This window comes from Oreochromis aureus, linkage group 5, assembly GCF_013358895.1.
Source record: "Oreochromis aureus strain Israel breed Guangdong linkage group 5, ZZ_aureus, whole genome shotgun sequence".
Lineage (NCBI taxonomy): Eukaryota > Metazoa > Chordata > Actinopteri > Cichliformes > Cichlidae > Oreochromis > Oreochromis aureus.
In genome coordinates, this window is record NC_052946.1 from 3,488,836 (window position 1) to 4,037,100 (window position 548,265).

At 39.7% G+C, this 548,265-nt stretch overlaps 10 protein-coding genes and 5 long non-coding RNA genes across 29 annotated transcripts; 11 read left to right on the plus strand and 4 right to left on the minus strand.

Moving 5' to 3' along the window:
- Positions 1 to 600: 600 nt before the first annotated feature.
- mtmr14 (myotubularin related protein 14) lies at positions 601 to 24,865 on the plus strand. 5 transcript variants are annotated; one of them, XR_005613086.1, is made up of 20 exons: positions 605 to 1,489; positions 1,951 to 2,099; positions 4,167 to 4,275; positions 4,895 to 4,970; positions 6,231 to 6,291; positions 7,265 to 7,387; positions 8,281 to 8,354; positions 9,007 to 9,077; positions 9,159 to 9,233; positions 9,881 to 9,947; positions 11,827 to 11,912; positions 13,283 to 13,359; positions 13,989 to 14,025; positions 14,252 to 14,322; positions 14,409 to 14,473; positions 16,778 to 16,910; positions 17,747 to 17,920; positions 19,870 to 20,076; positions 21,501 to 21,766; positions 23,330 to 24,865. XR_005613086.1 is itself a non-coding variant. In XM_031747511.2 (20 exons), the coding sequence occupies exons 2-20, from the start codon at positions 1,355 to 1,357 to the stop codon at positions 21,679 to 21,681; spliced, it is 1,971 nt and encodes a 656-aa protein (XP_031603371.1). In that variant the 5' UTR covers positions 605 to 902; positions 1,005 to 1,354; the 3' UTR covers positions 21,682 to 24,865. The 5 variants fall into 5 exon arrangements, 4 of the variants coding, with proteins under 4 accessions (XP_031603372.1, XP_031603371.1, XP_031603369.1 ...); XM_031747511.2 differs by having other exon boundaries at positions 605 to 902; positions 1,005 to 1,489; positions 21,501 to 24,865; XM_031747509.2 differs by having other exon boundaries at positions 605 to 860; positions 1,005 to 1,489; positions 21,501 to 24,865.
- A 1,951-nt stretch (positions 24,866 to 26,816) lies between these two features.
- LOC116317977 (copine-9) lies at positions 26,817 to 296,617 on the plus strand. The gene is made up of 21 exons (XM_039612659.1): positions 26,817 to 27,090; positions 42,586 to 42,626; positions 50,710 to 50,756; positions 85,681 to 85,784; positions 120,629 to 120,668; positions 122,802 to 122,804; positions 124,771 to 124,847; positions 167,193 to 167,256; positions 170,720 to 170,823; positions 171,374 to 171,478; positions 176,903 to 176,944; positions 183,153 to 183,228; positions 183,579 to 183,632; positions 183,819 to 183,880; positions 186,348 to 186,394; positions 194,947 to 195,128; positions 204,403 to 204,530; positions 215,024 to 215,126; positions 217,779 to 217,836; positions 289,952 to 290,025; positions 292,984 to 296,617. Exons 1-21 carry the CDS (start codon positions 27,014 to 27,016, stop codon positions 293,209 to 293,211), a joined length of 1,716 nt encoding a protein of 571 aa, XP_039468593.1. The 5' UTR covers positions 26,817 to 27,013; the 3' UTR covers positions 293,212 to 296,617.
- On the minus strand, positions 183,420 to 193,207 carry LOC120440333. The gene is made up of 3 exons (XR_005613177.1): positions 193,154 to 193,207; positions 191,278 to 191,354; positions 183,420 to 183,588 (listed from the first exon to the last, which is right to left on the minus strand). It is a non-coding gene; the product is annotated as an uncharacterized LOC120440333 (long non-coding RNA).
- A 5,678-nt stretch (positions 296,618 to 302,295) lies between the features above and the next one.
- Positions 302,296 to 315,135, plus strand: si:dkey-156n14.3 (zinc finger protein ZXDC). The gene is made up of 10 exons (XM_031731432.2): positions 302,296 to 304,344; positions 304,940 to 305,092; positions 305,621 to 305,699; positions 309,455 to 309,585; positions 309,726 to 309,896; positions 311,291 to 312,075; positions 312,532 to 312,616; positions 312,698 to 312,870; positions 314,130 to 314,231; positions 314,397 to 315,135. Exons 1-10 carry the CDS (start codon positions 302,346 to 302,348, stop codon positions 314,481 to 314,483), a joined length of 3,765 nt encoding a protein of 1,254 aa, XP_031587292.2. The 5' UTR covers positions 302,296 to 302,345; the 3' UTR covers positions 314,484 to 315,135.
- Positions 315,136 to 331,283: 16,148 nt separating this feature from the next.
- LOC116313673 (Krueppel-like factor 15) lies at positions 331,284 to 343,441 on the plus strand. Its single transcript, XM_031731444.2, has 3 exons — positions 331,284 to 331,637; positions 333,692 to 335,153; positions 341,675 to 343,441. Exons 2-3 carry the CDS (start codon positions 333,907 to 333,909, stop codon positions 341,841 to 341,843), a joined length of 1,416 nt encoding a protein of 471 aa, XP_031587304.1. The 5' UTR covers positions 331,284 to 331,637; positions 333,692 to 333,906; the 3' UTR covers positions 341,844 to 343,441.
- Positions 343,442 to 372,457: 29,016 nt separating this feature from the next.
- On the plus strand, positions 372,458 to 372,881 carry LOC120440118. Its single transcript, XR_005612981.1, has 2 exons — positions 372,458 to 372,522; positions 372,616 to 372,881. It is a non-coding gene; the product is annotated as an uncharacterized LOC120440118 (long non-coding RNA).
- Positions 372,882 to 374,576: 1,695 nt separating this feature from the next.
- Positions 374,577 to 378,739, minus strand: LOC120440130. 8 transcript variants are annotated; one of them, XR_005612993.1, is made up of 6 exons: positions 378,444 to 378,739; positions 377,534 to 377,587; positions 377,003 to 377,091; positions 376,152 to 376,908; positions 375,811 to 375,906; positions 374,577 to 375,558 (listed from the first exon to the last, which is right to left on the minus strand). XR_005612993.1 is itself a non-coding variant. In XM_039611856.1 (5 exons), the coding sequence occupies exons 3-5, from the start codon at positions 376,254 to 376,256 to the stop codon at positions 375,241 to 375,243; spliced, it is 519 nt and encodes a 172-aa protein (XP_039467790.1). In that variant the 5' UTR covers positions 376,257 to 376,307; positions 377,534 to 377,587; positions 378,444 to 378,739; the 3' UTR covers positions 374,577 to 375,240. The 8 variants fall into 8 exon arrangements, 4 of the variants coding, with proteins under 4 accessions (XP_039467790.1, XP_039467787.1, XP_039467788.1 ...); XR_005612992.1 differs by having other exon boundaries at positions 376,152 to 377,091; XR_005612991.1 differs by having other exon boundaries at positions 376,152 to 377,298.
- Positions 378,740 to 405,153: 26,414 nt separating this feature from the next.
- Positions 405,154 to 417,152, plus strand: LOC120440125. Its single transcript, XR_005612988.1, has 3 exons — positions 405,154 to 405,429; positions 416,770 to 416,894; positions 416,978 to 417,152. It is a non-coding gene; the product is annotated as an uncharacterized LOC120440125 (long non-coding RNA).
- Positions 417,153 to 420,353: 3,201 nt separating this feature from the next.
- On the plus strand, positions 420,354 to 427,759 carry LOC120440131. The gene is made up of 5 exons (XR_005612995.1): positions 420,354 to 420,546; positions 423,235 to 423,497; positions 423,589 to 423,754; positions 425,908 to 426,031; positions 426,336 to 427,759. It is a non-coding gene; the product is annotated as an uncharacterized LOC120440131 (long non-coding RNA).
- A 2,028-nt stretch (positions 427,760 to 429,787) lies between these two features.
- Positions 429,788 to 433,092, plus strand: LOC120440132. Its single transcript, XR_005612996.1, has 3 exons — positions 429,788 to 430,255; positions 430,942 to 431,047; positions 431,140 to 433,092. It is a non-coding gene; the product is annotated as an uncharacterized LOC120440132 (long non-coding RNA).
- Positions 433,093 to 455,370: 22,278 nt separating this feature from the next.
- On the plus strand, positions 455,371 to 483,050 carry aldh1l1 (aldehyde dehydrogenase 1 family, member L1). 2 transcript variants are annotated; one of them, XM_031731461.2, is made up of 23 exons: positions 455,371 to 455,458; positions 457,835 to 457,980; positions 464,041 to 464,275; positions 464,368 to 464,533; positions 466,007 to 466,108; positions 467,634 to 467,723; positions 467,903 to 468,040; positions 475,451 to 475,576; positions 475,668 to 475,759; positions 476,502 to 476,649; positions 476,735 to 476,854; positions 477,209 to 477,336; positions 477,601 to 477,751; positions 477,864 to 477,934; positions 478,312 to 478,417; positions 478,494 to 478,581; positions 478,667 to 478,760; positions 478,850 to 478,949; positions 479,040 to 479,138; positions 480,073 to 480,238; positions 480,328 to 480,433; positions 480,557 to 480,756; positions 482,623 to 483,050. In XM_031731461.2, the coding sequence occupies exons 2-23, from the start codon at positions 457,854 to 457,856 to the stop codon at positions 482,676 to 482,678; spliced, it is 2,709 nt and encodes a 902-aa protein (XP_031587321.1). In that variant the 5' UTR covers positions 455,371 to 455,458; positions 457,835 to 457,853; the 3' UTR covers positions 482,679 to 483,050. The 2 variants fall into 2 exon arrangements, with proteins under 2 accessions (XP_031587321.1, XP_039468017.1); XM_039612083.1 differs by lacking the exons at positions 455,371 to 455,458; positions 457,835 to 457,980 and adding an exon at positions 462,488 to 462,696.
- LOC116313697 (zinc finger protein 2 homolog) lies at positions 468,051 to 474,138 on the minus strand. The gene is made up of 2 exons (XM_031731470.2): positions 473,870 to 474,138; positions 468,051 to 470,923 (listed from the first exon to the last, which is right to left on the minus strand). The coding sequence occupies exons 1-2, from the start codon at positions 474,066 to 474,068 to the stop codon at positions 470,160 to 470,162; spliced, it is 963 nt and encodes a 320-aa protein (XP_031587330.1). The 5' UTR covers positions 474,069 to 474,138; the 3' UTR covers positions 468,051 to 470,159.
- A 165-nt stretch (positions 483,051 to 483,215) lies between the features above and the next one.
- Positions 483,216 to 489,727, minus strand: LOC116313586 (zinc finger protein with KRAB and SCAN domains 8-like). The gene is made up of 2 exons (XM_031731341.2): positions 489,467 to 489,727; positions 483,216 to 487,778 (listed from the first exon to the last, which is right to left on the minus strand). The coding sequence occupies exons 1-2, from the start codon at positions 489,669 to 489,671 to the stop codon at positions 486,844 to 486,846; spliced, it is 1,140 nt and encodes a 379-aa protein (XP_031587201.1). The 5' UTR covers positions 489,672 to 489,727; the 3' UTR covers positions 483,216 to 486,843.
- A 7,730-nt stretch (positions 489,728 to 497,457) lies between these two features.
- On the plus strand, positions 497,458 to 500,569 carry LOC116313882. Of its 2 annotated transcripts, XM_039612895.1 has the most exons (5): positions 497,477 to 497,497; positions 497,584 to 497,779; positions 498,035 to 498,119; positions 498,452 to 498,519; positions 498,600 to 500,569. In XM_039612895.1, exons 2-5 carry the CDS (start codon positions 497,667 to 497,669, stop codon positions 499,918 to 499,920), a joined length of 1,587 nt encoding a protein of 528 aa, XP_039468829.1. In that variant the 5' UTR covers positions 497,477 to 497,497; positions 497,584 to 497,666; the 3' UTR covers positions 499,921 to 500,569. The 2 variants fall into 2 exon arrangements, with proteins under 2 accessions (XP_031587577.1, XP_039468829.1); XM_031731717.2 differs by having other exon boundaries at positions 497,458 to 497,779.
- A 1,841-nt stretch (positions 500,570 to 502,410) lies between these two features.
- On the plus strand, positions 502,411 to 506,238 carry pdrg1 (p53 and DNA-damage regulated 1). Of its 2 annotated transcripts, none has more exons than XM_031731351.2 (5): positions 502,411 to 502,558; positions 503,210 to 503,285; positions 503,444 to 503,518; positions 503,613 to 503,693; positions 505,263 to 506,238. In XM_031731351.2, the coding sequence occupies exons 1-5, from the start codon at positions 502,475 to 502,477 to the stop codon at positions 505,343 to 505,345; spliced, it is 399 nt and encodes a 132-aa protein (XP_031587211.1). In that variant the 5' UTR covers positions 502,411 to 502,474; the 3' UTR covers positions 505,346 to 506,238. The 2 variants fall into 2 exon arrangements, with proteins under 2 accessions (XP_031587211.1, XP_031587219.1); XM_031731359.2 differs by having other exon boundaries at positions 502,479 to 502,617.
- The last annotated feature ends 42,027 nt before the right edge of the window (positions 506,239 to 548,265 follow it).

A 548,265-nucleotide genomic window follows, 5' to 3' on the forward strand; every position in this document is an offset into this window, starting at 1 on the left:
TATATATAATAGACTATAGTGCCTATTTTCAGTAACTCTTCCTCTTCTGTATCAGTACCACATTGTGTTACCTTGTACTGTTTGGTAATGTCAGCACTGATGAATTTGGATTGTCAATTAAAGAGGGAACTCTTTAACTGAACTCTTTAAGTATGACTTCATGATTACTGAAGAAAAGGCTGAATGTTTAGTTTCTACTCCCCGACTCTAAAATTAAGCACTCGCTAACTGAGTTATTGTAGTGACACAAATTTTCAGTTTTTATTTTCAGTTTTTTCCCCTATATTCTGCACTTTGGGAAGCAAAAAATTAAAATTTTACAAAACAAAAGCAACAAAACAAAACAAACCTTTGCTCATTTTTTCTGTATGCATAGACCGAGCTCTATAATTTCTCCAATATAGTTTCTCATATGAAAGTAGTCTGCTTAACCTGGCTAGGATAATTAGAAAGGTAAGTAAAGGTAAGGTTAGTAAAATCATCGTTTTGTTTACTTTAATTTTTAACACTGTGTTTATTTCCGATCAGATACTGTGATCAGATTGTTTACGTTCAGGCACACGAACGGCCCAGGAAACACCCAGCCGTAGTAAAGTAGTAGTGAGTCCTTCCAGCTGATCCAATCAAGCACCACCCATTTAAAGGGGGTGATGGCTGTCACATGGTTAAACCTGCTTCCTGTTTATCGGCTGTTTTACTTCAGTCTCTGTTTCACAGATTGCGACACCACTCGGTATTGTTGACGCTGTTATCCACTTCTATTTTGCTACCTTACAGCGACAGGACAGCTTACTGTATACATTTAACCAGTTTATGGTCGTGGTTTCTAAGGAGACAGGAAGACATGGCACTGAGGAAACGTGAGTAGGCCGGGAAGGATCCTGGAGATTTCCTGACTCCAGGTGACGGGGAGTTTTACTTTGTTGGTGCTGAGAGATGAACGAAAGTTTACCCTATGTCAGAAAATAAAATGGCTGTTTATTTATGTTGAATGAATTTACCAGGGCTTTGAGTTGGCGGAAAAGACGAACGATAGGCTACGCCTGGGGACCTGAGCTAGCCCGTTAGCTAGTCTTGCTAACCTCTGTAGCCTGCAGCGGCAGCAGCTGTGGTTTGAGTAACCGGCTTTACGGGCAGGCTAACAGGTTGTGTTTGGAGAGTGGAACAGTTCGCTGGTGCCCTGAATTCAAGAAGGCTCCCCGGCTCCGGCTCCGGCTCCCTCAAGCGGGCAGTCAGGAAAAAGCTGGCTGGGAAGGGATGGCCTGGTCGGTCTCCCCGTCCCAGAGGACAAGGCTCAGCGGTGTTTGAAGGAGGTCGAGTGCGGCTCGAAGCCACCGCGGCGGGTCGAGGCACTATGACGGACACCCACCTACCCACGGCCGGCGGCTTCCCGGCTCCCGGGCTGTTGGTCAGAAAGAGTGAAGAAATAACGGATTTGATAGACCTGTTTTCCAAGACGCAGTACAGGGCAAAGGAAGTCACTCCTCGGGTACTTCTCTTTTCTCTCTACTTCAGCTTCATGATAAGTTACTACTTTTGCTAAGGATGCGCCGAATGGCATTTGTATTAAATCAGTCAATTTAAATGATGAGTTGCACTGAAGACATGCTCAATTCGGCAAAAGCATATCCAAAAAGTAGTACTTAACTTGCATGCATGTTATTTTAAGTTGTATTGCTCAAGGTAGGCTCTGATGATTGTGTGGACAATGTTTAGACATTTGGGTGTCATATCCATTCCAGTTTGACTGCTCAGTGTCTAATGATGCAATCTATGGGGATGCATTTGGACTGTGTGGCTAGAGTCTGCCATACCAAAACAATGGAATCTGATATTTTTATTTTTTTTTACTTGCCAGACACTTATCGTCTTTCCACATGAGCCTTTTAGACTATAGTATTATCTTAAGGAACCATTAAGGGCTATTAATATAATGTTTATCTCCTTCAGGTGGAGGTCATAGAGAAACGCTGTCTGCACCTGTTTGCCAGAGATTACAAGTACAGCATCATCCAAAACACCAACGGGGAAGTGTGTGGACACTACCCCCGACAGATAGTTTTCCTGGAGTACGAATGCCTAGATGTGGAGAAAGACAGGTATATCGCCACTGCTCAGTCATCCCATCCTTTTCTCCCCTGATACAAAGTTCAGCCTAGTTACCAATTACCCACTTGTTTGTTTGTGTGCCTCTTCTATCCATGCACACCTTATTATGGTGTGGGGACCAAAGATCATCCTCTGTCTGCAGCCCCTCTGAACACATAAAGGAGGCAGAGGGGTAAAGTGACTGTTGTGTCACATGGAGTCAGTCACAGTAGCAGTGATTCAAAAAGGCCCTCTTTCTCATTGCTGATTCATGTAGTGCAACTAATTTCCAGTAGAGTGCTAGAAATAGATGTGTTAAGACAGGAGCGAAATCCTTCACATGCACAGCAAAATGTTCCCATTTAATATCTTGTCAACTGGTTTTACACAGTTGAAACTCATACATTGAAAAAGACCTTCTCTTTCAGTTAAAGTGATTCCAAAGTTCATGTCAGCTGAAAAATTGTGGAACACACAAACCTGTTTGCAATTAATGCAAGTGTGGAGTGTTTCAGTTAAGACTTAAATATTCCTTTTGAATTGATTTACGTGCAGCCATGTTTCCAGAAAAGTTTCAAAGTGTCAGTTAAAAACCAAATGCACTTTCTTACAAATGTTTAAGTTGCATGTTAAATTGAAAAATGGCAATGGACTGTGCATATTAACTACTGAGTATGATGCAAGCAACATGGTTACAAAAATGTATTTAGTGTATTTATGTAAATGTATTTTAGTAAAGACAAGTGCACTGAGAATCTGGAAAAATGGGCAGTTGTTTATCACTAAAATGAATGTTTAAGATTATCCTGAGTTCCACAGGGTTTCAAGTATGTCGCAAAAATGTTGCAGTGACCTATAGGTGGATACAAAGTTAATACCAATATTGCAGCTTGCATCTGCAAATACTAGCCTACCAACACTTGGTGTGTGTGTGTGTGTGTGTGTGTGTGTGTGTGTGTGTGTGTGTGTGTGTGTGTGTGTGTGTGTGTGTGTGTGTGTGTGTGTGTGTGTGTGTGTGTGTGTGTGTGTGTGTGTGTGTGTGTGTGTGTGTGTGTGTGTGTGTGTGTGTGTGTGTGTGTGTGTGTGTGTGTGTGTGTGTGTGTGTGTGTGTGTGTGTGTGTGTGTGTGTGTGTGTGTGTGTGTGTGTGTGTGTGTGTGTGTGTGTGTGTGTGTGTGTGTGTGTGTGTGTGTGTGTGTGTGTGTGTGTGTGTGTGTGTGTTTTGTGTGTGTTTTTTTTTTTTTTTCTTGGTGGAAAGAAGCCTCCATCATTTAAAGTGAATTTGAGAAGATTTTATGATGTAATAAATGTTTGCATTATGGGCTAAAAAGTATGCCGAGTCATCTGTTAAGTATCAGTTATTGTCTCTAATCGTTAAATGACCTCTGGCCGCTTTATCACATTTGATCCCCTTACTTTGGGTAATCCTTAGGTGTTTTTTGTGACTGCACTTACATATAGTTAAGTGTCGGCAAAATATTGGTGGCTATTTTAAAAAAAAAAATAAAAAAAAAAATACAAGTTTGTAGCAGAAGCTGAACGTTCCGCTCAGATCTTACCTTTGGTATACATCAATTGGAGAGCAACTTAGTTTCCTCCTAGTCACTCTTTATTGCAAAAGGCCTCTTATATGAAAGTAATGCCAATGTTTAAAGAAGCTCCTTCAGCAGTGCGGTGTTCCTTTCCTGCCACTGCAAGCAATTTTTATATTAGTTTAAACTTTCAAAATGGACCAGTCCAGTGAGTTTAGGCGGGTGGCAGGATGTATAGTTAAAACAGTCAAACCAGAGCAATGTATGAAAATGCTGAGGGCTTTAATGTGTCAGTGTGCTGAAGTTTTTCTAAGAAAAGGCTTTTTAAAAAAGCTGTAACTGTCAATTTCATTTCTGCTATAGTGGTTGCAGTTATTTTAGTTTTTGAAACTGGGGGAAGATCGGCAATATGACCGTAAAAGGTTTTTAAGATTTATCTTTATTGTAAATTTGCATAAATGAGACTAGTTTCATTTGGAGCAGAAATTTAACTGCTGGATTCTGTTGTGTAGTTAATGTGCAGAGCATGTGGTGGTTTGTGTGTACAGGTTTGAGAGCACAGTGCAGATCTCTAAGCTGCAGGACCTGGTGAACCGGAGCAAGATGGCTCGCTGTAGAGGGAGGTTCGTCTGTCCAGTCATCCTCTACAATGGCAAGGTATCTATATTGGTCTTGGTTGCATACAACTGTTCTTTTTCCTCCCTGTGACAAAATTCTGTTGTCAAAGGTGTGATCTCCTTGAACCTTAGCGCTGCAGCATGCACAAACAAACTTAACACTGCCGCTTGTGAAGCAGGGAAAAAAAATGTACTCAAAACAAACCCAACCTGAATAGTTGGAGGTTAAAAATGCGGATAAAATGTGTACAATGCCAACAAAGAAAAAAATCAAGCTGACTTGTGGAAGGAGAAGCTCGTTTGAATTATGTATCCTTCTAGTGTTGATGTGAGGAACCAAAGGGACATGGGAATGAGTGGCAGATAAATAAGGGCCAGAGCATCTTGGACCCAATTCAGCCTGCATGCATCATAGTGCCAGCACCAGCTAATGTTACATCTGTGTTAAGGCACGAGGCGCTGAGGTACAATGATTCTAGGGTACTAATACTAACTGTTCGGCTATTTTGCGAGGCCATAATTTTGGTCTGACTTTGAGCATTTTCCTTCTTTAAGAAGTAAAGTAGCTGAAGGTTCAAAATTTTCAGTTTTCTGAATGTTTAAATTTGACAATGATTGAAATATAAAAGGTGTCGTATTCTTTGCTTGCCATATTTTAGCATATATGCCGATCATCCACACTGGCAGGCTGGGGGGAGCTGTATGGACGCACAGGCTACAACTACATTTTCTCAGGTAAAAAGCACACATCTGCAAATGGCTTAAATTTAGTATAAATGTGAAGTTGTGGCTGACTTATTTTCATAATAAGTTTCAGTTTAGATTCTGACTTGTGAATAGCTGCAGCACTTTTCTTTCTGAGCCTTTGTTTTGACTGAGGGTTGCCTCCACTGAAAATCACAAACTCATCAGGGATGGCTACAGTCGTCTCTGTTTTAGTTCCCTTTTAACATCAGTTGAGGGGAACGTGTGCGGGTGGGTGGTGGAAATGCACCGAATATTAAGATCACTTAGCATTTCTCAGACTGCAAAGTTCACCGCTGTGGTACAGTAGCTGTACTTCCCGGCAGTCTGACAAATGGTGCCATTTCTGCATTGCTGCACACACTGAGACTGTATGAACTAAGTGCAAAGATTACTTCTGCATTACAGGAGCTTTCAGAAAATTCTCCAGAGACTTGGGATTGACTTTTAGGAATACACTTGCTGTTAATGGAGTGAAAACTGCTAGATTCACACATGCAAATTTCTTTGTGCATTTGACTACACAACTCTTAAGAGTGCATTCACTGTTTACACCCTATTTTAGGACTAGTGGGTGGAACAGGGTCCTAGTTTCAAGTCTGCACACTGGTTGGGTCTTTCTCTGTGGAAGTGTCTTCCTTTGATGTGGGTTCTGCTTGGGTACTCCAAAGATGTGTGTTAGGTTCAGTGATTATACGATGAGGTGAATGTGAGCTTGCTTGACTGGTTGTCTGGCTCTGTTAGCTCTGTCTAGGGCAGGGGTGGGCAATCTCAGTCAACGAGGGCCGGTGTCCCTGCAGGTTTTAGATCTCACCTTGGGTCAACACACCTGAATCACATGATGAGTTCGTTACAGGCCTCTGGAGAACTTCAGGACATGTTGAGGAGCTAATTTAGCCATTTAAATCAGCTGTGTTGGTTCGAGGACACATGTAAAATCTGCAGGGACACCGGCCCTCGTGGACTGAGATTGCCCACCCCTGGTCTAGGGTGTACCTCACCTTTTAAACATGACAGTGGGGTAGGGTCCAGCCCTCCCACAACTCTTAAATGGATGAGTGGAATAAGATGGCTGAATGATTTCCCACTTCCATTAAGGTGTTAACTTTTCTCCCTTTATTGGAACAATGTTTCATCCGATGCTGCACTTCTTATGCAAAGTTTGCAACAATTAATATTTCCAAGCCTGTATGTGGAGAGATTGACCTGACTAATGTTTTCCTGCTATTTTTATAATTTATCTTTGTTTAGGGGGCAGTGATGACACATGGACTGAGTCGGAGGAGTTTCCAGAGGATGACGGCGTAGTCAGGTAATGGTTGCCTTATCTACAGTACAGACAGGACATGGCTCTGTGGGTTAATCAGGACTGTGGGATAGTTTTTTTTTTTTTTTTTTTTTTTTTTTTTTTTTAAAGAATTGTGTTAATCTCATGGAGTCAAAGTCTCATCTGTGATAAACAAAAATGAATTAATCCATTCTTAACAATGTCTAATAGGACTTCTGTTTTTAAGAGAAAAGTCAGAATTTGGATTTGAGGCTAGGTTTGATGTAGTCACTGATGTGATCATACAGGGTTTTAAAAAACACAAACAAAACCCACAGAATTCAGAGCCTGGATATTTGGTCTTGAGAGTAAAATCTTAATTGTTTCTTAATCCAATCATTGGTTGACAACTTGAGAAATAATTTAATGCTGTAACACATCTGTTCATTTAGAAACTACACCCAGCAAATGCCGTGTGCGTGCACGCACGTGTGCGTTTTCAGTCTCTATAAATTAGTTTTCTTTCAAGTGAAATAGAAATGACAAGAATTTTTAACTTGTGTTAAACGTCTTAGTCGTAATTTATTTTAATCATTTTTTTTCCTCAATCTCCGAACTTTCATAGCTTTCATTTTACAGACTTAAGGTACATATGACTGCTCATTAGATGAGAAGCCAAAATATCTCAGATATTGAGGTCTAATCATCTGCCTGGTCACTGGTTATGTCACTCCATTGGAAGAGAAGCATTTGATGTGTAGCTTGCTAGAGAGCTAGCAGGTAATCATTTTTGTCTAAAAACTAATAAATGTACAGCAAGTACACACATCTCTGATGACAGCCCCTCATCCCTGCTGTATTTTGGAAAGTGACTTGTTTTCCTTCTTCAGTGTTTTAGATTATTAAATAACAGTTACTATGTGGCATGTGTCAGATAAATTGTCTATGCTATCATTTTTTTTTTTTTTTTTTTTTTTTTGAACATTCCTCTGTATCTCTTCACTTTTCTCCTCGTCAGGAACGGTGACTCCCATCTCTTCGATAAGGTTCGAGGTTATGACATTAAGCTGCTGCGTTACCTGTCAGTTCGCTACATCTGCGACTTAATGGTGGAGAACAAGAAGGTTAAGTTTGGCCTCAAGTAAGGACCAGATTGCACTGATTCATTCACATTCTGTGCCATTTAGGTCAGTTTCCTAGAAGAAGAGAGGTTAGTGGGAGGCTTCTGATGTGGCTACTCAGTTTAGCGTCAGATTTTTGTCAGTTCTGTTAACAGCTGTGCAGTGTGCTTGGGATTATGGTGAAGTCTTTTTTCTTTTTTTTTTCTTTTCAATTTACTATAAACGGCTATGTCTAGAGCACTGCAATCACTGCTGCATCATTCTGTGTAACATAAGGTCTTATCCACAAAGTTGGGTGTCACATGGAGCAGATGGAACTGCTGTTTTGAGGGACACATTTTTGATTGAAAATGCATGGTGAATGATGACAAGGCAGGTCAAAGGCCAGGAAAGTGCACAGAATGGTGCAAGTTTAAAAAAAAAAAAAAAAAAAAGGCCAGGAAACGGTTACAGTGTGAAGCAGCAGTATTAACAACTAATACACTACAAATAACAGGAACACTTCAATGAAGTCGAGTAATTTTCGATAGAGTTCCAATTTTCCCCCCCGAGTGCTGTTCTGACTCGGATTTGTTGTTTTTGTTAATTCATTTGTGAAAATATGAACAATTTAATGGTGGTTCTTGAATGAAACGTTTGTGCAGATGCATTTAATTGCAAGGGAGACTTAACCTGGTTTTTTTATATTTTGCAACATAAGCTTTTTAGTAAATTTTTAAAAATATTGTCAGCTTTAGAAAGGTCAGAAACTGCATTGCTATTTTATAACAATAAAAAAAGCTTTTAATAGAATGGTTTATTTTCATGTTTCTGGGTGGCTGCTTTGCCATATATGTTGCCCTTCAGTCTTAGAGTAATTTGAGATTGTGAATACTTATAATGCATCTCATTTGGTTTCCTTGTGTCTCTGCAGTGTGACATCATCAGAGAAGGTAGACAAGGCCCAACGCTATGCAGACTTCACTTTGCTTTCTGTGCCTTACCCAGGTAAGGACCCTTTCACCAGAGCTAGGTGTGCTTTATCAGCCAGTAATGGAATATGAGTGGGATTACAGAGGTGGTCCATGAACAGCTGTGACTTGTAGAACAAAGGCCTCAATTAATGATAATATAGTAATAAATTAACTACCATTTGTTGTATGTGCTTAAAACTTTATTACTACTAATCTTTCATAACATGTAACTGTGCTGTCTACCCACATTAAAGCTCTGGGATGTTGTACTTTAAGCTGGTAAAATTTGTTCAATTCATAAAACCTTCTGCCAGGCAGAAAATATTTGGAAACTAGACCACATTAATCCCTTTGACATTTTATTTATTTTTTTGTATACTTTCATTATAGCTTGACTTTGGGTTGATTTACAGAGGAGTTGTTTGTTAGTCGCGGCAGATGGCCGCCCCTCCCTGAGCCAGGTTTCTTCCTGTTAAATGGGAGATTTTCCTTCCCACTGTCGCCAGAGTGCTTGCTCATAGGGGGGTGGTGGAGAATATGATTGTTAGGTTTTCTCTGTATCATTGTAGGGTCTACCTTACAATATAAAGCACCTTGAGGCGACTGTTGTGATTTGGCCCTGTACAAATAAATTAAATTGAATTAATCTACTTCTTACTGTTTTTTTGTTTTTGTTTTTTTTTTAGGATGTGAGTTTTTCAAGGACTACAAAGACAGAGATTACACAGCAGAGGGTCTAGTGTTTAACTGGAATCAGGTAGAGAATCTGCTCAGACAGATCAGGTACTGGTTAGAAGTCAGCTCTGTATTAAGCATTCTTCTTTGTATCTTCTGACAGGACTTTGTGGACGCTCCTTTGACAATCCCCAGGTGCTTTACTCACAACTTGAACATTGACTGGACTCAGTACCAGGTTAATTTTCTTCTCTTGTCTTCCTGCTTTTTCCGAGTTCTTTATCTGCCATAACTGTCATGTGCTGCTATCACTGGTGTTATAGCTCCATCTGTTGTCCAACTTGCATGGTTCTTGGCTCGTTATTCATAACTTGACTGCTCACACTAGCATCACGAGAGGTTTTTTTTTTTTTTTTTTTTTTTTTTTAAATCCCCCCCTGATGCTTTTGCTTTTATCCTGTAATGGGTTGAAATGATTTTTGTAATTTAAAGATTTATTCAAAACACGAACAAATTGGCACATTTATAGTAATATTGTAGTGTCTTATAGTAATGTTTAATTTCTCTGAGTTGGAAAAATAAACAGTTGCTGGTGTAGTCAAGCTGATTTAAAAACTGTACAGTCAAACGGTGTCTGACCTCACAGAATGTTGTTTGAGTCCACAAATGTAAAGCTAAATGGCAAAATGTGCATAAAATGATTGTCTTCCTGGGTTTTAACCTATTGATTTGTTAAATGTGGTTGGAGAAACTAGCCAAGCTTTGACACACAGTATGAAGGATGTTTCCAATTTAAGATGTAATCCAGTAAGATCATTTCCTGAGTGCAAAGTAAGGTTTTTATCACACAATTGATGTTTGTGTTTCTCTGTGAAAACTGTCCAGTCATGGGACCTGGTGCAGCAGACCCAGAACTACCTGAAGCTACTTCTCCACATCATCAATAGTGATGGTAGGTGTGTGTGTGTGTGTGTGTGTGTGTGTGTGTGTGTGTGTGTTCTTGTGGATTGGAGGCAGCTCAATCATAAACATAAAGCTACAGTCAAAGTCATTGTAGAAGGAAAGCTTGCCATTAACTAGCTACCTTGGTAACTCCTCCCTCAGTTATTTTATGTTCTGTCAGAATGAGTGGTAATCTCGTTGGTCCACTGGGATGCAATATAGAATCAACTGTCAAATAAGAAACCAGGTTTAGCATAAGGTTTTACTAATTCACTTCCTGTTTTGGATAATTCTCTGGCAGGAAAAATGGTTAACCACCACCAAACAGCTGTAGACTTTAAGGATTCTTTGAATAGACTGTTACTGTTTCAATGTCCAACTTCTAACAGAATAATCTGCGTAGATAATCAAGGAACTACAATGTCAAAATGCTCAGGTCAGTTTGTGTTAAAACATTGGTTTTAATTCAAGTTTAAGATGTCTTAACCAGTTCATCATGGTAACCACAGTAGCAGGACTGTTCCTTAACCCAGTGTTTCCCAACTTTTTGGAGCCACGGCACATATTTCACATTGGAAAAATCACACGGCACACCACCAAACAAAAATGTCACAAAAAGCATATTGATCATTTTTTCCCCGTGCACCAGGGATAACGGAATTAGTTCGGTTGGTCACCTGTATACCTTTTTATGCTTTCTTCTGACCACTACTCATGCTAGGGCCTTCATCTGGGTCAGAATTTTCTCCAGGACCCAGGTCAGACTGACTACTTTCTTTTCAAATATTTATCTATTAGTATTACACACTGCGTTGTCTCACTCACAGCATGACTATTATGTAATTTCTTCATCTTCTGTCTTACTGGTAGTTGGCAACCCATTTAATTGGAGCTGGTAGTTGTACTGCCCTCTAGTGGAAGAGGATGTAATTGTTCTGCCCGTTACTCACACTGATCGCTTAGTACTAATCAGGTGGAACCAGATAATCTTCCACGGCACATCTGATCATTTCTCACAGCACACCTATGTGCTGCAGCACAGTGGTTGGGAAACACTGCCTTAACCTAATTAATGGTCTGTGTAGCCATCTCAAATAGCCAAAAAGTCTTAAATAAGCGTGAGTTGGCAGTGCTTTATTTATTGTCAGTGAAGGTTCTCAGTCATCCAGGTCATCGTAGTCTAAGGAGCTTGCAAAGAAAAGCGTCTGGACTTTAAGTTGCTTGAAGATGTTTCACCTCTCATCTGAGAAGCTTCTTCAGTTCTAGTTAGAACCATCTTCAAGCAACTTAAAGAAGACAGACGCTTTGCTTTCCAAGCTCCTTAGTTTATTTGTTTGTTCATTTATACTACCTCAGATATTGGTACTATTTTATTTTTTTAATTTATTTTGTATGGTTTAGAATACAGTTACACAAACATCTTCATTTCAGCACACCAGTTGAAACTAAATCGGGCTAATAGAGTATAATAACACTTGTAGATGGTGTTTAGCATGATTGGGTCATTGCGGAGGATTATTATGCCAATTACTGTCTATTGTTTTGTCAGATTGCAGATCAATAAACACGTTTCTCTGGATTTTCCTGTACATCTCTAAATTTCAAGCTGTGGAAATTTATGAAGGCAGAGTTCATCGCAGAACTGTTATACTGGCACTCTGTGTCATTGCAAAACAGAATATGCATGTTGCTCAGTCTCGGTACTGTTGTCTTCACTTTAATCATTCAGTATTGTTTCCAGTTCAGTACACAAGTTGAGTTCATCTATCAAGTTCATGTTACACAACACTTCTGTACTCTGTGGTGCATTATGTACTCTACCTATTCATAATACTCTTGCCTTCCAGAGAGCGCTTACAGTATTGACCTCTAAGGTGTTGTCATTTCAGATGATAGCGGCCTCCTAGTGCACTGCATATCAGGATGGGACAGAACGCCATTGTTCGTGTCCCTCCTCAGGCTCTCTCTCTGGGCAGTAAGTCTTTTCTATTCTTGAGTGGTTTTTAAATCCTTTTTATTTCCCCCTGTTTCTTCACATGACACCAAACACCTCAATGGGTCCTTCAGACCTCCTTCATTAGACTCTTGTAATCCCATGCTTAATCAGTCTGCCACAAATCCACCACTGTTCCTTGTGTCAATTTTTGCTGTGCTGTAATTAGCCTCACTGTATTCACCACTGTGTGGGGGGGGGTGGGGGGGTGGGTGGGGTTGTGGGTTTTTTTTTTTTTTTTTTTTTTTTTTTTTTTTTTGTTTGAAATTCCAACTCATATTTATGCAAAAAAAAGGGTCTTCTTCTGAAGATGTGACCCACATGGCAATCTTCTGATAAAACTACAGACTGCATAGGGAGTTGTTTTTAGTAGGAACTGAAACTGTGATCTGTGGCCAACTAGTGAGCTCTGTCATGGGGTGCTGATACTGTATAGGGCACAGGTGGCGGAAATGGCACAATTAAGGTATTATGCCATAGGGACTCTCTGAATCTTGTTCAGAGAGCAGTTCTGCTATCTTCTCTAGACTTTGGCATGTTTTACGTTGGCCAATGTGACACAGCACCTCTGTAAAGGGCAGAAATGCCAACTCTACTTTTTTGAACTGTATCTGTTCTGATTTGGAGATGTGGACAAATTGGTGAAGCCAGTGTAACCAGTACCTGCATGAACTGGAAAGTTGGTTCAAGCACTTTTAGGCTTAGCTGGGGTGGCTGTAGCTCAGGTGGTAGAGCAGGTCATCTACTGATCGGAAGGTTGGTGGTTCAATTCCTGGCTTCCCCTAGTCTGCATGCCAAATATCCTTGGGCAAGATACTAACCCCATGCACCCCGATGCATCCATCGGAGTATGAGAGTGTGTGTGAATGTTAGAAAGCACTAAGAAGTGCTTGTGTGAATGGGTGAATGCACAAGTTGTGTAAAGCACTTTGAGTGCTCAGAAGAGTAGAAAAGCGCTATATAAGAACCAGTCCATTTACCAAAGCTACAGCTGGTGGTCCACAAGGCTGTAGTCCAAGATTGTACAGTTGAAGTGCCTCAATGGCATGAGGAACATGGTGGAAAAGTGGCAGATTTTTCCTTTTTATATAGTCACAAATTACAAATGGTCTACATAATTTTTATATATATATATTTTTTTTTTTAAACCATGGATGGTTTCACTTAAGTGCATGCATTTAAACTAGACTGCTGTCATGCTCTCATGTGCTTTTCCTGAGAGAAGTCTATTCAAAGTAAAGTGAGCACTTTACTTCTACTAAACATGTACACAGTACCTGCTGAAGCCTAAACCTACTAGAATACCACCTGCAGTGCGAGCTGTTTGACTCAGTTATTCCCATCTTTCACAGGATGGTGCAGTGCATGCCAGCCTGGAGCCCACAGAGATTCTGTATCTGACTATCGCTTACGACTGGTTCCTCTTCGGGTAAGAATGTTACATCTGTCATTTCATGACTTCACAGCAACTTGTTAAGCCATGGTGATTTAGCCAGCAGAAATATGTCAGAGGTGATTTGGACACTTCGTAGTGCCACCTGACTTGAGAGACACTTGGTTGTCTGCAGTACATATTTGAGATGTGACTGGTTAATGGAAGAATGGGAAGGTAAACTTGAGACGTGCAGCATTTTAGATAATTTTAAGCCTTTTTTTGGGGTGTTGGTGTTTTTTGGGTTCCATCACCAAACAGCTTAAACTCTGTCACGGGACTCATGATTCATGAACTCATTTTCAGATCTTACTGGAATGACTGTACAGAGTTGAAACGGCTACTTTTTTTTTTTTTTTTCCACTTTCAGGTTCAGTTTGTTTAAAAGTATTCAACTAAATATGGTACTGTGAGTTTATCCCAAACAAACTTGGATCAGTTGAATATATGGTGCACTGTAGTTTAAGTATCAAAGTCCTTTAAAGCTACCCTCAGGTGCAGATATTGATGTGCTTCATCAACTTCTCGTGTGTGGGTGGGTGTGGAACTATTATATTATAATATATTATGCTGAGGAGGTTTGGCAATGGGCAAGCTTTTCAATCATTCCTTTTTTCTCCTTCTAGTCACATGCTGCCAGATCGACTCTCCAAAGGGGAAGAGGTACTTGTATTTAGAATGAGCTACAACTTCATTTTAAAGTCAGTAAAAATGACACTTGACATAATCATTTAGCTTAATGTGGAATAACAGCTCCTAAATACATTTTGTGTGAATTTTGGTTTGTGAAAGGCTACATGCACTTTGTGCACCTCTTGCTATTAACAGTTTCTATTTTTGGCTCAATGGTTGCTGTTTGTTTCATCAGGCATTCTTCTTTTCTCCTCAGATTTTCTTTTTTTGCTTCAATTTTTTGAAGCACATTGTTTCAGAGAAGTTCTCTACAGTTAAAAAGCAGAGGTGTGTTTACCACATTAACTAGTCAAATTCCAGCTGTGTGGATTCACTATCAGTTGTTCACTAGTCTTTTAATGTCTGACCTCAAGTTTTAGAAGAAAGAACTCTCACTTCAAAGATGGTGATTTCACTGTGGAAGAGCTCTGCCAGCTGAGTGAGTTACTCTTGCATGCTTTCATCTGTAGAAGCTTTGACTGATATTTCATGGATCTAGCTAATTAATTACAGATTGTTTGAGAGCCTATATTATTGTAATATAATATAACACCAAATGCACCACTAAATGACACAGGAAATCATTCCTGCTTGTAAAACTCCTTCTAATGCCCAGTACACTCTGCAATAGTTACACCCTTTTGCACGTTCTCTACAGTAAATAACAAATGACAAAGTTTTACAGTTTAAAGTAAAATGTCAAACATATATATTTTACCTCTGTAGTACTCTGGATATTTATAATTGAGCTATTTGTATATATTGGAGCCATTTCTTATGTTTTGTAAACTTTGTAATATATTGTATTATTTAATTAGTTCAGTCTGTTACTGTTGTCTTGGAGCAACTGTAACCACATAATTTCCTTAGGGATTAAGGTATTCCAATAATAACATGTAGTATCAAAAGTTCAGACATGCCTAACCACTGTTATTTAATCTAGTGAAATGTAAAGTGTTTAGCTTTGTTCTGGAATAGTAAGGTGAGTGATTGTGGAGGCCAGATCGTTTTAAGCAGAACTCCAATTGAAATGGTTTGGGATGAGTTGGACAAAGAGGACATTTTAATGATATGGTGTGTTCAAAGCTGTGACTGGTACTTTACTTTTTACTTTATTACTTAGTTACTTTTTAAAAACATGATACGCAACCTGAAAACGTAATAAAGCAATAGACCTTTCAGCCCAATTCAATTTTTTCTGCATAATCCATCATATAAAATTGAATCAAATGGAAAAAGTCTCTTTTTAAACCTTGTTTTAAGTCTTTTAACTTTATGTCCATTAAATAATCTCCTGAACAGACAAGTGTAATCCAGTTTAAGTACCAATATTAAACAAAAACAATTTAACAATTAAATTATGCCATAATCTTTGCAACATCTGTATTCAGGAAAATTAAGAAGCGCTTTAAACTGCAGAAAATGTGTTTGACAAACTCAACACAATGTAACTTAAAACATCCTGTAAATGGCGCTGGCTCTCACTTTAGTAGGAGAAATTTGCATGGACATTTGCAGCTAGCATTTTAAATTTTGAGTGAAATGGGGTCAATGCAACTCTTAAGGATGCATGCAAATATTCATTAGTCAGTTGTGAGTGAATTTTGTCCATTCATCTTTAAATGCCCAATTTTCATAGTCCACTTCACGTATTTTCGACAAAGCCATCTTCTTTTACTCACTCATCTGTGCAGCACCAAGTCATAATTATACTGTCAAAAAGCCTGAGCTCCCAAGCTAGGAATTTAGCAACCCGCATTGTGTGTTTGTGTTGGTGGTGCAATATCACCACCAGCTGGCTTGAAGTGTGGACCAGAATGTTGCTGACCCACATAGTTGCCTGATGCGCCTGTTCAAAAGTCAGCCACAGCAGCCGGCAGGAATAAAACATTTACCTACATGGTAAATGAGAAAATGCAGTCTGGAAAAAAACCCTCTTGGGGTCCGGATTTGGACTGGAGTCCGGAGGTTGGGGACCCCTGATCTATGTTACAGCACGTCACACTATGGTCTTTACATGACTTTAGCTTTGTGACATGGCATGTTGTTCTGCTGAAAACGGCCATCAGAAAGTGGGTGCACTGTTCAGCAACTATACATAGGCAGGCTCTGGCTTGTATATCTATATAAACATCCTAATTGTGGCATCAAATGACCATCATTTGGCACTAATGCTGTTATTCAACAATTCCCAAACTCTTGAAAGAAAGGTATTGAGCATTAAGCAGTCTCTGGTGCTATGCTAAAGACTGCAGTGGGGGCTCATCCTACTTGCCTCTGGTCTGATGCAATGAGACTTTTGTGCCTAAAGCAAAACAATGAGACTGATTTTTTTTTTTTTTTTAAAGTGATACTTTAATCTTTTATAAAAGTGCAAGCCTAAAATCCAAAACTTGCTGGAACAAACTCTTAACCTTTAATGTGGTAGTTGCATCAGGGTGCGTTTTCATGTCAGACTCAGTTTCATAGGTGTAAATGGTGCTTTGTTCAGGCCTTTGCTGTAGTGTTTAAGGACCACACTGTCTCAGCAGCAGATATGTGACTGCAGAATCTTCAGGGAACTACTCCAGCCTTCCCCTGTAAAAAATTTCTTTGTTTTATACAGCTAAATAATATATTTAGCTGGGGTGGGGGGACAATACATGAGCTTTGGCAGAATTGAAGGGGGTGTGTGTCTTTTGTTGGTTGGTGCTACTCAGGCTCTACTGTGTGACATGTTTGATGAAATGCAGTTTCCTTTCAGAGTCCAGGGACCGTGGCAGTGTGACTAGTTTGAGCAGTGACTTTTCCCTCATCACTGAAGAGATGGCTAGTGGATCAAGCTTGACCAATGACACTGTGGACCTGGCCTCCAGTCAGCCCCAAGCCTCCAACTGGTCAGCACCACACATGCTCACAAAATTTAAGGATTAATTTCTCATAAAGCGTCTTTAGGTTGATCTTTTCTTCCAGTTATTGCAAGCTTCTTAGAATATTTATACTGTTGTATAATACATACTGTCCAGTAAAAACAATATAGTAGAAAACACAAATATACTCTCCAATGGATAACAAAAGGTCTGCAAAATGCATGTAAAAGCTTTTCATATTTTGATGAGAAGCTCCATCCACGCAATTACACTTTACCTCAATATTTTTGTTATTCTGTCTGCTTGAGACCCTCCCCAGCTATGCAGGGCAAGTTGAATGGAGTCACCCAGGAATCTGACTGGTTATGTAGAGGTGCATGAATACCATGTAAATGCTCACCCCCAATCATTGCATTGATGTTTCATAGGGTGTTTGCATTAGTCTCCAGGTACTTTCCTCAGTCAGAGAAAGCTGCTTACTCTATTATTAAACATTTTGCAGTCATTGTATGCAAGCTAGTTGGAGTGATTTGGAAGGTTTCTGTTGTGACCTCATGCTGGACTAGTCTTGTCTTTTTCAACCAAGGCCTTAAAGTGTCTGAAGTTGATGTGTCATCTCAAACAAGTTCTTTCCATTAACAAGCAAAGGAAATTCTCACAGCTCCAACACATTGCTAGTTTAGAACAAAGAATTACTTGTGGGAGCAGGATTTTTTATTTTTTTTCCCCCCCCACTTTCCAAGCCAAAGATGCCTCGTCTAAAGGGTACCACTAACAAATACAACCTCTAACTTATGCAGTGGTGATATCATTGGCCTCAGATAACAAGCTGTTGCTAATGGTTATTTGCTCTCTGCCCTCAGGAGAAAAGGCACCACTTCCTCTTCTCCAATGGTGGTTTGGAATAAACAGAACCCTTTGGACGACCGCCTCTCTCACACGGCAAATGACGCCAGGTCTTCAAGCTCCTCATCCAATCAGTCGGAGCATGGCGACACTCGTACTGGCAGCAGCCCATTGGCTGTTCCAGGGAGAAGGTGAGGGAGTCCATGTAGCTTAAGCCGCCAGTTCAAGTTTGCTCAACTGCGTACTTTTACACACTTAACACACTTAAATTTTGGACAATCACCAGATGCACCTTCTCAGCTCTGTTGCTTTTCCTTATGAACGGTGAAATACACTTGCTACGACAGTGCAACCACTGTTGTCATTTGAACCTGTTAAAATGTTCAGTGCCTGGTTTGGAGTGTGTTCCACTTCCTCTATCTAACGGTCTCGTCAGCTTCTTGGTCGGCTTTGAATTCTTCTTTCATTTCTGTTTCCATCCCATTTCCCTTATTTTGGGTTTAACTGCGCTGTTTGACCTATTCGGTAATTTTCCAAATCAGATAGCTTGAAGTTCTCAGTCACTTAAATGCTGTTTTGTTTTTGTTTGTTTTGTTTATTTTGTTGCATAGTACCTGCTTATATCCTTTATTACAAAACTGCAACTGCAGAGAGAAACTCTGCAGGTGTGGTTCCCCAGTGAAACAGAAGTCTAAACTTGCTGCCTTTTAAACAGTCTTAGAAACCCTGTGACAGGTACAGGAAAAGGCACAAACCCTCTGAACACTTAACACTAAACATCTTAAGGAAGACAAGATGGTCTACATAACATGCTTCTTGCAGTTGTACGCCAAAAAACATTTAGTCAGTTGTACATAACAGACTTGCTTTGTGAATGGATTTTGACAAATTGGATTCCACTCGGTCATCAACACAGCATGACTTTTTAAGCTTTAAGTGATTGTATTGTATAACTGATTTTTGCAAAATCCATGCAAAGCTCCGATAGTATGCAGCTGCATCTAAAAACAACAAACTGCCGTATGCTAAACAGTTTCAGCTTATTCAAACTTGCAGCATCTTATTAATTTGTATCACATTTTTCTAGCAAGAATACTTGAATAAAATGGCTACATATATGAATCTGGTATATTTTATTTATGAGACTACTGTGTTCCTGGATTGTCCTTAACAAAAAGATTTTAAATGTATGGTAAGAAATACAGGCATTGGTACCAGTGTTGCGACTCGGGCAGTATTTGGCTTCTCCAAAACTGGTGCAACTGTTCAAAGACACAGGACAAAGTGAAGAATGGAGTGCTGTCTCCTTAGAAATCAAAATCAGTGTAATCCCATTTGAAGGCTTTAAGATTCCATATCATTCAGCAGTTACAACACGATGTGCTAGATGTATGACATTAGAATAACACTATGGTTTTGAGAAAAAGGTGCTATTAGAAAAGGTCCAATGTAAGGTAGACCCTACAATGATACATGCAGAAAGAAACCCAACAATCATGACTCCCTATGAGCAAGCACTTTGGCAACAGAGGGAAGGGGAAAAACCCCTTTTTAACAAGAAGAAACCTCCAGCGCAGCCAGGTTTAGGGAGGGCCATCTGCCACCACCGGTTGGGTTGGGGTAAGGGAAGGAAGACAAGACAAAGACATGCTATGGAAGAGAGCCAGAGATTAATAACAAGTACGATTCAATGCAGAGAGGTCTATTAACACGTTGTGTGGAAGCCTTTAGCAAGCTTTAGAATTAAATTTGTATTTCAATCCATTTGCTATGCAGCTATTAAGAAGCGTGGCGTGAACAGTGGTCGTGGAGGTCATGGGCACCTCTGGAGTGCCAAAAATCAAGATGACTGTGGACCCAAAGCCTAAAACATCTTAGATGCATTATAGGCACAAAACTGTGTGTGTTTGTTGTTGTGTTTTTTTTTTTTTTTTTTTGTTTGTTTGTTTTTTTAAACACCACTCGTTATCAGGATACAGCTAGTTTGCTAAAGATTCAGATCTGATGCAGACTTGAAACTGAGTCGGGGTATCATAAATGGAGATTGCTCCAACACCAATTATTTCAGTCATGCTACTGATCAGGATGATGAGCTCTGGGGGGCTTTCTTTTACTTTTGTCCCTCTTATCTGTCTCTCAGGTTAGCAGCGGACTGTGCTCGGTCAAGTTCCTCCCTCTCTACAGATTATGGTAGTTGGCAGATAGTTTCCGGTTGTGGTAGCATCCATGACCATGCCCATTTCCCTCCACCTTTGGCCTCAGCCTCATCCTCCAACTCATCTACTGCTATCGCTGCCTACGACTCCCCCCTGCCATTCAGCTTTCAGGATGAAGCCAGTGGACGAATGTAAGTACCTCTCCACTGGTAGACAGGTTTCAGTCCTGTAAGAGAGATTTGTAGATGATGGCATGGTTTCATAGTCTTAAACCTGGATTAAACAAGAGGTTCACTTCCCAGTGGGACAAGGATGTAGAAAAGCAGACTGTCACCCTTTTCTCAGTTAGTAACAAACAGCTTAGACTTCTTAAATTAAACCACGGCTAGCTTTATGCTCAGGTATCTCATCCTTCATTCCAACACTGGATTTGTTTGCCATTAGAGGGTCCACAGTTTACTGTGAAATTTTCAGTTGTGATTTTTGTGCCTGTTTAGGCACTGTTTACTTTAGCAAATCAGTAACCATAGTTTATGCTGGGCTGTATGACTGGGTGTAGTAAGATTTTGCTGGTTTCACAGTTACTTTAGCATTGTATTTAGGTTTGCACAACAAAAATTCTTGGTCATTAGTCTGTATTTCTCTTCATTTTATCTGTCCCTATTGTTCTTGACTATAACAGTGTTTCCTGGCTGTTAACACACTGCTGTGCTACCCAGCATGGTAAATTGTCTGTGTCACAAATGTTGTGCCATTGTGTTCGTCTTGTTTTTGAGGTGACCGTGCTAACCACTGTCACTTAACAAAGTTCCTGGTTTGGACCCCAGGGTGGGGCCTTTTATGGAATTTGGGTGTCTTCCCAGTACCTTCCTACCACAGTCTAAAGACATGTCTGTTTATCACCGATTCGGACTTGTTCATGGCTGTTAATTGTATGAATATATGAGTAAATGTACCACATTTGATCACATGATCAGTGATGGTAGAGAAATGCATAAATGTCAGTCCATAACAAAAAAGTTAGAACCATGAGGAGGGTGGACATTTCACAGAGGTCCTCTTACTGGGGAACACAAGCTCTTTTGGCCAATAACAGGATTCAGAGTTTTAAAAGGGGTCTGATGACTGTCTAGTGCTGGCAGCTGTACCAGTGCATAAAGTTGATAAGGTGGAGTAGTGTTTGCCATGGAAGATCAATCTAATAAAAGCGCTCAAAGAGTTAAGCACATTAGATATAACACTAATGTTTGACCATATTTCAAACTACAATCACATTAATATCTTGCCATTTGTACTGACATAATTGACGTGAATAGTGCTACTTCTAATACAGCAGTATCATAAAGTTTGTTTTGTGTATTTCTCTCAAACACAAGCTTTGATTTGTCAGGAAATTGTTTTTTTTTTTTTGTTTTTTTTTTTGGAACCAGGGCACTGAAATGTTCAGTAGCGATGGCTTACTGCCCAGTAGACGATGAGAATTAGGGAGATGCATTTCCACTGGGTCCTTCCTTTGACTCATCTGCCTTCTCTCTGGTCTCGGCAGGAGATGCATTTTCTCAGACCTTTAGCTCCCATCTTATCCCCGCCTGCTTATTTCCTCTGTCCTCTCCAGGTGTTCCTTCCCCTCTGAGCGTCAGGCCCGTCTGGAGGCAGTACGTGAAGCCTTCTTGGCAGCCTACAGCTCCACTGTCGGCCTCAAATCCTCAGCTCCCAGCCCCTCTGGTGCCATCTCCGGCCTGCTGGAGCAGTTTGCCCGTGGGGTAGGCCTCCGCGGCAGTAACGCCATCGTCTGAGCCTCTTGATGGGACCTTGGACCCTCCTGCCTACATCAGTTGATTCAGCATGTCTGTGCCAAACATCCCCTGTTCAATTTTAAGGGTGAAGCATTATTTTTTTTTTTTTTTTTTAAATATTTTAATATTTTTTAACATGCCCTCCATTTTATTTTATTTTTCCCCTGTGGACTTTAAATGTCTGTGGTTTTTGTCACATTCAGGAAGGGCAATGGTTTCAGCCACAGAATCAAAAAGGGATGGTAATAAATTTAAATGGCTTAGAGGTCTCCTGTTATTACAGTGTAAAGAATTCTGCCTTGGTCTGTTTATAGATTTGTAACTCCATGTCCAGTAAACAATATCACTTGATTTCTTTTGCTTATGCTGCTATTCTTCACTGATCCAAACAGCCGAAAGTTCTGTAGTTCTACTGGGCAGTGAAAATGAGACAAAGAACTTGATTTTTATTTTTTTTTCTTCTAAAAACAGAAAATATTTGATGCTGTTCTGATTTTGAATTTAACACAGTATTTTATCTGATCTGTTTTACTGCATAGGGCTTCATGTTTGTGGGGGTCTAAAGTTAAAGGGCTTTTGGTGTTGATGTTCCCATACAGGAAACTTTTAGAATTGTTGACTCCTGCGGTCGTAGTAATCCATGTCCAAACTGGTTTTAAAATGATATTCCTGGCCTTACCTTATTTCACTTAGTTTGTCAAGCATACCAAACACTTCAAGCTGAAATTCTTCACTAATTGCGAGAGGACCCTTAATAATGGGGTTTGAACCATGAAGTGTTTTGGGTGTGGTTTTTTGGTTCTTGTTCCCCCAATGAAATATGAAAGCTTTAGCTGAAAGACTTGCATAGTCTGAACATTGTCAACTTGTTTTGAAGAGAACTGAATTATGCTGCTTTCTTATTTTATAAACTACTCAATGCCAGATGTTTGGTGCCTTGAAGTGGAACAATAAATTCCACAATAAAAAGGACTTGGTAAAAACTGAAATTTTTCTCCAACAATGCAGTTTGGCTTTAGTTGGCACCATTAACTGAACAAGCCAAATGTTGTCTATTTGGTTATTACTCTGTTTGAACCTCTACTTTGACTGGTGGAAACAGGACTATGCCTGTGCGGAAAAAGGCTGGTTAAGACCAGTTATCAGCAACAGTCTTTTGGAGCGTTTCAAGCTGACTGCTAGACACTGCAGAGGTTACACACTTAAGTCAAAATGCTAAAATTTGTATATGTATGCATTGCTTTTAAACACTTGTCCAGGGAAGCTCAATATCATTCTACATGCAAATAAAATTAATCTATGTGACAGACAGATCAAATATTTGCTTTGTAATTTTTGTAGGAAACGCTTAAATTTCAGGAGCTAAGATTTACATTAACCATTTGTTGAGTTGGGTAGTTGCAAGAAAAAAAACTGACCTTAGGTTTATGTGATACTTTAGTCTTCTATAAAAGTTTAAATATAAGGACTGTTCCTTCATGGCTCTCGCAGGGTTGATTATTTTATTTATATTTTTTTTAACCTTGCCAATTACAGTATCACCATATTGAGGCATATCTGTTAATGGTTTAGTGACTGTGAAGAAGCACTGAGCATTGTGGTAGCAGATATGAACTAAAGGCCTTTTCGATGTTTCTCGTCCCTCCAGTGAAGGGAGGTCCGCTTCGTTCCTGCCAGTACTGAGATTCCTGCCCAGCTGTTATCACACATTCACCTCCTTTCAGGTCACACGTGGACTTTCCTGCCCAGTCAGTTGGGTCAGTTCATACTTAAGTTGTAAACTAGCCTATCGGTGTTGCCAAACTGTTTGACAGTTGCTGTACCTCAGGGCCTTTCTGTTGTGCCTTTTTTTTTTTTGGGCCCTCTCTTAATTCTTTAACACTGGATGAGTCTTCTGTCCAGTTTCAGGTATATTTTCTGTTAAATGTGTGGGTTTATTTTTAATTTTTGCAATTTTTTGTTAGAGCTTTGTCTTAAGAGTTGACTGCAGTGAAATCTGTGGGGCTTTCATGTGGTTGCAGTTTGTACAGTGACATAACGCTGAGTTTTATGGAGATTGATGTAGGATATCGGGCAGCAGTCATTCAGTTCTGCCTCTGTAAATGGCAGTTGCTGAAAATGACTGGTATCATAATTTTATTTTTTTTTTTAATGAATATAAAATCCTCTTTTGGGAAATGTACTCAGGATTGAGATGAAAAGGTTGACACCAGTATTGTTTCTGGGATAAGTGCAGAGCTACAACAGAATGTCTAGCCATGATTTGGATCAAGAAAGATTAAACCCTAGTTTAAAAGAGCTTTGTTACATAGAGACTGTCTTGTAGGAGAGCGGAACAGCTTTGAACTTTATTTTTTTTTTTTTTTTTAATTCCCCACCCTGAAAAATAAAAATTTTGGACAAACTTGAAGCCAGCAGTTTTTCCTTGGTTGAGCTAGGCTATTCTGACTCACTGTCCTTGTCACATGCTCAGCCTTATTTTCACTCTTGATCATCTCCCAAAATCTTGAATTGACAGAATGTTTCTTTTGCTATGCCTAAAACCAAAGTCTGTTTTCTTTATGCCTCAGATCATGAGCTGAGGTGTTTTAAGTCACTTGAATACTTACTGTGTCAAGATGATTTTAAAATTGATCTTGATACAGTACTATCAAGTACTTTGAATGTGGCGCATACCAGTTCTTTGCACGGGCTGTCAGTGGTTTAATCTTGTACTTCCAAAGAGACTAACGGAACAATCTGCCCTGTTTGATGTAATGAAAGTGTGACTGTTATGACCCGATCTCCCTGTCAGGTTTTAAGCTTTCTCCTTAAATTCAGTTCTCACATTTATCTCTGGTTTGGCATAGTATCTAGCATTCAAAAAACATTGTCAATTTTCTTTTCTTCATTTACAATTTTTAATAAAAAAAAAAGGAAAACACGCCACCCTCAGTCTCTCTCTCTCTCAGTTGGGGTAGATTGTTTCACAAATGAGGTTTTAACTTGTTGAAATGCTGCATTGCACTTGTCTAGTGTCCTCTGTGTAGAGAGTCTTCTTCTTTGTATATCTGATGCATTTTTAAAGAATGCTAATTTTTGCCTTTTAGGTTATCAAATGCCATTACTTGTTGATGGATGTCGAGCTACAGTTGAAAGTGACTTAAACTCCAGGTAGCAATTTTGAATAAATGAAGAAAAATAATTCTTGGTCAAAGTGATTATTTTTTTTTTTTTTCTTTCGTGGATAAAGGCCAGAGAAACCTATTCATTGTCATACAAGTGAGAGGCATAATCTAATTATATCATTGTAACCCTGAAGGACCCGACACGACTCAGGATGCTCTTTTAGATTTTTATTTTATTCACACTGGCTCTGTTTGTGGCTCAGCACTTTGCAGTGCTCACTGCTCTCTCTGCTGCAGCCGAGCCACCAACTGCCCACTGCCCCCTGGCCTATGGACCACTTTGAAGTTAAAAGGCTGGAGGGCCAGATACCACTACGGTGGGTGTTCTTCCTCTGCGGTGGGGTCGGGTGGGCCACACAGTGCTCTGTGGGGCTTGGTCTGGATGGGCCTGGGCTTCCTGCCCTTGGTGGATTCTGGGAAATGGTGGTGCCTATGGGGGTCAGCGGGGGAGTTGGTTCGAGAGAGGGGGTACTCTGCCCTCCCCCGATCCTTTCATCCCCATCCCCAAGTTCCCCCCTCCTCCCGCTCCATCACACCACAGCACATGCAGGGCGCACCCAGCCTTGGCAGGTGGGGGTAAGTACTGGCTCACTCCCAGCGGCTGCTTGGTGGGGCCTGGCCCCCCTGGCTCGGTTGGGCCCCTTCTAGGGTGTGGAGGGGTCTCGGGTCTCTGTGCCCCGTGATCGGTCCGTACTGGCGTAGCTGGCTGCTAGCGGCGCCTGCAGGCTCGTCGTTGCACCTCCCCGTGGCTTCTGCACCACAACCCTGTCCGGGGCTCCCCTCAGTTCTTTTCTAGGTGGGTGGCACGACTGCCCCTGTGGTGGTCCTCCTTGGGCTCTGGGGGGCGTCTAGATGTCTAGGGCCTGGATCTCCTCTATGCCTGCTTCATGTCCTGTGGGGCAGGGCTGTGGCTCCCCACACCTACTATTAGACAGTTACATGGAGAAACCTTATGAATACAAGTGCGCTTACACACTCGGGTGTATAAACAAGTACTCACAGACACACTATCTTGATTAGCTGCTACCTCTACACATATCATGCATTATTAGTCCTGTCTGCTGCTCAGTCACATTCAATATTTACTGTTACTTATGCTTATGCTGGTTGTTGCTGTGGTTTCCCTACTTTGGTGGGTGTGTGTGTGGGGGGGGGGGGTTCTGTACAACTCATCTCCTCTGTTCCCTATATATAGAGATCTCAAGATCTAGATTGATCGAGATATAGATCGAACTATGACGATCAAGTGGGCCAGTATAGCAAAAGCTGTGATGGTCCACTTGGGAAAATAAATCTGGGCGTTTTTCTTGGCCTTCAGAAAATAATTCTGATTGCTACAGTGCTGGACAGGCAAAAACAACAACAACAAAAAAAAAGATACTGTCTTTGTTGTACATTTGTCTTGAGTTCAAAATATAATTTTATACCAAATGAACCATATTATAAATTTTAAAGACTAGCTGAGTTTACTTTGAGCCTTTATCATTGCATTTATTTTTAGAAATATATAACAGAGCTTTAAAAATGACAAATGGGGCTTGCACATAACTGATCCCTGATAAGGAGTCCTCAACTTTAAAAGTCAGTTGGTTTTCATAATTGCGGAGCCATAAGTCCTGATGTATTAGTCTCTTACATGATATAATTAGTTTAGACACAGGCGATCTGTGTGTATATAAATATAAAACAATCTTATAATGTTCTTGAAAAGGTCTTTCTATGCATAGGCGCCCTTTTGTTTTGTTTTTTTGGCACAGATCACTTTCCATACCAGATTCCTTGTCGAACACAAATACGGCTGAAAGATTTGTGGATGTCTGTCTCCACCTGGCGATGGAATTAAGAGGAAAGAGGCGCAGAGAAGCTTGAGCATCCGGTTCTGTCAGCTTCGCGCACTCTCTCTCTCTCGCTCTCTCTCTCGCTCTCTGTGGCTCGCGCTCTCTCTCTCGCCGTAAATGAAAGCCTCATCCTCAGGTATGCCTCCTAACCCGATGCGCTCCAGCGGCAACAACTACTACTACCGGAGGCGGCCGATTCACTCTCTCGGTTTGAGGGAACACACACACATAGCCAAAGGAAAATCTGCGCTGTAATAAAAGTACGAACTTCAGGGACTGAGAACAACTGATTTAAAGAAAATAAATAAATAAAAAATAGACTCGGCCATGGCGACAATAGGGGATTTCGACCCACTCAACTCCACCGTACCTGCTACAAAGATTGAAATCACCGTTTCTTGCAGGTAAGCCCCGGATCTTTGTGCTCTGACAGATTTAGACATTACTGGATGTTTGTAATTAAAGTCAGGTTTTTTCTTCCAGATGTTTGTTTTATTTTTATTCAATCCTATATTTTAGTGCGTAATTTTCTGCCCTGGATACACTTTTCCATGTTTCCATTCCAGTGTTGCATGTCTTTATCCTGCGCTAAACTCTTCCCCCCCCCAAAGGAGGAATTTGCATGTGCTGTGGGTGTTTAAGTGCGTGGGGTTGCAGCAACCAACCGTAGCAGGATTTATTCCGAGTGCCTCGGAGAGTGCAACTCTCAGATCACATGAATGCCTAGATATTAAATGTACCATCTGTTAAAAAAGAAAAAGATTCGCACGCCAACAGTGTTCAGTGTTCAACAGTGTTCAAAAAAATATAAGTTATAAAACAACTGAAAGAGACCATATCTTAATTTATAAACAGGATATCAGAGCACGGAAACTGCGCTCCAGCAGTGTTACACAGTAGTTTGTAAATAGTTATTAAAATCTCAATATTTTGTATTTTTAATGAGCCTATATAGCAAGAGAATAAGATGTACAAGTATGCAAGGTGCTTAAACGTGGTCAAAGTTTTGATGTGTACTAGGAAGAGGGTCTAAAAACTAAGTGACATAAAAAATGAACAAAACACTCATGCTGCAGGATGAATGATCTCTTCCCATAGGTTAACTCAGGTACATTTGACCTCCAATGTTTAGATTTCATGAATTCCCCCCACCCCAGGGGAAAAAAAATGATAGAGGGATTGGATGAAGAAAAAAAAAATACTAAAACAACATATGCTGACCAAGAAAAAGAAGTCTCACCCCACTGCGTAAAGAAATCTAACCCTTTTAATGTCTTTAACACAAATGTGGTGTGTAGAAGACACGTTTTTTTTTTCCCTCTAAAACTAAAGTTTTAGTTATTTTTCTTTCATATTTTTTAAGTGCTGTTGCGATTTTTCAAGGAAATCTTAAGGAAATGTCACCTGCCTTGTTTTCAGTCACCCTCACTGATGTAGTTTAGATGCACATATCTGTTAATTTTATGAAGTCATATAAGCATGCCAAATAGCCATGACGTTTTGAAAATGCATTTATGAAATGCAACGTTGACACACATTTAAGCAGGTAAAGATACAAACGCACTCATTCACCATTCCATCCATTCATCTGATCATCATTTTCTGCCGCTTATGAGTCCGGGTCTTGGGGGCAGCAGTCTAAGCAGAGTCGCTCAGACCTCCCCACCTTCTTCAGCTTTTCCAGACACCAAGTCATTCCCGAACCAACCAAAAGCTGTAATTTCTCCAGCACATCCTGGTTCTGTCCTGGGGCTTCCTCTTGATGGTACCCTGGAATACCTCACCTCAGAGGCCTGGAAAACGTGCCTGAACCACCTCTACTGGCTCCCTTTGATGTGGAGGAGCAGCAGCTCTATTCTGAGCTGGATCAGTAATATTTATTGATGATGTAATTGCTGATACAACTATTAGGTACTCAAGATAGAGCTGAAGGCACAAGCAAGCTGCTGGAGGCAGCTGTAAAGACCTGGCAGAACATCTCAAAGGAGGAAAAACCGCATTTGTTGATGGCCACGGGTTCCAGACATTGTCTGCAAAGGACTTTTATTCAAGTGTTAAAAACATCCATCCATGCTTTTCCATGTATCCATTTAGGGTTGCATGGCCACAGGGCCAGGACAGATAGACAGATATACCATTCGCACTCACAGTTACACCTATGGACAATTTAGAATGACCACTTAACCTAACTCCATTAAGTTCATGACTTTGGACTGTGGGAGGAAACCGGAGTACCTGGAAAGAACCCAAATAACACGGAGAGAACATGCAAACTCCACACAGACTCCAGTCAGACGGTGGAACTTCTTGTTGTGAGGCAACAGTGCGCCGATGTGCTGCCTGTCTAAAAACAATCATATTTAACATTGTGTTTGTTACAGGCCTTCGATGGGGTCTGTTTTTAAACTGTTTTTTTTTAACAGAAAAGCAGAGACAGGAGACATCAGTTGCGTTCGGTCTGCAGGCTCTTCCTCGTCTGGTTTATTAACAGAATTTAACAACGTCCTTTTCTTTTCATTTAGACGCACATTTCTCTTTTAACAACACAAACACATTCAATTAGGTCCATAGCTCAAACCCTTTTGGTTACCTTGCTTTCTCGCAAGAATAAACTTACAAAATAATCATTGTATATGAGTGTCCTTATTTACAATAAATCTGTAACCAATTCTACTGCTGTTCAGCATCAAAAACATTTCTGTGCAGTACCATTAACACTGCAATTAACCTGCTTATGTCGCCATTATACTTTCTTTATACTTTAACAGATTCAAACAATATATTACATTTGTAACCAATAAACAAAAACATTCTACCATTGCTCACAAACAGTTTACAATCATCCACAAACAGTACACATCAGACTATTTACATTTGACACATAAGAACTGGGTAGGTCCTAATCAACTGTAACTTCCAATAATGTCAGGATAAAAGAAGCGTCTAAGAGCTGCATTTGTCACAAAATAAAACAGGTAATAAGACCAGCTGCCTATTTAAGCTAACAGTGGAATCGCGGTTAGCTTTCTCTCAATCTGTGAAAACACTCTCTCACAACATTCGCGGTCTTTAAACTAAGACAGTAAAAGGTTTCTTGCCTTTATATGTGCATTGCAGTGAGCAAACTTGAACTACTAACCTGTTTTTTTTTTAAACAGAAAAGCAGAGACAGGAGACATGAGTTGCGTTCGGTCTGCAGGCTCTTCCTCATCTGAGGGTCAGAAGCGTTGCAACGGCCTATCGCACTTAGCGCTATCTCCCCCTTGTGGCAATGCCACGCAATTACATTCTCCATAACTAAATGAAAGTGCAATACCACCATAAAATCAGGTCTTTTACATCAATAAATGTTTTTAAAAAAAATTACAATTGTGACCATACACTTGTGGGCGTCACATGTTAGTTTGTCCAATCACTTTTGAGACTTTCACAACTGGGATATTTCTATAAAATTGGCTGTAAATTATTAATAAAAGCTGAATAAAAGCTGAAAATCTACACTTCAGTCACATCTTAATTGTTTGATTTAAAATCTGCTGTGGTGGTGTACAGTGCCACCATTTCCAAAGAATATTTAATTGTCCAAAACTGTATGACCGAACTGTGTGTTTGAGTAGCTCACGCATTGTTGAAGCACACAGACTTGCTACACGTAAGGTTGAATTATGGTCCCAGGCCCTAAGGAGCTCCAACTGCCTGGGCTTCTTCCATATCATTCCTTTTTCATAATCCAATTAATCTTTAATTTCTAGGCAGTTTGCAGGTCCTTGCTCTCCTCCAAATTAAAAAAAAAAAGAGTTCTGTGGCTGTAGCTTAGGAGGTCGAGTCAGTTGTCTGCAGAAGATCAGTGATGGACATCTAGTTCCTCCATTCTGCAAGCCAAAATATCATTGGACAAGATACTAAACCCTGAGTTTCCTCCCATATATTCATAAGTGTGTGTATGTGTGTGCCTTAGGCACTTAGACATAGAATTGCCTTCTTTAGTTGCACATAGCACTACCCATAGCAAATATTCACTTTTTGATTATTTGCTTAAAAGCTGATGATCACCTAATCAGTAATAACAATTATGAACACTATTATTAACACTGCAGGCCTGCAGCACCTTTTTCCATATTTAAAATTCCATCACAGATCCAAATTTTGGTGAGCATTAGGTTATTTATGGTTGACGTACATTGAACGTGACATGTGAAACAATCACGAATGGAAACAATTTGCAACATCGCATTCGCAGGGAGATGAGTATTTATTTAGATGTTAATTATTACATTCTAAGGAGGACATATATGAACATACATATGCTATGCTTGTTATAGCAAGAAGATTAAAGAAATCAATGAACTAATTGATAATCTGTGCAAGGAAAGGATGAGGGACAGGGTCACCAGTCTGCCACAGGGCCAGGACAGATGTACCATTCACACTGGACAATTTAGAACGACAACTTAACCCAACCCCACTAAGTTCATGACTTTGGACTGTGGGAGGAAACCTGGAGAGAACCCAAATAACACAGAGAACACAGAGAACATGCAAACTCTGTGTGTTTGTGTGTTCGTGTGTTTTGTACTGTGGGAATCAGGCAAATCTGGTAGCTCTTATTTCATTTGCACTGTCAGAATGTGTCGGCTCTAATTTTGCAAATTGATTTTCACCTGCTTCTCTACACTAATCATAGCTCGTTATTTGCTATGGGTGGGTTTAAAACAGTCAGTGACCTCTCTGCATGCTGTAGTCTTATTTTACATTTTTTCTGTCACTCACAGTAAATCACATTTTCATCAATTTTGTTACCTTTTGGAAGTCAAAACTGAAGTGTTGGGGAAACAGTGACAGTGAGATTTATGGCTGAGCAACTGGAGACCCTTTGAGTTTAATATGGTCCTGGTTAAAGCTCTTATTCAAAGGCTTTACAAAAAGCAAACACTGATAGAATTTCTTAAAAAGTTATGTATACAGGTCAGCACTCTATAAAATAAGCCTTTACTATATTTAATTAAAACTTGAATCCTTCAAGGGAAGCCAAAGTTTTGGGGGGCTAACTCTAATACTAATTTTCTCAATATCTGTAAATTGATTTTAAATATTTGTAAATATATGTTAACATCAGAATTTTCATATTAACTGATAAATCCTATGCAGCACTTTAAATGTGTGCTTTGTTAATTATGAACTGACAACATGGATATTTTTTTATTATTTACATGTGGGGCATGTTTAGCTACACAATCGGATGCCTTATAAATATCTGTCTTTTGCATTACAATTAAGCAAATTTTCCTCATCAGAATTAAGTGTTTGACCACTAAGCATTCATGTCTGTTGTTGCAGCATCCTCAACATCTTTTTATAATGAATTGTTTTGCTTTCATGACTAGTCTCATTGCTCTTGACTAGCTCCTTTCCAGCAGTAACCAGCACCACTCTTGTGATGTGTTAACAGTAAAAGCTAAGAAATGACTGAGTTATGTGTTGGTGGCTATCTTATATATTGAGCTGTTTTTGTTCCACAAATCGGTAAAAGCAATTTCAAAAATTGGCATGAAGCCACAGCTGGTTGTCCTTCCTGCATAGATCACCTCTGTCAGACTTTGAAAGAGAAGTTCATGCATCCTCTCAGACAGCAGCATTTCCATGTCCTAGGTCATGTCTGTATGCTGATAGAGTCTGAAGACGCTGATCGTGACAAGCTGTTCCTGGACCTCAGTGTCTCTGGGCACCAGCAGTCCAGAGGGTTTAGAAGGGAGCTTTCTCAGCTCCCTGACACTGACAGAATAGGGTTGGCTCAGTGGGCCCCAGAAGAATCCTCACTGCATACAGATCAAGCACACATGAGCTGTGAGTAAGGAGAGAAGGAGAAAAGTAAGGCATCAGGAGAGGGAGACTGGATTTTTGAAAAAGTGAAGCAACCTTTAGTTATGGTGCTAAAGCTGTGAGCACCATTCATCAGAACGGGTGACCAATAATGCTGATAAACACCAGTGACCCAACAGGAAACGGTGACTCTCTAAACACAGGGATGCTTAATCATGTTAATTATGGCTGCATTCCATTCATATGGATCCGTTCTATGGAGTAGCTTGACCTCCTCACAAACTGCTAATTGGCCCCTCAGTAGGTCATTATTTCCACCAAAGACACCACAGTGACACTTGACCCAAAGCTGCTTTTATATTGATGTTCGGTTACTTGTTCAAAACAACTAATTGCACTGCGATGTGTTTTCTGCCTATTACTGTTGGTGGATTTCAACCCATTGTGTCGGTGCTATTTTGTATCTTCTCATTTGTTATTTAACCTCACGAGTAAGTAAGAGGGTGACTCAAGACTATTTTAACCATGATAGATTTGTTGCATTATTTTTAAGGCTTTTTGGGCTTAAAAACTAATTATATGATATAAACAGATTTTTTTTTTATTGCAAAACACACATAACAAATAGAAGGCAATTATTTCCCTTTTATTTTCCAGTGCCGATGACTTTGGAATTGTTTCTTGGCTTTGGATGATCAAGTCCCAGATGCCGTGGTTGAAAATGGCACTTGACAAATTCTTAAGAAACATATTCACTGCCAAATAAGCCTCTGTATGTAGGCAGTGATACTCATACTTCTGTTTTTGAGCCCTGTGAGCATTTTCAGCAGAGCCAGCTGCAAGCAGGATTACAGTGCATTAAAATCTGTTGGTCTCTAAGTGGTGAAAGGTAATGGAACACAACCTATCAGCTGTTTGAGGATAACACAAACACAAACTTGCAATTTTACTTTTAATCTTGTGATCGATGGCTGCTGTTGGACCTGCATTCCTTCTATTGGGAAGATAGGGTGACCCCCTTCTCCGTTTCTTTATGACCTCATTAAACTTGTTCAGGATGGCTTTATAATATCACTTGTTTCAGGTTATATAGTGTATAATGTGACACCAATTTTGTACAATATCATTACAGGATAAACCATGGCATGTTTATTGGCTAATGACCTGACAAATTGTTAGCCATTGAGCATGATGTGTGCCTCAGGGAAATCATTTTCCAGCCAATAAGTACAATATAATTCATGAAAGTTTAGAAATGTAGGGGTTTGGGGCTTGATGTTTCTGATATACTCATTCCTTTTTCATTTCGAGCAGTTTACCTATAAAATATAATTGCTTTGCTTACTCTAACTCTAATATTGTGAATGTGCCTTGCTGCTTGTGCATGTTTCACCTCAAGCTTTGTCTCAAGTTGTGAATCATATTGATCAACAGCAGTCAGTGCAGCCATTGTACAAATTGTGTACAAATGCAAACCATCAACCAGAAGTAACATTTTAGTCACCTTAAAAGTTCAGGAAAAAATTGGAGTAGTCCATGTGATGGTACTGAAAATGAGCCTATCAGATCTGCAAACACACACTTAAATCTTCAAGGTGGATGCTAACTCTGGGTCCTGTCATCGAAACTGCCATCTCTCTCTACAAGCTGGACCTTTGAACTGAGTCTGATCTGAGCTGCAGCACTATACGCATCCTTCTACCTGAGCCTCTTTCATCTCCCTTTGTCTAAGAAAATCCATACAGGTCTGACCTGCCTGATGTCTTTTGACACATACTTGACATTTGGATGATTTTAAAAGGGTTCCATGTAGCACACTGTCTCATTATTGTGCAGATGTCAACACATCTGCAGTAGAGGTTACCTGGAGGTGAAAATGCAGCCTTGTTTTTAAAAGACTCGCCTGCTCTTTGACTTAGCTGCTTTAAATCTTCAATTAGGTCATCCATGCTTTAATATAAAGACAGTTTTGCTCCTTGAGAAACAAATCAGTCTTTATGCACTTGATGTCCCAGCTGATCTATTTTCAGGTATTGTTTTTTCCGTTGGGATTTCTTTCTCAAACAGCACAGCACTCGTGTTACATCTCAAAGCCACTGCAGCTGGTAATGAAGGGATTGCTTTTCCCATTGAGGTTAAGATGGCTGGGATTTCTGTTCACATGGATTAGACATGAGTGAAACGGGGAAATGAGAATCATTGTTTTATGCAGAATGAGTGCATTGATTGGAAAACAGGTGCAACTGATTGCTCTAATGTAATTTAGGTGTTTTTTTTATGCTACAGCTGTTTGATGTCTCATTGGCACAAAAATAGAGGAGACCACCCATATTTGTACATTCTGCTAATGATATGGAAAGAAAGGAGGGCTACAAGAATATAAGTATTTTGTTTTCTGTAGTTAAGATTTAAGATAAATATTTTATGCAAAATTCAAAGGAGCTATGATTAATCATTGCACATTCAGGTGCTCACTGAATTGTGAAAGCATTCTACAAATTGTTAGATGTTCATGTGCTTTTAGGAGTGAATGCTAATGCCATTCAGAGCATTTAAACAATTGACTTCTAGTAAATAATTAGAAATATCTGACGTTACCAGCACTGCTTCTAACATTACCAACTAATTGATTACCACCCTAGTTTGTAAGCAAGTCACAGTTAGAACATGATATTATATTACACATTCAGTGTTGGCTAAAAATCATCTGTTTCTAAATTTCTACTACTAATTGAAAAAAGTTTTTTTTCAAGCAACCTTTGAAATTTGGCCAAATTTATTTATAGATTTTAAATCCTGTCCTGATTATGGTTTGAATGCACTGCTGTACCAAACACAGTTTGCTTTTCCAAGATGAGCTCTATAAATTCTCTATAGGCTCCTATTCTTAATGTGTTTCTTTTACCTGTTTATTTATTCATTTCTGTTTGTGTTATTTCAGTTGTTCCAGCATGGGTGGTATAGTATGACCATGTCTAAGGCAGCAAAGGCAGGACAAAGAAAAAAAAAAGGAAGGGGGGAGAAAATAGGGATAATGTGCAAATAGAAATGCATCTTCTTGTTGTGTGTGTGTGTGTGTGTGTGTGCGTTATTCAATTAAATTTAGACAAATTTAGTTGGGTATGATTGATGGTGTTATGAAACAGTACAATACCGTGCTGGTGGCACAGTGGTTAGCAGTGTTGGCTCAAAGCAGAAAGGTCCTGGGTCTGAATCCGTCAGGTCTTTTCTGTGTAGAGTTTGCATGTTCTTCTGTGTCTGTGTGGGTTCTCTCTGGATACTTTAGCTTCCTTTGACATTACAGGAACAACAAATCATGCTACAATCTAGCAAGAACAGATGAGAAATAAAGTAATTCAACAAAAGTGGAAGTTTTGCCAGCATTTCCCTCGTTACTCCCTTGTATATTTAAGCCCTGTGTTTTCCTTTGTCCGTTGTTGCGTCATTCTGTCATGGTTAGCTGTGTGGCAGGCAGGAGGTAGGACCCAAACGCAGGACTCGAGACACGGAAGGATAACCTAAAGGAGGGAGCTTTATTTTGCTGTTCAAAACTCGAATATGAAATACAAGAAAATAAAACCAGAAACATAAAAAAGTCAAACCAGAAAACTTAGGAAACTAGAAAACTAAACTGGGAAACCAAGAACTTGGACATTACCAAGTACATGGGAGAAACACAGGGGAGTAACCAGGGAAGGGGAAACAGGAGGGAAACACAGCTGAGACTAATCTGACAAAATGAGACAGGGAGGAAGCAAAACTGAAAACAATGAGCACCGGACGCGAGATTGTCACAGGAAAACAGGAAACAAAAGACATACACAAAGATGCAGACTTGACACTGTGACATGGAGACTAGACTCAAATGCTTCAGCTTTCGCAGTCCACACTGCGACACGAAAACAGCGTTTTCAGATTTATCCACTGTGGAGAATGTTTTCAAGCTCAGTTTTCCTTAACCAAAAATGCCATCTCAGTGTGGACGGAAGGCCAAAACAGAGAGAAAAAGATGCGTTTTCAAATGAAAACGTATTAGTGTGGACATGGCCTAGGGAGCTAGAAACACGGAGACAAGAGTAACTAACCATAGAACACAGGGAAGGCACAGTAGGAACTTTAAATAAATGGTAAATGGCCTGTATTTGTATAGCGCTTTACTTACTCCCTAAGGACCCCAAAGCGTTTTACACTACATCCAGTCATCCACCCATTCACACACAGGTGATGGCAAGCTACATTGTAGCCACAGCTGCCCCAGGGGGCACTGACAGAGGGCCCGGTGACACTGGTGCCACCGGGCCCTCTGACCACCACCAGTAGGCAACGGGTGAAGTGTCTTGCCCAAGTACACAACGACTGAGACTGTCCGAGCCGGGGCTCGAACCGGCAACCTTCCAATTACAAGACGAACTGCCAATTCTTGCGCCACTTCGTCTTTATTGTTTTCTTGAACACAAGCAGAAAACAATAAAGAGAACCAAAACCATAAAGAACAACAAATCCAAGAATTTAACTTAAACTAGAATTACACATATGAATTCAATTCAGTTGAGTTCTATTCATTTTCAGAACTGTATATAAAGCACCAATTCACTGTCACCTCGAGACACTTTATATTGAGTAATATTACAAAGAAAGGAGTTAATATGGCAGTGTGTTTTTGTTGCTCTTTTCGCAGCAGTCAGGCCTTGTATTCTGACATCACCATAAAAGATTAATGACACAACATAATTCTGCTGTGTAAACACGCAACTCTGATTTGACTTGCCACTTGTCACTGACATTATGGAGTCTGTGTCTTGAAGTAGAGCTCTGAAAATGACTTGGGATTTGGCCACAGCATGGTGTATACAGTCTATGTGTGGAAATCGCTCTGTCAGATGTGTCATTATGGATGTGGGTCAGAAAGGGAGTCAGATAGTGTTGAGGGAAGCTGTGTTTTTGGTCTCTTTTTAAACAAGTGGCTGCCTGCCTGCCACCCAAATGCTGCTCCTCTAGATCCTATTAGACAAGCCAAGTGTGGCAGCCTGCCTGCAGTCTGCAGTGATTACTGCTGGCACAGGATTGCTTGAATGAGACAAGGGAAAATATATGACCTGCCTTCTCTTGCAAGTAAATGACCTATTAACCCCAATACACATTGCAAAGTAAAGATTTTCTGGTGGCAACAGAAAGACTTTGTTTTCTCCTCAATCAGGTTCATGTTTTATAAGTAATCTATATCTCATGCAATTATTAGTACTGTTGCCTCATAGCAAGAAAGCCCTGGCTTGATGCCACGTTCCAGATACCTCGGATGTCAGAACTCGGGAGCCAGGGAAAACAGGATTAGTTTTCTTAGCAAGGTAGAGGCATTTAGGTATTACTAGCAATGCAGCATAATACTCATTTTTTGCGCTTTGAAAAGGCATTCATGTAAAGAGCCTGATCAGTGTATGGCTTATTTACTGTGTCAAAAACACACAACAGTGGCAGTACAGATTAAATGTTTACAGTTTTACTACTTTGTACCTTCAGTGCTGCCATTTTGGATCACTAACTTGTGGTATGTTGGTCTGCTCTAACTTTCTGAGTGGGAAATCTGAGTTGAACAGGTGTTCCACAAAAAAAATCCTACTGGGAACTCCTAATTTCCGACTTCTGACTTATTCAAGAACACACTATGAAGAAGGCACCTGTGCAAAACAGACTTTATTTCAAGGGACTCGTGTGCTTTTAACGACATGCTGAAAGTCACGTGAGCATCGTTTCCAACCTAATTTCTGCAGGAAAAAGGAATCCAAAGGTGCTGTGAGCATCATTTCTCCTTAAACACCATTGATACCAGTTTTTCCACACTACAATGGCTTTCTAAAATGTTTCCTAGAAAATGTTAATTGCAGTAGAAAAAATATAACTCCCACATATAGTCCCTTTAATTCATACTCCTCCACATTCCACGATTATGGAGTTTTTTCACCTGTTTCTTTGGAGGACATTTTCAGACATTTACACAAATGAAACTCTCAACAAGACCAGCTGATATTTTACCCAAATCTTTGTTACATTTTTTTTAACAATAAGACAAAGAAGACAGAGGGACCTCTGGAAAAGCACTAAGTGACCCCGTGAAAACTGCCTCTGATAACAGAATTAGTGAGCCATTGAAGTCCAAGGACAGTCCTTTGTTAGGACATGAAAGAAGTGCATACTTAGATGTACCATGTAATAACCCTGGTGCCATCTTGTCCTAGCATTAGTATGTTTAAAAATGTTTTTAATTAGATTATTAGTTAATTAGATAGACTGTAATTATTAACTGAATAGAGAATAACTCATATCAGCATTAGAAGTTTTTACTGTTCTCTTGTGAAGGCTTTTGAGAGCTGCATCAATGCAGTGCTCTCAAATGGTGATGGCTGTGCAGTGTGGCTGGTGTTGTGATGCTAAAAAGTGACATTGGCAGCACTTTAGGAGTGAAATGCCAGGCAGGTCAGCGAACACGGGGAGCCAGGACTTCTCAGTGGGAGAATGTCAATGTCAGCAGGCGAGGGCTCTGATTGGTAACCCAGCTTCTCTCATATCATGTCCTGAAGGTTTCAAACACAAGGCCACGTTACAAGAAAAAACTTGTCTCTTAAATGAGATTAGTATCTAATAGATGTTAAGCTTCAAAGACGGGTTCTTTGCTTTCTGAGTAAAAGCATGGATCTAAACAAAGCATGGTTCTAGATGCTTGTCTGATTCTTTAGGATTTTCTGCAGCTTGTTCTCTCTAATGATTAATTGCTGGCTCTCTTCCAGAGTTTGTCTTTTTTACTGTCTCCCTCCCCTCCCTCCTACACAGTCGCACCAGATGGCGGTCCCTGCCTGAGCCTGGTTCTGCCAGAGGTTTCTTCCTGTTAAAACAGAGCTTTTCCTTCCCACTGTCACCAAGTGCTTGGTGACAGTGGGAAGCTTGCCCCACCCACCCACCCCCCGATTGTTGGGTTTTCCTCTGTATTATTGTAGCGTCTTTACCTTACAATGTAAAGCACCTTCACATAACTGTTGATTTATAGATATAAATAAAATTGAATTGAATTGAATTAAACTTACCAGAGTGGAACCCTGCTAACAAGCAGCCCCTAATAAGTTCTACTCAAAGAAAAGAAAATATAAGCCAACTTAGTTGGATCATTCTTCTACATTATGTAACTGGCAGTTTTCCTTTATTTTATACCCACTGACAGATCAGCTTCAGCACATATTGAGCTGATCTATTAGCAAACCTAAATCAAAGGCCTATTGTATCAGAGTATGATGTATGCATCAGCGAGCTCTATGAGGCATATATGAACACAAATGCATGCTTCTGTAAGGGTAATGGTAGCAGCAATATAGCATCAATAAACAGCTACATGATGACAAATGACAAATTCAAGTTTGTTTCTTGCAGATTTTATTGCCCACATTTAAACTACCCCCAAAAAACCCCCCCAAAAAACCAAACCAAAAAACCAAAAAGAAATGCAAGTGTTTGAAGTGATTTTAAAGACCAGCACTACAAGACAAGAGATATGACCTCCTTGTGAGTTTGATGAAAACAGTCACTCCTCTGCATACTGACGACACAAATATCTAGAATTAACTCTATCATGCAACCTGGAACTGTGCAGTGGTTACTGGTTGTGACTATCTGTGATGAACATGTCAACCCAGCATTTCCCAGTCCAGCAGAAAACACATTTGACTAAATGTCTCCTGATCCAGAAAGGCTTGCATTAGTGTGGGGGGTGGGAAAAGAGCCACAGGGCACCTTAATGCATCTATGACACTGTGCCACAATGACACTGATGACTATGTTGTTCATACACTGTTTTTTTTTTGGTGTTTGTGTGTTTGTGTGTGTGTACATGTTTAGACATCTTTTTGAGGACAGAAAATTGGCATGCTACTATACTTGTGGGGACCAACAGTCACTTATGGGGACAAAATGCCCCACAAGATTGAAGGGATTTTTGAGGCTCAAAATGTGGTTATGGTTAGGTTTAGGCTGAGGGTTAAATGTAACCAGTTTTGATGGTTAGGGTTCGTGACATGTCCTCACTAAGATATGAAAATGAGTGTGTGTGTGTGTGTGTCAGAAGCCACAACAAGAGCTGGCACAAACCAAAGTCGTCAATTAGAATGAAGTTTTTAACAGTTTGACAGGTTTGTTATTAGAGGTGATCCCTGCTCTGTGTGAGAGAAGCTGGTACAGTGACAGAAAATGCATACTGCTAAGTTACAGTCATCAAGTTTGTAGGTAAGCTGTGGCAGCATTAAAGTACTTGCTCAGGTTTAATGACTCACATTAGGTTAATCATAGATCTAAGTGTTTTAGCACTGAAGTGTACTCTATCCTAGGCTCCCCCAGTCTCTAAAAATCTAAAGATCTAAAAGGATGGAATGTGGTTTTGGTAAGGTTTTTTTTATGCTTGGTTGTTAACGGTTTATTCAAAATCACCTAGTTTTACTCCATGTTCGATGGTAAATAAAGTGAAGTCAAGACTTCTAAAAAGTGGTGTGAAGCAAGTGCCAAACCAGCTGCTGTCAGAGAGTGTGTGCTACAAAGTGTTGGGATGCCTGCTTGGTAAACAACAATGTGTTTTGTATTACAAAGAAGATGCAACATGTGGGAGCGCAAGTTTTTAAAGGCTTTCTATTCTTTTGGGATCCTCTTTGAAAGAGTGTGCTATTGTTAACTGAGACTAGACTGAAGATTGACAAGCTTATTCTCATAGCTCTGCCTATCTATTGACATTTAGCCTGCTACCATCTTGGGCACATGGTGGAAAATAATTATACTAAATAGCTTTTTAAATGTTGTTGACTGCGTTCCAGACAGATTGAATGAACAGTATTATGTGTATGGCTTTTTAGGACTACTCATATTTGTGAATTTTTTATTAGGTTCTCTTGCATCTCGGTACAAACTGAAAGTTCCAGGTTTATTTGGTATCGCTACTCAGTCTGCTTCCCTAGTTAAGGGAGAAAAATGTCCTCCAAAAAAGGCAAAAACCGTAGGATAAAATCATCTGCGTGGGGTACTCGTATGGTTGTTTTATAGCACTACAAGCTGCCACAGTGTGCTGACAGGCGAGGGCTGTTATACTGATGCCCACACGTGAATGTGAACATACTGTATTCAGACACGAACAGAACAGTGTGAACATGCGAGGATGTGTGCTCCCTGTAGTCACCCTCATCACCCTGACAGCTCCAAGTCCTCAAGAGGGCAATGTTTCAATCTGTCATCTCCCACATCTCAGCACTTTATCGAACGCTGTTTGTTATCACAGTTGGTTCCAAGTAATGTGTCAGGTTGTTAGACGGAAATTGGGTCGTAATCCCGGCAATGATTTGACACACAAGTGTGGCTCTTTGTGTGTGTGTGTGTGAGATTCATTTTTCTTCCTGCAGGAACAAAATGATGAAGCAAATAGCACGTTTCTAGTGTATGTCTTGCTGTCACTGTGGTAAAAACATGTGGTACATGATCTTAGTTCACTTCAGAATGTATTTTTAGTTGTTGTTTTTTTCTTTAAAAAAAAAAAAAAATCTGATTTGATAGGTTTTAGATATGTATGCAGTAATATTTCCACTGGAATTAAAGTTTATTTGGATAAATCTTATACAAGAACTTTGTGACAGTTAACACTGTAGGGATTTTCACTATATTGTGCAGTTACAGTCAACCAGTTAAAACATTTGTGTATTGTTGTAATATTTCTTCTACCCACAACCAAAGAACCATTCATGTGGCTCTATTTTGTAGCATTAGCAGTTTCTTAATCTGACCATAGTTACACTCTTGAAAGCAGAGTTCTCTAAAAGGTGATACTAACATATGACTGCACATATGTACAGTACACAGAGTGCACTATGCTTCTTTTGTAAGTCTAGAGAGACGTCCTTTTTACAGTGCTGAGAGAGAGTTTGAAAGAAAGGACACCCTTAATGCTTTTTAGAACATGACTATGAACACATGAAAGATTTTGTCATACTGTTGAACTTACCATGAACCATTTAGCCTTGCAGTACTTTGATGTTTCTGTCTTAAACACTTTTTTGTTGCAGGAACCTGTTAGACATGGACACCTTCTCCAAGTCAGATCCAGGTAACTGCCTTCTCTCTCACACTGATTCTTCACATTCATCATTCATTTGTGTAATTACTCCTTTGATGTGATTTTGTATTCTCTGATGCCTTGGAACTTTTCTGTCTCATGCAGTGTTTATTAAATCACTGCCTTTTGCATGTTAATTCCACACTTAGAGCATCAGTGAGCAGTAATATTGTGACTGTCTCCCACAGCGCTTACACATGCAGAATAGTAACTGACTGAATGAAAACCTGCATCTTGGGATCGAATGGGAAGGACTCTTAATTAAATTGGTCCTCATTAAGGGTGACTAATCATTGGAGCCTGATTGACACGTTGCAGTTGCTGGGCCCACACATTGAATGTGATTATATTATAGTAACTTTTAGAGACAGCAGCTGCATCTTAATGCAACTTTAGAAACAAAAGAATGGAGGAAAAAAAGCAAAATGCACAAATGCCAAAAAACTAATTGAAAATGAAAGGCTTCTCTGGATTCGTTTTCTTATCTGTCAATGCAACTTTTTCAATCATTGTTTAAGTCAGTCATTCAAGTCAGAAGCTTGAGCGTTCCTTAGTTTATCCTTCTGACTCTAGTAATGACCACAGTTTACCAAATAAACATCGTTTCCTATCAACTTCCATAAAATCTAAAGTCTTGCACCCAGAGAAGTTACCCCTTAGCCAAAGAACACAGGTTTAAGGCACACATTGGCTTTACTTTTTAGACCTGGATGCTAGATCATTCTTTGATTATGCAGTTTACAGTCAAAAATAAAGAGATCCTGACTGTTTTCTATGTAGACGCATGTAGCTTGTAACTTTTTTCTTGCCGTCATTCTGGTAGAGGTTGGTCTTGGTTTCATTTGTTCAAAGAAAGCTCGTTTGACCGCATGTTGTCTGTCAATGCAAAATCTTCCAAATGCAAGCTCCACACCTCAAATCAACCCCAGGTCTTTTATCTGCTTAACTGATAATATTCATAACATCTACAGTCTTGACACAATGAAGGAACTGCCCACACCTGCCCATGAAATAGTCTTTGAGTCAACTGTCCAATTACTTTTGGTCCCTTTAAAAAGAGGGTGGCACATGTTAAGGAGCTGAAACTCCTAAATTCTTCATCCAATTTGAATGTGGATACCCTCAAATGAAAGCTGAGAGTCTGCACATTATGTCAATAGTATAACTATAATTGGAATATGTTTCAGTAAACAGGCAGTGCAATATATGCAGTATACAGTACAGCACAATGAAAGACTTATAAACACAGATTTGCATGCATTAGTAAACTACAGCCAAGCACATGGTTAAATGTTAGACTAGCTTTGACAACATCATACAAATATTTGTTGGTCCAGCCTCATTTCAGCTCCTCTTGTCTGACGAGTGTAATCAGTCATTACACGTTCCTCATATATCTTTGCTTTGGTAAATGGACTGAATGTTATATAACGCTTTACAACATGCTACATTCAACCAATCACACCCAGTAACTTCCTTTTGTGCTTTTAAGTGCTTATTAACTAACATTCATATGCCGATGGATGCATTGGAGATCACCTTGGAGTTAGTATCTTGCCCAAGGATACTTGGCATGCAGACTGGAGGAGCCAGGGATCGAACCACCAACTTTCCGATCAAATAATAATGAAATAAAATCAATAAGCAATAATTATACCAGTTGTAGATGCTATGTTTTCTTTCTGTTAGGGTATAAATTAAAATCATAAAACTCAAACATCAGCACAACTGCTCTGACCATTCAGAAAATGTTCTTGGAGAAAAATGTGGAAGAGTGTCACTCCATTGTGCTACAGCAGCACTACAGCTATGGCATCAAGGTTTACTCTAAGCACCCAGATTTAAACCCGCTTAGTGGACTGTAACTTAAATTTTGACCTATTTAATGTTATTTACTAAGTACGTAAAAAGCAGACAGGACTCTTATTCACAAGTCAATGTTTCATCTTTACTTGAGTTGAAAAAGGTGATATAAAAAGCAAGGCTATATGAGCAACAGTTTCAAGAAGAAAAGTGCTGACGAGATGCAGCATGCAAGACAAAAAGGAACCTTGGAGTCAAAAGACGCAGACGACATATTTCTTAATATCATTTTTTATTGTCAGTTGCATTGAAGTGTTATGGCTGATGACTCAACAGACTGAAGAGCACAGAAGGAAAAACAACCTGGCTTATTAAGTTGCCAAAAAACCCAACAAAAAACAATCACTACTTGCTGTTGATTAAACCAATAAGTGGCCTTTCAATCAAACACGGGTTGAAGCACAAAATTTTTATTAAAAACAAAGAAATTTAGTGTGTTATTAGTTTTTCCTCCTGTGAGAGTTCCACTCACTTCTGTTGTTGAATCTAAGAGAGAAATAATTAAAATCAGTTCAATTCAGTTTTATTTATATAGTGCCACTTCACAAACTCAGAGCACATGAAAAGCAAGGACCCTACGATATTAGAGGGAAAGCCCCAACCGTGTTTCGCGACAGTGGGAAGGAAGTTCCTTTAACTGGAAGAGACCTCTGCTAGAACCAGGCTCAGTGAGGCAGCTGAGGGATGAAGAGAAAGAGAAAAGGAAAAACGAGAGGACAGTGAGACCAAGATAAAACAAAACTATGGGGGAGAGAAGCGAAGAGCCGAGTTGTTGGCATCCCATTAAGGTACCGGACTGAGTTCCCGAGAGTGACCCAATCTTTCACAAATGTTTGTAGAAGCAGCAATCTGCCACAGTATCCAAAATCAGAGAAGACAGAATAGAAGCGTGAGCAGTTTACTTTCACTCATGTTGAATCTGAAATGGTTAGCTTACAGGGAGAACTGCAGTATTGCAGAGAATTCTTCACTTTTTCCAACCTTGCATCGTTGCTTGAAAACATATACTGTCAATTTGTCTGACTAGCCAAATCATATAGTTGAGATTGCTGAGCAGACCCTATTGACTGTGTCCTATAGATACAGTATGTTAATGAAGAGAAATAATGAAGCATTGATGCGCACCCTCTTCCTCAAATTAACAGCTGAACATCTCAAACTGCCTTAGTGGACATTTCTTTTGGCACTTTTAAGATAAAATCAACTTTTAGTGCTTCATCCTTGTCATATGAAATTTTGTAGCTTTCAGTTGAGGTTTGTTTGATGTAACATCTCCCAAGACTGCAAAGAGCTGTGTTTACATGCAACCTGACAGTACCATAGCAGTCTGACAGTTTCCTAACAAACTCTCACGAGTCCCGACAGAAGCCTAATTATCTAATGTGAGATTGTAGATTTGGATCTCTTTCATCAACACAGATTAGAGAATTTTTCCCATCTTGTTTAGAAATCAGTAATTACCACAAAGCTCCATGAAGCCAAAGAACCTCAGGTAAACTCTTTGATTTTTGCTAAATGTTGATTCATATGCAAGAAAGAAAATTTAAAATGTCATCTGGGATCAACTGTTCTGAACAGGCTGAGCATTTGTCACGTATATCATTTTAGAAAGTCAGTGAGCGGAAGGCAGAAAAGAGATTACAGGGAGGATTTATTATAATGCGTGAATGATAAAGATTCTGTCAATTATCCCATTTATATGTTGCTTCTCATCTTTGTTTTAGTGTTAAAATCATTGGTTAAAGGTACTATCCATTGACTAATCATTTACATTATGATGTATAACCACAGTGTATATTATCATACTGAATGACACTGATTTTGAAGGCAAAGAATCAAATACGGCCTCTCCGCAGGCCAGGGCTCCTTTACTGACACATCCCATAGATTAGTCTTTGTTCCTGTGCGGGGTGGGGGTGGAGGGTCATGCTGGAAGGTAATGATTGTGTCAGATGGGGCCCTGAACTTCAAACTCTTCCTCCCCACTGAGGAAAAGGGGAAAGCTAGGCTGACAGACCACAATGTCCCCTCAGCTCTTTCATGTTCCTGGTTAGATCCCTATATTTGACCCAGTCCTCAAGCCACAAAAGGACAGTGCAGGTCAGTGTAGACTCATAATGTCACACAGCACTGGCAGCTAGTGGTAAAATGATTGAACCTAATCCACACTGAACTACTAATATATTTTAATGCTTCTGAGTGGCTGTGAGTAAACAGCTAGTTCCTCATCCATAAATAATTAGAACAAAATTTTGCATGTAACAGGTGAAATTTCCTGTTTATAGATTATAAACATCTTGCTGACCACTCAAGCAACATTTTTAACCAAACATTCATATAACGCTACAAATAGCCACATCAGAAACACCAGTCAACATGTACGCCTTTGGACTGAGGGAGGAAGCCTGAATACATGGAAAAGACATGCAGGCACAGGAAAGAAAGAAGGGCTCAAGCCAGGATTCAAACCAGGGACTTTTTTTTTTTTTTGCTGTGAAGCAACAGTGCTAACAGTTATGCTACCATGCTATCCATGCTCGGACTGTTGGTTCTACATCACTAATTAGGATGGATCCAAAATTAATGACAGTAATCATAAGTAAGATATAGTATTTTTTATAGTAGTTTTTCTAAATGTAATCCAACCATTGATTACTCAGCCAATAAAAGTAATTGGCCAAATGACTCAGTTGCATAGAAATGCAGTTTCTTAGGACAAATCTTTGAAAGATTAGAATATTAAAAGTCAAAGAGATAAAAGTGTGGGTTGCTGAAGTTCATTTATAAATTCCTAGTGCACCACTAAGTGTCTCGTCTGCTATCGATAGCACTGATATAGTTGGAGAGTTTCACCATACAGCAGAGAATGCTGCACTTTACAAGTATCTTATTTAAAATGAATTCTGCAGTCTTTTCTCTATTCAGTAGTGCAGCAAACAGAAAGAATCATGTTTCTGCTGCAGCTAATTTTGTCACAGACTGTAAGAAAATATCTTGATAGCATCCATTGTTCTTGTTCTCTAAGCGTTTGATCCACTGTTAATATTAACCCAGTTAACTAGAACTGTATAGGTGATTTATCTGTAGAAAAATGGGACAATTCTCATTTCAGTGTGAATGACTGTGGCTTCACATTTGTGGAAATACTCCAGTACAGCAAAAGAAACAACTGCATGCACAACCACAGCATGTCTTTATCCTGTCTTCCTTCTCTCACCCCAACAGGTCGCGTCAGATTTCCGCCCCTCCCTGAGCCTGGTTCTGCTGGAGGTTTCTTCCTGTTAAAAGGGAGTTTTTCCTTCCCACTGTCGCCAAAGTGCTTGCTCATAGGGGGTCATATGATTGTTGGGCTTTTCTCTGTATTTATTATTGTAGGGTCGACCTTACAATATAAAGCACCTTGAGGCGATTGTTGTTGTGATTTGGCGCTGTATGAATAAAATGGAATTGAACTGGATTGAATTGAAATTTGAGCTACTAAATTTGTAAATTTGCTCTCTTACAGACAAATGATAGATTTCAATTATTATAGTAGTTTCATTTCAATGGAAAGCCAGAATATCAACCAAATATCCAGAAAAATCCTTAAAACAGTTATAAAAAGATTTGCATGTCATTGAGTGAAATAAGTGTTTGATCCCAGAGCAAAACTTGACTAAATTCGGTCTTGGGCTAATTTGGGTTGATTAGTGCTCAGTTTTGTTTTCATTCGACCAAAGCATGTTTTCCCCACCCTTCTCTGAATCATATTCACTGGCAAACTAAAGATGGGCCTGTAGGTTGCAAGTGCTGCAAGATTTTAATTAGTTATGGTGTAGTGTGTTAACAATAGTGCAGTTGGTGATTGTCTTCAAATCATTAAGAAGCTTCCTTCCGTGTAGTGCCAGCGCCTTCGCCTTTCTGAAGTGAGATTTTGCATGGAGCTCCAAACTAAAAAATAAGCCAGTGGTACTTTTCATTTTAAATTTGTGTAGAAAATTTGCTCTGCAGACAAAAATGTATGATACCAGACTCTTGGATACTTGATGCGATTTCAGAATCACTAAATTAGGCTGGAGACAAACGATAAACAAAAAGGCTGAAAAAGTCCAGTAAAATTACACTTCCATTTTTGCCTGTCCTGAGTCCCTTCAGAGGTCAGGCAGCTAGTTTCAGACTCCCAGTGTAAATATTTCAGAAGTGCTGCCCTAAATCAAGAACATACATTGTGTACATGAATGTGGATCATCATCAGCAAGCTTGCTTGTGTTGTTCTCTGTCTCCATTTCACTCTTACACACTTTTTCTGTCTTACCACACGTCTTTCAGACAGGTGAGTGTCCATATATGAATCACTTAGCCAAACATCCCTAAACTCTCTGCCTCTTGCTTACCGTTTTGATCTTTATCAGTTTAGTCTAACCCTGTTTTGCTTCCCTTGTTTCCTCTGCATTTTCCCTTTCCTTTGGAGAGAAAAGCAGAGAGGATGTATGGTTTCCAACACTGACTGGGTCATTGTGGTTGCCTGGCCTTCTGTCCCACTGAAGCAGAAACATGATGATTTCTATACATGGCCTGCTGTTACCATGACCTGCTTTGAAGTGGAAGAGAGAAGAAAAGAAGAGAGGCTGGGGAGAGGCGTGGAGGAGAAGAAGTGAAGTAAAATGGAGAGTAGGGAAGATTAGAACCACAGGACAGGGGAGGCACAGAGGGAGGAAAGAGAGGACAAGATAGGAGGGAATGAGAAGAGAGAAAGAGGAGGAAAGGGGGAAGGAGAAATGGAAATTCAGTAAATGGAAGGAGGACTTTAACAAAAAGAGACCACAGGGAAAAGAAGAAGAAACTGATTTGGGAGCAAAAGGAGAAATGTAGATAAGAAAAAGTGGAAAGGACAGAAGAGAAAAAGCAAAGACAGATGACAAAGAAAATATCTACATACAGGAGGATGATGAGGGGAAGGAGAGAGGAATGAAGAAAGGAGAGTACTCAAAGATACATTTATTTATTAATTAATTACTGGACTATACAAGCTCAGATGTATTTGGTAAGATTTTTGCTGGTGTTGAACCCCAATCCAACACAACAGCTTTCACTGCTGTAAACACCTGAGATGAAACCCATCAGTAACACCAACTGAGGGACTGTTATTTCTTCCTTCCTCAGGATTGAGGTCATTTCCTCCTCCAACAGCGCTCTCTCTGTGGTATCGAGGGGGGGAGCAGTGTGTGGACAAGGTGGAGGCTCACAGTAGAAATGTGATGCGTGGCACTTCCTACTTCCTCATTATATAGTCTAAGCAGGGAGGGAAAGAGATAATTGTGGTGTAATTGCATTGTACAGTAGATGTTAATGCAGCCGGTCAGTGTAGTTAGGCTGAGGGCAGCTAGAGGGCGAGACCGCTGTGTTTTGAATAGAATGTTATGTTATGTGAAGAGCAGAGCAAGAATGGAAAATAAAGTCTGGTTATGAATCGTACAGTGGACCCGCGTATAATTGAATAACACGACAATAATGACATATCAGTCGAGTGCAGGGGGACTTGCACATGGAAAGGGGATGGAAAAAACAGCCTGTCCCTCTCATTGTGGGCCAGAAAGGGCACTGTGAGTGCCAGGGCAGCTGCTTCATTTCTCTTTGTCTCTGGTGGCATGCATCTAGAGCTTGGGTGAAAACAAATGTGATATACCTGAACACTTCTCTGTAATTCGCACTGGTTAAATAAACTGATCTACCTCTGGGTCCATTGTGCTTGTTTTGTGAATAAAATCTGTTTAGTGTTTTACTCTTTTACTGTGTAAATGTTGAAAAGACCCAGCCAATGAGAAGGTTAGGAGCCTTTCTGCTGTGAGGTGAAAATCACTGTCGCTCCCTTCAGCTCATCATTTGGAGAAAAGTTCAACACACAGTCTGAGCTGTTTGGCAAGTTTTGGCATCCAAAGAAAGCCAGTGGCAAGACGAAGCCCAGCTTGCTAAGCCTTATAATGACTGAAAATGTTTCCTTTACGTGGACCTCAAGCTTTTTGTTTCAAAAGTAATACTGAATGAGAAAGAAACGTGACTCACAGTTTTACAAAGATTATTTTTCAATATTACTTTAAAAGAACATTTATATATTTTTTACATCTTTAGATAACAGTGATTTCCTGCATTTATGACTACTGAGATATCATTAGTCTTGAAATTCATAAGGTGCAAAAATAAATTGAAGGCATACATGTGTTTCTCTTTTCAGTGGTGGTGTTGTACGTTCAAGGCCTGGGGACAAAGGAGTGGAGAGAGGTGAGTGAGGCACGCCGGCAGCTTCAAGGTTTGTCCCAGGAAACCTGTTAGATCCACAGACTACAGTGTTTTAACTGTGCTTAGCTACACTTGTCTGAAAAAGCACAAAAATCCTGATATTTTTTTGCGTCTGGTACATCTGATTACAGAATTATACTAACCTCTTTTTGTTATCATTTGTTGACACGCATGTACAGATTTCAGAGGTCTATTAAAGGTAACAAAAAGGTCAATGTTCATATTGAGAGGGAAAAGAGAATGAAATATTACAATATCTGTGGATTATCTGAAAAGAGAAATAATAGCAATACCACTATCAGGAAAATTTATATCTAACTTTTTTATCATGTGCTACATTTTTTTGGCAAATCAATTAATCTCAAAATATAAGTCACAGAGTTAATGTGAGTCTGAAATGATAAATGTATGAACGCACGCAAAAACAATAATGCAGTTACTTACCTTGTTATCATATGTGCTTTATTGACTTGGTATTAATTTTAAATATCATGGTTATCCTTGAATAACATCCCTATTCCAAACACAATGATATGTATATGCGTTACTGACATCCAGATGTTTTAAAGAATCAATATCTTTTGAATCAAGACTGAATGCAGAAATGTAGGAAGTAAACTCTGGCAGCTGCTTTTGGTTTTCAAAGTTTGCAGTCCATAAATGTAATAATCTCACGTGTCACATAAATCAAAAACATGTTCTGGCTTTCAAGACTGCATCTGCTTTCTGTGGTTTACCTACTGCTTTAGTTTATTAACCTGATTTTTAGTTTAAGATAAACAAACAAAAAACCCACCTGTTTTTAACCGAAAGGTTCTGCAAAAAATGCTGCAAATTGCAAGCTGCTAGCAATGAAAGACCCACATATTTTTAGATTAAAAACAGTACAAACACAATAGGGAATAGTGGACTTGGTCTTTTTTAATCAGGCTGAATAAAACAAACTTCAAATGAAATGTCTCAAAGTACAACAATAATAATAATTTAATCAAAGGGGTGCTAAACCTTTTAATCCATCCTAGCAAACCAGTCAGATTATTATTTAGAATTTGAACATTCTCACAACTGTTTCTGCTGAGACTATTAAAATACCAGGGTCTCGCTGAGCTTTTTATTTTAAGTTTATTTAATGCATTATTTCAACTTTGAGGAGCTTAACTGGGCTGGTTTTCCATTTACAAAACTCAAAAGATGATTTCTAATGAATTACTCCCAAAAAACTCAATAAGGCTCCTTTTGAATTGGTCAACAAGCTTGAAAGGATTTATAGTGCACTTATTTCGATCTCTTGTGGCATCAAATAATGTGATATATTACTTTAATTACTCCCATACTACATTGCTAGTATGTTAAAAATAAAAACAGCCTCAGCGTGTCAGCTTCCCTGTAGTGTGTCTAAGGATAGAAGGAAATATTTAGTCTTCTCCCACCTGCCATCAGCATTGTGCATAAGGAGTAAACAATACAACTAATCCAGCAGTGCTGGTGGTGCTGAATGTCAAAATTACCACTTATATTGCCAATACTCAATTTCACCTTTTAAGAGTCAAAAATATGCACTGTAGTTAATTTCAGTCAATTCTAAATTCACTCTTTTTGGTGACAGTGTAGAGTGCACTGATAAAGGGTTTAATGCAATTATTCAACACAAAAACAAGACACAACATGAAGCAAAAATAGCAGAAATCATTTGGAAAGTATTTGTCATTCTTGGCACATTTGCAGTAACCCAAATAAACTGACATATTAAAAATGACCTGTGCAGTAAAATGAGTCCGAGACTCTGGAGCAGACGGTCCTAAAAGAGTCTGATCAGAGTGTTTTATGGCAAACAGAACGTAATAAAAAATAAGCCCTAGTGTGAAGCCCGAGCAGCCAAATATAGGAATTCATAAAGGGGAAAATCATCTGAGCTGCTTTGGGACGTTTGAGAGGAAACTGGCTGTGTAAACATATAGAAAACCTCATCTCTCATCTGTGTGTGTCCTGTATTCATCAGTGTCTTTCAGTAATCTGCACTATGTGCTATCAAAGAACATCAGGCCCACCTCTGTGGGGATCCACACACATACACACAGGTCTCAGTGAGGCTCAATTAGACATAGAGCATGGGGATGCTCTCAGCCGAGTTGTATACCCTCACACACACAACTGAGGTGAACACAATCTGAAAAGTGCTGCTCATAGTACCGATCAGTCTGAAGGAATGAAAAGATGATGTTCATTTAAAAATTACACAAATGTTGGATTGATTGCACTAAAATAATTTCAGCCATATTTTTATAGGGAACTTTTCAAACAGGAAAGTGATTCAGAGTCACCAAATGCTCTGAATATGGGTCTGTCTAATCCTGCAAGCAGGTGCTAGCTGAGAGGAAATCCTGTAGCAATCTCCTTCTGCACTACAGAGCAGCTCCATCACTGGAACTGCAGTGGACACAGATGTGACTGTCATCACAGATAGAATGACTGGAAATAATATATGTAGCATAATACTTTTGAAATCCAATGACCACTAAAGAACATTTCATACAACAAAGCTATTAAAGGCAAAACATATGACACACTCTGTGTCAAAAAGGAGGTTATGGCCCATAATTTATGAGACTGGGGAGGACGGCTTTAATCTGATCCATGTGAAACAGCTGTTTAGGGGGTTATGAACCCTCCTCCTCCTCTTCGTCTTCTTCTGAAGTCAGTGATTGGCGAGAGACCGGAAGTTCTCGTCTGCCTGAGTTTTAGCTAATGCCCAAGACCATGGCTCACTGTTTGAGCCCGAGCTGGGGCTCCTACCTGAGGCCCTACCACAAACCCTTACCAATCAGATAGCCAGATAGCAGGGGACAGTTTTGACACAGCCAGTTTTGACACTCTGACACCATTGGACCGCTTTCAGAGAGTTGAACCCACGCAAGGCTGAAACTCTTGGTCAGTGGGCGACTTCATGGGGGATTAATCACATCTTCAGACCAAGGCCATGTGGGCGCCTGAGGACCCCATCTTCAGGCCTACACTGCCAGGAGATCTATGAGGGCTGCGAGGTTTCCCGTCCCTGACAATTGTAGAGAGCATGATTAGTTTTTTGCTTATTTTCTCAAAGTTCTCTAAAGTCCAATAAACTCTAACAGTACATTAATGGAAGAAATACATTATTAGAGTATTAATAAAATATAAAATGGATTGTTTTAGGTTTGATAATTAGATTTAGATGTACAGGTTTGTGTACTAATAATTATAACTAATTGTCCTTTTGTTGTTCTTTTTATCAAATATCCAACTATCTGTTCCTATCTGTGTTTGCAGCTTGACTCACAGCGAGTGACTAAAACATTTTCTGTCATACTTGTTGTGGCGATATACCTTCTCAAACTTCACAGTGATATAGCTAAGAAAATGTTAGGTTGCTTGGAGTGATGGAGCAATAATCCTATAACAGATTTAGAAACTGTGTAGGATAAACTCTCAAGCCTCCATCAGAGCAAAGACGTCACAGATAGGAAATATCATAAGCTGCTTCTTGCTTCTGTGAGAAGATAAAAGTTTATCTGGGAGCATCCTAAACTTTATTTCCCTCCCTGCCTCTCTATTTTAACACTGAGCCAAACTTTCACATTCACATGGTTTGAATGCGAATGTATTTTCCGCTTCTCTGAACTGACGGAAGAGGAAAAAAACTGTCTTTGGTTGGATTGCAGCCACCGTTGAATATGCTTCCAGGTCCCTCTCTGTTGGCCGTGTCCTTCACTCGCAGCCTTCTTGCTGTCTGTTGGTGTGCAAATGGAAGCAAGCATCCTTCTTGTGACACGTGTATTGTCACCAGCTTGTTGTGTGTGGGCTGTTTGAACACACTGGCAGATTTGGCTTCAGGCAATTCTTGATGCAATTAGCAGAAATCTAATTCTCTCACTAATGAGGAGAAAGAAATAATTACAACTCTGCCAGAAAGAAACTATCAGGTTTGTGGGGAACAGAGAAGAATGGAAAAGTTCCTAAACAAAAAGAGAAGCCAGAGAGAGATAAAGACAAAGAGAGTACATTACACTGCCACACTGGTCGCATTCTGCGCAAAAAGGTGAAGCCGCTACAGCTCCGTACCATTTACACCAGCACTCAGGGTATGCTGCAGTTTTCTCCTGAATTATTGGTGTTGCTGCTCAGACAAAGCCTTCACATCAGTGCTGGTAGGGGAGGAGAAAAAGTCAAAACCAGAAGTCGAGAAAGTTTTAGAAAGCCTCATCTTTTCAAATCACTGCAAAAGTGAATCGTGAGCTTCTGTACTGATATATCACTACACTGGCAGTACAAACTGACACAAGCATGCACCACCGCCCAAAACAACACCAAACAGCAGCTTGCATTAACAATAATGACATCACTGTTATTATATGGCACCATTCACCATGGCCTCATTACTGTTACTTGTCTGCACTGCTTGTCTGTGCCTTGTCAGTGCTGGGCTTGTTACCCCTTAAAAGAGTTGTCATTTTTGTTTTTTCTTTGCTCATTTAAAAAATAATGTGACTTTGCATTTTCAGGTTTTTTTAAATACTGTGCCAGTCTCCAGCTTCTGTTTTTGTGAAAAACACAAAATTGGCCTGAGGCATAAGCTATCTCAACAGCTGCTTAGAGACTTGTAGCCCCCGATTAATTATTGAAATTCATTTATTATTCATTTCAATAATCAAGGTCTTTGTATTCAGAACAAAGACAAATACCTAAAGCTGACATAGTTGAATGAATTACAAGAAAAATTAAAGCTGCAAGCAGCGATATGAGGGCCCTCGCACCCCCGGCGCATCGAGCCAAGCCCAACACCTAAAACCAGCGCTTCCGATCTGATGTCACATTGATGGAATTCATGCATTTAACCACCAGCTAAAATTTCATCTCATTCAACCATTATTATAGTCGTCCCACTAGGTGGCGCTCTAACCATTACTGACAAATGGCATAACAAACATTTCCGAGCTCGAGTCTCATCACGCCTGCGACCTTTGGGAGAGATTGGACATTGTGTTTTTGAGCGACAGCAGGTTACTGCTTTTTGGCGAGGGATTGAAACTCCACGTGCCGCCATGACCACCCCGCTTCCTGAACGTAAAAAGCTTCGCAATTTAACATCACAAAGGTCTTTAGATTCCACACACTGGAGATCGCGTAAATCTAATGAAATCCCTTGGAGGAGTTCGTCAAAGTATGAGGCCTGAAAAGAGGGGAAAATGTCACCAAATTTACACATTAATTTTAAAATGGCTGACTTCCTGTTGGATTTGGGATATTGCTCCAAGAGACTTTTTTGTACATCTTGATATCTCCAATAAGCTTGCCAGGTTTCAAACTCATACATAAAACACAGAGCAGGGGCTGTTGTTTTGAAATTTTGTAGGGGGCGCTGTGGAGCCTTTTTGCGCTGTTCAAGGAAAATGAACATATAAAAAGAAATCCCTCATCACATTAGAGGTGTGCGCCAAATTTCAAGACTTTTTAAACTTTTCAAGCCCCTCAAAAGCCACTTCATCTTTCATGGTGAACTGCGTTGCCACCAGGGTGCGCCGTTCAGTTTATAGTCACAATTTTCTCACTGAAGCATCAAGAGGGACTGATGGTGATATTCACCGCTTTTGAGGTGGCCACGATGAACCTGTGAAAATCAGTACAACAAAATGAAAGACATGACATTTCCTGGTGCCACTAGGTGGCGCTCTACGTATTCCTGACAATGGGCATATCAATCTGTTCAGGGCGGGTCTGACATCATCCCTGTAAAATCTGGTACTGATCATACTGGATTTCATTGAGTTATACTAATTTGTTTCTTTATGGCGAGACATCAAAGTTCGCCATGCTGCAGGGCTCACACCCTCTCGCGAAAACTCACAGTTTTCACTGTAACCCAAGACCAACTCCTTAAGGCTTTCCTGGAGAAATTTGAGGCTGCAGATGTCACCGATCACAATACTGTACCCCAAAGTGTAAAACATGACATTTCCTGCTTCCACTAGGTGGCGCTCTCCCTGATGTCAAATATGGCAGTTGAAATATGTTCAGGGGTGGAGCCTTATCATATGTGTGCTCTTTGGTCCATGTCGGACAATGTATGAGGGAATGAGAGACAATAAGATTTTCATGGCGAGTCATCGAAATTCGCCGTGGCGCCACGTCCTCACCGTATCGCGAAAACTCAAAAGCTCCGCAATTTAACATGGCCCAGGTGTGTAGTTGGCACTGTCCAAATATGAAGTTTCTATGACAAAATCCCAAGGAGGAGTTCGAAAAAGTTCGAGGCATGGAAATGGCAAAATTGGAGCCAAAATGTCACCTTCACTTCGAAATGGCGGACTTCCTGTTGGGTCTGCGTCAATGGTCCCATTGACTTTTTTGTTCGTCTTGGCATGACACACATGTGTGCCAAATTTCATACATGTAGCTCAAAAGATGTGTTCGTAGGGCTGCATTTAACAACGCATAGGTGGCGCTACAGAGCCATTTCCCAGTGCTCATATATAAAACCATTAAAATACAAAATTTTTCACCAGACCTGGCATGTGTGCAAAATTTCATGAGTTTTTGAGCATGTTAAAGCCCTCAAAAGGCAATTCATTTCAATGAAAAATGATAATAATAATAATAATAATAATAATTAAAGCTGCAAGCAGCGATATGAGGGCCCTCGCACCCCCCGGCGAGAGCCAAGCCCAACACCTAAAACCAGCGCTTCCGATCTGATGTCACATTGATGGAATTCATGCATTTAACCACCAGCTAAAATTTCATCTCATTCAACCATTATTATAGTCGTCCCACTAGGTGGCGCTCTAACCATTACTGACAAATGGCATAACAAACATTTCCGAGCTCGAGTCTCATCACGCCTGCGACCTTTGGGAGAGATTGGACATTGTGTTTTTGAGCGACAGCAGGTTACTGCTTTTGGCGGTGATTGAAACTCCACGTGCCGCCATGACCACCCCGCTTCCCTGAACGTAAAAGCTTCGCAATTTAACATCACAAAGGTCTTTAGATTCCACACACAGGAGATCGCGTAAATCTAATGAAATCCCTTGGAGGAGTTCGTCAAAGTATGAGGCCTGAAAAGAGGGGAAAATGTCGCCAAATTTACACATTAATTTTAAAATGGCTGACTTCCTGTTGGATTTGGGATATTGCTCCAAGAGACTTTTTGTACATCTTGATATCTCCAATAAGCTTGCCAGGTTTCAAACTCATACATAAAACACAGAGCAGGGGCTGTTGTTTTGAAATTTTGTAGGGGCGCTGTGGAGCCATTTTGCGCTGTTCAAGGAAAATGAACATATAAAAGAAATCCCTCATCACATTAGAGGTGTGCGCCAAATTTCAAGACTTTTAAACTTTTCAAGCCCCTCAAAAGCCACTTCATCTTTCATGGTGAACTGTGTTGCCACCAGGGTGCGCCGTTCAGTTTATAGTCACAATTTTCTCACTGAAGCATCAAGAGGGACTGATGGTGATATTCACCGCTTTTGAGGTGGCCACGATGAACCTGTGAAAATCAGTACAACAAAATGAAAGACATGACATTTCCTGGTGCCACTAGGTGGCGCTCTACGTATTCCTGACAATGGGCATATCAATCTGTTCAGGGCGGGTCTGACATCATCCCTGTAAAATCTGGTACTGATCAGATTGGATTTCATTGAGTTACACTAATTTGTTTCTTCATGGCGAGACCTCAATGTTCGCCATGCTGCTGGGGTCACACCCTTCAGCGAAAACTCACAGTTTTCTCTGTAACCCAAGACCAACTCCTTAAGGCTTTCCTGGAGAAATTTGAGGCTGCAGATGTCACCCATTACAATACTGTACCCCAAAGTGTAAAACATGACATTTCCTGTTCCCACTAGGTGGCGCTGTCCCTGGTGTCAAATATGGCAGTTGAAATATGTTCAGGGTGGAGCCTTATCATATGTGTCCACTTTGGTCAAGGTCGGACAATGTATGACAGAACGAGAGGCAATAAGATTTTCATGGCGAGTCATCGAATTCGCCGTGGCGCCACGGCCTCACAGTAACCCGAAAACTCAAAAGCTCCGCAATTTAACATGGCCCAGGGGTGTAGTTGACACTGACCAAATATGAAGCTTGTACGATGAAATTCCAATGAGGAGTTCGCAAAAGTTCGAGGCATGGAAATGGCAAAATTAGAGCCAAAATGTCACCTTCACTTCCAAATGGCGGACTTCCTGTTGGGTTTAGGACATGGCCATAATAGACTTTTACGTGCGTCTCCGAACGTTAGATATGTGTTCGAGTTTTATACATGTAGGTCATACCCATCTCGGGGCTCGCGTTTCTCATTTTCTAGGTGGCGCTACTGAGCCAATTTTCCCTGGACATGTCTCACGGACATTAAAATACGTAAATTTTCACCAGACCTGACGCTGTCTGCAAAATTTCATGAGTTTTCGAGCATGTTTAGGCCCTCAAAAGGCCGATTCATTTGCCGAAATAATAATAATAATAATAATAATAATAATAATAATAATAATAATAATAATAATAATAATAATAATAAGAAACAGAGCAGATACAATAGGGCCTTCGCACTTTTGTGCTCGGGCCCTAATTAAAGCTGCAAGCAGCGATATGAGGGCCCTCGCACCCCGGGCGTCGAGCCAAGCCCAACACCTAAAACCAGCGCTTCCGATCTGATGTCACATTGATGGAATTCATGCATTTAACCACCAGCTAAAATTTCATCTCATTCAACCATTATTATAGTCGTCCCACTAGGTGGCGCTCTAACCATTACTGACAAATGGCATAACAAACATTTCCGAGCTCGAGTCTCATCACGCCTGCGACCTTTGGGAGAGATTGGACATTGTGTTTTTGAGCGACAGCAGGTTACTGCCTTTTGGCGGTGATTGAAACTCCACGTGCCGCCATGACCACCCCGTTTCCCTGAACGTAAAAGCTTCGCAATTTAACATCACAAAGGTCTTTAGATTCCACACACAGGAGATCGCGAAATCTAATGAAATCCCTTGGAGGAGTTCGTCAAAGTATGAGGCCTGAAAAGAGGCGAAAATGTCGCCAAATTTACACATTAATTTTAAAATGGCTGACTTCCTGTTGGATTTGGGATATTGCTCCAAGAGACTTTTTGTACATCTTGATATCTCCAATAAGCTTGCCAGGTTTCAAACTCATACATAAAACACAGAGCAGGGGCTGTTGTTTTGAAATTTTGTAGAGGGCGCTGTGGAGCCATTTTGCGCTGTTCAAGGAAAAGGAACATATAAAAGAAATCCCTCATCACATTAGAGGTGTGCGCCAAATTTCAAGACTTTTAAACTTTTCAAGCCCCTCAAAAGCCACTTCATCTTTCATGGTGAACTGCGCTGCCACCAGGGTGCGCCTGCTCAGTTTATAGTCACAATTTTCTCACTGAAGCATCAAGAGGGACTGATGGTGATATTCACCGCTTTTGAGGTGGCCACGATGAACCTGTGAAAATCAGTACAACAAAATGTAAGACATGACATTTCCTGGTGCCACTAGGTGGCGCTCTACGTATTCCTGACAATGGGCATATCAATCTGTTCAGGGCGGGTCTGACATCATCCCTGTAAAATCTGGTACTGATCAGATTGGATTTCATTGAGTTACACTAATTTGTTTCTTCATGGCGAGACCTCAATGTTCGCCATGCTGCTGGGGTCACACCCTTCAGCGAAAACTCACAGTTTTCTCTGTAACCCAAGACCAACTCCTTAAGGCTTTCCTGGAGAAATTTGAGGCTGCAGATGTCACCCATTACAATACTGTACCCCAAAGTGTAAAACATGACATTTCCTGTTCCCACTAGGTGGCGCTGTCCCTGATGTCAAATATGGCAGTTGAAATATGTTCAGGGTGGAGCCTTATCATATGTGTCCACTTTGGTCAAGGTCGGACAATGTATGACAGAACGAGAGGCAATAAGATTTTCATGGCGAGTCATCGAAATTCGCCGTGGCGCCACGGCCTCACAGTAACCCGAAAACTCAAAGCTCCGCAATTTAACATGGCCCAGGTGTGTAGTTGAGACTGACCAAATATGAAGCTTGTACGATGAAATTCCAATGAGGAGTTCGCAAAAGTTCGAGGCATGGAAATGGCAAAATTAGAGCCAAAATGTCACCTTCACTTCCAAATGGCGGACTTCCTGTTGGGTTTAGGAAATGGCCATAATAGACTTTTTGTGCGTCTCCGAACGTTAGATATGTGTTCCGAGTTTTATACATGTAGGTCATACCCATCTCGGGGCTCGCGTTTCTCATTTTTCTAGGTGGCGCTACTGAGCCAATTTTCCCTGGACATGTCTCACGGACATTAAAATACGTAAATTTTCACCAGACCTGACGCGTCTGCAAAATTTCATGAGTTTTCAAGCATGTTTAGGCCCTCAAAAGGCCGATTCATTTGCCGAAATAATAATAATAATAATAATAATAATAATAATAATAATAATAATAATAATAATAATAATAATAATAAAGAAACAGAGCAGATACAATAGGGCCTTCGCACTTTTGTGCTCGGGCCCTAATAATAATAATAATAATAATAATTAAAGCTGCAAGCAGCGATATGAGGGCCCTCGCACCCCAGCACGTCGAGCCAAGCCCAACACCTAAAACCAGCGCTTCCGATCTGATGTCACATTGATGGAATTCTTGCATTTAACCACCAGCTAACATTTCATCTCATTCAATCATGATTATAGTCATCCCACTAGGTGGCGCTCTAACCATTACTGACAAATGGTATAACAAACATTTCCGAGCTCGAGTCTCATCACGCTTGCGACCTTTGGGAGAGATTGGACATTGTATTTTTGAGTGACAGCAGATTACTGCTTTTTGGCGAGTGATTGAAACTCCACGTGCCGACACGACCACCACGTTTCCCTGAATGTAAAAAGCTTCGCAATTTAACATCACAAAGGTCTTTGGATTCCACGCACTGGAGATCGTGTAAATCTGATGAAATGCCTTGGAGGAGTTCGTCAAAGAAAGTTACCTCAAAAGAAGGGGAAATGTCGCCAAAATTACACATTAATTTCAATATGGCTGACTTCCTGTTGGATTTGGGATATTGCTCCAAGAGACTTTTTTGTACTTCTTGATATCTTCCATAAGCTTACCAGGTTTCAGACTCATACATAAAATACAGAGCAGGGGCTGTTGTTTTGAAATATTGTAGGGGGCGCTGTGGAGCCATTTTGCGCTATTCAAAGAAAATGATCACATAATAAGATAGCACTCATCACATTGGAGGTGTGCGCCAAATTTCAAGACTTTTTAAACTTTCCAAGCCCCTCAAAAGCCACTTCATCTTTCATGGTGAACTGTTGCCACCAGGGTGCGCCGTTCAGTTTAAACTCACAATTTTCTCACTGAAGCATCATGAGGGACTGATGGTGATATTCACCGCTTTTGAGGTGGCCACGATGAACCTGTGAAAATCAGTAGAAGAAAATGAAAGCCATGGCATTTCCTGGTGCCACTAGGTGGCGCTCTACCTATTCCTGACAATGGGCACATCATTCTGTTCAGGGCGGGTCTGACATCATCCCTGTAAAGTCTGGTACTGATCAGACTGGATTTCATTGAGTTATACTAATTTGTTTCTTAATGGCGAGACATCAATAATCGCCATGCTGCTGGGGTCACACCCTTTCGCGAAAACTCACAGTTTTCACTGTAACCCAAGACCAACTCCTTAAGGCTTTCCTGGAGAAATTTGAGGCTGCAGATGTCAACCATAACAATACTGTACACCAAAGTGTAAAACATGACATTTCCTGTTCCCACTAGGTGGCGCTGTCCCTGGTGTCAAATATGGCAGTTGAAATATGTTCAGGGGTGGAGCCTTATCGTATGTGTTCTCTTTGGTCCAGGTCAGAACATGTATGACAGAATGAGAGGCAATAATATTTTCATGGCGAGTCATCGAAATTCGCCATGGCGCCACGGCCTCACCGTATCACGAAAACTCAAAAGCTCCACAATTTAACATGGCCCAGGTGTGTAGTTGACACTGACCAAATATGAAGCTTGTACGATGAAATTCCAATGAGGAGTTCGCAAAAGTTCGAGGCATGGAAATGGCAAAATTAGAGCCAAAATGTCACCTTCACTTCCAAATGGCGGACTTCCTGTTGGGTTTGCGTCAATGGTCCCACAGACTTTTTTGTTCGTCTTGGCATGATACACATGTGTGCCAAATTTCATACATGTAGCTCAAACGATGTGTTCGTAGGGCTGCATTTAACAAGGCATAGGTGGCGCTCTAGAGCCATTTCTCAGTGCTCATATGTAAAACCATTAAAATACAAAATTTTTCACCAGACCTGGCATGTGTGCAAAATTTCATGAGTTTTTGAGCATGTTAAAGCCCTCAAAAAGGCAATTCATTTCAATGAAAAATAATAATAATTAAAGCTGCAAGCAGCGATATGAGGGCCCTCGCACCCCAGCACGTCGAGCCAAGCCCAACACCTAAAACGAGCGCTTCCGATCTGATGTCACATTGATGGAATTCATGCATTTAACCACCAGCTAACGATTCATCTCATTCAATCATTATTATAGTCGTCCCACTAGGTGGCGCTCTAACCATTACTGACAAATGGGATAACAAACATTTCCGACCTTGAGTCTCATCACGCCTGCGAACTTTGGGAGAGATTGGACATTGTGTTTTTGAGTGACAGCAGATTACTGCTTTTTGGCGAGGATTGAGACTCCACGTGCCGCCATGGCCACCCCGCTTTCCCTGAACGTAAAAGCTTCGCAATTTAACATCACAAAGGTCTTTAGATTCCACACACAGGAGATCGGGTTAATCTGATGAAATCCCTTGGAGGAGTTCGTCAAAGTATGAGGCCTGAAAAGAGGCGAAAAAGTGGCTAAAATTACACCTTAATTTTAAAATGGCTGACTTCCTGTTGGATTTGGGATATTGCTCCAAGAGACTTTTTTGTACATCTTGATATCCTCCATAAGCTTACCAGGTTTCAGACTTATAAATAAAACACAGAGCAGGGGCTGATGTTTTGAAATTTTGTAGGGGGCGCTGTGGAGCCATTTTGCACTATTCAAGGAAAATGATCACATAACAACAAAGCGCTCATCACATTGGAGGTTTGGGCCAAATTCCAAGACTTTTTAAAATTTTCAAGCCCCTCAAAAGCCACTTCGTCTTTCATGGTGAACCGCGTTGCCACCAGGGTGCGCCGTTCAGTTTATAGTCACAATTTTCACACAGAAGCATCATGAAGGACTGATAGTGATACTCGCCGCTTTTGAGGTGGCCACGATTAACCTGTGAAAATCAGTACAACAAAATGAAAGACATGACATTTCCTGGTGCCACTAGGTGGCGCTCTACGTATTCCTGACAATGGGCATATCAATCTGTTCAGGGCGGGTCTGACATCATCCCTGTAAAATCTGGTACTGATCAGATTGGATTTCATTGAGTTACACTAATTTGTTTCTTCATGGCGAGACCTCAATGTTCGCCATGCTGCTGGGGTCACACCCTTCAGCGAAAACTCACAGTTTTCTCTGTAACCCAAGACCAACTCCTTAAGGCTTTCCTGGAGAAATTTGAGGCTGCAGATGTCACCCATTACAATACTGTACCCCAAAGTGTAAAACATGACATTTCCTGTTCCCACTAGGTGGCGCTGTACCTGATGTCAAATATGGCAGTTGAAATATGTTCAGGGTGGAGCCTTATCATATGTGTCCACTTTGGTCAAGGTCGGACAATGTATGACAGAACGAGAGGCAATAAGATTTTCATGGCGAGTCATCGAAATTCGCCGTGGTGCCACGGCCTCACCGTATCCCAAAAACTCAAAAGCTCCGCAATTTAACATGGCCCAGGTGTGTAGTTGACACTGACCAAATATGAAGCTTGTACGATGAAATTCCAATGAGGAGTTCGCAAAAGTTCGAGGCGTGGAAATGGCAAAATTAGAGCCAAAATGTCACCTTCACTTCCAAATGGCGGACTTCCTGTTGGGTTTGCGTAAATGGTCCCAATGACTTTTTTGTTCGTCTTGGCATGATACACATGTGTGCAAAATTTCATACATGTAGCTAAAACGATGTGTTCGTAGGGCTGCATTTAACAAGGCATAGGTGGCGCTACAGAGCCATTTCCCAGTGCTCATATGTAAAACCTTTAAAATACAAAATTTTTCACCAGACCTGGCATGTGTGCAAAATTCCAAGAGTTTTCGAGCATGTTAAAGCCCTCAAAAGGCCCTTCTTTGCCTGAATAATAATAATAATTAAAGCTGCAAGCAGCGATATGAGGGCCCTCGCACCCGGCGCGCGTCGAGCCAAGCCCAACACCTAAAACCAGCGCTTCCGATCTGATGTCACATTGATGGAATTCATGCATTTAACCACCAGCTAAAATTTCATCTCATTCAACCATTATTATAGTCGTCCCACTAGGTGGCGCTCTAACCATTGCTGACAAATGGCATAACAAACATTTCGAGCTCGAGTCTCATCACGCCTGCGACCTTTGGGAGAGATTGGACATTGTGTTTTTGAGCGACAGCAGGTTACTGCTTTTGGCGAGTGATTGAAACTCCACGTGCCGCCATGACCACCCCGTTTCCCTGAACGTAAAAGCTTCGCAATTTAACATCACAAAGGTCTTTAGATTCCACACACAGGAGATCGCGTAAATCTAATGAAATCCCTTGGAGGAGTTCGTCAAAGTATGAGGCCTGAAAAGAGGGGAAAATGTCGCCAAATTTACACATTAATTTTAAAATGGCTGACTTCCTGTTGGATTTGGGATACTGCTCCAAGAGACTTTTTGTACATCTTGATATCTCCAATAAGCTTGCCAGGTTTCAAACTCATACATAAAACACAGAGCAGGGCTGTTGTTTTGAAATTTTGTAGGGGGCGCTGTGGAGCCATTTTGCGCTGTTCAAGGAAAATGAACATATAAAACAAATCCCTCATCACATTAGAGGTGTGCGCCAAATTTCAAGACTTTTTAAACTTTTCAAGCCCCTCAAAAGCCACTTCATCTTTCATGGTGAACTGCGTTGCCACCAGGGTGCGCCTGCTCAGTTTATAGTCACAATTTTCTCACTGAAGCATCAAGAGGGACTGATGGTGATATTCACCGCTTTTGAGGTGGCCACGATGAACCTGTGAAAATCAGTACAACAAAATGAAAGACATGACATTTCCTGGTGCCACTAGGTGGCGCTCTACGTATTCCTGACAATGGGCATATCAATCTGTTCAGGGCGGGTCTGACATCATCCCTGTAAAATCTGGTACTGATCAGATTGGATTTCATTGAGTTACACTAATTTGTTTCTTCATGGCGAGACCTCAATGTTCGCCATGCTGCTGGGGTCACACCCTTCAGCGAAAACTCACAGTTTTCTCTGTAACCCAAGACCAACTCCTTAAGGCTTTCCTGGAGAAATTTGAGGCTGCAGATGTCACCCATTACAATACTGTACCCCAAAGTGTAAAACATGACATTTCCTGTTCCCACTAGGTGGCGCTGTCCCTGATGTCAAATATGGCAGTTGAAATATGTTCAGGGGTGGAGCCTTATCATATGTGTCCACTTTGGTCAAGGTCGGACAATGTATGACAGAACGAGAGGCAATAAGATTTTCATGGCGAGTCATCGAAATTCGCCGTGGCGCCACGGCCTCACAGTAACCCGAAAACTCAAAAGCTCCGCAATTTAACATGGCCCAGGTGTGTAGTTGACACTGACCAAATATGAAGCTTGTACGATGAAATTCCAATGAGGAGTTCGCAAAAGTTCGAGGCATGGAAATGGCAAAATTAGAGCCAAAATGTCACCTTCACTTCCAAATGGCGGACTTCCTGTTGGGCTTAGGACATGGCCATAATAGACTTTTATGTGCGTCTCCGAACGTTAGATATGTGTTCCGAGTTTTATACATGTAGGTCATACCCATCTCGGAGGCTCGCGTTTCTCATTTTTCTAGGTGGCGCTACTGAGCCAATTTTCCCTGGACATGTCTACGGACATTAAAATACGTAATTTTCACCAGACCTGACGAGTCTGCAAAATTTCATGAGTTTTCGAGCATGTTTAGGCCCTCAAAAGGCCGATTCATTTGCCGAAATAATAATAATAATAATAATAATAATAATAATAATAATAATAATAATAATAATAATAATAATAAGAAACAGAGCAGATACAATAGGGCCTTCGCACTTTTGTGCTCGGGCCCTAATAAGAAACGGAGCAGATACAATAGGGCCTTCGCACTCTCGGTGCTCGGGCCCTAATAATAATAATAATAATAATAATAATAATAATAATAATAATAAACGGAGCAGATACAATAGGGCCTTCGCACTCGAAGTGCTCGGGCCCTAATAATAATAATAAACAGAGCAGATACAATAGGGCCTTCGCACTCTCGGTGCTCGGGCCCTAACAAGAATCTCAGTACAAGAGGCAACATTTTAAGTTAAGAATATTGACATAGCTAGAATCATTTACGTTTATTTAAATTCAACTATTATGGTATTCACCTTCAGTATGATCATGGTGGCTCATGCTGACTTTGCTCTATTCGCCTTGCTCTGTGTGAAAATTTGCCTTTGTGTTGCAAGTCATTTCTTACTTTCATTCCAAAACCCCTTTTCAGTCTAGCCTCTATCTTTTCTCACTGGTGTTCTCCTTGTGAGGTATTGGTGAAATGCATAAATGCAGATAAAGTAGTGATGGCTCTCATTCTAGAAAAGGCTCTGGATGTTTTGTAGCATGATGCAATAGCTCTGTTTCTCTTACTTTTCTCTTGCAGTCTGACTTTCTTCTCTGTAACTAGCGTCACTGTAGGTTTTCTGGCCTTTTTGGGACATTGGATCACCTGTACTGATTTGTGCTGATTTATAGGCACCCTCTCAGCATAACACAGCTGCTAGGTCCTCTTATTGTAGGGGCAAATTTCACATTCTCTTTGTCATCTGTCACTATCTATTCCTTACAAGTTGCTAATAGTTTTGAGCTCACATTTCCTGGTTTGAACCCCTTCCTTTGTGGAGTTTGCATGTTTTCCTGTTTGAGTTTCTTCTATGTACTCTGGCTTCATAAAGACATACATGCTAGGTCAATTGGTTATTTCAAATGGGTCATTCTGGACTTAAATATATGAAATAAAGCACTATGTAGATGTATGTTTAGAAATGTGACTTGTAGTCTAAAGTGTTTTGAGTGGTCAGCGAAGAGTGTCACATAAATACAAACTGTTAAATGGGTTTACAGTATTGTGAGATTGGGCAACAAGTTTTACACAAGACTAAGTTGTAGACGTCAACATCTCCACACAGGGAGAGCTGAGGGGCTCGTTCTTACAGAACCAGCATCAGAATACTTTATTATTTCAAAGGGGGGATTTGCTTTGCTACAGATGGTCAATTAAAATATAAATACAAAAGTAGTGTCCTCAGGAAGGACACAGGTGGTAATGATTTCCTGTGGCATTATGTGGTGCATTGTGGGGGAATGAGTCTTTTGCTGAGATTCATTCCAACATGCCTGTTTAATATTGACTATAACTTGGACACCATCCTCCTTTTTATTAAACCTGTCAGAGACTCAAACTCCTGCTCTTAGTCTTCTTGATTTATTATTATTTTTATTAAGTTTTCATCTAAGTTTAAATGTCAGACAGTATTTAATTGATAATTTTGCATATTTGGAGTGGGAAGTAGTTCCAGATCATGTTCTCCCTAACAGCTTGATGAAGTAGTGTTGTTTTACTGTAATATATTATTGAATTGGACACTTCTGTCTCTGCTCTCTAGCTTCCTTAGCCTGACTGTAAGCCCAAGCTATTCCCCGTGGAGTCACACAGCCTTAACATTCATTAAAAGGAAAAGAAAAAAATCCCATCTCATTTTATACTGACAGTTTGTGTCCACATTGTGACTGTTTCATGCATTATTGGATCCCTGATCTGTTGGGAAAAACTCACTTTTTCTTATTGAGACTGTCTCCGTGTCCTGCTTTCTCTCTGTCTACCACTGCTTCCACTTTTAGATGGTTCATTACTGATGCAGCTCACTGAAATAGACAGAAAATCTGCCCTGATTGCCTCCATGCTGCTGTTTTCCTGTTCGCGCTATTTCTGTTAGGAGGGGTATAGAGACACACACTGACAAAAATGCAATGTAACAGACTGCCTTGTGCTCAGAAACCACCAAGCTACACTGTTCAATAGCACTGAAAAGAAGGAGCCCTCTGAGATTACTTGATGCTTCTCTACTCCAGTGTTGCATTGTGTTTGACTGAACATGATGCAACCCTTTGAGGAACAGAAGGACGTATCCATTTTAATACGGGGTTGACTTGCCAATTACTTTATAACAGTCTGGTGTTGGTTGCTCACAGACTCATACCTTACTTTACGTCGATAAGTAAAGTAAAAATGTCACTTAACCTTACGTGATCCCCAAGATGATGAAATAGAAGTAAAATAAGATACCTCAAAATTAACAAAGCACAACAGAATTTTAATAAAATGTTAAAATGAAAAAGAAAGTGACTCTTTGCCAGATTGATACATTGCATTATAAAGAGGAACTGAATGTGGCATGAAAGATTTCCTGCATCTGTCCTTGTGACAGCGGAGCTGAATCAGTCCATTAAGTTCTGTGACCTTCCTCTCCATTACCTCAAGTGTTCAATTTGAAGCCAGTCACAAAACCAGCCTTTTTGATTAGTCCTTTCAGTCTTGTTGGTGTCATTAGCTCTCATGCTGTTTCCCCAGCAGACCATAGCAAAGTGCACTGTTCTTGCCACAGACAGAAAATGTGCTGCACACATCGATGGATTTCAGCTTCCTCTGGACCTAGAGCCCATTCATCAACTTTTTGTATACGACTTCTCTGTTGGTCAGTCGATTTAATTCAGCACCCTTTGTCCAGTATATACACTATCCCTCCTCTGCACGTCTCCAAACCATATCAGCCTTGCCTCTCTAACTTTGTCTCCAACCAAACCGCTCAACCCGAGCCGTCCCTCTGATATACACATTTCTAGTCTTGTCCATTGTCCAACCAAAGTATTTAAATGTAATCTTATTTTATCAAACAGCATGTATAGAATCACTGCTAAAAAGCATAAAACTGCTTCCATAGTTTGCTGTTCAAAGAGTAAGGTTGTACCTCTACTTTGACTACATTTCATAGTTTTACAACATTACAGGTCTATTAATGTCTAAATTCATAGTCTGGGTCCTTCCAGTAGAACACTGAAAATGCTCAATCATTTTTTGAATACAATAAGCTTAGACAAACCTAACTGCTACAATATATAGATATGTCTGCAACTACTCAGCTACATTGTTGCGATCACCCACTGTGTGCATGCTTTAGTCCAAGTGTGATTGGCACATATGTTTTACCCTCAATTGACTCTCTGGTAGTGAGGTTTTTATAGTTTTCTATATAGTTCTAGTTCTATATAGTGTTCTTTTCTGTGGGTGCCATTTCTCTGTCTTATAATGTCCCTGGTGTTTTCCAGAATGCAATTCATGGCATAAAACCATCCACTGTGATGACCAAAACTTCTTTTCTTTGTTTTCTATACTGAAACTGTATAATCTGAACCTGATATTATGATGTCATAAACAAGACTTAAGATAGAGAGAACTATACATTGTCAATATTTCACTATTAGCTTCTGACTATGAAAATCACTTTAAAGAGCAGTAGCACAGAATACTGCGGAAAATGTGTGTCAAGTGCAGCTCACAGGAGCTCTCCCTCCAAGTCACAGGGACAATATATTAACAGAGTATATTTTATTTTTATGACCACACACCTGCCTTTAAGTGTGTTCTTTCTGGAGAGTAAAGGCTGTTTTACTTTATGTTAAATCCAAGCTTAAGAAGAAGGCAGGTGTATGTTTTGTGTTCTGTGGTTATTCATAGAAGATCGGTAGATATTTAAGTTATCGAGAACATAGATATCTAATTTACTCTTTCCTTTGCAGCAGTGATTGTGGAGGACCAGATGAGTCAAACACATAAAGCACTTTGTGATTAAATAACTATTGAATTGTGCAATAACATTAATTAATTAGTATATTTGTTACGCCCCAGCTCTGCTAGGCGACAGGGGAGGTAACATAAATGAGCCCAGAGACAGGAGGGTGAGATATAAAAGAAAAACAAAAGGTTTATTACCACAACTGAAAACCGTTAGTGAAACGACTCACTAGGCAATGAGGTGATTTAAACAAACAAAAAAACTCATATATTCAAATAACACAAGAACACTAGTAGAACACTAATCATCTTGCAGGCAGCAACTCAAAAACAGAGGTTCAGCCGCGTCATTGGTCCGCTCTGTTCGAGGATCCCGCAGCAGCCAATGGTGTATGTGGACTGGCACACTCCAATCTGCATGCAGTTGGGCAGGCATAGGTCCCTGGCCAGCCAATCACCTGTGAGTCCTGGCACGCTTGAATTTCCATGCAGGAAGGCGGGCCCACATGAGGCCAGGGGCCGTAACAATATTCATTTTAAAAATCCTAAAAATCCTTTACATTGATTTTTCTCTTAATCTGGACGTAGTGTTTTCAGTGGGAGAAACATTTCGTCACTCATCGTGACTAATGTGACTGAAAACACTACGTCCAGATGAACAGTATCAACTTTTTGGGAAGTCATAATATCATAAAGAGAACTTATAAATAAATATTTTTTTAAGTATTTTATAACTAAATAAGTATTTTAAAACAACTATTAATCTGTTGATAAATACTTTAAATTGAGTTACTTAATTATTTACAAAAAAATTCAATAAAAAATTCAATTCAAAACTTGAATTAGGAATAGAGAATCAGTTCCAAGCCTCCTTTTATTTGGGGTGATAGCATTGTATTGCTAAGACCTGTTAAAGAAGAGTTTGTGTTTGCTTCATACTTACTGTCTATATATGAAGAGGCACTCCAGTGACATGGAGCCCTGATCCTCTCAGTGTGCACAGGTGGACTCAACCTGACCACCTGCTGAAAGTAGTGTGCCAACACTAGTGTCACTGCATGTAGCCCTAATCTTTGAGTCATGTTAGCTTGTGAGCATATTGGTCCCTCTAGTATTAGCTAGCTGTGATTAAGCTAACACTGTCTGTAAACACATATAAAGGTTGGACGAGCTAGTACTATTGGAACTACCAGCAAGCCCTGTTATATTTATACATAGTGTTAGAGCAGTGGCAGCAACCTTACCTGTAAAACTGAAACGCTGTCTGTAAACACAGTCTCATCAGTCAAGATGTTGCCACTTAACTTTATGATACTTGAGAGTTAAAAGAATGAAGATGATAACGATAACTGTCAGTCCCATCAAGACGAGAAAGGACACTATTGATTGAACAGTCAACACGCTGTTGCAGCGCTATTTCAACATAAATAGAAAATTTTATGAAAGAAAAAGAAAAATATTTATCTTAGATTGTGAAGGAAATTTTGAAAACGTAAAGGACATGATTATAATTATATATAATTTTATTGTTTTCATAATAATATGCAACATTTGTCTAAATGGATGAAATACTTATGTTGCACCAGCTTCTACAGTTTATTCCTCTTTATTATTGGATACCTCAGGGGTGCAGCTGTTGAATATGTTGAATAGTCTCTCATACACAAAGTCAGCAGCCTCGGTGCTACCCTTAAGCATTTCTGCTCTACTCAACATATCTCTACTAACTAGTTATCTCTCCAGTACTTCAAAGGACTCCACTTGCTTTGACAGTAAATGTAACTGCTACTGACTGTTCACTTGTGTAAGGTCTTGAAGGAGTACCCTATCTTCATTTATAGCACATATTACTGTTAGGAATTTAAGCCTACCTACTTACAGTTCAGAGCTCACAGAGCAATGGTGGTTTGCAAAGGTAGGTAGGTTGGTGCAAAGGGAGAAGCTGTCTGTCATACCCAGCTAAATTTAATTTAGATGTCCCAGTTTCATCCCAGGGTCCACACATGATGTGCCCATCGTGGGAGGTGGAAACTGGTGGGTTTCTCTCCAGTCACCCATGACCATGTGTAGAACTACTGTAGGTGGGTGTGACGAACAGATGGTCCCCGTATTATGTGGAACTTTAGTTTTTCACATTTAAATTAAACAATAAGCTACAGAAATTCTGCAAATTCTGAAAACATTGTAAGAATCAGGTAAGTGAGAGTAGATCAAATGCAGATGTTTATTCCTTTGAACAGGAAAAAAATAATAATTTTAACTTTTGCAATAACATCTGCCAAGAACTGTAAGGAGGAAGACAATCAAAAAATGTGAATAATAATTCATTTACATTTTTCCATAGTTTTTGAAGGTTTCAGGGAGTAAACGTGTCTGAATTAATATTTCTAATAAATGTTTATCTATCTATTTATCTTGGCTTTGCAATATTAAGTGCCTTGAGGCAAGTGTTGTGGTGATCTGATGCTATTTAAATAAAATTGAATTGAATTGAATGATCTTTTTGATTACGAAGGGCAAGCTGTCATACTACACGAAGCATCTGTGAAGGTTTATTGCTTTGTGTTTGCACATAATTAACAAACCTGATAAATTCAACATGTTAATTTAAAAAAAAAAAAACCTGGTGTCACATGACTGTACAGGTTCTGCAAGACCAGTGGACTTATCTTGCTGCTTAGAAAATACTCCCACTGGGTTATAAAAAAAGGTCCATGACTCCAGACATAAAAAGGAAATAGCTGGGCCGATTTAAATTTGGCCTGGACCGAACACACCCAGTGCATTAAGATTGCTTCCCTCGGAATCTGGCATTTGTTCTCAAAGTTAACTATATCAAACTAACCCAGCTTTTATGCTGAGGTTTAACGTTTACATTTACAGGTGAAGGGGCCACAGCGTTCAAGTTTAAATGTGGTGCATCAGGACACAACCATGGCCTGAGGGACCGGTGCACTCAAAATTTGTCATATTTTCAATATCCAAACCAACCAGAATTGCTTACAGAGGTGCTGCACTGCACGTGGAAACAACCTTAAAATGGAAAGCAGCTGAATTTTAATTACATTTTTTTATTCATGGAACACTTTGATTATAACTCTTGAATCATGGTTTGCGTATTTATAAAAAACGGATGCTGTGACGTCTCATCTAGAAACCAAAAATAGTTTGAACATAACGTGGCAAAGAGCCTCCAAACTACAAAAAGTAAAACACACCTAAAAATGGCTTCTCTTGTATATGTGCCCATAAACATTTGTTTAAAAAGTTGCTAATCATATAACCTCAAAATGGATTGTTCTGTAATAAACTGTACTTATTCTGTACTTTTACTGAGTGTATTAATGTTATCATGCATGTAATTTTATGGATAACATACTAAGACCACAAACAAATCCATTAGGAAAAAAGATATACAGCTAACAGTTACTAATCACTGATTTCTATAAAGTAATAAATATAAAGTTCACATCTGTCCAAAGCTACTGCACAAACTCATCAATGCAAGATTTCAGTGCCAAAGACACACCAAACTTTGCTTACAGCACACTTAACAGTACACACTTTCTGCTTTTAAGAGGGTGTAGATGGCTTTTTTCACTTCAGCCTTTAAGTATAGGTAAGTGGACTTAAAAGTAAATGACTAACTGTACAAATATCTAGGTTAGATCGCATTGTGTATATTCAGAAATTTCTTAAGAGAGTCGTCTTGTTTTTTAACTGGCTGTATGGATTCTGCTGGTCTGCACCAACAGCAGCTGTGTTGCAATTTGGCAGCACTTTAGTGACAGCTCACAGACAAACACGTCCATTTCCACGCCATTTTCTTTCACGGTAATAAAACCATTGCAAGTGGCAGATATTTTGACTTCTCACAGCAGGAAAAGGACTAGTGCTAAGACATCTAAGTGGAGTCCAGCTATTACTTCTCTTAATTGTACCTTTTCTCAACATGTCAAAGTGTCTTCTGTGAGAAAGGAAAATTGGCTTTCTTTTTTTTGTTGCAGCTCTCCATCCTCTAATGCTAAGAATTTTAATTTAGAAAATCTAAGAAATAAAATGCAACATAAAGTATATATATATATATATATATATATATATATATATATATATATATATATATATATATATATATATATATATATATATATATATATATATATATATATATATATATATATATATATATATATATATATATATATATATATATATATATATATATATATATATATATATATATATATATATATATATATATATATATATATATATATATATATATATATATATATATATACATATATATATATATATATATATATATATATATATATATATATATATATATATATATATATATATATATATATATATATATATATATATATATATATACATATATATATATATATATATATATATACATATATATATATATATATATATATATATATATATATATATATATATATATATATATATATATATATATATATATATATATATATATATATATATATATATATATATATATATATATATATATATATATATATATATATATATATATATATATATATATATATATATATATATATATATATATATATATATATATATATATATATATATATATATATATATATATATATATATATATATATATATATATATATATATATATATATATATATATATATATATATATATATATATATATATATATATATATATATATATATATATATATATATATATATATATATATATATATATATATATATATATATATATATATATATATATATATATATATATATATATATATATATATATATATATATATATATATATATATATATATATATATATACATAAAAAAAAATTCTCCACTTGCCCCTGCAGGCGGTCTATCCTTCAAACTCGGGTCCTCTACCAGAGGCCTGGGAGCTTGAGGGTCCTGCGCAGTATCTTAGCTCAGTGGTTCCCAAACTTTTTTTTGCCAGGCCCCCTTCTGTTTTACAAGAAAAATGTTTGCCCCCCCGCACAAACACATCCTCCAACCACACACACCCATATTTTGTTTACAAACTCCATTGCAGTTTATTTCACACCTCAAACATTTAGTAAACAATTAAGCAAATACAAGTAAACGGCAATAAATTACAGGTAGTAATAAAATATACTACTAACTCTTTTACACTACGTCCACACCTACACGGGTATTTTTGAAAACTCAGCTGTTTCTATGCGTTTGGGCTTTTCGTCAACACGTAAACGGCGTTATGATTCACCGCGGAGATTATTTAAAACTCCTTTTTTGCGTTTACGTGTGGACGAGTTCGTCACGCAACGTCAAAGGTATGTGCCTCTTTTCACGTCACGCTGTGCGCCACGTTATTGTTTACATGAGATGAATTGCAGAATGGCAGATAGAGACAAAATACTGTTAATCTGACTATCTTCAGGTTTTACACGCTTACATATACACACGCAGTTACTGTCCCTCCATTTAGAAAGGCAGAGGCGTCACGGTGTGATTATTTTACGTGTAGTTGTTTTTTTTCCTGTGTAATAATATTCAACATTGCTGTCAATACATTTTTCAAAAAATGTCTCTCTGTGCAAAATGGGTTTAAACACATAAACAGCTGTGGGATACTGTTTGTCCGTGATTTGAACCGGGGGAACAAATTACGGCAGGATCAGCCTGATATTATTTGTATCCCGCTGTAACTTTACTGCACAAAGAGCTAACATGTCCAAAATGTCAGGAGTAGTTAGTCATTACAAGAAGTGTTTGTGAACTAAAAATCAACATTGTGGGATCCTGTTTGTCCGTGATTTGGAGAGCCCAGCGCTGCTCCTGACGCAGGGAAAACTATTTGCAGGGGAGACCTACCTCGGCACTTGTGCAGGTGAAGCCAAAGGGAAGATATGCTTCACCATATTTTCCTGTCTTTGTCTTAGAATGAAGTCGGTTTGGAAACATATTTGGCGATGCTTCATCTCCTGCTTTGCATTTGCGTGGGAGCCCCGTCAAAAACCTGTCCATTATGCTAGCAGTGTCCACGCTTTCTTTTTTTTTTTTTCTTTTCATACCGCGCCCCCCGTGCAATGGCTCTGCGGCCCCCCCCACTTTGGGAACCTCTGTCTTAGCTGTTCCCAGGACTGCGCTCTTCTGGACAGAGATCTCCGATGTTGTTCCTGGGATCTGCTGGAGCCACTCGCCTAGTTTGGCCTAATGTCTGGTTGGTTAGCCACCACCATTTTGTCCGTCTGCATCTGGAGGTCTGACAGGATATAAATTTTGCGCCTCTGGTATTCTTGCCCATCCCTTTCTGTGCCCCACTCATGTACTGAGTCATGTGCCTGTTTATCTTAGCCGCTATGATGCCTGACAGGACCTTCCACGTGGTGCTGAGGCAGGTTATTGGTCGGTAGTTGGAGGGGACCGGTCCCTTCTGTGGGTCCTTGAGGATCAGGACTGTCCAGCCTTCGGTTAGCCATTCTGGGTGTCTCTCGTCAACTAGCAGCTGGTTCATTTGTGCTGCCAGGTGCTCGTGGAGTGCAGTGAGCTTCTTCAGCCAGTAGGCATGAACCATGTCGGGCCCTGGTGCTGTCCAACTCTTCATACTCGAGACCTTTTCTTGGATGTCTGCCACTGTGATGGTTACTGGACCCTGTTCAGGGAAGTTGCTGTGGTCTGCCCTCAGATCCACTAGCCACTGAGCATTGCCGTTATGGGTTGCGTCCTTCTCCCATATGCTCTACCAGTATTGTTCCATCTCCAGCCTTGGTGGTGCTGTTCTCATTAGGGCTGCCACGATTAGTCGACTAGTGACGATTACGTCGACTATCAAAATCGTCGACGACTGATTTAATAGTCGACGTGTCGTTTGAAGCTTTATAAGATCACAAAAGATGCAGGAATAAGTAGTAGGATTTAAGAGTGTAATAACGGACTGAAACAGAAGATGGCAGCACTGCATGTACAAGGATGCCAGCTGCCATTAAACCCCGAAGAAGAAGAAGAAGTAGCTCTGTCCCAGAATCGACTATGTGCACGATAGCATATGCTAGTTCCGGTGCGGAAAATCCTGTGTGGAGCTTTGTTTCCGGTGTCCTATTCGCACCCTGTTTAATGTCCAAAAGAAGTTAACCAAATGAATGAATTAAGCGTCGATTTACATTTCTATAGATGTCTTGGTCATTTACCCAATATATCTGTAAATGATGTTCACGGACTTGTCGATATTTTGCCCCCCGGCCTCAGAGCAAAGGAGAAAAGGGATTCAAATGTTATATTTCTCAGCTGTCCCTCGTTTATTGTGGTGTTATGTTCTAAAAATAACCAGCGATGGGTGAAATCAAGTAGCCAATTTTATTTTTTTGATGCGTGGACATCGTGGACATCCAGTACTGCACTTTTTAATTTAGAAGGTAAGTCACAACATACCCTTCATACATACTAATGTATAGAAACCCTCACCAGCAATCGTTCATTTTGTGTGTGGCTTTTTTCACGGTTTGTTAACATGCTGTGTAGGTGTGGACATAACTGGAAACATCTGTGACTGTTGTTCACCTGTAGTTTGAATGCTGAACATTTGCCTGTTTAAAGAATAAGACCAGTCACTATACAGAGATGTGCTTCTGAATGTGGACGATGTGTCTTATGCTGCAGTGATGCAGTTCTGCTTGTGTTGAGTGATGCAAACAACCAATCGATCTAAACTCTTTAAATGTCAATCACGTGGTTACCGGCTACCGGCGAAAATAATCAGGACGGTAAGCCAATTTCTGTTTTAGAGCATTTGCGCTGCTGTGTGTTTTTGTGGTCTTCTTTTGCGGCTAATTTAGTGAATTTTGGTCTGATCGTGGTGAAACTTGGTGTGTGGAGTCAGTGATAGCTCTGGGAGCTAACCAGCCTATCTTTAACCGGTTACTTATATGAAGTCTGAATAATTTCTGGTTCGGTTTTGTTTGTTTAGCGGACTTCTGCGCATTTACGTAACTGCTCGTTTAATCGCGGCTTATTTTCGGTGTGTTTGGTGGTTGTAGAAATGGTTTATATGACATTTTAGCTGAGATTATGAGGTTTCTGTGGATACCACACATGTCTGGACTTATATTTCTCAACCCGCGTTATAACCGATTAAACGTGATCTCCTCCTTTTGCCCCCGTACCAGAGACGTGGGGCTTATGTGTTAAACGTCAAAATCTATCATTAGATTTTTTGTGACACAACAGTGGTGAGTGTTCCCACCTTCTGCTCTTTGGAACTTAACGCAATCTTTCCATTTTCAAGTTCTGGACATGATTTTGGAGTATATCTTCGCAGTAGCGATTTACCGCAAAGTAAAGCTACCGGAAATGTGCAACCCCACATCCGGCCTCAAACCAGGAAGTTAGCATTTTCTCGTGCACATAGTCAATTCATAGCGCAGCTCAGTTTCCAACAATGGCGGCAGCTAGTTAGTTTTAATATTACTGTTATTATTCTTTATGGGTCACAAAATAAACGTTTAACATATTTTCAGGCGAGAATGTAACTGTGTAAACCTCAAATATCTGGTCAGTTTATTAAGACACCACATATTTTCAAAAGCGCGCCGACGTTTTCGGAGACGTCTGTTACCCACTAGCTCAATAGCTAGCCGGGGGCAAGGCTCACTACAGCCCGTGAGAACACCGGACTCCCGGCAAATCGTTTTCAAACCCACCGCCGTCTTTCGCTACTCAGGTTTAACATACATAATTCACTTAGATAACTTAAAAATGTTATTGTTTGGCTTTTTTTAGTATTTAATTTGTTCCTGAGTAAATCGGTTTGGCTGAGATTAAAGTTCTAGTTTTTACACAGCTGAATAAACGTCAAGCAGACAACTGGTTATCAGAAGTGTGAGATGCTCGAGAATATACTCCGGTGTCCTGTTATATTTTAGATAGCAAGGAGTTTATTAAACTTCACCGAAACAATCTGCAAATTTCATTAAAATTTAATAAACTATCATCTTGTCTTTATTTTTAGTTAGCACATACCTTAAACACTTAAAGCTGTAAGCTCATGATAGTTATATAAGAGCAGATGCATGCTGGTGCAATAAGCTGTACGTTTCTTTGTCCAACGGATGCATGATCTGATTAGTCGACTAATCGCAAAAATAATAGGTGACTAGTCGACTATCAAAATAGTCGTTTGTGGCAGCCCTAGTTCTCATATTGTTCCCCTGCCACTGAGAGTACTCCTTGGCTGTTTCCGTGGAGAACTCCTGTCAGGCATCATAGCGGCTAAGATGAACAGGCAGACCGCCCACGGGGGGAGAGGGGAATTAAAAGATATTAAAAGAGATATATATATATATATATATATATGTCTAGTATGAAACATGAATATATATAGAACGAAATTTGAATATATAGAATGAGTGAACCTCATGTTTAGAGTTGAGGTTTTTCTGAATTCTCTGCCTTTAAAAAATGTCATCACCTTGAAGATCATATTTTCATTTAGCAACATTTCTAATGCTTATGAATAATGTTTAACAAAATGTTTCTGGGAGAAGATTATGCACAATTCTTGAGGGAATTTATCAATCACTGATGGAGATATCAACTGAGATAACACTTCAAGTGGAAGCTGAGCACATGATATGGGGTCAAGATTCAAGATTCAAGAATCTTTATTTGCCACAGGCATAGTTACACGAGTACAACACCCAGTGAAATGTGTCCTGAAACGATCCTCGACTGTGCAAAAAGAGAACATTATATACAGTAAGTGAATATGTACAAGGAGGACATTATGTGCAGTAAGTGAGTGAATTATATACGTTAAGCAAATTTAAATAAAATAAAATAAAATAAAATAAAACAATCTGGAAATTTCAGTTGAAAAACTGAGAATACCATTTTACATCTCAAAGAAGAAGGCCAAAATAAGTGATAAAAATGGAAACAAATTTGACATCACTTTATATTAATTATATTCAGAAGATGATTCGATATATATGCAAGTTTCATTCTATGTATGAATATATCTATATCTATATATATATATATATATATATATATATATATATATATATATATAGATATAGATAGATATAGATATATATGGAAAAGTGGAAGCTTTTGTAACCATTTATAAAATATGGAGGTACTTGTGTTGTTTTATTATTTCTGGCCAGTGAGCTGTATGGTCTTCCAGCATGCTGCATGTCACTGTTGGATCAAAAACTTGTGATGCAAGAGTTAGATAAGAGATCTACCCAGACACCCACACCCTCCTCACTCTGTCCCCATTTGAATCCAATGGGAATATGATGAAATATGTCCTATCCCGCCTTTTTATACATGTCGAGCCTCTTCCACTGAAGCTTGAGAGAATAGTTGGGACTATGCTTTATGGAGCAGTGGAACTGCAGCTTCCACTGCTGGGTGTTTTGGCAGCTGTCTGCGGTGTAGTAAAAGGAAGGTGGTAGGAAGTTTTTTTGCTTTCCATGACAGGAACCCACTCCTTCAGGTTCACCCCACTTCGACACTGCAGGGAGGACGAGGTTGTCTTTCTGTCTCTAAAGTTGATGTGTAGACTTCACAGCATGTCAGTGCATTAACACACTCATTTTTTTCACATGTGCATGAATGACCTGGATAACAAGTACAGGGGGCAATGCTTCTCTAGTATACATAAATAAGACAAATAAGGTGTTGATTCACTTAGCCTAAGTGCATTTCTTAGAAGCGACATATAAATTCTTTAACTCCATTCATCCTACAAACATAATGGATGTGACAAAAGCTCGTAGTAAGGGAGGCCTACTCAACAGCTGTGATATCCTCTCCATGTCCCCTGTGGCGTTTTGCATGTTTAGAAGAAACAAATCTGTGAGAGGAAAAATATCTTTCAACCAGTAAGCTGACCATTTTCATAAAGCCTTCTAACATATGCAATACGGCTGTGTTGTTAATCTCAGCCTGTCTTTGTGAGTTTGATGGAAATGCAGATTTACTGTACGGGCTCACTTTCATGGTCGTCAGAGTTAAGCTGGATGATTTACATTAGCAACCACTGCATGTTTTTCTTGGCCTTCATGCATTAATTAAAGTGCAATTTGTGGTGTGTTTTCACGTGGTTGAATAAGTTAGTTGTGTTGCTTTGCAGTGCAGACACAACTTTGCAGTACATTTTGCACATGATTTCATCTTAGTTAACATCACTTTTGCTAAATCTGAAGTGTTTATAAAAAGATGATGATTTGCTTTCAGGGGAAAGCTCTTTTATCTACAGCTGTGCCAGATATTTGAATTTTGTTGTATATTTGTCTTTAACATATTTTACTTGTTCAGACTGATCTAGTAATAGGCTAGGTTTCTAGCCTCAGTAACTAGTAACCTAACTAATTACTATTTCTATCGTTACAACGCTGTTACCGTTACTAACAAGAAGATGCGGTTTATTACTATTTTCTAACACACATACGGTTGAACCTGTCTTCAGCTTACCGGGAAGGCAAGGCGGGAGAAACAATTACACAAGTGCTGCTGATTGGCTGAGAAAGAATAAAGTAAACTAATCACATGACCAATTTAAGATGACATAGCAACAAGATGCTATGTCAGCCCAAGACAAACCTGATTCTCAAATTTTGTGTTTATAGTGTGAACTTCAAACTATATACCACTTTTTAAATTGTAGTGATAGCCCACGTCAAACCAGAGTTAAGATAAAAACTATACACAATGTTTTTTACTGAATGAATCGTTATGTTTACTGCAGGAAGAAACGGTAAAAATGGTATCTTCTAAGGAAAGTGCTCGAAAGCACTCTCCGCTTACGAGCAAAGACCAAAACCAAAAAACCCCACCCTTTCCTATTGGTGGAAAAATGTACCATGTCGACCAATCCAAAAATCATATGGCAATATGGCGTTTGGTTGTTTGGGAAGAGGGGGAAGTTTTAGGAGTTACGGCGACGAGAGAGCGAAAGAAAGAGGGGGAGCGAGTTTTGAGATGTGAAAGATTTGTGACGTTTAGCGTGTTTGGAATGAGTAGTTTACTGTGTGTTGTGTTGTGTAATTAGTGTGTAGTGTAGTCGATAGTTTTGTTTTGTGTCTCAGAACAATGAGGTGACTGCTGAATGTCACAGGTGCTGCCAAAAAGCCAACAAAGGCAGAATACGGTGTAAACGCTGTCTCCAGGTGGAAAACAGGAGGAGTGATACACCTCCTACTTTCAGTACTTTCAGGCCTGCAGGTATCAGGCTGTGATTTGCTCCTTCATCTTATAGTGGACAGAAACTATTTTTTGGAGTGGCACAAATAATTTGTGTGTCATCTTATTTGATGTAGAACACCAGATTATTCTGTAAATAGTTTGAAATGGTTATAAAAAACAATGACTTGGCAGCATTTTTAGGTAAATAGCTGCAAATAACTTTGTTGTCTGCAAAACTTCTGCATAGGTTTTTTTTTTAAATTTGCAATTTATATTTGCATTTCAAGTTATGAAATATGATTCATTAAACATGTTTGTGGTTGTTACAGTAAAAAATACAACTTTTTTCTACTCAAATTTGATGTTTTTTGTCTGATTTTAGATCAATATGTCAAAATGACAAAATAACAGTAAATTCGGACATGTGAGGTTGTGCTGTGTTAAAGTGAATTGTTAAATGTTGTCATTTTTATGCTTACCATCTCTACATTGTTTCAAACTATAGGATCAAAGACATTCCTTTGTCTGACCACCTCTCCAGCCAATTTGGTGCCGGGGGAGGCTGACGTGGTTTTATTAGGCACATCTTATCTGAAAGATCTGTTTCTTGTGTTGTAAGCTTCCTGCTTTTGTGATTCTTTTGGTGAGCAGGAGGTCACACACACACACACACACACACACACACACACACACACACACACACACACACACACACACACACACACACACACACACACACACACACACACACACACACACGTGCACACACACATACACACAGTGCCTTGTCTTTTGCAAGCAAGGGGGTTTTTCGGTGGGAGTTGCTTGTGTTGTGTTGTGTATTGTAACTGTTTGTCAATAAAAGGCTACGAGGAGGGCTGCTGGTTCTGACCAAGCTTCCCTCGTTAGCGAGTAAAAGACCGGTTGAAGATGTTCTGTCTTGTTTTCGTTCTTCATGAGGAATAAGTCTCTAAACTAGTGGGGCCTGTGGAAACACAGACTCAACATGCTGAAAAGAATGATATGAGCCCCTCTGGACCACAGAGGGTTAAACATTTTTTTAAAAGTAATGCAATAGTTACTTTTCCTAGTAATTAGTTACTTATTGTAACTCAGTTAATATTTTGAAGAAGTAACTGTAATTAATTACTTTTTCAAGTAACTTGCCCAGCACTGCTTGTCAGTTGACGCTCAAGTAGGGGAGACCGGGGATAGTTGTAACGTGGGTCAGTTGTAACACTTCCAATTTCTCCAATCAGGACTAAGTTTCAAATGATGTGACTCATCCTGTGCATGCCCAATTCAGTTCTACTATCACATGTGAAAAATCAGCTCATTTTGTCAAACACAGACAATTTAACACTAAAAAAGTAATTTGTATGCCAAAAAGTAAGTTTTTCTACTTTATTTCAATTTCTAATAGCATTTTCTGCTTTGCAGTTAAACTCATCAATCTTAAATAATGTTATTTGTATGTCTATGGGGATATATTCTGTGTAGGTCTTTAGTGCTAATGTTTTAGCCGTTGGCTGTAATGTTAGCTAGTTCATGGCTATAGGAGTCTGGGTCAGTTGTAACAGCAACAGTCTGGGTTAGTTGTAACAATAATGCAGATGTTACAACTTACCACACTATTACTTTAACTTATATTAAACAAGTTGGGGCAACGACATCAGCAGAGAGAGGTTCACTGGTCGCCTTTGTATATGTGGTTAATGCCATTGGCAACACAATTCCTCCACTGTTTGTGTTCCCACACATACATTATGCAGACCACTGTGTCAGAGATGGACCAGTAGGAAGTATTGGTAGTGGAAATAAATCAGGTTGGGTGCAAGAAACAGATTTCCTCATCTTTCTGAAGCACTTTGCAAACCACACCAAGGTAAGCCATGATAAAAAGTAATGGAATTGCGATGCTGGTGCACAACTACATTTTTTCAGCTTCATTGTTATGTTCAAAAGTTGGTGCAAGAGCTGTAGGTTATAATGCCCACTGAGCCAATGAGGCCAAACTCAAGGAAGACCAACCAGAATTAATGAAATATTTAGTTGCAGAAAATTCCATAATTTGTCTTTTTTGGGGGGTTGGAATATGTTCAAAAGCTAGATTTCTGCATTCTGTCACACACACATAGCTACATAAATGGCTCTAAGTGCATTCATGTGTTGAATAAACAAAGATTACATGTTAATGTTTTGTTAGTACCCTTATTTCATTGTGTTACATTTCACCCCAGGATATGTTACAACTAACCCAGACTATGGGGTTAATTGTAACATTTCACTCTTTGTGTTTGAGACCATACCATGCAATGGGTAATTGTGCTGCAGAGAAAATAGCTGCACTATTTAATAGCAGAGACATGTAAATACTTTGCATTTTGAATCCACTACCTTAAAAGAGCTCCAAGGTACAGACAGAAATGTCAAAAATGTTACAACTATCCCCGGTCTCCCCTACAGCGTTCACTCATAGGAAAAAGCTAGCAAAACAGGCACTGCAACAAATCATCAGTGTTTCTCATTCTCTTTTTTCACTTGTTTACTGAAAGTGCTTTCCCTGTCACTTGACTTTGTTGTCCTCTATGTCTCTCTTGTCTGTGTCTTTCCTCTAGTTTGGCCGGACAGAAGTGATCGATAACACACTGAACCCTGACTTTGTTAGGAAGTTTGTCCTTGATTTCTTCTTTGAAGAAAAGCAGAACCTTCGCTTTGATGTGTAAGTAGGAATGTCTCTGTCTTTTCCTTCTACAATGCCACTGTCTGTTTTCCTTTGTTATAACAGGGACTGAATCAACCCTACTATTAGTTTGGCCTTCTGACTCATACCCACTAGATTTAGAAGCCTGCAGTCATTTAATGACTCATCAAATTGTTAAGCGATAGATCAGTGATTTGGCAGGGTAAAAAGTTTTACATGCATTTGGGTGACAGCCTTCTTCACACATTTGACAATTATTATTAAAAGTTTTATTATCACTGTCTGACTATTTACAAACAGTTAATAAAATAAATAAATAAATACATACATACATATAATTGCACGCTTTACCTACACATGTACACATATAGTGTATCTCATAAGATACATGTAAGTGGATAATTATGTCCCTGATGTGTGATGTCTATGTTTACCATCTCAATTTATTACAACAGGCAGTTTTGGTATTGTATTTTGAGATTTTGGTTCATTTTAGAAATCACTTTTATAGTGACTTATACAAAAATGAAAATATTCTAAAATTTTGTAGTGTTGTACAGGTGCTACAAATTTTGCTTTTACATTTACATGCTGTTCTGGGTAAAATCGGATCTCTGTCTGGTGTATTAGGTGTATTTTGGATCTATCAGTGTGGGTCAAACAGAGAATGGTGATTTATGGAATTGTTAAACTGTGAATCTGTACATGAAATGTCTGTATGGGTTTCTTCCATGGAGGCAGGGTATAGTGGACTCTCAATACTGTCATGACAACTGTCTGTGTTCCCCTCACTTTTGCCTAGGCTCTCTTGGGGGAATCTTAAACAGTATAATAGTAACATAGCTGGTACTAATACCAAAGTCAAGAAGAGAAGAGCTAAGTTGATGTTTTCAACCTTACATAGCTATGAGATATAAACATTGTTCAGTGTAAACACTGAATAATATTACCCAATATCCTGTTTTTCTCAAGTATAATTAAGTCATTATGAAAGTCAAGTCATAATGTTTAAAAAGGACAACCAGTCTTTCGGGGCATCGAGCTTATGTCCTCCGATCTCCATGTCAAAATGACCTTGGGCGAGATACTGACGGTCCCCAATGGAGCCACTGGAGTGCGAATGTGTGCATAATAATTAGAAAGTGCTTAAGGACAGAATAAAATTCTGTATGAGTGCAAATAAAACTAAGATTAAGATTAATTTCATTTCATTTACCCAACTTGGACCTGCTACTCTTCTCTCTCTCTCTCTCACTGCGTGTGACTAGTCGATTAGCCGACTAATTGTCACTGATATCACTGTTATCAGTACTCTGTACCAGACTTACTAGTCGTTTAGTCTACTAAAAGTTTTATTGATGCGTAATGCCGGTAACTTGTGTTCAAAATGCCTCAATGCCACCAGATGGCGCATCTTTGTTAAGAAATGCCATAAATGCATTAATCAAGGTTTCATCTGTTTGCTAAAACTATTGGACTGAGGTCACAATAGTTTTCTCTGAAAGGTGGAAGGATTATCCCTTAGGGATACAGTTCAGTCATTATAGACAGGCACAGAGTACAGGCATTTCAAGATCCATGTGTGGGGCTGGTGCTATCAAACTCTTCATGCTTGAAACTCTTTCTTGGATATCTACTACTGTAATGGTTACTGGAGCTTGTTCAGGAGGTTGCTGTGGTCTGCTCTTGGATCCACTAGCCACTGAGCATTGTTGTTACTTTACTTTACTTTACTTTATTGATTTATATAGCACTCTTCACAGGATAAAAACCACAAAGTGCTTCACAATAACATAAAACAGATGTCTGTTTGTTATGGGCTGCATCCTTCTCCCATATGCTCTTTCGATATTGCTCTGTCCCCAGCCTTGGTGGGGCTCTTGTCATATTGTTCCCCTGTCACTGAGTGTACATCTATCTGTCTGGCATACCTTTTCAGGTGGCCAGCCAAGGCTGTGAGTCTTTGCTTGGCAGTTTTCAAGGCCTAAGGCATCCCTTTCTTCATCACACCTTTCTGCAGCTACAATAGTTGGCTACCTTCCCTTCCTGTTGCCTTGATCTTGGCCTCTAGCCTCTTTCTCCATGGCGCGTACTGCTCCTTGTAGCTGAAGTATCAATTCTTCTTCCATGTGGGCACATTCAAGCTTTGGATATTCATTTGAACAAGTCCAGAAGTGTGTGGATGATGGCCTCTGGTTGTGGCTGTCGTGAATCCTTGGTCTCTGGACAACACATTTATCCAGCTTCTATCTCCACTGCCCAGTGCTCTACTCCTTACAGTGCATGTTGTAAATCACTCTTTAGCCTGAACAGCAACAGAGCATGAGGCTCTTCCATGTTCCACCCCACTGTTTTGTAACTACTAGACCGATTCAGTCCTCTTGTCATCAATCTGCAAAGCTACAACTGAGAGACAGGTTTGCCTCCATGTTCCCTTTTTGTGAGTTTTGCTGAGTATGTTGCGACAAATTTTGTCACCAGGGCAGAATGATAATACAGCAGCGTATCCATCTGCTGGTTCTGATTAATTTTCTGGTTCAAGGAGGCTGTCACCTTCTGTTTGACTGCATTCTGTTTTCAATGGAAGCTTTTCTGAAGATGCTGAGTAGAGGCCACCTTTCACACCATACCTCATTGTTTCACCTGGCATTTTTCTTTGATTTACTCTTATAAGAGGCATACACTTCTGTAACTGACTAGCTGCTCTCCTGGTGCTGCCACTCCTGACATGCTGTCTACACTTAAAACACTCCTACAGAGTCTTGCTTCTTCATTTAGCAAGATTATAATAGGTATATGTGTAATTTGTGCAGTTTTTGATACTGTTGACCATAATATTATATTACAGAGATTAGAGCATACTTTAGGTATTAAAGTTTGAATCATTTCTATGTAACACACTATAATTTGTTCATGTAAATGGGGAGTCTTCTTCACACACAGAGGTGAATTACAAAGTTCCACAAGGCTCTATGCTAGGACCAGTTATGTTCACATTATGAACCCTTCCCCTAGGCTAGAGGTCAGCAACCCGTGGCTCACGAGCCACAGAGTAGGGTTAACCATGACTATTAATACATATACTTTATATAGTGATTTATCATCTCCCAGTTACACCTGCCACCTGCCCATCTGTCTCCCTTGGCAGGAGGAGCTTCAACAACTTTTGATGTTAAAGGTTGACGATCCCTGCCCGAGGGAGTACCATTAGAAGGAGTACCATATATTTTCACTGCTTTGCCGATGATACCCAGCTTTATATATCCATAAAGCAAGACAACACAAACCAGTTAGTTAAACTGCAGTAATGTCTCAAAGACATAAAGCCTAGTTGGTCTGGATCACCTAATTTTCTGCTTCTAAATTCAGATAAGCTGAGGGTAGCATCTAATTAAACATCAAATTTCTAAAGATCTTGTGTCTAACCAGATGCTTACACTGGATTGCATTTTCTTGACCTCCAGTAACAATATAAGTCATTTTTGACCATTTTTGAAATGTCCTTCAATGCAAATATTAAACAAATATGTAGGATTGCTTTCCTTCATTGGCACAGCATCTCTAAAATTAGAAACATCCTGTCTCAGAGTGATACTGAAAAATAAGGTCACGTATGCATTACTTCTAGGCTGAACTACAATAATTCATTATTATCAGGATGTCCTAAAAAAATCCCTGCAAAGCTGTGAGTTGATCCAAAATGCTCCAGTGAGAGTCATGACAGACACATGGCCTAGACAGAGAGAGCATATTTCCCCCTTCACGCCCCATCTTTTCTTAAAGACCTCCTAATACTGTATCACCTGAATAGGTCACTTCATTCTCAGACTGCTGATTTATTTGGGTATTTAAAAGTAGAATAGGAGGCAGAGCCTTCAGCTTCCAGCTTTTGTCACTCACTATGCGTTTTACACCACTTTGCATTTAACCAGTAGTTGTTATTAATCTCTCGCTGTCTTCCACATTTTATCTTGGCCCTGTCTTCTTCCCTCACCCCTGCCTACCCCTGCCTGAGCCTGGTTCTGCTGGAGGTTTCTTCCTGTTTAAAGGGAGTTTTTCTTTCCGACTGTCACCAAAGTGCTTGCTCATAAGGAGGCCATCTGATTGTTAGGGTTTTCTGTTTTCTCTGTAGTACTGTAATTATTACCTTACAATATAAAACACCTTGAGACAACTGTTGTGATTTCACACTGTATAAAAAAACTGAATTGTACAGAATTGAATTGAATTATTAGAAATCCAAAACAGTGTTGGAAATTTGCTATTCATTTAACAAAAAATAATCAATAAGGTCTTAGTTTTTCAGGTCACTGGGAGGCTGTGAAAGTAAGCACCTGTCTAGGCTGCTTGTTGGACAGGTTTTCAGTATATGTCTGGACTGAGTGCAATCAGTCCATTGACATATAGGACTATGACATTATTTACATCCATACACCTTCCTTTACACTGCATCTACTTTGTGCTATGGTTCTTTACATTTTCTTTCCAATTCATTAGCCAGAAATGATCAACATGCACTTTATAATCTGGTTTCTTAATCACTACAATCTTCTAGCAACAACAAACTAAAAATTTGAAATGCAAATTTATGCAAGACTTTTAAAAATGCAGGAACTATCCACTGGTGTCTGGATCCTGAGATCCCCTCCTGCACGACTTAAGTCATGGTTACAGGTGGACATCTTCTGCCCCAAATAATGTATTTGTACTTTGAAGTAGGTACTTCTGACTTTTGCTGGAAACTCCTGCCAAGTAACTGAATTTGTCCTCTCACAGTGGATCCAGTCAGTGTCTTGTGTCACGCAAGCAGATTCCAGAAGAAAATGAGCAAAACAAATGAAAACAATATGCAAATGTCAGAAAATGACCAATAAACTCATCTACATGTTTTGCAGTGACATTGGGTAGGAAGGGTAGCTGTTCGTGAAAAATTAATAAATAAGGTAAATTGAAGATGTGCGGTGTGTGAATCATTAATTCCTTTTCTGTGCTAGAAATAATTCAGAAATTAATTTCAGTGTTACTCTCCCTACATAACGTTTTTCAGTTTAAAGCTTCCTCCTATGGGACTGCAGCCGCCCTGCTTAGTGAGGAGTCTTAATCTCTTCACAAGGTAAACCGTTAATGTTGAAATATTAAGTAATGCAAATTGCAACTCATCCACTCTTACTCTGTTTAATGCCTGACTAAGTGTCATGCATCATAAGTTTTAGTGTGCTGTACATAGTTACCTTAATCCCCATACTTCAAGGAGGCCAAGAAATTATTTGGACCTGTACCAAACTCCCACTGAGAGCATGTGGCTTCACTTAAGTAAAGAGGACTCAGCTTTACAAATAATTTGTTTTCCAAATGTACATTTAAAATTATTTTCACTGTAATGAACATTGTCCCTGAACTGCAGAGCTCTACCAAGTGTTTATAACATATCCTTGATGGACACCTGTGCACACTTTTTATGTTCAGTTTATGATTAAATAGAAAAAAGATGTTTGAATAATAATAAACATGAAAATATTTTTGTCACTTAAAATCACTTAAAAAATTACCAAGCAAACAGCCAAAAAAATATGAGGTACAATGTGCAGGGTACTCAAACAGCGCACTAATGAAACAAAAATGTCTGCAATCTAGGAAAAGAATAAAAAAAAATGAATAAAGAATAAAATGTAGTAATGTTTCCAACAATATAAGTAGACGCAGAGAGTCTCATAGAAACATGTAGCACTGTCGATTACGGTTTTGTTAATGAACCTGCGAGTAATAAATCTCCTACAGTGGTGATGAGCCTATCCAGGGCTCAAAGTGTGATTTTGCATGCGGGGAAACCCTAAATATTGGTGTAGTGGGGGAGATGGAGGAAATGTGTCATTTAGAAATAAATGTGTGTAATGGATGTGGTCAGATGAGCTGTAGTTTGAGGTTTACTGCTCTTTGTGGACTTAGCCAACAACAATCAACTCTATATAAACAGATGTCACATCCTTTCAACCGCTAAACAGAATAATGCTACTGTAGTATAAAGGTGGTAAATGGACTGATTCAGTGCTTTTCTACTCTTCTGAGCACTCAAAGTGCTTTACACAACTTGTGCATTCACCCATTCACACAAGCACATTTTCTTAGTGCTTTCTAACTAACATTCACACACGCATTCATACTCCGATGGATGCATCGGAGAGCAATTTGGGTTTAGTATCTTGCCCAAGGATATTTGGCATGCAGACTAGGGGAAGCCAGGAATCAAACCACCAACCTTCTGATCAGTAGATGACCTGCTCTACCGCCTGAGCTACAGCCATCCCAAGGCTGGTGGAATTGGTGGAACTGGGGGCGTGTTAATAAAGAACATCAGCTTAATTCAAATTGATTACTTCTACCAAAAGTACTTCTAGAAACAAGCCCTCTCACTCAGCAGTCATATGAACATTGGTACATTTTAATTTATCATTTCAGTGGTCAGTGGGACATAGAAACTGCACAGGTGGAATATCCAGTCAACTTTGATTTTAAAAAAGTTTTACTTTTATGGGGTTGTGGATGTTATGTAAATGTTTCATAAATTTCAATTCAGAATTCTGAATTGAAATTCAGAAAGACACTGGAATGCCATTCGGATTTGAGAAGTGTAGTCTGATGGTAACAAAAAAAGGGAAGGTAGTCAGAACTGAGGGGATCGAACTACCAGAAGGCAACATTGCAGACATTGAGGACAGCAAAAAGTACCTGGAAATCCCACAGGGAAATGGGAACCACGAAGAGGCTGCAAGGAAAGCTGCAACCACCAGGTACCTGCAGAGGGTCAGGCAAGTCCTTTAGAAGTCAGCTGAACGGTAAGAACAAGATCCGGGCTATCAACACCTACGCCCTGTGGTACCCTGCTGGGATAATAAGCTGGCCAAAGGAGGAGATAGAAGCCACTGACATCAAGACCAAGAAGCTCCTGACCATGCATGGAGGGTTTCACCCCACATCCAGCACCCTGAGGCTGTATGCTAGCAGAAGGAAGGAGGCCGGGGACTGGTGAGTGTCAGCACCACAGTCCAGGATGAGGCAGCGAACATCCAGAAGTACATCACCAAGATGGTCCCATCCAACCACGTGCTCAGTGAATACGTCAGGCAGCATAAACCCAAGAAAGAGGAGGGAGAGGAGGAACCATCATGGAAGGACAGGCCCCTGCACAAGTATGAACCACCGCCAGAAATCTAACCAGTGGCTGAAATAATCATAGCATCACAGTGTAACAACCCTTATTATTGTGGTATAGCACTGCTAGGGGGTGTTGCCCTACTATTGTAGTAGTTGGGTTGGGGGGAGTCTCCTAGTGTGTGTGAGTATGTCATGTGTCTGTTCCGAGAGAGACCTCACCATTGTAACGGGCTGGCACCGGCACCTGTCCATCCCCGCACATGTATGTACAAACGGAGTAGAGCCGTGGAGACCTGGCTTAGTGATTATGGTTTTTATGTGCAAATACAGTATGCTTTAGTGGTGAATAAACTGTAATGCAAGATGTTTTACCATCGCAGCATCCTACGAGACTGCACACACCCAGGACACCGGGTGTTTAAGCTGCTGCCGTCTGGCAGGAGGTTCAGGCTGCTGAGGTCCCGAACAAACAGACTCAAGGACAGCTTTTACAACAGGGCAATAGCCCTAATCAATGCAAATAGCTGACCTGATTGGCTACCTGCCTGGACTTTTTTTAGGGGGAGGTAACAATGTTTAAAACAATAACAATAATAATATTTATATTTATAACAAGGTGCAATAATAATTAATGTGCAATAATAACAGTGTGCAATACACAAAACACTTATTCTTCTTTTTTATTTCTAAGTTAATATACTGTGTTGTGTTGTTTGTGTTGCGTTGTGATGTGTCATATCGTGTCGTGTTGTGTTATATGTAGTACCGACGTAGGACAGTTTTTCCAATTTCATTGTACTACTGTACTATGTATGACTGTGCAATGACAATAAAGAATTATCTTATCTTATCTTATCTTATCAAAAACAGGCTCTGCACAGACACATTCAGTGCTGTTTGGTCAGCATGTCATAATGTATTACATAGGTGAGGGAGGAATATAAAGGCCACAGCGAGATGAAAGGAGATGCCATCAAAGGCTTTCATTTTAATTTGTGATGAATGCACAACATGCAATCAAGGTAAACCGTTTTAACATCTAGCTGCTCGTGTCCCTTAACTGACACACCTAGTGAGTCACCAAGCTTCCAGCCCCTAAGCTAATCCATAAAGATGAGTATAAGTCACTTGGCCTCTATATATGGCCTTTGCCTAGGAGGACACAAGCAATCGTAGCTATATTTAGCAATACAGCTCCTTCAACACCTCTTAGATCTGATATAAAGGATGGGAGTAGACATAAGTAACTTAGATATACCATTGAAGAAGAGAGAAACTACATGCCTCAGCAACAAAACTTATGAAAAAACTGCCTGGCCAGTGCAGTAAACAAACACCAGCTCAATTCTTAACAGCATAAAGTTCTATCAAAGTGAGCACACAGATGTTGCAATCACTGGTTATTATAGATATAGGTAATTAGAGCAGGTCCACATGAGTTCATGTATTTATTACTTTTAGGCTGAAGTACTAAAAGTAATTATTATCAGAATGGCATAAAAGCCTTCAGTTGATCCAAAATGCTTGATTCGCCCATACTGGCTTCTTTTCATTTGTTCCTTGTTAAATCCAGAATCAAATCAATCAAATAAAATCCTTCTTATTACACAAAGAGCTTGAATAATCAGGCTACATCTTAACTTAAAGACCTCATAGTACCGTATCACCCCAGCTGGTTTACTTGTGGTTCCCAGGGTATTTAAAAGTAGAATGGAAGGCAAAGCGTTGACCTTCCATGTCTGTCTTCTGTCAGACCAGCACCCATTTTGGATTTGTGAGACAGACACCCTCTCTACTTTTAAGATGAGGCTTAAAACTTTCCTTTTTGACAAAGCATCTAATTAGGGCGGGATCCGGTGACCCTGAATCCTCTCTTAGTTACACTCCAATAGGCTTAGGCTGGTGGGGGATTCCCATGATGCTTCTTCACTTACCTTTTTTCACTTTTGTTTATACACCACTCTGCATTTAATCATTAGTAATTATTAATCTATGGCTTTCTTTCACATTCTTTGTTCTGGTAGGTCATCTACTAATCGCAAGGTTGGTGGTTAGATTGCTGACTGCGTGCAAGATACTAACCTCAATTTGCTCTCTGATGTATCTAGATTGTGTGTGAATATTAGAAAGAAAGCACTTACATAGAAAAAAAGGCTTGTATGAATGGGTGTGAAGCACTACCTTTGAGTGCTCAGGTAGGGTAGAAAAGTGCTATGTAAGAACCAGTCCATTTACCTTTTACCACGGATGTTATTACAGGTGATCTGAAGTGTGCACATGATGTTTTCTGATATGGAAAGGTTCATAACTGTTGCCCTGGTAACACTCAGTTACACTCATTTTATCCTCAGAGGAGAAATTGAGTGGGGCCCATCAGCTGTTTTCCCGATTTCAACATCCAGTTTTCAGGACTATACTGGTCTGGCCAGTGTATTTCCAGACCTGGATCTTCTCTTCCATCTATAGCTAAATGAATTGCAGAAGCCACATCATTAACAGAAAATCTCAACATTAGCTCCTCACAGTCATTGTTGTATTCAACAGTTTATATGGTCAAACTACTTTAATACTGCTCTGAGTGAAAACTGGAGTTTGTTCTCTACACCAAGAGATCTTGTTCCTTTCTTAAGATTACACATATTTGTATGCAAGAAATGCAGATAGCATTCTGTTTGTTGCTGTTGCTCGTCAGCAACACATGAAATGCTTGAGTAATGGCATTTGCATGTACCCAGAGGTGATATGGTTAAACGTCTGATACTTTATTATACACTATTTTTAAGGCATTGTGTCATCTCAACAAGAAATCATTAAGAAGCGTGGCAGATTCAGATTAGGAATGCCACTTTTGTTCACCTCTACACTCATTTTTAAAAATTCTTCTGCACTTCTCTCTGTTACAACAATGCTAGTCTCACTATTTGGCTTTTACACATTAGCAACCTTCAGTTAGTGATAAGTTAACAGTTCCGCGTGCCTCTTCATTAACTTTCTCAACACAGCCTTGCCCTGTCCGACACCAATGTGCTTCCCTTTGAGACACTTGACACTGGCCCTTTGTATCATATTTCCGGTCCATTGCTTCATTATTACTCTCTCTCTCTCATCCACAACATTTCTTATTATCACAATTAAACTTGATAAGTTGTCTAAATCACCAATGTGATCATCAGCTTAAATAGACCAACTGTAATACCTGAGATATCTATCTCCATTCATGCAGACAGCGTGGCCTTGATCAACATAACGATCTGAGGCAGAAGCAAACGCCTTCTTTGTCATCATCTAATGTGACTACATTTAGAAATTTGACTCATTTCAGTCTTCTATTCCAGTTTCAACCTGCTCTTCAGAACTTTCGGTGTTGTGACCCCATTTCCCAAACCCATCTCTTCCTGTGAATTAAAATGTGCAATATAAAGGTTATCACAGTGGCATCAATTTCATCTAAATTAGAAACTGGTTCCTCCCATCTACCTTTAATTCTCAGCTGTCACTACTTATTACAAGCTTTCAGCACTAAATTCATCTTTCTTGCTGTCTAGTGTTGACTTATTATTTCTTCCCGCGACATAATTAAACTTCATATGAAATACCTTCACAACCACCTGCCACATATGCGTAAATTCATTCTGCTGTCTTTGGGGATCTGACACTTTTATGGCACTGCTGACCTTGATGAAACCTTCCCCAAACCATTATCAATAAATCATTTGTCAGTCACATTTGGGATTGGCATCCTTGGTAGTGAACTGGTAGTATTTTTTAAAAACATCATGTCCAGGTTTCATTGCTTAACTGTGTAGCGCCAAGGGTGTCATATTTGATGATAAGTATTTTTGAGACCTCTACATAATCATTTTGGGGTTTTTTTTCCTGAAAATCCTGATGTATACAGACATAAGCAGTGCAACTGTGAGCACAAAAATGCAGTAAGTAAGCAAAAATGATACTAAATAATTTTTTTTTTATTTTGTCAGAAGGTTCAATAAAGACTTCAGTTTCAAAAAATTTCATGGTCCAGACTCTGCGGTGTAAATGCTAGACATAATGTCTCGTAGTCATGCATCTATATGTACAAGCTTAGAAATTCTCAAGAGTGATCAGGAACTGCTCACTAACAATTCATAATTCCTAAAGGGCTCCACATGTAAAACTATTACGGTTTTCTTGCCCCCAAATAAACTTTGTTAGAGCCTGTCTTGGATCTTTTGGATGGTAAAAAACATTACCTTCATTACGGTGTTGATTTTCACTGCCTGTCACTTGCATAACAGTAATGTGATTCAACTGCACTAATCACCACCATGATGACTGTATGAATCAGCTTAAATTACCCTGCTTCTCATTTTGCATGGTTTTCTTACTGCTGAGGCAGACGAGTATGTATAAATGTCTTGTTGTGAAGACATGTGAAGACATTTTTTTTGTCATAACAGAATCTCAGGGGTACAAAGATACAGCAGACAAATCATCCATCTGATCTTAATCCCATCATTTAGAAAAAAGAAAGAAAATGAATAAAGTGAGACATATAAAGGCAACTGACACGTTCAAACACAGTTTTCAGTGTTCATCTTCCTTTCCATCCAGCTGCCTTTCAATTAAAAGAAAGTCATTCGAGTTTCTGGCAACTCTATTGCTCGTCCTTACTTAAATTTCATTTGGCAATCATCCACAGAGCTTTGAGTTGCAGGAAGTAGTGAGATTGAAAGATACTGGTGATACACTCAGGACTGTGATTTAATAAAAGTGTATATGTATGTATGTATGTATGTATGTATGTATGTATGTAAGTGTGGGGAGGAAGTGTATGCAGTGACTCTTTCAAATGGCAGCGAACACTAAATAGTCACCTGCTTTTAGTTCCTTTTTCAAAGCCCCACACTATGCTTATTATAAATAAATAAATAAATAAATAAAAATAAAATAAAAAAACGACCAGCAGGCAAAGTAATTTCAGTGAGAACTGTAATTATACTCATCATCCAGTGTATCTTCATAATTTGTATTCCTTATCAGCTGATGTGACAAGAATAAAAACATGATATTTATTCAGATGATACTCAAACTACCAACTCTATCTTTGTCAGGTGGAGAGGATGTATGTACACGGTTGTAAAATATGTAGAGCTCAGCAAAGTCAGCTGGTTTTATGATGACTACAGATGTTTGCAATTAAATTCACATTAATCCATCCAATATTATACTTTATATTTATATAGTCTTCACTAAATTTAGTAGCTAAGGAAGGAAAGCATGAGCTCTACCACAAGTAGACATTGTAAAATTACTAAATGTTGCTAAAAAGACGGATAACTTTAGGCACCAAATAAATAAATGATAGAATAATGTTATTAGGGGGACTTCCGGTGAGCGCTCCAAGACGACGGATTAACTTTTTGACCGCTCCTGATCATAAGTGAGGAAAACTCCACAAACTTGATACAATAGACGTATTCATACTGACGATGATATACAATGCGTGGAGGCAGATGTAAAAAGACACAGGGGGGCTCCAAAAGTTACGGAGAGGCAAAAGACACCTTACAGGACGACGACAACGAAGCTAGCATGAAGAGGAACACGGAGCAAAACGAGGAAAACGAGCTAACAATGGCTAAAGCAATAGAAAATTTGAGCGATAATATCCGAGAGATGAGGAAAAAAATCAAAGAAGATCTGAATAACCTAAAGGCCGAGATGAACCAGAAGCTACAAGATGCCATTGTGGATATCCGTAACCACGCCACAAGGTTAACTGAAGCAGAACAACGTGTGAACAAACTTGAGACAGTGAATGCGGACCTGAGAGATGCGCCAATTCATTATCTGGACCAGAGGAAACTCTCCAGACCAAAGTCACGGACCTGGAAGGAAGATCGCGTCGCAACAATCTCCGTATATATGGAATCAAAGAAGGTGCTGAGGGGATGATATGATGGCATTCATTAACCGCTTCATAAAGAAAGAACTTGCCCTTCCCGAAGATGAGGATTTGCAGATTCAGCGTGCTCACCGATCACTGGGGCCAAAGCCGCAAGACACAGCGATTGCAAGGTCTACTCTGGTTAATTTGCAGAGGTACGACATAAAAGACAAAATTCTGAGAGCAGCTTGGGCTAAGAAAATTTCTTATGAGGGCAAAACTATCACATTTACACACGACTTACCGACTGAGATTAACAACAAGCTCAAAGAATACAGGGACATTAAGAAGAACAAAAAATATGTTTCCAGACACCATACCCAGCTAAAATGAGAATTCATTGGGCGAGTGGTCCACGCCTGTACAAGAGTGCATCAGAAGCGGCAGAGGATATGAAGAAGCGGGGTTACGCTGTGGAGATGCCACGCTGTGGGGACGTCAACTGGGAACAAGTTCTCACCCGAAGCGCACACTGGGAGAAAACGGATAGCTCACACTCCGAACGTGTCCGTGGAAGGCTTCGTGGATTTCTCAGACAACAAGTATAAACTATCTTATGTTAAGCCTCACTCGACTAAGTGGCCAAAATGCCCGTTTTTGCTCTGTAAGTACTGTTTGCTAATCTCAGTTTATTATAATAGAGGAAGAGGTGTTTAATCTCTCTATTACACTTTATTGAAGATTTATAAGGAAATGCCTCTACCACATGCTGGCATTGAACACATTGCTCCCGTAAAGTATTTACTTTTTACTTTATACCAGTTTTTTGTGTTAGACCTGTGTCATGTAAAACAGACTATGTTGATCACGACTGAGAGAGATGCTTAAAATGTTCAGAGAAGAGAGAAAGCTGCTGGATGCAGCGATGGAGCTCATACATATGGTAGGATTTTTTCTCCAATATTGTGAGAATGGACACTACAGAATGACAGGGCAATGTAAAGCCCCAGGAGTGGAAGTCAGGGTAACATATGTTCAGTTTCTGTGGTTATTTTGTTCTTATAGTTCTAAATATAGTTCTAACTTCAGAGCGTCGACATAAGTGGTTGGAAATACCGGTATGAGTAACTGTGACTTTAGAGCAGCTGCATGGAATGTAAATGGACTTAACAACCCTGTTAAGAGGAGTAGAGTTATGTCTAAGATAAAGCGGGAAAAAATAACAGATTATGTTTCTCCAAGAAACTCATTTATCTCAAGCAGAGCATGAGAAATTAAAGCAGTTTGGATTCACAAATACATTTTACAGCTCTTTTAAAACAGGTAACAAAAGAGGAGTTGTGGTATTGATACACAACTCCCTACATTTTGAACTTACCAAACAAGTAAAGGATAATGAAGGCAGATATGTGTTAATTCAAGGTAAAATAGAGGGCAAAATGGTAACTCTTCTCTCAGTCTACTTACCACCAAATTATGATTTGAAATTTCTTAAGAAAATCCTTGAATTGATCTCCTCGGAATCTCAGGGTGTGTTAGTATGTGCAGGGGACTTTAATACAATCATGCATAAGGATGATACCTCTAATAATAAGAGGATAGTGACTTCACAGAGTAAACTGCTAAGAAAGGGCCTGGATGACTTGGGTTTATTGGATATTTGGCAAGAAATGCATCCAAAGCATAGAGATTTTACTTACCCCCCCATGCAGCATATTCAAGCATAGACCCTTTCTTTGTCTTTAGAAATGATAGACATAGGGTAAAAAGTTGTGACATAGGCACTAGGAATATGTCAGACCATTCACCAATTTATCTAACAATTAACCTATAAAGTTGAACTGTTAAAGATGGGAAAGAAGTTAAAGGGAACCGGCGTATATGTGAATGAGCATCTCACCAAGAGAAATGCTGAAATTGCACGACAGGCAAGACTATTGAAGAAGGAAAGGCACATCCAAGATACCTGGACCAGGAACTGTAAGGTATTCATAAGACTTAATGGGACACCAGAACAAGCTAAAGTAATTGTTGTCAGAGACATTGCAGATCTTGAGAGATTTAAACAAAAGAAATAGAGTTCAGTGTGGAAAAGAATTGTGTTGCTGACTGTGATATGAACAACATCTGATAAGTGTGAGAAAAAAATGCATGTGAATGTGTGAACAAAAAAAAATGGAATATTTTGGATCTCATGATTATAAATTTTATGAGTTGGACAGTAGTATTGATCCAGATATCCACCTCTATCAGAATGTTGATATAACATGTGAATATTATAATGGGGAAGAGTTGGATCCCAAGATAAAAGGTTTTTCATTAATCCACTTTAACAGTCGGAGTCTTTACAGTAATTTTTCTAAAATTAAAGCGTATCTTGATCAATTCCAAAATAAGTTTGCAGTGGTAGCAATTTCAGAAACATGGTTGAATGACGACAAAGAATTGCAAGATGGACTAGAGGGCTATGAAATGTTTTGGCAAAATAGGAAGAATAGAAGAGGAGGAGGTGTTGCTATGTTTGTTTTTTCGTATCTTAAATGTAAAGTTGTTAATAATATGACTGCTGTGATTGATAACTTGATGGAATGTTTAACCATTGAAATTCAGTGTGAAAGATCGAAAAACATATTAGTTAGCTGCATTTATCGTACACCTGCATCCTGTATAGATCAGTTTACCAAAGAAATTTCTGTAATATTAGAAAATCACAAAGAGAAGGTGACTTTTTTGTGTGGTGATTTTAACATTGATTTATTGAAGGCAAACGACCATAATAAGACTTCAGAATTTATTGATACAATGTTTAGTTTTGGATTCCATCCGTTGATTCTAAAGCCGAGCAGAATAATGATGGATAGTGCTACTTTGATCGACAATATTTTTGTTAATAAGATCGACGGCAAGATACTTAGTGGACTGTTAGTCACAGATGTAAGTGATCACTTGCCTGTCTTTTCAGTGTTTGAAATGAACAATCAACTTCATTTTCAAGAGGAAAAGCAAATTGATTACAGTGGTAGAATAAAAACACCAGAACAAATTGCGGCTTTTAAAACAGACTTAGAAAATTATGACTGGCAAAAAGTTTATGTGGAAGACACTAATGATGCATACAATGCATTTTTGGATATATTTTTGTCAATCTATGACAGCCATTGTCCAATTAAAAAGTTTTCCAAAAATTCTAAAAAGAAAAACCATGGTTTACACAAGGTCTGGAAAGAGCCTGTAAAAAGAAAAATAGGTTATACAGGATTTTGTTGACACACAGAACAAAGGAAAATGAAGACAAATATAAAAAATATCGAAATAAATTAACATCTATTATGCGATATGAAAAGAAAAGATATTATGAACAGCTGCTTCAAAAACATAAAAATAATATTAAGGCTACCTGGAGTGTATTAAATAGGATAATAAAAATCAACATAATATATGTTCTCCAACACGTATTGTAAAAAGAGGTAATGTAGTGATTGAGAATATTGAGAGCATAGTTAATGAATTTAATGATTACTTTGTTAATGTAGGTCCCAACTTGGCAAAAGAGATTTCTGTACCAGGAGGAAATGATGAGTAGATTCTACTTCTTGTAAATGTAACTCAATGTTTCTTGGTGGAGTCTGTGAGAGTGACATTGTAGAAGTGGTGAGCAAATTCAAGAGTAAAAAATCCATGGATTGTGATGACCTTGACATGTCGCTAATTAAAGAAGTTCTTCATAGTGTCCTTCAACCTTTAACATATATTTGTAATAAATCATTTCAAACTGGAATTTTTCCAGATAAAATGAAAATTGCCAAAGTGATCCCACTATATAAAACTGGTGATAAACAGATTGTGTCAAACTATAGACCGGTATCTTTACTGCCTCAGTTTTCAAAGATTCTTGAAAAACTATTTGCAAACAAATTAGATTCTTTTATTGATAAATATGATTTATTGAATGATCATCAGTATGGGTTCAGAAGAAATCGCTCAACATCTCTAGCTGTGATGGAATTTATTGAAAATATTGCAACGGCTGTGGATGAAAACAGTTTGGAATAGGTGTGTTTATTGATTTACGTAAAGCTTTTGATACGATACATCATTCTTTACTTTTACAGAAGTGTGAAAGGTATGGTTTAAGAGGTGTTGTACAGTTTTGGTTAAATAGTTACTTGAATAATAGGTTCCAATATGTGAGTATTAATAACATGAAATCTAAACTTAGAAAAGTAACTTGTGGAGTTCCGCATAAGGATCTGTTTTGGGACCTAAGTTATTTTTACTTTATATAAATGATATTTGTACAGCTAGTGATATTTTAAAATATGTGATGTTTGCTGATGATACAAACTTATTTTGCTCTGGAAAAGACATAAAGAAATTACTGAAAACAGTGGAAACAGAACTCATGAAGTTAAATAGATGGTTTGTATTTAATAAACTATCATTGAATGAAAGTAAAACAAAATTTATGTTGTTTGGAGGTAGTAAAAGTAATATTAAAGTAAAATTGAATTTAAATAATGTTGAAATTGAAAGAGTATATGAGACAAAATTTTAGGAGTAATTATTGATGATAAACTTTGTTGGAAGCCCCACATAGAACATGTGAAACGGAAATTATCCAAGTCTATTTCTATTCTTTATAAAACAAAAGATTTTTTGAATAAGAACTGTCTTTATTTATTGTATACTTCCCTTTGTTTGCCTTATATGACCTACTGTGTAGAAATTTGGGGGAACACATACAAAACATATTTGGATTCAATATTTAAATTGCAAAAAAGAGCTATTAGAATAATAAATAAAGTTGGATATAGGGAGTCCACCAACCAGTTTTTTGTAGGATCATCTATGTTAAAATTCATGGACATTATATATTCTAAAACTTTAGAAATGATATATCGTGTGATGAAAAAGAATGTTCCAATTTGTATTTTAAGTATGTTTCAACTAAGAGATGGAAAATATGATTTGAGGGGTCTTATAAGTTTGAAATGCCTAAAGTGAGAACCAATGTTAAGTATAGATGTGTGTCAGTTTTGGGAGTTAAATTATGGAATGGACTTAATGATGAACTGAAGATGTGTTTTTCTTTGTCATTCTTCAGGAGGATTTTAAAAATTTGTATTACACAAGGTTATAGAAATTTGGTTTGTTAAAAATTTTTTGTGATGGTTTAAAATTTTTTTGATTTATCATTGTTTTCTTTTCAAACTGTTATACAACTTATTTATCAATGCTATTTATTTTCTTGGTTAAGGATTTGATTATTTCTATGGGGGTAAGGGATAGGATAAGTATAAGCCACAAGGCTTCAGCCTATTCCTTTTTCGGTTACTATTTGAGTACTTTTATGTAAAATTATAATTTGTTGTGTTGTTGTTGACTGAAATAAATTTCAATTCAATTCAATTCAATTCAATTCAACCTAGAGACTAGACCAAAAAACTATATGGAGACTAAATACAGGCCTGCTTAACAATAAGAGTATTATAAAAGAGATAAAAGCCGAAATAAAACATTTTCTACAAATAAATGATAATGGACAGGTAAATCCTAATATTTTATGGGACACCTTAAACGCAGTTGTTAGGGGCAAATTTATATCATTTATATAAGTGCAGCTATGAAGAAAGCTAAAGAGAATAAGCTAAATGGACTTGAAAACACACTAAAAGACTTAGAAAGCAGACACAAAAAGACTCAATCTGACCAGACCTTGAAACAAATTCAGAAAATTAAAAAACAAATTCTTGATATATATCAGGAAGAAGAAGAAAAAAATACAAATTTTTGAGACAATCATAATATGAAACTGAGCCAAGGGCAACAAAATTACTTGCTAGAAAAATTTGTAAAAAGCAAATGATGCAATCTATATGCTCAGTCCTTGATCCCCAAACTGGGAAATTACAAAGTGACCTGGAGGGTCATTGGATTGGATTTGCCATCAATTGGAGAGTGTCAAAATGAATGCCTAACCTAACAGATTCAGAAAAAAGAATTGGAAATGGCCTTAAAGAAACTAAAAAATAACGAAACACCAGGTACAGATGGCCTCCCAGCTGAGTGGTATAAAGCATTTGAGGTGGAGGTGCTCCCAGTTTTGTTAAGGTCATTGAACTGGACATTAGAGAATATGTCCACCCCCCCACACTGAAAAAAAATTGGAGTGACATTTACTTAAAAAAAGCTAGGCAACTTTTTCCACACAGAAAGTGCTTGTAATCTTTACTCGGGCTATTTCTAAGTAATATTTACTTACTAGAACCATCTATTTTTTATGTGAAATACACAAGTAAATTGCACTGGCAATACTCATCTATAGATTGTAACTTTTACTCAGAATACCATTGCATCCAATTACAAAACCCAAGTGAACATTGCTGATATTTCTTTGTGTTTCTTACTCATCTTTTCTTTGTTATATTCTATGTAATTATTAAGTAATATTTATTATGAATGTACTAGTTAATATTAATCAAATTGAATAAATATTTTCATTATTCTATTAAATAATAAATCAATATTCCAAAACAAATATTTGCAGCTTAAGGGACACTTTTATTTCACAGTTGAAATGGCACAGATATATTTAAAATATCTACATAACATTATAACCACAAAAAACATGGCCATAGAACTTCTTGCTCGCAAATTTCAAAACAGAGCATATACACATATACAAAAAAAACAACAACATGCTATTCAAAAACTCAGTGTGCACTGTCCCCTTTCTTCTATTCAACTTTCAGAACACATACATCAACTCTGTCCATTAACAGTTGCAATCACTACCTTTGCAGACATTCTCAGAATGTTCAGGACAGAAAGAACTCGTATAAAACTGAGCAACACTTGAAATTACTGTCAGAAAACAGACAAAATGCAAACAAATTAATTGTGCTGGACAAAAGCACAAATAACACTGGAACACTCACGCTAAAAGTTTCTTGTGGAGAGACTGGACCTTTGGTGACATTTTAAGGATGTCAAGCTCAAGAAACAGCTTCTGAAATACCTCAAACGTATATTTCAGTTTCAGTGGGTAACTTAAGTTGACAGCATAGATGACACCCATGAGCAGGAGGCAAGCGTTTGTCACACTTCCGCAGTCCTCCAGAATTTCTGTCCCCTCAATGATGACCGACACGTTCACAGGATCTTGGTTTTCCTGTGCCACATTGGGATGGGTTACGATGATCTTCATCATGTGATTACTGCAGTCCTCTTTCAATGCTTCTTGGCTGACGTCCTGTGAAAACAAACAAACCACAATTAGAAATAACTAGAATAGATTCCAAGTAAAAGAAAAGGCTAAGAGAAAAAAATGTAAAAATAAAAAAGAGGTATACTCAATTTAGTATACTCAAATCAAACAATATTCATATGGCACTTTTCATACGTAAAGTTACAGAACGTGCTTCACAGAGGCTGACCCTGAGACAAAGAAAATCACTTTTGGGGGCCATCCAGCCTGGAGCTGTCCATGGGACGGCACGCGTGTTGGTAGACCAGAACCATTAAATCATTAAAATAGGTTATAAAGGTATAATCAAATTAAATACTCTTTTGCTCATAAAATAAAGTTAATAAGTGATCGTTAAATAGTCAGAAAAAAATCAGACAAAAGGCAAGTTAAAGTTTAAGGCAGATAAGATAAAGATTAAATATGATTTAAAAAATAAAGGGTAAGAGCATAAAGATTTAAGAAATTAGCTAAAAGCCTGATTAAAAATATTAATCTTGAGTCTTTTTTAAAAAACATCACGAGTGTAGAGAATCTTTGACCTTCAATATATCATCACAAGTGAAGACCAGATTATAAGGTTAGACAATAATTTTAATACAGTCATTATGATCATCAGATACCTGATGGTCTTTGATCAGCTCCTCTCCACTCTCTCCAAGATACTCAACTAAGCAACGAATGATAATGTCCCTTCTGCCATCGACATGATGCTATTAAACACAAAAAGAAAATTTATTGCAGAAAATACACAACATAACATATGTAACATACATACATAACAGCACATACAGCTGTAAACAGAAAGTTACCCATGGAGAATGTAAGCCTGCAGCTACATTCTAACGTTGTGAAGTGTGCAACTTAACATGAATTTCTCAACGATGTGTGTTAAGACAAGAGTCCAGTGCATGTCATAATCTGTGGGTCCAGAAACTGTCTCTGCCCAGTGAGGAAGGTTTTCTGCCTCATCACTGGACATGCAAATGAATTTTTCGCAACATATCAGTACCTCCTATCACAATATTAACCAGTCAAGGACAGGAATTCCCACACACAAGAGTAATATTTTGGGAAATAATTGTATTGGAGTCTATGGGCAGCAGGAAGGGATCTCGCTGCACTCAGAGGGTCACTTTGAAAATTCTGTAAATTTCTCTGCTTTTGAGCGCATATTAAGGGAGAGATGACAGGTTTGTATACACTTGTAGAGACAATCATGTGCATAAATTGTTAATTGTGGCCACAGTGTCAGGATCAGGAGAACAGTTTCAGCCAACACAGACACTGATCAGATTAAAGGACAAGTTCAGTATTTTACACTTAAAGCCCTGTTTTCAGTTTATGATGAAATCGAACAATTTTGATTGAAATTTGGACACATGCTGCTGGCCCGAGCTTTTTTGGTTTCTGTGGTAGCACACCCCCACCTCCACAATGGCTGCATAGGTGCACTGGAACAATCCTTCCTAAAACGCATAAAACTGTCGTTTACAAAGACGTGAAACTCACCGAGTGGTCAGGAGTGTTCACTGATATGTTCACACAAAAATCGCTGCAAAAGACACTTTCCAACTGGTCTTTATTGTAGTTTTTGTCCAACTCCATTGACTTGTATTAGATGTGCTGTGATGTACGGTATTAGTCCGCCGCTATTCTATTCTATTATTCAAGCTCTTGGTGAAAGAATGTACAGATGTGAGGCGTTTGAAAAAAATAGGTCCACAGTTTTACAACAAATGGTAAAACACCTGTTGGAAAGCATTTTTGCAGCGATTTGTGTGTGAACATATCAGTGAACACCCCTGGCCACTCGGTGAGTTTCACGTCTTTGTAAACGACAGTTTTATGCGTTTTAGGAAGGATTGTTCCAGTGCACCTATGCAGCCATTGTGGAGGTGGGGGTGTGCTACCACAGAAACCAAAAAAGCTCGGGCCAGCAGCATGTGTCCAAATTTCAATCAAAATCGTTCGATTTCATCATAAACAATCTGAAAACAAAGCTTTAAGTGTAAAATAACAAACTTGTCCTTTAAATAAGAGTGATACATTCTCAGTGTGTATGACCTCATCTTTTCCATTAGATTATGTAATTAAAATAATTTAAAATTTTACCTTATTCAGTGAGTCCAACATTGGTTTTATTTTGGTCCCTGCAGTCCCGCCCTTCCTTCGAAATATCTCCAGGAGTTTGGTGGTGTACCCGTCCAATCTGGACAAAAACGTTCGCTCCAGATGAATTGTGGTTATTCACTTAAATGGTAAATGGCCTGTATTTGTATAGCGCTTTTACTAGCCCCGCCTAAGGACCCCAAAGCGCTTTACATACCCAGTCATCCACCCATTCACACACTGGTGGAGGTAAGCTACAGTTGTAGCCACAGCTGCCCTGGGGCGCACTGACAGAAGGCTGCCATATCGCGCCATCGGCCCTTCTGGCCAACACCAGTAGGCGGTAGGTGAAGTGTCTTGCCCAAGGACACAACGACCGAGACTGTCCGAGCCGGGGCTCGAACCGGCAACCTTCCGATTACAAGGCGGACTCCAAACTCTTGAGCCACGATCGCTTAAACTCCTCTTGGATCTGAAATGAGAGATAAAAACACAAAATCATGTCAAAGATGACTCATGAGATCTCACATACACTTAGTTGATGCATGAACAAGAACTGGATTTACCTGATTTTCACAGAACAGAGAAGGCCACCTCTCTAAGAGGTCTTGGATTGCGGGGCAATCCTTGACAACCTCTTTTCTTCTCATAGCGAAAGACTTCTCCATTTTCTCATTAATTGCCCTTTCATTGTTCTTCTTCTTCATTTCCTTCAGCAAATCTAGTCTCTCCATCTCTAAGGTTTCCTCAGTCTCACCGAATGACAGTGGTGGCAGATAGTTGACTTCAGCTTTTTTTGCCCTTTTAAAGCCTTTAAGTGAACCCTCTTCACTGGAGCATCGTCTCTTCAGTGTGTTCACCTCAAGCTCTGGAATGGCTAATTGGCGACCTCTTAACTTTGCCCTGTAGTTGCCCATTTTATACTTTATCCTCTGTTGCCAACCATATACGCCATTAAAAGACCCTGGCTCTTTGAGGCATGGGTATTTTGCTACCAAGGCTTCAGCAACAGCTAAAATCTGGACACCAGTTGGATATGCTGTGAAGCCAAATATAGTCTCTGCAAGCTTCTCAAGAATGCTACTAGTTACGCTTGGGTTGTTCAAAAGTGTGCCATCATTTTCATAAGCTTGCTTTCCTGCTTCCAGTGCAAGGTCTATATCATAAGAGAAGTCTGGTATTTCAAACTTAAATGGCCATGGCTTAGACCTGTAGGATGGTCCACTCTCATCTGGGGAGGACAACAGGATTGTGTCGCATACAGATGAGGAGGAGCTTGCTTCTGTAGATAGTGGAACTGGAGATTCGACTTCTGACATGTCCACAGTAGTGAGACTCAAGATTACTGGTTCAGTTTTTACTACTTTGAGGTTAGCTTTATCTTGTACTTCCTCAATCGAGGTCAAAGTGAAGAACTGACCGTTGAAATCCATGTCCTGGTACATAACAGTGAATGGTCCTGTAATATCAAATGTCTCTCGAAGGACATCATTGAGGTCCTGAAGTGTGCTTGGGATGCCTGCAGGTAAAAGTAGTTTGTGGACATCATCCTCCCCAAAAATTATCTGCAGTTTCGCTGAGGGTGCCATATCAACAGGAAGAAGCTGCAACAACAGAGAAGAGAACTACACAGACATTTATTCACAAGCTTCTCTCCTCACATTTCAAAAGGATAGGCAAATGTGGTGCTTTAAAGTTGTCAGGTGTCTTCCTGCAAGGGTGTATGAAGCCAAAGGATAAAAATCTTTAAGCTCTCTTTGCTCAAGTAACTGCACACTCCTTGTGTTCTCCAGCTCATAACTCCTCAGGTGTTCATTGTACCATGTATTTTGTTGTCTCATGAAAAAAGTCAGTTTGTTACAAATCACCATTATCTGTAACACTTCAGAAAAGTCAGGCAGTCCTGCAGTGGAACCACAACACAACAACATTCCCACTGCATAGTTGGTGCCTAAACTGCACACATTATTGGCAACATGCACAGCTGTAACAGCAGGGAATCTGCATTTCACCAGGTCTTTTAGATCATCCTTAAGCACATCTAAAGAGACCTCTGTTGTTTTTGTGACTGCAAGTGATGGTTTGACAGAATGTGATTGATGATATGCAACCATGAGCTGGTGCTTATTTGCAAGGGACAGCAAAATATTCCTGAAACAACCAGTGTGTCTGACCACCTTCTTGAAAAAGCTGTGTTTGGCCTCGAATCTCATTGTCCAGAGGGCAGCTAGGGGACCAGATTCCCGAATGAGCTGAGGATAGTGCTCAAGGAAATGGTGCTTGGGAATGAGCTTATGTTGGGGGAAAACATCAAGGAATCTGCTTCGGTGTTCTGAAATGATGCTGTCAAGATAGCAAATGCTTTCTTCAGTATGGGCTTGAGACATGACAAGGTCCACAGTGTCTTTCAGTGTCATCAGCATCTGCCATACAGGCTCTTGTTGGGGTACTTTTAAACCTATAATCAGAGGCAAAAGATGTAATAAGCACCAATTTTCATGTGCGTTGCCCCCTACTGATTTTCGAGTCGAAAAGTTAGCAGGAATGAGATGAGGGCGATTTGTTTTATCACTCCACTTGTATGGGAAATTGGAAATGGCATCATTCAGTTCCATGAGAGAAAATATTTTTCTTGATCAAGTTATCAAATGCCAAAGCCAGTTCCACTGGAACAATGCCCTCCAGCAGATCATGTAAAACATCTGGAGGGTAACCAGATGTAACATGAAAATGCTCAAGTTTTTCTGACAATGCACACTGTTTTTTTACACCATAACAATGAGGGTGATCTGGACTAGACACAGCTGTCTGTACATGCAGTGTATGTTGATCTTTGGTTCTTTGAGGAAAAGACCCAGATCTCACTTCATTGGACTGAAACTTGGATCGCTTCCCAACACAAAACGCAGATGTATGACCCTGCAAAGCTTTCGACAAATCCTGCCACAGAGCGCGCCCCCAAATTATCTGCCACCACACTGACCACAGTCCCTTTAATGGCTTTCCCTAACGCTGGAACAAAAAGACCATCTTTCTCCAAGCTTTGGATATCTGTTAACAGTGGCTCTAAAACTCGCTGGAATCCAAACTGCTTGGTGTCTTCAGCCTTACACAGAATTGCAAGGTAGATTGATGTCAATGTGGAACGTAACTGCACCGGAATGTTTCCCAACACCCAATAGACAGCTGTGACTTTGTGCTTTTTTTGAGATGTCCCAAGAGGATTACATACCTCAAAGTCATCAACGTACAGGATGAGACTCACTCTGTTCTCCTCTACAGAGAAAAACTTGTTTTGATAGTGAGATCCATCACGAAATGTCTGGTACTTAAAGTCATTTTCAGTTTTTTTTTCACCTTCAAATGTGTTTTCTTGAAAAGACTTACTTAGGACCTGTACCAAGGAGGGCAATATTGGGACATACTGGAAGGTTTTGCCCTTTTTTTTTTTTTTTTATCAAGTATGTGTTCTTCTGGTTCAACAACTGAAAAATGCTTCTTCATAAATTCTCTTCTCTTGTAATAAGTTGTGAAAGGGCCACCTGTCCCCAAGGCAGTACTTATAGGGTGTGTCTCACAAAGATTTTTCACTAAATCTGAGATAATGGCTGGATCCAGATCACAATTATGGCTTTTCAAGGTGGACACCACCACATCTCTTAAAGGTGGACCAGATGCAGAGGTGGATATAAACTGAAGCTCATCTACTATTTCATCAATGCATTTGTTTGGGACATTGAACATGCTTTCTAACTTTAAAAATAGATGGCCAAATTTCTCTTTTATATCTTGAGACAACTCCTGTGGTTCCCCATCCCAAAGCTCTAAGCTCTCTTCCACACAGGTCTCATCCTGAGCAAACATGGGTTCATTAGGTTTGCTTTTTAATACTTCAGTTTTAAAATCCTCAAGGGTGTGTGACTGGTGTTTTCTGTGTCTATGTGTAGCAAAGGTGGAATAAATATTTGTACTGAAGTTGCAGTTTTTGAAGACACATGCAACTACTTCAAACTTCCTTAAGTGGTTGTTAAGATGCTCAAAATACTGCTTCTCTGAATTAAAAAAAAAGAGCAGCAAAGTAGACAAGTAAATGAAAGAGGTCCACTTTGTGTGACCATCTTCACATGGTGTCGAGACAAATGGGTCTTAAGGGCATTAAATGTTTTAAACAAGCAAGGGCAATCAGTGTGAAGACAAGGGACTGACTGGCTGCGACCGCCATTTCCATGCTTTAGTCTGTAGTGTTTTAACAATCCCAACCTCTTCTCTGACTCAAAGCTACATATCTTACACATCCATCTCATGTTGTGGCACCTTAAACAGACAAATTAACCATCTCAAAATTAAACCAAACTGCCACACAAAGAAATTATGTGACAAGTTAAACCTAATCGTTACTAATTTGATCTTACCTTGTGGAGTTCAAATTAGCAGTCAGAAGGTCCTATGTTCTGTAAAAAAAAAAAAAAAAAAAGGTTATCTATATGCTTTTCAACTAATTTCTACTAACTCAAGGATGCACACTGATATTAATTTTTTTTTTTTTTTTTTTTTTACATATGTCAGCTCGGTGTCAAATTTAAAACAGGTCAATATGAAGACTTGAGTGAAATCGAGTGCGTACATCATTTTTTTTTTTTTTTTTTTTTTTCAAAATACACCTCATGGCAGCGGTGCAGCAATTATTTTAAACTGGACCGTGGTCGTTTTATTCACAAAGATGTTAGTTAAGGCAGCAGGCGTGTGTTGTTTAGGTGGCCATCTAAGCTGTAAAGTGCTGTGGGAAATTCTGGACATACCTCCTGCCAGGAAAGTTAGTCAGCAAGTCTAGCAGGAAAATACACTATTTGCTAGCGCAGCTGCTTTCAGTGCGGAGAAACTGACTTAAGTAGGTGAGCCAACAGGAACGTACAAAGTTTGTTCCGCTTAAAACTTACATTCATGGTTCCACTTCTTCCCGTTTCCGTCAAGTCTGCCAACTGTCGAAATGTGGACCATGGTATGTCTGAAGAAAGACTGCTCAAATGTGGGGAGGGGCTTTGACGTCATGCTCCGAATGCAGAGAAGGTGGCCATATTCACTGATGTCACTCCATTACATTTTACTTGGAAATATCAACTAATTAAGCCAATGAATTGGTTTAGTGAATATTACTTGGATCGAATGATTCAATTTACATACAAAACTGAGGACACATAATTACAAACAATCCTCAAGTAATGCACTACAAGAAAAACTGCTATGTTAAAGTAATAGCACTGAATTTGTATTTTTTTGTAAAATTTATATAGATAATTGAAATAATAATTACAGGGCCAAAAAAGCATTTTTTTCAGTGCATCATGGTCTGAGGCAATCATAACAATTATACCTAAAGATGGCAAGAACAAAATGCTGTGCAGCTCATATAGGCCGATATCAGTCCTAAACCAAAATTATAAGCTATATGCCTCAATTATATCTAATAGGCTAAACTCCTTCATCCCAGATTTGATTGATGAAGATCAAACTGGATTTGTTGGGGGCCGGCAAACCCAAGACAACATAAGATGCTCTCTCCACATAATCAATAATATAAGAGAAAATAATCATAAAGTTTGGATGCCGAAAAGGCCTTTGATTGTGTCAGCTGGACGTATTTGTTTTTGGTCCTAGAAAGATTTGGTTTTGCTGAAAACTCCATTAACAATATTAAGACACTATATTCAATGCCTACCACGAGAGTCAAGATAAATGGACGAGTCACAGACCGTATAAAGTTGGAAAGATCTACTCGGCAAGGTTGCCCCCCTGTCTCCGACTCTTTTCGCTCTTTACATTGAACCTTTAGCACAGGCAATAAGAGAAAATAATAGTATTCATGGGGTTGTAGTTAATTCAAGAGAACACAAAATAGCATTATATGCTGATGATGTCCTCTTGTACTTGTCGAATCCAGACCAGTCCATCCAGACCCTTTTAGATTTGCTAGGAATATTTGGGATGTATTCTGGTTACAAACTCAACATAGGAAAAACACAAATTTTAAGTTTTAACTATAGCCCGTCGAGTGAGATTAAAAAAAAAAATTCTGCTGATTGGTCTCTGAAAGCAATTAGATATTTAGGAGTATGGCTGACTAAATCGTTAGATGACTTGTGTAAAAAAAACTTTGAGCCCATCAACCAAAAGATTAAAGAGGACCTCACTCAATGGTCAACACTCTTTCTTGATTTTAGTGCAAGAATGGAGGTCATTAAAATGTCAGTCCTACCTAGACTACTGTATCTGTTTATGTCTCTACCTATCAAAATCCCCAAATCTCAGTTCCATGATTGGGACAAACAAATATCTCGATTTATTTGGAGGGGGCGGAAACCTAGAATTAAATATAGCACATTATTAATTCATAAAGATAAAGGCGGCTTCTCTCTCCCAAGTCTCCGAGATTACTACCTTGCTGCTCAACTCAAAATAGTTATACAATGGTGTGATGATACTTGTGGATGGAAAGACATTGAGAATATGTGTGGGGTCATTCCAGTACAAGCCCTGATAGGAGATCAGAAACTGGCAACAGCTTGCCAGAAGGAACTGAACCCCTTGGCATCTTTTACATTGCTTATTTGGTTTGAGTTAGTAAAAGAACTAAATCTAAGGAACCACATTCAAGTACTTAAGTGGATGGCTTATGACTCTGAGTTTAAACTAATTGGATTAACAATTTAAGAACTGGCCACATCAAGGCATTAATGTATACTGTAAAATAATGGATAAGAATGGCCTTCAAAGTTCTCAAACATTACAAAAAACATATGAGCTAGGAAAAAGTGACTTTTTCAGATACCTACAATTACGGCAATATTTGTCCTCAAAAGTGACTAAAGAAATTAATACACATCCTAATGAAATAATTAATCTGATTTCGCAAACATACTTTAAGGGATGTAAGTCGATTATCTCTAAACTCTACCAGGGCATATTAAAAAGTAGGGGAATTTCAAAAGATTATATAAAGGAAAGATGGGAGAGAGAGTTGTCCACAGTTATATCTTCTGAGCAATGGGACAATATGTGTGAGACTGCTACTTCAACCTCATCTTCTGCATACTGGTGAGAATTTAGTTGGAAAAACTTGGTACGATTTTTCATAACATCAAAACAACAAACAGGGGGAAATTCCTCATGCTGGAGGAGCTGTGGGGAAACTGTTGCAAACCATACCCACATATTCTGGTCTTGTCGAAAACATTCTAAATTTTGGGAAGATCTTATACCAAAGATAGAAAAGACTATAGGCTTTAAATCAAAACAACGGCCCGTCATAACATTTTATTTAGGAGACTTACCTGAAGAATTAACAAGCAATGACACATATCTCCTGAAGATTCTTACTGCTGCAGCAAAAAAAAGCAATTACTCGTAAGTGGCTATGTACTGACCCCACTGTTCTGGAAGACTGGTTGAGCGTTGTTGAGGAGATTCATAAAATGGAAAAACTTACCTTTTTGTTAAGGTTGCAAGCTAATATTTAAACCACAAGATGGGACAAGTGGTTGAAATCTATTAGTATGGGATTATTTTCTTTTAAATTTCTTTCCCGTTTGTGCCTACTCACATCGATATAAACTTCTGTATGCCCCTCCTAGGCTGCTCTTACATCTGCATATGTGTTGTCAATTCATGAATATAAAGTCATGTTCTCACTGCCAGAATTGCTTTGTAGGGAAAAAGCTGTGTTTTTCAGTCGACTGCTTGTTTTGTTATTGTTGATTTGTTTGTTTGTTTTCCTTTTCTGATCCAAAAAATATGTAAAACCTTTATTAAAATTAAGTTATAAAAAAAATAATGTGGTTAGATTTTCATTTGGATTAGGAAATTGTTGTTAACATGATTAGTAGAGTAAACAGCAATTAAAGGGGGGGAAGTTTTCCCATTGCTAAGAATGAAGGAGAAAACAAGGTGGTCTAGTATGTATCAATCCAGGAGTCAGTGGATGTCTCATTGTCACTGAAAAATTGAATTTTTATACTCCCGACTAAGAGAAATAACATCAATTGAAAGCAAAAATGACAGAAATTAGAAATTACATCCATGCAATTATGGAGGACCACAAGAGCCACACGCATCGAAATTCTGGGCTTTAATAATGAATTGGACAATAAAAGCTGCATCTGTAAATTCATTTATGAATTCTTTTAAAAAAATAATTTTATTTATTCAAACATTATTTTAAATTAAATTATATAATTATAACATATATAATTATCTATCTATCTATCTATCTATCTATCTATCTATCTATCTATCTATCTATCTATCTATCTATCTATCTATCTATCTATCTATCTATCTATCTATCTATCTATCTATCTATCTATCTATCTATCTATCTATCTATCTATCTATCTATCTATCTATATATATGTGTGTGTGCAGTCCTATACATTTTTTTGAATTGGGATAGAGATATATCCTGGTCAAAAATCAGTCGTTATCTAATAAGACACCACGTCTAACCAGATATATTTAGACATGATGTCTTAGCAACCCAAACATATCTGGGATGGCCAGTCTTAAATTCTCTTCTAACCCAGAGGGCTTTATTATCCACCTGCCATGCCTGGTGCAGCCACAGCCCACTGAGCCCATGTGCCCTGCACAGCCCCAGTCCAGAGGTACATATGCAGCTCCAGCCAGAGCCAAAGTGTCTATAGGGTGCTGCGCACACATCTCTATCCAAAGACTTGGCAATTAGAGAAACCATCTGATTCTGAGCTCTGTGAATTCAAACTACCAGTGCTGCCTGAAGCAGGGGCTCTCCTAGCATGTGAAACTGCTCCACATTACAAGCTCCTGTATCCATAGCAGGCCACTCCTGACCACAGACTGCCAGAAAGCCAAGCTTGCCCACCTGCCCACCTGGGACTTGTTTTCATCGGGGATGTCTGGGAGCTGATCCTTAAGGTCTCTTTATTGTTAGATATTTTCAGTTTGATTCTTAGTTTACTTATTGTCTGCCCACCATACTACCAAGCCTACCTACGAAAATGTGCAAGAGATGCAACGCTGAAGCCATGAGGAACCATGACATAGTGTTTAGAAGTAGGCTACTGGAACAGGGCATACATGGAGAATGACTGACATTATGTTATTGATGGAATACTACTATGACAGCCAAGCCACTGAGAGAGTATCTCAGTGCAATAACATCACTAGGAGACTCATATGGATATAGTGAGAAAACTCAGGCAGAAAAAAGCAGTGGAATTAAACTAGATGATGTCTAGCCATCGAGGGCATGACTCCCCAGATCACTGTTAAACACTCATCAGAGTAGATGCTTGCAGATTTGATCACTGCTATATGCACCATCCCCATCTACAAGTAGAGGAACTGCTCCCACCCTCCATGTAGAAGAAGGCTGGAAGCCAAAATTGAGGAAGCACAGAAGGATGTTAGTCGGTTAACTGAAGTACAGAAGGGTGCCATGAGAGACAGGGTCTGGATGAAAAAGATGCACAGCAAGATGCCCATAACTGAAGCTCTAGAAACTGCCAAATAAAGGCTCTGGCCAAAGGCAGAGAACAAATGGCCTGCTCCCCAAAGCTCCATCCAGGGTATACGTTTAGCTACAAGAGAACAATAACACAAGGGCAGTCCAAACAGAGTTAAAACAAGGCAAAATTTGGACAATGCAAAGTGGATGGTGGATTTAAGAACAAACAATAGCAATCTCCTGGAAGAAGAGCCAGTCAACATTAGAAAGGCAACAGTGAGTCTCTGAAATAAAATACTGAAGTGTGCAATGAAAACAGTACCAGTACTTTTGGTAACCCTGAAACTGGCTCCAGCAAATTCCAAGTATAAGCATTCTCTGTAAGAGTGTAAATAAAGATGTACAAAGGTACCATTCATTCAGTATTTGTCTCAACATCTGTTACCTGTCCTCAACGTGTATTTTGAGTTTACTCTGGCCTCTTTCGGAGTCTGTATTTAGGTCCAAATGCCATGATTCATGACACTAATCTCCTCCCTATGGACAATTTTTAACAATGTCCTCTGGCGTTCTCCTTTTTTTAAAAAGTCAAAATTATTACAGCCACAAGAGAACGCTGTCAAATGAAGTGAAAACATTTGGTCTCCCTGGAGGAAAACTAGAGTCCTGGCTTTCACGTTACTTTGAGATATAACACACATAAACATTGTATGGGCCAGTACATTCTCATCTTGACCAGTACAATGTAATTATTATGCTTGTCAATACTGCTTGGGGAGGTGACAAATTAATTTTATTTTGAAAGGTAGGGAGTGCTCAACAAGTGATATTTGCTGAAATGGAAATTTGATTAAATGGAAATGTTGATTAAATTAAATCACTGAATTCCACCTTTTATACTTGCTTCATAATGTCTAAGGGTTGGACTATCAGTCATACAGCTCATGAAACATCTACTTAAAGCAGTGAATATCAGAGTAGCAACACTTAAGGTGGCTTTAAGGTGGTGTCGGAGAAGTGGATGTTGTCCAAGATAAGGACAATGCTGAACAACACCTTCCACCCACTCCATGACATGTTGGCCAGTCACAGGAGCACCTTCAGTAAGAGACTGAGATTACCCAAATGCACCACTTAACGACACAGGAAATCATTCCTGCCTGTCGCTATCTGCCTGTACAACTCCTCCATCTAATGCACAGGACACAGTGCACCCTCACACAGTTACACACTTTTGTGCATCCTCTACAATGACAATAACAAATAACAAGTAAAAATAAACCCAAAGAAAGTAATTATTATAATTGACACATTTACAGAGATAAAAACAAAATCTGTCTATCAACTCAATATTTGAGCACCAACAGTGAAGGAGACGTCGGTTCACTAGTGTTCCTTGGCATATCATTTTGGAACTTCTGTCTTAGAGTGTACTACCCCACTGACAAGCTGACAAGGCATGGTAACATGCTTTATTTTCTCAGAGTGTATGTGTAGGCAAATGGACATAATCGGTGATGACCAAAATCCAAACTTTCTCAAACTCTCAAACTTTACTCTGTTTTGAAACTAGCAAAATGTACGTCCTTGGAAAAATGCAGTCTAAAGTAATCTTAATTATGTGTCGGGAAACTGAGGACTTTTTTTTTTTTGATTGCCAAAAATTCTGTGAAAAATTCTAGAAAATACAATTAAAATAAAAAACATATTAGACACAGTATGAATTACAAGCACTGACAGGTCAGAATGAAGGAAAGCTTTCTAACATTCTGTAACCTTTAACAGGTCTCTGGCAAGCTCGGGTTAGTGGAGGGATTAGGGTCAAGTTCTTACACTTTATATAAAATTTTCATCAATATCACATACCCACAGAGAGATAATAGAAGAATTATAAGACTGAGATGCATGTAAGAGACTCGATTTGAAAGGTGAAATCTTCTAGTTGCTGAAAATGTGCACAAAAGTGCGACTAACCCCAGCCTGCAAAGCAGCAATGACCTGACAGATGAAAAGAGGTTAAATATATAATTCATGCAAGATTTTATTTCTTACAAAATAAAAAAGCTGGGTGTGGAATGAAATAGAAAATATGAAAAAAAGGAAATATTTGCAAATAAAGATGAGAAGTTTGCTAAAGACTGAAGATGGAAGGGAAAACAGAGGAGCCAGGCACATAAACATTCCCTCATTTCAAACTATCCGCTTACATTGAAATAATACTTTGGAACAATGCCACAGAATGTCTGAAAAAAGCATTTATAAAGAGAGGAGTTTTCTTCTTTCAACTGTTGAAAGTTTTTCAGATAATTTTGACAATCCTATTTTATTGTCTTAGCATTGCGTTCACCTAACAGAGAAGCAGCTGTTCCCCTGAGCTTCAGCACAAGTAGTACATTAAGGAACTTCATCACTCTTCTTCTGCAAGGCTGCCTGGCCTCTGGAGAATAGATGACTGAATGAGATAGTACAGCTAAGATAACTATCTCAGTGGTTTACCTGGCCTATGGTAATAAGCACGAACCTTCATGGGCCATTGATTTCAGGACCCCCTAGAATCCACCCTGAAATAAGGATGTTAATTGTGTCAGAAACAGAAGTTTCTTTGGGGAAAGCACATTTTAAAAGAGAAGAAGAGGCAACACATCTTCCTGAAAGACAGCAAAAGAGAGAGTCTTCCATCTGCAGATCAATCCTTATTGTACGTTATGTGTCAGTGTTGCTCCAGATCCATAAATTTCTGTTTTATAACTCTTGACTCATCCCTCCTGTGTAGACCATATCGTATTATTTAATTAGCATACATGATTTTTTTCTTTGTTCTCCCACCAGAGCTGTCCATCATGTGTGTGTTGCTTGTCAAGTCAAATGCAAAAGGGAAATTAGGAAGGTGTCTCTTTTTCTCCACGGTTGTAATTTTTCTGTATGGATTTGTGTTTTATTACGTTGTACAGGATGCATTCTAAAGGAAACACTCTAAAGTCTGCTATTATCCTTTTCTTCTGCAGGTACAATGTGGATACTAGGAGCTCCAATCTTTCCAAACATGTAAGCAGCTTAATGTGTCCATTGACCACAGGTCCACTGGCATGAAGCCCAGAAAAAAAATTTAGTTAACCTTTTTTAAAATATTTGAATCAAGTTTTATTTCAGTAGGTTTCACAAAAGTGGTTTTGCTTATTTTAGGTGGTACTACTAAAAAATGTCTCAATTGGTTATTGTTATTATGATAAGTGTGACATTTGTCAGACTGTAAGAACAGGTAAAATAGTACATCACAATACGAACATTGGACACCTCTCAACATACATATCTTATTGTGTCCTAACTTGTTGTCCACTTTGCATTTAAATTGTTATATTGATATTGATTGAAACCCAGCTTATAAAAAACAAAATTCTTCCTCATCACACGTCAGATTCAGTTGTGGAGCTGTCATCAATAGCCTTTCCATAACATTTGAGATAAGATAAACTGAAATAAATTTAGACACATGTTATAATACAAGTGTTTGAAAACCTGGAATGCTGCTTTATATTCCTTTCATATCTATATACTTCCGACCATATTTAAGGTAAAGTCTTTGCCAAATCAAACATGAGAATTATCAGTAAAATTTCAACACTGGACCCATCAGGGCCTGGGTCAACAACAACCACCAGTGGGGCTGTTGGCCAGCAGTCTGTCGGTGATAACACACACTGCTGGCCTCACTGCGCCTCCTCTGTTGACTGAAAACAGAGGAGGAGGAGGAGAGGGGGAGGCATATTCCGAGATAACAAGAGAGAAGAAAAGATGGGAGTATGAAGGTGAGAGTAGGGAGTTAAGATGTAGTGAGGGTCACTGCACCTTGTGCTCCAACTACCACTGGGACCACCGTTGCCTTCACCCTCCACATCTTCTCGAGCTCTTCTTGAGCTCTCCTCCCAGCCCTTGCTACTTCTCGAGCTTCTCGTGTTCTTTTTTTCTGATGGTATTTGGTTCAATCACTACGGCCATCTTCCTCTGCTTGCCCATCACTACTGTGTCCGGTTGGTTAGCCATCATGTTTGTCTGGGTGTACCTGGAAGTCCCACAGGATCTTAGCTCTGTCCTTCTTCACCACCCTAAGGATCATGTCCCATCCCATGTGCGTGTTTGTCTTAGTTGCTATGGTGCCTGACAGGAACTTCCAAGTGGTACTGAGCCAGGTTATTGGCCGGTAGTTGGATGGGACCAGTCCCTTCTGGAAATACATGTGTCTCATTTACTAGCTGGTTCATTTGCCATGCCATGAAGCGCATCAAGTGCAGTCCGTTTCTTCAGCCAGCAGGTGTGAATCACATCAAGGCCTGCAGTTGTCCAACTTTTCATGCTTGAGACCTTTGTTTGGATGTCTGCCACTGTGATGGTTACTGGATCCTGTTCAGGGAGGTTGCTGTGGTCTGCTCTGAGATCCACTAGCCACTGAGTACTGTTGTTATGGGTTGTATCCTTCTTCTAGACGCTCTTCCAGTATTGCTCCATCACCAGTCTTGGTGGAGCTGTTCTCATATTGTTTCCCTGCCACTGAGAGTACACCTTGGATGGTGCAGTGGAGTACATCTGATTTATTCTCCTGCATTCTGTCTCTGTGGTGTATCTATTATTGTACGATGTACTGTACAATGTAAAGCGCCTTGAGGCGACTGTTGTTGTGATTTGGCGCTGTATAAATAAAATTGAATTGAATTGAATTGAAGTGGCTGGCCAAGGCTGTGAGTCTTTGCTTTGCAAGGTCTCGGGTATGGACAGCTTGCTGCGCTTCTAAGGCAACTCTTTCTTCATCACAACTTTTTGCAGCTCCGATAGTTGGCTAACGTCCCTTCGCACTGCCTTGATCTTGGCCTCTAGACCTTGACATTCTCAGTGGACGGTACTGCTCCTTGTGGCTGTTCATCTTTAAGCCCAAGCATCTCTGTGATCACTGGTGCCGTGGTGTGGATCAGCTGATTAGCTGCAGTAGGAATTGTCCGTAGTGCTGCATTCACATCATCTTGTAGACCTTCAGAGGGTACTTCACGTAATCTTGGTAACTGGCTATGGAGGTTCCAGGTTTCCAACTTTGTCATGATCCTGACTCTCTGGTCTGCTGCTCTTACTCAACGCGCAATACATACCTGGGGTTTAGTACCCAATCTCGGGTGGGGGTGAGATGTTCAGAAGGTATTTTACTGTGTCTTTGTGGATCCTGAGAAAGCATATGAGGGTCCCAAGAGAAGAAGACAGGGCAGAGAAATATGTGAGGGGGGTACCAGACATATATGAGGACAGAAAAAAAATGGTGAGGTGTGTTATAGGAGTGGATTCAAGGTGGTGGGGGGGGGGGGGGGTGTTTTTAACCCTCTATTTTTTCGCAGGTTGACAGATGAGAACAGGCAGGCATCTCTGTGGACTATACTGTTTACAGATGACACTATGATTTGTAGTTAGCATTGGGAGTACATAGAAAAGACCCTGGAGATGTGTTATTATGCTCTATTGAGAAGTGGAATGAAAGTCAATAGAAGCAAGAAAGAATACATGTGTAAATAACAGGGAGACACGTGTAACAGTGAAGATGCAAGGAGTAGAGGTTGTGAAGGTGGCAGACAAGATTAGAAATAATACATTAGAGGGACAGCTCAGGCTAAGTGGTTTTTAGAGGCAAGGTTTGAGTGAATATAGGGGGCAGAAGATGTTGAAGATGGGACTGCCATGCAGAAGGACAGGAGGAAGACCACAGAACAGAAGGCAGACATGCAGAGGGTTGGTGTGCCTGTGATCTAAGTACTAATCTGAGGCTGAATAGCTGGCTATATGTCAGACACGTAGGAAATGACTGGCACCTTGTCAAAGGTACATGCTACCAGTGTCAGTGTGGGCCGGCTCCACTCCAGCTGTAATGGGTATAGGTGATGGATGGGTAATTTTACCTGAATTCAACATCAAACAAAATTTAGTACAGTATCTACTAAAGTATCTACAGAAAGTATAAATCAAACCATTACTTTTTTAATATGCATCCTACAGTAATGATTCATAAAAGCATTACTTTAAGCTCAGTGCACTGCAGCTCTGACTAGTCTTTATCTTTCTTAAATTTGGAAGAAAAATTAATTTATTTTTTCAACTTGAGGTCTTTTCATTGTGTCTTTCCAGCTTCTCTAACATGTGTCTGCCTTTCCTTATTGCCTCCCCTCCTGGATAAGCAGAAGGTAAGCTATCATTATGTTCTGTTCTCCCTGCTTACTGCACCATTTCTTTAAGTGATGTGGACCCTAGCTCAAACCCTAATCCTAAAACATTTTTTGGAGAAAAGCAAAAAGAACCCAAATCTACATAAATAATATTTTAATTTATCTCAGAATTATTTTTTTTTTGTGCCAAAAATGGGATTAGAAAACGAAGACTACAATGAAATCTTCTGATAGTATAGAGTTAACCTTAGGGTTAGGGTCATGTCTGACAATGAGTCACAAGGTCAGACACATCGCTGAGGTCTAAGCAATGTGTTAAGCATACAGCAAACTGACCTTTCAGTGTGTTTCTGTAACTGCATCGCTAATTCAAACAGAAATGAATGAAGCCACACTGTTCAATAGACAACAGACCATCTGGGCTGGATTGTGAGAAACTCTTCTTATCTCAGGGATTACAAATGTAATCAGAGATTACAAATGTAATCTGAAAATCCTGTAAAAGAATGTGGCTTCACCTGTGCCTTTTTATGACAGCTTACCAAAATACCTATGGTGTATTATTGTAACTACAAAAAATGTTGCTTAAACCAAAACAATTTAATTACAAAAGCTCAATTCAATTAAGTGTAAAATATGGACAAAATGCAAAGCAATTAGACAGTTTCAGTAACTAGGTGCTAACTAGCTGCTGTGTTAGTCCTAAACAGTCTGCTGTAATCAATCAATGTCTAGATATCTCATTACTATTGCATCTACAATCAATGTTTACAAAAGAATTTCCAAGTACTTCTTTATTTTAAATCCAAGTAACCCAAATTGAAATCATATATGACGGAATAGCTGTAACTTTGTTAACCTATCAACAGAGACATTTCAGAAATTAGCCAACATGCAGCACACAGTGACTGAGTGCAATGAATTCACTATGATGATTTCTCTACTCTGTAAAGGACTTCCTGGGTCAGATGTTCTGCACACTAGGTGAGATCATTGGCTCACCGGGCGGCAGGCTGGAAAGGACTCTTTCGTAAGTTCAACATACACACAGCGTCACCCATACAGTAGTTGTCTTTGAAGCTGGTTTAGGACACTATCCTTAGTGTCAACATCTTGTTTAGTCCTGTTTGCAAGTGCGGAAAATCTTTGGTATTGCAGACTGATTAACAAATACAAACAGTTCAGAAGTGACGTCTCAGCCATAAGCATTTCAAACATTTAACTGGGTTGAGATCTGAGATCTGACTTTGACCATGCCACTACAACCCCGTGATTATTTTTGTTTTCAGTCATTGTGTTGTAGATTTTCTGGTGTGCTTGTGGTCATTGTGCTGTTGCATGACCCACCTCGGAACAAGCTTTATCAATCAGACAGATGGCCTCGCCTTTGACTGGAATACTTTAGTGTGCAGGGGACTTCATGGTTGACCCAAATCATTAGCCCTCCACCACCATGCTTCACAGTAGGCATGAGGTGTTTTTGCTCATATCCTATGGTTGAAAAAGTGCATTATGGCCAAACAGCTATACTTGTCTGTCCAAAGGAAATTGGTCCAGAAGTCTTCTGGTTTATTTAGATGATTAATACTACAAATGTTTGGTTTTTTGGTTGTTTTTTTGTTGTTGCATGGTCTGAATGGGTTACGACCCCTACAAATATTGTGCCATTGTGTTAACACACACCTGAATACTCCAGACCAAAAGACTGCCTAAACACGTTTTTAGAGGCCAAACTTGCTGATGATCAAGTTTTAATCAAGTACTTGGTTTTACTTAAATAAGGACTCAATTTTTCTCAGGACTGCATAAAATGTTGAAAAAGAAAAACATTTTCTTTTTCACTGTATTGTGAATCACCTGAACGAGACTCACCTCCTTACTTAGGCAAGTATAACTTGAGCCAACAGATAAAATGCTAACTATATGTTTGTCTAAAGGTATTTCATTATACCACAACAGTTAATACTGGTGAAAGAATACATACAACTGTAACACACTTTTGGTGAAATTCAGAGGGTGACCTGTCTACATTTAATGGATCCATCGTCACCTCAGCTCAGGACGGCACATCTGATGAAGCTGCAGTTTGTGCTCTCCAACCTTGGAGAGAGCAGAAAAGCAAGTGGAGCGTTTGCCCGAGGCTGAGAACGTGAAACAAGATGAAGTTCCTATTTCACCTAGCATCTTGTTTATGTGCTTTTAGAGCCTGTGGCATTCCATATGTTCTGCCTATAATTAGATGGTCACCATAACTAACTGAGTAGCAAAGTGTGTTCAGGTTCAAACCATGATGGTAAAAAGAGGTGATATCTCATGCTTGTCATTTGCTTTATTGCATATATGAAAGAAGACCACAGTGAAATTAAAACTTAAATGATACAGTGTTTCATGTGTCTTGAATAGAAATACAATTAGTTAAAAAAAGAAGAAGCTACCACTAAATGAAAATATAAAGAGTTGATTGTGTGCCACACTGCAATTCCTCTTTGTTGAAGCCTGAAGGAGCATTTCCTAGTTCAGACAGCTTGTCAATGAGTGGAGGAAAGGCTCTGATACCCTTGGATTCCAGTGCTGTGTTATAGCAACTTGGGTGTCATTGTGTGTGTAGAACTGCTGGCCTGGTCCCATCAAGTGAAGCCTTGAGTGACGTGGGCTGTGTTCTTAAGAGTCAAAGTGTGCAGGGAGATTATTGATTACAGGAAGCTACAACATGGATTGAAGTCCCACTCACTTGGTAAAAAGCCACATATGTATAAAGGGAACAGAAATATCTGATGGACACTGATGTTCATGGTCTAGATAAATGCCAGCACAGTAAAATTTCAAATTTAAAGCTCTGACAGTCTGACATTTACTGAATGTAATGATAGGACTGAGAAATTTAATCTTTGTGCGTTTCAGTTTGTCTAGCTTAGCAAAAAAACCTGGGTGAAATAGTAGGGGTGGGTAAATCAAGACCTTCCAATAACTATACAATGTGTTATTTAATTGGCATATATTTTACATGTCTTAACTAGTAACCCTCAACAGGAATGACAAGTCCATGCATATCTTATGATAAGAAAGTCTTAAGTCAAGATTTATAAGTTCCAGTGATGTCAAAATCCAAAGGATTCGCGTTTTACTCACACATGTATATATATGTACACTGCTTTTTATTTTATTCTATTTTTTTTTTCCACCTTCGATGTATATTGGTTTCTCTTTTTCTTACTTTATCACCTTTGTGGTCCAGCTACCCAATTTCGCTGTGCAAGAAACTGCACAATGACAATAAAAAGCTCTAAGTCTCTCTAAGTCGTTAATACCTAAACTTCTGCCAAGTTCAGAACATGTAATTCTTTGCAATATCAGCAGTGAATATTCTTCAAACTAAAAATGGTGACAAAATTGGTAAATTGGTGACAAAATAATTCCTCACAAATGAAACATTTGTAGTCACCACAGAGCAGATAGCTTAAACTTTGATTTGACACACACACACCAACGCACAGTCAAAACACAGTTTATATCATACATTGTGATGGACCAAGCAGTAAAGGACAGTCAGACACAGGCTAAAGTAGAAAAAACAAGAGCTTGGGCTCATAAAAGAGGTCAAAGAAACAGAATGCTTCTCCAAAAAATGGCAACACAGCAACACTACCTCAAGCAATCTGACCTACCAAAATGAGACAAAGGGGAAACTTAAATAGTGGCTGATCAGCCCACAAAGACACAAAAAGGGGTAGAACACACAAAAACCTATCCGAAACTAACATAGCAAATCAGCTTTTACTAAGGTAACCAGAAAACAAATAAAAAGATTAAACTAAAATGTGGACACTTATTGTAGAATACATTATTGTGTATAAGATTATAAAAATAAAGAAATTATAAACTAACACCAATTCTTTATTACTCTGTACATTCAATCCTATATGTAAAGAAAGCAAAATACAAGTGTAGTGTTATAAATAAGTCTCTATTGAAGCACCATGATGTTTGGCAGATGTTACCCAATATGTGTGGCTGGAACTGCAGCCATCACATACATTTTGACACATAGATAGCCTATAGGAGAAGCATGATGACGTAAGAGTTTTCACTTCAAAGTGAAGATACAGACAGGATTGTATTAGAAAAATACTTGTTCTTTTAATAACAGATGTGTTTCCAAGGCAGCTGTGAGCACGGAGTCTACTTTATGCTCCCTACTGCTGAAAAATCCAGTTGGTGAGCCATTTTCTTCATATTGGCCCATTCTCCTCTGATAAAGATGACATCAGAGCCATGGCAAGGATCTATTTTGAGATAATGGGTGGGGAGAGGAAGAGAGCCCTGTGGCATTTAACGTGTCAGATGAGAAAATTATTAGGGAAACCCACCTTGTGCATCAAGTCACGATGCACACTTCTTTGTTTAACCAGGCTAAGTGCTTGCAGGCAGACACATTTTTGCATATGCAATAGCAATCACCCACCTGCTGAACTAAGTTCATTTACCTCCTGTGCTTTTGCTAATGCACTCCACAGTCAAATGCTGGATCAAGTTGTGGTTGCAGGGACACTTGACACATGACCAAGGAAAAAGCTTATTAGAGATGTTTCACAAATCAAACAGATCATATTGTGTGTGAAAAGGATTGTTGCGGTTTGTGATGGAGAACTGATCTAAACTTTCGTCTGTTTTAAAGTAATTCCTGTTCACTAAAGCACAAAAGCAGACGTGAGGAATATACAGAGAGCATTTTCGTGCTCAAGAGTGAGAATAGAGAAGCAATAATTAGTGTGAAGCAGTGCTCGCTAAAGTGTATAGTGCTAAATCATTCTGCATATCATGTAATGTGCAGATAAAGTATGTTTTATTTTTAAAGAAAGCAACCCTTATTGCTTTACGTAGCCTATGACCGAATCATCTGGATTTTCTTTCATAGTGAATCCGTAACAGAAAAGCACAATTTGCACTATCCTTGTGATGACTCTGATGTTCCCATCGTTCTTGTAAAACCGTTCAAAAGTCAGTTTCAGCTCCTGAACATTTCTTCTTGATAACAGATAATAACAGTGCACTCGGCAAATTTAGCATTGCACTTCTGCTACATTTGCAAGCCCAGAATGGGTGATTAAAAAAAAAGAATGGAAATCAATGCAGCTGTACCATAGATTGTATATTTTTTCCCTATGAAAACTTTGTACCTATCTAAAATTCAGTCAGACTCTGTGTGTTATACCAATTCTGGTTAATGCATTCTGGAGTTTGTAGCCTTCAGAGAGGATTAGCAGTGAACTGTAGGTTTTTTTTTACACTCTTTGGAATGTAGTCTTTCCCTCTAAAGAGTGCTAACCAAACTGATGCTACTTGAGGGCATCTATAAGCTGAAAAGAAGGGTTTAGGAACCTTTAACACCTATTATGCTATCAACAACCCTCGTGTTATACTAGACGAGATCCGAAGGCCTACAAAAGTTTGGATGCTTATCCAAAATTTTGTAGGCCATGATGGGTAACAAGCCTCAGTCACTGGACTCTGCCTGGAACTGCAGTCACTTGAACAACTGAACCATAGTCACTGGTCACTGCTAAGGTATTTACCCAATGTTTATTAAATGTTCATATTGCCACGTCTCTGTGTATTACCCCTTACACTGTCAATGTGTCAACACAGCTCATTTGTGATGAATGACGATGATACTGCGTTGAGTTGAGGATATCCTTAATTTTCGGTCAGTAAATGCTGCCATTTTTGCCTGTTAGCTGTTGTTAGCTGTTGTTAGCTGCTGTCACAGCTGTTCCTGAAAGTTTATTTTGAAGTGGATCTAACGTGGGCACACTCGCACTTACTCTCATGTGATATGGGAAGATAATTCTTATTTCACTGTTTCAGAGGAAAATTAGGTAAAGAATTTAGAACACTAGAGTCTAATATTAGCTGGCATAATGTTAGATTATAATATTATGTTGTTGTTTAGCCGAATCTTGTCAGCTTTCCAGAGGCAGGAGAGCTGCATGTTTGTTAATAAACAACTGGGAAAATATAAAGAATGAATGAACATGTTCCTGTGGGATTTCTTATGCTAGAACCCAAACTTCAGGTGAGGAGTGAGGGACAGTGTTGGGGAGTAACGGAATACATGTACCGGCGTTACGTATTTAAAATATGAGTAACTGTATTCCGTTACAGTTACCGTTTAAAAAGGTGGTATTCAGAATACAGTTACTTTGTTGAAATAAAGGGATTACACAGCGGTCTTTTCCTGTTTCATATGGTAGGTTATGCCCTCTCTATTTTTGGTAATCGCGTCGGTGGAAACCCAAACAAAACACACATTAAGAGGCTCTAATGCCTGTGTCTCAGTCTCACGGCCCATGCCACCTCTACTTGCGGCTGCATAATGACGTGAAGAAATATTTTTAAAAATTATTATTAAGACTCGACTGTACACTGTGCTCGTGTTTTCCTCCGAAACAATAAGTTCCATTGGAGCAGCCTTTCAACGCCTCTCTCTGTCTCTCACTAGCAAAGTTGACCCGGACAACAAAGTAAAGCTAATTTTCGGTTACGACCCCGACACGAACCCGACGTATTAGCCAGAGGTCCCTTTACTACGGTTCGGACCCGCAGACCTGTTTTATATACACACTGAATAGTTTTCTATAAGAGATCGCTGCAAAAAGTGCAGCCTTACCCAATGTCCACCCTACTGTTACTCATTTATATTAAGATTTAAATATCTAGTTGGTATTGTATGGAGAGTAACCTTCAGTAACAGTAATAAATCACACAGCAATAGTACATTCATGTAGTTGGAAAAAGCATGATAATATATTAAGTAATCCAAAGTATTCAGAATACGTTACTCTCATTGAGTAACGTAACAGAATACGCTACAAAATACATTTTGGGGCCTGTAATCTGTAATCTGTAGTGGAATACATTTTAAAAGTAACCTTCCCAACACTGGTGAGGGATGAGTGTCAATATGGCTTTTTGTCAGTTTTCAACCAATAAATTATTTAGTTGACCTTAGATTTTTAAAATGACCCTACTCTACACCCCTACAAACAATTCCATCAAAACGTTTCAAGTTATTGTGTTTACACTATGATAACCCTAACCCAGAATGACATACAGGTAATAGCTACCAAAAACATAATTAGATGCTAATTAATTACGATTGAAATACTAAACTCTTGTTGGAGCACAAAAATATATAATATATCATTTTTTCAGTGGACTGCCTAATTGGAAGGCATGTAGAAACAAATACAGAAATTTTACAAGCCAAACCTTGTCTAAGCATATTGTTCATGTAGGAGCCTTTTAATAAAGGGTCCAACATACATACACTACAAAAGTTTTAGAAAACCCCAATATTCCAGTTATTTATGCTTGAAATGGTACAAAGGTAAGTGGTGAACTGCCAGAGGTTAAAATAAAGGGTAAGGTTACCCAAACAGAAAAATAATGTACATTTTAGAATTACACCAAAAGGCTTTCAAATGCTCTTATATCTGCCAAAGGTGGCTACTTTGATGAGTCAAAAGTTTAGAATACATTTTGCATAATTTTCAATGAAAAACTGGCAAAATTGGGGTGTTCCAAAACTTTTGACTGTTAGTGTATATGCCTAGAGTATGCATGCAAACAATGTCAATAATTATGTATGCTGACAATCCCCTGACTTTCACATTGAACCACTGAGAACTATACCCGGTCTTGTCTCTTATCCCTCTGCTGTCCAGCTCAACCTTGGTGGACTGCAGATGGTGATGATAGTTTATGTCATGCTGTGGAAATGTGCTACGAGCTGGAGTGCCACTCTAACCAGAATCTGCAGCAAGTAGAATATTGGTTTACATACATGCAAAAACAGAACCCTAGTTACTGTCTGCAGTTTGGGATGTGAAAGTGAAACAGAGACGGTGTGGTGACTGATCTTTTCACAAAGTATATATTATTATTTATATTATTTCTTCATTTATTTAAGAAAGCCTGGGTGATCTCTCCCCTCCATAACACAGGCACATACAAACATATGTGTTTACATACATAGTCTACTTCTGTGGACTATGATCAAAATTAATCAATTTAATCGTGATTAATTTTGATTAATCACGATTAAATTGCATTTCATTTTGCATGAGCAAACAGACTCTGAAAAAAAGTGAAAATATACGCACTTAACATGTTTATTGAACATCTTGAACATTCATGTTAACAAAAAACTCTGTAAACTTTTAGCCACTCTCTCTGTCACTCTTGGGAAGGCACTTCAAGGCTTTGAAACGAGAAACCAAAGCTGTGTAAAGCGCGTGTTCTCAACGATATTAACAGGTCTGCAGTTTGTTGCAATCCACTTGGCATTGTGTCAATGTGATAGTTTAAGCTGGAAGTGCTTCAGTGAAAAGAAAATTCCTTCTTGCACAATATGCATAATACTTTATGTTGGTCGACTGTTCCATCTTGTTATTTTTTTAATACTCAAATTTCCCATCGAGAGGGCCAGTGTGCGTTTATCATCTTCCATATTGAGTTGATTGGTTCAGCTGCCCGTCACTACCAGATCAACTGCCCATTTGCGCATGTGTGAAGGTAACTCTACTTGGACAAACTGCCCGAAATGCGCTGACAGAAATATTTCAGGGATTTTGAGTCATTCTGCACTCCAGATGCGTTAATAGCGTTAAATTTTTTGTATCGCGTTAATCGTGATGTCGGCTTAATCTGCGTTAACGCGGTAATTTTGACAGCACTACTTTTTACTCTTAGCCTGGCTAATTATCCTCCATGGCCTCGTTACAAATTCCAATTAATTTGAATGTGGGAAGCAGCAAGCAGAGCCTTTGCCCGTGGTTAGTATTTACAGCACAGTGAGTATGAATCACTTCTTTGGTCACAGAAGTGAATAAGTGAATTGTGGAGCAGATCTTCAGGCTGTCAAAATCATAATTGAGTTGCTCTCTGTCCTGAGCCATGGGATCTGGCTTTGCAGATATATTTGACACATTGCTTCTTGCTTGATTCCACATTGGACTTCACATGCCTTTTTGACAAAGCTAGGCCATTAATCTCAGCTAAACCAAACAGCTCAGACACTGCTACATACTCATCTGAGATTTGACAAAAGTATTTTCAGCTGGCACACTTTATTAACTTTCTTGCTTAATGAGGGATCTGCCTCTCAGATGTAAATCTTTTTCTATTGGTCCGTCTGATTAAATATTAAAAAGTCATATGTAGACGAATGCTTGATGTTTCTCCCATCCAATGTGCCACTGGCAGATCAGTCCCTATAACTCATGGGTGTAACAGACCTTTGCACTGACTTGTTATTTCATTCCATGGGACTACTCTTTGTGGCCACCCAATACTTAAATATCAGTTCTGTTCATCTGACAAGAACCCGATGATACCCATCTCTCTGAAAGCTTCAGATTTCAACCTGAAAGTAACATTGAATCCCACAGTTTTGCCGTTGATAGGTTGGATGACTTTTGATAGAGGAGGACGTTTGTGTTTTGATCTGATTGTCACCTGCGTGTCCTTCTACTGTCTGAGTTGTATTTAGAGTGAGGTGTTCGGTGATGAGGTTGCCATGGAAAGGTGTACTGAGCCCCTGTGTGGAAGACTCTGACTGCTGCTAAGCTCTCAGCCAGAGGAGTATCGCAGCACCATGAAAGGAAACTCTAAATTAAGTCCTTGGAGAAAAAGATATTTTCAGGCTGTTTTCACACACACAAACTCTGGAAATTGTTGAAAGAATGAGGACCAGACACTGTCAAAATGTTGACCTTTCAGACTTGTTGCACTCAAATGGAGATTTGTCAGATGCATTTTCACTAGTGGAAATACACCAGTTTGTTTGGGATGCCTGGGTGTAGTGTACTTGCCGCAGAACACTGCCTCATTCTGTCTATGAAATGTCTGAAAGTTTTAAATACAGCTGGACTTGAAAAGTCTAAAACTATTCAAGGTAGCATTGCATTTGTGAAAACTGCTTTGGTGGGAAGTTTTAAGGGTGGCAGTAAACCTTAAGAGTGAAAGTACAAGTTTTCCACGTCTCCACCACAGTTTGCAACTTTGTGTTGGCTAGTGTTGCGTCCTGTCTAGGGGCCAGGTCATAACATGAATAGAGCACTCGCCCCCCCTTCCCCCCGAGACCCAACCAACCACAGGAAAAATCTGTTCATTGCAGTGTCATTTATTTGCAACATAATGAAAAGGAAACAACAAAACGGGAGTGTCAACACTTTGGGTGAGCCAAGGCCGATTCCCACACACATAACCTTACCAAAAACAAGAGCCAAAAACAAAGACAGAGTCTGACCTCCTTAACCTACTCAAAACAGGAGAAAAATGAGTGATCAAAAGAAAAGGCAGCTCATCCCTACCCACTCCACTTCCTTAACTGCTGCAGGGAACTGCAGCCGGCGGCTGTCACAGGCATACTGCTCAGGTGCCGGGAGAAGCATGAGAACCTCTCTCGCCGGCGGCGCTCCACACTTCACTTAACAGGCAGGACCTCCAGCTGGAGCCAATCACTCAGGAGCTGTACATCCACTCACCAATTGCAGCAGGGCCCCTTCTTCTTCAGCCACCTTTCTCACTCACTATGCATTTATACACCTCTCTGCATTGAATGATTTGTTATTATTAATCTCTGGCTTTCTTCCACTCCATGTCTTTGGCCTGTCTTCATCTGCTCATCCCCATCCGGGAGATAGCGGGCCCTTCCTAAGCCTGGTTCTGCTGGAGGTTTCTTCCTGTTAAGAGGGAGTTTTTGAAAACAAAGTGTTTTGAAAACAAAGATTGGAAATTGATTGTAAAGAGTACATGCCTCTATACCTCTGACACTATGTTTAACCAGCAAGACCATCAAGTTGTTTCCAAACCAAAAGTGATGCCTCAACCAAAATGTACGGCCTCTCTTTGAGGCACAGAATAGATGAGGGGAAAAATCACTTACAGTAATGCCTGGAGAGAACTGAAGAAGCTCTGCTCTCTGTCATAGTGCATTACACAAGCTACACTACAGAAAAACCAGAGCCTTGGCCAATTAGTTAAAACAACATAAATGACTGTGAGAACCAAGTTCTTCAGATTGAAATCTTTTCCCCTCCCTTTAGGTAAAAGATACAGAACCGTCAGGGCACATCCCAATATACTGAGGAGCAGCTAACACCCGCCCCAAAACATAAGAACCAAAACACATACAGACACTATACACCCCATACCCATACTGAGACATCCAGACTGAAGACCTGAAGACAGAAAACACACCAGCCTGTTGTTTTTAAATGAATTCACCATTAGCTCCAGAGATCCTGGAGGGCACTGACAAGACATATGTGTTCTTCCTCATCAAATGATATAAAAAGCTTTGCAGTGGCTGTTTTTTCCTCCTCCTGTCCATGCTCACTCCATTTAAATAGCTCTATACCCATCCATAGGTCACTGTACCACCATAAATTGTTCTCAAATCTACTTATTTTCCTCAAACATGCATAATTAAATCTCATCCAGTACAGAGGATGGAGTTACCTCCACAAATAAATTAAATCCCAACAAACATCAATTTACAGCAGGAACAAGGTGACACCCCCCCCCCCCCCCACACACACACACACACACACACACACACACTGCCTTTGGCATTCTCAGCACTGTTTAATGTGAGAAATAAATGATAGACCGATAGAGTTGTTTTATTTTTCATTTCCATTTGCATTGTTCAGCTTAGACGGTCTCTGACTGGCTGAACAAATGTATTCTCCCTTCCTTTTTTCAGTCCTTTCATGTATAATGTGGTTAAAAATTAAATGATGCAGCACTGGACTAAAGCCATTCACAAAGCTATTACACTGACTCACTGTGACTGACTGCTAAATCACTTCAGAATACAACACAATGTGACTAAAAATGTCTGTGATGTTCTTTGCCCACAGGTATTTTTATGTGCCGCTTTGGGTTTGTTCCTTCTCTCTTGCTAAGCATCCAGGAAGGTCACAGCCTCTTAAATTTCTACAAATGCATTCCACATTTCTTGGCTCTGACAAGATTAAGATTTAGATGAAAACTGTGATTGGGTTCCAAAACTGCCCTCCTTCCTATCTGATTTCATTTGAGTGTTTTTCGTAGTCTCTCTTACCATTTGTTTTGGCCCTGTTAATTAAACTATGAACCCTGTGTGCAATTATAATGAAATCTGAGATACATTACTGAAACAAAACAACGTGTTGCTGTTCACTTGAGCTTCCGATAAAAGACTTTCCTACTATTCGGTAGTTGAAGCTGGATGTAATTCTGTACAATATGACTGATTGTGTTTGAGATTATCTCTTCATCACCAGGCACCTGTTATTGTTATTGTGTGGGTTATTGCCCTGTTGCCTCTTTCAGATGCATAATGCCCAAAAGCAAAAAAAAATGGTTCAAGAATGGTTCGAGAAGCTGCTGCGTGTTTGAAATCTTGACTTGGCCTCCAAATCGCCCAGATCTGAATCCAATTAGGCAGCTGTGGGATGTGTTGGACAAACACGTCTGATCCATGGAGACCCTGCCTCACAAGATTGGTTGCAAACATCAACAACAGCCACAGACCCCAGCACACATTCAGTCTAGTGCACACAAGTCTTCTTTAAGTTATTAAAAAGTATCCTGTACAACGAAATCCTGTTCATTTCATACTGAGAAGAAACAGTTTAAAGAAATCATTAAAAGCTCACCATTACCATGGCATTCATGGCCATCAAGAGTGGATATAAACTTCTGACTTCACCTGTAAAACAGGTACTAGGAGTCTTCAGTCAGTATTCCCCCATTACATCATGTGATCAACATCACACATGTTTGTGACCACTTACAGTTGTTGGTAAAGTAGAAGTACTGTGATGTAAAAGGGCTCCTCCAGCAGGTCTGGGATAAGTCAGCCTCCATTGTGAAAGCTCCAGCTGATTATCCCCTGAAGCACACGACTTTGGACCGTGACCTTTGCAAGGCTGAAAATAATTTGCATTCTATTAACTCAGTTTATGCCGTTTAGACATTCACACGTGCCTTGTTTTTTGAAGCCACAAATAAAAAACCCTCCCCACATATATCACCCCAACTTGAGATACAACTATACAGCAAGGAAGAAAAAGTATATTTAGTATGAGTGACATCCAGCCAGCCTGTTACTGAGCCTAAATAAAATATGCTGATCACCTGCAGGGTATATATAGCAGAGCCATTTAAAAACCTCTCATCAAAAGTCCTCAAGAACCTCTCAAGAACCCTCCCCTCACTGATACCACCCAGACCATGACCCACTGGTAAAACTGGATCACGTTTATTTGCCAGCATTTCCTCACAGCACGGGTGTGACGAGGAGACAGTGGGTGGCGTACTATGGCATCTCCAGCTAATTATCTATTTGGACAAGGATCAAACACCCCACTGTGGAAATTATGTTCATGTTATGTTTATGCAAGTCTGAGCAATAGACATACCAAAACGTCTGCTTACTGAGAGGAAAGAGGCCAGAAAGAAAGGGCTCTAACAGAAGCACTGACAAGCACTGGGTGTAATGTGATTCACATGTTACTGTAATCATGTTATATTTTTCAGTTATGCACTAATGTAACACATTAGTGTACTAAATTCAGTAATTACACTACAGTTGCAGTTATGTAGTTTTTTCTGTTACAAAGGTTCACCATGTATCTGCAGTCCAGGTATATAGAAAAGGGGTGAAAAAAATAGCTTTTTTCTTCATGGACTTTCAGAGGGTTTTTGGCTCCTTCACCTTTGCTGTCCCCCTGCTTGGTCACCACAGGGACTCCACCTCCTATGGCTTAGGTATGCAAAGTTGCATCTGAAAAAACAAGACTTCTCAAGCAATGTCTGCTGGATAAACTGAAGTGGAGATGTTTGCAATATAGATGATATGTTTGGTAAAAACACAGCACAAACACTTTAGACCTACAGTCAAGCGCAGTAATGGAAGGCTGATGATTTGACCTCCTCTGCATGCTGAAGTATTCTAAAGTCAAATTTGAGCCCATCTGTCTGATAGCTAAAGCTTGGCCAAAAGTGAGCCATGCAACAGCATAATGACCCCAAGCACACCTCTAAGAGAGTGGCCCAATCCAAGTCCAGACCTCAACGCGTCTGAAATCCTTTGGGAGGAACTTAAGAAAATGGTACATAAATTAATGCCACAAATCTCAATAAACTAAAGAAGAGTGGGCTGAGATTCCTCCACAATGATGAATCAGAATCAGCATACTTTATTAATCCCTAAGGAAATTATGTTGATTACAGTTGCTCCAATACAGTAACAGAAACAGAAACAGACTAGACCAGCGGTCCCCAACCTTTTTTGCCTCACGGACCGGTTTATGCCCGACAATATTTTCACGGACCGGCAATAAGGTGTCGCGGATAAATACAACAAAATAAAACTAGTGCCGGTACCGAAAAAAAGAAGATTTATTCATAACACACGTGAAAAGACCCAGGAAAACCGAGTTAACGATAAAAACGATAACAAAATAACGCTGAAAACCGATAAAAACCCTGAAAACCATACATTTCACACCTGAGCCTCAACTCTCGCGGCCCGGTACCAAACGACTCACGGACCGGTACCGGTCCGAGGCCCGGGGGTTGGGGACCGCTGGACTAGACTATTTAACAATACAATATGTTACAGATTTACACTTTTAAGAAATAGCACAATATATACAAATCACTCAATAATAAATGTCAAGGATTGACAGAGTTGATGATAAATAAATATCAAGAATACTGACAGCAACATTACTGAGTAGAAAAGAACGTGTGCAAAAGGATGTAACTATTGATGGAGGAGTTGTACAGGGAGACGGCCACGGGCAGGAATTTGCAGTTCAGTGGTGTTTTTTGGTAATCTCAGTCTCTCACTGAATGTGCTCCTATGGCTAGCCAGCATGTCATGGAGTGGGTGGGAGGTATTATTCAACATTGTCTTTATCTTGGACAACATCTGCCTCTCAGACACCACCCCAAGGGTTACTGGCCTTACAGATCAGTTTATTGAGTCTGTTGGCATCTGCAACCCTCAACCTGCTCCCCCAGCATGCAACAGCATAGAGGATAGCACTGGCCACAATGGGCTCATAGAAAACCCTGAGTGTTGTCCAACAGGTGTTGAAGGACCTCAGCCGCCTCAGAAAATAGAGATGACTCTGCCCTTTCCTGTAAAGTGCAGCGGAGTGTTTAACCCAGTCCAGTTTATTATCTATGCATACTCCAAGATATTTATAGTCCTCCACAATGTCTACATTGACCCCTTGGATTGAAACAGGGGTCAATGTAAAAGATTAGTGAAGTCATACAGAAAAGAGTTACTTTAATGTGTTGTTGTTGTTGTTCATCTTAGGTTTTAGCACAATTATGAGGAATGGCAAAAGATATTTTTCAGGGTATTAAGGAAAGGATGGAGCGACTTTCAGCTGTTCTTTTATTCACAAGGAGTTACTCCAGTGGGCAGTTTCTTCATTTGGCAGCTTTTGTCCATACTGGATGCCCTTCCTAGGACAATCCCAAGGGGATTTGATGTCCTCAGGGATCAAAATGAGGATCTACTACACTATAGAGCTATTTTAAGGTTATTAAAGAAAAATTACAGAACAAAAGCATTTTTAGTGAGAAAATTAAGAGTATTGGAAGGCCTTTAAAAGTGCTATTTTGTTGGATAAAGTAATATTTTTCTTTTTTCTTTCCTCCCAGCTATCTCTTTTTTTGTGTCTTACCTTCATCCGAACAAAAGATACCTTGACAAGTGGAAAATTCTTGAATAGCAGCTGTGTTTTTGTTTTTTGGGGGTATTTTTCTGATCACATAGCTGTGGTTTTCGGCTTCATCTCTTTTCATCTCTGCTTTTATCTTTTGTGTTTTCCTTACTGAAGGTTCCTGTCAGGGGCAGAACATAATTTCTTGTCTGTGACTGTTTGAGATCGAGATCATATGCTGACTATAAATAACTTGTCAACCCAGACTGGTGGCCATTACTGTGTGATTCAGTGAAAATTTAAGAAAGGATCTGTTTGTAGTTCAGTGGTCTCTTTGAACAATGGAGAACAACATATTTCAGGGTATTAAGAGAGATGTGGATCTCACTGAGAAGTTTAATGTTTGGTACTTTCACTGTGAAAGTACCAAACATTAAAACTGTCAATTGAGACCATAAACTCATCAGTGTTTTGTCAGGGGTTTTATCAAGGGAGCAATGGGACGATTTTGTAGGTTTAAGGGACCAATGTCCAACTTGACTTAATATGCTTAGACTGCTGTCGCTCATAAACACAAAGCCCTGTTGCACCCAAAGATATTTTACTCAAAACCATACAGTAAGGTAGTGTAACTCCTTTTTCAGGCTAGGTGTACACCTTCATCTGGGATGTTCTAAAAGTCTCTCTCATAATGGATGTATACCATGTAATACATCATTATAGTACACCAAGCCCATTAACTGAATGGTGAAGACAGGTGAGAGATCATCGCTGACAGATCTGAACACCAGACTGGGACAGTAAGCTTAATTAGCTATGAGGCTCCCCGTACTTGGTTATTCGAAGTCAAAAGTTTTGGAACACCCTAATTTTTATACTTTTTTATTGAAAATTATGCAGTTTACTGTCTCATTGCACTCTGAAATGAAAGCATAGTACAAACAAGCAGTTGGAGTTAAAAAAGAAATCATGGAATCAATTTATAGACCAAAATGTATTCTAAACTTTTGACTCATCAAAGTAGCCACCTTTGGCAGATATAACAGCTGAACACACCCGTGGGAATCTTTCTACATTAGAAATCAAATATTCTTCAGAGAGTTCTTCCCATATCTGTTGCAGAAGTTCCCATAAATGTGGACCTTGTAGGCTGCTTTGCTTTCACTCTTCTGTCCAGTTCATCCCAAACCAGCTCGATGTGGTTTAAGTCTGGAGACTGTGCCGGACACTCCTTGTTTTCAAGCTCACCATCTTGTTCTCTTTTCCTGAGGTAGTTCTGGCATAGCTTGGACTTATGTTTTAGTCCTTATCTTGCTGTAGGATGAACCCCTGACCAACTAGGCACATACCAGACGGTACTGCATGGTGCTGCAGAATGCTGTGGTAGCCGTTTTGGTTCAGGGTGCCTCTCACTCTGCACAAGTCACCAACCCTGGATCCAGCAAAACAGTCCCAGACCATCACAATTCCTCCTCCATGTTTGACAGTTGATGCTACACACTGTGGAACCATCCTTCCACCTACTCGACGGTGTACAAAGATCCTGCGTGATGAACCGAAGATTTCAAATTTTGATTCATCTTTGCATAATACCTTCTTCCAGTCTTCCAGTCACTGTAGTCCGGAGTTTCATGACCCAGGCAAGCCTCTTTGTCTTATTCTGACATCTTAGCAATGACCTTCTTGCTGCAAATCGTCCTGTCAAACCTGCAGCTCAAAGTCTTCTCTTCACAGTTGAAACTGAGACTTGCTACTACGACCACTATTAAGTGGCGCTTGAAGCTGTTGTCCTGTGAGCCGCCTATCACGCAGCCTCTTAACTCTCAGAAACTTGTCCTCTGATTCAGTTGTGGCTTTGGGTCTGCCAGACCTCTTCCTGTCACAGTTTGCCCCAGTTTCTGAGTGCCTTTTGATGGTGAAGGAAACTGTACTCACTGGCACCTGACTTTCTTTGCAATTTCTCTGTAGGACAGACCTACATTTTTAAGTTCAAGTTTAAGTTCAAGTGGCTTTTGTTGTCATTTCAACCATGTACAGTGGTACAGTACAGAGTGAAATGAGACAGCGTTCCTCCGAGACCCTGGTGCTACATATGACATATAATGGAAACACAGAACTATGTAAAGTGCAATGTGCAAAAACTGCAAAAATAAACAAGACAAGACAGTGCAACACTAGACAGAACAGGACAATGCAGACACAAGACAGTGCAATGGAAATGTGCAAAATGCAGAGTATTTTGCATAAGTAACTGTGTGTGTGTGTGTGTGTGTGTGTGTGTGTGTGTGTGTGTGTGTGTGTGTGTGTGTGTGTGTGTGTGTATGTGTATGTGTGTATGAGTGTGACATACTAAGTATTATGATGGTCTGTCTCTCTTCCATTGTTAATTGCCATTTTTGTAGCAACACACTACTTTCTGCAGTACAATACTGTTCAACTGATGCTCACGAGGGTATGGTACCACAGTGTGTTCCAACACTGTTTTTGTAAGTAATCCAGAAAAGTTGGAACAACTGTAGGAATTACTGGCACCAGCTTTCAAGGCTTGATCAACCTCCATTGCTGCAGAACAGCTTTAAATTGTTACCCATGTTGTGTTCCCTAAAAAAAGGCCTTTTTGTATAATTCTGAAATGTACATTATTTTTCAGTTTTGGGTAACCTTACCTTTTTTTTAACCTCTGTCAGTTCACCACTTACATGTGTACCATTTCAAGCTATTTATTGGACTTGAATTGCAATAAATAACTGGAAAAATTGGGGTGTTCTAAAACTTTTGACCGATAGTGTATATATTTTGGCAAAGAGTTTGTGGCCAAACCTCTTTGTACATAAGTTTACTGAGTGCAACTGACCCACAGGAAAGAGCCCTTACTGAGTATACAGAGTTAAGGGTTACCGTTAGGGTTAGCCTAATCTTTAGCATAATAGTAATCAATATACATTTGAGCATTAATATTTAAAAAAAGAAAGATTTATATTACATATATGTATGTATATATATAAAAAAAATCATCATAAACACATAGCTCTTCCTTGCTACAGTACTCTTTCAGTAAAGCAGTTTGTCATTTTGAGTGATCATGCTATAGTGCATTTCACATTAAATGTATGAGGACTGAGGGTCCATAGATGTGAGAAACCTTCATTCTGTATTTTCCTTAGTCGCTCTTTCCATCACCACATTCTGTACTTCATAGGAGCAGCAAAAGGAGGTCAAAGTGTCTCACGAGATTTATGTCTGTTTCCTCTTATTCATCCGTCAGCTCTGAGCCAGAACCTTTCTAACCCATCACTCATATACACTATACAGTCCAGTAATCATTTAGTGAGAAATTAGTCTAAGCAGCAACACAGCTGTGATGTTTAGTACGAGATCCCTCTTAAATGAGAGTCTGTACTAAAATAGCCAAGGTAAATATGAATTAAGATGAGTTTGAGACATCACTTCAAATTCTATCATTCCAACTTCCAATGAGAAGACATAAATTACAGCCGAATTCAACTTTTTTCTAACATGCTCTCAATGCTCAAAGCAAGTTCCCAAGAGCTATTTCTTTGATTCTAATGAGGATAATAAGCATTGAAGGCATTGCACAACTCACTGATGAATGGCTTTCTTGGTATTTCACATCCCCTTCTAGATGCTCAACCTTACTCCCAGCCATGTATTATTAAAGGCAACCTAATAGCAGTTCGCTGAGCTTTGGTTCTAACCTAGATAGCATGCAGTCTCAGATGGGGCTCTGTACAGACTCCTCACTTTGGAGCTGAGATGACATCATACATATTGTATAAGACAATAGCAGTGTGGAAGCTGTTCTGCTGAATATGTTTTGTTTTTTTTATTTGTTTTTGACCTGAAGTGACCATATTTGGACAAAAGACTAAAGGACAACACTAATACCAACTATGGTTTGTATGGTTAGCAAGCTGCATACATAAGCTGTACAGGTATAATGCACAGACAAACCGGACGGACTTAGCAAACAGCATTACTTATCAGATGATTCTATTACAGTGCTTCAAAAAGCACCACAAACATGACAGAAGTATAGTTCAGTAGCTCAATTTAGCAGACTTGGGTGTAGCTATTGAGGTTTTGTGTTTTCAATTTTGGTTTGCTTGGCAGTAACACACTGGCCAGCTTCTCTCCGAGCTGTATTGAAAATGGAGACCGTGTGCCATCAAAGTAAACAAACAGCAGATTTCCAACCAACCAGAGGCCCCATGTCATGGTGGTTGTATCACAGCCAATATCAGACAACTATTGAGCAATATGCTCATGATGTAACGTAAGAAACCTCAGTACGCCACAGCTCTCGTTCCCCATGTTGGCACACAAATCAGATCCTGATAACAATTCAGTGTAAACCAATATTACACTGGGTAAAGCTACATATTTAAAAAAGAGATTTATAATCAGTTAGCATGTCAATTACTACTTAAATCAGAGAGCAAAAGAATAAGCAACCTAAAAATCGCATCGTGGCACAACTCTTATAAGAGACCATTCAGTAGAAGGATTTTCAAGTACGTGTTCAAGAAATTATAAAGTGCCTGACTCTGACCTCCTTTTGTCTACAACATTATTTTTCCAGCATTTGAAGTCTTTGGAGTGTTTTCTTTTCATGTAGCACTCAGTGTTTGTTCCTATGTAGGCCAAATCAGCATGAAACTGGAAAGCTTCCAGAGAGACAAAAACAGAAAAAAATTCTTCTGTCTCTCCTAATTCACTTCCTGTTTTTCTGCTCTTAAACTTCGGAATATTCCATTTAAAGCACAAGAAAAAAGAATAATTGCCCACAATGCTTTTTGACTTCCAATTAAAAAGCCCTTGTCTCATTTTGTGTGAAATTTCTCATCACATTCCACAAGAGGATGAGCACAATGTAAGAACCACAAATAAGCATAATGAATCAGACTCCTTTTTATGAAACAGGCCAATGAACATAGTTCATCTGTTATTATTGGCTTCTGTTTTGGATCTGTTATGCTTTCCCACACTTTGTCTGGTGTGAAATTGGGGTTTGGTTGGTGAATGAACCCCAAGTACAGTTTAGCATCAGGGGAAATAACTCACTTTTAATACTTTGTACCGTGCACTTTAGCAGATTTGTTTTGATCTGCTGGCCTCTGCTCCTGCTGGTTCTGAGCTTTCCTGCTCTTTGTGGATTTAGCCAGTAGATAAGCACATATTGCAAAAGCTATCACCTTGGCAGCTTTTGGATCACTAGCCAGCACAAAGTTAATATAAAGGCTGAGGTGGGAAGTAATGAAGTACAAATACTTGTACTTAAGTTGAGTCTTAAGGTACAGGCATTTTTCTTGACTATTTATTTTTCTGCCAACTCTTTAACTTTACCTCATTTTCAAAACATATCTCTACTTTCTACACCTTGCAATTTCCCAAAAAGCTTGTTACTTTAGCTTTAGGACATTTGAGGGGAGTTGTTTCCAGTTTGAATGTAAATGGAGAAAACAATAACTCACTGGTGCTTATTGCACAAGACAAGGTGGAAAAAACAGAAAGAAAAAAATATATAATTTGTGCAGCATTCATAGTAATATACTCAGGGGTTAAAATGGGTCAGGCCATCTGGAATTGTTGCATGCATGCATGTACACATAATTTGTTATTTGTTTCTAAGGCTATTTCATGAGAGCGACCAATTTACATTATTTAACTATAACTAAAAAAAAGTGATCAAATGTCACACTGAATCATCTGTTTTTACAAACTGCTTACAGTATTCTGTTTGCATTTTCTCCTTTCTTTACTGTGGGTCACTTGTCTGCTCTCTCTCTGACTTTGATACTATCTTTCTCAGGGGAATTTTGAATTCTACCACTTTTTCACAAAGTTGTCAGAATTATGGATATATCTGACAGCTTAGGTGAAGGAGGATTCATCCAGTGGAGGTCTGCTTGATGACAAACTTTTCCACCGTATCAACCTGAAATCTTGCAGAAGAACACAAAACATTTACTGTGAGATTGCAATCTGTCCATGTACTGAAGTTACAGTAACTGTGTGTGCACATCACCATTGTCTTTTCTCTCTGTATGCCAGGTATTTCTTAAAGTTAGTATTTTATACTTTAAACTTCAATCTAAGACACTTCCCATTTTTCTGAGTCCAATTAAGTGTAGCATTTAGACAGATGCATACAGAAGAACAGTGAGTTACAGAAGTTTTTTTCTTTTACTACATGAAAGTGATTTGAGGCATTGCAGAGCTCTGTCACTGTAATTGTGTACATTATGAACTGATGTCTGGCAAAAAAAATGCAAAACACTGCAAATCCATCAGCTCACTTTAAAAAAAAAAACAAAAAACGCCTGCAATCATCTTATCATGTGGCTCCCCTGTAGCACCCTGAAGGGGGAATCTCTTAAAATAAATATTTAATGAAGCCAGCTGCAAAAGTAGCTTCGTCCATGGGACACATTTACCAACACTTAGCTCCACAGCAAAACCCTCTTTTGACATAAACTACTGTCGGGATTTAATGTTTATTTAATGCATTGTCAATTTGGTGACTGGAAGGCGAGGACACAGCAGGTATTTTGGTGGCTTGCCTTATTGCATGTGTATTTTTAGGAGTTTCCTTTTTACAACATGCAAATTTAGCAGGATAATATATGAATGATTTGTACAAATGTGATTTGCTAAGGTTTGCAGCCCACAGTTTAACCTTAAACTTAATGCTGAAAACAATATTGTATTTTAGCTTTGGGATTTATTATAGTTGGGGTATTCATCTATTGGGAGTGTGTTGTTCTGATGGGCTAATGGTTTACAGCTGTGAGTGCAGTGTCCTAAAACTCTTCAGTCATCCTTCATCCAGCTTATTGCCTTGCTGCTCCTCAGTAATAATGCTAGTATTTTACTGGTAAATGGACTGGTTTCTATAGAAATTGAGCCTCAAAGCACTTTATACAATATGCCTGACTCACCCGTACACAAACAAGCCAATGAAGGGAAGCCAAAACAGGAGAAATCTGCTCTCTCTTTCTAGTCCCTGTCAGGACTCTTGCTGCAGCATTTTGAAGGCTTTTCAGGGAGTTTTTAGGACATCCTAATAATAAAGAATTACAGTAGTCCAGCCTGGAAGTAATAAATGCATGAACTAGTTTTTCAGCATCACTCTGAGACAGGATATTTCTAATTTTAGAGATGTTGCACAAATGGAAGAAAGCAGTCTTACATAGTTGTTTAATATGTGCGTTGAAGGACATGTCCTGGTCAAAAATGACTCCAAGATTCCTCACGGTCTTCGTTATCTGGCTTCATGGACAGTTTTTCAGCTCCATGGATGATGCTCAACAGTACACTAAGATGCTCCCAAAGTCTCCAGAGCCTCATAAAACAACATTACTAACTAAACACTGACATTAGGTTCAGATAACAAACATTACACGTACACACAGAGGACACAGTCTGGATTCACTAAGACACTGCTCTTCCCCTTAAAGTGCAGTTATATAGTTTGAATATAGAGTGTTATACTACTGAAAAACTGAATTTTATGTTCCCTTTGATTCCATAGTTTACCTGGTGAATAAGAACCTCAATAATGTTTATCTGACTGTGGGCTAACAACATAATACCTGATGCATGGAGATTGGGAGCTTCATTTTATTTATTCTTACTGTTTATTTTAAGTTGATAATCTAGTTTTATTAGCACTATTCATTGAATTATGTAAACCTTTTTTTGTTTTTAAATTGAATATATTTGCACTCTGCTTTGAATTGTTCCAGTCTTGATATTTAGACTTGGTGGCCAATACACAGTTTTTTCAGCTTTTTCTATGCCTAACTGGAGCAGTGGTTGGATTGTTTCAACACTTTAATTCTGTTACATTTGAAGAGCTTGCTGCTTGTTTTTTCTGGCAGACATTTTAGTTGGGGGATGGTAAGGGTCACTACCAAGAATCTCACACATCTACTCAACTTTCTTTTTACCTGTTCTGGACTAATTCACACCTACTGCATAATTAGTCCGTCCTCATCATTTAAGGCAAGTCTGCACATTCTCTTTGTTCTAGGAATCAAATGAGTCAGCATTTAAACTTTCTAAGATGGAATGTTAAAGGTTTAAAAGGTTCATCCAGTTGAGAGAAGGAAGGTTTTCTTAAGCACTATAACACTGATGTGGCTTGCCTGGAGCTCTGATAATAGCTGTTTCCTTTCACGGTGGAGGGGCCGGCGCTTCCACTTACTTTTCCAAGCTAAAGCATGAGAGGTCTTTTTACTGATCAGCCAGAATATTCCCTTTGAGGCCCCATTGTTATATTCAGTGAGAAATTGTGCAACACTGGTTGCTCTAGTGTTTATGGTCCTAACACAGATGATGGGTGATTTTAAGATTTTAACTGTTGGCTCAACCTAGTTCTAGTTCGCTTACCTGTTAAGAGTAAAGTTATAAGCAAATCTGCATTAGCCATTCAAGCCCTTTTATCTGAGTATGGAATCATAAACTAACACAATGAAATTAATGACTTTGTTGCTAAGCTAAGCCTAACATTCCTGAAATTCCACCAGAACTTAAAACGAGGTTGGATGAACCAATTTCTCAGTCAGACGTTTCCTCAGCCATAGCTTCAATGCAGTCTGGCAGCTGCTCAGGTACGGATGGTTATTCTGCAGAATTTTTCAAACACTTCTCTACATTACTGTCTGCACAACTTGGTACAACCCTCACTGACTGCTTTAATCTCTCCCTCTGTCCTTTTATGAAGCCTGTATCATACTTACTGCAAAACAAGGAAAAGATCCAATGGAACGTGCCTCTTATTTGACCGACTTCTCTCTTGAACACAGACACCAGAATATTAGCTAAGATTCTTGCTCATAGACTAGAAACAGTTCTCACCACAATTATTTCAAAGACCAAACAGGCTTCATTATATTTCAACATAAGAAGGCTACCTAACATAGTTTCCAGCTCTGCATGTTCTGCTGAATGTGTTGTCTCTCTTGATACTGAAAAAGCCTTTGATTGAATTGAGTTTCACTATCTTTTTGCAGTCCTTGACAGATTTGGATTTGGATTAAACTACTGTACTCTCAGCTGTCTGCTACAGTATGGACTAATGTCCAATTGTTGCCAGGGATGCCCTCTCAGCCTTCTGCTTTTTGATCTGGCCATAGAGCCCCTTGCCATTGCCTTTTTGTAGTTGCAAAGAAGTATCTGGGATTTGGAGAAACAACACAGAACACAAGGTCTCGCTTTACGCAGATGATCCTCCTGCTTTTTCTTTCCAAGCCATTAACCTTACTGCTGTCTGCATTGAATCTGCTTAGTCAATTTTGCCAGCTTTCAGGATATAAACTGAACCTCAATAAAAGTCAGCTTTTTCCCTCCTGTAAAGCAAATATGTTAGACTTCACTAACTTAAAATAAATAAAAATAAATAAAAAATAAAAATAAGACAAATAAGACCTGTTATTTGTATATCTTATTTGTATTTTAACATAACCCCCAACAACACAGATATACAAAATAGCGTAATAAAGGGAAACTTTCGACTGCCTGTGTGCGTGCATACCTGCTAATCAGAGCAGGCACACCACTAAATTTTCCCCTAGCTGTTTTCATAATGGCTTCAAGTGGCCATTAGAGGAACAGTAGTGTGGTTAGTGTAGTTGTATTGTAAATGGACTGCTTCTTAGATAGCACTTTACTGATACTCAAAGCTTTTTGTACAACATGCCTCATTCAAACACATAATGTGGCAAACAATTAAGAATTTCCTGCATGCTATATTTGTCTTTGTTGCCAATAAATATATTTAGTCCTGTTGGGCCTTTGGTCAGTGGTCTTTGTTGGTCTCCCAGACGCTTTCTCTCCTATCCGCCTAACTTTCAACAGGTTTTCACAAAGGATCACATTGGTACATTCATTCATTCAGATCACTTGAACCTTCGTGCAGGGCTAAGAATCTAATGCAGCTAAGAGGATTGGGGGGAAGATTCAGCCCTGCTTAACCTGTTAGAACCCCAAATTTCCATAATTCACTATATTTCCTAGGATGTTCACAAGAGCCTGTCCTCTGTAAGGTACCACCACAAGGAAGAGAATGTTGTGTGAACTCATACAGTATTGTGGAAATGGTCAATTCCTGCTTGGCGATGGACATCGCTACATCTCCAGCTAATTGGTTGATGAATAGTGCTTGGGACTGTGACATAACCAACCACCAACCTCTGACTCTCTCCCCCACCGATGTAGGAGCGGTGCTGAGCAGGATCAATGTCCACAAGGCTGCAGGTCCTGATGGTATCCCCGGGCGTGTTCTCAGAGCGTGTTCTGGGGAGCTTGCAGGAGTGCTCACAGACATATTCAACCTGTCCTTGGCCCACACTGTGGTACCGGCCTGCTTCAAATCCACCTCCATCGTCCCGATACCCAAAAACTCCAACCCATCTAGCCTCAATGACTACCGCCCAGTAGCCCTCACCCCCATCATCACTAAGTGCTTAGAGCAGCTGGTCCTAGCACACTTCAAATCCTGTCTCCCCCCCACCCTGGACCCCCACCAATTCGTATACCGCCAGAACAGGAGCACAGAGGATGCAGTCTCCATCGCACTGCACTCTGTCCTCTCACACCTGGACAACAACAACACCTACGCCAGAATGCTGTTTATAGACTTCAGTTCAGCATTCAATACAATCCACCCTCACAACTCATCAGGAAACTGACAGACCTGGGCATCAGTTCCCTCATCTGCAAATGGTTACTGGACTTCCTGACCAACCGCCCCAACATGTCCGACTGGATAACCGCTGCTCATCAACAATCACAATGAACACCGGTGTACCACAAGGCTGTGTGATGAGCCCTTTCCTCTACTCCCTCTTCACCCACGACTGCAGACCTGCTGATGGTTCCAACACCATCATTAAGTTTGCAGATGACACCACGGTGATTGGCCTCATCAGTGACAATGATGAGGCCGCCTACAGGGAGGAGGTGGATCGTCTGGCTGAGTGGTGCGACACAAACAACCTGCTGCTTAACACCGAGAAGACTAAGGAGCTCATCGTGGACTACAGGAGGAATGCTGACCCACATCCACCCATCCACATTAAGGGGCGGCTGTGGAGCGTGTGAGCAGCTTCAAGTTCCTGGGAGTCCACATCTCCGAGGATCTCACCTGGACGACCAACTGCTCCAAGCTGGTCAAGAAGGCTCACCAGCGCCTCTTCTTCTTGAGGACTCTGAGGAAGAACCACCTGTCCTCAGACATCCTGGTGAACTTCTACCGCTGCACCATCGAGAGCATCCTGACCAACTGTATAACAGTCTGGTACGGGAACTGCTCTGCCTCGGACCGGAAGGCGTTGCAGAGGGTCGTGAAAACTGCCCAGCGCATCGCCGGAGCACCACTTCCTGCCATAAAGGACATCTACAGGAAGCGGTGTCTGAAAAGGGCTGGGAAAATCATCAGAGACCCCAGTCACCCATCACATGGACTCTTCACCCTCCTGCCCTCTGGGAGGCGCTACAGGAGCCTCCGGACTAAGACCACCAGGTACCGGAACAGCTTCTTCCCCACAGCTGTCAGACTCCTGAACTCTGCCTCCTGACATCTGACCCACGTTAAACTCATGGACTGAACATACACACACCCACAACCACTAGCACTTTACCACTACTGTATAGTTCTGTGTAGATAATCATTCTGTACATACGATAATTTTTAATCCCACAACTGTTTACAACTTACATAGTTCACATTCTGTATAACTGTATATCTCAGATTTCTGTATAGTTTTTATTTCATATTTATATCCTGTTCATATCCTGTACATAGCTTGTACTCACTACAGCCTGTACATACTTATAGTTATAGAATATTCATAACATACTTCACACTGTGTACATTATAACATACCATAATAGACCCATTTCTGTAATATACTTACACATCTCTATTATTGCTAATTTATATTGTAATATATCTATATCACGACTAAAGCACTTTCTGGATGGATGCAAACTGCATTTCGTTGCCCTGTACCTGTGCATGTGCAATGACAATAAAGTTGAATTCTATTCTATTCTATTCTATTCTATTCTATTCTATAACCAATGTAATGTGTTATGAGACCATTGCACATGGAAGTCCCAGCTGTATACATGTAATATAAGGAGATGGATACTTCCTTTTGGTTTGAAATTTAAGTACTGGACATTAGAAAGTCATCAGAATGATGAGCTGCTGTGTTGTAAAATTACACAACTGTATATATGGCCAAATGGTGACTGCTGTGCTTTCTAAACTGGAAGCAGCATCAAGGAGCAGAGGTCACAAAGCTAACTTTACCTTCAGCAACATTACAAATATATGTGCTTGTATCACCACAGAATTGTTATACTGGTAAGTTATAAGACAAATATGCCATTGTAGTTATCCATCGTAGTACTGCTGCTAAATTACACATCTTAGACGTGCCAGGGGCTGTAGCGTCATAGTAAAATAGCTAGTCTTTATGTTCTTGTTATTTTAATCAACAGCCTATAAAATGTGACAGTATTAACCTGACTGGGTGTTATCGTTACATTTCACCAGGAACATCTGTTACATAGTTACAGGTTGCAGGGCTTTAGCTAATCCAAACAAAATCTTTATGCCTTTTTATATAAAAAAACAAAAAAACAAAACAGATTCTGAAATGCAACAATGTGAAATCAAGCTTGAAGCTCTTTATAATTTCTTAACTTTTTTGATGTGTAGGTGCTCACAAGAAAGTCCTGAGCAGTGCTGCCCGGTTAATCTCATGAGTTTTATGAACACAATTTATAGGCAGAGCCAAATGAACTTAGACCTCGGAGGCTTCAGGATCTCATCTGTGCTTTTTGTGGATGATCCGGCTCATTGGGTGGTGGCTTGCAGCTCGCACTGGAGCTGTTCGGGGCTAAGTGTGAAGTGGCAGAATGAGAATTAGCACCTCCAAGTCCAAGGTTCTCAGCAGGAAAAGAGTAGCGTGTTTACTCTGATGAGTTGCTGCCCCAAGTGGAGAAGTTTAGGAATCTCATGGTTTTTTTCATGAATAAGTGGAGAGTAGAGCAAGACACTGTAACTGTCCGCTGTGGTGAAGAGAGAGCTGAGCATAAAAGGAGAGCTGTCAGTTTACTGGTTGATCTACATCCCTTCCCTCACCTGTGATCATAAGCTCAGGGTAACATTGAGATTACAGATACAAGCAGCAGAAATGAACTTTCTCCAAAGGGTGCCTGGAGAGACATGGTGAGAAGTTCAGTTATTCACAAGGGACTCAGAGTACAGCCACTACTTCCCGACATCAAAAGGAGCCAGGTGAAGTAGTTTGGGCATCTGATTAGAATGCTGTCTGGGTGGCTCCTGGGTGAGGTTCTAAGGGCATGTGCTACTGGGAGGAGGCTCTGGGGTAGGCCCAGGACGCGCTGGTGAAGGTGTGGCTGAGGAGAAGGGACCTGGGTTTTTCTGTTTAGGCTGCTTCCCTTGCAACCCAGCCACAGATAAGCAGTAGAAAATGGATTGATGGTTGGATGGATGCATGTAGTTGTGTAATATGAATCCCCCTCCTAGGGTCAGTTCTACTGAGCAGAAAATGCCAAGAAATTTCCCAGATAGCAAGGAAACATTGAAACAATGTTGAGTCAATCCCAGATAGCAAGACGACATTGAATCTATGTTGATTTTTCATCCGAACCGTCGTATATGGTCGGGGTTGAAATGCCAATGTTGTAACAACATTGAAATACTGTGGTAAACCGACGGTCTTACTATAGAGACGTTGTAACGATGTTGATTCACCGTTGTTTTTTTTTGTCATTGATATTTGATCTATTTATAGTCGACCAGGTGACAACAACAACGTGGAGAAAACGTTCTATTTATAGTTGACGATCATTCGGCTCCGGTCACCATCAAAACCATCGATTTGTAGTTGAGCATTAAATTGCACTGCAACTGATCGGGTATAAAGTACCAGAGAAAGTAGATTTATTGTTCATTTGTTATCAATGACTTGGTCTAGTTCACCAGCTTTAAAAAATCGTGTCTACGCAATTTATGTATAGTTGACCGGGAAATTAAAGCAGCGATCACTTGGACTATTCCGCAGCACCCTCTCTCACATTGGTACATCCCCAGGTATTCATTGTCTTCTACAGTAGAGCGGGACATTTGATTTACTCTCAGCAGAATTGACCGGAGAAGGCATCAGTTCATGCACTGCACTGGCCTGCACCACGATTAGTATAAGGTAAGAATGAATGATTTTTTTTTTCCTACTCGTTATTTCCATGTTTGCATTTGAATAACAGTAAAAAAACTCGTTAATGTTGTACATTAACGAGTTTTTTACTATTATTTACGTTGTTCCCACAAAATGTGGGAGCCCGAAATGTGTCTACTTCTTACAATCCGGCAACAAATAAATTGCACTACTGAACAAAGTATATCAACAAAGAAAACATTTTCGTTTCATAATTTCTTCGTTATATTCCTTACAAAGCTAGCTTTAACGCTTCGAGGTTTCCTTTGTTCTTGCCGTCGCCGGCGCGCTTGACCCAGACTTTCGCTCTGTAGTTGCTTAGTACTACAAAAATTCTAAATCTGTGATATATGATTGATAAACGTAAAGTTAACTGTATAAACGTGTTCAATGACTTTGTTACTTTTGATGATTGGAGAGCACTCGCTTCAATTCGCACACAAAACTTTAGACTCAGTTTGAATGCTCACGCGGCATGCCCACGTGACTGTACGTTGCACGCGTACGTGACTTTCCGTTTGTGCCTTGAATAATGAATAAGGCTACGTCCACACGTACCAGCGTATTTTTGAAACCGCTGATTTTTCTATGCGTTTGCACCTTTTGTCCACACGTAATGTATGTCTGGCCGTACATTGTGTTTGTATTTCCAGGCACATTTCACGAAGCAGAGCGCAGTCTTCAGAGATATCCACGTGAACGCTGTGATACGTCTGACCTTCAGTCCGAAGAAGAAACCCAGACCAGTCTTAAAAGAAAGCACAAGTAAAACCTTTTTATTCACAAACATATCTTTGATTGTTAAGAATTTATAATCTTGTCTTTTGTACATATCTGTGGTGCTTGCATACTGCAATATCACCACATAGTCCAAAAAGTGGAAGTTTGTAAACTTTTTAAAAATGCAAAGCCGTGTACACTTGTGCACTTCAAAAATTCATTGTATACTGTACCTTCTTGCACGTCTCTGTTTCCTGTGTGTGTTGTTAGAAATCAAACTAACTTTAGGAAACAATATGCCAAAAGCATATTTACAATTACTTAAGACCGTTTTTAATTTCTTTTCTTTAGACCAAATCCCTGTACACATATACGGACTCAGAGGATGAGCAGCCTACAAAAAAACGGTTTCCCAGGCCCCTCGGTGAAAATACCAGGTAATAAAATACTGTCTAGTGTCTGTGTACATATCTGTGTCTGACACGAGGAAACTTTTTGACAAGTTGTCTGTATACTTAAATACTTAAAAAATGATCTTTTTCTAAACAGCCCTCATTACTCCATGCAGTCTGCCCCCAGCCCACTGATAGCAACCATCATAATGCCCCACCCAGCTTCCGGCACCTTTAGCCACTCCGGCACAAGCCGACACAGCTTTGCGATCTCGCCAGCATGCAGAGTCTGATGTCTTCCCTATAGATGGTATGCTTTTAAAAAAAAAGCTGCATCACAATGTCATTGTACTCTTATCTAAAAAAAACCCAATTTATACTCCTGAATGTCATCTTGTTGTGATTTTTTTTTTGTAGATTCAGAGACTCTGTGAGGCCACTATTACAAGGCAAGTTTGAAAATCTTGGAATTTCACAGTTTACATGGTATAACAAATATATGTGACAGGCAAAACTAGTAAACACTTTTAGCAGTTACAAGAACTAACAAATGAATATCCAACAAAGGGAATAGAAATACATTGTACTGCCAATACTTTGGTTTATTCTTTGTATGACTTGAAAATCAGGCTTTAGGGAAAACTAAATGACATGTTTCTATCATCAATTACATGAAGTAAACACACAAGCACTTGCATACACATTTAAGACATGAGACACGCTAATTCCATCTCATAAAATGTGTCTATAGGTGAGACGCTTTTGCGCTTGATTGGTGCTGCTGGACCACACTGGAGGTGCGAGTCCGCCGTGTAATGGTTTATGCCATTACAAAGGAGCTGGCCTCTGTACTCAACTGGGCAGGGGAAAAAAAACCAAGGACCAGACAAAGCAAAAAAGGGCATTTAAAGAGACAGCGCTGTGCAGATGCATATTTGGTAAGTTTTAACATTTATTGTAGTTTTATGAGCCTAAAGTGAACAATAAAGGGATCAATTGACGTGCTGGGTGCGTTTCACATTTCCTATGTCTGTTTTTTGCTATATTACTTTGTCTTTCTTAATAACAAGACTTTCATGTCCGGTTAATCTGGAGATGGAGTCTTTGGTCTTCGGCTTGTTTTGTCCTCGGGTTGTACACTTTGTACAGCCCGAGGACCCCATGTTTTCTTTTTTTTTTAAGGATACACGGCACACCATGCTAAGACATATCACATTTTCAGCTTATAGCTCTTTGGGAATCAAATGCAGCAGTTTGCTGATTTCCGCCTGGTGACTTTCATGTTTATCAGCCTAGGAGTTTACATACTTTCTCCCTGCTGAAGACAATTAACAAGAGCTTATTCATGTGCTCTAATTCCCTTTTTTTGTCTTTGTTTTTTTTGTGTGTCTATTTTTGTCCTAGATGGCCTGGCGCAGCAGGTGAGGGCAAACTCTATGTCTGAGTTGGTCTTTGCTCAAGCAGTCCAGAAATGGCTCAGATATGCTCCAGATCGTATGCGGGTGGCGCAGGGGACGCACATCATCCATCCCCATCCCGGAGTAAATAAAAAGTGACGTGAAACATAGAAATGTAAATAGGAAACTTTGTCTTTTAATAAAGTATTTTGCAAATGATACATGTCTATTGACCTTTTTTGTTTTTTTTCAATAAAAAGCAACTGTGCGAAAGAGGTGGAAAATCAACACCATAGCTCAACAGTGTTTCAATATCAGAATCTGACATTGTTTCAATGTCAACAGTATTAGAAAATATAACGTAGAATCAATGTCAGGTTTCAACATTGATTCAACGTCAAAACTCTGACGTTGTTTCAATGTTAAAAATGGGTGCAAGAGTGATGTTGGGTCAACGTCACACTTCAACGTTGCTTCAATGACGTCGCCTGATATCCCAGATAGCAAGGAAACATTGAAACAATATTGAGTCAATATCAGGCGACGTCATTGAAGCAACGTTGAAGTGTGACGTTGACCCAACATCACTCTTGCACCCATTTTTAACATTGAAACAACGTCAGTGTGGGTGCTTTGATGTTACTGATACCATAGTGAACTTTATTGTATTCATAAGGTTAGTTAGTAGAGTTGCCAACCATCCCATACAAACGGAATCCTCCCGTATTCAGAGAAAATATTACACGCTTCGTATTAAGCTGAAAAGGAACACAGTTTGTCCGGTACTTCAGCTAGAATGGAAAAAGACACAAAACTGGATTTTTTTCTGTCATTACGCTGCACAGCGGACTCTTCCCCTGTCATTCTCTCGCCTGTTGCAACTTCAGTCATGAAACTGATCAATGATCGGCTTTTCTCTTGTTTGTTTATCGCGCTAAACAACAGCAGCACGTTTAAGCTTGATCAGCTGTTGTTAGAATTCATTTGATTTTAATTTCTAGTATCAGCTGATGTTTGCTGGAGCCGCAGCTGTAAAAGCGGCTGGTCAAAACCAGGAGATGTCCTTACTGAATCATCAGAGCTGAACTGGTGATGTAGAAGCTGCTCTGCTGAGTTTTGTTCTCTGTAGCCGTATAAATGGCGAACTACACTGAGTAGCAGCGGCATAGGCACACTTAAAATTTCTTCTGAAATTTTCGCTTTCTAGTTGTAATTATTGTTATTTCAGGTGACTATGTCATGAAGCTCATTAAGAGAAGGCCAAGGGTTTGCAGTGCTGCCAGCAAAGTAAAGGGTGGCTGCTTTAAGGACTAACTATAATGCTCTCATATCAGTTGTTGAAATCTAAAGTTGACATTGCTAGATTATAATGAACTTGGTGATGGTCACTGGTGGAATTAACACTTTATTTGCATCACATACACACTCACTCAACTCACAGGAGAAATATTACTTATAGCTGTAGATATGCAAAGAACATTTACTAATAATTACTGCAAAGGGTAATAAAACAATGCAGTGAAAACAGGAAGAACTCAAAATGTGTGAAACAGCCTTCTTGGTAGTCACTGGTTAAGGAATTACCATCAATGTTTATCTTGCGAAGGTGCCGACAAGACCAAGCTGCAGGAGCTGGTGTGCCTTCAATAAAGCTGTCTTCATCCAGCAGTGCAGCTTCCAGTATATTAGTTTCAGGTTGCCATTATAAGACACACAAACAAACAGAAGGGATGAGTGGGGTGGTGGCATAAATACCCAGAGGTGAACAGAATAAAAAGTTGGGAAAGGAACAGATTAAAATGTAATAGGAAAGAAGAGATCACAGCAGAAAAGAACACAGAGGGGTGGCTCTTATAAGAGCCTTTGGGTTCACTTAAAAAAAAATTAATTCTGTAGGTTGTGATAAGGTAGTAAAATGGTTGGGGAGAAGAGCTGCAAAGTAAAAGATTTATACAACCATTAAATACAATCTCATAACTTGGCTACTGTGAAAATCTGAACTTCGAAATGTCATGAGGTGCTGTATGAAGCAGGCAGAGTTGGGACACAAATGCAGGATTTGGGAGCAGGACTAAACTTAAAGGCACTGTGATTGCTGGACACAATTTACCGAATTAACTAACAACAGTTTTCTGCTTTGTGTCATTGGACATACTGGTAACTATAGCTAAATGTTTAACTCACATTAATAATGAAGAAGTCTAAAAAGCAAGCAGATTTACAGGACTTTGCGTAGAAAAATAAAATGATAGTCAAGTTTCTTTATCAAGAGAACTGTACTATGTCACTTCCCATGAGTAACCATTCCATAGTTGGTGGTTACTGGGTTGTTCCTGAATAACCTAAGGCTCAAGCCTGAGATGAAGCAATGCCAATATCTGCAGTGAAGCAAGTTTTACATCACCATGGACTGACCAAGAAAAAAAAACAATTGCCTCAAAATTTACAACTTCAAGCTCCCCTGAAATCTGCAGCTGCCTACATCAACCAGCGAAATGCCTTCTGGATAAAAGTTTTATGGCCAGATGAGACAAAAATAAAACACCAGCTGTCAAGCATGGTGATGGGAGTATCATGTTCTGGGGTTATTTTGTTGCCAGTAGTACTGATACATTGCACAGGGTGGATGAGATAATGAAGAAGTAGGACTTCACCTGAAATCAGATGCTACATGGTTAAAACTTGGACACAGTTGTGTGTTCCAACAGGACAATGATCTCAAACAAAAATGAAAAAAATAGGAATGGATAAAGCACAGTGTTCATATTAGCTGTACTGTGACACAGGTCCGCACTGTGAGAATAGAATAGAACCCTGAGGTAGACCACAGGTTAAGAGGGAAGTGTTACAATATCAACTGCTAACACTGAAAGAAAGACTCATTAGTCAAATAGGACTTGAAGCAATTCAGGGTAGTGCAACAAATACCGATACATCGATGAGCTCACAAGATGTGAGATCAGCATGTTGTGGTCCACTGTATTATCAGTAAGATCTCAAGTACAGCGGAGTCACTAAGATCAACAATACATAAAAGGTCATTAAAAACTCTTTTAAGAATAGATTCTTTGTAATTAAATTTGAAGTCAGACTGAAAAACCTCACCAAAAACTACAACTGCTGGAAAACCAATTTCTCTAATACTTTAGATACTTTTGATAGACAGAGAAGGGTCTAAAATCTGATGGACAATTTATTATTTTTCTTTTTTGGTGAGAGAAGATAAAATTCCATGTTTACAGTTGGCTGGTACCATCCCTGATGACTAAACAAGCATTCATAATTGTTAAAATTGATGACACAATTACATGAAAACATGAAAACACGTCTTGAGGCGACTGTTGTTGTGATTTGGCGCTATATAAATAAAATTGAATTGAATTGAATGCATGTAAACAGACGAGAGGGAATAATGCCAAATTTACATTATTAGGCTTCAACCAGTCAACAATATTATTTAGGGCAGAAAATCATTGTACAATGTAGTCCTGAGAAGTGAGATCCCATGAATGAAGACATTTTAGAAAGCTGTCCCAGTACAGGAGACATACTTGGAAAATAGATGTTGTTAAGGTCATGCTTGATTGTACTGAAGAGGAACTTCAGTCTATGGGAATGAGAATAAAGCAAATTGGAAAAGTGTTTTTTTTGGTTGTTTGTTTTTTCTTGAGGCCCTGAAAACCTCCTGATATCTGTTAAAATAATTTCTTAACATTTCATAAGACACCATTTATTTATCCCCCTTCCTTTCTGCTCTCCTACATTGCTGTCTGAGCGCCCGGGTAGACTCATTTGGCCAAGGCTGATGTTTTAATTTAGGGCATTAAGATCTCAAAGGAGCAACAGAATAAGGATAACAGTGCAAATATTGATAAAAGAATTTAAGGACTCTTGTGCATGAGCATGAGATTTAAGGGATGGAACTTAACAGTTCAGCATGGTCTGTATTAGCTATAATGAACTTGTCAGCAGTAGTCAATGTAATTAAGTGAAAGAGTGAAGCATTGACACTGGATGTGATGCTTACCTCATTGATTTAAAAAATGACAGACAGAAAGCAGTTTCCTCAGTAATGCAGTATCCTATATTATTTGCTTGCTTGTTATGCACCAGTCTACCATTGCGTACAGTGTTGTCAGCCACTATTTTGTTTTTTCCCCAAAAATGACCTCTGTCAAGAAAGCCTAATTTCTATTGCTATTCAGTACAGAAGAAAGTCAACTTTCAAAAGTTATGCCAAATTGCAAAACGCTATATCTCCAATAAAACCACTGTAACTTTTCACAAATGTTTGTTTTTCACATTCTACTATAAAAAATTTTCTGGTTTTTTATGACTACAGTTTAAAACAAAAAACAAAAAATTGGACAATCTGGGCAATGAGCTACCACAAGTTTAGAGTAGGGTCATATAAAACACAGATAATCCCATTGTCTTAAGATACCAGAGTCTACCAGAGTGCTAAAGTCAGATTTTGTCATGCTTGACTGTTGCCAGGTGGTGTCACTGGTACCTACATGAACAATAATTATATTGATTGAATTGGGGAGTGTAGGTAGAAGGGATTTGAGTTCAACTAGCATAACGGACACTGGAATTACTGTGTTTAATAGACAGTAGGTTCTGCTGGCGTTTCTAGTGGATGGTTGGTGAACTTCATAGGTGAGGCAGAGTGGGCAATTGCACCTATAGGTGAGCTGCAAATCTGGTAGTTGGAGAGAGGAAGAGCATCATTCTCTGTTTTTATTGCCACCTGTGGTGCAGTGATCAGCACAGTGGAACAGGTCAAGTCACATTGCGGTGCCATTGTAGAGTAGCAGCCCACAACATATGTTGCTGGATGAACGGCTCTGACCACAGAACTTAAGGGAATCGAAACGTGTGTTACTTCCAGAGATGCTGGGTCAGCAAAGGTCCCAGCTGGAACCTGTCCTTTGCCCACCACTGCGCCAGACTAATTGGACTGAGTTTCAATGAAATTATTTCCTTGGATGATGGTTGTTTTAGGGTGACTATCGTTTTAGCCTGTTCCACAGCAACGTTGGTGAAACTGTGAAGAAGTTCCGCTTTTTGTTTGAAATCCAAGACCTCCACATGTTGTCCTTTGGACTGGATATGTCCTTAGTTGCATTTTTTACTGGAGGCACTTTTCAAACATATATCCTTTAGGTAATTCATAGGCTTCTTCTGAAATCCCTCCTTTAATCATTTTAAAACAAATGCAAAGTACCACTGGAAACATCTTGTCTGTTCTGTAGAACAATGGTTCTTGTACAGATGCAATGAGTCTTACACACAATGGTTTCTTCTGAAGAGATTAGTGAATTTTACTACTGTACTGTAACAGAATGCCAATTGCAAAACTGGAAGTGCTTAGAGATGACAGCAACTTAGCCAAAATGTGGCAGACCATTTAAGTTAGAGAGTGGCATTGGAGAGTGCTAAGGCACATAATGCTTAAACATCGCAGATGCTCTGTTCACTCAGTAACTGCAGAGTTCCAAGCTTACTTGGGCATTAACATTAGCACAAAAACAGTGTTTTGGGAGCAGTGTTGCCAATTCCTCAGTAAGGAAAATCGCTATTGGCTGTCCTAAAAGTCGCTAGAAGTCGCTAAATGACGTCATCACCTAATTTGCATAATTGGTCATGCTAATATAATTGTAACCTATGTTGTTGGAGAGAGAAATAACATCGTGGAAGAGACATAAAGTGAGTAAAAAACGTCCTAAATGCATTTAGAGTTTATTTAGAACTACAAATTAAATTTCTTTTAGCAATTATTGTTTTTTTAATGTCACAATTCCAACCCTGCTCCTTTACCCGGGCTTGGACCGGCAAAAGTGACCCGAAATAGGCACTCTGGTGGAGTTACTTTGTGTTTGTGTGTGTTTATAAGTAGTTTTAAACCTTGTGATCCACAAAACAGCAGAAGAGTAAAAGATTAAAAGAAGAACTGACTGCGTTACAGCACCCGCTGCTTGTTGAGAGTAAAAGCGATACGCGCTTTCACGTCTTTTTTTAGCGACTTTTTATAGATAAAAAGTCGCTAGGGGGTCTGAAAACTCGCTAAATATAGCGACAAAGTCGCTAAGTTGGCAACACTGTTTGGGAGTTTCATGTCATAGGTTTCTATGGTAGAGCAGGCATGTGTACGTATAATTCAATTCAATTTTATTTATACAGCGCCAAATCACAACAACAGTCACCCCAAGGCACTTTATATTGTAAGGTAGACCCTACAATAATATATACAGTGAAAAACCAAACAATCATACCCCCTATGAGGAACCCGTTGGCGACAGTGGGAAGGAAAAACTCCCTTTTAACAGGAAGAAACCTCCAGCAGAACCAGGCTCAGGGAGGGGCGGGGCCATCTGCTGCGACCGGTTGGGATGAGGGGAGAAAGACAGGGTAATAAAAATATAATGTGTAGTAATGTGCAGTTGACCCAGTACTTATGTCTGTACAGTACTAAATACTGGACAAATCCAGTCTTCATGCTTAGCTAAACTAACTAGTGGATGACTACAGGTTGCCTTGCAAACGTGAGGACATTATCAGTCTAATTCAGGTCAAGAATGTGTATTTTTTGGTATATAGGTATATTTTCTCAGAACTATTAAGAACAGTTGTAGGACAGAGGTCTCAGGTTTTGGTCAACACACAACTATATTTAAGTATCTTGCTAGAGATATTCAAAGTGAGAAAATCCATGCTGCCGCCTGTTCTGTTCTGTTTTTTCATTCTTTTTCCCCCCTCAACTTTCATATCATTGTTGTTGGAGTATTTTTTTTAATGTCAAAAATATCATCGTATAAAACAAAATGAGAAGGCTTTTGTGTGCAATTTTACATGACTCTGTTACTGTAGAGTAATTGTGATTTTGTGTGTGTTATCTTGTCTAACATATGTGGGAGTGGGAAACCCACATTAGGCAGTGGAAAACTGAAGTGGTTGGACAACAAAAAATATGTGGGAAAAGGCCTGCTGAGACCCCTCCCCACACACACACACACACGCCCTGATGTCGTCCACATTTAACTTATTTTCTTCATCTGTGTTGTAGTGATCTGTTTTGTTCTGCCATGCACAGGCTTCTGTGAAGTTACTGCAGTTTTACCAGAGATAGGCTATAGCAGCAGCAGCAGCAGGAATGTGAATAGGAGGTTCTGTGAGAGTCGAGAGAGGCTCAAGGTATCTTCAATATCCCACATGACCTTGCAAGATTCATTATCAGAACTGCTCGCAGACACTCATGTTTCACTGATAGCTTTTTTTGTTTAAGTGAGAGTGCCAGCAGAGACTGATTAAAAAGAAAATGAAACTGAGAGGAAATTGTCAGAAGTGTTAGAATAATACTTGTTTCAAGCCAAATCTTTGAGTTTTACCTGCCCTCATGCAGCTACGGTTACGTGACTGTGTTCATAAAGGAACCAGCAGAGGGGACAATGGACTAAATGAAGCAAAACCAGTTTAAGGTCACAGAAAACAGTCTCTCAAGGATAATATATTCTGTGTTTGTGTGGAATCTTCTGACTCTCCCTCCTGCATAATGTATAGTGTGCATGTGTAGCGGTGTGTTGCTGCCTGTGTACGTTGTCACAGTTGTTTACGGCAACATCCTTGAATCTCAGCTGGCGTTTTAATCGCAGTGCAGCATCAGACAGAAGCGCAGCTTTGAGTGGATGGAACGAATCGCTGTGTCACACTGTGAAGTGGAGTGTGACTTGCAACCACAGGGAATTATCAAGAGGATGATAAAGGCTTCCCCACTTCTCTATCTGGCTTCAACTTGTCTTGAAAAACTTCTAATTACCGTATGCACTTTTCTTTGTCAGGGTGTAATTTGCTTGCACACAGATCTCAGATATTTCAGACTAGGACCAGGAGGATTATGGCCCCCAAACTAGACAGGTGTGGTTTCATGATGTCTGCTTTGGATTTATATTTAAGACGGCGTGCATCTATGCTAGACTTGTAGTCAAGACTGCCTAAACCAAGACCAAGACAAGACCAAGACCAAGACAGACCGAGTCAAGACCAAGACAAAGTCGAGACAAAGTCAGTCAAGACTGAGACCGAGACCACCGAGACAAAAAAGTCTTTAAACTGCAGCCAGATGCTGCTTCGTTGACAGGTGTCAGGCATATTTATGTGTTTTTGCGATGCACTCACACAGCCCTCCTCACCCCTGTCTACTGTCTCACTCACTTACTGAGAGGACAGACGCATGCTCCACTTGACTGTCGCGTCTCTCACCCTCTCCGTTTTTCACATAATGATATTATCCTATATCCTCGCATGTAATTGGCCACAATATGGAGGGATTGGAGCATAGCTGAGCCACTGTGTGAGAGCTGAGCAGCAAAAGGAAATTAAGTGAGGAGCCGGCTCTCGCTCAGTGGGAGTCGACTCTTCTGATTCACTACTACTACTTAGAGCACTCTCTAATCACGGCTCTTAGAGCTGATGCTTTTGCGCATGACACATTATCGAACGTTACGTTGTGTGTCGTGGATACTGCTGACTCCAAATCTCCCGACCACTATGTCGATCTGAGACAGTAAGACTGAGACAGCGAGACCAAGACAAGACCGAGGGATCCGAGACCAAGACAAGACCAAGACCAAAGTCCATCGAGACCAAGACAAGACCAAGACCACGTAAAAGTGGTCTTGAGAAGACCGGTCTTGAGACATCCAACTCTTGTCTATGCACAAATGAAAATGATCTCAAATTGAGTGGCTTGATGATATTACACTTTCTTGAAGACGTTTCATCCGAGAAGCTTCTTCAGTTCTAAGAGCAATTGGTGGAGAATCCCAGATTTTAAGCCCTATGGGAGTGTCCCTAAGAGGGTCGTGGACCCCCTATTGATCCTCTAGCTAATAACATGAGCCAAGGTGTGAAAACTGGTGTTTTGGGTAAACCCATTGTGAGACCTTGTCCCACCCTATCATGTGATTTTACTGAGGTCAAATGACCCAGGATGTAAGTGGGTGTTAAGGCACTGGGAAGAGTCTCAAAACTGGATTATAGATGGCAGACAGTTGGTGTCATAAGCCACCGCCTCTGTTAACTGGGTTGATAAGAAAGGTATGAGAAATCTGAAAGAGATAAGCAACCACTTCAATATGGTCCATTTAACTGAAAAACCAAGGAAACAAGCAAATATATGCTTCCATAATCATTTTTACTGATGCAGTAAACTGCTCAGCTTTTCATGACATAGTCCCAAAACCCAATACTTAAATCTGTTAAGAGGCTTGAAAGAGCTAGGTTGGACTGAAATTATTTCATGTGATGATGTTACAATAAATAGTGACACCCTCCATTCCTAAATTAAAGATGTTATGTTATTCAGAATCAGATGTGGCCTCCATTATAGATAAATGTAAAAAATTCCAAAGTTAAAGATTTGTATGGTTTGAATATTTATTTTAGAAACGCTTACAAAGATTCTTTGATATTTCCAGATACTTCCAAATAACACATATGATTAATCTATCACTCAGATTCCATGTTGTTCCTACAACATGGAACTCCAATTTACAAACTGGGGAATAAATCAGATCTTAAAAATGACAGACCTATTAGTATATACTAATATCCTGAAAACATGGTTGTTAATTTGAGGCAGATTTATTGGAAGTATAGTAAATTCATGAAAAAGCAACAACAAAGCATCACTTCCAGCAGTTTACAACAGGGCACAAGCAGAGAAATGGGCACAGAGCCTTTGCTCTAACAGGTGATTTCTCTCTGTGAGAAATGACTTCATATTTCATTTTCTAATCTTAATGAAATGTTAATACAATTGCCAAGATTGTTTTGTAATTCATCACTGAATGAAAAGTGCTTTTTCCTCTGAGACAAATTCGATGACAGGTTGACTTCTGGTTGGAAACAATCATGGTGACGTGCCTCCTGAGCCTCCAGCATTCCTCTTTTATCCTCTCCTATATCTGAAAATGATAACTTGTAGGAATCAGCTCCTGGGCCAGTAAACAACTGCTGAGATTAATCACCGTAATGGAATGTTACTGGTGATAAAAGATTCAGCAAATTGACTCTTACTCTATAATTGTGTGATTAACTTAATGTTAATATCAAGTAAGAGAAAGTCAAAAATCATGTAGTCTGCTTCATAAAGTGTTTATGAAGACTGAAATAGGAAATCCTGCTATTTCCAAAGCTTTACATAGAAGCTGTGTAGATATACAGTTCAATGAAAGAGTATTTTCCCCCTTCCTGATTAATTAATTTGTTTTTGGGGATCTTTATCCTTCAAACTCACGTCCTCGACCAGCAGTCTGGTAGCTTGAGGGTCAACATCATAAACAAGCAAAAAATAACACAAAATAAAGCAAACAACAACAGCAAAAAACAAACAAACTGGAAGATCTGAAGACCTGAAATAACTATGTCCTCTTTCTCTTTATTTCATCTTCCTACATATTTCCTAACCAAAAATTAAAGTTAAGTGATTTTTTACAGGGAAATATAGTCATTGCTGTAACATTTGTTGAGGTCTATAACATTTTAAATTTAATTTCTGGCCACAGCTTATTTCTCTGGTGGCTGTTATTTTCTTATTTTTGATTTATTCTCTTATTTTTATTAAAGGACATTAAAATTAGCATAGGCTGAAATTGGGAGGTAGTCAGATTTTCCCAGAGAACAGTAAACTATAGCTTGATCCGAATGATTCATACTTAGTTTTAAGTATTATTCTTATTTTTTTAAGATCAGGCTTTTGTTGTGAGATGTATAATTAGACAGCCACAAATCCTTTTTTTTAAAAAAAATTGTTGTCTTGTATCTTAAACTTTTCTCTCTCTCTTTCTTAGTGGTATTCCTGGGAAGAAGTGTGGAACCATCATCTTCACCGCTGAGGAGCTGAGTAACTGCAGAGTTAGTATCAGCTTAGATGAACCTTGTGATACAAACAGTAAGAGGGGTTGCAAAGTTAAGCATGGCAGCTTGACCTCATGATGGTCATAATCTGTGTTTCCATTTTTTAATCAAGTAAATTTAAATGACCTGGATATTGAATGACCATTTAAATGACTTCAGGATAATTTTGTAATTTGCATCATACTCTCAGTGTGATGAGGTGAGCTGCTCATGAATTATATATCCTTTTTTATGCTTTGCTTTTTATATCCATGATGAAGATCAGATTACTGTTATTTATTTATTAACCTTTATTTAACCAGGAAGATCCCATTGAGATTAAAAACCTCTTTTTCAAGGGAGACCTATGTATATATATATAATCAGGTTTGACTTTCTTTGCTTCAGTATCAGACTCGTGGTGGTGGTGACAACTCAAGAGTCCTTGAGAACTCTGAGAGCCCTGTTGGATTTATTGTTCAAATGTTTGTCTCTGAGCAACAATGTATCTTCTATACATTTCACAGTGTAATTACCAGTCAATCCAGTACTGCAATACCTTTTGCACCAGAACCTCATTCTTTCTTTCTTAAAGAAACAAAACAAATTGGTAGAAATATTCCAGCCATTCACAGAAGTAGGCACATGTCCAGAACCCAAGGACCAATGGGGACCTTGACCCTAAAATTTCTTTTAAGCCTTCCTCTTGTGTTAGGGTTGGCACTGACCCATTTTTAGGATTTAAATACAGAGAAGTGCCTTTTGAATGTTTTTTTTCGTCAAGGCTTTTGACTTTGTCAGGAATCTCTATTTAAACAAAACGAAACAAACAACAACAAAAAAAAGAATTTCTCTAAATTATAAAATGCTCTGGTGAAAATTATGACCTTTGTGTTGTTGGGGTCAGTTTGACCCAGTTGTAATATTGTGATATAAGAATATAAAACAATAATTACTGCTAAAACTGAAATCATAAATACACTCTGAGCACTGTCAGAGAGAAGTTAAGGGGAGACATGTACAGCCATGTAAGGGCAACTCAGTCTAGCTGGTGACTTGCATAGTACACATTTCCAGGTTGTAGCCTGCAAAAATAAGATTTACAATCTCTGGATCATATCTTTGCTGAAGATGAAGCAGAGGACACAAAACAGCTTATGGATGACCATCTTTCTGAGGATCCCAAAAGGTTGATTCTGTTCATCTGTACGTAGAGTTTTCAGTGGGAGAAACGTTTCGTCACTCATCCAGGTGACTTCTTCAGTCTCAGCTGACTGCAGGTTTCCCCAACCTTATAAACAGTACATTTGCACAATGACTGAAACTAGCACCACTGAAGGAACAATGGGCTGGGAGGAGGTCAGTTCCTTGATCATTAATATGCAAATTGTCATGAACCTCAACATCAGCCACCACTGATCAAAGCCCATTGATCGAAGCTCATTGATCAAAGACCACTGATCAATGTAAAGAAAGCTCCACCCGATCCAGGAGAGAAGGACAACTGTTGCCTATGCAAAAACCCTTATGTGTCAGGAGTAACGGAACAGTTGAGAAGCATTTTTTCTAAGCACCCCATCTCTGTGGCTTTTAAACCACCTGAGACAAATAGAGTAATATAGTGTACGCTGATGATTTATACATCAGGGAAACCAAACAAGCGCTGGCAAAGCAGATGGCACGACGAAGAATTAGTCAGGCCAGGACTTCGCAGTCTATTTACACCGACAGGCCAGTGGACACTCTTTCAATGATGAGGATGTACACATCCTGGACAGGGAGGAACGCTAGTTTGAGTGCAGAGTCAAGGAGGCCATTTACGTGAATAGGAAAAGACCATCTCTGAATCGAGGAGGGAGCCTAAGGGTACATCTTTCACCATCTTACAATCTGTGATTGCAGCCATTCCCCAACTCTCTGTGAATGGTACTCATGGCCATTGATCAGTGTTCTTTGATCAATAATTATTACTACTATGTCCGGCCTGGGAGCTTGAGGGTCATGCCCAGTATCTTTGCTGTTCCTAGGACTGCGCTCTTCTAGACAGAGATCTTGGATGTTGTTCCTGATATATGCTGGAGCCACTTGCCCAGTTTGGGGACACTGCCTCGCGTGCTCTGATTTCCACAGGGACCACTTTTGCTACTATGCCGGCCACTTGGTTATGGCGTTCCATGTATGCCCTGCCTGCTAGCATCTTACACCCTGCTGTTAGTGCTGGATTGTCTCAAGGGCATCTTTACATAGCCCTCACCTGGGGTCTTGCCTGGTGAGATAGACCCCAGCCTCTATGGATCTTGTGCTCAGAGCTTGTTCTTGTGCTGCCATGATTAGTGCCTCTGTGCTGTCTTTCAGTCCAGCTTTGTCCAGCCACTGGTAGGATTTCTGGGTATCAGCCACTTCCTCTATCTGCTGGTGCTACATACCAGGCAGGGGCTTGTCCTTCCATGATGGTTCCTTGTCTTTCCTCGGTTTCTGCTTCCTGAGGTATTCACCGAGCATGTGGTCGATTGGGGCCATTTTCCTAATATATTCCTTCAGCTTAGCATGCAGCCTCAGGGTGCTGGACTTGGGGTGAAAACCTCCATGCATGGTAAGGAGCTTCCTTGTCTTGATGTCAGTGGCTTCTATCTCCTCCTTTGGTCAGCTTATTATCCCAGCAGGGTACCAAATCAGGGGCAGGGCGTAGTTGTTGATAGCCTGGATCTTGTTCTTACCGTTCAGCTGACTCCTCAGGACTTGCCTGACCCTCTGCAGGTACTTGGTGGTTGCAACTTTCCTAGCGGCTTCTTCGTGGTTCCTGTTTGCCTGTGGGCTCCCCAGGTACTTGTAACTGTCCTCAATGTTATATATCATTTCATGACCTTTTAAGCAGTTCCTCCCCGAACAAGAACTTCCATGCTACTCAAGCACACAATTTTCACACAGAAGTGTCATCAAGGTCTGAAGCTTATTCAGACCTCTTTTGAGGTGGACATACTCATAATTCCATTCCCAATAAGTGGCGCTTTAATTGTTTCTGACTATTAGCATATCAGTGTGTTCAGAATATTCTCTTTGTAAATGTAAAGTCTGGGGCAAATTTGAAAATGTGTATTTATATACAGTTATAGCAATTTCATACTTCATGAAAATTTTACACACCACCACAGTCCTGACATTTAATGAAAACTTGCACTATTATATTAATATAACACTAATTCCTTAAGGCTTTGCAGACTACATGTTAAATAGCTCTGCGTTATATCCTGTTGCCACTAGGTAAAGTTGGTACCCAAATTTCATCAAATCAAAATATCAGACTTCTTGTTGAGTTTGAGTCATGTGCTCAATAGACTTTTTTGTATGTCTACGGATATTACAATTTGTTAGACAACAGCCCCTTTTAAGTAATAATTGTCAAATTATGTTCACGAATTCATAAGTTCATTCTTAAAAAATAAACTTGAAGATAGACAGAATTCTGTTCTCGTTTTCCTAGGACATAGCCACTATGCAGTTTTGTGCAAATAAGCTGGATAAAAAGGATTTCTTTGGCAAGTCTGATCCTTTCCTTGTCTTCTACCGGAGCAACGAGGATGGCACGTGAGTGTGTGTTTTTGTTTGGAATGTATGAATTGTTAGAGACACTGTATATCCTCTGATATGCAGTCAATCTGTTAGCTGTTCATCTAAAGGAAAAGCGCTGCTCCTCTGTTCCAGTTCTTGCCTTATTACTGCCAGTAAGTAAAAAAACACTGCTAGCACATTTGTCTTTTGGATCCAGTCCCATGAGGAGAGTGAAAGGTACCAACCCTTCAGAAGGAAGAAGTAGTTATAGATTTTCTCTACACTGAAGTAGAATGTTCTAATTTGTACTTCGTTTAAGTTTTAAGTATTTCAAAAATATAGTTCGGGATAAAAACTTTCTGTTTACACTGGACTGTTTCTGGTGTCTAATGTAACATTTCATTTAGATGATGAGTTAGCGTGTAGCTTGAGGCCTTACCAAATGTCATTATTTAACCAAGGATTGTGATATCCAGGGATACATTTTGTTCAGTATTTCCTGTCATTCCTAGAGCCCACCAACATGTGTTTCAAGTCCCCCCTTCTGACATTTCCTCTGTGTTGAGATGTCTCCTTTTGTTTGCAGGTTTACGATCTGCCACAAGACTGAAGTGATCAAAAACAACCTAAACCCTGTCTGGCAGCCATTTACTATTCCTGTTCGAGCACTTTGTAATGGAGACTATGACAGGTGAGAGAACAGTACACTGATTGCTTTCTTATTTTAAATAGTTTCTGTTTAATAGCAATCTCTACTTCTTCTTAAGACATTATGCTTTCAAATATAAAGGTTTATACTGAGCTAACACAGGGTCAGCTACTGCAAAAAAAATAAAATAAATAAAATAAAAATAAAGACAAAAACCCGACAGCTACTACTTCAAATTTAATTTGCTACTAATTTGTAGTGTGACAAAACAGCTCTCACCTCTTTGATCTATGTCTTTACCAGTGTTGATCAAGTTACTTGAAAATAATAATTAGTTACTAATTACTGATTACTGCTCCAAAAAGTAATCCCATTACTTTACTGATTACTTATTTTCAAAGGTAATTAGTTACTTTATTGCTTAGGTACTTTTTAAAAACATGATACACAACCTGAATACGTAATAAAGCAACAAACCTTTCAGCCCAATTCTATTTTTTCTGCATAATCCGTCATATAAAACTGAATCAAATGAAAAAGTTTTAAGAATTGTTTTACTAGTTTTCATCTTTTAATTTCATGCACATTGCATCAAACAAAAATTAAATTATATGCAACAGTCTCTGACTGGAAGAAATGTGTTTAACATTTAAACCTTTTCTGGATATTCCAGCATATAAAATACAATAATGTTTTGTGTTTGCACTCATTCTTTCAAATAGATGCAAGTAAAACAGCAAAAAAATTTATAAAATCAAAGATTCAGCAGCACTGAGTCCTGTCGCTCTCAAATCTATTTTGAAATTTGATGCAGCTACAGACTGTCAATGCTAGTTTTGCTTTCCCTGTGTCTTTGTCTATTCTTTCCAGCTGTGTTCCCTGTGTGTTTCCACTCTCCCTAATCACCCTCATGTGTGTATATATTTTGTCGGTTTTCTCTTTGTCCCTTGTCAGGACGTCTGCTTCGCTTGTCCATGTTTCAAGGTTCCATGTCCAAGTTAATTCATCCAGTTTAGTTCTGTTAGTTAAGCCTCAGTTCCCGTTTTGCCTCTTGCTAGTATTTTCGTTCAACCTTTAATAAACAGCTCATGTTTTGTTAAAACCCACTATTGCCTGTACATATATCCATTTGGGTCCTTATCCTCTTTCCTCACTGTCTGCTGCCGTAGTCTCATGACATACTGTGCTTTATTGGACAACCAGTGCCCCTAACCTTAAACCCATAGAGGTATTGTCTTCTTGAGGAAGATAACAAAAAACCCAACCTAGAAATATAGATGAGCTGAAGGAGGGTAACAGAGCCCCAACCAAGTACTCATTACAATACATACAAACATACAAGTTTCTTATTTCTTTACTTTTTTCTAATTACATAAGCCACCTCTAACCATTAGAAAAACATCATGACAAAAATATACTTGTGATCCACATTTAAGTTTTTGACTAATCTACCCAACTCGGACTGAGACATTCTTATCTGGAAAAATATTTATAGTAGAAATTTAATGTGTTAACATGTCACACTAATGTAGCAATATATTTTTTAATACAGAATTTACAATATGACAACTTACATTCACTCTGATGTTAGAGGCACACAGTGAATATGAATCACTCATATATCCCAAATTAGTCAATTTTTTGTTGTAGTTTCTATATCAGCTTCTTATTCATCTATTTGTAGCATATTTTTCCAACTTTTTAAAAATATTTATTGGATAAACAGTAGACTTTCAAAAAGTTAATCTAGGATTTTACATAGAATTGTGCAAAAGACCACATTAGTTGTTTGTTAAGCTTTAGGTGTGTTGTTTTTCACTTATTTTATAGTCTCAAAAAGAATAAATGGAAATACTGACATTTAAAAGATATTGTACAACTTTGCATTTCCTCACACTTTGTTGGATTTGTAATGCCTGATGTAAGGTACAATGAAATAAAATACAAGGTATAATTGAGAAGTTCCATGACTTCATCCATGAAAAGCATAGAACGTCCAACGTCCAAGTTCACTTGTACTCATCAGGACTTCAGACTTATACAGAAACATTATCTTCTTTCTTAAACTGGGTCTGCCTTCAAATTGAAGATTTGAGGTTTGTCTTCCCATATTCATACAGAATCCTGTACAAAGCTGGACTCTGTGGTGGTCAGAATAATGCCAGCAGTCGGCCGTGAACTCAGTGTCAGGCCAGTGCTGGTGTTATTGAGACTAATGCAGAAGTAATAAGCAGCAGACACACACACACACAGTATGTACATCTAAGCCTAAGTCAATCGACAAATAAGGGATTACTAAGGATTTTCCCTTAGACAGTAATTGTCTTTCTTCGCTTGTCCTTCACCTGGAATGAATGTCCAGTTGGGATAACCACATTTACTCAGGGCCTTCTTGATATGATATTCTTCTGCTTCCATGGCTGTGGGGATGACTCTCATCATCCACTGGAGCACAAACTAGCTGTCATCAGGATGCTACAACACAGAGCGAACACCAGCATAAGTAGCACATAATCACTAGACTCTTAATAGAGCAGATTCAGTGCTGTGGTGAGTTTTAAAACCAGACTGGAACACTTCCAGAATTTCATGTTCATACAAGAGGGATTTAAATTGAGTGTAGACAAATATCTAAAGCAGTTTGGACAACAAATGTAGCTTGGAGACAGAGAAAGGGTTAAGAAAAGGGTTGCACAATAGCATCTTTAAAAAATTTTGGCACCACACTAGAGGTCAGACTACTGTTAATAGCTAGGATGAATGGGTGGGGGGGTATATGTGTGATGCTAAATTTTGAGTCCTCTACTAGAGGCCTGGAATTTTGAGGGTTCTTTGCAGTATCTTAGGTGTTCCTAGGACTGTGTTCTTCTGGACAGAGGCCTCTTATACACTCGGATTCTGCTGGAGCTACTCTTCCAGTATCAGGGTTACAACTCCTTTTGTTCCCGTTACCACTGGGACTGCTTTGGACTTTACTTTCCACATCTGCTTCAGTTGTTCCTTCTCTATTTTCTTGTCCTCCTTCCTGATGTTGATGATATCTGTTGGGCTTGCCATATCTATCACATTTTTTTGTCTTCTGCTCCTTGTCACCCACTACTAGAGGGGTGTCCAACTCCAGGCCTCAAGGGCCGGTGTCCTGCAGGTTTTAGATGCGTCCTTGATCCAACACAGCTGATTTAAATGGCTAAATGGCCTCCTCAACATGTCTTGAAGTTTTCCAGAGGCCTGTTAATGAACTAATCATTTGATTCAGGTGTGTTGACCCAGGGTGAGATCTAAAACCACTCCAGCCCTCGAGGCCTGGAGTTCGACACCCCTGCACTACTATGTCTGTTTAGTTTGCCAGCAGCTGCTTGTCTGTCTGGAACTTTTGGTGCCATAGGACCTTGTTGTTCTCAACCACCTTTGGTGGTGTCTTGTATTGGGTTTTTGGGACTTCTAGTCCATATATACTATCCCAGCCACTTGGTTATGCCTCTAACTGTATACTGTTCTTTGCATCTTACATTCTGCTACTATATGGTGGATAGTCTCTAGGGCACCTTTGAACGGACTTGTTGACTTTGGTATATTTCTGCCTCTATGGCTGGTGCTTAGGGCCTGTTATTGGGCTGCCATGATCAGACATAATACATCTGATAAGGGGCTTGATTTCATTCTGGACACTCACTAATCCTCTCCCTGCTTGTTATATTGAGCCTTTGGGTGCTGGGCTCCAGGTGAAACATTGTGAGAACTTTATGTTTAACTCCATATGCAAGTTAGAAATTGATGGCTTATTGCAGTACCTTAATTAGTCAGCATGCTCTTCACAGTGACTGCAGCTTCTGCTAAACATTACAGGGAAAACCTATTCAACTACATAAACTCCTCTCAGCAAGGATATCATCTGATTGTTGGGGCTTTCTCTCAAATCTTGTAGGGTCTTTACCGCACAAAATAAAGCACCTTGAGCGGACGATTGTTGAGATTTGGTGCTGTTTATGTAGACACTAAAGCTGGTGGGCCTAAATGTCACACCAGGAGGTTCCTTTAAATACAAGGGGGAGTATGTGTATCAGAAAACCAGGGCACAGAGACTGAGTAGGTCTAATCAAAGAAAGTTTATTCCCTGAGGAAGAAAGCAGGTATAAATAAATTCTAAAAACTTGAATAATAAAATTTTCGGTTTACACTAAAAATCCCACAATAAAATTGTCCAAAAAAACTCCCACCCAAGAATAATGTTCCTTATGTTTTTAAAAAAAGAGAAACAATTTCTCCTCTGAAGCTGGGCCCGCACCAGTTTAATGCCAAGAGGACAAGGAGGAACCTCTCATCTCTGCCCTGTTTCTCCACTGGGCTCGTTGCACCACAACCCAGCTGAGTCTCTCTATCACTGCAACAGCGTCCTCCCTTGTGGCGCTGCCCTGTAAGTAGACAGACACTGGCCAGAAACGTTGTCCGTGAAGCCAGCCTGGCTAATCGCCATTGCAACCCTCCACCAACAAGGGGGAGCCTGTCTTCATGCAAGCCGTTTCACCTGGCGATCAGACAGCATGTCCGTCTCTCTCACTTGGCTTCTATGCGCTCCTTCCTCCTAGAGTCTGGACCCTCTTCCTTTTGGTTCTCAACCAGCCTGTTTTTTTAACAGGTACTTTCAGCAGCTGATAGGCCAACTCAAGGCACACCCACTCCTCAACAGGTGCCTGCTATTGATTAATTGTCCAATGTCCAGCCAGTCCACAGTGGATTAAAACGATGTCGTACAAAAAAAACCTAAAACATGCAATACAAATATCAAAGTAAAATCATGCAAATAAAATCAAAACTACACTCAAAAATAAAGACTAAAATCAGAATAAAACCGACTATAAAACAAATACAAATTTCCGCTGTGCAACATATAAATTTATTGAATTTAATTACTTCTTACACAGTAGCTGTTTAAGTCACAGAAAACTGGACCTGCATCTCACACAGGTCATCAGCCTTTACAGGAAAATAATTCCAGGGTAACAAGAGTATCACTCCACCTCATACTTTAGCCACTCTAAAGCACAGTGCATGCAGTCACATGGAATGATTGCATGACTGAAAGAATCTCAGTCATAGCATTGACTTTAGGGAAGAAGGCCTAAATGCATAAATTGGTTTTTTTTTTAAGTTGTCTTACCTCACATATGTAATGCATTATACATATTCTTTTTTCATTATTTTCACTATTAAAAGAATTTTTATATGTTATATAATAATATAATGTTTGACATTGGTAAACTGTATAACTTTAGAGTCACCATTATTTTAATTGATTTCATAATGTGAAACATCCTTTGAAGAAAAGTTAACTTACTCAACTTACTGATGGTCTCTCTCTTTTGTCTTCCTGCCATTTCACTTTCTCACCCTCACACTCCCTCTTATCCTCTGTAAATCTCACCTATGTCTATCTCACCTTGGCTTCCTTGTCTCACCTCCCTCCAGGACAGTCAAGGTGGACGTTTATGACTGGGACAGGGATGGGAGGTAAGTGTTCTCACTCTGTGTGACTCTCCTTTTCCTTGCTTTAATTTTCAGCTCCACACGGAGGCTCTGAAATGTCACACATTATTCTTTCTGACCCAAGGCGTTTTATTAGAACAAGTGAAGAGCTCCACCTGCTTGGCACACACTGGGCAATGAATGAAATCTTATGGGTGAAAGGTTGCAGCTAAGTGGGTAGGAGGGCAGGGTATACATGGCTTCTCCATCTCATCACAGATGCTGGCTACTGTAGGAGCCCTGTCCATGCATGTGGGGCTTAATTTGCAGATATCTTGTGGGTGTTTTCAGGCTGTCTGACCTCATGTTGCTGCTTTCCACAAATTTTACTCTGAAAATAAATTTTCAGTCTTTTCTCTCTGTTCTATCTTCTGTCTCTCTTTTCACTTTTTGTAAGAAAAAAGGAAACCTGAAGGAAGTGTTTGTCTTGCAGAATTCATCAGGCTGTAATTCTGATGCATCTTTACTCAGTTTTCTCTTTTAGGCTTTGATGCAGTATGTTTCTGTTTTGTCAAAACAGAAACATAACAATGACAAATATATACACATAATACATTTTTGGATAAAATATCTCTTAAATATCTCTATCGACCAATGACTTGTTATTGTGACAGGGACAAAGAAAGGGAATGCTTTGAGGCTAGACACTCTTACAAAATTAAAACAGATACTGAATAACGAGCTACGCAGCACAAAAGTTAGAGCCACTACATATATGCAGTCTAAGTGAGCCTCCCTTCCAATTTAATAAATGAAACAAACAAATAACCTAGTGGTTATCAATAATGAAGTGTTTCTTAACTGTATCATAAGAACTTTATAACAGTGTAACTACCTTTTATATTCTTTCTGTCAGTGTTAAGTTTTAATTAAAACCTGGGCATAAGGTGGAAGGCATGTCAACTTTCCTCTGCACAGATAAAAGCTGAAATGTCTGTTTTTCCTTATTTTTTGGAATATTACAATCAAATGAGACCTCATTAGTCTTTGTCTTGCAGAGTTCAGGATGATTAATATCCAGCAAGTGCAGGCCAGACCAATAAAATAATTACATTTGAGAAAACAAAACCACAGGCCAATGGCTTCTCATTCATATAGTTCAACAAAAGCTACATTATTTGTAATAGTTATCTAAAAGCCCAAAACACAAGAATTCCCAGCATTATTCCTGCCAGGTTTTACAACTACTTGGTTACTGTAGGTTTAGAAAACCTTGGTTTGGGTTTCTGGACCTATTTCCCATTTTCCTAGCAAAATGTAAAGAAACTCCAGGTGAACTGTACAATTTTCTTTAACCTTTTTACATCCATAAGTGGCCAACAACTTAGGATTAGGATGCATTTTAGCCACCTTCTAAATAAGCACAGTTTCATGAAGATGTTATCTTGTATTTTTCTTTTACAAATCTAAATTATATCTGAAGTACCTAACCGAGCAGGAAGGATGACGTCTCATGATTAATGCTAAGTTGAAAAAGCATTTTAAACAGTTTTTACCTTCTTCCAACTTTAACTTTTCATGTCGCTTTCCCTAAGCTTTTCTGTGGTCTCAATGGTTTTGATCCTTATCTTATGTTTCAGATTAATTCTTGTTAAGATTTTCTTGTTCTTAGGTTTGGTTTCTGTTTTGTATTTTGAGCTCCTTCTGTTCTGTGTCTCTGTGTTCCCTCCCTTTTGCCATGTCTGATGTCTTGTGTCTGTGTGTGCCTGTTGTACTTCCTGTTTTACTTTGATAGTCCCTGTCCTGTGTGTAGTGTGCCTGGTTTTGCTTCCCCTTGTCTCGTCAGCTCTGATTTCTCCCAGCTGTGTTTCCTTCCTGTCGACCATTCCCTGATTGCTCCAGCTTGTATTTAAGCCCAGTGTTGTCTTCTGCTTGTTACTCGTCCGTCTCTGTTATCTCTGCGTGTCATCCCGTGTTTCACTCTGCATTTCATTTTGTGAGTTATGGTTTCAGAGTCGTTTGTTAGGTTTTCCCAGTTTAGGTTTTTCTTATTTTCTGTCCTTCCCATCTCCGATTTAAGTCTGTACTCACCATTTGAAAATAAAGCTCACACTGTCAAGGCAATACACCAGACAATTACATCCACGCTCTTTGGTTCTGTCCACCAGTGCAGAAGTTTTGGCGTGGGATATGTGAAGACTTATCAAAGTGTCTGAAATGTAAAATTCCAACCTCCCCTTTAGTGTGCTTGTTGGGAAAATTGGATGATGTCACTACAGAAACTAATACAGTCCACATGGTTTTTACTGCCCTATGCATCGCCAAGAAAACGGTCCTCATGAACTGGAAAAATAAAAATAATCTTAATTCTAGCCAATATAGAAACCATCTAATAGATCACATTAGTCTCGATACAGCCTCTGCCACCACATTAGATCATTCCCTCTGGGCTCCTTTGATCGGCTCCATCACCTAGCGGGCGTGGGGGGTCGTGGTTTGGTCCCGCATTAGCTATTGTGGTTGATGTGGAGGTTGGGACGGGCTTAGGGCATCTGGAGAATCCCTAGGGACGTTATCCCTGGAGGGCTTAACCCAGGGGTTGTGGTCATAACCTGGTTAGTGGCTCTGGTTGCTCTTAGAGGGTGTTCTCCTTGTGGCTACGTGCAGCAGGGCTGGGGGAGGGTCTGTGCTGGCGGACGTAGGTTACTGGCCTGGTAGCCTGGCTGCCCCTGAGTGTATCCGGGGCAGGCGTGGGGGCTTGGGGTTCGGGGGTGCTTCACCTCCATGCTGGGGCTCTGGCTGGGCCTTGGGGGCTTCGGTCCTCGTCGGTGTGTCACGGAGGTTGTGGGTGGGTGGGTGCACGGGGGCTCAGCCCTGGCGTAGGGGGCCTCTGGTGCATCGGCCTAACTGGGGGGCTCTTCAACTAGCAGGGAGGTTGTTCCATCCTTGCAGGAGTCCACTCTGCAGGTGGGGGAGAGAGATAGGAGAGGTGGAGAATAAACTTAACCTGGGTGTCTGTTGTCTTGTGTAGTCTGGGAGATGATTGAATGTTGGGGTGGGTACAGTTTCCTCTGCGGTGGGGTCGGGTGGGCTGCCCCGGGTCCTGTGGGGCTTGGCGGTGCCGCTGCCGTAGGCCCCGGTCTGGATGGGCCTGGGCTCCCTTGCCTTGGTGGGTACCAGAGGACGGGGGTGCCTACTGGGGTCAGTGGGGGAGCTGGCCCCAGGGGGGGGCAAGATGCCCCTCCCTTCTTTTCCTCCCCATCCCCGGCTGCCTCCCTCTTCCCGCTCCACCACACCCACCCACACAGGTAGGGCCTTGGGGTGCGGGTGTGTCACCAGGGTGCAGGGGAGGCATTCCCCCCCCTCTGTCCCCTTCTGGCCACCTGTGCCTCAATTTTCTTCCACAACTTAGACATCCACATTACTCACACTCTCATAACACATACATATATAGGGCCTTGAGGGTGACCACGTTAACGGCGTCCAGAGAACGGTCTGTGTATTCAACCCTACCTCTGGCGCCGGTGCCCACCTCTCATTTTTAAATCCATGTACATATTGAGGGTTCTTGGGAGGGGCCGTGCTAACACCTGCTGCTCTCTGGCAGTAGCACCATGCCCTCCCGTGTTTTAAATACACTTTAGAACAACACGCAGCACCACTACACATGAGCGGGAGGAGGGAGGTATGGGGTCTTCATACACCCCCGTTCTCTACTAGCCATCGGGGCGGGGGGCTGGGAGGAGGTGTTGGCCATCCGATTGGCCTCCCTGCTGCTGCAGAGCCTGGGGCGGTCTGCTTGCCTCCACCCCGGGGGGAAGGGTAACATCTCTTGGGTCTAGGTGCCGTTTCCCCCTCTGGGGGCGAGGGTACCTGGACCCGGGGTATAGAGTTTGTTTGGGGAGTGTGATTGTGTGTACATGTCCATTTTTGTCTATCCCTACGTTGGGTGAGTGCTGAGAGTTTGTATATGTGTGCATGAGGGTGGGAATGCATGTTTGTGTCTGTGTGTGCCTGTTTGTCTGTGTCTATATGTCAGGTCGGGTCTTAGACTCCACCTCTCTGGGAACTCCCAGGCCCTCCAAAGTATGGAGGCCTATCTCCCCTCACCACACTCCCTGCTGGTAACTGATGCCCTCAGGGGTCGGTGCGTTGGTGGTTCTTGGTGTCCAGGGCTGGGCGCTCAGGTATGCACCAGCTCACTCCCGGTGGCTACTTGGCGGGGCCTGGTGCCTGTCGCTCGGTCAGGCCTCTTCCGGGGCAAAGGGGGCCCTCGGGCCTCGGGGCCTGCAGCTCGGTTCACTCTGGCACAGATTTTTTTTTTCTCTTTCTCTTTTTAAGTGCCCTTTTTCACTGTCCCTCTTCCCTTCTGTTTTCCTGTTCCTTCCTCGCTTTCTTTCTCCCTTTCCTATCCCTCAGTCATGTCTGTCCCGTCTGTAACAACTGAAAATAAAATAAAATAAATAATAACAACAAAGGTCGATCAAATGGACCAATACGGCAAGGCCTCGATGATCCATTTGGCAAAATAAATCCATTGGGTATCCTTGTTGGTCTTCAGACAGCAATTCTGATGGCTAAAGAACCAAATGGGACAGACAAAAAAAAAAAGAAAAGAAATGAAAATAAAGCTCACTCGCATCAAAGCCAGTGCCTGCAACTCCACACGCCTGCTACTTTAGCCATGACAAATCTAAAATATATAACCCCAGAAGAACTGAAATTTGAGGTTACTGGAGCAAAATAGTTTTTTTTAAAAAAAAGCACATCTTTGTCAATCAGTCAATCAATATTTTATTTCTATAGCACATTTGAAAAGGACAGTGTCCATCAAAGTACTTCACACAAGGTAGCAAAGCAGATTACAACAAAAGGCAACAAAAACAGTTAAAAACAATTAAAAAAAATTGTAGTTACAGTTACAGTTACATAGCACAAATGCAGACCAGGTGAAAGTCCAAACTAATTTGCTTCAAAAGCTAGATGGAACAGGTGAGTTTTTAAGCGTGATTTAAACGATTGAATGGAATCTGACATGCGGACATCGACAGGAAGATTATTCCAGAGTTTGGGTGCAGCAATTGCAAAATCTCGGTCCCCTCTAGTCTTTCGTCGGGGCCTTTGTTGCACTAAGAGCAGTTGGTTAGAGGATCTGAGTGCTCTCTTGGGGCTATACACGTCGAGAAGGTCTGTTAGGTAACTGGGCGCCAGGTTTAAAATTTTAAAAGAATACAAAAGGATTTTAAAAACGATACAGTGTTTAACAGGGAGCCAGTGTAGATTGGCTAGAACAGGGGTGATGTGATCATGCCCTCTGGTGCCAGTTAAGAGGTGTGCTGCGGCATTTTAAACTAATTGCAAACGCTGGAGGAGAGAGAATTGGGGGCCCATGTAAAGAGAATTGCAATAGTCTAGTCTCAAAGTAATGAAGGCATGGATAAGCTTTCCAGATCTTTATGTGGAATATAGGGCTTTGCCTTGGAGATTTGGCATAGCTGGTAAAAACACTTGTTTGTCTAATTTGAATCTTTGTGATCTAAAGCACAGGACAGCAAGGTTTAAAAGGTAAATATAGCCTAGTTAAATTAAATATCTACAGTTAATTTAATTCAGAACAGCACAATGGTGTTGCAGTTAGGGCTGTTGCCTCACAGCAAGAAGGTCCTGAGTTTGACTCCGTCATCTGGCCGGGTCTTTCTGTGTGGAATTTGCATGGTCTGCCTGTGTTTGTAGGAGTTCTCTCCACTTCCTCCCACAGTCCAAAGACATGCAGTTAGTGGGGTTAGATTAACTAGTGATTCTAAATTGTCCATAGGTGTGAATGGCTGTCTTTCTCTATGTGTTAGCCCTGTGTCAGGTTTGTGACCTGTCCAAGGTGTACCCCGCCTCTCACCTTTTGGTATCTGGGATAGTTTAATGTGTGAGAAATACCACATCATAGAAGCTGAAAAGGATGCACTTCTCATTAAATTAGTTCAACTTAATTGCAACTATTTTGTATAAGTTTGTAATACAAGACAACAAAGGGAAGATCCATGCAATCCTTCACATTGGTTAAGTGGACCTTTTCTATTTATATTTGTATTTCACAGCTTCAAAAGAAAGAAAATCATTGGGCAAACTTTGGTTCTATCCTTAAAAAAAGATTGGACACTATGTTGTTGAACAAAAGGACTATAATTTTTTTGTAAAAAAGGATAAAAAGTCATGTTACTGTTTGTTTTATTTGTTTTTATCTTGTTCTCCCTTCCAGTCATGACTTTATTGGAGAGTTCACCACAAGCTACAGAGAACTATCCCGAGGCCAAAGCCAGTTCAATGTCTATGAGGTAAAAAAAATGAAAACAAAAAAAAGACAGAGTGCAACAAGAAATACATTTCACTTCGGTCACAAAACAACAAAGGTGCCAAAGATTTTCTCCAAAACCTATTTTTTGTTGATTGTGTCGGTGGTATTAAAAACACAGCAGTGCTTTAGGAACAACAAAGCTAGTTCCTTCAGTGTTATATATTATTCATGAAGTAATATTCCTTGTATTATGAATTCCAGCCTTTATTTGAGGACAGTATTAAATCGCCACCTGTTCATATTAGCTTAGAAATGCGAGGAAAGACTATATAATGTGTTCTGACTTGTTTGTTGAAAAGCTTGTTTCATGTTTCCGCTCTTGTGGTCAAGGTGTTGAATCCTAAAAAGAAAGGCAAAAAGAAGAAATACATCAACTCAGGGACGGTAAGACTTGTCAGTGTGTCATGTCAGCAGCTGTCGCATGTTTCATGGGGATGACTCATAGCAGGAGTGATTTATCGGTCCAGTAAATGTATAATGTTTGCCGTTAGCCTGTCTGTAACCTCTCTTGGTTCTCTTGATATTTTTCCCCATTCCTCATTTCCCTTTCACTTTCTCCCAATCTTAAAGGTGACCCTGCTGTCTTTCAAAGTGGAGTCAGAGTATACATTTGTCGACTTCATCAGAGGAGGGTAAGAACTCAGTCAGTCATGTTTCATTAGGGTAGAGTCAAACATGCACAAATAATATTACACGAAGGTAGTACAAAGGGTGCAATGTGTTATAAACTTAGACTAAAGTGTTTACGCACTTTGCTTACATTCAGGTTTTCCAGTGAAAAAAATCAGCCCTCATTTGATTCTTGAGTCACAGTTTAGTGACTCTTCACAGCTTCTTTTATCCCCACTGCTCTGTTTGTCGAACCTGACATTTAGTTTGCCACTGCACGCAATATTGTTCAGTTAAAAGATAACCAAAATAGCAGATTTCACTAGAAAATGTCTGCCCCCGATTGATGAGAACTTGAGTTGTCACTGAAGATGACCTTAACTGATGTTATACTTTTTCTTACTTAAATCAATTATTCTAAACAAAAAAGACACCTTGTGCGACAAGCTGGGCATTCATGGCATAACATGAACATTCGTCCTGTTTCAACATGACTGTATACAAAGCAAGCTCCATAAAGACATGGATAAAGAACTGGGCCTGGAAGAACTCGACACCTTTGGGATGAATCAGAGCAAAGTGGATTCAGGCACTCTTGTCTGACCTCACAAATATGCTTCTGGAGAAATGGCCAAAAATTTCCATAAACCTCATGGAAAGCCTTCCCAAAAGACCTTTACTCAAGTTATACTCATATGTGTGTGAAGCCAGATGAGTGAATACTTTCAGCAATGTAGTGTATTTCTCATACATTTACTTTATAAAACTACGGGTAGATAATGTTTTGGGAAAAGGGGCATCAGTAACAATGCTGTGGTTATAAACCATAACATGTAAATAACTAACCCCCAACATGCCAGAAAAATGCAATATAACTCATTAAACTTAAATGGCAAAAAGCAGAGGGCATAACACAAGAAAGTCAGCTATGCTAACTTTTCTCAGCACAACTTAAACACAGCTGTTGTAACTAAATCTAAAGCAAAAGCTTAAGAAAATACACAGTAATTCAAAGAAAGTGCTTCACCCCTGTACTTCTAGTTGGTTTACTGACAACCACAGATTGCATCAGGCAGAGCAGACAAGTGTAGCTGATGAAGTCATATTGCATCAGCTCTAACGTTGACCAATATGAGCATGCTTTGAGTTGCATCAGCTGCGTCAGGGTCACACTCTGAACTTTTGATTTGTTAACTACGTAAGCTAATTAGCTGAAGTAACTAAAAACTGTGTGATATTAATACAATAAACGTGTTACATCAGGCAAGCAAATAGGCTGGAAGAAAGAAATTCCAAGGTAGTGCACTTTATTTGAACACTGATGTTTCTTAAACCATCAGTGAGACGTTTGCTGCTGCCTCACTGCTTTTGTTTTAGAGTTTTATATTGCTGAATTTGTTTTCTCATCAATCTGGACAGCTCATTTTTAAAAATTGTTTTTGTTGTGAAATGTAAGTTACAGAAAGCTGAAGAATTCAATGGGCAAAAACAATACTACATACTAGGGCTGCACGATTTTGCATAAAATGAGAATCACGATTTTTTTGCTTAGAATTGAGATCACGATTCTCTCACGATTTTCTTTTCCAATATAAATATTTATTGCACTTATTAACTGCACATCAACTTCGTAACAGTTGAGACTGAACATAAAAACAATAAATAAAAATAAAAGCAATAAATGTCTCACATTTTGTCGTTGCCGCAAAATGTTGTACTGCTTGTAATTCCGTCTCCACCGTTGCTCGACACTGCGTGTATAGAGCAGGTAGTGCAACAATAGAAAAATAGTTGCGGGACGGCATTGTGTAGCGTTTGTCTAGGGTGTTGATCATTTTCCTAAATCCCTTGTTTTGCACAGTGTTGATATATCTTTGGTCAGGTGATAAGTGATAGCCTCCGTAATTTCTTTGAGCCTGCGGGAGTTCGACGTGTATAGGGAAGCGCTGTATAAGGTTCCCGTTATTGATGTTTGGGTGGTTGACCGGCACAAATTTTCTCCTGTCACTTTCTCGTCATCCCTGACGTGTTCTCCGTTGTTTTTTCCCTGCCAATTTGAGCATCACGGCACAGCTTCTGTATCACGTGGTATAAGGCTCCGCCCATGTCATTTGTTGAGCAGGAAGGGTGAGCGCTTGTTTTCATGCAGATTACGTCCCGGATCAAAATGCGGTACAATCGTCGTCGTCTTTCTTTTTTTTTCTTTCTTTTTTTTCTTTTTTTTTTTTTAAATCGTTGTCATTTGGAAATGAGATCACACATAAGTATGAATCGAGATCGCGATTTTCTAACGATTAATCGTGCAGCCCTACTACATACATTAATAATTTTTAGATTTCAAAGACTTTAGATGTCTTACAATTTCTAAATGGCACCGGTGACCAGTATGTACGTTTCTCGGTCTGGCATGAAGAGCTGTAGATGTTCTACTATCTCAAAACGGAGTCCTCTCCACTGTGAATGATATCGATGTGCTCAATCTCCCACCAGGACGCAACTCAACTTCACTGTAGCCATAGACTTCACAGCATCCAATGGTAAGACAGTGTTTCATCTTAATGCATGCAGGAAATGTCCACACACCTGTTCAGTGAGATTATTTTGCCCACAAAATATTTTGTTGTCGCTTTTTTACTTTAGTTAGACTCTTTTTGCCTTCTTTGGAAAAAAACCTATTTCAGTAGTTTTGTCACATTACACAATTATTTTTCTGTCTTGGTGGTGGTCTATATGTGGACACTATTTGTGCTATTATGTTCCAAAATGTCTATCATGCTGTCACCATCACACATCACATCACACAACCATAACACATATGCACAATATGTACTTCTGTGTAAAGTATGGAAACTGGAATATGTCCAAAAAATAACATAATAGACCAGCTGAAGAATATAGCGCAAGTCTGAACACCAAGTCCCTGTTATTCTACAGAGGTGCCTGCAAAGAAACACAATGACAGTCACCTATCAGCCAGACAGGAAAAAAACAAACTCCTAATTGCAAAGTCTTTAAGTTGAAAAATCCTCAAAGAAAGAAGCTCTGTTAAAGAAATAAGGAGAGATTAGCAATATTACACCTAATCTGGTTGTTCAAATACTTCATCAGTCCATCAGGCTAATGGGACTTACTAAGTTGAAGCAGCCAGATTATTGTTGTATTGTAATTAGTGTTTACAAGGCATGATTGATAGTGCTGATTGACAGCACAATTTGTCAGTTTTAGCACTGTTGCCAAACCATAAAAGGATCATTGGACTCCAAGCCAGGAGTTACCCCTGTGTTTGTGTGATTTTTTTAAATTTTTTTTTAATTTCACATTCTCGTGGCAGCGTGCTCGGCGCTCGCTCAGATTTGAAGTTTAATTTTCTGCTGTAGAAAGAAGTTTTCTTCCCACTCAGAGTGTACAGCAGACACTAATGTTTTTGTCACTTATTACAGAATCAAACTCAGGGTAGAGCAGGGCGATATGACCCAAAATATTTATCACGATATACATTTGAAAATTTGCGATAACGATATAACTGACGACATAATTGACACGAGACAAAATACTTTACAACTCCACAACTTTGTTAGTGCAAAAAAAAACCCATCAGTGTATTTTCACTTAAACAAGCAGCTGTTTTTTATGTGCATTAAAGTTATATAAAAATGTAACAGTGCAAATGCAAATTCCTCGCTGACAGTTTAACCAAAAGGCATTTCCAGTGGAAACTGGCCGACATATCCTCAGCATAACCATGTATAATATCCGCAAAACTTAAAAAAAGGTTATACACACACAATACGGTAATATTATGTTGAAGCACAGTACGTATCACTCCGCGAGGCTCCTGCCTACGATAGCCGTAATGTGCCGCCTCCGACAATCCATCAAGTTGTGCGGTTCGTAGCTTAGCAAAGTCGCACTAAAGCATTTGACAGATTTTCAAGCACAGTGTACCACATAAAATCATTTCGAGGTCAGTAAGCACAACCAGAATTCATACATAAGGCACACGGGATTAAAAGAGGCACTGTCGATTTTCAGAAAAATCAAAGGATTGCCGTATTTTCCAAAAAAACATGGTAATAACTAGGGATGGGTATTGATAAGATTTTCACGATTCCGATTCCATTTTCGATTCTGTTTAACGATTCGATTCTTTATCGATTCTTTTTAAAAAAGGAGAACACTAAGGTCGATTAGCTTAGAACTTTGTTTTATATCTTCTCTTTGAACAAGATAGAAATTTAGGAGTAACATGGCCTTACAAACCCAACAGTGAGATCTTAAGAGATCCACAGCCTACGGCTCTTCAATGGGGTGTCACAGGGTCCCCAGGAAAAAAAATTGTAAATGTAAAACAATAAAATAAATATTCTTCTGTAGCAATAATAAAGTATAACATAAATTATTCTGTAGCAATTACACAAGAATATCCAGTAATGTCCCTGCCTACAATTAAACACATTCACTTACCGAAAATCGGGGCAAATGGGTGCAAGCCTTTGACCACAAACTTAGTCACTGCTCGGTGACATTCGTCTATCCTGGCCTGAAAGGAGACGCTAACGGTAGACTGCAGCGAGAACTGCCAGCCAGACTCTGTCTGTCTCTCTCATCATGGTCACCTAAATGCAGCGCACAGTAACGGCAGGTTTTGTAATAAGGCAGATCGCTCTAACATAATATTCACTGTTAGCTGATTATTTACCTGCTGCATTAACGGGAGAGGACGTGCAAACGTTACCGCTGCTGCTGGGTTGAGATTCACGAGTCCGGAGCGGAATTAAAAACACGACATTCATTTAAGGTCATCGCGTGTTTTGTGAGCAAATGCTTTTGCATATTTGTACTGTTTCCTCCTTTAAATGAAATATCTACTTTGCAAGTATTGCAAGTTTCCCTGTTGTCATCCGTTCTCGTAAAGTACAACCAAACTTTTGAGCGTTTGAGCCGCTTAGGCGCCCTGCCAGGTAAATGACGCTCCATAGCGTGGTGACGCTCATTCGGGCGACTGGAATCGATAAGGAATCGTTTACAAAATGGCAAACAATTCCAAGGAATTGAAACAGTGGGAACCGGTTCTCAACAAGAACCAGGTTTCAATACCCATCCCTAGTAATAACGACGGCCCGCTAGCATGCTCTACAAAAAATTGTACTTTGTTGTGTATCTGACGGACGAAAGCTAAACCAGTTCCACATCACTGAAGTTGCAGCATTTTTACAAACCAATTCTGGTTCATCCGTTTCATTCAATGATCCGCTTTCACCTTTCTCATTCTCCGTTGCCGCCATGCTTTTTCCGCCATGTGCGTATGAAAACAAAGGCACTACGCATGCGCGTTTTACCCATGTTCTATCGCGATATTTCATTTTCTTATCGTTGCCCAACATTATACCAGTTTTACCGTGAACGGTATGATATGGCCCAGCCCTAACTCAGGGTAATGTCAGTACTTCCAAGCTTTAAACACTGCATGGTCGTACTCTCTCTCGCACTCCATATTATCCATTGTTGATCTGCACATGTCTGTTGCTGCCACAACCGTTGCACGGTCGTACATCACTGTCATGAGACACTCTCACCAACAAAATCACAGTTTAGTAACGCAGTAACGCAGCATGCTTATGGGAAAGTAACAGTAATCTTATTACTTTTTTGCAATAGTAATCCCTTAATTTACTTGTTACTTGAAAAATGTAATCAGATTACAGTAACACGTTAACACGTTACTGCCTGTCTCTGCTCAGCACAATTCAAAGCATGGAGTAAAGGATGCTGCCACAGCATATGTTCCCTGGAGTTACAAATCACACTTCTGTATCTGGCAGTCTGATGTACTTGGCTGGGTTTGACAGGTGCCTGGAGATTGACACTTGCTCTTGCTCTGCATTGTACCAAGTGTAATCAATAATTACATATTCCCCTTTACATAATTCGATTATATAATTACCCCACATAATTATGGTGTGGGGTTGTTTTTCAGGAATAGATCTCAGCCCCTAGACAGAAGCTTAATGCTTCAGGGGATGGCCCCTTCCTCTTCCAATGTGACTGCGCATCAGTGCACAAAGTCCATAAAGTCATGGATCAGCAGGATTGGTGTGGATGAAAAACGTTGTTAACAAAAAGTTTTTATAGCTGCAAAAGGTGGGCAAACATTATATTAAGAATGGGACGTAGCTCAAGTTCATCTGCATGTGAAGTCATATGAGCAAATACTTTTGGCAATATAGTGTCTAATAGTTTTCTATTGAAATCAGTAAATGGCCATAATGTAAGTTTATGAACTAATACTTGATACCAGCAGACAAAATGCTATCAGCATTGAACTGCTTGCTATTAAACCAAAAGAAAAGAAACCTCTACAGCTTGCTGAGGACCTATTTTGCTTATTACATACTTTAACCTCCAACATCCAACCTTAAGTGGTCACCAGCAAACTACTTACAGTTAGGGTTGGGGTGCATTTTTGCCACATATTGAACAAGAGAAGAAATTACTGAAAGGTAGTTTTCAAATCAATTGTACATGCATTTTGGCTTTGTCGTTCTTTTGGGGATGCTAAAAAGGTAAAAAAGAAAATTACCTTTAAGGAGGTCAATTAAAGCTTTATTCCAGCCCCTAAATTAATCCTAAACACACTAATTGTGACTCACATTTGATCTAGAAGATGTTAAGAGATTAAAGTATTTAATAACTTTGTGACCACTGACAGGTAAGGTGAATAATACTGATTATCTTTTAGTCATGGCACCTGTTAGTGATTGGGACATATTAGGGAGCAAGTAAACATTTTGCTCTTAAATGTAGATGTGTTAGAAGCAGAAAAAATGGGCAACCGTAAGCATTTGAGCGAGTTTAACAAGGGTCAAATTGTGATGGCACAACAGTGCACGACAGAGTCAGATAATTTCCAAAACTGTGCGGTGTTCCTGGTTCACAGTGGCCAGTATCTATCAAAAGGGTCATGGGCTGGTCAAGGCTCATGGATTTGGAGCTAAGGCTGGTTCATGTGGTCTGATCCAACAGACAAGATACCGTAGCTCAAATTGCTAAAAAAGTTTGTACTGATTCTGATAGAAAGATGTCAGAATACACATTGCATCACAGTTTGTTGTATATGAGACTGCACCCTGCCCTAGTCACAGGGCCCATGCTGTCCACTTCCAAAAGTCCCAACAGTGAGTACGTAAGTGTCAGAACTGCACGACAGAGCAGTGTAAGGTCGGATGAATCATATTTTCTTTTTACATCATGTAGATGGCTGGTTGCTTGCACATCACTTTCTTAGGGAACACCTAGCATAAGGATGCGCTATAGGAGGAAGTCAAGCCGGTGAGGCAGTGTTATGCTTTGAGCAATGTTCTGCTTGGAAAACTTTGGGTTTGCAATCAATTTGGCTGTTACTTTGACACATACCACCTACCTAAGCACTGTTCCAGAGCATGTACACCCTTTCATGGAAATGGTATTCCCCGATGGCTGTGGCCAGGATAATCCACCCTGCCAGAAAGAAAAAAACATGACTCTGGAATGGTTTGAGGAGCACAACAAATTCCCAAGATTTCAATCCAATTGAGCATCTGTGGGATGTGATGGATAAGCAAGTCAGACTGACGGTGGCCCATCTCACAACTTGTAAGACTTAAAGAATATTGCTAACATCTTGCTTCCAGATACCACAGCACACTTTCGGAGTCTAGTGGAATCCGTGCTTCAATGGGTCAGGGCTGTTTTGGCAGCAAATAGGGGCCAACGAAATTTTAGGCACGTGGTCATTACGTTATTCTTGACTGGTGCATTTTGAAACATTAGATTTCAAAACTAATTTTTCAATACTTTTGGTTATCTGTGGATAGATTTTGGTAACTTAGCTGGTGTAATCCCACTGCAAGGTTGTCTCTAGATCAGGGCTCTAGACTAACTTTTTGACATGGGCGCACCGGTGCGCCTAACTCTAAAAATTTAGGCGTACCGGCACAAAAGTTAGGCGCACTCAAGTTTTTCAACCGCATCGCTTAACACCGCAGTTTTACATGTGCACTTTCTTTGGGGGGAAGTCCATACAGACAATATTCATTTCTAAATTATTAACTAACAAACTTGTGCTTAAATTGCTTTGTCAATATTGTAGAAAATGTTAAACTTAATCATCATCTTGGCTCCTCTGACGACCTGTTTGCTGCTGCCTGCTGCTGAAAGGCAGTGGGGAGAGGGGACACTTGGGCAGTGCATTTATTGCAGCATATAATGTGTTTTCTGGATACACTGCTGCTTTTTCAGCATTCAGAGAGTGATGGCACCGTGTCAGAGCTGGCTATGAATTTCAGACGGATCAGGCCTTAACTTAACAAAGCGTTAGCAATAGTTCTTTTCATCTTTTCTTATTACCCACAGCTACATCCACTTCTGTCGGGCCTAGGCTGCTCACTAGTGCTGGGTATCATCACTGATTTCTATAATCCATTTGATTCAGGTTCTCAAAGTCCTGATTCAATTCAGTTTAGCCTCAGACAGTCAGAAATATTATAATTCTGATCATTTATCAGTACTGATACATGTGAGACTTCATCAGAGTTGTGAACATCACAGCAGATGCCTTTGTGTCAAAGTAACTGAGAATAAAACACAGAAAAACATGAAGGAGATTTTCCTGGTCTGGCTTTTTATAGCAGATAACCTTAAAAATATTCTGCAATATTCTGCAATTTTGCATAATTTTAAGTTTAAATTTCTTCAGTATTGAACAGCAGAAATTAGGCTTTCTTGTCCGAGGTCATTTAAGTGAAAAAAGAAAAAGAAAAGAAAAGACAGCGGCCGACAGCGCTGTAAACAACGGTAGACTGGTGGGTAATAAGCGAATGGATAATGCAGAAAACAGAGATTTGAGACGGGAAACTGTTCTTGAAGTACAGAGAGAGAGAGAGAGAGGGAGAGAGAGAGAGCTGTGCATGAAGTGTGATTTTTATCGTGGTGGAAGCAAAACAGCAAAAGTCAGAGGGAATTCATGACGACATTGATCAAATGTGAAGCGTAGTTTGCTGCTTCTTTTGCTGCTGGCTCGGCGAATTTTGGTTGGAGAGACAAAACCTGCAGCTCAGAATCAGCGCAAAAAAGACGGAAACACAGCGCGGACCCGACGCATCAGAATCGCTAAGCTCCGACAGCGTGTCCGTGTTCGGGCCGTGGGGTGAGAAGCCGAGAAAGACAAAGCTGATCCTGATGCGTCGGGTCCGCTCTGTGTTTGCGTCTTTGTGTGGAATCCGTTAATGAATTGATATCGCTTTATTCAAGCTACTCACCTCTCTCTTCCACCTGCACTTTCAACTGGACCACGGCCAATCAGAGAGGTCCCGCCCCTGACTATCTCTGATTGGTTTAGTCCACAATAGGGGCATAATGTGTGTCTGTTGTTGACCACACGGAGAGTTGCAGAGATTTTTTTTTTTTTTTTTTCCCCAAAAGTATTTGGTCGCACTGTGCGACCAAATATTTTTTTTTTAGTCGCACCACTGAAAAATTTGGTCGCATTTGGAAGATTTATACTTCCCCAACCACAGAGATTTGAGTTTCATGAGAATTTTAATCTGGGAATTGCAGATAGCAGTGTGTCAGTCTTAATAATGTACAGAGAACCAGGGAACTTACTGGGAACCAGGAACAAATATTTTACAACCAGGAAAAGTTGTTTGTGGTTGTAAAATATTCTTTATATAACTATCTACTACTAAGCTATTAAATAGTACATAGTGGTCTTTTCTTTTCTTGTAATGGTTTTTCAGTTTCCCTTCTTTTTACTTTTTTTTCTACATAGCTTTACTGTGTTTTGCAAAGGTCACAAGTTGAGAATAACATGAGTGAAAATTATGATTTTTTTTTGCTTCATATGATGCGTTTCCTCTCTTACATATATGCATAACACTTGGACTTTTCTATTGGTCCAGTTCTCTATGTTTTTAAAGATAACTATTGTTTATGTATCTGATTATTTTGCACTTCTGCCTAGACCAATCAGTGTATACTTATATCACTCAATGTTCCTTTTGTGCTGGAAAGTACCTACCCTGGAGCAAAAATAAACATCTTAAAACTTTTATGAACTTAAATTAGTTCCAAGTTTCTGCATTATACGTGCACAAAAAAGGAGGCTATAGGAATTCAATAAGACTTTTATTGAAATACTTAAAATACTGGAGAAAAATACTGAGCAGGTTATCATTGAGCACAAATCTGCCAGCTCCTCCATAATCTCAAACTCATTTGTTACCCCATATGATAAGATGAATAACTGAGTCAGGGGCATCACAGCTCTCATTCAAATCAAAAGAGAAAAAGTCAAAGCTCCAGATTTGTTGCAGTTTTCTGCATCCATCTCGTTATAGTTTGGCTAGAGAGAGGTATTTTGTGGGAAACCCCAAAGCTGGATGCCTAAAGCTTGGTTAAATGGCAGTTTTGCTAGCAAAGGTTCAGATTTCCGCGCTGAATCAGTCAGGTTCTTGCATTTTTCTGCCACAAACTAAGCACATAGCTTTGAGTTAAAAAAAAAAAAATGGACCTTTTAAATTGAGTATACTGAAAGCTGTGGCCTTCAAAATAAAAGCAGCAACATTGTATTGTGATTTCCTACAAAATCTCCAACAACAATAAACCGTTCTCTGATAGTGAGTTTATCAAATAGTGTTTAGTGGCTAAAACAGGACAACACTGCTTAAAAACTTTCATGCTAGGTTGTGATCCGACAAATTAAAAAGACTGCATTCAGACATAAAGAACTGACAACATGTCAGACAGCAAAGAAACTACACAGATACGAATAAGAATGTACCTTGAAATGTGATATCTTACCACGGCTCCATAATATCAATTCTACAAAACCACGTTTTGCAAAATTTAGTTGGTCTTTTTTTTGGAAAGCAAAAAAAAAAACACACCCCAACTGATTCCAGTAGTTATACAACATAGTGGTTACCTTCATCATGTCTGCATGTGTGTTTTTGCAAGTCTAATAAATGTGTAATTGCTTTTCTTCATTCTCTGATAAGAACATTCTCATGCTAATTTTGCTGCATGCTGGTGGGGATTTCTCTCTTTCTAGGTAACCCGTCCCAGCCGACATCGTTGCACTATATGAGTCCATACCAAATGAATGCATATGCCATGGCCCTGAAGGCTGTGGGAGAAATTATCCAGGACTATGACAGTGACAAACTCTTCCCTGCATATGGCTTTGGAGCTAAACTTCCCCCAGACGGCAAGATCTCCCACGCCTTTCCACTGGTGAGAGTCATGATTGAAACTGAGGGAGAGGCTATTTTAACTGTTAGTACTTGAGAATATTTACCGTAATTTATGGGCTATTTTTGTTAATGGTGGTGAAATCGTGAAAAGCGACCGACTCTGTGCAGTAGTTAATCAATTTACTCTTGGTCAGTCAAATGAATGGTGTCATTAATGGTGAGCTGATGTAGCACAAATTACAGTTAGGTCCATACATTTTTCCTTTTTTTCTCCCTTTTTTAACATTTCTTTTAGTTCTGCCACAGACAATAATAAAAAATAAATCCAACAATCAAGATGTGATTGAAGTCCAAACTTTCAGATTCACTTTAAGTATTGCATTAGTTTTTTAGGAATTAATTTAGGAATCACAGCTATTCCATCTGGTTCAGATTCACTGCCCATTTTCAAATACTCAAATATAACTGAGCAACTCATAAATAGCTTTAAAAAGGCCTGTTCTCTCTTCATTCGACAAATATAGTAGATAAAAGATCTTCCAAGTGCTGGACTTGGATTTAGTAGCTTTTCAATCAACCTCTCAATATGAGGTCCAAAGTTTTTTATTAGTCTGAAAATCAGAATAAATGGACAAGTCAATAATCTGGTACATTCTTAAAAAGAAGGAATGAAGGAAGGGCGCTCTAGTGAATGCAGTTTGAGTTACAAAGAAGACTATTACAGAAGAAACATTACATTTAGTTTCCCTCGAGGAAACCATGTATATAACAACATAATGCACTAGTACATCCTTGTGAATGTATGTGCATGCACTTTGTACATACACATGCACATGTTTGAACACCACCCAACCAAATTGACTGCTTGTAAATCTAAGGTGGATATATAAGTTTTAACTCGTCTTGTTCACTGTAGTTACTGTGAAACTCCAGTGTATGGATGCGTATATACTTTAGCTTTTAGTATTGCCTTTGAAAAACAAATGGGCATCACTTGATTAATGAAAATATATTCACTCAGCATTCCTTAAATATACATATAGGAACATGATTAATGCTGATTTCTCTAGTCAAAGTGATAAGTGCTTCATAATGTAATGGTTTATTCACTTGTCTCCACTCCACTTCACTTGTCTGTGTTTTATTAAGGTAGAAATATGTTGGAGATATTTTTTGTTGTCAACCTCGCAGGAATATTGTAATTAGACAAACAAGAAAATTCAAGTTACCAAAACGCTTGTCTAAATGAGTAAATCTTAGTAAAGTAAGTAACAACAGTTGAAAGCTGAGGAAAAACACAAATGTAAAAAATCAAGTTCACTAAATGTTTTGTGTTTTCTGGGCCTCTTCTTTTTTACATTGTAATCCACAAAAAATGATAAAACAAACAAAATGGGCCATGGTCCAATAATCTATGGAAGTAATTGTACATTGTTGACTGGATTATTCAAATAACACAACTGAAAAACCTCTGCAGGCAAAAGCAGTGCTTTTCTATTTTATTTGTACAATGACAGAAATAAAACAGTTTCATCAGAAAAACACTGCTGACAGTGTTTATATAGCCACATTACTTATTTCAGATTTCAAACTTTGTTTACATCTTGATGGTCATGAATGAAAAACAAAACCCTGTTTTTCCTTCAAACATTCATATATCCTGTAGCACCAACAGACCTGCAGGGAAATGGTGAGACTTTAGTCAGTTTGCTATCTGATATTTCTAGTGATTTCATGACAACAATAGGATTTTTGGTTTAGAAAATGGATATTTATAAACATATACTATATTTTACGCAGCTAATGAGTGGATCCAGAGGTTGCATGACATAAAGGAAATGTTTTTTATACAGCAACTAAATTATAAATTAAGGTCTATTGGCCTTCTGACTTAGGCACATTAAATATTGATATGTTATGTTAACCCATCTGCTGGTTAGACCACATGAACTCCAAGTATTTAGTTTGGTCTAAATGTTAAAACAGTTTACTCATTCTGACATGTCTATTCTCATTTTGCAGCACTCTGCACTTGGCAACAAGTGCTAAACTATTGGAACACAAAGTAATCCCTTAGACTGCTTCACTACAGTTAGATGTTGACTTGCAATATTATGTGAATAGTTTTTTCTGTTTCCATGGAACAACAGAAACTAAAGTTAAACATCTGCTTCTTCAAGTTAACCATATTCATAAAACTTAATTTGACTTCACACCTGTTTTTTAACTTTTTTTTATCGTCACCCATTGTAGGAGAAATTAAGATAAGCCAAAACAGGAGAAATCTGCTCTCTCTTTCTAGTCCCTGTCAGGACTCTTGCTGCAGCATTTTGGATTAACTGAAGGCTTTTCGGGGAGTTTTTAGGACATCCTGATAATAATAAATTACAGTAGTCCAGCTTTGAAGCAATAAATGCATGAACTAGTTTTTCAGCGTCACTCTGAGACAGGATATTTCTAATTTTAGAGATATTGCGCAAATGTAAACAGAATTGGTCCTAGCACTGAACCCTGTGGAACACCATAATTGACCTTAGTGTGTGAAGAGGACTCTCCATTTACATGAACAAATTGGAGTCTATTAGATAGATATGATACAAACCACTGCAGTGCAGTACCTGTAATACCTACAGCATGTTCTAATCGCTCTAATAGGATATTATGGTCGACAGTATCGAACGCAGCACTGAGGTCTAGCAGGACAAGCACAGAGATGAGTCCACTGTCAGAGGCCATAAGAAGATCATTTGTAACCTTCACTAAAGCTGTTTCTGTGCTGTGATGAGCTCTGAAACCTGACTGAAACTCTTCAAATAAGCCATTCCTCTGCAGATGATCAGTTAGCTGTTTGACAACTACTCTTTCAAGGATGTTTGATATGAAAGGAAGGTTGGAGATTGGCCTGTAATTAGCTAAGACAGCTGGGTCTAGAGATGGCTTTTTAAGTAAAGGTTTAACTACAGCCACCTTGAAGGCCTGTGGTACATAGCTGATTATCTGTGGAGGTTCTCAGCCATACAGGCCATCTTAGTCTAAGGAATGAGTTCACCTGAAACCCTGGCTGATTGTGACCTACAGCCGTTTTCACACCTTGGCTCATGTGATTAGGTAGAGGATCAATAGGGGGTCCATGTCCCTCTTGGGGGACACTCCCATAGGGCTTAAATCTGGGACTCTCCACCATTTGACCTTAGAGCTGAAGAAGTTTCGGATGAGAGGTGAAACGTCTTCAAGCTGCTTAAAGAAGTCCAGACGCTTTTCGTTCTAAGCTCCTTACACTATATAGGCGATTATTAGAGATAGGTTGATCATATTTGATATTGAAGCATTCATTAATGGCAGGCCCTCTTTGAGCAGTTTTGTAGGAATGGGGTCTAAAAGACACGTTGATGGTCTGTAGAAGGTAATCAATGAAGTCAACTCAGAAAGATTAATTGGAGAAAAAGAGTCTAACTTAACATCGATGGTACTAAAAGTAGCTGTAGATAATATTACATCTGTGGGATGATTATTGGTAATTTTTTCTCTAATGATAAAAATTTTATTTGTGAAGAAGTTCATGAAGTCATTACTAGTTAACGTTAAAGGGATGGTTGGCTCAGTAGAGCTCTGACTGTTTGTCAGCCTGGCTACAGTGCTGAAGAGAAACCTGGGGTTGTTCTTATTTTCTTCAATCAGTGACGAATAGTAAGATGTTCTGGCTTTGCGGAGGGCTTTCTTATAAAGCAACAAACTATTTCTCCAGGCTAAATGATGATCCTCTAAATTTGTGACACGCCATTTCCTCTCCAGCTTACGAGTTATCTGCTTTAGGCTACGTGTTTGAGAATTATACCACGGAGTCAGGTACTTGGATTTGAGGCCTTAGTTTTCACAGGAGCTACAGTATCCAGAGTCGTGCGTAGAGAGGAGGTAAAATTATTAACAAGATAATCGACCTCTGTTGGAGTAGCGTTCAGATAGCTGCTCTGCTCTATGTTGGTACAGGGCACTGAAGATGATAACAGTGGGTGGATTATATTCTTAAACTTAGTTACAGCACTTTCAGAAAGACATCTACTGTGATAAAGTCTACTCTCCACTGCTGTGTAATCAATTATTGTAAATGTAAATGTTATCAGGAAATGATCAGACAGCAGAGGGTTTTCAGGAAACACTGTTAAATGTTCAGTTTCTATGCCATACGTTAAAACAAGATCTAGAGTGTGATTAAAGTGGTGGGTGGGTTCTTTTACATTTTGAGAGAAGCCAATTGAGTCTAATAACAGATTAAATGCCATGTTGAGGCTGTCATTTTAGCATCTACATGGATGTTAAAATCACCCACAATAATTATTTTATCTGAGCTGAGCACTAAATCAGATAAAAGTCTGAGAAATCAGAGAGAAACTCTGTGTAAGGCCCAGGTGGACGATAGATAATAACAAGTAAGACTGGTTTCTGAGTTTTACAGCTGGGGTGGACGAGGCTAAGCATCAGGCTTTCAAATGAATTAAAAGTCTGTCTTGGTCTTTCGTTAATTAATAGACTGGTGTGAAAAATTGCTGCCACACTGCCCCCTCGGCCTGTGCTTCGAGGTTTCTGGTAGTTAGAATGACTCGGGGGTGTTGATTCATTTAAACTAACATACTCATCCTGCTGCAACCAGGTTTCTGTAAGGCAGAGTAAATCGATTTGTTGATCAATTATTAAGTCATGTACTAACAGAGACTTGGAGGAGAGCGACCTAATATTTAATAATCCACATTTCACTGTTTTACTCTTTGGTTCAGATGTGGATACTGTATTGTTCTTTCTTTGTGATTTTTATGTTTAAGTTGTTTATTGCTGGTTTTTAGTTTGTTTTTTGTCTGTTTGGGAGCTGACACAGTCTCAATGGAGATGGGTTTTTGGGGGGGTAGCAGGAGGAGAGAAGCTGCAGAGAGGCGTGTAAGACTGTAACTCAGCTTCCTGGTCCCAACTCTGGATAGTCAAGTTTTAGGGGCTTTAAAAAATTTAGCCTGATTTCTCCATCCAAAGTGGGATGGATGCTGTCTCTCCTAACAAGACCAGGTTTCCCCAAGAAGGTTACCCAATTATCGATAAAGCCCACAATGTAGGGAGCTAATTACTGACACTTGTTTCTATAATTTTGTACTTTTTGTCACGACACATGATAGTCATCTATGGTCACTACTTGTCACGGCCATAGACTGACCAGTAAATTAACTGCTTCAGCTGTCTTTTCACTGTAACATTATAATACAGCATCAACTTTACTGTAGATCCTGTGCCACTTTCTTTCCATCTCATGCTCAACTTTTCCTTAGCTAATGAACGACAGCCAGAGAAAGCTGAACTTCTCTTGAGGCAGTGAGTCATCCCAACCCGGAGTGGATACTCCATTCCTTTTTGACTGAAAATCAAATTCTCATTCCAGCCATACACACTAATACTGCAAGTTGGTGATCATTCTCAGTGGAGCTAAGATTATTCAAAAACCAAATATGTGATGTCTTTGTGATAGTTTTAGTGACATTTTACAGAAGCACAGCTCAGCATTGTCCGCCAACAGGATGGCAATGCTAACAGTCTGAAAGGCAGAGAAAGGAAAAAAAACAATCACGTGTGCTATGATTCCAGAAAGTGGTCTCCTAGTTTAAAAGAAATTCAGAGCAAAGTGGGTAGGAGGTAAACATGGAAAAAGGGGAGTCTTATTGTTGGTGCTGTTCTAAGGCTGCAGGCAAAGATTAGTAGGAGGGTTTAAGAAAACCATATTATTACCAGATCTTTTTATATAGGAGTAAATATCCCAGTGACATGCCTCAGGTCTTTCATTAGTGCACTGGAAATATTTCTTACTCAAGTTTTTTCTGACCTGAAACTGTGAAGTTTTGTCAAGTCCCAAGATCCCCTTGGCTCTTTCCCAGTCAGAAGTCAGAGGTGTGCGAGTGAGTATCAGCACACTTTGCATAACTTTCTCTCATTTCCAGGTGAGCAGCCATTCAATCAGCTTTCCCAATTAGAGTTCACCTCAGCGTGACAAATCCCAGACCCACGCCACACTGAGGCAACTCTAATTAAACATCTATTATTTAAAGAATGTTGGGCTATCGTCAACTGTTAAGTTTTAGCATTTGGTCTTATAAAATATGACTTATGTAGCACAGATCATTGGGTCGGTTACTGAAAAGCAAGTCAATGGGATTTCTTAAAAACATTTTTTTAAACTGACTGTTCCTTAAACAGGATAATATTTGGTTATTTAAAGTGCAACCAATGAGTAGAATCTGAAACTGTGAGCAGCGACCCAGGTGTCTTTCACAAGGACACTGCATCACGGGATCAGACCATCAACCCCAAGCTAATGGCCAAAATGAAAGAGCATTACAGTAAACCCAAAATATAGCAAACTAAGTAAAACTGGGTTCTGATGTAGAACAATTGTATGTATTAAAGCCATTTAATTTATAGATATAAACTGAAATTTAATTCAAGAATTTAAAAGAAATCATTTAAAAATAGCCCAAATTGGGATAAATGAAGTATTTCTTATTCTTATCAGTATGAGCTATAGCTATAATGGACCTCATAGTGGTCCTCTACCCACTGTCAGCCAGCCAATTTTCTTACCTGCATGATCCTATATCTAGAAACAAGCGGTTTATCGTTGAAAGGCTTAAATATAGTAATGTACTTTATACTAGTTTTATAGCTAATCTGTTTCCAGTGTTAAATGTTGTGTCTTTGAGTTGGATCCATTATGTTATTGGATCATAATCACTGACTCACTTATATGTCTTAATGTTGCAGCTGGGGATGATTTAAATGTCTTTTATTCTGCTGGATATCTTTAGCTATAGTAATAAATGATCATATGTTAGTAGATTTATGTTAAAATCTGCAAAATAACAAGTATAATATGAACAGTCCCAGACAAAATGCAGTGGAGTAGGAGTTAAAACTATAATAAAAAGTTATGTTAGAGCTTAATTAACACAATCTTCAGAAACAGTTTTAGATCCTTTAAAGAAAACTATATTATTAAACAGAAACTTCAGTCTCAGTGGAAATAATTAAAAAGTATAGTCTTGGGGACTGATAGCAGAACGCCTCAGAGCTTTGAAAAGAAAGAGATGATTAGCTGTAAGTAACTACTACATCAGGTCACTGCAAAGGAAATGTCAGCATACGGTGTTTCAATAATGTGCCACTAACACTTGAGTATCTACAAATGCTGAATGAGGATAAAATGAGTTGTATACAGTCTGAATGATTGCAGGTTTTTTTATACTAACTGGATAGAGGTCTGTATTCATGTTGGATAATTCCACTCTATTCGGCTTAGGAAGTTTCCCTGCAGTGTCAATATGAATAATATTATACAAGGAGAATTTCAGCCATAACAGAGCACCAAGGACCTCTGCATTGGTAAACAAACACTTAAAATGCACCAAAATAAAATCATAATAAAAATTCAGTGTGTAGCAGGAAAGCAAAAACATATTCTTGTATTCATTAATCACCTACTGAATTATTCCTAGTAACTAATAACTTTCATACTTTATATACCTCTTGCATGTCCTCTGAGGAACTGTGCAGGGTGCATATCATATAGATATTCATATAGAATCTGCCATTCATCACAGGGTCAGTAAGTCGGTTTGTGAAGATGGGATGATAATAATATTCTGACCAAGGAGATTTTGTTTTTCAGACAGGAGTAGAGATCAGGAAGAGGTAAATTAATTTTACTGGGTTAAAATGTTTGTGTGAATAAATGTGGGGTGCACAGTGATGAACTGAGAATTTACAAAAGTAAAAGTAATACATAGGAACAAAAGCAAAACTGAGGACACGTTTTCTCTATGATTTGTTTGAAATAACAGGCGCAAGATGCCATTTGGTCTCATTCTTCAACTTAAGATATGTGATATTTCTGATTTCTGTCTTTTCACCAAAGAAGATAAAAACAATTCTCACAGGTCTGGTATGCTTGTCTTAATGATTTACTTTAAAATGTAGCTTATATGTTGCTTATTTTAACATGACTTGTTTTAGATATGTAAGCAGCGTGGTTAATATCAAAGCTGACCCATCTCTGGTCTCTAAAGAATCATTTCAGGCTGGAAGAACACCTAGAAATTAAACCAGGTTGCGTTAAGTGGCATTAGTGATCTTCCAGCTGAATACACAGTGCATGGAAGAAAATCCTACCTTCAAAGGATTCAACTGACCTGAACAATTAAGCTTAGTGTGTCTTAATTAGCTACTTTCTTTCATTGTTAAATTTATGAATAAAGGCACAACCAAAATCCATCAAGAGTATTTGTCTCACTTAGTAGTATGTCCCAGAAACTGGTGCTATCAAAACACTACGTTTGCTTTGAAGGGGAGGTAGGGGACTTTGTTCTAGGATGTTTTTATATTACCATGGGCCCAACTCAGTAAAATACCAGTTATTGTGAAGCTTTCTTTGGTGTTTCATAGCAACATTAGCTGCGAATTGTGCAGCTAGACACACTACAAAACACAGGAAGTTTATGGTCAAAGAGGTACACAGTCAAACCCTCAAGTTTAAAGGTTTCTACATATTATCAATCTTGTGAGCTATCAAGTGTTAACTGTGAGAGGGTATATATAATAAACCTGATAATACTAAGTCATGAACTTATGACATAGCTGCCGTTCCTCTGCATTTGCTTTCATGCTATATCCTCCTTGACTTGGTCATGATAATGTCTTGAGGATGCATGATACGAACAAGCTGCTGCTCCTAAATCTCAAGTAGATTTTGTGGTCATAGCAACAGTCATTGAACTGCAGCCAAGTTGTAGAAACATGACTTCCACTGATCATCTGATTGATGATCAGTAGAAACAAAGCCTGTGAATCCTTATGTAGACTTTCTAGATGCAGCGTAATTCATATTCTTTCAGGTCATATATCAGGTCTTTGTGCCTGATATATATATATATATATATATATATATATATATATATATATATATATATATATTGATTATTGGTTGCTTCTCAAGCTATAGTGTATGGTGAACAATAGCTATATACATCAGCAGTATATAAACATAGATGATTAGCTTTTTAGGAGACCATACAGATGAATTTGCCAGTTAAACCAGTAGAAAAGTATTCTACTTTATCCCCCTGGGGTTAGAGTGCTATAAAATTTAAATATAAGGACGTAAAGGTAAGTTAGGTCACAGACAGAGAGTGGAGCTCAGTATTGCAGGATTTCTAGTGGTAGGTCAAAGCATTATTGAACGTTGGCGTCAGTATGACTTTCCCTCACAAAGTGAATTTTCTTCTCTGCAGAACTTTAACACCGAGAACCCAAACTGTGTTGGGATTGAAGGTGTACTAGAGGCTTACTTTCAGAGCCTGCGAACTGTTCAGCTGTATGGTCCAACCAACTTTGCTCCTGTCATCAACCAAGTGGCTCGGTGAGAGACAAAGTTTTACTCACACACTCTATCATTGTAAGACAGAAATATCTTCTCATGCAGGAATGCAGGAATATGTACTTTTTACATTCAAACTCACCTAAAGGGTCCATAATAACTTCATATTCAAGTCAATTAAGTTTTATTTATAGCCAAGTCACAACAGTCACCTCGAGGCACTTTATATGAGTATATATATCTTAGTAAGATAAAGATCCTACAATAACAGAGAGAAAACCCCAACAATCAATACTCCATAGTCAACTGTTAGTGGTATTATAACTAAGTGGACGCGATTGGAAATGACAGTAATTCAGCCATGAAGTGGAAGGCCACACAGCGGGGGTCAGTGGATGCTGAGGCACTCACTTTCTGCAGAGCCAATTGGTACAGACCTCTAAACTTCATGTGTCTCCATGGAATGGGTTTCCATGGCCAAGCAGCTTCATCCGAGCCTTACATCACCAAGGGCAATGAAAAGTGTTGGATGCAGTGGTGTTAAGCACACCGCCACTGGACTCTAGAGCAGTGGAGATGTGTTCTCTGGAGTGACGAATCCCGCTTCTCTGTGTGGCAATCTGAAGGTATCAGCTGCATGCTAGTTTTGCTAAGTTTTCATGCTTTGTGGTTATGACTTCTCAGCTGCTCAGCAGATTAACTGTAGTTCTATCTATTGTAGATCCCTCACTTTTGTCTCCAGCCTGCTGACCACAGGGAAAGGACACATCTTTCTGTTGCCTGTTGTCACTGCTCCAATATTTCTTTTACAATTTCTTTAAGTTCTTTTAATTTTAGTTGGATAAGTTTATATATTAGTTTATTTACAAATCTTAATAGTTTTCATAAAGAGACAAGAACAATGTTATAGAGCTATTTCTGACAGGTACTTGGATCTATGATAAACAACAACCCAAATGCTGATTATTAACTAAATCCTATACTTATATACAAGTAGTAATACTACAGTGTATGTACATTCTATAATAATAAACTTTTACTGAAGTAAAAAAACAAATGTTTTGAATTAAAATATACTTCAAACTCTATATAAATGTTTAGTCATTCACTAGCTGGGCACACATCCTCATTTTAGGTTTGACAGTGTTTTAGTAGGTAAAGGTGAATGCTTGGACATGAATTGAGCTGCGGTTTGGGGAAGGCCTCAAAGGGGACTGGCAACAGCTCCCAGGCCTGGCAGATCTCCGTGTACTAAATAGGAGTGAAGAAGTTAAAGAACTGAGAACAAGGAGTGAGGGTGGGGCACATAAACGAGAATGAACAGCTTGCAGAACTGGGGGAACCTATATAGATGACAACCGGAAGGAGCGTGTTTGGAGGCGTGGTCCCGCTCCTGAAATTCCGATACATAATCTCCAATTAAAGTGTACAGCACAGCTGGAACTAATTCACTGTAGCTAAATCAAACCATAATGTATTAGTTAACTTATATTTTATATTAATCAAATTCTGCCTTATAGGATTAGAGCTTTAAATGGAGTTCCTAGTGAAATATTTGCCTTTGTATAGTTTATCTTTTGATGAATAAATTAAAAAAAATTGCTATTAAAGAGTGAAAGATTTGTGCTACATGTAAGTAACTTGTTTACCAATTTAACTATAGCTGTAATTTCTACTGCTCATTGATGGATGTACCGATTTATCACCAGCTTCACTTTGATACAAAAAAAAATCTTAAAAGCTGAAGAATTCTGAGGCCCCTTTTGAAGCATTCCCATCCATGGTATGTGCAGTTACATGTGTTTGTCTCTGAGCAACAGACTAAGCAACTTTATGCTGGCAGGTTTAAATGTCTGTATTTTGACTAAAGTTATAATTGCTAGATCCCAATGCACACTTCCATTCCTGATCCACATTATGCTTTTCTCTTTTTTTGATAAATAAATAGTTGGTTCTTATTATCAGTGGAAGAGCTTCCAATATGGAAATTTAGAATCTTTATAGAGGGTTTTTACGTCCACATGAGAGATAACTCAAATAAGTGAAAATAGATTAGGACTCACATTAGGACACAGATGACATCAGGAGTAGTGGGACTTGTCAGACTTAGTGAGCCGTGATGAATCGATTTCATCAGCTGGCAGAGGAGTACCTGAGTGGATAATGTAATTTGAGGAAAGAGGTTTTGCTCATCTGGATGTTTCCCATTGTATCTTAATAACTGGCTACATTAATAAACTCCACACAGTAGTTACATTAATTTAATTTATTTGTGTGTATTTTGTGAAACTCAAATAAATTTTTGTCCTTTTGATGCCTAAACATAACTGTAAGAAAGTGAAAATGAAAAGTAACTTTAAAGAAGGATAAAATGAAAGTAAACACTGTATTTATAGCAACAAAGTCAAAAAAACAAACAAACACCAGAAGCTAAAACAATAATGGCACTACATGGGCATTTTTGGCAGTTACGTGATAGCAATACCAGCAAGCAGAAAAAAATAAAAATTAAGAAAAAAATATACATGCATTAAATGTTTTTCCTTCAGTGGGAAATTGTGTTTTACATGCACACTATACAGACAAAAGTCAAATCATCTTAAATTCAGCTGTTTTCAGTTGCATTACCACAGGTATAGATTATAATAGAATAGAATAGAATAGCCCTTTATTGCCATTATACATGAACAACAAAATTATAGGTGCTCCACACCAAATGTGCAGGACATCAGGAATAAATAACAAACAGAAGAGATATATACATTCAAGAGGAAATATACAAACTAGAGGAATATGTACAAAACAAGAGAAAGGCACACACTGGAGAGCAAAGTGCTTGGAAGGACTTGGTCTGAGTATCGAGCCTGTATGTGAGTGGCCTGAGTGATGAGGGTTACTCAGACCATGGCTCAGATTGGTGAGGTGGGTGGGCAGGGATGGGGTGTGGGGGGATAAATTCAAGCGCCAAACATTTGTGAAAGAACAGATTGCTCCAAAGAACTCACAGAATTTTTGCATGGTACCTTAATGAAATGCCAGCTCTGCAACACATTGTAAAATGTGTTCCCTCCTAGATATTCCATGATCAGCTGTACATGTAAGTGGCATTATTGGAAAGTGGAAGCATTTACCAACCACAAACTGGTAAACCACAAAGTGTTGCAAATTGACATTAGTATTAGCATAAAAACTGTGACCAGGAGCTTCATGGCGTAAATATTCATGTCTGAGTAGATTCATCTCTGTAGATACAATATGTAGGTGGCCTAGTACTTGTGTTCATATACTGCACTATTTTGGGGAAAGAATTAAGACTTTTATTTTGTCTTTCCATTTAACCGTTAATACAGTTTTCTCATGAAGTATTTAAGGCCTATGTGTCAGACACTAAGTGATTTTTATTATTTTTCAACATGCTCTGAACAACTGCGTATCCAAATTATCCTCCCGCTTAATCCTGCATAATAGTCTACCAGCTCATTTAGGAACAAATTGGATTTTAAAACTTTTCTACAGCAAAACTACAGTTTTTAATGGATTGTGGTTGCTTATTGCCCACTATTGTATTTTTAGTCCTCATATAAAGCAATCATATCCTGTCCCAGTTAAGTGTGATTGTGGTTGCATAATCAAATGAGTATAGCAGTACGGTTAAGCTGTGAGATTCAAAACTGCCAACCGTTTAGAAAAAGAACAGAAAATACATTCTCTCTTTTTATCTCACTTCCTGTACTCACACATTCTTTCTTCATTTGCACATTTTCTTTGATGCATTTTTTTACTTCTGTCTTCTTCATTTGTTCTTTGTCTTCCTCACTCTCCCATCTGTTTCCCTTTCTTTTTACTGCTATCTATTATTTACTGCAGTTCAAAAGAATCACCGTGCTCTTTTTCCTCCCTTTCTACTGCTTGCTCATACTGCTCCTCCTCTGTGTCCTCATCTTCTATCACCTCTTCACCCACTTCTTCTTCATTGTTATCTATGTGGGAGGTTAAGAATAGTGATGAAGACAGAGAGCAGAGGAGGAGGAACATTAATGGTGTAATCCATATGTACATAACTACTTATAGTCACACACAGCTGCTCTTATTAGAACAACAGTGTTATTATTGCAGGCAATGAATGATACGCTAAACATGAGGGTTTTTTTTTTTTAATTTTATTCAGCTAAGTGGTATATATTAAAGGGTGAAATAAAGTTATATAAACTGCTTTGGAAGAAACATTTGCCTTGCTCTCTATAACTCCTTAGTTTAAAAGGGGAAGGAACAGCTAGTGACTGAATAGAGAGATGGAAGGACGGATTAGTGGATTAATCGATTTATGGATGGACATGCAGAGGGACTGCTCCGACGGTGACTGACACCAGGACTACATCCATCGCTGCAATGAAGGCTGCCTGCTTCTCCGCCTGGGTCAGCTAAGGCCAGGTTTCAACCAGGCCAGGTCAATCCCTGCTCAAAGGAGGAATGTCAGTAGGCCCCAGCCTGTTCCTGCACCCTTCAAGAGGCTGTTTGACCCAGGGGTTAGGTATGGTATTTCGTCTGGCAGCTCCCCAAATGACTTAGTCCTCTGAGTATCCTTTAAATCCACTCACACTGAGCATCCTGTGAACCCCAAGCTGGTAAGCCCTAAGCAATCTGAACTGGCCAGCTCAGAGACTTTGTTCCTGGTTTCTGCACTGGCAGAGTGGTTTTAATATCTTGAGTCTGAGGTGATGCTGCTAGATGCGGAGCCATTGTGTCCAGTGTGCCACAGCCCCAGCCCAAGGTGCCTGTATGCCCTGCGTATCCCTAGCGTCTAGTGTCTTCAGAGGGTCCCAAGCTGCCTGAGTCTGAGCTTGAGCCAAAGTGTCCCAAGCTGCTTGAGCCATTAGATCTTTTTTTACCCAAGATGGCCTCCCTTTATCTTTGGTCTACGGACTTATTTTGTTTTCATCGCCTTTGCTCCATCTCAGCCTCCAGCCAGGCCTCTAGAGGGATACTGCCTTCACAGTTGGCCTTCTTGAGCTTGTGCTTGGCCACTCCTCAGCGGCTGGTTTCCTGCCCTGCTTCACCAATACCCGCACTCTACCATGTCTCGAGAGTGAACCCATCTGCTCTGCCTTCATTGCTGCCAGCCTCCTACCAAGTACCAGAGATCTTCATGTCTGTTGTTGCCACCCCCCTGCCAAGCCTCCTCCTTCTCCACTGCCAACACCAATGACAGTCACCTGCCAAGCAACTAAAGGGTAGGGCTGTGCGATATGACCAAAATCTCATATCCCGATATTAAGACATCTATCGTCCGATAACGATATAAATCACAAAAATGTAACATTTTCTGTAAATTCTGTGAATGTCGGGCAGCTCGACTTGCCTGAAGTGTTTCCAGCTGGGCGTCGCGTACCTGGAGTCGAGTGTTTTAACTGATGCATGAAACGATACATTTTTAGACATAGGTTGTAACGGCCGCCGTTGTCTTTGTGAGTATTTATTACTCAGCGTGCTGCGGGGATAAGCCTGTTCTAACGTTTGAGTCTAAGGTTTGTTTTTTAGCACCTGACGGCTCTTTTTTTGCTTCTCATCCGTAAATACTCTGCATCTTTCACGTGATTCAGTTTATTTTGAAAAGTCTCAACAGGATCTTGAGCTTTATTGTGAAAGGTTTATGTGGAAAATAAACAAGCGGACACGAGGTGGTTTTACTGTCGTTGTTGCTAACCACAACGCATAAAAACAAGCGCTTGTCCGTCTGTAGTGTGGTTATATTAAATATAAGAGAAAGAGAGAACTTTAGGAAATTAATATAGCCGCTACAGTGACCATCAAAATAATGAAAAAATATTGCCGTAAACAGTTTATTTTGCGACACCACGAAACAAACGATAGCGTAAAATGAAACGATAGATGTTTTTATATTGTCATCCGATATATATCGTTATATCGAACAGCCCTACTAAAGGGTACCGTCATCTCCACAAATGCCGGCTGCTTGACAAGCCTTTGGAGGCATCACCTGTTCTGGCCTTGAGTCCAAGAGGTGATGGAGTCAAGGCCATCACTGCCTCTGGTGGAGGCAGTGAAGACCCTCACTGCCTCCACCAGAAGATCTTTGTTCCCTCCCTCATTGGTCTCCTCCAAGGGAATCAGGGGATCTCCAATGCACATCTGAAGAGGTCTGTCACCCCCTGCTCTGTGTCCAAGCCAACCTCCGAGTTCCTCCTCTAGGTTGACCCCCTGAACTGTCCATCTACTCTGCTCAGGAGCTGGGCTGACTACCTGAGTTGTCATTTATTGTTTGTTGGCCTTTCCTGCTCCCTGTTTTTGGTCATGTTTATCGTTCTTTGTTACAGTCCTGGGCCGGTGACCCTGTGTTTTGTGTTATTATTAATCTTTGATTTCATCATGGTTTTCCACTTTTAGTGTTTTGGTTTCTGTTTTGTATTTCTAGCTCCCTAAGTTCTCTAGTATTTCTTGGGTTTTGTTCCTGTGCCCCTCATATTTAGTGTGGGTTTAGTTCTCTCCATGTTTATTTTCTTGTTCCCCAGTCAGTCGTGTCTCATGTCACTCCTGTCCCTGTGCTCCGTGTTTCCTCTGTTCAGTCTCAAGTCCGTGCCTCTGTGCCTGTCCTGTGTTTCCTGTTTTATTTTCATAGTCCCTGTCCTGTGTTCAGTGTTTTGAGTTTTGCTTTTCCCCTGTCTCGTTACGTCTGATTAGTCCCAGCTGTGTTTCCACCTGTTCCCCATCCTCTCGTTATCCTACCTATGTATTTTAGTCCTCAGTCCTCCCCTTCCTCTGCACTGTCGTACCCTCTCCGTGCTGTGCGTTACCTTTGTGCTCCTGGTTTATTTTGCAACTTGGTAAACTCCTAGTCTCTAGCTTCTTCGTTCTTAGTTCTGTTTCCAAGTTTAGTCTCTTAGTTTCTAGTTATTATGTTCTGTTTCCTGTATTTTGGCATTCAAGTTTTCACAGCACAATAAAAGCTGCCTCTTTTAGTTCATCCCTCTCTGTTCTGACTCTTGCGTTTGGGTCCAATCTCCTGTTTGCCACACAGCAAACATGACATTTTTGTTAGACTTGGTCTTGGTATCCTGCATTTTGAGTCCTCACTCTACATACTCCACATTATGAGATCCTAAATCTTAGTATTCAGGGGACAAAAGAGTAACAATTCTAACAGACACAAATTATATAGCTTGATAATCTATAATATAAATCTTGCCACTGAAGGATGCAGGTACAGTTTAATGCTTCGAAGCTTCTGAAGTCTATGTCATCGCCAAGATAACATAGACTTCAGGAGCAAAACAGCGAGACATAGTAGTGAAAGAATCCTTAAAAATATATGGAAGAAATGGCAATGATGGCAATGAAAACAAAGCCAAGAACTGAGAATTGGAGAATAACTTCAGGTCTTCCTGACTTCATCTTGTTCTCAAGTTTCATTGTTTTACCTGTTTACACACTTTCCCATTATTCCACAGAGACAGAAAGGGAAAAAGCAGGGGCTGGAAGCAGAAGAGAAAAGACAGAACCAGAAAAAACTAAATCAATGGATGTTAAGACAGGAGGACATAAAGAGAGGGATTCAGCAGACAGGCACACTCTGATGATCCATCATGGCAAAACGCAATCCCAGCGGTGACAGGATTTAGAACAGGACTTCCCGGAGTCTAGACGCTGGTGTTGGTGAGGATGCAGCCTGAGGTTTGGATGGAGCTCTGACTGAGGCGTCTGGGATATGGAGATGGGGAGGAAGTGGGCTGCATGAATGAGAGTCTAAAAGGGAGAATGGCAGAGAGCACAGACTTAAACCAAGCAAAGCGGAGGCTGATTGGCTCAAAGAAGCCAGACAGGATGATGACTGGACTAGAGTAATGATGCCAATATTGAGACTGACTGTGTGGGAAAGTGGTAGTGATGCAAATGAGTGAACTTATCTATAAGCTTCATATTTGAAAAATATTATTTGAAAAAAAATGGGTAGTTTAAACAATGAGTTCTTGATCTCAGCTTGTCAGACACTGATCCTTGGTGTTTATATTTTAAGGCACTGGGAACCCTTTAGGGTCACTTTTTAATATGCTGGGAAGTGTTCCACATTAGCATAATGCAGCTTCAGGAAGCATTACATGATGTGACAGAGAGGCATGTTGTGCATTAAGTCATAGAACTTCATCTTTTTGCACACTGTCTAGAAAATTGTTTCCTAACAGTAATTCTTTTGTTGTTGACTTTTGGGGCCGTATTAACAAACTTTCTAAAAGTCTAAGCTCTAAGTTCGTCCCCAACTTTTTACTTTGGTGATGCTGTATGAGTCGTTCTTTTAAAAGGTGTGAATCTTTAATAAAAGTATATTATAGTGATGCTGGGTATAAAATGGGCAGTGTATTATCAGCATTTCTCAGACAAAGAAAAAATAGTGGAAGGACAAAACATGTGAAAACACTAGTCAACAACTTTTTCCTTCAAGTGAGAAAATTGGATATTTGCATTTTGCAGACTTGAGATAATTCGCAATGATCTTTTTAAGAGAAGATTCATCACTGAAGCATATTTTATGTATATTCTGGTGCTTAAACAAATAGCTCGATAAAAATTCCCCAAAATTTAAATGATGCCAAGTTAATAAAACACTAAGATGTTTTTGGTGCCTTTCATTAAAGATGCTTTTGTTGAAGCATACTCCTGTGTTAACACCAGACACATTAACCCTCTAAGATCAGTTTTCATCAGTGACAACCCAAACCGTAGGCCCAAACCCTAATCCTAGGGTTTTGGAGAAAAGCAAAAGCTCATCTTTTGAGAAAATGAAAATAATTTGTGTGCAAGTTGGAAAATTTTTCTTATTATTCCAAGTTTTGACAGTCTTTTATGCAAACTAAAGTGATGTATTCTGATAGTATAGGTTTGGAGTTGGAGTCATCCTCAGTGATGACTTTGACCTCAGAGGGTTAACATTCTGGTGAGTTTAAAGTCATGTGTCAAGTCATTTTATGTGACGTAATGCTATGGGAAAATATAACTTTAAGAAAATATTCTGCTGAGTCTTGTTAATCAGAAGATTAAAAAAATGTAACTGAAACACATCAAAATGTGTTTCCTAAAACGTCCTTTTGGCTTGTCTCCAAAACATAAGGATTCCAGGCTAGAGTTGGGGCTGTCACCAGTGACGATTTAGACCTCAGAGGGTTAAAAAAGGGTAATCTTTTAGTAAATTAAAAAACTAAATAAAGTTAGTAAATTAATAAACCATATGAAGACCCATTTACACATACTAGCCTACTGTGTAAGTGGGTCTGTCATCTCAAATGTTTTGTATGCTGGATGTATACATTTATTAAACTGAGATGTGTTCCAAGTTCAAACTATTTCTCACCTTAGGAACTTGCTTAAGTATGAAAGTAGATTAGGCTTAGTTAAAAAAAAAAATGGAGGCGGATGGAATTTTTATTTATTTATTTATTTTCAGAATTTAAAGGAAGAAAAGTCTGTTTTTTCTCTCAGAATTCTGACTTTTTTTTCTGAGAATTTCAGAGGTTTTACATTATTCTCAGAATTATCAGAAAAAAATCAGAATTCTGACAAAATAATTTCAGAATTCTGACATTCTCAGATTGGAAGAGGATTAGGGACACTGAAAAAAAATGGCGGGGGGTCTTTTTTTCCCCCAGAATTCCAGAACATCATTGGAATTCTGAGATTAATGTCAGAAATTCTACAAAAAGGATTATGGCCACTATAAAAAACAAAAACCAAAAAGGTGGGTGGCTTTGAATCTTTTTTTTTTTTTTTAAAGGCGGTGGTTTCACTCACTTTTTGGTTTGGGTTAGACCCTTCCTTCCCACATCCTATCACAATATTGAACAAATAAGGAGATAAAACGTTTTCCCCTCTTCACTCACCACCTCCTGTGCAATAAAGATATTGATGCAGAGTACATTTGGCTGTGGTCTCAAATTTTGTATTTAGACTATCAAGGGACTTCTGCTAGAGTATATCAAACTAATGTCTATATTTATTTTAAAAGTCACTTGAGTAATTTTACGATCGACTGCAGGTTCACTCATTTGATTAAAAGAACTTGGTTAAATACTACTGTTTCATGTTTAGATCAGTTTTTCACACAGATATTGAACACAGCACCCCTGCAATACTTAATACCACCACATCAGTGATGTATGATAATATACCATACCAAAGTGCATATCTATGTACACAAATAAATCAAAAGACCCAAAACATGTTAGACATATGTGCACAAATGCAGGAACTTTCAAAGATTGATCTCACACACTTTAGTCACCTGAAATATCATACTTCTGAGCAGGTACTTTGCAACTGAGAGCAAAAAAGCAAGAGAAAGTTGCATCTGATGTTTGCATTTCCTTTAAAGCCTCTATTGGTGATCAGCCTTAGTTGAACATGCCCATAACATAAAACAATATTGTCTATTAGTTATTTTAACCAAAGCAACAGTTTTACTCAGGCATGTGTGCATGGAACATGTTTGGGGCCTAACATTTGCATGTTTGTGTATTTTATGCTGTAAGGAGTGCTGCAGAAGTGACTGATGGCTCACAGTACTTTGTGCTGCTGATGATCACAGACGGCGTCATCTCAGACATGGCTCAGACTAAAGAGGCAGTTGTCAATGTGAGTATACATAGCACACTACACACAGAACATTAAATTGAATGTAGAGGCAGCACATCAGTGGGATCCACATTAACCCAAGACAGGTGATATGATGTTTAAAAGCTTGTATAATAGCATAAACTGTGATGAACGCAGCTATCAAGTCTGAAAAGTGAAGTTAGTAAGAAAGTGCCTGCTTTTTCAGAAGTCATTTAGATTTAAAATATGAACAGAAATGAAAAAAAAAAAACAATGGGGGGAAAAAAGAAGAGGAGAAAAAAGTCAGAAGTTGATGACCTCATGTAGACTCACCAGTCACAGCTGTAAACGCTGACATAAACAAAGTCAGGCTTGCCTCAACCCACACTTGGAGGAGTACCTGTAGAGTACTAGAGGCCCGGGAGCTTCAGGGTTCTGCACAGTATCTTTGCTGTTCCCAGGACTGCGCTCTTCTGGATGGAGATCTCGGATGTCATTCCTGAGATATGCTGGAGCCACTTGCCCAGTTTGGGGGTCACTGCCTCGCGTGCTCTGATTACCACAAGGACCACTTTTGCCTTCACCTTCTATATCTTCTTGAGCTCCTGTCTCAGCCCTTGGTATTTCTCCAGTTTTTCCTGTTATTTCTTCCTCGTTTTGCTATCATTTGGTATAGATAGATCTATTACTACGTCTTCCCCTGCTTGTCCACCACTTTCCTTTCCGGTTGGTTGGCCATTACTAGTTTGTCTGTCTGTATTTGGAAGTACCACAGGATCTTATTCGGTCATTCCGAAACATCCTGGGGCACATATCCCATTACCCACAGAGCAAGTAGGTCTGGCCCGGATCTGGTATCAAGCCGGCAGTGCTGGCTGACTTCTGGCATGATAAGACATGTCTTCCAGATATGGGCCAGGCCTGGCATAGATGGCACTGTGTATGTGATGGCATGCCACATCTGGCCTGATTGTGGTTTGGTCTATGTGGCCCAGGCCCATAGAAAACAGGTCTGGTCTGGATCTGGCATCAAACTGGCACTTCTGACTGACCGGTGTCATGGCAGGGTGTATGTCAACCAGATGTGGGCCAGGTCTGGCAATGATGGCACTATTTATGGTCCTATTTTCCTATTTGAATTAGAAGACCCAAATGCCATGTTGCAATACTATACTGCTATAGTAGCCAACGTTTCGAATGCAGATTTGACAGGTTTATGAGTGTACACTTTATCCAAAACCTGGTGAGGGTTTACTCATCTTTGCCAGTGGGTGGCTGTAGCTCAGGAGGTAGAGCAGGTCACCTACTGATTGGAACATTAGTGGTTCGATCCCTGGCTCCTCCAGTCTGCATGTCAAGAGTGTGAATGTGTATGAATGTAGTTAGGAAACACTCAGTTTAGAGAAAGTGTGTGATTGGGTGAATGTGGCATGTTGTATAGAGCACTTTGAGTAATCCGGGAGAGTAGAAAAGCGTTATATAAGAATCAGTCCATTCACTGTCTGAACAGAAGAAAGTTTTGTCATGTTACTTTTGCACTGTTTTTCACGTTCTGGCACATGTTGTTATTTCATGGCTTGATTAAGGTACACATTAGGCTGACATCTGGGGCCAGAGCTGAAACTGTTCTGGGCCAGCACAGGACCACCAGTGTGTCTGCAACTGGCCTTGTGCTGGCCCATGTGTGGACTACATCTGGCAAACCAGATCTGGGCCACCAAAGGGCCGTCATTCTTTGCAGTATGTGGGCCATGTGTAAGCACATTGTGTGGGCCAGATCCGGGCCATACCAATTTTGCTATGTGGGTTATGACTTCAGGGCTTCCAGTCCATGCTCGGCACTGATGTTTTTGTATACTATGGCAGTCACATGGTTTTGGGGTTCCATGTATGCCCTGCCTGCTAGCATCTTGCACCCTGCTGTTATGTGCTGGATTGTCTCAGGGGCATCTTTACACAGCCTGCACCTGGGGTCTTGCCTGGTGAGATAGACCCCAGCCTCTATGGATCTTGTGCTCAGTGCTTGTTCCTGTGCTGCCATGATTAGTGTCTCTGTGCTGTCTTTCAGTCCAGCTTTGTCCAGCCACCGGTAGGACTTCAGGACTGAGTGGATATCAGCCACTTCCTTTATCTGATCACACAGTTTATTTTTTATTGGTATGATGCTAGAGTATGTGTCTAAGTTATTAGGGATCAACTAGGTAGTTTGTTTAACCATTGCCATGACTAGCATGCAATGTAGAGAATCTCAAAGTTACACTGATCAATATTCAAATGAATAATAACGGAAATATGGAATGGAAGTATTCTCTGTGTTACCCCGGGCAGACTGGCTTTCTGTGACCTTAGCGGAAGAGAACGGATGTATGGATGGATGGGAAATATTTTGATTTACACATACTGTGGTTAACTAACCGGTGTCTGGTCGACGAAATGTGTTTGTATTGGACTTAAATTAGATTCTACTGCAGAAGTAAGAGAAACGGGCAGAGCGAAGGACTGGTACTAATTCCATAAAGTTCTGAAAAAAAACAACAACCCACAATTGAAGTTCAGTCAAACTGTATCAGGTAAAGCTAGCTTTTCACAGCTATGCCATACCGTATATCGCTGCATTACTGTGTAAAACTGTCTTTCAAGGAGTGGGGGAACTGTAATCTCTCTCGTATTCATTCTATGCTCCTTCCACAGGCAGCCTCTCTGCCAATGTCTGTCATCATAGTAGGAGTGGGCCCTGCTGAGTTTGATGGTAAGTGCTTGTGTGTGTCATGGAAGAGGGGATGTGCTGAATACTTTCACACTGACAGATACATTTCAGAGACGTCGTTATTTGTTTCACAAATACAATCGAGCATCTGTTTCTTTGCTGTGCTTCATTATGCAGCAGTGTTAAAACCAACCTTGCAGGAGCAAAGAACATTTCAGCCTATATAGTGCGTATTCCAGAGCACAAACCTCATCGGTTCCTACTTACAGTTAGAGCTGGGCGATATGACCCAAAATTCATATCTTGATATCTTTTAGATGGATGACGATATAAGATATATATCTCGATATTTTTTTAAAGCCATAAAGTAAGAACAAAAAGAGAGTTCTTAGTCAAAGCTGTGTCCCAGATGTCACACAGGCACTTTTATTAACATACAGCTTAGATATACATGAAAAAAACTACTCAAAAATAAATTATGAGCATTTATTAAATAATGATGCTCTATAAATAAAAGAAAACTATGTTGTTTTGTGCATAACAAAGAGCTCACAATTGTGCAGTCAAAATGTAAACTAACAGACGCTAAGCATAATAACATAGACAGATTTCACAGCTGCTCTGTTCCCAACTTCTACTGCGTGACTGACAGCCTGGAGTTTGAAATCCGCTTCGTAACCATGTCTCTGAACAGGTGCCATTTATGGTGCTTATACACACACATACGGTAATATTACGTTGAAGCACAGTACGTATTACATTCGCGAGGCTCCTCGGTAGCCGTAATGCTCGACAATCCATCAAGCGGTGCAGCTCCGTAGCTTAGCAAAGTCGAACTAAAACATTTATTGACAGATTGCTGAGCGCTGTGTATCACATAAAATCGGTTCGCGGTCATCAAGCACAACCAGAATTCATACAAAAGGCGCGCAGTCAACTTTTGAGAAAATGAAAGGATTTCAGGCCGTGCATGGCGTTAGCGTGGCTAGCTCGTTAGAGTGGTTAGCTCGTTAACACGTTGACGCCGTCCAGCCCCACGCACGGGGCGATGCGCAGTAACTCATTAACGGAGATTTGCCGCGTTCATCTTGTCGCTGCCTGCAGGTGAAGCGATGGGGAGGAGGGGAGTTGTGTTCAGTGAAGGAGAGGCGAGGTCGAGTAACGCTATGTAAAGACAAAAGTGGACGAAAGAGAGGCAAACTTATGCTCCGCAACTATAATTATAACGTAACACAGACTATATCGATATAAAGGATATTGTCACATCTTATATCTCGTATAAAAATATATCGATATTTTTAAAAAAACTCGATATATCGCCCAGTTCTACTTACAGTATATGTCTGTAATATCATTCAGTCCTCCATATGGTTTGATCATTTAAAATGGAGCTGTAGGAACCCACAGAAAATGTCAGCCTCAGTGCATCCAAGGAGATAAAAATGTCCCAGTGGAAAACCCAACCTATTTAAAATGAATACCAAATACAAACTGGCATGAAAAGTCAAATGGCTCCAGGACATTACAAGAAATAATTAAATTTGGGCTCTTGAGAGAAAAATAAATAAATTACAGACATGTGGTTCCAAACGAGATCAGAGATTTTCCTTATTTTCTCCTTTTCCTCCTATGTTCTTAAATGTTTTTTGGTTAATCACGGCAAAAGCATTTCCTGAAGAAAATGTCCTGTGACTGCTGTAAAGCTGACTGAAGCAAGTATATATATATATATATATATATATATATATATATATATATGTATGTGTGTGTGTGTGTGTATTTGTTAATGTGTGTATATATATATATATATATAAAACACCCAGCACGCCCCTGCGGGCGGTTTATCCTTCAAGCTCGGGTCCTCTACCAGAGGCCTGGGAGCTTGAGGGTCCCTGCGCAGTATCTTAGCTGTTCCCAGGACTGCGCTCTTCTGGACAGAGATCTCCGATGTTGTTCCCGGGATCTGCTGGAGCCACTCGCCTAGCTTGGGAGTCACCGCACCTAGTGCTCCGATTACCACGGGACCACCGTCACCTTCACCCTCCACATCCTCTCGAGCTCTTCTCTGAGCCCTTGGTATTTCTCCAGCTTCTTGTGTTCCTTCTTCCTGATATTGCTGTCATTCGAACCGCTACATCGATCACTACAGCCGTCTTCTTCTGTTTGTCTACCACCACTATGTCCGGTTGGTTAGCCACCACCATTTTGTCCGTCTGCATCTGGAAGTCCCACAGGATCTTAGCTCGGTCATTCTCCACCACCCTTGGGGGCATCTCCCATTTTGACCTCGGGACTTCCAGGTTATACTCGCACAGATGTTCCTGTACACTATGCCGGCCACTTGGTTATGGCGCCCATGTATGCCTTGCCTGCTAGCATCTTGCACCCTGCTGTTATGTGCTGGATTGTCTCTGGGGCATCTTTACACAGCCTGCACCTGGGGTCTTGCCTGGTGTGATAGACCCCAGCCTCTATGGATCTTGTACTCAGAGCTTGTTCTTGTGCTGCCATGATTAGTGCCTCTGTGCTGTCTTTCAGTCCAGCTTTGTCCAGCCACTGGTAGGATTTCTGGATATCAGCTACCTCCTCTATCTGCCGGTGGTACATACCGTGCAGGGGCCTGTCCTTCCATGATGGTTCCTCGTCTCCCTCCTCTTTCTTGGGTTTCTGCTGCCTGAGGTATTCACTGAGCACGCTGTCAGTTGGGGCCATCTTCGTGATGTATTCGTGGATGTTTCTTGTCTCATCCTGGACTGTGGTGCTGACACTCACCAGTCCCCGCCCCCTTCCTTCCGCTTAGCGTGCACAGCCTCAGGGTGCTGGACTTGGGGTGAAACCCTCCATGCATGGTAAGGAGCTTTCTTGTCTTTATGTCAGTGGCTTCTATCTCCTCCTTTGGCCAGCCTATTACCCCAGCAGGGTACCTGATCACGGGCAGGGCGTAGGTGTTGATAGCCCGGATCTTGTTCTTACCGTTCAGCTGACTCCTCAGGACTTGCCTGACCCTCTGCAGGTACTTGGTGGTTGCAGCTTTCCTAGCGGCCTCTTCATGGTTCCCATTCGCCTGCGGGATCCCCAGGTACTTGTAACTGTCCTCTATGTCTGCAATGTTGCCTTCTGGTAGCTCGATCCTCTCAGTTCTGACTACCTTCCCTCTCTTTGTTACCATCCGACTACACTTCTCCAGTCCGAACGACATTCCAATGTCATTGCTGTATAGCCTGGTAGTGTGTATCAGTGAATCGATGTCTCGTTCACTCTTGGCATACAGCTTGATGTCATCCATGTACAGGAGGTGGCTGACAACCGCTCCGTTCCGTAGTCGGTATCCGTAGCGAGTCTTGTTAATGATCTCACTGAGGGGGTTCAGGCCTATACAGAACAGCAGTGAGGACAGGGCATCTCCTTGGTAGATCCCGCACTTGATGGTGACTTGTGCTATGGGCTTGGAGTTGGCCTCTAGTGTTGTACGCCACATCCCCATTGAGTTCCTGATGAAGGCTCTTAGGGTCCTGTTGATCTTGTACAATTCTAGGCATTCCAGTATCCAGCTGTGGGGCACTGAGTCATAGGCCTTCTTGTAATCAATCCAGGCAGTGCACAGGTTGGTCAGTCTGGTCTTGCAGTCTCGGCTGACTGTTCTGTCTACCAGTAGCTGGTGTTTTGCGCCTCTGGTATTCTTGCCAATCCCTTTCTGTGCCCCGCTCATGTATTGACCAATGTGCCTGTTCATCTTAGCCGATATGATGCCTGACAGGAGCTTCCATGTAGTACTGAGGCAGGTTATTGGTCGGTAGTTGGATGGGACCGGTCCCTTCTTGGGGTCCTTGGGGATCAGGACCGTCCGACCTTCGGTTAGCCATTCCGGGTGTCTCTCGTTAACTAGCAGCTGGTTCGTCTTGATGCATTCTCAATCATCCAGGAAAGTAAATCTCCAAAAGTTGAATCTGTTCATCTGGACGTAGCGTTTTGTGGGAGAAACGTTTCGTCACTCATCCAAGTGACTTCTTCAGTCTCAGCTGACTGCAGGTTTCCCCAAACCTTATAAACAGTACATTTGCATAATGACTGAAACCAGCCCACTGAAGGAACAATGGGCTGTGAGGTCAGTTCCTTAATCATAATTATGCAAATTCCCATGACCATTGATCAACAATCACTGACCAAAACCCACTGATCTAAGAACACTGATCAATGGCCATGAGTACCATTCACAGAGAGTTGGGGAATGGCTGCAATCACAGCATTGTAAGATGGCGAAAGATGTACCCTTAGCCCCCCTTCCTCGATTCAGAGATGGTCTTTCCCTTTTCACGTAAATGGCCTCCTTGACTCCGCGCTCAAACCAGTGTTCCTCCCTGTCCAGGATGTGTACATCCTCATCACTGAAAGAGTGTCCACTGGCCTGTAGGTGTAAATAAACTGCAGAGTTAGCTGGTTCATTTGTGCTGCCAGACGCTCGTGGAGTGCAGTCAGCTTCTTCAGCCAGTAGGCGTGAACCATGTCGGGCCCTGGTGCTGTCCAACTCTTCATACTGGAGACCCTTTCTTGGATGTCTGCCACTGTGATGGTTACTGGACCCTGTTCAGGGAGGTCGCTATGGTCTGCCATCAGATCCACTAGCCACTGAGCATTGAAGCTAAGATCCTGTGGGACTTCCAGATACAGACGGACAAAATGGTGGTGGCTAACCAACCGGACATAGTGGTGGTAGACAAACAGAAGAAGACGGCCGTAGTCATCGATGTAGCGGTTCCAAATGACAGCAATATCAGGAAGAAGGAACACAAGAAGCTGGAGAAATACCAAGGGCTCAGAGAAGAGCTCGAGAGGATGTGGAGGGTGAAGGTAACGGTGGTCCCCGTGGTAATCGGAGCACTAGGTGCGGTGACTCCCAAGCTAGGCGAGTGGCTCCAGCAGATCCCGGGAACAACATCGGAGATCTCTGTCCAGAAGAGCGCAGTCCTGGGAACAGCTAAGATACTGCGCAGGACCCTCAAGCTCCCAGGCCTCTGGTAGAGGACCCGAGCTTGAAGGATAAAACCGCCCGCAGGGGCGTGCTGGGTATATATATATATATACATACATATATATTATATATATACACACACACATGTATAGGGGTTCCAAATTTCCTTTGTTATGATGTCACTGATCAAAAATTATTTAGCATTTAACACATCAGAAAATGGAAAATGATTTAAGCTGAACAAACACAGAGCCCTCATAGGGACCTATTAATCTGTGCTGAGAGTTTGGGTCAAGGGTGAATACTTGTGTGTGACTTAAGAAGCATAATTAAAGCAAAAGTCAGACAGCAAGTGAAGCAGTCTGCAATTTAACTGAATTCTGTGTCAAAAAAGTTGATTTCACTTGACAGGAAAAAAACCCAAGAGACTCAAGGAAATTAAAGAGATCTTCACTGCTGTATTTGAATCATCTTTAATAATCCTCTGACACTTCTTCTATCAGTGGCATTCTGGGCTCAACAAAACAGTCTGCAGGTTCTGTCACTCAGCACGCAGAACTTCATGGTGTGCACTTGATTTATCCTCTGTGATGCTTGAAAAGCTTCAAAAGCAGGCACACGCTCAGGAAAGAGGATAAATCAAATACTCCTCTTGTAATTTTTGTGCTACAAAAATGTATTCAGCTGTAACTCTACTCCGGTTTGCTCCCTGGTTGAGTAAAGCCTCCGCACATCACTCATCCCCAGTCAGACTGGATCCTTTCAGGGACGTCTTGTGGGCCTTTTGAAATCAAAATTTATAATAAACCATTCTGTTCTGGAAAGGTTTCATCCTTTCCTTGCATCCTTTCTTCTCTCTGTTCCCTCCAGCTCATCTGGCTTCCCACGCTGCTAAAAATAACATCTCACACTTATTTTAAGGATCTGTTTCAAATGTCCAAAACTGGGCCACATATGTTTTATAATAGGTTTCAAACAAAATAGTTTGAGCATAGCAGAAGATCAAAATGCATTTTATTGACTTCTATCGAATAATATATAAAATTTCTTCACAAGAATTTAATATTTTGAACTAGAAAGATACTATTAAGATGTATTATTGTGTCAATTACATTAAAAAACATCATAACAGACATCTCCAAAAGTTGAATCTGTTCCTCTGGACGTAGCGTTTTGTGGGAGAAACGTTTCGTCACTCATCCAGGTGACTTCTTCAGTCTCAGCTGACTGCAGGTTTCCCCAAACCTTATAAACAGTACATTTGCATAATGACTGAAACCAGCCCACTGAAGGAACAATGGGCTGTGAGGTCAGTTCCTTAATCATAATTATGCAAATTCCCATGACCATTGATCAACAATCACTGACCAAAACCCACTGATCAAAGAACACTGATCAATGGCCATGAGTACCATTCACAGAGAGTTGGGGAATGGCTGCAATCACAGCATTGTAAGATGGCAAAAGATGTACCCTTAGGCCCCCTCCTCGATTCAGAGATGGTCTTTCCCTTTTCACGTAAATGGCCTCCTTGACTCCGCGCTCAAACCAGACATCATAACAGACACCTTTTGACATCAAATATATTTTGCATGACGTCCAACCTGCATTTTCAACTTCTTGATCTGCAGTGGTAGCCTTAATGAAACATGAAGGGTAGAGAACTAACCAGAAAAAGCAGTAAGAAGATAAAAAAAAAGATCAAAGACCACAGTGCAGAAAGCGGATATGTAAAGTACAGTTCTTTTGTAGAAAGTTCCTAAGAGAGCAGGCGAGCTGGAGTCTCCACTGGAAACAGCTGGAGGCAAAAGATCCATCAGATTGTGAAGAACCCCAAAACAGCTAGTCTACAAATGCAAGTGTCAAAGTGTCACAATCCAGAGATAGTAGGGAACAGAGTTACTAGTGCAAGCTGCAAACCTCTTATCAGGAAAAAAAATCAAAGGCAATTGACAAAAAAATGAACAAAATCAACCAAAAAATGATCCAGAAAGGTTCTGAAGATAAACGTGATGAACGTTCTGCAAAGGTGAGGAAAAAGTGTGACAAAAAACACAAAATGTAAACCATTGCAGCTTATAAGTGACTCGTGGAGCTAGCCTATATCTCCTTCTCCATTTTCACCAAGTATCTTGAGCGAAGGATTTGACAGCTGATAAATTAAAAGTTTTTCGGACCTGTTTTTGCACAACAAACTAAAACTAGAAAGTGCATTTTCTGAAGAAACTGCAGTGTGAATGCTTCAATTTGAATGTATGCACTGAAATGAATTAATTGCTGAATTTAAGTTAAAAATGTTGAATGAGATGAAAAATACAGAAATTTGTACCTGAAAACAAAAAAGCTGAACTGCTAAAAGCTGACAACCACAGAGAAGAAGTTGGAAAAGAGCTGAAAATGTTTTAAATGTAAATTAGAAAAACATAAGAAATGACAAAAGACTATTTAGAGTCAGAAAACATCTGAATGAATATTAAAAGTTCATATTCTTTGAATCACTGAATGACTAAAATGTGATCCCTCCACTTGGATCCACACAGTTTAAAAACTTTACATATCTGAGCTTTCAAAGACACTCTGTTGGAAAGAGAACAACGATGGTGACGTTTTGAGGGTAAAATGATGGCTGTAGAGCAAACACTGTGGACACAGCAGCAGTTGAAAGAGAAGTGTTTAAGATGAATCTTGGCAGAGTGAGAGACAGAGCTCATTAGGCAGGCAGGTGTGAGCCTGGTTGCTATAGTGACTGCACCCACTGGCTCCATACACACAGCGCACAGACATGCACCTCACTTTTGCTGCTTAAAATGAATAGAAAAGTCAGGTCGAAACAAATTGCTCCCAAATGAAAAGTACAGGTCGTATTGACAAAATTCTTTCACCGTGAGCGGCAGCAATGTCCAGTCTACCTAATTCTCAGTTTTCATGCTTGTGGAGTTTATTATATGGACGTGGTGACAGTGTAAAGACAGCCTGTACTTCTGGTTTTCAAACGAACCTTCTGAGCCATTTTAACATTAGAGTCTATGGAGGAGTTGGAGGAGGAGGCTGTGCATTGGTGACATTTATGAAAGAACCATAACACCTAGTACAATAGTAAACACATTGGATGAAAGAGGACAGCGATGGCTACGTTTTGAGGGTAAAATCATACCTGTAGACCAAACACCGTGGACACAGCAGCAGTTTTAAAAAATATTTTAAGATTAATTTTTTGCTCCTCTCACTCTAGCAGTTGAGCTGTCTCACTCTAGCCCCAACATTCCGTCCCATACACACCCATTATAAACTCTGAAACGGCTGAAAAACATCATGAAACTTAAACTGGAACTGAAGAAAAGTATAATAGATATTGAAAAGATAAATACAAGTTGAATAGTTGAATGTCTTGTCTTCGTTTTAAAGTTTGAATGGTGGCTCTATGTCAATGTATGTGGAAGTAGATACAGTTTAAAGAGGAGTAAGTTGAATGAGGATTTGAAGGGTCTCCCATTGAAATACATGGGAAATTTTGTTGAAAAAAGTTGAATAAAATTAAAAATATAAATGTTAAAAATGAGAAAAATAGAAGCAGTCATGTCCAAAAGAAGTGGAATCTAACGGTGTTTGAATGGTTTTTCTAAGTTGAACGGTTTTGAAGGAGATACAGTACAAAAAACGTACGGAATATATAATAAAATATAACTAGAAAATGCATTTTCTGAAGAAACTGCAGTGTGAATGCTTGAATCTGAATATATGCACTGAAAAGAATTAATTGCTGAATTTTAAGTTAAAAATGTTGAATGAGATGAAAAATACAGAAATTTTCACCTGAAAACAAAAGTGCTGAACTGCTAAAAGCTGACAAGCACTGAGAAGAAGTTGGAAAATTGCTGAAAATGTTTTAATTTTTAAATTAGAAAAACCTAAGAAGTGAGAAAGGAAAATTTAGAGTCAGAAAACATCTGAATGAATATTAAAAGTTCATATTCTTTGAATCACTGAATGACTAAAATGTGATCCCTCCACTTGGATCCACACAGTTTAAAAACTTTACATCTCTGAGCTTTGAAAGACACGGTGTTGGAAAGAGAACAATGATGGCGACGTTTTGAGGGTAAAATGATGGCTGTAGACCAAACACTGTGGACACAGCAGCAGTTGAAAGAGAAGTGTTTAAGATGAATCTTGGCAGAGTGAGAGACAGAGCTCGTTAGGCAGGCAGGTGTGAGCCTGGTTGCTATAGTGACTGGACCCACTGGCTCCATACACACGCGCACAGACATGCGCCTCACTTTTGCTGCTTAAAATGAACAGAAAAGTCAGGTCGAAACAAATCGCTCCCAAATGAAAAGTACAGGTCCTATTGACAAAATTCTTTCACCGTGAGCGACAGCAATGTCCAGTCTACCTAATTCTCAGTTTTCATGCTTGTGGAGTTTATTATATGGACGTGGTGACAGTGTAAAAACACCATGCTCTTCTGATTTTCAAAGGAACTTTCTGAGCCATTTTAACATTAGAGTCTATGGAGGAGTTGGAGGGAGGAGGCTGTGCTTTGGTGACATTTATGAAAGAACCATAACACCTAGCACAATAGTAAACACATTGGATGAAAGAGGACAGCGATGGCTACGTTTTGAGGGTAAAATCAGACCTGTAGAGCAAACGCTGCGGACACAGCAGCAGTTTTAAAAAAGATTTTAAGATTAATTTTGTCGCTCCTCTCACTCTAGCAGTTGAGCTGTCTCACTCTAGCCCCAACATTCCGTCCCATACACACCCATTATAAACGCTGAAACGGCTGAAAGAACATCATGAAACTTAAACTGGAACTGAAGAAAAAGTATAACAGATATTGAAAAGATAAATACAAGTTGAATAGTTGAATGTCTTGTCTTCGTTTTAAAGTTTGAATGGTGGCTCTATGTCAACGTATGTTGAAGTAGATACAGTTTGAAAATGAGTAAGTTGAATGAGGATTTGAAGGGTCTCCCCATTGAAATACATGGGAAATTTTTGTTGAAAAAAGTTGAATAATTTTAAAAATATAAATGTTAAAAATGAGAAAAATAGAAGCAGTCATGTCCTAATGAAGAGGAATCTAACGGTGTTTGAATGGTTTTTCTAAGTTGAACGGTTTTGAAGGAGATAGAATACAAAAAACGTACGGAATCTATAATAAAATATAACTAGAAAGTGCATTTTCTGAAGAAACTGCAGTGTGAATGCTTGAATCTGAATGTATTCACTGAAATAAATTAATTGCTGAATTCTGACTTAAAAATTTTGAATGAGATGAAAAATAGAGAAATTTTCGCCTGAAAATAAAAGTGCTGAACTGCTAAAAGCTAAAATCCACAGAGAAGAAGTTGGAAAAGAGCTGAAAATGTTTTAAATGTAAATTAGAAAAACCTAAGTAATGAGAAAAGAAAATTTAGAGTCAGAAAACATCTGAATGAATATTAAAAGTTCATATTCTTTGAATCACTGAATGACTGAAATGTGTGATCCCTCCACTTGGATCCACACAGTTTAAAAAGTTTATATTTCTGAGCTTTGAAAGACATGCTGTTGGAAAGAGAAGATCGATGGCGACGTTTTGAGGGTAAAATGATGGCTGTAGGGCAAACACTGTGGACCCAGCAGCAGTTGAAAGAGAAGTGTTTAAGATGAATCTTGGCACAGTGAGAGAGAGAGCTTGTTAAGCAGGCAGGTGTGAGCCTGGTTGCTATAGTGACTGCACCCAGTGGCCCCATACACACGCAGACATGCACCTCACTTTTGCTGCTTAAAATGAACAGAAAAGTCAGGCCGAAACAAATCGCTCCCAAATGAAAAGTATAGGTCGTATTGACAAAATTCTTTCACCGTGAGCGGCAGCAATGGCTAGTCTACTTAATTCTCAGTTTTCATGCCTGTGGAGTTTATTATATGGACGTGGTGACAGTGTAAAGACAGCCTGCTCTTCTGATTTTCAAAGGAACTTTCTGAGCCATTTTAACATTGGAGTCTATGGAGGAGTTGGAGGGAGGAGGCTGTGCATTGGTGACATTTATGAAAGAACCATAACACCTAGCACAATAGTAAACACATTGGATGAAAGAGGACAGCGATGGCTACGTTTTGAGGGTAAAATCATACCTGTAGAGCAAACGCTGCGGACACAGCAGCAGTTTTAAAAAATATTTTCAGATTAATTTTTTCGCTCCTCTCACTCTAGCAGTTGAGCTGTCTCACTCTAGCCCCAACATTCCGTCCCATACACACCCATTATAAACGCTGAAATGGCTGAAAAAACATCATGAAACTTAAACTGGAACTGAAGAAAAAGTATAACAGATATTGAAAAGATAAATACAAGTTGAATAGTTGAATGTCTTGTCTTCGTTTTAAAGTTTGAATGGTGGCTCTATGTCAACGTATGTTGAAGTAGATACAGTTTGAAAATGAGTAAGTTGAATGAGGATTTGAAGGGTCTCCCCATTGAAATACATGGGGAATTTTTGTTGAAAAAAGTTGAATAATTTTAAAAATATAAATGTTAGAAATGAAAAAAATACAAGCAGTCATGTCCAAAAGAAGAGGAATCTAACGGTGTTTGAATGGTTTTTCTAAGTTGAACGGTTTTGAAGTAGTAGGACTACAAAAAATGTACGGAATAGATAATAATAATAACTAGAAAAATTTGCATTTCCTGCGAAAATGCTGTGTGGATGCCTTAACGCTGAAGCTGTCTGCTGAAAAGCTGAAAAAGATGAAAAGTTGCAAAAAGTTGTATGGTGGTGAAGAAACTGAAAATTCCGCTGAAAACAAGTGAAGAAGGAGAGATTTTTGCTTAAAAGTGGTGAAAAGCAAAAAATTCTACTGCAAAGGGGTAAAGACGGCGAAATTTTGCTAAAAAAGTGGTGAAAGAAACCCGTCCTATGTTGCCATGAGCAGGATTCGAACCCGGCCCTCCTAGTCTCAAGGTAGCTGCTCATCTCACTGAACCAAACTCACTCTTGCAAAGAAGAGGTGGAGAGACTCATAATTCTGCTGAAATGAGCAGAAGCTGCTGAGAATTGTGCTGATAAGAGGAGAAAAGGCTGAAAATTTTGCAGAAAAGAGGTGAATCAGCAGAATTTCTGCAGAAAAGAGGTAAAGAAGCAGAAAGTTGCACTGAAAAGAGATGAATCAGCAGAATTTCTGCTCAAAAGTGTTTTTTCTGAAAACAGCTGAGATTTGTGCTAATAAGAGGTGAAAAGGCTGAAAATTTTGCAGAAGAGGTGAATAAGCAGAATTTTCAGCAGAATTCTGCCGAAAAGATGTTTTTGCTGAAAATACCTGAAAAAGCAGGGACTTGTGCTGAAAAGTGGTGAAAAAAAATACTGCCGTGAGCAGGATTTGAAACTGGCCCTCCTGGTCTCAAGGAAGCCACTCATCTCACTGAGCCAAACTCACTCTTGCAAAGAAGAGGTGGAGAGACTCATAATTCTGCTGAAATGAGCAGAAGCTGCTCAAACTTCTGCAGAAAAGAGGTGAATCAGCAGAATTTCTGCTGAAAAGAGGTAAAACAACCTGTTTCTGCTCAAATTCACCAATCAGAGGTACTGCCTCTGTCTGCTTCATCAGGTGGGTACTTGTATGTATTTCTGCCATGGAGCATTAACAAGAATCTGAGGTCCATATTAGAAAAGCTGCTAAAATCATAAAACGTGCGCTGAAAGAGATGAATCAGCAGAGTTTCTGCTGAAAAGAGTTGGGTTTTTTTGAATACAGCCAAAAGGCTGGAATTTGTGCTGAAAAGGGGTGAAAAAATGAAAATTTTGCTGAAAAGGGGTGAAGAAGCTAAAGTATACAAAATCAAAGTATTTGTGCCAAAACATAGTGTTTCTGCCATATGGTGGTACTACTACATTACAACATGAATACAGATTAAAGATGAAAGAAACTGGCAACAAATTCCTCCACTACAAACCAGTCTGATACCACTTCTTTGCAGTGTTCACATTTACTAAGGCACTATCCAAAAGGCGCCACAAGAGGGCACTCCAACACAACAGATGACCTATGTACACTGATGCACTTAGTAACAGTCAGCCTCCTTGAATTGGCAGAAATACTGTGATTTAGTAGTAATACTATAACATAACAGATATACTGTGATGTTGCAGACAGACATAGTATGTTTTTGCACTACTCATTTGTAGTGAAAGAAATTAGCAATATAAATTAGAGGTCTGTGATAGTGTATAAATTTGTAGGAAAAAAAAATGTTGACCAAGGTGGGATTGAACGCGACGACCTTTGAACTGCAGAGACGTGTCATTACTTACTCTGCTGAAATTAGCAGAAGCTGCTGAGAATTGTGCTGATAAGAGGTGAAAAGGTTGAAAATTTTGCAGAAAAAAGGTGAATCAGCAGAATTTCTGCAGAAAAGAGGCAAAGGAGCAGAAACTTGCGCTGAAAAGAGATGAATCAGCAGAGTTTCTCCTTAAAAGAGAGTTTTTTCTGAAAACAGCCCCAAAAATGGAATTTGTGCTGAAAAGGGTGAAAAAAATGAAAATTTTGCTGAAAAGGGGTGAAGAAGCTAAAGTATACCAAATCAAAGTATTTGTGCCAAAACATAGTGTTTCTGCCATATTGTGGTATTTGTGCCACAAAAGTTACTACATTACAACATGAATACGGATTAAAGATGAAAGAAACTGGCAACAATTCCTCCACTACAAACCAGTCTGATACCACTTCTTTGCAGTGTTCACGCTTTACTAAGGCACTACCCAAAAGGCGCCACAAGAGGGCACTCCAACACAAGAGATGAGGTGAATGAGCAGAACTTCTGCAGAAAAGAGGCAGAACAAAAGAGAAAACTGAAAACAGCTTTTGCCATGACCGGGATTTGAACCTGGCCCTTCTGGTCTCAAGGTAGCTGCTCATCTCACTGAACCAAACTCATTCTCACAAAAGCAAGAGATGGAGCAACTGACAATTTTGCTAAATGAGCAGAAGCTGCTGAGAACTGTGCTGAGAAGAAGTGAAAAGGCTGAAAATTTTGCAGAAAAGAGGTGAATCAGCAGAATTTCTGCAGAAAAGAGGTAAAGAAGCAATAAGTTGCGCTGAAAAGAGATGAATCAGCAGAATTTCTGCTCAAAAGAGTTTTTTTTCTGAAAACAGCTGAGATTTGTGCTGATAAGAGGTGAAAAGGCTGAACATTTTGCAGAAAAGAGGTGAATCAGCAGAATTTCTGCAGAAAAGAGCTAAAGAAGCAATAAGTTGCGCTGAAAAGAGATGAATCAGCAGAGTTTCTGCTCAAAAGAGTTTTGTTTTTCTGAAAACAGCCAAAAAAGCTGGAATTTGTGCTGAAAAGGGGTGAAAAAAATGAAAATTTTGCCTACAGGGGTGAAGAAGCTAAAGTATACCAAATCAAACTATTTGTGCCAAAACATAGTGTTTCTGCCATATTGTGGTACTACTACATTACAACATGAATACGGATTAAAGATGAAAGAAACTGGCAACAAATTCCTCCACTACAAACCAGTCTGATACCACTTCTTTGCAGTGTTCACGTTTACTAAGGCACTACCCAAAAGGCGCCACAAGAGGGCACTCCAACACAAGAGATGACCTATGTACACTGATGCACTTAGTAACAGTCAGCCTCCTACTTAGCCATTACGTAATACAGCGATATTACAGTGTACAAATTCACATAAATTTGCAGGGGAAAAAAAACAAAGCAGGAACAAGCCCAAAACAATAAAATAACTGGGCTGCCATAGCTATTGCTAACTAGCGCATACGCTAAAGGTAACTAAAACCAATACCAACCAATGTTTTTGCAGAAACACTGTAATTTCACTCAAATACTATGAAATAGCAGTAATACTATGATTTGGCAGAAATACTATGTCTTTGCAGAAACACTGTAATTTCACTCAAATAATATGAAATAGCAGTAATACTATGATTTGGCAGAAATACTATGTTTCAGTACAAATACTATGACAAAGCAGAAATACTATGACTTAGAAGTAATACTATAACAAAAGGGATTCCTCAAAATACTATGAAATTGCAGTAATTCTATGATTTGGCAGAAATACTGTACTTCATTACAAATACAATGCTTTGGTACAAATACTATATTTTGATTTCAATACTATGATTTGGCACGAGTAGTATGATTTAGTACAAATACTACGAATTGGCAGAAATACTGTGACTTAGTAGTAATACTATAACATAACAGATATACTATGATTTTGCAGACAGTCTATGTTTTTGCACAACTAGCACAATATGGCAGAAATACTATGATTTGGCACAAGTACTATGATTTAGTACAAATACTCTTATTGGCACAAATACTATGTTTCAGTACAAATACTACGATTTGGCAATAATACTGGGTTTTAGCACAACTACTGAGATTTGGGTGAAATACCATGATTTAGAAGAAATACTATGACTTCGCACAAATACAATGTTTTGGTTCAAATAACATGATTTGCAAAAAATACTATGATTTGGCACAAGTACCATGATTTAGTACAAATACTACAGTTTCGCTCAAATACTATGAAATTGCAGTGATACTATGATTTTGAAGGAATACTATGATTTGGTAGAAATACTATGCCTTAGTAGTAATACTATAACATAGCAGATATAATGTGATTTTGCAGACATAGTATGTTTTGCACAAATACTACGATTTCGCTCAAATACTATGGAATTGCAGTAATACTATGATTTGGAATACTATGATTTGATAGGAATACTATGCCTTAGTAGTAATACTATAACATAACAGATATACTATGATTTTGCAGAAATTCTATGTTTTGCACAAATACTACAATTTGGCAGAAATACTATGTTTGGGCAGTAATACTATGATTTGCTATAAATACTACGATTTGGCACATATACTATAATCAGCAGATATACTATAACATAACAGAAATTCTACGACTTAGTAGTAACACTATAATATAACAGAAATTTTAACTGGACACAAATAACATGATTTGCCCCAAAACCATGATTTGGCAAAAAAACCCATGATTTGGCACAAATACGATGATATGGCAGAAATACTATAATGGGGTACAAATACTATGATTTGGCACAAGTACTATGAATAAGTACAAATACTATGATTTGGCAGAAATACTATGACTTAGCAGAAATACTATGTTTTAACATAAATAATATCTTTTGACAGAAATTTCTGCTAAAGGTACTATTTCTGCTTTTTAGCAGAAATACTGTAATTTTGCATAAACACTATGATTTGGGATAAATACTATGATTTGGCAGATATACTATATTCAGCAAATATACTATAACATAACAGACATTCCTCCACTTAGTAGTAATCTCATAACATAAAATAAATATTATGGTTCTGCCCCAAAACCATGATTTGGCACAAATACCATGATTTGTCAAAAATACTTCGATTTAGCAGAAATACTATGATTGAGCAGAAGTACTAACATGTAGTAGAAGTACTTTGATTTAGCACAAATACTATTATGGAGGAGTAATACTTTAACATGGGAGAAATATTGATACTCACACACACATACACAGAGAGCAAAGTGTACAGTGGCTGTTAAGAGTCTGTGCTTGGTATATCTAGGTCAGCTAAATTGGCTGCACCTGCTGTAATCAGCACTTACACACACAGACACAGAGAGAGGTATAAGTTTTCTGCAGTGTATTTCTCACATTCAGGATTCCCCTCGAACAAATGGCCATAATTTCCTAACCGTAGGGAGCTAGAACGGTCATTCTGACACCGTTTTGTTCAGAAGAGATGGGGAATCTGCAGGTCTTCATAATTCAGAGATAAAATATAAATTATTGAAGATATATGACTTGTAACACACTGTAACTGAGTAGAGGCAAAGCAAAACTGCCTTGACTTGCCCTCAAACAACGTTTTGTAACTCTAAATCTATATGGAGCATCAAAATCATTCTTTCACCGTAAGAAACAGCAGGCTTTGGTGAACAGTCATGGAAATTTTCAGGTCTCTGTTGAAATCAATCAAAAAGATATGACGAGAGAAAAAAAAGTGCCTCATTTCCAGAGTTTGAAATCTGAAGAGATCTGAGCAAGGCACGAATTTCCTACCCTCAAACAAGTGTAACTCATCTCAAAACGGTAATAGGTGGGAAAAAAATTCTTGAATTGTGAGCATCAGGGATGTCTGAAGATATATGGGCACAAGCCTCATGTCTCAACTTTGTTTCGTTAAGGAGATATGACGATTTGAAAATGCCTCTCATTAGAGAATTCCAGCGCTGATTTTGAAGAAACTCTCCATTGAGTTTCTATGGAGAGTTTTGAGACTTTATGTTACTCTGAGGAGAATTGCAAAAATCTATAAGTCCCACAACAATGATGGTGACATTTTCTGAAAGCCAGCAAAAATACCTACGTTTTGATGTATAATTTGTGGGGGTTGAGTGGAAATTGAGCGAGTAGCAAGAAGTCGTTCAGACATGAAGAGAAAATTCAGAAAGGACGAGTGCACACTCTGAGTTAATTGCATAGCAACCATAACAACGCATGTATTTTCTGAAAAATCCCAATTTTGCAACTGAAAACTTAAAGAGGCATAAAATTAAAACGGTAGAAGATCTGAAAAAGCTGAATCACACAGCAATAGCCCAATAGTCTGAGAACATTTTAAAGTTTGAATGGAGTTTCTAGGTGAAAGTATGACAAAGTAGTTAAGTTTCAAAAACAAGCAAGTTTTAGCAGAATTTCTGAAGATTTCCATTCATTTCAATGGGACAAATTAAAGGAAAAAAGTGTAATATTTTAAAAAGTATAACAGTAATAAACACCAAAAGTCATAGCAAACATTAGCAGAAAGAGCAGAACAGTATAGAGTTTGAACGGAGAAAATCGGCTGAAAACTGAGGCAGTAGTTAAACGGCAAAAAACGTACGGAAGCAACTTGAAGAATAACTAGAAGAATTTGCATTTCCTGCGAAAATGCAGTGTGGATGCTTTAAAGCTGAAGCTTTCTGCTGAAACTAGCTGAAAAAGCTGAAAAGTTGCAGAAATTGTAAAATCTTTGCAGAAGCAAAGGAACTTTGCTAAAATGTAGTGACTTAGCAGAACTGCAATATCTTAGAGGAAACATAATACTTGGCAGAAATACAATAGCATAGCAGAACTTAGCAGAAATATTGTAACTTACCAGAAACACGATAACTTCTCAAAAATACAAGAATTTAGGAGAAATAGTATAAGATAACAGAAAGAATATATTTAGCCAAACATTCTTAAACATTACAGAAATACTATGATTTAGAGAAACAGTACAACATAGCAGAAATGCTGTAATTTGACAGAAATACTATATTTAGCACAAATCTTATAAAATAGCAGAAATGCTGTATTTAGCACAAATACTGAAAAGCAGCAGAAATGCTATGACTTAGCACAATAGTAATAACTTAAATAGAAAAATTGGAAAAGCAAAATGGACAGCTGAAAAAATCCTGAACATGCTAAGGGTCCCTCAAATGTAATTGTTAAATGAAAAGAAAATCAGCAAAAAAAAAGTATAACAGTCACACAATCACAAATATGGACACATATTGAAACACACATGCACAGAGAGACACACACAGGACCAAATTCAGTCAACCAGTCTAAATATATTGAATTAAAATCATACAATAAGATGCTCCCATAAAACTCTCTCTCGCCTCCCTTTCTCTCTCTCTCTCACACACACACACACACACACACACACACACACACACACACACACACACACACACACACACACACACACACACACACACACACACACACACACACACAGCAGCAGCAGCAGCAGCAGCAGCAGAAAGTGAACAGGGCTGTTAACAGCATGTTTCTAGGTCAGTCAAACAGCTGTGACCTTCTCAATTTGAATCCACCAATCAGAGAGGCTGTGTGCTTTTTCCCGCCAAAACTGGTGCACCAAGTGCAGGCTTTTCACATGCAGCACAGAGAGAGACAGGATTTTTGCAGTCTATTTCTCATAGTGAGAATTCCCCTCAAACAAACAGCCATAAATTTCTAACCGTAGGGGCTAAAACAGTCATTCTTAGACCATTTTATTCAGAAGACATAGGGGAATCTTGAAATGCTGACCATTTAAAATAAAAATATGAAATATTAGAGATATATGACATAGATGATTGGTGGGCTTAGAAGCCACGAAGGTCCCAATATGCAAATTTAAATGTGCCAGGTCTCAGATATGATTGGCTGGCTGGGAAGCCATGAAGGTCCCAATATGCAAATTTGAATGTGCCAGGACTCAGATATGATTGGCTGGCTGGGAAGCCATGAAGGCAACAATATGCAAATTTGAATGTGCCAGGACTCAGATATGATTGGCTGGCTGAGAAGCCATGAAGGTCCCAATATGCAAATTTGAATGTGCCAGGAGTCAGATATGATTGGCTGGCTGGGAAGCCATGAATGCCCCAATATGCAAATTTAAATGTGCCAGGACTCAGATATGATTGGCTGGCTGGGAAGCCGTCCAGGTCCTGATATGTAAATTTGAATATTAGGACTGACTCCCTGGGGACCTGGCAGAAATATATAGAAATACAATGATTACCCAGAAATACTGCATTTAGTAGAAATACTATGTTTTAGCACAAATACTATAAAATGGCAGAAATACTATAATTAAGCAGAAATATTATATTAAGTACAAATCCTATAAAATAGCAGAAATGCTGTATGATTTAGCACAAATGCTGTATTTAGCACAAATACTGAAAAGCAGCACAAATGCTATGACTTAGCACAATAGTAATAACTTAAATAGAAAAATTGGAAAAGCAAAATGGACAGCTGCAAAAAGTCCCACAAGCACAGAGAGACACACACAGGATCAAATTCAGTCAACCAGTCTAAATATATTGAATTTAAATCATACAATAAGATGCTCCCATAAAAACTCTCTCTCTCTCTCTCTCTCTCTCTCTCACACACACACACACACACACACACACACACACACACACACACACACACAGAGAAAATCAAGTTTCTAGGTCAGTCAAGCAGCCTGGGAGCTGCTAAATTTGAATCCACCAATCAGAGAGGCTGTGTACTTTTTCCCGCCAAAACAGGTGCAGCCGTTTTACACACACAGAGCACAAAGACAGGATTTCTGCAGTGAATTTCTCATAGTGAGGATTCCTCTCAAACAAATGGCCATAATTTCCTAACCGTAGGGGCTAGAATGGTCATTCTTACACCGTTTGTTCAGAAGAGATGGGGAATCTTAAAGTGTTGACAATTTATCATTAAAATATGAATTATTGAAGATATTTGACTTCTAATGCACCATAACTGAGTAGAGGCAAGTGAAATCTGCCTTGACTTGCCCTCAAACAACGCTTTCTAACTCTAAATCTATTTGGAGTATAGATATCATTCTTTCACCGTAAGAGACAGCAGGCTTTGGTGAACAGTCATGGAAATTTTCAGGTCTCTGTGGAAATCCAACAAAAGTTATGACTCCTCCGGAGTGAGAGGAGTAGGAATATTTTACTGCTATTATTTGCTGCTATTTTATAATCATCATTACCATTTCATGTTAATAGTGATGTTGCATTCAGGGCATTCAGATGTTCAAATATATGGGTATTATATTAGTCTTTATTACAGGTCCAAGAAGAACCACTTTAAACGGTTGAGTTGAATCTATAATTTTAAATGTTTTAATGCTTCTGTGATCTCAGTGTTTCTGTGTAGAGGGCAGAGACAGGAAGTTATAGGCTTTTGAAGTTGCAGGCTTTTGCAGAAGTGAAACTGAAAGCAAAGAGAGCATTTAAGGGCGAGACACACATACAGACACATATAGTACGAGAGGTCATGACACGTCGCAGTACACAGCATGCACGCAGCCCCGCACGTGCACACACACACAGATAGACTCAGTTAGTAGGTAAGAGTTTATAACTGCAAAGTTGTGCCTGTATGAGTGACATTTTGTGCAGAACATGGACTTGATGTTCCAGGAAGATAAGCCTGGGCAGGATGGAGACAGGAAGCACCTGCCGTCGACGCCAAGACGATGTTGTTTTAGACTATGTTAAGAGTCATTGTGGTTTTGGAGTGACGTATGCTTTGTTTAAGTCTGCCTGGTAACAGGAAGACTGCAAACCCTATAAAGCCTTTGTCTAATGATTGTAAGTTCAGTTCGACGCTGAAATCTGCACAGCGGTCGGACTCACACATGTATTTATTAAAATGCTGTCTAATTGCACACCGGACCGGATCTGTGGTTATTTTTGGATTCCTCTCTCAACATTGAACCTTAACACCAAACATTCTTAAACATTACAGAAATACTATGATTTAGAGAAACAGTACAACATAGCAGAAATGCTGTAATTTGACAGAAATACTATATTTGGCAGAAATACTATATTTAGCACAAATCTTATAAAATAGCAGAAATGCTGTATTTAGCACAAATACTGAAAAGCAGCAGAAATGCTATGACTTAGCACAATAGTAATAACTTAAATAGAAAAAATTGGAAAAGCAAAATGGACAGCTGAAAAATCCTGAACATGCTAAGGGTCCCTCAAATGTAATTGTTAAATGAAAAGAAAATCAGCAAAAAAAGTATAACAGTCACACAATCACAAATATGGACACATATTGAAACACACATGCACAGAGAGACACACACAGGACCAAATTCAGTCAACCAGTCTAAATATATTGAATTAAAATCATACAATAAGATGCTCCCATAAAACTCTCTCTCGCCTCCCTTCCTGTCTCTCTCACACACACACACACACACACACACACACACACACACACACACACACACACACACACACACACACACACACACACACACACACACACACACAGCAGCAGCAGCAGCAGCAGAAAGTGAACAGGGGCTGTTAACAGCATGTTTCTAGGTCAGTCAAACAGCTGTGACCTTCTCAATTTGAATCCACCAATCAGAGAGGCTGTGTGCTTTTTCCCGCCAAAACTGGTGCACCAAGTGCAGGCTTTTACACATGCAGCACAGAGAGAGACAGGATTTTTGCAGTCTATTTCTCATAGTGAGAATTCCCCTCAAACAAACAGCCATAAATTTCTAACCGTAGGGGCTAAAACAGTCATTCTTAGACCATTTTATTCAGAAGACATAGGGGAATAGGTCCCAATATGCAAATTTAAATGTGCCAGGACTCAGATATGATTGGCTGGCTGGGAAGCCATGAAGGTCCCAATATGCAAATTTGAATGTGCCAGGACTCAGATATGATTGGCTGGCTGGGAAGCCGTCCAGGTCCTGATATGTCAATTTGAATATTAGGACTGACTCCCTGGGGACCTGGCAGAAATATATAGAAATACAATGATTACCCAGAAATACTGCATTTAGTAGAAATACTATGTTTTAGCACAAATACTATAAAATGGCAGAAATACTATAATTAAGCAGAAATATTATATTAAGTACAAATCCTATAAAATAGCAGAAATAGTATGATTTAGCACAAATGCTGTATTTAGCACAAATCTTATAAAATAGCAGAAATAGTATGATTTAGCAGAAATGCTGTATTTAGCACAAATACTGAAAAGCAGCACAAATGCTATGACTTAGCACGATAGTAATAACTTAAATAGAAAAATTGGAAAAGCAAAATGGACAGCTGCAAAAAGTCCCACAAGCACAGAGAGACACACACAGGATCAAATTCAGTCAACCAGTCTAAATATATTGAATTTAAATCATACAATAAGATGCTCCCATAAAAACTCTCTCTCGCCCTCTCTCGCCCTCTCTCTCTCTCTCTCTCTCTCGCCCTCTCTCTCACACACACACACACACACACACACACACACACACACACACACACACACACACACACTGAGAGAAAATCAAGTTTCTAGGTCAGTCAAGCAGCCTGGGAGCTGCTAAATTTGAATCCACCAATCAGAGAGCCTGTGTACTTTTTCCCGCCAAAACAGGTGCAGCCGTTTTTACACACACAGAGCACAGAGACAGGATTTCTGCAGTGTATTTTTCATAGTGAGGATTCCTCTCAAACAAATGGCCATAATTTCCTAACCGTAGGGGCTAGAACGGTCATTCTTACACCGTTTTGTTCAGAAGAGATGGGGGAATCTTAAAGTGTTTACAATTTATCATTAAAATATGAATTATTAAAGATATTTGACTTGTAATGCACCATAACTGAGTAGAGCAAAGCAAAAACTGCCTTGACTTGCCCTCAAACAACGCTTTCTAACTCTAAATCTATTTGGAGTATCGATATAATTCTTTCACCGTAAGAGACAGCAGGCTTTGGTGAACAGTCATGGAAATTTTCAGGTCTTTGTGGAAATCTATCAAAAAGATATGACGAGAGAAAAAAAGTGGTTCATTTCCAGAGTTTGAAATCTGAAGAAATCTGAGCGAATCGACTCGAATTTCCTACCCTCAAACAAGTCTAACTCATTTCAGAACGGTAATAGGTGAGAAAATAATTCTTGAATTGTGAGCGTCAGGAGTGTCTGAAGATATACGGGACAAGCCTCATGTCGTAACCCGGCTTCGTTAAGGAGATATGACGATTCGAATATGCCTCTCATTACAGAAATCAAGCGATGATTTTGAACAAACTCTCCATTGACTTTCTATGGAGAGTTTTCTGACTTTGTGTTGGTCTGAGGAGATTTGCCAAAATTCTATAAATTTCACAACAATGATGGTGACATTTTCTGAAAGCCAGCAAAAATACCTACGTTTTGATGTATAATTTGTGTGGGTTGAGTGAAAATTGAGTGAGTAGCAAGAAGTTGTTCGGACATGAAGAGAAAATTGCCAAAGGTACAGTGGCTCACTTAGAACCAACTGCATAGCAACCATAACAACGCATGTATTTTGTGAAAAATTACAATTTTGCAACTCAAAACTTAAAGAGGGATAAGATGAAAACGGTAACAGATATGAAAAAGCTGAATCATTTATGAATAGCCCAATAATTTGTGAACATTTTAAAGTTTGAATGGTTGTTCTATGTGAAAGTAGGAAAAAGTAGTTAAGTTTCAAAAACAAGCAAGTTTTAGCAGAATTGCAGAAGTTTCCCATTCATTTCAATGGGACAAATTAAAGGAAAAAAGCTTAATATTTTAAAAAGTATAACAGTATAAAATACCAAAAGTCATAGCAGGAATTAGCAGAAATAGCAGAATAGTTTAAAATTTGAACGGTGAAAATCGGCTGAAAATTGTGGGACTAGTTAAGTGCCAAAAAACGTACAAAAAGTGGCAACTGGAATAATAATAAAGTAGAATAAAGAATAAAGAGAAACAGGAACTCAATAGTGTGGATGCATAAAGCATCCACACAATAATAAAGAACTAGAAAAATGTGCATTTCCTGCGAAAATGCTGTGTGGATGCCTTAACGCTGAAGCTGTCTGCTGAAAAGCTGAAAAAGATGAAAAGTTGCAAAAAGTTGTATGGTGGTGAAGAAACTGAAAATTCCGCTGAAAACAAGTGAAGAAGGAGAGATTTTTGCTTAAAAGTGGTGAAAAGCAAAAAATTCTACTGCAAAGGGGTAAAGACGGCGAAATTTTGCTAAAAAGTGGTGAAAGAAACCCCTCCTATGTTGCCATGAGCAGGATTCAACCCGCCCTCCTGGTCTCAAGGCAGCTACTCATCTCACTGAGCCAAACTCATTCTCCCAATGAAGAGGTGGAGAGACTGACACTTTTGCTGAAATGAGCAGAAGCTGCTGAGAATTGTGCTGATAAGAGGAGAAAAGGCTGAAAATTTTGCAGAAAAGAGGTGAATCAGCAGAATTTCTGCAGAAAAGAGGTAAAGAAGCAGAAAGTTGCACTGAAAAGAGATGAATCAGCAGAATTTCTGCTCAAAAGTGTTTTTTCTGAAAACAGCTGAGATTTGTGCTAATAAGAGGTGAAAAAGGCTGAAAATTTTGCAGAAGAGGTGAATAAGCAGAATTTTCAGCAGAATTCTGCCGAAAAGATGTTTTTGCTGAAAATACCTGAAAAAGCAGGGACTTGTGCTGAAAAGTGGTGAAAAAAAAAATACTGCCGTGAGCAGGATTTGAAACTGGCCCTCCTAGTCTCAAGGAAGCCACTCATCTCACTGAGCCAAACTCACTCTTGCAAAGAAGAGGTGGAGAGACTCATAATTCTGCTGAAATGAGCAGAAGCTGCTCAAACTTCTGCAGAAAAGAGGTGAATCAGCAGAATTTCTGCTGAAAAGAGGTAAAACAACCTGTTTCTGCTCAAATTCACCAATCAGAGGTACTGCCTCTGTCTGCTTCATCAGGTGGGTACTTGTATGTATTTCTGCCATGGAGCATTAACAAGAATCTGAGGTCCATATTAGAAAAGCTGCTAAAATCATAAAACGTGCGCTGAAAAGAGATGAATCAGCAGAGTTTCTGCTGAAAAGAGTTTTTTTTCTGAATACAGCCAAAAGGCTGGAATTTGTGCTGAAAAGGGTGAAAAAAATGAAAATTTTGCTGAAAAGGGGTGAAGAAGCTAAAGTATACCAAATCAAAGTATTTGTGCCAAAACATAGTGTTTCTGCCATATTGTGGTACTACTACATTACAACATGAATACGGATTAAAGATGAAAGAAACTGGCAACAAATTCCTCCACTACAAACCAGTCTGATACCACTTCTTTGCAGTGTTCACATTTACTAAGGCACTATCCAAAAGGCGCCACAAGAGGGCACTCCAACACAACAGATGACCTATGTACACTGATGCACTTAGTAACAGTCAGCCTCCTTGAATTGGCAGAAATACTGTGATTTAGTAGTAATACTATAACATAACAGATATACTGTGATGTTGCAGACAGACATAGTATGTTTTTGCACTACTCATTTGTAGTGAAAGAAATTAGCAATATAAATTAGAGGTCTGTGATAGTGTATAAATTTGTAGGGAAAAAAAAATGTTGACCAAGGTGGGATTGAACGCACGACGACCTTTGAACTGCAGAGACGTGTCATTACTTACTCTGCTGAAATTAGCAGAAGCTGCTGAGAATTGTGCTGATAAGAGGTGAAAAGGCTGAAAATTTTGCAGAAAAGAGGTGAATCAGCAGAATTTCTGCAGAAAAGAGGCAAAGGAGCAGAAACTTGCGCTGAAAAGAGATGAATCAGCAGAGTTTCTCGTTAAAAGAGTTGTTTTTTTCTGAAAACAGCCCCAAAAATGGAATTTGTGCTGAAAAGGGGTGAAAAAATGAAAATTTTGCTGAAAAGGGGTGAAGAAGCTTAAGTATACCAAATCAAAGTATTTGTGCCAAAACATAGTGTTTCTGCCATATTGTGGTATTTGTGCCACAAAAGTTACTACATTACAACATGAATACGGATTAAAGATGAAAGAAACTGGCAACAAATTCCTCCACTACAAACCAGTCTGATACCACTTCTTTGCAGTGTTCACGTTTACTAAGGCACTACCCAAAAGGCGCCACAAGAGGGCACTCCAACACAAGAGATGAGGTGAATGAGCAGAACTTCTGCAGAAAAGAGGCAGAACAAAAGAAAACTGAAAACAGCTTTTGCCATGACCGGGTTTGAACCTGGCCCTTCTGGTCTCAAGGTAGCTGCTCATCTCACTGAACCAAACTCATTCTCACAAAAGCAAGAGATGGAGCAACTGACAATTTTGCTAAATGAGCAGAAGCTGCTGAGAACTGTGCTGAGAAGAAGTGAAAAGGCTGAAAATTTTGCAGAAAAGAGGTGAATCAGCAGAATTTCTGCAGAAAAGAGAGGTAAAGAAGCAATAAGTTGCCCTGAAAAGAGATGAATCAGCAGAATTTCTGCTCAAAAGAGTTTTTTTTCTGAAAACAGCTGAGATTTGTGCTGATAAGAGGTGAAAAGGCTGAACATTTTGCAGAAAAGAGGTGAATCAGCAGAATTTCTGCAGAAAAGAGCTAAAGAAGCAATAAGTTGCGCTGAAAAGAGATGAATCAGCAGAGTTTCTGCTCAAAAGAGTTTTGTTTTTCTGAAAACAGCCAAAAAAGCTGGAATTTGTGCTGAAAAGGGGTGAAAAAAATGAAAATTTTGCTGAAAAGGGGTGAAGAAGCTAAAGGATACCAAATCAAAGTATTTGTGCCAAAACATAGTGTTTCTGCCATATTCTGGTACTACTACATTACAACATGAATACGGATTAAAGATGAAAGAAACTGGCAACAAATTCCTCCACTACAAACCAGTCTGATACCACTTCTTTGCAGTGTTCACGTTTACTAAGGCACTACCCAAAAGGCGCCACAAGAGGGCACTCCAACACAACAGATGACCTATGTACACTGATGCACTTAGTAACAGTCAGCCTCCTACTTAGCCATTACGTAATACAGCGATATTACAGTGTACAAATTCACATAAATTTGCAGGGGAAAAAAAAAAGCAGGAACAAGCCCAAAACAATAAAATAACTGGGCTGCCATAGCTATTGCTAACTAGCGCATACGCTAAAGGTAACTAAAACCAATACCAACCAATGTTTTTGCAGAAACACTGTAATTTCACTCAAATACTATGAAATAGCAGTAATACTATGATTTGGCAGAAATACTATGTCTTTGCAGAAACACTGTAATTTCACTCAAATAATATGAAATAGCAGTAATACTATGATTTGGCAGAAATACTATGTTTCAGTACAAATACTATGACAAAGCAGAAATACTATGACTTAGAAGTAATACTATAACAAAAGGGATTCCTCAAAATACTATGAAATTGCAGTAATTCTATGATTTGGCAGAAATACTGTACTTCATTACAAATACAATGCTTTGGTACAAATACTATATTTTGATTTCAATACTATGATTTGGCACGAGTAGTATGATTTAGTACAAATACTACGAATTGGCAGAAATACTGTGACTTAGTAGTAATACTATAACATAACAGATATACTATGATTTTGCAGACAGTCTATGTTTTTGCACAACTAGCACAATATGGCAGAAATACTATGATTTGGCACAAGTACTATGATTTAGTACAAATACTCTTATTGGCACAAATACTATGTTTCAGTACAAATACTACGATTTGGCAATAATACTGGGTTTTAGCACAACTACTGAGATTTGGGTGAAATACCATGATTTAGAAGAAATACTATGACTTCGTTACAAATACAATGTTTTGGTTCAAATAATATGATTTGCAAAAATACTATGATTTGGCACAAGTACCATGATTTAGTACAAATACTACAGTTTCGCTCAAATACTATGAAATTGCAGTGATACTATGATTTTGAAGGAATACTATGATTTGGTAGAAATACTATGCCTTAGTAGTAATACTATAACATAGCAGATATAATGTGATTTTGCAGACATAGTATGTTTTTGCACAAATACTACGATTTCGCTCAAATACTATGGAATTGCAGTAATACTATGATTTGGAATACTATGATTTGATAGGAATACTATGCCTTAGTAGTAATACTATAACATAACAGATATACTATGATTTTGCAGAAATTCTATGTTTTTGCACAAATACTACAATTTGGCAGAAATACTATGTTTGGGCAGTAATACTATGATTTGCTATAAATACTATGATTTGGCACATATACTATAATCAGCAGATATACTATAACATAACAGAAATTCTACGACTTAGTAGTAACACTATAATATAACAGAAATTTTAACTGGACACAAATAACATGATTTGCCCCAAAACCATGATTTGGCAAAAAAATACCATGATTTGGCACAAATACGATGATATTGCAGAAATACTATGATTGGGTACAAATACTATGATTTGGCACAAGTACTATGAATAAGTACAAATACTATGATTTGGCAGAAATACTATGACTTAGCAGAAATACTATGTTTTAACATAAATAATATCTTTTGACAGAAATTTCTGCTAAAGGTACTATTTCTGCTTTTTAGCAGAAATACTGTAATTTTGCATAAACACTATGATTTGGGATAAATACTATGATTTGGCAGATATACTATATTCAGCAAATATACTATAACATAACAGACATTCCTCCACTTAGTAGTAATCTCATAACATAAAATAAATATTATGGTTCTGCCCCAAAACCATGATTTGGCACAAATACCATGATTTGTCAAAAATACTACGATTTAGCAGAAATACTATGATTGAGCAGAAGTACTAACATGTAGTAGAAGTACTTTGATTTAGCACAAATACTATTATGGAGGAGTAATACTTTAACATGGGAGAAATATTGATACTCACACACACACACAGAGAGAGCAAAGTGTACAGTGGCTGTTAAGAGTCTGTGCTTGGTATATCTAGGTCAGCTAAATTGGCTGCACCTGCTGTAATCAGCACTTACACACACACACACACAGAGAGGTATAAGTTTTCTGCAGTGTATTTCTCACATTCAGGATTCCCCTCGAACAAATGGCCATAATTTCCTAACCGTAGGAGCTAGAACGGTCATTCTGACACCGTTTTGTTCAGAAGAGATGGGGAATCTGCAGGTCTTCATAATTCAGAGATAAAATATAAATTATTGAAGATATATGACTTGTAACACACTGTAACTGAGTAGAGGCAAAGCAAAACTGCCTTGACTTGCCCTCAAACAACGTTTTGTAACTCTAAATCTATATGGAGCATCAAAATCATTCTTTCACCGTAAGAAACAGCAGGCTTTGGTGAACAGTCATGGAAATTTTCAGGTCTCTGTTGAAATCCATCAAAAAGATATGACGAGAGAAAAAGTGCCTCATTTCCAGAGTTTGAAATCTGAAGAGATCTGAGCAAGGCACGAATTTCCTACCCTCAAACAAGTGTAACTCATCTCAAAACGGTAATAGGTGGGAAAAAAATTCTTGAATTGTGAGCATCAGGGATGTCTGAAGATATATGGGCACAAGCCTCATGTCTCAACTTTGTTTCGTTAAGGAGATATGACGATTTGAAAATGCCTCTCATTAGAGAATTCCAGCGCTGATTTTGAACAAACTCTCCATTGAGTTTCTATGGAGAGTTTTGAGACTTTATGTTACTCTGAGGAGATTTGCAAAAAATCTATAAGTCCCACAACAATGATGGTGACATTTTCTGAAAGCCAGCAAAAATACCTACGTTTTGATGTATAATTTGTGGGGGTTGAGTGGAAATTGAGCGAGTAGCAAGAAGTCGTTCAGACATGAAGAGAAAATTCAGAAAGGACGAGTGCACACTCTGAGTTAATTGCATAGCAACCATAACAACGCATGTATTTTCTGAAAAATCCCAATTTTGCAACTGAAAACTTAAAGAGGTATAAAATTAAAACGGTAGAAGATCTGAAAAAGCTGAATCACACAGCAATAGTCCAATAGTCTGAGAACATTTTAAAGTTTGAATGGAGTTTCTAGGTGAAAGTATGACAAAGTAGTTAAGTTTCAAAAACAAGCAAGTTTTAGCAGAATTTCTGAAGATTTCCATTCATTTCAATGGGACAAATTAAAGGAAAAAGTGTAATATTTTAAAAAGTATAACAGTAGTAAACACCAAAAGTCATAGCAAACATTAGCAGAAAGAGCAGAACAGTATAGAGTTTGAACGGAGAAAATCGGCTGAAAACTGAGGCAGTAGTTAAACGGCAAAAAACGTACGGAAGCAACTTGAAGAATAATAATAAAGAAGAAAGAGAAACAGGATCTCAATAGTGTGGAAGCCCTTTTAGGGCATCCACACAACTAGAAAAATTTGCATTTCCTGCGAAAATGCTGTGTGGATGCCTTATTGCTGAAGCTGTCTGCTCAAAAACTGAAAAAGATGAAAAGTTGCAAAAAGTTGTATGGTGGTGAAAAAAAAAAAATTGCCCTGAGCTGGATTCGAACCTGGGCCTCCTGCTCTCAAGGCAGCTACTCATCTCACTGAGCTAAACTCATTCTGACCAAGAAGAGGTGGAGAGACGGCCAACTCTGCTGAAATGAGCAGAAGCTGCTGAGAATTGTGATGATAAGAGGAGAAAAGGCTGAAAATTTTGCAGAAAAGAGGTGAATCAGCAGAATTTCTGCTGAAAAGAGGTAAAGAAGCAGAAAGTTGCGCTGAAAAGAGATGAATCAGCAGAATTTCTGCTCAAAACAGTTTTTCCTGAAAACAGCTGAGACTTGTGCTAATAAGAGGTGAAAAGGCTGAAAAATTTTGCAGAAGAGGTGAATAAGCAGAATTTGGGCTGAAAAGAGGTGAAAATTCTCCTGAAAAGAGTTCAATCAGCAGAATTTCTGCTGAAAAGAGTTCTGCAGAAGTCTTTTCAGAATTCTGCTGAAAAGATGTTTTGCTGAAAACAGCAGAAAAAGTTGGGATTTGTGCTGAAAAGTGGTGAAAAAACTGAAAATTTTGCTGAAAAGGGGTGAAAAAGCTGAAATTGAGTTAAAACAGTTTAACTGTTAACTGAAAGAAATGTTGCCATAAGCGGGATTTGAACCCGGGTCTCCCAGTCTGAGAACGGCTGCTTATCTCACTGAGCTAAAACACGGCTCAACCGGGCAAGGAAAACTAGTGAGGCCACTGATAATGTGCAAAATGGGCAAAAAATATTGCAAAAAAATTCAATATCTCAAAAGTATAGAAATTATCAGCACCAAAAGTCATAGCAAACATTAGCAGAAAGAGCAGAATTTTTAAAGTTTGAACTGAGAAAATCGGCTGAAAACTGAAGGAGTAGTTAAGCGGCAAAAAAAGCGTCTGGGAAGCAACTTGAAGAATAATAATAAAGAATAAAGAGAAACAGGAACTCAATAGTGTGGAAGCCCTTTAGGGCATCCACACAACTAGAAAAATTTGCATTTCCTCTGCGAAAATGCTGTGTGGATGCCTTGACGCTGAAGCTGTCTGCTGAAAAGCTGAAAAAGATGAAAAGTTGCAAAAGTTGTTGTGGAGAGACGGACAATTCTGCTGAAATGAGCAGAAGCTGCTGAGAATTGTGCTGATAAGAGGTCAAAAGGCTGAAAGTTTTGCAGAAAAGAGGTAAACCAGCAGAATTTCTGCAGAAAAGAGGCAAAGAAGCAGAAACTTGCGCTGAAAAGAGATGAATCAGCAGAGTTTCTGCTGAAAAGAGTTTTTTTTCTGAAAACAGCCAAAAAGCTGGAATTTGTGCTGAAAAGGGGTGAAAAAAATGAAAATTTTGCTGAAAAGGGGTGAAGAAGCTAAAGTATACCAAATCAAAGTATTTGTGCCAAAACATAGTGTTTCTGCCATATTGTGGTACTACTACATTACAACATGAATACGGATTAAAGATGAAAGAAACTGGCAACAAATTCCTCCACTACAAACCAGTCTGATACCACTTCTTTGCAGTGTTCACGTTTACTAAGGTACTACCCAAAAGGCGCCACAAGAGGGCACTCCAACACAAGAGATGACCTATGTACACTGATGCACTTAGTAACAGTCAGCCTCCTACTTAGCCATTACGTAATACAGCGATATTACAGTGTACAAATTCACATAAATTTGCAGGGGAAAAAAAAAAAAGCAGGAACAAGCCCAAAACAATCAAATAACTGGGCTGCCATAGCTATTGCTAACTAGCACATATGCCAAAGGTAACTAAAACCAATACCAACCAATGTTTTTGCAGAAACACTGTAATTTCACTCAAATACTATGAAATAGCAGTAATACTATGATTTGGCAGAAATACTATGTCTTTGCAGAAACACTGTAATTTCACTCAAATAATATGAAATAGCAGTAATACTATGATTTGGCAGAAATACTATGTTTCAGTACAAATACTATGACAAAGCAGAAATACTATGACTTAGAAGTAATACTATAACAAAAGGGATTCCTCAAAATACTATGAAATTGCAGTAATTCTATGATTTGGCAGAAATACTGTACTTCATTACAAATACAATGCTTTGGTACAAATACTATATTTTGATTTGAATACTATGATTTGGCACGAGTAGTATGATTTAGTACAAATACTACGAATTGGCAGAAATACTGTGACTTAGTAGTAATACTATAACATAACAGATATACTATGATTTTGCAGACAGTCTATGTTTTTGCACAACTAGCACAATATGGCAGAAATACTATGATTTGGCACAAGTACTATGATTTAGTACAAAAACTCTTATTGGCACAAATACTATGTTTCAGTACAAATACTACGATTTGGCAATAATACTGGGTTTTAGCACAACTACTGAGATTTGGGTGAAATACTATGATTTAGAAGAAATACTATGACTTCGTACAAATACAATGTTTTGGTTCAAATAATATGATTTGCAAAAATACTATGATTTGGCACAAGTACCATGATTTAGTACAAATACTACAGTTTCGCTCAAATACTATGAAATTGCAGTGATACTATGATTTTGAAGGAATACTATGATTTGGTAGAAATACTATGCCTTAGTAGTAATACTATAACATAGCAGATATAATGTGATTTTGCAGACATGCTATGTTTTTGCACAAATACTACGATTTCGCTCAAATACTATGGAATTGCAGTAATACTATGATTTGGAATACTATGATTTGGTAGGAATACTATGCCTTAGTAGTAATACTATAACATAACAGATATACTATGATTTTGCAGAAATTCTATGTTTTTGCACAAATACTACAATTTGGCAGAAATACTATGTTTGGGCAGTAATACTATGATTTGCTATAAATACTATGATTTGGCACATATACTATAATCAGCAGATATACTATAACATAACAGAAATTCTACGACTTAGTAGTAACACTATAATATAACAGAAATTTTAACTGGACACAAATAACATGATTTGCCCCAAAACCATGATTTGGCAAAAATACCATGATTTGGCACAAATACGATGATATTGCAGAAATACTACGATTGGGTACAAATACTATGATTTGGCACAAGTACTATGAATAAGTACAAATACTATGATTTGGCAGAAATACTATGTTTTAACATAAATAATATCTTTTGACAGAAATTTCTGCTAAAGGTACTATTTCTGCTTTTTAGCAGAAATACTGTAATTTTGCATAAACACTATGATTTGGGATAAATACTATGATTTGGCAGATATACTATATTCAGCAAATATACTATAACATAACAGACATTCCTCCACTTAGTAGTAATCTCATAACATAAAATAAATATTATGGTTCTGCCCCAAAACCATGATTTGGCACAAATACCATGATTTTTCAAAAATACTATGATTTAGCAGAAATACTATGATTGAGCAGAAGTACTAAGATGTAGTAGAAGTACTTTGATTTAGCACAAATACTATTATGGAGGAGTAATACTTTAACATGGGAGAAATATTGATACTCACACACACATACACAGAGAGCAAAGTGTACAGGGGCTGTTAAGAGTCTGTGCTTGGTATATCTAGGTCAGCTAAATTGGCTGCACCTGCTGTAATCAGCACTTACACACACAGACACAGAGAGAGCTATGGGTTTTCTGCAGTGTATTTCTCACATTCAGGATTCCCCTTGAACAAATGGCCATAATTTGCTAACCGTAGGAGATAGAATGGTCATTCTGACACCGTTTTGTTCAGAAGAGATGGGGAATCTGCAGGTCTTCTTAATTCAGAGATAAAATATAAATTATTGAAGATATATGACTTGTAATACACTGTAACTGAGTAGAGGCGAAGCAAAACTGCCTTGACTTGCCCTCAAACAACGTTTTCTAACTCTAAATCTATATGGAGCATCAAAATCATTCTTTCACCGTAAGAAACAGCAGGCTTTGGTGAACAGTCATGGAAATTTTCAGGTCTCTGTGGAAATCCATCAAAAGATATGACGAGAGAAAAAAAGTGCCTCATTTCCAGAGTTTGAAATCTGAAGAAATCTGAGCGAGGGACAAATTTCCTACCCTCAAACAAGTGTAATTCATGGCTCTCAACGGTAATAGGTGAGGAAAAAATTCTTGAATTGTGAGCATCAGGAATGTCTGAAGATATATTGGCACAAGCATCATGTCTCAACTTTGTTTCGTTAAGGAGATATGACGATTTGAAAATGCCTCTCATTAGAGAATTCCAGCGCTGATTTTGAAGAAACTCTCCATTGAGTTTCTATGGAGAGTTTTGAGACTTTATGTTACTCTGAGGAGATTTGCAAAAAATCTATGAGTCCCACAACAATGATAGTGACATTTTCTGAAAGCCAGCAAAAATACCTACATTTTGATGTATAATTTGTGGGAGTTGAGTGGAAATTGAGCGAGTAGCAAGAAGTTGTTCAGACATGAAGAGAAAATTCAGAAAGGATGAGTGCACACTCTGAGTTAATTGCATAGCAACCATAACAACGCATGTATTTTCTGAAAAATCACAATTTTGCAACTGAAAACTTAAAGAGGTATAAAATTAAAACGGTAGAAGATCTGAAAAAGCTGAATCATTCAGGAATAGCCCAATAGTCTGAGAACATTTTAAAATTTGAATGGAGTTTCTAGGTGAAAGTATGACAAAGTAGTTAAGTTTCAAAAACAAGCAAGTTTTAGCAGAATTGTGGAAGTTTTCCATTCATTTCAATGGGACAAATTAAAGGAAAAAAAGTGTAATATTTTAAAAAGTATAAGAGTAATAAACACCAAAAGTCATAGCAAACATTAGCAGAAAGAGCAGAACAGTATAGAGTTTGAACGGAGAAAATCGGCTGAAAACTGAGGCAGTAGATAGACGGCAAAAAAAGCGTCGGAAGCAACTTGAAGAATAACTAGAAAAATTTGCATTTCCTGCGAAAATGCTGTGTGGATGCCTTAACGCTGAAGCTGTCTGCTGAAAAGCTGAAAAAGATGAAAAGTTGCAAAAGTTGTATGGTGGTGAAGAAACTGAAAATTCCGCTGAAAACAAGTGAAGAAGGAGAGATTTTTGCTTAAAAGTGGTGAAAAGCAGCAAAAATTCTACTGCAAAGGGGTAAAGACGGCGAAATTTTGCTAAAAAGTGGTGAAAGAAACCCTCCTATGTTGCTATGAGCAGGATTCGAACCCGGCCCTTCTGGTCTCAAGGCAGCTACTCATCTCACTGAGCCAAACTCATTCTCCCAATGAAGAGGTGGAGAGACTGACACTTTTGCTGAAATGAGCAGAAGCTGCTGAGAATTGTGCTGATAAGAGGAGAAAAGGCTGAAAATTTTGCAGAAAAGAGGTGAATCAGCAGAATTTCTGCAGAAAAGAGGTAAAGAAGCAGAAAGTTGCACTGAAAAGAGATGAATCAGCAGAATTTCTGCTCAAAAGTGTTTTTTCTGAAAACAGCTGAGATTTGTGCTAATAAGAGGTGAAAAGGCTGAAAATTTTGCAGAAGAGGTGAATAAGCAGAATTTTCAGCAGAATTCTGCCGAAAAGATGTTTTTGCTGAAAATACCTGAAAAAGCAGGGACTTGTGCTGAAAAAAAAATACTGCCGTGAGCAGAATTTGAAACTGGCCCTCCTGGTCTCAAGGAAGCCACTCATCTCACTGAGCCAAACTCACTCTTGCAAAGAAGAGGTGGAGAGACTCATAATTCTGCTGAAATGAGCAGAAGCTGCTCAAACTTCTGCAGAAAAGAGGTGAATCAGCAGAATTTCTGCTGAAAAGAGGTAAAACAACCTGTTTCTGCTCAAATTCACCAATCAGAGGTACTGCCTCTGTCTGCTTCATCAGGTGGGTACTTGTATGTATTTCTGCCATGGAGCATTAACAAGAATCTGAGGTCCATATTAGAAAAGCTGCTAAAATCATAAAACGCGTGCGCTGAAAAGAGATGAATCAGCAGAGTTTCTGCTGAAAAGAGTTGGTTTTTTTTTTTCTGAATACAGCCAAAAGGCTGGAATTTGTGCTGAAAAGGGGTGAAAAAATGAAAATTTTGCTGAAAAGGGGTGAAGAAGCTAAAGTATACCAAATCAAAGTATTTGTGCCAAAACATAGTGTTTCTGCCATATTGTGGTACTACTACATTACAACATGAATACGGATTAAAGATGAAAGAAACTGGCAACAAATTCCTCCACTACAAACCAGTCTGATACCACTTCTTTGCAGTGTTCACATTTACTTAGGCACTATCCAAAAGGCGCCACAAGAGGGCACTCCAACACAACAGATGACCTATGTACACTGATGCACTTAGTAACAGTCAGCCTCCTTGAATTGGCAGAAATACTGTGATTTAGTCGTAATACTATAACATAACAGATATACTGTGATGTTGCAGACAGACATAGTATGTTTTGCACTACTCATTTGTAGTGAAAGAAATTAGCAATATAAATTAGAGGTCTGTGATAGTGTATAAATTTGTAGGGAAAAAAATGTTGACCAAGGTGGGATTGAACGCATACGACCTTTGAACTGCAGAGACGTGTCATTACTTACTCTGCTGAAATTAGCAGAAGCTGCTGAGAATTGTGCTGATAAGAGGTCAAAAGGCTGAAAATTTTGCAGAAAAGAGGTGAATCAGCAGAATTTCTGCAGAAAAGAGGCAAAGGAGCAGAAACTTGCGCTGAAAAGAGATGAATCAGCAGAGTTTCTCCTTAAAAGAGTTTTTTTTTCTGAAAACAGCCCCAAAAATGGAATTTGTGCTGAAAAGGGTGAAAAAATGAAAATTTTGCTGAAAAGGGGTGAAGAAGCTAAAGTATACCAAATCAAAGTATTTGTGCCAAAACATAGTGTTTCTGCCATATTGTGGTATTTGTGCCACAAAAGTTACTACATTACAACATGAATACGGATTAAAGATGAAAGAAACTGGCAACAAATTCCTCCACTACAAACCAGTCTGATACCACTTCTTTGCAGTGTTCACGTTTACTAAGGCACTACCCAAAAGGTGCCACAAGAGGGCACTCAACACAAGAGATGAGGTGAATGAGCAGAATTTCTGCAGAAAAGAGGCAGAACAAAAGAGAAAACTGAAAACAGCTTTTGCCATGACCGGGATTTGAACCTGGCCCTTCTGGTCTCAAGGTAGCTGCTCATCTCACTGAACCAAACTCATTCTCACAAAAGCAAGAGATGGAGCAACTGACAATTTTGCTAAATGAGCAGAAGCTGCTGAGAACTGTGCTGAGAAGAAGTGAAAAGGCTGAATATTTTGCAGAAAAGAGGTGAATCAGCAGAATTTCTGCAGAAAAGAGGTAAAGAAGCAATAAGTTGCGCTGAAAAGAGATGAATCAGCAGAGTTTCTGCTCAAAAGAGTTTTGTTTTTCTGAAAACAGCCAAAAAAGCTGGAATTTGTGCTGAAAAGGGGTGAAAAAAATGAAAATTTTGCCTACAGGGGTGAAGAAGCTAAAGTATACCAAATCAAAGTATTTGTGCCAAAACATAGTGTTTCTGCCATATTGTGGTACTACTACATTACAACATGAATACGGATTAAAGATGAAAGAAACTGGCAACAAATTCCTCCACTACAAACCAGTCTGATACCACTTCTTTGCAGTGTTCACGTTTACTAAGGCACTACCCAAAAGGTGCCACAAGAGGGCACTCCAACACAAGAGATGAGGTGAATGAGCAGAATTTCTGCAGAAAAGAGGCAGAACAAAAGAGAAAACTGAAAACAGCTTTTGCCATGACCGGGATTTGAACCTGGCCCTTCTGGTCTCAAGGTAGCTGCTCATCTCACTGAACCAAACTCATTCTCACAAAAGCAAGAGATGGAGCAACTGACAATTTTGCTAAATGAGCAGAAGCTGCTGAGAACTGTGCTGAGAAGAAGTGAAAAGGCTGAATATTTTGCAGAAAAGAGGTGAATCAGCAGAATTTCTGCAGAAAAGAGGTAAAGAAGCAATAAGTTGCGCTGAAAAGAGATGAATCAGCAGAATTTCTGCTCAAAAGAGTTTTTTTTCTGAAAACAGCTGAGATTTGTGCTGATAAGAGGTGAAAAGGCTGAACATTTTGCAGAAAAGAGGTGAATCAGCAGAATTTCTGCAGAAAAGAGCTAAAGAAGCAATAAGTTGCGCTGAAAAGAGATGAATCAGCAGAGTTTCTGCTCAAAAGAGTTTTGTTTTTCTGAAAACAGCCAAAAAGCTGGAATTTGTGCTGAAAAGGGGTGAAAAAAATGAAAATTTTGCCTACAGGGTGAAGAAGCTAAAGTATACCAAATCAAAGTATTTGTGCCAAAACATAGTGTTTCTGCCATATTGTGGTACTACTACATTACAACATGAATACGGATTAAAGATGAAAGAAACTGGCAACAAATTCCTCCACTACAAACCAGTCTGATACCACTTCTTTGCAGTGTTCACGTTTACTAAGGCACTACCCAAAAGGCGCCACAAGAGGGCACTCCAACACAAGAGATGACCTATGTACACTGATGCACTTAGTAACAGTCAGCTTCCTACTTAGCCATTACGTAATACAGCGATATTACAGTGTACAAATTCACATAAATTTGCAGGGGAAAAAACAAAGCAGGAACAAGCCCAAAACAATAAAATAACTGGGCTGCCATAGCTATTGCTAACTAGCACATACGCTAAAGGTAACTAAAACCAATACCAACCAATGTTTTTGCAGAAACACTGTAATTTCACTCAAATACTATGAAATAGCAGTAATACTATGATTTGGCAGAAATACTATGTCTTTGCAGAAACACTGTAATTTCACTCAAATAATATGAAATAGCAGTAATACTATGATTTGGCAGAAATACTATGTTTCAGTACAAATACTATGACAAAGCAGAAATACTATGACTTAGAAGTAATACTATAACAAAAGGGATTCCTCAAAATACTATGAAATTGCAGTAATTCTATGATTTGGCAGAAATACTGTACTTCATTACAAATACAATGCTTTGGTACAAATACTATATTTTGATTTCAATACTATGACTTGGCACGAGTAGTATGATTTAGTACAAATACTACGAATTGGCAGAAATACTGTGACTTAGTAGTAATACTATAACATAACAGATATACTATGATTTTGCAGACAGTCTATGTTTTTGCACAACTAGCACAATATGGCAGAAATACTATGATTTGGCACAAGTACTATGATTTAGTACAAATACTCTTATTGGCACAAATACTATGTTTCAGTACAAATACTACGATTTGGCAATAATACTGGGTTTTAGCACACCTACTGAGATTTGGGTGAAATACCATGATTTAGAAGAAATACTATGACTTCACAAATACAATGTTTTGGTTCAAATAATATGATTTGCAAAAATACTATGATTTGGCACAAGTACCATGATTTAGTACAAATACTACAGTTTCGCTCAAATACTATGAAATTGCAGTGATACTATGATTTTGAAGGAATACTATGATTTGGTAGAAATACTATGCCTTAGTAGTAATACTATAACATAGCAGATATAATGTGATTTTGCAGACATAGTATGTTTTTGCACAAATACTACGATTTCGCTCAAATACTATGGAATTGCAGTAATACTATGATTTGGAATACTATGATTTGATAGGAATACTATGCCTTAGTAGTAATACTATAACATAACAGATATACTATGATTTTGCCGAAATTCTATGTTTTTTTGCACAAATACTACAATTTGGCAGAAATACTATGTTTGGGCAGTAATACTATGATTTGCTATAAATACTATGATTTGGCACATATACTATAATCAGCAGATATACTATAACATAACAGAAATTCTACGACTTAGTAGTAACACTATAATATAACAGAAATTTTAACTGGACACAAATAACATGATTTGCCCCAAAACCATGATTTGGCAAAAAAATACCATGATTTGGCACAAATACGATGATATTGCAGAAATACTATGATTGGGTACAAATACTATGATTTGGCAGAAATACTATGACTTAGCAGAAATACTATGTTTTAACATAAATAATATCTTTTGACAGAAATTTCTGCTAAAAGGTACTATTTCTGCTTTTTAGCAGAAATACTGTAATTTTGCATAAACACTATGATTTGGGATAAATACTATGATTTGGCAGATATACTATATTCAGCAAATATACTATAACATAACAGACATTCCTCCACTTAGTAGTAATCTCATAACATAAAATAAATATTATGGTTCTGCCCCAAAACCATGATTTGGCACAAATACCATGATTTGTCAAAAATACTGCGATTTAGCAGAAATACTATGATTGAGCAGAAGTACTAACATGTAGTAGAAGTACTTTGATTTAGCACAAATACTATTATGGAGGAGTAATACTTTAACATGGGAGAAATATTGATACTCACACACACACACACAGAGCAAAGTGTACAGTGGCTGTTAAGAGTCTGTGCTTGGTATATCTAGGTCAGCTAAATTGGCTGCACCTGCTGTAATCAGCACTTACACACACAGACACAGAGAGGTATAAGTTTTCTGCAGTGTATTTCTCACATTCAGGATTCCCCTCGAACAAATGGCCATAATTTCCTAACCGTAGGAGCTAGAACGGTCATTCTGACACCGTTTTGTTCAGAAGAGATGGGGAATCTGCAGGTCTTCATAATTCAGAGATAAAATATAAATTATTGAAGATATATGACTTGTAACATACTGTAACTGAGTAGAGGCAAAGCAAAACTGCCTTGACTTGCCCTCAAACAACGTTTTGTAACTCTAAATCTATATGGAGCATCAAAATCATTCTTTCACCGTAAGAAACAGCAGGCTTTGGTGAACAGTCATGGAAATTTTCAGGTCTCTGTTGAAATCCATCAAAAGATATGACGAGAGAAAAAAGTGCCTCATTTCCAGAGTTTGAAATCTGAAGAGATCTGAGCAAGGCACGAATTTCCTACCCTCAAACAAGTGTAACTCATCTCAAAACGGTAATAGGTGGGAAAAAATTCTTGAATTGTGAGCATCAGGGATGTCTGAAGATATATGGGCACAAGCCTCATGTCTCAACTTTGTTTCGTTAAGGAGATATGACGATTTGAAAATGCCTCTCATTAGAGAATTCCAGCGCTGATTTTGAAGAAACTCTCCATTGAGTTTCTATGGAGAGTTTTGAGACTTTATGTTACTCTGAGGAGATTTGCAAAAATCTATAAGTCCCACAACAATGATGGTGACATTTTCTGAAAGCCAGCAAAAATACCTACGTTTTGATGTATAATTTGTGGGGGTTGAGTGGAAATTGAGCGAGTAGCAAGAAGTCGTTCAGACATGAAGAGAAAATTCAGAAAGGACGAGTGCACACTCTGAGTTAATTGCATAGCAACCATAACAACGCATGTATTTTCTGAAAAATCCCAATTTTGCAACTGAAAACTTAAAGAGGTATAAAATTAAAACGGTAGAAGATCTGAAAAAGCTGAATCACACAGCAATAGCCCAATAGTCTGAGAACATTTTAAAGTTTGAATGGAGTTTCTAGGTGAAAGTATGACAAAGTAGTTAAGTTTCAAAAACAAGCAAGTTTTAGCAGAATTTCTGAAGATTTCCATTCATTTCAATGGGACAAATTAAAGGAAAAAAGTGTAATATTTTAAAAAGTATAACAGTAGTAAACACCAAAAGTCATAGCAAACATTAGCAGAAAGAGCAGAACAGTATAGAGTTTGAACGGAGAAAATCGGCTGAAAACTGAGGCAGTAGTTAAACGGCAAAAAAGCGTCGGAAGCAACTTGAAGAATAATAATAAAGAAGAAAGAGAAACAGGATCTCAATAGTGTGGAAGCCCTTTTAGGGCATCCACACAATAAAGAGAAACAGGATCTCAATAGTGTGGAAGCCCTTTTAGGGCATCCACACAACTAGAAAGTGCATTTTCTGAAGAAACTGCAGTGTGAATGCTTGAATCTGAATATATGCGCTGAAATGAATTAATTGCTGAATTTTAAGTTAAAAATGTTGAATGAGATGAAAAATACAGAAATTTGCACCTGAAAACAAAAAAGCTGAACTGCTAAAAGCTGACATCCACAGAGAAGAAGTTAGAAAACAGCTGAAAATGTTTTAAATGTAAATTAGAAAAACCTAAAAAATGAGAAAAGACTATTTAGAGTCAGAAAACATCTGAATGAATATTAAAAGTTCATATTCTTTGAATCACTGAATGACTAAAATATGGTCCCTCCACTTGGATCCACACAGTTTTAAAGGTTTACATCTCTGAGCTTTGAAAGACACGCTGTTGGAAAGAGAAGAACGATGGCTTCATTTTGAGGGTAAAATGATGGCTGTAGAGCAAACACTGTGGACACAGCAGCTGTTGAAAGAGAAGTGTTCAAGATGAATCTTGGCAGAGTGAGAGAGAGCTCGTTAGGCAGGCAGGTGTGAGCCTGGTTGCTATAGTGACTGAGCCAGGAGCTCCATACACACGCACACAGACATGCACCTCACTTTGCTGCTTAAAATGAACAGAAAAGTCAGCCCCAAACAAATCCTTCCCAAATGAAAAGTACATGTCGTATTGACAAAATTCTTTCACCGTGAGCGGCAGCAATGTCTAGTCTACCTAATTCTCAGTTTTCATGCCTGTGGAGTTTATTATATGGACGTGGTGACAGTGTAAAGACAGCCTGCTCTTCTGATTTTCAAAGGAACTTTCTGAGCCACTTTAACATTGGAGTCTATGGAGGAGTTGGAGGAGGAGGCTGTGCTTTGGTGACATTTATGAAAGAACCATAACACCTAGTACAATAGTAAACACATTGGATGAAAGAGGACAGCGATGGCTACGTTTTGAGGGTAAAATCATACCTGTAGATCAAACGCTGTGGACACAGCAGCAGTTTTAAAAAGATTTTAAGATTAATTTTTTCGCTCCTCTCACTCTAGCAGTTCAGCTGTCTCACTCTAGCCCCAACATTCCGTCCCATACACACCCATTATAAACTCTGAAACGGCTGAAAAAACATCATGAAACTTAAACTGGAACTGAAGAAAAAGTGTAACAGATATTGCAAAGATAAATACAAGTTGAATAGTTGAATGTCTTGTCTTCGTTTTAAAGTTTGAATGGTGGCTCTACGTCAACGTATGTGGAAGTAGATACAGTTTAAAGAGGAGTAAGTTGAAGGAGAATTTGAAGGGTCTCCCATTGAAATACATGGGAAATTTTTGTTGAAAAAGTTGAATAATTTTAAAAATATAAATGTTATGAATGAGAAAAATAGAAGCAGTCATGTCCAAAAGAAGAGGAATCTAACGGTGTTTGAATGGTTTTTCTAAGTTGAACGGTTTTGAAGGAGATAGACTACAAAAAACGTACGGAATATATAATAAAATATAATAATAATAATAAAGATTAGAAGAACAATACTGTGAATGCTTTTACAAGCATTCACACTAATAAAGATTACAACAACAATACTGTGAATGCTTTTACAAGCATTCACACTAATAATAATAAAGATTAGAAGAACAATACTGTGAATGCTTTTACAAGCATTCACACTAATAATAATAAAGATTAGAAGAACAATACTGTGAATGCTTTTACAAGCATTCACACTAATAATAAAGACTAGAAAGTGCATTTTCTGAAGAAACTGCAGTGTGAATGCTTGAATCTGAATGTATGCACTGAAATGAATTAATTACTGAATTTAAGTTAGGAATTTTGAATGAGATGAAAAATACAGAAATTTGCACCTGAAAACAAAAGTGCTGAACTGCTAAAAGCTGAAATCCACACAGAAGAAGTTGGAAAAGAGCTGAAAATGTTTTAAATGTAAATTAGAAAAACCTAAGTAATGAGAAAAGAAAATTTAGAGTCAGAAAACATCTGAATGAATATTAAAAGTTCATATTCTTTGAATCACTGAATGACTGAAATGTGTGATCCCTCCACTTGGATCCACACAGTTTAAAAAGTTTATATTTCTGAGCTTTGAAAGACATGCTGTTGGAAAGAGAACATCGATGGCGACGTTTTGAGGGTAAAATGATGGCTGTAGAGCAAACACTGTGGAAACAGCAGCAGTTGAAAGAGAAGTGTTTAAAATGAATCTTGGCACAGTGAGAGAGAGAGCTCGTTAAGCAGGCAGGTGTGAGCCTGGTTGCTATAGTGACTGCACCCAATGGCCCCATACACACGCACAGACATGCACCTCACTTTTGCTGCTTAAAATGAACAGAAAAGTCAGGCGAAACAAATCGCTCCCAAATGAAAAGTATAAGTCGTATTGACAAAAATCTTTCACCGTGAGCGGCAGCAATGTCTAGTCTTCCTAATTCTCAGTTTTCATGCCTGTGGAGTTTATTATATGGACGTGGTGACAGTGTAAAGACAGCCTGCTCTTCTGATTTCCAAAGGAACTTTCTGAGCCATTTTAACATTGGAGACTATGGAGGAGTTGGAGGGAGGAGGCTGTGCTTTGGTGACATTTATGAAAGAACCATAACACCTAGCACAATAGTAAACACATTGGATGAAAGAGGACAGCGATGGCTACGTTTTGAGGGTAAAATCATACCTGTAGAGCAAACGCTGCGGACACAGCAGCAGTTTTAAAAATATTTTCAGATTAATTTTTTCGCCCTCTCACTCTAGCAGTTGAGCTGTCTCACTCTAGCCCCAACATTCCGTCCCATACACACCCATTATAAACGCTGAAATGGCTGAAAAACATCATGAAACTTAAACTGGAACTGAAGAAAAGTATAACAGATATTGAAAAGATAAATACAAGTTGAATAGTTGAATGTCTTGTCTTCGTTTTAAAGTTTGAATGGTGGCTCTATGTCAACGTATGTTGAAGTAGATACAGTTTGAAAATGAGTAAGTTGAATGAGGATTTGAAGGGTCTCCCCATTGAAATACATGGGAAATTTTGTTGAAAAAGTTGAATAATTTTAAAAATATAAATGTTAAAAATGAGAAAAATAGAAGCAGTCATGTCCTAATGAAGAGGAATCTAACGGTGTTTGAATGGTTTTTCTAAGTTGAACTTTTTTGAAGGAGATAGAATACAAAAAACGTACGGAATCTATAATAAAATATAATAATAAAGATTAGAAGAACAATACTGTGAATGCTTTTACAAGCATTCACACTAATAATAAAGATTAGAAGAACAATACTGTGAATGCTTTTACAAGCATTCACACTAACTAGAAAGTGCATTTTCTGAAGAAACTGCAGTGTGAATGCTTGAATCTGAATGTATGCACTGAAATGAATTAATTGCTGAATTTTAAGTTAAAAATGTTGAATGAGACGAAAAATACAGAAATTTGCACTTCAAAACAAAAAAGCTGAACTGCTAAAAGCTGACATCCACACAGAAGTTGGAAAAGAGCTGAAAATGTTTTAAATGTAAATTAGAAAAACCTAAGAAATGAGAAAAGGAAATTTAGAGTCAGAAAACATATGAATGAATATTAAAAGTTCATATTCCTTTAATCACTGAATGACTAAAATGTGATCCCTCCACTTGGATCCACACAATTTAAAAAGTTTACATCTCTGAGATTTGAAAGACACGGTGCTGGAAAGAGAAGAACGATGGCGACGCTTTTGAGGGTAAAATGATGGCTGATAGCAAACACTGTGGACACAGCAGCAGTTGAAAGAGAAGTGTTTAAGATGAATCTTGGCACAGTGAGAGAGAGCTCGTTAGGCAGGCAGGTGTGAGCCTGGTTGCTATAGTGACTGCACCCAATGGCTCCATACACACGCACACAGACATGCACCTCACTTTTGCTGCTTAAAATGAATAGAAAAGTCAGCTCGAAACAAATCGCTCCCAAATGAAAAGTACAGGTCCTATTGACGAAATTCTTTCACCGTGAGCGGCAGCAATGTCCAGTCTACCTAATTCTCAGTTTTCATGCCTGTGGAGTTTATTATATGGACGTGGTGACAGTGTAAAACAGCATGCTCTTCTGATTTTCAAACGAACCTTCTGAGCCATTTTAACATTAGAGTCTATGGAGGAGTTGGAGGGAGGAGGCTGTGCTTTGGTGACATTTATGAAAGAACCATAACACCTAGTACAATAGTAAACACACTGGATGAAAGAGGACAGCGATGGCTACGTTTTGAGGGTAAAATCATACCTGTAGAGCAAACGCTGTGGACATAGCAGCAGTTTTAAAAAATATTTTAAGATTAATTTTTTTGCTCCTCTCACTCTGGCAGTTGAGCTGTCTCACTCTAGCCCCAACATTCCGTCCCATACACACCCATTATAAACTCTGAAACGGCTGAAAAATCATCATGAAACTTAAACTGGAACTGAAGAAAAGTATAATAGATATTAAAAAGATAAATACAAGTTGAATAGTTGAATGTCTTGTCTTCGTTTTAAAGTTTGAATGGTGGTTCTATGTCAACGTATGTGGAAGTAGATACAGTTTAAAGAGGAGTGAGTTGAAGAAGAATTTGAAGGGTCTCCCCATTGAAATACATGGGAAATTTTTGTTGAAAAAAGTTGAATAATTTTAAAAATATAAATGTTAAAAATAAGAAAAATAGAAGCAGTCATGTCCAAAAGAAGAGGAATCTAACGATGTTTGAATGGTTTTTCTAAGTTGAACGGTTTTGAAGGAGTAGGACTACAAAAACGCGTCTGAATCTATAATAATAATAAAATAGAACTAGAAATTGCATTTTCTGAAGAAACTGCAGTGTGAATGCTTGAATCTGAATGTATGCACTGAAATGAATTAATTGCTGAATTTAAGTTAAAAATTTTGAATGAGATGAAAAATACAGAAATTTTCGCCTGAAAACAAAAGTGCTAAACTGCTAAAAGCTGACATCCACGCAGAAGAAGTTGGAAAATAATTGAAAATGTTTTAAATGGAAATTAGAAAAACCTAAGAAATGACAAAAGAAAATTTAAAGTCAGAAAACATCTGAATGAATATTAAAATTTCATATTCTTTAAATCACTGAATTACTAAAATGTGATACCTCCACTTGGATCTACACAGTTTAAAAAGTTTAAATGTCTGAGCTTTCAAAGTCACGTTGTTGCAAAGAGAACAACGATGGCGTTGTTTTGAGGGTAAAATGATGGCTGTAGAGCAAACACTGTGGACACAGCAGCAGTTTAAAGAGAAGTGTTTAAGTTGAATCTTGGCACAGTGAGAGACAGAGCTCGTTAGGCAGGCAGGTGTGAGCCTGGTTGCTATAGTGACTGCACCCAATGGCTCCATACACACGCACACAGACATGCACCTCACTTTTGCTGCTTAAAATGAACAGAAAAGTCAGGTCGAAACAAATCGCTCCCAAATGAAAAGTACAGGTCCTATTGACGAAATTCTTTCACCGTGAGCGGCAGCAATGTCCAGTCTACCTAATTCTCAGTTTTCATGCTTGTGGAGTTTATTATATGGACGTGGTGACAGTGTAAAAACACCATGCTCTTCTGGTTTTCAAACGAACCTTCTGAGCCATTTTAACATTAGAGTCTATGGAGGAGTTGGAGGGAGGAGGCTGTGCTTTGGTGACATTTATGAAAGAACCATAACACCTAGTACAATAGTAAACACATTGGATGAAAGAGGACAGCGATGGCTACGTTTTGAGGGTAAAATCATACCTGTAGAGCAAACGCTGTGGACACAGCAGCAGTTTTAAAAATATTTTAAGATTAATTTTTCCGCTCCTCTCACTCTGGCAGTTGAGCTGTCTCACTCTAGCCCCAACATTCCGTCCCATACACACCCATTATAAACTCTGAAACGGCTGAAAAATCATCATGAAACTTAAACTGGAACTGAAGAAAAGTATAATAGATATTGAAAAGATAAATACAAGTTGAATAGTTGAATGTCTTGTCTTCGTTTTAAAGTTTGAATGGTGGATCTATGTCAACGTATGTGGAAGTACATACAGTTTAAAGAGGAGTAAGTTGAAGGAGAATTTGAAGGGTCTCCCATTGAAATACATGGGAAATTTTTGTTGAAAAAGTTGAATAATTTTAAAAATATAAATGTTATAAATGAGAAAAGTAGAAGCAGTCATGTCCAAAAGAAGAGGAATCTAACGGTGTTTGAATGGTTTTTCTAAGTTGAACGGTTTTGAAGGAGATAGATGCCAAAAAACGTACGGAATATATAATAATAACTAGAAAGTGCATTTTCTGAAGAAACTGCAGTGTGAATGCTTGAATCTGAATGTATGCACTGAAATGAATTAATTGCTGAATTTTGAGTTAAAAATAAAAATGTTGAATGAGCTGGAAAATGCAGATTTATTAAACTGAAAACAAAAGTGCAGAACTTTTGAAAGCTGATGTTCACACAGAAGAAGTTGGAAAATAGCTGAAAAGTTTTTAAATTAAAATTTGGAAAACCTAAGAAATGAGAACAGAAAATTTAGAGTCAGAAAACACCTGAATGAATATTAAAAGTTCATATTCTTTGAATCACTGAATGACTAAAATGTGATCCCTCCACTTGGATCCACACAGTTTAAAAACTTTACATATCTGAGCTTTCAAAGACACTCTGTTGGAAAGAGAACAACGATGGTGACGTTTTGAGGGTAAAATGATGGTTGTAGAGCAAACACTGTGGACACAGCAGCAGTTGAAAGAGAAGTGTTTAAGATGAATCTTGGCAGAGTGAGAGACAGAGCTCATTAGGCAGGCAGGTGTGAGCCTGGTTGCTATAGTGACTGCACCCACTGGCTCCATACACACGCCACACAGACATGCACCTCACTTTTGCTGCTTAAAATGAATAGAAAAGTCAGGCCGAAACAAATCGCTCCCAAATGAAAAGTACAGGTCCTATTGACAAAATTCTTTCACCATGAGCGGCAGCAATGTCCAGTCTACCTAATTCTCAGTTTTCATGCCTGTGGAGTTTATTATATGGACGTGGTGACAGTGTAAAGACAGCCTGTACTTCTGGTTTTCAAACGAACCTTCTGAGCCATTTTAACATTAGAGTCTATGGAGGAGTTGGAGGGAGGAGGCTGTGCATTGGTGACATTTATGAAAGAACCATAACACCTAGCACAATAGTAAACACATTGGATGAAAGAGGACAGCGATGGCTACGTTTTGAGGGTAAAATCATACCTGTAGAGCAAACGCTGCGGACACAGCAGCAGTTTTAAAAAGATTTTAAGATTAATTTTTTCGCTCCTCTCACTCTAGCAGTTCAGCTGTCTCACTCTAGCCCCAACATTCCGTCCCATACACACCCATTATAAACTCTGAAACGGCTGAAAAAACATCATGAAACTTAAACTGGAACTGAAGAAAAAGTATAACAGATATTGAAAAGATAAATACAAGTTGAATAGTTGAATGTCTTGTCTTCGTTTTAAAGTTTGAATGGTAGCTCTATGTCAACGTATGTTGAAGTAGATACAGTTTGAAAATGAGTAAGTTGAATGAGGATTTGAAGGGTCTCCCCATTGAAATACATGGAAAATTTTGTTGAAAAAAATTTGAATAATTTTAAAAATATAAATGTTATAAATGAGAAAAATAGAAGCAGTCATGTCCAAAAGAAGAGGAATCTAACGGTGTTTGAATGGTTTTCTAAGTTGAACGGTTTTGAAGGAGATAGATGCCAAAAACGTCACGAATATGATATAATAATAACTAGAAAGTGCATTTTCTGAAGAAACTGCAGTGTGAATGCTTGAATCTGAATGTATGCACTGAAATGAATTAATTGCTGAATTTTAAGTTAAAAATAAAAATGTTGAATGAGCCTGAAAATACAGAGTTTTTAACCTGAAAACAAAAGTGCAGAACTTTTGAAAGCTGATGTTCACACAGAAGAATTTGGAAAATAGCTGAAAAGTTTTTAAATTAAAATTTGGAAAACCTAAGAAATGAGAACAGAAAATTTAGAGTCAGAAAACACCTGAATGAATATTAAAAGTTCATATTCTTTGAATCACTGAATGACTAAAGTGTAATCCCTACACTTGGATCCACACACTTTTAAAGGTTTACATCTCTGAGCTTTGAAAGACATGCTGTTGGAAAGAGAAGAACGATGGCTTCGTTTTGAGGGTAAAATGATGGCTGTAGAGCAAACACTGTGGACACAGCAGCAGTTGAAAGAGAAGTGTTTAAGATGAATCTTGGCACAGTGAGAGACAGAGCTCGTTAGGCAGGCAGGTGTGAGCCTGGTTGCTATAGTAACTGCACCCAATGGCTCAGTACACACGCACACAGACATGCACCTCACTTTTGCTGCTTAAAATGAACAGAAAAGTCAGGCCAAACAAATCGCTCCCAAATGAAAAGTACAGGTCCTATTGACGAAATTCTTTCACCGTGAGCGCCAGCAATGTCCAGTCTACCTAATTCTCAGTTTTCATGCCTGTGGAGTTTATTATATGGACGTGGTGACAGTGTAAAACACCATGCTCTTCTGATTTTCAAACGAACCTTCTGAGCCATTTTAACATTAGAGTCTATGGAGGAGTTGGAGGAGGAGGCTGTGCTTTGGTGACATTTATGAAAGAACCATAACACCTAGTACAATAGTAAACACATTGGATGAAAGAGGACAGCGATGGCTACGTTTTGAGGGTAAAATCAGACCTGTAGAGCAAACGCTGCGGACACAGCAGCAGTTTTAAAAAAGATTTTAAGATTAATTTTTTCGCTCTTCTCACTCTAGCAGTTCAGCTGTCTCACTCTAGCCCCAACATTCCGTCCCATACACACCCATTATAAACTCTGAAACGGCTGAAAAAACATCATGAAACTTAAAGTGGAACTGAAGAAACAGTATAACAGATATTGAAAAGATAAATACAAGTTGAATAGTTGAATGTCTTGTCTTCGTTTTAAAGTTTGAATGGTAGCTCTATGTCAACGTATGTTGAAGTAGATACAGTTTGAAAATGAGTAAGTTGAATGAGGATTTGAAGGGTCTCCCATTGAAATACATGGGAAATTTTTGTTGAAAAAGTTGAATAATTTTAAAAATATAAATGTTATAAATGAGAAAAATAGAAGCAGTCATGTCCTAAAGAAGAGGAATCTAACGGTGTTTGATTGGTTTTTCTAAGTTGAACGGTTTTGAAGGAGATAGATGCCAAAAAACGTACGGAATATGGAATAATAGATAATAAGAAAGATTACAACAACAATACTGTGAATGCTTTTACAAGCATTCACACTAACTAGAAAGTGCATTTTCTGAAGAAACTGCAGTGTGAATGCTTGAATCTGAATGTATGCACTGAAATGTATTAATTGCTGAATTTTTAGTTAAAAATTTTGAATGAGATGAAAAATACAGAAATTTGCACCTGAAAACAAAAGTGCTGAACTGCTAAAAGCTGACAAGCACAGAGAAGAAGTTGGAAAATAGCTGAAAATGTTTTAAATGTAAATTAGAAAAACCTGAGTAATGAGAAAAGACTATTTAGAGTCAGAAAACATCTGAATGAATATTAAAAGTTCATATTCTTTGAATCACTGAATGACTAAAATATGATCCCTCCACTTGGATCCACACAGTTTTAAAGGTTTACATCTCTGAGCTTTGAAAGACACGCTGTTGGAAAAAGAAGAACGATGGCGACGTTTTGAGGGTAAAATGATGGCTGTAGACCAAACACTGTGGACACAGCAGCTGTTGAAAAAGAAGTGTTCAAGATGAATCTTGGCAGAGTGAGAGAGAGCTCGTTAGGCAGGCAGGTGTGAGCCTGGTTGCTATAGTGACTGAGCCAGGGGCTCCATACACACGCACACAGACATGCACCTCACTTTTGCTGCTTAAAATGAACAGAAAAGTCAGGCCGAAACAAATCGCTCCCAAATGAAAAGTACAGGTCCTATTGACGAAATTCCTTCACCGTGAGCGGCAGCAATGTCCAGTCTATCTAATTCTCAGTTTTCATGCCTGTGGAGTTTATTATATGGACGTGGTGACAGTGTAAAACACCATGCTCTTCTGATTTTCAAACGAACCTTCTGAGCCATTTTAACATTAGAGTCTATGGAGGAGTTGGAGGGAGGAGGCTGTGCTTTGGTGACATTTATGAAAGAACCATAACACCTAGTACAATAGTAAACACATTGGATGAAAGAGGACAGCGATGGCTACGTTTTGAGGGTAAAATCATACCTGTAGAGCAAACACCGTGGACACAGCAGCAGTTTTAAAAAATATTTTCAGATTAATTTTTTTGCTCCTCTCACTCTAGCAGTTCAGCTGTCTCACTCTAGCCCCAACATTCCGTCCCATACACACCCATTATAAACTCTGAAACGGCTGAAAAACATCATGAAACTTAAACTGGAACTGAAGAAAAGTATAACAGATATTGAAAAGATAAATACAAGTTGAATAGTTGAATGTCTTGTCTTCGTTTTAAAGTTTGAATGGTGGCTCTATGTCAACCTATGTTGAAGTAGATACAGTTTGAAAATGAGTAAGTTGAATGAGGATTTGAAGGGTCTCCCATTGAAATACATGGGAAATTTTTGTTGAAAAAGTTGAATAAAATTAAAAATATAAATGTTAAAAATGAGAAAAATAGAAGCAGTCATGTCCAAAAGAAGAGGAATCTAACGGTGTTTGAATGGTTTTTCTAAGTTGAACGGTTTTGAAGGAGATAGACTACAAAAAACGTACGGAATATATAATAAAATATAATAACTAGAAAGTGCATTTTCTGAAGAAACTGCAGTGTGAATGCATGAATCTGAATGTATGCACTGAAATGAATTAATTGCTGAATTTTAAGTTAAAAATAAAAATGTTGAATGAGCCTGAAAATACAGAGTTTTTAACCTGAAAACAAAAGTGCAGAACTTTTGAAAGCTGATGTTCACACAGAAGAAGTTGGAAAATAGCTGAAAAGTTTTTAAATTAAAATTTGGAAAACCTAAGAAATGAGAACAGAAAATTTAGAGTCAGAAAACATCTGAATGAATATTAAAAGTTCATATTCTTTGAATCACTGAATGACTAAAGTGTGATCCCTCCACGTGGATCCACACAGTTTTAAAGCTTTACATCTCTGAGCTTTGAAAGACACGGTGTTGGAAAGAGAACAACGATGGCGACATTTTGAGGGTAAAATGATGGCTGTAGAGCAAACACTGTGGACACAGCAGCAGTTGAAAGAGAAGTGTTCAAGATGAATCTTGGCAGAGTGAGAGAGAGCTCGTTAGGCAGGCAGGTGTGAGCCTGGTTGCTATAGTGACTGAGCCAGGGGCTCCATACACACGCACACAGACATGCACCTCACTTTTGCTGCTTAAAATGAACAGAAAAGTCAGCCCCAAACAAATCCTTCCCAAATGAAAAGTACATGTCGTATTGACAAAATTCTTTCACCGTGAGCGACAGCAATGTCTAGTCTACCTAATTCTCAGTTTTCATGCCTGTGGAGTTTATTATATGGACGTGGTGACAGTGTAAAGACAGCCTGCTCTTCTGATTTTCAAACGAACTTTCTGAGCCATTTTAACATTGGAGTCTATGGAGGAGTTGGAGGGAGGAGTCTGTGCTTTGGTGACATTTATGAAAGAACCATAACACCTAGCACAATAGTAAACACACTGGATGAAAGAGGACAGCGATGGCTACGTTTTGAGGGTAAAATCATACCTGTAGAGCAAACGCTGCGGACACAGTAGCAGTTTTAAAAAGATTTTAAGATTAATTTTTTTCGCTCCTCTCACTCTAGCAGTTGAGCTGTCTCACTCTAGCCCCAACATTCCGTCCCATACACACCCATTATAAACTCTGAAACGGCTGAAAAATCATCATGAAACTTAAACTGGAACTGAAGAAAAAGTATAACAGATATTGAAAAGATAAATACAAGTTGAATAGTTGAATGTCTTGTCTTCGTTTTAAAGTTTGAATGGTGGCTCTATGTCAACGTATGTTGAAGTAGATACAGTTTGAAAATGAGTACGTTGAATGAGGATTTGAAGGGTCTCCCCATTGAAATACATGGGAAATTTTGTTGAAAAAGTTGAATAAAATTAAAAATATAAATGTTAAAAATGAGAAAAATAGAAGCAGTCGTGTCCAAAAGAAGAGGAATCTAATGGTGTTTGAATGGTTTTTCTAAGTTGAACGGTTTTGAAGGAGATACAGTACAAAAAAACGTCACGGAATATATAATAAAATATAATAATAATAATAATAATAAAGATTAGAAGAACAATACTGTGAATGCTTTTACAAGCATTCACTACTAATAATAACTAGAAAGTGCATTTTCTGAAGAAACTGCAGTGTGAATGCTTGAATCTGAATATATGCACTGAAAAGAATTAATTGCTGAATTTTAAGTTAAAAATGTTGAATGAGATGAAAAATACAGAAATTTTCACCTGAAAACAAAAGTGCTGAACTGCTAAAAGCTGAAATCCACACAGAAGAAGTTGGAAAAGAGCTGAAAATGTTTTAAATGTAAATTAGAAAAACCTAAGTAATGAGAAAAGACTATTTAGAGTCAGAAAACATCTGAATGAATATTAAAAGTTCATATTCTTTGAATCACTGAATGACTAAAATATGATCACTCCACTTGGATCCACACAGTTTTAAAGGTTTACATCTCTGAGCTTTGAAAGACACGCTGTTGGAAAGAGAAGAACGATGGCTTCATTTTGAGGGTAAAATGATGGCTGTAGGGCAAATACTGTGGACACAGCAGCTGTTGAAAGAGAAGTGTTCAAGATTAATCTTGGCAGAGTGAGAGAGAGCTCGTTAGGCAGGCAGGTGTGAGCCTGGTTGCTATAGTGACTGAGCCAGGGCTCCATACACACGCACACAGACATGCACCTCACTTTTGCTGCTTAAAATGAACAGAAAAGTCAGGCCGAAACAAATCGCTCCCAAATGAAAAGTACAGGTCCTATTGACGAAATTCCTTCACCGTGAGCGGCAGCAATGTCCAGTCTACCTAATTCTCAGTTTTCATGCCTGTGGAGTTTATTATATGGACGTGGTGACAGTGTAAAACACCATGCTCTTCTGATTTTCAAACGAACCTTCTGAGCCATTTTAACATTAGAGTCTATGGAGGAGTTGGAGGAGGAGGCTGTGCTTTGGTGACATTTATGAAAGAACCATAACACCTAGGACAATAGTAAACACATTGGATGAAAGAGGACAGCGATGGCTACGTTTTGAGGGTAAAATCATACCTGTAGACCAAACACCGTGGACACAGCAGCAGTTTTAAAAATATTTTAAGATTTATTTTTTGCTCCTCTCACTCTAGCAGTTGAGCCTTCTCACTCTAGCCCCAACATTCCGTCCCATACACACCCATTATAAACTCTGAAACGGCTGAAAAAACATCATGAAACTTAAACTGGAACTGAAGAAAAGTATAACAGATATTGAAAAGATAAATACAAGTTGAATAGTTGAATGTCTTGGCTTCGTTTTAAAGTTTGAATGGTGGCTCTATGTCAACCTATGTTGAAGTAGATACAGTTTGAAAATGAGTAAGTTGAATGAGGATTTGAAGGGTCTCCCCATTGAAATACATGGGAAATTTTTGTTGAAAAAAGTTGAATAAAATTAAAAATATAAATGTTAAAAATGAGAAAAATAGAAGCAGTCATGTCCAAAAGAAGAGGAATCTAACGGTGTTTGAATGGTTTTTCTAAGTTGAACGGTTTTGAAGGAGATACAGTACAAAAAAAGCGTCGAATAATATATAATAAAATATAACTAGAAAGTGCATTTTCTGAAGAAACTGCAGTGTGAATGCTTGAATCTGAATATATGCACTGAAAAGAATTAATTGCTGAATTTTAAGTTAAAAATGTTGAATGAGATGAAAAATACAGAAATTTGCACCTGAAAACAAAAGTGCTGAACTGCTAAAAGCTGACAAGCACAGGGAAGAAGTTGGAAAAAGAGCTGAAAATGTTTTAAATGTAAATTAGAAAAACCTAAGTAATGAGAAAAGAAAATTTAGAGTCAGAAAACATCTGAATGAATATTAAAAGTTCATATTCTTTGAATGACTGAATGACTAAAATGTGATCCCTCCACTTGGATCCACACAGTTTTAAAGCTTTACATCTCTGAGCTTTGAAAGACACAGTGTTGGAAAGAGAAGAACGATGGCGACGTTTTGAGGGTAAAATGATGTCTGTAGAGCAAACACTGTGGACACAGCAGTAGTTGAAAGAGAAGTGTTTAAGATGAATCTTGGCACAGTGAGAGAGACAGAGCTCATTAGGCAGGCAGGTGTGAGCCTGGTTGCTATAGTGACTGAGCCAGGGCTCCATACACACGCACACACAGACATGCACCTCACTTTTGCTGCTTAAAATGAACAGAAAAGTCAGGCCCAAACAAATCCTTCCCAAATGAAAAGTACAGGTCCTATTGACGAAATTCTTTCACCGTGAGCGCAGCAATGTCCAGTCTACCTAATTCTCAGTTTTCATGCCTGTGGAGTTTATTATATGGACGTGGTGACAGTGTAAAAACACCATGCTCTTCTGATTTTCAAACGAACCTTCTGAGCCATTTTAACATTAGAGTCTATGGAGGAGTTGGAGGAGGAGGCTGTGCTTTGGTGACATTTATGAAAGAACCATAACACCTAGTACAATAGTAAACACATTGGATGAAAGAGGACAGCGATGGCTACGTTTTGAGCGTAAAATCATACCTGTAGACCAAACACCGTGGACACAGCAGCAGTTTTAAAAAATATTTTAAGATTAATTTTTTGCTCCTCTCACTCTAGCAGTTGAGCTGTCTCACTCTAGCCCCAACATTCCGTCCCATACACACCCATTATAAACTCTGAAACGGCTGAAAAACATCATGAAACTTAAACTGGAACTGAAGAAAAGTATAACAGATATTGAAAAGATAAATACAAGTTGAATAGTTGAATGTCTTGTCTTCGTTTTAAAGTTTGAATGGTGGCTCTATGTCAACCTATGTTGAAGTAGATACAGTTTGAAAATGAGTAAGTTGAATGAGGATTTGAAGGGTCTCCCCATTGAAATACATGGGAAATTTTGTTGAAAAAGTTGAATAAAATTAAAAATATAAATGTTAAAATGAGAAAAATAGAAGCAGTCATGTCCAAAAGAAGAGGAATCTAACGGTGTTTGAATGGTTTTCTAAGTTGAACGGTTTTGAAGGAGATAGACTACAAAAAAACGTCACGGAATATATAATAAAATATAATAATAATAATAATAATAAAGATTAGAAGAACAATACTGTGAATGCTTTTACAAGCATTCACACTAATAATAACTAGAAAAATTTGCATTTCCTGCGAAAATGCAGTGTGGATGCTTTAAAGCTGAAGCTTTCTGCTGAAACTAGCTGAAAAAGCTGAAAAGTTGCAGAAATTGTAAAATCTTTGCAGAAGCAAAGGAACTTTGCTAAAATGTAGTGACTTAGCAGAACTGCAATATCTTAGAGGAAACATAATACTTGGCAGAAATACAATAGCATAGCAGAACTTGGCAGAAATATTGTAACTTACCAGAAACACGATAACTTCTCAAAAATACAAGAATTTAGGAGAAATAGTATAAGATAACAGAAAGAATATATTTAGCCAAACATTCTTAAACATTACAGAAATACTATGATTTAGAGAAACAGTACAACATAGCAGAAATGCTGTAATTTGACAGAAATACTATATTTAGCACAAATCTTATAAAATAGCAGAAATGCTGTATTTAGCACAAATACTGAAAAGCAGCAGAAATGCTATGACTTAGCACAATAGTAATAACTTAAATAGAAAAATTGGAAAAGCAAAATGGACAGCTGAAAAATCCTGAACATGCTAAGGGTCCCTCAAATGTAATTGTTAAATGAAAAGAAAATCAGCAAAAAAAAGTATAACAGTCACACAATCACAAATATGGACACATATTGAAACACACATGCACAGAGAGACACACACAGGACCAAATTCAGTCAACCAGTCTAAATATATTGAATTAAAATCATACAATAAGATGCTCCCATAAAAACTCTCTCTCGCCTCCTTTCTCTCTCTCTCACTCACACACACACACACACACACACACACACACACACACACACACACACACACACACACACACACACACACACACACACACAGCAGCAGCAGCAGCAGCAGAAAAGTGAACAGGGGCTGTTAACAGCATGTTTCTAGGTCAGTCAAACAGCTGTCAGCTTCTCAATTTGAATCCACCAATCAGAGAGGCTGTGTGCTTTTTCCCGCCAAAACTGGTGCACCAAGTGCAGGCTTTTACACATGCAGCACAGAGAGAGAGACAGGATTTTTGCAGTCTATTTCTCATAGTGAGAATTCCCCTCAAACAAACAGCCATAAATTTCTAACCGTAGGGGCTAAAACAGTCATTCCTAGACCATTTTATTCAGAAGACATAGGGAATCTTGAAATGCTGACCATTTAAAATAAAAATATGAAATATTAGAGATATATGACATAGATGATTGGTGGGCTTAGAAGCCACGAAGGTCCCAATATGCAAAGTTAAATGTGCCAGGACTCAGATATGATTGGCTGGCTGGGAAGCCATGAAGGTCCCAATATGCAAATTTGAATGTGCCAGGACTCAGATATGATTGGCTGGCTGGGAAGCCATGAAGGCAACAATATGCAAATTTGAATGTGCCAGGACTCAGATATGATTGGCTGGCTGGGAAGCCATGAATGCCCCAATATGCAAATTTAAATGTGCCAGGACTCAGATATGATTGGCTGGCTGGGAAGCCGTCCAGGTCCTGATATGTAAATTTGAATATTAGGACTGACTCCCTGGGGACCTGGCAGAAATATATAGAAATACAATGATTACCCAGAAATACTGCATTTAGTAGAAATACTATGTTTTAGCACAAATACTATAAAATGGCAGAAATACTATAATTAAGCAGAAATATTATATTAAGTACAAATCCTATAAAAAGCAGAAATAGTATGATTTAGCACAAATGCTGTATTTAGCACAAATCTTATAAAATAGCAGAAATAGTATGATTTAGCAGAAATGCTGTATTTAGCACAAATACTGAAAAGCAGCACAAATGCTATGACTTAGCACAATAGTAATGACTTAAATAGAAAAATTGGAAAAGCAAAATGGACAGCTGCAAAAAGTCCCACAAGCACAGAGAGACACACACAGGATCAAATTCAGTCAACCAGTCTAAATATATTGAATTTAAATCATACAATAAGATGCTCCCATAAAAACTCTCTCTCGCCTCTCTCTCTCTCTCTGTCTCTCTCTCACACACACACACACACACACACACACACACACACACACACACAGGAGAGAAAATCAAGTTTCTAGGTCAGTCAAGCAGCCTGGGAGCTGCTAAATTTGAATCCACCAATCAGAGAGGCTGTGTACTTTTTCCGCCAAAACAGGTGCACCCGTTTTACACACACAGAGCACAGAGACAGGATTTCTGCAGTGAATTTCTCATAGTGAGGATTCCTCTCAAACAAATGGCCATAATTTCCTAACCGTAGGGGCTAGAATGGTCATTCTTACACCGCTTTTGTTCAGAAGAGATGGGGAATCTTAAAGTGTTGACAATTTATCATTAAAATATGAATTATTGAAGATATTTGACTTCTAATGCACCATAACTGAGTAGAGGCAAGTGAAATCTGCCTTGACTTGCCCTCAAACAACGCTTTCTAACTCTAAATCTATTTGGAGTATAGATATCATTCTTTCACCGTAAGAGACAGCAGGCTTTGGTGAACAGTCATGGAAATTTTCAGGTCTCTGTGGAAATCCATCAAAGTTATGACTCCTCGGAGTGAGAGGAGTAGGAATATTTTACTGCTATTATTTGCTGCTATTTTTATAATCATCATTACCATTTCATGTTAATAGTGATGTTGCATTCAGGGCATTCAGATGTTCAAATATATGGGTATTATATTAGTCTTTATTACAGGTCCAAGAAGAACCACTTTAAACGGTTGAGTTGAATCTATAATTTTAAATGTTTTAATGCTTCTATGATCTCAGTGTTTCTGTGTAGAGGGCAGAGACAGGAAGTTATAGGCTTTTGAAGTTGCAGGCTTTTGCAGAAGTGAAACTGAAAGCAAAGAGAGCATTTAAGGGCGAGACACACATACAGACACATATAGTACGAGAGGTCATGACACGTACGCAGTACACAGCATGCACGCGCCCCCGCACGTGCACACACACACAGATAGACTCAGTTAGTAGGTAAGAGTTTATAACTGCAAAGTTGTGCCTGTATGAGTGACATTTTGTGCAGAACATGGACTTGATGTTCCAGGAAGATAAGCCTGGGCAGGATGGAGACAGGAAGCACCTGCCGTCGGCGCCAAGACGATGTTGTTTTAGACTATGTTAAGAGTCATTGTGGTTTTGGAGTGACGGATGCTTTGTTTAAGTCTGCCTGGTAACAGGAAGACTGCAAACCCTATAAAGCCTTTGTCTAATGATTGTAAGTTCAGTTCGACGCTGAAATCTGCACAGCGGTCGGACTCACACATGTGTTTATTAAAATGCTGTCTAATTGCACACCGGACCAGATCTGTGGTTATTTTGGGATTCCTCTCTCAACATTGAACCTTAACACCAAACATTCTTAAACATTACAGAAATACTATGATTTAGAGAAACACTACAACATAGCAGAAATGCTGTAATTTGACAGAAATACTATATTTGGCAGAAATACTATATTTAGCACAAATCTTATAAAATAGCAGAAATGCTGTATTTAGCACAAATACTGAAAAGCAGCAGAAATGCTATGACTTAGCACAATAGTAATAACTTAAATAGAAAAATTGGAAAAGCAAAATGGACAGCTGAAAAAATCCTGAACATGCTAAGTGTCCCTCAAATGTAATTGTTAAATGAAAAGAAAATCAGCAAAAAAAAGTATAACAGTCACACAATCACAAATATGGACACATATTGAAACACACATGCACAGAGAGACACACACAGGACCAAATTCAGTCAACCAGTCTAAATATATTGAATTAAAATCATACAATAAGATGCTCCCATAAAACTCTCTCTCGCCCTCCCTTTCTCTCTCTCTCTCTCTCACACACACACACACACACACACACACACACACACACACACACACACACAGGAGAGAAAATCAAGTTTCTAGCTCAATCAAGCAGCCTGGGAGCTGCTAAATTTGAATCCACCAATCAGAGAGGCTGTGTACTTTTTCCCGCCAAAACAGGTGCAGCCGTTTTTACACACACAGAGCACAGAGACAGGATTTCTGCAGTGAATTTCTCATAGTGAGGATTCCTCTCAAACAAATGGCCATAATTTCCTAACCGTAGGGGCTAGAACAGTCATTCTTACAACGCTTTGTTCAGAAGAGATGGGGAATCTTAAAGTGTTGACACTTTATCATTAAAATATGAATTATTGAAGATATTTGACTTCTAATGCACCATAACTGAGTAGAGGCAAGCGAAAACTGCCTTGGCTTGCTCCTCAAACAACGCTTTCTAACTCTAAATCTATTTGGAGTATTGATATCATTCTTTCACCGTAAGAGACAGCAGGCTTTGGTGAACAATCATGGAAATTTTCAGGTCTCTGTGGAAATCCATCAAAAGATATGATGAGAGAAAAAAAGTGCCTCATTTCCAGAGTTTGAAATCTGAAGAAATCTGAGCGAGGGACAAATTTCCTACCCTCAAACAAACCCAATTCATGGCCAAATGGTAATAGATGAGAAAAAATTCTTGAATTGTGAGCGTCAGGAGTGTCTGAAGATATACTGGGACAAGCCTCATGTCTTAACTTTGCTTCGTTAAGGAGATATGACGATTCGAACATGCCTGTCATTACAGAAATCCAGCGGTGATTTTGAACAAGCTCTCCATTGACTTTCTATGGAGAGTTTTGCGACTTTGTGTTGGTCTGAGGAGATTTGCCAAAATTCTATAAATTTGACAACAATGATGGTGACATTTTCTGAAAGCCAGCAAAAATACCCACGTTTTGATGTATAATTTGTGTGGGTTGAGTGAAAATTGAGCGAGTAGCAAGAAGTTGTTCGGACATGAAGAGAAAATTGCCAAAGGTACAGTGGCTCACTTAGAACCAACTGCATAGCAACCATAACAACGCATGTATTTTGTGAAAATCACAAAGATGCAACTCAAAACTTAAAGAGGGATAAGATGAAAACGGTAGCAGATATGAAAAAGCTGAATCATTCATGAATAGCCCAATAATTTGTGAACATTTTAAAATTTGAATGGTTGTTCTAGGCGAAAGTATGAGAAAGTAGTTAAGTTTCAAAAAGAGTAAGTTTTAGCAGAATTATGGAAGTTTCCCATTCATTTCAATGGGACAAATTAAAGGAAAAAAGCTTAATATTTTAAAAAGTATAAGAGCAGAAAATACCAAAAGTCATAGCAGGAATTAGCAAAAATAGCAGAATAGTTTAAAATTTGAACGGTGAAAATCGGCTGAAAATTGTGGAAGTAGTTAAGTGCCAAAAAAGTACAAAAAGTGGCAACTAGAATAATAATAATAAAGTAGGATAATAAAGAATAAAGAGAAACAGGAACTCAATAGTGTGGATGCCTAAAGCATCCACACAATAATAACTAGAAAGTGCATTTTCTGAAGAAACTGCAGTGTGAATGCTTGAATCTCAATGTATGCACTGAAATGTATTAATTGCTGAATTTTTAGTTAAAAATTTTGAATGAGATGAAAAATACAGAAATGTGCACCTGAAAACAAAAGTGCTGAACTGCTAAAAGCTGACAAGCACAGAGAAGAAGTTGGAAAATAGCTGAAAATGTTTTAAATGTAAATTAGAAAAACCTGAGTAATGAGAAAAGACTATTTAGAGTCAGAAAACATCTGAATGAATATTAAAAGTTCATATTCTTTGAATCACTGAATGACTAAAATATGATCCCTCCACTTGGATCCACACAGTTTAAAAGGTTTACATTTCTGAGCTTTGAAAGACACGCTGTTGGAAAGAGAAGAACGATGGCTTCGTTTTGAGGGTAAAATGATGGCTGTAGAGCAAACACTGTGGACACAGCAGCAGTTGAAAGAGAAGTGTTCAAGATGAATCTTGGCAGAGTGAGAGAGAGCTCGTTAGGCAGGCAGGTATGAGCCTGGTTGCTATAGTGACTGAGCCAGGGCTCCATACACACACACACACAGACATGCACCTCACTTTTGCTGCTTAAAATGAACAGAAAAGTCAGCCCCAAACAAATCCTTCCCAAATGAAAAGTACATGTCGTATTGACAAAATTCTTTCACCGTGAGCGACAGCAATGTCTAGTCTACCTAATTCTCAGTTTTCATGCCTGTGGAGTTTATTATATGGACGTGGTGACAGTGTAAAGACAGCCTGCTCTTCTGATTTTCAAAGGAACTTTCTGAGCCATTTTAACATTGGAGTCTATGGAGGACTGGGAGGGAGGAGTCTGTGCTTTGGTGACATTTATGAAAGAACCATAACACCTAGGACAATAGTAAACACATTGGATGAAAGAGGACAGCGATGGCTACGTTTTGAGGGTAAAATCAGACCTGTAGAGCAAACGCTGCGGACACAGCAGCAGTTTTAAAAAGATTTTAAGATTAATTTTTTTGCTCCTCTCACTCTAGCAGTTGAGCTGTCTCACTCTAGCCCCAACATTCCGTCCCATACACACCCATTATAAACTCTGAAACGGCTGAAAAACATCATGAAACTTAAACTGGAACTGAAGAAAAGTATAACAGATATTGAAAAGATAAATACAAGTTGAATAGTTGAATGTCTTGTCTTCGTTTTAAAGTTTGAATGGTGGCTCTATGTCAACGTATGTTGAAGTAGATACAGTTTGAAAATGAGTAAGTTGAATGAGGATTTGAAGGGTCTCCCCATTGAAATACATGGGAATTTTTGTTGAAAAAGTTGAATAATTTTAAAAATATAAATGTTATAAATGAAAAAATACAAGCAGTCATGTCCAAAAGAAGAGGAATCTAACGGTGTTTGAATGGTTTTTCTAAGTTGAACGGTTTTGAAGTAGTAGGACTACAAAAAATGTACGGAATAGATAATAATAATAATAAAATAGAATAAAGATTACAACAACAATACTGTGAATGCTTTTACAAGCATTCACACTAATAATAAAGATTAGAAGAACAATACTGTGAATGCTTTTACAAGCATTCACACTAATAATAAAGATTAGAAGAACAATACTGTGAATGCTTTTACAAGCATTCACACTAATAAAGATTACAACAACAATACTGTGAATGCTTTTACAAGCATTCACACTAATAAAAAGATTACAACAACAATACTGTGAATGCTTTTACAAGCATTCACACTAATAAAGATTACAACAACAATACTGTGAATGCTTTTACAAGCATTCACACTAATAAAGATTACAACAACAATACTGTGAATGCTTTTACAAGCATTCACACTAATAATATTAAACAACAAAAGTGCTCGTTTAATAGAAAAGCCCCGGATGTGATAAAAGATTGTTTGTCTGTTTGTCACATTTATCACATCATCTTTAATCATAATAACCAATCACTTCTCCGGTAGGTCCAACCTTCACCTGTTCACTCATGGTGTGAATGGGTGAATGAGGCAGTTGTGTAAAGCGCTTTGAGTGCTCAGAGTAGAAAAGCACTGTATAAGAACCAGTCCATTTACCACAAGGTGCCTGTGTTGATTGGTGCGGGTTCGATTCCAGCATCTGAGTTGCAAAGCAGGTGGGATGGGGGTGGCTAACTATACTAGCATCCATTAAAAATGCAACAATATAGTATTTTCATAAATTTACCTACCCAGGGTGTCCCAAAGGTGCTCGATGGGATTCATATCGGCTGGTCTAACACTGTTAATGTTCAGACACTTTGTTTTGCCATATTTGTTTGTATGTACTTGCTGCATTTTTAATGCCTCTTTGTATAGCTAATGCACTTCAACAAAAGACATAAAAGGCCTTTTTAAAAAGAAAAACAACAAAGCCACAGGGATGCCAGAGGAGGTGGAGAAGGAGTAGTCCCCCTGTTACTGCTGGAGTAGACACAGAGACACAGAGATGATCACTCCCTACTCATAATACTATTATTCAGACGGATAATGAGAAATAGCCACAATGGTCCCTATCATATTTCATGACATTGACATTACTGTGAGCAGAGTAACAGTGGAGCATCTACTCACACACACACAGTCTTATGTGTTACTGAGAGCAGCAGGAGGCTTTCTATCTATGTGTCTCAGTGGGCTCCTCCCCTCCCTGCAAGGGATCACCCAACACACCTGAACCCTCACTACCACTTTTCAACACCTTCTATCTGAATATATTTCTGTCTCTTTCTCCTTCTCTCTCACGTCTCTGTTCATCCCGTCCCTTTGCTTCTTCTGCTCCCGGCCACCATCTGCCATCTCTGTGTGACATGTGGAGACCCACCAGCCTGCCCTCAATATCTGTCACTCAGCATCTTTACACTTGTTCCTCTCCTTTATCTTCTCTTTTTCTTTGCTTCACATCTTGTCCTTTCTGGTTACATTTCCTTATATTTATTTCCTTTTTTGTTGTTTCCTTGACATTTTCTTCCTGCATTTGACCATTTTAACCTTTCCTTTTTCTTTTTTCTTTTACTTTCTTCTCTTTACTTTATTATAATTGCTTTCCTCTTCTTTTTCGTTTCCTTCCTTTAATTTTTTCAGATGTTATCTTTTATTCACATTACTTTCCATTCTTTATTTTAATCTAATTTATTTTCTCTTTTTTCCTTTCCTTCCCTCTGCTTTAAATTCAGACATGAAAAAACTCTCTTGGGATTACTGCAGATTGTTTGTCACTTGCTCATCTCATTCAGCTTGTTGATGACAAACTATAAATAGAATGATGCGGGGCTCAGGCGGCCCTCCACTTTTATATATTAACTTCCTATGGCCTATATAAGCTCTAACGAGGTTGGTTTACACAGTTTCTTCTTGTTGCTTACCCCACTTTGAGAGCATCAGGGAGCAGATGTGGTGCAGAAAGACCAAACTGGCTTTGCTCTCGTATATTTGCCAGTCCCTGGGGACAACTGAATGGCTTGTCAGTAGCCAGATCTGCGCTTGTGTTCTCGCTGGTGTTAGTTTACATCAGTTTGGGTTGAAGGTTTGGGATTTGGAAAAAAATACAAAAAGATTTGGGAAGAATCATGAGCTGTTATAGCCATATTTGTCATCTTTATTCACGAGATAAAAGTGTAAATAAACATAATGAAGTTCTTTGTGTAGCACATATCAAAATAAACATTTCACAGCCAAACTTATTATTTACACACTAGAATCCAGTCATATAGGCAGGGAAACAAAAAACAACACAAAACTTTCTGGCATATTGTTTAGATAACAAGTCCAAAGGAAAACAAAAAGTACTCCAAGTGAACTTTTTCTCTTTTTCCTCTGAGATGTAATTAACGTTGTTTACTCTGGAAGTGAGTCAACTTTTATCGCTGAATTCTTTCTACTAACTATGAATTTGTTTGAGTGTAATTACCAGCACATACCCTGAGTATACAGGATATTTTTTATTATTTTCATTTGGTAGGACACTGATCTGGATGCTTCTGTTGTTACAATATAGCCTTCTGTGACATTAAAGAGGTCACCTGATTCTATTAGCACAGCATTGTTGTATGTCATTGTTGTAAGGTAAAACTTTGTCACAGCCTGGCCTGCAGACTGTGTGGAGGTTGTGATGTGGACCCAAAAGCAGACAACACAAAGACTGAATGTAACAAAAAGCGAGCCTTTATTGTGACTGATTCAAGACATAAACCAAATGAGAAAATAAACTAGACAAGAGCTAATCATAAAACCTAAACTGGGAAAACTAAGACATGGAAATACTTGGATAACTTGAAGACATGGAAACACAAAGGACGGTTAACAGACAGCCTGAAAACGAACAAATGACAACTCACACCATAAATCTCAAGAGGAAACACATGGGGAACACAGCTGAGGCGGATAAACATAATGACACAGGACGAAGCTAAACTGAACACACTGAACACAGGACGTGACACTGTCAAAATAAAACAGGAAACACTAAGATGGAGACAAGAATACGTGGCTTGACACGAGACCGGGAGGAAGGAATGTACGAGGGTAACAAGAAACACTGAGGGAAATACAGAAAAAATTAAGAAAGATGAGACACGAAAGGAGAGGGGAGGGGACAGGCTGGAAAAAACATGCACAAAGCACATGACAGACAGGGGAGACATGGAACGAAACACAAGGAGGGAAACATGTAAACAGAAAAGGGAGATGAGGCACATCGACAAGAAAACAGAAACAGAAATATAACTAAACTTAGAAGCAAAGCCACGTCTAAACTCAGTACTAAATATCAGAAAACTACAACACTTTAACCCCTGGATGTAATGCAGACTAAATCTTTATTAACGTTACTGCTTTTTAAACTTGATTCTGATCTTATTTTCATTGCCATTCAGTGTCCCATTTCCCATTACGCTTTAACTTTATTTTCTTAGTTTGTGGACAGAACACAAGTCTGCTGATTGATTCAATACCTTTTAGTTTAACCTTTACTCCTGTCTCAGCATTTTAGACAGATTGTTCTTGACTGGCTCACAGTATTTATAGTTAATATTATAAATTAAGCACACAAAAAAACTACAGTTGTGAAAATATGTATGTAAAAGTATTTCTGTAGGCTGTCTGAAAGTGCGAGTGTAATGTGTATAACAGTAGTCCTGTCACATTGTTCGTCTGTTTCAGGTGTAGGGAAATATGTATATGTCAAACTTTTTAATAATTATGCAACACAAATTGTTTAAAGCAAACATTATTTAAACAGTTGGCAAAAGTTAACTAAGAATTTTGTCTAAATTCTGAATAATGGAGCTAAATTAAGCACAGTCAACTTTCTTTTGTTTATCTGCTTCAAATGTTAAAGTAATTTTAATGAAATTAGGTAATACTGTAATTTAAAAATTAAAATGTATGTGTTAAAAAAACCCAAACCTATTTATTTAGAAGGTTATTATTTGGATGCACCCATTTCAGGTCCTTTCGTAAAACTAAAAACTGTCCGTACACCAGTGAATGAATGCTGTGGTCTTTGTTATTGTCATTTATTTCTGTCTGTAACAGACAGCTGCCCCATCCTACTACAACACTTGTCACAATTTCAGTGTACAGCTGGGACTTTTACCTCAGCTGTTTTCCAGTTTAGAAAGTAGAATCACATAATCAACAGCTGCATGTTTTAACTGTTAGGTAACTATTTGTGTACAGTATCTCATTGTCACCACTGCATTTTCTCCCCCTTATTTGGATCTGAATGTCAGGGGCAGTCTATGCAGAGATGCCCAGAGCACCTCCAGCTCATTCAGGGAGACTAGTTCCTAAACCAAACAAGAGGTATAATCTCTCCAGCATGTCAGGGGTCTGCCCTGTGGACTCTTCCTGGTAGGACATGCCCCTGAATGTCTCACCTGGGTGACGATGAGGGGGCATTCTTCTCAGATGCTCAGACCACATCAACTAGCTCCTTTCGATGTGGAGCAGGAACAGCTCTACCCTGAGCTCCTCCCAAATGACTGAACTCCTCATCCTCTCGGATGAGGAGGAAGTTCATTTTCACTGCTTGCACCTAAGACCTCAAGTGACCATAGGTCATCAATAGCTGTCTGCCACACCACTGACACTATACTGTTCCTGTCTGTCAGTTTCGGCTCCACTTTCACTTCACTCATGAATAAGACCCAGATAATCCCAAACTCCTCCATTTGGGCCATCAACTCATCCCATAGTGGGCAATCCACCCTTTTTCAGCCACTCTGCAAATCATCCTAGTGCACGCTGGATGTCACCTCCTGATGAGGTCAGAAGAACCACATTGTCTGACAAGTCTGATCCTGCCAGAGACCATCTGCCACTTTGCTGCAACTGGAAATGTATGAACAGAATCAGTGACAAAAGGCAGCCCTGGTGAACTCCAACTCTCACAAAAAACAGGTCTGACGTGCTGCCAGCAATGAAAACCAAGCTGTCACTATAGTTGGACAAGGACCAAATGGCCCATAATAATTGGCCATTCATCTCAATTTAACCCTAACCCCTTCTTGAAGACCACAATCCCAGTCTATCAATTCAGAGACACTGTCCTTAACCTCCAAGCGAAGCTACAGAGTGTTAAGTAAGACAGCCCTACAACATCTAGGACCTTAAGCATAATTTATGGTCCTGCAAATGTGTCCATCTAATATGCATTCGCATTTGGACAGGGGGGAGATTGGTTTTCAGGCACCCTAGACATGCTCCCATGCAGTCTTCCAAAGTACTAAGTGCGTGTTGCTGGAAGCAGATAACATGTGCATCTGCCAAATGCTACATTCAGGGGCATGTCCTACCAGGAAGAGTCCACAGGGCCTACTTGGTTGAAACAGCAGATTTCAACAGGAATGGGAGGAGGACAAAAGAAATTTCAAAGATCAACATATGCTGTTTTTAGACCAGCAACTGGTCCACAGGCCGGTTGTACCACATACTTTGCATGACTCAGATGCAGGCAGATGATCCATCCCCGTCTGCCAGCCGGCTGAGAAAACACTACCTCTGCTGGGCCACAAATTCCACTCCAAGGGACTCACGGTGAATTTCTACCCCAGAGTCCTAACCAGCCAAGCTGGATAGGACTACTTTTTCATCTCGATGGCTCTCTTAACCACCAGTGTACATCTGAACCTTCTGGTTCTGGGGTTAATAACATGACATCTTACAGCCACAGTTCTACACGCACTAGCTCAGGCTCCTTCTCACCAGAGAGGTGACATTCCATGTTCCTAAAGCCAGAGTTGTCAGCTAGGGACTGGAACAGCAGCACCTCCTCTCCAAAGCCTTCAGTGCTATGATCGACTATGCACCAAGTGCTAGCATCAAATGCCTAAAGCACCACCTGCGAGCGGTGAGCCGACAGAAGGGTAGGCCCACGTAATGCTTTGACCTAAGGCCTAGCCACCAGGTCAGGCTCCAGACTGGCACCCTAGAATTATTCCAGGTAGGGTAGCCATGTTTAATTGTGCGTTTTTATCATAGGGTTTTATCTAAATTACTCTTAATCAGGCCCCTCACCCAGGACCAACTTGTCTAGAGAGATTCTTCCAAGTGTAAATTGGTCCTGATGACCGATCTGACAGTTTGGTCCATTGCAACAATATTTTGGCCAAATTTCTAATTTAATTCAGGATATGACAAGTGAGTGGAATTGTATTTTCAATCAAATATATAATAAAATGTATTAAGATTATAATGTTTGCTTGTTATTTTAATCATTTGGTCAACACACACAACAAGAGCTTAATGAAAAGGTACAGAACATGGATTCTCTACAAACTTGGTCACATCAAGGAACTGAAGCACTAAAATTTCTTGAATTGTAGTCACTATGAAGATTTCTTCAGTCACATTTTTAAGTACTGCTGTGGCTTCATAGTGTAGTGGTTTTATGCATTTAAACAAATCCCTTGGAGGTTGCGGGAGGAAGAGCATCCAATGTAAAAATCAGCCAAATAAAATATGCTGATGTACCCACTGTGGAAAATCCTTGTGAATAGGGGAGCTTTTATTTATTCTGGTTTGGAGGAAGAGTACAGAACATTACTGACATGTTTAGTGATAAAAAGCAGCTCCAGAAACTGTTAGAAAATGTTCATGCTAAGAGATGTTGTGTTAATGCAGCTACAGATGAAAAAAGCAAACTGTATTTTACATATGCTCATCTTACTGAGGAAATATTATTGTATGTTAAAGCTGTATTTTATTATAGTTGGTACTGCTAAATGTGCTATATTAAAGGCCAAGTTGTATAAATGTATTGTCTGATTTTCTTGTCTAACCATTAAAAATAAATAACGAAAAAAACATTTTTATGTAGGGATTAAATCACTCATTTGATCTAAAGCAAACATGAGGTTAACATGAGTGAATTAAGACATTTCTACTCAAAATAATTGAGATAAAATTACCACTTTAATCATTTTCACAAACATTAAGCGTACTAGAAAAAATATATCTGGATTTAGACGATTTTCTGTTGTGCGTCTGGATAAAAATTCCAACTCAGCTTTTTCATTGTACATGTAAGTCATACAATATTTTTACCAGTAAATATAATGTTGTTTTTATTGTCTTCAGCTATGGAGGAGCTGGATGGAGATGAGGTCAGAGTTTCCTCAAGGGGACGCTTTGCTGAGAGAGACATCGTCCAGGTGCACTGTATAAGACATATCCACACTTATTTGGTGTTTATCAGTATAAAACTATGTAGAATTATTTTTTATCAACTGTCCAGAATACAGCCCCAATCAAAACTCAATCAAATTTATTTAACCTTCTTAACTGCAAAGCATTCTAGTGATGTCAACAAATGTATAGATGTTTATGAGAAAAACACTCTTTGATGATGACTAGCTAGCTCCACGCTATCAAAATATGTGATTTTTGAAAACTGTCGAAAAAATGTTTAAAGTGTTGACAATTAGGGCAAAACCCCCAAAATTTTCAGATACATGAAAAATTACTTACAGTTTATGATTTACTGTGATTTTTGGCAGGTCATTTTTTGTGAATATTTCAATCTTAGAGCAAAAAAACGTTACCAACGATGATCTGAAGCCTCACAGTTTGAGCTTGATGTACTGTTATGTCAATACATCTGCAACATTAAAAATAACTAGAAAGCGAAAATTTCAGAAGAAATTTTAAGTGTGCCTATGCCGCTGCTAATCAGTGTAGTTTGCCATTCATACGGCTACAGACAGCAAAACTCAGAAGAGCAGCCATTCTCCACCATGAACTATGGTAAAAACAAAGACCGCCCGTGCCTCACAGATGACAGCTTACAGTTTGGGGTAAAGATGAGGTGACTGCGTATAGCCCCGATTTGCAGACGCTGTGCACACAGGTTCATGAGCAGAAGTCCCATTGTACCAGGGCAGACCCCGACAATGTTTGCATGAACACACTTTGAAGCATTACATTATGGACCACTTTTCACACATGGTTGGTTTACCCACACAGCCAGCTGTAGCTTTTCAACTCACAGCCCGACACACACCCTAAAAACAGCCGAGAGAGCACAGACTACGCCCGAGAGGCGTGATTGCCGATGCCGCTCAGGTGGGTCCACCTCCCCTGCAGCGGCACTGCAGACCACGCCCCGCCACACACATCAAACACGTAAAATAAATATTTATGCACTTTTGCATTCACTTTTTGTTTTTTATTTTTACACAGTGTTCTGAATGATGAACAATGGTCTACAGCCAATCTTGTGTATTATTATACAAACTTTGGTTGTAAGATTCAGATAACTATTTAATAAAAGCTAAATATTTTATATGAGAGTAAGAAAGAAAAGTATATCTTTGTGTCCACCTTTCTCTGTTAATGCCCTACCTGGCCCCCTGGCAAAAGCTTTGCTAGATCCGCCCCTGCACAGTTACCAGCTGTCAGCTACACAAAAAAAAGGAGCTTGGTGTATATTTGTCTCTCAGAAACAGTTCATAACTTCCCTTCAACTCATTCATGTCACCTAAAGGGTAAACCTGTTTCTCCATCACCAGTTCAGCGCTGATTCAGTAAGGACATCTCCTGGTTTGGACCAGCCCTTTTTTCAGCTGTGGCTCCAGCAAACATCAGCTGATACTAGAAATTAAAATCAAATGAATTCTAACAACAGCTGATCAAGCTTAAACGTGCTGCTGTTGTTTAGCGCGATAAACAAACGAGAGAAAAGCCGATCATTGATCAGTCTCATGACTGAAGTTTCAACAGGCGAGAGAATGACAGGGGAGGCTGTCATAAAGTTCAACATCGGTAACATCGGTAACTTAGCACGCACACAGCTGTATAGAAACGCTGTAGTGCTAGCTAGCACGCAGTACGAGTTATTGTAAGTGATTGAAAAAGTCAGCACAACGAAAATAAACTACACCTAAACTCGGTTTATATCTGACCCAAATAGAGTGCAGTTCATAACTTCTTACCTGAAATTCAGTTCACCTCACGCTCCTGCCTTCGGTTTCCCTGATCCACGATTGACCTCCGTGTTAGCAAACACCGGTTGATCGGCAGTCGCCTCACCGCCTCGTATGTGTCATTCGCGGCATGTCCTTTCTGTCACACACCGGTGGATAGCTGCCCTCTGTTGTAGCTCCACCACCAAACAACTTAGTTATTTTTTCCACATCGACCAGCATCATCGGCCCATATAAACGAAAAATAAGTCCAGCTAAGACACAGACCCTTGCCGAGCGATCAGGTGATGAAACAAATTTTAGCCACCTCACTGTCAGCCAAGCCTGGGTGCTTTTTCACGAAGGGTCGCTAGCGACGCTAGCTAGCTAGCCGGCTATCAGCAACACGTAAGAGAATTGTCGCTAATATGGGATGTCTTGATAAAACAAGCAGATATTTGAAGTTTACACACCTACATTCTCGCCTGAAAATATCTTAAAAGTTTATTTTGTGACCTAGAAACACTAATAAAAGACATATAAAACGAAGTGGTGGCCGCCATTGTTTACTCTGTAGAGGCGTGCTATGAATTGTGGGTTATGGAGTTTCCCCCCCCAAGCATAAACCTTTTTGGCTGTACTACTCCGGGTATACCACTAGAGAGAGCCAAGACACCACAAATGAAGTCTGTTTCTATGGGGCCAAAAGTAGAATCTTTCTCAGGAGCCTAGAAATTGGCCCAAATTTGCACTCAAATCAAAATATTTCAAAAACTATAAAAGTCATAAACACCAAAAGTCATACCATACTAGTCCAGCTCCAGCCGCACAAAATGATCTAACATATGTAACCCTATTGTCAAAACTGTTTGGCAGAGGAGCGCGGGAAAATTTTCACTAAAATATTAATATTTAAAAAACTATAAAAGTCATAAACACCAAAAGTCATAGCACACCATTCCAGATCCAGCCGCACAAAATGACGTAACATATATGAAGCAAAATTTCAGGCGGAAACTGAAGAACAATAATAATAATAAGAAGAAGAATAAGAATAAGAAATCCGACGAATAGTAATAAGTGTGCCTCTTGGCATAGGCACACTTAATAACTCCTCGACTGAATGAAAGTGTATTAGCAGCACCTTAGATGCTGAAGGAACCTACAAACACCAAATGAACTGAACAGCCACTTTTGCCTCCGATCCAGTTTGTTCCTTTCCGGGACTACATCGACCGGTCAGGGAACCAGGTCCTGAGCATGGCCCGACTGGCTAAGGATGTCCTGGCAGAGATCCCTGACCAGCTGCTGTCATTCATGAAAAGTCGGGGGATTGAACCCCGCCCCCCCCTGCCCATCACCTCTGACTCCCCCTCAGTGTCCACCACAACTGCAACCAATACGTGTACGACCAAGCACTGCAACCCTCACCCCTGAGAGAAGGACAGCAGGCAGAATGGAGCAAGCTGTTTGGGCAAAGGGAGGTGTGTGTGTGCATGTGTGTGTGTGTGTGTATGTGTGTGCGTGTGTGTGTGTGTGTTCCAGGGTTTTCAAGGTTGTCTGACAGAAACCAAATCAGTAAACTGAACGTAAGAATTCCTTCTGAAGCACTGACTATGAGGATTCCTCTGCAAGACAAGAAGCATAGAGAATAGATTTTTAAATCTTTTTTTATGTTTCTGAGTTTTTGTCAGCATCTATCACAAACACTCTCCAGGTATAACACACTATTCTGCACAGACACACGGGCTCCATTCAAATCTATTGTTTCCTTTGTCCTTTATAATCCACTATGGATGTTTTGTTGACTTTTCTTGCAAAGGTGGGAAGTCAAAAAATTCTACTACTGGTCTTGTTCACAGTCTGCTGTAATAGAATAATAAATGCTGTAGCAGCCATCTAAACTGATTTCTATCAGCTGTAAAGAAAGACAGCTCTGAGGGTGATATCCTTTCCTTATTTGCTTATTCTCAGGGTGTTTCAGTGGCTCAGCAGTAACACAGAGGACCTGAAAACAAAGAAGCAAGAAATAAATTAAATCATGTCTTGGTTCTTGCAACTGAGACCCAAGGAATACTGGCTCTTTTCTTAAAATTATATGCTGTCTGTTACTGTAGAAAATGAAACTTGTGTTTTAGTTTTTCTTTAGCAAAGGCATGGAAATTGCTCTCCTTTTCAAAGACACTGCTAGAAGACAGGGCAAGTTTAAAGTTAAAATCCCCCATGGACATGAAGAGAGTTGCTTGTGAGCACCTCCTAAAAGGAGTAAATGTACAAGGGTATGAAACCAGTCATCCCCTGCTCCTCTGCACCTGCAGCCGCTGTACAATTTGAAAATATGGAAGGGCAGATCAATTCAGCCCTGGTTAAAAAGTTGAACATAGCCGTGTCTGTGAGCTCTGTACCCAGTCTTTATCTAAACTGTAAATCTCCTGGCTGTGGCTGTCATTTGGGATGAATCATGCATGAGGTAGGTGCCTCAGGTCCTGAAACTGTTTACAGCTTGTACCTGTTTAAAATGAAAAGGGTTTGCCAGTGCAGATTTTACAGACCTGAATGCTTCAAATGTAGCAGAGAGAATGTGTGGGAGAGTTAGGGTCAGCTTTAACTTTGAATTTTTCCAAGAGTGGGAAACACCAAGAAGAAGAAATGGAATGTGAGGTTTGGTACTTAGTGCTGCATTGTTCAGTGTGCACTCTTTATCTTCATCATGCATGCCGAGTTCTTGTTTTTTTTTCTTCTCATACCCTGTATTTTTTATTTTCCTTGCTTTTGTTGTGTACATGAATGATTTAAGCAAAAGAGAGCAAGTGCTTGAACAGAAAACCTAAATTTTTCATTGGTGGTCCCAAAGAGCCCAACACACTGCAGCTTACAAGTACACAGACAAAACAAATGCAAGATTAAAGCAGGAAAAACCAGCTGCTGTGTGGCCAAGAAATATGAGAAAATGCAACAAATATATTAATCATTATTAAAATATTATTATTCGTCAATTCACTTTTCTCATGCCTTTTATGCTCCTGTCTCTGTAAGAGCCCTTCATTCCTTGAAATTCAATCTTCTCACTTGCCATCCTCTGGAAAGTGACAGAAACCACCCAGTGCTTGAGAGCATTGCTCGAATTTTGTAGGTGTGACCATAGAAAGAAATCTGGTGAGCTGATGCCAGCTCATTGCAAAAGAAACATTTCCAAGTTCCTTCAAAACTTCGGGAACTGAACTCTGTTATCACGGTTAACCCCCCATGTAGCCACCACCATCAGTTTTTGAAGCCAGAAGTGACCATATTTAGATAAGAGGGTCAAGTTTAACTTACCAGCTAATGCTAGCTTGGTTGAGCAAGGTGCATCGATAACATGAATCAACAAAGACAGCACCGGTTTAGCAGTGATTCAAGCTCCCTGTAGATGACACACCTATTAACCAAATCAGCACCAACCCTAACTTTAAGTATTTTCAAAAGGTTGAATTTAAAAAAAAAGATGTACTACCATAGCTTTTATGAAGGGAAGCCTATTCATTCAAGCCTGTTCTTTTTCTACTATACATGCTTTTTAATGGTGTAGAGACGGGCATTTTAACATGGGAGGCAGTGAGGTTAGACTTGCTTTTAAAGCCAGCCTCAAGTGGCCATTCATGAAACTGCAGTTTTGGCACTTCAGTCCTGGCTTGATTTTGTTAACCCCATTGTTTCTGTTTCTGGTGTGTTTAGTTTTCAGTTCAAAGACAGGCTACACATGAATGTTGCTAGTAAAAAGGTGCACAGTGCTAGAATTACAAACATATAGTTTGTTAGGACTTGTGTCCTGAAACTCCAGCATATTGAAGGAAAGAGGATCTGCCACTGCATTAGAAACACTTTTATCAAACTTGGTATATCACTAGCGAAGAAGTGGAGAGATGTAATGAGACAAGATGAGGTCAAAGTTAAATAAGATATAAGAGAAAAGAATTTGATTTTGTGCAGTGTGGGTTCTGTCCAGTAGCATATTTGTATTAGGATGTGTTTTTAATAATTGCAATGGATTTCTGTATTTATAGTATATGTTGTAAAATGGCTCCATTTTATTGGTGTTTGTTTTGTCCGTTTTCATCTATATTCTAACATTTTAGCCTTCTGAGTTTTTGCAACGACAGGATCTTTACTGTTAGGTGGGCTCTTTTTTTGGTACCACTGCATAAAACAAATACTGTGAAGTTCCATCAATTTTTTTTGTTTTTTGTCTCTGACCTTTTTATGTAAGCTCAGCAACAGTTTTAGAACGTTCAGCCTGGCTATGTCACAAAAACAGAAACAATAATAACAACAATAAATGGATTAAATTATATTTATCTGGATTACTGAGTATTTGTCACATTGTATCAGAAAGGAAATGGACATGCGGCCTTATTTCTGTCATAATCCTGCAAGTAAGTGTGAGGGAGGACTCTATTTTTATATGACAACACGAGGAAATATGTTATTTTGCATGCTTATATGGCTGTTATGCTGCTAATGATTGTACTATCTGTATTCATATCTGAAAAAGATTTCAGACAACATTCCTCTGTGTGTTTACTTGTGTACTGTGCAGAATCAATCCTTCTATTTCAGAACTGCCAGCCTAGTAATCCAGCACATAACAGATATATGAATAGTAGGGTAGATTTATATCGAACAACGTTTAAAACATGCATGTTTGTGTTATGACTATATGTAAACAAACCCAAAGTCACATAACCTGTTGGATATTTTTGTATAAAGCATGCTGAGCTTTCTACACAGTGTGTACAGGATGAGGTTATTATTTATTGCTCACCAGTTCCATTTGTTATGTAGAAGCTGCGTGTAAATATGTTAAAGTGATGTACAGAATATTTTGTGAAGTCTTCCTTCTTTCCATTTTTTCACTCTGTTCCAAATATCTCTTTGATTTTTGTTTCCACTTGTGTTGGTCAAAGTTTTTAATTTTGTCACTGTTTTCTAGCTTTTGCTTAAAAACCAAATAAAGACATTATTGAAGGCTGAACTGTAATCTTGTTTATTGCTTTACAGTAATTACTGTGTTATACTTGACATAAATCGCCTTTGTTTGTTTGTATTTTTAACTCAAAGATAAATTAGACCAATATCTTTTTTTTTTCAAAAAATGATGAAAAATTGTTATTATTTATATATTTGTAAAGGGGCCAAATTGTTTCAAATGTATATACATTTTATACTTATAATCTGCATATTGATGGCTATTTTCAAATTATTAAACTTTATGCAACTATATTTTGATTAGCCTCTTTTAGTTATCAGCTGAAGACAGAAGAAAAGTAAAGGGGGGAGGTGTATTTGGAGTCAGTGAGACAGAAAAAAAGACGTGAGTTTGGAGATCAGAGTAGTGACTTAAAAAGTAAAGACTATGACTAGTAAAGGGAGAGAGCTGGGTGAAAACTGCTCAAAGAAGTCCTGCCATTAATTAATTCTTCGATCTTAAATATGATCAACCTATCTCTAATAATTGGCTATGTACCACAGGCCTTCAAGATGGCTGTAGTTAAACCTTTACTTAAAAAGCCATCTCTAGACCCAGCTGTCTTAGCTAATTACAGGCCAATCTCCAACCTTCCTTTCATATCAAACATCCTTGAAAGAGTAGTTGTCAAACAGCTAACAGATCATCTGCAGAGGAATGGCTTATTTGAAGAGTTTCAGTCAGGTTTCAGAGCTCATCACAGCACAGAAACAGCTTTAGTGAAGGTTACAAATGATCTTCTTATGGCCTCTGACAGTGGACTCATCTCTGTGCTTGTCCTGCTAGACCTTAGAGCTGCGTTTGATACTGTTGACCATAATATTCTATAAGCGCGATTAGAACATGCTGTAGGTATTACAGGTACTGCACTGCAGTGGTTTGTATCATATCTATCTAATAGACTCCAATTTGTTCATGTAAATGGAGAGTCCTCTTCACACACTAAGGCAGTGCTTCTTAACCTTGTTGAAGGTACCAAACCCCACCAGTTTCATATGCGCTTTCACTGAACCACTCTTTAGTGAAAAATAAAATATGATTTTTTTCAAATTCAAGACATAGATATGTTTTTTACTGGTGCACAAAATGAGCCGTGCATGTCACGGCGGAGGCTCTGCCGAACCCCTAGGGTTCGATTGAACCCAGGTTAAGAACCACTGCACTAAGGTCAATTATGGTGTTCCACAGGGTTCAGTGCTAAGACCAATTCTATTTACATTATACATGCTTCCCTTAGGCAGCATCATTAGAAGACATAGCATACATTTTCACTGCTATGCAGATGACACGCAGCTCTATCTATCCATGAAGCCAGGTAACACACACCAATTAGTTAAACTGCAGGAATGTCTTAAAGACATAAAGACCTGGATGGCCGCTAACTTTCTGCTTCTTAATTCAGATCAAACTGAGGTTATTGTACTCGGCCCTGAAAATCTTAGAAATATGGTATCTAAGCAGATTCTTACTCTGGATGGCATTACCTTAGCCTCCAGTAATGCTGTGAGGAACCTTGGAGACATTTTTGACCAGGACATGTCCTTCAATGCACATATTAAACAAATATGTAAGACTGCTTTCTTCCATTTGTGCAACATCTCTAAAATTAGAAATATCCTGTCTCAGAGTGATGCTGAAAAACTAGTTCATGCATTTATTACTTCCAGGCTGGACTACTGCAATTCTTTATTATCAGGATGTCCTAAAAACTCGCTGAAAAGTCTTCAGTTAATCCAAAATGCTGCAGCAAGAGTCCTGACAGGGACTAGAAAGAGAGAGCATATTTCTCCTGTTTTGGCTTCCCTTCATTGGCTTCCTGTTAAATCCAGAATTGAATTCAAAATCCTGCTCCTCACATACAAGGTCTTAAATAATCAGGCCCCATCTTATCTTAATGACCTTGTAGTACCATATTAGAGCACTTCGCTCTCACACTGCAGGCCTACTTGTTGTCCCTAGAGTATTTAAAAGTAGAATGGGAGGCAGAGCCTTCAGTTTTCAGGCCCCTCTTCTGTGGAACCAGCTTCCAGTTTGGATTCAGGAGACAGACACTATCTCTACTTTCAAGATTAGGCTTCAAACTTTCCTTTTTGCTAAAGCATATAGTTAGGGCTGGACCAGGTGACCCTGAATCCTCCCTTAGTTATGCTGCAACAGACGTAGGCTGCCGGGGATTCCCATGATGCATTGAGTTTTTCCTTTCCAGTCACCTTTCTCACTCACTATGTGTTAATAGACCTCTCTGCATTGAATCATACCTGTTATTAACCTCTGTCTCTCTTCCACAGCATGACTTTATCCTGTCTTCCTTCTTTCACCCCAACCGGTCGCAGCAGATGGCCCCGCCCCTCCCTGAGCCAATGTGGGGACATGGATTCAAACTCTATTACTACAGTGCAGATAGTAAATGAAATGGAGAATGGGGAATCTTGAAGGAGTGTTATGGAGCTGAAGAGAATGTCAGACAGGATCGTGAACTTGAAGCTGGAAACTAATGGGCGGATGTCAGAAATTGTCCACGAAATCATGAAATCATGAAATCATGAAGAAGAAGTGAGTGAATGCAGTGGCAAGGATTAAATGGAGGAAGTGAAGAAGGAAGAATGCTTTGCAGAGTTTAGTGGCGAGTTAAAACAGGCTCGGGATGTTAGGGAAGAATATTCAGATGACTGGGAAAGTACAGCTAAAGTGCTGAGAGAAACTGCCCAAAAGGTGGCATGTGTTTCCTCTGAGCAGAAGAAAGAGGACAAAGAGATGGTGGTGATGCATCATTTGCTAGGCAGAGAGATGAAGTTAGAAAGGATGTGCAGCAGGTTAGAGTGATTAAGGATGGAGACAGAAATATAATAAAAGAGTGTGCTGAGAAGATGGTAGAAGTGCCTTGATGAGTTGATGAATAGAGAAATTGAGAGAGAAGAGGACAAATGTTAGGCAGTTAGTTAATTAGGAAGTGCAGTGGATTAGTAACGAAGATTAGAGTGGAAGGGTGCCGATGATATACCTTTGGAGGAATGAAGAAGGCAGTGGACTTTAAGCTATGGAAAAGAGTTTTTGAAGCTAAATGCAAAGAAGACAAGTTACAGTCAGTGAGCAGCACTATGGCAAGAGTGAAAGGGAAAGTTTACAAGACAGTAGTGAGACCGGCTATGTGTGGTTTGGAGATGGTGAAGGTAAAGCTGGAGGAGGCAGCACTGAGGATGCTAAGATTTTCAGTGGGAGTGGCCAGACCAAGAGTATATCAGAAGGACGGCTCAGGTAGGGTGTTTTGGAGTCAAAGTTAGAGAGGCAGGCTCAGATTATCTGGAGAGATAGTGGATACGTTGGATGAAGGATACTGGATATGGAGGAAAGAAGAACACAGAGTGGATTTAGGGAAGGAGGACACGCATACAGTTGGTGTTACAGATTAGGATGCTGGGTATAGGGTGAGATGGAGGCAAATGATCCGCTGTGGCGAACAGTAAAGGGAGCAGCTGAAAGAAGAGGAAAAAGATAGCAGTGACTTAACATGCTGTTTTATTTGTACTGTTCAATTTTTTTAAGGGAAAATAAACTTATTAGCCCAATGGATGATTCTCAACTCTTGTCCCTTGATCAGAGTCTACATTATGTTTTAAACTAACATATTAAATGTGGGTTCTCTCCAGGTAGTCCGGCTTCCTCCCACAGTCCAGAGACGTGCAGTTACTGAGGTTAGGTTAAATGGTAATTCTAAATTACCCATAGGTATAAATATGAGTGAGAATGGTTGTCTCTCTGTGTTAGCTCTGCAACAGACTGGTGATCTGTCCAGTGTGTACCCCTCTTCTCACCCTATGATAGCTGGGATAGGCTCTAACGCCGAGCTAGGGTTGCCAACTTTTTAATTATCAAATAAGAGACACTCTGACGTGCCAGGAGCACAATGCACAACCAGCTGGGTAGTGTAAATATGCACGTGACGTTGCGGGTAACGGTCAATATACGTGACATTTAAGGTAGAATACGGAACCAACTGAGTACATTCAGTGTTAAAAGAGAAGGTGTGCAGGTCTGAGATCAGCAGCTCCCTGAAAAACCAACTGAGGTAGTGTTTATGCTCCTATATAGTGAAACTGTTATATTGATGATTAATCCCTTTGATTTTTTTGTCTTTAAAAAGCTGCAACTTTCACCGGGGGCACATCATGTGGTACTTTAGACTTTGTACTTTTTTCAAAAGTTAATTTTAGAGTTTCTACAAACAGTGAACATACAGGATGATTTGTCTGTTGTCACTAGGTGGTGCTGAGGTCTGAGGGCAGCTCCTGTTTTCACAAAGAGAACAGAATCATCACCAAACATGAAATATAAAGTCTATCCCTCAAATCTGAAAGTAAGTTCTCCTCTTACATTTTTTTCAGTTCCACAGTTCTGCCAACAGCTGGCATATGAACTGTTTATTTAAAAAAAAGACAAAGCCTTATACACTAGCACTTAATCCAGTATAATATTTACCTTTGAGTTATTGGTGCTTTTTAAATGTATTTAAATATAGTTTGAAACAGTCGGTGTGGTTTTGGAGCATGGACCTCCTCTCAGCGTCCCTGATCTATCTGCCATTCCAGAACAGACATATGCAAACTTCTTCATGATTGCAGCTGCCAGTCAAAGCTGTCATGATGATGTTGTACCCCAATTTAACAGCATTATGTTAATAATTAGAATCAAACTTATGAGAAAGGAGACCACTTGAACACAAATCAGCCTGATGAAATAAAGCATGTTTGGGAAAATTTTTATCTGAGTAGAACTTATTTTAGTTTGACCTCCATCCGCTAAAATGGAGGAGGCGGGGTTTAGGACCACCCAGACACCAGGGGCCATTTTGGCTTCATTTTGGGGGCGATGTTAGGTCGTCCATGTGTGTCAAAAAACTAAAAAAAATATACACAAATTGATCAGAACAGATTTGTAATGTTTTCTCTTAGGAGAAGTGGCTACACTGCCACTTAGTGGAAGAAATACGAACTGTACCAAACTGGAAACGGGAATTTCCCAAGTTTTGGATTCACCTTTCAATTAAAAATAAATAAATAAATAAATGAATAAATAAATAGTGCAGAATGGTTGTCTTAAATGTATTTTTGATAATAACTAATCCGCACAAATATCCATTACTACACTATCCACATCACAATTTCACTATGGCCTATTCTTGCTGCCTTCAGGTACTCCTCGTGGTTCAAACCATTACATTTAAGAACAGTATATATTGCACTTTTTGACCCAAAGACATTTGGTTGTCCCTCTGTTAATACTAGACTGTAAGTTTAGTTATCAGCTGTGGCTTTATTCGTTTTCTTAAATGTAAGGCTTCTGTGCAGAAAACTGAAGAGATGTTCTACCGACCTTGACAAAGCTTTGGTAGTTGCTAACAAACACCCGACTACCAAACCTTGTTGGTTCCTCCACCCCTGACGGTGAAATTTCAATACTGCCCCTGAACGCAACACTAGGCCCACTGGAAACCGTGTAGTGGCTCCATGGATCATATCCATATAGTAGGGCGGGCCTTTTTCCGTGTCGCTGCTACAGGGATACCAAGATGGAAATCCAGGGGCTTTCTGATGCCCAAAACATTCAGTCTCAACATGGCGCCCTACACAGAAGCATTTCGTCTTCACATCGATCGGCAACGGGGTCAATACCTCATTTTATTTCCAGCGAAAATGAAGCGGAAGGACTGCTGGAGTCGCTTGAGCTACACAGCGACAACAACAACAACACTAGGCCGAGAACATCGCCGTTTCGCCTACTGGCGGAAAATGGCAGCGAGGTGGCTTGTTCGCCTGTCAGCGCACCGCAGACTACGCTTAAAAGCAATTTACCGGGTAACAGACCGGGTGTGGGATTTCATAACGTGAACCCGGAGAAGGAAAATGAGCTCAGTGCCCTACTAGCTTCACAGGAGTTTGTCAAGACAGCCTGGAAGTACGGATTAGAAAGCGGGGATGTTGTAATGCAAATGGCGCTGCCTCTCTTTGAAGGGGAAGAGGAACCGATGCCGCAGCGGCAACCAACGTTTCCAGTTTTACGGCAGCAGCGTGAGGACGGCTCCTGCAAACAGCCCTCAGTAGGCAGCCATAGCGCTGCGGCGCTGGGGAACTTGAGCACGGTAAACCTGGCGGAACAAACCACCCAGGAGTTTTATGTTCTTTTTAATGTCGTTCAAGACGAAGGCAGCGGCGAGACGAGTAAACAGCGCCCGGATGTGCCTGAGGATGGCGATCAAATGAAAGGTAAAAAGCAGTGTTCCAAAGCAAGTCACTGTGGCCCCATGGAGGCTGGAAACCGCAGTAACGTTGTTTCCTGTGAATCTAATGACACTTTGAACTGCCTCGATACACAGGGCTTGAAACCTGAGCATGTTTTCAATTTGCTGAACGATAATCCCGCGGCGGGTAACGTTAAACAGACTGCCTACCACCCCACCGTCGAAGACGTTGTTTTGACAAACAAATATGGCGATAGGATTTGTGGCCAGATGTGTACCGAAAGCAGCGAAGGTAAACTGGTCAGGGAGCTCTCGTCGCAGCCTCGCGTTGACGAGAGCAGTACCTTGATTTCAGGGACTGCGGGGATCGTGGAAGCCATGGACACATCGGACTTTGGTACAGATTCAGCGGGGCCGCAGGGCGGTGCAAACCCGGTCACGGCCTCCACGAGTCCGCCTGCTAGCGAAACATTTTCCGGAACTATCACGATAAATAACCAAAGCATCATAGTGACTATTGAAAACGGGATACTAACTCTTGCTGCCCCACCCGAGGGCTATGTACATAAGGAGGATGACATGGTTAGCTTGAAGGAGCACTTAGGAATGAAAGATCATGAAGATATTGTTCTCCTTAACTATGACAGTGGTACTAAATCGATCGGGAAGATCAGCACACTGGCAGTAGCCAGTTCCAGCCATCAGGAAGAGCCCACACCTGGTTTGTCTGTCAGCGACTCAGAGCTGGCTCTGGTGGATGACTGTTCCCTGTCAGAGCTAGGTACTTCACTGGACTCCTGTGCCATTGTCAAGCAGGAGTCAGGGTCACTATGTGCAGTAACAGAGGCAGATCTGGGCCCTCCGCCTCCCGAAGCTGCTGTAGCTGGCTGTGACAATGTAGAGTGCCACTCTGTACCAGTAATCAGGTCCAAGAAAGACACCGTGTCCACCTTTGACTGCCCAGAACCAGGCTGCCCCTCCACATTTGACACACGACAGAAACTCAAGGTTCACCTCCTAAACCATGCTGAGGACCCACGTCCATATCAGTGCACTGTGGAAGGCTGCGGCTGGGCATTTGCCACCTCCTACAAGCTAAAGCGGCATCTCCAGTCCCACAACAAGCAGCGGCCACATACGTGCCAGTTTGAAGGCTGTGGGCGGCGTTTTACCACTGTCTACAACCTCAAGGCTCACGTCAAAGTCCACGAGCAGGATAACGCCTTTGCCTGCGAGGTCTGCAACGAGAGGTTTCGCAGTGCTACCCGGCTCACCAACCATCAGAGGGTCCACTTTGAGCCACAGAGGCCTCACAAATGCGAATTCCCAGGTAACTCATACATCAAACAGTGAATTTTGTGCTTTTATGTAACCATTTGGAATTTCTAGCTTTATATTCTACACTTGGAATTGGCTGATGGGTACTTCACAACATCATTGCTATGATACGAAGCACTTTACCAGAAGGTTTGACAAGTTTTGAACAACACAGGGCATTTGCTTATTTCCTGCTACACATTTCTATTCATTATCTGTGCTAGAATAGCTTCGCATGACTTGCAGTTAAAAAAATACTCCAAATTTATCTTATACTGGGACTCAGTATCAACCTCTGAAACGAGCTGTTTTAAACAAACTCTGTGGCTGCCCTACCTAAACAAACTTAAAGCAGCAGGTGGGTCGGGCCATCGTATATTGCCAGTAGTAGAAAAAAATGTTTAAAGGTGAGTGTTTAAAGCAGTCTAAACCCTGAGCGTTTGTCTCACAAGAGTTAAATGTAGATGCACTGATCTATGTTCAATATGAGGGTACATGATTATAACAGTTTCTGTTTAACAGAATATGATGAAAAAAATATATACATATAAAATATGCCTTTATGGTACTGTTGGTGTCCTACATGTTTGTCTTTCTGTCCTACGCAGGCTGTGAGAAAACCTTCATCACCTTCAGTGCTCTGTTCTCCCACAATCGCACTCACTTCAGAGAAACTGGCCACTTCATGTGCACCTACCCAGGCTGTGACAAGACCTACGATAAGGCCTGTCGTCTCAAGATCCATATGAGGAGTCACACGGGTAAATTGAGAATAGATTTAAGGGTCGGTTCAGCTGGGCCTGTTGTTTTCTGTGGTTAATTTTTTTAAAAGCAGCATGTAGCCTACTAAATTAACTCTGGCTTATTCCTAATACATTTTTGTGAAGCAGTCAGCTGCAGTGCCACAAATCCAAACACATTAGCTGTGACTGTTCTTCACAATACTAACACTAATGCAGAGAGTAAAAGTTCCTTCTGAGCTTGCAGCGACAAGTAAACTTGGTGCTTTTGTGGGGAATATGTACAGCTGTAAGTTATTTAAAAAGGCCAATAATTGTGTTGTTTTTTTATGAGCATTGAATTAAATAGAAATCACAAACATAAGTGTGTATGTTGTCACTTTTAGTTCTTAGAAGGACAAAACCAATCAGCAGCTTTAGCGTTCCAAAAGAAAATTGGCCAAAAAAATCTCGATCCAGCTCACAATAAAAGATTTGTGAAGTGAGGATCCTTGCAGCAGTAGGTGTAGTGTAGCATTAGGAATTAAACTTGTAACTTCCTTTCTCCAGGCGAGAGACCGTTTGTCTGTGACTCAGAGGGCTGCGGCTGGTCTTTCACAAGCATGTCAAAGTTGCTCCGACATAAAAGGTGAGTGAGTGCTTATTCATTTATGTTTTGATCATGGTATAAAATAGTGGACACACTCCATTTGTGTGTAACTTACTGTTAGGAACTAATGATACTGTATCTTTCTGTTTTTTACGTGCCCGGGACTGCAGATGGAAAATAGCTGATAGCTAGATTTGATGCAACACAGCTTTTCCTTTTGTGATTTGTGTATTTTCTACATGTGGCTACCGTTTGATTGACAGGGTGTTGCTCAGTGTGCTTGGTATTAGAGATGGACCGATCCGATATTACGTATCGGTATCGGTCCGATACTGACGTAAATTACTGGATCGGATATCGGAGAGAAATAAAAAATGTAATCCGATCCATTAAATATCAAAAAAGCATCTCACAAAACTTGCGACACGGCGTAACTCGGCTCATAACCGTAGCACGTCGGAGCAGTGTGCTCACGTGATAGAGCGGCTGTGTGTATTTGTAGCCTCACTAGCAATCCAGCAATTCATCTCCGAGGAAGTTATCCCAGAGAGAAGTAAAGCAAGTGTGTAAGTTCATCTCTGAATGTTTGTAAAGCGTTCCCACGTTAAGCTTAACAACCGATATATGGAGCGACTGCCTCTCTCTCTCCCTCTCCTGCTGCTACTTCAATCGTGAAACTTATTAATGATCAGCTGATCGGCTTTTCTGTCGCGAGTCCGTCTCTCTTCTTTGTTTTTGGCCCACTTTGCACCAGAAAGAGGAAACCAGCAGCGGAACAACAGCAGCATGTTTAAGCTTGATAAGCTGTTGTTAGAATGTATTTAATATTACTTTCTACACCAGGATCCTTTTCTACGTAGCTGACGGCTGGTAACTGTGCAGGGCGGATCTAGCAAAGTTTAGCCAGGGGGCCGATAGGGCATGAACAGGAAAAGGGGGCACAAAGACATACTTTTCTTTCTTATTCTCATTTAAAATGTCTCGCTTTTAATAAACAATTATCTGAATCTTACACCCAAAGTTTTAATCTGATGTAAAATGTATAGAAGTCCATTACTGTATATAGTAACTGTTAAGTCTAATATACCCTAGTAAGCTATAGTACTTTTTCCTTTGGGAAGGTACACAGCAAATCCAGCATGTCTAAATTAACACTGTCAGATTTGATTTCAACACTATTAAAGTGTCTATATGGGTCCACACCAGAGAGTGTTAATTTAACTCTTTTTGGAGAGTTGGTAAGTTAACTCTGATTTAGTGTTAAACACCAAATCTATCTGGAGTTGATAATTTAACACTTACTAATGCTAACTAGGTGTTAAGAGTTTATATATTAACTCTCAAAGAGTATTTTAGTTTAACTACATAAGAGTTATCTTCTAATTAATTCTAAAAAGTGGAAATTCTACTGTTCTGAAATTCTAGAAATTCCTTTGGAAATAAACATTAAAAAGATGCAATGGTTTTTGAAAAACATTTATTCTGAACTGTGCACCACAATTTCAAAACATTTTCTGAAAGATGTAACAATGTACATGTTCTCACTTTCATTAGAATTTTGTTTATCAAAAGGTTCTCATCACTTATTTCTTCAATACAATATGCATGTCCTTCATTCATCACTTTGTGGAACTTCAACACACTTCTGCTCTCCCCCATATTCCACCTTCATATTCACAGCATATTCTGTGTGGAGATTGATTAAAAATTAGTTGACACTAATTAATTGCACAATTAATCCGGTAATCTATTGCAGCACAGTAAAAAAAGGAATCATTTTTGAGCCATTACTTGTGTAAAATATTTTCCCAAAAGACAAGGACACAGACAACAGGTAATACTGAACTAAATTTAAAACCTCACCTTTTTCATTTTTACCTAAACCGTGTGCACAAAACTCTGGAGGGATCTAAATGCTAATGTAGAACCCAGGCAGGACATGTATAGAAAAAAACGAGCAAACAGCAGCTACTGCTGTTTGCTCGTTTTGTTTTGTTTTTATGGGAGATCGTTTTCAGGCTTCAAGTAGCACCATTATACCAACATTTCACATTCTAGACATTGTTTTAAGGGGAATTTAAGTTGACCAAAAATTTGACTGAAAATTCACATGCAAGCTTTTTTTCAAGGCTGTAGTATTTGCCCGCAAACAATACATTTCAGCTAGCTAAAACAGAATGTTATGCTATCACCGAGCAACATGGCTAATGCCTTTCACACAGCTTTGTCTCAACTCCAAAGAGCCACAGAAGTAAAAGCTAATAATAATAATTGAAACAATCTTTGAAAAAATGACTTACCAAGCATGGCAAACAACTCAAATATGTAGAGCAAAAGATTCTGAAAGGCTTGACTTCAGCTTCGATTGGAGCCTATGGTACTGGGGGCGGAGTCTGTGAATTTACTCTATTAGTGTCATAGCCCCTCTAGGAGTTAAGAGTTCAAGAGTTAATGTTTCCATTGTAACACCTCCAGATTTGACATAGAAACACTCATTTTTAACACTCGGTTTTAACTACTATAATTTTACACCTCAGAGTTACATTAAAGGAATGTGACTCTACTAAGAGTAAAATTAACTCTACTTTTGCAAGAAGACTACTAACACCAATACATTTAACACTTTTGAATTTGCTGTGTACCATCTGTGAATTCTGCAATTCTGTTGAAGAAAGATGTTGAATCTATTTAATTATTCTTGAAAAATAATTTATTTCTGTGCATTTTTTTTTCACCCTGCATCAAATTAAAGTTGATTAGATCGATTAAGCATCATGAGGTGGAGGGTGGGGGGTGGTTCCCAATTTTTTTTTTTTTTTTTTTTTGCTGGGAGTTTGCAACCCTATTAGTTAGGTTGCTTAATATTTCTGCTAAGTACTCTTTAAAATACCAGAATAGGGAGGATGGAGCAGGTTCAAGTTTATTAGATTGATCAGTGTTGCTGAACTATGAAATATTTTGGGCGAAGTGTATTTTTTACATACAGGTATAACAGAATAGCTTTAGTGTTGTTGTTTATTTAAACTTGAGTATGAACTTATACAAAATGCAGCAAGATATTAAAAAAAACAGTTTTATTGATTAAAAAACACAATATATCGGATTCATATCGGTATCGGCAGATATCCAAATTTATGATATCGGTATCGGACATAAAAAAAGTGGTCTCGTGCCATCTCTACTGGCAGGGATAGCTCAGTAGGTAGAGTGGTGGCCCCATGATCGGAAGGTCGGGGGTTCGATTCCCCTGAACAGTTACCCTGAGGTACCCCTGAGCAAGGTACCGTCCCTACACACTGCTCCCCGGGCGCCCAAAGGCTGACCACTGCTTCACTGAGTGAATGGGTTAAATGCAGAGAGGAATTTCCCCACGGGGATCAATAAAGTACACTTTCTTTACTTGGTATATTTGGGCTGTCAGCCAGACCTCTCATCATATGCTTCTTTTGGCTCCAAATAATCAAAACAGTCTTAGCAAAATATCTAAGTGGAGCCTTGCGAAAAGCAGCCCAGTAACAACACAGGCTGCATACACCCTCCTCTTCCGTGCTGTCTGTGGGAATGTTTTGCCACTACGTGAAGTGTGATTGCTGTTACATACCTGTTTTTGTTTTAGTAAACTTGAGCTTGTCACTGCAGTTCTGTTTTACTGGTGCAATTTGACTTTGAAGGCCTTGATTTCTTGTTAAGTTTAGCTTCAGTTTGATCTAACAAAATCTAAATGAAATTCTGTTTTTGTGCTATGACTTTTCTTACCTTGTTTGTAAATGTATGTTTGTGTGTGTGTGTATAAGGAAACATGACGATGATCGGCGCTTTGTCTGTGCAGAGGAGGGTTGTGGGAAGTCCTTCACCCGGGCCGAACACCTCAAAGGACATAGTATTACCCATCTAGGCACTAAGCCTTTTCAGTGCCATGCAGAAGGTACAAACCTTTTATAAAGGAACATCAACAAAACTGTAATAATTTTCCAGGAGACAGATGTTCACATTTTCTCCCTGAAATATTTACTTAAGACCAGTGTTTCATTGTGACTGCACATGTGCCTCCTTTGTGTTCTTCAGGTTGTAATGCCAAATTCTCAGCACGTAGTAGCCTCTACATCCACTCCAAAAAGCATAAGCAGGACGCCAGCACCCTGAGGACTCGCTGCCCTGTGGCTAACTGCTCCAAACACTTCTCCTCCCGCAGCAGCCTTAAGAGCCACATGCTCAAACATCACCACCTCAGTCCTGGTTAGTAATTGTTCTGCAGGCTCATGGCTGAAAAATAATGTAGAGAGGACTTAAAGTTCCCTAGCACTGTGCTGCATTTCAGTATACGAGTGTCATACTGTCTGTCAACATCTACACTCAGCCATCTTGATGGTAGAGCTGGGCGATATAAGATTTTTTCATATCACGATATGTTTTTTTCATTTCAGGCGATAACGATATATATCACGATATAAGCCAAATAACTATATTTGTAAGATTTAAATGTGCCGTTGCTCACAAGTAAAATGTGAAATAATTAGCAGCTTGTTTTGATTTAAATATTTATTTCCCATAATAAGTTCAACAGGGTAGATGTACTTCAGGAACATGAGACTTCAGTTTCAGATAAATAAAGGCAAATATTGCAAACTACACAAAAGGCAGCCGCTAAAGCGTTTAAGTTTCAAAATAGAACAAACAAAACAGACAAAACTAAATTGTCAGTTCCACTTAGAAACAAAATTTTAATTCTAAAAATAAATCTTAGGTCGTTTTACAGAAGAACAGACAAAATTGACTAACTTTTGTCAATATCAAATAAACTGAGAACTAAAAGGAAATTCTCCATCTCTCCTTGTTGTATAGCTTAGCTTTTCAAACAGTTTTAACAGTTACTTTAGTCTGACAAAAGCCGAATGACGAATCAGCGCTTTCAGTCAGACTGAGCATGCACCGCTTTATTGTATTTCCAGACTTGCTTTCGGCACAATTTACAGTGCGCGCTACTCTGTTTTTTGTCAGACTTGAAATAGCCGAAATACCTTCACACTACGGAACTTCTGTGGCCCTTCCGTTCGACAAGCTCTCCGGCATTGGAACCATCATCTGTTTTTTTCTTCGGTAACCTTAAACACGCTCACGCCGGTTGATTTTTCTCTAGTCGGCAAACTCATTTCCTTCATTACCCGGGCTGCACGGCTGCAAAAACAAATACACATGTGCGGCTTGGCACTTGTGCTGTACGTAACAAGTCACGTGACGTGACGCTGCAGCTGTGATTGGTTCGGCTCTGCGCTACTTAATTTGGATTGGCTGTTCTTTTTTTCTTTTTTTAAGAGGACAAGAGAGATGAGGCCTATCGCAATAGTTTAATTTTTCTATCGAGAAAAAGTTATTTCGCAACACATATCGTTATTGTTCTATCGCCCAGCTCTACTTGATGGGAACAAAAATCTTGTGTAACAGAAACGAACCTTACTGGAACATGTTTGATAAAACATCACCCAACTGTTTTCTGTTTCCATGTGGGGCGATGGATTGAAACGATTCCTTCTTTCTTGTGTAACAGTTTTAATCTTTTATTCCACTTGCTGTTGTTCCTGACATGTTCTTTTTTTAATTAAGTTTTTTTTTTTCCCTGTTTTCCTTCCCAGATGTTCTCAGTCAGATGGAGACCACACCAACCCTGACCCCCAGTAATGAGCTTGTTAGTTCCACACCTACCACGGTTGCAGGACCTGGTATTGCTGGGGGCGACCAGCTGACAAACCTGGACCTCAGCTCTCTGTTCTCTTCTGTGCCTGGAGGAACTGCACCCACTACAGGCATTGGAGTGGGAATCCCAGTTGGTGGGGGTACGTCTAATGGCCCGTTCACAATGGACCTGTCCTTGGTCAGCTCTGGCATCCTGACCATCGACCCCTCTTCAGTGGGAACTACACTTGTTACCAGCACTAACACCACAATGGCTAAGGCTGTGGACCCTCTTATATTGGCAGGGAATGCCGACATGACCCCCCACCACAACCTGGAGGGAACAGCGAGTGACGTCCTGCCCCCACAAGGCACCCTTAACCTGGACGATGTGCAGACAGTTACCCCAGAGGCACTGGGAACCCTCACTGCCCTTACTATGCAGGGTACTGGTGCCACTGTGGACCCCACTCTGCAGCACCCACTCAGCTCGTCCAGCTCCCTGAGCGTGGAACCCCCAGCCTCCCTGGCTGTAGCTCCTGTTGCCGAGCTCCTTGGCTCACCATCTAAGGTGGTGGAGGTGGGTGGCCAAGGAGGTGCTGGGACTCTTTTGGGTTGTGTGGAGGTGCTGGGACCCCAGGAGGGAGGAAAAGTGCTCACTCAGTTTGTTTTTCCTGGTCACAGCAGCAGCTTCAGCCCACAGAAAGAGTCGGAACTCAGTTCTGTGTCACCAAGCAGTTTCCTGGTGAGCATAGATACTCACAGATTAAATAAACTAATCGAAACACAGCTGATACAGAAAATACATTTGCGACTTTCAGACATACAAGCTTTCCTCTTAATCTCAAAAGGTAACCGGTTGGGTAAGGACCATGCTCACCTTTCTGTAACAGATGCAAAACCAAAAAAGACTCATAGTTCAATGACATATAAAGGGTCTTTGATAATGAATCGTGTCAGTCTCCATTCTTTCATCTAAAATGGAAAAAATATAGCCATTGTCTCAGATGTTTTTTTTCTTTCTTTGTTGTTGTTCAGTCTTCTGATCTTTGAATGAATGTCCTTTTTTATTTGACAATATGTTGTTCAGTCGTGGCACATACGTATTTAACAACATTAATCACAATCAGTAGACAAAGCAGTCAACAGACAGATGATGAAAGGTGGTGCAAACCTAACATGCTCCCATTTTGCTTGACAGGAGAGTGGGGGCTCGGCTAGGACTGACTACAGAGCCATCCAGCTGGCTAAGAAGAAGAAGCAGAGAGCCCCCTCGGCCTCCTCCGGTGACATACATTGTTTAGTTTCATGCTAGCCAAAGCTCCAGTAACTTTTAGACTGACAAGAATTTCTTTTGACTTGTCCAGGGACTTCAAGCTCAAGTCAGAGAAAAGCTAAAGGAACAAAGGCTGCCACAGCTCCAGGACCACTCGCTCCCTCTGGGGCTCGCTATGGTGATGGAGCTGCAGTAGCAAATGGGGGCCTGACTCTCCGTGACCCCATCACCGGTGCCCAGTATGTCCAGATCCACCTGCTACAGGTGAGATATGACAAGTTGGGGAAGGTGGTAAATCTGCCCTGGTCAGAAAACGTAAAGCTGTCTAGACCAAACCGTGATATTTACGGTTCACATAAGCTCATGATTTGGATAACTCACCACTGCTACTGTCTGGGTGCATGCCTTTGTTTTAATGAGAATTTGTTCCATAGATTTTAATTCCTTCTCCTGCATTTTTACTGCACAGTGTGAAATTGACCTTTTTGTGTACTGTGAAAACATATTAGTTGCTATTTGGGAACTAAGAACACACTATAAGTGCAGAGCAACATCCCATAAGCTCATTAAGGTGCCAGTTTAACACTGGCTACAGGGAGTTGTTCTGTCTGAGGCTTGTTTTTACCATTTGGTCAAATGTGTGCCATTAAAACCAGCTGTATTGTCGTTTCCCATTACAATCAAGTCCCACTGAATGTGCGTGGGGTCGTTATAGCAACGTGTCCGTACTTTCTGTGATGTCATTTGTATGCCACACGAACCAAGGAGGGTGACTGGCGATGGTATACCTGCTGCTGTCTGTGGGTTTTTGTCACATTTGGGGACCACCGTGCTGTTTTTGTGCAGCCTTGTCCCTCGTTGCCAAGTTTCAAAAATGGTGGTTTTTGATTTTTATGAACTAGACACTCATGCCATTGAATAGCCAATCACTGGCATGCAGTCTGATGATGCCACATTTTCAGATCACTTCATGACTAAAAAAAGTACCTGGTACCAGGTACTATCACCTAATGGGAAACTCTAAAAAACCATGTCGAGCCAACCTGTGTAGGCACTAATGGAAACGGGCTATATATGCCAGAAGCTACAAGGACATTGGTGAAAGTGAAACCCAATTCCTCGGCTCAGTATCAGGAAACACCTGAAGCAAAGGCCTCTCTGTGGCGGCAGAAATGGAAAAAGTTGAATGATGTAAAATAACTCGGCTAGAGAAAAGTGTATAAACATTCTGCACAGACCTGTGGACATGAAAGCTGGTGCTGCTAGCACAGCTAATGCTAGCCACACCCAAACATAAAACACTGTATGTTTCGTTTCAGAGTTCTAAGTCTGAATACTCCAGTAATCTGATTTCGTTCTCCTGACTGATCAACTAGTAAATTAGTAAAAAATGACTAGAAACATCCAACTAGGGACTGTTTTTCTTTACATTCTTTTATCACATAATTGGGTGCAGCGTGCACTGAACAGCAGACTGATGTAGAGCGGTTGTTGGAGTGTCTAATCAATGTGTGAACACGCAGGATGACCCAGCCAGTGATGGAGACCTGGCCTTCCAGTTGAGCTCTCAGCCCTCCAGCTCCCACTCGCAGCTCACTGTTGACCTGCCTGTCAACATTTTACAGGTGGGATTTGTGTTGCTAATCTTTTCTGTCTTTAAAGAGACATTTGATGGCATTTGTGCTTTGACTTTCTGTTATGAAATCGGTTGTGTTTGTCCTTTGTAATAGCCACAGAATAGTGACACTGTCAGCCTTTAGAGAACTGAGCTGTGATGCCTTTCTCCACAGGAGTCTTCGGTGATTACAGAGGACGACAATGGCTCTGACAACTCCCAGTTCACAGGAAGCACAATCAACCTTCAGGACTTGGAGTGAACACCTATACTGCTGCGGGGTCAGAGGTCTATCGGCAGCTGGCCTCCATCCACAGTTTACATGGACAAACCCCCCTGAGATGATAGATTTCATCAAACCTCACCCTCAAAGGGCTTTTTGGACATGTGCTCCGTGGAGTTTGTGGAGGGGGTGGTCATGATTCAGCAGATAATGCACCTTGAGAAGAAGAAAAGAGGATTCTTTGTTGAGAATGTTATCGTATTATTTTAAGTCCAGTTTGTACCAAATTCAAAGCTGAGAGCACAGTTATGTCAGAGGCTGCTCCGTCCTCTGTGGGTGTTAACAGAGGACGTCTGATGATGATGTCTGTTCCACAGTGCCACATTGCCACTCACATGCACACACAGTGCGCTGTTTATTCTCCAGTTGCCTTATGAACTCATGCTTCACGCTGTGCACGCGTCCACTGGCAGGTTACCTGCTTTATTTGTTGTTCTTTTCTCTTGTGTTTTCTTAGATTTATTTTTCTATGGCAGCAGTAATTCCATGTTGAAAACATGCCTGTCCATGCATTTGTATACATGAGTAACTACCTTCTAATGATGATTTCAGTTTATTTATTATTAGCTACGGGTTTACAGAATGGCAGAGCCAAAAGCAGAAGAATTAAAGACTCAAAGCACAATCAGAAGGATGTGTGAAGTAGCCGTCATTTCACTTTGTTTGGTTAAATGAAAAATGCAGATAAATGTGTAACAAAGGGGAGATTCATTTAGAAAGGAAGTGGTATCCCTTTACTGAATTTAAGTCGTAGTACTGGTGAAGCTGATCATCTCACAGTAGAAGAAACAGAGTTTGAAGCAAGGACCAGTCGGCAGCAGATCTGCAGAGTTTTAGAAAAGAAAAAACAATCCGAGGTTTAAAAATAGAGTGAGTGTAATTGAAGAAGTGTTGTCAGTAACAAATGGCAAAGTTTGGTCACATGGGTTTTTTGTGCTATCATTTATTTTGAAATGTCCCATTTAGCCAATATAAACAGAGTGGCATATATAATTACATAGATATATTTATCTATGTATCTATTTGAACTACCCAGTTAAACTACAAGTAAATCTCTAGCTGGGAGCCCATCCTTATTTAGATGTGACAGCGTTTCTAGTAGAATAATGGCTGATGTCTTGAGCATGGATTGAGGCTGCTGTTTGTTGAAGGCCTCAGAGGGGACTGGCCGCAGATCCCCCTGTACTAATGAGAAGTGAATTAACTGAGGGAGGGGCATGAGTATGAACTGCTTGTAGTGCAGGGGGCCATATGGAGGTGTGGACCCACTCTTGAAATTCAGATAAATATTATCTGTTATCAGTTATCTCTGATTCTTGAAGGTCTGGATAACTTTTGATTTTCTCCTGAAATCAAACCAAGTTAAAGTGGCCTCAAACGCCACAGACACATTTAACCACTGACACTGGCAGGAAAAAGGTTTGGGCATTTCACTCACCAAAAAGTGAAGCATGTAATTCCAATAAAAATGCTCAAAAATACTCTTAAAATGCAGCAACAGCACAAAGACGATGAGCAGGTCCAGTTCAGCGAGAAGAGGTAAATGTGCAGTTACAGCTTCCCATGTAGGCACACACCTAACTTAAGGATTGAATAAAGGGGTTATACGTAAGGGTCACTCACTGTATAGTTGTTTTTAAAAGTGAATTCAAATCACATTTCCTCATGGAAAAAATGAATCACTTTTTCCCTACCACGCCAGCCCTAAATCTACAGGGTGGGCCATTTATATGGATACACCGTAATAAAATGGGAATGGTTGGTGATATTAAAGTCCTGTTTGTGGCACATTAGTATATGAGAGGGGGCAAACTCCTCAAGATGGGTGGTGACCATGGTGGCCATTTAGAAGTCGGCCATCTTGGATACAACTTTTGTTTTTTCAATAGGAAGAGGGCCATGTGACACATCAAACTTATTGGTAATGTCACAAGAAAAACAATGGTGTGCTTGGTTTCAACGTAACTTTATTCTTTCATGAGTTATTTACAAGTTTCTGACCACTTATAAAATGTGTTCAGTGTGCTGCCCATTGTGTTGGATTGTCAGTGCAACCCTCTTCTCCCACTCTTCACACACTGATAGCAACACCGCAGGAGAAATGCCAGCACAGGCATCCAGTATCCGTAGTTTCAGGTGCTGCACATCTCATATCTTCACACCATAGACAATTGCCTTCAGATGACCCCAAAGATAAAAGTCTAAGGGGGTCAGATCGGGAGACCTTGGGGGCCATTCAACTGGCCCACGACGACCAATCCACTTTCCAGGAAACTGTTCATCTAGGAATGCTCAGACCTGGCACCCATAATGTGGTGGTGCACCATCTTGCTGGAAAAACTCAGGGAACGTGCCAGCTTCAGTGCATAAAGAGGGAAACACATCATCATGTAGCAATTTCAAATATCCAGTGGCCTTGAGGTTTCCATTGATGAAGAATGGACCCACTATCGTTGTACCCCATATACCACACCAAACCATCACTTTTGTTGTTCCAACAGTCTTGGAGGGATCCATCCAATGTGGGTTAGTGTCAGACCATTAGCGGTGGTTTTGTTTGTTAACTTCACCATTCACATAAAAGTTTGCCTCATCACTGAACAAAATCTTCTGCGTGAACTGAGGGTCCTGTTCCAATTTTTGTTTTGCCCATTCTGCAAATTCTGTGCGCCGATCTGGGTCATCCTCGTTGAGATGCTGCAGTAGCTGGAGTTTGTAAGGGTGCCATTTGTGAGTAGCTATTATCCGCCGAAGGGATGTTCGACTAATGCCACTCTCCAGTGACATGCGGCGAGTGCTACGCTGTGGGCTCTTGCTGAATGAAGCTAGAACAGCCACTGATGTTCCTTCATTAGTGACAGTTTTCTTGCCTCCACATTTTGGCAAATCCAACACTGAACCAGTTTCACAAAACTTAGCAAGCAGTTTGCTGACTGTAGCATGGGAGATGGGTGGTCTCGTAGGGTGTCTTGCATTGAAATCTGCTGCAATGACCCGATTACTGCATTTACCAGATATCAACACGATTTCGATCTCCTCACGTGTTAACCTCTTCGACATGTCAATGGCTGTGAACAAAGAGAAACTTGTAAATAACTCATGAAAGAATAAAGTTACGTTGAAACCAAGCACACCATTGTTTTTCTTGTGACATTACCAATAAGTTTGGTGTCACATGGCCCTCTTCCTATTGAAAAAACAAAAGTTGTATCCAAGATGGCCGACTTCTAAATGGCCACCATGGTCACCACCCATCTTGAGGAGTTTGCCCCCTCACATATACTAATGTGCCACAAACAGGACTTTAATATCACCAACCATTCCCATTTTATTACGGTGTATCCATATAAATGGCCCACCCTGTATAACACTGTGCAGATATGGATCAAAATTCTGCTCAGATAAATACGTTTTTTGACTTTTTAATGATGATTTTATTAGATTTTTTATAACACTGATTGTTACCGTACACCAAATACAGTGGCTGAAAGTAAATTTGAATTGTCTTTAGAACGGTGCAGTATTCTTTTACTGCTTCAATGTTTTGTTATAATGTATATTCAGATGTAACTTAAATAATCCTTTCGATATCAATCTTTAAACAAAGTATATCTAACCAAAATATGCCTCTGTCCTGAGACCTAGTGGAACTCATATAGTGATTACATGTTGCCTAAAAGAACTCAAACATATTATTTTCTGTTAGAAATGAAGTACTACTACCACGAACTCACTGCTATTGGCAGAATGCTGGTTTTTACTGAAGTGAACTGGCTCCATCTTTTACAGCACATTGTTAGGTGATCATCCTGCAACTGTGACATCCCAATAATTTACCTTGATTGGTAAATCCATATCATATCATATGGTGTGTGACTCCTGTCCTCCTCCCTGTTTAGGATTTCTGACTGTAGTAAAATTCCCTTCATCCATCACCTACTCCAGCAGAACTATACTGAAGTAAAAATGTATCCTAAACTGTGTAAAACAACAAAGGACATTACTAATGAAGACTGATTATATGGAACCTTGAGCAAATATGGCATCCTGCGTTCTTCATTCAGCAACAACTCAGCAATAAAAAGTTTTTATTCCAGCAGTGTGATGTTCAGAGTTCAGCTGTGAGTTCAACAAATTGTTGTTAAAATTATAAATATATCAGGAGGCTATGAATGAAATGGAAAATGCAGTTACAGTTAAAAATTTATATGATCTGCATAGCTGTGTTTAATTATGTCGATTGCTTTCACGAATGATTGGATGGCATAGCAATGAATTATGGGACAGCATTTTCTCCTCTCTTTTCATAAAGGATGGGCCAGTGTATCATCTGCTAAAGAAAGCCATAAAGCAACCGTTGGAACTCCTTTTCTTAATATTTGAAGAGTTGGAACATCTGTTATTATGGCTGCCATGCAGATACTTGGTCACATCTCTCATTAAGCGCCTTGAGGCGACTGCTGTTGTGATTTGGCACTATATAAATAAAATTGAATTGAATTGAATTGGATTCATTGAGAAATCTTACTGAGCAAAATACATGTGTGAAACGCACCCTTACTTTTTCCAGCCACGTGTGACCAGGACAGGTGTAGAGCCATCATCTTTCACCTGTTTATTATGTATGTATAAATAATCCCCATTATGGGCAAGCATATATTAAAGAAACCTGTTTAAAGTTATAAAAGTTGAAGATAACTAATCACTGTACCACTGAATTAACATGCACAGACATTTTTTTTCAAAATGAATGTAGTTGTGACAGAACCAGGAATATTTGGAGGTTTTTTTTAGATGTCTTATACAGTAATATTATCAGTGCTAGAGATTTTCCGGATTTAGACTGTTTTTATACTTAACCCATAAACCTTTGTATAGACTGTCCTCTCCCCATTTCATAAGGGGACAAATATGTTGCAAAATCATTTCTAGTTGGTCTCTCTCTCCTTCCATGCAGTCATGCAGTGCTTATTTACACCAGTAGATGGAGACCAAGTCATATAAAGCATCTCCATGACTTCCACAGGGACAGCAAATCCTGATAAAGGCATCATATAAGTCTCAGCTCTTCATAATCCGCAGTGATCTTTCAACCATTCTTCCAGCACTTAGGTATGAGGAGTATCATAAATTCTTGTGGAATTATAATGTATTGTCTTACCTGACCTAAGTCTGCATGCAGATCAGTACACTAGAATAGCATGTGGAGTCAAAGACCTGAGTTGGAGGTTTTCCCACTTAGGGCTCAAAATAAAAATATTACAAAGCACATTGTTTCCTGAATCTAAATAAGTAATCTTCAGTGCCTAAATCTAACCAAGTAGTCTTGACTGCTTAAACCTAACCACATTTGAAGCAAAAGTAAAAAAGTGCATGGGGAAAAAAAGCTAAATAAAGTGCAGAATACAAAAGTCCAAACATGACCCTAGCTGCAGTTTCTTAGATGACAAACATGCAACTTCTAGGTCTTAAAAACAGGAGCAGTGTCTCTTGGCAGTCATTACTGCTACAACCAGTTTGTCAAGGCAAGAAACACCTTACATGTAACAGGAACACGGAGGTGGTATCTGCCAAAATGGGATAATGTTAAGCCCAAGAAACAGTTTCCAAGGTGCACATAGCATACACAGCCCTTTCTGATTCACAGTGTGTCAAATACACGTATATAGTTTTTAGTAACTACACCTAATCAAGAGGGAAAATCATGAGTTATTTCAAATGTGGATTTTATTGTTCTTTAATGAGAAGTTATAGGTCTGTGCAGCTAGTGTATCAATGCACACCCACACCAAAGTGCACTTTACACAATTCTCTGTGACACATGTCACAGTATGGCAGTATTATAAAATGTACTGGTGCACCTATTGGAAGGTCCAAATTTAGCAAAATTATGAATCCCTCAGTATTTCTAGGAATGGGATTTAGCTGGAGACAGCATCTAATAGCTGTTAGTGATATTGCATTTTAGTTACTGATTTTTGATAGCCGTGCTTCACTGCTTTCTAGCTGATACATAAGAAATAAAATACATGCACAAGATGACTATGCTAGCTGAGGGCTTGTTAAGATAACTACCATTAGCAAATGTTGCTATTTGATGAGGGTCTAGGTTTGAAACTTCTAAGTTAAACGTACAGAAGGCCCACGGGTGCCACCTTAGTTTGTTTAATAAACTAGGTTTAATAAAGCAGACAATTTATCAATATTAATAACTTCTGGATTACATTCAGTTATGTCAATTCTAGGCTTCTGGTGTCACTGGAATATGGAATTAATTAATATAGCTATAGCATCCATAGCAAACATGACATTCTCACCTGATGTCATGTTATCTCAGATGGCCCCGCCCCTCCCTGAGCCTGGTTCTGTCGGAGGTTTCTTCCTGTTAAAAGGGAGTTTTTCCTTTCCACTGTTGCCAAAGTGGGGGTCATATGATTGCTGGGTTTTTCTCTGTATGTATTAGAGATGGACCGATCTGATATTACGTATCGGTATCGGTCTGATACTGACGTAAATTACTGGATCGGATATCGGCGAGAAATAAAAAATGTAATCCGATCCATTAAATATCAAAAAAGCATCTCACAAAACTTGCGACACGGCGTAACTCGGCTCATAACCGTAGCATGTCGGAGCAGTATGTGTCACGTGATAGAGCGGCTGTGTGTATTTGTAGCCTCGCTACCAAACCAGCATTTCATCTCCGAGGAAGTTATCCCAGAGAGAAGTAAAGCAAGTGTGTAAGTTCATCTCTGAATGTTTGTAAAGCGTTCCCACGTTAAGCTTAACAACCGATATATGGAGCGACTGCCTCTCTCTCTCCCTCCCTCTCCTGCTGCTACTTCAATCGTGAAACTGATCAATGATCAGCTGATCGGCTTTTCTGTCGCGAGTCTGTCTCTCTTCTTTGTTTTTGGCCCACTTTGCACCAGAAAGAGGAAACCAGCGGCTGAACAACAGCAGCACGTTTAAGCTTGATAAGCTGTTGTTAGAATGTATTTAATATTACTTTCTACACCAGGATCCTTTTCTACGTAGCTGACGGCTGGTAACTGTGCAGGGGCGGATCTAGCAAAGTTTAGCCAGGGGGGCCGATAGGGCATGAACAGGGAAAAGGGGGCACAAAGACATACTTTTCTTTCTTATTCTCATTTAAAATGTCTCGCTTTTAATAAACAATTATCTGAATCTTACACCCAAAGTTTGAATCTGATGTAAAATGTATAGAAGTCCATTACTGTATATAGTAACTGTTAAGTCTAATATACCCTAGTAAGCTATAGTACTTTTTCCTTTGGGAAGGTACCGTCTGTGAATTCTGCAATTCTGTTGAAGAAAGATGTTGAATCTATTTAATTATTCTTGAAAAATAATTTATTTCTGAGCATTTTTTTCACCCTGCATCAAATTAAAGTTGATTACATCGATTAAGCATCATGAGGTGGGGGCTGGTTCCCTATTTTTTTTTTGCTGGGAGTTTGCAACCCTTTTAGTTAGGTTGCTTAATATTTCTGCTAAGTACTCTTTAAAATACCAGAATAGGGAGGATGGAGTAGGTTTAAGTTTATTAGATTGATCAGTGTTGCTGAACTATGAAATATTTTGGGTGCAGTGTATTTTTTACATACAGGTATAACAGAATAGCTTTAGTGTTGTTGTTTATTTAAACTTGAGTATGAACTTATACAAAATGCAGCAAGATATTAAAAAAAACAGTTTTATTGATTAAAAAACACAATATATCGGATTCATATCGGTATCGGCAGATATCCAAATTTATGATATCGGTATCGGACATAAAAAAGTGGTCTCGTGCCATCTCTAGTATGTATTATTGTAGGGTCTACCTTACAATATAAAGCGCCTTGAGGGGACTGTTGTTGTGATTTGGCGCTGTATGAATAAAATTGAATTGAATTGAATAGATGTTGGTAACAACCCATCCAATCCACACCTGCAAAGAAATCAAACCATAGATGTCCATGAATTAAATTATGTGTAATAATGAAAAATGATAGAAAGTATGGTATTGAACACACTTACTAAAATGTAAAAGCCTTTGTTGGTGATGAGAGCTTGCAGTCATTCCACACCATCTTCAAATCAAATCTTTAAGGCTCTCTGGCCTCTTCTATGAACTCTGACCTTTAGTTCTATAGTTCATAGTTTTTTAATAGGATTCAGGTCAGGTGATTGGCTGGGCTATTCTAGCAGCTTTATTTTCTTTCTCTGAAACTAATTAAGAGTTTCCTTTGCGTGTGTTTGGGATCATTATCTTGCTGACACGTCCACCCTCATTTCATCTTCATCACCCTGGTAATGGCAGCAGATTTTTATCAATAATGCCTCGGTATATTTTCCCATTCATCCTTCCTTCAAGTAGATGAAGCATGCCAATGCTGTATGCTGAAAACAGCCCTACACCAAGATGTTCCCACCTCCAAACTTCACTGTTTTTGGGGTGATATGTAGTGCCTTTTAACTTCCAATAATGGTGTGCATTATGACATTCAAAGAGTTCAATTTGGGTCTCTTCTGGCCAGACTACTCTCCCAGTGTTTCACAGGCTTGTCTCAGTGTTGTTCAGCAAACTTTAAACGTGCTTCAACATGCTTTATCCTCAGTAATGAAGTCTTGTGTGGCGAACGTGCATACAAGCCATGGCAGTTGAGTGCATTACTTATTATTTTCCCAAAAAGTTGATTCATTTGGACTTAGTATTTCAAGTGGGAGAAATGCTTCATCACTCATCCAACTGTCTCCTTCGGTCTCAGCTGAATGCAGGTTTCGCCAACAGAATCTTGTTTTGAGGATTTCTTACGTGGATGATTGAACATGCATCAAGATACTTATTGTTTTCTTTGAAACAACTTTCTTTGTACCTGCTCATTCCAGGTCTTTCTGTAGCTCTCCACAAGTGGCCCTTGGCTCTTGGACAACTCCTCTGATAATTCTTTTCACTCTTCTGTCTGAATCTTGGCCAGTTTATGGTGAAATGACATTATTTCCAATTCCTGATTATGGCCTCAACAATGTTGACTAAAACCTTCAGTTCTGTAAACCCAAAAACCCATCTCCATTGAGACTGTGTCAGCTCCCAAAAAGACAAAAAACAAACTAAAAACCAGCAATAAACAACTTAAACATAAAAAATCACAAAGAAAGAACAATACAGTATCCACATCTGAACCAAAGAGTAAAACAGTGAAATGTGGATTATTAAATATTAGGTCTCTCTCCTCCAAGTCTCTGTTAGTACATGACTTAATAATTGATCAACAAATCGATTTACTCTGCCTTACAGAAACCTGGTTGCAGCAGGATGAGTATGTTAGTTTAAATGAATCAACACCCTGAGTCATTCTAACTACCAGAAATCCCGAAGCACAGGCCGGGGGCGGTGTGGCAGCAATTTTTCACACCAGCCTATTAATTAACGAAAGACCAAGACAGACTTTTAATTCATTTGAAAGCCTGATGCTTAGCCTCGTCCACCCCAGCTGTAAAACTCAGAAACCAGTCTTACTTGTTATCATCTATCGTCCACCTGGGCCTTACACAGAGTTTCTCTCTGATTTCTCAGACTTTTATCTGATTTAGTGCTCAGCTCAGATAAAATAATTATTGTGGGTGATTTTAACATCCATGTAGATGCTAAAATGACAGCCTCAACATCGCATTTAATCTGTTATTAGACTCAATTGGCTTCTCTCAAAATGTAAAAGAACCCACCCACCACTTTAATCACACTCTAGATCTTGTTTTAACATATGGCATAGAAACTGAACATTTAACAGTGTTTCCTGAAAACCCTCTGCTGTCTGATCATTTCCTGATAACATTTACATTTACAATAATTGATTACACAGCAGTGGAGAGTAGACTTTATCAAAGTAGATGTCTTTCTGAAAGTGCTGTAACTAAGTTTAAGAATATAATCCACCCACTGTTATCATCTTCAATGCCCTGTACCAACATAGAGCAGAGCAGCTATCTGAACGCTACTCCAACAGAGGTCGATTATCTTGTTAATAATTTTACCTCCTCTCTACGTACGACTCTGGATACTGTAGCTCCTGTGAAAACTAAAGCCTCAAATCCGAAGTACCTGACTCCGTGGTATAATTCTCAAACACGTAGCCTAAAGCAGATAACTCGTAAGCTGGAGAGGAAATGGCGTGTCACAAATTTAGAGGATCATCATTTAGCCTGGAGAAATAGTTTGCTGCTTTATAAGAAAGCCCTCCGCAAAAGCCAGAACATCTTACTATTCGTCACTGATTGAAGAAAATAAGAACAACCCCAGGTTTCTCTTCAGCACTGTAGCCAGGCTGACAAACAGTCAGAGCTCTACTGAGCCAACAATCCCTTTAACGTTAACTAGTAATGACTTCATGAACTTCTTCACAAATAAAATTTTTATCATTAGAGAAAAATTACCAATAATCATCCCACAGATGTAATATTATCTACAGCTACTTTTAGTACCATCGGTGTTAAGTTAGACTCTTTTTCTCCAATTGATCTTTCTGAGTTAACTTCAATAATTAATTCCTCCAAACCATCAACGTGTCTTTTAGACCCCATTCCTACAAAACTGCTCAAAGAAGTCCTGCCATTAATTAATTCTTCGATCTTAAATATGATCAACCTCTCTCTAATAATCGGCTATGTACCACAGGCCTTCAAGGTGGCTGTAGTTAAACCTTTACTTAAAAAGCCATGTCTAGACCCAGCTGTCTTAGCTAATTATAGGCCAATCTCCAACCTTCCTTTCATATCAAAAATCCTTGAAAGAGTAGTTGTCAAACAGCTAACAGATCATCTGCAGAGGAATGGCTTATTTGAAGAGTTTCAGTCAGGTTTCAGAGCTCATCACAGCACAGAAACAGCTTTAGTGAAGGTTACAAATGATCTTCTTATGGCCTCTGACAGTGGACTCATCTCTGTGCTTGTCCTGCTAGACCTCAGTGCTGCGTTTGATACTGTTGACCATAATATCCTATTAGAGCGATTAGAACATGCTGTAGGTATTACAGGTACTGCACTGCAGTGGTTTGTATCATATCTATCTAATAGACTCCAATTTGTTCAAGTAAATGGAGAGTCCTCTTCACACACTAAGGTTAAATATGGTGTTCCACAGGGTTCAGTGCTAGGACCAATTTTATTTACATTATACATGCTTCCCTTAGGCAGCATCATTAGAAGACATAGCATAAATTTTCACTGCTATGCAGATGACACGCAGCTCTATCTATCCATGAAGCCAGGTAACACACACCAATTAGTGAAACTGCAGGAATGTCTTAAAGACATAAAAGACCTGGATGGCCGCTAACTTTCTGCTTCTTAATTCAGATAAAACTGAGGTTATTGTACTCGGCCCTGAAAATCTTAGAACTATGGTATCTAAGCAGATTCTTACTCTGGATGGCATTACCTCGGCCTCCAGTAACACTGTGAGAAACCTTGGAGTCATTTTTGACCAGGACATGTCCTTCAATGCACATATTAAACAAATATGTAAGACTGCTTTCTTCCATTTGCGCAACATCTCTAAAATTAGAAATATCCTGTCTCAGAGTGATGCTGAAAAACTAGTTCATGCATTTATTACTTCCAGGCTGGACTACTGTAATTCTTTATTATCAGGATGTCCTAAAAACTCACTGAAAAGCCTTCAGCTGATCCAAAATGCTGCAGCAAGGGTACTGACAGGGACTAGAAAGAGAGAGCATATTTCTCCTGTTTTGGCTTCCTTCATTGGCTTCCTGTTAAATCCAGAATTGAATTCAAAATCCTGCTCCTCACATACAAAGTCTTAAATAATCAGGCCCCATCTTATCTTAATGACCTTGTAGTACCATATCACCCCATTAGAGCACTTCGCTCTCGCTCTGCAGGCTTACTTGTTGTTCCTAGAGTATTTAAAAGTAGAATGGGAGGCAGAGCCTTCAGTTTTCAGGCCCCTCTTCTGTGGAACCAACTTCCAGTTTGGATTCAGGAGACAGACACTATCTCTACTTTCAAGATTAGGCTTAAAACTTTCCTTTTGCTAAAGCATATAGTTAGGGCTGGACCAGGTGACCCTGAATCCTCCCTTAGTTATGCTGCAATAGACGTGAGGCTGCCGGGATTCCCATGATGCATTGAGTTTTTCCTTCCAGTCACCTTTCTCACTCACTATGTGTTAATAGACCTCTCTGCATCGAATCATATCTGTTATTAATCTCTGTCTCTCTTCCACAGCATGTCTTTATCCTGTTTTCCTTCTTCACCCCAACCGGTCGCAGCAGATGGCCGCCCTCCCTGAGCCTGGTTCTGCCGGAGGTTTCTTCCTGTTAAAGGGAGTTTTTCCTTCCCACTGTCGCCAAAGTGCTTGCTCATAGGGGTCATATGATTGTTGGGCTTTTCTCTGTATTTATTATTGTGCTATCTACTGTACAATATAAAGCGCCTTGAGGCGACTTTTGTTGTGATTTGGCGCTATATAAATAAATTGAATTGAATTGAATTGTAACCAGTGCCTTCAGTATGGTTTGCAACCAAAGGTCTTGAGAGGGCTCATTGGTTTTATCCATCATGCGATGTTTCTTGTGTGACAGCTTGGTAATTTCTGATTATTAATAGATTTAAGCTGGTGTCATGGCTGTCTTCAGTACTGTGTAATTTATCATGATTATGCATGACTTAATTTATGGACATCTATGGTTTGATTTCTTTGCATGTGTGGATTGGATGGGTTGTTACTGACATCTAGTGAGAATTTATTGTCAATAGCACCTTTAGAAATATATTTACTTCGAAAACAGGTGGCGTGTTGAATACTTATTTTATCATTCATATCTACCATTGCAAAGCTATATTTTGCAGTTGCTGGGTGAATTTTAATAGAGCCTACTACTTTGCATTTGCACTTGTTGGTGTTGATGTTGGAGCTGATCACTTTGGACTTGAAGCTAATAAATAGTCAAGAATTTAAATGCAGAAATTAGACTTCACAACTAACCTGGTCTCTATACAGAGCTATGAAAAGAAACAAATCAAAAAGATTGCACATGTCTACATTGTGAGGATACAGTGTCAGTCTACACTGGCAGAAATGTGTTTAGCATAGATATCACGCTTTTTACTTAAACTGTGTTTATATGGCAGCAGGTAAAAATATCACAGATATGACAGTACGACACAGACAAACAACAGGTTAATGATTTGGTGAGACTGAAGCTTTGATCAAAAGCAGCAAGCCTAAAGTGGAATAACCAGGAGTCCACAGGTAACAGGAACAGGGAGTGGAGAAAAGTCTAGGTACAAGTTCAAGGGGCTTACACTCAAAGGCACTATAATACAGAAATGTGTACAGCCCATCTTGGTAGGCACATTTGGTTGCCAAGGTAGGAAACTAAGCACAGTAACTCATAGGTAACAATGGATGGTAGCATATTACTTACTTAGCAATGAATGTCATTAGTGGACCTGACATGGGGGAAAAAGTAAGACTAGGTTAATGTTCCTATTCTTATTTAAGAAAAATCCAGTTTTCTTACATTTTAAAGGATGTAGACGAGTCTGTTATTGTCCTTCTGCTAGCCATGGCCCGGGTCTTGATGAATTTGTTAAATTGTGTGATGAGTTCTAACTTCAGTTGAACATATCCAAGACAAAAGATATAATCATTGACTCTAGAACATGTACCCATATACAACAGGTCACACCCATTAAGGTTCAGATAGTCAAATGCATTCAATGTTATAAATATTTTGGAAAAGTTATTTATTCAAAGCAGAATTTTAAAGCAAACTGTTGACCTGTGTGCAAAGAAAGGGCGACTCATGTTTGGGAGTCTCGTTTTCACACTGATTCAAGCGTGGTGGGTTTTTTTTATGTGCTTTTACAGAATACGTTTGATCTTTTTTTTTATCAGTCAGTCAAATTGTTGAGTAGTCTAACAGGCTGGTTGGTGAACCACAGCTGAACCTGGCATATCTGTACACCAGACAGTCACAGTGGTTGGCTGCTTCAGTTGCACTCTTTGGATAGTGAGGTCCAGTCTCTCACTTCTGGATGGTCCCAAAGTGTAGAACGACAAGGTTTACAAACAGCTTTGTTCCAGCACTCAGACGAACAAATCATAGCGTTACTTGTGTTGTCTTTGGCATTTTTTGTTGATTCAACTAAAGAAACAGGAACAAGTGATGTGTTTTTGCAAGAGGCTGCCTGTAATAAAGTGCCTAAAGACAACACTGACTGTGTGTTTGCCTACTGTCTGACCTATTTATGCTCGAATGATTCATAGATCAGTGTTAAGTGTGAAGCGCTGAAAGGTTAAAGGTTAACACTTCAACTTAAGAGAACACTAGCAAATAGAAAAGCAGTGCAAAAGCACACAAATGAAATGGAAGTTGACAAAGCAGCCAAGGTTTTTGAAAGACCTTCAGACTTATTTATATTTGTATTTATTTTGTGCCAAATCACATAATCTGTTACCTCAAGGTGCAATTAAATTAAAAATTAATTTTAAAAAAATTAACAAATTTTAATAAATTTCCATTAGAAGATTTAATGTTTAGAAAGTCACTTGTTTCTGTGACATGAGAAAAGCTGTAAAAAGTTGTATTTTTATTTATTTTTTAAATCTGAGAAGAGAGAGCATTCCTAAATTTAAATAGGATTTACTTGTGTAACACAAACTTGTCAAAAAATCCTACTTTATACTCTTCCAAACTTAAGACCTAGATAGGGCAGATAGTTTCTGAGATGCAGCCCCAGATGGATGACTGGAATATAACCAGAGGGAAGTGAGAGTTGGCTGACAGTGACTAATTGTCATATCTGGGCAGTTCTTGTGACAGCAGAGCTGCAGATTGCATTTGCTGCTTCGCTGGTGCTCACGGCATTTCCACACAGATTTTTTTATCTTTCGGTTTGCCTCTGATGGACTGAGGAGTGAGGAAACTCCTCATAAGGCCACAGACAGACAAATCTCTGGCCTGTGACAAAACCTTCAGTGTTTGCAGTTTTAGATAAGCATTTGAACTTGGCCCTATTAAACAGTAAATTACATCATAAACTTTATTGCATTAATATTTACAAAGATCAATGGTATCTTACTGAGGAATTAAGTAATTATGACCTTTATCACAGCTCAGTAATGTGTGGAGTTTTCCTTTTTTCCCTTTGTGGGTTATATCCGGGTAGTCCAGCTTCCTTGAGTCCAGAGATATGCTTGTTAGGTTAACTCACAAACCACCTCCCCAACACAGGACACCCCAAGGGACATGGCTGAAGTCTTCACTAAGCTCACACAGCTGTAGACTGACTGGGGAAACACCCAACCAAACTCTACCGTAAAAAACAAGATAATCTACTGTTCCTCGATCAGAACAAAAACTGCTTTGTTACTCTAGAATCTGATGTTCAACTAGCAGGTGTTTTTTCCCCCAGTTCTCTAGTATTGACCATTGCTTTTCTCCAAAGTCTTGGCACTCAGAAAATAATTATTCAGAATGGCATCTATCAAAAAATGTTATACAAGTACAGCGGACAAAAAATTAGATGTAAAACATTACACATTTATGCTTCTATGTTTTGCACTAAAACAAAAAAAGGTAATTGTTCTCCCTTGAAATCTCACTCTTTGCATTTATTTGAATAAATCTTCTCCTGTATTTACACCCAAGCCTTTTGTCTTGAGTAATGCAGCCTCCTCAGGCTTGTAGCAACTTTGGAGGCAAACAGTAACCAGATTTCAACACCCCACATGTGAGAAGGAGAGATATACATCCCTGGGGAAGTAGAGCCACAGAAGAAGAAACAGGGCAAAGGCAAGTGGCTAATCCTCAAATCAGCAGCGTTTCCAACCCTCTGCACTGAGCCTGTAATCTGTGGGCCAGGCAGAGGCAGGAGCAGTCTTGCAGGTTTGGCTCCAGCTGTTTGATGGCTTAATTAAGAGGTCCAGTGGGATCAGTCAGACAAGCTGCACTGCTTGTTGTAGGCCTGAAAACACTCAGTTACTGTAATACATTTAACATAGTTCTCATGCGGCGCCTGGTCAAGCTCTTTACTTTACACTTCACTGGAGACAATGTGGGATCTGAGGGGAAGGCAGGAAGTAAGTGAACTGTATAATAAAGGCTTGCCGATTTTAGATTTTGTAATATTTGTTATATTATTTTAACATTATTTTGTCATTACTTTGGTGGCATTCTATTTCAATAAGCAATATGCAGAGTCTTTAAAAAAAACTTTTAAAAATTTAATGAGTTGTAGGTAACAATCTATGGCAAATTCAGTCATGGTGTTATAAGATTAGCTTGGAATCTGGTAAGGAGGTATTACAAGGTGCCCAATCCTTGGGCAAGATATCCATCAGTGTGTGTGTGTTAAAGAAACCACTGACCATGGATACTTTGTGACATTATTTGTCAGACCAGAGTGTACTCTTGGTGCTTTCTGGTGTATTGGTGCTTGATTGATCTTATTGAGAAACACTAAGTCAACTTAGAAATTAATTTGAAAATGCAATTATTGAGAGGTAAATCATTTGATATTGACAATATCTTGCAGTTATCTCAAAACTTTTCACATCAGTTCCACTACAATTGGCTTCATGAAACTGATCTCCTGTCCTTTTTAAAACTAAAGATTATTTTTTAAAGTAAAATCCATTTCAGCCAATCAAAGGTTGTAAGGCGCATCACGCCTCCATCTTGGATCCCTGAATGCCGACCCTCCAGTAGTTATTCATCATGACAAGGTACCACTCTGCTCCCTGCCTGAACAACAGTCCCACATGTTATTCCACGCAGCAGATCCACGGAGTGACAGACCGGACAACCCGCCTCCATCTCTGCAAAAACCAACCAATGAGACTACAGAGCGGGGACGAGCCTTCAGCGACATCCTCTCGTTTCTCACTACGCTGAGGCTGTAAGGCACCCTGGCAGTCATGTGACGGCCCCATAGTACAACTCAGTCAGCACTCAGTCCAGTCTGAACTCTTCCTCTGCTGCTGCTGTTGTGCTGCATGGAGAACCTCAAGGGCAAACTGTGGCTCGTCGATTGCAACGGATAAAACAGATTCTCCTCGCGTATTTTGCTCTGGGATTATATTCAGGTTGCGCGATCGAGGTAAGATCGGAGTTTTTCTATCTCTCTTCCCCCCCCCCAGGTCGCTCAGAGCGTGCAGGACGCGTTTCCCTTTCGTGCCATATGCTGCAGCAGCAGGCAGGATGAAAACATGTTTACGTTGAGAGCGGAGACGCGTGCCTACTCATGCGTAATGCGCCGCAGAGAGGGACACTCGGGAAAAACAAAGCACACAGATCTATATTGAGGACTTTCAGGATTCACAGTTTAATCAGTTTGACACCAGAGTGTAAGTGAATGGAATCTGAATGAGTTTTGCTGTCCCATTTTCAGCTGCGCCTGAGAGTCACTGCTGTCTGAAACCCGATGGCGTGGAAGAGTTAATGGTTACACATGCCAATATAATTATTAAGCAAGTACAAATAAAGAGAAAAAACCCTCAGCCATAATTTCAATTTTAACATATGATTACAAAATATAGCCTTGAAATGTTGCACGTAAGGCGACAACATTCTGTGAATATAAAAGAATCCTTTTGCGCTGTGACTGATTTACTGATCCTTTATCGTCCCGTAAACACGCCGAACAGGTGATTTACGCATTCAGAGGAGGGACCCATGCTGCTCCCGGCTGCCCCCTGCGGTGTTTCAGGATAATATGTTTTCTCTCTCTCTCTCTGTCTCTCTCTCTCTGGTCCGGGTTTACCCTCGTTCATTCAGACCATACAGGGGCCCCTAAAAAGGGAGGGCAAATAGTGGAGGCAGGGAGAGGGGAAGAGGGTCTGACCGACGCTCCTCGTTCCAGGAAAACAACCTATTTATGAAGACTACACTAGGACATTGTAAAACTATGATCATGTGAACTCATACTGCATACTATCAGCTCTGATCTGGACACATGTAAAGAAAGTACAGCCAGCTGACTTGTAAACATAGATCAGATACAGATACAGAAACCAGCCTCAGTTAAGGTATGTCATTGAACCATAGTTCTATTAAGATATTATGAGAGGTCAATTATACTCCGAACTGTATTTAAAACTAGAGATTTGTTCCTGTAAACGCCATAGCGATGGTTAGACATAAAAGAACCCAAACTTAAGCAATGCGGTATGTAAAAATTCCAATATTTACAAGTTTAAAATGGGAAAAGCCTTAAATTGGGAAAAATAAAAAATAAAAATCCTGTGATTTTGTGAATAACATGAAAGATACTGAAGCAGAGATTCAGACAGATAAAGTCCAAACCTTTGTGACTAGTTTAAACATTAGAAGATCAGGGCCTCCAAAGTTGGCTGAGATTTGACACTTTTTTTAAAACAGATTTTGAAACAAATGTTGTAAGTACAGTATTGCTATCAAAGGTCATAGCACACTATTCCAAATCCAGCTGCAAGTTTTGATGAACTGCAGGGATCATTTACATGCCCAAATTTTTGTGTGGTAGAAAAATAAACCAGGCTTATAATATGTAACATCCTTTAATGCTTGCACACTGGCATAGAAAATTGGGCTCCTGTATTATTGTATGTGGATTATTGACAAAATATGGGTATTTTAAAATAGTTATAGCCAATGTACAAGTATCGAGACAACACAGGGAGAACACTAACTTAGTAGATAAGGCCTCCAACATTACCTTTTATCAATTCATCTTTCCAATATAAATATATATATATATCTATATATATATATATATATATATATATATATATATATATATATATATATATATATGTATCAAACTGCAGCAAAAAATATCCATGACAGCATCCACTGTAAACCCAAAGAAGTTAGCAGAACTAAAACAAAATTGGCTTATGAGTTTATGAACTCATCAGAACTCTTTCAGAGTCAAAAATGACCCTTGTTGTTTCTGCACTCAAACCTAATAAAATGAATCATTTTAAGAAGGTAACACAATTAATTGGAATGAATGCAGCATTGATACAGTTTAGGGACTTCTTTAACAATAAAGACATTGACACACTTTGTATACATATGGTATGGTATGCTTTCAGGCTTTGTCAAATGTGCAGTAGCTGCTTGTGGCATGGAGATTAACCGACTTCTCATTATCTCTGTTTATTCTTTTAGACATACTGTTTCCTATCTGGAGACCTTGGATTGCGAGCTTCTTTCTCCACCGCTAACACCAGGTGTTTTCGGTATCTCACCCGTGAGAAGTGTGGCCTTGGTGACCTGGGTATATTTGGTCTTCTCCACCAGCAGAAGGAATAATTCTCTTGCAAGTCATCCCTAAACACAGACTCTGAGTCCAGAAAGAGACAGTGGTTTGGCAGTATCCAGGGATGGTAGATAACTCCCTTGTGAGTGAAGACACTTTTCTTCTTTACAGCGGTGCTCCACCGGCCTACCAGCAATCTGACATGGTCACGGACTTGGGCTCCTACCAGGTTATGCCGTCACCATTTTCGGAGGAGGACCTGAGTGACTCATCCAGTCCTCGTTCCTGCTCCAGCCCAGACTCCCAGGTGCTTAGCTCCAGCTATGGTAGCAGCTCTAGTGCTGAAAGTCAGGACAGTATGCTGGACCACCTGCTGTCTCAGGCCTCCTTAGGGAGTGCCAACAGCGTTACCACAGAATCCGTGGATCCTATGCCATTATCCGCTTTCCTGTGGGATTCACGGAAAGATGAGTCGTTCAAACGTGAGCAAGTAAAGGAGGAGAATTTTGACTTCCTCACCTGGACCCATGGTGAGCCAAAAGAACAGCTTGGAGGGTGTTTCCAGCCCACGCTGGAAGAGATAGAAGAATTCCTGGAGGAGAACATGGAGGTGGTGACAATGAAACAGGAGATCCGAGAGGATTGCCCAGAGTTGGGAGTAACGCAGGAGTCTTTTGGTCTAGAAGTTGGCCTGGAGTGGTGCGCAGAGGCCTCCCCTGAGCCTAAAGTAGAGCCAGAGGCAAAGTATTCTGACCAAACTGTTCCCACTGTCAGCACTGCAGGTCTGGTGGCTGTTGCGTCTAGGGACACCAAAACCACAAGAGTTAACCCCACACAGGAATCCAGCACAGGGGCCAAGAAGGAATCCACTAACAAACCTTCATCTTCAGACAGTGACACAAATGGTAATGGAATGCCGGTCATTCTGCAAATCCAGCCTATACAGATCAAGCAGGAGCCTACAGTGGCACCACTTACTCCAGCAGCCCATCCCCCACAGCCTGCCCCAGCCTCAGACATCAAAATTGCACAGCTACTGGTCAACATCCAAGGTCAAACCTTTGCCCTTGTGCCCCACATCCTGCCCTCCCCCAGCCTTAACGTCTCCTCAAAGTTTGTACGAATCGCTCCAGTCCCAATTGCAGCCAAACCTCTTGGGCTCGGGGACAGCTCTACCAGCCAGGGATCAGGAATCCTTGTTGGCGGACAAAAATTCCAGAAGAACACAGTGGCGGATCTCATCAAAATGCACAAATGCTCTTTTCCTGGCTGCACCAAGATGTACACCAAGAGCAGCCACCTGAAGGCCCACCTGAGGAGGCACACAGGGGAGAAGCCTTTTGCCTGCAACTGGCAGGGCTGCGGATGGAGGTGGGTACCGAGGAACCGAATACTCTTACTTAAAAACATAGTATGTTTAGTATGTTTTCTTAACAGACTAGATTCAAAGATTGACTGATATATACAAGTGATTAAGTGTAACCTGTGTAAAGGTTTGATTGTTAGCAGAGCAATAACAGCAGCCTCATAATTTCATTACTGGCCTAGCCGCAGTAATTTTTTGTCAGTTGGATGTATCCCTGTTCATCAAGTGTGGTGCAGAGTCCAAGTAAGTTAAACCCCTAAAATCCACAATCTAATATTAGTGTTTTCGGTTTAGGCAAAAATTAAAAGGGGCATTTCCTTAAAAGTAGATTATGTTACATTTCACATTCAATCTAATTCAGTTTGGTACTACACTTTTTCTGTTAATAGATTTTCCACATGGGGTATTCTAGACCAGGAAGAAATTATATCCAAACCCAAACCCCAGAAAAGCAGCCCTGCAACATGAATGTCACTATTTGTAACCAAGTAGATTACCATGGAAGCAAGCACTTGTTGTCTTTCTGAAATCTCAGGAAAATGGCACAGCAATGAAACAGGCCACTCACAGTTAGTCAGGAAGATGTAACAAAAAAGCAAAAGATGCCATCCTGTGGGGTTTTTTTTCCTTTTCACTAACCCATTAAGCTGAGGAGCTCTTAGTAGCTGCCTTGCAGTCTAGCAAGTGCTAATTGGAGTGATGTGAGGTAGTGGCAACACAAATACACAATGCCATCTCGTCAGGCAGTGTGATATCAGAATTGGGTAAGAATAACCATTGCGTCTTTTTTCTGTGGATGTAAACTAAATCTGTCACAGTGCATGTGGACTGGAGTCACATGGTCACAACATGGATGCCTCCTGCTGATACCTGACCCATGTTCAGTTGCTGGGGCAGCATGAGTGTGTGTGTATATTTGTGTTTTTTTCAGTATAAAACAGCAAGAGTTAATGTAGAACCTGCTGTGTGTAATGGCAGAGGAACAAGGTGGATGTCTTCATCAGTAGGCAATTACTTTGCTAATTAAAGTAAAGTGTCTTTTTGCTTTTATCATCGTGGAAGTGTGTTTGTGTGAATGTGATGGAGTTTGACTCGTGTTCAGAGTTGGCAGAGCTAAGCTGGCTGGTTTCCTGAGGACATCAGGTGGGATGTTCAGGCTGACCTTAAGCTAGTGAAGAGTACAACATTGTACTTTTTAATCAGTAGCTCCAAAAGGGACCCAGAACGGACGGAAAACAGACATTTTTTTAATTAACTTAAAAAAAACCCTATTCTGGTCCTTCTGAATATTATATGATTCTTCCAATTCTGCCACTTTTCCTTAAATGTTGATAGTGAATAACATATTCTTGCCTATCTATCTATCTATCTATCTATCTATCTATCTATCTATCTATCTATCTATCTATCTATCTATCTATCTATCTATCTATCTATCTATCTATCTATCTATCTACACACACTGAAATTGTCTCACACAAATGTGTGAAATTAAAATACTGTGGGGATTATATACATACATTATATATTATATACATTAATATAAAACTGCCGCATAAGTTATCATAGGTGATAATTGTCAGCTCAAATCTACCCTGACACTAGGAGCAGGCCAAAGTGACTTTTTAATATTTTTAGAAAAATATTGGAAGTTGCCACTAATGATGACTCGGATCTCAGAGGGTTAAGCTCTTTATGTACCATGTAGCCACAACTACAGCCAATTTAGAGTCACCAGTTGACCCAATATGTGTGTCTTTGTACTGTGGGACTACGATTTCCTGGAGAAAAGCCACACAGACAAAGAAAACCCACATAAACTTCACACAGACCATTCCAACTCAGAGCGTTTTTGCCTTGATGCAAGAGTGCTGTACTCACCAAAGTGTAGTCCCAAGTAACACCCCAGTGAAACAGTTTCTGTGGTGTAGCCATATAATTACAACACATAAAAGAGGTTGTGGTCATTTCACATATTTCTGTCAGATCAGGTTGATGTTATATTGACTTTGGACTGAACTGAAAATCTGCACTATGGATTTGTTAAAATGTGTTTGAATTAGATGACATGTTTTCAAATATGTAATTTTTACAAATCCAAAATATCTTTTTCAGTAAGGATTTCCCAAGAAAAGATTTAAAAAGCATGTTGACCACGTAGAACACTGACGCTAGACTGAACTTACAGCCAGTAACGATGAACAAAAACTGGCTAAAATATTTGGACAGATCAGATGCAGAGCCTCTTCAAATTTGCTCATAACGTCTTTTGCCTTTGAATATGGAATGAACAGTAAATAAATACAAAAATACTCCTACCAGTGTGTTTTTACATAATTTGACTTACAAGAACCAGTCTTTCAAGAGATAACATGCAGTCACTCATAAACTCAAAGCATGCAGGTAGCAAGCAATAAATAATATCTCCTAAAAGCTTTGTGTTGTGGTATTCCCAACCTGGCAACATGCCACCAGGCATGTACCCTACAGCGGGACTGCTGTGTCCTGATACATGAGCTGCAGAAATTTGTGCAGTAGTAATCCAGGCAGTGTGTCCCAGCTAACAAAGGGCTCTTGTCTGTACACAAAAGGCAGGATCTAGTTTGGATGAAAGTGTGTGTGTGTGTGTGTGTGTGTGTGTGTGTGTGTGTGTGTGTGTGTTTCAGAGAAAAAAAGAGAAAACCAGTGTGTGTGAAACCCACTGTATGTGTTGGGATAAATGAGGGGGCCGCCCAAAGGGGGAGTGGGGCAGGTTGGGAAAATTATTAAAGTAGCTGCTGATTGGGCCGAGGAGCAAAGACTAAGATTTTAAGAGAAAAACAGAGGGAAAAAATGTTGCTTATATTGTTAGCTTAACTGTTGTCAAGACGGTGGGAGAAAAAACGAGTTTTGCACACAGTCACTTGAAGGGAGCAGCAGTGAGGAAGTGAACAAAGACAAAGTGTTGAATAGTTACCATGACTGTGGGTTAGGAACGTCCAGGCTGCACACTGCATGAAAGGGAAGAGCGGGTATCAGGCAGGGTTCCTCATATGGACTAGGAGGAACAGGGAGAGAACGGTTAAAAGAACAAATGAATGCAGTACAGTGTATAACACGGTCACTCTAGATATTACTACATTTACAGTGTAAAGAATTAAGATAAGGTTCACCCTTAGATCTCTCCCGTTTTTGTAACGCAAAAACTGTGAACTCTAAAACCAAATTGCATACAAGAGACTTCAAAGGTAACATTTGCTGGTTTCTTAAACTATGAAACTTTAGAGTGTAGCTAAAATGCACCCAACCCTAACTCTCTTAAAAGGAGCGCTAGAGACCTGTTGCAGTTAAAGTAAGTTATTAGTAGGCCGTGATGTCATCTTAACATGCCTCTGTTCACCCCTGCATTCAATAATTACATTCATGAATATGCTTCACCACAAATGATTTCAGACAAGCAGTGCATCATTTTTATCTCATTGGCTGAGTAGGATTTTTGTGGTAAAGTGAGTTGTGAGATTTGATTCAAAAGAAAAGAAAAGTTTTCACTAGTGATCTGGAACCTGATTAACAACACAAGGCTCCAAAAGCTTAGGTCAGCCACAGATGCAGCTGTTCAGTACAGTGTGTGCCAGGCATGGTTTTGGCATTAACTGGCATTAAAATACTGATTCCTAACACTGGGCTGGAAACAAAGACATAATACAGAAATTCTCTTTACGAGAAGGATCCAGGTGTCTGTTTTCTGGCTGAGTTGGACAATAGAATAATTTTTCCCAAAATTATTTGTGTTCCTTTCAATTTGAGTCAGTGCTGGAGGAACATAGTTGGATAAACACTTGGCTGGATACTGTGCAGCGCTGTAATTCAAGGTTAGAAGGAAACAGACTGTAGAGGGCTGATTTTAATTGTTTCCCTTTCTCACAGATGTCTTAACCCAATCTTTTATTTCTTTCTACTGCAGTTTAGTTCAAGTATGACAAATATAGATGCTGTTTGCTCTAAAGAAGAGTAACTACAACTAACTACAAGCTGAAATAAAACCAAATGAAGTTCATTGAAGGCAAAAAAATGGACACAACATTAGAAATCCTGTCACTGTTTCTCTGATGCTCTCTCACAGAGCAACAGATCTGAACCAGATGTTGGAATGTCAGAGCGATAGTGTTTCATCTATGCACGCCATGTAAAACTGTTTGCTGATCAGATTTGGGTGCACGTGGTTTATTGAAAGATATTATATGAGAAAATTAGATTCAGACTTTGGGCTCTGTTCATGTACCAATTGTCGTCCACACACCCACCCTGCGATGAAGACACCGTCTGCCACTACACTAGGGATTACTCGTGCCTTGATTGTGAAATTATGAGGCAATGCTGATATTTATAACCCTAACCCTAACCTTGTCTTGTTGGAATATCTGATTTTGAGATAGTACAGTAGTCAGTGTGTTCAACTTTCAAAATCATTTTTATTTCTGTGTAAGACACGTGGTTAGTCGGGGTTTTAGAGGCGAGGATTGGTTGTATTCATCTTTATGTTTTTATTCTTTGTCACTGCTAGAATAACTTTGCGTGATTGCACCTGTCATTCCTTTTAAGACAACCAAATAGCTGCTCCTAACAAACAGCAGGTGCTTGGGCTTTCTGTGCCATAGCTGTTTTCCTGAGAGTAATTTCTTAGGGATATGTCAGTGAGATCCTACAGATCCAAGTGTAGAAAGCTAAACAGAATGTGTATTCTGAGCTTTTTGTCCACTGAGATTATTTATACCCATTTAAAACTTTGGTCATGTATAATATGAGTGACCACAGTATATTTGATTAAGCACACTTAATTCATAAACTAAACTCCAGATATAACGATGGCAAAAAACTAAAAAAGTTTGAACATTACAGAGAAGATAAGTATCTATACACCGTCTATCCTCCACATGGAGTTTGAGTTTTGCTGTAAGTCTGCTGGTCTCTGTCGGGGTTAGGGTTAGACACTTCTGGTCAGTAACTAGTCAATTACATAAGTCACAGTGTGGACTTGCACCAGTAGGCAACGGGTGAAGTGTCTTGCCCAAGGACACATGACCGAGACTGTCCGAGCCGGGGCTCGAACCAGCAACCTTCCGATTACAAGACAAACAGCCAACTCTTGAGCCACGATTGCTGTGTTTGGGCTTGGGTTTCATTGGCAGGGTCCAGTTTTTTAAACTGCTGTCAGGTGTTGCATGCAATTTAACTTACATGTGTGCAGCATCATTTTTAAGCTCTAAGCTTCTTGTGCCTGCCAGGGATAGATGGTAGATTGCATTTTAGTCTAGCTTTTTAAATGTTGCTCCTTAATTATAGGGTGCAATTGTACCAATTCATCATGCTGTCAAGTCACCAGAGTAACATCTGGGAGGCAGAGCCCAGCTGGGGACAGTCAGTTTCAGAGAACTAGGGTGCTGGGAAGAAACCCTGGAGCTGTCATCCCCGTGACTCCAGCCAAGTTTTTGTTTGTCCAAATGAGAAGGAAATGAGTTGTAGCATCAGCATTTGAAGCATTTTTGCTTGTGAGCAGATAATGATGCAGTTGCAGTAAAAATCTTGGGATTGGCAAGAACAAGTAAATGCTAAGGTAGTTTCCAGAAGTACAAGGTAAGAGACAAGGGCGTTATATATCTTTTTTAAATTTCGTGGCTTGAAATATCCATGCTCATTCAGGGATATTTATGTTGTGTGCCTCATAAGTGCTTCTTTTTGTTCAGAGCTGCCAAGCATACCGAGTTCCATCAAAAAGAGAAAAACAGGTCTGGGTGAATTCTGAGTGAGGTCTGAGTGAGGCAGGATTTTCTTGAAACCACATGCAGCTGAAACAAACCCATACACAGACCTGGACAGACTGTCCTGGTCTTTTGACAATAAACATATTTTGTGATTTTTTTTTTTTTTTTTTTTTTTGTTACTGTCAAAGACAACGGGCCCATTCATTTAGAGCTGAACAATCCCCTCACTCATTGTTTTTTAGAGGACTGGAGTCAGCTCCCACTGGAGCTAACTGGACAAACCAATTGAGGCAGGTTTGTCAGGTTGGTCCTCAGTCTTATTCAGCTGTCTCATGGTCTTAATCATAACCCAAAGCAGGTGGAGAGCAGTTTTCTGAGGCTGCAGAGTAGAATAAGGCTGCCAGCTGCTGTCCAAGACTGTGTTGAAATCTGTTCATGGGATGAGGAACTTACTGAGAAGGAAGCTGATTTCTGTTCTGTTATTTATTGTCACAAAATATATATGGTGTTACTTTACTGATCTCCTTTTATACACCCTGCACTCACATGCTAGTGCACGTATATACATGCAAGTTCACTGCCATGCTCCTGCACACAAGTACAATCTAATTTTGTAGGAAACAAGCCACACCTGTAAAGCAAAGTAGTGCAAAATTATTCAAGACATTTCCAGACAGTTAACAAAAGTGAAATCTAAGGTCACCAGATTTGTGACCTGTGCACACACCACCACCTCTCTCGGTTTGCCTTTGTTGAATTCTGAAACATTTCTGTTCTTCTTTCAGGTTCTCACGGTCAGATGAGCTGTCGCGTCACCGGCGGTCCCATTCGGGGGTTAAGCCCTACCAGTGTCCTGTATGTGAAAAGAAATTCGCCCGCAGTGACCATCTGTCAAAACACATCAAAGTCCACCGTTTTCCACGAAGCAGTCGGACAGTCCGCTCAGCAAACTGATGCTCCGCCTGCTGAGATTACTGGGATCACTGGGAATCCTTGGAACACCCTCATACTATATCAGTACTTTTTAAAATTCTTTCCCCCCCCTTTTTTTTGTTGCATCATCAGCAAGTCATTTGGAATATGTGAGCTGAAGCAAACTTCACTTGGCGCTTGAGTGGTCTGGGATTGTTCTAAGTTATTGTAAGAAACCAACACAGTTACAATCCTGTTCATGTAATCAGCTGAAGGTTGATGTCGGTGCTTGGTCGGTTGTGCTCCTTACATTTGCTCTGTTCTTATCACCTGCCTGAGAAGAAAATAAGATAAGCTTATTTCGGTTCAGTCTGGATTACGTGATACGTTTGGTAATAGCCTTGCATTTCCATTCTACCTGGATACAGGAGCTGCCGTTTATTTTCCTGAAAGCTGCTAATGTCTCAGACATGTTAAATTTATGCAATGTTTCAGAAGTGAAACTCCCTTGGATCCTCATCAGCTACTACCAGAGTAGTAGTTACGTTTCCTTGGGTCCAGAGAGCTTTCTCTCAAGGCTTTGTCCTGTTGTTTTTGCTGCCTTGCACCACTGTTAATTGACTAAGAAGGGTGGGTAACTTTCTATTCAGCTTGTGTCTGAAACACAACGAGGGAACTGTTTTACTGACGTGGACATGAACTACTGATTGCATAACAAAAGGAAATAAAACATGATAAGCTATCAGGACCCCTCTTACTTTTTACAGGAACTTTGTAAACTGATGTAAAGAGGAGAGCTAAAAAGTGACACAACTCAAAGGTTAAGCGCACAGTGATTGTTAAAACTGGCCCTCTGATCAGTGTTAAATGTTATTTGTTGAATTTTAAGCCAAGTCATGTCTACCTGCTTCCTGGTCTTCTGTTTGTATCATTGTTTAAGCCTTACTGTAACAAAAACAAAATCATTGTTGGAGCGTGACATTGTTCTGGAAATCAAGCTTCTCATTGTAATGTGCTGTTTGACTGTTCACAACAGGGCCCTGAACTAAAATTGTTGCCTATATCTGCTAGTTTTACCTGATCTATTACTTTGCTGATGACACAATTTCTGCCTCGACTCTGCTATATCTGTTACTCGAAATGCCCTGACGGCCTTCCACCTCAGCCAGCACGTATCTTACCTTGAGGGGATAAATGGAATTCCCACACACCATGGTGCTAACCTGCCATGAGCTGGAGAATGTGGTGGCAACATCCCCAAATTTTCGAATGTTTTTATTTCTCTCGAACATTATTTGCTGCGTGTACGACAGCCCGTAGGGGTGCGACTATGCCGTCCACGTATAACTCATGTCTGTATAGTGACAACATGCAGGGGTACACAACATTGTACATCATTCCTTTTATTCAATTTTGAATTTTGAATGCTTGTGTGAGCACAGGTGTTTTATCGCATCCTATGAATGTATGTAAATATACAGGCGCGTACGCTGCATCCAGGAAACACACAGAGACTATTCTGATGATTTATAGTGTTCAACCCTAAATGTGTGCATAACATTTCAGTACATATGGATATATTATATATTTTTCCTTTGTTCTATCCAAGATGCATTTACAAATAAAAGTGAAAAGAATCAGTCATGTATTGTTTTTGTTTTAAGTGAATTGTGAATTGTATTGCTGTGTTTATTACTTCAGGAGAGAGCGGTGCTATTTCTGCAAACATACACATCCAGGTAAATATACTAAGATTGTAAAACTGAAACCAAGATGAAAATTCAGGATGGATTCTTTTCCAAGTTTCTTGTCCTACATCTAAATCTCTGACTTCAACACCTTACTTTATAATTAAACCCCCAAAGCATTATGGGAAGGGTAGGGCAGAGGTAAATTTCATCTTATTCCTGCAAGTCAATAAAAAGATACAAATATATTTTAATATTTTTTCTATATTCTTTGTATATTTTTGGTGACAGAACACATTTAGCTGTTTCTTCTAACTGTACTGAACCGGTGGTGACATACACCTGGCCGTGTTGGTATATTTAGTTTGGCTTGACCCAAGTTTAGTGTATTTAAATTAGCAGGAATAGCAGGAACAGCCTGCTCTGTTATTTGGCTGTAACACACTATTCTTGGGGCATAAAAGAAAAGCCAGAGGTGAGAAGAATAGCACAAGACCCCAGCACAGAGCAGAGCAGGCATTAGTGATAAAGGGATGTGGCAAAAAGCAGAGTTAGCTGGAGGTGGGTTGCAAAGCAGCCTGTAGACTATGGACAGGATAAAGCACTCTAAATAACACCATTTGTCATTTGTCTTCCTGCGTTTCCTTGTCATTTCAATACTGCCATTGTTCAAAGCACGCTGAAAAACAACACTCTGGGTGGCAACACCTCTGTGCCAGACAGAAAGCCTCAGGGGACAGTGACCTGATCTTGAAATATAGAAGGAACCCTGAAGAGACACTGCAATCAAGTCTTCCTAAATTTAGACAACCGTTGGTGTTTTCAGTAATTACAGTGCTCACACTCATGTTTAGTACCTGGAGTAGTCTTTCTACAATAAATAGTATAAAAGACATAAAACAGCATCTGATGGAAAACTGTTGCAAATCTCTCCCATATTGCCACGTCTTACTCTAACAGTGTCCTCTGCTAGCCAGGACATAACCATGAACTAGACCATAGACACCACAGTCTGCAGTCCTCAGTAGAGCTAGCTGAAGAACCACTAGGTGTAATTTATTGGCATTGTGCATATGAACCCATGACAGGAATAAAAAAAGGATGCATACAGGCAGTTTTACAGTCTGGAAAAACTGCCCGGGTACTGAACATGACAAATGAGTATTTTGTCAAATTTAATTACTCATTAATTGAAGGAGCAACAACACTGCTCCATTTTAATTCCTGCTTATTACATTAAAAAAAATGCATTATTTGTAATTAAAGTAATGGTTGTTGCTAATGGTAGTCAACCCTGCAGATGATCTTGTATTTTCATGGGAGTTCATAACTTGAACGCAGCTTTTACTGTATCTTTCCACTTTATGATGACAGTCATAAGCAGTAAATGAGGTAACTGACTGATATGCATCATTTATCTCAGAGTAACACAAAGTGCATTTGTTAAAAAGATGAAATGTGAGCAATGAGAGAACAGTGCAAGCTTTGTTTGAAACTTGTCTTACTGGTAGCTATGAGGAAGTCTTACAATCACGCACTCGCTAAGCGACCGCGCAGTTGTAAGTGTAATGGCCCACAGATGTGCTCTCAACTCTGTGAAGAGGATATCCTGATGAATGCCTGGTGCAGCTGCCAAACCTTTACAGAAACACAACAACAGGTAGACTGCAGATGAGAACATGAGTGGGGAAACATTTTTCTTGACGTGTTTCAGAGTGAACTTTCTTCTGGTGAGGTCACCATGTTGCACATGACGATGTTGAGATAGAGCCAAGAAGTATCCCTCGGATCCCTGCATTACTGTGCAACAGTATTGAGCCACTCCCCATTTCTTTACATTTTGCTAGGAAAATGGGGAGAGTATAAGGCAAAACAAATTCCACTTCCCAACACTGTCAACCTCATTGCTGACATCAATCATGTTTGTTTGCTTGTTTATTTAGCGTATGACCAGCAGAGTCTACAGTTTCCATAAGCTGGAGATGGATTGTGCAGATGTGCAGGAGGCAATGTGTTCAAAGCACATGGGCAGGGATTAGTATGAGCTGCCTATTGTATGATTATTTCCTGTCTAACAGGAAATGTGGTTCCTGAGGTACTTCATGTTGCATGCTGAGCATACAGAAACACATGTGTACAGAACATACGGGAGCACACAAACACATCCAAAATAAAGGCTTTGTCCTTGGGCGCACATAGAGCAGACTCATCATTCATACGCTATATCCATCATCATGTCTACACTATAAATGACAGAGATTCTGAACAGCTTCTGACAACTGCAGCTTTCTGCGATGCCCAGTGGCAATTAATCAGCCCAGACAATCTGCTCAGCCCTAACTCACTCAGCTCAACTCAGACATAAAGCCATCAGCATGCAACCTTGAACCTCTCCGAACACTATACAGCCAGCAGGAACACTGATAAGATACTGCATGTTCCCTGTGTGTGGGAATCTGTTTAATTTAATATGTTTCTCAGTTCTAACAGAATGGGAACCCCAAAGTTTGGCTCTGGTGCAAACAAGCAGGAATTTATGTGGCTGAAAAATCTAGCCAATGCAGAACTGCCAAAACCCACTAGAGGCTGGTCCCCTAAAGGAAGTCAGTTCTCATAGATTCACATGTCTTTAGCCAGTGAGCATGTCTTGGTTTAGTCTATTTTCTCACTTTGATAAAAACCGTAATTTAAAAATTAAATTACATGTTGTGTTCAATAAGACCTGAAACTAGGTATGGGGCACCCAATTCTAACTTTTCAAAACTGTCTCGAGCTTCCAAAGTGCAGATGTTTTGAAATACTGCTCCAAGTGTGATTCCAAACACACAAATCATGTGGTCATGGCTAACTGAGGTTTTGAAAGGTAGCTTACCTTCTGCTTCTAGCCAGGTGCCAGAATTTCCATTTTTCATGAACCAGAGTCATTTGGACCGGGCCTTGTATTTACTGTTTTTCATGCTACTGCTTTTATTTATTACAAGTGGGCACACGCAAATGTATAAAAGAATTCTTAGCTTAGTCAAATTATTACTGACACATAGATGAAATGAAGAGAGAAAGAGAGAGCGGTGTACTCATTTAACTTCATTTAATTTTCTCTGTGAATGGAGCGGAAAAATAAAACCTGCAGGAACATTCAGGTCTAACTTCATCTATTCTGCTTTAAACAGAGAAGTTGTTTGCTATGTCATGCTAACCGATTGCCTGCATACTGGAAGAAGGAGTATTGATAGTGAAAAAAAAGCGACACCCATTACATACAGGCAACCTATTTCTTAACAACTGTCATGACAAATAATTTTTTCCCCTTCTTTTATTCCCATTGATTCAGGAGAAGGGAGAAAGGCAAGCAGCTTCATTATTACCAAAAGTCACTGAGTTAAACTTCAGGCCCATGTCCCCAGATACTGCATCTACAGCAGTACACTGTGCAAATGGAGTTAAGAGAAGTTTCTTAATAGTTCCGAGGCTGCTCAGAGGAGGATCATGTGTTTACCTGGTACCTGGAAACACAGTTAGTTTTTTTTTAATTATTTAAATATTACTTTCTGAATTAATTTATGACTGTGTAGAATAAAGATAATGGCACAGCTTAAAAGTCAACAAAAAACATTCAAACCTTTTACACAGCCTGTGGTACCTACACAGGTAGCTGTAGCCAATGAGTGTCTGCTAAGTCTTCAGGTCACTGAACAGGACCTCACCACAATTTGTACTGTTGGTGCTTTTTGAAGATTTTGTGGATGCAACAGTTTTTTTCTTCTTTTCTCTCAAACTTCAGACACTCAGTGCTGTTGTTTACATTTTTACTTTGCCAAGATGATCCTTGGATACTCATAAAAGTTGGCAGTGACTGGATGAGTGTACTCTGTGTACTGTTCTGGTCCAAAGAAAATATTTATGACTCCACAATCCCTGATCTGACACAGTGACCTTCTTATCAGACTCAGACGTTGTGTAATCTGACTTGAGTATTGGTGAGAAGGTGTAAACATCATTACATAAGTGATTGTCCTTACCCTTCTCATCCTGACAGCAGCAGGTTTTTATCATAACTTAATCTGCAGACACAAAAGGTGGTGTTGTTCCAGATGGTTTTCACACCGCTAAAAAACAAAAACCGCTAACTACCATCAATCAGGTTTGTGTTTTTAGGCTTATTCTGCAGTTTAGCAGTAATGCCAGTATTGGGTCTATGTTTAATATTACAACTGATGTTTCATAAATTATTTCTATGTAAACATAGAAGCTTTGGTACTGGCCAAAATATGGAATATAATATAGCTGCTGTTATTCATAGAGGAGTCCAACCCACAAATTATACAGGGAGCTGTCAAATAAAATGATAAACATTAACCTTTGACCTACACAGTGTGGGGATCTCAGCTGAGTTATAATATTTCATAGTGTGTGAGGGCATTTTTCCTGGGTTTGATTCCACTTGTCTGCCTTTCGGCTGATGTGAAATGAAATGAATCTTATTCTATGACCTTTGTGATCACCGAGTCTCAAATGAGAGATTTGTGACCAGCATGTTAGAAAGCACCCTCCACATTATCAGCTAAAGGGTGCACCTTGAACATGTTATAATTTTCCCCCACTCAGCAACACACCCTCTGAGGAACAAACATGTGAAGCTAGAGACACCGGCAACCATAGTCAATTGTCTTCCAGGGGCCAGAGCAGGCGACATTGAAGGAAATTTAAAACTGCTGGCTAAAGGTAAACGTAAATTCAGTAAAGTTATAATTCACATCGGCAGTAATGACACCCGGTTACGTCAGTCAGAGGTCACTAAAATTAATGTTGAATCGGTGTGTAACTTTGCCAAAACAATGTGGGACTCTGTAGTTTTCTCTGGTCCCCTCCCCAATCAGACCAGGAGTGACATGTTTAGCCGCATGTTCTCCTTAAATTGCTGGCTGTCTGAGTGGTGTCCCAGAAACGATGTGGGCTTCATAGATAATTGGTCTATTGAAACCTGGTCTTGTTAGGAGAGACGGCATCCATCCCACTTTGGATGGAGCAGCTCTCATTTCTAGAAATATGGACCAATTTATTAAACCCCCCAAAATATGACTATCCAGAGCTGGGACCAGGAAGCAGAGTTGCAGTCTTACACGCCTCTCTGGTTGGGGAGAGAGAAGGAAGACAGGATAAAGACATGTTGTGGAAGAGAGACAGAGACTAATAACAAGTACGATTCAGTGCAGAGAGGTCTATCAACACATAGGGAGCGAGAAAGGTGACTGAAGAAGAAATACTCAATGCATCATGGGAATCCCCCAGCAGCCTAAACCTATTGCAGCATAACTGAGGGAGGATTCAGGGTCACCTGATCCAGCAGTAACTATAGAACTGTATATATATATATATATATATATATATATATATATATATATATATATATATATATATATAGATAGATATACATATATTAACTTATATGTAAAAAGAAAAGTTTTAAGCCTAATCTTAAAAGTAAAGATAGTGTCTGTCTCCTGAATCCAAACTGGAAGCTGGTTCCACAGAAGAGGGGCCTGAAAACTGAAGGCTCTCAATTTGTTCATGTAAATGGAGAGTCCTCTTCACCCACTAAGGTCAATTATGGTGTTACACAGGGTTCAGTGCTAAGACCAATTCTGTTTACATTATACATGCTTCCCTTAAGCAGTATCATCAGAAGACATAGCATACATTTTCACTGCTATGCAGATGACACCCAACTTTATCTGTCCATGGAGCCAGATAACACACACCAATTAGTTAAACTGCAGGAATGTCTTAAAGACATAAAGACCTGGATGAGCTCTGATTTTCAGATCAAACTGAGGTTATTGTACTCGGCCCTGAAAATCTTAGAAATATGGTATCTAAGCAGATTCTTACTCTGGATGGCATTACCTTGGCCTCCAGTAATGCTGTGAGGAACCTTGGAGTCATTTTTGACCAGGACATGTCCTTCAATGCACATATTAAACAAATATGTAAGACTGCTTTCTTCCATTTGTGCAACATCTCTAAAATTAGAAATATCCTGTCTCAGAGTGACGCTGAAAAACTAGTTCATGCATTTATTACTTCCAGGCTGGACTACTGTAATTCTTTATTATCAGGATGTCCTAAAAACTCCCTGAAAAGTCTTCAGTTAATCCAAAATGCTGCAGCAAGAGTCCTGACAGGGACTAGAAAGAGAGCCCAATTCTGCTCCGGTAGGTTTCTTCCTGTTAAAAGGGAGTTTTTCCTTCCCACTGTTGCCAAAGTGCTTCCTCATATGATTGTTGGGGTTTTCTGTCTTTTCTTTGTATTATTGTAGGGTCTTTATCTTACAATATTAAGTGCCTTGAGGCAACTGTTGCTGTGATTTGGCTTTATATAAATATAAATATTTATTTAAATAAATATGAATAAACATTGTTAATTGTTAATGTTAATAAACATTCAAGGGCATAAAGCATATAACCCAGTAACTGACCAGTTTTTGATAAATGTAACATTGTTTCTGATCATTATTGGTATATTGTCAGCCTGATTGTTACAACAGCACTTTTACTGTCATTCAAATCTATGCTTGTGCTTCTCTGTGATTCTAGATTTGCATTTGTGTCATAAGCCAGCCAGTCTCAGATCCATCCGTTCATCCATTTGCTCCACATTTTTCTTTCTTAAGTCCATTATTTATGGTGAAACCATATCAAACTTGGCCTCTGTGGAGAGAGGATACTTGTAAGAACAACAGAATCCCAGTACATTATGCATGGACAGTGGTTGCTAGTAACAACTCTTTGTTTGCCCCTAATAATAAAGTAACTTCTGACCCAAACCAGCTTTGGTTTCTTATACAGCTTTTATGAGCAGCTGTTAAGGGTCGGGTCGTATGGGAATAGTTATCACATCCCTCACCTCACAGCTATTTTTGCTCTCAATAACCCCTCCTCCTAAAGTAAGGCACACACACACACAAAGACAAAGATGTAAATCGCAATATTGCCCACTCTACACCTATGAAGTGCACATCTTTACCACTGTATCTTTTATAATCCAAGTCAACTGCAATACATGGTTCACAGCTTCTTGTATGTGCAGTTTTTTTTTTTAAATACGTCAGCGAAATCTGTTCAGCAGGGGTGCACCAAGACTGAAATTCCACATGAAAACCAACTAATGCAGTTTAACACAAAGCCATGATGTGGGTGGGTGGGGTATAGAATAGAGTGCTAACTGCTGCCTGTTTGGAGTACCAAACACAGACCCCTGCAGAAGAGCAGAGCTATGTGCATTAGCCAGCATTATTTTATGTATCATGACTATTTGTTGAATGCATGTGGTCAGTCTCACACTTTCTGCATTTCACTCTGTACCATTTTGTGTGCAGTACATTAGTTTTGACCACAAGAAATGGGCCACTTTCTGATCATATGAAAAGAAATGAGGTTAAAACCTTCTGCCAACATTACAACATTACTGTACCCCTTTTTACTACAGATACACACATTCAACTATATTAACTCATATTTATGTCCCCTGGCAGAAAAAGTGCATAACTTGAGACTACATAAAAACCTAGCACCGCCCACTGAAACCCACCCAGCAGCTTTCTGAGCCCATCTAGTCTGCATATTGTCTGAATAAGGTCCAATTTACAGCGGTTTTCTGTTGAAATCTACTTTTCTTTGGTGGTTTCAGGAGGAGAGCATATAAGCACAAAGACACAGAAAAATCAAAATAGATGCTGCATACATTTCAGCAGACAGAGAATTGCTTGAGATTGCTATCTCTATGGTTAAAATTGTATATCTGCCCCATCTGTGTAGGTGAAGTGTGGCTGGAGAAAAAGAAAGGAAAAAGGAGAAGATTAAAGGTAGAGTAGGAGATGTTAAAGGACATTAAAGAAGAGATGATAAAGTAGTTAACACATACATGTACACTTGAAGCTAAGATAAAATACTATAGTAGCTTAGCACTAAAAGTGCACTCCTTAACCCAAAGCTTTAGAGAAAAGCATTTTTTGAAATGATTACCTAGACCTCAGAGGGATAGGAGTATTTTTTTTCCTATGGGTGTTCTATACAGACAAACAGCGTGTAAATGTGTCCTCTCAAGTCTTGAAAGTCAGGGGACCAAAACAACAACAACAAGAAAAAAAACTTAAAAGGATGAGGCTGAGGTACGGTGTACATTTTAGGACATCGTCAGGTCTCAGGAAAAAAGTTGTCAGGTCTCAGACTCACATGAAAAATTGTCAGGTCTCAGGAAAAAAGTTGTCAGGTATCAGTCTCAGATGGAGGCTGCCATCTTGCAAATTTGGAGTAGTGACTTGAGGTGGAGCGAATGTGTAACGCTCCCGCCCACACACCCGCTGGTGACCGCAAACACGCCCCCCCACTTTTTTACTTAGCCCGGCTGCTCGAGGTTTTTTTTGCTGGTTTACCACGACTGACGACTCGTTTAATTAAGGTAAATACAACCATGTCACTGTTATATAAAAAAAAAGACACACAGTTTATCGTCTTATAGTTCTAAAATCGCTCTGTTGTTAATTCGTTTGCTAGATTAGCCGCTAGCATACGCACTGTGTTGGAGGCTTGTTGCTAGCTAGTTAGCAATGCTACACACCTGCTACTCTAATAGTCTGTGTTATTGAAGGATTCAGCACTCCTTAGGGTTTTGTTATACATTTTTAGACAGCGATGAGATCATCTGCACACTCTACAGAGCCCCAGAGTTACTGTTAATATCAAAAATATAAGACTGTGAGTGTAATGGATCTAAAACTGTTTAAATCTTCAGAGCCCTCTACATCCTGGTAACATGGAGACTTTAAAAACATCAGCAGAACGTCTCAGTAATGTAGTCTAATTTGTTCTTTTCATTTAATAATAATCCATATTATATCAACAGCTACATTCACCCTGGAGAGAAACTAGTGAGGGAGACCACCAGGACCAAGCTGGGTTTCCTGGGTCCAGAGGTTTGGAGAAACTTCTTCCTTTTCTTTCATCACAGCTGTCCTGTGCCAGAAGTTCTGTTGACCTACTTAAAAAGGCATCATTTAAGAAACACCAGGAACACTGAAGCTCATCGCATTGATCAAGCAGGACTCATGATCTTCACCAGCAGCTCCCTCACAGGGAAATCTTCAGCACTCCTCCGTAGGCCCGATCCAGGAGATGGATACACCCAGCATTTCATGAACACTGTGATGGAGACCTTTGGTTTGTGTAATGTTATAAATACTCGGATACTCCCCAAAGGCTCCAGACTTTTATATAAAGATATTATATTCAGTCCTGTAGAAAGTTATATATTTAAAAATATATGATCCTCTCTGGTTACTCTGGTATGAATAACTCTGAATCACTTTACGGTAAATAACACACAATCTGCAAAAAACTGTGAAAGAATTCCAGATCACAAGTTTGTAGTTCAACATACTACAACAATCAACATGATGACCTTTGACCTTCATCAGGTTTTATTTAATTGTGTTAGACAAAATCTCATATGCTCTTCATGCAGCTGAGTACATCAAGTGTTTAAAACGGAAGCTGTGCAGGTCTGAGATACAAACTGAGGTCCTGTTAATGCTGATATATAGTGACACAGTTACATGAGTGATTAATCCTTTTGTTTTTTTTGTTTTTAACTTTATCAATAAAGCTGCAGCTTTCACTACAGCACGTGTGGTACTTTAACCTTTGTACTGTTTTCATCAGTTCATTTTGCAGTTAACATGTTGGATGATCTGTCTGCTGTCACTCGATGGGGCTGAGGTCTGAATCTGAGGGCAGCTCCTGTAATCACAAAGAGAACAGAACCATCAAACTCAAATATAAATTTTATCCCTCAACATTGAAATAAAGCTGATTCTTCTGTCCTCACACACTCAGGATCTGAAGTTCTTCTCTTACATTTTTTCAGTATTACAGTAGACTACAGTACTTTAATCCATAGTTCCTGATTAATGAGGAGTTACTGAAGTACAAGCTTTTAAAAAGATGTTACTGTCTTTACAGATGTGGCAAGAGACTGAAAACATGCTGTTGTTTGCATATGTTTAATATTCAGCTCTGCACAGGAGCTGAAGCAGGATGCAGCCTGTTGCTTTTACAGTATAATAATAAAAGTACAGTAACAGTAAGTGACTGAGCAGCCCGGGGCGTTTCTCTTGATTTCTTTAGTAAATGCATTCACCTGCACAGATTAGCTAAACGAACCCTGACATCTTAGCTAGCTAGGTCTCAGGACCTAGCTAAGGACGGTAGTTACGGATTAGCTTACAAACACATTTAACTTACCGAAACAGTGCAGCGGGGCCTCGGGTCCTTCTGTCAGGTAGTCCAGTTTACTGAAGAACACCTCAGGCTGTCAGGTTAAAACACTCGGTCGTGTTTTCGAAGCGTAAACGCTGGCCCGCCTCTCAGAGCCTACGCTCTATCTGCTATTCCCGAACAGAGATACGCAAGTTTCTCCGTGACTGCAGCTGTCACTACAGTCATTGGTGGGACGTGACAACAGCGCCACCTGCAGGAAGATTTTCTCTCTGTCTGATAGCTCGTGTTCTGAGACCTGACATTTTTTCGTGTGAGTCTGAGACCTGACAATTTTTCGTGTGAGTCTGAGACCTGACAATTTTTCGTGTGATTCTGAGACCTGACAATTTTTCGTGTGAGTCTGAGACCTGACATTTTTTCGTGTGAGTCTGACACCTGACATTTTTTCGTGTGAGTCTGACACCTGACAATTTTTCGTGTGATTCTGAGACCTGACAATTTTTCGTGTGAGTCTGAGACCTGACAATTTTTCGTGTGAGTCTGACACCTGACAATTTTTCGTGTGATTCTGAGACCTGACAATTTTTCGTGTGATTCTGAGACCTGACAATTTTTCGTGTGTGAGTCTGAGACCTGACAATTTTTCGTGTGAGTCTGACACCTGACAATTTTTTTCGTGTGATTCTGAGACCTGACATTTTTTTCGTGTGAGTCTGAGACCTGACAATTTTTCGTGTGAGTCTGAGACCTGACAATTTTTCGTGTGATTCTGAGACCTGACATTTTTTCGTGTGATTCTGAGACCTGACAATTTTTCGTGTGATTCTGAGACCTGACATTTTTTTCGTGTGATTCTGAGACCTGACATTTTTTCGTGTGAGTCTGAGACCTGACATTTTTTCGTGTGAGTCTGAGACCTGACAATTTTTCGTGTGAGTCTGAGACCTGACAATTTTTCGTGTGAGTCTGAGACCTGACAATTTTTCGTGTGATTCTGAGACCTGACAATTTTTCGTGTGATTCTGAGACCTGACATTTTTTCGTGCGAGTCTGAGACCTGACATTTTTTCGTGCGAGTCTGACACCTGACAATTTTTCGTGTGATTCTGAGACCTGACAATTTTTCGTGTGAGTCTGAGACCTGACAATTTTTTCGTGTGAGTCTGAGACCTGACAATTTTTCGTGTGAGTCTGAGACCTGACAATTTTTCGTGTGATTCTGAGACCTGACAATTTTTCGTGTGATTCTGAGACCTGACATTTTTTCGTGTGAGTCTGAGACCTGACATTTTTTCGTGTGAGTCTGAGACCTGACAATTTTTCGTGTGAGTCTGACACCTGACATTTTTTCGTGAGTCTGAGACCTGACAATTTTTCGTGTGAGTCTGACACCTGACATTTTTTCGTGTGATTCTGAGACCTGACAATTTTTCGTGTGAGTCTGAGACCTGACAATTTTTCGTGTGAGTCTGACACCTGACATTTTTTCGTGTGATTCTGAGACCTGACAATTTTTCGTGTGAGTCTGACACCTGACAATTTTTCGTGTGATTCTGAGACCTGACAATTTTTCGTGTGAGTCTGAGACCTGACAATTTTTCGTGTGAGTCTGACACCTGACATTTTTTCGTGTGAGTCTGAGACCTGACAATTTTTCGTGTGAGTCTGAGACCTGACAATTTTTCGTGTGATTCTGAGACCTGACAATTTTTCGTGTGATTCTGAGACCTGACAATTTTTCGTGTGTGGGTCTGAGACCTGACATTTTTCGTGTGAGTCTGACACCTGACAATTTTTCGTGTGATTCTGAGACCTGACAATTTTTCGTGTGATTCTGAGACCTGACAATTTTTCGTGTGAGTCTGACACCTGACAATTTTTCGTGTGATTCTGAGACCTGACAATTTTTCGTGTGATTCTGAGACCTGACAATTTTTCGTGTGAGTCTGACACCTGACATTTTTTCGTGTGAGTCTGACACCTGACAATTTTTCGTGTGAGTCTGAGACCTGACAATTTTTCGTGTGATTCTGAGACCTGACAATTTTTCGTGTGAGTCTGAGACCTGACATTTTTTCGTGTGAGTCTGACACCTGACAATTTTTCGTGTGATTCTGAGACCTGACAATTTTTCGTGTGAGTCTGAGACCTGACAATTTTTCGTGTGAGTCTGACACCTGACAATTTTTCGTGTGATTCTGAGACCTGACAATTTTTCGTGTGATTCTGAGACCTGACAATTTTTCGTGTGATTCTGAGACCTGACAATTTTTCGTGTGAGTCTGAGACCTGACATTTTTTTTTAAGTGTGAGTCTGACACCTGACATTTTTTCGTGTGAGTCTGACACCTGACAATTTTTCGTGTGATTCTGAGACCTGACAATTTTTCGTGTGAGTCTGAGACCTGACAATTTTTCGTGTGAGTCTGACACCTGACAATTTTTCGTGTGATTCTGAGACCTGACAATTTTTCGTGTGATTCTGAGACCTGACAATTTTTCGTGTGAGTCTGAGACCTGACAATTTTTCGTGTGAGTCTGACACCTGACAATTTTTCGTGTGATTCTGAGACCTGACATTTTTTCGTGTGAGTCTGAGACCTGACAATTTTTCGTGTGAGTCTGAGACCTGACAATTTTTCGTGTGATTCTGAGACCTGACATTTTTTCGTGTGATTCTGAGACCTGACAATTTTTCGTGTGATTCTGAGACCTGACATTTTTTCGTGTGATTCTGAGACCTGACATTTTTTCGTGTGAGTCTGAGACCTGACATTTTTTCGTGTGAGTCTGAGACCTGACAATTTTTCGTGTGAGTCTGAGACCTGACAATTTTTCGTGTGAGTCTGAGACCTGACAATTTTTCGTGTGATTCTGAGACCTGACAATTTTTCGTGTGATTCTGAGACCTGACATTTTTTCGTGCGAGTCTGAGACCTGACATTTTTTCGTGCGAGTCTGACACCTGACAATTTTTCGTGTGATTCTGAGACCTGACAATTTTTCGTGTGAGTCTGAGACCTGACAATTTTTCGTGTGAGTCTGAGACCTGACAATTTTTCGTGTGAGTCTGAGACCTGACAATTTTTCGTGTGATTCTGAGACCTGACAATTTTTCGTGTGATTCTGAGACCTGACATTTTTTCGTGTGAGTCTGAGACCTGACATTTTTTCGTGTGAGTCTGAGACCTGACAATTTTTCGTGTGAGTCTGACACCTGACATTTTTTCGTGTGAGTCTGAGACCTGACAATTTTTCGTGTGAGTCTGACACCTGACATTTTTTCGTGTGATTCTGAGACCTGACAATTTTTCGTGTGAGTCTGAGACCTGACAATTTTTCGTGTGAGTCTGACACCTGACATTTTTTCGTGTGATTCTGAGACCTGACAATTTTTCGTGTGAGTCTGACACCTGACAATTTTTCGTGTGATTCTGAGACCTGACAATTTTTCGTGTGAGTCTGAGACCTGACAATTTTTCGTGTGAGTCTGACACCTGACATTTTTTCGTGTGAGTCTGAGACCTGACAATTTTTCGTGTGAGTCTGAGACCTGACAATTTTTCGTGTGATTCTGAGACCTGACAATTTTTCGTGTGATTCTGAGACCTGACAATTTTTCGTGTGGGTCTGAGACCTGACATTTTTTCGTGTGAGTCTGACACCTGACAATTTTTCGTGTGATTCTGAGACCTGACAATTTTTCGTGTGATTCTGAGACCTGACAATTTTTCGTGTGAGTCTGACACCTGACAATTTTTCGTGTGATTCTGAGACCTGACAATTTTTCGTGTGATTCTGAGACCTGACAATTTTTCGTGTGAGTCTGACACCTGACATTTTTTCGTGTGAGTCTGACACCTGACAATTTTTCGTGTGAGTCTGAGACCTGACAATTTTTCGTGTGATTCTGAGACCTGACAATTTTTCGTGTGAGTCTGAGACCTGACATTTTTTCGTGTGAGTCTGACACCTGACAATTTTTCGTGTGATTCTGAGACCTGACAATTTTTCGTGTGAGTCTGAGACCTGACAATTTTTCGTGTGAGTCTGACACCTGACAATTTTTCGTGTGATTCTGAGACCTGACAATTTTTCGTGTGATTCTGAGACCTGACAATTTTTCGTGTGATTCTGAGACCTGACAATTTTTCGTGTGAGTCTGAGACCTGACAATTTTTCGTGTGATTCTGAGACCTGACAATTTTTCGTGTGATTCTGAGACCTGACAATTTTTCGTGTGATTCTGAGACCTGACATTTTTTCGTGTGATTCTGAGACCTGACAATTTTTCGTGTGATTCTGAGACCTGACAATTTTTCGTGTGATTCTGAGACCTGACAATTTTTCGTGTGAGTCTGAGACCTGACAATTTTTCGTGTGATTCTGAGACCTGACAATTTTTCGTGTGATTCTGAGACCTGACAATTTTTCGTGTGAGTCTGAGACCTGACAATTTTTCGTGTGAGTCTGACACCTGACAATTTTTCGTGTGATTCTGAGACCTGACATTTTTTCGTGTGAGTCTGAGACCTGACATTTTTTCGTGTGAGTCTGAGACCTGACAATTTTTCGTGTGATTCTGAGACCTGACAATTTTTCGTGTGATTCTGAGACCTGACATTTTTTCGTGTGAGTCTGAGACCTGACAACTTTTTTCCTGAGACCTGACGATGTCCTAAAATGTAATGATTTAGACCTTGGAGGGTTCGTGAAAGAAGAAACCCGTTCATAGTGAGTTAAAATCTTGGTGTTAAAACTGAACCAAATGAGTTGGTTTTGTTATGTCTCTACTTTGGTATCAAACTCCGATTTAAATTTCAGGTCATGCAGATCTGTTGCGGCATTCAAACACCAACAGATTTCTAATAAAGCCAAGTCTGTCAGGTAAAAGGATGGTCCTGCGTATCATCACTCACAGCTTCTCAGGGATCCTCCTTAACCCTCATCCCTCTGAGTTCATGGTGAAAGATTAAATTGATTTCTAGGTCAAGAAACAAATAAAGCATATATGATGTATGATCCTCACAGAGCTCCTAACCTTATAAAATAAATCTATCTATTATAAAAATAATAGATAAATACTAGAAATACTAGATATAAATATCTAATATAAATATAAATATAAGATATAAATATCTAATGTAATCAAATTCAGCTTCAAAAAGAAATTAAACATAAATAAGGGAAATATATTAGTGTGAGAAAGGACAATAATGAAATAACATTGTTGTTATAGAAACAAAGGGCATCTGTACTTGTAGAGTGACTCAGGGTGACTGCCATAATCACAACAGTTTTAAGACAAAATTTGAACAAAACAATAATAATAATTATCCACAGAATGCTCGTTTGATGTATGGAGAGTTTTACATCAAATGTTTCCTTTTCATGCTTAAAGACAGAGGTGGGATACCAGGATGAGACTGAGCAACTGACATGCCTAATCATGGCATCATTTACCTGAAGATTGGGTACAAGGTAAAATAATTTTGTATGGATATGGACGAAAATAATAGCCCCCATAAATACTGCTCCACCAGGTGGGAGCCTGACAGTTTGTGAACTATGAGATCATTTTTGGGCTGCCAGGGTAAGCAGGCTACGCCGGGGCTATGAAATCATGCTGGTTCTTATGTAATGAACAGGGCGGTTGCACAATTGTGTTGTTGCTAAATTTGCTGCAAAATCTTGACATTCAGTGTCAGCTGTCTGTTTGGGTATTACTCACGGGTAAAAGAGGATGTGTGTGGGTGCGCTTGTCCACGTGTGTGTGTGTATCAGAGACTTTTGATACCCTGGCTAGGTGGATTGCATTGACCTTCATATAAGCTCTTTCAGCACTACTAGGTCAGCTATATTTCCAATCTTATTCTTTTTAGTTCAGGTTACACGTGCATACTCAGTTGCATGTTTTTTTCTCACATTTTACACATTCACACACCTGCAAAAAATCACATGCTGTAAATCACAGTTCAGTCCATCTTAGACTTTCTTTAATATTAGTTTTAAGGTAATCTGTGTTTTTTCAATTATTATTGGTTTAAGACTGCACAACAAAGCCACTTGGTTATCTTTAAAAAATGTGCATACATTAACCCTTTGGGGTCATTGATGATGAATGACCCTTGCTGCAGCCCTAACTGTAATCCTATATTTTGAAGAAGGACTCTTTTTTTCATATTTTGCATATTCTGAGACCCAGCTGCCTAAACAGAAGTGTCTGTCATATATAATTTTACCTATTAATTTCAATTTGATCTACATCCCAAAGTAATGGAAGGAAAAGGAAATTGTCTTTTCAATTTGAAAGAAGTGTCACCAATTAAAAAAATAGTAATTCTCATGATGTTAGTGACTCTATGCTGCAGTCAAATATTTGTGCAGGCAGACGGTGTACCAGAAGGTCCCCTGAGGACCCCAGGTCGGCCTGTTTGTTGATAAGCAAGGCCAAAAGAAACACAGGTAAACAGCTGATGACGGCAGCAAAAAAAAAAAAAAAATTGCATCACACTTCATATGACTTGTGAAAAATAACTGAACATCCAATTGAACACTGGATATTTGCAGTTAAATCAAAGTGTACCAACGAATGCACATTCTAGGTTCAGGAATCTTTAAGGTAGATGTAATGTTTATAAAGTCTCAGTCTTACATACCTCGCTGCACCGTCTCTCCTCTTATCCTCTTCTGTCATATGGCATAGAAACTGAACATTTTACAGTATTTCCTGAAAATCCTATTTTGCCTGACCATTTTTGATAACATTTAATCTTTCAATAATGGATTACAATGCAGATTCATGCCCCAGTTTGGATTTGGGAGACAGACGCATTATTTCTACTTTTAAGATTAATCTAAAAACCGTTCCTTTTTGCTAAAGCATATAGTTAGAGCTGGATCAAGAGAGCCTGAGCCATCCTTTAGTTAGGCTGCTGAGAGACTTCCCGTGATGCACTGAACATTTCTTCTTCACTCACCTATTTTCACTCCCTGTAGGTTTATTTATTATTTATATTCTAATATGCCTGGTTCTGCTGGAGGTTTGTCCCTGTAAAAATGTATTTTTTCCTTCCCAATGTGAAGCGCCGTGAGTTGACTGATGATCGAAAATAAAAATAAACAAATAAAGCTGAACTGAATTGAATTGATCATCTTTCAGTAGTTGGTCTGGTACCTCTCCACCCCATGATGTCCCCTTATTATTTACATGTAACTTACTAGTTGAACACAAAAGTCCTAGAAGGTTCTTTTTGTCAGGAAATCATGGAACATTGTGTAACTCTGGAAATGCACTGATGTGGGTCCTTGTTTCTGTTTTAGCTTTCACATGACTGTTTCAGAAGTGGTGCATTTAGTCTGTAAAGTATTACTTATTATTAAAATTAACCAGATACTCTTTGCCAGTCCTGTCTAAAATTCAAATCCTTCTCATGTGTTCTTAGAGCGACTTCCATTATAAATAGACTTAGTGTATTTACAGTTGTGGGATGCTTTGAAAGCCCTCTGTGCTGTATTATATTACACAAACAATTATCCAGCATCCAGGTCAAAGCCAAACACAGGATTCAACGAGTTTTCTGAGATTTTCTGAGATTACAAAACAGATGGAAACAGTGCAGACGGATACAAGAATTGAATTTGTTTGTACATATAAAATATGTAGTATTCTGTGTATCTCCATTATATTTAATCAGATACAGAATTGGGCAACAACATCAATCTGTAAATACAGTAAAAAAAAATTTTCCTCATTGGGACTCTCGTCCCTAAAAAACAATTCCTATATTTCTCCCGTGGTGTTGTTTTTGGCAGCAGTCTTTTTGGTTTTTGGGGTTACAAACAGGGCCTGCTTGGACTGAAATGACTCTGGCCTTTAAAGTAGATGCTCAATCACATTGGGTTTGGGAGGTGTAATCCTTTTCCCTGTGAAGACCTACTTTATTCACCATAAATGTTCACATAACTGCAATGCAAAATTATATCTTCCTACCAGCAGAAAATCAAAGAGGACATTTTTTTAGGATGTGTGAGACGAGTTGGGATGGTACATGTGTTTCTGATAAGAAAAAAACATGCTTAAGTAAGAGCCTTGTCCACATGAAACCTCAGTGAAAGGGACAATTTATGTCTTCAATTACATTCAAAAGAACATAAGAACTGAAATGATGACAGATTTCCATATGAGGAATGTGCAGTCATGGTTTGGGATGTTCTTTTTGATGAATGAAGTTTGAAATATTCCTATTTCCAGCCATCCCAAACAGCCAAAACGTACGCGATGACCTCATGAAAAAACATATTTGTGTGTGTGATTTGATAATATAACAATATCCTCTAGATGATAATTATAAATTAGAATGACATAACACTTAAGCAAAAGCATGTACACAAAAACTGGTCTAATGACAAAGATAATTACTTTTGCAAAATAAAACGTCCTGTTTATTAAAGCTAGAAAACAATGCAAGCAGAAACAGACTGGTCTACTTTAATGGTATGGCTGGATGATGAACTGGCATTCAAAACAAAACAGAGTGTGAACAGGCCCCGACACGAGTCTGTGGCTCTTTGTATGGCTTTTATTTTGTCACTCTTTACACACTCTGTTTTAGTGTTTGCTGCCTTGGCTCCGGCACTCCACCGCGAGCAGCCCCTCGCGCACCTCCTCCACCTCCTCCACCTCCTCCACCTCCAGATGGTGAGCAGTTTTGGTCAAGTTACTTGAAAAAAGTAATTAGCTATTAATTACTGATTACTTCTCCAAAAAAAGTAATCCCGTTACTTTACTGATTACTTATTTTCAAAAGTAATTAGTTACTTAGTTCAGTTAGCTGTGGGATAAGGTATCAGCTCGCTTCAGAAAAGAAAATAGTTCTCCTTAACTGAAGATAATACCTTGTACTGTTTGTTAGTATTAATCCTGTAACTAATGTATGGCTTTACTGTAGAGCGATGCTGTTGTTTGACCCATCAGGACATCAGCAGCATGAGCTAAATGACTATTATAAAGAACACATTTATGGTTTCAGAGGATGCTTTACTTATCCAATCAGTGTTTAAAGCATACTCAAATTTATCCTATAATCCTACATTATTATCCTACATTGTACGTCGAGCACTAGTAGTCACTTTCCAGCACTGCTTATCAGTGTGTAAATATAGACATGTTGCAAGACCTCACTGTTCATCCCACATGCCTCCGCAAACCTCATGCCACTGACCTGCTTGCATCTCATGATGTTAGTGGCTCTATGCTGCAGTCAAATATTTGTGCAGGCAGACGGTGTACCAGAAGGTCCCCTGAGGACCCCAGGTTGGGCAGTTTATTGATAAGCAAGGCCAAAAGAAACACAGGTAAACAGCTGATGACGGCAGCAATGATGCAGTCAATTAGCCTGTCAGTCAGTCATCCTTTTTATTGATCTCCAAGTGAGTGTGAGCCCATGTCAGCTGATTGTTCTTTTGACAAACATAAGTATCCTTGCTGTACATACAGTATATTTAGGTGCAGTATAATAGTTATATCAAAAAGGAAAAATAAAAGGGTCAGTGTTTATTAACTTCAGAAATACTTCAAGTAGTTAGCAACTTAACATGACACAGTCTGACTCTAAATCGCCATCTCCTCAGATTGTTGGTGTTCTGCTGCATGTGCCGTTCTCAATACTGAGAGGGAATCTAGTGACAGAAACACAGTTTTTAGTCATCAAATCAAACTATGATCAGTTTCCCTTCATTCCTATTCCTTTTAAACGTCTTCTGGGTAAAGAAATGTATCATCTTTCTCATAAATTTTGAGTGCTGTATTTCAATTCCAAAGCAATCCACATCTTCAATATACATCTCCAGAGATGTATATTGGCAAATGACACTATTATATTTGCCACTGGTCAATTCTACTGTTGTAAGTGTATGAACTGATTTTTCATATATTTCATAAAAATAAGCTGTTCTAAATTCAAAATTACACTACAATAAAGACTGTGCTCTTCACAAATTTTCAGTCAAATCCTTCATTGTACCTGCCTTAGTCCATAGGGCCAAGCCAGGCACAACCCAAAAGCAATACATGGATACATGGGCCCACCCTCCTGTGGGCCCACTACTAGCAGGGGAGGGCTGTAAGGATTCGGTACTTTGTGATTTGGCCAGCAGTCAAGGACACAGGTCCTGGCAGTCCTCTCCCCAGATGACGTATGAAAAATGTAAAACTAAAAGACACACACACACACACACACACACACACACACACACACACACACACACACACACACACACACACACACACACACACACAACCCTGTTCAGCTATCTTAGTGAGGACCCTCATTGACATAATGGTTTCCCTAGCCCCTTACCCTAACCATTAAAAATGAATGCCTAACCCTAACCATAAGCTAATTGTAACCCTGACACTAAAACCACATTTTGAGCCTCAAAAATGCCTTTAAATGCCTTCAAAAATGTGAGGACCGGGTTGTGTGTCCTCACAAGTGACTGCTGGTTCTCACAAGTATAGTAGAATGCAGATTTCGGTCCTCACAAAGATAGCTAGACAGGAGCACACACACACACACACATATATATGTGTGTGTGTGTGAGAGGGCGATATAAAAATCCCCCTCTCACCCCACGGTCTATCCTTTAAGCTTGGGTCCTCTACCAGAGGCCTGGGAGCTTGAGGGTCTTGCGCAGTATCTTAGCTGTTCCTAGGACTGCGCAGGACCCTCTAGCAAAAAGGGAGTGAAAAATAAAAGTAAAAATATATGTTATCTGATTGTGAATGTGTCTTTTTGTACACTGTGGAAAAAGCGATCCAGAGCTCAGTGAGAACAAAGTTATGTTCTCTCTTAAGAGTTCCTGTGCCGCTAAAAGAAGTGAAAATTTCCTTTATTTAAAAAAACAACAACCCAAAACTAAAAAGCTTTAGAAGGTGAGAACGAAAAACACATCAGTATTAAACATGTTCTTTCAGAATGCTTTGTTCTCCAGACGGCCCTCGATGTGTGAGTGTAATTCGCGCATATTTCTTAATCACACCTCCTTCCCTAATCACATGCTCAAGTGAGCTCAGTGCTTTGGCCTCCCTGCTGCTCACACCTGGCTGGATGCCGGAGCCTTATTTTTTCTGCACAAGGTCAGTAATAACAAACATTGTACAACCAGTGCTCTCAAGTTTAAAACTCAGTGCGTTCATATTCACTGTGTACTATTAGGTATGCCAGCTGGGAATCACTGTTTAAAATGTGGTGTTCACAGAGACAGAGAAGTGTTTAGGAGACATACTTTTAAACTGAGAGCTTTCTTTTAATTATTACAGGTTTTTAAACTACAGCCTTTGGCAATGTCTGTGAGAACTTCTGGGGACAACTGTCCATGATCTGAAGTCTAATGTGTAAGGTGAAAAACAACAGGTGAAACACTGTAACTTGTGGAGACCCGTACTATAAACTACCATCATCGTTGACAGTTTGATATCTGCCTATGACTGACAGGTTTTCAGTGGAAGACTCAACAGTTTCCAATCCCAGAGTTTAAAATTGATAGGAATCCCTGTCATTTTTTTTCTGCATTAATGAGACTGCATTGTGAATTTGTTCCTCAGGATGAAACTGTGGGCTTAATGTCCTGAATAGCTCAGCAGAAATGATGGAATTGTTAGCAGGGGGGGGGTCTAGCCTTACTGTATACAGATGAACCCACGACTCCCATATAAATATGTATATATATCTATATATATATAGATATAGATATAGATATAGATATAGATATAGATATATATATATAGATGGCCCCAACTGACAGCATGCTCAGTGAATACCTCAGGCAGCAGAAACCCAAGAAAGAGGAGGGAGACGAGGAACCATCATGGAAGGACAGGCCCCTGCACGGTATGTACCACCGGCAGATAGAGGAGATGGCTGATACCCAGAAATCCTACCAGTGGCTGGACAAAGCTGGACTGAAAGACAGCACAGAGGCACTAATCATGGCAGCACAGGAACAAGCTCTGAGTACAAGATCCATAGAGGCTGGGGTCTATCACACCAGGCAAGACCCCAGGTGCAGGCTGTGTAAAGATGCCCCAGAGACAATCCAGCACATAACAGCAGGGTGCAAGATGCTAGCAGGCAGGGCATACATGGAACGCCATAACCAAGTGGCCGGCATAGTGTACAGGAACATCTGTGCCGAGTATAACCTGGAAGTCCCGAGGTCAAAATGGGAGACGCCCCCAAGGGTGGTGGAGAATGACCGAGCTAAGATCCTGTGGGACTTCTAGATACAGACGGACAAAATGGTGGTGGCTAACCAACCGGACATAGTGGTGGTAGACAAACAGAAGAAGACGGCTGTAGTGATCGATGTAGCGGTTCCGAATGACAGCAATATCAGGAAGAAGGAACACGAGAAGCTGGAGAAATACCAAGGGCTCAGAGAAGAGCTCGAGAGGATGTGGAGGGTGAAGGTGACGGTGGTCCCCGTGGTAATCGGAGCACTAGGTGCGGTGACTCCCAAGCTAGGCGAGTGGCTCCAGCAGATCCCGGGAACAACATCGGAGATCTCTGTCCAGAAGAGCGCAGTCCTGGGAACAGCTAAGATACTGCAGGACCCTCAAGCTCCCAGGCCTCTGGTAGAGGACCCGAGCTTGAAGGATAAACCGCCCGCAGGGGCGAGATGGGTGTTTATACACATGTATACAATATACACACTGCTTTAGAGTGTGTAAAGCAGTGAGGTATTGATTAAAAGTAAGGGAGAAATGCTGATCAAAAAGTTATCCACCACATCTAAACTATATTCTTTTGCTTTCCTGTCAAACACAATAGTAAGATTTGAACTGGACATCCTTATCCTGATGGTGGTTTTCTTTAAATCGCTATTAATCTGCAGCTTATTGTAAATCTTTTCAAAATATCTGAATGAAAATATGTAGGTATTTCTGCAGTAGGCGAGTGTTCACACCAGCAAGTTTAGAGCAACCTAAGCAATAGCTAGGCTGTGCCCTACTTTAGTTAGATTGTTTTTTAAAGTATAGATTATAGAGCAACAAGGTGCATTTTCTGGTTGAGAATGAGTTAAAAGCATAGCCTATAGTCATATTGAGTCTTTTTACTTTTGTTAGTTTGAAAACCCGAGAGAGAAGTGCAACTAACACCTTGCATATTTTGCTAAAATTACAGGGCATGAAATTGAATTTGCTGTGCATCATCTGTGAAATGCACACCTCAGTTATATTCAAGTGGGGAATGTCACACATTCTCCAAGAAATGACACCAGTTTTTTAAACCAGTGTGGCTCTTGCTGCAAAACTCGATACCTTCTCAGGTATGCACAGTAACTCCATAACAGCATAACAGCAGATGCTCTGTCATTGAATACTATCTAGTTTACATGTTGATCTGGCACATATCAGGAAGCATGTATCTATGGACATTTAAGTTTCTCTGAATGAGCCTTCAGTAAACATGTTACATCACATTCCATCAAAAGGAGCTTTTTTAGTCAGTGACTCGAAACCTGAAAAGCAAGTGTCTGTCAACCTTTAAAGTTTGTTTAAATGTACAGGCAGGTGTTTTTTGAGTTTATTTAATAGAAAACAAAAAGAATATTTTACTCATACATATACATTTGTATGAATAAAAGTGGGGAGCGGAGTAGGTGGGTCATCTACACACCCATTTACTACACCCTGCCTGGCACCAAGGTTGGCTGGTGATTGGGGGACCGGTTGGCTGCAGCACTGCTGGCTATGATGGGGGGGTCCACACTTCAAAGGGTGGGGTGAATGGGAATGGACGTCTCTGTGCAGTTTCTGTGTGTGTGTGTGTGTGTGTGTGTGTGTGTGTGTGTGTGTGTGTGTGTGTGGCTAGGTCTGGGTCTGGTGCTTCCTGGGCCTTGGTCCCTCTGGCACATTGTTTTTAAGGGTAGGGTCCCCCCCTTGGGACTTGGTGGCTCTAGGGTTTCATGACAAACGCTCATATAAAGACTCACATCCTCTCTCTCTGTCTCTCTCTCACTCACACAGGCACACGCACACACAGCAAAGTTGTATTTTATGTTTGTGTACCTCCCTCTGCTTTGTCTTTCAGGTGTTGTGTATCGTTTAAGTGTGCTTTGTTACAGATGCAGCAGCTGGGGACCCAGCATGTCTGTTTGCTTCATCCTCACTTTTGCCCCCACCCCAACTGTTTTCTCTCTTATTTCTGTCCCCTTTTCCTTTTATTTCTCCATGTTCTTCTCCCGTCTTGATGCATTCCCACAAATTTAGAATTAATACATTAAAAATACATACATCGTTTTCATTTAGTAGGAAAATTCTATTCTACATGTTTCTACATATTTAAAGGGATTGTATAATTATAGTTTGGGAAAAAAAACGGCTCTGTAATATATGTTATAGAGAAGCAAAGACAGTCAGAGTACTGTGAATGTTGCAGATCTTTTTGAAATCATTTTTCCACACAGGAGGATAGTAGACTTCAGGGAGCAGGGGCTTCTCTTTAAGCGAGCTCTGTGTACTTTCAGAATAGTCCAAGTGTGTGTATGTGTGAGCATGTGTGTAGATGTTTCCCTTATAGTTTTCCTTAGTCCCTCTGGGATATTCCCAGAACTAGGTTTGTTTTAAGCACTGCTAGGAGCCAAGTTACTGGCTCGATCGCTCTTACACCATCTCTCTCTTTCTCTCTCAAACACATACAGACCAAGACAGGAATTATCCCCCACTTTTTCTTACATAGCTGGTAGTGTGTGTTTCAGCTAATTTTGCAATATGCCAAACCACTGAAGACCAAAATTCAGGATTTGTTGAGTACAGCATAATAAAAAGTACTACTCCTATGACTAATACATAACAGCAGCTGCTACTACTAACAGTCATAATCAGGTTAATAATTGCATTATGCATTTTGCTTTACCACTAAAAATAATTTGAATAGGTTGAGAAGCACAGTGACCTTTAAATCAGCATGATTAGAGAAATCTAAGTGGTGATGGGAGCACTGGAGTCTGGTTACAGCTTGTGTCTGTGGATCAGGATATCATGGTGACATTACTTGCTGTTGAACTAGCTATACAGTTTCACAGCACCACATCATGACACTGTATAAGCATGCCAGCTATCATATTCACTGTGCCCACATGGAAATAGAGACAATGGAAAAATCACTCAATGCCCTAGAACAATGGTTTTATTCATAGAGAGAAGGTCCTTCTTAAGCAATGACAAAACGACATACGAGGACTTCCTATGGTTTTTTACTGTTTTATGTGTTTTATGTGAACGGTTGTGTCTTTTGATTTCTTGTCTGTCCACACTGCTCACTGACATTGAACCTTTGATGGCTTTAATTTGATTCAAAACAGAGCCTTGTTTTAGTTCCCAGAACCCCAGATATTTCCACTAACTCACTTACTGTTGAAACTGTGTCCATACAGATTAACACAATGCTGCAAAACTCAGAATTTTTACAATATGTACGGTTTTGCTCAGTTATTTTTCCCCCCATTTGAAAACCAAATGGTATTTCCTGACAAAATCTAGCCTAATCAGAGCCAAGAAGAGAATATTGTAAGGTAAAGACCCTACAATTATACAGAGAAAACCCCAACAATCACTCCCTATGAACAAGCAACTGGTGACAGTGGGAAGGAAAAACTTCCTTCTAAGAGGAAAAAACCACAGCAGAACGAGGCTCAGGGAGGGGCGGGGCCATCTGCTGCAACCATAGGGGCTGAGCTTCTACCGATCTTGTGCTTAAAGCTTGCTCCCATTCCGCTATGTGCTGTCTTTCAGTCCAGCTTTGTCCAGACACTGGTAGGATTTCTTGATATGAGCCACTTCTTCTATCTGCTGGTGGTACATGCCATGCAGGGGCCTGTCCTTCCATGATGGCTCCTTGTTCTTGCTCTTCTTACTGAAACTTAAAACTAGAAATACACACTATAGCTAGAAGCTCTGCATGACACAAGGTTAGGTAAACTGGCACGGGAACATAAACAGATGAACTGACAAAAGACAAGGGGAGATAGAGACTATATATACATAGAGGGGCACTTAGGTGAAGTAGAAACAGCTGCAGAGTGGACGATCCAATCATCAAAATTGTGCAGAGAGCTTCCACCTGTATAGACAGTAGTGAATTACTTGAAAATTATCTTCCTTGATTTTGTATTTAACACAAGCCAGCAACTGCTACTTATAGAGAAGCTGGAGGAAATATCACTAAACAAGTCCACCATTTCATGGATAATAATCCATGAAATGATGGACTTGTTTACAAAGAGACAGCAGCAGTATGTGAGCCTGGGCAGCGCTCTGAATATTTTGGTGATATGCAGCACAGGAGCGTCACAGCTGGATTTGCAATGCACAAAAGTGGTAAATAAAGCGGATAAAATAAAGTCACACTAATACAAATTAAAATAAATGAAGAGGGAACAAAAACTCATACAGGTTCAGCTTTATGACTCATGGAACAACAGCAGGTATGCCCACACAAGCTAAGCACTTAGGCACCCTGGAAAGAACTGGAAAAACAAGAACTGTACCAGTTAAACCTTACCAGTTTAGCATTCAAATCTAGCACCACTATAAAGGCACACAGTCAATTCTATAGTTTCAAAGTTTCTCTTACTTCAGATGCTCTTGTATGTTTTCCTTTCCTCTAAATTCCTGCATGCACTTCTTTTGAGTGCATAGGTATAGAATTCCTTATAACTGTATCCAAAGATGTTCTTAACTTGAATTTTTCACTTTACATGTTCCAAAGAGTAGCAGTTCCATTGGTCAGTCCAAGCTGTTGTCATAAGAGACAAGACTCTCTCTACGAAGGCATTGGTAACAGGCAGGGGTCAGCAACCTTTAACACCCAAAGAGCCACTTGGACCCGGTTTCCACGCAAAAGAAAACACTGGGAGCCGCAAATACTTTTTGAAATCTAAAATGAAGCTAACACTGTATATATTGTTTTTAACCTTTGTGCTTTGTATGAACATCTAAAGTAAGTAAGTAAAGTTTATTTATTAAGCGCTTTTCACAGACAGGCAGTCACAAAGCGCTGTACACAAATATTCAAATAAACAATACAATCAATAGACTTTATACACAATGTAAAAGATCAAATGTAAATAATGTAAAGAATATAAAATACGTAGATCAACAAAAGGCTTGTTTGAACAGAAAAGTTTTTAACTGCTTTTTAAAAGAATCCACAGAGCAACTAAGGTGTGCTGCTTATGAAATCCATGAAGTGCTACAGAGAAAATTACATTTTATTTATGTAATGAACACATTTTGAACTCTTAAAGAAATATAACAAAAGGAAAGACACCCAGCTGAACTAAAATGATCCATGTAGCAAACAAAAACTGTTGTGAGCCGCCTCCCTTATATCGCCTTTGGGCTGTTGGAGCCTTGACCTGACTTTTAAAAAGTAATTGGAAAAAAGCACTATGCTGCTGAAAGATGAAAAATAGATATTTGCAAAATTCTGCCTAAATATGTATTTTACCACGTTAATGTGTGTGGCGGGGCGTGGTCTGCAGCGCCGCTGCAGGGGAGGCGGACGCACCTGAGCGCACCCGCAATCACGCCTCGCCGCCTTAAAGCCTGTGCTCTCTCTGCTGCTGTTGTGTTGTTGGTGGTGTATGTCGGGCTGTGAGCTGAAAAGCTACAGCCGGCTGTATGCGTACAGCAACCGTGTGTGAAAAGTGCTCAATAAAGAGATGCTGAAAAGCGTGTTCATGGAAACATCGTCGGGTCTGCCGTGATGTGTTTACAATAAGACTTCTGGTCCCGAACCTCTGCGCACAGCGTCTGCAAATCGGGGCTTTCATCTTCACGCAGGACTGTAAGCTGTCATCTGTGAGGCGTGAGCGGTGTTTGTCTTTAACATAGTTCATGGTGGAGAACAGCTGCCGACATAATGTGGATCCAGATCCATTATTGGCCTATCTGGGGTCGAAAGTCTCAATAAATGCACGGCGTTTCGGCGGGTACACCGGCTTAAGCGAGTGTGACGCTTATTTTGAGCGATGAAAAAAATAATAGAATATAATTTTATTTTTATATTTCAAAATCACAATAATCTTCCAATTTAGAACTACAAGTTAAAAAAAGAACTAAACACAAATAAAATGCACTTCAGCTAAATACTTCTAATTTATTTTCCCAAACCACGCGGAGCCGCAGTATAAGGACTAAAGAGCCGCATGCGGCTCCGGAGCCGCGGGTTGCCGACCCCTGGGTAACAGGGATTCGGAAAAGAAAGAATACAACATTTAAACTCAGTTGGCTAAGTGATTATTCCATTTCAGAGATCAGAAATCTTAGCAACATAAATTTGATTTCACAAATGAAATACCAGGAATGTAACACCAATAATCCAAAAAATAAAGTTGCCTTTACAGTTAAATGCTACCGTTGACGTGAGCACCTTGTCAGACTGAAGACTGACAGCTGTCTTTGCAGAATTGGTGTGGACACCTTGGGGCTGGTGTAACATGGTAGACTAATGTGCCCGTGTTGATTCAGCTCCATATTATTGTGTGAAGTTGCACTGGGTTGGGAGTGGTTGTGTGTGTGTGTGTGTGTGTGTGTGTGTGTGTGTGTGTGTGTGTGTCACATTTTTGGTGAGCCAATGGCTGGAATGGGGTTGGACTAATTAGAGGCAGGTGTGCTTCATTGCACTGATACACTGGTCTACTTATAGCCCACACTACAAACACTGCTGTGTCGTTTGTCTCTCTGTGCAGGTATGTAATGTGATGAAATTGGGTATGTTTGGGATGGATGGGTTTTGCGCTATGAATTCTATAGTGAATGTGTCATTTTGTCTCTCTGTGCAGGCCAGGGCCTATTATATGCCACAGCCTAAAGGCAGCAGAGTTGCAGAGGCTGGAGTGACCACTGGCTATATGCTTGCAGGGTGGTGGGTCTCAGACAACAACTTCTAACCCTGTTAAAGGCAACACGTGGAGTGCAACTGGTCATGTGGCATAGCTGGCTCTGTCCTTGGGACTGTGTGTTTTTATTTGATTCATAAATGGGACACTGGACTGTTTTATATTTTATCTCTTGATTATTTGTCAATAAATTATCTTTTAGAATTTCATTGACTCTCATCTTTTTGCCCACGACTGAGACGGTTGGTCAGACCTAGAATCTTTCTTTGGGTGTGTTACACTAGGGTTTAACACAAGGTGTAAAACCCTAGCCTCTGCTGCCAACAGTTCTATGGCAAAGCATGAGTGATGCTAGGCTCAGATTACACTGTATTTTTGTGCTATAAGACAGTTTACTATGTCACATTATGAAATTTTAGCTTCATGCTTTCATGCTGTACTGTCAAAGCTCGCAATGCTTCATCATTTTGTAATGAAACTGCAAGGGAAGGGCAAAGGACCAACTACCAGAAAAGAACACTGTGCTCCTACTTTACATGTTTTTGAAATTGTCAAAATTTTGACAAGATGTCAAATGTGGGCTTTAATGTTACAATCCATCCATCCATCCATGCTAGTGAGTCAGCTATGAGTTAAGCTAAGCTACTGAATCCCTTATCCATAAGCCTATCCCAGCTGTAAGACTTTCACTTACCTGCAGCTGTATCTGACTATCAAGTTACACATCCTGCAAGTATCTGAGCAGTTGGGATTTTAAATGCATTAATGTGTTTTATTTGGTTGTTTTATTGAATTGTCCGATCTTAGCTTGAATTATTGCATTGTTCTGGTGAACATTACAACTTGAACGAGTCACTCTCACGTAGTCATTAATTAGCCTCATACTAGAAGACTGCTATTCTCAAAAGGGTCTTTATTAGTGGATCATATTCTTCACATCACAACAGTACCTCTATTTTTGAGTGTTTAAACTGGCTGCCAAATTCCCAGGCCCACTAGACCGGGAACATTTGGCATAGATCATGTTGTGACAGGGCTGATGTTTGGATGAGCAGTGACACAGTGAGCGGGAGCAGGCACAATTCAGACAATGTGCTTTTATTCCTCATGCAGTTTCTTTTTTTCTCTGCCTTTCTGAGGTAGCGATATAGTCCAGTGTACAAAGCGAGAGCCCCATTTTTTTTTTTTTTTTTTTAATTCCCCCCCCCCCCTATCAGCACAGCAGAAAGTGCCTTAATGAGGTCTCATGGGAGGTGTAGTGTGTTTGTGTTTTTTTTTTTTTTTTTTGTTTTAATGTGACAGCATATCAGGCTGCAGGGATATCCTATGTCAGGTGATGTGATCTTACCCAGTTTTTCTGATGTAAGCAGCAGCATTTGAGGTGAACAGTAGCCAAGAAATATAAATATCGGGATGTTCTGCAGTTTGACAAAGGATGGCAAAGTGTGTCAGTATGTATGGCTACACTCTAAGAACTAAAACTGATAATTACTTAAATATTTTGGTGCAACACTTTTACACTCAAAAATAATCAGTAAATGCAAAAACAATCACATCTCTTAAATACACCTTAATTGAGTAAATCCAACTAAAATGGAATAAGTTGTTATGAACAATTAAAGATGTTACAGTAACATACAAAATTGAGTAAATACAATTGAAAATGTAAGTTAAAACAACAGTAACCAAAAGTTCAAACTACATAAAATATTAATTAGGAAATGCTGAAATGCTTGGCACATATAACCTACACCATTACAATTATGTTTTTAAATAATGGTTCAATTTACTTAATATTTTAAAGTTAACTTAAGCAAAAACATTAATTACAATTAAGTGTTTGTTTACACACACACACACACACACACACGAAAAAAGAACCACGTCAGTTCAACATTGTTCACAATGATTTATTTTAACCAGCTTTTTTTGTGAATCACATTTAGCAGATTCCTTCTCTGAACACAGTGAGCTGAAATCTGTTCTACATTCAGTGGATAAAACTTGGATAAAATTTCAGTCACAACAGCCTTATATAATAAAATTGCATCCAAATTGGCATGCTTGATAAAACTCTGTAAAACTGGCATATTGATGCTAACAACAAGAAAAATGTACCTGCCATACAAAGAATAAAAGTGGCTCAAGTGAACGCAGTGCTTTACCTTTTCAGAAAAGGTCAAATGACAAAAATAAAATTAAGATCCCAAAAAAAATATAAATCCTGAAAAAAAAAAAAACATTTGCACTGTGACATAGTTTTTGAACATCTTATTTTGATTCCAAAAAATTGGGAAGATAACTAAAGAGTGACCAAAAAACATCCATAATTTAAATAAAAAGGTTTCAAAAAGGATTGCGCTAAGAAAAAAAACATACAGAAGATACTCTCCCATTTACACCTTAATGTGAATCTGGAAAGTTAATACAAAAACACAGTTTATGGTACAAACATTATTTATGAACAGGAATGTCAACACAATGTAATGCCGCAACTGAACCTTTTGATGAGCATTACATGTCACTTAACAAGTCTAACACTTTAAGAACAGCCCTGTGAAATTTTGTCTACAATGAACAGAGGTCATTTTTCAGTCTTTGAACCTTGACAGAAAGGTTTCCTGGATCCAGCTCCATGAACACTTTTTGAAATGCTTCAAATGTGCATTTGAGATTCTTGGGGTATTTCAGATCCAGAGCATAGCACAGTCCCAAAAGATAGCAACAGGCTTTGCTCAGATTCCCAAGTTTGCCCAGAACAGTAACGCCTTCAATAACAATACCCACATCAGTAGGTTCGCCTGACCTGTCTTGATTCTGCAGCAGATAAATCTTCATCACCTCCTCAGCCAAAGCCTCTTCAACAAAGACAGCATCAGCACCGTCCTTTAAAAAGAGAAACAACTGTTTTAAGCTCACATATTTCCAAACATTGAAACAAAAAGTTTAATTTGTATGAGATCACCGGTACTCATAATATGTGGACACTGTGCTCCAAAATCTTTGAGCAAATGCTATTCTTTTGTATGCTTTGAAGTGGGTTTTTTTCTTCTTTAGAACAGTATCTTAAAACATTTCTATGATCTCACAAGCTAAAATAAACTACTAATATTCCTAAAACAGATTTATTGCACCAACCTCAAAGGTTTTGATTAAGGCACTTGGATCCTCTCCCAGATGGTCAATGAGACATCTGATGATGACTTCTCGTTTTTTCTCGATGGAATTTCCACTCTGTAAAACAGGAAGTCTCAACTGAGGCAAAATTTGCACATTTAAAACATGACTTACCATTTCTAGCTTAAACATAACTATTTTTTTTTCTGTTGTTGACCTGTTTTCACACCCACCATCAAGGTAAGAACACCTGTGGAGCTAAAATATTGAACAGAAACCTAAGAAAAGCCGTTTTTAGTGGAAGGGCCTCTTCAATGCTGTGTTGGAACATTTTTGTGGTTAGAAAATGCAATCTTCCTTACCTGAAGCAGAAGGTTTAACTGTGCCCTGTGGTGTTGTCCAGCAGCACCTTTCTTGGCTTGAAACAAGGACAGGAGTTTGGATGAATACAAGTCCAACGATGACATGAACTTTGGTTCAAGGTTCAGGGTCGTGATCCTATGAAACTCTGCACTGACCTGGATGGGAGAGGACAAAAAACCAAGGCCAAAAAATCTGAAGGCCAAAATTCTGATTCAATCAAAAAAAAAAAAATCTTTAAGTGAAACTACCATTTTTTGCAACCTGGACCTTATTTTCTAACATGCAAAAGATTAATTTACTCATCCAGACATAAATCCATATAAGTGGAGTAGTTCAGTATGCAGATTAAAGCCTTAACATAAAGTATTATCTTCCACTAAGCTTCTAAATTTTATGTTATGAATTGCTTGCACTATTTCCCTGTGAGATTGTATAATCTTGGAGGGAAGAGGCGGAGCCAGGTTGCCCTCTGAACCATCGTCTGCCAGGCAGCGATGCGAGAGGAACACACCGCTGAAGTGGCGCACATATTCAGAATCGCGTCAGCGGCTTTACAGAGAAAGCCTTTCAGCTCCTCTGGCAGCTCTGCTTCCTCCACCTTCCTGGAGATGACAAATGCTAGCAAGGCAGTGTTGTTAGTCACTGCAGCTGACTGAACAGTGGATTGATGTGCGCGATCAGTGAACCTTGCTATCAGCTGGTCAAGTTTGGCGGGATGGGCCGGTCGCTCGCTCCGTTTCATGCGAACTGTGAGACCTAGACAAGTGTGAGCGCAAGGCACCCCATGTCTTTAAAGAGCAAGGACAATTCAAATGAAGACAGGGTATGGAATAGCCATGACCAAATGTACTATGTTTCACTCGATAATGTTTGAGTAGTGACACTTTTGATGACTCCTCATGTTTGCAGAGTTTACACTGCCATCTCATCACCTGTGACCTAAAAAAATTGTGAGAAAATATGTCTCACAGTATGAAGATGACAGAATGGTGTATAACCATATTTACACAGTTTTTGTATGATTAACTGATTGAATAACCAATACTCACTACCAATTCAGGTGGAGGATACAACTTACAAATAAGTCAACATGGAACAAAGTACAATACTTAACCACATTGAAGTAATCTGAATCACATCACCACGCTGTATAAATAAAAAGATAGTATGGTGACACTAGATGACAGACCATGAACTCATCAATATATTTACCGAACTGAAAAATTCTCAAAATTTAGATTTGGCATTTGTATGACTAAAATAACCCACCACAAAACCAGTATAAATATTTAGGTGGTATCACCATCCACTACTCAGCTTGTATAAAACAATATCATATCATTCCAAAATTTAACACATCAAGTCCTCTGAGTAAAATTACCTGCTTTACTTTGTAGTTGATGCAGATTTTTTTCTCCTGGTGGTGAAGATGGTGCTGAAAAAATACAAATCAAAACTTTATCATTACAAAACATGTCACTGAGTAATCTGCCATAACATCAATCTCTTATAAGAAATTTTAGCTTGGATTGAAATAAACATTTATTTATGTAAATTGGGAGTAACTATACTGGAAATGATGGTACTTTTGGCTTGACCCAAAGGACCAAAGCTTTTTTTTTTCATTATTTTCTGGGATCTGAAAGGAAGTAGGGCCCCGAGTCTAAATTTACTTAAGGCCCAATAGTACTTTGGACCGGCCCTGGATGAGGTAATCTGCTGACCCGGGCGGTCCTCTCAGCGTTCTCTCAAAAACTGGCCCTGTTCGGGACAAAGCTGAAAGCAGTGTCGTATATGCTCTGAAAGACCCCACATAGAACAAGAAAGCTAAGCAGCATGGTTGCTGCTATGAACTGTTCCGCGGGCAGGTCTTCTTAGTTACCAAAGCCATTGATGACGTCTGTTCATCTCCTCCTGAACAACCTGACAGAGTGAGTCAGGCCGCGTGACCACCGCAGCCTCCGCACCGCGACTCAACAGGGCCATTTTCTAGAAATGTCTGAGCACACCTGCTTTCACGTGGTTCCTAAAATGCCCCCGATTAAACGGTCAGGTCGCTGGTACCGGGACATTCCGGTCAAATTACCCGGAACGCAGATAGCGACTCAGAACGTAAAAGGATAAAAGGGCGCGGTTTCCCGCCGCCTTGACTGGAAGACGGGTTGAAAACTTAAATTAACGTGCACAAACACGCTGCGAAAAGTGAGCCACCATGACAAACGTTTTCTTCAGAACATGTTATAAAAGAACGGTGTGGATAAAGACAGCTAATGTAAGAATTGGTCACTTACCTGAAAACGTTACCAAGTCTGCAGTGGATGTGTGTCTGTCTCGTTCAACGTGCAGAAAATCTCCCATGAGGCCATGCTCCTCGCGCGCGGTACACGCCAAAGGTCATTAGTCTTACTCAAAGTTTTAAGTTAGTATTGGGGGACAAAATTATATTGATTTTGAACCATTAATAATTAAAGTTCAAGACAATGATAAGTATGAATACCAGTGTCTCAGTTATTTTGAGTACTTTCTATGAGATATATTGAGTAGATTTAAATAATGCACCCTGTGTTTCAAATACAGAATTTTTTCTTTTAAATAAACTTGACCAAAAGAGCTCAGTTCAGCTCAAAAACTGGTGTTGAAAATTTAAGCATTCTTTTCAGTATTTTCAACTCAAGATAACACTTTTGTGATTTTCAAAGATTTAATCAGGGTCATCTAACTTAGAATTATAATGATATTTACTAAGCCCCTGAATAATTTTTTAGGGTGTACACTGTAACATCTTCTGTCATTCATGTCACTTAAAGTCATCTTGAGGCTCATGCAGGTAAAACATTCAGAGGAGTGATGAGAGATGGATCACTCCCGTAATATGTCACTGCAAGGAGTCCTACTTCACTGATAAGAAGGAAACTTCTTATCAGTGAAGTATGAATGCACAATTGACATTTTCACACAGTGCTTTCTTCCTAGCACCTCCTTTACAAAGAATACCACGATCAGCTATCTTTACAGTCGCTGAAATATAGTGGTGTTTTCCTACTAGCCACTAAAGGGGAGCTTGGAGCTTACAATGTGCAGGTAGCAGCTAATGATGTCTGGATAAACTAGCCTTTTTCTGACTCCTCCAGATTTTTTTTTAACATTTAGCCTTAAAACTAACTCAAGTGACACTTAAACACATCATTAGACTTCACATGGTTCACTCTTGAGACACCAAAGAATTTATACAACTCTCTCCACAAATAAAGTAATTATCCCTCAGCTCTCAGAGATCCTTAATGTGGTCCAGTGTTGTTTTGGGGAATCAGGGGATCTGTATATCTGCCATACTGCTCCTGAATAAAAGGGAGGTTTAATTCAATTCAATTTCAATTCAATTTTATTTCTACAGCACCAAATCACAACAACAGTTGCCTCAAGGTGCTTTATATTGTAAGGTAGACCCGACAATAATACATTCAGAGAAAAACCCAAGAATCATATGACCCCCTATGAGCAGCACTTTGGCGACAGTGGGAAGGAAAAACTCCCTTTTAACAGGAAGAAACCTCCAGCAGAACCAGGCTCAGGGAGGGGCGGGGCCATCTGCTGCGACCGGTTGGAAGACAGGATAAAGACATGTTGTGGAACAGAGGCAGAGATTAATAAGAAATGTGATTCAGTGCAGAGAGGTCTATTAACACCTAGTGAGTGAGAAAGGTGACTGAAGAAGAAATACTCAATGCATCATGGGAATCCCCCAGCAGCCTACTCCTATTGCAGCATAACTAAGCGAGGATTCGGGGTCACCTGATCCAGCCCTAACTATCCAGCAAAAGGGGAAGTTTTTAACCATAATCTTAAAAGTAAAGAGTGTCTCTCTCTTAACATTGATAGAGAGGTTATGCTTCCCACAACACTTATTGTGTCACTAGCAGTAAATGACTGTATTTTAAGTGGATATTCTGTCTTTGCTCTTTTAATAACAGTCTCCACATTTCTCCTTCCTGTTTAGTTCCAGTGTGTTTCCTGACTTGAAGGGCACATCCTTTGGGAAACTCAGCGTCTCTCCATTTAACCTGGGTTTCTGTTTGGGGTGGATGGTGATCTTTCTGGTGACAGTGGCATTACATTTGCTGATTTAACTGCAAACAGATGGAACATAGTACTCCAGGTCCACCCTGCCCTCCTCAGTCGCCGCCTCTGAAGGTTTGGTTTGCTCAAAGCAGTTCTGAAGCATGGAAACTGCTGTGCTGAGCCACACTGTGATGATCTTCTGTGTGGGCTTGTGCTTAAGCACAGGACAGGGAGCAGGAATCAGCATGATGTTTATGTGGTTAGAGAAATCAGTTGGTGTACACCGGATCTAATGTGTTGTTTCCCCAAAGCAGGATTTTCGCCAGCTTAACGTGGTTAAAGTCATCTTCTACTATGAAAAACACAGAGCCATGCTGCATGTTGCAGGCATGGTGTTTATCCATTTCTGTTATGAAAATGTGCATTGGCTCCAAAACTCTTTGCAGGTACTCATTCTGAGTCAAATTAGGGCTTTTTTTTTTTTGTCCAGCAAGTGGACATTAGAAAGAGAGTGTTGACTAAGCAGATCTGTTCTTAGTTTTTAGCCTGGCTAGCAGGCCCACTTCTGGATGTCATAGAACTGCAGTACAAGCCTATCAGCTTTCCATCTGTTTATAACCAAAAATATTTATATTTACCCTCAAAAGAAGAAAAACAAAGCTATGATGTGGGGTTTGGAAATTCAGTGCATTTGTGGCAGCTGTCAAACAAAAAACTGCAAAGTTCCTACCAGCATGTGAAGACAGTTTTGTGAAGTTTTGATCTGCATGGGTCAGTACTGATGATTCCTGCTGATGACGTATTAAACTCTGCACAACATGCCCCATATACTCGGTACACTTTGCCTTTAGACCTGCTTGAACTTTTTTATGGTATAGGCTCACCAAGGTGAAGGAAAGATTCTCTCACTGTAGCATCATGTGGAGTGATTTCCTTTTTTTTCTCCTTAGCTTGATTAATTACAAACATTTACTTAGCAAGTTACTTCATATTGTAACCTATGCATGCTTTTTTTCTCCTCTCCTCTTCTCCTCTCCTCTCCTCTCTCCTTTGTTCGCCGTCATGTGATCCTGAATCCAGCCTTAGTTACACTGGAATATCTTATGCTGCTGGGGGCTTTTTTTCTTCTCTTAACCCAGGGATGTCCAACTCCAGGTCTCAGGTCCTGCAGGTTTTAGCTGTCTCCTTGATCCAACACAGCTGATTTAAAAGGCTAAATTACCTCCTCCACATGTCTTGAAGTTCTCCAGAGGCCTGGGAATGAACTAATCATTTGATTCAGGTGTGTTGACGCAGGGTGAGATCTAAAACCTGCAGGGACACCGGCCCTTGACGCCTGGAGTTCGACATCCTTGTCTCAACCCTTTTTACTCACCATGTATTTATACACCACTCTGCATTTAATTTCATGAGTTATTACTCATTTTTGGCCTTTTGTCCTGTCTTCCTCCCCTCACCTCTAATCAGCAGATGGCCCCGCCCCTCCCTGAGCCTGGTTCTGCCGGAGGTTTCTTTCTGTTAAAAGGGAGTTTTTCCTTCCCACTTTTGCCAAAGTGCCTGCTCATAGGGGGTCGTCTGATTGTTAGGGTTTTCTCTGTATTATTGTAGGGTCTTTACCTTACAATATAAAGCTGTTGTTGTGATTTGGAGCTATATGAATAAAATTGAACTGAATTAGCTGTATAGTCTCTTGAAAATGTATCTATCAAGCGAATGTTTGCTAAGGACATTTACATCATTACACTTGTAGTGTGATAATTACACTTTTTTATTACACTTACACGTGTAATAATGATGAATTACAGTTTGATTGTTAATTGTAGCACTTTTTTATGTTTAACTTTGGACTATACAATGTTATATTGCTGTCATTTTTGCACTTTTTAAGTCTAATAGAATTTTTGTCAGATTAAAAAATTTCCAGTACAAATTAGTTGAAGGTTGATTTGGATGCCACTCCAATCAGAAACTGTTAATTAAGCTTAAGTATAGCATGAATGCAGCACTCTCGGTTCTCTAATAAACTCACTGTACACAGGTGCCAGTTTAGCTCACTAAACCAGCTAGCACAGATCAGGAAACCTTAATGTCACATTTTAACACGCTTGGTATCCACTTAGTAACACTATTTCGTATATATACTATGCTTTAAATGACTTTAACCAAAGTTCCTCTGTGTCAATGAGATCATAGCCATATTTTGAGAACAATGACCCAAAATAATGACAAAGCCCAAAACTATCAGATCAACCAGGATGTCTTGTTTTCTAGGAAAAATTGCTGCCACCAAAACCTGACCAGAGCCTGATGTGGACTTCTATTGCTCTTTATACTTTCTCATCTGAAAAGATCCTACGCTGCATCACATTCAAAAATAACACTATAGGTGGAGCTGCTGTGTAAAAAGGCCAAGATAAAAAGTCCTGGCAAAACCTCAGTTTGTGACTAGCTGGGAGTGAGAATGTGTTAGCCTGGATTTATCAAACATGCAGCAGCTAAACAACAGGTTTTTTTTTTCCAGCTGTTGATTAATAGAAGCTAAAATCAGACTGAGTATTAGAAACACAATTTCAGAATCATTGTCTTGTTTGTCTGTTTTACTAAAGTATAAATAATGTCACGGTTCTGGGTCAGTTTGACCCAGCTTTTTCTGTTTCTGTTTTGTTTTTCTAAATTATGATTTGTTTGGGGTTTTGAGTTGTGCTGGTTTGATTTTGTTTTAAGGGTTATTCTTGGTTTTGTTCTCTTTACGTCATTTGTTATTCTGGCCTCTAGTTTAAGTCACTGTCTTCTCTGTTGCATGGGTTATATTCTTTCTGTCTACCTCTTAGTGTCAAGTTTGCGTTTTTGTGATTTGTTTCTTATTTCCTGTTTTACTTTGAAAGTTCATGTCTCATGTCAGTGTGTTCAGTTTTACTTCTCCCCTGTCTCGTTAGCCTAATTTCTCCCAGCTGTCTCCCTCCTGTTGCCCATTCCCTGATTACTGCCCTGTGTATATAAGCCCTGTGTTTTCCTGTGTTCTCTGTCATGTCGTACTTTCTCCATGCTATGTGTTTGTTGTGTTCCAGTGTTTCTACTTTGTTTTGTTTCTGTGAGAGTTATTTTTATGAGGAGTTTTTCCAGCAATAAAGCTGCATTTTCAGTTTAAATCCCGTCTCCAAGAGTCCTGCATTTTGGGTCCACCACTTCTGCCTGCCTGCCACACAGCCAACCATGACAAATAAAGGCAACTGGTTAACAAACCAATTAATTTTATTTTTATCCCTCCAAATTTCAAAGATTTCAGTTTTGCTTTATTTAGAAAAACTTTTAGCTACTTGCATAGCATGTAATATCTGTGCTAATTGACGAACTTTTGCCTTCTGAATAAGAAAACCACCTCCTGTCTTCCTCGCCTCACCCCAACAGGTCAGAGTCCGCCCATCACTGAGCCCGGTTTTGCTTAAAGTTTGTTTCTGTTAAAAAGGAGTTTTTCCTTCCCACTGTCACCAAAGCACTTTCTCATCATGTGATGGGCTTTTGGGGCTTTTCTCTGTTATCTTTTCATTATTGTAGGGTCTGTACCTTACAATATAAAGCACCTTAAAGCAACTGTTGTTGTACTTTGGCGCTTTGTAATAAAATTGAATCGAACTGAAAACTGCATATACCACCCACCGCTCAAAATTTAAGTCTTGAGTATTATTTAAAACATTTGTCCCTGGCCCAGGATTTCTCATTCAATGCATCCTTATGGCCTCCTGTTGCTGTTGTTTTCTTTCATAGGACAGCTAATGTCTTGTCAGTCGTGCTGCTTTTGAAGTCCTAAGCCATCCACACTCAGTCATGGTTGGTTTGGCCAAAACAGAGCTGTAAATGAAAACCAGGCCCTGGCACAACACATGCACACTCAGAGCTATCTGGGCCATGTTTATAATGGTCAGATATCTGATGAAGCATCTCGATGTTTTTCCTTATGGATCTATATGTATGGAGTTTTCTAACATGGAAGAGACACATGTGAATGTGAGCACATCTACACATTTAGATATGGTGGCACACAAAACAAATCTGGAAGGCCTCAAACGAGGCTAAGTTTGTGTGTCTGCACCCACACACACGGAAACACACAAAAGAGAAAGAAGTAGGGCATGAAATGTCCCAGTGTGAAAAATGAATGAATAAATATTTCAAAATAAAAGCAGCTCGGTGAGCAGTTACTGCTGATGGGAAACGACTCAACTACTCTTTCAAACATCTCAGCTCATGTCAGGTTAGCGGTCATCTGAAAATAGACATCCATTAAATGAAGTAATGTGAAATACTTTACTGTAAAATGAATACCTTAATGAATAACGTTACACAAATCAGGTCAACTCAACATGACATTCCACATAGACAAAGAAAAATCAGTTTATTGCATGAACAAGAAATAAGAGTGTGACCAATATTAGCAACCAAAGTAAGCTCAATATTGACATTGCATTTAATTTAAAGCTCTAATATCTGAAAAGAAATGTTTTTACATCTGTAAAAGTGTGCACCTGCTTATTTTGTTGTTTGAAGTGTATGTAAACCAAGACCCTTGTGCAATTGGCATCTCATCCGCATGCTATCTGCATACTGCCTTCATTTCTCAGGGAAACATTTACCTCCAGGTGAAGAGGAGAAAGCAGTGACACTGTTGTTCGAGAGAATTTTGCACCACTAAGAAAGACAAAGTCTGGTTGGAGAAACAGAAACAACAACAATTTTAATAAAACAGCAAAAAAATGTATTTTAGTCAAATAAAATGTATATTATTTGACTAAGAGTGTTGTAACATTTAACATTCTGTCTACATTGCTTAAGCAAGAGTTTAAATGAGATGAGAACCTGTTAAGATGATCGTCCTGTCTCACAGGCAAATAGAAAGTGTTACAGGTGTTAATATTAGTATAAATATTAATAATCTTCTATTACCACATATTAAATAATAAACATATAAATACCAAGATTTAAATACTTCTTTGCACAAAATATGCAGTGTCTTGAAAGACTGACAAAATGATGTCACAGGTTTTTGCTGTCCTGTTTCCCTGTGGTGCCCCCTGTTCTGGGCTGGCAGAGGTTAGGGGGGTTCTGTCAGTTCAAACCCCAGTTAGCTCCACTGTGCCTAAAATAGCTCAAGTCCAGACAGGGCAACACAAAGAGGTTTTATCTGGAAGCCCTGTCCCTTTTCAAAACAACATAAAAGAATGGTTGTCTCCAAACCTAAAACGATACATCAAAAGTAAGAAAACTCAACAGTTGACTGTGCTGTACAAGCAAAAAGGCTGGGATGTGTGCTATGAGCAGGAAACACAGGATCCCTCTATTACATTTTGGGAAAGAAAAAAAAAAGAATCTGTTGTTGTTATGCAGAGACAGGCAGACAGGATCTCTGGGCATCCGAAGCACACAGTTACTTGCAAATTGTGTTTTTACCGATTTTTTCCGGGAGAATCCCGAATTTCAGTGCCCCTCCTGAAAATCTCCCGGAGCCACCATTCTCCCGAATTTCTCACCATTTCCACCCGGACAACAAAATTGCTAAACCATCCTTAACTGGGCTGCCCTTTCCGGCCGGACAATAATAACGGTGACACCTCGAAGTCAAGTGCAGGAATCAGAACAAAGGAAGAGGAAACAGAAGAGAAATGGCAACGACCAGTAAGAGAAGGAAATATGAGTGCAAGTTCCAAAATGATTGGAAAAAAGAATCTGATTTCATTCAGGACAGCTCGAAGGGAAAGGGGTATGCTGCTATAACTGGTTGGGCGACCTTTTGCAACAACAACTGCAATCAAGTGTTTGCGATAACTGGCAATAAGTCTTTAACAGCACTGTGGAGGAATTTTGGCTTGCACATCTTTGCAGGATTGTTGTAATTCATTCAAATTGGGGTGTTTTTAGCCACAAACTGCCTTTTTAAGGTTATGTCACAGCATCTCAATCGGATTTGGGTCAGGACTTTGACAGGGTCAAAGTCTTCATTTTGCTTTTCTTAAGCGTTCAGAGGTGGACTTACTGGTGTATTTTGGATCAATGTCCTGTTGCAGAAGTGCACTTCAGCTTTAGGTCACAGACAGACATTTTCCTTCAGGATGTTTTGGTAGACGGCAGAATTCACAGCTCCATTTACCACAGCAAGTCTTCCAGGTCCTGAGGCAGCAAAACAGCCCCAGACCATCACCACATTTTACTTTCAGTATGATTTTCCTTTTCCGAAATGCTGTGTTACTTTTAGGATGTAATGGGGCACGCACCTTCCAAAAAGTTCAACTTTTGTCTCATCAGTCCACAGAACACTGTCCCAAGTCTTAGGGATCATCAATATGTTTTCTGGTAAAACTGAGACGAGCCTTTATGTTCCTTTTACTCAGCAATGGTTTTCGTCCTGGAACTCTACCATACAGGCCATTTTTGCCCAGTCTCTTTCTTATGGTGGACTCATGAACACTGACCTAGGAGGTAAGTGAGGCCTGCAGTTCTTTGGATGTTGTCCTGGGGTCTTTTGTGAGCTCTTAAAAGAATCGTTGCTTGTGCTCTTGGGGTAATTTTGGTTGGCCGTCCACTCCTGGGAATGTTCATCACTGTTCCATGTTTTTGCCATTTGTGGACATTGGCTCTGACTGTGGTTCGTTTGAGTCCCACAGCTTTAGAAATTTCTTTATAACCTTTTCCAGACTCAGAGATCTCAGTTACTTTGTTTCTCATTTGTTCCTGAATTTCCTTGGATTGTGACATGATGTCTGGCTTTTGAGGAACTTTTGGTCTACTCCACTTCACCAGACAGGTCCTTTTTAAGGAGGGGGGGTGCAATCAGTTTTACACAAGGGTAAGAAGTTTTGGACTTTTTTCCCCTTAACAGTGAACACATTCATTTAAGTGTGACAAACATACAAAAAAATAGGAGATCAGGATGGGGGCAAACGCTGTTTTATACCACTGTATGTGTGACTTGTCACTGTCACTCTTACCGCCTTACACACACACACACACACACACACACACACACACACACACACACAAGGACATTTGGGGAGCAAAGCAACTCGTGACAACATGTGACATTAGGAAATCCATGACACTGAAATATGACAAGGGGAGAGAGAAGGTGGGTCAGTCCACACTATGTCTGTTGTATTGCATTTGTACTTGAGAGACCTTATCAGTAAGGTGTGTTAAGAAAATCCGTGTGTCAGAAAGATGAGTATTAAAAACTCCAGAACAAACTCTGGTGTTGCATGTCTGAGTGTGTAGGGGACTCTGCTGCTGGGAAAAAGGACCCCCTGGCTTAAAATTCAAGCATGTGATAATGGGGCTCTGGTTATGTAACGGAAAGCAGTGTGTGTGTTTATATGTGTGTGGCAGGGGCTCGTACTGGATGGGAGCTTGAACGAAACAAGCAGGGGTTTCTTCTCCACAGTGCGTGAAGGAATGCCCATGAATCCAGAGACATTAGATTTGTGTCCAGCCCTGCTTACACGTTGCAGGGTACTTAAAAGACCTTTGGCCCACATATGTCATCACTGTTTTCACACTTACAATAAGGCTTTGAATTACTTTTTCATATTAACTTATACACAACACAAAGCTCCAGTGTGATAAAGGCTTAAATCTGTAGTGACTCAGAATAACATTTCTGATCCTTAAAGCTGCAGATGGAAGTGACAAAGTGTTTGTTTCACTTTCTTTTTAAAGATTTCCAAGACTTCATTATACAGATATTACATAATATCTTTGTAGGGTCTTTATCGCACAATATATAGCACATTACACAACTGTTGTTTTGATTTGGTACTATAAAAATAAAACTGAACTGAATAGAATAAAGACTGGGTTTTTTTTCATACTCTGTTAACCCACAAATGCAGACTTTGGTTGTCCTTAAAACGTTAAACAGTGTTTCACATGTAACATGTTTGTCTGATAATAGGTCAATGTAAATATTGTTGGACATAAAGTATAAACCCAGACACAATGACAACATGTGTCTGATTGGCTTAGGTGCCCTATCACCGCTGTTCGTCAAAAAAGATGACACATAGATGGCACAATACTTATAATGTGTCATCTATGTGTTATAATTACTTACTAATATATGTCTTTATCCTGTTTTCCTTCTCTCACCCCAACCGGTCACAGCAGATGGCCCCGCCCCTCCCTCAGCCTGGTTCTGCGGGAGGTTTCTTCCTGTTAAAAGGGAGTTTTTCCTTCCAACTGTCGCCAAAGTGCTTGCTCATAGGGGGTCATATGATTGTTGGGTTTTTCTGTGTATGTATTATTGTAGGGTCTACCTTACAATATAAAGTGCCTTGAGGCAACTGTTGTTGTGATTTGGTGCTGTGTAAATAAAACTGAATTGAAATTGAATTACTTAAATCTTTTGGATTAAAGATGAAAATCTGCATTTCATGTTGATGGTTTGATGCAAAATTCACAGCTGTGGTGTGAAAGAGGCAAAATTACATAAAAAATCTTTTTTGTAATCATTGTGGATAATCTCATGGAGCTCTGAGAGCTGTACAAATGATACATGCTTTAAAATGGTCATTTTACAATCAATGTTAATAGTAAGATTTACATATTGACTTTTTAAAAGTCAGCAAGTAGCATTAGCACATTAAACACTGAAAACAACAGGGCTTTTAAAACTTTTGTTTCATTATACTACATATGTATATTTATATGGCACAGTGCAGAATTGTAGGAAATAACATATTGTCGAAGCTTTGGCCTCCCTGACCATTCTGTGCTCCTTAAAACAGCTGTCTTAGATTTTAACTCTGGTTTAAAGTTCATCAAGTTTACACTTTCTGCTCAGCCCAACTCACACAGCACATGATCACTGCCAGAGATTGCACATAATGAAGGAAGTGCATGCAAATTCTCTGTCACTATGTCAGTGCCACGTCACACCTGCCAAAAAGATCCTGTGGCTGAATCCATAATGGAATGGTTAGGAAAAGTGCTGTTGTGCTCAGCCAAGAAAGATTTTTTCAGCAGATGCATACACAGTGAGAGAAGCAAAGTGATCATGTGACAAAGAATAAGTCTGAAGTTCTAGACCTTCATTAGCACTTCTGGAGCTTAGTACAACTGTTGAAAGTACAGCAGGTAAAGTGTGGCAGATGCACTGGTGCTGAACCCTTACCATAGACATTTGATCTGTGTTTTAGGAATAGAGCAGTCCATACACTTGTTTCTACAATGGAAGCAATGAAACCAGGTTGCCCTTCAGGCAAGGAAGGACAACAGAGAGGGAGCAGTTTGTGCTGCAAAACTACAGTACAAAAAGCATTGCTGCCTCTGTTTATTGTATTTATCTTTGTCCATTTAATCTTGGTATTAAATGGACAAACATAAAGTAAAACAGTAAAGCCATGTTAATATAAAATAGTAAATAAGCTCAGGCATTGCTAATAACGTTAATAAAGCTTCTTCCTAACTAAAACACCCTGTCATGGTTCTCAGTTTTTTGGACTTGAATGAATCCTGTTTCTTTTAATTTTGAAGAACGGGTTATGTTTCCTAGTTTTAGTTTTCTTGTGATGTGTCGCTCTCTCTCTACCTCGTCTCAGTCATGTCTCGGTGTTCTGTCTCCCTGACCTGTTCCCTTCTTCTTCTCTCTGTTTCATCGTCAGTCTCATGAGTCTGTCGTGCATTTCCATGTTTGATTATCCCCGTCTTAGCGTCAGGCTCGCGTTGTCTGAGTCTTGGTGTTTGTGCTACTTCATGTTTTATTTTGATAGTCCTTGTCTTTTGTATATTGTGTTCAGTTTTGCTTCCTTTGTCTCGTTATGTCCCATTTGTTCCAGCTATGTTTCCATGTGTTTCCACTTCCCTGTTCACCCCTCAGTGACTGAGACCTAGACCTGCTGCAGTTTGCCTACCAGCCAAACACCGGGGTGGATGACGCTGTCACAGTGCACCAGGAGCACTGTGAGAGTCATGTTTTTTGATTTCTCCAGTACCTTCAACACAATCTAACCCTCAGTGCTAAGGGGGAAGCTGCAGGGAGCGGGAGTGGAGTGGGGAAATTTATCAAACTGGTCAAGAGGGCCAGCTCTGCCCTGGACTGTCCGCAGACGTCCATCGAGCAGGTTGGGGAGGAGAGGATTTTGTGTAAGCTAACATCCATCATGGACAACACCTCCCACCCCTGCATGAGACTATACGAGCCCTGAGCAGCTCGTTCAGCAGTAGACTTTTACACCCACAGTGTAGGAAGGAGCGCTACCGCAGGTCATTCTTACCAGCAGCTGTCAGACTCTATAACACAGTTTAACATCCTTTGGTCATCTTACTCACCAGCTGTTTGTTCACTGTACGTTTTATACATATCCTTGTACAATTTTTAAATACATATTTCTGTACATTGTTACCTGTTTATACGAACTTCAGTTGCTTATGTATATAGGACCACTTTGTCTTCCTTTTATATGTTATATTCCCCTTGCTATAAGAGCTGTGTAACACCGAAATTTCTCATTCGTGGGATAATAAAGGTTTATTCTATTCTATTCTATTCTATTCTATTCTATTCTATATATTGTCGCCTTTTTCCTCTGTCCTTTGTCTGTTCACCTGCCCCTGTGCCTCCAGGTTTCAAAGTAATATTTTATTTCAATAGTTTGGTTAATGAAGATGAGTCACTGTGGAAGCTAGAAATAGAAAGACAGTAATAGGTATTAGTATTAACATGAAGTTATGAGCTCATCTGTAATCTGTACTTTTCATACTAATGACAGATGGTCCTTCAATATAAGTTACCTGCATCCAGCCTGAGGTAAGTTACTGCAAAATTTATACCAATATGTTTAATGTATAGCTGCATGAAAACAAAATCAAAAATTCATCGTACTATACATGAACAAAGGAACAGGTTGATTGCTACAGACCTCCACCATAACAACCTGATTTTTCCTTAGTATTGACCTTCACCTTCACAAAGTCTAAAGCATTCACCTTTAGATTTTTATTTTCCTTTTTTTATAAGAAGAAGAACTGTAGCTTACATTTTAAAAAGTGACTTGGGTAAAACAGAGCCACAAGACGACATTACAGCTTTACAAGCCTCTGTGTTTATTTGATTATCAGGATGACAAATCTCACCCCTTGTTTTCAACAGTGATCACACCAGCAGATACACTTAAACATTTATAGACATAAATTAATGTACCAAAGTAAATCAATCTCTCTGTTTTTTCATCTCTTTTTTCAGGCTCCTCACCTGTTGGAATCCATCCTTTGCATTACTGTCATCTTGTGGCCAAAGCAATCTCAAAGAGATTTTCAAAACTGCATCTTTTTGGTCAACTAAACAACTAGTTTTACACAAGCAACTTTCAGCAACGTCTAAAACCTTTTTTTTAATAAACTGGCAGTTTCCAGGGGTTCACTCACCTGCCAGCAACCTCAAGCAACAATTCAGGGAATATATTTTTTCCTTGGAATATATTTTTCCATCCATCCATATGATCCTCTTAGTTGGTGCATAAGTGAACTGCATCCAAAAAATAAACACATATTTTAAAAACAATTAACTGTAGACTTTAGCTGAATTGATTAATTGCTATTAGATAAATATAAGATAATATCAAGTACACTAATAGCATGCATGACAAGGCAACACTTACACTGGTATTCAGACTCACATTCCTGATATTTACATTTTCACACAGAGCAAAAAATGAGCAAAAACATACATATTGATCCTCACCATGCTAATTTTTCTTTGACTACCCTGTTTACTCTTCCTTTTTCAATTTCAAACATCTCCCTTCTGCGTAGTTGATGCCCTTATCATTATTATTATTATTATTCTGGGGTGTATGTGTGCACGTCTGTGTACTTGTGTGCATGATTACACACAACAAATGGTCTTCCACAGTCCTCTCAGATTACACTGGCACAGAGAAAAGCGAGGTCATTCCTAAAAGAATGAAAAAGTAAAAATGAGCCAGTCAGACACGGTGAATCATGTCAGCAATAAACTCCAGACTAAGAATGACTTCACATTGTTTTATAACATTATGTTATGTAAGTAATGTTTGCAAGGAAAGAAAACAGATGTACTTTTTACTATCAAACTGTGGTGCAGGCATCTGGATACAAACTGCACAATGTGTAATATCACCTTGAATGTAATTACTTTTATCTGAAGTGAAAATAAGTGATGATTGTTTCCCTATATGCAGATTTGGGAAATACTTTTGTAAGTAGAATCTGTACATTTTATTTTTATATCTGTCTTGGTGCATGCTCAATCATCCAGGCAAGTAAATCCCAAAAGATTGATTCTGTTCATCTGGACGTAGCGTTTTCAATGGGAGAGACGTTTGGTCACTCATCCAAGTGACTTCTTCAGTCTCAGCTGACTGCAGGTTTCACCAATCTTATAAACAGTACATTTGCACAGTGACTGAAGCCAGCACTATTTAATGAACAATGGGCTGTGAGGTCAGTTCCTTGATCATTAATATGCAAATTGTCATGAGCATTGATCAACAATCACTGATTAAAGACCACTGATCAGTGGCCATGAGTACCATTCACAGAGAGTTGATGAATGGCTGCAATTACTGTAAGATGGTGAAAGATGTACCCTTAGCCCCCTCCTCGATTCAGAGATGGTCTACAGGAGAAGAGTGAGCATTAAGGAAGTAATGATTTTTTACTGACAGTTAAAAAATCATTTTTAACAAAAACTGTCTGTATTCCAATTTCGCACAGTGTGTTGATAGCTAAAGATCCAGCTGCTGTATTTCCAGGGAGAGAAAAGAGTGCAAGATAAGTTCACCTAGAGGAAGAAGAAAGAAAGGACAGGAGAGGAAGAAGGGAGGTTATATTTAAAGGCAAGCACTGCTCAGTGACACCCAATAAACTTCAAATTTAAAGATTGTATGTAATGATCTTAGCATAACCACACATGAAGAATCTCTCTTTAACTGCTGACTGTCCTCATTTTGGAAAAAAAGTTGTTTTTTATTCTCTTTCACAGCTTGTGTCCTGCATAACTGACCACATTCATTAGAATTAAAATTTAGATTTGAATAACATTTGTATTCTCATGCACTAATATTATTTTATTATTATGTTAATGTAGAAAGATTCAGTTACCTTTGCATAAAAAATAAAAGTAAGTAAATTGTCTTTCAAGGATCTAAATTTTTACTTTCCTATACTTTTTCCCTTTTACTTGAGTAAAGAAGTTGATTTCAGTTCTTCAGCTTTTACTGGAGTATGCTTTCTTTCAAGTTTCTCTACCTCCAGATAAATAAAGAATGTCTGACACCTCTATGCATATGGTAAATGGCCTGTATTTGTATAGCGCTTTACACTACATTCAGTCATTCACACACACTGGTGATGGCAAGCTACATTGTAGCCACAGCTGCCCTGGGGCGCACTGACAGAGGCGAGGCTGCCGGACCCGGGCCCTCTGACCACCACCAAATAATAATAAATAACATCATCCTCTCCAACCTTCCTCCTCACAAAGACTAGAACAAATTAAATTAGATGAGTATAATTCAAATGATTTGATTCTGTTTTATTATTATTATTATTATTATTATTATTATTATTATTATTATTATTACTATCATCATTATCATTATTATTATTATTTTGCTTCTGCTAAATTGCTCTAATAAAATATCCTGCTTTAAAAAAAACTAAATTGTGGACATTTCCTTTTTAACCCTTGTGAAACATTAAAAGTAAAAACCTGAGTATTAATATCTCTTAGAGGTTACTCCGGGCTCTAAAAGGAACAGACATTTGGGGCTTAGTTTTTTCCAGACCACTAAATTAAACTGACTTGCATTTCAAGAGGACTGATCTAGAGGAGAGATGCTGCAACAGCTGTGGCTGATAAGACTGGATCTGCAACGCTACTCAGGGTTCCCAGTTTTTGATCAGAGGAGGCAGGGTAGACACCCAGAAGAGAGAGGTAGTTAGTACTGGGCGTGTCCGCTTACCCACTGGTTCCATCTGAGCTCTATTTTCATTTCAATTCAGTTTTATTTCTACAGCGCCAAATCACAACAAGGCACTTTAGATTATAAGGTAGACCCTACAATAACACATACAGAGAAAAACCCAACAATCATATGACCCCCTATGAGCAAGCACATTGGCGACAGTGGGAAGGAAAAACTCCCTTTTAACAGGAAGAAACCTCCGACAGAACCAGGCTGAGGGAGGGGCGGGGCCATCTTCTGTGATTGGTTGGGGTGAGAGAGGAGGAAGACAGGATAAAGTCATGCTGTGGAAGAGAGACAGAGATTAATAACAGATATGATTCAATGCAGAGAGGTCTATTAACACATAGTGAGTGAGAAAGGTGACTGGAAAGGAAAAACCCAATGCATCATGGGAATCCCGGCAGCCTCGTCTCTATTGCAGCATAACTAAGGGAGGATTCAGGGTCACCTGGTCCAGCCCTAACTATATGCTTTAGCAAAAAGGAAAGTTTGAAGCCTAATCTTGAAAGTAGAGATCGTGTCTGTCTCCCGAATCCAAACTGGAAGTTGGTTCCACAGAAGAGGGGCCTGAAAACTGAAGGCTCTGCCTCCCATTCTACTTTTAAATACTCTAGGAACAACAAGTAGGCCTGCAGTGTGAGAGCGAAGTGCTCTAATAGGGTGATATGGTACTACAAGGTCATTAAGATAAGATGGGGCCTGATTATTTAAGACCTTGTATGTGAGGAGCAGGATTTTGAATTCAATTCTGGATTTAACAGGAAGCCAATGAAGGGAAGCCAAAACAGAAGAAATCTGCTCTCTCTTTCTAGTCCCTGTCAGGACTCTTGCTGCAGCATTTTGGATTAACTGAAGACTTTTCAGCGAGTTTTTGGGACATCCTGATAATAAAGAATTACAGTAGTCCAGCCTGGAAGTAATAAATGCATGAACTAGTTTTTCAGCATCACTCTGAGACAGGATATTTCTAACTTTAGAGATGTTGCACAAATGGAAGAAAGCAGTCTTACATATTTGTTTAATATGTGCATTGAAGGACATGTCCTGGTCAAAAATGACTCCAAGGTTCCTCACAGCATTACTGGAGGCCAAGGTAATGCCATCCAGAGTAAGAATCTGCTTAGATACCATATTTAAGTATACATATATAAGTTTTTCAGGGCCGAGTACAATTACCTCAGTTTTATCTGAATTTTAATCAGCATGATGCCATTGTGAGTGTGGTAAATGTAATTACATAATTTCCTCAGGGATTAATAAAGCATTCTGATTCTAAACATGTGCAGATTCAGACATGTTTAAAAAAAAATGTAAGCCATAGCTAGAGACTAAAGATAAGGACTACCGTACTTAATTATGGATCGCATGTACTTTATTGGAATTTGAAATAAGACAAAGAAAAGATAAAGCAAAATGTTTTTACTCCAGTCATCTGGTCAGGGTGTAACCAGTGAAATTGAACTCAGGTTTCCAAAAATAATGCTTAATTAATTATTTACAAATTTTGCATACACTTATGTTCCCTGCACTGCCCTTTGGCTAAAGTGTTTATTTGTTTTAATCTGACACTAAACATCAAGTCTGCAATCAAAAAAGGAAAAAAAAACACTTTATTAGCTATCCTTGCGGCAGACCATTTTATTAGGTACACTTGTGCCTGAACACTATTATGCACACCTGTGGCCACTTTATTAGGTTCACGAATAAGCTTAATAAAGTATGTATGTCTTCGGATGTCGATGTTCGTGACATGATCCCATCGTGTCAGGCCCAGGCACCATCGCAGCATCCGTGATGGTGCCTGGCTTCCAGACTAGCTCTTATAAATCACCTCTGTCTTCCAAACACACTGTGTGGAGACTGATAATACATGCTTTTTCTGTAAAAATGCTGTGGAAAGCACTTGTCTTCATAAACTGAAGACACTGTGCCAGAAGTTATGTCAATATCAACTTTTAGCTCGAGGTCTTGGCTCGAGTTTTGAGCCGTGTATTTGATTTAGACAATCAGAGCGCAGAGACAGAAGCAGTGACAGTGTCAACATACGTGCAAGGCTACTGAGGCTGTCAGGGTTAACAATGGGGTATAAGTGATTCATGACTAAAGGATAATTGTGCTTGTGTCCTCACAAGCTATTTGAAAAACATTCCTTACATAACCGTCAGCCCTCAATGACACACAAGCTCTTCCATGTCAGGGTTTTGGACCAGAGGCACAAACTCATTAAGCATTGGAAGCTTTTTTCAGTTTGATTTTCACACAAACTTTTTAAATGATGATTTAATTTATTAGAGAAAAAAAGAGATTCAAACCTCCACGTGAAAAAGTAATTGCCACCCTTGGCAGCATCAACTTCAACCATTTGCAACTGACAATGACTCTTTTGCATCACTCTGGAGGAATTTTGGCCCACTCTTCTTTGCAGAGTTGTTTAATTCAGTAACATTGAAGGGTTTCTGAGTATGAAGAACATCTCTGAGGTCATGCCAAAACCTTCAATTTGTCTTTTCTTTGAGCCATTCAGGATTTGCAGGTGTGTTTTGGATCAGTGTCCTGATGCAAAACCCAAATGTGCTTAAGTTTTACGGCCAGATTTTGAGGTAGAGAGGCTCGTTGTCAAGATCCAAGAGGAGTAGAGCAGCGCCAGACCATCACACTACCACCACAATGTTTGACTGGTGGTCCCAAGGCCATGGTAATTAGGGGTGCTGTGGTGCAACAGCACCCATGTCACAAAAGGCAGACATCACAGGCTGCCCTGCCAACTGCAACAAAATAAAGGTTTTTAAACTTTTAAACTCTCATTAGTTTCTTAGGAATGTAGGATTTAAAAAGTTGTGTTAAATAAGTAAAAATACTTTTCCCCAATTCACCTTCATCATGTCTAGTATAGACGTTCCACACTAGTGTATTGAGTGCCACATCAGATTTGGAATATTATAACACTCAGATGAACGAAACACTCTGGCTTATTGCGAGCTGCCACTGTGCAGCCTCAAAGCAGAAGAATGGTTTATCTTTTAATGGTTTCAACTGGAGTTGCTCACCTTTGTTTCTGCCTGACATGTGCATGCTGTGAGGTTTAAATATAGTTGCACTGTGAGTACATTTTTCTCAGCTGTCATATCCACACAGCATGATGTCTTTTTATGAAATGCTGTGTTAGTTTGATGCCAGATGTAATTCATTAAGTCTATCGGTACAAGTTTTTTGGCAAATGTAAGACTGTTTCACGTTCAGCATCATATTCTGTAAATCACGTTTGTGGTGAGGACCACGTATCTCTAAAAAAAATATATAAAAATTGTCGTTCATGAGCTCAGAAACACAGGCCTACATTTAGATTTTTCAAAAAGCATTTTAACATATTAATGACAAAACAATCAGCTGAATTACAAGGGTTGGGCAGTGTGTGACGTGGTTAACTGTCACGGTGGCCGATGGCCAACCGAGGGGATGTAGGGAATGAGGACCCAGGCGCGGAGCTCTGAACAACAACAGTGCGTTTATTTACAATGTGGTAAATAACGATGCACAGTTAATCCGCATGCTCCCCAAGACTCCCGTGCGTGTCTTCCAGTGGTGTCCGTGTTCGTGCTCCCCGCTGTCGTGACTGTGCACACCCTGTGCGTGCTGCCCTTCCTCTCCACGTTCCTCCTGTAGGAAAACAATAGAGGCAGACGTTAAACACTGACCCACACAAACGATCGACACTTCCTAACACACACTGACTTGGGAGTCTAACGCAATGATCCCGAGTCGGTGGGAGCTCCAAGACTCTCTTAAGTAGCTCCCCCGACGAGGCCTGATCAGCAGCAGGTGCGGCTTCGGGTGTGGCCAGTCCCCTAGCAGGGCCACACCCACCAGGCCTGAAGGCGCCTGTAAACAAGGGTTCAGCTACACCTGCACCCATACACACACACACACACACATATTCATATCTACAAGGACGGAGAAGAGGGGGCAGCAAAACACCAAAAATACATATAATATAACAGGTCCATGACTGCCCAGGGATCCCTGACATTAACAGTCAATGCCAACAGGGGGGGTTAACATACTGATGAAAAATGAAGGTGTAGTGTTGGCAAAACAGCTGATTAAACTTATTACATTACATACATACATTCTCAAATATGCAAATCTGAAAGTGCTGCTGAGTCTGAACCTGCTCCAGCACAGCGTGCCTCGCTTGTCCTGATGGAATGCCAGCAGTGGTTTTACCTTGAAACTCGTCCATGGATGCCATTTTTGCCCAGTCACCTTCTTATTGTTGAGTTGTGAACACTGACCACTGAACATTGAGGCAAGTGAGGCCTGGAAGTCTTTAGATGTTGTTCTGGGTTCTTTGGTGACCTTGGATGGGTTGTTGATGCACTTTTGAAGCAATTTTGGTAGACTGGCCACTCCTGCGAAGGTTTGTCCATGTTTTTTCTGTTTGTGGGTAATAGCTCTCGGTGGTTCACTGGTGTCCTTAGAAAGCCTTAGAAATGTGAAATTTGTAAACCTTTCCACATTTTATTATCTGTCCTTGAGATTCTTTAGATTATGATTAACATATTTAACCTTGATCAGTTTGCTAGACTGGTTCTATTTTAGGTGAATTCTTTAAGAGGCCTGGCAGTAATCAGGCGTGGGTGGGAAATGGGTAAGGAAATTCCACTCAACTTTCAAAAAATGTGGTTAATCGCAGTTAATTCATGATTTACCAAGCAGGCGTGGGAATGTGGGGGTGGGGGGTTCACACATAACAGCCCTCACAGTTCACAGAGTTTCTACTGTAAAGATGCTAAACTACTAAAGCTTGGATTTTTTTTCCAGTAATGCGGTTGTCCTTCTACTGTTGTAACAGATTGTTGGTATTAAATTTGAATGAAACTAATGTTCAATCTTTTCTTTTTGTTTGATGTTTTATTTTGGTTATTGTTTTCTGTGTTAACAGAATTTAAAAAGAGAAAACCAAAATAACTGACACAGGAGAGATTATGTTTCTGATTATGTTATATTTTTTAACTGCCCAGCTCTAGCACTGCATGTTTCTAAATAGTTAAACATTTGATAAAATATTACATGTGTTATCTGATCCCTGCTGTCTCTTTCAATGCCATCACAAGGCTGATTTTCAGTGGAATTTATTATCTATTAGATGATGAATATTGATTGAGCTATTCGGAACCACCTAAAGATGGACTGTAGTAACAGACCCTAACCCTAAATAACACTTTGGCCAGTACTTTTTTAATTACATACCTGCCACTGCGAATGGTGCTGTCATCAACCTCACCTATAATCTTTAATTTTACTGTTAACTTTTATATTTTCTCTCTCAAAGTCTGTGTTTTGTCACACTGTTTCCAAGTGTGCACTTGCCTTATTGCTGGAGTTTTCTCTCTACTTTTGTAAGCTTTTTACTTTATAATACAAACACCTTGAGGCAGCTGTTGTCATTTTATTTATTTATTATTGGCACTGCATCAAAGAAACTGAATTGAATTGAGTTGTGCTGAGTTGGATCATGGTAAATAAACCTGCTAAACCTTTCAAGGATCACATTGTAAGTGTGAGCATGGTAGTTGTCCGATGTAAGCATTATGGTCTGAAAATAAGGAGAAGTGGGTAAAAACTTTGTGCCCATACGTATTTGGAAAGTTTCTCCTCAGAAGCACAGTTAAGCAGGTGTATTGTAATTGGACGTGAAAGTACAAGTGGAGCCATACTGGTTCTGTGGTCACTAAAATACTGTAGTTATGGTAAATATTCAAAGCAGCACAGCACAAAAACAAGGAGTGTTGTGGGAATAACAAGGTTATGTGAAAAGAGGTGTGGCTTAGGGAGAGAGCGAGAGAGGGAGGGTACAGGGAGCGAGGCTTCTCTGCTGAAGTTTACAATGCTTAGCAGCGAGAAAGGAAGGGTTGCTGCAGTCAGAACCAGGTTCAGAAGTGAAGTGTGTCTGTGGGCTATGTGGGGTATAAACAGTCTACCTGGTCATCATTCATATGGTGACTTCTCATGGGCAACAGACATTGAGGCAGATAGAGAGTATAAGTCTTTCCCCGACAGTTACCTTTCTATACAGAGAGAACATATGGACTGTTAACAAATTAATAACTTTAAAGTCTGTACACAGGTTTAGTTCTCAGTGGGAGCCCATAGTGTACACACAGCACTTAATGGCACATGTTAGGCTCATTCATGATGCTGGTTAGATTTTGACTGACTCGCTTTGTCATCATGCAAACATAGGAAACAATAAACATCAAAATGCGACCTCAGTGCATAATTGGAAATGTCTGATTCTCATTGATCTAATAACTTTCCAAATTCAGTATAAAAAATAGTTTCTTAAAGTTTTTGTAAAAATGCCATTTAAAAAGAAAAATAAATAAATGGATTCAAAAGTCCAAGTAAGAATACAGAGTTTTTTACATTTTTTATCTAAAGTAGCAATTCGACTCCTGCTTTTCAATCCATTTCCTTTTCCTAGTAGCTGTTGGATTAACTTTTGAGTTAACTATTGCATTAGCAACTGGATTAGCTTCTGTATTTAGCATTTCTGAGACTCTTTTGGTCACTGGAGAAAAAGCATCACAAATTAGCTATGTGGTGCAATGTAAGGAGCTCTCTGATTAATTGGAAAGATGCAGGTTGGTTGCCTGGATTTTTCTATGCTGTCATTTGTGCAAAAAGCATTGCACTACTAGGGAGACCTTTTTAAGAAGTGTTTGTGTTGTGCAAAGACATTTAGCCTCAGTATTCACTCTCTTAAATTCTTTAACTCGTGTATATATATATAAAAAGAATATGAAGGGACACTGCAGTAAAATAGAGAACTGATCTTCCTAGTGTGCACCTGCTAGCCTCACTAGTTTTGGTTCATGTTAGATTAAGAAAATATAACGTGTCAAAGTACTAGCTAGCTTCTTTTTTTAGTAAGCTAGTGTGCTTCTCACAAATAAAGCTTGAAGCGGCCCAAACTGTTAGAACCAAGCTTCATGTATCTATCTCTATCACTGTGTATAAATGTAACCAAGCTTGGAGCTTGGTTACATTTATACACAGATACATTCATACACAGTGATAGAGAAATGGTTGCAACCATCGATACATAGATACATTATGCTCTTTGACAATATCTTGCTGAAATATTCAAAGTTTTCTCTAAAAAAGACATCTCCTGGATAAGAGAATAGATTGCTTTAAAAGCTTTTGGCACGTATGTTGCCTTTCCAGATGTGCAAACTGCCAATTCTATTGGTACCAATACACACCTTACTATCAATGAAGCAAACTTTTGAACTGAGCATTGATAACAAGTTGGATTGTCGTGATGCATGCTCAATCATCCAGGTAAGGAAATCCCAAAAAGATGATTCTGTTCATCTGGACATGGTGTTTAGAGAAAATGTTTCTCAACTGAGCCGATACTCTGTCACAGAAAGGATCACTAAGGGTCTTTGATCAGTGACTATTGATCAATGGTCATGACAATTTGCATATTAGTGATCAGAAACTGACCTCGCAGTCTGTTGTTCACCAGTGGTACTATTTTCAGTCATTGAGCAAATGTACTGCAGTCAGCTGAGACTGAAGGAGTCACTTGGATGAAACATTTCTCCCACTGATGCGTCCTTGGAAAGAAGAGAATTCCACCAAATTTGCATTTTGTGTTTTGCTGACTGCTGAAGTTCAAGTTAAATTCACAGTTTGAATCAGTCGAGAAAGCTTCTCTGCGTTATGTCAGTGTTCCGTACCCCTAATTTCTTTATTATCAACATCACGAGCTACAGTATTATGTTTAATTAAGAAAAGACTGAATCCTATCTAATTATCAACAACATTATAACACCACTACATTCCCTACTTTTCTAGCTCTTGTACTACTTTCATGCAAGTCACTAAGCTTTGGTTTCCCAGGTAGCTGGTTGCTACGTTTTTAAATGTCCCTGTGGATTAATCACTCGCTAAGAAGAAAAGAACTCTTTTTTTCCACAAAGTTCACCCCGGGACTTGGTCCATCATGGTAATGATGTTTCTCTTTTACTCTATAGCACCAAGACTCTCTCCCTGGAGAAAATCACAGGTCATAGAGAGGTAGAAATGTTACAGTAAACCCAAAAAATGGAGAGTCCCTTGATCATACTTAGTTTTAATGGGAAACAAATCGCAAGGATTACTAAAATGAGTGGGAAATGCTACATTGGCCCAGAATGTGTTGGTTTAGTGCCTAATACACCTTGCTGGGACATTTGAGTTATTTATTGGTGATTTTCTTTGTCTGCCTGCAACAATGATGTCCAGTTAACAGGTAATTGTATATTTAAAAACTGATTTTGTTTTAGGATCAATATCTAAATAAATACTAATATATGGCAGGATTGTGTGAGATTTAAATCTGGAAGCAATCAAACAACATCTTCGACTGTGCAAAATTACTCTGTATCCCAGCCTCTGTGAGAGTGGCAATAGAATAATTTCTTTTTTTCAGCGGGAAGTTTTCTGCTATGTTTGTTATTTGTAGCACAGAATTTAAACTGGGCGTTAGACGTTAGGCAGACATGGGGTGCAGATTCAAGGTTATAAAAAAGAAGCAGGAAGGGAAAATATAGCAGATTTTTCCTCTGTCACTGTTATGCTTACCGTTTGAGCTGCTGTCCTGGAAAGGAAGGCATTTTAAATAGAAGGCATTCTGTGCAGCAGTGATGTACATAGATGGTAACCTCATGCCCTTGGGTTATTTACATGGCACAAGCATTTTAGCTTTTTATTTTGGCCTGTGTTGTGTGTGCACACACGCATCTGCAGGCATTTTGAAGGTAAACCTACATTTTTTAGGTAGACCTGTATAGCTTCAACGTGAGGCAGTATATCGGTTTTCAAATTTGCTGGCTGGATGTTTAAGCATGTGTGGACTTGTGGACCTGGAGTCAGGTTATATATCTTGTGTTATATGTAGGACTAAATAGTGAGGTAAGACAGAAAGACAGAAATACCAATTTCACCGCAAGCTTGAGTGCATATTTGTCTCAAACTACAATACAACATCATTACATCATTACAACATCATTAGTCATATAAGTCTAAAATTGGCTGGATGGAATTAGGGAATTATTTCTGCAAAATAATCCTTTTTAGATAATTACTTATATTAAACTTAAAGTGGTGGCTGTCACAATATTTTTATGTCCAAATGATGGTTCCATTAACAAAAAATAGCCTTTAAACATGACACATCGAGGTCTTTGGAATATAAGGTGTAGGTGAGATGGTTAGATACTTTTTTATAATTTGAACATTATTATTTGCATCTGGAACTATTGTAGTGGAGTCTTACAGCTATTAAAAATATATTTTTCCTTGCGTTCATCTCCATATCTCACTTCAAGCAACTCTGACAGGTGCAACATATGAAACCACTCAGGACCAGACTGTGCCTTGGACTCTTACTCAGAGATGGAGTTTTTCCTCATTACATCATATGATTTGGGTCAAAGGACTGTCAGCTTTGGGAACTACAAAAGATAAAAATCCCCAATTCGGTTCATCTGTGAAGAACATTAGCTTAAAATACAGATCTGTAGTGTGCCTTATATTCTTATGATGAATGTTACTTTGTAAATTGTATTAATGGCTAATATTTAAGACTTCTTAGGTCATAACTAACATGGGTGTTTTATACATAGCTTCATTCTGTTTTTCAGCTCTGTCATCTGGTCTTATAGCAAACAACATATACAGATGAGTGACGATCAGCTCGTCCTTTCTCCAACCTTGTGACTGGGTTTCTAAACATATTCACTGAAATTTACTGAATCAGTTCAAAGAAAATTACAACCAGTGCAGGGACTGTGGCTTGCTAGAAGTGAACATGGAGCTAAGGATGATGACGTGTATGTTTGTATCATTTTGAGATGGATGAGGTCAACCCAAAAAAGTGTAAGAGAAAAGATTCGCTTTTCAAAAAGGCTGTCATCCTTAAGTAAAGGCCTGCCTGCAAAATAAGCCATAATATCTACTCACATGCAGAGTGTATTAGTCTGTGGTTCTTGTTTCTTGCTTTTATTATGTAATCTCGGTCATCTCCACAGGGACGTAATAAGTAATGTATTATGAGCTCACCCTTGTGTTGTTAGAGTCCATAGTTTGAAATAGAAATTCATATTTAGGTAAGAGCAGAGAGAAATCTCTAAACAAATAATTAAATATTGATTTAGAGGTTTTGTGAGGTTAAAGGTTAGCTAGTCAGCTGTAGAGCTCAGACCAGTGGGTGTCATGAGAAAAGAGGAAGCCAGACTTTAGGCTTAATAATAACTCTGGTTGGTTCTCTCTTTTATGGCTCACTGATAATTGCAGCATTGCCTTTCCTGCAGATTAAACACTATTCAACCACATGTTTCTGTGGGTTTTGTCACAGAAAACACAAGATCCAAAAACAGAGCAGTTTCAGCCTGAAAGAGAACATTCACATTTCTGTTTTACTCAGTAGGTTCTGTGCATGAAAAGCTTTACATTTGCCAGATTAGAAGTGAATCCTAGTTGAACTTTAAGTAAGATGAACTTTAGCTTTCACCCCAAACATGAGGTTAAAGGACTACAGGTCATTGATAGGGATTTGATTCACACTACTGAACTCTTATGAACATATTTCAATCATCTATCACATGTGTGTTTACACTTTTAGTATTTTAAGTTTGGACATAGGTTGTGGTTCTGAAACATGAGTGCCTAGTGCCTTAAACTTGCATTTGTTCTAGTGGCCAGTAGGTGGCGACTCCTCTGGTTGCAAAAGGAAATGTGATCAAATTCAAAGTCAAATTTTATTTGTCAATAGAGCTGGGCGATAGAACGATAATGATATGTGTTGCGAAATAACTTTTTCTCGATAGAAAAATTAAGCTATTGCGATAGGCCTCATCTCTCTTGTCCTCTTAAAAAAAAGAAAAAAAGAACAGCCAATCCAAATTAAGTAGCGCAGAGCCGAACCAATCACAGCCGCAGCGTCACGTCACGTGACTTGTTACGTACAGCACAAGTTCCAAGGCGCACATGTGTATTTGTTTGGGAAGCAGCCAGCCGGGCTGCCCAGGTAATGGACGAAGTGAGTGTGCTGACTAGAGAAAAATCAACCGAGAGCGTGAGCGAAGGTTACCGAAGAAAAAACAGATGATGGTTCCAATGCCGGAGAGCTTGTCGAACGGAAGGGCCACAGAAGTTCCATAGTGTGAAGGTATTTCGCTATTTCAAGTCTGACAAAAACAGAGTAGCGCACTGTAAATTGTGCCGAAAGCAAGTCTGGAAATACAATAAAGCGGTGCATGCTCAATCTCTGACTGAAAGCGCTAATTAGTCATTCGGCTTTTGTCAGACTAAAGTAACTGTTAAAACTGTTTGAAAAGCTAAGCTATACAACAAGGAGAGATTGAGAATTTCCTTTTAGTTCTCAGTTTATTTGATATTGACAAAAGTTAGTCAATTTTGTCTGTTCTTCTGTAAAACAAACTAAGATTTATTTTTAGAATTAAAATTTTGTTTCTAAGTGGAATTGACAATTTAGTTTTGTCTGTTTTGTTTGTTCTATTTTGAAACTTAAACGCTTTTAGCGGCTGCCTTTTGTGTAGCAATTTTGCCTTTATTTATCTGAAACTAAGTCTTGTTCCTGAAGTACATCTACCCTGTTGAACTTATTATGGGAAATAAATATTTAAATCAAAACAAGCTGCTGATTATTTCACATTTTACTTGTGAGCAACAGCACATTTAAATCTTACAAATATAGTTATATCGTGATATATATCGTTATCGCCTGAAATGAAAAAAACATATCGTGATATGAAAAAATCTTATATCGCCCAGCTCTATTTGTCACACACACAACCATACACAGTATGACATGAGGTGCAATGCTTATTGCTGTGCAATGCCCGACTGTTAAATGACAGTAAGAATTGACAGTAAAATTGACAGATTTACAGATTACTACAACAATTATAATTTTCTTTAATAAAAAAGAAATTATAAATTATAAGAAGTGTGCGAAAAGAAAAACCAGAGTGCGTGTGGAGATGTGATGTGTGTGAGAGAGTCCAGTACACCTGGTTCAGGACCCGAATAGCCTGGGGAAAGAAGCTCCTCCTCATTCTCTCTGTTTTGGCAGAAGCGCTTCCCAGACCTCAACAGTGAGAAGAGTCTATTTTTGGGATGGGAGAGGTCCATCATAACCTTTCTGGCTTTAGTCTTGCACCGCTTGGTGTAGATCGACAGCAGGTCAGGAAGCTCTGATCGAATGATGCGTTCGGCCGAGCGCATCACTCTTTGCAGATCTTGTCTGTCTGGCTTGGTGCTGTTCCCAAACCAGGTGCAGATGTTTCCCGTCAGGACGCTCTCGATGGTACAGGATTAAAGGTTCTTGAGCACCCTCAGTGGCAGATGGAAGTCTCTAAGTCTTCTGAGGAAGAAGAGACGCTGGCGGCTTTCTTAACCAGGGTGTTAATGTGGCAGGACCATGACCGGTCCTGAGTGATGTGGACACCCAGGTACCAGAAACTGTCCACTCTTTCCACTGGTGTGTCATTGATGATCAGAGGCTCATAATTCCTCACCTGCTTTGTAGTGAAGTCCACGATCAGCTCCTTAGTCTTGCTGACGTTTAGGAGGAGGTTGTTCTCCTGGAGGTTGTTCTCAAGGTTCCAAATCTCCTCCAGGTAGGCCTCCTCGATGTTGTCAGAGATCAGGCCCACAACAACAATATATAGCACTTATATAGCACTTTTCTACTCTCCCGGAGTACTCAAAGCGCTCTATACAACATGCCTCATTCACCCATGCACTTCTAAACTCAAGTGCAAACTGAACTACATACACACACACACACACATTCATACTCCGATGAACGCATCGGAGGGCAACTTGGGGTTAGTATCTTGCCCAAGGATATTTGGCATGCAGACTGGGGAAGCCAAGGATCGAACCACCAACCTTCCGATCAGTAGCTGATCTGCTCTACCACCTGAGCCACAGCCACCCTGGTGTCCAATGTGGCTACACAGTCATAAGTGTGCAGTGAGTACAGCAGGGGGCTTAAAACACAGCCCTGGGGCGCTCCAGTGCTGAGTGAGATGGAGGAGGAGACTTTTCCCACCCTCACTGATTGGGGTCTGTCTGTGAGGAAGTTGAGGATCCACTGACACAGTGATGAGCTGAGTCCTAGATCCTTCAACTTGGTGCTTAGAGGGAATTATTGTGTTGAATGCTGAACTGTAGTCCATGAACAGCATCCTAACATAATTCCCTCTGCCAGTGTCCATGTGACTCAGGGATGTGTGGACAAGGTGAGCTATGGCATCGTCTGTGGAGCGATTAGTCCGGTATGCAAACTGAAGTGGGTCGATGGTGGCAGGAAGGGAAGAAGTGATGTGATCTCTCCTCAGTCTTTCAAAACACTTAATCACAATTGAGGTCAGTGCTACTGGACGGTAGTCATTGTGGCAAGATGGAATCTTCAAAGATCATACTTTCTGTGACTGAAGTTTTCAAAATAGCTTATGACTCTATGGGTACCAACTCATATTTGGAGACCTTAAATGGTCATTAGAGGAACTGCAATTTCTTGCATTTTTTGTTTGGCGTAAAGTGCTGGAGTTGCTGCTTGGCCTTAACATATTTAACCTAGCATTGGTTTTCTCATCACACCAATGAGGAGAAGCTAAAGCCTCTTTTTTGACTTGGCTCGACTCTATTCTACTCAGTTTTGGTCATTTTCAAATACAACTGAGTACGACCTCAACGTTTGTGGGGTCATTATAGTAATGTACTCAACAGTTCTTGACATTAGGAAGCTCTCATTAGTATTTATATCCCAACTCTGAGGGTCATTTTTAGATAAGTGCAGATTTTCTTGGTTAAAGCCTTTCAAAGTAAATGTAAAATACTTATTTTTAGGCATATCCGGTTGTTCAGTGATGACGTGACGAATCCTACTTCCGGGCCTAAAGTAGTCTGCGTTTAATATGGCTTTTGTGTTGTTAACATGTTTAATGTTTTGTATTTTCTTCTATTTAATCTCAAAAAGCTCCTAAAACAGTCAGTGATCACTGTTGACCTCCCTCGGCTTTTATTACCGCTAATCATTTATTTAAGCTCAGTTTTTAAAACCTTACGATGTAACTACAGCACAGCCCATGCAGCAGTATATGAACGACTAACCTCGTATTGTGGATGGATTATCTCACTTGTTCTCCTGGCTGAAGTTTGGTCCGTTTACATCATCCTGCCATGCGATTACATTTGTTCCTGACCACCGAGAACACTCACGTTAACTTTTATCGAGTGGAAAAAAAGTTAGCTTGTTTATGTTATGCTAACATAGCTGTGTCGCTAGCGGTCACGTAGCACATCATTATATACCAGCTAGCCAAACTTCAGTAACCCTACAAACGTCACTGCTGTTTAGTTTTCTGTCTTCATTTATGTTGGAAGTTATAGCAGAGCTGTACGATTGAATTTTTTTCCAAAACCCTGCAGTCAGGACATGCTATATTGATCTATACTGATCATTTTATTAAAGATGAAAGACTTTAGACAGTTTTTCAACTCTCAGTAATGCCACAGTGATCATTTGATATATGGACCTGCAGCGGAGTTCAGGCCCAGACACGGCCAGTGACATCAGACTGAACAACCGGATAGACAGAGCTGTGGCTTCCCAAAGAATATATATTAAATATGTGCCACCGATTTGCTTTGAATGCAGAGGTCTTTTTTCAGAAACAGATGGGCTTTCTGTAACGCAATTCCACGATCAACCCAATGTTTGTTTAAGTTAAAGCGGTGGGATCGTTCCTATATGACTGATATTCCGATGGGGCCATCTCGCTCCAGACTGGACTCTCTGTTCCAGCGGAGAACTGCTGCCCTGTTCCCATTTTTCTTATCGAGTCAGCCCGGTAAGTGAGGACTGCTTACCCAGCGTAACCTGCGACCATGATGAATTGCTGCTTTACAAACTACAACTAAATCGGGTTTATGTTGGTCTGTGGTGACGTTGCACAGCAGACAGAGAGACCAGCCTGTCAGAGCCTGTTTAGTGGAAAACAGTGTGTGTACTGTTTGCTGTTTGTATGGGTCAGTGTGTTGCCCTGTGTATGTTTCACTGTGCACACCTCAAGTATGATGTCAGGTCATTTCACAGGATGTTTCACTGGAGGCTGTTTTTACAGAATGATTGACAGGATAGCATTTATAACTTTTTACACAACTCATATATCTTCAACTCATTTTGATATGTCTGAATGAACAGCTGTTGTGTCACATTATGCTGTTTACTATCAACTTCCTAAAAACATGTAGCTGTATAGATCTTACTTGAAGTCATTTTCCTATTATTTGGTATTTAATGTGAAAACTCCCCAAGATAATTAACATGTCCTAAAGCCCAAAAGAGTAACCCAAAAAAGCCTATGCCATAGTAAAAATGTATGCTTTTTTCTTATATTACTCTTTCAAACCAGAGCGGAAAGTTAAGCTAAACAGAAACAAAATGGACTGGTTCTTATAAAGCGCTTACTTTACCTTTTTGTAAAACTTGCCTTGTTCACTCATTCTTGTAAGCACTTTTTCTATGCTTTTCTTTTTTTAAATGCTTTTTCAGTCTAACGTTCACACACATTCACACTCTGATGGATGTATCGGAGAGCAACTTGAAGTTAGTATGTTGCCCGAGGATATTTGGCATTCGGATTAGGAGCAGCAAGGGATCGCACCACCAACCTTCTGATCAGCAGATAACGATGGCATTAGACCAAATAGATGCAGTGATTACCAGGCAAGATGTCAAATGTAAGGAAAGAGAATGTGCCCCCCCCATTCGTGAGTGAAAGAATTTTATTAACCAAATAGTAAACCAGCTTTGGTTTAATAGGAGATGGGGTGAGAAGTTCAGCCATCCAGGAGGGGCTCAGAGTAGAGCCGCTGCTCCTCCACATCGAAAGGAGCCAGTTGAGGTGGTTCAGGCATCTGACAAGGATGCCTCCTGGGCGCCTCCTGGGTGAGGTGTTCCGGGCATGTCCCACCGGGAGGAGACCCCGGGGCAGACCCAGGACACGCTGGAGAGATTATATCTCTTGGCTGGCCTGGGAACGCCTTGGTGTTCTCCCGGACAAGCTGGAGGAGGTGGCTGGGGAGAGGGAGGCCCGGGCTTCTCTGCTTAGGCTGCTGCCACCACGACCCGGCCCCGGATAAGCGGAAGAAGATGGATGGATGGATGGATCACAGTGTTATGGTCCCTTATTTAAATGCATCTCATCCAGTGATGGGAATAATGGCGTTACTAACAGCGTTACTTTTTTCAGCAACGAGTAATCTAACTAATTACTATTCCTATCGTTACAACGCCGTTACCGTTACTAACAAGAAAATGCGGTGTGGTCGCGTTACTATTTTTCAACAAACAGACAGTTGAAGCTGTGTTCAGCTTACCGCATCTTATATCAGTTGCACGGACGTAGCTGTAAATAATCTGGACGCTACAGCTTTAAGCAGCTGCGCGCTCCTGCGGACGGCAATCACTTTGTGCCTGACGATCACTTTTTGGCACAACACCTGGAGCTCAGGGGGCAAAACAATCGCATGAGTGCTGCTGTTTGACTGAGGAAGAATAAAGTAGTCGTGGTAAGCCAATCACACGACCACTTTAAGATGACAAAGCAACACAGTGATATATACCAGTTTTTAAACTGTGTTGATAGGCCACGTAAAACCAGTCATGATAAACAATATATACGCGGCGTTTTTTCCTCAATAGTTTCGTCACGCTAGCGAGCACTCTCTGCTTATGACCAAAAAATAAAACAAAAAACAGCCCATTCGTGTTGGTGGAAAAATGCACCGTGTCGACCAATCAAAAAATGATATGGCAACATGACATTTGGTTGTTTAGGAAGAGGGGGAAGTTTGAGGAGTGACGGCGAGAGAGAGAGAGAGGGAGCAGAAAAAGAGAGAGAGCGAGTTTTGAGATGTGAGAGATTTGTGACGTTTAGCGTGTTTGGAGTGTGTAGTTAATGTGTTGTCTTGTGTAGTTAGTGTGTAGTGTTGTGGATAGTTTTGTGTTGTGTGTCAGAACAATGAGGCGACTGCTGTCTCCAGGTAGAAACAGCAGTGATACACCTGCTGCTGTCAGGCCTGCAGGTATCAGGCTGTGATGTTCTCCTTTGTAGTGGACAGAAATGATTTCTTTGGAGTGGCACAAATAATTTGTGTGGCATCTTATTGAAGAACAGCTGATTGTTCTGTAAATAGTTTGAAATGGTTATTTAAAAAAGGGTAAAAGGTAAATGGCTGCAAATAACTTTGTTGTTTACAAAACTTGTGCATAGGATTTTAAAATTGACAATTTATGTTTGCATTTAAAGTTATGAAATATGATTCAATAAACATGTTTGTGGTTGTTACAGTAAAGAATATAACTTTTTCTACTCGGATTTTATGTTTTTTGTCTGATTTTAGATCAGTTGTGTTAATACAGACAAAAAACATAAAATCCGAGTAGAAAGGGGCCTTTCTCATAACTAACGGCCCCGTACCAAGTAGTCCATGCACGCTGACAAATGTTGCTCTAACATTAACTCTGTGAGGGCTAAGTCTTCATTGGTGATGAACACAACTCAAAAAGAAGGCTTGGGGTAAAAAATTTAGATAATTTAAACTACTTAAACCATGTTTAATTCTTTTATATGGACTACTCCAAGTGAGGCGAATAAAGCAACACACAGAGCTAAAATAATAGATGTACTGATTCTTTCCATACATAAAACTGCTGTTTTGGTAATCACTGTTAACAGGGGAGCTGTGGCAAACAAGTAACGTTATGAGAGGAGCTGAGGGTAGAAATGCTGGAAGTAGGCACAAAAAGGCATTTGGCACAGAAGCCAGGAGACGAGAAAGAACAGCAACTTTAAGTGCAAACATATGTGGAACAATGTCCGGTGATACTGATACACCACAGATCTGTGTGTGTGTGTGTGTGTGTGTGTGTGTGTGTGTGTCTGTCTATGTGCATGTGTACATCTTAAATGAGCCTAAATACAGGGGAAAGAACTGGAATGTTAGTGATACAGTGCAACTTTCTGGATCCTGGAGAACTTCTTTAGGCCAGAATGTAATTTTGGATTTCATTGTTCAACACTGCTGCTTGTGAGTGATTACAGGCCTGACTGAAATGAATGTGGGCCCTTGGCTCTGCCTCAGCTTGAGGTTTGCTGTATCTGAGTGCTGGCCACTTTCACCAATCACATAAAGCCTCTAATGTACCAAAAGTGCACTTATCATTATCGTAAATGCAGCAAACATGTCAAATATAGGCTTGAGGCTGCAGATAGAGCAGATCAGTGCCACCCCCCCACCCCCACGCACACACACACGACTGCATTGCCATCCATATTTAAAAATTTGATCATTTTTGTGTCAGTTTAAGCAAATGTGTTATCTTTTGATTGGAGGCTGAAACTGCTTTACCTGCACCAGTTTTCAGTTCAATTGTTACTTCCAGTCACATCACTTTTGTGCTGAAATGACAAAACAAAGTTAGCAGGGGGAGCTTTAGCCTACCTGTGAGTACAAGATCACATAGCCTTAACATAAGTACCATGCTAGCCTTCTAGCTAGCTTGACGCAAACTGGGTGCCTTCTTATCTTGTTATACTTGCAGGTAGCTAAACCAGTACCAGTCCCCTTCACACTTTTATACTGTTTACTTTTGCACCGATGCCAACAATGAAAAGTAACAGCAATGCAAAGTGTTGGAACTGAGACCTTTTGTTTAGGACTACGTTGCCTCCTCATTGTCATCCAGCCATTCTGTTTTCCTGGCTGCTCTGGACAATCTGGGGGAAAGCTAACGGGGGCTATGCTACCTTGGCCATCACCATTTACTTGGGGCCTGGCTAGCTATCCGGTTGTTCAGTGATGACGTGACGAACCCTACTTCCGGGCCTAAAGTAGTCTGCGTTTAATATGGCTTTTGTGTTGTTAACATGTTTAATGTTTTGTATTTTCTTCTATTTAATCTCAAAAAGCTCCTGTTGACCTCCCTCGGCTTTTATTACTGCTAATCATTTATTTAAGCTCAGTTTTTAAAACCTTATGATGTAACTACAGCACAGCCCATGCAGCAGTATATGAATGACTAACCTCGTATTGTGGATGGATTATCTCACTTGTTCTCCTGGCTGAAGTTTAGTCCTTTTACATCATCCTGCCATGCGATTACATTTGTTCCTGACCACCGAGAACACTCACGTTAACTTTTATCGAGTGGAAAAAAAGTTAGCTTGTTTATGTTATGCTAACATAGCTGTGTCGCTAGCGGTCACGTAGCACATCATTATATACCAGCTAGCCAAACTTCAGTAACCCTACAAACGTCACTGCTGTTTAGTTTTCTGTCTTCATTTATGTTGGAAGTGATAGCAGAGCTGTACGTTTTAATTTGTTTCTAAACCCCGCAGTCAGGACATGCTATGTTGTATTTAGATAGAAGCTAGCGAGCTAACTTCCTGCTAACTTCTAACGCCGTTAAATGTCATAAATTCCGTTTTCATGGATGCCTGGATGTTAAACTCAATTGTTACACCTGGTAGAGCAGAACACTGATCATTTTATTAAAGATGAAAGACTTTAGACAGTTTTTCAACTCTCAGTAATGCCACAGTGATCGTTTGATATATGGACCTGCAGCGGAGTTTAGGCCCAGACACGGCCAGTGACGTCAGACTGAACAACCGGATAGCTTTTTAAGGGTGTGGTCTCCTATTTAGTGAGCCTGGCCTCCAGAGCTCCAAACAGACTACTTTTATTACAAGTACCATTATTGCTAATGCTAATTAACCAAACATCTTACACACTGAGCAGGAAGGTGCAAGAAGGACAGGTGAAGAGGCCGTGCTGCTAGCGAGTCAGCTATGAGTTAAGCTACTGAATCCCTAAAGAGATAGTGAATGAATATCTATCGATCCATTCTCTTCCGCTTATTCAATTCAGGGTTGCGCCGGGGGGCTGGAGCCTATCCCAGCTGTTTAAGGGCGAGAAGCAGGGTACACCCTGGACAGGTCGCCAGTCTTTCACAAAGCTAACACATAGAGACAGACAACCATTCACACTCTCGTTCACACCTATGGGCAATTTAGAATTACCAATTAACCTAACCCCCACTAGTGAATGAATACTGTTAATATAATTAGCAGGTGAATCAACAGAGACTGTGCTTTGGATAAAGCATGTGAAGATTACACTATGAAATAAGACATTTTCCAAGGGTTTTTAATTAAATGGTGATACTGTTCTGCAGAGAGATCCAACACCAAATGAGAGCAGCATCACCAGGTGGCATTACCTACCTAGCTATCATCCACAAGTCGTGAAATTGTACTTAATGAAACATAAACCTATTAGGGAAATTTTTAATCACAGTGTTAAATAAACATGTTTGCTTATTTCCCAAACCAAGAGTACATATGACATAACTGAAACACAGATGTTTGCTTTAACGCACTGATTTGAGTCACATAACAGCTTGTGCTTTAAATGTTTTATTCAATGATTTGATTCAATTATTTAGTTTCTCATATGAAATAAAGGAGCCTGATTGATGACAACAGCAGAGAATTGTGGATGGCAGCATGTCAGAAAGAAAATCTCAGAAAACAAAAGTGATATTTACCTGTCAGAGGGCTTTGTCACTGTTTGGCAGTTGGTTCATGCTTTGTCAAGGCAGGATTGTCGAGGCCTGGTGTAAAAATGGATTTGCCCTCAGTATATAGTTTCCCCTTTACAACAGCTTTAAGTGTAGGTTGATATTTTTCTTAATGTTTAAAGTGATGTGGCTGCTCTGGTAATTTGAGTCACTGAACTGGAACTGGTATAATTGGTATAATCTGGTAAAATTTTGCTGCTGTGCTTCAGTTTTGGTGAGTGAAACTTCAAGGTTTTATTAGTGAGATACTTTAGCAGCAATGTGTGTCTGTGCCTTGGACCTGCACAGTTTATGGAGCTTGCTAACAAAACTAAAGGTGATAAGTTAGCACTACATCCTCACAACCAAACACATAAATACACTCACTTCACACTCCAGGAAGTGGAGAGGTACGCCACATTTACTGTCTTTTTTTGCAAACAGTACAAATCAGCTGATTCTGTTGAAAAATGTCACATTTTCATTGTAAATCACAAACCTTGGTATAATCTGAACAGCTTGGCTGCTCCTTTGTCTACATGCCATCATGTTTAAATGGATTGACAAGCTTTGTATCAAAGTGAAAAGCCTGTGAATCCATACCACTAATGAGTCTCCCAGACTGGGTGAGGTAAACGAGTCAGTGTGGAGACAGGACAGGTAAGTCCTCTCAGTGCACAGTTATGTGAAATAGGAAAACGTAGCAGAGAAAGCTGCCAGCACATGACTGCCTATGCTGCACAGTCATAAATTCACCGTGTTGCTTCTGATCTAACAGCAGGTCTAAATTAACAATAAATGTTGTCCCTCTTTTCTTTGGCCTCCTCAAGGTTTTGACAAAGTGCTTCCAGAGGAAGCCTGCTAAAGGCTTTATGTCCCAGTGGCTCATTTTTATATGTAGAGATGTTAAATGCCTGTTAGGATCTTCCAGATTCTGTTTTACTACTTATGCTCCAGGCTGAGAGGTTGAGGGTTTGATTCTCTGCCAAGTAACTAATGTTCTGACGGTACTCTTAAGCATGACTCTGCATATATTTTCTCTTACAAACACACAGGTAATCCGCAATCCTTCCCCACTTCAAACCTCATCTGAGACCAATTTTAAAACCACAAACACACATCCATAATGCATTCCATCATAATAATAAACACATGCTGAGAGTGTGGCAAAGACAACAGGCCCCAGGTGAGTTGGAGAAACATCTCTGGTTAAATCTGGCACATGGAAAGTGTGTCTGGTTTTATGAGCTGTGCCAAGCAAATAAACAGTTTGGACACATCACAGCAGTAAGGCCTGATTCAGGGCATTTTTCAGACCAGCAGTCCAAAAACTGTCCACAGACACATGACTGAAAAGATCCAGCAGCCACACACAGTCCAACTGTGTTATTTAAGGCTTGATAAACTCACCAGCCATGTGGGCATTATTTATTAAGCTTCTTTTCTCCATGTCAACACCAGCACAAGACTGGCATTCACATAGACCTCAGTACATGATAAACTGCAAGGAAATATAGAAAGCTCACTCTGGGCTATATTTAAAGAGATATAGAAATGAGCAGTCATGGCAGTCTAAGAGATTTAATTAATTTCTGTCACAGAGAGGCGAGCTTTTTTGTGATTGAATAGACAAGCATATATCCTCCACCACCCTGTATATCATTGTAGAGTCTTTACCTTACAATATAAAGCGCCTTGAGACAACTGTTGTGTGATTTGGTGCTATATATATAAAACTGAATTGACAACACACACACATGCACCGTCATGGCCCTGGCTCCCCCAGTGGATCCTCCTCATCGCTCCCTTTTCTCTCTCTCTTCCTCTTCATATTGTTGTGTGTAGGATCATCTGTGGGCTGGACTCTTCTCCGCCCTATTCCTTTGTGGCTGTTTCCCCACCTGTGGAAGATGAGCAGTCATAGCTCCTGCTGAAGTCATTCTTCGCTGAAACGTTGGCCTATATCATTAGTGAGAGCCCGGCTTATTCTCTAGTTGACTTCTCGTGTTCCTTTGTGGCTTCTCCCAGTGACAGTCGTCTTCCTTGTGTGCAGGTTGTTGTTCCCCTTCGTCGTGTCCTGGAGCATGGTCAGAGAGAGAGTTCTCCCCCCAAAGCCAAGTGAGTGTGCATGGATCCTGTGGATTAACCTGCTGTTTGGACCCTCTGGCTCCCTGGATCTTCCTCCAGGATTAACCCCTGTCCATATGAGTGTTTTCTGTGTAAATAAACTTTTCTAACATCTATTGAAAAGTCATGTTATTAACATGAAGTTTTACTGTAACGTCCTGAAGCAGTTCAAGGAGGCTGGTGTGAGCCAGCATCCCAACCTACACTGAAACATATGTTGAAAACATGTTTCAAAATTATTATCACCTTCCTTCTTACAAGGTTCACTCAACCTCACAACCTCTTCCTCGAAATCAAATCGAAGTTGGATCTGAATTTTAACATCCTGGAGAAAATCCAGCAAGCATCACAAAAGCAATAGTGCTAGTGTTCAGAATAGGAACATCTAAAAATAGTGGTCCAAAGATGCACAATCTACAACAGGATAAATAATTACATGCACTCACTAGCCACTTTGTTAGGTACATCTGTTCAACTGCTTGATTATTGAAATATCTTGTCAGCCAATCACATGGCAGCAACCTAATGCATTTAGGTCTGTAGAAATCATGAAGACATCCTGCTGAAGTTCAAACTGAGCATCAGAATTGGGCAGAAGGATGATTGAACTGAATTTGAACATGGCATGATTATTGGTGCAAGACAGACTGCTCTGAGTATTTCAGAAACTGATTAACTGCTGGAATTGTGCATCCTGCATGTGACCTGGCAAATCTGCAACAACCCTATGATGCTGTTATTTCAATATGGCCCAGAATCTCTGAGGAATGTGTGCCATGAAGAACTAAGGCAGTACTGCCGGAAAAGGGGGTCAGACGTAGTACTAGCAAGATAGGCCTAACTGAAAAAAAGAGTCTGTACAACTGTGGAAAGAGGAGAGATCCCATGTTCATCGATGTCCCTGCAAACTCACAAGCACCCATATGAACATGCACACGTTCACTACCTTTCAGCAGGCTTAGTTTTACACCAGAACATCATGTTTTTTGGCCAGCTAGTTAGGGAAAAAGCCAAGAACACTTTGTCCAGACTGCTACATGACACTCCAGCACAGCCGGACAGAAACAGGTCAGCGGCTTGTCTGAGGTTAGCTGTGAGCTGCTGGTGCCACACTGTGTAAACTGGCTCCTGCTCCTGCTGGTGTTTTGTTTTATAACAGAGAGCCTGGGAGGCATATACACAATTAGTTACTGAAATCAAAACTCTTCACTTGTCCTTTTTTCCTGGCAGAGGCGTCTGTGTCGCAAAAAAAAACAAAAAAAAAAAAAACAGTTGTCACATGTGGTTCTAAAATAATAAGTTTATTAATAAAAATGTATCAAAAATGAATACATTCTCTAATAAAGGTGTTACAGTTAGAATTTAGTCACATTAAACACTCTTGCCCTCTCTCTTCTGCTTTTTTCCTACATTCTGTGGTGGTTGGGAAAAACTCTACAACTTTTGAGAAGGAGAGATATAAACACACTTTCATTTTAACTGTGCAAAAAAGAAGGACCGTGACTATATAATAGAAAAGCTATCCCTTGCTGATAGCACACACCTCATTCTAATACAGAGCTAGAAACAGACTGGAAGATCTTCAGTCTCCCCTTCATACTGGGTCTGCAACTCTGCTTGCCACACACAGCGTAATGTGATGAGAAGTAGAGAAAAATATCTCAAAAGCAGAATGAGGTTTTTTGGCTGAAGTGAAAATTAAAACATGCAAAGGACTGCAGTGGGACACGCTTAAAAGAAGCCACGATTCATATAATACTGCAGATCCATGTTTGCTATTAGCCGTTGTCACTTCCACAGCTGTTCCGTCATGTTATTGTCTTTCCAAAAACATTGTCGTTTTGTTTTGTGAGGATTCTTTGTGAGCTTTTGTGGGAGGTTTTGTTTGTTTTATTCATCTTACATTGTGTTTTGTGTACTTTTGCTGAATTTTTCTTTTCGGGAATGCTTGGCTGCTGTTTCTTCAGTAGGCCTCTGGAGAGCCAGACTGAGGCAGACAGCCCCTCCAGCAGAGAGGGGATTACAGAGAAGGTAGAGTAAGGAGTCATGATTCAGACTGAAAAATGTTTTTATAAGACAACCTATCCTGTTCATGAAAAAAATTTATCTTCTACAGAAAAGTGAACCGTATAGGAATTCATCAATACAAAGTCTGGCTTTGTGCGCAAATGCAGTCAGCTTGGATGCCTAGGTCTGGTGGGGGAAAAGTCATAAAACATGCATACAACCTGATATTAATCAGGAAAATGCAACATTTCCACTTGAAGCAAGTGCTTGCAACAAAAGAAAAAAAATTGGAGAAACCTTAAATCAGTTGAATCAGACTCAGGGAAGGTGGCCCCATGTGGTTCTCATTTAGCAGGAGGGGAGAATGGAAAGAAAAGAAACAACCTTACACTTTACATGAAGCAAGAGAGTGCTCCCTGTGCATTATCTGTACTCTTTAAAACGTAGAAAATGAAAGTACTGGGACACTCACTCAGTGGCAATGGTCGAATGCCGTAGGGGGTGCAAGATGTTGTAGATGTTTATAGTTGCAAAATTTTCCAGACTGAATGGCCTCAAAAAAATAGAAGCCACCTCTACTGATGCTGCACTCTGTCTGGTTCAATGGCTGCCTGCTCATCCTAAAACTATCCCCCAACACACACACAAACAAAATAATAATCAAAACAAAAGATGCAAGATGATTCTGATTTATACCGCTCTCTGATGTAAGTAGTGCTGCTCCAGAGATTTCAGGTAACCTTACATTCTCTGAATGTCTCTGGACAGTCTCTGCCTAACTTATGCAAGACGTGTTTTTCCCCAGGTAAGGTTGCCCAGTGCACCTGTGCAGTGTGTGGGTGCACTGTTAGGAAGGGAAACACCTGCACAGTAATAGAGAAGAGACTTTGGATTGGTCACCAAATTCAGGCCTCCAAAAAGGTGAGTGATGCATGCATATACATTTTGTACTGGGAACTTTCAGTGTAAAAGTTCAAACTTGGAAGAACAGTGCATTAGAGCAGTGTTAATATTAGCTCATGGATCTTCAAAATCTCTCATCAATAAAAATCCAAATTTTCCTGATTAGACAACTTCTGCAAGTCTACTGGAGAGTTTTGATCTCCACTGCATTATTTTGTACATGTGTGCATTTACACACCAGTTACTTCATTAACACAAGGACAGGTCCGGGCCTGATGATAAATATTGGTCAGCTGTTACAGATTTAAACTTTTGTTCATATGGTGGAGTATTGTGTAATACCTGCACAGCAAAAATGCCAGTGTTGATTTTTCAGTGTTAGTAGAATTCAACAGAGTTCCGAGTTAGTTCAACACTTAATGAAGTTAAAATAACACATCGGGAGTTGATTCCTGAAAAGTGTTGGTGTGGATTTTAGTCGTTACTGCATTTTAACACTGTGGGTGTTAAATTAGACCACACCTTCATTTCCTGTGGAGCTTCGCATTTCAGAATCTTCGGTCGCCATTTTTTCTTGCTGCTGCGGTAAGTTTTATTCGGTTAAATATTAAGTTTTAGATTGATGTTAGAACAAGTAACATGATAACTAGTAAAAAAAAAATAGTATTTATATCAAAATACATCATCTTTAAGTGTCATATTTGAATTTTAACTGTTTTTTGTTAATCTGGGCTACTGCTAGCTAGAACTCTGCTACTTTCCTAATATTCATTTAGCATAATCTGGCTATTGGCAGACTGTAATGAATATTACTTGTTAATATATGTCACAGTTTTTATTAAATGCTTTTTATTTATTTTCGAATTAAACTGCCAAAGCCTTAGGGTCAGTGGTCTCAAACTCGCGGCCCAGAGGCCACTTGCGGCCCACGTCACCCCTTCTTGCGGCCTGTATATTGAGGTGAAGAAGTATAATGCAATTTGGCCCTTGAAGTGACTTTTTTTTTGGTCATTAGCCAAAAATGATTTAATATGAAGGCAATAAGGGCAGAGTGTTACAGGCCGTCATTGGGCAGTGTAGTCCGTGCTGTAGGGAGAACGTGTGGGACTGCCCCTCCCGTTGTGTGTTTGAGCGCGACAGAGGGAGAAAGTAGGAGCTGTTACCGAGGAGAAATGGAAGAAGAAAGCATGTAAATATAATAATAACCACTGCCGCCAAAAGGAGTGCCTGGTTGTAAGAAAGCTGTTAAGACTCGACTGTACACTGTGTTCGCTGACAGTAAAGCTACAAGCCCGACAACCCGACGTATTAGCCAGAGGTCTCTTTACCACGGTTCAGAGCCGCGGACCTGGCCGAGGTAACAAGAGAGTACAAACATGTGGAGGGATTGGCTTTGTTAGTTCAGTGAGAGTCAAAAACTAATGTGTACACTTATTTCTGCATTTTTATTTTGTTAAATATGAACAAAATTACAGCAGAAGTGCTGCAAAGTGTCTGACCAGAAAAAGAGGACCAATTGTGTTCATTTGGTAGTTCAATTAAAGGCATCGGTTAGTTAAGAGTGAGAGGGGGGAAATGCGTTCATATTTGCAGTTTTGTCTTGTTATACAATATTTGAAATTTAAAAACAAACAAACCAAACGCTACATTGTCAGGAATATTTGTGGGTGTTTTCTTTGTGGTTTCTGTTTTTTTTACTACTTGAACACTGAAGTGGCCCTCCAATGAGATGACAGCTCATTTAAGTTTGAGACCCTGCCTTAGGTGAACTAGGATGCTTAAGGGTAACCGGAGAGTATTTTTACACTATAATGGCCCCTACATCTTGTAAATTATGGGAATTTCATTATATTGCGCATTTCTGTAGCCAGTAGGTATTTTTCTTTTTTTTAGATTTAAATTTTTTCATGGTAAATTAAGCATTTTCTAGTCTAAAAATGAATAACAGGGTTATATTAGGGTCTGTTAGAGAGTGGGGAGGGTTTTTATGGCTTAAAATATATAAAAATAATAAAATAGAAATATGGTTTCTACTGACCCCTGCGATAATAGAGAGAATACTGTATTGCAGTCATGTTACACAGCTTGTACTACTTACAGATGGACCAAGGATGTTTTTTCTTAACAAAATGAATTTTAGCTCAGTCTAAAGTAGAGCTGGGCAATATAAGATTTTTTCATATCACGATATGTTTTTTCATTTCAGGCAATAACGATATATATCACGATATAAGCCAAATAACTATATTTGTAAGATTTAAATGTGCCGTTGCTCACAAGTAAAATGTGAAATAATTAGCAGCTTGTTTTGATTTAAATATTTATTTCCCATAATAAGTTCAACAGGGTAGATGTACTTAAGGAACATGAGACTTCAGTTTCAGATAAATAAAGGCAAATATTGCAAACTACACAAAAGGCAGCCGCTAAAGCGTTTAAGTTTCAAAATAGAACAAACAAAACAGACAAAACTAAATTGTCAATTCCACTTAGAAACAAAATTTTAATTCTAAAAATAAATCTTAGGTCGTTTTACAGAAGAACAGACAAATTTGACTAACTTTTGTCAATATCAAATAAACTGAGAACTAAAAGGAAATTCTCCATCTCTCCTTGTTGTATAGCTTAGCTTTTCAAACAGTTTTAACAGTTACTTTAGTCTGACAAAAGCCGAATGACGAATTAGCGCTTTCAGTCAGAGATTGAGCATGCACCGCTTTATTGTATTTCCAGACTTGCTTTCGGCACAATTTACAGTGCGCGCTACTCTGTTTTTTGTCAGACTTGAAATAGCCGAAATACCTTCACACTACGGAACTTCTGTGGCCCTTCCGTTCGACAAGCTCTCCGGCATTGGAACCATCATCTGTTTTTTCTTCGGTAACCTTCGCTCACGCTCTCGGTTGATTTTTCTCTAGTCGGCAAACTCATTTCCTTCATTACCCGGGCTGCACGGCTGCAAAAACAAATACACATGTGCGCCTTGGCACTTGTGCTGTACGTAACAAGTCACGTGACGTGACGCTGCGGCTGTGATTGGTTCGGCTCTGCGCTACTTAATTTGGATTGGCTGGTTTTTTTTGTTCTTTTTTTTAAGAGGACAAGAGAGATGAGGCCTATCTCAATAGTTTAATTTTTCTATCGAGAAAAAGTTATTTCGCAATACATATCGTTATCGTTTTATCGCCCAGCTCTAGTCTAAAGGGACTAGACATGCTAGATATTTTGCAAAGAAATGGTGTTATATGCTTGACCTTATTCTACTCTTGGAAGGTGGTGATATGCTGGTTCCTGAGAAGAGATGAAGAAATCAAAGTCAGCTTTTCAAGACAGCCCCAAGACTCTTCGCAACTTGTGTTCAAATGTGAGGCTGTTGTCAGGTGATGAATGCAAGGAAGAGGCACTCAACTGACATGAAACATGTCAAAGACAACATGAAGGTGACATTTCAACATAGGCAAAAAGTGGTTCAAGAACCTGCCACAGCTTCTACTGTCCTGGACCTTATCCCAAGATTTCTGGATACACCTGGCTTGGTAAGACATAAAATGATTTAGTGACAGGTTTGTGGTTCCTTTGTTTGTTTTCTTGTTAATGTGTTGTTTCTGTTGTTACACTTTGTTTAAGATTGACCAAGACTTCACAATGCTGTTTGTTGGGGAGGAAGTGTCTGCTAAGTTCCTTGCAAAGTGGCCAGCCAAGCCAAGGATCATCAAAGATTGCAAAAATCTGTCTCAGAGTACAGAATTGGATGAGCTGCTCATTTCTGCACAGCGTTACTCTGACGAGGGTGGTAAGTGTAAGTTGGAAATGGTAGATTTTGCATGCCTTTACAGCATTTGCTTAATTCCCACAACACAATATATCACTGGACCATACCGGTAAACCTTTACTACAAATTGGAATACAGCTGTCCATTTTCTAAATCACAATGGGTTTCTGTTCGTTTCTGTATGGTATGAAAACAAGCTTACAAACATGTTATACCTGAAATGACAGGTAGGAAATGACATTTAATGTAGTTTGAACACAAAAAAAGTTACGTAATCTTACTATTGTCATGACTCGATATCAGGGTTCGTACGGGTGCTTGAAATCCTTGAAAATGCTAGAATTCTAATGTCGTCTTTTCAAGGTTTGAAAAGTGCTTGAATTTCAGATGTGGTACTTAAAAGTGCTTGAAAATATAACTGTATTTCATTCACAATAAATAGCTATCTGATTGAATTGTTTTCTTATCAGATGAGACGCAAAAGCAAAATTTCCCCGCCTGGGCTGCCTTGCGTCTGTTTCAATATGTGACCCCGCCCCTCCCTCGGACAGTCGGGGATGAGTGCACTAACATACCTGTAGGTTGCTGTTTTAATGAGTGTTTGATGGAAAACAACAATGGCGGAGTTTGCGTTCTCCAGTCGCATGATAGGTGAGTGCTAGTGAATAATTTTCCAGTACGTGTACGTTACACATGCTATTTTCTAAAAAAAAATTCTGATTATTATTTTGCTAGCTATCAAACTCGCTGGAGAAATGATTGAAATGCACTGAGAGTGATGCAGTATGGCAGCGCTATTATGGAATATGCTGTGAACTTAGCTAACATTACTTAGCAGTAATATGAGTTAATTTACTCAAGTGAAAGCTTTAAACATTAGCCCGATACATAACTAGCTAACATAAGGCTTTCGGATTAACCCTCTGGGGTTGACGGACCCAGAGTCTCCATTTCAACTTGGGTCGAACGTGCGGACTTCAAGCTATATACCAGTTTTTAAATTGCGTTGATAGGTCACGTAAAACCGATGTTTTTTTTTGGGGGGGGGGGGGGGTTTCTGAATAAAACAGTGGCGTTTACTACAGGAAGAAACGGTAAAAACGGTGTTTTTTTTTATGGAGAGCGCTAGCAAACACGCTTTGCTTGTGAGTGAAAAAAGAAAAAACACTCCTTCCCTATTGGTGGAAAAATGTACCATGTTGACCAATCAAAAAATGATACGGCAACATGTGGTATTTGGTTGTTGGGAAGAGAGGGAAGAGCGAGTGAGTGAAAAAGAGAGAGAGAGTTTTGATACGTGAGAGATTTGTGATGTTTATCGTGTTTGGAGTCTCAAGTTAGTGTGTTGTCTTGTGTAGTTAGTGTGTAGTGTAGTCGTTTTGTTTTGTGTGTCAGTTCTACTAGTGAACGTCACAGTTGCTGCAAAAAAGCCACCAAAGGCAGATTGCAGTGTAAACGCTGAGTGACACACCTGCTGTCAGACCTGCAGGTTTATCCCTGTGCTGTTCTCATCTGTGTTACTGTGGACACAAACTATTTTTTGGAGTTGCATAAATAATTTGTGTGCCTTCTTATTTGATGCAGCACACCTGATTGTTCTGTAAATAGTTTTGAATGGTTATATAAAAAACGTCTGAGCCTTGGCTGCATTTTTAGGTAAATAGTACCATGTAACTTTGTTGTTTGCAAAACTTGTTCATATTTTTTAAAAATGTCCAATTTCTATTTGCATTTCAAGTTATGAAAATGATTCGTTAAACATGCTTGTGGTTTTTACAGTCAAAAATATCACTTTCTACTTGTATTTAAAATTTTGTCTGAATTTAGATAAATTGTACTGAGGTGATGCAAATTGAAACGTGCATTCGTTTTTTTTTGGCGGTGGGGGGGGGGTGCTGGAAAAGCTTAAAAAGGGACCTTGAAAGTGCTTAAAAAGTGCTTGAATTTGACCCTGAAAAAAGCGTACGAACCCTGCGATATGTACTTCACTTGGTGGCCAGAAGATTTTAAGTCTCTAGAAATGAATTTTTATACCAAGGCACTGGAAAACTGCCTTATTTGAAAAATTATCGGGTGCCTAAAATGTCATCATGGTATTACATAACGTGGAAAAAATGACTGCTGTGGTCCTTTAAATGACAGTAATTGTGATGATCTTAATTCCTATTCTGTAGTTTGGGACTGCGAGGCGGCTGCCAGCTTTTGCTGCTTCACTTGTTACCTCCAACATCTAAGGGAGGGAAGTCTTCAAAGATTAGCACATCAGATGCTGCTCACCACCTAACGAAATTCATCAAGGTATGATTTTTAGAATTGTATATTTCTCTTTTGATGAGAACAGATGCAAATTATCAAGGGCTGATATTTTAAGATGGCAAGGTGATCCAACGTGCAGCAGATGTATCTATCCCAGACAGGCTTGGTGTTGCAGGACTGACATGTCATTGTTTCTATTAAAACTAAATGTACACATTGAAACAAAAATAATTGTGCGCGCGGAGTTAAACATTTTAATATTGTCATAATTTCAGGCAGCTATGGCTCAACATCAGATTACCAATTTTGTTTAATGTGAGTCACTTGGTTTCTTTCTCTCCCTCAGGTGGGAGGTAGCACGGAGGCTTTTCTTAAGGCTGGCCCCTCAGCCATTCGTCCTGTGTGTTGGAGAAAGAAAGAACATCGTCCAGAGTTTCTACATTGTCCTAGATCAAAAGGTCATTCCCTGTGTGACACAGATGGGAGTTGCAGGTTTTGACAAGGCAAAACATCTCAAGGCACATTTATTTGCCGTGTCCTTTGACAAGGCATTGGACAACTTCTACACATTCATCCAGACCACCGTGTATGGCATTGTTGTTGGCAGCGTGAAGGAGAATCCTCGGGTCAGGGAAACAAGAGGAAGTCTTCATTGTACAGTTTAAAGATATCCACTATTCAGCACTTTGACTGGAAATGTTCATCTGTTACATTTGCAAGATACACCACACAAGTTGCTCAGTGTTATTTAGACATTTGAAGTTCCAGCATGGTTTGTACCCAGGAAGGTTTTTACGTTTGACCTGTGGAGAGCCTGGATGTTCATTTATCTTTCGCACGTATTCTGGTTACAAGCGGCACTTATTCCGAGCACATGGAGACTGTCTTCACTCTGAGGTCATCAATAATTTTGAGCCTGTACCTAACGATGGAACCTCTGTTTCACAGCCTGTAAATGTGGCTCATCCCATGACAATTACTACACAGGTTCCAGTTGAAAAAAGGCAAATACTGAACATGTGCAGCTCTGTTATTGCTCAGGTACAATCATCAGGAGTTCCTGAAAGTACTGTGCAGTGTTTAGTTGGTTCATTGGAGGAACTCGTTAATGACATCCATGCACATGCAAAACAATCTGTTGTTGACTGTTTGTCAACTGATATATCAAGAGAAACCTTAAAAAAAGTTGAGGATTGCTTTGATCAGCTTGAAAATCCATTTTCATGTCTTAACACAGAATCAAAGGCTACGTTCACACTGCAGGTCTTAATGCTCAATTCCGATTTTTTGATCAAATCCGATTTTTTTGTCTGCTTGTTCACACTACACATAAAATGCGACAGCAAACATGTTGCAGTGTGAACGGTTCACGGCCCTCAAAGTGACCCACATGCGCAAAAGAAGCACAACACGCTCTGTTTACGGAAGTAAAAATGGCGGCTACAGAGCAAGTAGGTGTTGTTGCAGCAGTTTGTCAATTTATGCAAAGTCGTAACCAACAGAATCTTGACAAATTAATCAGAGAAAGGAGGACGCTGAGAAAAAAGAGAGTCCGTGCTTTATCAATGGCCTTGTTTGGAGCAGTGGCTGCTACCTCCGTGCAGAGGTATATATGGACACGGAGTTGGAACCAGGAGTGGTGGGATTGGGATGTGAGAGGCTTCACTGACACGGAGTTCATCCACAATTTCAGGATGTCAAGACAAACATTTGAATATCTCGTCTGTGAAGGTTCTCAGTCATCCAGGTCATCGTAGTCAAAGGAGTTTGCAAAGAAAAGCGTCTGGACTTCTTTAAGTTGATTGAAGACGTTTCACCTCTCATCCAAGAAGCTTCTTCAGTTCTAAGGTCAAATGGCCGAGAGTCCCAGATTTAAACCCAGTGGGAGTTTCCCCCCAAGGAGGGACAAAGGACCCCCTGGTGATCCTCTAATCACATGCGCCAAGGTGTGAAAGCGGGTGTGGGACCTAATCAGCCCGGGTTTCGGGTGAGCTCATTGTGAAACCTGGCCCCACCTTGTCAATGTGCACCGCGCAGTCCAGGAAAGGCAAACAGTTATCCTTTGTGTCTTCCCTGGTGAACTTGATGTTTTTATCCACAGCGTTAATGTGTGCAGTGAAGGATTCCACTTCTTGTGTCTTGATTTTGACCCAGGTGTCGTCTACATATCTGTACCAGTGGCTGGGTACTCTCCCTTTAAAAGAGCCAAGAGCCTTCCTTTCCACTTCCTCCATGTAAAGGTTGGCTACAATAGGTGACACAGGGGAGCCCATGGCACAGCCATGTTTTTGTCTGTAGAAGCCCTCATTGTATTTGAAGTATGTTGTGGTAAGGCAGAGGTCTAACAGTGTGCAAATCTGATCGGGTGTGAAGTTGGTCCTGTCTTCCAAGGAGCTGTCTTCTTGTAATCGTTTTCTGACGGTCTCCACTGCTTCCGTGGTGGGTATGCAAGTGAAGAGAGAGACTACCCACCACGGAAGCAGTGGAGACCGTGCTTGGCTGTGCCATGGGCTCCCCTGTGTCACCTATTGTAGCCAACCTTTACATGGAGGAAGTGGAAAGAAAGGCTCTTGGCTCTTTTAAAGGGAGAGTACCCAGCCACTGGTACAGATATGTAGACGACACCTGGGTCAAAATCAAGACACAAGAAGTGGAATCCTTCACTGCACACATTAACGCTGTGGATAAAAACATCAAGTTCACCAGGGAAGACACAAAGGATAACTGTTTGCCTTTCCTGGACTGCGCTGTGCACATTGAAGAGAATGGCAACCTCAACATTGAAGTTTACCGGAAGCCCACACACACGGACCAGTACCTCCTCTTTGACTCCCATCACCCTCTGGAACACAAACTTGGAGTAATTAGGACCCTACACCACCGGGCAGAACATGTTCCCTCTAAGCCTGAGGGAAAAAAGAAGGAACACACACATGTAAAGGAAGCACTGAAAACATGCGGTTATCCTAACTGGGCGTTCATAAAGTCAGCAAAGATGCACAGAAAAGAAGATCAGACACCAGCGAGGGAGGATAAGAAAGACAGACGCAACAACATTGTCATCCCCTATGTAGCCGGTGTATCAGAGAAACTCAGGAGAGTTTTCTCCAAGCACGACATCCCAGTGTACTTCAGACCCAGCAACACACTCAGACACAAATTGGTTCACCCGAAAGACAAAACTCCGAAACACAGACTGAACAACGTGGTGTATGCTGTACAGTGCAGCGAGGAATGCCCAGACCTCTACATTGGAGAGACCAAACAGCCACTTCACAAGCGTATGGCACAACATAGAAGAGCCACCTCCACGGGACAAGACTCAGCAGTCCACCTGCATCTAAAGGATAAAGGTCACTCTTTCGAGGATGCCAATGTTCACATATTGGACAGAGAGGACAGATGGTTTGAAAGAGGAGTGAAAGAGGCCATCTATGTCCACTGTGAGCGACCATCTTTGAACAGAGGCGGTGGTTTACGACACCAACTGTCTGCCATCTATAATCCAGTTTTGAGTTCCCTCCCCAGACGCCTTAACGCCCACTCACATCCTGGGCCATCTGACCTCAGGAATTCACATGACAAGGTGGGGCCAGGTTTCACAATGAGCTCACCCGAAACCCGGGCTGATTAGGTCCCACACCCGCTTTCACACCTTGGCGCATGTGATTAGAGGATCACCAGGGGGTCCTTTGTCCCTCCTTGGGGGGAAACTCCCACTGGGTTTAAATCTGGGACTCTCGGCCATTTGACCTTAGAACTGAAGAAGCTTCTTGGATGAGAGGTGAAACGTCTTCAATCAACTTAAAGAAGTCCAGACGCTTTTCTTTGCAAACTCCTTTGACATTTGAATATCTCTGTCAGCTCCTTTCAGCAAGAATGCTTAGACAGGATACTCATCTCCGCCAATCCATACCTGTGAGCAAGCGCGTTGGAATCGGGCTGTATTGGCTGGCAACAGGCGCATGTTATCGGACCATGTCAAACCTGTTCTGAGTTGCCAAATCCAGTTTGTTCCATCGTCCATGAATTTTGCTTTGCAGTCCGCTATGTCCTCATGCCTGAGTACATTAAATGGCCTCGAGGAGATGACCTGATACAAGTTATTGAAGGCTTCAGACAGTGATGGGGGTTCCCACAGTGTGCTGGAGCAATAGATGGGAGTCACATTCCCATCACTGCTCCTGAGGACAATCACTGTGATTATTTTAACCGCAAAGGCTGGCACTCTGTCATCCTTCAGGGCGTCGTCGACCATCAATTCTGGTAAGCATACTATGATCTACTAATTATGAAAAATTGAAAGGAAATAAACATGCATTTGAATGGCTCAAACGTATATACAGAGCTGGACAAAAAGTAGTCGGCTAAAGAATTATGCAAGTAACTGTTTGATCATAAGTGTGATGAACATTTTGTGTTGTTTTCCTTCAGTCTCTCTGTTTTCTCCTAATTACCCACATCATTCCTGCTTCCAGTAATCGGTTTCCCTATGCATTTAAACTCACTTAACTTGTTTTTTTATGTAACATATTTTTAAATGATTACTATTAAATAAATGAGTGATCCTTTATAAATTTGCATAAGTAATCAACTGTTGCTCAATGTAGTAGTGAACTGTTACTTTTACAAGTAAAACTACTCTTAAAAGGTAAAACTTATACTACCCACCTCACAGATTTCATATATTTTATTAAAATATATTGCATTTTCTGACACCCATACCCAGACCAAAAAGTATTGTTTGACTGATGGCCCGTAATATAAAGACTTTTTTTTGGACTTTACGTTTCGCAATTTTGCCTTAAGTTATGAATTTATTTTGCTGTTTACATATGTCCTGATAATAATCCTTATTGCTGTTTTAGAGAAGAGCAGTGCTTCAAAGTATACTTGCAGATTTACAGTAGAAATAAAATGTTCACGTTTCTCCAACGTTGTCTTCCCAACAGTTTCACTAACATCTACACTGGATGGCCAGGAAGCGTTCACGATGCCAGGGTTCTCAAGAATTCTGAGATATACACAATGGCAGAGAGAGGGAAGCTATTTCCACCAGTCAGTATCTTTGAACACAGTGAATTGTAATTAAAATTGTTTTACCATTCTTCCTTGTTGATGTGTGTCACCTTGTATTCACATAATCTTAGGTTACAGAAGAAATCATGGGTGTTGAAGTTCCAGTCATGCTGCTCGGTGACCCTGCATATCCCCTGCGAAGCTGGCTGCTGAAGGGATACGCAGATACAGGAACCCTAACTGAAGAACAACAATACTTCAACCAGAGACACAGTAGAGCCAGGATGACAGTGGAGTGTGCATTTGGCCGACTTAAGGGTCAGTGGAGGTGCCTTGGGAAACGTCTTGATGTGGACATCCACACTGTTCCCACAATAATAGCTGCATGCTGCACACTCCACAATGTGTGTGAAAAACATGGTGAAGCCTACAATGAAACTGATAACGCTGATTTGCGTGATTCTAGAGGTACCGAAGGAGGCATCTTACCAGATGTTCAGCCAATAAGAATAAGAGAGGTGCTGACCCAATTTTTTCATAGTCAACGTTAAGGCACAAAAGCCATGGTTTCATCTCATTGTCAATAAATTTGAGCTTGATGTTTAAGTGATGCATTCACAAAATTTAAAGTAAAGCATTCAAAGTTATTTTTTTATGGAAAATATTTATTTTGACATGTGTAACATGTACACTTCTTCCTCTGTGTACTGAAATTGCAATGTTGTTTGTCTCAAAACATATAAGTTTGCATATGAAAAGCACAAATTAAATCTGAAAGACCCACTGTCCTTCAGCAGTACTGAAAATCTCTAACAACAAATATAAAGCATTTTTGGATGCAACGATAAATAACCAACATTTTGCATTGAAAGTAAAGCCCCTCCAAAACAATATTAACATAACATTAACTGAAATATTTTTGGAGTATCCATTTAAAATACATTAAGTGAACCATGTGTAAAACTTGCTTTTTATAACATTTAAACTAATGCCTTAAAGTAGTTTAATCCTGTTCATCTGGAGGAGGGTAGGATGACGTAAAGGCCTGGTTAAAGGATGCATGCTGAGCCTGATCTCGAGGGTTTGGTCGTTCTGGTCTAAAGGGCTGACCCAGATTGTGAGATGGTGGAAGGGCATTACCAAAAGGAAGAGGTTGAGCTAAATCTTGTTGGAAAGACAGAGACTGATTGGACATCTCAAATGGTGGAGACTGAGTTGAAGCCATGGGGTATGGAGTGGAATGGATGAGTGAAGACTGTGTTGGGCAGTAAAGATGTGGAACCTGTACTGCCTGCTGGTAGAAAGGTGGTTGTTGGCGTGTGATGAGCTGGGTCAACATGGAGAGCACTTTAAGATCGTGCTCATGCTGAGCTGCTTGCATCTTCAACAGAAGCTCCGACTCATCATTCTTCAAGGCGCTTGTAATCTTGTCCGCAAATATTTCCAAAGTTGACTCCATCTTTGACTTTCTCTTCCTGCTCTTGGCAGATGTATCTGTAAAGAGAATAATTGTTTGTGTTACTTCAACCAAAGGATAATTTTTATGTTTGAAGGATAGAGGGAATTTCCATATGTAGTGCTGGTACGCACCTTGGAGAAATTAGAACATCACTGTAACAGTACAGGTCAGAAATTAAGACTGTGGGGTATTTGATCATTTGAGTCAAATCATGGTTTTTATTTAAAAAACATTGTACAATCTACAGTATGTCTTACATTACAATCTCGCCCCTCTGAGTAGTATTAATTAAAAGATATGTGTGCTTTATCCATGCTTAGGCATCTAGAGTAAAATTTAACTCCATTAGTTTGCCTTGTGAGGTCTCAACATGACACTTTACTTTGAAAAAACGTTTTTATTCTAATGGGATGATGAAAAGTTTGCAACAACAATGTTCTATTTAATATATGGGTTACTTACTTCGGGTTTGTGCATTCTTCTTTATGGAATTATCTGCATTCACTGCAGATGAAGAACTTTCGTCTGATGCAGAATCAAATGTCAGTGACACAGGAGTATCCTCACCCAGTGTACAGGCGCCTTTCGAAAATACAATCATACAACCTATTAAAAAGTTATGTACATGGTTATAACTGATGTAGTTCAGCCTTCATTTAGAATTATGCTATTGCTGTCTTATAGAATGTTTTCAATTTTTGTTCAGTAATTTATTCAGTTCTGTTATGTGTTTAGACATGTGTTATACAGTACGTTTAATGTAACGTTACTTGCACTCAGTTTTATTATCCACACATGACTACAACAAGGTACAAGTTAGCCTACCTTTTTCAATGTTGAGGCTGGGAGCTGGACTAGCGCTAGCCCCTGGACTTTCAGGCTCCTCTTCAGCTGTTTCAATGGAGCTATCGATCAGCTCTATTGGCTGACAGCTGGGTTTGTCCCCCCAAATACGGTCAAGCTCATCATAAAACGGGCAGGTGACTCGACCACGTCCGCTTCGTTTGTTTATATCTTTAGCTTCTTTAAACTTGGCTCTGAGGCTCTTGATTTTCCTCTGACACTGTAGCCATGTTCGCCTGTGCCCTCGTTCAATCATTTCTTTGGCAATGCACTTGAACACAGCCCGGTTACGATACGACCCTTCAAGTTTAGCTTGGATAGAATTGTCTCCCCATATGCTAATCAATTCCGCAACCTCAGTTTTGGTCCATTGACTCGCTCCGTCTCCAGTTTCCGCCGCCATGCTTTTTTGGTTTGTCTTCTCCGGCGCTGATAATTGGCGTCTGTCTCGTGTCAGTGACGTAAAAGACGGATTTAATGCGACCTGACCGTTCACACAGCAGTCGCTTTCTAAAACAGCGGATATGTATCGGATTCAGGACCACATACGAAAGTGACCCAGATCGGATTTGAAAATGTCGGATTTGTGCCGCTCACACTGTCATACCATGATTGGATATGGGTCGCATAGGGTCGAAAAAATCGGATTTGATGCGCTTTCGCCTGCAGTGTGAACGTAGCCTAAAAGGATAAGACATTTTGAGCAAAAATGGAAAATAGTTGAACCCATAGAGCATGTTCTTGGTGTGCGTTTTGATGTACGCAAAGATAGAACAACAGGGACATACAGGCAAGTTCTTGTCAATGATAAATTCATGTACGTTCCTATCATGGGATCCCTTTCATCTGTTTCGAAACAGTGAACTTTGTAGCAGTTTCCAAAAAACAAAACCAAACATGGAGGGATTTTACAGAGATTTAAATGACGGCTCCTACTTCAAAAATCACAGTTTATTCTCACAACAAGAACATGCTCTCGATCCAGCTCTACTATGACGATTTTGAAACTGCTAATCCTTTAGGCTCAAAAAAGTTTGGTTGTATTTATTTTGTTTTGAGAAATTTGCCACCAAAGTTAAATTATGTGTTAATGAACATTCATCTTGTAGCCCTTTTGCATTCAGAAGACTTGAAAAAGTATGGGTTTGATCCTATCCTAAAGCCACTTGTTGATGATCTAAAGATTTTAGAGACTGAAGAAATGCAAGTGCCCTTTTCAGCCACACCTGTGAGAGGTTCGCTTTTTCAGATTACAGGTGACAACTTGGCTTTACATAGCATTTTTGGTTTTGTTGAATCATTTAGTGCAAACTATTGTTGTAGATTTTGTTTAACTGATAAGACAGAGTTGCAGTCAGTTTTTAGTGAAGATCATGTAGGCTTAACACTGCGTTCCAAAGAACTTCATTACAAATACTGTGGTGCCATTTAACAAAATCCTGCTTTGGCCTCAACATTTGGTGTAAAAAGAAATTGTCTACTCAATTCACTTCGGCTTTTCCATATTTCAGACAACTATGCTGTAGACATAATGCATGATCTACTAGAGGGAGTGGTGCAGTATGAGTTAAAGCTTGTATTTCAGTACTTGATTAAGACCTCTTTGATATCCTTGAATTCATTGTCACAGAGAATTATAAGCTTTAACTACGGATATGCACAGAGAAGGAACAGGCCAGGTGGGCTAAAACTGGATGACAACAGCAAAGATCTTGGGCTTAATGCTGTGCAGTCATGGTGTCTTTTGCGGAATAGCCCATTGATGTTTGGAGATATCGTTTGCAGAAATGATGGCCTTTGGAACTTGCTACTTTTGTTAGTTCAAATTGTGAACATTGTTTTTTCACCCATTATAACTCACAGCATGACTTGCTATTTGAAACATCTGATTGCTGATCATCACAAGGCTTTAAAAACTCTTTCCAGAACGGAATTTGATTCCAAAGCACCACCTAATGATCCATTACCCACGCTGCATTAGAAAAATTGGGCCACTCATACATACAGTTAAGCCCATAATTATTCATACCCCTGCCAAATTTTGACTTAAAGTTACTTTTGTTCAACCAGCAAGTTCTTTTTTGAGCAGAAATGACACAGGTGTCTTCCCAAAGATGATAAGACGATGTACAAGAGGCATCATTGTGGAAAAAAATATTTCTCAGGTTTTATTTATATTTTAGGAAAAAGTATCATGTCCAGAATTATTCATACCCTTCTCAATAATCAATAGAAAAGCCTTTATTGGCTATTACAGCAATCAAACGCTTCCTATAATTGCAGACCAGCTTTTTGCATGTCTCCACAGGCATTTTTGCCCATTCATCTTTAGCAATGAGCTCCAAATCTTTCAGGTTGGAGGGTCTTCTTGCCATCACCCTGATCTTTAGCTCCCTCCACAGATTCTCAATTGGATTCAAGTCAGGACTCTGGCTAGGCCACTGCAAAACGTTAATGTTGTTGTCTGCTAACCATTTCTTCACCACTTTTGCTGTATGTTTTGGGTCATTGTCGTGCTGAAATGTCCACTGGTTCCCAAGGCCAAGTTTTTCTGCAGACTGCCTGATGTTGTTGTTGTGAATCTTCATGTATTGCTCTTTTTTCATGGTGCTGTTTACTGTGATTAGGTTCCATGGTCCATTGGCTAAAAAACACCCCCAAAGCATTAGGTTCCCACCACCATGTTTGACAGTGGGGATGGTGTTCTGTGGGTTGAAGGCTTCTCCATTTTTATGCCAAATGAAGGCAACATCATTGTGACCAAATAATTCAATTTTTGTTTCATCTGACCATAACACTGAAGACCAGAAACCTTCTTCTTTGTCCAGATGAGCATTTGCAAAGGCCAAATGAGCTTTGGCATGCCTTAGAAGTGCCTGGAGAAGCGGCGTTTTCCTTGGTCTGCATCCGTGGAACCCAACAGTGTCCGTTGGACTGTCTGCCTTGAGGCAGAGCCCAGATTCACCAGAATGGCCTTGGTGGTGATCCTTGGATTCTTTTTCACCTCTCTCACTATCCTCCTGGCCAGCACAGGTTTCACTTTTGGCCTCCGACAACATCCTCTGAGATTTTCCACAGTGCGGAACATCTTGTATTTTTTAATAATACTTTGCACTGTAGCCACTGGAACTTGAAAACATTTGGATATGGCCTTGTAGCCCATTCCTCACTTGTGAGCAGCCACAATGCACAGCTGCAGGTCCTCACTGAGTTCCTTTGTCTTAGCCATGACTGTCCACAAACCACCTGCAGAGAGCTGCTGTTTTTCACCTGTTGAGTTGATCAAAACAGCTATTTCCAATTAATCAGCGTAATTAGGATGCTTTAGAACAGCTTTGACTATTTGGAATGGTATGGAACTTTGGATTTTCCCAGAGACTGTGACAGTTTGTAAAGGGTATGAATAATTCTGGACATGATACTTTTTGCTCAAATGTAAATAAAAGCTGAGAAATATTTTTTTCCACAATGATGCGTCTTGTACATCATCTTATTATCTTTTGGGAGACGCCTGTGTCATTTCCAGTCAAAAAATAACTTGCTAGTTGAATAAAAGTAACTTTAAGTCAAAATTTGCCAGGGGTATGAATAATTATGGGCTTAACTGTATGTGGTGCATGAGATTTGAAGCAAAGCACAAGTTCTTCAAAAGATCTGTAAAGAACTTTAAAAATATCACAAAAACACTAGTAAAAAAACATCAGAATCAATTAGCCTTTCATTTTGAAAATTTTTATTTTAAAAGATTACAGTTTGGCTCCATTAATGAAGTCTTGGCCAGCAGTTTAAAAGGCAGTGAAGCACTGAATAAAATGTTTGACGTTTCTTCTAGTGTTTCTACAACTTCCTGGGTCAAAAGTTATGGTACAGAATATCAAGTTGGGATGTATGTTTGTTCTGGTGTTGAAAATGAGATGCCTTTGTTCAGTAAGACTGTCAATATAATTTTTAGAGATTGCAATGCTTATCTTCTAACTTGTAAGGTCTCAACAGTATATTTCAATGATCACTTAAATGCATTTGTTATTGAGGATGGATTAGATGTCTTTGCACTGATCTCTGTAGATGATCTGGTGTACTATAGACCTTATGATAGGCAATTTTCAAATGGCACTGATGACAAAATGTACATTGTCCCATACTGTAATTTTGTATAACTTGTTTACTTGTGGTGTATCTGAATACAAAGTATTTTGGAACGTTAATGTCTTGTATTTTTTTTGTAATGGGTAGAGGTTAGGGGTTAATTGTAGCAGTAGAGATATCAGCGATTAATGGGAGTTTATTGTAATCTGGTGGTATTAATGATTTGACTGACATTAGTGTTAGTGTTAGAAAATTAACACTATTCAGTGTTGAATTTTTAAACACCAGGGCTAGTGTAAAGTACTACCAACACTATTCGGTGTTAATTTTTTAACACTTAACACCAGTGTAGAATATTTTTGACACTGGTCAGTGTTACTCAGTGTTAATCTTTAACTCTGTGCAGTGTTAAAATAACACTAGCTCATTGTTAAAAATATAACACTTTGAAAAGTGTTAATTTAACACTCAAAAGAGTGGACACAGACACTTTTCTAGTGTTAAATTTAACACTCACAGTGTTAATTTCACACTAGCGATCTTGCTGTGTGGATCCTGTTCCCCCAATGCTTTCCAAGCCTACTTCAGAAATTGAGAAACAACTAAAACTATATTACATTTGGATGTTGCCCAGGTGAACAAGGTCGTTGTTCACCTGGGACTAAGAACGTGGAGTTGATAGTTCTCACATGCGTTATGTATTCTATGAATAAGCAGAAGACCAGCATCCACACTGACCAGGAGCCTAGCAGCTCAATGCTAAAACATTAAAAAAAACCTTGATAACCAAAGGTTACAGCTGGAAGGATGTCAGCTACCAGAGGTACAGAAGGGCTCCATAAGAGACAGGTCCTAAATAAGATGCCTGAATAAGAGCCACAATAATATGTCCACAAGAGAGGCTCTAGGCTGAAGAGATACACCAGAGAAGCAAAGGCTAAGAAAATAAATGGCCTGTTGTCTAAAGATCCTTCCAGGCTATACTCCCAGCACCAAGAGGACAAATGTGCCCAGAGCTTAAACTGGATAATACTGGCAGAACATCTGGGTAAAAAGAACCATCACACAACACCAGTGCCAAATGTCAGTGCCAACACTTTGTGAACACCTGGCAGCAGTTATTTGTGCAGGCAGTCATTGAGTGAAGAACTGCTCAGTGCGTCATAGGACGCCTAAGATTGTTGCAGCATAACTAAGGGATGGCTCACATTCACCTAATCCAGACCTAACTATAAGCTTTATCAAAAGCTTTAAGCCTAATCTTAAAAGTAGAGAGAGTGTCTGCCCTGAATCCAAACTGGGAGCTGCTTCTGCAGGAGAGGAGCCAAAAAGCTGAAGACTGTGCCTCCCATTCTACTTTTGAAAATTCTAGGAACTACAAGTAAGGCTGCACACGCATGCATACACCCACCATCCAGGGGGGTGAGAGGGAGATTTATTCTTTTATACAAATTTTTTTAACTCCACCTATCACCCACTCATGTGAACCCTGTCTACATTTTCCTCGACTCACCAAATTAATGGCATTATGTAAGTCACTGGTCTGAAACCCTGGCAGCATCCTGGGGTTTTTATTAACTGGGCTGTATTTTATTTTTATACACAGTAAAATTCACTGAGTAAATTTTACTCAAATTGAATAAAATTCTACACTAAGAAAGACAGTATTTGGTCCCAGTCTAAATGGAGTAAAATTTACTCTTATGGCAGAGTTATACTTTCAGAGTTAAATATACTCTACTTAGTGCAAATATTTTACTCTCTATGATGATAATTTACTCAGTTTATTATAAAATAAAAACAACTCCACCATAATTTCATTCTAAATAGAACAGAATTTTACTCAGAATAGAATTATTAATAGAAGAAAAAACTCTTTTTTCACTCACTATATAATTGTATTACAATCATTCACTGCAAGGTTTTAAAGGTACAATAAATAAATCAGAAAAATATATTTTTATTTTAACAGCCACCTTTATTGTTCAGAGGAAACAGTGTGGTACAATATAAAAACTGGAATCACCACGACTGTATGACACCTGTAAATCAAATGCTTTACAACAGAAAAGCTCTTTGGCATAAATTACACGAGGTCCGTCTCTTTTACACAGAACTTAAAAATCATTGAAATGCTCATTGAGACACGCTGTTTGCAGTGCAAAAGTAATCAACAATAACCTCTCATCCTTCACAACATTGTAGACCTTGTGAAAAACTGGCATTTCAAAATGGACTTTTATACAAACAACTACATCTGCATGATAAATATTTCCATGGTGTTTTGCCCATCTAACATTTAACACCTTGGTGTTGATTGGTAGCTGAAGAGTCTCTGCCATCTCACAGCCCCAGTCCAATGCATTTCAAGAAAGCATGTTACCTGGTCCAGTGGTCAGTCTTTTGGGGTTTAAATGTCTGCCAACTGAAAGCAATAGGACTTTGATGTTTTGTTTTGTTGCCTTTTCAATTGTTTTTTTAAAGAAGCTGTGCTTTGCTTCATTGCGTATGCACCAGCTATGCAAAACTGGTCCTGTATAGGTGTATGTAAGTATACTTGTATGATAATGCATCATGAAGTGATGCTTTGGTAGCAGCTTCTTGTGTGGAAACAAACTTTTGGATAACCTGTGGTGTTTGGCGATCAGGTGTTTCAAGAAAATAGTGATACCTTTTGATAACACTGCTGAAAATACAATATTCACTACTTGAAACAACAGCAGTAGCAAATACCAGTGCTGATCGTTTGGACAAACTAAGTCTCCAAAGATGAGTGGTAGATGCCGATGTAAACACCAGGACTGGATGGCATTTAACTCCAAGTCATTTGAGTCCTCTCCCAACTTCACTGTAGGTGGTTTGTTGTTTTGTTCCATGTAGCCATAATTAAAGCTCTTAATTCTCGTGTCCACTTCCTTTGATGTTGTACACTGATCTATTGCATGTAACATAATCAGTTTCATTTTATATTGTGCGACTCCCTCCAAGATATCGTGCATAATATCAACAGAGAAATGTTCACATGTGTTGAAGTACTGCAATGAGTTTAGAATGCAAGACTGTTTAACACCCATCACATAAGGCAGTCTGGGATTTGCCTCCATTTTTTGGCAATGTTCAGTATGAAGTGCTTGAGTTCGCATGATTATCTTGGGTGAATCCTCTGTAAACTCTGAAAGTCCTCCTTCTCAGCAAGACAAAGGTGGCAACAATATCTGGCACTAAATGACTCTAGAAAACCAAACAGACAGTGAAGACCAAAGTTGTCAGTAGTAACTTGGACAATAGTTCCATGTACTGGGTCATCATACAGGGCAATCGTAATTCCATCCCTCTCCAGGATTTTCATATCCTTCACAATTGGATCAAGTATCTTAGAGAAGCCATATGTTTGGGATGATGAACTTCTTGGCAACTGTGAACATAATAAAATTGCAAGGCAAAGAAAGTTAAATGAAATAAATTGAACAAAATAAACCTAAACAGTTGGTATAGCAGCTATTATAACATCATCCCCAAAGCTTGACTGATTCACACTATGAAACACGCAGGAGATGTTGACGTTTATTATTCACCACATTCCAAAAAGCATCTGTAGGTCAGTTGGCCCTCAAAACAGATGTACTTCTGTTGTTCTCTGCACTTCACTCGCACAGCTTGCATCCTTCATGATATGAAAAGGATATTTTTAAATAATTAGATTTACTACAAATACTTACAAAATTGAACAAAACACAGGCACACACAAAACACATAGGGCTTAAGAAACATCTAAAACTGCACACTTGTGCAGACTGCAACCATGTATGCTTTTCAATTAGAGTAAAACACACGTGCTTGCTAAACTAACACCAGTACACATAAAAGATTCACTCCATTAAACACACATGCTCCTAACCAAAGATCAGGCGAAAACAGTCGTGTATGCGACTCAATTCAGAGTAAACCACACGTGCTTTCTAACTGAACAGGTGAAACATCCACAAACATCAATCCGCGATAAAACACACATCAGGTAAAAAAGTCAATTTTCATGACTCCGTTTGGAGTAAAACACGTGCTCACCAACCTTTTTTGGATAAAACATTGGTGCACCGAATTTGCTAAAAACACACTACCCTGGTCAATTATACTACCTAAAGCAGCTATTGAGCAATGCTAAATTTAGTTTAGTGATATATACCTTAATGCTGTCTGTGAAGTAGTCTAACGACATTAATTTAGCAGAAGCTAACGTAAGCATCAACCTTGCCAATTATGCAGCATGTAAGACCCACAAACTCTCAAGCTGTAATGTTACAGACCTTTCAAAGAAACAGAAATTCCCCATTTTATCCTAAATTAAATCATTATTGAGCTCTTTGCTCACTTACCTGGCTCACTGCTGACAGTTGTCTATGTTCCACTGCGGGATAGTAGCAGAAACTTAGGAAATGGTAGTGGGCGTGGTCATTGTCATGACCACGTACACTACCACGTACACCTCCAATGGAATTTCCTCTGTTTTTTTGCTCCAACTCTGGCGGCCAATCGAAATGATTACAATCCAAAATGAGTGAAAATGACTCTTTTAGAGGAAAATAAAGTTAACTCTGGAAAAATTACTCTCTCCATTTTCCTGTGTACCTTGTGATGGTGCCAGTACTACAATACCAGCAGACTGATGGATGAGGACACACACAAATTTAAGTTTACTTTAATGTGTCTTCCCATTATCACCAGTTTTAGCACTTTAGCAGTTAAATTTGTGATTCTCAAAGCTATCAATGCTTCATTCGGCTGCTGAGGAAGATGAAGGCAGTAGTTAAACTAGTTGAACTAGTTAAAACTGAACAGTAAATGAAAGAAAACCATTAAAATATATGTTGGTTTATTTCCTTTCAAAGCTGTACCTCCTATTATTCTTCATTAAGCTTGTGTGTGTTTGTGGGCTGGAAAGCAGGTGTTTCAACTTGTTCCAGGAAAGCTAATGGAGGACACAGTGTGTATTTATAGCCAGTGACTCTCAAGAAGTGTGGAGCCAGAGTGTGGTCTGAAAATACACTGTGCATACACAACAGTGACCCCACTGGAGAGCTCGCTGCCAATCAGGACACATGCATACATACACACAGGCTATAATTATAATCCCCATGATTGATATGTGCGGCTCCTATCCACATTGGAGAGTACATAGCATCCTCCTCACTCCCGACACTCTGTATACACAGTAAACACTAAATATATGTACTCAGCTATAAAGAGACAGAAGAGAAACACAACCAATAATACGGATCAGATGATTGCTCTGTTTAAGTTTTAAAAAATGGACTTATTTCACCAATGTCCTCTGAATATTTACACACGTACTCTAATGTAGTAACTGAGAAACACATTTGGGGTCATATTAAAAAAAGTAATAACATAACTAGTTAAATTCATTTCAGTTCAGTTTTATTTAAATAGTGCCAAATCGCAACAACAGTTGCCTCAAGGTGCTTTATATTGTGAGGTAAAGACCCTACAATAATACAAAAACAACAGAGAAAACTCCAGCAATCCCCCATGAGCATGCACTTTTTCAACAGTGGGAAGGAAAAACTCCCTTTTAACAGGAAGAAACCTCCAGCAGATACAGGATCAGGGAGGGACAACCAATTGTCGCGACCAGTTGGGGGTAAGGAAAGGAAGACAAGACAAAGACACAAAGTTAAAGAGAGCCAGAGATTAATAATAAATAGACCTATTGCAGAGTAACTAAGGGAGGATTCAGGGTCACCTGATCCAGCCCTAACTATATGCTTCATTAAAAAGAAAAATTTGAAGCCTAATCTTGAAAGCAGGGAGAGTATCTGTCTCCTGAATCCAAACTGGAAAATGGTTCCACAGAAGAGAAAGCTGAAGGCTCTACCTCCAATTCTACTTTTAAATATAAGTAAGCCCGCAGTTGAGGCCTCATTATTCAAGATCAAGTATGTGAGGAGCAGGATTTTAAATTTTAATCTGGATTTAACAGGCACCCAATGAAGAGAAGCCAATATGGAAGAAATATGCTCTCTCTTTCTAGTCCCTGTCAGTACTTGCTGCATTTTAGCATTTTGGATCAACTGAAGGCTTTTCAGGGAGTTTTTTAGGACATCCTGTTAATGAATTACACTAGCCTTACCCTAGAAGTAATAGATGCATGAACTAGTTTTTCAGCATCACTCTGAGACAGGATGTTTCTAATTTTGGAAATATTACACAAATGAAAGAAAGCAGTTGTACATATTTGTTTAATATGTGCATTAAAGGATAGCCTGACCAAGAATGACTCCAAGATTCCTCACAGTGTTTACAGAAGGTAATGCCATTCAGAATAAGCATTTGGTTAGATACCATCCATCCATCTTCTTCCGCTTATCCGGGGCCAGGTCGCGGGGATAGCAGCCCAGACCTCCCTCTCCCCAGCCACCTCTTCCAGCTTGTCCGGGGGAACACCAAGGCGTTCCCAGGCCTGTTGAGAGATTATATCTCTCAGCTGGCCTGGGAACGCCCCTGGGGCCTCCTCCCGGTGGGACATGCCCGGAACACCTCACCCAGGAGGAATCCTTGTCAGATGCCTGAACCACCTCAGCTGGCGCCTTTCGATGTGGAGGAGCAGCGATGGCTGAACTTCTCACCCTATCTCTAAGGGAGAGGCCAGCCACCCTTCGGAGGAAGCTGATTTTTGCTGCTTGTATCCGTGATCTGGTTCTTTCGATCACTACCCACAACTTGTGACCATAGGTGAGGGTAAGGATGTAGATCAACCAGTAAATTGAGAGCTTCGCTTTTATACTCAGCTCTCTCTTCACCATGATGGACCAGTACAGCGTCCGCTTTACTGCAGCCGAAGCACCAATCCGTCTGTCGATCTCCTGCCCCCTTCTCCCATCACTCATGAACAAGACCCCAAGATACTTAAACTCCTCCACTTGGGGCAGGAACTCGTCTCTGACCTGGAGTGTGCACTACACCTTTTTCCGGCTGAGAACCATGGCCTCAGATTTGGAGGTGCTGATTCTCATTCCCACCGCTTCACACTCGGCAGCGAACTGTTCCAGTGCGAGCTGGAGGCCATCACCCAATGAAGCCAACAGAACCACATCATCCGCGAAAAGCAGAGATGAGATTCTGAAACCACCCAAGTGAAAGCCTTCCACTACTTGGTTACACCCAGAAATTCTGTCCATAAAAATTATGAACAGAATCAGTGACAATGGGCAGCCCTGGCAGAGCCCATCACCCACCGGGAATGAGTCCGACTTATTGCCGGATATCTAGATGATCAGTAAGCTGTTTTACAGGTACTCTTTCAAGAGTAGTTATTTGGATATTGGCCTATAATTAGCTAAGAAAGCTTGGTCAAGTGATGGCTTTTTAAGTAATGGTGGTGGTAGAGGGGTTTGTGTGTCCCAGGGATCCCAGGCCTATGTTGTCTGAGGGTGTTTGCTCCCTGGTAGGGTCTCCCATGACAAATTGGTCCTGGGTGAGGGACCAGACAAAGAGCGATTCAGAAGCCCCCTATGAGTAGAACATAAAGGGAACAGTTCACCCTGCCCGGAATAGGGTTACCGGGGCCCCACCCTGGAGCCAGGCCCAAGGAGGGCTCGAGGGCAAGAGTTTGGTGCCCAGCTGGGCACAGCTTGAAAAAGGGACATGGGCCCGCCACCTGCAGGAGGCACCGTAGGGGTCGGGTGCATTGTGTCCCGGGCAGCAGCCAGGAGCGGAGGCCCTGGCAGACTGATCCCTGGCTACCAAGACTGACAGGAAGGAGCCTGAGTTAGTGCGTAAGGTTGAGAGGTACCGCTAGATACAGCCTGGCTCACCTCAGTGCACAGCTTGAGCTCTTTAACCAGTCTCCGGGAGAGGGGTTGGTCTCAGTCTGCAGTTGGCCTCAGTGAGAGGTGGCGGGCTGCATTGGGTATCCTAGTAACCCCTCGGCTTGCTGCCTGTACGTTGGGGTTTCTCTCAGTAGACGAGAGGGGTTGTTCCCTGCGGGTTCAGTTCCTTGATCATGATCAAGGAACTGAACTAAGGACTAAAACTGAACTAAGGACTAAAAACTCCTTTGTACCCCGAGCCATCAAACTGTACAACTTGGGACTTGGGGAAAGTCAGAGGACTAGCAGGCTGAGGAGAGGGGTGAATGATGTCAGAGACTGCAATAAACCAAACAAAATAGACCAACACTTTGCCATTGTTCACACTTTAATTGCTGGAATTCCTTTGATTGTTACCTTTTTAAATTCTTACTGCTGTTGATATTTTGTTTTTAATTATTTGTACCTTTTGGGGGTTTTCTGTTTGTTTGTTTGTTTTGTATTTAATGTGAACTGATGTTGTGCTGCTGGAATCATAATTTCCCTAAAGGGACCTCCCCAAGGGATTACACCACGTTCCAAATTATTATGCAAATTGTGTTTAAGTCTCATAAAGATTAAATAAGTTGTTTTTCAATTAAACCCATGGATGGAATTGTGTCTCAGGACTCTTTGTATCACTGAAAACAATCTCGAACACCTGTGATCATTAGTTTGCCAGGTGAGCCCAATTAAAGGAAAAACAACTAAAGAAGGATGTTCCACATTATTAAGCAGACCACCATTTTCAAGCAATATAGGAAGGAAAAATGATCTCTGCTGCTGAAAAATGTGAAATAGTTGAATGCCTTGGATAAGTAATGAAAACCTTAGATATTTAACAAAAATTTACCATAATGGTAAGGGATTTGTGGCAGAGCACACATAGGTTCGTGCAGATAAAGGCACAATGATGAAGGTTTCTGCCAGACAAATACATCAGATTAAGAGGGCAGCTGCTAAAAGGCTATTACAAAGCAGCAAACACATATTTGAAGCTGCTGGTGTCTCTGGAGCCCTGCAAACATCAAGGTGTAGAATCCTCCAGAGACTTGCTGTTGTGCATAAACCTTCTATTCGGCCACCCCTAACCAATGCTCACAAGCAGAAACGGCTGCAGTGGGCCCAGAACTACATAAAGACTAATTTTCAAACAGTCTCGTACACTGATGAGTGCAGTGCAACCCTGGATGGTGCAGATGGATGCAGTGGTGGATGGTTGGTGGACGGCCACCATGTCCCAACAAGGCTGCGTCGTCAGCATGGAGAGAGCTGGTCGGTCCCTTTATGGTCCCTGAAGGTGTGAAAATGACCTCTGCAAAGTACGTGGAGTTTCTGACTGACCACTTTCTTCCATGGTAGAAAGAGAAGAACTGTGCCTTCTGCAACACAACCATCTCCATGCAAGACAATGCACCATCTCATGCTACAAGGAATACCTCTGCATCATTGGCTGCTATCGGCGTAAAAGGAGAGGAACTCATGGTGTGGTCCCCATTCTTCCCTGACTTCAATCCTATTGAGAACCTTTGGAGCATCCTCAAGCAAAAACTATGAGGGTGGGAGGCAGTTCACATCCACACAGCAGCTCATGGAGGCTATTCTGACATCCTGCAAAGACATTCAAGTAGAAACTTTCCAAAAACTCACAAGTTCCATGGATGCAAGAATTGTAAAAGTGCTATCAACTAAGGGGTCCTATGTTAATATGTAACTTGACCTGTTAAGATGTTTTTGATTGAAATAGCTTTTGATGTCAGTGAAATTGATCTACTAATGCTGCAAATTCAACAAATGACCATTTTCAATTCTCTACAACCTATAAAATCTTTTGAAACTCTGTGTGAGTAATAATTTGGAACAGTGCATTTTAAGTTTTGTATTTTTGAAAAACATACTGTTTTCATTGGGAGTTTTGTTCAGTAGCATTTGAACTATACTCTATCGGTCGATGACTCGAAAATTATGCCGACTGTTATTTGAATCGACTATTTAGGAAAAACAGAGAAAAATATCATTTGCATAATAATTTGGAACGCAGTGTAATAAAGTTCTATTCTATTCTATACTTCGAGGCTAAATGATGATCTTCTAATTTAGTGAAACGCCATTTCCTCTCCAGCTTATAAATCATCTGCTTTAAGGTGTGCGTTTGAGAGTTATACTAGGGAGTAAAGTACTTCTGATTTGAGGCTTTCTTTTTCAGAGGCACTACAGTATCCAGAGTAATACACAGTGAAGAAGTAAAGTTCTTAACAATTGATCTCGATCTCTATAGGAGTAGCGTTCAGGTAGCTGCTCTGCACTGTTAGCACAAGGCATAGAAGAAGATAACAGTGGATGAATTATATCCTTAAAACCTATCCTCCTACTATTACTTTTCACAAAAGCACTACATTAATTTACTTATTTATATCCTGAAGAAAGTAGTTTATTACACTTCTTGTTGCCTTACTTGTGTCTTCAGAAATGTCAGAGGAATTATGAGAACGGAAAAGGAAGGTACAAGGATGTAGTATACCTGGTGTTCCATGGCATTGTGAAAGTACTCAGCCACCCTGGAGTAACAGGCGTCAAGCTTAACCAAAAGCTGTTTGAGCAGAATAGTTGGGACCAGAACTGGTGCTGTGCTGTGACATGCACTTTTTGGAACTCTGCAGTTCAATTGAATTCTAGTCCAAGCCCTAGAGATAGCAGTCAAATAAGTCAAAAGGGATGTGACTTGGCTTTGTTGAAACCCCAGAAATTTTTGTAGTTTTTTGTGTCAAGTAGGAGTGGGCCATTAGAACACTCTGGGTTGGTCTTCCTCCAGTCACTCTCAAGAGTGCATTCTAGGAAAGACCGTTGGCACGCAAAACTCACTATTCTCATTTCATACACAGTCTGTTTTCAAGAACCCACTCAACCTGATGTTTTTTGAGAACAGACAAACACAAAAATGTGAAGAAAATCTCAATACATCACTTAGTAATGGTTGGAAAACTGCTAGAGCATTAGTTATGCCAAAGGACATAACAGTCCACTCAAAGTGTCCCAAAGGAATACTGAAAGCAGTTTTCCACTCAAGTCACACAATCTTCTATTATGCACACATAATGGTAAACATTTCTTAAATCAAGCTTACTGAAGATGGAAACTCCATGTGAAGCCTCAAAAGCAGGTAATGGGGGGTTATTCGCTCTTTACAGTGATCTAATTTAATCCTCAGTAATCGATACATCTTTTCAACATCTTGTCCTTTTCAACAAAAAAGAAGAAGCCTGCATCAAGATGGCTGGATTATCCCAGCAGTACATAAATCCTAGTAGGTTTCCATGGCTTCTCTCTCTGGGGAGCAGAAATTGTAAAGGTGGCTTAATGGCGTGGGAGCTCCATCTAACAAATCAATAATACAATCATAGTATTGCTCAGAATGGAGAAACCCTTTTCTTTACTGAAAACCTGTCTGAGGTCATGATATTCAGGTGGCACCAATAATAAATCAGGTTGAGGGTATATTGCTGGATAAGTGATTGGATTAGTTGGAGGTACAGCAGATTTAAACAGTTAGACAGGCAAAACAAACTCTCCCAATCTATGTGAGGGTTATGTTTCTCCAACCATAAATATATAGTCTGAGGAGCAGAAAAGACAAAAAACTCCGGGTACTTACTGATTTCTTAGTGATTACTTAGAAATTACTTAGTGATTTCCAGAAAGCCAAAGATAAATTGGCTCTCTCCGAAGTATATTCCTGGTGTATAGTTGACCATTTCGTGCAGTTATTGATACGGGCAAGGAGAGTGTGTTAATTGAGATTTGAAATTAGAGAGCCAACTGGTCACGCAGGAGATTTTGATCTACTCCTTAGTCGATCAAAGCTTGCAATGACAAACTGTCATTGCAGAAGTGCACTGTTGCAGGAAGCTGCATGTGAGGAAGATTATTACTATTTGACCCATCTACCAGTATCCCCACATTTACTAGCGAGCTCCTTGCTCAGGACGCACGGGACAAAATGCTACAAAATGCCCAGACTGGCCACAATACATGTACGCATTTGCCTCCTTCCTCCACTGCCATTCTTCCAATAAAGGCTCACCCCATCTCCATTGGCTTCCCCAGAACATTAGAGGAGTAATGCAAAATGGTGGCACTGGAACCAGAAAGCAAGGAAGATTGGGAGGCAGAGTACAGAAGTGAGTGGTGTATTGGGGATGACCAGGGCTTATAGTTTTTTCTTGGGTTTAGTCTTTGAGCCAGTTATCCATCTTGAGGGTAAGAAGACCAAGTCTTCAAAAGTCTTCATCCCTAATGGCTAACTCATGCCTCAATCTATTATTGAAGGAATGGTGAAAGGTGCCCTTTTACCGTTTTGGGTGACCTCATCAACCAAAACTTCGAATTCTGCAATAATAATTATCCTCAGCTTCCCTAAGAGAGGATGGACAAAAACTTGTTTGAATTCTTCAGTGAAAATATCAAACTTGACAGAGCTGGTGGGACTGGTGAGGTAATAACACTCTCCCCAAAGATGAGGAAAGACTGGTTGGTTCACACAGGTGATTGCAAACAAAAGGCAAAAAAGGCAGCCAAAAGTACACCATAATGATGACAGCAACCTGGCAGACAACTGTTGAAACCTCCAGGCTTGTAATGCCTACCACTTGATTACCAAATGCATAGCAGGTGTAGGAAGGACTGCACCAATGGAGAAACTCCACCCAGGGCTGGAGAAAATAAGAGAAGTCAGCGCAACAAGAATTAATTTGAATTAATTTTGTATTCAGCTCAAACACTTTCTGTCTCACCTGACAAGATGTGTTGCTTTCTATAGTACATCTCCTGAAGTATCAGCTCAGAGACTGATGAATCCTTTATTGTGTTTTTATTTTCATTATTAATGTAGCACTGCCACGCTTTTGTTTTTGTTCTTAGGATATTCTGTGACAATGAAAGTATACCAGTCCAACATTTCTTTGGTGCTCCAAACACTGTGTGGTACACAATCATATACTCAGTCAAATATCACAGAACCCTTTGACCCTTTACTATACTTATTTTTTCTCTAGCCTGTTCTGTGATAGAGTGCTGCCCCCTTGTGTTTGAAAAAGAACACAAGAGGTCTATTGATTTGGAGTTTTTATGTTTAAAATATCCATAGAGCAAACTTTAAGGCCAACGCAATCAAAACCAAATCAATTAAATACATTAATAAATTGATAAAACTGCCTGTACATTTCTAGAATTTCTGTGGCATTTTCTCTCTTTGGCCAACACAAAAGAAATTTGTGTATAGAACTCATATTTGTGCAAAAAAAACGTTAATGTTGTGGATCATCAGAAGAAAAGGTGCTGGAGATCCATGCTTTAAGAGAAGAATATAACACTGGTATTGCAAATACTACAAGAGAGAAATGCTGGTAGAAAATGGTTAACCTCATGATTTCATAAATGGTCTGGTCTGGTTCTTGATTACTCTACTTGAGAAGCACTACAACACGTGTCATTCACCCACTGACAAAGTACGTTGATCTACGCTTAAGTACCAGAATACTTACACGAGCCGCTTGATGGCACGTAAACCCATGCCATCAGTCTCACACTGTCCCATAACCTCAAAAAGGAGATACAGTAGTTTGTATCTACTTTGTGTTATGGGAATAAATAGGAAAAATAGACTGATCAGGTCCCTATCGTGTGTCCATTTAGCTTTAATTTCTTCATTCTAATATAGATTTCGCATCAGCTTGGGAATAAGCAAAATCTATTTTTTTCTACATAACTAAATTCAGCTGACAATGCAGCATTTTTTGGCTGTTGTAACATTACTAGATAACTTCCTTTTTTTGGTAACATGTGGCCCAACAGGCCAAGTTATGTATTCATTTTAGGAACTCTTTAAAATTACTGTCAGCTGGTGAGAAAGCTGAGTGACAGCTTTATTGAGAATTTTATCAAGAGAATGATAGCTATCAATAAGAAATCTAGGAAGGAGGAATAATGTCAGTTTGGTGGCACAATGTATGCATATGAGAAACTATATCAAGGAGATCTGTCGTGGAAATCAGATAAAATTCAGAAAAAAGAACTGGATGAGACACTTGACAGGAAACAGGTTGAAACTGTGGCCTGACACCGAGGCATTTTTCATATTCAGCAGACGACATGACAGAAAAAACAAACTGAGCAGGATTAAACAGTGGTGCTAAGCAGGATACTTCGATGGTGCTTATAACTGTTAATCCAGAAAAGTAGGATGTTATTTAATCTTTTATGAGTTAGTTGAGAAAGTTTAATAAATCCTCCATTCAACTTTCCCGCACGCTCCTTTGTGGCCATGCATATGATCATTCATTCAATGAAAAGGATTGACAGGGGGAGCATATCTGCATTTCACAGGCGCTACATTATTGAGTGCTAAAGTACACAGACTATTACACCTATTGAGTGAATTACTGATATTTCCAAATCTGGGTGCTGAGATGCACATTTAGGAGAAGAGAGCTGAAAGCCTGGGAGCTAAATTCTCAATAAAGATTTAGGACTGTTTAGTTCTCCTCTTGAAAGGCTATAAAGCCATGTAGAAAATGATACTTGTACTCAGACAGTGAATTAGACATGCAGAGAGAGCTTAAAGATAGGCCACAGAAGCAGAGTTTTAATGAAGTCACAGTTCAAGGTGTTGGCCACATCCCCAGCCCACAGAGACGGACAGCAGAGATAGAACATGAGGGGACAACGACACTACCCACATTTGACATTTCACAAGCCTTCATTATAATAAGAATATGTTTTTGACGGCTTGCCTGGTTAACTGATGGTGCGGTCAGTCGACCAGCCAAAGCTCAGCTTCTACAGTAATCTCTTCAACACAACAGACAGATCGTTTGAACATAAAGTCACAGCAGTTGTTTTTCTTTTCAAATTCAATTGAAAGCTTTACTAAATTTTTGAAGAGAGGACATTACAATGAGTAGCTTTTAGCTATTGCAGCAGTCTAGGCAGGAAGAAGAGAGCCACCTTCATGACACTGAAAACTTTAGATTCAACATGCCTCACTACCCGATCGATCCCTCTTCACATTACACACCCCTGCTACGTTTTACTGAGTTCATGCACCCAGACGTTTTAGTTTGGGATAGTAAACCTGCTAAACCTGACCTCACAGTAACTTTAACCAACTTTATCTGGAAATGTAATTATTAACTTCATGGGCAATTGCTTCTCTGTGTCCACACAGCATGACTGTGTAAACAGATTCATGTCCCCACAACATGAGTATACCACACACACACACACACAAAATACACAGAGAAATAGTGAAAAAGCCATCCAACCACTGAGTCTGTAGAGCTGGTGTGATGGTCAGGTTATGGTATACAAAGTGGATCATTAACTTCAGTGACTCCTGTGGACCAGAATCAACAAGTTCATGTTAGACTGAAGCAGACACACACAAACACACACACAGAGCAACGCTAGCAGTCAGAGTTAAAAAAGTCATGTGGCAGGCAGTCAATGATTAAATGGTATTTTATATTCGGTCATGGATCAATGCAGCAGTTGTTTAAATGAATAATAAATGTGCATCAGAGTATTTTTGCAGAGCAAAGGAAAGGTCCAGCTCTCACTGCAGTCTCGTTCTCAGATTCTGACTTTGTTTGTATTTGTATTAGTCAACATCCGAGCAGTTATCAAGGCCGAACTCTCTTTGATCCAGTTACTGACCTTTGACCCTTCACATTCAGAAAAACTCATCAGAATGAATATAGGAAACTGTTATGAAGCTTTTCAGATAAGATACAAAACAAAACATTGTCCCTCGTTGAAAAAAATATCCCCAAACAACATCAATAAAAATGTACTGAACTGAATTCAAATGAGCAGAAATGAGCTGTAGCAGACAGCAGCTGTCTACAGCTGCCTGTGTTGGCACCAGCACTACACGCAGAGGCTCACCCTGTTTATTTGTTTGTTTGTTGTCTCAGGCTGTAAACATTCTGTTTAATCCCGTAAAGTTGTGTGTGTGAATGTGTGTGAATGGGTGAATGACTGAATGTAGTGTAAAGCGCTTTGGGGTCCTTAGGGACTAGTAAAAGCGCTATACAAATACAGGCCATTTACCATTTAAAGTTGAGCATTTTTTCAGAGTCTGATGTTGCTGCTTTACATAAGATACAGAAGAAAGTGCAATGAGTGCGTCAGCAATGCTTGAAAGCAATGTGAATAATGCTCTAAATGATGTAGGGGTGGGGTGCAGAAGGTATGTACAGAATATTGTTTTAATGACTCACACATTTTGACCTTGCTGCCCTTTGACCTTTCAACAAAGAGCTTATCAGCTCCCACATTTGTTAGTGTGCTCTTCTTTCTGTGAATCCCTGATGGACAGGAATTAGAAACCAGTTTCAAACAACAATCAGCATCAGCGTAAAGATTTCAAAACCAAGTTAAGGACTGAAGAATAGAAGAGTTTGAAGATTTTTAGTTTTTACTAATATATACTTTGTTACTAATTATTTTAGATCCTCAGATTTGATAAATATGTGAAGAAGATTTCAAGACTGATCCAAGTTAATTAGATTACACACCCACTTCAGCAGCTCAGTTATTCACTGATTCCACAATATTTTCTCATTTTATATTTTGTATGACAGTTTGGTCACAAGCATCACCATATATAACTAAGAATCTGACATCTTAATAAAATCAAGCCAAAGCCATTTCTGTGGAATCCTTATCACATTTTAAAGAAAATAATTTATTTCGTTTTAAGAGTTTCATTTATTTCTGTTTTCTTAATTTAGTTTTCAAATGTATAAATATTCTTGCTCCAGAGTATCTTTCTAGACACATTCAAAGGCAGGACAGTAATCTCACTGCGAAGAGCGTGGTGAACGGCAGCTGTGAAATCTAAATAAATTAGATCTAAATTCTGTCAACCAGCATTTTCCACAATGACTTGTCATCCATGGAACGCACTTCCAACTGAAATTGATTACAGATATTAAATTTACATATAAACATCAAAGGCCGGTTAAATGTAACTCAGAGCTGTAGTCATTTTAATTTATTATGCTATAATTTTCTAATTATTCATACTTTTGGAAACAATTTTCATTTCTTTCTTATTTCTATTATGGAGCCTTTGTTTTAAAACTGAGAGGGACTGAGATCCCTCCATCTTTCTTACACTACATTTACACTGTGTGTATATATTATATTTATTGTATATTATGTATATAATGTAAATGAATGCTATGAATTTAGTTTTTTCATTGTGAATATAAAACCACAACATCGGACAAGGGTCGGAAATTAGAAATAGCCATAAGCTCTATGTGCAGCACCTCTTCATACTGGAACTATGTTAAACTGCACTGTCACTTTTAGATAACAAATTGAATGATCAGCATCATCATGAAGGTTTCAAAATCAACTTAACAAATGAAGAAAGAAATATATGGCAGGGCCGCCATATATTCTTTTTTTTTTTCTAATGCTTGTAGTCTAAGGCCTCAAGTGACAAAATGCAGCATTAAAAAAGTGCAGCTCAGTACTTTTCTCCTTCCTCCCCTTAAATAAGTACAGCATTTCATAATAATGTAATATACTTTAGTACTTGTATGGGATATTTCCTGGACAACTGAAAAAGGGTATTACTCCTGTGCAACAATGCAATAGATCAGTTAAAGGTTGTGTATTGTGACATGTTTTACCCTGTATATACACAGTAGGTTGGTGGTTATGCTGCATTTATTTATAATTGCTGGACTAATTGGCTGTTGTGTTGATTTAAATACACAGAAATGTTTTGAGAGACTGGAGGTTCAGCTTTCACATTGTGGAAGAATTTCTAAACAACCAGAGCAAGCTAAATGAGTTTAAGGCATTTCTCCTGTGGACACTTTTGGAGCTTTACAAAAGTCAAGTTACCTTAGTGTGCTGCAGGCCAAACACCTTCTGGGTTATTACTGAAGAGTGTATTGGTCTGTCATAGTTGACGTTTCTCAGTTTGTGAATAGGGTCCCATCACAGAGAGCGGCAGCTGATTGGCCGCCCCTGCAACCTCATTATCAGCCCCTGTCCAATCACTCTGCTGTATGTGCATGTTATGTAATTGGGTCGCTGGAGTGTGAAGGGAGGAAATTAAAAGCGACGCTGTGCCTTCGATCGCTCTTTCAAGCAAGCAGAGAAGCGCTGGGTCTGCAGGCAGCGGTAAGTGAAGCAGGATTTACTCTTAGTTTTTCAGACTCTTCAGACTCAGAGTGCACTCAGCTGATTGTTCTCTCGCCACTCACACGCATGTTAAAAACTGTGTAATAATAAAGTAGCGCAGCAGCTGCTGAGAGCTGCAGTTTGATTGCACGTACTGTAACAGTCTGCGCATGAATTCTTGACTTGTGCTGCACAGCACTCTGTTTATTCTGATGAATGCAAGTTTGCTCTTCACTTCAGCTGTCTGAAGTTGTCTCGCAAGTCTTCAACTCTTCTGCGCATTTGATTGGTCAACACCCGAGGCAATCCTTCATGCCCCACCCTCTCAGCTCAAAGTCAATAAACTGTCAGATTACTGAGTTGTACAGTACTGTGCAGCGTAATGATCGAATTGCACGGACACCAGTCTGTATAAGAACACAAACACAAACAAACTAGGCTGCCTGTAATAGTTAGGAATAGGAATCCAGTTATAAAGTTACTACAACCTTGGACTCATTGATATTTTTTGTGTGTGTATATTTGAATAATTTTTAGATGTCGCAGAAAATAGGTAATGATACTAATGTGTAACATGCACTCAGCTGACAGTACAACAAGTACAGACAGTACAACAACAGCTAAGACTAAAGCAGTCAAGTCATTTTTATTTATAGAACATATTAAAAGCCACCAGGGTGTGCTTCATAGTACTTTTTAGTCACTTAATATAGCAAACTATACAAAACAGATAGTGACGATATCTAGAAATTGCATAAGGCTATGAGAGAAATGCAAAAACATTATGAAAATCACAAATTGCTGGACTGGACTTTATGTGGGATCGACTTTTCTAGAGCCTTTGTTTTATAACTGAGAGGGACTGAGAAAGTGTAAGTAAGCCAAAACAGGAGTGGTGTGTTTTAATGTGTATAAAGTCCAGCAGCTGCATGATGGAGGAGGAGTGGTGGATAGAAATAATACTTCTGGTTTCTTTAGAGGCTGCAGTTTATCATGCTACATCATACTGAAAAGTGTTTCCATTATATTGTCCATCCTATTTATTTCACCAAGAGTAGGTAAAATAAAACAATGCACCTCGCTGTATTCAAACAGGCACAAACTGAAGGCTAGAAATTGACTATAAATGAATCAGCACCTTCCTAATAAGTAAAACCAAACAAGAAAACATGACTGAAATTCTAATTTTAAATGGTCTAGTCCAGGGGTCGGCAACCTGCGGCTCCTTAGTCCTTATACTGCGGCTCCGCGTGGTTTGGGCAAATAAATTATAAGTATTTAGCTGAAGTGTATTTTATTTATGTTAGTTCTTTTTAACTCGTAGTTCTAAATTGGAAGATTATTGTGATATTGAAATATAAAAATATTTATGTCAGCAGCTGTTCTCCACCGTGAACCATGTTAAAGACAAACACTGTTCACGCCTGACAGATGACAGCTTACAGTCCTGCGTAAACTGACTTCGTATAGCCCCGATTTGCGGACTCTGTGTGCAGAGGTTCAGGAGCAGAAGTCCCATTGTAAACACATCACGGCAGACCCGACGATGTTTCCATGAACACGCTTTTCAGCATCTCTTTATTGAGCACTTTTCACACACGGTTGCTGTACGCATACAGCCGGCTGTAGCTTTTCAGCTCACAGCCCGACATACACCACCAACAACACAACAGCACAGATAGCGCAGACGTAAAGGCAGCGAGGCGTGATTGCGGGTGTCGCTCAGGTGCGTCCGCCTCCCCTGCAGCGGCGCTGCAGACCACGCCCCGCCGCACGCATTAACCAGGTAAAATACATATTTAGGCAGAATTTTGCAAATATCTATTTTTCATTTTTCAGCAGCATAGTGCTTTTTTCCAATTATTTTTTAAGAGTCAGGTCAAGGCTCCAACAGCCCAAAGGCGATATAAGGGTGGCGGCTGACAACAGCTTTTGTTTGCTACATGGATCATTTTAGTTCAGCTGGGTGTCTTTCCTTTTGTTATATTTCTTTAAGAGTTCAAAATGTGTTGATTACATAAATATAATTTAATTTTCTCTGTAGCACTTCATGGATTTATAAGCAGCACACCTTAGTTGTTCACACAAAGCATAAAGATAAAAAACCAATATATACAGTGTTATCTTCATTTTAGATGTCAAAAAGTATTTGCGGCTCCCAGTGTTTTCTTTTGCGTGGAAACCGGGTCCAAGTGGCTCTTTGGGTGTAAAAGGTTGCAGACCCCCCCTGATCTAGTCAAAACTGCTGTTGTATGATGGCAAAAATGCCTGTTTAATAGGAATCTGTTCAGTCCATATCTAATGCAATGAATGATGTGAAAATCCCATTCAGCTTCATTTTTCTGCTTCTCCTGGTGCACATGTCTGCCACTCAAGAACACATAAAGGCGTGAGGATGAGGATTGCAGTGATTGGTCAGAGTCTGTTCGGCCAGGAAGTGTACAAGGAGCTAAGGAAGGATGGGCACACCATTGTAGGAGTTTTCACAATCCCTGACAAGGATGGCAAGGCAGATCCACTGGGTAAGAACTCACAATGTCAACACCATTTTAAAGCAAATATTAGTGGGAATGCTGCCTTTCTCCTATCACCAAAGCAATGCTGAATGTGACTTTCCAAGCAAGCATTTTTTGGCACAACTGCTAGGAATAAACTGATGATGGTGCCAAATGAAACTTGGACTTGAAATCGGGCCACTGGTTTTATTTCTGCAGGCCTCTAAACTCTAAAGTCTCTGCAGCTCGGTCTTCAAATTTGCATTGTCCAAGTGCAGTGTGTTGCGTTTTCTTTATCGGTGAAAGTATCAGATGATTGCATTTTCATATCAGAGCAGTAAAATGTCTGTAACTGATTTACATCACTGCAGAAGAATAAGGAACAACTGGAAATGAATTAGACTTTACTTGACTGCATATACACACCAGTAAGGTTTGGTTACAAATGACAATACATGCTGTACACTATATCCAAACAGAAATGTAACCACTAGCCCAAATTTGGAAGTGCTCAGAATCGTGTCATGATCAGATATTGGCCAGGTGTTAATACAGTCTGTGCAGAAATAAAGGACCGTCATAGTCATCTGCTAATTAATGCTAAGTAAAATATTCTAAAAAGTACTAGAAATCCACTTACCAAAACTGAAGCACAAAATTCTTGGAAAGTCTTTACCACACAGAAGGCCACATTGTTTGTCAGATTATTCCATTAAAAAAACAAAACAAGAACAACACAAACATAGTTTAGTATCTTGAGAAATTATCAGGTGAGGCCATTATTTCAGGTGAGGTTGAGCAGTCATCCACAGGCAACACTTAACAAAACAGCCACTCCCTAACTGGCTGTCTGATTAGTTCCCAAAAAGGAATGGACTTAAATAGGTCATTGGGAAACTTTCTGGGGAAAATCTGATCTTGTTGGGAGAGTGTCCATCCCACTTTGGATGGAGCAGCTCTCATTTCCAGAAATCTGGCCAAATTTATGAAACCCCCCAAAATGTGACTATCCAGAGTTGGAACCAGAAATTGCCTCTCTGCAATTTCTCTTATACTGTCATTCCCACAAAACTCCATCCCTATAGAAATTGTGATGACATGCGACATAGTAATTTTATTTTTATTTTATTTTTTATATTTTTGACCTCTTCCTTTGTGTGGGTTATAACTCCAGATCCTTAATAACGACACAGACAGAACACACAGTACACACAATGTAATACAGAAAGTTGCCACCGCATGCTGGGCCCAAAATCCAGCAGTCGATGGATCGAAGCCATATTCTGCTATTTGAGTTCCATGTTGGTAGCCTATCAGATTTCCACTATTTGAACAACATCACGGAAACACACAAGTTTTAGTCCAGCCAGCGGGCTGTTTACATTTTGGGATGGCTGTAGCTGAGGAGGGAACCTAGTTGCTCGAGACTGCACGCCAAAGTATCCTTGGGCAAGATACTGAATTGAAAATTGCTCTCCAATGTTTTCACTGCAGTGTGAATGTTAGATAGAACACACTTAGGCCCAGAGTGCTTGAATGAATGGGTAAATGAGGCACATTGTCGAAAGTGTTCAGTCGAGTAGCAAAGCGCTGTATGAGTCCAGTGTAGTTATGTAATATACACCTGTAAATTCCAGACTCTACTCCGAGCTCCTTTACTATGCTTCCTATTGGAAGCCGACCCATTTTAAACGTGAAAAGCCTTAGCAAATGGGAAAATTCTAACTTGTAAAATTTGACATCCTATAAGACAGAGCTTCCCAAAGTGTGGGGCCCGCCCCCTAGGGGGGGCGCAGAGCCATTGCGGGGGGGCACAGAGCCATTGCAGGGGGGGGGCGCGGGATGAAAAGGGGAAGAAAATAAAGAAAGCTTGGACACTGCTAGCATAATGGACAGGTTTTTGACGGGGCGCCCACACAAATGCAAACCAGGAGATGAAGCATCGCCGAATATGTTTCCAAACCAACTTCATTCTAAGACAAAGACTAGAAAATATGGTGAAGCATGTCTTCCCTTTGGCTTCACCTGCACAAGTGCCGAGGTAGGTCTCCCCTGCAGAATTAGTTTCCCTGCGTCAGGAGCAGCGCTGGGCTCTCCAAATCACGGACAAACAGGATCCCACATTCTTGATTTTTGGTTCACAAACACTTGTTGTAATGACTAACTACTCCTGACATTTTGGACATGTTAGCTCTTTATGCAGTAAAGTTACAGCGGGATACAAATAATATCAGGCTGATCCTGCCGTAATTTGTTCCCCCTGTTCAAATCACGGACAAACAGTATCCCACAGCTGTTTATGTGTTTAAACCTATTTTGCACAGAGAGACATTTTTTGAGAAATGTATTGACAACAATGTTGAATATTATTACACAGGAAAAAAACAACTACACGTAAAATAATCACACCGTGATGCCTCTGCCTTTCTAACTGCGTGTGTATATGTAGGCATGTAAAACCTGCAGATAGACAGATTAACAGTATTTTATCTCTATCTGCCATTCTGCAATTCATCTCATGTAAACAATTGTTTATATGAGATGAATTGCAGAATGGCAGATAGCAAGGAAACATTGAAACAATGTTTAGTCAATATCAGGCGATGTCATTGAATCAACGTTGAGGTATGACGTTGACCTAACGTCACTCTTGCACCCTTTTTAATGTTGAAACAACGTCAGGTTCTGATATTGAATCAATGTTGAAACCTGACATTGATTCGATGTTATATTTTCTAATACTGTTGACATTGAAACAATGTCAGATTCTGATATTGAAACACTGTTGAGCTATGGTGTTGATTTTCCACCTCTTTCGCACAGTTGCTTTTTATTAAAACAACAGTTAAATCATGACTGGAAATCTACCTTTCTTTATAGGTATTTTAACCAATACTAAACTACTGCATGTTTCCATCAATACTTAAACCACCTAAACACATAATTGTACTTATTCCTCAAATTGGACACCCTTTATAAACAAAAATGTCTCACAATGTAATATCCTAAAATAAGAAAGCATTGCAGGTGTGTAACAAAAACTAAACAAAAAAGAGGTCAATAGACATGTTTCGTTTGCTAAATACTTTATTAAAAGACATTTTCCTATTTACATTTCTATGTTTCACATAAGTTTGTAATTTTTACTCCAGGATGGATGATGTGCGTCCTGCACCACCCATACGATCTGGGGCGTATCGGAGCCATTTCTGGACTGCCTGTGCAAAGACAAACTCGGACATAGAGTTTGCCCCTAACTGCTGCGTCAGGCCATCTAGGACAAAAATACACACACATGAATAAGCTCTTGTTAACTGTCTTCAGCAGGGAGAAAGTATGTAAACTCCTAGGCTGATAAACATGAAAGTCACCAGGCGTAAATCTGCAAACTGCTGCATTTGATTCCCAAAGAGCTATGAGTCGAAAAAGTGATAAGTCTTAGCATGGTGTGCCGTGTATCCTTTAAAACAAAATAAACATGGGGTCCTCGGGCTGTACAAACTGTACAACCCGAGGACTAAACAAGCTGACCAAAGACGCCATCTCCAGATTAACCGGACATGAAAGTCTTGTTATTAAAAAAGACAAAGTAATACAGCAAAAACCGGACATAGGAAATGTGAAACGCACCCAGCAGATCAATCGATCCCTTTATTGTTCACTTTAGGCTCATAAAACTACAATAAACGGTAAAACTTACCAAATATGCATCTGCACAGCGCTGTCTCTTTAAATGCCCTTTTTTGCTTTGTCTGGTCCTTTGGTTTTTTCCTTACCCAGTTGAGTACCGAGGCCAGCTCGTTTGTGATGGCATAAGCCATTACACGGCGGACTCGCACCTCCAGTGTGGTCCCTCCAATCAAGGCAAAGCGTCTCACCTATAGACACATTTTAAGAGATGGAATTAGCGTGTCTCATGTCTTAAATGTGTATGCAAGTGCTTGTGTGTTTAATCAACATGCCGTTGTTATGTCTTTAAATCAAATCTGACAGCTATTACACTTTATAGTTACAAAGTGTACATAACCTTTATATACTTACCATTGCCTTATTTGCCTCTTGTCATTGAAGAGCTGCCTCTGCATTGTTTAGCTCCTCAATGTTGTGCAAGGGCAAATCCAGAGGCAGTACCCCAGCATCTACAGAGTCATTGCAGCAGGGATGGCGGATGGCTCTGACCTCCTCACGGAGTTCGTTGACTGCTCTGGTCTGGTCTGACAGCATAGTTAACATCTTTTGTGAGGTCGCATCTGTTTCAAAGAACAATTCTAGAAAGATTAATGGCTTAAGTGCGTGAATGTGTGTGTGAATGGGTGGATGACTGAATGTGTAAAGCGCTTTGGAGTCCTTAGAGACTAGTTAAAGCGCTGTACAAATATAGGCCATTTACCATTTATACCATGTAAAATCTGAAATTCCAAGATGTTCGAACTTGCCTTGTAATAGTGGCTTCACAGAGTCTCTGGAATCTACAGAAGAAGAAAAAAATCACAACAAGATGACATTCAGGAGTATAAACTGGTGTTTTGAAGATAAGTGCACAATGACATTGTGATTCAGCTTTAAAACAATTTTAAAAGCATACCATCTATAGGGAAGGCCTCGACATCAGACTCTGCATGCTGGGGAGATCGCAATGCTGTGTCGTTTTGTGTGTTCTGCCGGAGTGGCGAAAGGTGCCGGAAGCTGGGCGGGGCATTATGATGCCTGCTGTCAGTGGCCTGGGGGGAAGACTGCGGAGTGGTGAGGGCTGTTTAGAAAAAGATAATTTTTTAAAAGTATACAGACAACTTGTCAAAAACCCACCAACGAGACTGAAAATGTAGAAGCCCAGTATCTTAAACTTGTTATTAAGAATTCAGTATTTGGCGCGTCGTCATCAGCTTCAGCATCACTATTATCAGAATCAAACGGTGGTGCATGGCAACCAAAGCTGTCAAAACTAAAGTCACAGTCATTATCCTTGTCGGGTGATTCATAGGTCTCACATACTTCTGAAATCTGCTCATAGCGACTGGTAAATACTTGACTGTCTATACCTGGGTGACAACAGTGGGACACACCAGACTCTTCCGCAACCTGCGGTCGCTTAACTTCAACTTGTGCATTGCCGTTTTGTTTATGTTTTTCAGCAACCATCTCTTTAAAGTGCCTGAGTATATCTGACTCTGCTGCCTCAACCATTTTCCGTAATTTACGCCTCCTTGACCAGCGTGATGTCATTGTCAGTGTATATCAGATTAAACAAATAGTGCTATATTTGGAAATACCCAAATAAGCAAATTGTTTAACACTAGGAATTTATTTAAGGACGTGAGTTTCTTAATTATTGATGGGAGTTACCAAATCAGTTCTGAAAAAAGAGGAAAAACGGGGCACAATGTCAATAAAGAGGGAAAACTAGATACAAAGACGGCTCATAGAAGCTGAACCGAGTCCTATGTGTGAAGGGACAGTAACTGCGTGTGTATATGTTGTTACAACATTGGCATTTCAACCCGACCATAACGAAAAATCAACATCAATTCAATGTCGTCTTGCTATCTGGGTAATAACGTGGCGCATAGCGTGACGTGAAAAAAGATACATATCTTTGACGTTGCGTGAAGAACTCTGTATTCTTCGTCCACAAGTAAACGCAAAAAAGGAGTTATAAAACATCTCCTTTTTCGGAGATTCGAAACGCCGTTTACATGTGGACGAAAGGCCCAAACGCATAGAAACAGCTGCGTTTTCAAAAATACCTGTGTAGGTGTGGACGTAGCGTAAAAGAGTTAGTAGTTTATTTTATTACTACCTGTAATTTATTGCAGTTTACTTGTATTTGCTAAATTGTTTACTAAATGTTTGAGGTGTGAAATAAACGGCAATGGAGTTTGAAAACAAAATATGAGTGTGTGCGGTTGAAGGATGTGTGTGTGCGTGTGTGTGGGGGGGGGCGGGTAGTTCTGCATGTCAGAATTTATACATATATATATTTATATCATAGAAATACAGACATAACTGCAATACATGAAAAAGAAAACAGAACTGTTGCAGGATGTGCAGCTTTTCTCATTTATTGTGTTTTATCATTGTCTCCTGCAGCCACAGAAGCGGAGAAGGATGGTGTGCCTGTCTTTAAGTTCCCCCGCTGGCGACTGAAGGGCCAGGCTATTCAGGAGGTGGTGACTCAATACAAGGCTACAGGTGCGGAGCTCAACGTCCTGCCCTTCTGCTCCCAGTTCATTCCCATGGAGGTTATCGACCACCCAAGGCATGGCTCCATCATCTACCACCCATCCCTACTGCCTCGCCACAGGGGAGCCTCTGCTATCAACTGGTAAGTGATGTTCATGAGATCAAGTTGAAGAGAAGAAAGACACAGTGACAGGTCCAGCTGTTTTATTTCACTTCCTGTATCGGTCTTCATAGGACACTGATCCATGGTGACAAAAAGGGCGGGTTTACAGTGTTCTGGGCTGATGACGGACTGGATACTGGTCCCATCCTGCTGCAGAGAGAGTGTGATGTTGAACCCAATGACACTGTCAACACCATCTACAAGAGATTTCTCTTCCCAGAGGGAGTAAAAGGCACAGTAAGTAAAGAAAGAAAGTGTGGTACGAAGACACTTTTATTAAACACATTTCATACATTGGAAGGTGTGCAATATACTCTGTGTTTAACGTGACTGCAACACTTCACCAAGGCCTTCTTCCGCAAAGATGATAGGACACATTCTCCCAAACAACTTTGTTTTGATCCTCATCCTCACACTTACATCTTAACATGCTTTTATTTTACCTCAGAAGTTAACCTCTTAATAGCTACCTGGTCCCTGGTGGTTCATATTAGCATTAGAGATATTGCCACTGATTTTTTAATACTTAATTCTGCCACAGAGGCACTGCTATCCTGTGTTTTAAATATAAGTAAAAGCATTAACGCAACACTGTCCATGCAAAATAATGACTAGTACATCGTCATAAAACATATTTTGTGTCTGTACTTCCTGATCTGAAAGGTGATGCCGATGAAAAAATTCCTTGTCCCTCATTCTTTCTAATGGCCAGTACTTTGGAAACTCCTGTGATTGTAAAAAACATAAATCTATAGGTTATCGGCCCTCGGGTCTGTCGCTCCAGAACAGGGATGTGAAACTCATTTTACATCAAGGGCCACACAGGAAAAGTGCAAATCATATATATGCCTGTCATATTTTCCAAAGCTGTTCAGGGGGCCGGATTGGAGTGTTTGCAGGGCTGATTTTGATACCCGGGTCTTATGTTTGACACCCCTGCTCTACAGCATAAAAGGAATTTATTTTATTGAATTCAGTTTTTTAGATAGCACGTAATTACAACAACAGTCACCTTAAGGTCTATTTATTACATTATAAAGTAAAAACACTACAATAATAGAGAGAAAACCAATGAGACTACCCACTATTGGCAAACAATCTGCAACAGTGTGGAAGGAAAAACTCCCTTTTAACAGGACGAACCCTCCAGCAGAACCAGGCTCAGGGAAGGGCGGCATCTGCCATGACCTTTTGGGGTTGATGGCGCTTGTTTTCATAATCAGACCTCATTGAACAATAGGTGACATCATGGTGGCTATGTTCATCTTTTATATAGTGTGTGTATCTTGATCACAGTTACCATCCTGTCAGTTCCTTGGTTATGAAATGAACTGGTGATCATCAAGTTGTTTTTCATTTAAATGTGAAATTATTATTATGCTGTAGCTGCAGTACATACTTTTTGAATCAGTCTAGTCTTATTGCTTTCTCTTGCAATGGTGTGAAGTTAATACAGTTTGCTATGCCAAAGATAAGTTAAAGATTGCCTTGAAGTGCTGGAAAAAACAACCTGTAACAGAAATGAAGTTTGTTTTATTATATTTATACAGTTAGTTATCTGTGTATTATGTGATTGATCATTCTGCCTGTGTCCTGTGATTTGCCTGCTGCGAGTTTCCCAACATCGTAAATACTATGATGACAAAGTTCAGAAAGATAGCTCATGCAATTTAAGATAGCGCAGCTTGAACTGCATTTTTCTGGTTCCAGGTGGAAGCTGTGAGGCTGATTGCAGAGGGGAAGGCCCCGAAGATCACACAGCCAGGAGACGGAGCCACGTATGAGTGCATCCAGAAAAAGGACAATGCCAAGGTAAAACACAAGTGCAGCTACGCCACAGTACATCCACAGACATAAGCATGCAGAGTGTCGGTCACTGCTGTTCGTTATGCGTCAGTGCAGCTGCCATATTTTTCAGGGGGACTGGGCCAGTTTAAATGGACTGGTACTTATTTAACACCTTTCTACTCAATTTGAGAACTCAAAGTACTTCCTGGTACAAGTCTCATTCACTTAATCACACACACACATTTATACAGTGCTTTTATCTAACGTTGCACAATTTTCAGTTGATTTTCAAGCAGTTCGTTTTTTACCCCTCAGCTGTTAAAGGCTGATGGGCTCTTATCGTCACCCAGGCGTGGATACTCAAGTTTGTGAATATGATAACTTGAGAACGAGGCAACATAAGATTTTCAAATTGATACCATAGGTACATCTACTAGGAGTATTTTCTTTACAAATTTTATTAGTGTATTTACTTTATGGGATATTTAGTTAAGCTTAAAATGAAGGTTTTTTTCTTATGCTGATAATAATGTGGTCTTGATATGTTTATAGCACATTTTACAAAATGCAGAAATGACTTTTTGTGATGCTTTGCTGTGAAAACTGCAGAAATTCCATCATTTAAATGAGCAGTCTCTCCTGTTCTGTCAAAGTCTGACTTGAATTAACATCCTTCTTCTCAGCACTGACGTCTTTATCTGTCTTCTGATTATGTTTTCTGAATATATACACATATAAATCTATGTGCTGCTATTCTTTCAACTTTTTGACCGTGATGTAAAGAGGCTTATCCAAGGCCACAGTTCGAAATAAGAAAGTGTTCTTTTGCCTGGTTAAATAAAGGTTAAGTTACCATCTTGTGGTACAAATTGGTATGACATGCAAACACTTTGGATATAAAGTCACTGTGATTATTACTTCTCATTCTCTTGATTTTTAACTCAGATATCTACAGTAAATACCTTTAACTCAGTTATTGTTACTTTTTCAAAAAATTTCACCTACATACTTTTAGAAATATCAGATCAGATTACCCGGACTCAGATCCCAAGGCAGTGGCAATGGATGCATCTCACGAGGTCACATGTACAATGAACCAGGAGTTCACTGCACATGTGGAGGGAAACATTCAATTCAAACCTTTGACTTTGAAAATATGAGCTTTTTCTTGCTACTGCAATACAAGGAACAAAGTACAGTTTCTGGATGTTACCTACATTGTAGTGATTTACACTTTCACCTAACACACAGTCCCACTTTGAGACAGGAGGGACATGCAAATCCCTTAAGGAGCTGCATCATGAAGGACATATGGTGTAAGGATCCAGCAGATAGAATATGTAAAGGGTAAACGGACTGGTACTTATATTCGCCCACACACCTACATGGATGCATCAGTGCAACCCTAGGGTATTATGACAGGCAGATGGAGTGGCTGAGGAATCGATCCGCCAACACGCTCATTAGCAGACATCCCACTCCTCCTGAGCTGCTGTGGTGAAGCATTTACATTTGAACTGGCAGTGATGACTGTTTGAATTGCTGACAGATTGACTGGAACCAGTCTGCTGAGGCTCTCCACAACTGGATCAGAGGAAACGACAAAGTGCCGGGAGCCTGGGCCGAGGTTGATGGACAGGTAACGGCTTCTTAATGCTTTCTGTCTGTATCCTGTACAGCTCACTAAATAAAAAATGTTTGACACAATACTTCTGAATTTGAACCTGATCAGAGCAGTGGCTCATGCAGACAAGCAGAATCAAAACATGATGAGCAACTGCTTTTGGACTGAGTGCCATTTTACATCTCTCTCTGTAGAAAGTGACTTTCTATGGCTCCTCTTTGGTGGATAATGAAACCGCAGTTAATGGTCAACCCCTGGAAATCCCTGGAGCCAGCCAACCGGGTATCGTCACTAAATCTGGCCTGGTGCTGTTTGGCAATGACGGCAAGACGGTAAATGATATTAATTATCTCGGCAAACTGTTCTAGATTTCCAGAATTCACATTACAGATAAGTGTTGTACATATCTGAAATGATTGACTCAGACATACAATGGCCCCATCACTGTGTCGATATAGCTACATCTTGTTACTGAATTAATTAAAGACCACCCTGACTGCAGTGGTGAAAACATCACTTCCAGATATTCGGGTGCTTTTCACTGGCAGGGATGCCAATTGTCAGTACAAAGAAAATACCTTCCTACTAGACTTGACTTATGTAGTAATACCAAAAGTATCACATTCAGTCCTTAAGCTATGAGGTGATTTGGTCTTGGAAAGCAGCCCACAGCTTGTTATTCTGCATCCTTTCTTTCCACGGATGCTCAGACAAAAACTCTACACTCATGTCACGACTGCAGAGAGAAGATTCTGAAACATTTATGCTAGAAAAACCTGACTGAGCAAAGGAACAAAGAGATCACTGTGACACTGGATATGTGACTTTTTTTAGCTTTATATTTTTATGTTCACATAACAGGATCATCGTGAAATAACTTTGGCAAAATATATACAGTATATAAATCTATTTTACAGTGCAACATCAGTAACACATGACGTACAGCATCATTTGATATTATGGTGCAATTTAGATTTCAAAACTATTTTTTGATCAGGTTGAACTTTGTCACTGTAGATGTCTGTTTAATCCTTTTGACTCGTGCTTGCTAAATATGTTAGTGTTTATTAGAGACTCTGAACAGAACAGGAATGTAGAGTTTAGTAAGTGGTCCACAGTACCAGAAATGCAGTAGAAAAACAATCCTCCAGCATCCAGCTGTATCTACAGTATTGTGCATTTGAAAAGCTAATATTCAGCTGGCCATCTCCGTGTGTTTTGTATGTAGTCTCTACAAATGCTGGTTACTGAACTGTCCAAACCTGTATTTTTCAGTGTTTAAAATCCAGCTCAGCACTGAAAGTAGTTAAGAATGCTTGGTTGGATTAAAAGGGAATATATTTAAAAAATTTTAAAAGTACATTTTTAATCAGTTTCTTTTTAAGTGTCCGAGTCAGGAAGTTAGCTTACCTCAGCAAAAACCCAGGATCAGTAATAAACTGTTCCCTCTATCATAACTTCATAGGCACTTGGGGAAATGTACTTGTATGCAAGTTAGATGGAAAAAAAAGTATTTTGTCTTTTTTGTTTATGCTGTTTTTTGTTATTATTTGTTCCTATTTTGTTCTGTTATAAATCAGTAATCTTTTAGCTCCTCAGCTGCTGGTTTGTCTTACAACAACAAAGTGCACTGCACTGCTTAAAAAACACTTTGTAATCAGAGTATAACATTAAGCCACTGAAATCTCTGTTGTCAGTTAAGTAGCAGAGGAGCTGTTAATCAGTTTCAGCTGAAATTACCAAGAGGTTCACTACAGGAGCAACAATGAGACAATCCCCAAAACAGGTTTTACAGGTGGAGACCGCTGTGGAGTGCGACTGGAATTTTCCATTGAATACCAGAACTGGCAGGTACACCACTGGGACCATTTCCTTTTCCCATATGAGATTAGGTTCACCCTGAGCACATGTGACAGACCTGAAAGGGTCTGGAGAAGCCCTGGAGAACATTACGCTGCTTGTGACATTGTTCAGAATGACTGCATTGATGGTGGCCTGGAGAAGCATATCCATGGATGGACACAGAGACTTGTACGGGTTAACCAACATCACCCCAGCTGCCATTAAGTATCGGAATGAAATCTTTGGATCCACTGTCACACCCTACAATGGATTTGTAGTCAAACTAATGTTCTCTTGACTCCAGTCCAATAATTACTGCAGACACATGAGAATTTCCATTTCATTTTCCATCCAACCTGCATATAAGTATACAACCCACGATTTCAAATTAAAAGCCTATTTCAGTATATTTACTATCTCATGGCAATCTTTGGAAAACATTTGGCAGTTGGCCTGACTGTTTGGATTCAGTCCCATTTATGGCAGTCTGGCTGAATGTAAACTTTGCTGATTTTGTTGTGGATACATGTTGAAAATTTCAAAAGACACCACCAAACTCAGTTCTGTACTCAGATTTTCGACTACACGCGCCATCAGCTCTAACGCCTCTCAGGTGGGACTCTGACTTGTGGACAGGTTAACACCGTGAACGTTTCTCATATGCCTCTTCATCAGCAGCCGCTCTGTAAAGAGCTCATCGCAGTCCCCACATTTGTACGGCCTCTCCTCTTTATGTTTGGCTAGAACGTGCTTCCTCAGAGTGGAACCCCTGTTGAAGGATTTGTCACAGATGTGGCAGCTGAAAGGTTTCTCCCCTGTGTGAGTCCTTATGTGTTCTGTCATGTGTCCTTTCAGCTTAAAACACTTGCCGCAGTAATGGCAGCTGTAGGGTCTCTCTCCTGTGTGCACTCTCATATGATTCTGCAGGTTGCTCTGGCAGGGGATGTGCTTGCCGCAGATGTGGCAGTCAAAGTTGCTCTTGCTCTCCTGTGGCTTGCTTTCATGCGTCTTGAGGTGCCACGTTAGCACAGTCTTTTTGGTGAAAATGTAGTTGCATATGTGGCAGCGGTACAGGGTGGTGCTAGTCTTCTCGTCCAGAAGGTTTGGTTCATCTGGAGATGTTTGCCTCAACTCTCTGCTCTCCTCTGCTGCTCTGCAGTCCTCTAACTGCTGCACTGTTTTGATGAGTTCTTTTGTCAAGGCATCTCCGTCATCGCTGTCTTCCATCGTTGGTTGCTCCTCACCTCCATTGAGCCACAGTTCCTCCCTCTGCTCCTCTTTAACCTCGGAGGGTCCTGGCTCATCCTGCCACACACTCGAGCTCCACTCTTGCTGTTTAGGTGGAATGTCCTCAGTTGGCTGTTGTTTGGCATCTGCAAACAAAGGAGAGAGAAAAGTATTACACTTCAAGTATTGTGCGTTACAATTGGCCTCACACTGGTCATGAGCTGTGTCCAAGCTTCAAGTAAAGGACAGCATTTACTATTAAAAGACTGCACATACTAACATGTGTGGAGTATGCTATGACTTCAGTTTAGACAATAAAAGTCTTTGGTAAGTTTTTTGTGTTGTTTTGTTTTGTTTTTTTTAAGTGAAGTAAAATAGCCACCAGCTTAGACTGCAAACTGCCCTGTGTGATGAGTCACAACCATGACCTTATGCTGATAACTAAAAAAAGTATTCCTTGTCATGGGGTCTTCCTTCAAACACTGAGTACATACAGGTCAATGAACAGTAGTTAAAGAACTTCTAGTAAGCTGCAAGCTAACAGTAAACAAAACAGGCTGACAAAACGTCATGTGTTCTGACATGGTGAATGACACAGACCAAACCAGAACCAAAGGCAGAGCTGATGTAACTCTGGAAACACTGGGTTGCATCGTGTCTATCAGGTAAAAATGTGTAGGCCAGTCTGCACCAAAACACCAGTTCTGATAAGTTTGTTCCATAAACGCCACTAACTTCATGGAGAATGCTAATTTTCCAAATCTAGATTTACAATGTAATAAATTGACTGATTCTTATATAGCACTTTTCTGCTCTCTCACTATTTCAGGGGTGGCCAACTCCAGTAGACTGTAAGGTAGACCCTACAATGACATTTATAATAAAATAATATTTTCTTATATAAAATATATAAATATATTTTACCCTGTGCTTTGATGCAAAGTTTTTATGCTGCTGAAAACAAGATGGGTATGGTGTAGACATTAATTAATATTAATGATAATTTGATGTGCACTTTAACAATGTTCAGGTCAGTGGTTGTTTAAAACAACAACAACAAAAAAACCCTTTGTTTTTAGATTTTTTTAAGTATTATTAACGCAGTTCAACAGAATATTTTATATTATTTCAGTTTCAATCTGAAAAATGTTGCAAAAGCTTTGGAATAAATATGGTCTAGTCACCCCACGCCCCCTTTAGACACACCCCTGTTCGGTTCCATGTAAACTAAGACGGCTGCCGTGAGCCTTCAACAAGCTGTATAATTTAAACATGTATCAGACCGAGTATACAGTTCATCTGCATATTTTCATACAACTTCTGAAGGCTTACTGCAGATTTCTCTCTGTGTAAAACAAACGGTGAAGGATGGAGCAGCTACAAAATGTGTTTCTCTTCACGTCTAAGTTTGTTGATCAGGAGCTTTGATGAAGGACTCGCTCGCTTTTTCCCAGTAAAGGTTTTAATGGTGATCACAGGAACAGCGCTGCTGTTTTCTATCACTCAACCCGAGCTCACCGTCTCGGTAACCGCTCCGCCTCTTTGCTCTTCACGGTGTGTAAACAGGCTCGGGCTCTACGTTTAACGGTGCCAGGGTCATCATCACTGCTGCTGTTGTGTTCTCAGTGTTTTTGTTTCAAACTGGGCCCTCCGTGGGCTTAATGTTGTCAGACTTATAATCCACACGCTGCTCCTAAATACGTTTGTATTGCAGATCTGTTTTAGTCGCTACTTTGGGTGAAACGCTCGCGTTCGTGTTTCCATGGTGACAATGGCGCGTTACAGAGCCGTTCCTTAAACGAAGCATCGAATCAAAGAATTTGTCAAAGTTTTTTTTTTTTTTTAAACAATCGAATCGTTCTAAATACTCGATAAATAGTTGCAGCCCTTGTTCAGTGGCATCATTGTAACATTTACAAAATATATATTTTTACATTTTCATTTTTGTTTCCTTAAATTAGTTTTCAAATGTATCAACATTATAACCCCGACACTTTCTTACTGGATACATCCAAAAACAAGAGCGTAATAGACGTACTAGGAGTGATTCTTAGGGCAAGCACAAGCTTTCACCAGCTTGTATGAGTTGAGAGTTTATACAAAACAATGCCATGATGTCACATCCTGCAGAGTAAGTGTGTTAAAATGTGACAATCACCATTTCACATTCGTTAAATAGGAAGGTAACACGTGTTTACATCGAACTGATCGGTGGTCAGATAGCTTCTGATTTATGTAACAGAAACATAAAAGTACGAGTCCTGTCAGAGTGCTGCTTTTATTTTCAATTTATTACAATTATATTTGATCAGAATAATTTGGATTATTATCTGAAGATAATATTCACACATAAATATCTGAACTTGGTGATGTTTTTCATATTTAATCAAAGTTGAAGACACTTTCGGGCAGTGGAGACTAGTTGCGGAAAAGGGAACCTGGAGATGCAACATCTGGACAACATGAAGAAAACTCACCAGTTAACATGAAAACCAGTTACACTAGAACTCCCGTACAGAGCAGAACTGACACTCCTGCACAAGACTGACGTTTTCATAAATAATACAAAACAGCTTCTGACATGCGTATATATGACATACTGTACGTAGCTAAAAACAGCTTGTCCGTATCTATAATTCAATACAGATGTGTTCACTACATCAAACGATGTTAAGAACAAGTGTTAGACTCGCGGGCTGATTGGCTCAAAGGGTGCAGTGTCTCAGGCGGTCAAATGTACGCTGAACTATAAAAGGAGGATTTAAGTTGCGTCCTCTAAGTAACGCGCACACGCTGAGGACAGAGTAACCACAACGAACGACAGTCCTCTTTGATATGCAAGCGTGACCTGCCGCAGTTTGTCAAACTCGTGTTTCGATAACCAGCATCCTTACTGTACTCTTCTATTTGAGGACATTGGAAATAAAGCTCACCGGAAATTTAACGCTCCTTTACTATATGGCTAACACTGCTTGCTAATGTTGCTAGCTAAATGCTGTGAATATAAATGTAACTTTCTGTCCGACGTCGCTGAGTCACTTATTTGGTTATTATTAAGATGCTAACTGGCTGAAGTAACCGGGGGTACATACCTGCCCTGTGCAGTCTTATCTCTGGTTTGTAGACGAGGTCCAGCAGCCGCTGCAGCCTCTGGTTCTCCAGCTTGGCTCGGTACACCTCCTCCTGGTACTCTACCAGGGTCTTCTCAACGAATCCGTAGATGTCCACCGCAGCTGCGGTTAGTCTTTCCGTCAGGAACACGTTAAATGTCTGAAGGGTAGCTGTAGCCATTGTAAGGCTTCTCCGTTATTTTCAGCTCGCCCTGCTTGTTACCTATGGATGTGTGACCGTCTATGCAGTATGTAACAGGGGTCACAGCGCCCTCTGGAGCACTGGACTTTGTAGGACACTGTACCGTCAAAATGCATGAAAAAGCTTACTTTGTAGGCACATTTAGGCTTGGATTAAACTAGTCAGTGGTAAAACTGACTGCACGCACTAGAGTCCAGCTAGTCTAGAGCTGAACTCTCATTTCTCATTCATTTGTCTTCATCAATTCAGTCATTCACTGATAGAAAAGTTGACCATTTTTAATTGCTGACTAAAATAAAATCAGTGTTGGGATCTCTGATTTTTCTGCTCAAGTAGTTGCCAGCTAACATTCACACTCCAATGGATGCTTTGAAGAGCAACTTGGGGTTTCGTTACTTGGCCTTTGTGAAGACTTTCAAAACATGGAATTGACAAAAAAGTAAATCAGGCAGAAAGAAAGTTGTTTAGTCAGAGTTCTTGTTCAATTTTGTTATTTTTCTTTCAATAAAAATGTTGCTAACTTAAAAACCACATTCCACTGCATAGATCACTGATGAAACATACTGCATTGGACTCAGTCTGAATTGCAGAACACACTGCAGTCACTTGCCTTGAAATTCCCTAATGCTGACTATTTTTTAGGATCATTATTTTTCTATACGACTCTGACTCAGATACTAGAGTGGTTTGTCTACCAATTGTAATAGTGTAGCACTTTTCTGTTCTACCTGAGCACTCAAAGTTCTTCATACAACTTGCCTCGTTCAGTAATTGACAAAAACATGTCCTTGAGCAACATATTAAACCCTGAGTTGTCCCTGATGCATTCACTGGAGTGTGTTGAAGGTAAGACAACGCGCTAGGGCATATAAAAAAGTGTTTTGTAAATGTGTGTCTGTGTGTGAGTGATAATTTATTTTATACATAAACTTAACCTGTGCCCATATGATGATTTTAAGAGCTATAACAATACGTAAAGTTGACTAGCTAGCCAAATATCCCTCTTCTTCACTAAACTGCTTGCAGACGTTTGAGACACTTCAGCATGAGCTTCACTAGCCAGGCCCATCCATTTCTTATACACAGTCATGCTACATGGCTGAATAACAAAAGCTGCTCATACCTGCCATAAACCATTCCCGTAGTGGACCATGGTGGTGGTGGTGTTTCATGGAAACTTCCCATCCAATCTAATGGATCCTGATATACAAGACGAATTGAATAAAATGTTTAAATCATAATTTTGATTAAAATTGGGGTCCATTCAACGTATTCTGTTGACCTCAATGGAGACATTGAAGTGTTAGCAAAGTACAGCATTGATTAAAACATGTGGTGTCGCATTTTGTGTTTCTCTGCAGCTGCTGGTGAAGAATCTGCAGTTTGAGGATGGAAAGATGATTGCTGCAGCACAGTACTTTCGCTCTGGGAGCAGTGCTGCTGTGGAGCTCACTGAGGAGGAGAAAACCTTCGCTGAACAGATGAGGGTAGGTCCTGCTCTCCCACTGAGTCAAGAAAACATTAAGCTGACAGTTTAACTTTTGTCCTTGTGCTGACTTTTAACATCATGTCTTCCAGGCAGTGTGGGAGAGTATTCTGAGTAATGTGAGCCAGATTGAAGACTCCACAGATTTTTTCAAATCTGGTGCTGCTTCCATGGATGTGGTCAGGTAATACAGAAAAAAACAAAAGCATGTCAAATTTCTTTTTATTGTTCATCACTTATGTAACATACAGTTCCAGTCAAAACTTTGGCCTCACCAATTTGTATTTACTGTGTTTATTTCGCTATGGTGTAGAACAAATCTGAGCACATTAAAGTTATTAAACAATGACAGAATTATGTAACAAACAAAAACACGTGTTTCAGATTCTTTAAAGTTGTGGAAGGAAAGTTTTCAGCAGCAGCAGCTTTAATCAGTTTTGTTTGGGCTCAGTGAAGCCAGGCACTGAGCGGGTTGCCTGTGCATATTCATTAATGTCCAAAATACTTTTTAACCAATTTCCATCAACATGTAACTCATTCTTTCTGCACTAGTGCTCTACCTCTCCACCAAATTTCATTGGATTTTGCTTGATGTCTAGTATGTGGTACCCGTTATCTACAACTGAGACTTTAGGTATTGTCAAGCCAGCAAATGCAAATAAAGCCTGGCTAAATGCATAAATCCACCTCAGATAGCTACAATCCAATAATATTCAACACTTTCCTGAATATATATATGTGTAGGTTTATTTAAGTAAGTTTTTAGTTTAGCTCATTTTCTTCTTAAAGAGTATTTTACAACCTGATATCAATGCTTTGATCTAATCAATGCTTTGCCACTATTTCACCTAATCTTCTCTTCTTTTTCTTGTCCCCCATATCTTTTTTATCCCCCATCTTCCATCTTGCCTCTTCTCTGTCTTCAGGTTGGTGGAGGAGGTGAAACTTCGAGCCAGCAGTTGCCAGCTGCAGAACGAGGATGTCTACATGAACACAACCTTTAAGGATTTCATCCAAATGTGTGTCAGGAAGCTCAGAGGGGAGGACGATGAAGAGGAGTTGGTAGTCGACTATGTAAGTGTTTGAAATTCACTTTGTTAGTTATGGATACGTGAAGAGGAAACAGCCGTGTGTTAATGTGTATCATTTACCTCCTCAGGTGGAGAAGAACATAAACAACATGATAATAAAGATGCCTCATCAGTTATTCATCAACGGAGAGTTTGTTGATGCAGAGGGAGGAAAGACCTACAAGACCATCAACCCCACTGATGGCACGGTGAGAGAGAAAAGGAAACACAAAGAATGCAAAATTTATATCCTATATAATATTTTATTATATAGAATAATGTCTTCTCTGTAATGTTATAACTTTGTGTCCTTCGTCATACGCTGGCAGGGATCTATAATGAAAAGCAACCATTTATTTTCTCAACTGATGATGGAAGCTGAAGCTGTTGATTCAGTCTGTTTAAAGCTTATTTTAACAAGGTTTAGGGGAAAAAAACAACAAAAAAGGGAAGTTCTCTTTCCACCGCTGAAGGTGATCTCATCAGGATTGGAGGCCACGTGGTCTTCATGACTGAGGTTTGCCATCTTTAATTTCCTCGTCTGCCCTGTGTGTGTCCTGCAGGCCATCTGCGATGTGTCTCTGGCCCAGATCAGTGATGTGGACAGGGCAGTGGCTGCAGCTAAAGAGGCCTTTGAAGAGGGAGAGTGGGGCAAGATGAACCCAAGAGACAGAGGCAGACTCATCTACAGGTCAGTGCACAAACACAAAGCCTGATATATGACCCTGGAGTGTCGACAAACCTCATCCATATTTTTTTTCTTAGTTTTGTGGTTAAATGGCCCATTTCTCTTTACGGTAAAGTGAGCATCTCCATAGAATGAACCAGTTTAATATCTTTGTTCATAAGGGAGTAAATGCCTTCAGTATGTTTGTTTGTCTTTGATAGTATTAGTGAAGCAAAGTTGTTATCTCAGTTGTTTCATAATGTGTCTTCGCTGTTAACCCACCTCCAGGCTGGCTGACCTGATGGAGGAGCACCAGGAGGAGCTGGCCACTATCGAAGCCATTGACTCTGGAGCTGTGTACACTCTGGCCCTCAAGACCCACGTGGGCATGTCCATCCAGACTTTCCGCTACTTTGCTGGCTGGTGTGACAAGATCCAAGTAAGACAGCTGGCTTAAAAGCCTGGACCTGTCACGGATAAGATAGTTGACAGTTTGATACAACTGTTACAGATGTGTAAATACATGCAAACAACATGTTGTTCTTTTACAGGGTAGCACCATCCCCATCAACCAGGCCAGGCCCAATCGTAACCTGACGTTTACCAAGAAGGAACCAATGGGGTGAGAATAGATTTTTGAAAAGTGTCATACCTTACACAGCATTGAGTGGAACCTGCAAAATAATTACATTTAGGAAAATATTCCGTGGACCTTATGAAAGGTTTGCATCCTGTTGCATCTGGTGTAAAACTAATGAAGCATTTCAGTCAAATACTTTTTCACAGCACTGTACATTTACATTAAAGCTAACATGCCTTTGGTTTGAAAGCCGAACAAACAATTGCTTTTTATGAACCACATTAGTAGTTTAAGGGATATTTGTAAAGAACAAACTATATAAACACTTGACACAAAATCTTCAATCAGGTGGATTTCAATCAAAATGTTATAAAATGGGTGTGATTAGTATTTCAAATGCTCTCTTGATCTCTCCTCAGAGTTTGTGCTATTGTGATTCCTTGGAACTACCCTCTAATGATGCTGGCCTGGAAGACCGCAGCATGCCTGGCAGCTGGAAACACAGTGGTCCTCAAACCAGCACAGGTCAGACTCCCACCTCACACCTGCTACCCACAAAAGCTAAAACCACAGGGTCATTCACGTTGTTGTTTGTTTTCAGGTCACCCCACTGACAGCACTGAAGTTTGCTGAACTGGCAGCACGAGCGGGACTGCCTAAAGGCGTGATTAACATTCTGCCTGGATCAGGTTGGATCATAAACATTCATGATATGAAGCTGAGGTCACCTAATGAAGCTCTGTGAGTTGCTATGCATCTTGTTCTTTATTCTAGGTGCCCTGGTGGGTCAGCGTCTCTCTGACCATCCCGACGTCCGGAAACTTGGCTTCACAGGTTCCACAGAGATTGGTAAACACATCATGAAGAGGTGAGAGGTAACATAAACCTTACACAAAGTGTTTAACGGTGTTATAGTTTCGCTCACGGTTGTGTGTCTGTTTTCTTGTATATTTGAAGCTGTGCAGTCAGCAATGTAAAGAAAGTCTCTCTGGAGCTTGGAGGAAAATCTCCACTTATCATCTTCAGTGACTGCGAGATGGACAAGGCTGTGCGCATGGTGTGTTTAACTTATGGCAGGTTTTTGTGGGGTTTTTTAGAAAACATAGTAAAAAGTTGTGCATCCACTATGTTGTTGTCTGTGTTACAGGGCATGAGCTCAGTGTTCTTTAACAAGGGAGAGAACTGCATCGCTGCTGGCAGACTGTTTGTGGAAGACTCCATTCATGACCTGTTTGTACAAAAAGTGGTAGGTGCAACCCACAGTAAACTTTACTTTGACTTTTTTTTCCTTTTTTACAGTGAAGATGTCATGTTATGTTTTCATTCCACCTTAAAAATTAGTCTCTCACCTTCAGACGTAATAGGCTGATAGCCACACTGACTAATGCCATTTTCATAAACTGTATATAGAAGAAGGAAATAGCAGTCATCCAGATATCGTCCAGTACTTTTGGATTTGGCATTTTGAAGTCTCAGTGGCGGCCACCATGTTGGTTCTTTGGAGCCAGATGTGACCACATTTGTACGAAAATGTGGAGTGCTAAGTTATAAGTTAACATTAGCATGCTTGGTTAGCTGGATCCGTACATGTATGGGTGCAACAGCCAGATTCAAATACCTATTACAAGCTACATAAGAGAAAATTTCACTCACCAATACTGAAAATGAACTTCATGGATGCTCTTTAACTCACAGTTGTCTGATATTTTGATTAAATTGCTCCAGTAGTCACATGGAAACGTTTTTTCCTAAATCACTTTAAAACAGTTCTCAAACATTTCTCCGCTCACGTTAGCCTCTCTCGTTGTGTACACACTGTTATTGTTTCCACACATACTTCACTACCAAAGACATTTTGCTAAACATTTGCATCAAACCTTTTTCACATGTGTTGAAAGAGCAAGGACAGTAACGCACTGTCGGTGGTAGTAATGAAACTGGAACACATGCTCTAAGTCTTAGAAATGAACATACTGAGCAGGTTGAGCAGTTACACGTCTTTGTGTGGATCTGCGTGTGTCTCAGCATGTCCTTCTTGTATGCAAATTGAGCCGCAGCGGTAAGGTTTCTCTCCCATATGCTTTCTCATGTGAGTAATTAGATTACTTCTCTGCCTGAATCCTTTCTCACAAACTCCACGTGTACTTCTTTAAAGACCACTTGGATCTCTCTTATTTGAGGTTGAGGAAGTCAAAAAGATGAAGATTGGTGATCCACTGGACCGCTCAACAGACCATGGACCTCAGAACCACAAGGCTCACCTGGACAAACTGGTGGAATATTGTCAGACTGGCGTCAAGGAGGGAGCCACCCTGGTCTGTGGTGGTAGACAGGTACAACGACCAGGTAAGGCAGCAGAAGTTTCTCAACAGAACTGGTTAGAATGGACTAACTCTGATATAACAGATGCCGTTGGATGTTTGTTTTCCCTCCAGGTTTCTTCTTTGAACCCACAGTGTTTACTGATGTGCAGGACCACATGTACATTGCTAAAGAGGAGTCTTTCGGCCCTGTCATGATCATCTCCAAGTTTAAGAGCGGGTCAGTTAAAATTTAATGATTGCTCACATACCAGCTTGCTTCATATACCCAACATAAGACTGACCTTTCGTCTCTTCACTGTTGTGTTGGTCCGGTGTGCCTCCTCCATCTTCCTGAATTCAGTGAAGTGGATGACGTCCTGAGGAGGGCCAATGCTACAGAGTATGGCCTGGCATCGGGTGTTTTCACACGGGACATCAGCAAAGCACTGTATGTCAGTGAAAGGCTCAATGCCGGCACAGTTTTCGTCAACACCTACAACAAGACCGACGTCGCTGCGCCCTTCGGAGGCTTCAAGCAGTCCGGATTTGGTAAAGACCTGGGTAAGGCAAACTACCGCTGTTAGTGCGTAGATGTATTCTTTCATGTCAAGAAACACAAATTTAAAAAAAGAAGAAGAAAAAAATATATACTATTCAACCTATGTGAAAACATTTTCACATACAACACCAACACCAGCAGTGGGGACAAAGTCATGTTTGGATGGTAAATGGGCTGGTTCTTATATAGCACTTTTTACCATGTAAGTGCTTTCTATGTAACATTCACACACATTCATACGCGAATGGACAGATCAGAGAGCAACTTGGGGTTAGTATCTTGCCCAAGGACATTTGGCGTGCAGACTGAAGCAGCCAGAGATCGAACCGTGACCTAATTCCTGAGCTACAGCCACCCCGTATTTAAACCATTAAATAAGCAAATACTAATTTACTTAAACAGTGAGTGTAGATTTTACTTGCCAGAATTGATCACACCTTTATCTGAAGCAGTCTAGTACCGTATTTTTTAGACTATAAGGCGCACTTAAAATCCTTAATTTTCTCAAAAATCGACAGTCCGCCTTATAATCCGGTGCGCCTTATATATGAATTCTGGTTGTGTTTACTGACCTCGGACCAATTTTATGTGGTACACAGCGCTCAAAAACCTGTCAAAAAATGTTTTAGTACGATGTTGGTAGGCTATGAAGCCGCATGAAGCTGCTTGATGGATTGTCGGAGCATTACAGCTAACTTAGACAGGAGCATGGCGGAGTAATCTGGGTCCTAAACTCCGTCTGCTTCAGGTCCCAAAGTCAAACGAACAGTGCGGCATCACTTAGAGTTAAAAACTAAATTTTTTCACCTTTAATAAAATTATCAGTGTTGCTGCTTTACCAGGTGTAACAATTAAGTTTAACATCCAGGCATGCATGAAAACAGAATTGATTAAATTTAACGGAGTTGGAAGTTAGCAGGAAGTTAGCTCGCTGGCTTCCACCTAACCATGATATAGCATGTTCTGACTGAGAGATTTCGAAAAAAATTCAAACGTACAGCTCTGCTGTCACTTCCAACATAAATGAAGACAGAAAACTAAACAGCAGTGACTTTTGTAGGGTTATTGATGTTGGACTAGCTGGTATATGATGATGTGCTACGTGATCACTAGCGGCACAGCTATGTTAGCATAACATAAACACACTGAAGCTGGAGGATGAACGCTAACTTTTTTCCACTCGATAAAAGTTAACATGAGGGTTCCCGATGGTTAGGGACAAATGCATGGTAGGATGCTGTAAACGGACCAAACTTCAGTCAGGAGAACAACTGAGATAATCCATCCACAATACGAGGTTAGTCATTAATATACTGCAACAACATGGGAATAGAGCAGCTGTGAGAGAATTCATCGACAGTGCGCCTTATAATCCGAAAAATACGGTAATAGAAAGAGGCTGTTATTTTTGATTCCTTTGTTGGACCATTCAAACTGCCATTTTTTCATCTTCTCCCACTTGTCCCATAAAAGTTACAACATTATGTTGTATTGCCATCATAGACCATATATAAAAGGTGGACATTGTGATGTCATCCATTGGGTTTGAGCTTCACATATTACAGACAACATATTAGGACAGAAGGGTGGAGTGCAATGTTATCAGCTGATACCACCATGCTTGGTTAGCTAGCCGCATCTACAAACTCTGTGTATGTAACACACAGACACAAATCAGTATTCAGTAAGAGAGTGGCTAGTACTACTAAAGCATTAGTAGTACTAACTAATCATTCATCAGCCTATCACATCTTTGTGTTTCCAAACTCTTCACTGGTACCTGCTTTGAGCCAGTGCACTCAACCCTGTGGTGACCAATAGGTGACTGGTGCTCATGCTTAATATCAGTATCTTTGTCTCTCCACCAGGACAAGAAGCTCTCAACGAATACCTGAAGACAAAGGCGGTGACCATTGAGTATTAGGTGATATCACAGGAGAAAGAAGACCGTAAGAGGGCAGACATGTGTGGACACAGCTAGAGAAACACATTGCGATACCAGGATGTTGACATTAAAAGTGTACGTGCCTTAATATGCTAACTGATAAATATGTGTAACATGTCGAATTATCAATAACAGAGCCTTGAGCCACGCTGTAATGAGGATTGTTCTGATCTACTCAAATGGTGAATGCTTCTTGGTAGCTCAGTGACTGGACTGTGATTTAACTACAAGGGTTTTTATTTTAATACATCTTTAATTTCTAATATGGCTTACATTAGGTCAGAAAAGTCTTGTAATGTAACATTTCCAATAACAATTATTGGTTATGAATTAAAACTGCTGCACAACCAACATCTGCAGATTGATTTAATTCTTGTGTTCAGTCTTTTTTCTTTAAATATAACAAATGGTAACGTCTGGATTTTGACTTCAGGAACCTTTGGCACAGTTACATTTATTTTGATTAATGCACTGTACATGATTGTCTACAGAAAACATGTCATTTTATTCAGTAACATCTTACATGCATTTTAATGCCTGAAAAGCACATATACACTTTCTTTCAACAAAATACATAATAAGATGTTAATTAAAAGGATCTCGTTCACTCAAACAGCATCCCTGCATCACCTTAAACCATTTAATTACATTTAAATATGGTGTTTTGATGGCGTTATGGAAAGAGGCGGTTGGGATTAGGGCTATCGTTTGTTAGAAAAAGATCATTTTTGGAGTCTTTCCTCCTTTTATCACCATGGTGGATTTTAAATCAATCAATATAGGATTTAAATGCAGGAATTTTGATCATTTAACAATGATGGATTACCTGTGTTTTTACATAGTCCCCCATTTTTAGAAGCAACAATAATGAGACAATTGACTGACTTAGGTCAGGTTAGGTCACTTCACCCGATACTCTGTCACAAATGAGGAAAACATCATAAGTTGATTCAAGGTGTTGAATTTGGATTTTATAGATTTTCATTGTAATTTTAGTTCAAAGATGTGGTTTAAGAAACTTCACGTCTAACAAACTTAAGAACACTCTTGATGAGGTAGGTGTGTCACTGTCGAGGTCTACAATCAGAGTGATCAATGAAAACACAGAGCGTTTACCACAAAGTGCTAAAAGAACCAGCTCTCTATTGTGTGATGATGGGACTGCTGATAGAAGTAGTAGGATGCACTTTAAAGTGTACAGGGCTACACTCTGTGCTCAGATTCAGCCAAATGCTGCAAAACTGTTTGTGTCACAGTGCAAATTGATAATGACCCAAAGTGTATCACTAAAGGCACGCTAGAATTTCTTATTAGTAATGTCTGACTACTTGTCAATTCTCCAATTACTTCTGGGCCTCACAAAATTGGGGACTATGAATAAGGAAAGAAAGAAAGAAAGAAAATAAAAGGCTGTAATTCCTAAACAGTTAATGCAATACTTTTGTTAAACCCCTTGTTTTAAAGCTAAACGTCTGCACTTCAATCACACATTCTGACTTAAAATCCGTTACAGCTGTGTATATCAGCAAAACTACAAAAACTGTGTATGCCCCCCAAAAACTATGGACCTAACTGTGACCACTAACTGTGGTGCAAGGGGAGCATGCAATTAAGTATGATAATGTTTTTATTACATTAAATGTTATATGTGGAAAACCTGTAGAATATGGAAATCTACGCAACAGCAAAATATGTGTCCTTATTTTATAGCATTATAAGTCAAATGTAACTGCAAGTTTAGCTGATTAGAGTACTTTGAGAGGGATCTTCAAACCGACAGAAGTAACTCATTCACAACAGACAGATGACAGCTTTGCTCAAGTTCTTATACAGGCTCAAGTTTAAAAAGATTCTTAGATCCTTACTTCATGTTATTAATGCTGATGTATTTTTTCAAGCAAATGCTGTTTACAATGCAAACATTTTAGTGGTTACCCATGTTCCATTCAATCAATCATTGGACACACTTATACCGCTTATACTGAGAGAAAAAGCCTTGAGGTAGGAGCTAACACAGAGTTCAAAGAACTGCACTCATCCTCAGCTACACGAAAAACATTTGAATTCCTCCAACAGCAACGCTGAAGAAGTTCCTCCAGTCCATAGAAACCCACAGGCGAGAAGTAGGGTTCACACAGACGGTAAACGATCGCTTCCGTGACTGTGGGGGCTTCTCCTTAACACGCTAACAGTGGGCTCTGGAAGACCCAACCAAAGCCCTATTCCAGGAAGCATGTTTAATAAAATCTGAGTTTAAAAATAAACTGAGTTGGTTAAATCTGATGTCAACAACTCTGGGCTTCTCATTCCAGAACAGCTGACCAGTTAGTTCAATACAACTGTGAGTACGTTCAGGATGGGGTTAAGCACATTTATGAGTACAGAAAGAAAACCATCATCAGTGAAGCTCTGATTCTCCAAGAAAGCACAGCCTCACTTTGAATCCAGTGGACTGAGGAATATCACTGTGTCAGTGTGGATCACGATGGCTATGGTAAGAAGCAGGAGGGAAGAAGAACATGAATAAATAAATAAAATATATATATCTCACAAAAGTGAGTACACCCCTCACATTTTTGTAAATATTTTGTTCTATCTTTTCATGGGACAACACTGAAGTTATGACACTTTGATACAATGTAAAGTAGTCAGTGTACAGCTTGTACAACAGTGTAAATTTGCTGTCACCTCAAAATAACTCAACATACATCCATTAACATCTAAACCACTGGCAAAAAGTGACAAAATTGAGTACACCCCTAAGTGAAAATGTCCAAATTGTGCCCAATTAGCCATTTTCCCTCCCTGGTGTCATGCGACTCGTTAGTGTTACAAGACCATACCAGCAGTTTAACAGGACAGGTTCCACTCAGAACACATCTCGCCATGGTCGACCAAAGAAGTTGAGTGCATGTGCTCAGCGTCATATCCAGAGGTTGTCTTTTGAAAATAGATGCATGAGTGCTGCCAGCTTTGCTGCAGAAGGCGTGGAGGGTCAGCCTGTCAGTGCTCAGACCATACGCCACACTCTGCATCACACGGCTGTCGTCCCAGGAAGCCTCGTCTAAAGATAATGCACAAGAAAGTCTGCAAATAGTTTGCTGAAGACAAGCAGACTAAGGACATGGATTACCTGTGGTTTGACGAGACCAATGGTTGCAACACAAAATATTTACACTTTGGGCACATTTTGGACATTTTCACTTAGGGGTGTACTCACTTTTGTTGCCAGCAGTTTAGACATTAATGGCTGTATGCTGAGTTATTTTGAGGTGACAGCAAATTTACACTGCTGTACAAGCTGTACACTGACTACTTTACATTGTATCAAAGTGTCATATCTTCAGTGTTGTCCCATGAAAAGATAGATATATCTATATGTATAAAAAAAACAAACTTGGATTTATAGTGGGGAAATAAATGGAAGCATTAGGGATTAGCCATTACCCTAGTGACTGACTCAGAACTGAAGTCAACTCTGGAACAGAAACTCAGGGTTAAATAACTCAGAGCTGTTAGCTAAAACTGCTTTCTGGAATAGGGCCCTGTTGATGCCCTTAAAAACAGAACAGGCTGTTCACACAAATGAACACACTAAAATGATTCAGTTATTTTAGAGAGGTTCTACACATTAATGCAGCTATACTGAAAAACATCCAGGCCCCCCACACCCACCCATGACATGTAATATTATGTTGCTCTTGTGAGACACTTTGTAGGCCTGCTTAATGTCAAAAAATATAATTCAGTTGGAAATCAAATAAATGACAAAGACACTTTCATCTGGTAGAAGACTAGGCAGCTTCTGGTGGCCCACAGTCTCAACTGAGATGTCTGACCATGCAGACAGGTATGAATACATCCAGGCAGCAGCAGACTTGCTTAATTTTAATATTTATTGAAATGGGGGGTTTTGTTTTTTAGAATTGCTGGAAGTCGTGATAGTAAAGGAGGTTAAAATGGGATTAACTGCCTAGCCCTTGCAATATACAACAAACATTTTGAAAATGCATTTTGCTCTATTAATAAAAACACTTCCACCATCTCTTTTTTCACACTTAATCAAAAGGAAAAAAAATAATAATAGCAAACAAGTTAAACTCAGAAATACTAGACCAAAGCTTATCACGGTGGACTGAGTTTTTCACGTCTTTGTGTGGATCTGCGTGTGTCTCAGCATGTCCTTCTTGTATGCAAATGGTCTTGAGCAGATGCCACAGCAGTAAGGTTTCTCTCCCGTATGCTTTCTCATGTGAGTAATTAGATTACTTCTCTGCCTGAATCCTTTCTCACACACTCCACATGTGTATGGCCTCTCCACTGTGTGGATCCTCATGTGCACTCTCAAACACTCGCCTCGTGCGAATCTCCTGCCGCACTCCTTGCAACAGTGAGGCTTCTGACCTGTGTGGATCAGCATGTGCCTTTTTAAATGGGTCTTTGTGGTGAATGTTTTGCCACAGACGTGACACAGATTGTCCTCTTTGTGTGTTTCTATGTGCTGCAGCGCACAGTCTCCGTGTGTTTTCAGGTGAATCATCAATGAATTCCTGTGGCAGAAAGATTCTCCACAGAGCTTACAACAGAAAGGACTTGTCCTTTTCTTAGTGCTTAAGCTGGAACTCTTCTGCTTTTGCTTTGCCTTTGTTTTTGGCTGCACTGTCTTTGAATTGGATGCTCTGCTCTCCATCCTTTCATTATCACAGGCATCATTTTCAGCCCCACTATCTGAGGAGATGGGCTGGCAGAAATCCGATCCACCACATCCATCTGCTTCCTGCTTAATTTTTTTAGACTCTGTTGTGGCATGGGGGAAAAGCACCACTCCCTGTGTGCTTGCCACACTTTGGCTCTGAAAGCATGAGGAGGGCGACCCTGTGCTCTGTTCAGATTTGAAACAAGCCACAGCTTCACAGTGTAACAGATCCTGCAGCTGCCCTTTGTCTCCTCTCGGCCAGTGTTCCTGATTTACCAGAAAGTCTGCTCTCAGTGTGTCCTGCTTCACCAACAGCTGACTGGCCTGAGCATATGTTGTCTGTGTGGAGACCTCTGGTTCGGATACACTCACCTGTTGGGAGCCTGCAGACATGACAGGGAAAGATATGACGCTGACAAACATCTGTACGATTTCAAAAGGCTTACTTGTGGTAAATGTTTTAATTCATGGCTAAATATATCATTTTACTTACAAAACTTGCAATGTTCAAAAGTGCTCAATGTGTTCCCCTTAGAATGCACCCACTTGTCCCATGCATTTGCGAGCATGTCTGGAGTGACTGCTGTTGTTATGCTACCAACCAGCAACCCATGAAGCTGGTTGGTAGCATAAAAATCACGTAAAACTTAAGAATCCACTCTTTCTAACAGTACGTGTTTTGACTGTAAATGGCTGCAGAGTTAAAGCCTTTCCAGCTCTTCAGACTACCAAGAATCTCCACACACGTCTGTAATATGTCATGTCTTTTTGTTCATCTGAAGTCACATTTATCCAACTTTAAGACCTGCTAAGTATTATTTTTATTATTTCCTGGTATATAAAAGATTTTCCAAACATACATTATAACAGGTTCCACTGCCAAAGCCTTCTCTTTCTCTATTGCTGCTGTCCTTCTATCACAAATCACACCCTGTAACTCTTCACCTCCCTTGTGAACTCTGTTGTTTTGTATAGTTGACCCACGTATTTAAACTTATCCATCTTCACTACATCTATTGCTTGCGCATTCACTTTTCCACCCATCTCCTTCTCTTTTACACACAGTGTTGCTCCTGTTGACTTTTATTCCTTTACTCTCCAAAGCACACCTCCACCTGTGAACGTCAACGTTCAGAGAGACTCTGACCTCGCTGACCTCATCTGTCAAACTGTCCATCACCACTGAAAACAAGAAGGGCCCTCAAAAAAAAAAAAAAAAAAAAAATCCAACCAAACCTTATAGGAAGTTATTTATTTCAACTTCTTCACATTATTCATTTTCTGTAAAGACCCTACTACAGAGTCATATATGCTTAACTACATATATAGATCTAAGGAGCTTGGAAAGAAAAGCGTCTGGACTTCTTTGAGTTGTCACAATCAGCCAGGGTTTTGGGTGAGCTCATTGTGAAACCTGGCCCCACCCTATCATGTTTCACAATGAGCCCTGGCTGATTGGGACCCACACCCACTTTCACACCTTGGCTCATGTGATTAGGTAGAGGATCATCAGGGGTCCTTTGTCCCTCTTTGGGGGGAAACTCCCACTGGGTTTAAATCTGGGACTCTCCACCATTTGACTCTTAGAACTGAAGAAGCTTCTCGGATGAGAGGTGAAACGTCTTCAAGCAACTTAAAGAAGTCCAGACGCTTTTCTTTCCAAGCTCCTTAGACTACGATGACCTGGATGACTGAGAACCTTCACAGATACATATATAGATAATTGCCTAAATTAAAATATTTTTACATTACAGCCTTTATGAAATTTGATATGCAAATTAGATTTAATTAATAGAGAACACCATGAACGCCTAAAATATGTATTTGGGTCACTCTCTACTCGTCTGAAAGCAGAATAAACCTAAAACGGTCCATTTAACCACTGCATGGGAACAAACGCTATTTCTTAGATGGTACGTCCGCCTTAAGACAATCCGGGGGTTAGCTCTGTGACTGCAGTCTATGCTGACTGTAGTCACAGGCTACACGCACACTAAAACGGGTCTGGTCGCTGACAGGAGCTGGATAGCTGACAGCAGCCTTCTTATCTGCATGGTGATAATAGACCAACCTGCCGGGAACACCTCCTCCTCCTCCGCTTTCAGAGCCTCGGCTAGCATTAGCAGCTCGCTGGGCTTCACATCTTCCGACTGGGACACAAAAGCTTTGTCACTGTGAAACTCTAATATGGTTCTCTCCACGGCGCCGAAGATTTCCTCCGCTGCTGCTGTCAGACGCTCATTCACGAAGAGCCTGAGCTGCTGTAACTTGGACATTTTGGAGGACAAGAAGACGCACTGGTCCCTGCCAAATCTTCTTCTGCTCTCGGAGCCAGCGGCTACTGTGGGAGCTGCTGCCCTCTTCTGTTTAGTTGTTAAAAGCTTTTATTTTGGTCCCGGTGTTGTGCCAAAAACTGATTTCCGATATTTGCCAAAAACTGATTGCTCGTATTTAAACTTCTATAAGTAACTTGTTGGGCTATAATATGTGAAACATATGTCAAATGCATCCCTCATGGATGACATAAAGTCATCTTGAGCCACAAACAACATTCGTGCAACAAGGTAGAAGCCGCAATCAGTTGTTGGCAGTGACCTTTATATAACCTTTATTTATGCAGTTAAAAAAAATCTCATTAACATTAAAAATGTCTTTTGTAAGAGTAATGAGTAAGCTGGCCAACAGGACAGCAGAAATGGCAGCAAATATTACAATAGTTCTGTAAAAATATTTTAAGTGGGGATAAAGGACCGGATTGGTTATAATGTAAGTACAATAACACAGAGTTGTAAAGATACTTGAAAAACAGATAGTTTTTTAATTCTATATATAACCCCTTTGTAAACCCTGTTCACCGAAGTCTATTTACCAACATACGTAAAGATATTACACATAAAAAATACACAGAAACATTGGAAATCCGTTTTTGGCAGGCAATCACTTTTTGGCACAACACCGGCAATACTTTCAAAATGATGAGTAAATATACAGTAAATACAAAACGATTCCACAAGGAAAATAGTCGATACCAACTAAGTATATGAGCTAAATATATATTTTTTAGTATTTACTAAAGTACATGTAACATGGTGGACTAATGTCACCTCCATGTTTGTTGTGGGAAGTTGCACTGGTGGTCTTGTGTGTCACATTTGCTGTGAGCCAATGGCTGTGATGGGGTTGGATTAATTGAAGGCAGGTGTATTTGATTTCACTGATACTCAGTCTACTTATAGTCCACACTACAAAAACTGCTGTGATATTTTGTCTCTCTGTGCAGGTCTGGGCCTACTATATGCTGCAGTCTAAAGGCAGAGTTGGGTTGCTGAGGCTGGAGTGATTACTGGCCCTTTACTTACAGGGTGGTGAGACTTGGAGGACAACTGCTGATCCCTGTTCAAATGTTTGACATGTAAAGTCCAACTGACTTGAGGCATCACTGTCTCTGGCCTTCGATAGTGTGTTTAATCCCTTTTGCAAGTGGGACACTGAACTGTTTATCCTTCCAATTTTTGATCATTGTACTAATAAATTATCTTTTAGAATTGTGTTGGTTGTCATTTTCCCACGGCCGAGACGGTTGGTTAGACCTAGAACCTCTGTGTGTGTGTGTGTGTGTGTGTGTGTGTGTGTGTGTGTGTACATATATTTAATTTATTCTCTTGGGTAAACGGTCCAATATAAACTCAGTAATCGGATAGCAGGTATCTAGTATGAACTGAGTATATTTTCATTCAGTTCAGCACATTTTGTTATTTTCCTGTACCTTAATACACTGTAAGTTTTCAGTGAAGTCATAGAAGAAACAGAAGGCAAATGCTCTGGTCCAGGTTCCTGCACATCCCCCAATAGATTTATTGATGTGTATTATTTATTGTTTAGCCCTCTGGTGTGTGCATTGGGTCCTCTCTCTTGTGAATCAGTCCCTGAACTGAATATCAAACCCTTGTCCTCAGCAGGGGCGATTCTAGGATCAGAGCTTTGGGGGTGCTGAGCACCCAGAGAGCTGCCCAGCCAGGCAAAATAAACTTTACACGTCACGATGAGACTTCTTCCCCGTCTCTGTCAGTCCCTGCATCCTTAAATGTCTCCAGTTGTCCCGAGTTCCCTCTGACTGTCTCCTTGGTGCATTTAAACCCCTGTTCCTCCCTGTCCTCGTCGTCTGTTGTCTTCGTCTCCGTTATCAGTCATCATAATTTTACCATCTCTGTGCAAGTCTGCAAATTTCTTTATTAAATCATAAGATTCTTAAATTCATCAAGTCTCTCTCTGCCTGGGTCCTCGTCACAAAACATGACATCACTGTTTTGTACATTTTAACACAATTTAATCCCCACATTTGTGAAAGAAAAGCAAAACACTTTTTAAAAGTCTGTAACAAAACCATAAATCTGATAATGTTTATTTAAATGCTGCCAAAGAAGAATGGATTGGAATATAAAAAAATACATATCCTAACCTTAATTACTGGGGGAGGATAATGAATGATGCTCATAGTGAGTAAAAAGTAAGCTGAGTGCATTTTTTGGACAGAGATTCACTTTTAATGAGTATGTATAATATAATACAGATACATAAAAAAATACTCCCAAAACAGAATAAATTATTACAAATAAATTATTAGAAAATATTAATAAAAAAATATAAAAATGGAGGCAACTTTGCCTGTGGTACAGTGTATACAATGTATGTAAAAATCTTTACTGCAGATACTAATTTGACTAATTTAATAATACTAATTTTGTGTTGTAAGATTTATGAGTTTCATACATTCATAGTGGTACTTGGGAGAGCTTGACATTTTCCCAGTGGTACACACTGTAAAAGTTTGAGAAACACTGATAAGTGTATGTGTGCTTTTGGAAAACATTTAAAGCTGCTGTACAGAATCTTTGAAACAAGCTTAAAACATTTTTAGAATATAAACAGAGCATCTGCTTCTCTTTACAGCTCCTCACTCCACCAGGGCTGTTTGGCACTTTCTGATTCAGTGCGCAAATGTGGTGCACGTACTGCGGCAGTCATACAGACAACTGGACGGTCCAAAAGTTGGCCCACCTATTACTGGCTGAGGTTTTAGTAGAGTTGTGGCTGAACCACATAAAAATATATCATTAATTTTAATCTCCCCAATCAATGATAATGTTATGTTGGAATGTTGTTAAAGAGGGTCAAAATGTTTCAACCCAGTTTGTTTTGCAGATTCTGTATAGCAGCTTTAATACAGGGAGACACAACTTCCTGATTGTGTGAGTAAAATCAGGTTTTTTCTCTTTGCCAGTTTAACAGTTTCTGTTTTGCCTGTTAGTATTCCCTGTCTGTTTTCTTACTTGCTTCTTCCTGACCTTGTACTTTCTCCTCACGTTCCCTCTTTCCTCTCTCCCTCTTTGGACTGACAATCATACACAAATAGATTGGATTCAATTAGATGAAAAAAATATATTAATATGAAAAAAATACTATTAAGATCACTAACAAAAAGTCCTCTCTCAGTGTACTTTCAACCAAAAGGCAAATAACCAAACCACATGAACATCTAATAAAAGATATAAATATTGAAACACTGATCCAACATAATCCTTGATTAGGTAAAAGTGTATACACTTTTACCTGAATGTGGCTCAAGTCAAGTCAAGTCAAGTCAAGCTTTATTGTCACTTCAGCCATATACAGTTTGTACACAGTGAGGCGAAACAGCGTTCCTCCAGGGCCAAGGTGCTACATGCAACATAAATTTACAACATAAATTAACAGAAAATCACTAAACTAGCTAACTAGAGACAGGACAGACTGACCTAACATAAATTACAACATAAATTAACAAAAACTAACTATCTAACTAAAACTAACTATCTAACTAGGTAAGTAGTGCAAAGGAAACCGTAAACATACTTGGTATGTAGGTAGTGCAGGAACAGTAAACATAAAAATATTGTGCAAAAAGAGCATTTACAGGTTGATGTGTAAGTCCAGTCTCAATGCTTTGAGGTAGTTGAGTTGAGCTGAGTGATAGAGTGTGTGTGTGTGTGTGTGTGTGCGTGTGTGTGCGTGCGTGCGTGTTTATCAGTCCAGTCCCTTTTTGTTGAGGAGACGGATGGCTTGTGGAAAGAAGCTGTTGCAGTCTGGATGTGTGTGCCCGAATGCTTCGGTACCTTTTTCCAGATGGCAGGAGTGTGAAGAGTGTGTGAGAGGGGTGTGTCCAATCAGCCACAATGCTGGTGGCTTTGCGGATGCAGCGTGTGGTGTAGATGTCCTTAATAGAGGGGAGAGAGACTCCGATGATCTTCTCTGCTGTTCCCACTATCCGCTGTAGGGTCTTGCGGTCCGATATGGCACAGTTCCCAAACCAGGCAGTGATACAGCTGCTCAGGATGTTCTCGATAGTTCCTCTATAGAAGGTGGTCAGGATCGGTGGTGGAAGCTGGGCCTTTCTCAGTCTTCTCAGAAAGAAGAGACGCTGTTGGGCTTTCTTGTGCAGGAAGCTGGTGTTGAGGGACCATCCGAGGTCTTTATCCAGGTGGACGCCCAGGAATTTGGTGCTGTCGACGATCTCCACAGAGGAGCCGTTGATGCTCAGCGGTGAGTGGTCGCATCGTGTCCTAGAGTTGGATGTCTCGAGACCACTTTTACGTGGTCTTGGTCTCGTCTTGGTCTCGACGGACTTTTGTCTCGGTCTCGGTCTTGGTCTCGACGGACTTTTGTCTTGGTCTTGTCTTGGTCTCGACGGACTTTTGTCTTGGTCTCGGTCTTGGTCTCGCTGTTTCGGTCTTCCGTTCTCAAATCGACATAGTGTTCAGGAGATTTGGAGTCAACCATCAACGGAGCGGGGGGGGTGGCTTACTGGGCTTAAGCCCGGGTCATTTTTTCAGAAGCATGGGGTCTTTTGGAGTGTAATTTGTTAGTTAGATGCCTGGCTGACAACTGTATAAAACAAAAACAACACACGAAGCGCAGAGCGCACCGTCGTAAATTCCCCCTAATTTTGGTATGATCCGAGCTCAGGCACTAGGCGACTGAGCACAGCACGCATGTGAGCGAGGGGGGAGAAGCTGCTGCCTGCGAGTTTGCTGCAGACAGAGGAGAGCTTAAGTTTGACCAGGTACCAAAGCAAATCATTCGTACAGTACAAATAATGTAAATATGACGGTGTATCACAAAAGATTGATATCAAACTGATCAGTTGGTTGCGTTACTTGCTCTTGGTGAATCAACAAATGGATAAATAAAAGCCGAACGACAATGCTGATTTTTTTTTAGAGAGTCTTAGCTTACATTTCATATTTTCAGTTGTTACCCTCCACGGCTAAACAAACTCTCTAAATCGGTTTCAATTGTGTACTGATGAACACAACAATGGACATAAGGAGCTTCTTTCAAAGAAAAAACTCAGGTAGATGTTATTTTATATATTATGCTTTGTATGTTGTTCAGTATATCTATGCAAAACAAGAGGAATTTGAATACACAGCAGTATATTCACAGCTGAAACCAGATATTTACACTTTAGGGAGAAAACATAAAAACTATTTTTTACTGTTAAACATCAATTTAGAGTAAACTTTTGTTTTAGATAAATAAATGTTGAAATATCTTTTGAATTATTTAAATGTCAGAATAAAAAGAGGAGCTGTCTATTTTAATCACTTTCATCAAATTTAGGAGTACATATACAAATTTCCCACGTGTGGGACTAATAAAGGTTATCTTATCTTATCTTATCTTACACTAAGTTTATTGTTAATTAATAAGAAAACTCCAGACGATTCCATTCTGAGTTGACGAAGCTTCTGATAGGATAGTAGAGTCCATGTGAGTAAATTGGTGGCACACCTGTGGATGCATATAAGGCAAAACACAGAGCCTGTTTCTTTGACATGGAAAAATCAAGAGATGTCAACCAAAACACCAGGAAAAGAATTGTGGAGCTCCATAAGTGTGGCTCAATTTTGAATACAATTTGGTGCCATTTGCAATTAAGAAATACAGATAGTTTCTCTCTTTACTCTTAAAGTTAACAAATATGTTTTTTATATTTATCAATCTAAAAAAAATAAACATTTAGTCTGATTGGATGTTACAATTAAATAAGTGTTTGTGTTTTTATCTGAAGAGTATGTAAATATCTGGTTTCAACTGTATATTTGATGATGTTGGTGTTTGGCTTGATTGTCAGCACAAAGAGGGAGAGAGAGGAGCAGAGAGGGAGAGAGAGAGAGAGAGAGAGAGAGAGGCGAATGAGGACAGAACAGAGATGGAACAAGAGCAGGTGAGACACATGCTAGTCAAATGGTTGTTTGCCAAAACTCATCAGAACATGTATCTCGTACCTAGTGTTTCTTTTTAGATACCATTTGTTACTTTTCAAATTCTATATTTATTAAGTTATGCAGGCTTGTTTGCACAACAAGGCTAAATAATTATATAAACTTTTCAGAATCTAAATCGTGTACTTTGGTAGAATTAATAAAATAAGTGTAGTGCAGGTCTATGATGATTTTCAGTGCTACTATCATCTAGTTCTGATTCTGGTTCTGTCTTGGTTACTGTTGTAGTCCTGTTTTAATTCCAGATCAGTTCTGGGTCTGGTTGAATTGGGGTTTAGTCCTGTGTCTTGATACAGGCCCGACTTTGTTCTGCCTTGCTGCTTAATTAAAAAAACTAGTTTAAGGTGTCCTGCATATGTATATAGAAGTAATATATATGTATATATATATATATATATATATATATATATATATATATATATATATAAGTCATTCTTTTTTTGAACAAAACTCAAAACAGAGCCTAATAATCTTTCAGTCATTTCTACCCTCACTTAATTTCCTTTCGCTGCTCAGCTCTCACACAGTGGCTCAGTTATGCTCCAATCCCTCCATATTGTGGCCAATCACATGCGAGGATATAGGATAATATCATTATGTGAAAAACAGAGAGGGTGAGAGACGCGACAGTCAAGTGGAGCATCTGTCTGTCCTCTCAGTAAGTGAGTGAGACAGTAGACAGCGGTGAGGAGGGCTGTGCGAAAGCAAAAACACATAAATATGCCTGACACCCGTAAACGAAGCAGCATCTGGCTGCAGTTTAAAGACTTTTTTTGTCTCGGTCTTGGTTTTGGTCTTGGTCTCGTCTCGACTTGGTCTCGGTCTTGGTCTCGTCTCAACTTGGTCTTGGTCTTGTCTTGGTCTCGATACCCTCTGGTCTTGGTCTTGTCTTGGTCTCGGATTAGGCGGTCTTGACTACAAGTCTATCGTGTCCTCCTAAAGTCAACAACCATCTCTTTTGTCTTGTCAACATTCAGAGACAGTTTTTTGAAAAAAACTTCCTTATATCCATTATGAACCTGTCTGTCTCTCTGTACACACACACACACACACACACACACACACACACACACACCACACAACAGGAGTTATAAGGTTAAAGGGCATTCAGTCAGTTAGCTAGTTAGTATCCATTTACAAAAACAGGACAGTGGTAACAACAGAAGCTACGGACAATGTTAAGTTTTAGATTTTAAATAGGCTGTATACATTTCAATGGGAGCAACAGGACGGTCAAATGTCGCTGATTTTACTACAGAGCAGGACGGATTGTAGGGTAGCAAACATCGTCGGAAAACAAGTTTTCAACACTGCAGGTTACCTGGTGTAATGTCTTTCAGCTAAAAAGAAACATGGTCTGACTCCTACCTAACTATATAAAGAGTAACTGCAGGTAAAATGCAGCTAATATGTCCTGTTTTCAGCCAGTCACTTACACCTCCGCTCAGCTGCGTCTCAGAGTAGCTGGAACAAACCATTTTTTTTGGGGGGGGGGGGGGGTATCTATACTTTTGTTGTTGAAATGTTACGTCTCAACCAAGTACTGTATGCTTTTTATATTTTTAGTAGTGTGTCACAAAAACAGGAAATATTGTCAAAAAAGTAAGAAATATTTGGGGGGTGCTTTGATTCATTTTGAGGGTGCTGAAGCACCCTCAAAAATGGGCTAAAATCGCCCCTGGTCCTCAGTATAAACCAGAGGTGTCAAATTCGTTTTAGGTAATGTAGAGGACATTTCATGTCGAGTGGGTCAGACTGGTAAATCTATTGATCCGTCTGTGAGCTCCACTGCTCTCTGCTGGGCGGCAGGTGAATCGCACACAGGGATCCATACCTCAACACAGTTGTGTTTGGTTCATTTCAGCCCACTGCTCATTATGATCACAGCATCGTGTTTCGCGTGAACAGCTCACTCGCCCATTTCATTGGTGCCCGCTGGAAGCTGGGATGGGCACCATCCTGCAGGAGCAAGTGGCACAGCGGTGTGCGGAGAGGGTTTCCAGCAGGGAGAGGAAATGGAAGAAGGATCTGTGGAGCATCGCCGGGCCTAATGTGGGCAGGTACCGCCAGATATGCTTATTATTGGGGTTACACAGTGGTAACGGATGAAGACATGGCTGCTGTTTGTTGCCGTGTCCTCGGTGGCGGCACAGACGCTGGTTGTCGGTGGTGTGACTGCACTTTGATGTGTAAATGCTCACTGTGTACGTGTGTGAACAAAGGAGACCGCCATGTCTACCCTGTGCTGCTGTTTCTACATTTCATGTGTTTCATCGGTCACATTTAACTCGGAAGATTTGTTTATTTCTCTCAAGTAACAAAATGGGAAGGCGGCAGTCTCAGAGGAAGCCCACACCGCCGCAGCACGCCTTCCCAAGTCAGGAAAATAACAGCGAGAAAGTGAGTGTGAACGGGATCGGATCACTGTATCAGACACAAGATCAGTCAAATTAGCTGGTGTTCCAGTTCTGTTTTATATGATGGTACATTATGACTGCTTTCATACAAGATACAGAGCTGTTGTTAAAGTAACACCTACACGTTTGCAGTGAGTGTTTTTTACATCTTGCTAGTTTTTCCTTTATTCCATATAGTGACACATTTCTGTGGCACAATAGCGTACTATTTATATCAGGCAAAATGTCAACAAGTCTCAATTTATTACCATGGTAATAACATTACCACGACCATGTTTAAGTGATAAGTTGAACATAATGTGTCTATAATTGCAGAGGCTGCAACAAAGAAGAAAGCACAAGTCTAACAACTCCTCAGCTAAACGCAATACTTCTCAGCACAGGTGAGGTCGCAGTTTGTGCAAAGTTTGTGTTGTTCGGTGCTGTCTCAGTGTTGAGATAATAGATTTGCTTTGCCTTGTAGCACTCACAGATCCTCAGAGTCAAAGCCTCTTCCAGTGTCCCCCACAGAGGGCAGGATGGAGCCAAAGGTGCTGCCAGTCACTAAGCGCTCCAGCCACAGACAGCACAAGCATGCGGGGAGCAGAGAGGGCAAACACACAGCAGCCGTCTCCTACCACTGCATGTGTGGTTGCAGCACTGAACAGCTGGAAAGACACTCGCCAGAACTGGAGGTCAGACGCCTGAGTCGCCATGGAGAAGATGACAGTGACACCGACTTGTCTGAGTCAGAGAGACTTCCTGTGTCAGCCTGCAGTCGTGTTCCTCCTCGGCTCGAGCTCAGGCCAGAGGTCATCGAGGCCGAGGACTGCTCCTCTCGCAGCCACAGATCCAATTTGCAGGGCCATGGAGGTTTTGACTTCCCAGACTTCCTCCCTCCACCTTTTAATTCGTGGACCCTGAGTCAGCTGGCTGTTTTCTACAACATGGAAGGCCGAGGTACCCCCCGACCAAGGCCTGTGGGCCCTTTGGAAAGGTATCTGGAGAAGCTGCTGCAGCTGGAGTGGCGTCAGATCCAGACCGTCCAGGAGGAGAGCGGGAAATCAGCAGTATCAGAAGTGATATCCAGCTGTCACAGGTCCCCTGCTGCTGCCACATTACGTCTCAGCTCTCCTAAGTGCATCCTCCAGTGTCAGCGTGCCTTCCCCCTCACTTTCCTCTCCTCCCTGGCTAGTCACTCCGCCCTGCTCTCCAGCTGCGCCTGCACTCTCTGCCGGATCCGCTGCTCCCGCTGTACTGCACCGTGCTGTTGCTCGACTTACAGCCACAACCGTCAGTCCAGACCGAGTGCTGCGCTAGAGCCCAAAATACTCCCCAAAAGGAGCTACAGCGAGAGCCGGGTGCACTCCTCAGACAGGGGCTCACAAGCCCAAAGGTTCAGCAGCCCTGTGCGGACCAACAGCCACCTGAGGAGAATGCAGGCATCAGGAAACATCCGCAACCCTGTCCAAGGTGCCGCCACCAGCCTTCAACACACTGCCAGCGACTGTAATGACGTTGCCTCGAAGGGGGATGTGTGGGACTACAGGATGGGTGGGTTTCGGAGGAGGAGCGGCTCAGAGCAGAGGAGAGGTGGAGGAGACAGGAAACAGAACGGATGGGAGAAAAAACGGAGCGGCTCTGAGTGCAGAAAAGGAGGAGCTGAGAGGAGGAGAGCGGCTAACCTCAAAGAACAGGAAATAAAACCTGATGCTGTCACTGCAATAATAGACAATTTACCAGGATCCAAATATTCTCCTATACAGAGGCCAAGCAGGCCCAAACAGGTGGAGTTTGTCACATAACAGCAGGTTTAGTGATGAATGTGTAATCTGAATGTTACATACTGTCCCCACCTTAAAGTTTTATTATGGATGTACAGTCAGCAAAACTGTTCATTTGTTAATGTGATATTATTTTTCTGTGCTGTGGGGAATGTTTACACAGATATGGAAGAGAGCCGCTGGATATCCAAGTTTGTGTTTTATTTAAAAGAACCCAGATAGCATCATGTACTGTATGTGATCATATGAGGGGATTTTCACTTCAGGTTTATTAGTCTTTTGAATGAAGCAGCAAACATTACCAAAAGTTATTAAAGAATACCAAACAGTCTTGTGAAGATGGTGTATGATGCTGAGCAGGGAGAAAAGGTGAATACTGGACTCGCTGGCTTACTTGTAGGTGGAGAGCGCGGGGTCCAAGAGGTGTGTGATCGAGTGAGGTTCCAACCTCACTCTTGTTAAATCAAGGCAAGTACAGAACATAGACATAAAGTTACGAAGCAGCGAGGCCGGGTTACCTCCATGAGGTAGCTGATGAAATGGCGGAGAGTGCATATTTGCGCTGGCCTTAAGTATTGCCTCGCTGATTGGACGGCAGAACAGGTGAGGAACCAAGGCTCCGCCCACAAAACACCCGCCGCTCAGCTGGATCATGACAGGGATTTCTTCTAATCTGGATCAGACTGAAGGATAAACTGATCAGATTGAATAACTCCTATGAAAGAAAATGACACAAATGTCTGTTCAGATCATTAAACATCAAATGAATTAGACGTTCAAAAACACAAGTCTGGCCATAACTTGGGACAGAAGCAGATATTTTGAAGATGAGTCACTTTTGGTGGAAAACGGAATCGGTAACGCTAATCTTTGGGGCCCACCTATAGACTGTACAGAAAAGATGAAGCTAACTTCCAGGTCTGAAAAGTGAAGTGCCTTACAGGGGCAACTCTGGATGTAGAAAGACTTACAGTTGTATGCACAAAAGAACGTGCACAAATCACTTTTGTTCTTAGCATTGATTTGAATCAATCTAAATCAACATGCTTGGCTTGCTGCTGTAGTCTGCATACTCCTACATTCCCATTTCCCCATATGAGGAAACATACGTACCTCAAGGTGAAGTGGAGAAAATAGTGAAAGCCTGCAACACTAAAAAGGAAGAGAGCAGCGGAAAGTCTGACTGATGAAAGAGATACTGTATAATTGTGTCTGATGAGGAAGGCACATTTCCAAAGTGTTCCCTAAGATGTGATGATGGTTAAAAATAAGGTGAGCTGAAATACTTAAAAAACTTAGACTTAAAAACAACTTTTTCCACTGAGACAATCGCTGTGGATTAAGAAAAAAAGGAAGAAAGGTCGGTCTCTTGCTAGTTTCATTGGCCTCGAGGTTGAAAAAAGTTATCTTGGGTCTCTCAAACTTTGTTTCATGAGTGGTTACTTAGAACTGAACTGGATAGGACTCATGGCAAACTCTTCACAACTTTCAAGTGAGTAAGAGTTAAGAATAACACTGGCTGACATATGACCTGGCAATAAATAGGGAAGAGAGCCTGGAATGACTGGAAGCAACCAGCTGTCAGCCTCAAAGTGATGCGAGATGAGCGAATCAATTCCAGTGTGCACACGGCTTGTCAGTCTGTTATGCACAGTCTGAGGTGCCCACATATTAAATCTCCTCAAAGTCATTAATACAGATACAAGCTCTTTGTCCCTCTGTTTGAAATGCAGTGAATCCCCTCTCCGGTCTGCTGATATGGACAGGGAGATTTTTGTGTTTCATATAGTTCAAGTTATTCTGCAGCAGAGTAACAATGGTAATAGTGGTATATAGTTCAATGAAGGTAAATACAGAGAAAATCATTAGGGAAAACCTGCTGTATCCTGTGAGGCAACTTATCTACTTACTGAGAGAAAAAAAAATACAAATGCGAAGCCCAGAGTCTACAGGGGTGGCTCCAAAACGGACCAACAAACAGAGAAATGTACTCAAGAGTGGCTCTAAATTTAGTGTTTGAATATTGCTGTTCATCGGTCCCCATGCAGCTTTAGAGAGTATGAGCCTGAGAAGATTTTACCAAGTAGGTAAAGAAGTACAAAGAGGCAAAATCATCATCAAATCAAATCATTTCTCGCATTGCACAAGTACAGTTACTGAAATCAACTCTTCCACATAACATTTCTACACATGAGATGTGCTGCAGAACGAGCCACTTCTGTGTAATGACATGTTATGTATTTCTGTGTGTTACTGCAGAGTTTAGAGAGCGATTAACCAAAGTGCCCTTGGTCTTCCCTTGTAGATTACAGATTGTACTTACAGCACAAAAAAACCCCTCATAAAAATGGAGAAAAGTGTAAATGAGAGAGGCAAAGTGAATTTTTTTTCTTTCTTACAGATTACTCCTTTATGATGTATAAATGTTACTATTGTAACTGATGTAAACTTCGTAAGCATATACCCATGAAACGGATGGAAATGACAGAAACATTTGCGGCCGGTTTCCGTGCGGTCCTTGTAGTGTTCAGCCGTTGTTTCACACCGGACATATTTTGGAAGCGGCACTGCAACCATGGACGAGGTGTCCCAGCGTGTTTTGGAGTATTTGACTGAAGTTGAAGAGGCAGCTGAAGATGTTCTCACCACTAAACAGCAGGTAAATAAGTACTGAGTTGAGGACGGCCACACGGGAGGATCGTTATGTACGTTACAGAGGTATGCTAACGTAGCCAGTGACGTCAGCTAGCTAAGTTGTCAGCTCATGGATGAGACAAAAACACATTTTTTTGTCATTTAAAAAAAATATATCTTGACACATTTTTTGATGTTTTGTGACAAATTTTCTCTCTGGATACCTCAAGGTATCACAGTAGAACTTAACAGTGGGCAGTTTGACTCGGGGTGACAAATTCCCGGTGCACAGGTTTCACTGTCAGCTCCTGTCATCGCTCATCACCAAGATGCTAATGGAAACCACTTTAATAATATAAAATACTAAGATATCAAAAATGTGTGGACAGTTTTCACAGATACAACTTCTTTGTCAAATTATGAAGCTGCTATTTACAATGAAAGATTTTGTTTTGAATTCCATATCAAAGCAAAATAGATGTACATTCACTGGCGGTCTCATTGTTTGATCCAACTGTGCATATATATTTATATATATATATATATATATATATATATATATATATATATATATATATATATATATATACATATATATATATATATGTGTGTGTGTGTGTGTGTGTGTTACATACTGTAATATGTTGCTAACTAATGCCGTCTGTTGTTCTTCTAGATTGTGGACCTGGACACAAAGAGAAACAGGAACAGGGAGGCACTTAATGCACTGAAACATGATGTAGCAGATTCAGGTGAGCACCCTCTCCCAGCAGAGCTGTGCCACAAAAAGAGTGAAACAAGAGAAGCTGTTAAAAGCACAAAACCTCACAGTGAAAGGAGAGCCAGGTGTAAAGTTTATTTTATGTGTGTTTATGCATGGAATGACATAAAACGCTGCTCACATTTGCAGAGAAAGTCAAGGTTTGCTTGGGAAGCATGTTTATCAAATTCCCCAAAGCCAAGACAAGAGAGATGATTCAGAAAGGTAAAACATTACCAAGTCATTGAATCTTGTACATATACAATTTTATTAAGAGCACATCACCCTAAACTCTTTTGATCTTTGTTGTGGTGTGTAGACCAGGAGCAGCTGGACAAAGAGATAAATGAGCTTCGCAAAGGGCTGAAAGCAAAAGTGAATCGTCTCAATGAGATGCAAGGTAAGTAAGCTAGTGTCTTACTATAATAATACCTGTTAACAGTTAACCTGTTTAGTTGCAAAATGTTCCTCCAGTTATTTCTTTTTAGTACCACTTAGAATTCCAGCCTTTTGTTGCCCCATCCCATCATGTGTTGCTGCCATCAATTTCAAAATGAGCTAATATCTTTCATGAAATGGTAAAATGTGTCAGTTTAAACATTTGACCTGTTTGATATTTTATACTGTGAATAAAATGAAACAGAAGGCAAATCAGGCAAACAATTAGTTTTTATTCACACTTTACACAGTGTCCAAACTTTTTTTGGAATTGTGGTTAAATTGAATGCATCACTCTGAGCAGATGTTTGTAATGTTAATAATATTCCACACATAGAAAAGTATTTAAGACACGCCAGTTGATTTGTGTCATCATCATAGTTAAATATGAAGAATATATGAAGGAAATCACTTTCATTCTGGTTGTATAGAAAAATAGAGGCCTCGGAGGCTCTTACTAGTACCCAGAAAGAAGCAATCCAGAAAGTCTATTTGAAAGATAGATTTGATCATAAACTGCGATTGGGAAAGAACCAAACATTGCACACAATAAAGTTCAATCGATAAATTAGATTTTGTGAGGGTCCCTGGATCACAGCCTCATAAAATGCCAAACGGTTTTAGAAGGTGTGCAGTATGTTTGGGATCTTTCACAACCACTAACACCCAAACCAACTCTGAACACAGAGACACTGTGCTGCATTTAATCCTTACATACTGGTCATATTTTCATACCTAGTCTGGTCTGGGTCCAGAATATCTTCATAATGAGCGTCTACACCAAATTTTCAACTACAGATTGGTTTTGGAAGTATAAATAGCTACTAATATATTTTATATATTTTATTAGCGCTTTACTAGTCACTAAGGACCCCAAAGCGCTTTACACGTTCAGTCATCCACCCATTCACACACATTCACACACTAATATATTTTAGGTCATTTTAGGAAAATCAGAATGACAGAATGACACAGATTAAATAGTCATTTAGGTTTGAAGCAGTCATAAGTCAGTGTAGCAGATAGCAGGATGTGTGGAAAGTCTGAAAACATAATCACATTTTTAAGTGTTTTATGTGAAGTCGGATTTTAGTAAATGCTGTCTGTAAAAAAAATAAAATAAAATAAAATAATGCCATGACATCTGGAATATTCCTGCAGCCTCCATAGCAAAAATGTCTTGTCTGGTCTCCAGTAACTTATGTTTGTACAGGAAGTGCAGTGTTATCTGATGGAGGTTTCATTGCTTTGATACATCATTAAACTCGCAGAATTTCTCCCAGTGGTTCTGTTGTTGGAAGCAGGAGAGGAAACTGAATCCAATCTGCCTTCAGTCAGATACCTTTAGATTCAGAGGAATAAGCAGGGAGGGGTTATGACTCAGTCATTATTCCTGTGGGAAGTCCTTCATATTATTACTGGGAAAAGTCCTCAGTCACAGTGATCTCTGTTGTTCTGTTCCTACGACTACATTTATTTTAAGGCAGTCTTATATGATCTCTTAACCTTTTTTTGTGTCTTACTGTTGCAGGAAAACCTGAGCTGAGAGGCTACAGTCTTTCTCCTCTGTCCACTGATGAAATCAGAGCTATTAACAGCCTTTTAAAGAGATGACCGGAATTCAACAAATCAATGCATCTGGGGACAAATGCCACATGTTGACATGTTGACTGCAGCACTCAGTTGTTCAGATAGGAGCACAATGTGCCAGAGCTTCAAATACACATTTGTTAAGATGAGACACACACACAAATTACAGTAGGAGGATTAGGTTGAATGATGGCTCGAATGTCAGCTCAGCCTGGGAAAAGAGGAGATTCGTTGGTGTGGTTAGAACTTTATCTTACTAAAGTATATTTTATACAACCATATTAAAGAATGGAAGAAGTTCATGGTCTTCCCAATTACTTCTTTAAACAATAATCAGGTTTTTCTTTCTGCAGAGAGCTTTACAGTTCAAAAACAGGTCCAAACACTCAAAAGATCTTCTGAATTTACTACCTGGAACCAAACCAGGTCTGCCTTTTAGTATAAAGCTGCACGTAGAAACAAAAAATGCCAAACCATATAGGAGAGAGAGACCTGTTCATTATTGACATGAGAACTGATCGCATTTTAAAGCTAATATGGAAACCAATACAACTCCCATTCTTTCTAATGGCTAGCAAGAGCTAACCTCACTGATTGAAAAGAGAATTTCAGTTGTGTTGAAGTTTTATGTGACCTCGGTTAACACTTTCCAGGTGAATTTATGGTTTCAATTCCTAGTTTTAACCTTTTTCTTTTCAAATATAACATGATTTTTATTGTAAATTGAGTGAAGAAAAACAGGATACGCTTTAGTGTGTGTGATCGGCAAGTTGATCGACCTGCTCAGTTCGAGGAGTCGCAACAAGAATTTGAGAACTAGTAGTTGATGTCACCACAGACAACTTTTATATACAGTCTTTGGCTGTGATGTATATAATCCATCCTCCAAGCTAATAAAAGCTTGTAACATACACACAGGCTTTGTGTTATTCCCCTTATTGCATAAATAATTCAGTATCAGCCCAAAAGTTCACTTGCTATCATGGGCAATTAAATGATTTCATCTGAGTCTTCCCAAGTCCACTGCACTATAACGCTTGATGTCAAACACTAGCAGAAAGCACCGGATCTTAACTCCTAGCTCAGGTCTCAGGTCCTGAGGAGGCGGTGGATCCATAATGTCTATCTTGTAAGAATTCATCCCCTTATTCACACTGGACTTATGAAGATCTCTTTCTTATGCATTTTCAGGGTAGTTTAAATGATTGTGGACAAAGTCAACAGCTTAATGGAATTACAAATTCAGAGCTCATCTCAAGTCACAGCAATAGGCTCATGTTGACGCATCGAGGGGCATTTAGCAGTTTCTTTTTGGGGGGGTAATAGTTCATAATACAGCCTGGGACTAAGGGCATTTGAAATTACAGTGTAATTATATCTACCTTCAAATACTTAAAGGTATGCACATTAAAATAAGGGGGTAACAAGTCAGGTTTTTTACAGGAAATAAAGAAATTACTATAAATTTAAGTACTGTATCCGGTCTTTAAGTGATGATGTGATGAATCCTGCTTCCGGGCCCAAACTACTCTGCGTTTAATAAGGCTGTTGTGTTTTTAACATGTTTTAATGTTTTGTATCTTGTTCTATTTAATCTCAACAAGCCCCTAAAAACAGTCAGTGATCACTGTCGGCCTCTTGGTTTTTATTACCGCTAATCATTTTATAGCTCAGTTTTTAAAACCTTCCGATGTAACTACAGCCCAGCCCATGCAGCAGTATATTAATGACTAACCTCGTATTGTGGATGGATTATCTCAGTTGTTCTCCTGACTGAAGTTTGGTCCGTTTACAGCATCCTGCCATGCGATTGCATTTGTCCCTAACCATCGGGAACCCTCACGTTAACTTTTATCGAGTGGAAAAAAGTTAGCGTTCATCCTCCAGCTTCACTGTGTTTATGCTATGCTAACATAGCTGTGTCGCTAGCAATCACGTAGCACATCATTATATAGCAGCTAGCCCAACTTCAGTAACCCTACAAACGTCACTGCTGTTTAGTTTTCTGTCTTCATTTATGTTGGAAGTGATAGCAGAGCTGTACGTTTGAATTTTTTCAGAAATCTCTCAGTCAGAACATGAGAGATGCTCAGGTGGAAAACTAGCGAGCTAACTTCCTGCTAACTTCTAACTCCATTAAACTTCATAAATTCTGTTTTCATGGATGCCTGGATGTTAAACTTAATTGTTACACCTGGTAAAGCAGCAACGCTGATAATTTTATTAAAGATGAAAGAATTTAGAGAGCTTTTAACTCTCAGTGATGCTGCAGTGTTCGTTTGACTTTGGGACCTGAAGCTGAGTTTGGGCCCAGGCACGGCTAATGATGTCAGACTTAAAGACCGGATAGATAATTTTAAGTAGTGTGCAGAAAAAGGAACATTTTACATCTTACATTTGATAGGGATTCAAGATCACTTTTCAGGCCACAAGCCACATTGTGGAGTGGATTAATGTTCCCCTTTTACATCTTGACTTTTTATAATTTCATCTTTAATACTCATTATGCCAATTTTCCTCTTATTTTACGCATGTAAATGGGAGAGGGAGTGTTTTCCCTTACCAATTAAAACAACAACAATACAATCGACACTTTCAAACCTTATAATGTTGGAGCCACACTAAAGCATTGTATGACCTGCACCCCCAAAAGTACAGTATGCTTCCAATGTAAGAATGAGAAATATTTGTTTTTCTGCAAAGTTACCAAGAAATTACTCAGTGCTGAAAACTACTTACAGTATAATTTGTGTTAGGCGGCACGGTGGTTAGCACTGTTGCCTCACCATCTGGCCAAGGCCTTTCTGTGTGAGTTTGCATGTTCTCATCGGGTCAGCTGGCTTCCTCCCACAATCCAAAGACATGCGGTAGTGGGGTTAGGTTAACTGGTGATTCTAAATTACCCATAGATGTGAATGTTTGTATATCTCTATGTGTTAGCCCTGTGTTAGACTGGTGATCTGACTCTCGCCCTTTAGTAGCAGCCCTAAGTTATGCAATACTTGAAATTACTTAAACAGTACTTAAAATTATTTACATAATAATTTATGGCTCCATGTCAATTGCTAGTCTTGGTAGCCAGGGATCGGTCCGCCAGGGCCTCCACTCCTGGCCGCCCGGCACACAATGCACCCTAAGGCGCCTCCTGTGGGTGGTGGGCCTGCAGGAAAATGGCCCATGTCCCTTTTTTGGGGTGTGCCCGGCCGGGCCCCATGGACTAAGACCTGGCCACCAGACGCTCGCCCTCGGGCACCCTCCCCGGGACTGGCTTCAGGTCGGGGCCCGGTAACCCTATCCCGCGTCTTCTGAATTGCTCTTTGTCTGGTCCCTCAGCTCTCCCTTAGAGATGGGGAGAAAAGTTCAGCCATCTGGGAGGGGCTCAGAGTAGAGCCGCTGCTCCTCCACATCAAAAGCAGCCAGTTGAGGTGGTTCGGGTATCTGACAAGGATGCCTCCTGGGCGCCTCCTGGGTGAGGTGTTCCAGGCATGTCCCATCGGGAGGAGACCCCGGGGCAGACCCAGGACACTGGAGAGATTATATCTCTCGGCAGGCCTGGGAACGCCTTGGTGTTCCCAGGCCACAAGCTGGAGGAGGTGGCTGGGGAGAGGGAATTATTTCTTTGTTTCCTGTTAAATTCAGACTTGCTTCCCCTTTTTTTGTGTGCCTACTTTTTAGTATTTGTAGGTAAATATAATTATGTTGTAATTTCAAATAAAATGCCATGGAATTCCATTTAATTACAGGGTACACCCTTGATCGCCAGCTGTATTGTACAATTTTAACTCTTAACTGCTGGTGCTTTTTTAAGGTGGACCCTCGAGGTGGTGCTGTGGACCGCAGCAGCTGAAAAACAAATTCTCTAGAAATTTATAATGAAGTATTTTTTGGGTAAGAACTGTTTATTAGCCTTAACCATCTTTGCCTTCTGGAAATCTCTAAAAGCCTTACAGAGCAACAAACATAAATGGAAAGATGAGCAAATACATCCATAATGTCAATAAATCTGTAGCTGGTTAACAGTAAAACAGGAAGTTTAAACTGTGATGGATGTTTACATAAACAGTTTGGATTGTAGTGTTTATTTGGAAAAGAAACTTTGTGCCTGCACACTGCATCCGAGGTCACACTGCTTGTTTATCACTCAGGAATTAAAGATCGTACAGTATGACTCATCTGAAGAGAGTTTAGATGTATTGAAAAAACACACATACACAACTATACACAGCAGCTATACAAACTTGCAGACCAGCCAAAAAATATCCATACATATATACAAATACATTTATTAAAAGAACAGTAATCAAGAGGAGGAGATGTTAATGCTGGTGTGAAGGCTTTGGAGGCAGACAGTGAATATGGGCTCTGTCACTGCTTCTGATTAATTTTTTCCCAATAAGTAAAACCTGAGAGTTTGACACACTTCTCCTTTAAACAGCAGCAGCAGCACCATCAATCTTACTTGCATGTCACAGTTAGAGCTGCTGTTTATTGGAGAAGAGCTTCAGTGCAGTGAGAGTTGGGCTTCCTAATGCATGTTTGTGAATGGAGGCCGAGGCCTGCACACAATAAAAATCATAATAACATAATAATTCTGAATATGTGTGACACAGAATGATTAAATAGTAAACTTAAGTATGTACTTTCAAACTTGTATTCTTTTTTTTCTGTAAATGGTTTAAGCATGCATAAGCTTAATTTAGTATCAGAACAGTCACTAAACATCAAAACTTAAAAGAACTATATTTATGCCGTGGAAAGAAATCCATCTAAATACATTCTTAATAGGAATTAAAATGATCAACATGAAAAATGCTGTACATAAGTTTAGCATTTTTAACTGGGAATGGGTCAGAGCAAAGATGTATTTCACAAGCAAGGATGCAGCATCCACCAAAATATATCTACTTTTGTCTTCAGTTGTGTTGTGAAGAGTACTTAAGTAACGCCATTCCCCCCAGAAGAAGCCAGTCCATGAATGCATCGAGGGGTTGCAGTAAGGTCAGAACAAAAGCAACTGATGTAGCGATCCCAGGACTTTTTATCCAGAATGAGCAACAAAGGAAAGACTGAAAGAGAGATTATGAGTAGTTCAAATAACATGTGATGCCTTCCCTTCGTTATAGAAGTGAGGACTATGAAGATATGTTAAAATAAAATACATTTTTGCTTTGGACAGTTATCTTATGTCCTTTCTCTGTGGTGTTGACCAAAGTTATGTAGACTACTAAAATAAAATCAGTTCTTGTAGTTGAAGTCAGAAGGTGGCACTGCAGAGTCAGAGTCTGCACCCACTGCCTCGATCGATGGCCTTCATACAAGTAATAACATGCCCTGTAATTACTGATTCACAACAGAATACTATTCAGTTTTCGTTAGGCAATTCTGTAACATTTATAATCACGGGTGGAAATTACAGTGAGGATATGGAGCTCCTCCTATTGTGTTAAAAAACAAAAACGTTATGTGTATGTAATGTATGTTAAATCATCAAATCATTCACATTCAAGAGCTTTTCTTTGGTTTTTGATCACTGATAGTATTTTCTGATTTCCCATGAGCATACCCTGACTGGCTGTTGGACCCGTTTGTGAAAAGCCCTTTAACTTCAAACACACCTGCCACTCCGAAAGGACAGGTGACAGCGCTCAGACAAAAAAAGAAAAGAAAAGAAAAAGAAAATGTCATCACTTCACTGATGGAATACGAATAAAAGAAGCCAAAACAGGAAAGGCTACCTCTGAAAATATAGTCTCTACTGCCTGCTTTCGGAAAATGGGAGGTGCAGATTAAGCCAAAACACACCAAAGTGCTCAGTGATGTTACTTTTAGTACATGCAGCCTAGTAAAGCTTGGTCACTCAGTAATGTGTGTTCGCACAGCACAAACACAAGAGCGAAGAGATGCCTTTATGTGTGGAGCACTCATTCTTTAGTGGGGCACTGATTCCTTCTGTATTTTGGTGGAAAGTTATTGTGCTCTTAAATCTTTCTTAGTATCCAGTCTTAGAATAAATGTATGCACACACAGGTTTGAAGCTTTTGTACAGCTGCTGGGTTTTCATGTGTTTTCTATTATCTTAGTTTTCTTCAGGTGAGATATACTTTACATCCTTAGACGGAATCTGAATGATAAACACCCACTGTGCTGACCTGAGGCAGAGGGAACAAAATGAATAACAGCATTGTGGTTTAATTCCGTCGTCTGACATGCTGCTGAGCACGGGGAGGACACGAATAACCCGAGGCAACCGGAGAGAAGAAGAGGGAGGGACAACAGCGGTCACGGAGTGTGTGTGAGGAGGCAGAGGTGGTGGTTGGTTCACTCTCTTCTCTGACTTTGGTTGCGTGCCACTGCGCTCAGGCCTGAATCCAGCTCTGAGTGATGAGTTTATGAGTCAAAGGATGGGAACCTGCTGATTGTCTCAAATGTGAGACAATTATACCAAACGAGACACGCGATGGAACCGAGAAATGAAAGTGACACACTGGCATTCTGAGCCGATGATTGATTATACAACCACGCTGTTTGCCTCCACCAGACTACAAGAAGAAAATTAATCACACCCGAGAGGAATGAAAATAAATCCATAAACTATGTGTAAATTATAGTGGCTTTGACAGTTCGGTGTGGAGCTGTATCAAAGGCCAACCCTGTGGCTCTAATTGTGCCTTAGCTACACTGACATATTAATCACAGTTTGCAGGTTAGCCTCGTGTGCTCCAGAAAGCGGCAATGTTGCTGCAACATTTGGATTAACACATTCAACAGCTGTCACTCTCTGGGAGCGGACTTTAATTTATCTGCTTTTGAATTCAAAATGTGAAACTCTGAACTACCCACGTGGAAATGCTACGAGTTTTCCTCGGCATGTTAATTGTACATGCGTGTGTGAGGCTACGGTTCCTTCCTGCTGCGAGCCTGAATTGGTTAATAGCTTTCTGGAGAAGAGATCTCATTTTGCTGTCATTCCCACGTCATCCTAACCTCCAGCGCTGCAGTGATGATTTACTGAAGGCTGTCCTTAAGTATAGAAACAATATGTCCCGTCAGAGAGGTGAAAGTGCAGGCAAATCTGGAGGATATGACTCAAATGTCATGTGTGCGGTAGAGATGCTTATTTTGACAGACTTGGCTCAGAGATGTGTTGTTGACTTGGCAGAAGAGACTTCGTTGCTCAGCTGTCGCTCACAGAAGCATTCATGCTGTATATTACAGCATAACATTTTTCACAACGGCGATGAAAGCTCATCTTACGAAAGCACGGGCGAATAGAACAAAGGAAGTCAAAGCTTCACACACCTCATGCAGGATTTAGACAAAATGCTTCAAAGTGAGGGGAAAAACCACGCAGGTTTAGCCCTGATCATGACCTCAGATGAGTTTGGAATAAAACACTCAATCGTATGTTGCATCAGTGTTTTGAGTCCCCCGGTAAAGCAGAAAAGTGCTATATAAGAAACCAATCCGCGTACCATTTACCATACACCACAACCTGTCAGAGCAACTGTGAGAAATTATTATATTGTTGTGGTAATTCAAGTTTAGTTTTATGCTGTATATTATTGCTAGCATACAGGGTTGGTATTTAAAGCTAATTATATCTACAAAGCTTGTCTTTGAAGCGCCACTTTTATCAGTGTGCAGTAGTGTTGGCTTTCTTCACATTCTCTTGTAACACCTGCTCTTTTTTAGCTGCTGTCCCCTCTTTATTACTTTGGCATTAGTCTCTTCCAGGCAACCTTAGGACCTTCTGAGCTGTTTTCAGTAACACGTCTCATGCCAAGAGAAACTAAAGTGATGAAAGATCTCCAAAAAACTTCCTGCCCAAACAAGTTGGAAAGCTGGTGATGCCTGCCCTGTCTGTGGATTATTCTAAAGTTATCTACATTACAGTCACAACACAGTATTTTGCAGCATGTAAATTATTTGACATACTGACATCATTCAGATCCTGTTTCACTAATAATGATCATTTGTATAAGTTACAAATCTATTTTCCGTGAATTCAGTCTGCCGATTCCCTTGGTTTATTTGTTGCCACATATTTGTCTCATTATTGTGCACTAGATATCCTCATCATTGTCTTACTGTGTGTGGCTGTTATCTCAAGTTTTATATTGTACTTAACTCCTTTGTTCCACGTTTTGCCTCACTGTCAGTTGCTTCAACAACTAAACTTTAACCTGACAAAATATTCAAACTAACCATAATACCATAATAATACCATAATCATAATATCATATTTTTCTTTTGCATTCCCTCCCAGCAGTTTTAAGATCGTTGGTATTAAGATCTGAGTCTATGACATCACTGTGGCATGTGTGATATAACTGTGGTTAATGCTGGCAGACAGTAATATTTTAAATTTCTCCTCCTGAGACACAGTAAGACTTGTCGTATCCTGAATCGGGATAAGAAAGAAGAATCAGGACCTGTTTCCTTTTCCTGTTTTCTGCCTATGCAAGCTGTTTTGAAATTTTTTCACTTTTATGTTAAACTCCACCCACCTCTGCTGCATTACTTACCTGGCAGACCTCCTACACCTATACACTCCACAAACATCTCTCAGATCAACTGACCAGTCCCTCCTTGCTGTCCCCATGTTGAGACCGAAACACCTGGGGGACCGAGCTTTTGCTGTTGTGGCCCCCAAATTATGGAATAAGTTGCCTCTCCATATTAGGCTGGCCCCAACACTTGAAATCTTCAAATCACTTTTAAAAACACATCTTTTTCCCAAGGCGTTTTAGGAGTAGTGCCTGAAAAAAAAAAAAAAAAAAAAAAAAAAAAAGGATAGGAAGGAACAGTCTAAACACCGTCTGTTATCAGCGTGAGAATTTGTTTTGTTCAGGTCCAGCCTTGAGACCACAGCTGGCCCTGAAATGGTAGCCGTATGAAATGATGGTGGTTTTTCCTTTAGTGCAAACAACTCATGTGAATTTCAAAGTCGTTCTAGCAATCTGACACTGGTCTCTCAATCTCCAGTTGGAGAGCTGTGAGCTTCTCCGAGATGTTCTCCAATTTTCACTCAGAGGTCTTAGTCTGAGTGTTCACGGCAGCCTCAAGCTTCTCCAAGATCTTATCCGTGCTGCGTTCAATGAGCCCATTTTGAGAAGTCACAACCCGTCCCATCGCTTCAATCACAGCAGGAAGGCTTGTGGGGTTTTGAACAGCCGATTCCGCTTTCTTTAATCTTCGATAAGCCAGGGCCAAGCCAGCTCCGATCAGCAAGAACCCTGTTATCATGGTTCCGAACAGGAGTAAGTTGGAAGCAGTGAAGTCAGTGAGATCCACATCAGACTGCACCTTTATCCTTATGACCATCTTCTTCAGTTTGACATCTGCAGAACACAAAAAAGAAATATTCAGCTGGTATCCAGACTCCCGTCTGTGATCATTCCACAGAAACACAGTTTTCACTATAACTTCCGCCTCTTTCCCAGTACCTGAAGGAGGTTTCTGTTCCATCTGACCAGACCCAGGAATCTTTAAACAGACCCATCCACACTCTGTAGGTCGATAAAACTAGTTAAGACCAGCACATAATGGGGAAGACCAGAGTTTTCATCAGAGCAGTTGTCTGCTGGTGCAGAAGAAGAAGTAGAAGAAGAAGAAGAAGAGGAAGAAGAAGAGCAGCAACAACCACAACAACTGTTGCAACTACAACAGCAACAACAGTGGCAACAGTCACTACATGATCAGTCGCAACAACCACAAACTCAATGGCCTCAGTGGCAACAACCTCAAAAACGTCAGTGGCAACAACCACAACATCAGTGGGAGCAACCAGAACAACGTCAATGGCAACAACCGCAACAACAGGGCTGGAGACGTGATGCTTCTGTATTTACTATACATAATGGACGAAACTCACATTAAATTGCTGCACCAGACTATTGTGAGTTTGTAGATGGATATGTTGGACAAACTCATCAACATTGTCTTTGTCTGTGTACATCACTTTCTATTTTAAACTTATTTTGCTTCATTTGTTAAAGAGGGATGGTGGCTTCACTAGAAGTTAATCTCCAGCAGTAATTAGAAGATTGCATTTCTTGTCATATTCATATTGCAGTGAATGTAATGAAGATAAAATCCGAGTTGAAGATCAGCATTGTATTCTCACTGTTAATGCTTGATTTTAAATCCAATGTATATCAAAGAAAAGCAAGTAATTTATTTTTATAGAGAAAAACATTATACTTTACACACTTTGCATTCTAAAACTTCCATTCAATAAACAAATGTAAAAACTTTAAAAAAAAAAAAAAAAAAAAAAAACAGGAGTAGTGCCTGAGTCAGCTTGTAGTCAGTTTTAGTCAGTTTTTGGTTGCTCTTAATCTTCTGTGCTTTTATTTATTGTATATTTTAATTCATGTTTTAATATTTACTGATTCATTTTTATCTTTTTTTTTTCATTTATTTTATTGTTATTTAACTTTCTTTGTTTAATGTATGGTTTTTAGCTTTTACCACAGTTTTTTACTGGAAAGCATTTTGGTCAACCATGTTGTTTTTAAAGTGCTCTATAAATAAAGTTGCATTTGAATAGATAACAACCTAAATTGGTGAAATTAAACTTGGACACATCTTTGTACTTTGTACTTTCACTGACAAATCAATACTTTCATTGATAGATTTCATGGCATTACGGTCAGATCTACCCGATACCCAGTCACGGCCCTATTTTCTCCTGCATTGCAAGGACCTGTATTTGCACTGAACATTGGTGCTGGACCTCAAGATGGAGAACTGCAGTGGCACAGAAACCTGAGCTGAACAGAGATGTAAATCATAAGCACTCGCAGAAGTAGGAACATACTGTATCTGTCCTAGCATTACGTCCTCAGTGCTGCAAAGCAAAACAATTGATGATGAAAAGATAATGCCCTGGAGATGCAATGTAAATGTAGGGTAATATAAGGTCTGTGCATGGATTGAGTTAAAGCCCTTAGTGACAAGTAGTATTGTATTTTAAACAAATGTGGTTTCAGTTTTGGGGCAGGCATCAAGCCCTAGGCACTTTGGAACTAGGTATTGCTGTTTTTTCTAGATTTTGCTGCAGTGTTGTGCCTTGTCCTAGGTTGAGTCTACCCAATACCAGCTTGATTAGAGACAAAAGGACGATATTTGTGTGGTAAGGAAAGAAAAGCTGGAATAGGTCATTTTTTTGTGTGATGTATAACAAGGAACAAAAGAAAACTCTCCAAGACACCTCACAAATTCCAGACATAAAGACTAGTATATCTGAATTCTAACCCTCTGCTTTCTGATCATTTCCTGATAACATTTACATTTACAATAATTGATTACACAGCAGTGGAGAGTAGACTTTATCAAAGTAGATGTCTTTCTGAAAGTGCTGTAACTAAGTTTAAGAATATAATCCACCCACTGTTATCATCTTCAATGCCCTGTACCAACATAGAGCAGAGCAGCTATCTGAACGCTACTCCAACAGAGGTCGATTATCTTGTTAATAATTTTACCTCCTCACTACGCATGCGACTCTGGATACTGTAGCTCCTGTGAAAACTAAAGCCTCAAATCCAAGTACCTGACTCCGTGGTATAATTCTCAAACACGTAGCCTAAAGCAGATAACTCGTAAGCTGGAGAGGAAATGGCGTGTCACAAATTTAGAGGATCATCATTTAGCCTGGAGAAATAGTTTGCTGCTTTATAAGAAAGCCCTCCGCAAAGCCAGAACATCTTACTATTCGTCACTGATTGAAGAAAATAAGAACAACCCCAGGTTTCTCTTCAGCACTGTAGCCAGGCTGACAAACAGTCAGAGCTCTACTGAGCCAACAATCCCTTTAACGTTAACTAGTAATGACTTCATGAACTTCTTCACAAATAAAATTTTTATCATTAGAGAAAAAATTACCAATAATCATCCCACAGATGTAATATTATCTACAGCTACTTTTAGTACCATTGATGTTAAGTTAGACTCTTTTTCTCCAATTGATCTTTCTGAGTTAACTTCAATAATTAATTCCTCCAAACCATCAACGTGTCTTTTAGACCCCATTCCTACAAAACTGCTCAAAGAAGTCCTGCCATTAATTAATTCTTCGATCTTAAATATGATCAACCTATCTCTAATAATAAGCTATGTACCACAGGCCTTCAAGGTGGCTGTAGTTAAACCTTTACTTAAAAAGCCATCTCTAGACCCAGCTGTCTTAGCTAATTATAGGCCAATCTCCAACCTTCCTTTCATATCAAAAATCCTTGAAAGAGTAGTTGTCAAACAGCTAACAGATCATCTGCAGAGGAATGGCTTATTTGAAGAGTTTCAGTCAGGTTTCAGAGCTCAGCACAGCACAGAAACAGCTTTAGTGAAGGTTACAAATGATCTTCTTATGGCCTCTGACAGTGGACTCATCTCTGTGCTTGTCCTGCTAGACCTCAGTGCAGCGTTTGATACTGTTGACCATAATATCCTATTAGAGCGATTAGAACATGCTGTAGGTATTACAGGTACTGCACTGCAGTGGTTTGTATCATATCTATCTAATAGACTCCAGTTTGTACATGTAAATGGAGAGTCCTCTTCACACACTAAGGTTAAATATGGTGTTCCACAGGGTTCAGTGCTAGGACCAATTCTATTTACATTATACATGCTTCCCTTAGGCAGCATCATTAGAAGACATAGCATAAATTTTCACTGCTATGCAGATGACACGCAGCTCTATCTATCCATGAAGCCAGGTAACACACACCAATTAGTGAAACTGCAGGAATGTCTTAAAGACATAAAGACCTGGATGGCCGCTAACTTTCTGCTTCTTAATTCAGATAAAACTGAGGTTATTGTACTCGGCCCTGAAAATCTTAGAACTATGGTATCTAAGCAGATTCTTACTCTGGATGGCATTACCTCGGCCTCCAGTAACACTGTGAGAAACCTTGAGTCATTTTTGACCAGGACATGTCCTTCAATGCACATATTAAACAAATATGTAAGACTGCTTTCTTCCATTTGCGCAACATCTCTAAAATTAGAAATATCCTGTCTCAGAGTGATGCTGAAAAACTAGTTCATGCATTTATTACTTCCAGGCTGGACTACTGTAATTCTTTATTATCAGGATGTCCTAAAAACTCACTGAAAAGCCTTCAGCTGATCCAAAATGCTGCAGCAAGAGTACTGACAGGGACTAGAAAGAGAGAGCATATTTCTCCTGTTTTGGCTTCCTTCATTGGCTTCCTGTTAAATCCAGAATTGAATTCAAAATCCTGCTCCTCACATACAAAGTCTTAAATAATCAGGCCCCATCTTATCTTAATGACCTTGTAGTACCATATCACCCTATTAGAGCACTTCGCTCTCGCTCTGCAGGCTTACTTGTTGTTCCTAGAGTATTTAAAAGTAGAATGGGAGGCAGAGCCTTCAGTTTTCAGGCCCCTCTTCTGTGGAACCAACTTCCAGTTTGGATTCGGAGACAGACACTATCTCTACTTTCAAGATTAGGCTTAAAACTTTCCTTTTGCTAAAGCATATAGTTAGGGCTGGACCAGGTGACCCTGAATCCTCCCTTAGTTATGCTGCAATAGACGTAGGCTGCCGGGATTCCCATGATGCATTGAGTTTTTCCTTTCCAGTCACCTTTCTCACTCACTATGTGTTAATAGACCTCTCTGCATCGAATCATATCTGTTATTAATCTCTGTCTCTCTTCCACAGCATGTCTTTATCCTGTTTTCCTTCTTCACCCAACCGGTCGCAGCAGATGGCCGCCCCTCCCTGAGCCTGGTTCTGCCGGAGGTTTCTTCCTGTTAAAGGGAGTTTTTCCTTCCCACTGTCGCCAAAGTGCTTGCTCATAGGGGTCATATGATTGTTGGGCTTTTCTCTGTATTTATTATTGTGCTATCTACTGTACAATATAAAGCGCCTTGAGGCGACTTTTGTTGTGATTTGGCGCTATATAAATAAAATTGAATTGAATTGAATTGAATTAATGCAGGCAAATGCAACAGACCATTAGCATCTTAACATTCAACAGGTCACTAGCAACCAATCTAGGGTTTGAATTGAGCCAAATAAACAAATATTCTAAAACTAGAAGATCTTCCATTTCAAAATAAGTGTGATACATTCATTTTTGCATTACAGTTTTTCTATTAAGATAAAAACAAAAGCAAAACTTTTTAATTTGGAGTCTGAGTCGTCATCGGCAACGACCCCCACCCACAGCTCCAAACCTCTGCTCTATATTTAAATCTGCTATGTAAATCTCTGAAAAGCTGTCAAATAACTCCAGCTGCAAAAATTTCACTCAGGCTCATCAAAGCTGTCTCCTGTAGTAGTTTTAAAGGGTTTCATTAATACTGTACATACAGCTATGGTGGACACCTACAGTGATATTATTATTAAATAGAGAAACTAAAATAAGAGGACAAAATGAGCTGGTGACCACAGCACTGGATGAATGAAGCTTTTAAACTTTGGACTGATGTTGCCAGGAAACTATGCAAATGTTTTATTCTCCAAAATGTTCATATAATTCTTTTTAACCTCTAGTCTCTTGTGGGAAACTCTGCTTAGAAAGTTTCCAGTTATTGTAGAGACACATCCGTCATGGCTCTTCTGCTCACCTCCAGCCACTATAACTACATATAAAGACTAATATCTCGTTATTTTCAGTTGTGACACCAGCTCTGAGTGGTTGGCAGTATCCCAGTACAGTTTCTCCATAGGATATATGCTGAAAACATTTCCAGTTTTGTAGATGACATATGTCCAGCTTGTATTTTTCAGTACAGGAACAACGGCCTGTTTCTTAATAATGGACTAGTTTTTATTTTTATTTGTTTGACTTTGTTGGTGGTTGGTGACATAGATGTTTGGAGGACCACATATCATGAATACATAAAAGCTCCAGATGGCCACATCCATCTGTAGCCTTCATATATCCACGACACAGGCATAGACCAGGGCTGAAGTCAGTGCTACGTTGGTGTGGCGTGCTGCTCCCACACCAGTGTTACTAGCTTGGCTCTACACCAATGACTAGAATGCACTGACTTGTGAAACCCTGTATTTAGTTGAAACTTCTAGATATTAAGCATGTCAAATTTTGAAACAGAAAACATTTGCATAGCAATGAAAATGCATTCAGTTTTTTCCAGTAACTTTGCAGATGGGAAGCATAAATGTAAAAAGAATTTGTTCCAGCATAGGAACTTCATCGTTACCTTTTGTGTGTGAATGGTCCCTATTCACATGAACAAACTGCAGTCTGTCAGATTCAAACCATTGCAGTGAAATTCCTTTTATACCAATGGTTTGCTCTAATTTCTGTAGTAAAAACACTGTGATGAACAAATGCTATACTGAGGGTCCACTCTCAGAGGCCAAAGAAGATCATTTTTAACCTTCACTAGTTCTTGTTGTGTGCTATGATGAATACTGAATCCTGGCTGAAACGCTTCAAATAAACCATTACTTTGAGAAAGAAAATGGATGTGGGTCACAATCAGCTAAGGTTTCGGGTGAACCCACTGTGAAACCTAGCCTGACCCTATCATGTGATTTATTGAGGTCAAATGGCCCAGGATGTGAGTGGGCGTTAAGGGGTCTGGGAAGGGATCTCAGAACTGGATTATAGATGGCAGACAGTTGGTGTCATAAGCCACTGCCTCTGTTCAAAGATCAGTAAGGGGTCCATGACCCTTTTGGGGACACTCCCATAGGACTTTAAATCTGGGACTCTCCACCAATTGCTCTTAGAACTGAAGAAGCTTCTCGGATGAGAGGTGAAACGTCTTCAAGGAAACTTCCACTACGATGACCTGGATGACTGAGAACCTTCACAGACATATAACAGTGGAGGAATAACCTCTTTAACCTTACAGCACCTTCAGAAAGACATGGCGCCATCTCTGTAACAATATGGGGCATATCATATGGAGTAAATATACATTTTCATTCCTACATGGATAATACATGACTACAATAACCATTGATATTATGGATGTCATATATAGCCGATGGACCCTAAACAAGATAGTATCTCCTTTCTGACTAAAAAACCTCTTCTGAGACATATTTTGTCCAGCTGAGACAACTAAAAACAATTCCACTCATTTGTGATTCTGCAGGTCATGTATGTTTTTACCTCCCTAATGTATGTGCTTGAGATTGTTGGCCCATCATTTTTCTTACAAACTGTTATCTAATGTAATGATCTAACATATACTGTCCTGCAGTCAGTTGTTAACAACTGTTAAGTGAAAATAACCAAAGCAGAGGAAGTTACATTCTTAAATTATTGGAATTAAGTTAATATCAACACCATGACTAGTCTGTAAGATGGACTATAAGTGCATGGAGCTGTTTAAAGGTGAGATGTCGGAGCCAGTGAGATGCTGCTAATAGTTGTCAGAGGTCTTTATTGTTGTCCTCTGGACTGCTATGAGTTTCAAAAAGGGAAGTGCAGTTGTGAATCTACAACAAAGTGGATCTAAGCAGATCTTTGGTTTTGTGGAAAAATCTCAATTGTGAGCTAGTTTCCAAGTTCGTTTTAAATGTTAAGGATAAAAACATTTCTGTCACAATCAACTCAAAAAAGCTCAAATAGAGTTTCAGGAAGGTACGAAATCATACGTATGTGTATGCACTGAAAGCACTTTCCATGGATTCAGAGTGCCCTTTCTCTCACATGCCTATTTATTCTTCTCCGTGTGCCTACTAAAACATTTTCTTTTTCACACACAGGGTGTAGGTGCTTAGTGTCACCAGTGTAGAGCAATGTGTCGTGACACTGTGCTTCACCCTTAACATTGCCATTTAGCATTCCTTCAATATGCTGTGTCAGTGGGAGGATGTGTGTGTGCACATCTATTTCACAGTATGCATGACTTTAGAGTACTGCCCTGTGGCTCACCTTTCCATGTGGAAAGATGCTCTGCATACCTTAAATAAAAGGGCGCATAAATATTTCGGCATCTAGTGCACAGAAATCACATTCCACAAATTTTGCCCAAGAGAGTTGGGCTTTCTGCTTTCTGCCTCATAAATGATAGCATTCGGCAGATTAACGAGTCCCTTTACAGACCCAGTGCTGTAATTTGTCTAAACATCGAGACACAGAGGTCAGGTCTGGTCTTGAAACACTGCTTCAAACATAACTTTTAAAGCAGTCACTGCTGCAGCGTCCGGTTCGCATCTTTTCATTACTCAAGCATTGTAGGTCACAGAACAGTGTCACTGGGCTCTATCAATTAAGGAACTTGGGGAATGCTTAGAAATCCCACTGAGCTTTGACAAGTTAAATTAAGAAGTCACAAAATGACAGCGACAAATGAGCAACAGGCCAGGCTGTTTACTTTTGCTTAAAATCAAAGCTTGCTCAGTTATAATCAAACCTATTTGGATAGGTGTAACAAATATTATGTTTTGGGCTATTCAAAGTCTCACCCGTCAAGGCTTATGGTTGTACTTGTATGGTTCTACTAAATAGACAATTTCTTCTGAACCTAAAAACCATTACCTTGCAACTGAACCTTCACCCTAGATGGGTTGCCAATAACCTGGTGGATGTTAAAATCTTCATACTCAAATATATTGACGATTTGTCCCAATATAACCAGAATGAAACCAGCCCCAAGGTCATCATCTTGCAAGCTGCTGCACAACTGTGCAAGCAAAACAATTAAAAACACAAGGAGGAAGAATTTGACAGACTTTGGTTTCAGTCTTTCTTACATTAGAAACTGTTTCAACTGATGCCAGCTGCACGTTTTGTGCCACTCTAATTCAGCCCAGAAACGCTGACTCGATGCATTGCAGGAACTACTTGTGAATCTCCGGGCAGAACAAGAACTGCGTGGTAAAATAGGTCATGAAATGTAACCAGGATTTCTTTCAGACCATGCTAATCAGCATAGCACTGAAACATCAGTGAGACTGACCTGCTCAGTCAGACTATGCTTTGAAAAAGAGCCAGATAATAACCAGAACAAATTGGAGAGAAATAGACAGAGCAGTGCGAGTTCGATCAAATTCACTTTCCAAGCACTCTTTTCTCTCTAAGGAGCTGTCAGGGAAGGAAAGAGGAGCTGGTTATTTCCTCAAAGCAAACTGATCCAATATTTTTTGTTGTTCAAAGTTGATTGAGTCCAGTTGCGATTCACAGGATCCAACTACACTGAAATCTGCTGACAGCTTGACAGCTAACCAAAGCAATAAACACAAACTTTATGGTGAATTATCAATTGAAAATAATCGGACAAAAAGCAAAAATCTTGGATTTATCTCAGTTGACCCTTTCACTGATATTATATTTGTTAATTAAATGTTATGTTATGAAGAGATTGACAGTAGGGTTTTGGCTGTGAAATATCTAAAACTATCGATTTTAGATTTACTATATTAAAACTGCAGGCAACCTAATATTAACTAATGCAATAAAAAGGCTGTATACCTGTATAAGTCAAATCTTATTTTTTTATATTAGCTTTCTTTTTGATGACAGGCTCTATCCTTCTCTACATGTAGGACATCGTGTTGAAGTTCTCTGCCATTCTTCAAAGACACCTACTTACAGTTGAATGCTTCTCAGTGTGCTGTGTTAGTTTATGTTGGTTTTGCCTTTGAAATAACCCAAACCATTTCTGCTGGATTTAAGTCAGGCAGCAGATGTTTTAGAAGCTCATATGTGCTTTTGCACTTTGGATTGTTATTATGGTGAAATGTTTTTATTTATTTGTTTGGTTTTTTTGTCTGCCAGGTTTCTGAGAATTGAGACTTCTACACTGCAGATGTCTCTCACAACTCCACCCAGTGCTTCCTGCAGAAGTTCTCTGATAACTCTGCAATAGTCGGCCTCATCACTGATGGGGACGACAAGGAGTACAGAGGACTGACCCAAGACTTTGTGGACTGGTGCCAACTGAACTACCTCCAGATCAACACTAGTAAAACCAAGGAGCTGGTGGTAGACTTCCACAGGCACAAACATCCTCCACTGCAACCACTGAACATCCAAGGTATGGACATTGAGGCTGTGGACAGCTACAGGTACCTTGGTGTTCATCTGAACAGCAAACTGGACTGGACTCATAACTCAGACGCCCTCTACAGGAAAGGGCAGAGCAGGCTGTACCTGCTGCGGAGACTCAGGTCGTTTGGAGTGGAGGGCCCACTCCTGAAGACCTTCTATGACTTTGTCAGCCATCTTTTACGGTGTGGTGTGCTGTGGGGGGGGGCAAGCATCTCTGGTGGGGACAGGAAGAGACTGAACAGGCTGATCCGGAGGGCCAGCTCTGTTCTATGATGCCCTCTGGACCCAGTGGAGGTGGTGAGTGACAGGAGAATGGTGGCTAAGCTGTCATCACTGCTGGACAACATCTCCCACCCCATGCAGGAGACTGTGACAGCACTGAGCAGCTCCTTCAGTGGCTGCGGCACCCACGGTGTGGGACGGAGAGATTTCGCAGGTCTTTCCTCCCCACTGCTGTCAGACTCCACAACATGGTCTCTGCAGATGACACACATGTGCAGACAGACAGACACACACACACACACACACACACACACACACACACACACACACACACACACACACACACACACACACACACACACACACACACACACATCCCAGTTGTAACTGTCTCCCTGATGTGCAATATTACCAAATGACCAAAAAATTACCCACGCGTGGGACTAATAAAGGTTTATCTTTTCTTATCTATCTCTATAATTGGGAGCCATCCTGGTGTTTTTTTTAAATATCCACATGCATTGACTGCACCACTTGCAGAGCTCCCCACCATATTATCCACTCACACTGCCCGAGATAGATATAACATAGATGATACTTCATTCACTGGTGTTCACTGGAATGATAATGTAGCACCATAGGTCACTATATCAAATATATTTATAAAAAGGTCTATTCTGCACCACATCTCTGTGCGTTCATCATTTGTTTGAAGCCAGCTCACCTCCTGCAACCACTTTTCCGAGAATACGCGCTTCTTTTGCGGTTCGGACTCCTGACATTTCTTTGGAGGTGGAGGAACAGCAAAGTAATTGCTTAAAGGAGCTTCTTCGACATCTTTAAGAGTTCTAAACAAATGTCTGTCCTCCTCCAGAAAATCTTATGTACGGAAACGCGCGTTGCAACTTCTTATCTGGTGCGCCTTTTATTTTGACAGCGAATGCGCACCTGCGGACCACTTATGTGCACCCCTGATTATATCATGTGTAGCTGATGTGTAAACATCTGTCACTATGCCGAAAGTTTAGCTGTACTAAGCTGTCTTTGGCTAACATACAGTTGAACCTTACAGTGTGTAAACACAACTAAAACTCAGTGACAAAGGTGAACTTCATCTTTACGGATGGTGAACTGATGTTAACTGCTGCTAATCACTGAACATTGTGGGCATTCCTGGAACTAAAAATCTATTCTTCCTGCAGTGTTAAACAGATGGCTGAACACTATTTCAAAGATCTGATGCAGAGTTGTGTCATTGACTTGAATCCTGGAGGCTGAGAAGGAATCCCAACCATAACATTTCCACCACCATGCTTCAACAAACATTTGTAACTATGAATGTTAGAAATGAACTGTTGGTTTGCTCTAAGCATGTCTAGTATTACTGGCCAACTCTTTTTTTGATTCATCTCTTCAGAGCACACAGTTCCAATACTCTGCTTCTGCCTCTGTGTTCATTAGTTGTCATGGTCCTGAGTCTGACGACTCAGTGTTTTGTGTTTCCTTATATTATTCTGTGTTCTTGTTTATTCTGGTTATGTCTTTTGTTAAGGGTTGCCATTTGTTAGTTTTCTGTTCTGTGCCTGCCTGCTCCCACTTCTGTGTTCCCTCTGTCTGTCCATGGTGTCACACTGTCTGCTCGTGAATCTGTTTGTTAAGTTCAGTGTCTTGTCTGGTTCTGTGTCTGTGAGTTTCCTGTTTTATTCTGAAGGTCTCTGTCCCATGTGAGTGTTCTCAGCCTTAAGTCGGTGTCTCGTCAGCCTTGATTTTTCCCAGGTGTGTTCCCCTCCTGTCTCCCATCCCATGATTACTCCTGTGAGTATTTAAGCCCTGTGTGTTCTCCTGCCTGTTCCTGGTTTGTCTGTTTAATCTCCATCTGTCATTCTGTGTATTTCCCTGAGTTTCCCTGCATCTCTGTTTCTGGTTTGGTTCTGTTAGTTTTTCCCAGTTCAGGTTATTCTTAGGTTTTGTTTCATGCCCATTACGTTCCTCTTTGTTTCACCTACCTTATTAATAAAGCTCGCTCACATCAGAAGCTGCCTGCATCTGTCCTCTGTCCTACTTTCAACCTCCACTCGTCTGCCACTGCAGACGTGACATTAGTGTACTGCACTTTTACTCTGTTCTTTTTGGACAGCAAGTACTTTTTCCTGGCACAACTTCAATGTAGCTCTGTAAATACATTACATCCACATTGACACCAACAGTTGCAACAGTTACCTACAGACTCTAGGACGGCATTTTGGGGTCTTGGAGACTTCTGCTACTTCCATTGGGAAGGGATTATAACAAACTACTGTGGATGAGGATGGAAAAACATAAATTTCTTGGTTCGAGGCAAAAGGTCAAGCACTGTTACTTTTAAAGAGGTCAGCTGAAATTTCATCAAACACAGTTGAGATGTAACTTGGATGTACTGTACCTGCTTTGAACATTTGAGCTCAACAATTTGATCAGCCTCCCACTACATAAACAGCACATTTTTAACCGTGTTAAACACAAAGCCACAATCAGCCAAGCACAACAAGAGGAAATGAAAATTGTATTATGGAAATAAAAGCTCTTTTTCTTGTCTGAGTTTTTATCTTTCCCTCAGCATCTACTCTCCAAAGTCCTCTTTAGACAAGTAGGAATACTTGACTTGCTCTCGATAGGACTTGCGATATACTCTAGAATTACCATTAAGCATTATCTTGTAATTTTCTCAGTGTAAACATAAACTCTACAACCCCTCTTTGTGGGAATTTTCTAACAAGCGTCTCTTTGATGTGAATGTAAGGTTCAGGTCAGTAAGGACAAAAGTGAGCCTCTGGAATCTAAATTGAAGCTATGGTCTCTCACAACATCAGACAACCAGCTCAAGTCTTCCTTCTTTAACTCTGCACTGATTCTTCAGAAAGAAGGGTAAAGCTTACAACACATTCGTGAAAATTCAGATAGAAAATTATTGTTGAACTTCTGATACTTGATAAGAGAATGGACTTTGTGCTAAAATCACAAGAATGAGCAAAAATAAGCAATTCTCCCTTGCTGTATTTGACTTTCTCAAGCTGGAATGTGGAAGCACACAAAGGGCTTTTTCAGCACAAGAGCATTCCTGACCATATTCATATACAAAACACTGAGATTTGGTATAGATGTTTATAACATCTATAACATGTGGCACAGCGGAAGATGGGCACCTTAAAATTCAACTGAAAACATGTGTGATATCAAAATATACAGTTCTTATAATTCCTGACACCAGAAGGTTTACTCTAGGGATCAATGTAACCTTTGGGGCACATGAAGTTGTTGAGGCTGTGTAGCATAGTGCAAAATGTGGTCACCGTTTCTTCCATGCTGCATGTCGCTACAGTACATGTCATTCCTTACAGGGAGAGACAATTGTGTGTATTATGGTTATTTGAGACAATACAGTGTCATAAAGTGCCTTGAAGGTAAAACTGTGTATGTATGTATTGATGGTAAGTCCAGGGTTAGTGACCATCAGTATTCAGAATCTTTCAGGAGCATTAAGCTGTGTGAGTTTGGTCATTCAAGAGGGACTCTCAGTTGAGGTGTTTTGGGCATATCACACCAGGAGGCCCCAAGACGCAGAACTCTCTGGTTATATCTTTCAACTGGTTTGGGAATGACTGTTTCCCTTCAGATGAGCTGGAAGAGACGGCCATGGTCAGAGATGGTCATGATGAGGGAATCTGGGCTTCTCTGCTTAGACATCCCAAACCCAGATAAGCGCCAGAAGATGAATGAAAGAGTTTGGCAATAGATTATCAAGCATAAAAAAATATAGATTTTCTGCATTTTTACGAAGCAAATGCAGATTCCACTGCAACATACAGTTTGTGCTGCAGTACAGTACTTTTACAGCTGGGTTTCATTTGGTTGTGTTCAGCTCCACAGGGTGCATATATAACACATTCCTTCAGCAGAGAATCTATATAGCACATACAGGAAACTGTAAAAGAATTAGTGAAAAATGTGGCTATTCCATCCCATTTTAAACCAAAACTCTGAACATAGCTTCAGCTGATCCAGTCAAGCAGAAAGCCTCACTATCTTAATGAGTGAGGCTTGCAGAGCCTTCTGTTGCTATGTAACACAGCACACAGTGCCAAATGTGCTACCTGTTAAAACTTGCACATAGAAGAATACAAGATGAGTACAACATTAGTTCACTTCTTTATGTTCATCCCTTGTACATTCTGTGGACACTGCAGTCTTCAAAGTACAGGGTGGGCCATTTATATGGATACACCGTAATAAAATGGGAATGGTTGGTGATATTAAAGTCCTGTTTGTGGCACATTAGTATATGTGAGGGGGCAAACTCCTCAAGATGGGTGGTGACCATGGTGGCCATTTAGAAGTCGGCCATCTTGGATACAACTTTTGTTTTTTCAATAGGAAGAGGGCCATGTGACACATCAAACTTATTATTATTAATGTCACAAGAAAAACAATGGTGTGCTTGGTTTCAACGTAACTTTATTCTTTCATGAGTTATTTACAAGTTTCTGACCACTTATAAAATGTGTTCAATGTGCTGCCCATTGTGTTGGATTGTCAATGCAACCCTCTTCTCACACTCTTCACACACTGATAGCAACACCGCAGGAGAAATGCCAGCACAGGCATCCAGTATCCGTAGTTTCAGGTGCTGCACATCTCGTATCTTCACACCATAGACAATTGCCTTCAGATGACCCCAAAGATAAAAGTCTAAGGGGGTCAGATCGGGAGACCTTGGGGGCCATTCAACTGGCCCACGACGACCAATCCACTTTCCAGGAAACTGTTCATCTAGGAATGCTCGGACCTGGCACCCATAATGTGGTGGTGCACCATCTTGCTGGAAAAACTCAGGGAACGTGCCAGCTTCAGTGCATAAAGAGGGAAACACATCATCATGTAGCAATTTCAAATATCCAGTGGCCTTGAGGTTTCCATTGATGAAGAATGGACCCACTATCGTTGTACCCCATATACCACACCAAACCATCACTTTTGTTGTTCCAACAGTCTTGGAGGATCCATCCAATGTGGGTTAGTGTCAGACCAATAGCGGTGGTTTTGTTTGTTAACTTCACCATTCACATAAAAGTTTGCCTCATCACTGAACAAAATCTTCTGCGTGAACTGAGGGTCCTGTTCCAATTTTTGTTTTGCCCATTCTGCAAATTCTGTGCGCCGATCTGGGTCATCCTCGTTGAGATGCTGCAGTAGCTGGAGTTTGTAAGGGTGCCATTTGTGAGTAGCTAATATCGGCCAAAGGGATGTTCGACTAATGCCACTCTCCAGTGACATGCGGTGAGTGCTACGCTGTGGGCTCTTGCTGAATGAAGCTAGAACAGCCACTGATGTTTCTTCATTAGTGACAGTTTTCTTGCATCCACATTTTGGCAAATCCAACACTGAACCAGTTTCACAAAACTTAGCAAGCAGTTTGCTAACTGTAGCATGGGAGATGGGTGGTCTCGTAGGGTGTCTTGCATTGAAATCTGCTGTTACTGCGTTCACCAGATATCAACAAAATTTCGATCCACTCCTCACGTGTTAACCTCTTCGACATGTCAATGGCTGTGAACAAAGAGAAACTTGTAAATAACTCATGAAAGAATAAAGTTACGTTGAAACCAAGCACACCATTGTTTTTCTTGTGACATTACCAATAAGTTTGATGTGTCACATGGCCCTCTTCCTATTGAAAAAACAAAAGTTGTATCCAAGATGGCCGACTTCTAAATGGCCACCATGGTCACCACCCATCTTGAGGAGTTTGCCCCCTCACATATACTAATGTGCCACAAACAGGACTGTAATATCACCAACCATTCCCATTTTATTACGGTGTATCCATATAAATGGCCCACCCTGTACTTAAACATCATCTTATGACTAAATTACCATACTGGTTGACTTTCTTAAAAATAAAAAAAAGTTCCAACAGAATTCCTACTGTGTTAGACCTACTAACATGTTTTCAACATGACACATGAAAACACATTACGACTAAATAGATTTAGTCGTAGTGGTCTTATGCATCTTACCATTGCACAGTTGTTGTGTCTCTTTGTGAGTTACCAAATGAACACCTGAAATCTGAAAATAACGTTTCTTCTGACTAATTAATTTCATAATATACAGTAGAGATATAGTTCTGGTTAGAAGTTTATAAATGGCATGGTCATATCGGGCTTTTTGAGCTGTTCTTTTTCTAGGGTGGAATGACTGCACAGCATCTTTAATGACTTTAAAAAACAACAATTGGGTGCACCAGTTTGAATTTATTTCAGGTTTTCCCTAATCCACGCAGGGTCAAAAATAAATCATCAAAAGCCTGAACTCACACTATACTCAAAGATCTAAGTCTACGTGTCCTCTCGTAGCCTCTCAGCTCCCCTCTCTCTCTTGCACTCACACCCTCATGCACACATTCCTTCATAAAAAGCATTATTGCAGAGCACAATGAGGTTTGTGATATTATAGTTTGATTTGGAAAGTTCTTGGAAGCAGTGATACACTGTCCTGTCACATACCTTATTAACTGACAGTGAGTTTTATCGAGGCGGCTATATTTAAGGAAGCATTTGAGTGCTTGGGAGTGATTAGCAATCTTGCTACATGCTCTCTGTGCCCGATTCGAACTGAATCTGTGTCCTGAAAGAACTCAAGTGAACGCAGTATTTAAAAGTTCCTTAATAATTTAATGAAACCACAGCTGTAACAAGCCTTGCATGTATGACAAAAATGGGACTTAAATGTAATCAATGTTATCATTTTAAAAGGTCATCAAAATTACCTATCCTATGTGTGAAAAGGATTGTTGTTAGCAGCCTATGGTTCACTCCTAGCTCCTCTGGTCTGTGTCTCCAAGTGTCCTCAGGCAAGATGCTGAACCTGAGATTGTGTTTTAAGACAGAAAGTATCACACATGTTTAAATGCACAGAAAAAAAGTGCTGCATGAATGTGCATGTGGCGTAACGTAAATGTATGGTATGTGTCACAAAAGAGGAAAAATATGTATAGTTGTTTCAGCTGGAGCCTTTAGCACACAGATATTGTACTAGAGACATAAATCAAACCCATTATGTTATGGACATAAAACTGTAAGGTGGTCTGTGTGAAAAGATATTACATACCTTCTACCATTTTCCTAGATGTCTCTAGGAAGTAAGTTTAATTGGAAACATGTAAAACATTACTGTTCTGTTAAGTTGAGTATTCACTAATGCCTTACAGCCATGTACGAACATGTTTTTAGATCCTTTTTGCTCATTTTTGAAAATACAGTTTCATTTACTTTCAGCCCTTTGATGTTCCATATAGTTTCCTTAAATACTCCTTAAGATACATATGCAACAGAACTTAAGCCACCTGGAATGCACCTGTGGCAAAATGAATGGACTAGACACAGGGCCATTTTGTATAAAAAGCCCCATAACTCACAGTGTCAAGACAAGCCTAAGCCATGAAGTTCAGGGATTTCAGTGTAGACTGCCGAGACTGAATTATGTTGAGAAACAAGGCATGGTTATAAAACGATCTCGAAAGTTTCCGCTGTTCTTGTTCGCCTCAATAATTCAGTTTTAATTTCATTTCAGTATGGCTCCAAACCACAACAACATTCATCTCAAGACACGTCATATTATAAGGTATAGATCTTATAGTAACAGGTTGAAAAAAAGAACGATCAGACAAGCAAACACTTTCAAACACTTGGTGACAGTCGGAAGGAAAAGCTCAATTTTAACAGGAAGAAACCTCCAGAACAACCAGTCTCAGCCATCTGTCATGCCCAGTTGGGGGTGAGGGGAGGGAGATAATAATAAGAACTAATGATTAAATGCAACGTGGTGTTGTCATGGTCCCTGGTTCATTTATCCAGAGTTTTAAGTTTTGGGGGTTTTCAATTAATCCTGTTGTATGGATTTTTGGGCACATTCTTGGTTAAGATGAGTTTTTGTGTTTGAACTCCATAGTCTCCTGTTTGTTTTTAGTTCCTGGTGCCTTTACGTTTTATTGTCTGTATTTCTGGTTCATGGTTTCTTGTTTGATTATGTTTAGTCATCATTTTTTGTAGTTCCTTTATTTCTTCCCAGTCATTTCTCTGCGTGTTTATTCCATGTTAAGTTCACATATCTCAGTCCTGATCTCTGTGTTTGCTATTTCCTGTTTTATTTCAATAGTACCTTGTCTCATGTGAGCTGTGTCTAGTTTTGCTTCCCCTGTTTTGTCAGCCTGATTCTGTTCAACTGTGTTTCCCAGGTGTGTCCACCGTCCTCCCCGGTATATTGTCTGCATCTCTCTGCATCTCTCTCTGTTCTCTGTTGCGTATTCCAGCTCCTTTCTCCTCGTAGAATTCAAATTTTCTAGTTTTTCCTTTGTTTCTTTAGCATTTTTGCATTTTGTTTTGAGTATTTAGTAACAGCAATAAACCTGCCTCTTTCAGTTAATAATTTCTGGCTCTAGGTCCTGCATTTGATTCCTGCCTTGCCTACCACACAGCACACTATGACAGGTGTGACGAAACGTGATTGAAGAAGACATGCTCAGTGCATCATGGGAAGGCTTCTCTTCATCTCAGTGTGGAGTCCATGCAACTCTGGCCCACAATAAATAAAAAACATAAAAATATAAAAATAATGGTGTGGTTTCCCTCAACAGCCACTTCAAAATCAGATGTAATAGCGGGGTAAAAAACACTATTTAACTTACAGCCTTGGATGACAAACCCATTATTGACATAAAACAAAATCTATACCTGACTGTAACATTTACACATACCGATAAGACAAAATGCAGCAGCAAAATCAGTGGACACAAACAGCAGCAGGCCTCTCTTCATTCCTGTTTAGCACAAGTGAAAAACACATAAATGGGTGGTGTAATGGATAAAAGGTCGTTTCAATTACTATTTTTCTCATTCAGAGTAATCAAAAACACTTTTAGGACCATTAGTCCTAAGAGTTCATACTTAGTAAAGCAAAATACACCAAATTTAAACTTATAATTTAGTACAGGGAGAGGAGCTACAGAAAATATGCCTTGCCAGTGTGGAGTCCCTGCAACTCTGTTTGGGAACCCTGACACATGCAACATGCTTACTAGCGGTGTCCCACTAATTTAAGCCCCACTACAACAGTGACATGTGGAACCTTAGTATTACAGAAATTCTATTTAATTAATAAAAAATAAAATGCATACAATGCAGTTTTGAGAAAGTTCACTGTGACTCACTCAGTACATTTTATCTCAACTACATACACATTTTATCAAAAAGGAAAGTTTTAAGCTTAATCTTAAAAGCAGAGAGGATTTTACTATTCCATTTTACTGTTAAATACCCTACGAGCCACAAGTAACCTAGCAGTGTGAGAGTGAAGTGCACTTGAGATGATGTGGTGATATGAGATCTATAAGATATGGTGCAGTGCGGTATGGTATGGTGTGTGCAAAAGACTCACTATTTACATAAACAAATTGGAGTCTATTTGATATGATTCAAAACACTACATCGCAGTACCTTTAGTATAACATGTTCTCATCTCTGTAGTAAAATATTGTGGTCTACAGTATTAAGCACTGCATAAGGCCTAGCAAGACGAAGCATATAGAAGAGTCCTCAAATCATGTGAATTGAAAGCACTAAGAGTAAAAGGCACATTACAGCATGTTCAGAGTGCACAAAACACCAAGCTTATCCATTAAAACCAATGGTAAAGCATGTTTCTGAGGCACTTATGAACAGCAGGACCAGCGAGTCTGATCAGTGAGGATGAATGCCTTCAAACCCTCAGCTATGAGAGACAGAACAACAGTGTTGGGTAAGTTACTTTAAATTAGTAACTTAGTTACATTACTAGTTACTTCTCTAAAAAAGTAACTCAGTTACTTCAAGTTACTCGTTACTTTCAAAGTAACTAGTTACTAGGGAAAGTAACTTTGGTTTTACTCAGAATTCTCTTGTTAATGTGTTGCTTCCGTAACTGGATACCCAGCAAGATTGTCAGTCTTCTATCTTGCTTACTTGCCACAAGTGCACTGTGCCACCTACCAACAGAAAGGAAAAAATAATGTGCACATTTCCACGAGAGAAATCCCATGCCTGGACCGTCGTTGACCGCCGCCATGATTCTAGCCTGCTTTTTACATCCAACACAAAAACTGCAGTCGTGGTGCTTTTGATTGTACTCAGAACTTGGAAATTCTGCCTTCTGAATAGGAAGATGTAGGTAACACCAGACTGCAGATGAGCTGCATACAGAGCTGGACTGGGACAAAAAAAAATCGTCCCGGGCATTTTGACTAGAGACCGCCCACCATTATAGGAAAAATCATAAAGCCTTTGAATGAAAACAAACACTGTTGTGACAGTGATGTACACTGTTCTGATGGTACATATGTATCAATCTATCAATTGTTTGTTGTAAGACTCAGATAATTTTTTTTTTAAAAGCGAGACATTTTAAATGAGAATAATAAAGAAAAGTATTTCCTTGTGCCCCCTTTCCTGTTAATGCCCTACCTGCCCCCCTGGCAACACTTTGCTAGACCCGCCCCTGCACAGTTACCAGCTGTCAGCTACATAGAAAAGGATCCTGGTGTTATTTGTCTCTCAGAAACAGTTCATAACGTCCCTTCAACTCATTCATGTCACCTAAAAGGTAAACCTGTTTCTCCATCACCTGTTCAGCTCTGATGATTCAGTAAGGACATCTCCTGGTTTCATCTTCATGTTTCCCTCTCACCAGATAACCAAACTGATATCATGACCAGCAGCTTTACAGCTGTGGCTCCAGCAAACATCAGCTGATACTAGAAATTAATATTAAATAAATTCTAACAACAGCTGATCAAGCTTAAACGTGCTGCTGTTGTTTAACGCGACATCCGCTGGTTTCCTCTTTCTGGCGCAAAGTGGGCGATAAATAAACAAGAGAGAAAAGCCGATCAGCTGATCATTGATCAGTTTCGTGATTGAAGTAGAAACAGGAGAGAATGAGAGAAGAAGAGGCAGCTGTGCAGCTTCAGCTTTGTGTCTTTTTCATTGTAGCTGAAGTCCGGGACAAACTGTGTTCCTTTTCACCTCAGTACGAAACGCGTAATATTTTCTCTGAATACCAGACGATTCTGTTTTTACGGGACGGTTGGCAACTCTAATAATTAACCGTATGAACAAAATAAAGTTCAACATCAGTAACATAGCACCCACCCAGCTGTATGGAAACTCCGTCATGCTAGCTAGCACGCAGTACGAAAATGTCAGCATACCGAAAATAAACTCCACCTAAACTTGGTTTATATCTGACTCAGATAGACTGCAGGTCATAACTTCTTACCTGAAGTTCAGTTCACCTGACACGCGGATCGGCGGCCGCTTCGGGTCTCTCCTCTTGCCTCCCTTTTCCTTCATCCACCTGCTGGCTTCCACCACTTGCTAATGTTATTGAATCTGTGGAAGCTCCGCGATATCCACCACACGAAGTAACGAGTAACGAGCCTATCTAAATCCCAGTAACGAGTAACGCGTTCCTGGTTTTGGCATAATAACTAGTTACCGTGCTCGTTACCACAATAATAACGTAGTTACTGTAACGCGCTGATGATGGTGTGTTATGGAAAAAAGGAAGAAATATTGAGCACCTAGTGGGCAAGGTTCAGGAGGCTGTAAATATGGTGGTTGAGTGGGGATTTGACTGGGGATTCAGGTTTTCGGTGGAAAAAACAAAAATGATGTTCTTTACCAAAAGAACAGTGAGTGAGACTTTAACATTGAAACTGTATGACGAGGAAATTGGGAAAGTGAGCTCTTTTAAGTACTTAGGTGTTGTGTTTGATTCAAGACTGACATGGAGGGAGCATATTGACCGGATTGAAACCAAATGTAAAAAAGTTGTTAATGTTATGAGGTGTGTAGCTGGGAGGGGTTGGGGAGCAAGCTGTTCTTTGAAAAGACTTTACCAGGCATTGATTAGATCTGTCTTCGATTACGGGTGTGTGGCATATGGTTCAGCAGCTCGTTCTGTGTTGAGACGTTTGGATGTTTTGCAATCGGAAGCCCTTAGAGTGTGCTGTGGAGCTTTTAAAACGTCTCCAGTCAGTGCCCTACAGGTGGAGATGGGAGAAATGCCCCTGGATCTTAAGAGGAAGCAAGTATCTGTGAATTACTGGGTTCATCTTGGTGGTCATGGTGACGCACATCCTACAAAGGAGGTACTTTTGGAGTGCTGGGAGTATGGAAGAAGTCAGAAGGATCATTTTGGAAAGGTGGGGAATCAGTGGGCTAAGGAGTGTCATGTGTATGAACTTAAAATATGTCCTGCAGTTGTGTTCCCTGTGGTTCCTCCATGGTTATTGGAGACCCCTCCTGTGGACTGGTACTTGCTGGATCTGAAGAGGAAATTGAAAGGAAAAGTCGATCTTGTTTCAGCTCGAATGAATACCCTGGGTATATTCATGTGTTCACGGATGGTGCTAAAAGTCCAGATACTGGAATTACAGGGTTTGGAATAGTAGTTCCATCCAAAAATATTGAAATAAACAGACGCACTTCGGATGGACTGGCAGTGTACACGGTTGAAATGGTAGCAATTTTGGTAGCATTGAAATGGATAGAGTGTTCAAAGCTCAGGCAGGTAGTAGTATGTTCTGACTCAGCAGCTGTTCTTTCAAGTCTACAATCGTTTTGTTCGAAGACAAGGCAGGGTATGCTGTATACTATTCTGGAGACTATAAGCAGAATAAGGTGTTGTGGTGGCAATATTCACTTTCTTTGGGTGCCAGCTCATGTAGGAATCAGTGGAAATGAAAAGGTGGATAGGTTGGCAAAAGGAGCATTGACTAAACATAGGACTGAGATGGAAATTAAAAGCAGCGGATCTGAAGCAAAAGGTATTGTTTGGAGGCAGGTAGTTCAGGAGTGGCAGGAGCGGTGGGATTCTGGGAGTAAGGGCAGGCAATTGTATCATTTTAAGAAGGAGGTGGCAGGGTGTAGGTTGTATGGGGGTAATAGGAGAGCAGAGGTGGTCATTACCAGGCTTAGACTGGGACATTGTGCATTAAATAAAACACTACAGATGATAGGAGAACATGAGACGGGGCTTTGTGGACTGTGCCAGGAGGAGGAGGAGACGGTAGAGCATGTAATACTGCGGTGCAAGGGTTATGATGTGGAGAGGAAAGTTCTGCAGAATAGATTGAGGGAGCGGGGAATCGGGGAATTTAATCTGAAGAGTGTGCTGGAGGGTAGTAAGGCACAGGTGAGGGAACTGGTGGTGTTTTTGAAGGCTATAGGTGTTTATGAAAGAGTGTAAGGTTTTTTTTGTTTTTTTTTTGTTGTTGTTTGTTTGTTTGTTTGTTTGGATACAGATTGTAAGCTCACTGTCTGACCCATACTCCGGAACAGTAGGAGGCGGTAATGCTCCTTTACGTTGGTTGCCAACCGCCGTTAAACACAAAGAAGAAGAAGCGACAAGACCATAGAACGTGACTGCATGCTGAGGTGGCAATTCAGCCATTTGATTCATGTTACAGCAGCTCATGAGTGAATGAACATGCTGCAATAAAAGTATTTTTAGAAGTATATTATTCCAAATACAAACATTTACCTAGATTTTAGGGGTTGCCACCTCAGCATGCAGTCAAGTTCTATACTCTTGCTAATGACCTACTAATTTTATTCAGGTGTGTTGCACCAGGGACACATGGAAAAGTTGCATGACACCGGCCCTCGAGGACTGGAGTTTGAGACCCCTGTCATACGGAATATGACAGGTGTGGTTGAACTGCATGAAGACTATGAAGTTTCTCTTCTCTTCTGGCAGGACAGGAATGTAGCCTTGTCCTGTGAGCCACCGTAAGGATGTACTTGGAGTAGAACTGGACTGTCACCGGCCTCAGGCTCTTCACCTTTTCAAAGACAAAGCAGTCATTTAGATGAAATATTGGATATTGTTTACCTGCAACTGCACAAAGAGAATTTAGAAATTTAATTACTGACAAGAGTGAAAAAGCACTGATAGTGTAATCTACAGCTGTGGCCAAACGTTTAGAGAATGAGAAGTGTTGTTTTTTTATTTTGTTTTTTTTGTTTTTGTTTTTTTTACAAAGTTTGCTGTTTCAGTGATAGTTGTATTTCATATCATATCACTTCAAACAGAGGTGATCCAGTAATGCTGCACTAATGAATTAGACTAACTATTCACTTTAGCTAAAGTTATTAAGTTAGCTAAAGAGTTGGGATGCTGTGTGAGATATAAATAAAGCTAAAATACAATAGCTTGGACATTCATTTGCATGTTTCCCTACTGTAGGGGTCTCTGCAAGCATATGGGGTTCTGAGAGGGTACAAGATGACAACTTTGGAATTCTACTAGAAACAGTTGATCGTATTTGTTTGTCAAAGCTGAATCCAGGGAAAACTACACTAAATTAGCGTTTTTAGCTAACAGCTACAATAAGCATAAAAGTTACTGTACGGCTATCATTTGTTAACATGACGCTTGTTCTTATACATGTAATACATTTATTACCAACCTGAGAGTTTATCCGCTGGTCATTCGACATGACTTCTGAGGTCTTAATCCAGCTCCAGCTCAAGATGCTGTAGATTTCTGTCTGTAACACTTTCGGTCTGCTGGTAAAACGGAGTTCTATAATCTGCGCTCAATTACTCTGGAACCAGAACCAGATTTAAGTCTCAAAAAACTGAATTGTAGAACTGAAACTGAATGGTGAGAATTGGAACTGAAATTATTCCAGAGCTACATTTTTAAGGGATAAAATATAGTTTCAAAGCAAATGAATTCATTTTCAAAATATAAAATTCAATTTTAATTCAGTGACGATCATTTTCAAACCAATATATTGAATTTCAAATTAGGCTAATTCAAATTCAGTTTTAAAAAGCATTTATTCAAGTTACAATTCAGATTCAATCTGAGCAATTCGAATTCAAATTTAACTTATTCAAATTCAGTTTCTGATGGCACAAAGTTCTGTCCATACAGATTCCAAACTCTTCACCATGGCCAAGACCAAAGAGCTTTCCAGTGATGTCAGGGACAAGATTGTGGACCTACACATGGCTGGAATGGGCTACAAGACCATCACCAAGCAGCTGGGTGAGAAGGTGACAACAGTTGGTGTGATGATTTGCAAATGGAAGAACCATAAAATAACTCCCAATCTCCTGCGGTCTGTGGTTCCACGCAAGATCTCACCTTTCAATGACAATGAGAATGGTGTGGAACCATCCCAGAACTACTCATGAGGAACTGACGATCAATGATCTCAAGTCAGCTGGGACCAAGAAAATGGTAACGCCGTGAAGGACTGAAATCGTGCAGTGCCTACAAGGTCCCCCTGCTCAAGAAAGCACATGTACAGGCCTGTTTGAAGTTTGCCACTGAACATCTCAATGAGTCAGAGGAGGACTGGGTGAAAGTGTTGTGGTCAGATGAGACCAAAATCGAGCTATTTGGCATCAACTCAACTCACCATGTTTGGAGGAGGAAGAATGGTGCCTGTGACTCTAAGAACACCATCCCCACCCTCAAACATGGAGGTGGAAACATTATGCTTTGGGGATGTTTTCTGCCAAGGGGACAGGACAACTGTACTGAATCAAAGATAAGATAAGATAAGATAAGATAAGATAAGATAAGATAAGATAACCTTTATTAGTCCCACACGTGGGAAATTTGTTTTGTCACAGCAGGAAGTGGACAGTGCAAAAGTTATGAAGCAAAAATTAGAATAAAATAAAATAAGAATAAATACAGTACACAACTGTACAGAATAGAATAAAATAAAATACTATATACAGTAGAATAAAATAAAATAAAATATACAAGAAGATAAAAATAGAATACAAATGCTATATACAATTGAGTAAAAATACAACGATGCCAGAAAAGATTATTGCACATTAGTGTTATTGCACATTTGTGGATGTGTGTGTTTGATCAGTTAAAGTCTTTGTTGTGGAGTCTGACAGCAGTGGGGAGGAAAGACCTGCGAAATCTCTCCATCCCACACCGTGGGTGCCGCAGCCACTGAAGGAGCTGCTCAGTGCTGTCACAGTCTCATGCATGGGGTGGGAGATGTTGTCCAACAGGGATGACAGCTTAGCCACCATTCTCCTGTCACTCACCACCTCCACTGGGTCCAGAGGGCATCCTAGAACAGAGCTGGCCCTGCGGATCAGCCTGTTCAGTCTCTTCCTGTCCCCGGCGGAGATGTTGCCGCCTCAGCAGACCACACCATAAAAGATGGCTGAGGCCACCACAGAGTCATAGAAGGTCTTCAGGAGTGGGCCCTCCACTCCAAACGACCTGAGTCTCCGCAGCAGGTACAGCCTGCTCTGCCCTTTCCTGTAGAGGGCGTCTGAATTATGAGTCCAGTCCAGTTTGTTGTTCAGATGAACACCAAGGTACCTGTAGCTGTCCACAGCCTCAATGTCCATACCTTGGATGTTCAGTGGTTGCAGTGGAGGATGTTTGTGCTTATGGAAGTCTACCACCAGCTCCTTGGTTTTACTGGCATTGATCTGGAGGTAGTTCAGCTGGCACCAGTCCACAAAGTCTTGAGTCAGTCCTCTGTACTCCTTGTCGTCCCCATCAGTGATGAGGCCGACTATTGCAGAGTCATCAGAGAACTTCTGCAGGAAGCACTGGGTGGAGTTGTGGGAGAAGTCTGCAGTGTAGATGGTGAAGAGGAACGGAGCCAGAACCGTTCCCTGTGGGGCCCCCATACTGCAGACGACCCTGTCCGACACACAGCCCTGAGTCCTCACATACTGTGGTCGGTCGGTGAGGTAGTCCAAAATCCAGGTAGTGAGGTGATGGTCCACTCCAGAGTTCTCCAGCTTGTCCTTCAGAACCGAGGGAAGAATGATGTTGAAGGCACTGGAGAAATCAAAGAACATGATTCTCACAGTGCTCCCAGCGGTCTCCAGGTGAGCGAGGGAACGATGTAGGAGGTGAATTACGGCATCATCCGCTCCAATGCCAGGTTGGTAGGCAAACTGAAGTGGGTCCAGTGATGAGCTCACCAGGTGCCGAAGCTGAGCCAGGACCAACCGCTCCAGGGTCTTCATCAGGTGGGATGTCAGAGCCACCGGCCTGTAGCTGTTGAGGTCCTTGGGCCGTGAAGTCTTTGGCACTGGTACAACACAGGAGGTTTTCCAGAGCTGTGGGACTCGTCCCAGCCTCAGGCTTAGGTTGAAGAGGTGCTCCATCACCCCACACAGTTGGTCCGCGCAGGACCTGACGACCCTCGAGCTGATGCCATCTGGACCCGCTGCCTTCTTGGCTTTAATCCTCCTCAGTTCCCTCCTAACCTGGGTGGTTGAGAGAGACAGGCTGGAGCCTTGTGTTGAGTGTGTATTGGATGCTGTTGTTGGGGTGGGAGGGGTGAGCAGGGTGAATAGAGGAGGTGTGAAGTGTCTGAGGTGTCAGAGGTGGAACAGCAGCAGTGGGGGTGGGTGAGTCTGCAGCCGATGTTGGAGACTGCCTCATGGCTGAATCAAATCTGTTGAAGAAATGATTCAGTTCATTTGCCCACCTCACATCCCTCCCAGGCAGAGAGTTCTGATGTTTGTGGCCTGAGATGGTTCTGAGACCTCTCCAGACTTCACCAACGTTATTTTGCTGAAGCTGGTTCTCCATCTTTTGCCTGTAGCTGTCCTTCCCATTCCTTATCAGTCCCCTCAGCTCTCTCTGCACCCTTTTCAACTCCTCTTTGTCTTTGGATTTGAAGGCCCTCCTCTTCTGCTTGAGGACAGCTTTAATTTCTGGGGTAATCCAGGGTTTGTTGTTGGAGAAACACCGTACAGTCCTGGTAGGTACGGTGTTATCCACACAGAAAAGGGAGGATAACACATGTACTGTCAAATCTTGGGTAACGACCCCCTTTCCTCAGCCAGGGCATTGAAAATTGATCATGGGTGGGTATTCCAGCATGACAATGATCCAAAACACATGGCCAAGGGAACAAAGGATTGGCTCAAGAAGAAGCACATTAAGATCTCAGAGTGTCCTAGTCAGTCTCCACATTGATGACTTGGAGAGGATCTGCAAGGAGGAGTGGGATAAAATTGGAGGATTTGCCACCAAGTACTAAAGCATGTTTTGCAAAGGGATCAAATACTTATTTCATCCATGAAAATGAGAATTAATTTATCATTTTTATGAAATGCATTTTTCTGGATTTTTTGGTTGTTGCTCTGTCTCATCCTTTGATCCCTGGAGCCCCCGTTTCCCCATCACCTGTTGTATATATCACTTTGGTATTATCACTGTAAATAAACTCACTAAACTTGATCTCCTTGAATCCAGCCATTGAATCCTCTCAGCCCAGTATTCGTGACATGCTGTCGGTGCAGATGCTTGCAAAGAGAAGCCATTACCCTGAGGTTTTCACAGGTGATTTGGAGAAGAGTGCTGGCTTTCTTACGTAAGGTGCTTTGGTGTTCAGCAAAGGACACATGAATTAAACAGTTCAAAGATAACCTTCAATTAATGCATGATTGAACCCTATAGTGGACTCATGCTGTATTAAATGCTGACCTCTCTTCTGAAGATTTTCTTGCAAAATTCAAAAGTATTTTTGTCAACGACTCAAATCCTGATGGCGCTGCACATTGCCTTTTCTTGTTAAAACAAGGGAGGCGGAGTGTGGGCGATTTCTTCATTGATGTTTGGATCCTAGCCAAAGAAAGGGGTTGTGAGGAAAGCGCTCTGCAAGGGTTTTCCTACATAGTTTAAATGCTGAAATCCAGAAAGATTTAGCTGCCAGGGAATTACCTGCTTCTTTATATTCTCTAGTCTCTCTTCAAGATTGAGATTGACGATTAAGATTGACAATCATTCCCTTGAACATCAGAGACATAGGAACTATGTTTCCCAGAATGCCCTCTGTTCTTTCTTTCTCCCTCCTGCAGATGCGCACTGGAGACAGCAGGTGGGAGAGAGAGTGTTGTTGACGACAACGAAGAACAACCTATGCTCGGAACAAATCAGTCTGAATCTCTATGAGGGTCCTCTCACTCCTCTTACCACAACTCAAACATTGACAGTCAAACTGACAGTTTCTGGTTGGATTCATTGCCACCAGTTTTGTTTACAATCCACCTCTCCACTTCACACCTCTGAGCCCCCTTCACTCTCTCCAGACCCACCGGACCTTATATCTGTTCCTCCTGTATGTCATGATTTGGCTGAAGACCTGGGTCTCTCTCTTCCTTCACTTAGACTGTATGATAGATCTGCTCCTGGGTGCTCCCATGCCCTCTAGACACCTGCATAGTTTACCCAAACCTGAACGTGAATGCATGGAGAAATACATTAAGGATTCATTACCTGCTGGCATAATTCGACTCTCTTTCTCGCCACTTAGTGCTGGGTTTTTGTGGGGGGGGTTTTGTTGTGAAGAAGGATAAAACTCTGCATCCATCTGTTGATTTCTGGGTCTCAGCACAATCACTGCGGAAAATAAATATCCACTGCCTTTGCTGATGTCTGCTTTTCAGCTTTTGCAGAGTCCCCATCTTCAGAAAACTTGACCTCTATCTCAACCTGATCTCTACCATCAATTTATTATGGAGATGTCTCTGACTCAGGCCTGGGGGCTGTTCTCTCTCAACAACAGGACAGTACTGTGCATTCCTGTGCTTTCTATTCTTGTCGTTTCTCCCCAGCTGAACATAACTATGATGTGGAGGATCATGAGTTACTGGCCATAGAGGAATGGAGGCATTGGTTGTAAGGAGCTGAGCATCCCTTTATTGTATGGACTGACCATAAGATCCTGGCTTACCTCCAGTTGGACAACTGGCTCAACACTCGTCAAGCCAGGAAATTAAATTCTTCACCCAATTTAATTTCACAATAACTTACAGGCCTGGGTCCTGGGATGTCAAACTGGATGCTCTCTCCCAGCAATTCACCACCTCTGATAATCTCTCAAATGAGTCAACAGTCCAGCTTAGCCACTCGTGACATTCAGTCAACTGTCCAACAAGCTCAATAAGTCGAACCCAATCCTGGAAATGGTCCACCTAGTTGGCTATCTATGCTCCGTCCTCAATTCGTTCCAAGTTAATTCATTATGCACACATCGCCAAATTCTCCTGTCACTCTGGAATCAACCAAACCATAACATTCATTCAGCACCTGTTGTGGTGGCCTATACTAATCAAGGATGTCTGTGAAAATGTGTTAGCATGCTCTATATGTCCACAAAACAAGTCTCCTCCCACACTGTACTTGATTTTGTCACTGCACTTATTGGTTCACCTAGGCTGCACATTTTGTTGCTCCCCTAAACTCCCTTCAGGTCTAGAGACTGCCAAACTCCTTACAATCATGTATTCCAGCATCATGCCACACCGTTAGACATGTTTTTGACTGGGGACCCCAGTTCATCTCACATGTGTAGGCTGTGTCCTGCTCGGCCCTGGGTACTAAGGCTAGTTTATCTTCCAGGTTTCATCCCCAGACCAATGGCCAGGCCGAGCAGGCCGACTAAGAACTGAAGACTGCCCTTCACTGCATCGTATCTACTAATCAAACACTAGGACAGTGTTCGATTGAACCCTAGGGGTTCGGTGAGTTGGTCTCAGGGGTTCGGCAGAGCCTCCGCCGTGACACGCATGGCTCATTTTGTGCACTAGTAAAAAACATATCTATGTCTTGAAGTTGAAAAAAATCATATTTTATTTTTCACTAAAGAGGGGTTCAGTGAAAGCACATATGAAACTGGTGGGGTTCGGTACCTCCAACAAGGTTAAGAATCACTGCACTAGGAGCTCCCTGGTGTCCTGAATTGAATGTGCTCACAACATTATGACCTCTTCTGCTACCTGGCTATCTCCATTTGGATCATCTCTTGGCTATCAACCTCATTTCTTCCTATCCCTCGAAGGTGAGCTCTCTGTTCCATCTGTTAAACATCATCTCCGCAGGTGCCACCGTGTCTGGAGGGCCATCCAGGCTGCCCTGCTCTGCACAAAGGAAGAGAATAAATGGTGGACTGCAACCAAGCCCCGGATCCTGTCTACAGTCCTGATCAGCAAGTTTAGCTTTCTACTCATGTTATTACCCAAAGATTTTCTCCTTTATTGGCCCTGTTGTTATTGACTCCATTAATCTCAAATTATCCAAAAACTTTAAAAATTCATAATGTCTTCCATGTGTCTCAGCTGAAACCTGTCATCTCCAGTCCTTTTTCTGTGTGTACAGACCTTCCTTGGATTTCCCTCCCTGGAGTGTTTGGTGAACCTGCCTGAGCTGAGTGAATGTGGAGTGTCTTGCGTCTTGGATATTTGGCGCTCCCGCTTCCCTGGATCCCTGGACGCCCCATTTCCCATCACCTGTTGTAAATATTACACTGGAGGGAGCGTCTGTACACACAGAAAAAGGACTGGAGATGACAGGTTTCAGCTGAAACACATGGAAGACATTATGGATTTTCATGTTTTGGGGTAATTTGAGATGGGCAGAGCCTGTCAGAGACACAGCCCTGTGTCTTCACATACCGTGGGGGCCCAGTGAGGTAGTCCAGTATCCACTGGGACAGGTGCTGGTCCACTCCTGACAACTCCAGCTTGTCCCTCAGAAGTCCAGGCTGGATGGTGTTAAAAGCACTGGCAAAGTGAGAGAACATGACTCTCAGAGTATGTCCAGGCTTCCTCAGGTGGGTGAGAGCTAGGTGCAGGAGGCACCTAGCTCTCAAACCCAGACTGGTAGGCGAACTGCAGCGGATCCAATGAAGACCTCACTGTGGGGCAGAGATGTTTGAGGACCAGCCTCATGATGGTCTTTATCAGATGCGAGGTCAGTGCTGACCTAAGCTATCGGTGTCATCCCCGTGAGGAACACAGAGCTCTTCCAACACAGTGGAGCTGAAACAGTCCCTCAGAGCGTCTTCAGTCTTCAGACCATCAAATGATTACCCTTATCCAGCAGCCAGAAAGTGAACTTCAACAGGTAACAAAAGAAGTGATGAGCAGTCAGGCTTGTAACCTCCATTTCTACGTGTTCATGTTTCTGAAGTAGAATCACTGCAGTCATCACTTCAAAGATTCTTTCTGCTGGTTTTCATCTTTGCTTTGTGTCGTTGGCTTTGTGTTCATATATAAACACTAAAAGAAAGATTGTATGTGTGTTCTCATTACATTAGGGCTTAGATGTTGTGCAGAGCTGTAGTTTAAGATTTATATTGTTAACTAATAGCCATGAGACAATGTGTTTCAGGCCATTTTACGGAATAACTTTCTTGAGCGAGTAATTAAGTCATGTACTGTAATGTAATTGTAGTAACTCCATGGCAGACTGGTCCACAATTCAATGCTTTTCAGCATACTTTTATTGACTCGCTTCTATACACGGTTGTTGTTCCTGCACAGCTGCAGCTTTTCAGCCACCAGCCAAACACAAACACCAACAACAACCACATTAAACAGTCACAGACTTTTACGCTGGTGAGGTGTGATTGCGGATGCTGCTCAGGTGCGTCCGCCTTCCCTGCAGCGAAGGCCACCCGAGTGGCGAGTGGCGACGACACAGCACTCGCGACCTCCATCTTCGGCTGCGCCAGTCTCTCACACGCCTCTTCCTCCACCTCCGGCTGGGCAGGTGGTGGGCCCGGCTATTGCTCAACGGCCCTCCTCCTGGGAGCAGGAACGGATGCTGGCCCCTGCCGGACACCAGCCACTCCCACCCGAGGAGTAGGGATGGGTGCGCCACAGTAATGTATTTCTGGGTTAAAAGGAAAACATGAATACACCATCTAATCAAAAAAGTAAACATTTCCAAATGTGGGAGGGTTTCTGTTAAGTGTGTACCATCAGTATTGTGCAAACACAGTTTAGTTTGTACTAAAAACTTCTCATGAACTTATTGTCATAGTTTTATTTGAGAACACAACATCTGTCCGTACCAATAGAATACATTCCTCAGAGCTATGTTCATTAAATCTTCAAAGCAATGCTCATACCATGTATTATTAAAAGATCAAAAGATAATGAAAAAAGCTGAAGAATAACCAACATGAATGGATTTATTCCATGACTGACTCTAGCATTTTCCCAGGTGTCTTAACTTGTTATTTGGCTTGAGACTGTCCTCTGCCAATATCAGGAACAACCACAAACCACATAAGCTTTTTTTTTTAATTTAGTCACATAATTGTTCTATTTATCACTTGTACTCGAATGGTTCTGTCATTACAAGCACGTGTGGGCAAAGTGGGTACTTTAATTTATGTGGAACATTCTTGAATATGTTGTGTTGGCAACAGTCCTGCAGTCACAAGTTACAGACGATACGATATGTGTTTAAGGTACATTCCTCTGCCATAATGAGGAAAACTCTCCAGATACAATTAAGGGGGTGCTATAAGGTTAGTGCCCTTGGGTAAGATACTAAATCCCATGTCGTTCAGATGGCAGGCAAGTACCTTGAATTACCACCGTATACAAGTGCAGAAACCCTGTAATGCAATCCCTGGATTTTAATTGCATCTCCAGTTAAAACACAAACTGCCTTACTTTGTTACTAAATGTTGCTAAGTGTGGCATATTGACAGAGATATAAAATTTGGTGGGAGTGAATTAAAGAATTTGCTGTTTCATTGTCATCAGTGTCATTGACTCTAATTTATAGTTTTCATAGGCACAAGAGAAAGAAAGGTGTT

Bases quoted from the DNA above. Each gene is read 5' to 3' on its own strand.
- mtmr14 (XM_031747511.2), top strand. From the start codon at position 1,355: ATGACGGACACCCACCTACCCACGGCCGGCGGCTTCCCGGCTCCCGGG. The intron at 4,276-4,894 runs GTATCTATATTG...GCCATATTTTAG, and splicing joins TCATCCTCTACAATGGCAAG to CATATATGCCGATCATCCAC. The intron at 14,474-16,777 runs GTGAGTTACTCT...GTTTCCTTTCAG, and splicing joins GGAAGAGCTCTGCCAGCTGA to AGTCCAGGGACCGTGGCAGT.
- LOC116317977 (XM_039612659.1), top strand. From the start codon at position 27,014: ATGGCGACAATAGGGGATTTCGACCCACTCAACTCCACCGTACCTGCT. The intron at 85,785-120,628 runs GTAAGTAGGAAT...TTTCTTCTGCAG, and splicing joins CAGAACCTTCGCTTTGATGT to GTACAATGTGGATACTAGGA. The intron at 204,531-215,023 runs GTGAGAGACAAA...TTATGCTGTAAG, and splicing joins GTCATCAACCAAGTGGCTCG to GAGTGCTGCAGAAGTGACTG.
- si:dkey-156n14.3 (XM_031731432.2), top strand. From the start codon at position 302,346: ATGGAAATCCAGGGGCTTTCTGATGCCCAAAACATTCAGTCTCAACAT. The intron at 312,076-312,531 runs GTGAGCATAGAT...TTTGCTTGACAG, and splicing joins TGTCACCAAGCAGTTTCCTG to GAGAGTGGGGGCTCGGCTAG. The intron at 312,617-312,697 runs GTGACATACATT...TGACTTGTCCAG, and splicing joins AGCCCCCTCGGCCTCCTCCG to GGACTTCAAGCTCAAGTCAG.
- LOC116313673 (XM_031731444.2), top strand. From the start codon at position 333,907: ATGGTAGATAACTCCCTTGTGAGTGAAGACACTTTTCTTCTTTACAGC. The intron at 335,154-341,674 runs GTGGGTACCGAG...TTCTTCTTTCAG, and splicing joins TGGCAGGGCTGCGGATGGAG to GTTCTCACGGTCAGATGAGC.
- LOC120440130 (XM_039611853.1), bottom strand. The intron at 376,308-377,533 runs GTAATTTTACTC...TCTCCCATCCAG, and splicing joins TCAACTACAAAGTAAAGCAG to GTCAGTGCAGAGTTTCATAG. The intron at 375,559-375,810 runs GTTGGTGCAATA...CTCTTTTTAAAG, and splicing joins CCTTAATCAAAACCTTTGAG to GACGGTGCTGATGCTGTCTT.
- aldh1l1 (XM_031731461.2), top strand. From the start codon at position 457,854: ATGAGGATTGCAGTGATTGGTCAGAGTCTGTTCGGCCAGGAAGTGTAC. The intron at 467,724-467,902 runs GTAACGGCTTCT...CTCTCTCTGTAG, and splicing joins GGGCCGAGGTTGATGGACAG to AAAGTGACTTTCTATGGCTC. The intron at 480,757-482,622 runs GTAAGGCAAACT...TCTCTCCACCAG, and splicing joins CGGATTTGGTAAAGACCTGG to GACAAGAAGCTCTCAACGAA.
- LOC116313697 (XM_031731470.2), bottom strand. From the start codon at position 474,068: ATGGCTACAGCTACCCTTCAGACATTTAACGTGTTCCTGACGGAAAGA. The intron at 470,924-473,869 runs GTATGTACCCCC...CTTTGTTTGCAG, and splicing joins GATAAGACTGCACAGGGCAG to ATGCCAAACAACAGCCAACT.
- LOC116313586 (XM_031731341.2), bottom strand. From the start codon at position 489,671: ATGTCCAAGTTACAGCAGCTCAGGCTCTTCGTGAATGAGCGTCTGACA. The intron at 487,779-489,466 runs GTTGGTCTATTA...TCATGTCTGCAG, and splicing joins GGAGGAGGTGTTCCCGGCAG to GCTCCCAACAGGTGAGTGTA.
- LOC116313882 (XM_031731717.2), top strand. From the start codon at position 497,667: ATGGGCACCATCCTGCAGGAGCAAGTGGCACAGCGGTGTGCGGAGAGG. The intron at 497,780-498,034 runs GTACCGCCAGAT...ATTTCTCTCAAG, and splicing joins GCCGGGCCTAATGTGGGCAG to TAACAAAATGGGAAGGCGGC. The intron at 498,520-498,599 runs GTGAGGTCGCAG...TTTGCCTTGTAG, and splicing joins CGCAATACTTCTCAGCACAG to CACTCACAGATCCTCAGAGT.
- pdrg1 (XM_031731351.2), top strand. From the start codon at position 502,475: ATGGACGAGGTGTCCCAGCGTGTTTTGGAGTATTTGACTGAAGTTGAA. The intron at 503,286-503,443 runs GTGAGCACCCTC...TCACATTTGCAG, and splicing joins ACATGATGTAGCAGATTCAG to AGAAAGTCAAGGTTTGCTTG. The intron at 503,519-503,612 runs GTAAAACATTAC...TGTGGTGTGTAG, and splicing joins AAGAGAGATGATTCAGAAAG to ACCAGGAGCAGCTGGACAAA.